Here is a 472,760-nt window from a genome sequence, read left to right as displayed (position 1 = left end):
AAAACTGTTTTGATAACCTAATATAGTTATCAAAAGAGCATTACTATAGATAAACTTGCCAAAGCATGTTCAGTGATTTCTTAAAGCCTATGATAACCGTCATTTGGAAGTTCAGTCAACCATCTTCTTCTCATCTTTGCCTTCAATGATCTTCACAGTTGTTGTTGTTGTTGTGGTCAAGAGCCCGGAAAACGTGAGCGCCTTGGGTACGTGAAGCACATATCCGATCAAAACACAACACAACCCAAGACGGCTTTGGTGCAGAACGTCACTCGGAAATGTTGTTTACAATTTGTAGGCTGGCTGGCCCGACATCTGAATTATTTTACGAACGCGATCGCGAAATTGAATTGAATGTTTCGGAGAAACTTTACCGGTAGCAATAAATTGGTGACCTTCAGCGATATTTTTTTATTAGCTATTTTGTTGGGTGACAAATTCAAACGATTCAAAGCACTGCTGCTGATTGCATGCGACTTAGCGATCATCTTCATTATATTGATGCTAGTTACAAGATGACTTCCAATTAGTTGATGCGATCGTTCATAATTTTACTATCTTGTTCCTAACAAGCCGACAAATGTTCTAAATAGGAAGCTCTCATGACATTGAAAAGTTATCACATGAATTTAATTTGTTGGATGAAAATAAGATCCTTGTTCGTTGATAGTTTCTAGGACCGTTAACACGAAGATGCGGCATTTATGGAGACAATTTTAGTTAATAAGCTACCGGGATCATTTTACTCGCATCGAAAAACGTGTTCAAATTAATTCCTGTACAGTTACTACAGGCTTTTGAAAGTTATCATGCATTATTTTTTAGGGCTTGTGATATAGCTCAGTTGGCAAGTCTGTTGTCTCCTGAGCCGATGTCCGCGAGTTCGAGCCCAAGAGTAAACATCGAACACAGTTGTATCGGACAGTTTTTCAATAACGATCCGCCAACTACAACGTTGATAAAGTCGCGAATGCCATAAAGATGGTAAAACGACTATAATCGAAACAAAAAAAAATGCATTATTTTTCTCTCTGAAAATTTTCATTGAATTTTCTTAGTTAAAAAATCAAAGCTTTTAAATTTTCCTTTATGGAGATTCAATAAAGTTCAAGGCTAAGGTTTGTTTTGATGAACTGACAAAATGCGGCACTTTCCACTTGTTTCTGAAATGATTCAGACACCAAAGTGTTAATCAAACGACGGCACACTTTCAATACTACTTGATAAACAAAAATTACACAATTTAATTACGACTAGCAGATAGAAGAAAAAACAAAAAAATCTCTGACAATTTTCACACATTGCTCTAATGGCTCGCTAAAAGCAGCTGATGATGTCTTCTTCAAGATAGGACGCAGGCAGGCGGCGCTAATCATTTGATACAAGGTATCAAATCTTGTCTGCTCTCTATAAACAATTTATATTTTCTTCTTATATATCAAGCCTAATCTTATCAGTAGCAGCGGTGCAGTGCCCAAGAAATATTTGAACAGACCGTCCAATGGATAGACATCATTAAACACATCACTTGAGTTGCGATTGGCGCTATTTATAGCAGCTTCTTTGGACTCACTCAAATTTACTTATGAATCCAGATTTTTTTTTTGAAGAATACTCTTCCTTCACATGTAACTTCTTTTTTCTCATCCAAACTGCATCCAAAATGCATTGAAATGCTCCTTGAAAAACGTTATCTAAAATTCTTACTTGCTCCTTCACTGTCAGTCTTGAACTTAAGACTGATTTTGAAGAAAGCTCTCATATTTCGTAGATTACCTTCATATCTACTGCTACGTAATAATACTTCAAACTCAAACAATTACAACATTCAATTCTTGACTTTATATTACACACATCAAGGGTGAAGATACCATTTTTTATGAATAATATTTTTCCAGATCCAGATTCCAGATTGTTTGTTGGAATATTTGATCAACGTATCTTAACTCAATTGAAAAAAATATTTGCAAAAAGTAGGTATATTTAATATTTTGGTAAAATATTAATCGGAAAATGTCCAAATGATCTTATGCCGACAATTGGTACCACCCCTATATTTTGATAAGTTTCCACCAGTGAATCGAAGTCAAATATAGGCAGAACTTTAATTGACAGGTAATTTTACGCAATTAAAACTTTTATCCTAGCACCCAAAGTACTGTCGTCGTAGGTACTCGTAAGAATCGATAAGTTGTGTTGTTTTCCAATTACGTTTTCACACTTTTAAGAGTATTTATTCTTCAACGTTGACCTTCAACTTTTTTGTTTTGTTTAAGTGATTTCAATAATTTATGTAGCGTGTTATGCCCAGGAATAGAATTTCCAGTTCCAGAGATTAAAATTAGGCTCATTGCGGTATACGGGGCCGAAGATAGAACCGATTCATGGAAGGAGGAAGGGGAGGGATTAAAGCATATTATTTTTGTTACTACTATATGATTATTCATTTTTGAGTAATTTTTCATTAAACTTTTAACTTTAATACCGCATCGAATTGTTGATTTTACAATTTTTTTTCGCTAAATGATTAAAAAATGTAAATTTATCAATACTTGTTACTGAAAACTATTTGACTAGCAGTTGTCAAAAGTAACAGCTAAGAGAAGCTTATAAACATAAGAAAACTGGAAATGGACCTATTTTTCCAAGAATTATCAATTGAATAGCCTCAGAAATCCTTGGTCAATGTGTTTTTCGATCTAAAAATTAATTGGCAGTTAGGTTAAAAATTAACCTCCATTCTGGATTGATTATTTGAGAGAAAAAAAGCTTAAGTTAGGAAAGAGAGATGAAACATAAAACCCGGCTAAAGGCGGGGTCTGGAAAACACGACAACAATTCGAAAAATATTCAAAATATTTACTTCTCATATAAGTTTAAATATTTCATTCATAAAAATATAGCTGTGCACAGGAAAATTTTTTGACTTTTACGTGTTACTGAAAACTGAAACCTTTAAAATAAATCACCTGTAATTAACAAAACCTGTAATTTTAAATTGTTTTACTTGAAAGTTAACGAAGATTCATTTATTATTACAGCAAATGTCCTGTAAAAAAGTTGTACACTAAAAATTAAATGTCACGTGATCATGTTTTCGACCTGTAAAATTACGGTAAATGTACTGCTCCTTTTTGTTACAGGACATTTGCGTAATTTCACAGGAAATAATTTTTGCTGTGTAGATCTCATCTCGTAGAGCGCCAGCACCATAGACATTATTTGTTCGAGAAAACAACATCCCGACTATCTTGATACTAAAAGATTTTTGGTAAAGGGCAAATGCACCAACATCCATTCTGTCTCGTGATTTGGTGGCGAACGGACGCGTTTTGAAGAGCGGCAGCGATTAAATTAAGTGGTGTTGTTCGGAAATTTCAAGCGGCGAATCGTACGGTAGTGGCGTAGTAAAAAGCTGAATAGTTCGGGGAGTGAAAAGTGAATTGGGAAGTGAAAAGCAGGAAAAGCCTGCCCAAATTATAATTTTTTTTAGCCGAAGCAGCCATTGTGGAGAAGAGGTTTTTTCTTCTCAAAATAGTGTGGGGAAAATATTGAGAATGGGCGGAAAATTAAGCCAAAGTGAAGGGCGGAGAATAGGCAGGCGGAAGAGGGTCAGCTAGTGAAGCAGTTGGTGGAAGTGGAAGCGGAGGCGAAAACCTGGCCTGCTTCGATTGCTAAAATTTAGCGGGAATCGACCGGGAGAAAATTTGGGTTGGCGAGCGGCGGTTCGCAAAGAGGTGGGTGGGAGAGTGTTGGGCGGGAAAATTTAGGCGTGAAATTCAGTGAGAGCCGACCGAGAGAAAATTTGTAAAGGCAAACGGCGGCTCGGAAGAAGAGAATGCAATTAGTTCTGAGAGAGCCAGCAGGCGAAGGGTGGTGAAAATAAAAACCGGAGAAAGTGTGGTGAAGAAAAAAAATTAACAGGTTCGGAAGCATAGGGAGAGAGCAAAAGTGCCAAACGTGGGAATCAGAAGTGGGGTGGCATTTGCAAAGCGAGGGTTTTTTTTAGGTTGGATCAGTCGCTTGGGGAGGTGGCGTGCGAACAAAAAAGTGGGCTACTTGCACTTTGGGTATAGAAAAAGGTTGAAGTCCAAAGAAAAAAACAACAATGTAAAGTTATAAGGTAAGGTAAGTAGAGTGGTAGCGGCAAGGTAAGATATCTTTTACAATAAAAAGTTTTTATCTCATATTTCTACATTTCATTAAGAATGATCAATAATCTGCCAACCATCCAGGTATATACACGGATGCCGGAATACTTGATGAAAATTTCTAAAAATTTTAAATTTTTCTAAATTTTTGAATGGTGGTGGAGGTTTTTGAAACATTCCTACAAAACAAATACCAACATTGACACGAAATACATGCAGACATAACAGATAACACGAAACCATGGTGCCGGGTATGGAAAATTCTGCATTAGAGTTACGCGGAATAGAAGTAGAATGCAGAGGTGTTCATACTTTGGTAAAATTGCGGTGAATCCGTGCACCCATGGTGGATTACCAACATACAACATACAACATACAGGGCAAATGCACCAACATCGCCATTTGAAGAAAATCGCGTTTAAAGTTTGACAACTCCGTAAGCACCCAGCAAAAATATTTTTTCTTTTAATATTTCGAATACAGAATATCCTTCTAATCTTATGTGTTTGCAATCAAACTTACTCCCATAAATCAGACTCTACTCCAACAATGAACTGCCTTGGAAGTGGAATTATCGGTATAAGATTCTATGCCGGACTGGCATTGACAAGCGTTCTCATCACTGGCATTTTCCTCCCAGCGCAACCGCATTACAAAGAAATCAAACATATCCCATTAGACTGGCCCATAACATAAAAAATCCTTATATTCCGCGTGGCACCCCGTAGGTTGGTGCCTTTAGGTGAAAAAATGACTTTCTGAAAGTTTCAGGTCAGTTGGCAGAAGCACGAGCTGGCGCAAATGACTTGAAATTTGTATGGAGATTTTCGGCAAAATGTATGGAAAATTGACATACTTTCACTCTTTGTGTTCTAAAATGTGTACCCAGTATACTAGAAAGCTCAGAATTTCAGGAATTGTAGTTCAAATAATGACAAACAAGTTTGTAAAAGATTGTGACGCAATACGAGTTGACTCTGATGAGTTAAATATTTGCAATTGAATGTGTGTTTTTTTCGCATTTTTCGCATAGTCACACAATGAGAATAACAAATAGAAAGTTTGTTTCCTCCGAAAAGTTCCGAAAAAAGCTCTTACAAACATTATTGTGGGGCATTTAGACCTTCGAAGAGAAACGTATGATGGTTAAAGCATTGTCAAAAAAGTCAACTCAAGAACTAAAAAAACTTGTGGTAAAAGGTATGAATGAATCCAGAAATTTAACGTTGAATGATTTAATTAATTCAGAGTCGCTTAAACTTTTCGATCGGTACGATACACCAAAAGGTTTTTTGACAATATATCCTGAGCATTGGAAGACTATCAAAGAATTCAACATAGGGCAACAACGTATAAGCAGTTTAAAGGTAGTAAATGACACTGCAGAAAGAGGGGTCAAGCTTATTTCCCACTAAAACAAACTTCTCACCCACGAAAATAAATTATTTTGCAAATAATTAGTCATTATTCATCGCAAAAAATCTTCATTGTTGAAAACTTTCAGCATCTTAGTTTAATATACTTGCTTGATATGAATAAACATTTTTATTGATTACCAATGTAATATAAACGCCAAAAATTTTGAAGAAAGATCATTTAAACCAAAACTCTTTTTTTTATACTCAAAACAATGCAGCAGTTCACAGTTTTTCGAACCTTTCTTTCAACTTTTTGCAAAGATAGGTACTTGTTATAAAATAAGCTACTACTACCGAGAACACAAACTTTCTATCTGTTATTCTCATTGTGTGACAATGCGATCAAGTTAGTACTTATAGTCCAGCTATACACCGTTTACGATATATCGATGAAATGCGAAAAAAATCACACATTCAATTGCAAATAACTCATTACAGTCCACTCGTATTGCGTCACAATCTTCTACAAACTTGTTTGTCATTGTTTGAACTACAATTCCTGAAATTCTGAGCTTTCTAGCATACTGGGAACATATTTTAGAACACAAATAGTGAAAGTATGTCGATTTTCCATACATTTTGCCGAAAATCTCATACAAATTTCAAGTCATTTGCGCCAGCTCGTGCTTCTGCCAAATGACCTGAAACTTTCAGAAAGTCATTTTTTCACCTAAATGCACCAATCTAGGGGGTGCCGCGTTGAAAAAAATGTTGTAAAAATCATCCCATACAAATTTGGGCCAGTCTAATATCCCATATCTTATCACAAGACAAAGAAGAATGGAAACAATCAGCCTATAAGGATAATGTTGAATGATGGACCGAGCGCTGTGTGTGTATGTAAACCGGCATTAGAAAAAAAACCCGATTCAATACACTTAACAGTGGCTTGTAGCCTTTTTTACAGAATTAATTATCTTTGGATACATATGACACAATGATAGATTCCGTATTTCTAAATCATATACACTAATGTAATTATGATTAAAGAAAAATTCAAAATCAATATAGAAATCGATAACCAGTACGTTCATTTAAACAGTTAAATTTTGTCATCGGAAACATGTTGAAATGGTGTTGTGGAAGCGCTTCAAAATCTAGCGCTGCTGGTCGCAGGTTCGAGTCTGGCTATTTTTTTTTGTATTTTTCACAACTGGATGAATGAAACCAAATACAATATTGAAGGCCGGCGGTGGCGCTTAGCTTAGGATGATACCTTTTAAGAGCTCAACCTTGCTTAAAAAAGTGGTTCAAAATAAGAGGATAGTGATATGAATAACAACTCATTGATTTGATTCTGGAATCTGAAGATTAAACCTTAATCTTATTTCAAAATTCAAATTTTGAATGGATAATCTTAATCTAAATTTTGAATATATTTGAATTATGAATCTGTCTTTTCAATCTGAAGCTCTGAGATCGGATTTGAGATGCTCATGCTTAATTTTAATTCTGAATCTGAATTCGTGATTATTATTCTCAACATAACTTCTCTATCTGAATTTTAAATCTCAATCTGCGTTCTGAATGGGAATCTGGTTTTGGAATCCTGGTCTGAATTCCGAACAGAAATTCGGATCGATTTCCGACTGTTAAATAAGTTATTTTGGAGGTAAATTTTTTCAGCTATCAGTCTAATTAAATAGCAACGACGACTATTTATTTAAGATGCAACGTTTCGATCCTTAAAGGATCATCATCAGGGACTGTAATTTTATTATACAGACCCCGTTCGTTTTTGGCAACATTCGATTTTGGCAACATTCGATTTTGGCAACATCCGATTTTGGCACATGTGCCAAAATCGAACGGTTTTTAGAAACAACATTACCTTTTAGTTTTCGTTATAACAGGACCAAGTTAATTTAGAAAAACACCACAAATACGGTTTTATGTTCTGAAATGGTGATAAAATGCAACAATAAAAACAAAAGTTTTCAAAAAAAATTACAAAGTACTCAAAAATGACAAAAAGATGAAAAATTCAAAAAGGTCAAAAACAAATTCAAACAAAAGATTGAAAATGATAAAAAACAACTGAAAAATGATCAAGAATGACAAAAACAGCAAATATGACAAATGAAAACAAACATTCTAAACAAAATAAGAAAAGTGCAAAACGCATCAAAAACATGATGAAAAAATTATAAATGACTTCAAATGGTCGAAAACTGACTAAAAATATCGTTTTTGATAATAATAATAGCAATTTTGTAAAATTAACTGAAAAAAAAATTGAGAAAAAAAACCGTTCGATTTTGGCAACATTCGATTTTGGCAACACAAAATGTACGGGCGTGTTGCCAAAATCGAACGGGGTCTGTATGTTAACACAGTTTTACAAATCAGTTCACTAATTATAATAATGCGTCTTTGCTATTAAAGTAGACTGATAACCGAAAAAACACTGATAACCGAAAGAACAGAAATTCAAAATCAAAACTAAGAGTCTAACTAAACTGAACCTGAATCTTATATCTAATCTGAATTTATAATTAGATGTCCGAATTTGCATTCCGAATCTTTATTCTAATCTGAATTCTGAAGTTAAATGCAGAACTAAAATCTGGATTCCGATTTGAATTCTGAATGTGAATACAAATTCTGAATTTTGAATCTTTTTTTTTTCAAAAATTCAAAAAAAATCTAAACTGAATTCGAAAGCTTTCATCAACTTTGTAATTTGATAAAATCGATATCTTTAGTTTCGAATCCCCAGAACAAATAGAAGCTCAGCTGAAAAAAATCATTTAATAAAAACAGATCTGGAACAAAATCAGAATTTCAACTTTAAACCTGAATTTCGAAACTTAAAACTTAAAACTAAAAGTTAGTTCAAAATCTGAATTTGCATTCTTTATCTATGCCTAGTTCGGCTTTGCTTCCACCGCGCTCATGGCGGACTTAATTTATTAATCTACAGTGCCATGCTGTACCCCCTCTCCCCCTAAAAGCGTTACGTAATATAAGAATGATCCCTAATCGGTAGTGGTAGAAAGACTATGACAAAAAAACCTTCGTTTGCTAACCGACTCAGATGTTGCACTGGGTAAAATATCGGACTGGCAAGCCGAGATGAGATGTTGCAGTTAGTTCGATTCTGACTATATTTGTTTTGGAATGAATTATCCAATAGGATGAAAATCCCTTAAAATATTTTTCATGTTTCGCTTGAATTTATGCCAGTATTAGTGCTTTTCAAATCATATCGTCATTGGTACAGTACACTTTTCAGCGCGTTTTCGGCACTTTGCTAAATTGTTATTGGATTTTGGCAACCTCTTCTATGGGTGTATTTATTTCCATAAGAAAGACACTTGAGACCTCTCCTTTTCAACAATCGAAATCAGCAACGTGTTTCCCGAAAATGGAAAGGAAAAGTGTTCAATTATGCTTTGACCTTCGAGGTTCAACATTCGATTTATGAAATCTTCGGTATTAAAATAACGTTTTTCCATTCCCGAAAAGAGCAGCTGACCGATAGACCTCATAAAGAAAGTTTAATGACTCTCAGTTCGAACGCGTGGTTCCGGTTCGGGAGAAGGATGAAGTAAAAAATCGAAAAGCGAACAACTGTAGCTAGATTTCGCTTTTGACGATGACGTAGTCCTCCTCGTCGTAGTTCATCAGGTGAGCACCCACTAGATTCGCTACCGAAATCAACCACAACCAGCTGATTCGACTTTTTTTTATTGAACCATCTAGCTCTGGGTACCTGGGTTCGCTGTCTGTACACAACATACTATACATATGGAGGTACATACATAAATGTCAGAAGGTAAGTTTCCATCCAGCAAGTGAGTCGATTCAGCATGATTCAGCAATATTTTTTAGGCAATTGCATTCACATGGTTAAAAGAAGGGTTTTTTTTTATTTCTTCAAGAAGTGATTGACTTTGCTTCCCTTTGAAGTCGCTATTAGAACTTTAACACGAATTTCTTACCACTTTGTCAATTAAAAACAATCAATTTCTTTTAATTATTCATGTTTTTCTTTCCCTTACCGTTTCAAGGAAACGTCTTTTCGTTTTCAAAATTTTAGGATTTCGAAGAAGATGTGGGATTAGTAAACAAACCTTAAAACTCGAAATCAAAAACCAAAATTCAGGAATCAGAAATAAAAATTCTAAGATCAAGAAATCAGAAATCAAATATCCGAAATCACGAGATCAAAATTATACATAAAAAATTATAAATTAGAATAAATGAAAGAATCATCAGAAAAAAGAAATACAAAATATTTAAATGATTTTGTTTTAGATATAAAATTCTTTTTTTTTAAGAAAGAAAGGTTAAATGAGAAATTAAAAGAAAAAAATTTAGAAAAAAAATAAAATTTTAAATTCAAAATTCAAATTTTAAATTTCAAATTTCAAATTTCAAAATTCAAAATTCAAAATTCAAAATTCAAAATTCAAAATTCAAAATTCAAAATTCAAAATTCAAAATTCAAAATTCAAAATTCAAAATTCAAAATTCAAAATTCAAAATTCAAAATTCAAAATTAAATTCAAAATTAAATTTAAAATTCAAAATTCAAAATTCAAAATTCAAAATTCCAAATTCCAAATTCCAAATTCCAAATTCCAAATTCCAAATTCCAAATTCCAAATTCCAAATTCCAAATTCCAAATTCCAAATTCCAAATTCCAAATTCCAAATTCCAAATTCCAAATTCCAAATTCCAAATTCCAAATTCCAAATTCCAAATTCCAAATTCCAAATTCCAAATTCCAAATTCCAAATTCCAAATTCCAAATTCCAAATTCCAAATTCCAAATTCCAAATTCCAAATTACAAATTCCAAATTCCAAATTACAAATTACAAATTACAAATTACAAATTACAAATTACAAATTCCAAATTCAAAATTCAAAACAAACAACATTTGATAACCATAAGAATTCCTTTTCAGGGATTCTCAATTTTGGATATAAAAAAACAAAAAAAGATTTAAAAATTCAAGACTACAGTAGATTAAAAATTCAATAAAAAATTAGAATTTAGAATCAGGAGTAAAAAAACAGAAATTAAAAACCTAAAATCAGATATTTAAAAGATGAATAATAGAAAAAAAGAAAAATCTAGTCGAAATCGGAAATCAGATAGTCAAGAATCAGAAATAACAGGTTAAAAATAAGAAATAAGGTATCAGATCTTAAAATAAAAAATAAGACAACAGAGAACAAACAGGGAAATAAGAAATTAGAAATTGACAACCCGAAAAACAAAAATAAGAACTAAAATATTCAGAACTGAAATAATTGGAGATGAAATTTAAACATGGGAAATAAAAAAAAAGATTATTACACAAGGCAACAAAATTTTTTCAAGATGCAAATAATTTAAGAGCCAATTTGAATGATTTGGGGGTGCTGATTTTCAAGCTGCAAATAGGTTTTTTTTTTCTATCAGCTTTTTTTTGTATAGTAGGTAAAATTTCATTAAAGAAATTTGTGCACATTTTTTGTCAAATCTGTAAAACATTACTAAGAATTTGAAAATACAAGTTTTAAATCAATGATCAACTCTCCTACAAGTAGTTTTAACTTCTGAGAAAAAAGTTAGAAAAGTTTTCTTTTGGCTTGTTTTGTTCATGTTCTAAAAAGGAGAGTTCTGAAGATATTTTGAAGAAAAATTAAGACAAAAATAAAGTAAGTTAAAATATTCAATAGCAAAATCTCAAAAACGTTCTTCTTTAATTTATTTTCTTAAATTCTCATTAATTTTATTTTCTGAAAATTGCGTAATTTCACTTTTCGAAGCACTGTATCTCTGAAATTTGAATAACCTGCAAAATTCTAAATGCTAACCGGTCTTTCAGGTAATTAATAGATTCAAAATAAGTTTTTGGTTTTCATGTAGGTTCGATTGTTTATCAGTTTTCAGAACTAGAGATGATAGACGAAATCTTACAAATGATTCGAATTCAGGACGCCAGAATCTTCCAAAATCAATTAATTTAACATAGGCTCCGAAAATTCCGTTCCTCTGTGTAATCATCGATCAGATCTTAGAAATGAGACCTTAGGGACTAAGAATTATAATTTAAAAATCAGGAACACATGACATAAAAACACAATCAAAAACCGTTGAAGACCGGTGAAGACTAAAATTAGAAATCTTAAATAAGAATCAAACTATAGAAATCATGAGTAAAAATTCAGCCATTTAAAAACTTAAATAAGAAATAAAATCAAGAATTTCAAAATCGAAAAAATCACTAATCAGAAATCAAAAATTTTAACTTTAAAATAACAAAATATAAAGCAAGTGTTAATAATTAAAAAAAAAGATTACGCAAAATTGAATATATATATTTTTTTTAAATAATACATAATTTGCATGAATGAAGTATGTACATAGCATTTTTTATAATTCATTTTTTTTTTTCAAAATATTGAATTCTAAAATAAAAACTTTTTTTTATGACATTCGGAAATTTAACCCTCTAATGCATACAAGCCTATATATATGTACTCAACATTTTGTTTCACATTTTTAGCTTAATTCAAAGATTTACTTCAAATATAATTAGTAATTATAAAACCTAAAACAAAAAATTTAAAAAAAATCTAATTTCTTACATTATTTAAACAATTAAAACAATTGACAAAAAAATTGTTTTTTTTTTGCATAAATTGCTTAGTTAGATGGTAATAAATTTATTTCCATTTCTAATTCATAGTCCATGCGTGGGTTAGAAATTCTTAAACAATACTAAAATTCGCTAATGCAAAAACAAATAATTCGAACCTTTGAAAATTTTAAAATCTAAATTGAAGTTTGTTTATAATAATTAAAAATCAAAAAAATTCTTGAATCTAAAATCTAAAAAAAATACAAATTAAGCAGTTTTTCAAACTTAAATTTTGTAAAAAGGTTAGAAATTAAGTTCATTTTAAATTAATAATAATCTTGAATTTATTAATTAAACTTTGGATCACAATTCCGGGGTCAAAATAAAAAAAAACCTTCAAAAGTGACCCAATTCCACAAGCGAATATCACGATAGGAAAAGTGAAACTCATTAAACCTCCGTATGTAGGGATGATTTAAATTCCAATTATCACGAGCAAGCTACTGGCCGTAAGACTTTTGAGGTAACACGAACAGGAAGTACTCAAGACGGGCGAAGGAGGAGGAGATAACCTTTCTCCGAGAAACTGAGAGATAACTGCACTGAAGCAATCTCAGTACCGTGTATGGACAATGAATGTAAGTACCAAAAAAGACAACAAGATCACCAAATAAGCTCTACTATCAACCAAACTCACCACTTCTTTGCAGCAGGTAACCTTAGGCCGATTTTCACTTAGTTTCCGAAGTCTCCAAAACTACTTGGAGGATGAACTTGATTTTTCACGAATTTCACTAATGCCACAGTTAGTTGTTCAGAGAACTGAGAAAGCAATCCAAACTTGCAACTTGCGATAACTGCCGATCCGGAACCGGGCTCGCATTTTATATAGTAGAAATTGAAATCCCGCATTGATGAGACAAATCTACTTTTGTCTCAGAACGTTCAGCAGCGAGTAGCCGATTGTACTTGTCGCGTGTTCGCGAGGCGCTTGGTAATACCAAGCTTTTTTCCCCCGTGTGTATCTATTTCTCAATCGGGTAAGGTTGTTTGCGAAAGTGAGGACACCTTAACGCGAAACCACCCACCCACCTTCTTTGGTGTTTTTTCACTTCTGATTTCACGAGGTTCCCTATGGTTTCACTCCAATGCAATCGAGATAACCAACCCCATCCTCTTCCAGCTACAGATGATCAGATTGAGAATTTTGTTTGTCCCTAACAAATAAAATGATACTGCACAAAAATAGATTTGCCGATCGGCGGCATGCAAACAAAAAAAAACCACTCACACCACAAACCACTAACAAAACTTCGAAGTCCCTCGCGACGGCACTTTGCCTCGAATTGCTTGTTGTTGACTGCACTTCCCCTCGATAACTGCCTTCAGGTCGTCTAGCTGGGCCATAGGAGTAACAAACTTGGTTCGACCTTCTGTTGCTGTTTCGCTGCTTTTGCGACCGGCAGAACTTTTTCAAAGTTCTCTCGCTGGGTTAGTGGTAACTCAGTGGGGGTAACTCAGTCAACACCGAAAAGCAGAGGTTTGTTGTTGCGATAAGCTCGGAACCGATAATAAGCTGAGTTGCGGTCGATGAGAGCAGAAGCTATAACAAACTTATGCGTAGAGACGGACGGGCCAGAAAAGAGGCGGAAATAGAAACGGAACGGAGCAGTGTTTTACTTGAACTTGGATGAGTTCGATTGATAACGCACCAAGCACCATACCATGCTGCTGCTGATAACACGCGAACGGGAGCCCTTTTTGCTAATTCCGTTGCCCACACAGTCATGCGGTGGCTCACCGATGTTTGTCGGTGACGTCGATGACTCAGGGAACGTTACGTTGAACATAGGATTTTCCATCAATACTTTTTCAATATGAAAGCGCTCCACCTACTGTTGAAAAATACATTTAAATTGGATAGATGGTTACATGGCGACCGTCAAAATCCTTGAACAGCTGAACGCAGCTTGATTGACTACTAGGTGGAGTTACCCAAAGAATTTTCGCGCTTTACGTTAAAATCGGACAACCGATATGAGTTGCGCAACGAGCCTGAATTTACTAGGAATTATAAGACAGAAGACAGGAAGAACATGAAAAACTGGTTTTTCAAAAATAACCCTTCGAGTAAAGTTTTTCTTGAAGCTTACATTATTACAAACATTTCATTTTCTCAATTTTTAACATTATATTCCATTAATGAGGGCACGATGAGCGTTTTCTGCCGTAGAATCTAGCAGTGAATTCAACTCGATGAAATCAACTCAATTATTTATAGAGCTATAGCTTGACTAGTTTATATCTGACAATTTAGCCTGAGTGGACTTCATCGAGTTGAATTTGCTGCTAGATTTTACGGCAGAAAACGCTCATCGTGCCCCGATTAATTGTGCTTATTCTGCCTCAGGGGGATTCCAATTATGCCTCTATAGTGACCGATTTTCAGCATTCGACAACAAAATTTAAAGTGCATTTTTTAACGTTTTTATCCACTTTTTCAAGTTTCAGCTAGTTATAAAATAGACTTATTCAGTGTCTGAACACGAAACAATCAAGTAAAACATATATTATAGCTCTTTTCTGTGGTTAAATAAGCGTCCTCCTTAAGATGGCCATTATGCCCTTATCTCCCGAAACTACATGAAAAAGCAAAACCTGATTCTAAAACTGTTTTTTTATTTCCTTATCAGTCGAGGAATCATATTTTGCCTAGATATTCTAATTCCAGAGATTCAATTACCTGAAAAGCTAAGTTCTATTCTAGAAATTTTAAAAGATAACATTACAAAAAAAAAAAGATTTGATTTTATTAACTAAATTTGCTGAAGACAGCAATCAAATTTGATTCTTGCTTTGAAAATATCTCAAATTCATCCTAAAATTCGTTGAAATTCCCTTATTTTAAAGAATGGGATAAGAAAACAAAAAAAAAACTTCTATAATTTCTTTTTCAGAAGTCAAATTGCGGTTTCGAAAGAGTTTTTCAATTTTTTTTATTAAAAGTTTTATATCATTTTTTACAGTTTTGTCAGAAAAGTGCAAAAATTTCTTAAATGACTTTTAACCTATTTTATGCTTTTTTTTTAAACAAAAGATGATAAAAAAATCTCCTTTTACCAGTTATTTGGACTGGTCACGGTCCGAAAAAGTATATTCAATTTACCGGTCCTTCTACATGGATCAAAAGTCTACTTGTTGTTATAAAAATTCGCATGGTTGCCTCTTCCATGCGACTAATTTTCAATTCAACATACCGTTTTGCTTGATCAACATCGATATCTACGAACAAATCAGCATTGCTGTGAATTTGTTTTGGCTATCGAGGATTTCTCATCTGTTCATCGCTAACATAAACTAACATATGACGGATTTGACTATTTTATTCAGGTTAACTTAAAAATTCTAAAATTTAGTTTTAAAATATCATAAAAACAGAAGATGGTGTAAGTTATTTTTTTGGAGAACACACATCAGAAAGCGAAAATGTAAGTTTAATTTCTTGTGTAAGTTGATTTGTATTTCTAACAGTTGTATTCTGTTTCAGATTCATCCGCTAGAAGTCCAGCGTTGCCAGATCTACGGATTTCTCCGTAGATCTACGGATTTTAGGCATTTCTACGAAACTGCGGATCAATGCTCGAAATCTACGGATTTCTAGCTTACGGATTTTCTACCGATTATCGAAAAAATTAACGGGATTCTACGATTAAAAGAAAACTACCTGACGACAAAAAAGGTCCTCAAGTTACATTTCGTCAAAATCAGTACATTTTTCACCCTACGGACTGGAGCGGTTTGTAATCTGGCAACGTTGGCTAGGACAGTGGTCGGCAACCTTTTGAGTCGAAAGAGCCAAAAACTGCAAATTTTCAAAATTTCAGAGTTTGGAAGAGCCACATTAAGAATTTATTGTATTTGATTTTAATAAAAAAAAAATATTAATGATCAATGAACATTAGGTTTACGAAAATAATTTCAAATCCATTAGTGATTTTTTCTTACTTTTGGATTCTTCTTTCAAATATGTTTCTGATTAGGGGAAAGGTTTCCTAAATGGGTTTATCGGGTTAAATGACCCTACGGCTGTTTGATGAAATGGCTGACTAGACAGCTTATCTGACCAATGCATTTTGAGGGTGATACGCTTAGAACATAAGGCAAGAAAGAATTTTATGAATTTACAAACTCAAAAAAAATTAAAAAAATCATACAAGGTTTTGATACATTTTGATGTAATATTTCGACTTTTAAAATTTATTCGTAAAGAAGCTTAAAACAAAAACTAGGATGGTTTTTGTTTCTTACTCAAATGAACTTTAGAAATTAAACATATTTCAGCTTTTGTGGAGGTGTAATAATGATTATATAGTGGAATAATAGAGTGTTTTTGTATGCCCCCATCATGTTTGTAAAATGCCTCCATCCTAGAATAACAGGTTAAATAGAATAAATAAATGATTTTTATCATTGAACCTTCAAATCTAAGCTCTGAATAACATCTTAAGAGAGAATTGAAGATCTAAAAACAGATTTGATAAAGTTTTTCTTATGGATGAACTGCCTCCATAGTATGGCAACCCTAACTTTTGTTTTATTCCATAATATTATAATATACATAGATTTTTATAAAACTTCAGCTTTGTCGTACGGAAATTATTACATTCTAGCAGTTTCAATGAAATTATACGGAAATATTGCCCAAAAAACAGAAATTTTGTTCAAAACATAAATAGGCGCATTTAGCCCACACGGTTTGAGGTTCGGCATTTTAGACAACAGTTATAATAAAATCGTTTTCTCGAAAACCTAAGGAAATTTTAACATAAAAATTACTCCAATGTATAGAAAACAGATGCCTGCACACGTGTATATAGGTTTTGTACACATATTCGATGTGATATTTGAATAAATCAGTGTTCTGCTTAATAGGCTCCTCCCCTACCATTAAGTACATATATTTTCATCTGAGAGGCCATTTCTTCTAACATGGTTTTATTGAATATCAATTTTTATACGTCAGCAACTATCGAGTCAAGCAATTATGTAAATCCATATTTAGCTTAAATAAATACTTTGCAGAATGTTAAAGTGAAAGATTTTAACATATTTACAAAACCAGATAATTTATGATTTCTTTGGCAAAGAAAGCATTTGAATTCACAAAGTAAAAACGAAATAAATTTTCCTCTAATTATCAAGCTATTTTTAAACATTCCCCAGATCAAGCTAATCCTTTCCAATGTCCAGTTGTATGAGGTAAAGTTCAATTAATAATTCAGTTTATATAGTCGAAAATTTTCATCTTCAAAAATTATGCTCCTTACAACTGGTAGAATTTTCAATATTCATGACATCAAGCGAACGTGTCTTCAGAATTTTATGAATATTGAAAAATTTCATTTTATGTCATTATATTGCGTCCAAATGAATGAAAAATGCAATTATATACATTGTATATTATTAATCAATGTTTGCTTAAGCTGCTGCTGCTTGACCAGTATAAATATTTAATAATGTACCCTTCATAGAAAAATTCTTGACAAATAATAAAGAAACAGTATATTTTAGTATTAAAACAAAAATTAATAAAACTAAATCAACGGTGATAAACTCTTAATCGAAAATGAAAAAAAATCCGTTACTGAAACTTTGTTCAAAATTGGTGGGCTTTTGATAAATATTGGCTGAACGCATCACACTTGAAATTTTCAATGCGTTCAAAGACTCAAGATTTACATTTTTTTTTCAATACATAAAATTTAATTATAAAACAAACTGCTTCGGGGTGAAATGGTAGATTAAGTTATTGATAGCAAGTATTTAGCCTGTGATTAACTTTCCAAATAGATTTTGAGAATCGAAATTTTTATTCATTCTTAATGCTGATTCAAGTTTAAAAAGCTGTCAAACTTTAATTTGAAGTTCTCAACTCTTAGTTTTGGAATATTGTGTTTCAATTTTATGTATCTATTCACTTCTTTTAGCCCGTTATTATTTGAGTAGGCTTCCTAGAATTTTTCTGAGCTTATTCATGTCGGCAAATCCGGGCATTGGGTTTTTAAAGTTCAAAACTATTTTTCATAAAAAAGCAAGAGAAAAGCTGAAAAAACACACGATAAATGATTTTTACCAAGATACATCATCAGTGGCGTTCAAATCTTATCTCACAATTTCAAAAAATTGCATGCGAATTTATTTCGCTAAAACAAGTTGAAAATTTGGAATTTCGTAAAAATTGTGGCATTTCTTCCTCGATATCCGGGCAACCGGACCGGACGTTTTGGAAATAAATAATTTGATTTAAGTTTTGTTGTTTTAAAACAACAGTTATTTTTTTGCATTTACGGTTAATGATAAATTAAATCTTGATCTCTATGCTGATGCTTCAAAAACAGTAAAATGCTAAAAATTGTAAAATTAGGCTTCAAAATATGTAATTTTGCAATTTAGTCCTTTCCGCTTGTTCCTACAGCGAATGCCATTTTAAAATTCTCTTATGGACCTATGAAAATACGTGTGCCAGGTCACAAGACTCAGTTAGATATAGCTTTAGCATTTAATAAATATTTTATTCAAAAATATATATTATACAAGCGTAATAAACTAAAGAGCCGCATGCGGCTCGCGAGCCGCAGTTTGCCGACCTATGGGCTAGGACATACATAAGTATGTATATGTTACAGCGCGTATATTTTGATCCCCGTAGGCAAAGGGAAATATCAAAATCCCCCAAAATGTCTCCAAATCAATTTTATCACGTAAGTCATTTGATATTTTTTGAATATTTGTTCTGTGGGTTAAAAACCCCAATTATGAGGTTCTTTTAAAAATTTTGTTTCAGGGTCAGGGTGGCGTTCCGAGCAAGTCTCGAAAATAATCCTTCTGCATAAGCATAAATTAAGTACATTGTATTGGTTTGAATAAAATGCTACTAATGTAATATAAGATTCAATTTAAAAAAACAATTGCCCATTTAACTACTCAAAATAATTATTATTAATACCTATTTGAATCTACAATTTCCGACGTTCATGGGAAACTAAACTACGGTAAAAACAGCCATAGGAATGGTTGACTAAAAATTCCTGATGGATTGTTGAAGCTGATGCGATCGCAAAATCAGCCTTTTATCCTTTTGTGGCATCGTATAATCTGATGGTTGGCTTGATCGTATTTTCGGGTCAGAACCAAACAATCATATCTATGTTTATGTAGACGCGTAATTTAGCTAATAAATCTATTTATTTTCCTCCGTGTAGTGTAAATAATATAAGACGTGATTAGTAATAAAGTAATGGATATTGGGGTTAAGGATTTCTGCTCATTCTGTTGACTATCGTGAGTAGTGAACACCTGACACATGGACACCAGTATGTTGATGTGTTATATAAATATTTTGTTGATGAAAATTCTGAACGTGTTTAGTTGCATTTCTTGACCCTTATCCGTCCCAAAAATTTTTACCGGTTTCTGTATCAGGAGTTTCAATTTGACACTCCTGACTAAAACCAATTGTAATGCGCACGAGGAAAGCAACAACTTTGCTTTCGCGCCAGGCAGCAAGCTGCCGCAAAGTTGCGAGTCTTAAAGGCCCGGTGAGACTCCTAAAGGGTCGTTTTAATTCTCGGCATATACTAGAGGACCCACCAACAAGAAACCGAAACGCGATCTTTACTGATCAACAATCTAACGAATCAAAAATATCTAACGAACCAAATTCAGGGATTTTATCTTTGGCGAATCACAACTAAAGGTTAAAGTTAAACGCCGGAATTTATTCCTCCGGGAGATCGTTTTTTCTGGGTTTTATAGCTACGTCACCTGATTTTTCTCCACACGGTAGGTTTGTGTCCACGGTTTGTGTTTGATTTGGACGGCGGCTAAAGCGAGTCGGCTCCGAGGAATGTCACCGCATCAGCGGGGGTGATGCTACTATGCTGTCGGCCGAGGGGGTTTCCGGAGGCACACATAAACTTTCTTTCGGCGGGATTATCAGGGGTTCCCAACAGTCGTCTTCCGGTCAGAAATGCGGCTTATTCAGACGGTCCGCTCAATCTCCAACCTGGCGATGTCCACTCCACGAGGTAACGGGGGAAGTGGCTCGTAATTTTCGACAACGAGCCCCAAACCAGAACCTTCATTTGAAGGTTTCCTTCAAATGATAAAATTAGCTTAAAATTGTTTCAGCTAATGTCCCAGCCAATCAGATTACCTAATTCGGTCGGCTTCTTTCACGCTTCAGCGTGGTCACGGCACTTGACAAGCTTTGACTTTATGCTTTGTCACGACTTCTTACTTCAGAGTGACCACTTGGAATAAAACCTCTGAATTCGTATTGGCGATCAGAGCCCACGTTTCCCTAGCCTGATATCGCGAAATCTCGTGTCAGTTCCTGATTGGTCAGTTTTCTAGTTGTATGACGACATTCAAATCTTTATTTAGCGTTTTGGCGCTAGTATCGTTTAAGAGACTCGAGGGATCTTAAAACTCGCTTTAATATTTTTCAAATTTGAATCTTTACTAGGGTTGTACCCACATTTAACTGATATCTTTTGTAACACAGTTACATTTCCCTAAACACATTCGAGAAAAAATATTTTCTTAGATTAAAAATCTAAGAAAATATTTTTTCAAGTCTTAATTGTTCACAAATTTCTCATTTTCATTCATTACTCACTGAATTTTGTAGAATGGCTATGGAATTTACTTGGCATTTGCTTGAGGACTACAAAACTAAATCGTATTCTAACTTAATTGGCGTACGGTATAATCATTACACCTAACTGCGATTGTTTATCTAACAATCAAACTGATAACGTTGAGTTTTTATCTCAACCAAAAAACTGCTCGAAAGCTATACATCCCTAATTTTATGTTTCAACATCAGAATTCTTTTTCCGATAAAATTTCCGCACCCCTCGTCGGGTGAACTGACAGCATAAAAAGTATTCTCAAGCAATGCCTCTACTGTAATGTTTTTGACGTTAAATTTGACGGCTGTTTTGTGGTGAATTTCTTCAATTTGTTGTTTTGATAGGTTTTGATAACGAAGCTGGAAAATTTTGAGAAATTGTAAGTAAATTATATTTTTGGATTTATTCTACTGTAATTAATTATTAAAACTGTATTTATTTAGGAACTGGGCAACTTTGGCTATGGCGTTTTTGTGGAAAAGTGAAGGTAAGCAATAATTTGAATATTTTAAGTGAGTGAAGTGAAGTGAAATTGAAAAATGATTGAGCTAGAATTCTGTAAGACGAACAACATCGATGTTTTTATCTGCACCAAATGCAACTTTTCGTTAAAACTAAACATAATATCTTTCGGCGTACTTATATAGATTAATATTCCTTTAATTTCTAATCGTGAGTGATCTTATTTTCCAAGAATGAAAAAAAATCGTTTAGTGCTACGTATTTTCATTTTGATGATTCCTTTTTTCGGTTTGTTTTCCTATCTACGTACGTTTTCACTCCGTCGAGCTCAAACAAACCGTGTTTTGTAATCATTCATCCGTAGTTTTGTTTTGATTCCTTTTTTTTTTATTCTTGCACAAATAAGACTTTTTTTTCAATTTCGTGTTCTCTTTGTTCTTTGAATTTTTGTTTTGTTTTGGTTCCTATTCTGGGTTCGTCAACCTGAAACGCTTTAAACTCTGTCGAGACATAACAAACCGTGCTCTTCATTTTCTTTACTTGGAAATTAAGTTTTGTTTTGATTCCTATTTTCGGTTTGTCCTCCTAATACGTTTTCACTCCGTCGAGCTATAACAAACCGTATTCATAGTATTTTGCTGTTGATTTCAACTTGGTTTTTGTACATAGCTTATAATTTACTTGATCACTCTACGTTGCAAAATATGCTAATTGTTTTTTGTTTCCTAATTTTAGCTCAGACCATGATGAAAGAAGATTCATATCAGGTCGACAAGTCCGGCCAGGATGGTCATGATCTGGGCCCTTCCAGACTCCCACTGTCACCCCGAGGTGGTATGGTCCTTTCTTCACCATTAAAGGTTTCAAGGCTTCTAAGGCAAACGGACTCTAGAGCAGTAACCTGATTCGAATTTCTTGATCACGGTATGGCATTTTTATTTATTTTCTTTTTCTTTATTTTTTGTTTTCGTTCTTCAATAAATCTGATCTTTGGTAAACTCCTAAGCTATTTCCTGATCCGTCTTCTAATTCGAAACAGTTCGAGCCTATTTTAGCTCGAATTTTAGCTAGAGTGTAAGTTTTTGCTAATTTTGCGTTGAACTTTTTAACTTTGTTTGATAGCGGGTAATTTTTTTTGTACACGAGTTCACCTACTGAAAGTTCGGGTAAATTTTTGTTAGCTTTTAAATTGTAATATTTTTCGTATCTCTGGAATGCCTTCTTGAGATTCTCTTTGACTTTAGCAAATACTTTTTTCATATCTTCCGATACTTTTTTCGGTTCTAATTCAACATTTTGATCTGAGTCTCTGATTTGTTGATATTCATCACCCATGCTTATGTGATTTCTCCCGAAATTTATAAAATAAGGGGTGTATTCTGTGGAATCATGACAACCTGTTCGAATCGCTAATGCTATTTTATGAATGTTTTGATCCCAATCTGTTTGATCATCTTTCAAGTATGCTCGAATTGCTGAATTAATGACACGATTAACCCTTTCGGTAGGGTTGTTAGCCGGATGATAATTTGCATTTCGCCAGTGTTTTACTTTGTATTTATTCAAAAATGACGCGAATAGTGCTGACTTAAACTGAGGTCCGTTATCAGAAATTAAAATTTCTGGGACACTGAATAGTAAAAATATATTGTTTTCAAGAAATTTAATCAGTGTATTTGTTTTTGATTCTCTCATTGGTTGAATTACAACGAACTTTGAAAATAGATCAGTAACAACTAGAAGCATTGAATTTCCTTGTTTCGATCTAGGAAATGGTCCTACATAGTCCACTGAGACTATTTGCCATGGCATATCAGCAACTTTTTGTTTTCCCATAATGGGTGTTTTGTTAATATTTGGATGTTTTGCTGTTTTGCAAATATCGCATGCTGCGCAATAACGTTTTATTTCTGTGCTCATTCTTGGCCAGTAGTATTTTTCTTGAATTTTCTTGAGTGTTTTATCGGTTCCTAAATGTGCTAAGCTATGTTCTGCTTCTAGGATTCGTATTCTCTCTTCTCTTGTTGGATAATACTTCCATTGAAATCGAGGATCAGCACTTCCTTTGTCTGGAAGAAATTTATAGATCTTTTTTCTGATTACTTTGAAATCTTTGTATTTTTGTGGATTGCTGTCGATGTCACGTATTAGTTTTTCATATTCAATGTCTACTGAGGATATTTCCAGGGAATTAATTCTGGATAAAGCATCCGCAACGATGTTAAATTTTCCTTTTCTATATTCAAGTTCAAAATCATAATATTGCAGTCGGAGGGCCCACCTCACGAGTCTGGCTGAATTACCTTCTACTGTAACTTGACTTAACCATTTTAATGATTGCGCGTCTGTTATGACTTTGAATGAAGTTCCTTCTATATATTGTTTAAATCGTTCTATGGCTAATATAACTCCTAGACATTCGCGTTCTGTCGCGGAATATTTTTGCTGAGCCGCGGTCAATTTTTTCGAGAAAAATGCTATTGGTTTCCGACAACCGTCTTGAATTTGTATCAGTACTGCTCCCACAGCGTGAGCAGATGCGTCGGATTCTATTACGAATTGCTTTTGAAAATCAGGGTTAGCTAGAGTGGGTGGAGATGTTAGAATACTTTTCATTTGATTTAATGCCACGTTGGCTTCCGGGGTCCATTTAAATTTACCGTTTTCTTTTTTGAGCAAATCCGTTATTGGACTTAGAATTTCACTATAATTAGGAATAAACTGTTTGAAGAATCCTATCATACCAATTAAACTTCGGATTTCTCTTATCGTTTTCGGAATTGGATAGCTAAGTATTGGTTCTAGTTTTTCGCTATCAATGGACAATCCCTCTTCGGATAATACAAAGCCTAGGTAGTTAACTTTCTTTTGGCAAATTTTTGACTTTTCCAAACTGATTGTTAGACCTGCAGATTTGATTCTTCTTCCTACTTCTTTTAATAACCGAAAATGTTCTTCTAGTGTGTTTGACAAAATAATAATGTCGTCCATATAAACGAACACTAGTGGTTCTAGGTCGAATCCAACTACTTTTTGCATCAGTTTTGTCTGCGTTCTAGGTGCTCCCTTTAGACCAAAGGCTGTTACTTTAAAACGGTATAATTTATGACCTGAACGGAATGAAGTGTAGTCTCTACTTTTTTCTTCCAATGGTATTTGCCAGTAGGCTTTTGATAGATCGAGTACTGTAAAATATTTAGCTTTTTCAATTTTTCCTAAAATGTTTTGCATATCTGGTATGGGGTATGCTTCGTTCTTTGTAACTTTGTTAATATTTCTACAGTCCAGACATATCCTCCATTCTCCAGAAGGTTTTCTCACTGGTAGTAAAGGATTACACCAGTCTGCGTTTGATTCCTCAATGATATCTAAATCAATCATACGTTTTATTTCTTTTTGAATTTCTGTTTCCATTGCAGGTGATCTTCTATATTTAGGAGGCCTTTTTGGTTCGGCTCCTTCAATCAAATCTATCCTATGCTCAATTAAATTTGTGCGTCCTAGCTTTCCTCCTGAATCGAAGCTTTTAAGAATTTCAATTAAATTTTTCTTCTCTGATTCTGCCAGGTCATGTTCGAACCTCATTTGTTCGAAGTTTAAGCTTGATGGAATTTCCACCGTAGGGATCTCTAAAGTTGAATCTACTTGTAAAGGAGCTTCCATAAGAATTTCTCCGTTTGGTTCAAGAATAACATTTATTTCCTCACTCTTTTCGGCAAAATAATCTACTGCTGTATTTAACGAAATTTCGTCGACTTGTGATAACTCACAGGATAACGGTTTCCATTCAGATCTTGAAACTATGGCTGGTTTAATTCCAAACCCATTCCAAAAGTCTATTCCTAATATTAACTTTTTCTCTATTTGTGGAACATAAAGCGTTGGAATAACTTTAGTTATGTTCTGAAAAGTGTAGGGAATATGAATCATGCCAATTCCTGGGTATTCTGTGCTATCTGCCGTTTTTATTTTTAAATTTGTCTTGGTAATTTGAAAATTGTGCTTTCTAATAAGATTTGTATCGCTTATAATGCTTATCGCGGCTCCCGAATCTAATAATGCATCCATTTCGGTATTAAGGATTTTAATTGAAATATGTGGACACTTGTTTGGCTTAATTTGAATTTGAATTATTTCGTTATTACTGTCTATGTAATTTTTGGGAGTATCGTTAATCGAAGTGGAAAGGTGACTCCCTATTGCCTCTCCAATGTTTCGTTTTTTGTTCTAACAACTTTAAACTGATGTCTTTTTGGACATTCTGTGGCAACTACATTTGATTCTCCACATATATGACAGAATATTCTTTTTTGTTTGTTACAATTTCGCCAATAGTGACCATAATTTCGACAGTTCCAACAAAGAATATTTTCTTGTTCATTTAACTTAGAGGTCTGATCAGTGTTTTCTATTCTAGAATTATTTTTGTATAAACTCATTGCGTTTAATTCCTGATTCAGTTCTTCTGAGCTTTGTTCCAGATTTGTTTGTTCAATTTCATGTACTCCTAACGACTTTCCACGGTTCGTATAGGTGTGATAAAAAGCTTTATCCAATTCAAAACATAATCCCGTTAAAGCATCTAGGGTAATAAATTGTAAATTAATGAATGCTAAATGTGGACGATAACTATCTCTCATATTTTCTAAAATAATTTTTAGTTTCTCTTTTTCGTCTAATGGAGTTGATAACTTTTGAGCCAGTCTATCAATCTCGGCTACAAAAGCAATAAAAGTTTCATTTAAATATTGTCGTCTTTCTCTTATTTGCTTTTCAATCACCCTATCTGTATTTGGCATTCCAAATCTCAATTGTATCATGTCCTTGAAAACTCTCCACGAGGTAAATTTCGAGCTATACGTGTAGTACCAGTCTTCTGCGATAGAATCTGGCTTGAATAGAAAATTTGCTTGACCCAAAAGTTCTATTTCACTAGTGCGATTATTATTTGCTAATGTTTCTACTCTTTTTAGGAATTCTTCTACGGATGGACCTCTAGGATCCCCACTGAATCTAACTGGCCACTTATCGATTGGAATTCTGGACAATCTTTGAGTTCCTCCACCTGAAGTGGTTTGTATGCCCCCTACATCGTTAGACGTACGAACATGAGATTGTTCCACATAAGGTCTAGACTGCCTAGCTTCCGGTATTTGTTGGAAATTTTCGCGCGAAAAAGGTTGAAAATCTCTAGCCTGATCACGTGGTTGGTAGATTTGCGAATGATTCATAAGTAATTCATTTACCTGAGATTGATTGTTTCTCAGTGATTCATTTAATAAGCCTTGATTCATTCCTGTAAGATTATTTCTTTGTGACTGATTCGACAGTTTGTCAACGATAAGATTCATCATAGTTTCCATTTTTGATGCTAGAACATCTTCTAAAACCTTGCTTACTGTTTCTACTGTGATATTCCGTGAATTATTTAGATTAGCTTCCTTTATCGGAACTCTCAGCGTTGATGAATGAGCATCACCTACTCTATCATTGAATGGTTCTGGTTCATTCAAATCTACCAATAACGGTTCTGGATTTTGTATAGGGTTAATTTGAGTTAAAATCGATTGATCACCGGTAGCATTAGGGAAAATGGAATCATTCCTTTTGATCTCTGTCGATCGTGAAACATATGATGGAGGTGGAAATTCGTACGCGGGTATTCTGTTAACTTTTATCTTTGTTGTATCTAATTTAGATCCCGAAAAGGTTACTCGACTTGTTTTTTGTGTTATGTTAATTTCCCTACGCGTTTTATCTTTCCGAATTGAATCTTTTGGCATTCCGAACACGTCCACCAATATTTCAATTTCCTCTAGCAAGTCGTTTCTAGTCAGTATTTGGTACGCATCAATAGTTGCTGTTCTTTGCACTCTGAGGTACAGATGTCGCAATCGAGTCATTAGTTTTTCGTCATATCCTGCTTCTAAACCGTGTCTGTAAATTACTAGCTTAGCTTGAATTAAGTTTAAATCTTCGAGCATAGTTCTTCGCGAAGTGAGAATTCTAGGAACCTGAGCTTCTTTGCATTGTTCGACATAAAATGCACTCTGTCTGTCCTCCTCATTCATTCCTGGAAAATCAATCATTCTAATATCTAATTCAAATTCAAGTTCATCTCGAGCCAAATGGCTAGGGTTTATCCAAAGAAAGAGATTTTGTTCATTCATGTTTTCTGCCATATTCATCAAGTTGCCTTATTCTATTATATACAGTTAAATAATCAAAATTAAATAATAAGTTAATTAATAATTTTCTTTTTCCTTTTCAGGACCGTACGCCGAATTCAAAAGTTTAACTTAAAGTAAAATATTAATAAGCAATAAAAGAAAATATATGTACACCAAAACTAAATTTTAAAATAATCCGAAAAATTTCCAAAATTACAGCCAAAATATATACAAATAAAATCAATCCCAATCAAGCTATTCTACAAAAAATCAATTCGTTCAAAATTTAATCTCAATTTAGTTATTGAACTTAGAGTCAGTAAATGCGTTTCAAAAATATTTTCGATTAGGTTTTACTTTAGTTGGGCGCCAATGTAATGCGCACGAGGAAAGCAACAACTTTGCTTTCGCGCCAGGCAGCAAGCTGCCGCAAAGTTGCGAGTCTTAAAGGCCCGGTGAGACTCCTAAAGGGTCGTTTTAATTCTCGGCATATACTAGAGGACCCACCAACAAGAAACCGAAACGCGATCTTTACTGATCAACAATCTAACGAATCAAAAATATCTAACGAACCAAATTCAGGGATTTTATCTTTGGCGAATCACAACTAAAGGTTAAAGTTAAACGCCGGAATTTATTCCTCCGGGAGATCGTTTTTTCTGGGTTTTATAGCTACGTCACCTGATTTTTCTCCACACGGTAGGTTTGTGTCCACGGTTTGTGTTTGATTTGGACGGCGGCTAAAGCGAGTCGGCTCCGAGGAATGTCACCGCATCAGCGGGGGTGATGCTACTATGCTGTCGGCCGAGGGGGTTTCCGGAGGCACACATAAACTTTCTTTCGGCGGGATTATCAGGGGTTCCCAACAGTCGTCTTCCGGTCAGAAATGCGGCTTATTCAGACGGTCCGCTCAATCTCCAACCTGGCGATGTCCACTCCACGAGGTAACGGGGGAAGTGGCTCGTAATTTTCGACAACGAGCCCCAAACCAGAACCTTCATTTGAAGGTTTCCTTCAAATGATAAAATTAGCTTAAAATTGTTTCAGCTAATGTCCCAGCCAATCAGATTACCTAATTCGGTCGGCTTCTTTCACGCTTCAGCGTGGTCACGGCACTTGACAAGCTTTGACTTTATGCTTTGTCACGACTTCTTACTTCAGAGTGACCACTTGGAATAAAACCTCTGAATTCGTATTGGCGATCAGAGCCCACGTTTCCCTAGCCTGATATCGCGAAATCTCGTGTCAGTTCCTGATTGGTCAGTTTTCTAGTTGTATGACGACATTCAAATCTTTATTTAGCGTTTTGGCGCTAGTATCGTTTAAGAGACTCGAGGGATCTTAAAACTCGCTTTAATATTTTTCAAATTTGAATCTTTACTAGGGTTGTACCCACATTTAACTGATATCTTTTGTAACACATCTCTCTTTGCTTGTTTCCAAATCAATTTCCACAGAATTTATAATTTTAGAAACCTCGTAATGTAATTAAAATGTCTTTCTCAGACATTATTAACATACAACACTTCAATTTTCCGTCATTTAAAGTCTAAGAAAAAAAATCCGAAAAACATGCTTTGCATGCATGCTATTAACGCAAGATTTTTGCAATCAATTTATATTCATATATTGTGTTTCGTAAATTGACAATCTAAAATGCAAAAATGTGCCAAACTACGTAAACTTTCCAATCCTCTTTTCAAAATTTATCTGGTCTGACTTAAACAATTTTGTCGGTTTATTGATTGTAAACTACGGGTTTTACACCAATTTTTTACTGTTTTTGTGGTCACGATCTAAAAAAATCAAAAACATTCGAACTTCAGCTTTTTTTGAATACTAAGTGAAATTTTTTTTGTGTATTCCATAGCTGATCTACAGTCTTTTTACCGAAACAGTTTATTTCGGATTTTTTTTTCTTAGACTTTGAATAGCGAAAAAATTAAGTGTTTCTAGGTGAATATTGTCTGGGAAGCATATTTGAGTTACATTACGAGGTTTCAAAAAAGGGTTAATGAATTTCAACAACGATTCAACGTCCAACGTTAAAAAGACAGACCACAAAAACTGACTTTGATTCAGTGATGAATCATTTGATAAAGATGCAGAAGGTGTTTTTTATGTTTCCTTTTTTAATTTTTTCGCCAAAAATTTGAAGTTACAGAAAATTTACTTTTATATGTTCTCAAGATCAGAGAATTATTAAAGATCTTTATTTTATGTGCGGCCCGCCGAAAAAAAAATGAAATTCAAATTGCTCACCCCTGAGATAGACCATAATAGAATGGCAATCTTGCAATCTGTCATATAGTTGTCAGAGCAATCTGTCTACCACTAATCACTAATCGTACTTCCACAGTCAGAACTTATGTCTGATCCCGGAGAATAATAAAATACACTTATTATTCTTCTTGTTGTTGTTCATATTTTCTATGATTTAAACATAAAAACATTAAAATAATTGAAAACATAAACCGGCCGGGCCCACTGTGGAGCGGAGAACGCAGAGACGTCAGGAACAAAGAAAGGAGCAAATTCGTTTCCAAATTCAAAGGCGGTTGCCTGTTTTGAGCAACGACTCTGTTATGAATCATCAGTCAGTGTACACGTAAATCCTAATTTTATTTGATTTCCAAAGGCTTGTTACTAGAATCACAGTTTAACACTTTTCCGGCAGTTTCCAATGGGGACCATTAATGATCGCCAGGTACAATCGAAAAGATCTTAAAACGATAAAATTTATGGATAGAACACTTAAATTTCACTTGTATAATCTAAATTTTCACGAGTCCATGCCTGCTTCCTCGTAGTCAGAGTAATCTTTCAACCGGATTTTTTTTTCGGTTCATAGAAGCTTTTTGACATTCTCTTAAAGGCTAAATAGAATTCTCTTTAGTCACTCAAACGAACTTCAAAGTAGCTTTAAGGGGGGGGTAGGGTCTAACGGGTATAAAAAAAACACCATTTTCACGATTTTTTTCTAGAGCTATCGTTCAAACAAATGTATTCAAATTTTTTGCATTATACAAAGCATGGTTAAAAGAACATTTAGTAATTTTTTCGTAGAAAAATATTGAAAAATGAGCCGGTGACGAAGCATTTTCGAGGATGCCTTTTAGAAAACAGGATTTGCGGTGGACACTGTATCTCAGCACAGAATCATCTGAAGTCAAAAAATCAGAGCAAAATATTTTTATTAGATGTTTTTCTGGACCCCAACGTTTTTATTTAACTTAAAAATATTTTTATGAAATTTTTGTGGCTGTTTGAAGTAAAAACTACGATTTTTCACTTAAAAATCCGCCATTTTTCACCTCTAAAATCTCCCCAAAGTAAAAAAATCAAAAAACAAAAACGTTGGGGTCTGGTATTTTATATGTAGAAAATATGTTCCAAATTTGAAAAGAATCGGATAAGTAGTTTTCAAATGACGATGTCCACGGACTTTAAAAATGTGCTTTCGAGAAAAACGCGTTTGAAGTTTCTGCTCTTGCTTTCTTGCAGTATTAGATAGGAGGAGATAAAGGCCTATAACTTCTACAGTTTTGCTTCAATTGACTTGAAAATTTGACACAACATTCTTGAAATGTTTTACAATAAGAAAATATAAAAATAAAAAAATCGATTTTTTGAAAGTGTTAGACCCTACCCCCCCCTTAAGAACTTGAATTTTAGGCTGATTAGCATTCTCTTCAGACAGAAACGAGGGCTGATAAAGCTTCTATGAACTCATTTTAAGGGACCTCTAAGTGCTTAGCTCGCCAGTTGACATACAATCATTTGAAATACTAAATCGTGGTGAAATCTACCAAGTTAATGCCATAGTAAAATCACTGATCTCACTGACATGACAAAAATTCGACCATTTACTGGCTAATTTTTTTTGGTCAAATTTTGCAGGTTCGCAATAACGACGGTTGGTGGCGTCGGTAATTCTAACTGGGAAAGCATTTCTTCAAATCGATCGATGCGCTTTCTGGAATCTATACTGCGTACTATTGGAAAAATCATCCAACAAGTGTCCAGTCAATATGGTCAGTGGTTAAATTATCATGACTCTTTATTTGAAAAACATAGTAATTTTTCCGTGTATTAGAGCTTGATTCGATTTTGTTGAGTGTTGTGGTGGTCTTAGAGTTTTATCCGTCAATTGTATTGTAAAGATTTGAAAATTCGTTTTCCTTTGGTTCTTGCGTGGCGTGGAGGATTCTTCTCTTCGGCTGGCTGCAGCTCGTCCTCAGCAACCTAGTTTGCTACGAGATTTGAGCTTACTACTGTCATTCCTATGTTCGTTTATCCATTCAGAAGTCCACCAGTTTTGTCCGAGTTTTGAAACCTAAAGCAAGCGGTTGCGATACGACCCGTAAAAGTTGTCAGTGTTTAGGGTAAGCATGTCGGTGATTGTAGAAACCATATATTTGCATCGTCCCGGGAGACGATTTTGAAGTCTCAGTTGACAGTAAATAACAACTCATATGCGGACAACGAAGGAAACGCGATACCTCCAAACGGTTTTGTTTTCCCAATGAGCAACACGTGTTTCCCTAGCTGAAAGCAACAGTCCATCAGCGGCGTTATGTTTAGGATTTTCTCATCCAACCCACAAATTTGTAACGCCTTCCCCTCACTCAAAATAACAAACCAGCCAGCCACCCAAACATCAGTGGGTGCATTTGGATTGAGTAACGCCCGCCACTCGTATATCGGTGGGAGGAAAAACGCGAAAACGTCAGATTGCGTGTCTGTGTGCGGATGTGTAGCAAAACTGATAATACACTTGCCTCACAATGTTATGGAAAAATCAATCCGAATCCGTACTTACTTTGTCCAGGTTTACACAATAATGACTGAATTTTCTTGATATCACTTATGCTTATTCAAACGTTTGGCGGGTTTTCCTATTGCTGGAGCTGATTTTAGCGAAAATCTGGCGCCATTTTCCACAAGAATACCGAAGCCTGATTTTCCTCCCCACTAGATCACACACTCGTCACTCAAATGTCTGCCTACTGTGTGTTTTCATTCACAACGTCGGGATGATGTTATTGTTGTCTTGGTTGTTGTTTTTGTGGTTGTTGGATTTCGTCGTTCTTTTGCCTTTTCCACGACCTTCACACTCAAGTTGATGTTGTGGGGAAAGTACTTATTTCTTAGGAAAACAGCTGACGGAAAACTCGACCAAAGCTTACTGTTCACATTGTTTTGACAGATAAACAATCTTGAGATTTCTAGAAAGCAAGATGGCCAACGAATTGATTTTATAACTTTGAAATTATAAAAATGTTGAAAAAAGAGGCAAACTGATCACCGCGTGTTGCAGTATGACGAATAAAAGTGTCTGGTAATAATTGAGGCTGACAAATGGCGGGCGGATTCAAAGTATTTATGCACACTTGTCCATTTTGTTTACTTTTCAAATTTCTGTCTTCAAAACCGTTTAGCTTTAGCATTTATCTATTTTTTTTTATTTAACTTGACTAGAATATTCTTCAAAAATATTATTTAAATGTTTTAATAAGAACTTTAAAAAAAATTAGGACATCAGAATATGCTTTCCAAGAAGCGCTGGTATTGAAATGAATTGACATTTACTGCACTGTGGTTCTTTTTTTTTGAGCTGAAACGAGGGGCGGTTGTTTTCAAATTAAAGATTTTATTTCCCCTTTTAAGCAAACAATAATCTAAATCTGACAGCAACAAAAATCAACATTTACTCTAGGCCTGGAGCCAGTAAACAGTGCTATAAAAATCCATTTCCACTGAGTAAAGCCAACGGTACGCTTTCGATTCCGATTAAAAAGCACTATGAGAACTCGTGTCTCCAATAAAGCCTGGTAGAAATTGTAAGAGTACGGTTATTGAGTCTGTCAATAATTAAAAAATATTACCGAATTTAATTTTTTTGTACTCACCCCTCAGTCAATTCAAATTATGCATCTGATCAATCTATTTAATTTCAGTAAGATTCAAGCAAAAATAAATTTGATCACATTTTGTGAACAATTTTCCTCAGAATTCTTCATCAAAAGGCCTATCGCTCAATCGAGTTCTTAAATGGGGTTTGATCATCAATTTTGGACATTTATTTCGGCGATCCAATCTGCAAAGTTTCCGCTCGGCTGCAGACCATCAATCAAATCGCCACTGTTCATGAATTGTTTGGCTTCGTTTGGGGTGCTTTATCCGGTGCCAATTACCTGCCGGTGGTAAATATTTGTCTGTCGCCTTTGGATATTTTTACCCCAGAAACGAATGGCAAATATTAACTAAAGGCAGCTTATCTTCAGGAGTGTGGAAATACCGAGTACTGGATGTTGTTTTACAATAAAGGCAGCAAAATGCATAAGAAGCGCGTGGCCGAATAATTTCCGTTGGAAACAAATTCCAACGGTTAAAAACTTCTATTGGAAAATTATAGAATCATAAACAGAAAGATTTTTTTCCTACATGATCAACACTTCAATAAATGTGATACGCCATGTAAGTTGCTTAAACTCATTTAAAAACAATTAGAAACATTGAAAGGCTCTCTTGAAAGAGATTTTAAAGAGAATATCTAAAATTAAAAATTAAAAATTTTCTAAGACGTAGGGGGCCGCAGCCAAAATCAGTTAGAAAACATAACATATTAGTTTCGCGGTGATTAGATACAATACAATGGAATATAATTATAAGTAAACTTGGAATGAAATTTTGCGTTAAATTTTGATGTAAGCTTTTAATGTTTAACATTCTTATATTATAATGCATTAGGGCTAAGTGGGGTAATTATGAAAAAGGGGTAGTTCTGAACAAACGCCGTAAGCGCCGTTAGGGTCATAGTAGGGACTCTAAACAGATCAAATGTGATAGTCTGTCATTCTATTGATAAGTTACAGTTACAACTTGCAAACCTAACTGTATAAATTTTGTAGTTAGGATTATTAAAATAAAATAATGTCTCTGAGAAACGAAAATCGTTTTGAGACGTGTCTTATAAATTGACTCCCTCGTCAATGTGAATGGAGATGAAATGTTGTTTTTGAAAGCTTTACGTTTGGTAATTGATGCTCCATGTGGTGTGATATGATTTTATGATTAAAAAAATTTCCACCCACGCACAAAGAAGTGTTCATATTTATTTACCCCAAACTTTTCAAGATGTGGGGTAATTATGAACACATGTTTTCTCTGCATTGGTTTATGATTGAAATTTACTTTTTATCTTCAAAATCACGATAACCATCCAAATCTTGAAAATAAGCCTAAAATATTACTTCATATTTTTTTTAGAATTGTGGATCTGTGATTATTTGAAAAGATGCCTTCCAGCTATGTAAAACTGAAAATAACCAATAACTTCTCAACAGTAAATTTAAAAAATCAATAAATCTCAGTACAATTCTACAGGAATAAAGGATACAATGCAATAGGAATAAAGCCAATATCAAAAGTCATCACATAACAAAAATCGTTACAGTGTTCATAATTACCCCATAGACAATGGGGTATTTATGAACAAACGGGGTAATTATGAACAAGCGTTTTACGCCCACAAGCTGCAACTTAAAAATTAAAAAATCTCAAAATAAAGAAGGAAACTCGCCATTCATTTTTGGTTACTTAAGAGAATTCCAAAATTAAAGAGCTACTTGTTTGAGCTGATACTATGACTAATTTTGTTCATAGTTACCCCACCTAGCCCCCCAAGTAATACCGATTGTTTTGTAAGACTCTTCAAGCCTATAATGAAACCTAAACTTCGTCTAGTAGCCTGTTATGAAACTTTAAATGTTACTTGGGCCTATATCTATTGCCAGGTTGAAGTTTTTCTGTCACTGACACTTTCATTATTGATGATAAATTTTTATCAGATAATCTCGAACGATGAGGAGTTTTTGTAGCTTTCATTGTCGAAAAAAAAAACGGTTCACATAGATAGCTACTTGCAAACATAGCAAGAATTCTGGCAACAAATTTCCGTAACTCAACGTAGCGTTCAAGCAAATAGCTGTAAAATTTTGGTACAGCCACTTCAATGTATTTCGCTTTTAATAAAGAATCGCACTGCAGCTCTATCAACTCTAGTTGCAAATTATCTGCAGCATTTTTAGGAGCAAACGAGAATGGAGATATAAACAACGAAAATTCTTGCTCGTATGAATTAAAGTTACGAAAACGGCTTTTGAATTCATCTAGTAACGATTCTAGGTGACGTACGTATTTATCAAATGATGCAGCCTCATTTGATCTTTTCAGTTCTGACACGTAGAGAAGTGCACAAGGTTTTCTTTGGAAATTTGGTTGATCCATAACCGTAACTTCGCTTGAAAGTTTTTTGCATCATCACAAGCAGTTATGATACCTATTTTTTTTCTTTTGCTTGAAGCTTTAAGTTCAAATCTTGCAGGTGGCCAGTGAGATCAACGTCATATGCCAAATCCTGAACCCAGTCGTCTGCTTGAAAATGTTCAACAGGTTCACCTTTCATTTCCTCTTGTAGCAAAAAAATCTTTTTAATATTTTTTGGCAGGAGAGCCAGCGTACTTCTGTGTAGTAGGGAATTTTGTGAAAATTTAAGACGCGGGCCGCATTGACCAAAGCCGCGGGCCGCATGCGGCCCGCTAACCCACAGTTTGACATGCCTGATCTACAACTTTACAAGATTTTTATGAGACCCGTAAGGATTCAGAAAGGCAGGGCCATTCCAAAATCACAGAATCTCTTTGGAGAATTCTAGAATAATTTAGGTATAAGTCCTTTTCTCTCAGCCATGAAAAATGGTTTGCTTAGCGCCAGATGAAATTAACTTTATTTCGTATGATTTCAAGAAATCGCATTTTTCCGCAAAATTAGGTTTCTTTAAGCATCAATACACTGCCGGCCAAACGTTTGGGATCACCTCTTCAAAAACATAAAAATTTTGATGGGTCATATCTCAGCCATCTTATGTTATATTGCAATTCTTTAGATCTCATTCGGTTCAATTTATATGACCTTAACTTAGCATAAATTTAGGACATTTCTCAAAATCTGCACCTCAAATTCAAACTCAACCATCTCAGGGTAGGGTTTTCAAAATTCAAATTTCAAAATTCGAGTTACATTTTAATCCTTTTTTCATACTTATAATTAAAGCATATTTGTCAAAAAATGTCTAAACAAATTTTCATGTTTTTACCGGTCGGACTATTTGGTGAAAATTATCAGAAAACGAGCAAACTCTAGCTGAAAGTTCAATAAAATATTTCAACTAAATATCCATAGAGCAAGTTCAACTCATTGGCTTCCAAATCAGCTTTCCAGATAGACTACACGTTGTTTTGAAACAGAGATACGCGTGAAATAAAAATGCATGTTTTAGAAGACTCACTTTTGGCTAAACTTTTGGCCGTTACACCGGGGTGATCCCAAACTTTTGGACGATAGCTTATGTAGCTAATTTGTTTATTTTAAGTTCATTGCATTTTTTTTTACAAAATTTAACAAATGTGTTTTGATAAGTATGAAAAAAGGATTCGAATGTAACTCAAATTTTGAAATTTGGTCCACCCCGTCCTGAGATGATCGGGTTTGAATTTTAAGTGCAGTTTTTGGAAAATGTCCCAGCTTTATATTTAGTTAAGGTGATATAAACTTAACATATACTTTTTGTTAAAAAGATACAAAGAAGGTTTTGTTCACGATCTTTCGAATAAGATCTAAAGAATGACAATATGTCAGAAGATGGCTGAGATATGGCTGATAAAAATTTTCATGTTTTTGAAGCGGTGATCCCAAACTTTTGGCCGGTAGTGTATGTCGAAAGAAAATGACTAACCAATACCTAAATAAGACATTGAGACCAACATAAAGCACTGTTTGGTTTTGGAATGAATGCATGATTGGGAATTCAATTTTCTGTTATGAAAAATCAGATTTAATTAGGTGTTAAAAATTAAATCGACCTGAAAACATACAGCAAATTTTTCCCTTACCGGCAGAGTGCGCGCATTTTTGAGTGTTAATTTTTCAGTCATTGCCAAAATAGGGGGGTTTCGAAATCCAAATTCAGCTAGAAATGAAATCAATTTAAAAAAAATGCGCAATAAATATGAAAATTCATTGCTAAAACAAATTTCCTGCTCATGACCATCACAAAAACTCGAAAAAAAACTTACTGTTCAAATTCAAAATTAATCAGTATTAAAATTTCAAATGAATGGTTTTCCTTGTCAGTCAATACAAATTATTAAAAATATTTTTCAATACTCTGAATTGGAAATTTGCTTAAAAATTAATTTTACAAACTTGAAAACAATATATACGAAACACCAGAAAACGAATACGAATTTAAATTTCGAAATGAACTTTAATATAAACTATTGAACTTAAAAGAATTTATTCATTGATGATTGAATTTAATTTGATAAAAAGAAGAACATAATTAATTTTGTTTCAAGAGTACCAGTGATCATATAGTAAGAGATATATATTTTTTTTTTTTTTTTTTTTTGTAGCGGCCCACCACACTCCCCCACACCAAAAGGCTCAATTGAGCCCCCTGGTAATGGACGCTACTGTTCTCAGCATGTCTGGCAGCAATGAATAATAAAAGTTAACGCGAGCAAATTTTAATCATGCTGAGAACACAAAATTGTTTAATGTCGTGCGAGGAAATGTATTATTTAACTAAATTGACAACAATATGAATCTCAATGGAAAATAATTTCCTTTGAAGAGATTCATTATACTATATTTACTATTACACTAATTATATTTACTAATTTTATCAAGTTATGTTCAATAATTTAATAAGATAAAAATACAAACTACAATTTTTTAAAGAATAATAATATTAGAAATTAACGCTACAAATATGCAAAAGGTAAGCAAAACAAAGACTGGTTGATGATCGACTGTTTTAATGGTTCAATTTTTCTTTCAAAAGCTGTATCACTTTGGTTTTGAACATGGAACGATTGGTTATGTTTTTAATATCAGTTGGTAAGGTGTTGTATTTAGTAGGTCCAATAAACGAAATTCTTTTTTGCCCTAATGATGTTGTGGATCGGCTTCGTTGCAAGAAATCTGACTGGCGAGTGTTATGAGTTCGCAACCCCGTAGTAAAATGGAGGTTTTGAATATTTTCAGTTGAGTGTAGATTATCATAGATATATATAACAGTTTGCAAATCACAGAGTTCAGATATTGGAAGAACGTTATGCGTTCTTAAAGAGTATAGCTGAAAGGTAGGGAATAACAAAGGGAGTTTTAAGATGTTTTTCAAGCATCTATTCTGGAGCGTTTGAAGTTTCTGTAAGTGAGACAAAGAAGCTCTTCCCCATATCATAACAAGGTAGTTCAAATGAGAGTGAATAAACGCAAAATAAAATTTAAAGAGAACATGTTGGGGAACAAAATTTCTCAGTTTCCAAAGAACACCGCAAAGAGGAGTAATTTTTTTTTCCAGGTGTTCAATTTGACGATTCCATGAAAGAGTTTCATCTAAGTAAATTCCTAAGTATTTGAAACAACTAACTCTCTCAATCGTATTACCATTCATAGCTGGGTCATTAGTACGAGGCAGTTTTTTATGTGAAGAACGAAACAACATGTATTTGGTTTTTGTATAATTAAGTGAAAGTAGGTTTGAATTGAAATATTTTGAAAGCAGTTTTAGGTCGTCTTCAATGTGCTGAATTATAATATCAGGTGAAGTTTCTGAATAAAAAATTGCTGTATCATCGGCAAATAAACGTGCTGTGCCTTTAAGTTGAAGGTTACATAAATCATTTACATATAAGAGGAAAAGTAATGGCCCGATATTACTCCCTTGTGGTACACCGATATCAATATTTCTTAATTCGCTTCTTGTATTTTCAATAGCCACAAACTGCTTGCGATCTTCTAGGTAGCTACGAAGGATATTATTTGCTGTTCCTCTTATCCCGTATTTATGCAATTTGGACAATAATATGTCATGATTTAGAGTGTCGAAAGCTTTTTTGAGATCCAAAAACAATGCCCCAACAACATTTTTTGACTCTATTTTACATATGATAGATTCCACTAATTCTGAGATGGCAATTTGAGTGCTCGAGCCTGATCTAAATCCATATTGCAGTTTATAGAGTATATTGTTCTGATTTAGAAAGTCTACAATCCTATTAACAAGAAGCTTCTCGAACACTTTACTAAAAACGCTTAAGGTCGAGATAGGACGATAGTTATTGACGTCAAGCGAATCGCCAGCCTTAAAAACAGGGATAACTTTCGCAATTTTTAGACAGTTCGGGAAAACTCCTGACTCTAATATTTGGTTAAAATATTGTGTGAGTATGTACGAGAATGTTTCATGGTTGTTTTTTAGGACATTAACAGGGAAGCCATCTGGTCCATGACCCTTTTTATTTTTAAGTGAAAAAATAACTAATCGAACCTCGTTTACATTAGCGGGTCGTAAGAAGATTGTATTTTCTACCTGTGCGATATGAGACAAATGATCATTTTCAGTGTCTATTGGAATCTCTTTAGCCAGGTTCTTTCCAATTGTGGAAAAATGTTTGTTAAATTTCTCACAAATCTGTGTACTATTGGTTATAACACCTCTTTCATCTGAAAGGTTGATTGAGGAAGTCGTTTTAGATTTACCTAAGAGCGTATTTATGTTTTTCCAGAGCTTAGAATGCGGAGAATTATTTAATAAGCGCTCGTAATAGAGCCTTTTACATTCTTGTTTTTTTGCACTCACTTTTTTATTTAAATGAATTAACATCTCTTTCAAATTGTTATCATTAGGATGCTTTTTTGATCGTTTTAAATAATTATCTTTTATTTTGATGAGTGTCCACAGGTCAAATGTCATCCACGGACAGCAATTACCTTTAAGTTTTACCCTTTTATTAAGTGTACGAGTAGAAACTTTCACAAAGCGATTGTAAGTTGATGTGATTTCTTGTAGGCCTTCATCAACACTTTCTGGTAGTTGAATACTGTTTAAATAATTCACAAATAAGCTGTTTAGTTTAGCGTAGTCAACTATCTCTTTTCTTAGAATTGTTACATTTTTATCACCTAATAAATTGAAGGACGTGAGTATTTGTAGATGGTCACTAACATCAGAAAAGATTGTATCATTTTTCAATCGATCTAAGTCAATTTGCTTCGATATTACGTGATCTAGAATATTCCGAGTTGTTGGCCTAGTAGGAAATGTGTTTGTACAAGCGTATCCAAAAGATTCTAAGATAGATCTATATTTTGCTACGGTATTCAAATTAACCAGATTCACAGGAACGTTTAAATCACCTACAATAAAGCAGGAGTGATTATCAGCAACAGACGTTAGAAGAGATTCAATTTGATCACAAAACTTGTTAAACGAAAATGCAGGGGGTCTATATACGCCATGAACACAAATTACTTGACCACTTGTACAGATTTCGACACTTATTCGGTGAAAGCCATCAAAAGTTATATTTTCAGTAGTTTTAAAATTCAAATTTGTTTTTATATACATAGCTAGGCCTCCATATGGTTGATCACGGCAAGAGAAAATAGATGTATATCCCGGAATGTTGTAAATACAACAGTTATCTTTACCAAGCCAAGTTTCACAAATAACAATAACATCGATACAAACATTAAAATGATCAATAGTTTGTAATATGCAATCAAATTTATCTAAATTATTCATACTACGTACATTCCATTGCAAAATTCTAAAGGATCTTGAATCATTATTAAAACTACTTAAATTAAAATCTTCTACATTTTCGTGGTATCTATTAATTAAACTATCCATTGAATAAAAATATATAAAAGTTTCAAACAGTTGTAGATTTAAGATCTTATTTTGATCGTGGATCAGCATTGTTCCTTTTTCGTTTGGGTGAAGGACTTTCATTTGGAATCGTAGATGTGTTATTTCCTTGCTGAGTGACATGCATGCTCATATAACGATTCATTTCGAGTTTAGTTTTAATTATATCAGGTTTTGAATTTTCTGTTTGTTTGACCAGAATGGCACCATTTCTTCCGGGCCAGATGTATTTGGCTCCAATTAAATCTTGATATTCGCGCAATTCAGTTAGATTTTCCATAGATAAGGGCGTCAATTCATCCCTTATTGTGACGTTAAGCGCTTTACCATCAACTACTAATAAAGGATCTATTGAAGAAGAGGCAAGTTTCCCAAAAAAATTTTTTTTACTAAAAATTTCTTCTTTTATGACTGTATCTTTTAATAAAACTTTGATCGGTGGACACTTTTCATTGGGTTTGTTCGAGGATATTAACCTAACAGCGTTTAAAATGGACTCAGTTTTAAGCTCGTAGCCAAAAGTGCCACATGTTTTGCGTACAAGTTCTTGTGTATTTTCTCCATTTTTGTATGGCATTCCGAAGATCATGAGGTTTTTAGAAACAGCTTCCCGGTTAAATCGGTCGAGGTTTACTTCTAATTTAAGGACCTGATTAGAAAGATTTGAATGCTTAGATTTGAGGTCAGTTACTTCTTTTTCAAGAGCATCGTTTCGGAGTTTTATGTCTTTGAAATCAGTCTGAATTTCATCGAATTTCGTGGACAAAAATTCCTGCGAAGCCTCTATCGCAGTAGTAACTGATCTCATATCTGTTTTGATTGAGGTCAATTCATGTGAAACCACATTATAAACGGTCGTTTCAATTTTAGTATGGATATTTTCGATAATAGTTTCATGATCTTTCCGTAAACTTATTATTTTGGCGTAAATACATGCACAGTTGGCATCGCAAAAGTATTGCTGCGCTTTCATTTTGCGAGCTGCACTGCCAATCAAATTTTTGCACCGAAGATGAACGCTCTTGAAACAATATGCACAAGTAAGTATTTTATCAAGATTATTTTCAGTATTATTACACTCTATACAGATAACTTCGTCATCACATTCCATGTTCGCCATCGCCATAATACAACGATTAAAAGCTAAAAGGAACTAACTCGTTTGATGAAACGCACAACTAAAGCTAGAAATTATTAAAATTAAGAAATAAGAGACTTATAAATTTATTTTTAATAAATGCACAACTAAAACTAGGATTATTTAAGAAAACAACACAATAAATATTAAAAAGGAAAGACTGTTATGAAAAGAGGAACAAAAATTTAATTAAAAAAACCCTAAGCTATCTTAAATTATATGTATGTACGGAGATGAGAACTATTTAATTAAAAGCGTTATTTAAAAGGGTTCAATGTCAAAATCGCAACTCAAATTAAATTTTAAGGACAAAGACAAACCTAAATAATGTGTGTGTACGAAATTAAAGATAATGTAATTTAAAGCGCTTGAAATAAAAAAAAATTGATTACATAATATTAAACGCACAAAAAAAAATCTAATAAAAATCTAATTTTAAAACAAAAGAAAAATCATTGCTTTCCAAAAAGAACAATTTTCAAGTTTATGTTGCACTGTGTACGACTATCAAGAATACAAGTGACGAGTCAGCATTAAAACCAGCACACGCTAGTTCCAACAATGTGTGCTACTGACGGAAGCAACAATACTTTCGTACCTACTCAAGTGCGCTGGCTGCGTTTGCCTAATCTTCACCGCTAGCGATCGAGATTGACTAACAAGCTAGCAAGTGTAAGAAACACAACTCTTTGAAGTGCGCTAATAACAGAGACACACACTTTCGCACTACTTGCAAGTGCCCCGAGGTTGGCCAAATACTACACCGCTCAGCGACGAGATTTACTAACAGCTGAGCAAATGATAGAACCACAAGAAGTTGAACAGCGGCAGTTTTTTTTACTCAGATAGACCGACAAACGGTGGACGCATGCAGATACGGTTGAGATATATGCTTGGTCAACGATTTGTTGCTGTGCAATATACTCTTGAGAATGTTAGTTGTGAAAAGTAATAAGAAAGAAAGTTCACTTTACTCACCAACCTAGAGGAGTGACTTTCAATACACAGCTCACTACACGAATGCTTGGGGTATGTTTTTTTTTTACGTGTTACGGCACAAAGGAAAACTCAATTTTAACACATTTAGGACAATTTAAAGTAGAAAATCATAGTACGGTTTTGCACACTGAACACTAAATAACGCCACTTAAACTCATCACAGATTAAAAAATACGTATTTCTAGTAAATATTTCAATAAAACTGCGGGACAATAAAACAAGACGGTCGATCAAAAACCAGCGCTGCCAGAAGAGGTATTCAAATTCTTCCAGTTATCAAAATAAAAGGCTGAAAATATCATTTTAGAATTTTACAACAATAACTTTATATATTTATAATACAACACGTTTAATTCATCATTGAAAGCTTATTCTGACAAAGTAAAGGTAGGAAAATTTAATCTCTTGAATTATCATAAGAAACTAATAAAAATAAAAATGAGGAATTGTGCAGGTTTTTTAGTTTTCAAGCTCTGAATATTTCGTCGCCGTGAATTGAAATATTGGATCCTGTAAAGTAAGCATTTCAGATTGCCGGGTTTTGACCGGTTTGGCTCGAATTAAAAAAAAAACAAATTGTGAATCACCCGGTTTTGTCCGGTTGCCTAGACATCGAGTAAAAACGCAGATTTTGCTCGGAATTTTAACAACTTTAACTAAATCCATACCCAATACTCAAATTTAGTTTAAGAAATTTATCATTTTTGCATCAAATAACCATTATTTCATTTTACTTGTTTTACGAAATAGAAAAAATCGCATACATTTTTTGGAATTGTAAAATAAGATTTGAACACTGCTTATGTGCCTTGGTAAAAAATCACTTTTCAGTTGTTTTTTTCGCCTTATTTTTCGCTTTATATTGAAAATGCCTGGATTTGGTATGATTTACGTGGATATTGCCCAATTTTTGTTTTGTTCTAAAATAAAATAAATTATGGAGCTGAAAAAGGTAAGTTTTTAACAATTTAGAAGTATTTTTTTCAGCTTTAAAGGTTATACCATTTTAATAACTTATTTATCAAAATTTAAATGACAACTCAATACAATATCATTTTCAACGCCTTTGTTTTAATGATTTAATTAGAAATTTTGAAGCCCTGAACTCGCCTTTTCTGTTGAAAACCGTGAGTAGTTAACAATTGTCACATGGCTACCAGCTAATTGATGTTTTAAATTAGTATCTGATGATTGATTTTGAAATTTAAAGTGTTGCTTTCAAATTAACCTTCTTTAAAAAAAAACATTTTAAAGAGTATTCTATTTTTATTTATTTAAAGAGGATTTTAACCTTCGTGGTTTTTGGGGTCGTAGATGGTTTCTAAAATACTTTTAAACCGATCCAGCTTAAAGAAGGGGGGCTCTCATACAAAATCAATAACAATGTTACACAATTCTAACATTTTCCGAAAAGTACTGAACCGATCGACTTGAAATTAGGTTTGTAGCCATTTTCAAGACCGAGAATGCTTTTTATAATACTTTCAAACCCAGGCTCCCATACAAAAAAAAAAACAAAAATTTGTCAAAATTTTAACAATCCTCGAAGATAAAAGTAATCGTTTTGACATAAGGAGATGATTTATGGAACTGACAAATTAAATGATATATTGTATTGAAAAAATAATAAATTTAACTAATAAAATCAAACATTTCCTAAACAAATCACAATGAAAGTATCAAATCAATGATATTTCCGATAGTCAATAATAAATTTTTCAAAATGATGTTTCTTATTCTAAACTAGAAATTTGCGTCAAAATAATTCAAAGCAGTCTTGTTTAAAAATTTGAAATAAATGTTCACAAAATACATATTGAAAAAAATTGAATTTTAAAATAAGTGTCAGATCATTATCCATGATTAATTGTTAGGATAATGATAATTATTGTTATTTATTATTCATCTTAATTAACATTTCTTTTCTTCATTTTCAACTGAAGGGTTGATTGAAAAATTCAGCTGTAGTGTTATAAATTTGAAAAAAAAAGAATCACGATGTGAAATGTTAATTTTTGATAAGAAAAAAAATTAAAGTTTATGTTTCTAGGACTCAAAACTGTACTAAAGGGTGATACGGTCAAAATTTGGTCAATATCAACTTGACGTATTTATTTAAATTTTGCATTCAAAAAACCTAAACACCCCTCATTTTGAAGGTGTGTGTGTGTGTGTGTGTGTGTGTGTGTAGGATGTTGCTCCTATTTTGATTTTAGAATTCACTCTTCAGTTGTGAAAATGCCGTCCAAGGAAGAAGAGCAGCGTATCAAAATTTTGCTCGCGCATCGCGAAAATCCGAGCTTCTCGCACGTAAAGCTGGCAAAATCGCTAAAAGTTGCCAAATCAACCGTTACAAATGTATTTAAAGTGTTTGGGGAACGTTTGTCGACAGCCAGGAAGTCTGGATCGGGGGGAAATCGAAAACCGAAAGCCGCTGAGACGACAAAGAGAGTTGCCGGTAGTTTCAAGCGAAACCCTAACCTCTCTCTCCGAGATGCCGCAAATAAACTGGGTGTATCGTCTACAACCGTGCATCGAGCCAAAAAACGAGCCGAACTATCGACTTACAAGAAGGTAGTGACTCCAAATCGCGATGATAAACAAAATACGACGGCCAAAGCGCGATCCCGGAGGCTGTACACGACGATGCTGACGAAGTTTGACTGCGTGGTAATGGACGAAGAAACCTATGTCAAAGCCGACTACAAGCAGTTTCCGGGACAGGAGTTTTGTACAGCAAAACGAAGGGGAAAGGTAACAGATAGCAAATGAAACTGTCAACGTTCGCGAAGGAATATCTGGTTTGGCAAGCCATCTGTACCTGTGGCTTGAAAAGCAGCATTTTCATACCTTCGGGACTGTCAACCAAGAAATTTACGTGAAAGAGTGTTTGAATAAACGTCTGCTGCCTTTCATGAAGAAACACGATTGTTCCGTACTGTTTTGGCCGGATTTGGCATCTTGCCTTTACGGTAAAAAGGCCATGGAATGGTACGCCGCCAACAAAGTGCAGGTGGTTCCCTAGGACAAGAACCCTTCCAACGCGCCAGAGCTCCGCCCAATTGAGAAATACTGGGCTATTGTCAAGCGGAACCTAAAGAAGACCAAAAAAACTGCTAAGGACGAGCACCAGTTTAAGGCAAACTGGCTTTCTGGGGCGAAGAAGGTGGACAAGGTGGCTGTACAAAATCTGATGGCTGGGGTTAAGCGTAAGGCCTGGCAATTCCGGTTTGGAAAAGCGGAAGCCTAACTGAATATTTTTCCTGAATTTTATACTAATTAAACTTGAAAAAGAAATTTAATTTGATTTTTTAAATAAACGATTTCACCGATTTACACGCGTCTTCCCTTGACCAAATTTTGACCGTATCACCCTCTAGAAGTCTAAATTTTCTGCGAAGAGCAGTTTATTGGTCAGATTCTAGAAAAAGATAATTTTATGTTTTTTTTAAACACAATTATTTTTTCATTTTACAGTATTTCATAAACTGATATAATCAGATTTTTCGGATTTTATTTTTTTTTTAATTCAGTGACTGATATGGTATTAAAAATGACTCTCAATTCACGAATTTAAAATTTTGTAACTAGTGTTATTAAAAAAAGTATGCTGTTTATACTCACGTATTCGAATAGGTTTGAGACAATAAGAAGACTCCAGCGGTGGGATATGTTTTTGTTCATTTCCGGTGCAACCAACACACTTACCGCCAAATTAACTGGACGTTAGACAAGTGGTAACTGAAATAAAATAATCCAGAGCTACAAATTTAATCACGGAAAATTTTTGTTTATTTAAGATGTTCTCTTTCACAATGAATAATGTTGATATTCACGCTTACGTACATCGTACAAAATATCACAATATGTCTGTTGTTCCTTCGGTAAAACAAAAATAATAGAACCAAAATACTTGGAAGATATTTATATTGTTTACGCTATGAATGTTAACACACAATCTTACACGGAAGCGGGAGTCACCCCAAACTGTGGTTCAGAGCAACAATGTTACGCGTGTTTTTCTAAGAGGAAATTTGAACATCGAAAAACATTTGCATTAAGTTGAAAACGTTACATTCAACTTTAGTTTTTTGCAGTAATATTTTACATAAAAATCAGTGATGTTTTTTGTGACAATTTAAGACGGGGCTACGCGGGCCGCATTGACCAAGGCCGCGTCAAACCCCCAGTTTGACATGCCTGCTTTAGTATGATGAAGGTTGGCGGTTGTAGCATTAGTGAAATGCTAGCCGGTTATACCTTGGAATTGTACGCCTCAATGATGCAGCACATGCATGTGGATGGATCTTTTCGAGGGAACTTAGATTGCACTTGGAGATCCTACCTAGATATGTGTGTGCTCGTAGTGCTACCGATAAACAACTGCAACTTTAACCAATAGTGTAGGGGTGTCAAGTAGCATAGCAGAGTAAAAATAATAACGCGGCGTAATACCACAATAAATCAACTTAATGGTCGCAGTGGACTTTCTCCCCAACAGGAAAAAAATTTCTGATCCAGAAAACCCTCGTATACCAAATTTCACTTTACTCCGACCGTCCGTTTTTACGTGATGGTGTTACAAAGAATCCGTTTTTTTTAGATAAAGTATGCCGAATTTCGACGTTTCTTGGCTTACATTTCTTCGCGATCCTTAATGAGTTTCTTGCTCAGTGTTGCAAAAAAGTCTCAAGAAATCATGCAATTTCCAGGCAGTATTTCACATGAACCGGGCATCCGGACTTTTCACAAAATATCCAGGCAAGCCCGGGGAAAGTCGGGCATTTTGTAATGCTTAGTTATATAGGACTAAATTCCGACGGGTGCAAGCCAATTCTCTGACATGTTTGTTAATAGTAATTTTTTATTTTGCTTTTGGAATTAAGCAGTTCCCCATTACAAATTTATTCCTTGAAATGAAAAATGTACTTGGAATATATCTCCATAGGGAAGGGGGAGGGGGGTTCATTTTGTGTCTAGTCGGAAATTTGAAAAGTTGATAGTACCGTTAACAAATGCAATTTAAAATTCTTTGCCAAAAGCTGAAAATCAATCACTTCGTGGGGCAAGTTGAGAACCCCCTAGGGCAGTGTAAGCACCATTAATCAGGGCACAATGAGCATATTCTGCCGTAGAATCGAGCAGTGATTTCAACTCGATAAGGTTAACTCAAAGAGCTAAAGCTTAACTAATTTCATATGACGATTTGGCGTAGTGGTAAGGTGTCGGAGAAGTAGCTCAAGTTCGATTCCTGGTCGAGGCGATTTTGTTTTTATTTACCATTCATGATCGATGCCCTTTGCACTATAGGAGAGTCGTAGCATCAATCAACATACACTCGTACATTTTTATATGTAATTGGTCAAGCTATAGCTCTCTAATTGAGTTGACTTCATCGAGTTGGATTCGCTGCTTGATTCTACGGCAGAAAATGCCCATCGTGCCCGATCAATGGTGCTCTGTTCACCTCGAGCCGACAAGTTGAAGTAAAAACTCATTTTAAAATTGATTATAGTGAAAAAGCAAAACTTCAAGAAGGTAAAATTTGAGGAACAATGTGCAAAACAGTGAGATTTTACATACTACACGTAAAATCTCACTGTTTTTTTTTGCTGAAAAATTAATAGGTACTATAGGAAGTACAAAACTGTTCCTCATGAAAATTTTGAATATTTAAGAAAGTACGTACTTGTGTAGAAAACGGGGGTGCTTGTTATACCCTTATCTTCCCTATATATAATATACGAAATCTAGTGTTTTGCAGCTTTCTTCAATTTAATAAAAATCAACAGACCTTACATCTTCCTAAAAGTGAAAAAGACGTATGGATTTTAATTGTTAAAAAAAGTTTGTAATATTAAATTATTCATTGATAAAAGTTTGCTCACTATTTTACAGAAAAGTAAAGTTTCATATGAACTGCCTTGAAAGAATACCAAACATACAGAGCATTTCAAAAATAGTTGAAAAAAATAATTAACAATTGATTAAAAATAAAGAATTGCCTTGTTCTTTATTTTCAGTTAATTGATTTAAATTGCAATAATTTGTTCTTCAAAATTAATTTTTTTTTAATAAGAAACGAAACGTTCAACATGGCCGATCGTGATCTCATTCCCATTCGAAGTTAATTGTTTACTATTTTTTCGCCATACCAGGTATCACCACCGATTCAAATAAACTGACAAACATTCTACCCATCAACCCAGGGCCGTAGGAAGAACCGACTCATGGGGGGGGTTTTGGTGACTGATTTTAACCTATGATGTTTTGCCCAACAACATACGAAAAAAAACAAATTTTATTTGTTACTATGATTATTCATTTTTTGTTTTAAAACGGAACTTTAGAAAAATGGTCCTTAGCCTAAAGGGTGAGCTAATTTTTTTTATGAAACTTTTGGAAACAAAATATGGAATTTGTTTCATCGAAAGTACAAATTTAAGAACTTGTTTAAAAGTCTGGTAGGTCGAAGCATAAAATAAGTTCTTTTCAAGCTTGCCTTCAATTTATTAAAAAAACGTATTCTATGCTCAAAACATACAAGCCCAAACTCTTTTGCAAATTCCAAGAATTTAACCTTAGAAGAAAATAAATTAAAAATTTCAAAAAAAACAGTAAGTGATAACGAATTTTCGGATCAAATTTACTCGAAGCAAACTTGAACTAAAGTTATGATTTCAGTTTGAAATTCAGCTTTAAAAAACTTCAATATCAAGAATGTTAATCAATACACCGAAAAAATATAGAATTTTTTTGCAGATTTTTTTTGGTGAAGATCAGATACTCGTTTTTTTTTAACAGGAAATATTTTTCATAAAGAATCAATACCATAATGAAAATCTTGTTTGTAATTTTTCCAAATATAATTTGGAATATTATGCATAAAGCAAAACATAGAAAATTCTTTATATCTACGATTTTCAGCTGAATTGTGTGTACAAACTTCTTCTGATTAAAAAAAAATTAAATCTGGAAATTGACAAGCAAATTTTTATGTTCATGTTCTCTTGAGTTCTTTTACAATTTTCTGTTGATTGAAAAACTCGTTCACTCATTCCTGAATTTCAAATCTTAATACTGAACCTGAATTAAAAAATTGAACTGTTTCCAAATTTCTATACCATTTCTGAAATGTACAAAAATACGATTTCCGAATCTAAATTTCAGATCAGAATTTTATGAGCCAAGTTTCAGAGTCATCATTCATGAATCTTTCATTTAAATTATGCATCGCTGGTTTAATATTAATTCATTTTTTCAATTATTTATTTTTAATCTGTATTGTGAATCAGAATTAAAATGATGAATCTGAATCTGAGTTTTCAATTTTGGATCGCCACTTAGAAGCTTTTAAAGTTTAAATGTTGTTTTAGAATAAAGTTTGAGAACTTCGATTTAAAATGTAAAACAAAATTCTTCTTTTTTCATATTCGGAAAATGATTATCAAAATATTGAAAATACAAATGATTTTCGAAAAACATGATTCAAATTTGATATGAAATGCAAAACCGAATCAGGATTTCAAAGCAGCTTTTCATTCTTAATTTCTAATGATTATTCGAACTGAAAATGAAGAAACCTGAATTTGATACAGAATCAGAAATACGAAAATATTTAGAAATTAAAATTTTGGTTATGGGAATAAAGAATCAAAATCTCCAAAATGAGTTTAATTTAAAATTTAATATTCAGACCTGAATTTCTATTATAAGGTTGCAAGATTGTCCGACAAATAATATAAATATGCCCGGATATTTAATATAAAATTTGGAAAAAAATCCGGTCTGACCCGGTTGCCCGGATTTCATTGGAAAAGCCGGGTTTGTTCTCATTTCAATTTTAAATCAAACTTTAAAAAAACAAATTGAGTTAAAAAATATTTTTTGTTCATGCGTCCAAAAGTTTTGAAGCAAGTTTAAAAAAAAATCAGGAAAGGTTTTTTCAAATCTTTTTTTCATGATTTTTGATGAGCAATTCCTAACTTTTGATCTGTATTGCCCGATATTGCCTGGATTTTGGTTTGGTAGAAAATTTTGAAATCAAATACCCGGATTTTGCCTGGTTTTTACATACAACAGCCCGGATTTGTTCGGCCCGGATACGTGGTGAAAAAAATCTGACAACCTTAGTTTATGAACAAGTGAGAAAATTTTGAAAAACTGTAGCAAAATTTTGAATTTGGGATGGGTTTTTGAGGTTTTGGAATTAATTTTTAGTCTAGATTGTTTTTCTTGAATAGACTTGCTCTATTATCATAATTTGATTATGGATTTAAAATTTTGAGTGTAGAGTAGAATACCTCGCTTGCTTTTTTGGACCCTCATGGGGGGGGTTTAACCCCCAAAACCCCCCCCGTTCCTACGGCCATGCATCAACCATATTATGCGTTCACGAGCTTTCCTCAATCAACTGAACTCCCAAAACCGAAACCCTCTGAATGGAAACTGTTCCGATATGCACACCTAGTAGATACCCATATACATGAGAGGGGAAGACCCCAAACAATGGCGTTGTCCACACATATTCAATTTGACAATCGAAAAAAAAAGAGTTAAACTACGTATAATAAACTTCTGGTTCTCCCCAGCAATGTGTGTCTGATCGCTTATGAACCGTCAACCGTGAATTGCTCACGCGATTTCCAGCAGACGCCTCAGAGTTCCTATGGACTTTTCCACCGAAGCCCAATTCAGTTCAGAATCGAGTGCGGTGACTGACGGACCATTGATGGATAAGCTTTTCCTGGAGGTTTTTTTTAAACATTTTAGCCCTTGATGAACTCTTAAAAACATAAAGTCGTTAAAGCTCTTAAGTATTTGATGAGCTCTTAACCGGTGAATGTTATGTGTGTGAACTTCCTTGAGTTAATTGTTGAATGAGTGCCAAAAATTGGTTTTTTAAAAGTAAAAAGAGTTTATAAAGTGTTGAGATTTCCTTATCTAATCTTTTAAATCGAATGGCCTTGGGATCGGAAAATTTATTCAGTGCAGATTTTTTCAAGTTTACTTTTTATCTTGATCTTGTTGTGATGGCCGCCTGGCGCCGGTAGGTTTCGTCTGACCGATTCCAAAAGAAAACGCGCCGCTTCTGCTCAGCAGACCGGAAACGAACATCTTTGGACGGGGTGACCCCGGACAGGGAGATTGTCTGGAGTTTCTGTTCGTTGCTGACCACAAAGAAGATTTTAATTTGTTGGTGAAGATGCTTTTTTCTCAGTGATTTATTTTAAAACCGATGCGCAAAAGTGATTCATCACACGATCGCACAAGTGACTCATCTGTGTCAAAAAATATTCGGCGAACATAAATTTCCGGAAAAGGGCAGCTAAATCTATTTGATCCAGTTTTTTGTCAATTGTGCACAGAAAAAAAATAAAATGGTGGATTAACTTCCACATCCGATGGAGCTAATTAGAAACGGCTGCGTGATCATCAACGATTCGGAGCGAGCATCTTCCTCGATCTGCAAAGGAGCCGAGAAGTGAATTGAATTGAATGCCCAAATCTGACCATGAAAAACCCATGACCAATTAAAAATCCAAAACGGCAGTCCATTGATCGACGTTTAGTGCAAAAAATGGAACTAAACCATCAAATGTGATCATCATTAGTGAGTAACTAAAACGAATGAAAAAAAAGGGAAAAAGAGAGGGTAAAATCGACTAAACTTTAACAATAGAACGTTCTACCATATATCTAGTTAGATGGGCATCGACCAGTACGCATCAGTACTAAGCAGCGTGATTATCCGTAACTGTTCGCTTTTCTCCGCTCTTCCGTGCGTATCGTTGTGACGAAACAGAAACAACAACAATGAGGAAGTAGTGTTCCAGAATAGAAAATTTATTCCGGCCTAGGTGATCACTACCAGGAGGGGGGAAACAGACAGCAACTCAATTGACACCCAACAGGTAAATTGTCAAACCAGCCCAGGCTAGAGTTTATGGAAAATCTCGTTCTAGAATGGTGCACTGAATAATGAACGTGAGAGGGAGAAAAAAATGAGAGTGGAACCATTATTGTTAGTTTAACATGGCTTTGGAGTCCATTCACAATTGAAATTTAAGGTTCCCTTGTAGGTATTCGCCTGTTCTTCTAGAGCTAGATAAATACAAACTCACGTCAATTAGAGCCAGTTGGGTGATATACTAGTTGAGCCGGTGAAAATTTGAGAGGAAAAGAACATTAAAGTGAACACTGAATAACTAACACAGTGGTTTTCAAACCTTTTTGCTCACCGCTGTTTCTTGATATTTTAGAGCTGATCCCCCCCCTTAGATTATTTTGGAACCAATTTGTTCCGAAATGCAACAAAAATTGGCCACTCTGAGCCCTTCCACCGCCCTCTTGTAGGCCCTCAACGCGACCATGTGGACAGTAGGGATTACTTTGAAAATCACTGAACTAACGCATGTATAAAAAATAGACTTTTTTCGGATAATTATGTAAAATCAACCAAGACTGATAATTGAGTTTTATAAATTGTTAATGGAGGCTAATATTACGAGTTAACTTGGAAAAATAATCCAAAACTTTCCAAGCGACCCTCCGACGTTTATGTTTCAAACTAGCTGATCCCATACGAACTCCGTTTCGCTTTCTACTTAAAATATGTCATGAACAGTTTGTATGAAAGTCAATTGCCAAGCATTTTCCAGATGCACTTCTGAATTCATTGTTAAGTAATAATTGCAAAAATATTGGATAATCACTTTGTCTGTAATCTGCTACTAAATTTGAAATCAGTAATCAATTGACCGTGCCAAAAAACCACGTGTATAAATTTCGACTGAATCATTGCATGACAACTTAATTACTGCCAAAAAGCTAAACCTCTATCGGGGGCTCTTATATAATCTTTGATATCTGAAATCGATTGCCCTTCCCTCAAAACTCCCGTGTGCATATTTTTAAAGCAATCCATTGTAAAATAACGTCAATATTGCTAAAACAGTGAAAAATGAATTTATATGGACGACCCCTTTCGTCGACCCCTGGCCAAACATTTGACATCTGCAATCGATTGCTCGTCCCTGAAATCTACCGTGTACAAATTTTCATCCCAATCCGATGTATAATAACGACAATATTGCAAAAATATTGAAAGGTTTATATGGACGACCCCTTTTGCCGGCCCCTTACACTGAATTTAATACCTGAAATCCATTGCTCATCTCTCAAAACTCTCGTGTACCAATTTTCGTCTGAATCCGATGTATAATAACGACAATATCGCAGTTATCGATAGTTTTTCAATAATATGAAAACGATAAACTTTGTAAAAAATCCTATCAAAACTTTGAAAAGGCTAACAAAACTTGCAAAGCTTACATGGCCAAACATGATCAAATTTGTTAAAATTATGATTAAAAAGCTTTCAAAATTTCGAAAAGTCAAATCAATTTTGATTTATATTTTATGTGAACCCGAGCAAGGCCAGGTAAATCAGCTAGTGTAAAATAAACATTTTTACATGTGATAAAATACACAATTAAATAATAAATAACAATGCAATTCTTACAATAAACATTTAACTATAAAAATATAAAAATAATTTTAAAATATAAAAAAAAACATTGCTGACAAGAAGTTAAAGATGACGTAAAATTAAGTAATTTAGTGATTAAAATATTACAAACTTTTTATCAATCATAACTAAAAACACTTCATTTCCCATATCAGAGATCTTGATTTAAGCTTGGGTTTGCTATCAACAATAAGTAAATAACACGTCAGTCAAACCTTGTACTATAATGATATTTAAGTAACATATTGATTCAAGGTCCTGTTAAAAAAAAATCTTACGTGTAAATTGTGCTTATCTGATTTGAGATAATCGACACAAAGAATATTTTTCTCTCGTAAACGCGTTCGAATCAATTTCAACTATGGTGTGTTTGTTCCTAATTTGGTATGTGTGCCTAATGTTTACATATCTTTTGATTTTGACTGTTTGTGACGTTTTTTTTTCAACTTATCACAACTACAAAACAATTGATTTTGTGACGGATCATCTGAAATTTAATCATACATACAATTTAGTTTTAAAAGTCCCAAGATTTTTAGTAAAAATCAGATTTTTTCAAAGTATGTCCAAATTGAATAGGATTCTTAGCATGTTTTTTTTTAAACACTGTTTTAGAAATGGAAGATTAAAACTGAATTCTCTAACCGATTTTTTTTAAATTTTTTATCAAATTGTTTATCTTTATGGTTTTTGAAATAAGGATGTTAAAAATATGTTTTTTCAAGTTAAAACTAAAAAAAAAATGCTATGTCCATAATTAGGAACACTGTTTTGGTGTGTTGGTAATGTGGACAAGTGGACATAGTCAAAGCCCTCCAAACCGTAGCAAAATTATAGGATGTTTTTTAAATGAGTATGATTGACGTAAAGTTGTTAAAACTAATTTTTGTCTTACCTTTATTCGAACTGTAAAATAAAAGATTTTAAGTTAAAACATAATAATTTGTTTTAACTTTGTGTATTTCACGTCGAAAAAATAATTTTGAAAGGTTTTCTTGAACGCTATATCATAAACCCGCAAAAGTCCTGGAAAAAGACCTGAAGCTTCACAACTTGAAGAAACCATGTGTCTATTCCGAAAGAAAAACTTATCCATATTCAGGACTTGATGGGCATGGGCATTGTACAAAAGTTAAAAAAAAGAAATTTATGCGCTAAATCGATATGAACGTTATGTGTACGAAGAACTTATTGAATCATTCATTTGTTCGAAAGAACAATGGTTTGATTATGAAATAACAAATCATGATGCTAAAATTACTACAATAGGAGAAAGTGATCCTGTATGTGCCGAGTTAAAAAAGAAACACACAAACATATAGGATTTCATGGAAACTTCGCCTACAGCTGTATCACGAAATGGCTGACAAAACAACAATTCTGACCATTGCATTTTTAAGGGCATGTAAGAGATTTATGAATAAACAAACTCAACATTCAAAAAAACTCGTCTATGGTTTAGATAACTTATGATGTAATATTGTGTGTGACCTTTAAAAATTATACTTACAGAAGCTCAAAACAATTAAGTTGAACATCAAAAGTACAACAGAATATTGTAACAAAACAGAATGTGTATTTTATTTTTATACACTTAAGGCTATGATCATTAAGAATCCGGGCAGTTACAAACGTGTGTATTTTAAAAACCACTCGTTTGATCGAAAAACTTTCTATGAGGGAAATAAAGATGTAATATGATATTTAATTTTAAAATATAAAAAAAATAATTTATCGTTGATTACAAGAAACACTCCTAGTTAATCATAAAATCTATTTTTTTATCTGTTCACACTTTTTTCTGTCATGTATTGACCTATTATTTTTACCACAGAAGCAAAACCTTTGCAAAATCATGATATGTTACACAAATTCACTTGAAAAAATGTTTGGAATGTGGTTCATGAGTTCATGAGTTGGCATCTCGGAGAATTTGACCTCTTAAATTCGGTTTTAACATAAATTTCTTGATCCATCAGAACATATCTGTCATATTGCGTATAAAAAGGTTGCACAGATTGCTATCTATGGAGCAGCTCATTATTACTTATTCACTTAGTGTCTACTAGTCAGGCAACACTTTTTACCCTTTTTACCTGCCGAAAGCTGATTTACTGCATAGTGAAGGGGTCTGCATTCAGTTATCCTCAAGAAACTTTTAACCACAGTTGATATCAAGGGTTCCACTCCGATGTTTGGTTTGAAGTTCATGAACATTTTAGAGTGGATCCTTATCCTCAATCATTTGGGCCAAAAAATTCAGTAGAAAACCAACAGTTCATGAATTTTCAAGTCGACAATGAAGAATTTCTGAGGCGGTTATGCAAAATTATTTTTAACATGTATTTGCATCGTAAATATCTCAAACACACGTAAACTTAAAAATCTTTAAAAAAAATAGGCAAGATAGTCCTTTTCATAAACAAAGCATGTGCATATCCGAGCTCTATAAACGTTGCTATCACCGAAATAAAGTGCCCGGGTACTAAATGATCATAGCCTTATTTGTTAATACATTAGATAACATCTGTATTCTGCTTAATAGGCGCATAAAGCCTGTTACTCTTCTATCAAATTGGACGACACGGGCTTCAGTTGAAAAAATCGATCTTCCAATAATTATTGAAGATCCACAGGAAAACTTCTTGTAGTCTGATACAAATCAGGAAAATAATAATTCGTCACATGTAATGAACGATGATAGTCCAAAGTTCCTCAATTTATCCTTAAATCGAAGACCAATCTGAGAAAACATCCACGCGATAGAAAACCACTCAAAGCTAATCATTTATCCAAGCAAATTATCAGAATTGAAAAAAAAAAATCAGTCATTAAACATTTAACAAACTTACAAAACAAAACTTTTCGCAGCCCTTGGAATTAATTTCGAAACCACAATGAAAAAAGAAACATCTTAACTACAGAACAATAATATTTTCCTGTTCTATCAGCTGGAACCTGTAGGTATAGACGAAATCACAGGCCTGTTTTTTCTGTTCAAATTCCAAAAATTATTATAAAAGTTATGATGAAAAGGTGAGTTTTTAGAATTGTCTCATCAAGTTAAGAAGAAACATAACCATATACAGAATCAGGAACAAAAAATGTAATATTGGGTTCGCCGATACACTTTTCCTTTATATGTCCATAATAAGGAACACATATGTTAAAAATCAGGAACAATTAGTGCCAAATTAGGTATATCGACATACTTTTAAAAACACATTAGTTTTCGAATAATAAAAGCTTAAAATTATTATTTCAAACTTTCACAAAATGCATAATAGAATTTGGAACTTAGAGGACTTACAATCGAAGATTTGGCTTACTCTTATAACATCTAAAAACCCCTGAAAAAATATAGCGAAATTAGGCACACCCACCCTACCTAAGATGATCTTTAATTTCCATTTGTATGTATGTATGTATGTATGTATGTATGTATGTATGTATGTATGTATGTATGTATGTATGTATTGGTCCCCCATCGGTAGCAAGGTCCTGCCTATGGCTGTGTGGCTTGGTCTTTGAATTTCTTCTAGGGCTTTAAATATGCAAATATTCCTTCAAAAACAAACATTTGAGATAAGTTTTTGATTATAATTGCTATGAACTTAAAACTGATTTTAAAACACTGATATACTGTTATACAATTCAGACTAGTGATTCGAAAATATTGTGTTGTCTTTATCAATTCTGATATAAATTTCTTTAGTAGAATTGTCTATAAAAGGATGCGTTGTTTTACTTTGTGCGTACTTAGTAAAATTAATATGTTTTATGATAAAACTAGTATGTAGGTTTGTGTTATGACAAAAATGTGTACGTATGAGGAGCTTGATTTAAATAGTAACATTACTATGCATGTTTGTTTGTTTATTTGCTTGCATGTATTATGACATTATTTAAAAATTTAAAACTCACACTTCCGACATACGCCGGTCATTTTTAATGTATTCTCTCGATTCTCTGGAAAAAAAATTTCAAAATTATAAAATTTGAAAGCAGCTTATAATGTGTCTGTTTACTCAAGGGTTTGATAATTAATTAATGATCATTAATTAGTATAAACAACAGGAATGTTTACCATAGTAAAATTATCATACCCAACGGTTAAATTTTAAACACGCACTGATGTTTTTGAGTCAAATATGTTTTGTTCTCGAAAGTACCATGTGCGTATAGTATTTTGTTGATATGAATTGGTGCCACAATATGTCTAAATGACTATGCGGACGCTAGTTGTAATAGAAATAATTTTCATGACCATAGTATTTTCGACAACAAACTTTGAGAGTTGTCGAAAATTACCAGGCCTACATATTTAGTAATTGCAATAATTTTTCATATGCGCACTTTTACTAAATTAATGTTATACTATGTCGTGGTTTAAAATACTGTTACGTAGAAATGGTAAAATTATTATGACAACGTTTTTGAAAGAGCCACACAATTTTTTCCGTGTATGAATTAGAGATGTATACCGAATAGTGGTATTCGGTTAACGGCCGGATACAGAAGATTGGCCTTCTCAACTTTTCACTCAAACGAATATCCGGTCGAATATTCTACTGAGTTTTAATAAAAAAAAAGCGATTATATCAATGTCTTCATATTGTTTTTATTTCAACCAGATAGGGAATAACAAGATCTTTTTCAAGTGGAAGTCTCTCTGATTTTCGAACTTTCAGCAATACTGAAAGGACATCAGATGACTTGTCGCTTCTAGGGCGGATCACGAAAGAGATTGGGTTCTTGTGAAATCTGGGACAAAACATGTCGAAACTGGTGCCAAGCTTTTGAAATTGCTTATTTGATATCGAATTTGAGAAGATGTATTCTCAATAATTGTTAAAAACAACTATGATCTTTAACGTTAAACACACCATACCTTCCACACGGTTTGGCAATTCGGGACGATTTTTGAAAATTTGTAAAAAAAAGAAACAAATCTGAACTAAATCTAGCCATTATCCTAAAACATGAAAGAGGAAAAAGAAAGAAAATTACTTGAAATTTATAGTTAAAATCAGGATTGAGGTACCTTTTGAAGCAACGAGCCACTTTTAATTTGAATTTTTTTTTGGCGGGCCGCAATTAAATAAAACTTAGTTAATAATAATAGTATGCAGAGCTTTACGTAATTTATGATAGCGACAAATTTATGACAAATACAAAACTGGAAAAGGATAAATAAAACGAATTCATGTACATACCTACATACTTGCATAAACTTATTTTAAATTTGAATTAATAAAACCAGCCGAAATTGAATAGGTTTATCATTAAATCTTATTCATTTTTCAATAATTTAAATGTATTAATTGATTTGAAATGATTAGAGAGTAGGGGAAAGTCGGGTAAGACGAACACCCTAAAGTAGAATCTTAATAGAAAATCAGATATTGCTTTTTTCATCGCAGTTTTCATGCAGATGGGCAGTTTAGGTTGTTTGCTATCGCATTAACCATAGGAATTTGTAAATTTCCTCCATCAAGACTGGTTTTATAGCTATTTAAAACATGCTTGCTAATTACACTTTTCATAAATGGTCGGGTTAAAACGGACACTGCTTAGAAAAGGTACATTTTGCCGCAAAAATTGCTGTAAAAGTAGATATTTTTGTGAGTTAAATATTTGAAAACGTTTTTCAACCAAAATGGAGTCCAGAAGCAACAGTGTGGTTTCGTAATTCCGTATTTTTTAGGCACTTTCTCCACCGTAGATCCTGTTTTTACAGTTATTATGGCCTGTTTGAGATGGTGAGTGCTTTTCGATCGACAATTGCTCTTGCCAAGGTCTTTTGAAGGCATTTGGAGGATCAAACCGATGAAAAAAAATTAAAATACCTGGAGTAACTTATGTGTCCGTTTTACCCGACCTTGAAGTGTCCGTCTTACCCGTCTTAGCAACTTTTTTCAAAACGTTTGTTGTTCAAGCCCTTTAACCGAAATTCGCTGATTTTCCTCCAGATGATTAAAAAGAAGTCTAATAAACACTCTACCTTTGAAAACGGTGGAAATTTTCGAAAATTTTGCGAGTTATGATCTATTTTATTAGCAGAGAAAATTATATCAGATAATGGATACGCAAAGTTTTTGTTTGTTTTGTTTACTTTTATGAGACCTTGCTTGCTATAAATAAACAAAAGGTCTCGAAAGGGTTGATACACTAAAACGAACATGTTCCCATGGCACAAATTTAGCCAAACATTGTAATTTTCGAAATATTGAAAGTGTCCGTTTTACCCGACCTGCCCCTATTACTTTTTATTTTTCAATATTCCGTATGACATTATTTCATTGAAATGTTTAGCAAGGTTTCAAAATCATGAAAAAATCATAATTTCACAGATTTTTTACCTAATTTGTGAATGTTAAAGTTCACATTTTTGATTCTAGCATTTTTTAACAGTATTAATACATTCTATTAATTGAGGTTTGATACCTCTGGGATAGGCTTTCTTAGACTGAATCATGAAAACCTTTCAACTTTTGTAAAGCGGATTTCTAATTTTGTAGTAAAATAACTCAATTTTATCAATGTTTGGCATGATTTGCCTATGAAATTTGTGAAAATACCATCACACAAAACACAAGACAACAAAATTCACATTTTTCCGAGATGCAAGGAATCTCAGAACTGATTTTGACTTATTCAGGGGTGCTGAATCTGAATATTCAGTTAGATTTTTTTCAGTTCTAGTATTTGAGATACCTTTTAAAAATAAGTAAAAAATTAACTGTTGAATTTGATTACTTTTTGACAAAACTGTTACATACAAATACTTATTGATTAAATGATCAACTTTCTCAAAGACCGCGAGTTATTTTGGATTCTGAGGAAAAAGTTATGGAAATTTTCTTTCTATTATTGCAAAAAACGGAAATTTTGACAGAATTTTATAGAAAAGTTGAACTTAATTGAATTATCTTAGATATTTTTAAAACCTTGAGTCAAATCATTTCGCAGTCTTCAACAAAGTTGTTGAATAAATTATAATATTGAATATCAAATTTTCAAAAATTTTCATTACTAATAGTGATAATGATAGAAGAAGATGTAATCTTATTTTTTTTTAAATTTATATAAATTGTTGAATTCAATTTTTTTAAGGGTACAAGAATATCTTGGCAATCGATTAAGAATCAGCTTTGGGTTTTTATGTAGGTTTATTGGGTTATCAGTTATGAAAGATTGATTTTACCCTAAACTAATCAATTTGAAAATTACCACACGCTATATCACAGAAACTTGAAGTGATAGACGAAATCTTTGAAATGCTTTGAATTTAGGACGCCAAAATCTTACTAAATCAGTTATTGAAACATAAGCACCAAAAATGCTGTTTCCCTGTGAATTCGTTACAAACTTTTTGGGTTGAATCACGGGATTAAAGATATTGTTTTGTCGAGAAATAATAATTTCTCGCTGAGAAATCTATAATCGTTCACCCAGTCCTTATTATAAAACTTCCCTTATTTCCGTCACTCATTAAGAATAAACATATTTCATTTAATCATATAATTTTAACTTTGCTTGAAACTAAAAATAATGGCTTAACTATTTAACTCCAATATTACGTTTTTCCAATAAATTATATTGCATCTATTTCTTTTAAAGAGCTCAATAAAAAAAACTTAAATCCTACAAAAATGTCAACAATCTGGATGATTATGGGACAAATGCAACTGCAAACAAGTAACGTGCATGTCACAATGTCAAGTTATTGATAGTTTTTTTATTAGTAAGGACTGCTATTTTTGATAATAAACAATCTAAAAAAAATCGTAAAATTATTTTAATTTGAGATTAGCTTCACGGGCCGCACAAACATGCCTCGAGGCCCGCATGCGGCCCGCGGGCCGTGGGTTGCTCATCTCTGTTTAAATTTAATAACAGCGAAAGTGTTAAAATTGTATCTAAGAATTTTACAAAAAATAATGTTAATTTTCGGGCATTGTTTGGGAAGCTTTAAAAATATCTGGGCATCTCAGCCAGAATTAACTTATCTGGAATTCTCCATTGGATTTATGGACAAGCATGAATATATCTTAATAATCTGGAATAAACGATAATCAAAGTATGAAGCGATACTTGTCAGGATTTTCGTGTACGATCTACAGTGAAAGATACACGGATATACCTAAGACGTTTTATGACGTTGATGATTGTGTAGCTTTTTCAACATTGCTTTTGTATATTTTATAAATTATGCAAAATTATTTGAAAAATTTGACATGTCTATAATTGTATAAATTCGGTGAGTCGAATATTCGGCTTAGTAATTTTCGGGCGGTATTCGGCGCCGAGTATTTGGCCGGCACAATATTAGGTACATCTCTAGTATGAATAAAATAAAGAATATTTTTTATTCTTCGAAGAGCACAATATTCACAATTTATTAAAATTGTTTTAAAATAATTTATAATTTAAAAAAAAAACATGTTCAGCAGGATGAATTGCTGAGAACATAAGGCAACGAAAATTTAGCTGACAAAAGTTCAGCTGACATAGTGAAATTTTATTATTCGAACCAGGATGGTCACGATCTTCGTTTGGAAACGCCATATTTTTTTGATCATTTTGTCTATCGGCTCAATTTTCAGACACCAACAAATGTATAATAAATGTTTTTTTTTTTCATAGATAGGGAACGTGTAGACAATTACAAAATGACATTATTTATGGAAATCGGTTCAGTAGTTCTGAAGATGCAGCCCAATATAGTTATCCTTCATTTCATTTTTTTATAAAGTTTTCTGAAGTTCAAATATTTTTTTAACCAGTTTTTCACGCTTGGAGGGGGGAGGGGGGTTTGGTTGATCACCTCGATCGTTAATGGTGCAATGAAAATGGCATGCATGCATTCTGCCATTTTTATTTCAAATTTCATAATTTTTTAGTTTTATGATAATCCGATCATTTGTTTTTATCATGTTTACTGCGAGTAAGTATGTGTTTTACTCTTTTGGATCTTTTCTGGAAGATTAATTGAAAAACGATCGGTTTGTGAAAAATGCACTACAGTTTTATTGCATAAACCCCTGGTTTAAGGTGTTCATCAACAAAACTGACCTATCTGAACAAAACTCAATTCTATACCATTCCAGTTAATTTCATTGACAAAAATTTCATGTTGACCGAGTTCAAAAGTTCACCATAATGATTATATAATGATCCCCATCTCTTTCGATTGTAATAACCACCAGATGACCTTTCTGCAACGATTGTCACAACATAACAACAACTGTAGGCGGGTACATCTTCCCCAAGAGTGGTAGATACATGCAGCACATGGCATCAACGTGTAGTTTTTTTTTCTAAATTTCATTCGCTTCTTGCAACTCAACAAACAAATTTCACCAGCCATGCGTAACAAATTGTAGCTCTCAATTGTCCCCTGTTAGTCCGTCAACTACGGATCAATACATGCAATGTGCAACAGCCATAGACTTGGGTCATCATCCGCCACATGCGCCACGCGCTATTTTTTTTTTCAAAAGTAAAATCAAAAGTACTACTCGTTAACCACACAGTTATTACGCCACTTAATCATAAGTTTCTGACCACTTTTTGAAAATTACACTTTTTCCCCTAGGTTGTGACAAAAGAGTTAAGCAAAGCGAGAAGGAAAGAACCTTTTCAACAGCTACGATGAACCAGATTTTTGTCTCCGTGACCAAACGAGGTTGTCCAAATCAGTGCTGATAAAATCAAACATGAAATTCTTAAGGGTGACTATTCCGCTGCTATTGGTCTGGTTGACGCTAAGAATTCTAGTCAAGGCTCAGATCCAGGATGTTACGATCGTACTGAGCCAGGGGACGATCGTTGGAGTAAGTTTGATTGAACTTGTTTAAATCTTAACTTTATTGATCAATTTTTCCAATTCCAGCTCAAAGTTTTCCCTGAAACTTCGAGGATTCCTGTATTCACCTATCTTGGTATTCCGTATGCAAAACCACCTGTAGACGATCTTAGGTTTGCTCCGCCTGTTCCGAGTCCTGGATGGAATCGAACCCTGTACGCGAGAGATTTCAAACCGATCTGCCCGCAGTTAGAAAACAACAGCTACGACGATGTAGATCCATTGCAGTACAAATTCCGCGAAACAAGCGAAGACTGTTTGTACCTGAACATCTGGATGCCCGAAACGGCCATCCGATATGGAGGGTTCCCAATATTGGTCATCCTCACCGGTGAAGAAATGGCTTTCGATTGGTCCGTTAATCGAGCCACTGGCTTAGATTTAGCATCCGATGGTATTATTGTGGTAACTGTTCAGTATAGATCCAACATATTCGGGTGGTTATCTCTGGGGAAGAAATACGCTCCTGGTAACCTAGGTCTTCTGGATCAACAATTGGCACTTGTCTGGATCAAAGACAATATTCAAAAATTCGGCGGTGACACCAATCGGATAACTCTTCTAGGCCATGGAACTACTGCAGGCCCTAACGTCATGACCCATATGGTCAGTCCCAAAGCCCGAGGACTGTTCTCAAAAACCATAATAATGTCGGGAACGATTTTCTCGCCTTATACCCGCATCAATACCGATCGCTCCTTATCGGAAAAGCTAGTTCAAATACTAGCCTGCAACTATGACGTTGGACGAAACGTCCTGAAGTGTCTCCAGCAAAAGAGCGTCCACGACGTGCTGAAAGCCTTCGAATACGTCTACAGCAACGGTAACTACACGATTCCTCTTGGACCAATTGTAGACGACTATCTAGAACCTGCCGATCGATATGTCCCTGATGACCCAAGGGCTCTCTTCTCATCGAAGTCGTTTATCATCGAAGATATGCCCGTGATGTTCGGAATTACCAGTAACGAAGGCTCTTTTATGCTTAATAAATGGGTAGATTTCGCTAGACAAGGTCCAGACTATCTAAAGGCCTACATCAACGACTCACTGATCCCAAACATTATGAAGCAGTATGACTTCGGTGGCGTTGGACAACAACAGGTATGGCCGATTTCCTCGTTAAAATAGTACTAAACTCACTTTCCCCCCTCTAATAGATCCGTGAAACCATCGGTTGGAGATTTTTCGATCAAATCCCGGAGTCAACTCCGCACCTTCTTAATGCAATCATCAAACTGACAACGGAAACCAGATACGAAATCCCGTTCTACAAAACTCTCGAGGTTATCACTTCAACAACAGATGTCCAAACCACTCCCGATAACTCGATCGACCTCACAAAGTACGACCTCCCAGAGCATCGATCTAACGTTCAAGCCTTAAGTTCCGGAGGCGGTGCCGGCAACCTGTACGTGTACCTTTTCCACCATTCCAATTCAATGGATATGCGTGGGCGGGTCAACTATTTCGGTGGGGCGTCGCATTCTTCAGATCTGCCCTTTCTGATGGGGCCCAGCCTGTTTCAGGAAATAGGAAGGAAGCGATTTTCCCAATCGGAGGATAAACTGTGCCGGAAGATACGAGGGCTGTTCAGCGAGTTTGTGAAGGCGGGGTAAGTTTTTCCAATTCAATTTCATATAGGTAGGCGCACACGTTTCTTGTGACCCTTTATTTTGCACGCAGCGAAAATGTTTTTTTTTTTATTTCAAAGGAAAGTGCCGCAAAAACAAAGGATTTTTACATTTGATTTTGGGATAGATAAAAATTACGTTGATTCGAATACATTTTCCTTAGCATCGAAGGAATGGTTTCCTTTAAATCAAAAAACGTACTTTGATTCAATATCTCAAATACTTTGATTCAAAACCTCAAATCCCTTGAATCTGTAGCATTTTCGTTTGATGTTATAAAATTTTCCTTTATTTCCAAGTTATTTGAAGTCATTTATTCTTTGATAAAATGATTTTCTTTCGTTTCTACAAAAATTAGTATCACGAATATTTTAATTCCAAAAATTATAATGAATTTAATTTTTACAATATTTTTTTATCATAAGCTTAAGCACTTCGTCCAACATCCTGAATTAAATTTCCGGAAGTCTTCCTGTAAACAACAGAGAAAAATTGAAAACATTTAAGATAACACACAAATGAATGACAAAACTACTTTCCCCAAAAACATTGAATGAAATGTAGGGAAGGTAATTAAGCACTAGCAACTTTAAGATGGAGTGTAACAAAAAATAATATTGAAGGTACTCACTTTTAGACTTACTATCGTTGATCTGTACCTTATCGGACAACTTGGAATTTCGCAGGAAATACTTTCCTGTGATCCAATTCTCGTCGGCTGAACAGTTGAACACATTTTAAACTTTAATAATTTACTTAAGATAAATTTAAAGAAAATTCACCAAAAATCCTTCACGGTAATGAGATTCTTTCTCAACTATTTTTTCCATCGTTGTTGGTTCAGAGGAAAATGTAATCAAAATCAAAGCATTTTTTCATTGCTTTTCGCACGAATTTATTGTCTTTTGATTTCAAGTACAGTACATTAATTAAAAATATGTGTACATAAACTTTAAATAATTTTCTTTCCTTTTGATAGAAAAATAAATTTAATAAAAAAATAAGATTTACATTCAAAAAACACTATAACCTTGATTCAAAAACGAATTTCTTTTGTTTCGATGGCACTAGTTTTCCCTGCGTGTGAACATTATCGAAAAAATCAAGTTATTTAGATACAGTGTCGGACAATAGAATAGGACCGCTCTAATGCAAAATATTCAAATCACCTTTAAACTGCCAATTCAAATATAATAATATGCGACCCCTAGCGGCAAGCACTTATTGTAGTATGCCAACTTAGTATACTGCACGTTTGTTGCAATCAAAGCAACCCGTTTGTTCTACTCGACCAGAAAGCTGTCAGAGGGTCAAAAAAGTCGCGTCATAATATAAGACCAGCTCATCGGTTTGGCTGTTCCGGCATTTTCAGCGCTCTAGATTTGAAGAAAAGGTGTTGTTTGTCCATTTTCGTGTCCTGGTAAGTATTTCCCATAAAATTAATCATGTAAATCATGAAAACAAACAGAAAATAAAGATTTCCGTCCTCCTACTCTGTTTTCAGCGAAAAAGCGATGGGTCGGGCACAGCACTGCACGGAGGTCCAGCGAGCGATCATCCGGAATCTTTACAAGGCTGGCAAAATCCAAAGCGAGATTGCCGACTACTTAGGAAGGTCGAAAACATTCGTTTTCAACGCGCTTCACAGCACCGGCAAACGGGAACTGACCGGCCGCCCCCGCAAAACGACGCCGAAGGACGATTCGGCAATCAAGCGGGCCTCTCAAAAGGACCCTTTCAAAGCGTCCAAGCAGATCAGAGACGAGCTGAACTTATCTGTGAGTTCCCGGACGATTCAGCGACGGTTGGCGAAGAAGGGACTAGGAGGAAAAAGTCCCCGGAAGGTACCGATGCTGACGCCGAAACACTTGAAGGCGCGGCTGAAGTATGCGAAGGACCACTTCGATCGGGTCGGTCCGGAAAAGGAGAAACTATGGAGAAATGTGCTGTGGTCGGATGAGACCAAAGTGAACCACATCGGCTCGGACGGAAAGAGTTGGGTGCATCGCTCACTCGGCTGTGCGTATATGCCCCAGTATACAAATAAAACATTCAAACATGGAGGAGGTAGCATCATGGTGTGGGGGTGCTTTTCTTGGTACGGGGTGGGTCCCTTGTACTGGATCGACCGGATTATGGGATACTTCGGGAAGTAATGCTGCCATACGCCGAGTGGGAGATGCCCCTAAAGCGGCAGTTCCAGCAATACAACGACCCCAAACATACCGCTAAAACGGTTAAAAAGTGGTTCCAGGATAATAAGGTAGACGTTATGGAGTGGCCAGCACAGTCCCCTGATCTCAATCCCATAGAGAACCTATGGGAAATAGTTAAACGTAAGGTGTGCACCGAAAAATCAAAAAACAAGCAGCAGCTGTGGGAGAGAATCCAGGCGGTGTGGTACGCTATCCCGGTGAGAACATGCCAAAAGCTGGTGGAGTCGATGCCGAACCGGGTCACACAGGAGTATTTCACCCAAAAACCTGGCCAAAAGTCAAAATTTAAAATTGAATTATTACCATGATTTTTATATTTACTTGCTTCTTGAATACATTTTACACCATGTACCAGTCATTTTTTCATAATTTAGTTTTTTTACGAGCAATAGCGGCTGTCGGAACTTCAATATTTTAATCAAATGGAATTTTTCAACAAACCGTATAAAAATCGCGTCACAGTTCAACATGTTATTACTAATTTTAGAAGTACTTAACAACAAATTTTGAAAAGAAGAATTAGAATGAATGTTAGAATGTTATAATCGAGAATAAGTGGTTGCAAAAAAATTATTTCGAGTACTGTATATGGAGCTTTCAAAAACTCTTTATTTTGTTTGTAGTTTTCATAGCTTGTTTTTGTTAAATAACTGTTTTTGTTTATGTTCCCAGCAAGTCCCAGCAACAAATTTTACATCATGTGAAAATTCATAACTTCATGAACCATGAACAGAAGAAAAAACTTCCGCATACTTCCGCACTCGTGATATTTTCAATGTTGAAGTTTAAAAATTTGTCTTCTTTTTTGTAAAATCCTTGCAATGCGCCATGTTTATTTTAATCAGTTGCTCAAAAGAAAAAATAGTTTTTCAAATTATAGTTAAAAATTGTTTATTTGTGCTTATTGCAAATAATTCATATACCAAATTATACATTTTCATTTATGTTAATCTCATGGAACATGTATAAAAGTCACAGTGTTGTTTTTAAGTTTTTGGAAGTAATGCACTATTCTTTTTTAAATGTTAATAAAGAAAACTCTTGGATTTTCAGTTTCGGGTTTAAAATCGAGAACGTTCATTTTTCAGAGCTGAGATGTTTAGAACAATCATGCAGAATAGAATATCGAGATCGCTCTATAGAAACAAATCTTATATTTTTAGAGAAAAGGCTCATTGAAATTTCACGAACTGCTCCAAATAGACGAAAAAATAAGCAAAAAAAAAGGAGCTCCATAAAATCATGCCTATGGATGTTTAAGGCTATGCAGCACAAATAAAACTAGGGCAACAGGATAAACTTATGCCTCAAAATAATCAAAAAAGTTTCTAAGACACCTGGCAAAGCGGCTGATTTGTGAATCTTTTTGAAGCCCATTACAATGAAAAACTACAAAAATGTGTTGATGTAAATCTGAATAGTAATCAGTAACATCAAGTGGTAAGAAAATTAGTGGATTTTCATTAAAATAATTTAGTGATATTTGTATAATTCAATCGGAAGATAATATTTGAAGTAGGTATCAAGTGGATTCGATACTGATATCGACCTTTTTTAATATCAGAAAGCTCAAAAATCACTGCTAGGTGATTGAATTAGCTAAAAAATACTTTTTTTAACTCTAATAATATTTGTTTAGTCTTATTCCAAGATATTCAAACGTATTGCTGAGTATAAACATCAAAAAACACTTTTGGCCAACTTTTGGTTCTATATACTCCTCTGTGCGGGTGCGAGAAGTGATGCGTAATAAGGGTTATACCACCAAGTACTAACCCTGCAAATCGATCACGAATTTCCTTTTTTTTTATTTTTTTTACCACGAATTCTTAAGCGGTCCTATTTTATGTCGCGTTATTTTAGTCAGTAAGTATACTTGAAACGCATTTTTAAATAAAGGACAATTGTTTTAACTACGGATGATTTAAATTTCTTCGAAGAATGGAATTTACAATTTGTAAATGGTTTGATGCACTTAAATGGAATTTTTTTTCTCAAAGTTTTGTCACTTTCTGTTTTGGATTGAGCTGTGGTCCTATTCTATTGTCCGACACTGTGTATTCCAAATTTTTGCTAAATTTAATATAAATTTAACCTTAAGCTTTTTTTATTCCAAATGAAAGTGCCGCAAATACAAGGGAAAATTCCTTTCATTTTGGGATAAATCGAAATTCCTCTGGTTCAAATAATTTTGATTCAAAATCTTAACGCTTCGATATAAAAACCAGTTTCATTTCAATCCAAGTTGTTTTCTTTTGATCTGATGTAGTTTAGATTTAGCATTTGTTGATTGAACCATTTTTCCTCTGTTTCAATTGGAAGAAATATTTTGTTTTTAAACACGAGCGGCCTAACTTTTTTAGATTTTTCTGTTTTCTATTCTTCTGGCAAATCCATCCAAAATATCTTCTATCCTGTCAGTTAAACACATTTTTTTTGGTTTGAAAGAAGTTTACTTTGTTTAAATAGGAATAAGCAATTGAACAAATTTCTTTTGCATCAAAGAATTTGTTTTGAATCAAAGTCCAAAATAATTTAGTTAAAAAAAATATTCTTTTTTTTTAATTTTATTTGAATTAAAACTACAACTCATTGATTTAAATAAAACAGAAGATTTATTCCAAAAAAATGAATGTCTTGAATAAAATTCAGTTTTTTTTATTTCAAAAGCCTCGTTTTCTCTGCGCGTTTTAAGTTATTGTTATGAAGGTTATGTAAAGTTCCATTGATTGATGCACAGTATTTTTGTAATCTTCAAAATTATAATAAAAGTTGCATTTTCATAATTGTTTAATTTAAATTTTATATCTGAAAAAACTCCAAGTAAAACACTTTCAAATCCACAAAATAATATTTTTAAAATTCTTAATACAATCTGGTCATTTTTAACGCGAAGGATACGTACCGTGCAAAAAAAACCAATAGAAAACCGCACCAATTTCCGGAAACTGCTTAAAAAATGATCATGTTAATTTCAGGACTACGGAAACAAGATCGCAGTGGATATGAAGTTAAATCTTAAGGAAGTGAAACCAAAATTCGACGTCATCTTGAAATTAAAGATGGCGGTTTCGAATTCTTAAAAATACTGTAAATAACTAAAAATCGGTTGAAACCTTTACAATATGTTTATTGGATAAAAGGTTTCAACTAGTAGCAGGGGATAAATAAAGATAAGGCAAGGTAAAATAACATTAAGACAAAAAAACGTCAAATCAGGCAAAAGTTATGAAAACAAGTTAAAAACAATAAGTAAAAGAAATTAAACAAGATGAATCCAAACCGACAAGATAATAAATACAAGCGAAACTAATGCAAAACTAGGTTCAACAAGGTACAAAATGAAAAACACCTAGCAAGATTGATAAGATAAAACATGGAAAACTAAATAGACATGATGAGGAAGATGAAACAAAATAAAACATGAAAACTCAAGATAAAAACGACTAAACAAAATTAATCTAGGTAAAAAAGGTAAAAGATTTAACAACATCAAAGCCAAGCCAATATGTTTTTTTAATTGTTTTTTTTTTTGGGTGGCTAATTACACATGTCTTGTAATGTTGACTCGTTTTTTTGGTTTTCTTTTGATTTATTTCGTTTTCTTTTGTCTTGTTTGAACTTACTCTGTTTTGTACTATCTTATTTTATTTTATCATGATTTATCATTATTTTTAGTTCGAATTATCTTGTTTTCCTTTATTCTAAATTTTTAATTTAATATGTGTTGTGAGCCTATTTGCTTGATTCAGCAAATTTTTACCTTTTTATTTTGTTGTGTCTTATTTTTATGCCTTTTTGTACTGTTTTGTAATATCTCTTTAAACTTGTTTTATCCTCTTTGGCCTTGTTACATCTAGGTTTTTCCGGTTAGTTTAGTTTTGTCTTGTTTTATCTTGTTTTAACGTGTTTTTATCTCGTTCAACCTTGCGCTGTGTTCTTTTCTTATTCTTTCATCAACTTGCTATCTTGTTTTACCCTTGTTTGACTTTTTTAAATAATTTTTTGACTAATTTAGTCCATTCAGTGAAAAATAAGATACAGCACAACAAAGCCAAAATGGATGCTTTTTTAGAAAATAAAACTCTTTCTTAACAAATATTCTGGGATAACGGTTAAAAACTTCATTGAGTCCTCACATATTCATGCGTTTGTGGATAGATATATTCTTAACAATTCCTATTGTTGAATCAGCTCAATAAAATAAAACTGTCAGAAGCTAATTGCATTTGAAAAACTGATTATTTTTTGGGAATGTTTTATTCGTAAACGACCTCAGGTTAATTACTGAAACATATTGACTAAGTTTTAATATGTAGGGAAACTAGAATAAACTACCTACAAAATGAATCAAACATCATGATAATCGATCAGCCAGAGTAATGATAAAAAACCATTCCTCAAATATAAATTAAATAAATTTGAACGTAAATTTTGGGAACGGCATAGGAAGGTTAACTTTGTTCCATTATTTTTATCCTAATAAAACTGGTTTTGTCTTGTTTTCTTTTTTTCTTTTTTCGGTTTTTTCGGTCTTGTTTTTATCTGGTTTATTCAATTATGGTTTTCACTGTTTGATCATACATATTTTAATTTAATTCTACTTAGTTTATTTTATTTCAACTAGTTTTGTTTTGTCAGATTGCACGTTGTTTTATTTTGTTTGACCTCATTTGATCTTGTTTTATTTTGCTATATTTCGTCCTATCCAATTTTACTAAGCATGATTTTATAATTTTCGTTTCTTTTAATTAAATTTTATGATCACTATGGTTTTTACGTACCTCAACATTTTCAAAATTGTTGTTATGGTGCCATTTAGCACAGAAGGAATAAACATTATAAACAGTATTTTTTGTTAGGACTAAACTGATTTTTTCAACGTGATTTTTTTTTCAAAAACATTTATAATCAATAGATGGACAATAATGCTGCATACATCTAGGGGTAAAAATTATACATTTCTCAATTTTTTCTTGGCCTTAAGGGGGGGGGGGGGGGGGGGGGTAGGGTCTAACACTTTCAAAAAATCGATTTTTTTATTTTTTTATTGTAAAACATTTCAAGAATGTTGTGTCAAATTTTCAAGCCAATTGAAGCAACACTATAGAAGTTATATGCCTTTATCTCCTCCTATCTAATACTGCAAGAAAGCAAGAGCCGAAACTTCAAACGCGTTTTTCTCGAAAGCACATTTTTAAAGTCCGTGGGCATCGTCATTTAAAAACTACTTATCCGATTCTTTTCAAATTTGGAACATATTTTCTACATATAAAATACCAGACCCCAACGTTTTTCTTTTTCGATTTTTTTTACTTTGGGGAGATTTTAGAGGTGAAAAATGGCGGATTTTTAAGTGAAAAATCGTAGTTTTTACTTCAAACAGCCACAAAAATTTCATAAAAATATTTTTAAGCTAAATAAAAACGTTGGGGTCCAGAAAAACATCTATTAAAAATATTTTGCTCTGATTTTTTGACTTCAGATGATTCTGTGCTGAGATACAGTGTCCACCGCAAATCCTGTTTTCTAAAAGGCATCCTCGAAAATGCTTCGTCACCGGCTCATTTTTCAATATTTTTCTACGAAAAAATTACTAAATGTTCTTTTAACAATGCTTTGTATAATGCAAAAAATTTGAATACATTTGTTTGAACGATAGCTCTAGAAAAAAATCGTGAAAATGGTGTTTTTTTTTATACCCGTTAGACCCTACCCCCCCCTTAAAACCAAATTATATTCCTTCATGCAATTCCCTAGGTCCTCGCACTTTTTCCATGTTCTTTTTTTCTTCAAATTGAACCATTTGATAGGAGTTAACTATTTTTACTATACGGGCTTTCTCATGGGAAATTACCGTTTTTTTAATATCCAAAAATTTTCACCATATGACCAAAAAATAACACCTAATAAACCTACACAAAGAAAAAAGTTGAAATTTCACATAAAACAACCCATTTGCTCCTTAATGCTTAAATTTTATCAGGAGAGATGTTTGTTTGTGAGCCTTCGAAAAACCAGATATTTAGAGATTTAAAAATTACATTTTAAGTAATATTAAAAATCTTCTAATAAAAACCAAGTTTAGCTTATTTATAACTCAATTTGTAGGCTTTCAAACGTAGTAAACAGTTTTCAGATATTATAACTTTTTACTTAGTTAATGATAACTATCTGCAAAAATTTCATGTTGATCAAAATTAACCCGGTGATTAAAGTTGCCCCAGTTTACGGTACTAAATTTATATTTCAATTTGCACAAATTTCACGTTTTCCTCTTGTTGATGATGTGGACATTATTTTCTAAGCTAGTTTCACTGAAAATATCATCAATTTTCATCCATACAACCGTTATAAATTCAAGGGAAAATTTTCCTTTTTTCCACAATAATTACTTATTACATTTAAATTGTTTCCAAGTAAAAAGTTTAGCTTCGATTGTATGGCGGTTCGTCGCTTATACTTAATAGAAATTATCTGAAGACAAAGCAAATCTGTACCAACACATGAAAAGGATCTTTCTCCATATATGGCGAATCGAGAAAAACGCGTTTGAAAAAAATACAACCTATTTTAAATCGATAATTAAAAATCATTTGAAATTTTTGCTTTTTCTGAAAGACAAACGATTTTTAGAAGCAACCCCTATATGTTAGAATAACGGAAATCAATTTTAATGAAAAAATAAAGCGCTATCGTAGAGAGAACCTAGCTCACATAATGTTTTGTCTCCTTGTTTATACACCCTTTGCTTTTTTCTCATTTCTAGCTTGAGTTTTAAGCTCGCATTCATTTGCAACTATGTTCTTATGTTGGATAAAGAGTCAAATTGATTATTTTGAGTTTGTTTGCGAAGTAGCGAAAATTGTTCCGGAGCACAGGGTGCATATCAAGGTGATGGCAGTTCTGGCTTCAGAATGTTTATAGATCCTTTACTCAAATTCAGTTTTTAATGTAACGGAATATTATCTTCTTTAAAAGGTTTCACCGTTAAGTGGTGCAAATGTTGGCCTATCATGAGGTGCTGCCAATGTTTTTTATTTACTTTTGAAGATAGATCCTTTTCACGTGTTGGTACAGAAATCATGAAGAGACTTTCTTTACTGTATTTAGTAATTCGTCAATCCCCTAAACACGGTACTAGAAATTGCACCATGTATCTATACGTCAACCAAGATTTTTCAACCCTTATCTAGGATTGCGATTTTGCATAATTACATAAATGAATTGAATCTTAAATGTTTACAATACTTTCTATTTTTGTTTTAGAGATCCAACGCCTGGGCGCAAAGCGGATGCTTGGACACCTTACAATGACTCCGTACGTTACATCAAGCTCATATCAACACGTGGTGCAGCGCAAGAAAATATCTTCCAAAATGACAAACACAGTCTGGAGCACACGTTCGAAGAGAACATTCGCGCCATCGAAGATAAACTGTTGAACGCCAACAACAATCAGGAAACCGGTGGGTCTAATCAGCAGGAAAATCCATATCTTTTGGGTCGTAACAATCTGGACGATCAGGAAAGTTCCCGATCATCAAAAAGTGCCACCTTTGTGGACAATACCCGGGATTCAGAGTACTTTTCCTATTTGAAGCGTATCGACAGCTTTTGGTATCGGTTTCTGCCAAAGCTGGGCCAAATTATGAATCAAACTGATCAGGAACGGTTGCGAAACCGAAGGATAGATCTCAGCCAAGAGGAAGAGCTCGAGCTGTATCGGGAATCTTCGTCGGAAGCAGCCCGCTATAAACATGCTTTCTTCTCGATGCTCACCTTGGTTTGCATGTTGCTGGCCGTGCTGTGCATTTGTATCTATGTTTTGAAGAAAAACACCAACAAGAGCTTCACCAGCATATTATGACATAAGTTCTTCTTCCGATCGCAGCTTTTCGAGGGGGGTCACGGTCGGAAGAACCGGAACCGGAAGACGGATTTGGGTGGAGCCGGTGGGATCACCGCCGATGGAGATGACGAAGATTTTAATATAACGGGGCTGAGCCATCACCGGCTCAAGACGGACCACGTGGTTCGAAGCAATCCATTGTACGGGGAAAACTACAAACGTTATCTGGGTAGCGGAACCACGCAGCAACCCTCAACCGGAAGTCTGGCTCGGGGAAGTGTTGTGGCTTCACCGATGCCCGGAGGTGCCAGTGCTAGCAATCGTAGTGTTATTGGGGGTTTCGCGGGAGCTGGTTCGACCCCGTCTGGGACGATGGGAGGTCGATCGACGAAACGGATACGGAACGAGTTCGGCGAAAACGTGAATGCCATTTTGACCGATTTGGATGAGGAGACGGAAGTGAGGAAGTGGCGGTACAAGCTTTCAAATGATCATTTCTAAAATGTGGCATCTCGTAGTTGAGTAGGGTCAATTCAGTGCTAAGAAGTAAGATGTAGGATTTATGTGTGATTTTAGCTGTATATTGTAGATTTAATGTATATTGAACAATAAAAACTTATTTTATTTTTTAAGCATTTCGACTAATTTGAGGGCATTCAATCCCAACTACTTTCTTTCTTCAACTTTAGCTCATCTGCTGCAAATTTAGTCAAATCTTATCTTAGTGAACGCTGTGCAGGTCACACCTTTGTCTGCTGCGGCTTAACTTACCGTGGGAAAAGCACGTCTTGCCGGTCCGGCGTCTAAAATGCGAAAGAGGACGAGTTCGGTCGAATGTCACTCTCGTGGTCTGTTTGGTCCATTAGTGTGCGTGTGTCGTATGAGGAATATGTTGCAGGGTTCGATGTCATGTTTATGTCACAGCAGGGGTGTATCGCATCCACACAAACGCAAACAAGCCGTATTACATTCCAATATCTTTTCAAATTGTACCACTATTACTTCTGGTGTACCACAAGGATCTGTTCTTGGCCGCCTTTTATTTTTCCTTTTTATAAATGACCTTCCTTCGGTACTCGAAAGCTGTAAAGTTCACTTGTTTGCTGACGACGTTCAAATTTATCTTTGCAATACGGGTGAATACAATCGTGTTTAATTAGCTAATAAAATAAATAAAGATTTAGCTAAACTTGCAGAGTGGTCTGCCAATAACGTTTTAGCGATCAACGCATCCAAAACCAATCATTTTTTCTAGAAGCAAGTCCGATTTAGAGCCACCGAGTTTAGTCATAAATGGAGACCTTATTAAATTCTCTGATAGGGTCAACAATCTTGGAGTCATTTTTGATAAAAATCTCATTTGGAACTTATAAATTAGGCAGCAGATTTCTAAAATTTACGCTACTCTGAAAAGATTAAATATCAGCACTAGACACTTAGATTCCAACACCAAGCTTAAACTGTTCAACATTTTTTTACTACCACATTTTATATACCTACAGTTGTTTCGTTTTTTCAAACGGTAATTTTTCACCCTTGGACCGCATGAGAATAGCTCTGAATGCATGCGTAAGATACAGTACCGTTCATAATTGTATAGAAATTGGAAGTAAGCGCACTGTCACTTCGACTTTGAACTTCCATAACTTTTTACTCTGATGAAATTTTTTGATCAAATTTTTTGCGTTAGATAGATCAACTATCACACTATTATAACACAAAATTTGAGCTTTCTGGAGTTTGTTTGGCCTGATAAACAGTAATTCTACGAAAATCGGACTTTTTGGCCTTTTCTCATTCAAACTGCAATATCTCTGAAACTACGCTACATTTTATGTTGAAATTTTGCACAGTGATTGTTGAAATATGAAGCTAGCATGTGTGAAGTTTTCGAAAAGTTCTATTGATGAGATCAAAAGTTACACGAGGTGCAATATTTCAGGCATGAACCTTGAAATGCGATTTCTATACGCTTGCTTCCAATTTCTATACAATTATGAACGGTACTGTATGTCTACAGTCCGATCGTTTTTCCAGTGTAACTTATCTTCAGAAAAACCTACTTGGTTGCGGTTATTCCAATTTTTATAAATTTCGCAATTGTATATAAATTTTTAAAATCGTTAGCAGTAAAAAACCACCCTATTTATATTCTTTGTTGACCCCCTTGCGCAGTGTACTTTCCTCTCGTTTTCTCATTCCACATCATACTTCATTGTATTACAGTAATTCTTTCATTGTTAGAGGTATTAAAAACTGGAACCAGCTCCCAATGCAATTAAAATTGAATTTCTCTCAAAACAGATTCAAAGAGCCCTTACTGACTGTCGTACTTTTAGTATGATTCGCGTGTGTTCACAATGTCGAAATAGTATTTTGATATTCTTTCAACATTTTGTTTATAACACTGACGACACAACAACCATTCTTCCCAAAACTCGTTTACTGATTCCTAATAATCACTCTTAAATTTAAGTAGCAGTTCAATAGCAGTTCAATTGTAGATAAAACTGTAAAGGGATTTCAAACGCATTGTAAAATTAGATAACTGTTAGTTACTAGGACGGAGTCTACTGGAAACCAATTGCTTTTTTTTTAAAAAAAAACCGTGAACCTGAGATCAACTATTTTTAAAAACACTCTGTACAAAGTAAACAAAAGAAGGTGTATTTTAAAAATACTGTACGCTCTTGTCTACATTTAAAATCTGACTCACAGACCTTAAATTATTATAACGATAGCTTTCAAAAAGCATTTAACACTTTTTTAAATATTTTTAAACAGTCAATAAAAACAATTTTTTTTTGGTTAAATTTTTTGAATCGATTATCCGTTAAATTCGATTATCAGTTCTGAATAAAATTGGGCTGAATAGAGTTCGGCATGTAGTATGTTTTTTTAAGAAGCAAGAAGCCTCGAGTAGAGTGGCTCACTCGTCCCGAGTAACACTGATTGTTTCATAAGATTCTCCAGGCCGCTTATAAAACTTGAAGTTGGTCTTGTAGCCGGTTATAAAAGCTTAAATGTGACTTGGGGTTCTTTTTTATTCTTTTAAGAATTACCTGAAAACTGTTTGTTATTTCGCGCTTGGTCTGGACTTCCGTAATAAAACCTACAATACTTTATTTTGTGTTTTCATGTTTTCCGAAATTTAAAATATTCAACATTCTATGTTATTTATGAATGTGCAAAAATCCCTGAAAATATGTGTTTTCTAGATAGAATCGAAGCTCTAAGTGCGCTTCTAAGTGAACTTTTTTAGCCAACCCTGAGAAAAGAAATTTTTTAACTGGAACTGTTTTCGGAGCGATCAAATGGAACTTGCAAATCGAAAAATCCAAGCTGGAAATCTGCTTCCGGATTGCGTCAAAAGTAGTTTTTTTTCCGGTTGTTTTTTTATATAAAGCCCGGTGGGATTTTTTTCAGATCCCGATGTGTTACAGATTGAGTGCAAACTCAAACGCCGTCGACCCCTGAAATGGGTTGACACGATCATGGTTTAATACCGACAAAAACGTAGCTCAAAAAAGTGAAGCTCGGAGATGAGAGTTACTTCGTTTGCTAGAGACTTGGGTAAGTTGCAACGTACGCTCGGCTTGCGGAAAATGAATGTCACTCTTGCAGACGACCCAACGAGATCGGAATTAGGTCGAAAGCCAGTACTCTTGGTAGGTGTTCCGGATCGTCCTAAATATTAAAAGGTTCTTCATAAGTGGACTGTAAACACTTTTGGAACGATCTGGGGAACACTTCTGTCGTACTTTTAGTATGATTCGCGTGTGTTCACAATGTCGAAATAGTATTTTGATATTCTTTCAACATTTTGTTTATAACACTGACGACACAACAACCATTCTTCCCAAAACTCGTTTACTGATTGATCTTTTTTTTTTCATCCTCTGGAATGCACGCTTAACATCGTTTACTTTTTTTTCTTTAAATATTACTCATCGAATTTATTTGCAGACATTACGCTGGTTCAAAATTATTCCTTTTTTTTCAATTTGAAGTCTTTAATTATAATTATTTATTTTTAAATTATTTTGAATTATTTTAATCTCATCCATTCATTTCCTATATTCACCACATTACTACCCGCCTCTACTCTTGAAGTGTTTATGCTAGTAATAACTTGTTTGGGTTTTTTTTAGCATTTGAAAATAATTAAATATGCTAGAAAATTAATATTATAGCAACTACTAAAGTAGTTACTAGCTCTTCCTTAATATTTTTTTATGGGTCATTCTATTCCAGTTGTCGGCACCACTGGCAGCATTGGTTAGGTTGTCAACAACCAGCACCGTGTATGACGACCTTTTTTCTTGTTGGGATAACCATCTTGTTTTTATTTCCCCGGCTTTTGTGCGCGTCTTGTTTGAGCAAGTAATAAGTGATTTGTTTGTCGTGAAATTAAGGCTTTTTTCGGTGATTTCCCGCAGGAAAGGTCCCAAGTAACAATTTTAGCTTTATTATGGTCAGCAAAATGTCGTTTGGACCATAGCATTAATCTTCATAAAAAGCTAAAGCACATTCTATAACATCACCTGGACTCTAATAAAGCCAAAATCAGGCTATTTGGCCCTATCCTAGTAACGTCATCATGACCAATCATTGTTAGTCATCAATATTGGTCACCAAAGCTTTTAAAAAGCTATTATAAAACATGTTAGAAATTTTTGTTTTTTTCGGTTCTGTGAGTTCTCGGAGTTTTTTTTTTATTTTTTCCAGCACCCGTAATGGTTGATGAATGATGATTGCATTATTCAGATATGATCTGGCAAAATTAATAGCTAAAAAACCAATGTTTTACCCATATAATGATCGTCTTTTCTACTGCCAGTCAAGATTTTAGGTAAAATGTATATGAAATAGTATCTTAAAATAAATGCGCCTCGTCAAATCTGATGGTCAATCACGATGGGATTGATGGAAAAAAGGCCTGAAAAAATATTTTCCAATGCTTGCATTGTGAATCCATCAACATGGCGTCATTTTGTACCCTTCGATTTTGCAACCAACATGGCGTGAGTCAATTCATAGTTTTATTATGGTTTAATAATGACCCCAAAAAAAGCTACGATTTGACGTTTCTCTCGCAAGCCAACCAATTACACGCTAAGGTTGAGTTCCTCATTTCTGAGTTGTTAATCATTAGTACAGTAAATGAGGACAGACTTTTGGAATGAAAAGGGATTGGTTTTCAATGACCCGTGGAATAAATCATGAGTTGAAGTCAAATTTCGTTGTCTGACGCCATCTTGAAATCCAAGATGGCGGCTTCCGCTGAACTTTAAAATGGTGTAAATGACTTGAAATCGCATGAAACCCCAACAAAATGGGTATCGGGTGAAAGGGCTAAACGAGTAGAAGTCGAATTTCGCTATCCGACGCCATCTTGAAATCCAAGATGGCGGCATCCGCTCAACTTTTAATGATTAATGCTGACAAAAAGTAGCATTAAACCACCACTATACGAGTATTGAATGAAAAGGCCAAGCTAGAAGATGTCGATTTTTTTCTTTCCGACGCCATCTTGGAATCCAAGATGGCAGCTTCCACTGAATTTAAAATGCTGTTAATCAATGAAAATCGCTTGAACACAACTTTTTTTCACGTAATACTACATTAAAACTACTATTTTAAAACAATTTAGATCATTTTAAATCACTTTTATTATTTTTTCATTATGTTTCTAATGCATTTAGAACTTTTCTTGTTTTGTTTCTAGTTTTTGATTTTTTTGCCATTTATGTAATTCTTTTATTCCTATCATGCTATTATGTCTAAATTGTATTGGTCTTATTCTAGCGAAAACTATAAGGTTATGTTGTTTCTGTTAACCGTATGATTTTGGCACATGTGCCAAATTCGATGTTGCCAAAATCGAATGTTGCCAAAAAAGAACGGGGTCTGTATTGTGGTGGTTTTTGTGGGATTTTCAGTCACTTACAGATTTTCAGAGAAACGCGAAAAGAGATATTTGACTTCTATCATTTAGCCTTAGCACCCAATACAATATATTTGGGAGTTTTATGCTATTTTCATTCATTTACAGTATTTTTGAGTTCAGCTGAAGCCACCATCCTGGATTTCAAGATAGCGTCAGAATGCAAAAATAAACTTTTTATAGCTTATCCCAATTGACAAATACCCATATTTTGGAGGTTTCATGCGATATTCAATGATTTAGAGAATTTTTTAAGTTTATAGAAAGCTGCCATCTTGGATTTCAAGATGGCGTAAGATAGCAATATTCGACTTTTACTCGTTAAGCCCTTTCACCCATTACCAATTTGGGTTTCATGTCATTTTAAGTCATTCACTACATTTTAAAGTTTAGCGGAAGCCGCCATCTTGGATTTTAAGATGGCATAAGATAGCGTAATTCAACTTCTACCGGTTGATTTCTTTCAACTTATACCCCTATAATATAGGTTTTATGCGATTTTCAGTCATTTACAGTATTTTTAAGTTGAGTGGTATCTTAAATCCAAGATGGCTGCTACCACTCAACTTAAAAATACTGTAAATGACTGAAAATCGCATAAAACCTATATTATAGGGGTATAAGTTAAAAGAAATCAACCGGTAGAAGTTGAATTACGCTATCTTACGCCATCTTGAAATCCAAGATGGCGGCAGATAGCGTAAGATAGCCATCTTGAAATCCAAGATGGCGGAAGATAGCGTAATTCAACTTCTACCGGTTGATTTCTTTTAACTTATACCCCTATAATATAGGTTTTATGCGATTTTCAGTCATTTACAGTATTTTTAAGTTGAGTGGTAGCCGCCATCTTGGATTTAAGATGGCGACGGGCAACGAAATTTGACTTCTACTCGTTTATTACTTTTACCTTTAACCATATTGTGAAGGTTTCACGATATTTTCAGTAATTTACAGCTTAGAAAATAAAAGCGGAAGCCGCCATCTTGAATTAATGATGGCGTCAAGCATTTTTTTCCTACTATTTGGGCCCTTTCACTCAATACTCATATTGTAAAGATAGTCATACCACTTTCGGTGATTTCAAGTTTTCAAAGATGTATTTTTTTAATTTAAACTCAAAACCAACACGCATAACTTACCAAAAATGTGTAAAAATGGGAGTTCCAATTCAAATATGTGCTATCTAATCTGAGCGTGTCCTGTTTTGACATTTTGATCGAGAACTGTCACTAAGTTTTATGGCGGTTTAATAATCAGGCACTGAGTGCTATTATAGAACATGCAAAAGAAAGCTTGGAGCAAACTTCTAAGTTTGTGTTTTATTATAGTTTAATAAAAGCATTCATAACTCTTTCAAAATAACTAAAACAGTATGTTTAATAAAAGTTTTATTAGCGTTTTCAAAACCATCTGAAAACATATGGTCGAAAAAAAATATAAACATTTTGCATGACCATAATAAAACCGTCATAAAACGACCCAAGTAACAATTTTAGCTTTATTATGGTCAGCAAAATATCGTTTGGACTATCGCATTAATCTTCATAAAAAGCTAAAGCGCATTCTATAACATCACCTGGACTCTTATAAAGCCAAAATCAGGCTATTTGGCCCTACCCTAGAAACGTCATCAAGACATATATTTGTTAGTCATCAATGTTGGTCCCCAAAGCTTTTAAAAAGCTATTATAAAATGTTAGAAATTTTTGTTTTTTTCGGTTCTGTCAGTTCTCGGAGTTTTTTTTTTATTTTTTCCAGCAACCGTAATGGTTGATGAATGATGATTGCATTATTCAGATATGATCTGGTAAAATTAATAGCTAAAAAAAACAATGTTTTAACCATATATTGAGCTTCTTTTCTACTGCCAGTAAAGATTTTAGGTAAAATGTATATGAAATAGTATCTTAAAATAAATGCGCCTCGTCAAATCTGATGGTCAATCATGACGGAATTTATGGAAAAAGGCCTGAAAAAAATTTTTCCAATGCTTGCATTGTGAATCCATCAACATGGCGTCATTTTGTGCCCTTCGATTTTGCAACCAACATGGCGTGAGTCAATTCATAGTTTTATTATGGTTTAATGATGACCCCAAAAAAAGCTACGATTTGACGTTTCTCTCGCAAGCCAACCAATTACACGCTAAGGTTGAGTTCCTCATTTCTGAGTTGTTAATCATTAGTACAGTAAATGAGGACAGACTTTTTGAATGAAAAGGGATTGGTTTTGAATGACCCGTGGAATAAATCATGAATTGAAGTCAAATTTCGTTGTCTGACGCCATCTTGAAATCCAAGATGGCGGCTTCCTCTGAACTTTAAAATGGTGTAAATGACTTGAAATCGCATGAAACCCCAACAAAATGGGTATCGGGTGAAAGGGCTAAACGAGTAGAAGTTGAATTTCGCTATCAGACGCCATCTTGAAATCCAAGATGGCGGCATCCGCTCAACTTTTAATGCTTAATGCTGACAAAAAGTCGCATTAAACAACCACTATACGGGTATTGGGTGAAAGGGCTAAACTAGAAGTCGATTTTTTTCTTTCCGACGCCATCTTGAAATCCAAGATGGCAGCTTCTACTGAATTTAAAATACTGTTAATCAATGAAAATCGCTTAAACACTACTTTTTTCACGTAATACTATATTAAAACTACTATTTTAAGACAATTTAGATCATTTTAAATCACTTTTATTATTTTTTCATTATGTTTCTAATGCATTTAGCACTTTTCTTGTTTTGTTTATAGTTTTTGTTTTTTTTTGCCATTTATGTAATTCTATAATTCCTATCATGCTATTATGTTTAAATTGTATTGGTCTTATTCTTGCGAAAACTATAAGGTTATGTTGTTTCTGTTAACCGTCTGATTTAGGCACATGTGCCAAATTCGATGTTGCCAAAATCGAATGTTGCCAAAATCGAATGTTGCCAAAAACGAACGGGGTCTGTATTGTGGTGGTTTTTGTGGGATTTTCACTCACTTACAAATTTTCAGAGAAACGCGAAAACAGATATTTGACTTCTATCATTTAGCCTTAGCACCCAATACAATATATTTGGGAGTTTCATGCTGTTTTCATTCATTTACAGTATTTTTAAGTTCAGCTGAAGCCACCATCTTGGATTTCAAGATAGCGTCAGAATGCGAAAATAAACTTTTTATAGCTTATCCCAATTGACAAACACCCATATTTTGGAGGTTTCATGCGATATTCAATGATTTAGAGCATTTTTAAAGTTTATAGAAAGCTGCCATCTTGGATTTCAAGATGGCGTAAGATAGCAATATTCGACTTCTACTCGTTAAGCCCTTCCACCCACTACCACCTGGGTTTCATGTCATTTTAAGTCATTTACTACATTTTAAAGTTTAGCGGAAGCCGCCATCTTGGATTTCAAGATGGCGTCAGATAGCGAAATTCAACTTCTACCGGTTGATTTCTTTCAACTTTACCCCTATAATATAGGTTTAATACGATTTTCAGTCATTTACAGTATTTTCAAGTTGAGTGGTAGCCGCCATCTTGGATTTAAGATGGCGACGAGCAACGAAATTTGACTTCTACTCTTATTCTACTCTCTTATTACTTTCACCTAATAACCATATTGTGAAGGTTTCACGATATTTTCAGTAATTTACAGCTTTGAAAATAAAAGCGGAAGCCGCCATCTTGAATTAATGATGGCGTCAAGCAACAATTTTTTTCCTACTATTTGGGCCCTTTCACTCAATACTCATATTGTAAAGATATTCATACCACTTTCGGTGATTTCAAGTTTTCAAAGATGTATTTTTTTAATTATAACTCAAAACCAACACGCATAACTTACCAAAAATGTGTAAAAATGGGAGTTCCAATTCAAATATGTGCTATCTAATCTGAGCGTGTCCTGTTTTGACATCTTGATCGAGAACTGTCACTAAGTTTTATGGCGGTTTAATAATCATGCACTGAGTGCTATTATAAAACATGCAAAAGAAAGCTTGCAGCAAACTTCTAGGTTTGTGTTTTATTAAAGTTTAAAAAAAGCATTCACAACTCTTTCAAAATAACTAAAACAGCATGTTTAATAAAAGTTTTATTAGCGTTTTCAAAACCATCTGAAAACATATGGTCGAAAAAAAATTATAAGCATTCTGCATGACCGTAATAAAACCGCCATAAAACGAGCTGCACAAAAAAATGCCATAATTAAACCATGATAAAACTTCCTAATGCTAGTTGGCATAATCGGTGTTACTTGGGGAGCTGCACAGAAAAATGCCATAATTAAACCATAATAAAACTTCCTAATGCTAGTTGGCATAATCTGTGTTACTTGGGGTATCACTTGTTGAAGTGCAACAAGACCCAGATTTCTCCAACCGTAAGTTGCTCCTTTTATGAAATCTGACGAAAGCTAATAAGCAGTTAATATTCGTACAGTGATCCCACCATTCCGAACCACCGATACTTTGCCAGGTAGATTAATTAGTGCCTCGTTTAATGTAAGTTGTCTTTGATACTTGATTGTTAGGATAGAATTTCGCTAATTATCGATTGTTGAAACAGTGATACCGTTCCGATACCACTCGATTTCGGCAGCACTCGACGAATTGCCTGATAGAATTCAGAGCATAGCTAACCGTAAGTTCTTTTTACTTTATCTAACTGAAAGTGAAATTCGAATCTTAATACAGTTATTTGTTCCATGTTAGTGATTTCCGTATTCTGGCTCGGATAGACCCGGGTTCGAAAGCAATCGAGTAGCGAAGCACAGGCGACATTCTCGCACTAAAATGTAAGCTAGATTTTAATACTTAACCGAAAAATGTAAACTAAAAGTCGAATATTTTTAGCTTTGAAGCTGCGTAATAAAAACACTGCTCTCGAAATTTAGTGTCGAGCCCATTTGAAGTAACACCAGTGAACTATCATTTTATTATTTTCCTAGCCAATGACTGGTAAATAATACCAACAGTAACAAACCAACAAATCATTGAGAATAATCGCTTATCAAATCCAAGCCCCTCATAGAAATGAATGGCAAAACATAGTTAAATCATGTTTTCAATATCTTGATTAAGGAAATTACTTCATTGGATAATCAACAATAGAATAATTAACAAAAAACATGAATCTTATAAGAAATTCATTGACACCCAGTTTTTCATTAATACTCCATTATATTACCACGATACAATCAGAGACATTCTTTTGAATACCGACTAAACTAACATTTCGTATATCAATCATGTTTTAATCAACTCTCAATAAATTTCAATAATTCGATTTTTTCATCGAACTTGGAAAACCCAATAACGGCATTACCGACCAATTTTCAGAATGCCAAATATAAAGCATTTTTAAAGGCCTTGGTATTATAATTCCTATATCCAACCATAAGCTATCATCTTCCATTCTCAGAATTTTAGACTCAGTTTAATGCTTTATCGAGTTGTTATATCCATTATATAGATCAAATTGATTTGTTTGAATCATCCAAATGTTTAATCGAAACTGGATGTGTCATTTAATCATTGTGTCAATATTCTAAATAAATCAGAAAATCCCAAAATCAAGCGAACTTTCAACCATTTTTGATCTTTTACGTCGTTCATCAAATTATAATCTATCATCTTTCGTTTTCGCAGTCTTTCTCCGGAGCTTCATCCTCCATTTACCAATCATAAAAAATTTCTTCTGGATATCAAAGAAATTCTCAGTCAGTTTGTGTCATCCTTTGAATCATTCATCGAATAATAAGCGATCATCTTTCATATTTCGAGTCCTTCTTCGGCGCTTCATAAGGCCATCATCTCGATTTTCTTATAATCATGATTGAATCATCATGGCAATATTCTTAATAAAAAAAAGAATATTTCATCTTAATATCAACCATACTCTTAATAATTTTGAATATTTCTCATCATTTATCGAATTATTAGTTATCCATCATTTTCCGAGTCCTTCGGCGGGGCTAAATCCTTCATTTAAAAGAATCAGAGTCTTTCATCTAAATATCAACCAAACTCTCAAACTTGTTTTTTTTTATTTAAACTATTCGAATCTTTCATCGAACCATAAATCAAAATTCTAAATCAATCATAATTTTTAAAAGTATTCGAAGACTATTAGCAAATATTTGATTTATCGAATATTTTATCAAATACCAAATGTCGGTTTTGTGAAAACGGCTCGGTATACCAATCCGTACATCCAACCATAACCAATCATCTCTTGTTCTCAGATTCTTTAGACGTAGTTAAATGCATCATTGAGTCATCACATCCATTAAATCATTCTCATCAATCGTCGAATCGTAATCTATCGTCTTTTATTCAAATCTCAATGAATTAAAAAAAAAATAACATCCGAGTCTTTCATTGGATCACCAAATCACCATCCGAGTCTTGCATCGGGTCAACAACCTATCATTCAACTCTTTCATCGAGTTCATCATCCGAGTCTTCCATCGAATAAACAACCTATCGAGATCGATCCCTGGTCACGGCATACATAATACACTTTCTATGGACTGGTGGTTTTAGCATTTGTAAGATGCTAGCCATCATATCCTCAAAAGATGTACGCTTAGAATTAAGAAAAAGGAATCTCTTCCAGGAAACATCAAGTTTCATTAAGATCCTGTATGTGTTTGTATTCGTTTTTCAAAACCTATCATCCGAAACTTTCATCGGATCAACATCCTTTCATCTGAGTCTTTCATCATATCACCGAATCACTTATCAGTCATCCGAATCTTTCATCGGAAACAATCATCCGAGTCTTTCATCGGATCAACAACCTATCATTCGAGTCTTACATCGAATTGACCATCCGAGTCTTTCATCGGATAAACAACCTATCATCCGAGTCTTTCATCGGATCAACATCCTTTCATCTGAGTCTTTCATCATATCACCAAATCACTTATCAGTCATCCGAATCTTTCATCGGAAACAATCATCCGAGTCTTTTATCGGATCAACAACCTATCATTCGAGTCTTACATCGAATTGTATTCCGAGTCTTTCATCGGATCACTTAAAATCATCCGAGTCTTTCATCGGATCAACATTCTCTCATCTGAGTCTCATCATCAGATCATTAAATCGCTAATCAGTCATCCGAGTCTTTCATCGGAAACAATCATCCGAGTCTTTCATCGGATCAACATTCTCTCATCTGAGTCTCATCATCAGATCATTAAATCGCTTATCAGTCATCCGAGTCTTTCATCGGAAACAATCATCCGAGTCTTTCATCGGATCAACAACCTATCATCCGGGTCTTAAGCCCGGTTTACAGTTCTTGTGAACTCGAACTCGAACGTGAACGTGAACTCACCACAGTGAAAAAATATTCCGCAGTGAAATGTCAAATCGGTCAAATCTTCAAAATTAGTAAGAGGTTTGTTCAACTGCGGGTAGAAATTGGTTTCGATCGGAAAATGACAGATCATTCAACCAATGTTTTGATCGATACTTGTCGAACCAATGCTCAAATTTAAATTCAAATTTCTCAAAAAAACATATTGTTCTTCTTCAAAACATATTCAGCTTTGAAAACGATTGATTTAATCAAATAATCCCAAAGTTCTTATCTTTGAATACAATGAATTTAAATTGAATTTTATGAATTTAAAGTACTCCTAGAAAGTATTTATCGATCAAGGAGTAACGAGCTTTAGCGATTCGTTTCTTTTGAAAAACTTATTGAAAGGACGTTATGAATATAACTGATAGCCATTTTTTGTTCTTGATTAAAAATTGACAAACAAAAATTTCAAAATTACTTTTAATTAGTGAAACAATTGAAAAGGTTTTTATTTAATTAAAATGCATCAGTACTCTTTTGTTTGTTAATTTTTCTGCTTTTCAGTTCTCCTTAAAACACATTATTTTTGAATGATTTCATAAATTTTCATAATTATTTCCATACCTTTTCTGAAACACACATTTGAACAAAGCGGAATCTATTTTTTTTATTTCAATGGAATCTGGCCATTCGATGATCTTCATGTACATTTATTCGTTGAGAAGCTCTTCCAACAGGTACATTTATTCGTCGAGAAACTCTTCCGACAGGTGCAATTAAATGATGCCCAAGCGGGTTTTAAAGTTAAAAAAAATATCGTATGCGTTTCATTTCAAACTCGTAGTATTTTAAGCCTTTAATTGCCTTCAAATGTGCTTACAAATTAAAAAAAAACTATTTTTTTACGAAGCAAAAATTTTTCCGTCATCGGTGAAATTTTTTTCAGAATGCTCATTGCCATTCGGACGTGAAAATGAACGCGGAATTTATATTCACCACTCTTGTTCGTTTTCCGTTTTCACGTTCGCTCAGTGCGTTTACACTTTGAGCGGAATGTCAGTGAACGCGGAAAAAATATTCCGCAGTGAAAATCGGGGGAATTGAAATAAAATTAAGATTAAAGGGCTTTGAACAAGGAAATCAGTTCAAAACTAATCGTTCAACCATTCCGCATCTATACCACCTAGTTTCGCAGCCATGAAATGCAGCATAGTCGAGTTTTTGAAGAATATAAGTTTTTTCATTTTCACGTTCAAAAGAACTGTAAATGCACCTTTACATCGAATTGTATTCCGAGTTTTTCATCGGATCACTTAAAATCATCCGAGTCTTTCATCGGATCAACAACCTCTCATCTGAGTCTCATCATCAGATCATTAAATCGCTAATCAGTCATCCGAGTCTTTCATCGGTAACAATCATCCGAGTCTTTCATCGGATCAACAACCTATCATCCGAGTCTTTCATCGGATCATGAATCAATGAGTTTTTTTTTCAAAGAATGAAAGTCAACCAATGAACAAACATTTCTTTTTTTTTAATCATACTACAATCTTCGTGTCTCTGAGTCTTTCATCAGATTCCAGGAAAACAGAAAACTTCCGTGCAATAAACTTTAATTGGGCCCACTCGAAACCTGCATTCATCACACTTTCCATTCTGTCAAAGAATTTATCTATGGCATTTCCCAAATTCGCACTTGCCTTTCTGTGCGAACTCTTCTTCTTCAACGTTGTGGAATATTTTCCTCAATAGACGCGCGAAGCCGCCATTTTCGAGTAAAATTATTTTCACTGTATTTATCGGTATTCGTCGAAAATCAGTAACTTACCTGGCGTAAGCCTACCCAACTGCGCCATTATCGTACTTTTAGTATGATTCGCGTGTGTTCACAATGTCGAAATAGTATTTTGATATTCTTTCAACATTTTGTTTATAACACTGACGACACAACAACCATTCTTCCCAAAACTCGTTTACTGATTGATCTTTTTTTTTCATCCTCTGGAATGCACGCTTAACATCGTTTATTTTTTTTTCTTTAAATATTACTCATCGAATTTATTTGCAGACATTACGCTGGTTCAAAATTATTACTTTTTTTTTTTAATTTGAAGTCTTTAATTATAATTATTTATTTTTCAATTATTTTGAATTATTTTAATCTCATCCATTCATTTCCTATATTCACCACACTGACTTTACTCAATAGAAATGAATGAAATATATTCACTAGACAACTTGAATTCCACGCATTGGGAGATTTGGTGCAAGCACTCAATCACTTCAACTCTATCCTAAAGTTAGAATTTCGAAAACTCGTAAATTTTTCAAAAAAATTATTACAAAATTTCCACGACCGAAAAAAACACGCGTTGTCCGTTCAGCACCCGCCTACTCCAATGCGAATCCACAAAGACAAAAAAAATAACAAAAATTTTTAAAATAATAAAACTGACAAAAACAACAAAAATTGCAAAATGACGACAAAATTGAGAAAAATATTAAAAATGACAACAACAAAAATACAAAAATTGAAAAAATTTCGTTTGTTAGCGATTAAGTCCTCTGATTCGGAAAATAGTTACCTTTTTTTGAGATGGATTGTACCCGTTTTGTTTAGCTCAATACAGGTCGACTACACCTCGCTACGAAGTAATTGAGTAACCATTTTGAGATTCACCTTTTTTAGGTGAATTGTGTAGGAAATAATGATGGTTAAATATTAAATATCTAAAGTATATCACTATAACAGTGTAAATTGCAAGCCACAAATAAACTGTGATACACGCTAACTTTTGGCTACCCCTTAAAGGCGTAAAATTGACCCGTTATTGAGAACCTCCATTATCTGTCAAATAAAGGGCCATTTTAACGGATCAATATTACCCCTTATTTCGATCAAGTAGAGAACGCTTCAAAAAGGGTAATCTCAGAACTTAAGGCAATTGTCATTTGATATTTTTTGCGTTTGTCGAACTGTTTTTGTAGAAAGATTGTGGTAAGATTACAAATTTGTAAATATTGCTTTAAATACATTAATCTAATATTATTTTGCTTCAGGTCATAGCAGCTGCAGCAGAGCCCAGTTTCAGATGAATCCAAGGAAAGTAAAATCCGGAGGATTCAACTCAAAACCAAAATGGCTGTGCATGGAAAAATGGATGGTATGTTTAGTGATTTTTTCATTACTATTGAATATTAATTTGAATTTTATTTCAGGGACATTGAATGCACTGCATTTGTCAAATTACCGGTCCCGGATCCCTCATTGAGCCCTGAGATGAATTATCGACGAAAAACTGAAATACTTCTATAAAATTTAAACGAACAAAGGTAAAAAATTATTGTAAAAACCTCTGCAGATCATATTTAAATTTCAATAAATAAAATGAAAACTTATAATGTTGTTTTAATTTGTACCAAGCAAACACATTTTTGAAAGCTCAAGCGTTTTCCCACCACGCGCAAGCGTTTGGAATAAGGGGTAATTTTAATCCGCTACAGGCGTTATTACGTTGAGTACCCCTTAAAGGGTAGTGGGGCTCTACCCGAGAAAACGAGTTCTCCCAGTCTTATTGAATAACGGGTCAAAAGTATTCGTTAAGGGGTAGCCAAAAGTTAGCGTGTATAAATACTTTGTTTGACAGTGTAGAAACGGGATGGCTATCTATGAGAAAGAGAATTCTATCCCTCTTCCGCATCTAACGGACGATCAGATCGACGTTCGAAAACTCGGCATTCTGAAAACGATAGTTGCGGCGTACGGACGTTGTGTCTCGAGAGTTAAAGCACACATTGTGGTGTCGGAAAGTGATTCCAGCAGAGTTTCGGAATTCATTTTATATTGGGTGTAGTCCCGTCGGATCGATTTACGGACGTTGCTTCTCGAGAGTCGAGACATACGTTGTGGTCTCGACTCTCGAGAAGCAACGTCCGTAAATCGATCCGACGGGACTACACCCAATATAAAATGAATTCCGAAACTCTGCTTGAATCACTTTCCGACACCACAATGTGTGCTTTAACTCTCGAGACACAACGTCCGTACGCCGCAACTATCGTTTTCAGAATGCCGAGTTTTCGAACGTCGATCTGATCGTCCGTTAGATGCGGAAGAGGGATAGAATTCTCTTTCTCATAGATAGCCATCCCGTTTCTACACTGTCAAACAAAGTAGCTTCGTTCAATCGCTAGTAAAAATCGGTTTCAACTGGTTTCTGTCAACTGATAGATGTTCAACGAGCCAATGTTTTGGTCGAAACAAGTCGGGTCGTTGTTCAATGGAGCGAGTTGAAACTAGTCGAAACCAATCCAGCTCGGCAGCAGGATTAGTTTCGACTTGGTAGAAATCGGTCGAAGTCAATTGGAAAGAGATAGGTGATCAACTGTCAATCCATTTCTACTTGTTTCGACCCGTTTCGACTAGAGTTGATTGAACAGACATAGTATTTATATCACAGTTTTAGTCTGTTCAATGAAACCTAGTCGAAACGGGTCGAAACAAGTAGAAATGAATCGACAGTTGATCATCTGTCTCTTTCCAATTGACTTCGACCGATTTCTACCAGGTCTAAACGAATCCTGCTGCCGAGCTGGATTGGTTTCGACTAGTTTTTACTTGCTCCATTGAACAACGACCTGACTAGTTTCGACCAAAACATTGGCTCGTTGAACATCTACCAGTTGACAGAAACCAGTTGAAACCGATTTTTACCAACCGTTGAACGAAGCTTTTATTTGTGGCTTGCAATTTACACTGTTATAGTGATATACTTTAGATATTTAATATTTAACCATCCTCTCGATTCCTGGATTCGGTACTGGAGAATTTCTCATTATAGTTGATACGTATTCAAGATTTCTGTCTGTTTGCGAAATGCGTCGGACAGATGCAGATAGCACTAATGCAGCGTTATGCGATGTTTTCAAATTGTGGGGATTACCAAAAATTATACAGAGTGACAACGGGCCACCATTCCAAAGTTCGGCATTCTGCAACTACTGGGAAGAAAAAGCAGTAATGATTCACAAATCAATTCCGTTATGCCCACAATCAAATGGTTGTGTAGAACGTCAGAACCAAGGCATAATCAAAGCCTTGGCTGCTTCGAAAATCGACGGGTCAAACTGGAGAGTCGCCCTTCATAAGTACGTGCACAACCATAACACGTTGATCCCCCACGCAAGACTGAATGTTACCCCGTTTGAATTACTAGTTGGTTGGAAATTCCGCGGAACCTTTCCTTCGCTTTGGCATACGGATAATGTTAAGTCTTTGAACAGAGAAGAAGTAAAAGATCGTGACACGGAAGCCAAATTTACCAGTAAATCATACGCTGACACTCGAAGAGGAGCTAAAGATTCTAATCTGCAAGTTGGAGATAAAGTTCTTCTAGCTCAACAAAAGAAAACCAAAACGGATCCGAACTTCTCGTCCGAATATTACCACATCGTGGCAAAAAACGGCGGAAAAGCAGTTGTTATGAGCAAAAATGGAGTTCAGTATACCAGAAAACTTGATGACTTAAAGAAGGCAAACTTGTTGGATAACACAGATCAAATCCCTAATCCGGAAACTGTTAAAGATGAGACCGAGTTAAATGCTAGTACCGACACAGAGCAACAATCCACTTCGAGAGAACTCAGAAGTCGTAGAGAATTAAAAAAACCTAGCCGTTTCAACGATGAATACGTGTATACAGTGTTCTATTGAATCGACATGTAAGTAATTTTGTTTCGATGGCTAACTCTTACACTGAACCTCGAAAATACCCAAACTTGAGAACTTTCCCCGCCAACCCGAATGAAACTCCCTCCCTACAGGTTTGGCTATTGGTGGCATAGCACAAAGTTAAGCTCTTAAAGGAGAACTCATCCCCCAAAATCTGATACCACAATAAAATGGAAATCAAAATAAAAAAAATATCGCCAGGTACAGGAATCACACCCATACCTGCAATGGCTTTGCGATTACCATCTCAGGATGCTAACCGCTCGACCACCGGAGAGTTGTTGAGAGAGGCAGCTACATCATCGTATATGTGAGACTTTCTGCGAATGAAGCGGGAATAAAAGTTATCCCCCAAAAAAAACAGTTCTTCGCTTTGAACTTACCCCCCAAACCTAAATCTGCCACGATGGAGGTAACAGAATCAGATGCGCTTCCAACCAAAACCCCCCAAAAAAACAGTTCTTCGCTTGAAGGACAAGTTTGGCTTATTGGCAAGCTGTGATTTTTTCACAAACTTAAGTTGTCAATTTTGAACTTAGGTTTGGCGGGTGGCAGTTCTCAAGTTTGGGTATTTTCGATTTTCAGTGTATAGTTTAGTACTCGCTAACTTTCAGCTACTCAGTTCAGAGTGACGGTTACTCAGTTGTCGCCAAAACCGCACTTACTCAGTTCTGACTAAACGGCTTTTACTCAGAACTGACTAACAGCCCTTTTCGCGACAACTGAGTCGGGGTTACTCAGAATGCGCGAATCATTCCGGACCGAATTTTGGCCGTTTCTTTTACGTAGGAATAGTCAAACCCAGATAAATGATTAATAATGTTTATAAAAAGAATAAAAACAGTAAAATATTGTGGAATATAGTATTATATTTTCCAGGAATCTTAAACTTAATTTTAACTATTGTTGCTCTTTCATTGTGATTTGCCTCGCTGCTGCTGGTGCACATCCCAAAATGATTCGTATATCCGCAGATGATGATACTTTCCATTATCGTGCCCTGTAATAAAATCTAAATTATCTGATTGTTCATGAATTGTTATTTAAAGCTGATATTTACCATTAGAAATTGGGTTTTCTGAAGTTGATTGCAGACAAAAGCGATTAGTGATGGCAGGCCTTGAACAAACTGATCAAAATTTACTCAGTTGTCGCTTTCAAGCACTCGAATTCGCTGAGTGTCAATTTTCGCGTCGTCTGAGTAGCCACTACTCGGGAAAACTGAGTCGTTTTAGATCAAGCGACGGCTTCGTCATACAAAAGGCGATGTCTGAGTAAAATGGAGCCGTGCTCTGAGTATTTCAAATTTAGCGAGTAATACAATTATATTCCTAATAGTTTTCACAGAATTCTCTAGATGAATTTCAATTTACCTAATTCCGTTTCGATGATTTCAGCACGTCAAGTAAATCCTACAGGTGGACCGGGTTATTACGGAGTACGTAGTTAGTTGGTTAAACTGTTCAACTGATTAAAATAAAAAGTGGAATTTACTAGAAATCTGCGACCGCTACACAACAATCACAAAAATTTGATCTTATAGTTGCGAAATGTAAACATAACTCAAACCAAGTAGGTCTATATTAAAGAGACTACATACTATAGGCTCGTTAGGTCTATATTAGCTTTGTTCAATCGGAGGTAGAAATTGGTTTCTACTGGTTTCTGTCTGCTGGTCTGGGTTGCCAGGTGCCCAGATTTGTCTGTAAAACCAAGACTTTTGACCCTTCTTCCAGATATTGGTCAGACACAGATTTTGCCCAGATTTTTGCTGAGAGTGCCCAGATTTTACAGACTTTCAAAATTGAGTGATGAAATCAATATTCGTGTATCGAATTTGAACCGTAAGTGCCAGATTAGACTGAAATCTCACTTGTATCCATTGGTATTTGACCAATTATCATTAAACACATTTTTTTTAAATAAGATCAGCAGTATCTGTTGTATAGTTCTCAACTTGAAAATAACGTACAGAAAAACATCCCCCCCCCCCCCCCCCCGCTCACACGCATAACCAAATTTCTTGTTTAGTGTCAAATTTGTGATCTTCCTTATGCACAGACACTCCCAGACTTTTTTTCAAAATTGCCCAGATTTTTTATCCTCAGCACCTGGCATCCCTGCTGCTGGTATAGTTGTTCAATGGTTCAATTCACAGGGCTGATGATACACTGACAAAAAAAAGAATCGTCATATTCTCGTGTTTATGTCAATAAAATGCAATTCGAATAAAATTTTTAAAGATATTATCAAGAGTGGAGAAGGGGGGCATTGTAGGAAATAATGATGGTTAAATATTGAATATCTAAAGTATATCACTATAACAGTGTAAATTGCAAGCCACAAATAAACTGTGATATAAATACTTTGTTTGACAGTGTAGAAACGGGATGGCTATCTATGAGAAAGAGAATTCTATCCCTCTTCCGCATCTAACGGACGATCAGATCGACGTTCGAAAACTCGGCATTCTGAAAACGATAGTTGCGGCGTACGGACGTTGTGTCTCGAGAGTTAAAGCACACATTGTGGTGTCGGAAAGTGATTCCAGCAGAGTTTCGGAATTCATTTTATATTGGGTGTAGTCCCGTCGGATCGATTTACGGACGTTGCTTCTCGAGAGTCGAGACATACGTTGTGGTCTCGAAAAGTTTTACAAAAGTATTCGGAATTAATTTTGGATCGGGTGAAGTTCGGTTTGATTGATTTTAAGGACGTTGTTTTGCGAGTTGTGAGCTTGCGTGAGTTGCGAAATGGATCTCCGCGGAAGACGCGGTCACGACAAATTGTACCTTTTTTTCTGCTCGATTGAGGTGAGTTTCACAACGAAGAGGTTGAAGTTACCTCCTTGGCTTCCACGAGCTTTTACCCTGCTATCTCGGTAAATTTTACATTTTTATTATTTTCCGTGTACATACATATTCACAACTAGAGGTCGCTAATGTTTGCATTCATCTGAACCTGAACCCAAATTTCAACTCAATTATTCCAGCGTGTAGCGGCCTCGACTGTTTGAAATGTCGCAAAAATATCAACGTAAACAAAAGTTCGCCAAGTTGAACGTCCTTTGAGCAGCGTCCTCGAGAAATAAGCACTTTCTGATGAATTAACGCACTGATTTTAGTTTTTCACTGTGAATTTTATTTAAATTATTAGTTTAAAGTTCTTGACGTGGCTGCCCGAATCCCGTAGCAGTGTAATTTGTGTTAAAGGATCGATTTTAGAGCAAGCTGAAAAATGATCAGTAGCGTTACTAGTCAGCAACAGCTTTCCGAAAACATTTCCTCCCTGTGCCGAATTTGTTCCGCACCAGGATCGCACTCACTGTTTGCCAAAATACCGCCGTACCTGCACGAACACCCGAGGGAATGTGGCCGCTGGAAGAAGCCGATCCACAAGCTGGTAACGGAAGTTACCGGATTGGATATTTCCGAGGACGACGGTCTTCCGCTGAAGATTTGTGTGCTGTGTATTTCTTATTTGAAGCATGCCTACACCTTTCGACGGCAGGCTATCGACAATGCGGCTGCCCTTTTGGCTGCAAGGTATATTGTGGGAACCCAAATTGACAAAACCAAGGGGGATGATGAAATGGTGATCCCTACTGGATTGGTCGTTCCGACTGTTGTCAGACCGGAAGTGAACGGAGTTTGCTACCGGATGTTAAACTTTGGTCGATCCGATAATGCGGGAAAGAATGTTCCTTTCCAGAAAAGTTTGGATAAGGAAGTGTTGCAGCAGGTACTCATCAGTGGCGGAAACGGAAAGTCGATGAAAAAGCAGAACAACATTGAAGAGGAGCAGAGGAATATTTATGAAGCTAATCAGAGCAGGTAAGCAGATTAAATATTTTTTATCAATGGTTAAATTTAAATGATAAAATTTATTTCAGGAACTGGGGAGCGTCTCCGAATACGGCTCTATCGGATTCGAATGGCTTCTTTTCCTATACCGAGAAGGAATTCGAAGAAGACGACATCATGGAGCTGGACGCGCTCAAGGAAGTAACGTTCAACCTTCCGGAGGACTACAAGGAGAAAAAATGCCCCTCCTGTCGAAAGCGTTTCATGTTCGACGAATCGTTGAACGAACATCTAAAGGACTGTCTCCAGTTTAAGCTGGTCAAGTTTGTTCGGGAGGTGTACCATTTGCTATTCCTCAAAGAGAATCATTCCATATCACCGTTCGAATTTATTCGACGGATTGTATTTTCGATAAGAAAAAGTGTGCAAATTATTGCTAGTTATGATGGCGGAATCGAGGAGGAGGAAGAAGAAGATAATTCCGAAGTCCTCGCTGTTAAGGTTGAAGCGGAAACTCCGTTCAAAATAGATCGATCCTTTTTGAGAAATCTCGAAAAGCTCCGCAACAATTACAATCAAGAAGGTATTAAAATAGAAACACCTGCCACAATCGAACTGTCAGCACAACAAAGAGATGAAGAAAGAGCATCTTCGACAACCGGATCGGCTTCGATCTCACCTGTTATATCGACCATTACTCGATGTGAAGAATGCCAAGTACCTTTTGAAACGGTCGCCGAACTAGAAGCACACAACCTGAACTATCACTGCGAAATGCCTCTGGAAACGTTCAACAACCTTACTCCGATGAAGTTTACTCATCCTCCACCACCATTGCCACTAAACTTAAACATCCCTCCACCTCGGGAGGTTGGAATCATCCGAAATCGACTGCTCTCCCCCAAAACACCGGACTTCTCAATCAGCCAACAAATAGCCATCCCAAAAGAAGGAACCCCCGTTTCCACGCCACAATTCAAAAAAGTCCAATGCAGCAACTGTAAGAAAGATTTCGACATGATGGCCCAGCTGGACAAGCATCGAATTCGTTGTCAAAAGTCCCCAGCACCGCAATCCCAGCGCGAGAGTCCACTGGATCGCAAACGCAAAAACCTAAACGAAAGCTACTTCTATCAAATGGAACGCTTGCGGAATCAAATGTAACAGTAACACATCCTGACCATCGTATTTGTTTTCCCCGGTCAGTTTCCGCACTACTTGTCGACAAAAACGCCGTGATATTACTTTTACGTATACTTAACTACATACCTACTTTGTGTTTGTGAGTATTATCGTTTTTTCGCGTATGGAACTTCGTAGGTTTTCAACACCACTTTTCAAAAAACTCAACTATTAGTTAAGACCAATCGCCCTAAACTTTAACGAATATGATAAAGCACAAACGTTTTTATACTCCCTAGGTTTTGTTTTAAATCGTTTTGACACAAACACGAACACGTAATACAAATGAGTTTTGTATATGAAAGCTTGTAGACTCAGTTTTTTTTTCTTGATTTCTAAAACTCCGAAATAACTGATTTTCTTTAAGAATTCTAGCATTTGACCATTTTAAGATGGCCATTTTTAGTTGGTGATATTTTTCTTCTAAATCGTTTGAAATATTGAAATTCCGAAAAATGGCTGCCCTGTGGTTTCATTTGTAATAAAATTTGGTTCATTTAAATCGGGGTTTTTGTATTACATATGTTCCCTCTTCAGTTTGTAATAAATATGTATGGAAGTAAAAAAAAGTGTTTCTTTTCATGATGATGGAATAAAACTTGTACACGAATTCCTACACATCCGACAGAGATTTGCCCACAGTCTGTTTACATTCAAAAGGATTTTTTTATTCTTTCAGTTCTAACCGAGATGCAGAGAACTTTCTAAACATGAGCACTTAAAATAGCACACGACAGATGATTCGCAGAGATTGTCTGTGAAATTCATTTTAGAGGTTGCCAGAACGCGCCTGAATGTATACTGTTATTTCAACGCCGCCTTTGTTCTTAGAGTCAGATCAGCTAAGAGCCTGAATATAGGCAACTTAATAACAACGCATATTAAACTTGCGATGTTTCCTATAAAAATATTATTAAGACATTAAATACCTATAGCCTATAGGCTATAGGTATACATATGTACTGAAGTCGAATCTCTCGCTTGACGTGTTCATATCTAGCCCTGTGTGGTTTTTTTTAAATTACTAAATACTGAGACAAATTTGGGCAAATCTGGATTTGTGAAATTGTGGCGTTATTTATTTATTTTCTTTTTTGAGAACCGAGATCAGACTTGTTTAGATTTTTTTTTTTCGTTTTATATAATTGCCTTGAAAATTACACAAAATGCCAATATTGGTTCTAAATTAATGTCAATGACATAACACATAAACGTGATACGTACCTACTCTTCGAACAATATCAATTTTTACAATCTTAATTTACGAAAATCAATGGATTATCGTTATGCTGTTTATAGTTTTCTGTATGAGAATCGTATTGAGGTAATTTGAGAAAAAAAAATCAAAGAAATCAGACAAGCTTTATGCCATTTTGTAAGCAATGGAAGAGTCAAACAAATCTTATTGGCATTTTCATTAGGTTGTATGACAAATATGTTGCAAATCAATCCAGCTACAGAAGTCGACAAAAAAAATATCCCTTTCGGTACAAAATAAGCCATTTATTAGAATCACATAAAGACGATTCATCAGAAATTAAAAGCATAAAAAAATATTAAACAAGAGGGTCCAAAAATTTATATTTCGGCCAACTAAAAGGACTAATCGTACAATCGTACAAAACGAATTTCAGACTTACACTACTGCAGGAAATCGCCTGAAGTTTATACTATACATTCCTATGACAGAGATTTTGAATATCGATAGCAGCTAAAATTAAACGCCTTTATATATATGCAACGAAAGGATTTAGGATAGGGAAATTATCCATGAATCATTTGAAGTAGCAAATTTGAAAGTTGCATTTTTATATTGTAATGATTGTAATATTCATGACTTTTTTGGCATGCTTTTGTGTTTTTGACGTTGAGATTTTTATTCATTAAAGAATTTTGATGAAGATTGCAAATCATTTTGACCTATGTTATAACAGTGGTTATAATAATAACAGATTTTTTTTATTCAAATTTCCTTTTAATTTCTTATAATTTACCGAACGGAGAAAAGTTCTGTAAGGTACACCGGGGTAAGTGGAGACGGTGGCTATTAAAACAATACTGTAAACTATTTTCTCAAACTTTTAATGCAGAATATTCAATTTACTTGTAATCTATCCAATAACTATATATGAGATACGGTTCCGACAATAGCGGATGTTTACTTTCGACTTTTTGTTAATTTTCTATTTTTAACTACGATGTGGAGTTGATGAGCATCTTTTTCAATCGCAAATTTCTCTTAAACCAGCTGGCTCTTCACGAAAAACTCTACATTGAAACAATCCTTACATTCGAAACAACCAGTTAGGAAAAGAAACGACGATTAAAAATAAAGAAAAAAGAGTTTATTTTCTATAATCTAAAATGTTGTCTCCAAACCCTACCTGGGGAAAATGGGTCCGGCTTTATACATACTGGATGTTTACACATTTTTTAAATTTTCTCTCCTGCATTCAATACATTTTAGCTATTTTTAGCATTCGGATCATGAAAAGTTGGGAAAGTACTTGTTTTATCTGAAATAAGTAGGGGAGAATGAGGATACTTGATCCCTGGGGATACTTGATTCCTTAGCTATATCTCGAAACTGGAATGTCTTACAAAGATCAAATGTTCTAGGAAAATGTGCCAAAATGAGCAAAATAACAATGCTTGTAGTTTAAAAAATTTTAACAAAATAATTGTTTGAGTAATTGAACTTTGTTTGAAAAATTTCACAAAATGTAACTTGAAGATCTTTTTTCATCACTTTAAAATGTTCCTTACATGGGAAAATTATGAAAAAAATATTTGTTCCAATGTATCAATCGTTCGAGCGTAAAATGAACTTCACAATGCCATATTTTCAAAGTAATGGAAAACTCTCAGCTTTTTTCAGAAAAAGTTTTCTAAAATGTTGATTATGGGTACAAATGATCCCCTAGAGTTGGGTACAATTGATCCCCCTTCCAAATGGCATATTCTTCTTCTGAATTGATCGTTATGATTGCTGATTACCAAATTACTAATATTTATCCAAAAACTAATATTTTTTAAACAATTGTTTGAAGAAAAGAGCAAAAATAATTAATTTTCTCTTAATTATAAAAAATAGCGCCTTTAAGTATGCAATGTTGATAGCGTTGAGACAAAGTTATAGAATTTTCTTCTTATGTCTGCTATAAATTGTGAAATGAGAACAAACATGACCAAAATAGTCAATTAACATTCTATCTTGGGGTTTTGTTTGATTTTTATACAAGGATTAGGGCTTCCTGAATAAAAGATCAAGTCTCCTTCAATAGGGGATCAAGTCTCCCCTAACTTCAGAAAAATCGCAATTTTTTTACTCCCACGAAAATGCTTCTAGTTCATCAACGGGTTCAAGAATCGTTCCAATTTTTGGAGCATAGGAACTCGAACTTTCAAGCTGTCAGAAAATGTCAAAGACGGCGAGTTGCTAAATTTTTCCAAAAAGATATGGTGAAAATAAGAAAAGGGGATCAAGTATCCCCACTCTCCCCTATATATTTTCGATAAAATCGGATCTCGTGTGTTGCAACATAAATTACACACAATAATCATCGAAAGATGCCTTACTAATAGTACCATGAATTTTGTTCAAAATTTTGGACGGTTCGAGCAATAAAGTAACGTATACAACCAAGAAAACACAAATTTGATGAGAATTTACAGAGAAATCAAAGGGAAAATCTACCGTCCCCACATAAGGCGGGATAAGTGAAGACACCAGCAGTCTATAACAATTTACGTGATAACTTTTTTTACGTTTTTCGTCTATCAAGCTCATCTCTTCAGCATTTGTAAACAACAACATGATCCACTGCTGATTTTTTAATCTGTTGTGGTATGAGCCTACTTGGTTGAATGATTCAACTGAATCAAAGCAATCGAAAGATTCCTTTTAATTCAACCACGGTAAATGAAAAGTTCATATACCAGTATTTCGATAGCAACTTACTACCTTCTTCAGTGAATCGAAAACGTTCACTGAAGAAGGTAGTAAGTTGCTATCGAAATACTGGTATATGAACTTTTCATTTACCGTGGTTGAATTAAAAGGAATCTTTCGATTGCTTTGATTCAGATTTTTTAATGATTTTTTAAAGTTGAACTAGGTATACGAAAAACCGTCCCCACTTACCCCGGTGTACCTTATAGCTTTTATTCCAATTATGTCAAAATTACTTGCAGTTGATCATTGGACCTGTAGAGAATATAGGAGAACATAAGAAATTATAATCGGAAAATAAATTAAAATAACTTTTATATAAACACAATTTTAGTCATACGTTTCCTGTGAACTTTATGACATAGACACAGTGACTTAACTACTACCAACTCGAACAAATAAATACGAGGCGAGAGAGATAACACTCATCAGAGAGGAGAATATATTTTGAAATGGACGATTGTGTGTGTGATGTTGGAATCGAAAAAACACTCTCTTATCTCTTCTAGAAAAAGAATGCTAACGGATTTCAGTTAATAGAGTATAGTTGTGACGGACGGTCGATCATTTTGAACGACTGTTTTTGAAGAAAAAAAATCGAATCCGGTAAAAAGATAGTGTCTTTCGATCCACCGGACTCGACAGGACCTAAAATATTTAATTTAAAAATCAATCAAACTTTAAGGAAAAAATCAAATGAATTATCACATATTTTTCAAAATTAACTTTTGAATCGGAAAAACTAGAACTAAAAGAAATAGTTGAAGAGGATGTACATTTAGACCGCTGCAAAAAATAACTTTTTACTAACATAAGTTTTTTCGATGTCTTTTTGGTCACCAAGCATCAGTGTAAAATTTGAGATGATTTGGTTGATTCCTGAATTAGCACACCGCGTTTTAATTTATATGGAAATTTGTTTGTAAGGAAAATTTTTTGCGTATCAAATCATTCAGAAAATTCAAATAAGCTTGAAATGAAGTTTGTATTTAATTATTGGTTTTGCCTATTCTTAAGCTTCTTTTTTTGGTAACATTTGGTATTTCATGAAAAAGTCATAACTATTTCCAAATAAAAAATCTGAACTCAACGAATATTATTTTAAAATGGCAGGTTTTGCTGGCTAGAGCTTTCACTAATTTCAAGAAATGTTTTAGTCAAGGTTAAATAAGTCTACAAATTCATTGGCTAGCAGTTTTTTTTTGCGAATTTTGAGTTATTTATTAATTTATATAACCATTGCAAAAACATTGATTAGAATTATTAAAAGCACTAGCAAGCAAAGTATGCCAATTTTAAATACTTTTCAATTGATTCAGATTTTTTATTTTGAAATGGTAATACCTTTTTTCATGAAAAGTTTAGCTGTTTGTCATGTTAAAGGGTGATACGGTCAAAATTTGGTCAAGGGAAAACGCTTGTGAATCGGTGAAACCGTATATTTAAAAAATCAAATTAAATTTCTTTTTCAAGTTTAATTAGTATAAAATTCAGGAAAAATATTCAGTTAGGCTTCCGCTTTTCCAAATCCAAATGGCCCGGCAATTACGCTTAACCCCTGCCATCAGATCTTGTACAGCCACCTTGTCCACCTTCTTCGCCGCAGAAAGCCAGTTTGCCTTGAACAGCTGCTCGTCCTTAGCAGTTTTCTGGTCTTCTTTAGGTTCCGCTGGACAATAGTCCAGTATTTCTCAATTGGGCGGAGCTCTGGCGTGTTGGCAGGGTTCTTGTCCTTGGGAACCACCTGCACGTTGTTGACGGCGTACCACTCCATGGCCTTTTTACCGTAATGGCAAGATGCCAAATCCGTCCAAAACAGTACGGAACAACCGCGTTTCTTCAGGAAGGGCAGCAGACGTTTATTCAAACACTCTTTAACGTTAATTTCTTGGTTGACAGTCCCGGAAGCTATGAAAATGCTGCTTTTCAAGCCACATGTACAGATGGCTTGCCAAACCAGATATTTCTTCGCGAACTTTGACAGTTTCATGTGCTTGAAAATATCTGCTACCTTTCCCCTTCCTTTTGCCGTATAAAACTCCTGTCCCGGAAGCTGCTCGTAGTCAGCTTTGACGTAGGTTTCGTCGTCCATTACCATGCAGTCAAACTTCGTCAGCATCGTCGTGTACAGCTTATTTGCGGCATCTCGAAGAGAGAGAGGTTAGGGTTTCGCTTGAAACTACCGGCAACTCTCTTTGTCGTCTCAGCGGCTTCCGGTTTTCGATTTCCCCCCGATCCAGACTTCCTGGCTGTCGACAAACGTTCCCCAAACACTTTAATTACATTTGTAACGGTTGATTTGGCAACTTTTAGCGATTTTGCCGGCTTTGCGTGCGAGTAGCAAATTTTCGATCTAAAATAATTCATGCAAGTTTTTTGCATGACACCTTTTATCAAATTTGTGACCCCTCCCCTCTTCCCACCCCATCAACGTGTTTAACTCTTAGTTTTTTTTTGTTTTAGGTATTTTTAAGTCAATTTTGTCATTTCTGTTATATTCACCATTTTTGTAGTTTTCTTTTCAATATTGTCATGTTTGAAATATTGGCAATTTTTGTAATCATTTTTAATTTTTTGTCATTTCGATTATTCGAATTTGTGCAAAAATAAATTAATAAAATTTATTTTTTTTTCACTTTTGTCACTTTAGTTGATTTGCTCAATTGGATTTTTTTTTGTTATTGATATTTGAATGTTTTTTGTCAATTTTATTACTTTTTAAAATATTTGTCATTTTTGAAGTTTTATTCTCATATTGCTTTTGAAAAAAAATATAAATTTCCAAACAAAACTTTGAAAAAAATTTAAACATTCAAATAACAAAAATGCTGAGAATCTTTCTTTTGTTTGACTTTTTTTAATTTTTTCCTATTTTACTACCTTTATTCAGCCAATGTGGAACTTTGAAGTCACACATTCAAGAAAATAGAAACCATGGCATTTCTTGGGAATATTTTTTGCGAGTTGAATATAAAATAGTTGTGGATATATTCCGATTGTCCAATCAGTTCAATGAGGAAGTTTCTTTCCGCACAGAAAACAAAAATTTCTTATCTCTTATATAAAAATGTTACTTCTTTATTTTGTAAATAACATATGTACCTATATGTATGTATATCAGCTTGGCGCACATATTGCACAGCATATAATGCTTATCTATTAGGCTAGTTGCGGGTTACGGTTTAGGCTGACAACTTTCGCAGTGTTTCGTGGTGTGTTCTCCTCGTCTGATTCACACCTACATTTAGAATGTTTTCTTTAATATATAAAAAAAATGTTTTTTTGAATATCATATATGGGTGAAAGCGAATAAAAATGAATATTCATAAACTAGATGATTGTTCAGCAACTTCTCTAACGATGGATACGATGTATTAAACTTTAAATTAACTCTACAGTAACAGTTGTATATATTTTCGCTTAACACTTGTAGTTATTGCTTTTGTTTGTTGGGTTTGATTTCAATTTGTTTCAGTTTTACAGGTAAATATTTGCATCTTTCTTTTCGTTATATTTTGTTCAACCATTCATGTATCTCACTTTATAGGATTCATTGTTAAAGTTAGCTTACCTCGGTTGAAGGCAACAACTCAGTGGTCAGCCTTTTCTATCGCACGATGTTGAAATCCTCAGTTTTTTTTCATAATTTTATTTTAGGTATGGATGAATGTTCTAATCAATTTATTTCAAACATACTAAGTTGTTTTCGTGAAGGAGGGGAAAATTATAGGATTGTTTTTTACTCGCTAGAATTGGCATCCAAAAAAGTTAAAGACTTTTCTCTTTTAGTGGAACGTTTAAGTCGTTGAGCAAATTAGTTTCGTTAATTCTTGAGCGTTTGTATCGTTTAGTTTAAGCGAAATAATCGTTAGGTTTTACAGTCGAGATGAAAGTCACAACTTGATTCTGTTTTAATTTTAATGAAAATATGGTTATTATGGTAATTTTAACATTTGTTTCTAAATAATTTAGTTACTTTTAGTTTTGAATCTGAACTCTGAATTTCGAAGCGGAATTTTGAATTTGAATCATGAATCTGAGCTCTGAACTGAGAGTTCTTAGTTTTTTTTTATTCCGGATTCAGAATACTGAGCTCAAAGTTTTGAAAAATGAGTTCTCAAATTTAAATTACGGGCTATTTTTTCCGAATTCTGAATGTTTTTCGGGGTTCTGATTTCTGAATCCTACATTCAGAGCTCTGAATTAGGAGTTCTGATTTCAATTTCGGCGTTCTGAATTCTGAGTTCTGAATTCCGGTTCTGAATATTCTTTCTAAGTTGAGTTCTGGGTTCATGATTCCGAATTCTGAATTTTGAGTTCTGAATTTGGACTTCTGAGTTGTGAATTTTCATTTCTGAAATCTGAGAAGGTACAAAATTTTGAGTTCTTAGTTCTGAGTTCTGGGTGCAAGATTCTAAATTTCAAGTTCGGATTTATGTACTCTAAATTATGGGGTTTGAGTTCTGCTGAAATATAACTTATAAGCTCTGAACCGTGAACCAATGATTTCTATTGATAAATATTAGTTTTGCAATAGAGTTCTAACTTTTGAATTTGAAATACTGAATCTTGAGTGCTGAGTTCTGAATCCTATGTTCTGAATTATTAGCTATTTCTCAATTTAGAGCTCTAATTTCTGAATTCAGAGCTCTAAACTTCGTGTTCCTAGTATTGAATTTTGAGTACTGAAGTCAGACTTAACTCTGAATTCTGAGTTCTGAGTTTTAAGTTCTGTTTTTCGAGTTCTGAGGTCTGAGTTCTAAAATCTCAATTATCCGTTCTGAATTTTGAGTTCCGAATTCTTAGTTTTAAGTTCGGAATTCTGGATTCTAGGTCTCCAATCTCAAATTCTAAAATTTCAGATTCAGTTCTAAATTTGATGTCCGGATTTCCGTTGACTGAATTTTGAATCTGGGTTCAAGTGCTAAATTAAGAACTTTGAGTTCTAAATCTTGAGCTCTGAGTTCAGAATCCTGAGTTCTGAATTCTGAGTTCAGAATCCTGAGTTATAAATTCTGAGTTCAAAATCCTGAGTTCTGAATTCTGAGTGCAGAATCCTGAGTTCCGAATTCTGAGTTCGGATTTTTCAGCTCCAATTTCCTAGTTTAGGATTCTGAGGTCACTTATCTGAAATTCGAGTTTCAAGTACTGAATTTGAGTTGTAAGCTCTTATTCCTGAATTCAGAACTCAAAATTCAGGTCTCTGAATTATGAATTCTTATTTCTGAATTTTGAGTTCTGAGTTCGAAGATCTGAATTCTGAGGTCTGAATTTATTTTTTTTTGTATTTATAGTTTTGATTCTCAGTCTGATATTTGTGTTCTCACTTCAGAATTTTGAAATCTAATTCATGAACTCTGGATTCTGTATTTTAAATTTTAAGTTTTGAATTCTGGACTTGAGTCCTGAGTTTTCAGTTTGAAATTCTGATTTCTGAGCTAAGTTATGAGCTTTGTGTTCTGAAACTGAATTCTAAACTCTGTTTGCCTTCATTCTCAATTTGCAGTCCTGAGTTCCTGATTTCTGAATTCTGAATCTAGACCCGAAATCTGAGCTTTGAATATGGAATTCAGAATATTTAATTCTCGGTTCTGAATACTCAGTCCCAAATTCTGAGTTCTGAATTCGTCATTCGGAACTCTAAATTCCCTGTTCTTCTGAACTTTGGATTCAAAGCTTTTACTGAGTTCTAAATATTGAGTTCTGAATTTTGAGTTCAGAATCCTTAGTTCGGATTTTTTAGTTCCGATTTCCAAGTTTTGAATTCCGAGGTCACAGATATGAATTTCGAGTTTCAAGTACTGAATTTGGGTTGTAAGCTCTTATTTCTGAATTCAGAACTCAATACTCAGAATTATGAATTTCTATTTATGAATATTGAGTTCTGATTCCAAGTTATGAATTCTTAGGTCTGAATTTAAAAAAGTTCTGTATTCCGAGTTTTTATTCTCAGTCTGATATCTGAGTTCTGACTAGGGAATTTTTAATTCCGATTCCAGAACTCTAGATTCTGTGTTTTAAATTTTAAGTTTCGAATTCGGAATGTTGAGTCCTGAGTTCTGGATTTGTAGTTCTTAGTTCTAAGAACTTTAATCTGATTTCTGAGCGCTAAGTTATGAGCTTTGTGTTCTGAAAGCTGAATTCTAAACTCTGAGACCTCCATTCTCAATTTGCAGTCCTGATTTTCGATTTCTGAATATTTAATTCTCAGTTCTGGATACTCAATTCCAAATTCTGAGTTCTGAATTGGTAAATCGGAACTCTTAATTCCCTGTTCCAACTTCTGAATTTTTTATTCAAGGCTTTTACTGAGCTCTAAGTTTTGAGTTCGAAATTTGGAGTTTTGTATTCTGATTTCGGATTTTTCAGTTCCGATTTCCTAGTTCGGAATTCTGAGGTCACAGATCTGAATTTAGAATAACAAGTACTGAATTTGAGTTGTAAGCTCTTGGTTCTGAATTCAGAACTCAGAATTATGAATGCTCTGAATTATGAATTTCTATTTCTGAATTTTGAGCTCTGATTTCCAAGTTCTGAATTCTGAGGACTGAATTTACATTTTTTTTTATTTCTAGTTTTGATTCTCAGTTTGATATCTGAGTTCTGACTTTGAAGTTTTTAAATTTCCGAACTCTGGATTCTGTGTTTTAAATTTTGAGTCCTGTGTTCTGGATTTCTAGTTCTTAGTTCAAGAACTTAAAAATGATTTATGAGCTCGAAGAGCTTTGTGCTGTTTTCTTACATTCTCAAATTGCAGTCCTGATTTCCGTTTCTGAATTCTGAATTCTGAGCTTTGAATTTGACATTCTGAATATTTTATTCTCAGTTCCGAATTCTGAGTTCTGAATTCGAAATTCGGAACTCTAAATGCTCTGTTCTAATATCTGAATTTTGGATTCAAAGCTTTTACTGAGTTCTGAATGCTAGTTTATGGATATTCAATTCTGATTTCATAATTTTGAGTTCCGAGTTCTGAATTCAGAGCTCGATTTCGAGTTCTAATTTCGAGTTTTTAGCTTTGAATTTGAAATTCTGAGTTTTATCATCAGAAAGGGGCTAATTTTGGAGCTAGCGAACAGTAGAAAACTTATTTTTTTATGAAAAATTCGCGTCAAGGATCCACCTGTGGGCTGTTTGTGTCTTTTAAAAGATTTTTTTTGCATACTTTCAGAGGATATAAATATTCAAAAAACTTGTTGAATGCGGGATCAGACTGATCTGAGTTGAAAGTTCTGAATTCTGGATAATGGGTTAAGAATTCTGAGTTCTGAATTCCGAGTTTTACATTTTGAATGAGCGCTGAATTCCGATTTTTTAATTCTAAATTCTATGTCCAAATCTATAAATTCTGATATTTGATTCTAAATTCTGAACTTTGAGTTCTGAATTTTGAACTCTGCGTTTTGAATCCTGATTTGTAAGTTATGAATTCGGAAATTCTGAGTTCGAGGTTCAAAATTTGAGTTTTGAATTCTGAGGTTCTTAATTCCGTTTTCCATGTTATAAATTTTGAATTCTAAGATATGAAACTGAATGAAACAGAAAAAAATGCTGCACGAAAGTCGTCTTTTTAATTTTGTGTGTGTTTAAATGTAGAAAAAAGTACGTGAATTTAAACTCGAGACATGTTTCGAGTATGGCGTTTAGTTATTTTTGCACATTAGTTCATTTTAGTTTGGAAACATTTTCTCAAACTGTACTAATATTAATCGATGCTATTCGCTTGAATGTGCTACACATATAAGATTAATTTTGATAAGTTTTAGAAAAAAATAACTTACTAAAGTTGGAATGTATGCTAATGATTTGAGCTTAACAATTTTGTTGAAAGACATTTTTTTCTCTAGAATTAATGTAACATTGCCGAATGGGGTAGCACCTTTCAAAGTTTTGTATCGTTCCTAGAAAGATTTCTTAGCCAAATTTGGTTGAATCGCAAAAAAAGCACCACAGATTCGAGATTTTCTTCTGTTGAACATTTAGCTTGGTTGGTGTTTCTTCTGGGTGTTCGCAATTTCGTAGTCTATTAAATAATTGATTTCATCTAATACATAGAACTAGTTATAAATTAGAGATGATATCTTCTTAAACGCTAACGAAGCATGTGTTCTGTTGAGCTATTGCGCAGCTTAGCGTAGAGTTGTTTTCTATAAATTTTTGGAAGACGTAACGTGAAACAGTTGCTTGGTTTTTTTCAGTTAGTTGCTACTAGATTGTGTAAAATTTTCATACAAAATCAACAATATCAAAACAATCTGGGATGGGGTAAACTTAACAATCGACTAACAAAGACGGTTATTTTAACCTTTGTCTTAGCAAACTAGTAAGGTTTAGCTTAGCACTTAACAGTAATGCGCACCAGTGACGACGGCATGCATTCTCACCCCTGGCCGAACTTAGTTTGAATTTAGTTATTGATTTGGGTTGCGGGATGGGCGAGAATTCTCCGCGTACACCTGGGCGTTTCTATTGAGCAAATACATCATTCTTTTTTCTGAGCTGAGCACATTCACAAAATTTGAGCAGAGTCGAAACTCCTCGTTGGCTCTTAGGGTTGGTCTTAGGGTCTAGATGACAGATACATATACACGGTGTATACAATTACATAAATGTTGCTTGATGGTTTCTTAGTAGTAGAGTGTTTCTACTAGCGTTGTACTTAAGTATTAGAGTGGGATTAAGCTTGTGGTCTGCTCGGTTGCTAGTGGTTGCAGCCTTTAAGCAATAAACATTCTTAACAACTAACTTTCCTAAACTGCTAAATATGCTTTGATATGTGTGTCTTGGATTAGGTTGGAATGCTTTCGTTCTTTCGTTGGTTTTCTTCCTTCTGATTATTGGCTTACGGAGACTATTTTGGTTTTCTCTTCTTCTTCCTCAACTTCTGTATGATTTAAATCTAGGCAAAACTAGCAAACACTCACGTGGATTAAAAACTTTAAATAAAGCTTAACTGTCCTATGACGAAATCAGCGTTTCGTTGATGCATTTTTTCAATCTTTGTGTAAGAATAAATATAGCACTAACACACACATACAAACATTAACTCACACAGACAAACGTTTACAATCACACATACTTGCATACTCGCTATCTTGTATAGAATTACAGGTTACAGACTAAACGATGAACAACTCGACGTACTGATTTGGGATGAGCGAAGGTGCGGCCGCCGTTAGGATACTTCCGGCCGGCGGAGATACCAACTTGTCGTGGATGTGGTGCTCGTAGGTGTGCGGCTGCGGCTGGGCTGGCTGCTGCGAGGGCACCGGATACTGTCCCTGTTGATGAAGGTGCTGTGGATGTTGGTGATGGTGTTGATGGTGATGACTGTGATGATGGTGCCCCGGATGGGACTGATTGAGGTGTTGTTGGTGCAAATGATGATGGTGATGCATGTGGGCAAGTGTCGTCGCCGTGGTTCCTCCGTTGACCAGAGGCGGGGAAGTACTGGGATAAGCTGCCGCCGTGGCCACAACCGTGGTAGCAACCGGTGAAATTGGGGATAGTGGAGCAGCAGCGGTGCTTGGTTGTGGTGTTGTTGTTGTTGATTCACGACCCTGGTGGGATACACTGGGCTGGGGCAGGGCTGCAGCCGAGGACACCGGAAGGGCCGGCGAAAGCATCTGCGGGTGGTCCGCTGCCGTTGGTACGGAGAGCTGTAAAGTTAGAAATAGCTGTCAATTGGCACCTGTGGGCGGGATAGATGGTAGAGAAATCGGAACGAGAGAGAAAGAGAAAAATGTGTGTGTTACAAAAGGGAAGGTAAGTTAGACTGTATGTACAAAGTGTTAGTGGAAGACCTGGAGGTCACCGACGGAAGAGTAAAACATTTTGTGTTTTGGTTTACATTAGATTGAGTTTAGAGATTTGATTTGGAGTCTGCAAAGTGAAAGTTTGATGGTCAAGGGCTCAGTCAAACCTTAGCCGGAGCATAGCAACTAAGCTTGGGACAAATCAGAGAAGAAAAAGAACTCAGCGTTCTTTACGAGCCGTATCAAGCCCGAGGTTTGAAGGAGTACGCATTAACGTTCTTGCCCGACACGACAGCCGACAACATCGTGCGAAGGATGTGTGAGGATGCCAATACTTGGCGCGTGATCAGCGATGGGTTCACCCGGATCTTAACTGCCCTGCAGAGGAGTTGGAAGCAGCAAAAGTCCGCGACCGGTGTAGGGCGACTCCTTCGCCGGGGAGCATCTGAGTAGTGTGCGTCCGAACCTAGCAGTAAAGAATACAAAGATAAGACTTTACCTGTTGCGTATGCCGAGCTGCTTAGTACGTCGCGTGCGTGTGTAGGATCAGGCTTCCGAAAAGTACAGCTTTGCTATGACAGCTTTTTTCTTGCCAAACAAACTGTCTCGGTTTTCCTTACCACTCGGTTTGCTGCTGTACCGTCGGTAACGAATCGAAACGCTTCGGCCACATCGCATACGTGCGGGAACGCAGGCTGTATCTGAACAATCGACTCCAAGCTTGCGCTGCCGAAAATGTTGTGCTTTAAGCTGTAGCGAACCCAACCGACAGTTCCGTTTTCATCCCTTCATGCCTCCTATTTCGAAAATTATTTCATCCTAACTGTCGGCTGCAGGGCGTGACAGTTTTGGGCAGGACTGTCGTGCCCATCCCGTACCCATGCCCGGTCGTATGCGCTGCTGCTCGGTTCGAATACATCGAACGTGCCATCTATTCGAACCGAGCAGCAGCATACGACCGAGGCGTAACGCGATGGGTGGTGCCGGTGCACCTTACGCGAAAAGGTGAAGGGAGGGTGATTGGGGCGATCACCAGCCGCAGTAGCTAGCTTGAGCTTCAAGCAAAAGGAAAATTCATACGTTCGTACGAAATTAACTCGACCCGAGCGTGGATGATAATCCAAACCGAATCTCGGCTACAGTCGGACGGAGTTAGCAGTACTGTCATGCGAAATTCAACGCATTGAAAACTGTCACGAAGATATTCCCTAAACTGTCACGTGTCTTAAAAAGCTTTCATACTCATGAACAAACTTTCACATGAAGTAAAACAAGGCATCATTGTACACCGTACGGCCGCTCCTTTTTAAACTGTCGGGAAAGAAATATTCAGAAAGCTTTCATCGAGTTGTATGTGCGACGTTCGCAAGAATACTGTCGTTCGGTAGTACTTTTCGGAAGCCTGTGTAGGATATCTCCACTGTTACCGTCGCGGAGAATCCGAATAGAACGCGCCCTCTGCGGCAGAGGCTGCGGGGATATAACAAGACCTTCTCCACAGCCAAACTCGTAGGAGAAAGAGTATTCATGCCGCGGAATACTTTCGAATAGAGTGGTCTCACGTCGCCGTCGGATGAGCCACTCGAGTCGGGTAGGATGACATCACCGTCGGGATTCATCTGAGTCGTAAGCGTAAAAGGCCCGTACGTGTGCTGTGATAGGCGCGAGTCTAGGTTAAGCTGCTATCGATTCGGAACACGGCGGACAAAAAACCTAGGGTTGCCAACCCCAAAGTTGCCAGAAGGAGGAAGACCGAACCACGGTCGTTGCCTTTTTAGCGTGGGGCCTTCGAGTAGAGTGCGTTCTATCCTAGCAGTAAAGCATACAAATATAAGACTGTACCTTCTGCGTATGCCGAGCTGCTTGGTACGTCGCGTGCGTGTGTAGAATTCTTCGCAGTCGAACTCGTAGGGAGCAGAGTATTCACGTCACGGAATACTCTCGGACAGAGTGACTTCACGTCGTCGGCGTGTGAGTCACTCGAGTTGGTGTAAGATGACGTTTTTGCCGGGAATCATCCGAGTAGTTTTGTAAAGCCCCGGACGTGTGCTGTGACAGGCGCGTGTCTGGGATAAGCTGCTTTCTATCGGCACACGGACGGGCAAGAAGAGAGGGCCTCGAGCCAAACTAAGGGTAGCCAAGACCTCAATTTGTTAGAGAAGAGGTCATTGGTCTCTAGCAGTGGTGTCGAACAGAGGCGGAGCGCACGATAGTCGTGGAAACCAAGCGAGCCTCGAGTTACGAGTGAAGGCCGGGGAGAGGTCCTTAGTCTTGAATCGTAACAAGAGGCAGAGTATATACGCTAAAGTTTTGATTTGAAACCGAGTGAGCTGATGAGCGCAGAAGCGCTGACTTGGTCTCTCATCACGGGTACAGCCTTCGTTGCAGGTCCGTATTGGAGTTATGGCCAGAGGCCCCAGATGGACTTTATGGCGTAGGAGTACATAGTATCTAGAGTTGACCAATTGCACCCATGGACCCAGAGTAGCATACTTGCCTTGGAATGCAATCCGTAAAAGGATTTACCACTTGGGCAACTAATAAAAAAAGATGCTCTGGGAAGTAGTTTCACCTCCCCGTGGTCCAGAGTCCAGAGAGCCTGGACCAACTCCCTAGTCGAAGAGGGAGAAAGAGCCACCGCCAATGGAGATATTCGATTGCTATATGACATTTCTCGCCGCCTTAGTGGCGCAAGGACAAATGCAAGATTGCCGCGGAATGACCGAGCAGGTCAGCTGTTGACAGATCGAACAGATCAGCTCAAGCGTTGGACTGAGCATTTTGAATAACTTTTCTGAGTCACAAATAGCGATGGCCATCAGAACCCGCAACTCGAGGCGCCAACAGTAAGTCGCATTAATGGTGTCAACTCGGAAGCGCCTTCGCTGGCTGAAATAGAAGCGGCAATCAAAGACATGAAGTCCAACAAAGCGCCTGGAATCGATTGCATTCCTGCTGAGATGCTCAAAGCCGACTCTGCCTTCTCAGCACAAATGTTGCACCGTCTTTTCGCTGACATTTGGGATACTGCAACATTCCCGGCCGAGGAAAGGAAGACCTGACCGAGTGCGGTAACTGGCGTGGCATAACTATGATCTGTACAACTCTCAATCAAAGTACTCTGCAAAGTGAACCTGAACAGGATCCACGAGAAAATCAACGCTACACTCCAACGGCAACAAGCTGAATTCCGATCTGGACGATCATGTGTGGACTACATCACAACGCTACGAATAATACTGGAATAAATCAACGAATTCCAGGAATCTCTTTTGCTGGTGTTCGTTGATTTCGAAAAAGCATTTGACCGACTGAACTACGAAAACATCTGGGCGGCTCTAAGGCGAAGAGGAGTCCCAGAGAAACTAGTCCATCTCATCGAAGCACAATACGAGGAATTTTCGTGCAAGGTCCTGCACGAACGGTGTCTTGTCTGATCCAACCCCGGCAACTGCTAGAGTGAGAAAAGGATGTATCTTATCATCGCTACTCTTTCTCATCATAATGGATAAGATCTTGACTGGATCGATTGACTGTAGTCCAAACCGAGGATTGCCGTGGAATCCTTCGACAATGGAGCAGCTGAACGACCTTGACCTGGCAGACGATATTGTTATGCTCGCCCAAAGACAACAAGACATGCAGAGCAAACTCGACGACCTCACCGAAAGCTCTAAGGCAGCAGGTCTGAAAATCAATGTCGGAAAGACTAGCTGGGCAATAGTGGAGTGAGAAAGTGGAGTGCTTCCAGTATCTTGGTAGCCAGATAGAGCCTGATGGTGGTACCAAGAAAGACTACGAAATCCGGATCAGAAAAGCCCGATTTGCGTTTGCGAGTCTCCGAAACATTCGGCGCTCACGCCAGATCTCTCTACCAACTTAGATCCGTATTGTTGTACGGGTGTGAAACTCGGTGCACATATGCGGAGCAGAGATGTTAAAATCGCGAGTCTATATACTCGCACTTTGCCCTTCTTTGCAGAACGATTTTTTTTCGTTGAACTGCAATGATGCTATTGATAGTTTAACTCGGAAAGCATCAGGAACTCGGAACGGGAAACGAGCGAGAGAAAGGTGCGAGGCAATGTTCATTCGGTCTGTCGGGCAACGATCGCTCGTGTGCATTCGTGTACGGGTAGCTCCGTACTCCGTTCTGTTGTTTCGTTGGTGTGATTTTATTCCTGCAAGGCATGGAAAACATCAATGCAAAACTGTTCTCTTCGTTTTGTGTGCAATAACGTAATGATTGGAACGAAGATAAAATCTATCTGCACACAACAAGTAAACTCGGAAGAAATCAGCCGAATGATTCTTTCCGAAGCGAGTTTACACACCATGATGCGGAGACGACGCGAAACCTGCAAGTTTTCGTGAATCGCTGCCTGCGGAACATCCAGAACATCATCCGCGCTTGGTGGCCTGTCAAAAGAACTCAAATGTAGAATTACATCGCCGGTGTTATCAGAAGGCAGAAATCGAGATTCGGGAACGTAAGTGGAGATGGATTTTGCACACCCTGCTGAAATCCGCACAGTGGTGGCAACAAGTGAAGACGCTGGCTCCGGATCGCCAGCAGTAGAGATCTTTTATCTCAGCCCTATGCGTCGAACAATGGGCGTCGGACCCTTAGAACTTAGATCCGGCACATTTTGCTCCACATCTTGGCACGTGTCCATTGTTCTCTACACACGATGGTGTCATCTCAAACCCATTCTTCTCCAGCACGAAACGAGCCTCGAGCTCTTCCGAAACTTAACAGCACAGACAGGACCATCTGTGTTTTCGAACAGCCTAATTTGCCTTCCTGCTGGGACAACAGACGAGTTGACGATCAGACTTCATTGGAGATAGACGTGTTTTGGGTGATTATCGACACGTGGATCACGTGGTAGCAATGGCGGGCGAGTTAGTGAAAAACACAATAGGTTTCAAGTTTCCGGATGGTGCCCCTAGTCCATCGCTGGTCGAAATAGCCAGATTTGTGAAAGGTTTAGATGCGGACATGTCGACGATGGAGTCGTTCTATTAAATAGCAGAGGAGAAATCATTGTTTATTAAATTTAAGACTAATGATGCCATGAGGAACTTAATTGCCCAGAATGCAGAAGTCCTTCAGTTTAATTATTCCAACGGATATGCAGTAAATGTAAGGACTCTAGTTGCGGGGTTTTATACCAAGTACATCAGGATATTCAATTTGCCTCCGGAAATCACCGACGATATCATTGCATCATTGGAGTAAGAGGTTTGCACTTAGAGGTTAGAAAAGAAATTCCAAGTTATCTTATCTTCTCGAACAGAAGAGGGAGAATTTATTACGATGGTATGAAACAAAAATGTTTTTTGTGCAAGAAAGAAGGTCACATCAAAGTCAATTTCCCGCAAAAACATGGAGGTGCATCTGATAAAAAAAACTTAAATAATCAGGACGGAATTCATCCAGCTCCCTCAGGTATTTAGCACCACTAGCAGAGTTGAGCTAGCAAGTATGAGTTACTCAGGTATTGCTCGAAGGCCTATTGACCCAGATCCAGTTGAATTGCTTAGAATCAAATACGCAAAAGAAGACATCCCAACATGAGAAAACAAAAGATAGCAGTTTCGCTGAGGTTCTTAAGGGTTTCGCAGAACAGGAACAAATGGAAGTTGAAGAATTCAAGAAGCAGAACAGCACTAAACGACAGAGAACTCCAGCATCGGGAACTACTATTGAAGCTACTGATGAGGATGGTTTTATACAAAAAGTTTACCGGCGTACTTGTAATGTGAAAAAGGAACACAACCATTGATTGATACAGCAGTAAAAAAGACTCCGGCAATTATTAATCGTTCTCGTAGTAAATAATTTTCAATGAAACTTCGCAGAAAGGTCAATTTAAGTATCTTATTGATCAAAACTTTTTGACATTTAAGTAGAATAAGTTATAGTGTATGATTCAATGTTTTTTTTTTTAAATAAAGATGAAATATGGAAAAAATAAATAAACAGAAGCTGCGATCGTGGCACAGTTGGCCACTTCATTGCCGGCTTTGGAACCAGCACATCAACGATTCCATTTAAAATGTTTGGGGCTAGAGTGTCCGTCCCGGGATTTCCCGGGCGGGAATTCTCGGGAATTTGAAAAATTCGGGAATTCCCGATTCCCGGGAATCGTAGTTTCATTCCCGGGAATTCCCGACATGTATGAAATTCTTTCTCTGGAAAAGCCTGGAAGATGTTCTTTTTGAAAATGTAGTCATACAAAACTGATTGAGAATATGTCGATTCCTGTGGCAGTAGAGATTTTGCAGCCATTTGGTACATTTTTTTTATATTCGAATAGGTAAGTTTAAAAAGATTATATGTATTTCCACACCGTATTCACTGAACGAAACCCCACAAAAGCTTAGCTTAGCTTAGCTTAGCTTTGTTGACTACTCATATCCACCTTAAATCATTGAATTCGAAATGCTGTGAAGTTATGTTTATACACAAACCAACAATCAACACAGACTTCAGATAACATATTTTAATAGGCTTTGTTCAACTTCCGCATTTCCAATTCCATGATCGCTGGCGTGGCTTAGCAGAACAAGTTCTACCTCGCCAATGGTTGCTACTCCGTGATTGATCGAGGCCATCAATTTTGTGCAAGGGCCAACAGAATGGTGCTTGGGATTAGCATTCATTCACAATGCACAAAACTCATGCTCTCCCTTTGAAAAAAGATCAATAACGGCGCCGGCCACGTCCTAGTAGTCAATGGGGAATAAGGAAGGAATGTTAGTTTGATACTCTTTAGGTTCAACTAGCAATTTCTTGCTCCTGCATAATCCAAAAATAATTTTGAAATAGTCAGAACCAGAAATAAGTTAGTGTCACCAGCTATGGAAACCGTCTGTACGTCTGCGAATCTATATTCAAGTATCCAAGGAAGGGGTTGTGTTAGTAAGAAAAAGGTAAAGATCAGGATCCATTTTGGTAAATGATGCGATCATGTTTTTCCTACACCACCTATACTCCTAGACATTTCCTAAGGAAACTCCTATTTCCATGAGGCATTTGATAAAGGTGTAATAAATATATGTATATTGAATTAAGTATTGAAGGAAAATTATTACCATCCACATTTTATCCCTGTCAAACTAGCTTTTTTCCCTAACAGTGATCCCTGTTTAATCAAAGAATTTTCAAAAGGCTTCGATAGTTAAAGAGAAGAAATATTTTGAATTAAATGTATTTTTCCTAATATGCCGACACAAATTTCTCGAACTGTTTTTCGTGATCAAAACCATTTTGAAAATTCTTCAATTCTTTCTTCTCCTTGCCTCTTTTGAGCTTCATTGCATGTACAAAAATTTTTAAATGTTTAAGTATTTGCTACTTTTGAGTAGATCCGATTTTTTTTTCATTTTAAAACTCGAGCTACTGTATACCAATCAACAGAATATTTTATTATTTTTAAATAATGAATATTTTGAGAAAAAACGCGGCCTTTCAAAACTAAATCGAAACAACATAGATACAGAATTTTTAATTGATTGAAGAGATTTAAGTGATAACTTGAGGAATGAATGAAGGAATAAACCTGATGAACATGTACGTATTTTAACAATAATGAATGATTTATCGCAGCAGAATCATTATAGAACGATGAAAAATGGCAAACAAATAGCAGATCTTGAGATGGAAAAAGAACGGCAATTGATAGTTAAATATAACAATCGTTTTGACATATGACACATGACATGATCTAATGATGGAAATAAAAAGAAATTAAAGCAGATGACATCAATCAATTTCAGCAATCTCGCCTGCCACAAAAAAAAGTTTATTTTTATGATTCTCGATATAAGTGACAAGAGCAACTTATGTTCAGATCATTGGTTTTATGAAGTGATTACTAAAAAATAATATTTCAAATAGGAATAAGAAAACTGTTGAAATCGAAGCAATCTAGCTATTCCAGTTATTTTACATAGGTAGCATAGCAACCTTAGTTGCTATGTAGTTAATAAATAATAAACTCAGAGTATAAATACGATCACGTAAACTATTGTAAGTTAGTCTGTAATAAACCTCAAATCAACACTCGTGTTCTTCTTTAGGTTATGGGCCCAGCCACGCCATACCTAAGAGCAGAGTAAAAGTTTTTCGTCGGTTGTATTTTTTCGAAAAAGTAGTTCGGTAAAAGTTACGGGAACGAAAGTCCAGCGCGAAGAAAGTCGGCATAGTGCAGTTCGCAGGCGAAAACTACGATGTCTGGAAGTTTCGTGTGGAAACGCAACTTTCGGCTCACGGGGTGAAAGATACAATCACGGCGGATCCCCCGGTGGATGCAGCGGCGTATGCGGCGTTCTGTGAAAGAGACGAAAAAGCGAAGGCACTCCTGGTCGCGTACATAGCAGATAGCCATTTGGAGTATGTGCGCGATAAAGAAACGGCGAAAGAAATGTGGTCATCATTGGCAAGCACCTTTGCGAAGAAAGGTTTTGCCTCTCAGACCTATATTCGCCGTTCTTTGGCTCTGTTGCGGATGGAGGAAGGAAGTTTGTTAACAGATCATTTCCGTCGATTCGATGAGCTGGTGAGGCAGCTGAAGGATGCTGGGGCCACATTGACAGAGCTCGATACTGTGAGTCAGCTCTTCATCTCGCTTCCCCCTAGCTACGATGTCGTTACTACAGCGATGGAGAATTTAGACGACGACCAAATCAGGCTTGAGACCGTTAAAGCTCGTCTCCTCGCAGAAGAGAGGAAGCGATCTGGGAGAGACGTTGGACCAAATGTTTCGAACGGGACGGATGGAGTGGCCTTGGTGACCAAGTCTGGAAAAGGGCGCGGAAAATCGTCGAAATTTCCTGGCAAGTGCTACCAGTGTGGGGAGTTCGGGCATAAGAGGTTCGCCTGCCCCAAGGCAAAGCGTTCGAACAAGGCTCAGGTGGCAAGTGTTCCAATCGACAGAGCGGTGGCCCTTATTTCTGGTGCGAAGGTGTACGGAAATCAAAATGAAATCGTGTGGGTCCTTGATTCCGGTGCAAGTTGCCACATGGCGAGTGACGAAAGTAATTTCCACGAAATTCACGACATGAAGGAGCCACTTATAATCGACAGCGCAAAAGACGGTGAGGTGCTGGTAGCGACAAAGGAAGGCACCATGAAAGGAAAGTCGTTTGTTGGGAAAAACCAGTTCACGTTGTCATTTGGCAATGTGCTGTTTGTGGAGCAGTTGAAATACAATCTACTGTCGTTGGCGAGGCTCTTGAAGATTGGAGTGCACGTAGAATTTAAACCAGATCGTGCCATTTTGACAAAGGACGGAAACATCATCGGAGTGGCGAAGGCAAGTGGTAATCTTTTCTACTGGCGGATGAATCGGCTACCCACTGGATCAGCTTTGGCGGCTGATAGTAAGGAAGAGTTGCAGCTATGGCACAAGCGATATGGGCATCTCGGCTTCAAAAATTTGCTCAAATTGAAAAATGCCAAGATGGTGATTGGACTGGACGGTATTCATGGCGACGCAAAGTTTTGCAACACGTGTGCTGAGGCAAATATGAAGAGGCAACCATTCAACGGCACGAGACCACCAACACGCAGGGCACTGGAACGGGTGCATACTGACGTTTGCGGAAAAATCACCCCAGCGACGGTAGACGGTTTTCGCTATTTTCTATCATTCGTTGATGATTACACGCATTTCGGAGTCGTCTATCTGTTGAAGAGAAAGGACCAAGTTTTCGATTATTTTAAGGTCTACGAAGCGATGGTGACGGCTAAATTTGGGACGAAAATTGCAAACCTGCGCTGCGACCTTGGACGTGAGTATTTTTCGAAGGCTCAACTGGCATACTACGAGGAAAAAGGAATCCAGGTTGAATCAACGGTGGGCTACACTCCGCAGCACAACGGTGTAGCAGAACGTTTCAACCGCACCGTAGTGGAAAAAATGAGAGCGATGCTGACAGAGTCAAATGCGCCAAAGTACCTTTGGGGAGAAGCCGTCCTGAATGCTGTATACGTTACCAACAGGAGCCCAACAGAAGCTATAAACGGAAACCAAACTCCTGCGGAACGCTGGCACGGAGAAAAACCTGATGTCACCAAGTTCAGAGTGTTTGGATGCGAATCATTCTCTTGGGTACCGAAGCAGAAAAGAGGAAAACTGGATCCTGCAGGAAGGAAGGACGTCATGGTTGGGTACGCACCGACAGGATATCGCCTCTGGGATCAGGAGTCTCGGAAAATATATGTGGCCCGAGACGTTCGATGCAACGAAGAAGCGTTCCCGTTTAAAGCCCCAAGTGAGAACAATGGATTGTGTATTCCGGATATAGTACCACCGGTTCCCGAGCAAGAGGGGGAAACTGAGCACCCGAAAGAAGAGGAAGTGGAAGAAAGTGATCGTGAATCCGGCGATAGCACCATTGTTGGAGACGACGAGGAGGAAAACAACAGCGACGAGGAAGGCGCAACCGCACTCCCACCACAATCAGGTAGGAACGAACCTAACGTGGTTGTTCCCAGGTCTAGTGGTCGGGAGTGCAGGAGACCAGGTTGGTTGTCAGATTTTATTCCATATAGAGTCCTTTCTGCTGGTGTCAATTCTATACAGGTTCCGGCACGATACACCGATGTTGATGGTCATCCAGCCGAGGTCGAATGGCGAAAAGCAATCCAAGACGAACTGATGGCGCTGCAGAAGAACCAAACGTGGACAGTTGTCAATCTGCCAGAGAAGGTACATCCGGTTCCATGCAAATGGGTGTTCAACGTGAAGACGGATGCTGATGGACGACCTATTCGCTACAAGGCCAGGTTGGTAGCGAAGGGTTATGCACAGAAGCGGCACGTGGACTACGAGGAAACTTTTGCACCTGTAGCGCGGCTCACGACCATCCGGACGCTGTTGGCTTTAGCGACCACGAACGATTTGGCAATCCACCAGCTAGATGTCAAGACCGCGTTTCTGAATGGGACGCTTAGCGAGACGGTGTACATGCAATGTCCAGAGGGGGTGATGCTAAAACCCGGTGAAGTTTGCTTATTGCGGCGGTCCCTTTACGGTTTGAAGCAGTCTCCCCGGTGTTGGAATAGTCGTCTCAACCAGTACCTGACCAATCTAGGCTTCCGTCGATCCAAACACGACTACTGCCTGTATGTCCGGGAGTTTGCAAAATGCGTTGTGTACATTGTGGTATACGTCGATGACCTCCTGATTGCCGCCCAAAATGAGTCCGACATCAAAGCCGTAAAAATGAAACTGATGCGAGAGTTCGAGATGACGGACATGAAGCAGCTGCATCATTTCCTGGGAATCAAGGTAGACAGAGATTTGGCTCTTGGTTATACTAAACTATCCCAGACACGACAAATTGAGAAGGTGCTTACTCGATTTGGTATGGAAAACTGCAATCCTGCCAACACACCGGCCGAAACTCGATTACAGTTAAAACCAGGAGAAGGAAAGTGTGAATTTCCCTATCGCGAACTCATCGGCAGCCTCATGTACATAATGATGGGATCTCGGCCAGACTTGTGTTACATCGTTGGATACTTGGCCAGATTCCAGGATGCTGCGGGTGGCGTTCATTGGAAGCACGCCAAACAGGTTCTCCGGTACCTGAAAGCAACAAAGGAGATGGAATTGGTTTACCGAAGGAATCCGGAGGAGCCCATGGTCACCGCTTACGTGGACGCAGACTATGCCAGCGATGAATTGGAACGCAAGAGTGTATCTGGGTTTTTGCTGAAGGTTCGCGGAAATGTCGTCGCTTGGTCATCGAAGAAGCAATCCTCCGTAGCGACATCATCTACTGAAGCAGAGTACATCGCCATAAGTTCCTGCGTAAGCGAGACTATCTGGTTGACTGGTTTGATCCGTGATATGCGACAACATGACCAACTGTATCCGGTACCAATTTTTGAGGACAACCAAGGAGCAATTGCGATGGCTGAACGAGAGGAGACAAGGCGCGTCAAACACATTGACGTTAAGTACCACTTCATTCGGAACACAGTTGCTGATGGCAAGATAAAATTAGTTTACACTCCAACCCAGAAACAACAAGCCGATATTTTAACAAAATCATTACCAGTTCCAACATTTGTAATTTTGAGAAACTTGCTAGGTTTAAATAACTGAGAGGGGGTGTTGAAATCGAAGCAATCTAGCTATTCCAGTTATTTTACATAGGTAGCATAGCAACCTTAGTTGCTATGTAGTTAATAAATAATAAACTCAGAGTATAAATACGATCACGTAAACTATTGTAAGTTAGTCTGTAATAAACCTCAAATCAACACTCGTGTTCTTCTTTAAAAACTGAACTTCGCTCCTCAGTTTCTCTTCATCATTTTACACTACACGGGTTCATTTTTTTATATATATCGATATATCTTTTTCTTTGTGATTATCATACATTGGGCATTGTGTTTCATGAAAAAAGGCCACTATAAGTTAATTAGAGAAACGAGAAAAAGGTTAGTTATAAAAAATTAAGCCGTTGGCACAACAAAAATCTCTCAACTGAAAAAAAAAATATTGCAGCAATAATGAAGTTATTTAATTTAAAAAATTAAAGAACAGAACAATGAGCAAATCACGCAAACACACACACACACACACGCACACACACACACACACACACACACACACACACACACACACACACACACACACACACACACACACACACACACACACACACACATACACACACACACACACACACACACACACACACACACACACACACACACACACACACACACACACACACACACACACACACACACACACACACACACACACACACACACACACACACACACACACACACACACACACACACACACCAATTATCATTTGAAATGAACATTGTTAGTGAATTTCGAATTTCAATTTTGAAGAGTACCTTACAATTTTGTTCAATTTTGAACAAATTATGGGCTTGTATGCACGAAAAGTTCGATAAGCTATGTAAACTTGAGTCGAAGTGCATATATTTTACATGTTTTTAAATATTTCTCGGGAAACAGGCCACCAGATTTCCCGATTCCCGGGAAAGGGAAAATGGCCGGGAAATGGACACTCTAGTTGGGGCGTCGGCCCACTGCATTCGGCAATCTGGAATGCCTCAAGTTACCAGCAGTAGAATCAACTGTGACCTTAGCCGCACCTAATAAAATTGTAAACGCTCATTGAAATGTTGTGACGCTAGTGGGAAGAACTGCAATTGTTGCCAAATATTAAAATAACAAGCCCAAACTCCATAATTTTTATTTTGTGGCACCGAAAGCCGAATCATTATTGTCAACAGAGCTGCGTAACGCGTACGACTCTCACTCGTACGATCTGCATATCAGCGGAAACAGGTCCAGGTGACGCTGGATGCACACTGTCACAATTGGTCACAATGGAAGGCACTGTCACAATTATCGAGATCGTCATAGTGGTCGTTATGCTGCCTGGAATGTCCGTGTAGCGTTAAGGCAAGGTGCGATTGAAGATGGTATCTTAACATGGTCATAGGGAACCAATGTAGTATGATCGCGCCTTCAAGGGACTTTTGAGTAGAGTGCGTCAGATCCTACGAGTGAATCTATGAAGATAAGGCAACATTTTCGGGGAAACGTCGCATGCAAGGAGTATCCGAGTAGCACTGTTCCCTACGAGTGAAGCTGTGAGAATAAAACTACACCTCCTGACCTTCCTCGCAGTGGATATCGTAGGGAATACCCTCGGTACAGTAACTCTCGGATGAATCATTTAAGGCGGAGAAGGATAACGTCTTCGTCGGAAATCATCTAAGTCGTTGCGTTAAGTCCCGATCGGTGCTGTTATAGGCGCGAGTCTTGGATCAGGACCGACAAAAAATGCGTCATTTGAGTCATTGAGTCATTAGAAGAAAGGTCGGGTCTGGAGTCGTGGAAATGCGAGGTCGTTGCAGAGGCAGTGTATTCGTCAATGAATATACCGTGAAGCGCACTAGCGGGAGTATTACCTACATTACACCCTTAAAGAATGGGTAGTTTAGAACATTTTATGGTAGGTATTAAGGTTATTGGGTTATATCATGAACTGCATCATTGTACCCATGGGCCCAGAGGTGCGAATTGGAGAAACGCGGTGATTCGCTGTCTTTGGAATGCAATACGTAAACGAGGATTTACCACTTATAGGTAACCAACTAATAAAAATGAACTCATCAATAATGCCGAGGCTATCAAGTCTCTTGACAGGCACAGAGATGTTAAAATCGCGAGTCTACATACTCGCACTTTGCCCTTCTTTGCAGAACGATTTTATTTCGTTAAACTCAATCTGCAATGATGCTATCTAAAGTTCAACTCGGAAAGCATCAGGAAGTAAGCTTCGGGTAAACTCGGCAGGAGTAAACAGCAATCGGGGGAAACATCAGCGAAGCAAACGAACAGTTCTGCGAATTAAAAAACAAATCGTTTTCGTTCGGCAGCCGAACACATCAATCGGACAACGCATGGGGGCGTAGCTTAAAGTGATAGATACAAGGGAACGGGAAACGAGCGAGAGAAGGGTGCGAGGAATGTTAACTCGGTTCGTCGGGCAACGATCGCTCGTGAGCATTCGTGTACGGTAAGCTTCGTTATGTTGTTTCATTGGTGTGATTTTATTCCTGCGAGGAGGGGAAAACATCAACTCGGAACTGTTCTCTTCGTTTTGTGTGCAATCACGTCATGATTGGAACGAAGATAAAATCAATCTGCACACAACAAGTTAAACTCGGAAAAAATCAGCCGAATGATTCTTTCCGAGGCGAGTTTAAACACCGCTGGACAGGCAAACGATAATCAGTTCGAATTTCAGTCGTCACATAACCTGAAATATATTGTTAAATATAAATTGGCGGTTTCCTGTCAATCTTTAGGTTGTACGCTTGAGGGATCAAACGAAACGATAAATTAGTGGAACTTTTCAATGGAACTCAGATAGTACTTAGCAAGGCCAAAACTGAATACAACTGACAACTGGTTCAAATGTTTAAATCGTCAGACTTCAGAATGAGTAAAAAATGATGCTGGTAGCGCTGAAGCTACTCAAATCGTCAAAATAATTCTTGAATATCATTTACAGATAACTTCCAAATCTCAAAATGTTTTACCCATTTTCAGAAAAAAAAAAATTAAATTAAAACCAATTCAGTTGTTATTAATCCAAACTTCTACTCACCAGTGCCGGCTGATGGTGATGGTGCAGCTGATGGGGGGCGCCGGCCATCGTCGGTGGGGCTAGATGGTGCGCTGGAGCCGCTCCGTGTGGTGGTGGGGGTGGCGGTGCTGCCGATGCCCCGTAATAGGCCGTCGGCGAGACCGGTGGGCTCGGATAGCCCCAGTACAGGATTGGCTGCGGATAGAAGGCCGCAGTCGGGTGGTGGGCCCTCGGGGTCAACATCGCTGCCGGTGGATGATGACCGAAGGGGCTGAAGCCGGCGAACGGAGCTCCCATGATGGTTCCTCCTAGAGTTTTGGGGGATAGTAAAAATTCGTTAGTCAAATTGGTTGGAAGAGAGCGGAAAAAAAAACTTTACGATCTAGTTCGGATGCAGGTGTAAGATTCAGTAAGAAATTAAAAATAAAAATAAAAATCATGAAGGGGAAGAGTCTGATTTTGAGAGAGCGGGTAAGGATTTCCTAGAGGGTTTGAAAGAAGAATTTTGACATTTTTGGTAATGCTTTCGTGCAGAGCTTATAGGATTTTTTAAATGCCTAATATCCTGTCTTCAAAACAAACTGAATGGTGCATGAGATTCAGCTCACATGCTTTAGTATAAATATAATACGATTTAAATAAGATTCTTTCATTCTTAATCTGTTATATTGAATCTTTTATTTTTCATCTTTTATCATTCATTTTATATTTTTTTATGTTTCATATTTCATCCTTTTTTTCATGCCAGAAGGTAGTGTAGAATCAACAAATATTATAAACTTTTTAACTCAAGAATTCTCACTGGACATTTGATTCACAGATTAATTTTAATTTTAACCACAAAGTCTGAAATTTTCGACATTATTCGTCGAGTCATCTATTCTGTCAGATTAAAGATGAAAAATGGAAGAAGGAAGATGACAAAAAGATGATTAGAAATCATTTTATGTCATCTTTCATCTCTCTTTTTTATCTTTCATTTTTCATCTTTCATCTGACAAAAGGACTGATAATTTTAAAAAATTTTAGACTTTGCGAAAAAAAAATCAAATAAATCTGTGAATCAAATTTCCAGTGAGAATGGTGGAATTAAAAAATTTATAATTTTTGCTGATTTTTTTTAACTACACTGCCCTACTGACATAACAGTCCCATATTGATAGGAATCTCAACAATTTGGAACTGTTATGCGAGGAGGGTCAGTACAGACCTATATTGTTTATTAAGGGTTTGACGAACTAAACTAGAATTAAGGCTAGTTTTTTGTAATATTTAGGTTAATTTTCAGTTTGCTATTTTATTTCGATGAAATAAAATGTCGAACATAAAAGTTCTATAACAAGAAGCCGCAGTATAATATATTTGTATTAAAAATCACATAACGTAACGAAAACTTCTTGTTTTCATGAAAATATAAGTAGAATTTTTTTTCAAGCGCGGGAAATGACTCAAGTGGGCAAGATTTCTTTCATAAAAAAAATTAAAAAAAACTTAATCAATCGGATATTTTCACTACTAAGAAACAGATGTCACTGTTTTTTAACGATTTCAATTTTATGTTTTTATAACTTTAACAAATACACCAAATACACCCATGATATCATAAAGAATGGTCTATACAAAAATCCGGGCAATATCCGGGAAAATTTTATCGAAAGTCAGAAATTATTCAACAATACTCAAGAGAAAAAAACTGAAAAAAAATTTCGTCAAAACTCATTGTATTTTGAATCGTATTCTAACTCTCAGGAAACCTTTCATGATTATTTTGCAAAACTTGCTCGAAAAATTTCGTTTTGGAGACATAAAAAAAATAAATAAAAAAAAGAATGTTTACCCAATTTGTATTTTTTTTGTATGATTTGCCAAATGAAGTGAATAAATCCGGGCAATATCCTGTTTTTTGCAATGGAATCCGGACAACCGATCCGGGCCTGACTGTTCCCAAATTTTGCATTATATATCCGGGCAAACTCGGCTAAAACCGGGCAATCTGGCAACCTTAGTTTATACCAAGCTTGAAAGGTCTCTAATAGTAAACAACTGAGAAAAACTCAAATTTGAAACCGTTACAACCACCAAGAGTCACCTGGTTATTACTAGGGAAACATTTCTTGTGAGAATTGATTTGGCTGGTCGTGTATAGTTGTTTTTTTGATTGCGTATAGATGTTTACAGACAAAATCAAATCAAAAATACAAGACAAACGAATTTATCTGCAAACATCTGTACGCAATTAAAGACAGCTGTAGGACCAGCCGAGTTGACGCTCACAAGAAAACAGCATTTTTTTCGTCCCTGAAGAAGATCCAATAAGGATCGAAACGTCATTTAAGCAAAAAATAAAACTGCAAGCGGAAAAATTCCCCGAAAAAAATAGAGAAAATATCGAAATAACTTTTTGATCAATGTACCCTTATTTCTACAAAAACAAAACGTTTGTTGAAATTAAACTTATTAACTAATGAGATTCCATTCAGTCCCCATAATTTATAAAAATCGGACTACAAAGCTTGAAATTATTTAAAAAAAAAAACCCTTGAATACATGCCCATTTGATCTTTTCTTTTTTTTTTTTTTGTTTCGATTATAGTCGTTTTACCATCTTTATGGCATTCGCGACTTAACCCATTTGATCAATTCTATTGTTTTGTTTCTGTTTCTGTAGTTATCTCGAAGTTCAAGTTCTTATTTATTATTGTTAAAATTATTTCCGTGTTTGTTTGAAGCAGCATTAAAAAACCGTTTAGTAAATTGATTTCACCATATATTTTTTATATGTTAAACATATAGTTGTCAACTTTTTTGTTTTATTTTAATAAATCACTAACGAACACTTATTTTTACTAAAGCTTTTATAAGACTAAATCTCATGCTACCATCTATCAATCCTACTTTATTTTATCTTAAGTATCTCGTGAGAATATTCCTAAAACACCACACATTCATCCAAAACAGACGTCTAAATTGTTACAAAAATCATTCAATTTTAACTGCAAATAAAAGTTTTATAAACTACAAGTAGCAGTACGATTATTTTGTAATTTCGAGCATAGATTTTAGCACAATTTTCATAGGAAATTTATGACACGATTTTCGCTTAGGTAGACACAATAGCTATGCAACTACTGCCGTTGAAAGATTTCACAATTGAAACGTCTGTTCGCAGTGATGCTAACATTATGGCGGACGTAATAACATCTAAAGAAAGCCATTCGTAAACCATTTTGTGGAATGTGAATGTAACGGTATTATTCTAGCCTTTTTATCACCCAACTATTTCATCAACTACTACCGATACACATTCAAATAAAATTTGATAATGGAGTTGCTCATCGAGGGTTAGGGATTTCGTTCGATGGGATAATGGATAAAAAAAACAGTTAGGAGGGTATGAGCTAAAAGCAATCGATGTTAGATGTGTGTGGACAATCGACAACGTTAGTAAGACACTTGGATAGAGACAGAAGGAAGTAGAGAGAAAAATTAAAATAAACAAAAGAAAACTAAAGTAAAACAATAAAAAAAAAGTGTAATAAAAGCTCGGCAATGTATGTATGTATGTATAGGTACAAGAGTGAAAGGTAAACAAAATAAATATAAAACACTCACCGTAGATGCAAATTATATAAAATATTATGTTACCATTGCATGACAAGAGAAAGAATTGGCCCATAAACCACACCAAAATATACTCTGCCAGAAAACACGCTGCGATGTGGTAGTTTTTAGTGGTATATAAAGGTAGGTCTCCTTCCGTTTGTTTTGATTGGTTGTTTTTTATTTGGGTTTTAGACAGATCATGAGGTTTGCTCTATTGTTTTGGCACGCACACAACTTGGAACGCTAAGCGACACATTGAAAGTTATTTATGGATACGATTGGTTTTAAAGGAACTATTGTTTGCTTCTATTGGTTTATTTTGACACAACGGAAAGAGAGCGAAAAAAAAACAACAATGATAAATTACATTTAGCGTGTGCAGCTCCAAACGCGCGGGGCGCTCCAAACCGATACACCGTTAATAGAGAATAGGCTTCGCTTCTGTGATTGAAAAAACCCACCACATACACACTAGTCACCAATTGTTTGCCGTTGTTGGTTTGTTTTGGTTTGTTTTGATCCAGCACTAATATAAAATGACACACAGAGACAGAGACAGCTACAACAACACCAGGCTTGCGTTTGGTTTTGCGTTTGCAACTAGTTTCGGTTTATTGTTGGAGTCTATAATGCACTTTAGTCGCCAGCTTGGTACTGGAACCGAGACAGTAGCCAATCAGGCAGAGAGATAGAGAGGTGGAAGGAGAAAGGGAGAAACACATGACTTCCGGTTAGTTGCATATTGGTATGAGTGTTGATTGTTAACGCGTCACCTTAAGGTACCCCGGCAATTCTACACGGCACGGTTTTACAGTTTGACAGAGTGCAGCACCCGATTGTTTTGAAAGAAGGCGGATTGGTTTGTTTTTTTTTTTGCTTTTCTAATTTCGCTTGTGTTAACAATTCGAGAGTCAGTTTCCAGCTGGTTTCGATCTACGGCATCTTACACGCACACTCTCTCACATTCCATTCGAGTGTTAGGACATTGCAGTACAATAACATTTGCGACGACAACAAGATGGAGAATCAGTGGCACACGCAATAGGCCAAAAACAAAATAGAGGACCATTTTTTTCTAACAAATCTGTGTCTCCATTTTGTTTCTGAACCAGATTGTGCCATTGATGCTTAATTAGGAAAAAAAATCACCTGTAAACCATTCCATCAGCCCAATGAAAATGATTTGCGATAGACAGAGAAATATCAATTGTGAATAGAAAATAAAACCATAAAACCAAGTTATTCTTTATCCGGTATTATTATTATTATCATTATTACTATCATTATTGTATTGATTATTGTTTGTTTAAATTATAAACTGTCGGTTTGTTTCAAGGTTATAACATATTTATGTGGAAAAATACAGGACAAAATATATAGTTAACTCTACTTGGTACACGATCTTTTTCATTATCAGGCATTAACATTCACTATACTACTAAGCTCTAACACAACAACACACTAATCCTAGCTTGAGCCGAAATTCCGGGGTTGAAAAGCTAACCCGCAGGGAATAAAACTTGGAACGGAATCGTAAGTCTTGGTGCTAGTTAAGTTGTCTTTAGGAAGCTTCGTCTTTTCTTTTGTAACTAACCCTATTCTTTAAAAACTGTTAGGGATTCTGAAACTGACATCATTTTTTTAGAAACAGGTAAAAAACAATCGAAAATTTTGAAAACAAATAGAAACCATCAGATGGTATTCAAATGTCTTATCTGGAACACCTGGTATCGTTTCGATGTTATCGTATCAGCTTAACAACAAACGAATCAAGTAACAGGAACTAGAGGAAAATGAATTAAACTTGATTTCTACTGGGAAGCTCTTGAAAAATATAACATAAAGTCTAACAAAAAACATGATTTGTTTACAAAACTTACATTTAGGTGGCGCTTTTATAAAATTACACATAAAAAAGAATAATCAAATTCAAGATTACGAGAAACGAAAAAGGTAAGCATTCATACTGAAAATTTTAACTTTAAAAATAATTTCAAATAGGATTATCTTCTTCTACAAAATTGAAGATAATCGATAATTCTGTTAATGTCTATTTTTCACAAAACAAAATCTATTATTGAACTGGATAAATGTTGTTGAACAATGGTTTTAATTGGATTATAAAGAAATTAATATAAACATAACCTTTTTGAAGGATCGGTATAAAAGGAATTAGTACGTTCATGAATTTTTTTTTAATTTTTTTAAGCTATTTGAATCTACATTTACGATTGAAAATCCAGATTTAAATGACAAAACCAGCATACACGTTGGTTACATCTTTTCAACATTGTTTAATTCAGCTAGAATCAAAATTGAGCTTAAACGAATGCCTTTTGGATTCAGAAATGATACAGCCACATTCCAACGAATTACGGTTTTTTTTTATTTTACAGGGTGGCTCACAACAACATACTTCATACTGCAACTTTTATTATCCAAACGCAGGTAGAGCGTCTGAAATTCAAACCAAATGCAGTTCGATGTATTATATATTGTTATTCTTTAAATGCATAATAGCATTTTTTTTAACTCCCTCTTAGGATAGTTACTCTATCTGTTCGACAAAGATGCAAGAGCTTCAACACGATAGGAAATAATTCAACTCGAGTAAATTTGAGCGTAGTATCAGTCAAAGTTTAATAAAATTGCGAAGCGAAATATCAGAGAAATCAGGCGCCTTGTAAGGAAAACAAACCCATCATTCGTTGGAAATTCGCAGAACTTTTCAAAGCCCGAACAGCAATCGCTTGAATTAAGACTTTTCAAGGAAGCGTTTAATCGAGTATAGACCACAATGTCTTAGAATATAGGCCACAATGGCTTAGAACCAGAACCAGAGAGCTAGTTTTGAGTTCAGAATCAGAATTTAATGTATACTGCTGGAAGAAAATCGAATGCTTTTTGGATTTAAGAATGATCCAGCTATATTTCAATGAACAATGGATGCAATGTTTCTTCCTACATGGTGGCTCAAAAACACCGTTTTCATACTGCTTTATCTGTTAAAAAAGACATTTAGCTTGTTTATTATTAATTATATAGAGCGTGAAAGCGTTTAAACGTAGTTGGAAGTTGGGAGAAAATCGAATGCCGTTTGGATTTAAGAATGATCCAGCAACATTTTAACGAAAAATGGATGCAATGTTTCTTCCTACATGGTGACAACCATTTTCGTACTGCTTTATCTGTCAAAAAAGACATTGAGCATCTTTATTATCAATCAAAAAAAGCGCGATAGCGTTTAGACGTAGCTGGAAGCTGGAAGAAAATCGAATGCCTTTTGGATTTGAGAATGATCCAGCGACATTTCAACGAATGATGGGTGCGATGTTTTTTCCTGCATGGTGACTCAAAAAACAATCATGTTCATTCTGCTATATCTATTAAAAAAGACATTGAGCTTGTTTATGATTAATCAAATAAAGCGCAATAGCGTTTAGACGTTAAGATTAAGTGTTGAAAATCTTTATATACAAGACATTCGTTGCATCCCGTTAAATGTTGTTGAAGGCCAATCCGCGGTCAATCCCATGTCTTTTGGATTAAAAAACGGTCCAGCGATATTCCAATGAATTATTGATCTTCTTAGAGTACCGAATCCAGGAAAGTAAACCAATAAGCAAAACCTGTTAAACTTTTACAGACAGAGCATCTGAGATGGGGGCACTGAACAACACTTTTGCTTTCATTCAACAAAAGTTACGTTCTTACATATTTTTGAGCCGCATTGTAAATAAGTAATACTTTTTTATCAGATTTATACTCAGATGCTGAATTCCGAATCATCCAACGAAGCACAAACTTTCTACCGTGTTGAACACATTTGGAAGTAAATCCAGGTGCAATCGAATGTCGTTTGAGCTAAATAGCGCTCCCGCAATGTTTCAGCGAATAATGGATGCATAAAACTGTTCTTAACTTTTCGAAACGGATATAACCTACCCCACAATACAGAAAAAAATGACCCACGGTAAAGATCGACTTGTGATCTGAAACATATGGTTGCTGATAAAGGTTTTCAAATTCTTCCAAAGGCATTAAAGAGACGAGGCTGAAAATGGAATACCACTGTTAATTACCATGCACAAATTTAACCGATTTCGTTTCCCGTAATACTTAGATAGTGAAATTCCTTTAAATTATTTTGCGCTACCCTTCTAAGGTTCATCCCAAACCGAGTCATTTGGAAGCCACTTATTGCTTGATTGTTAGTACAAGTTTTACCAGTCACATTGATGAATTTTCCTTACAGTGTGTTTGTGTATGTGCGTATAAATGTTTTTGTGTGTCTTTCGTATAACAATGTTACTTCGTTCCTAGGGACTTTGTCGCCGCCATGTGTTAATAGGTTGTCTTTTTCGTTCCCAACGAACCGGAGCTACGGATGATGTCAAATTTAACAAAACACTCAATGCAGATCCAAATAAGCTGAATGCGTTACTCTAAACGGAACAGATGTTAGGCGGATTGATCCGCTTGCTTCACAGTCTTTCTTACTCCCATAACACTATCAAACCTAACGGGTTGGTGATTTGCAAGTCCTTCTAACAAGCGATGGTTTACAGTGATAGATTACGGTTAAAACACACTACTTCGCAGGTTTTGCGTTTCGGAATGCTATTAAATATCGGTATTACACTTAAAACTAGTATAAAAAAAAAACTTGTTCTTAAACCTAACATTGCAAAACAGAAAAAAATATCAGACCGTGAGTTCGAAAGGCTGACTCCACACCCCTCTTCCAGCCCGCGCCCCCGCCCAGCTAAGGTATAGCAATCACAATTACAATAACCAACTCCTTTGATTCAGTACAGTAACAGTTTCCTAAACACCCGATGACGCCCGTAGGTTTGAAAAAACACACATAAAGTAAAAATCGTAATTCCAACAAACGAATAATTAAAGAAATAAAAACTATTAATAGTTATAGTAGAGCTATGCGATGTGGATAAGACTAACGAAACAGTTCATTCACAATGATTTGCTGTCCGTTTTCCTTTTGTTTCTTCTGTTTTAAAATGTTGATTTTTAAGTTTTTTGCCTAAACGCCTTTTTCTATGATTATTGAACTCTTGTTTTATACCACTTTAAACAACTAAACGATTAACGATAAACAACCAGCAACAGTTTCCGACACCCCCGGTGTTTTTTTGTTTGTTTATGTAATATAGAAATGAAAAGTTTTCTAAAATGAAAGGAAAGGTATGCGCGTGGTAGGATTCCCGATAACGTTTTTTTTTTCTTTCGAAAGGGGAGAGGTGTATACATGGAAATGGAACAATTTAGGAAAATTTTCAGGTTAGGGTTGTGCTTTGGTGACACTGTCAATTCAGCAGTGTGTTTTTGATTTGTGTAATGCAGCTGTCGCCGAGGGATGTGGGGTAAATTTTACAGAAAACACAGTTGGAAGCCTAGTTGACAGCGGGTTTTTGTATTCGTCTTCTGGAAAGGGGATTGTCTCGAAGAAACTTGACAGGGAGACAGTGAGAGGGCCGTCTGGTTAGTGTAACGATTTGTCCTTAATAAGTACGTGTCTATGTGTGAATATTTTGATTTAAAAATCTATATATGAATAATCTATATGAATCTTTCTTATAAGTACGTTTTAGTAGCATCTTTCGATTTGAAGAGAGTCTTCTGGTGTTAAAGTTTCTGTTGACAGGCTGTCAGCTGCCCGAATTTCACTTGGTGCTCCTAAACTAAAAAGCTGCATGGTTTGCAGTGGATGGAATGTTTGTGTACTTGTTACTTTTTATTAAGGAATGCAATTGTACAAATTTCATGTTCATTCAATTATATAATGGGATTTCATATCATAATTTATGGTTTTAAAAAAAGTTAAAAAAATATATATAAATTGGTAATCGTTGAGTACACCTACTGGGGTACGAAGGTTGAAATTTTAGTTCTCATGATGCTATTTATATAATGTGCTATATAATTCAACTAGAGTCCTAACCGTGAGAGTTACATATGGGGATGGTAGTAGGGAGCGTAAAGGGCTGCATTGGCCGCCACAGTTGCAGCCGCCGCCGCGGGATTACCGCCGTGGAAGGGGCGCTTGGATCCGGTCGTTCCGGTTGCAGCTAGTTGGGATTGATCGCCACGAAAGGCATTGTCATAGGAGCGTTTGATGCTAGCGGACGTTAACATTGAGGCATTGGCTGCAGCATTCATGGCGGCTGCATGCTGTTGATGAGCAGAAACAGCTGTCGCCGCGGCGGAAGAATGCGTTAGTGAAGAAGGGTGCTGCATAGCTCCTTGAGCATGCATTGGATGCTGGGGAATCCCACCGGCAGCACCATAGGGCATATGACTGAAGGTCGGAGGCATGAAACTCATTGGAAATCCGCCGGGACCAATCATATGCCGGGGCATGAAAACAAACTGAGGGTATTGAGCACCAGCTACCGGATGACCGGCAGCAGCAGCTGCTGCCAGATGAGCTGGAAGGGCACCGGATTGATTCATCGTCGGGACGGCTGGAGGAGCCACGTTCGGGTTCATGCCCGGAATGCTACTTGCGTGGGTACTGACGGCATTGGCCGTGGCATAAGTCGGAGTTGCTTGACTAACCACCGCATTTGAACCCCCATTCGAGTGCGACTGATAGCCGCCATAGTTTTGCAGTAGGAGCTGCTCTTGTTGGGCGGCTGCGGCGGCTTGTCGGGCCATTAAACTTTGCTGTGCGATAAACTGAGCTTGCTGTTGTGCTAGTGCTAACGGGGACGAGGGAGGGGGAATCGATAGTGTTGGGAGGATCGAAAGTGTTGGGGGAGGAGCGGTCAGCGAAAGCGGAGACATCGCTAATGTTTGTGGGTTTTGTGTTGGTGGTTGTTGCGCAGTTGGTAACATACCGGGTGAGAGTAGCGGCGGTTTCGAAATGCTTGAAGCCTGCTGAAATCCGCCGTTGAGAACCATATTCATATCGTCGCCGGAACACTGAAACACTTCAATGTAACGCTGCTTCTTGCCGAACATCATGTTTTTGTGGTGTTTCTGTTGCGCAGACTGGAAGGCGGCAGCTTCCGAGTCCATCTGGATAAAGGCTTCACCATTAAACTGACCCTGTTGACACGACACAATACAAAAGTTACCGATGATTAAACCCTATTCTTATTTATGCCCATTAAGACCAAAAAACCAAACCCTAAATCGTTACTTACCTGAGCGTTGTACACCAGATGAACTCCCTGGTAGACGATGTGCTTGGCAAAGTCCTCCAAGAAGTGTAGGATGTGCTCAACCTTGGCCTCGTAGGGGAGACCCCGCAATCGGATACAGTTTTTCTCGGTTCCACTGGTGATGACGTGTTGTGGCAGTAGCGGCATTTGCACCGGTGGCAATGCGGCTATCAGAGGCGGCTGTGCAGGCTCGTACGTTTTCGGATCCATCGAGCGGTTCAGAACCTAGGACAAATCACATATTTAACTCTACTTCCAAACATTTGGATTCCACATCGAATCTCACCCCACAACCAAATCCTCTTCAATGTTAGCGCATGGTAAAGCAATCGTTTAAAGTTAGTTTCTTAAAATTTACAAATCACAAACAAAGCCAACCTACCTGCTGAACTTCCGCCGTCGTCGACCGGAACAACTCAATGTACCGTTGCCCGATGGATTCCCGATGCTTGGACAGCGCCTTGGGCGCATCCGATTCATGCGCGAACAGTACAAATGCATCCCCGGTCGCACGACCGTCTGGCTTCTTCACGAAGAGGATTCCATCCGAACTATCCAGCACCGTACAACTGTTGTCGCCGTTGGCGAAAAATTCCAGCTAAAAATTGAAAAATTCCAATTAATCTTCAAACCCTATCAAATTCTAAAAAATAAGCCCTCGAAACTTACCACCTGTTTGGCGGTGCAATCGTACGGAAGACCCCGCATGCGGATGATCACCTGAGCGCCCTTGGAGAGGAAGGCTTGGGCCTCGTTCGAAGCTCCGCCGGCCACGGCCAGGAAGTCTTCTCCGGAGGCGCGGTACACCTGAAGAAGAAAAAAATTCAGTTTAGTAGAATTAAGACATCCAAATCGGGTACAAAATCTACCTCGATGTACCGGTTGCCGATGTGATGCTTGTGCCGTTTGAGGGCCATGTCGCGATGCTCCTGGCTGGTGAAGCGGACCAGTGCCTCACCGTTGCGGCGCCCCTGTGGTGAGAGGCAAAGGGCTACGCCGCCCCTAGAAAAAAGAAAAGAAAAAAGAGAAGACGTGTGAGAATTTACTTTGGAAAAATTCTTGGAGTAAATGAGGCTGTTGTGTCCACTGAAAACTTTTATGGTTCTAGGGCTTTTTTAAACGGATTTCATATTGGTAGTAGGTAGTACTAGCTACTAGGTATATTGAAAGAATATTTTATTTTTAACTTTTACTCTACTGGGACATCCATACAAGCAAAAAATCAATAAAAAAACGTAAATTCACCCAAGTTCTATGACCAACTGTACAGGGTCCTGCAATTGAACTGTTACATAGCTTTTATAGTGATTTTTATGAAGCCTATTAAACCGAATTCGATGACGCCTTGTCACTTTGTATATATTATGTCTAAGCTTTCAGAGGATATACATATGTATGTATGCATTTGTTAATACCAAGAAACGATATAATGGCGGTCGTCAAGCTACAATGGCGACACCTATCATGTGATCCTCAAAAAGTGCTAATAAAACAGGACTTCCCGGGTGAAGATCAACCGAACACCCTGAAAAGGTGAAGGTCGGGAACAGTTCTACTGCATGTCCTCGAACCGTGGACAGGTCGCGCCATTTCGGTGTTAGCAAAAGGTTTTTAAGGACGACTTCGCAATGGCTCACGAGGGAAAGAAACCTCAATTTCTGAGAATAAAAATTTTGTTGAGGGTTGATTTCGAGTTCGTCTGATCCGAACCCGATGGAATCGGCTTTCTAGAGTACATTGAAGCCCGAAGTCTGCTCTTCAAAACCAGGCATGTAAAAATCGCGAGTCTACATACTCACACATTGCCTATTGCAGATTGATTTTATTTCGTTAAACTCAAACTGCAATGATGCATTCAACTCGGAAGCGAGTTTACGCATGTCTGTTCAAAACATTTAGAAGTTCTGAAGCGCCATCTAGCTGAAGCCTGGGATAAAATACAGCAAACAACACTGTGAACTTTTTAAGATATGAGCCTTGAATGTCTGCAGCAAGTGGTTAAGCTCAAGGACAATAAAAGAGAATTGTAACAAGGGATTTTGAAAATGTGATTTGTTTAGAGTAAAATTGATAAAATTTTGAAGGAAAAGTTTTTTTTTTGATCAAATTATTGTCAAAAAATTGACTCAAAAACACGAATAAAAGCAGAAAATTTATCTATACCTAGACTGTTCCGATAAATATGAATACACCGTAATTTCATAAATCGTGTAGTGTTCAACCAAATTTTGGCTAAGTACTTGTTCGAATCCAAGTGAAGTAAGCGTTTCATTTTATGTCGTTTTTGCGTGGAAATCTGAGAATGCGTGGCCTTACTCACGAGCAGCCTTGCCATATCTACGGATTTCTCCGTACTTCTACGGATTTTAAGCATTTCTACGGAGCTACGGATCGATGCTCGAAATCTACGGGTTTATTAAAAAAAATTCAAGGGACTCTGCGGATAAATGCCAATTCTACCCGACAACTGAAAAAAAAGTTTAATTTTGACGAAATCAGTACATTTTCCGATTTTCGTGAAATCTACGGACTTGAGCGGTTTCCAATCTGGCAACGCTGCTCACGAGCAAAAAAACGGATTGTGCTCAAATCGGGCACTGTAAGGGGTCTTTCAATCAAAAACTAGCTAAGAAAGAAGATGTTATTGTCGGAGCAAATCAAACCGCGTTGAGAAAGTATGGAGAAGAGATACCCCAAGACGAGGTAGGAAACTTGGTCCTGCTGATCCTACAATGGACATGAAAATCAAGGATTACTACAATACTACAAACGACATCCTTCGGCATCAGTACGGGATGTGGCTAGGAAACTAGGTACCTCTTCGACTAGCGTTATGCGTGCCAAAGAAAGAATTGGACTTCAGACTCATCGGAAGCAGAAGCAGTACCAACAAGGCTGAATCCGTGAAACCGAGGATTCGGAAATTCTACAACAAACCTATGATCAAGAAAACGGGTTCTATTATCATGGATGGTGAAACCAAAACTCGACTATAAAACTCTGCCTGGATCACAATTTTCTACCTCACCGACGGGGAAGGATGTTCCTGTATCAGTAAAGCTATTTGTATTGATAAATTCGGAAAGAAGGTTATGTATGGTATGGCTAGCTAAACATGAATGCGGTGCAATCCATTGATCCACTAATCAAGATAACAATCTGTACAAAATGAGGGTAAAAGTTGAAGGCTAAAAACCCTTTTAAAATAAACATACAACAACAACAACATCTGTGAAAAATTTCAATGTGATCGAATAACTATTGAAGATTATTAAACGGCTCGAAGTTAGAAAATGTGAAAAAGGGTTAAAAAAGTGATTTTAAAATAAAATTGATTTTGGCAACACTGAAAACATTTCAAAACTTAATTGAAGTAAAGACTTTAAGTCTAGAAGCAACTTTCTAGAACACGACAACTAGTTTCGAACTCATACAGAAAACAGATATAAACCTTTTTGTTTATGTTTTTACAAAATTTTGTAAGGATATTAGATAAATTTTGTATAGGTATCATATATGTATTTTTCATAAGAAGAATTAAAAATAATAGCAATCCATTTACTGAATTTCATACTTTACGGGTAGGGGAGATGGGGGCATTATGACCACCTTAAGCAAAATGCTTATTTAACCATAGAGAACAGCTCTAATATGTGAATTACATCATTGTTTCGTGTTCAGACACTCAAATAGTCCATTGCCTAATTGGATAAAACTTGAAAAAGTGGATAAAAACGTTTAAAAATGCATTTTAAAATTTTTTGCAGAAAGCTGAAAACCAGTCACTGTGGAGGCATAATGAGAAACCCCCCGAGGCAGTATGAGCACCATTAATGAAGGCATAATGAGCGTTTTCTGCCGGGGAATCTAGAAGCGAATTCGACTCGATGAAGTCAACTGAGTAATAGAGCTACACCTTAAGTTGTATCGTCTGACGATTTAGCCTATTGGTAAGATGTCGGAGAGGTAATCAGTAGGCTCGAGTTCGATTCCTGGTCGAAGTGATTTTTTTTTTCATTTATCATTCATGATCATGATTGCACTAAACGGTGAGGCGTAAATTCATCAAACAAAGCAATAACAAAATAATCTAGGTCTGTTTGTAGAATTCAAAGAATCAACACATGCTCATACATTATATTTCTGGTGTTTTGTTTGACGGATGATGCTTTGATGCTATTAGCCGTATAATGTAACAATAAAAAAAATCAATCATGAATGGTATGTGCAAAAAATAAATCCCCTTGAACAGGAATCTAACTCGAGTCTACTGATTACCTCTCCGACACCTTACTAATGGGCTAAATCGACAGACGAAACAAGCCAAGCTGTAGCTCTATTATTCAGTTGACCTCATCGAGTTGAATTCGCTGCTAGATTCCCTGGCAGAAAATGCTCATTATGCCTTCATTGAAAGTGCTCTGTTCGCCTCTATAAATAAATTAAAGTAAAAAAGCGTTTTAAAATTGATTAAAGTGAAAAATCAAAAATTTTATGATGCTGAAAATTGAGAAACAATATGATCATGGTGCAGTGCGTACATTTCAGATCAAGATGATTTAAAGGTCATAAAAGCTTATTTGGTTGTGCTCAAAAATTATAATATTTTCGTCACTTGAGAACCTAGCTGGTTATTACTTAATATTTCTGTAAAGATGAAAAGGATATTTCATTTTTGGTGAAAAATTAATACTATGGGTAGTACGAAACAAGTCCTTATGAAAATTTGTTTAAGAAAATACGTACTTATGTATAAAAAAGGAGTGCTCATTATGCCCTGAGTGCTCGTTATGCCCTCATCTCCCCTAAATGAGGCGATTTTGTCCACTGAAAACCTTTGTGGTTCTAGGGAACTAGAGCGTTAAACGGATTTCATATTGGTAGTCAGTAGTACTAGGTATATTAAAATTATGTTATTGTTTTTTTTTTAATTTTTACTCTCCTGGAATAACCATAAAGCAAAAAATCAATAATAAAAACATCGTTTCACCAAAGTTTGATGACCAACTGTACAGCGTCCGGCAATTGATCTGCTACATAACTTTTACAGTGATTGTTACGAAGCACCAAAAACCGAATTCGATGACGCCTTGTCTCTTTGTTAACATAATATGTCTAAGCTGTCACAGGATTTATGTATTTGTTGATACCAAAAAAGATATGATGGGGGTGATCAAACTACATTGGCGACACCTATAATGTGATCATCAAAATATGAACTCCTCGACTTTGAACCAGAGGTTTCAAGACCTTCCGGTAGAACAAAAGCAAGAACGCTTACCCGCAGTTAATTAACGCGCAATTAAAAAAAGTTTCTATTTCGATCAAATTATTGTCAAAGAATTGACTCTAAAACACAAATCTAAGCAGAAAATTTATCTATAGACTGTTCCGTGTAGTGTACGAAATAAGCAAAAAAAGGTATACACCGTTTTGTTTATATTTTTACAAAATTTTGTATGAGTATTAGATATGTATTATAAAAAATATACAAAAATATGTTTTTCCAACTTTTTTTTTACTATGAATTGTTGTTCGATTTGAACAAACATATTCCTGAAATGTTTAACATTGTTTAAGGGCATAATCAAATATGGCCACCTTAAGGAAAACGCTGAACGTAACGTAACGTGAAATAACTTGATCCAAAAAGGGTTGAAAAATAAGTTTTAACAAAGATGCCTAAAAATTGTCTCGCTTCCGGCTGTATAAGTCCTACATTATTCTAGGCCTAAGGCACTTCATTCGACGACACTGTATGACGTTCAAGAATTGAAACAAGTTTAAAATTGTCAATTTCGATACAGCAAAATTTGACACACAAAATCCCTAACTCGTCTTTAATCTTGGTTTTAAATGAGAAATGTATCGAAACAAGCGCTTCCATAACGTTATTACTAATCACTTCGATAGTAAAAATAAACTTTTTATATAATTACAAACGTTATGCTGATATGATCTTCAAGAAACCAATTTCAGCATCAAATTTAATTTGTATTTATTGTTCTTCTAAATGTTCAACTCCACATTGGAAGGGTTTTGCTGAAATACGCAAGGCCACAAAATTCACATCTTTTTTTGAGGTGCGAAGAATTTAAAGGCTAATTTTGAATAATAATGGTGCCCTGAAACTTTTTCAAATTGGGATACATTGTTTAAGAAAATTCTGCACTTTTCTGGCAAAATTTTTAAACATGTCAAACAAAATTGAAAATAAAGGTTTTGTTTTCCAAGACCGCAAGTAATTTTGACTTCAATGAAAAAAAGTTATAGAAGTGTTGTATTTGTTTACTTTTCCCAATTCTGTAAAATAACAGATTCATAACGGATTTTCAAAGATGTATGCAAATAATTTAATTTAAGATATTTTGAAAAGCACATATTATATCGTTTTGCAGGCTCAAACAAATTTGTTAATTTTGTTTTTTTTTAAAATACAAAAACTAACATAAACTAGTCGCAACTTTTTTCCATATAGAATATTTGAAGCCTGGACCACATTTTCTAAATGTGAAATAGAAATTTTAAAGTTGTTTTGAACATTTTTGGAGCAGTTTTCTGCGAATTCTTAAGATGTTTCATACGACACACATAGGAGTACTCTATGGAAAAAGTTGGCCAAAACCTGTTTTTCTCTTTAAAATGATTAAAAATCTTTTTTTCGTTGTTTTCAAGTATACACAACTCAATTTAAACCAAAATATCAGATTTCATAATTTTGGTCTTTTCGGGTCATTCGCTACACCCTTATAAAATGCTTGTTTTCAACCAAATTCGAAGCAAACCAACCGATCAACCATCAGAAATGATTAAAAATACATTTTTTTAAACAAACAGATCAAACTCAATAAAAAACGTTTGTATAACACAAAGTAAATGCATGAAATACTCGCTATCTGAAACAAAATTAGGGACAAAATACGATAAAATTTTTAAATTTCAAAATTGAAAATAGATCTAATTCGCAAGTATGCGCACGATTTTTCTTTTGGACATGTTTAAGGCAGTTAGTAGCATTCGTGTGATATGAGAAATTTGAGCCCGGAAGATAAACTTAAACACTAATCTGTAAAAAAACAATATAAGTTTTTTCGAAAATATTGCACTATTTTGTTTAGCTTGTCTACTACATATGTTCATAAAGAAATAATAGAAATTTCAGCTTCAATTTATTGGTCATATTAATAATAAAGTTTTGTAGAAGAAATTTTGTTCATAGTCACATTATTCTGCGTGTTACGCAGTCTGTAATTGTACGTGTTTACGCCAAATTTTGGAAGACGAAATTTATAATTTTGAGGCATCAATGTTTCGAGTTATTCCATTACGAACTCACTATACCGATGGATTAAAATCTACAAATCTTATATGCAACAACTATCTTGCAAGCGAAAAAACCTAAAAAATAAGATTTTTTTAAATTTTAATATTGAGGTTTTGGCCAGGATTTGGGGTAAAATACTCCTGTGTGCGACGTAATGAAAGCTCCCGCGAGAGTTAAATTCTATAAATAAGTTTGTAAAACGGTAAGACGTTTTTTTGAAATATTTTCTTTCTAATATGTTAAAAACTTATCTTGTTCAACTTCATATTATTTTTTTATACATATTAGAAGATCAATAATCGTTATTATCTTTGTTAATATAATTTATCGATCTTACTGGTGGAAGTTATGTTCTTCTATAAAGAACATTTTAAGATAATGAAAATGAGAGGCGGATAGAAGAAAAAGGGGGTCCTGGGACTGTCAGTGTAGTGCTTTTCTTCCACGGTAGTGATTCTTAGGCAAGGAATATTTAAAGAAGGTAGTATCGAGGCAGCCCTGCTCTAGTATTAGTACATACTGCGACGTAAGAATCACGAATTTGCCTTTTTTGTTGATAAATCGGAGAATTTGCTGGAAATTTTCCACTTTCAAAACATGTTATTCTAGAAGGATACTTTCTCTTCAAGTTCGGTATGAAAAAAAAGTTGGATTTTGAATAATTTTTATAGAGACGATTTTCGATCACCGCTAATTGTTATTATCAATTTTGGTTGATATTTTTAGGTGAAAATTAAGTCAAATCCAAACAAATTCTTTACGTTTCAACTTACTATTTTGTTTCGGCCATCTTCAGAAAATTTAAAATTTTTTTGAAAAATTGAATACAAAAAATTAGAATGCAAGTTTTACTAATTTTGTCACTTTTATCTACATTAGAAGCACTTACAATTGTTTCGCCGTGTGCTTTCCTAACGGTAGTCTAACTTAGGACTTTACAGTTACATTTTTGTCTCCAGCTGCAAAATTACTGAACCGATTTTAAAAAATAAATTTGGTATGAAACTTGAATGGCGTCAAAAAATGGAGACAAATACAAAAAAATTTCGATGAAAATCGTGTTTCCAAACTAAGCCCGAAATTGTCGTGTAAATGTTCCGCTGAAGTTTTTCGTATCTGGATCTGGATTTTCGGGGCATTTAAAATGCCGAACTAAGCTATAGAGTAGACTTCCGCTTCATTTTGTCCTATTTTCGATCGTTTTCTGATTCAAATAATACCTTGAAGATATCTGAACTCATGGTGGTCACTTTTGTAATCAAGGTCATGAATCCTCTCAATACACCGGAACTTAGAACCCATCGAAAAATAATGGTATATTCTGAAGTAAACACTGGAGTGGGGGAGGTGGAGCTGTATAATAAAAATAGTATTGAAAAAGTAAATTGGAATGAATTGCACAAAAGAAATATGCACCCGAATTGCAGAACATCTACGTTGCACAAAATCTAGCAATCGAGTAGATTCTTATTGAAAATACTAGCTGATCTCGTACGAACTCCGTTTCGCTTTAAACTTCTAATATGTAATGAAGAGCTTGTATTTGAATGGTTATTGGGATGCATTGAACAACGATATTTAAAAAAAACCCTTTTGCTTTTCTATAAAACTTAAACTCAAGTAAGAAATGCATTGACCGTTTTAAAGAACATTGGTGTACGAATTATTGCAAAAACAATGAACAATAAATATGGCCGATCTCCTTTGCCAACCCTTCTTCCAAATTTGACAACTGAAATAAATTACTCGTGCTATTAAACTCAAATGTTCAAATTTACATTTAAGTCTGACGCATAATCATGACAATATACAGTGAGAGACCCCTTTTTCCGACCCTCCATATTAAATTGGACACCTGAAATCGAATGCCCGTCCCTGAAAACTTCCGTGTGCCAATCTCAATACGATGCATAATACTGTTAATATCATAAGAACAGTAAACAATTAATATGGACAACCACTTTCGCCGACCCTTGATCTAAACCTTGACTCCTCGACTCAATTACCTCCCTTGTGCAAATTTTCATCTTAATCCAATGTGTCATAACGTCAATATTGCTAAAACAGTTAATAGCAGGGTGGCCAGCGAGTTTCTGTTTCCAAATTCCTGGTTTTTTTTTCCTGTTTTCCCGATTGAGATTTCATGACTTCCGCGGTTTTAGAATACAAAAATAAATATGTTTTTTATTTTTTTTTGCCGAAAAAGAATACAATTTTATAAAAATTGAATGTAAAAGTGTGAGAGGGACAACAACTTTGTACGTTATAAAGACAATTTCTTTATTTTTATTATTTGGGTTTGATAAAATATGTGTTTTATATTATGCCATGTGATATTTTAAAAATTTCAAGTTAAAGTTCCGATAAAAAGTTTTATTTTTCCTGCCCACAAACTGAAATTTTTTATCAAGCTCTACCTTCTGAGATCTGAAATTTGAAGTGTAAACGTAAGCGATAAATTTTGGAAACTTCTTTTTCAATTTGGATGCATAATTCGAATTTTTGTTTTAATTTCTAATGCTACGCTCAATTTTGGCGTGAGCTGCTTCTGATTGATATTCTAAATTTAATTTTTTTTTCTTTAATTCTGAGATCCGCTGAATCTAAAGCAATCTTAAACTTCATTTGCTTGAATACTGAATCGGGTTTTTTGTTGGATAATTTTTATTTATTCTTAAAGAGCTTGTGTTCTGAGTAAAAGATTCTGGAATCGGCATAAAATCTTAATTATGACCCTGAACTTTCAATATGACCCTTAAAATGTATAAATCAATTCGAACTTATTTAAAAATGGAAATCCTAATCCAAATTTATTTTTAAATTTGATTTTTTTTGTGATAAATTCTTAATGTATCTTCATGAATTAAATTTTTTTCACGTCATTTCGTAATTTATACACTCATGATCTGTATTTAAAAAAAAAACATAACGATTGCGGTTACAAATAAAAGCGCAAAATTAAAACATAAGTTTTTCTCGAATTTTTTTTCTGCAAGATTCTTTTTAATTGTGAAAATATATTCGAAACCATATAAGCAAATTTTTTTGAAATATTCTCTAAATACAATGAAAACAAACAATGGAAAACAATGGAGTAGTGCTTATGATAATAACGTGTGCTTAATATTATGTTAATTGATGAAAGATACTTTTGCTAAAACCAATTCAAAACAGCCGAAAATGAGTAAATTCTGTTTTAAAAACAAATATTTGCAATTATGTGTTCAATTAGTTTTTCACAAAAATGTTGATCATGAGACTTTTGTAAACCTTTCCATGAAAACAAGTTGACCTACAGGTGACTTAGAACTGAATGAATCGATAACTGAATTCATTTAAGTCTTATAACGTTCGATTAACATTTCATTTTTATTTGTTCAACAAATTTATTTGAATTCTTGGATGAACACTTACAAAATTTTTCCCGTACTTTTAAAATATTTTTGTTACATTTCTGCACATGTTTTCAAGTTTCAATTCAGCACAACATATTTTGCTTAAAAAAAGAGCATCTGATGAAGTTTTGGATATTTTCAAGTCTAGACCAGTAGTGTATAATGATTCCAGTCACAAAAACGATGAAATTTATCAACCTTGGTTTTCAAGATGTGAATTCAGTTAAAAAAAAAGCTATCCTATTTCAACGTATGAATATGAATCAAGAATGTTAATTCATTTTGATTATTTTTTTTACTATTCACTGCACATTATCCGTGAGCCTAGCAACAGTTTGTTTTTTTGCTCTTGTAATTGTGCGAATATTAGATTTCTTTTTCGTAATTTCAGAAATATTAAAAATTTTCGATATTTACTTCCTACTTTCGAGGTTTTCGTAAAAATCGGAGGGAGTGAAGGTAACTAATGAAGAATTTGATATTTGTTCCGGCCTTAAATGAGAAGGATAAAAGCTCACATGAAATCCATGTTACTTATTTTTGGGTGCGTCAAACCGCATTGGTTTGGTTTTAGGTCATTAAATAGATCAATATTGGAAGGGTGGAGCTAGGTTACAAAAATTGGAAGTTGTTTAGTGATTCTAATTTCTCAATACGTGTGCGAATAGTTGAGTTTGTTATTGCATTCGAATAGTACAGGACTTATTCTACTGTCATTAGAACGAATCTTCTGTGTGTTTGTCTCTCTGTGTTTTTGTTTTTCCTTCATGGATCCCGAATCACTTATTTTCTAATTTTATTCGGACCTTTTTGCATGTTTTGTAAATTGATTTACAATAAGTCAGATTTAGATTATGGCGTCGTCCCAGTCTCGCGCCTGGGACACCTCTTGCTGCGCAACTCAAACTCCTTTGAACCTATAGCTAGTTCTTAGTTGTGCTAAACTGAACAAAGCTTGTTTGCACAACCCACGTTATCAGGAGCACTGCCACTCAATTCTTGCGATCGACACGTTTCAGATGAAAGCATTTCAATTTTCATTCCAGCGAATTCATAAACAAACTTAGATTAGGTAGTTTCCTATACCTTTCAGCTAATGCACTTTTTGGACTTTGAAACAGGGCCGAGGAATTTCCCTCCACTAGAAGTGACGTTTTCTTGACACTTGTTGCTGTTGTTGTTGAAGGCGTCACATTGGTAACTTCCGGCTTGACTCCAGGATCACTTTTGCTTTCACTGCTGTCACTCATTGTGCAAAAATTTAAATTTGAAGAAAGAATTTAAACGTGCGCTAATCTATCGCGTTGCCAGAACGAATTTCTCTTCTGCTCCAGTTGGCACACGAAATCCAATAACGTAGCTAAGGTCGAAAAAATGGTTCGGTCTAACCCACTGGAACCCGAAAACGGCACTGATAGAGAATAATCCAAAAGCCCGGGCAGAGTTCTGAGTTTGCACTTTTGTCGCGTACCTTCTACCTCGTACTTTCCCCAGCAGTCCGCCATCATCAATTTTGCTGGACGAGGGCTATCGCTGAGAACGCTGGAAAATGTCCACCAGTGAAATCGCGAGTTCTACATGTACCTCACTAACTATATGCTACAGTTGTTCCTCGACAACCTAACTCAGAGAAACTCACGTTCCGCCGTTCGAGGCGTTCCGGCTCATTATGGGCGGCTGCCCTAGAGTTAATTTTACTTTTTTTTTTTATTTTATTTTGCTGATTGACGGTGGTCGTTCACGGTAAAGATGAGGGATGATGAGCCAAGCTTAGCTTTGCTTAGTTCCGAGAGATTTGGGTGCTGAACGTTCTACGAGTACTGCACACCCCGAGTCACCTCGATTACTGGAACTTGAAGGTAACTACATTTGTTTAATGTAGAGCTGGACAATGGGTCAATGATATTTTAAAAAAATTCGAATTAAAAACTTGTGAATGAATTTTTTAAAAATGCTTGAATTGGTTCATTTTTATCAGTTTTGGAAAGTGTATTTTTTACAAATTTAAAAATTTCAAAAAAATAAAGGCCGTTAAAACGAAGAGTGATTGAATTTCAAAACAAGCATCATCAGCGATGGTCACAATAAATATGAACACTCAAACAGCCAACACCACCGGTGAAATGAAAATATTGATCAGGACACAATAACAAAAACAAAAGCACTCCATTCTAAATCAACGTGGAAACACTAGGTTGGGTAGATTTTGTGGTTTTTCGTAAAATTTGAGCCCTAGTCGGATTCTTGTATTTTAAATTGATTGTCCATCCTAATGATCGTCATCAACTTTGGACGGGATGAAGACTGAAAAATGGTTCATTTTCTGTCAGGAATTTTTCGATGGCACCTGCTGCGCCGACAATTTATTCCAATCATTGTACAGTGCTAACCCCTTTGTAGGGTATGTAGTACATATCGATGTCGATGGCATCAGGGTAATTAGATCCATACGTGTTCAGGAACCGACTGACTGGCGGCGCGCCGATCGCCCTGGCAAATGACCCTGGTTTGGCTTGTATTACGGTTTGCAGTAATGTGATTTGTCACCAATTTTTATGAGCTTTTCCTCCTGTGTCAGTTGTGAAGGTCCAAAAAGGGTAATTGGCCGAATTTTAGAGTCGGGTTACGCTAGAGTTAGTTTTTGTGATCGATGAAAGATACTTGGCAGGCGGGTGCTTTTGAAGTCGGGGAGGGTTCCCATCACAGTTTGAGACCCCTTGCTCTTACTGGAAGGAGAGAGGGGGTCTCCAAAGCAAAAAAAGTAATGTTTACATAACTCGAGAACCATTCAAGAAAATGGTGACATGGGAGGGTATTTGGCAACGAGATATATTTCTATGAATGTTTGGTACCCCTCTTTTTCCCAAAGGAGAAATAGGAAGGGAGGAGGACCTCTTACAATTTTTAACATAACTCGATAATTATTCAAGCAAATGAAACCAGATTTGGCATGTGAGGGTATTTGGATACGAGATTTTTTCAATGGTTATTTAAGACCCTTCCTTCGTCCAGTGGGTAGAATGAAAGGGCAAAATTTTATAACTATTCAAGCAAATTGAACCCAATTGGCATGGGGGGATATATGAATATAAGAAAAGGTTCTTTGATTGTTTGGAACTTCTCCTGATTTGCATTGGGAGGATAGGGAGAGGGGAGGGGGCTCATACACAGTTTTGCAATACTCGATAACTAATCAAGCGAGGGGAATCAAATTTGACTTGAGTACTGAATCAAAGCAATCGAAAGATTCCTTTTAATTCAACCACGGTAATCCGTTACCGTGGTTGAATTAAAAGGAATCTTTCGATTGCTTTGAGTCAGTTGAATCATTCAACCAAGTACACACTCACAACACATCACGGTTGGCTTGAGAAGTTATTTGGGTGAATGAAATGTTCCCAAAATGGTTTGAAGCTCTTCCCACCTTTCATTGAAAAAACAGAAAGGATCCCATACAATTTTTGCATTATTGGTTAAATTTTAAATTATAAAAGACTATGGTTGTTTGAGACCCCTGCCTGATTCCAGTTAACAGATAGAAAGAGAAGAGAGCGGGGCCATCACAGTTTTTTTAAGTTGTCGAGAGTTAATCAGTCGAAAAACACCGAATTTGTAATATATTTGGATATGAGTAATATTTCTATATATATTTGGGACCCTCATTTGATTTGACGACAGCCTCATACTTTTTTTTGCATATCTATAGAATTAGTCACACGAAAGAAACCAACTGCAGTAGGGGATGAGTTTTGGGATGGAGAAATGTTTCAATACTTATTCGGGAACCCTCCATTGGGGAGATGAATAGGGAAAAGGGGGGCTCTCATGCATTTTTATGAGATGAGATGAGATCTACATCTAGAAAACATATAAATTCTAGAGGGCAACAAAAGTTGATAGAAATCGTTATCGATTTTCATATAAGGCCCTGGAAAATCACAAAATATAATTTTAAATATGAAGAACCAATTGGTGCTATAAACTCAAAATCGAACGTTTTTGCCTTTTTACCCTTTTGGCTCTGAAGAGCCTCATATAGATTTATAAGCTCATCAATTATCAATGTGGAATTTACTCAGAACTGATGAGGTTTAGAGCTTCCAAACGACATATCAATTAAAATATAAATTATTGAGAAATTTCGAATTCAAACCCAAAAATTTCCAAAACCAGCATTACGAATATAAGAATCTTAAGTGCTGTTCACCTATGTAATTTGAAAATAAAAATTTAATTTTAGTTTTCTTTTCTCGGTTAATTTTTGTTGCATAAATTCATTTGTTTTTCAAAACTTTATCTTTTCGACAGAAATTTCAAAACAGACTCTGATTTTGAAGCTTTATATTTGTTTGAAAATTTGCATTTCAATCTTAATCTAGGATTGTAAATTTGAAATTTCAGTCTGATTTCTGAATAAGAAATGTTTTTCTGAAACCTGAATTCTGAATATAAATTCTTCATCTGCATTTTGAGTCCGACTTCTGTATGAATAAAAGAAATTTTAAACGTATCTCTTAATTTTGATATTATACCTGAATTTTGAACCCAAATCGAAAATAATTCAAATTCTGAAATTCTAGATTCAATTTTAAATATTAATTCCGTGTGATACTTTTTCTGCAAACAGTCTATTAAATAAGAAAAACGACCTTTATTATTAAATAAATAGGTAGTCGTTTATTTGGACAGCAAGCCGAAAAAGTATCTCACAGAATCCATCAAAAGTCGAAAAATAACATAGGAAAATTATTTCAGCATCTGATATTTGAATTTTCAATTTGAGTTCAAAATTCGGTTTTTAATTTAATTATTTGAAACAAGTTTTCTAAAGTAGGACTCTTATGGCTAGTTATTTCTAACATTTGAAGGAAAAGCTCATTTGGGGAACAAATACATATATGCAACTCCATGTCTTATTTAATCTCATCAGAACAAAGATGGCAAATTTATATCTAAAGCTTCTGAAAAAATTCTCTTGATGAACTTTCCCTTTTAGTGTGTAAGTATATATTAAAAGGGAAAAATAATTTCTTTTGTTGACAGTTTTTCCCGGTTTTGATTTCAAATTCCCGGTTATTTCCCGGTTTTTCCGGTGCTATTCTCAATTCTTGGTTTTTTACCGGTTATCCCGGTTCGCTAGCCACTATGATTACTTATGAAATAGTTATTAAAAGTAAAAATCTTAAAATCGTATGATAAATGTTATAACAATCTTATACTTATTTAAAAATTAATGTTCTTATTTTGGGTAACGTTCTGGTCATTTTTTTTTTTGTAAATTCTTTATTAGGCTCATTACTTTAGGCTTTAAGGAGCCAATCTCGTTTTGTTTTTTTTTTTTACAATACATAGTTTGCTTACTTCTAGTTCACTTTTTTAAGAGAAAAGAGAATAGATAGGGAAATAACGTTCTGGTCATAATCATCTGTGATATATTTTTGAGTTAAGGTTTCCAATTTAAGTGCAAATCATAAGCTTTCAAATAAGCCAATCCAATTTATATTAACTTGTAAAACAACTAAGTTATGGTCAAAACAAATTTGCATGTTTTTTTCTACCGGTCGCACTATTTGGTGGAAATTATCTTAAAATTTTCAAGCTTTAGCTTAACGTTCAATAAAGTTAGTCTTAACAAATATTTCAACCAAATATCCATCAAGCAAGTTCAACCCATTGGCTTCCAAATCAGCTTACCAAATAAACAATAAGTTGTTTGATAACAGAGATACGCGTGGCCGTTGCATCTTATTTTGGGTTGATCCCAAAATTTTAGACGATGACTTAAGTAGCTTTTTTATATATTTTAAGCACATTGCAATTTTTTGCACAAAATTAAACAAATATGTTTTGATAAGTATGAAAAAAGGATTCGAATGCAACTCGAATTTTGAAATTTGGTCGACTCCACCCTGAGATGATAGGGTTTGAATTTTAAGTTCAGTTTTTGGAAAATGTCCCAACTTTAAGCTTAATGGACTTGGTAGGCTGTGGAATAACAAAGCGGACGCTTTTTTTCTGACAGTGAGAATTGAAATTCCAAAAATTGAAAATTTGTGAAGTTTTTTTTAAAGAAATGATCGAGTATTGAAGAATTTATGGAACTGGCCAACCCGAAGACAAATTCAGCGTTAAGATTTGAATCTTCTGAAGAAGCGCACCCGGTAGTCTCCTCAACATCACCTGATCCATTTGAGCCAAGAATGGTCGAGACCTGGAAGAAATGGTCAAGTATCGAACATCGGGCCCCTCCATAGTTGCAAGTATCGTTGGCTATGGTTTCAACGGCAGTGGAAGTCATTCCTGTGCCCTGGATCCTTCGAGGTCAAAACTCCCCTTTGCTTTGGTGAGCCCGTTCTAAATTTTTACTCCAATTTTTACTGAGATTTCTTCTTACATAAGGTACACCGGGGCAAGTGCAAACGGTTTTCACCATAGTTCAACTTTCACATGTCCTAGAAAAATATGTATATGTTCAAAAATTATCAATTATCGTTCGTTGCATCACTAAAATAGTTCTAAACAAATTCCCAATGAAAGTGAAAAATGAAAAAATGTTGGTAAAAAGTAACGGTGCTTTTGTGAAAAAATTTCAAAATTTGCACTTGCCCCGTTTATGGGGGCAAGTGCAAACACAATACTTTTTCCTAACTAATTCACAGATGAGTCAATGTATCGGTCCTAAAATGAATTGAATACATGTTCCGGTACGTTTTATCAACTTTTATTCAAATATTTGTTGTTTTTTTTGCAATATTGATAACTTTTTGGAACTCCATTTTTGGTGACTGTTGTTTTAAGCAAAAAACCTTAATTTACTAAGGCATTACGGAACTTTGAACATCCGCTTTAGATACAACCCTTTGGTACCCTTCTGACCATTTTAATATAATGCTGAACCATTTTGATGATGAATTTTCTGAAATGGCTGATGTTACAAGGCTTAAAGGTGCGTTTGCACTTACCCCGGTAGTGTCGTTTGCACTTGCCCCGCAGTGTGGGTTAACAAGAGCGAATATTATTTTCACAACTTTCGGGGTGTATTGAAAATTTATCATAAATTTTCTGCTTTCACTTGAATATCGGTCCCAAACACTCACCTTTTAACGGAAATTCGGATTTGAATGCCCTTTTTTGTAGCCAAAATATGCAAAACAAAAACACACTGTTCATGTCTAGTACGTACTAGAATTCGTGTGTGATCAAACAGTGCCGTGTTTTTAGTGAAAATTTTAAAGAAAGTTTAGTTTATCTATGTCAGATTGTTTGTTTGGGTCTAAACAACAATTTCTAGAAGAAGAAATATTTTTTACTTTTTTTGTAACAGAGAAAAGTTGAGCGTTTGCACTTGCCCCGAGTTTGCACTTGCCCCGGTGTACCTTATATTTGTTTCGTTTATCTAAAAATGGTTTCCTCGTAAACATGATTTTGGTTTCCTTTTTTAAACAATTTTCAAAATCGATAAAAATGTATCAAAATTAGTCTTTTAGATTAAAAATGCAATGATCGACTTCTCATAAACTTGGCAGAAAATAAACTAATGAGTTTTTTATATGTAGTTTAATGCTTTGGAAGCTGATTAAGTGAATTTTTAAGGCTAAACTTAAAATTTTTTAACTGATTTCAAAAGATTTTCAACGTTTTAAACATTTTATATTACAACTTCAGTTTTGAAATTCGAGTAATAGATGTATCCATTTTATCTCTATTTTCTTGAGTAATCGAATTTTAGTTGGGCTGTCAGGTATGCTTTGATAACTGATTTGTTATTGATAGTTGAATAGTTTTTTTTTCGTGTTCAAAAGCTGTTTTATTCCAATCACGTTTTTTTCACTTGGCATTATTTTATTAAATATTTCAAATTGAATCTATAAAGAAGTCATTATTTCTGTTTTTCATGCATAACATCGGAGGCTATAAGAAAAAAGAAAAGTATTGAGCAAATCATGGTAATATCCAGGGATTATGGACAGTATCTTCTGTTAACTACAAAAATAACAATATTTTTGTTTTAAAGAAGGTTAAAAAAATCATTTTTCAAAATATTGGAAATAATAACAATGAGTTCTAATATTTTAAAGATTCGTTTAAACAAATCTTTAGTTAAAAAGAAATTCATCTGTTAATAAGTTTTAATTGATAAAATATAAAAAAGAGTTCGTGCGATCTACACAAAGGAGTGCAGGAATATATTCTTTAAGTTCACAACACAGTCAAAAGTGTCTCCAGATCAAATCCTTTTACCCAATCTCCCAAAAAAATTATTTGCTAGGATGCAGAGGTAACCTCGGTCCTAATGCACAATTTTTTTTTCTTTCTTTCATCCCTTTCTCTTTTTTCATACCTATCTATTGACTACTAGGACGTGGCCGGCGCCGTTATTGATGTTAAAAGAGTGAGCATCAGTTTTGGACATTGTGAATGTGTTGTCAATCCCAGACACCATTCTTTTGACCTCTGATCAAAATTGATGGCCTCGGTCAATCACGGAGTAGCAACCATTGGCGATGTGGAATTCATTCTACTGAGCCACGCCTGTGATTATGGAGTTCGAAATACGTTGATGTTATTTCAATAAAAAGAATTGTTAAATGTCAATATAACAAGCTAAAACAATTAAATAAAAATTAAGCATTTTCGGGTTCCATATTTTAAGGTGGATGTGAGTAGTCAATCAAGCTCAGCTATGCTAAGCTAATGTCCCAACTTTAAGCTTAATTTAAGTCATATAAACTCAATATTAACATATTGTCAAAAACTTACAAATGTGGTTCAGCTCACGATCTCTTGAACGAGATGAAAAGAATTCCAAAATATCATTAAATGGCTGAGGAATGGCTGATCAAAATTTTCATGTTTTTAGGGGGTGATTCCAAACTTTTACCCGTCAGTGTATATATTTTTTGAATTTTTTTAAGAAAAATGTAAAAAAGTGCTGTGAAAACCGTACGTTCCAATCAATGAAGCGCCAAAATTGTTCAAGTCACAATCAGATTAATTTTGAAAAAAGAATTGCAAAGTTGACGGTATTTGGCACATTTTTGCATTTTTAGATTGTCAAAAAACGAACAACCAAATTTTTGACGAATTTTCAAAGGTAGCTGTTTTAGTCTTTTTCTAACCTTTTAAATTTGCAATTTTCTGATTTTTTAAGGCTTAAATTTAATTTTGTAATGGATTTTGAGCCAAAAAGTCAATTTCCTACCGATTCTAATGGTGTAATTACATTAGCGCTGCGATACTTCCGAAAGTATAATAAATGAAAATGTGACATACTATCTGAATATTCTTAAGTTATCGTAAACTACCTAATACAGTTAAGTATTTTGGCGTTAAACGTTGCTACACAACTTTCTATCTGTGCAAAAAGACTGAACCTACTTAACTTTTTTCTAATTTCGAAACCGACGAGTGATCGAATACAAACAAAAACGCAAGCGTCCGCGTAAATTTTCTGGATTTACTTTGAGTTTTATTATTATCTTTTTTTTTAAGCGCCTATGTAATAACACCACCACACAATCAGTATAAAATTATTTTTCTGGTAAATATAAATTTATTGCCCAAATCCTGAGTTAATTTATTCAAAATCCAGTGCAAAGTTGTATTTTAGTGCTAGAAAATCTGAAAAAAATGCATATTGACAAAAAGTTCGAAAAACAGCTAAAGCTTTGAAAATTCGTCAAAAATTCTGTTGTTTGTGTTTTGACAATCTAAGAATGCTAAAATGTGCCAAATTACATCAACTTTGCAATCCTTTTTTCGAAATCTCTTTTGTTACTTAAACAATTTTTACAGTTCATTTATTGAAAAGTACGGTTTTTACACCACTTTTTTTTAGATTTTTCGTGGTCATGATCTTAAAAAATTTCAAAAAATTATGTCCTTATATGCAACGTATAGCTTTCAACTCCAGCTTTCTTGGAAACTAAGTAATTTGTTTTAGCATTCCGTAGCTGATCTACAGTCCCTTATACGGAGCATTTTATTCGGTTTTTTTTTTCAGACTTTGAGTAACGGAAAACTGAACTGTTGTAAGTGAATAATATCTGAGCAACATATTTTAGTTACATTACGAGAATTACAAAACTATAAATTTTGTGAAAATCGTTTGGGATACAAAAGAGATATCGTGGTTTTAAGCGAGTAGTGTCCATTTGACTCTCAAGGTCTGATAAGGAAGTTTTTTTCCTGGGCTTTCAGGGTGCGTCCATAAAAAAGTAGTGATGCAAAATTAAAGATTTCAAGAATGCATTAAGGGTCCCCGAAGAAATTATTTTGTTTGGATGCATTCAAACAAAGTTACAAGCCGCCAACGGCCATATTGACACTAAAGAGCGGATTAGGGTTAATTGAAGGTTTTTAGCACCCTTCTAAAATTGTAAGCATCATGTAAGATATAATGATAAGTGAAAAAAAGTGAGTTGAAAAAAAGTATTTCGGATCCCCATGTCGAATTCAAATATTAAGATTGGTATTGTTCGTTAAAGGTAACAACTCGTTCGGTCAGTCAGTGTCGTAACCAGTAGTCGGAACAAAAACACCAGCCAATCAAAACAAAACCGATTGAGATCCCACTCGCCGAGCTCATGATTGGCCCCAAGAAATCGAATGCTTTACCCCTATAAGAAGACGCTCTAGACGGGAGCCGAAGTGCCAATGTCAAAAGATCACTTCATCACTATCTCAACTCAAGCCTCAAAACTATGGCAAATCAACCGAAGGGAAAGAGAGCAGGTTGTTTGTACACAATCAAGACGCCACTTTCTTTTCTCGCCTTTTGTGTGGCGCACGAACGAGGCGCTTCAATATGTTTATTCTAGATTTCCGATCCTCCAGAAAACGGCTGGGTTCAATATGATCGATCGGTGTGAATTGAATACTTACTTGGCTACGTTAAGTCCCCGGAAGAACCGAGCGATGTCCTGATCGCTGCTCTGCCAGGGCAATCCACGAGCACGCACTATGCACGTACCATCAATTTCGTCATCGATTGAGCTGGAATGACAGAGGGAAAGAGAAAAAATAACATAAATTTTCGGACAAGAAGGACTTATAACGTTACATACAATATTTAAGATATAAATTTAAACTAAAAGATAATGTATTTGAGAGTTGCATAGAGTTCTATTCTTGGACTATTATTTTTAACGTCGTTTATGCATGCTTTCATCTTTGATTTTATTTAATACCAATTTTTTTCATAGAAGACAGTTAAGTAGCTGTGATGAATGATCGAACTTTTTTGTCACTAATTCAACACATAATGACAGAGTTTGAATGAACTTTTTCTCCGATCTAGTAGAGTACCTCAAAGCCGCCAAACCATCCAGGCATGAATGGGAAATTTGATAAGCGTCATTACAGCTAAATGGACGACGCGATTACCATCCGCCGAAATTCGTCATGACCGCAAACAAAAAAAAAAGAACCGGCAGATACCAGAGGATCCAAAAAGCTTCACCGATGATTCGCATGAAAACATTTTAAAATTACGCTTGCCATCTACTCAACAGCTAGCCTGGCTAGTGACGCAGTTATCAAAAAGAGACGCGTCACTGAAGCGTAACATTTGGCGGATTGGCGCAAACGCACTTGCATCTTTTTTTTTGAGCGGAGATGCAAGTCCCGGGATAAACGATCGTCGGAGGAGTAAGAAAAAAATCCGTCTAGTTCAAGGATTAGACGACCGAACGCGGCGAACAAAATGAGTAAATGTTGGTTGAACTTTGAGTTGCTGTTTGCGCCGATATCGTCATCTCGTTGCACTTTGGTCGTTATGGCTTTTTAATTACCCGATCAGTCAGTCATCTTGGGCTGTGAATTGTGAGCTGAGCGATCTTAGCCAGAGTTGGTCGAAGGGGGGCGGTCAAGCATAACGAAGTGCAAAAAAGCCGGTTGACAAATACCATGCAACGTATACCTAATTGTGTAGTATGCCCTAAGGATGTGTTAGGGGTTTATGAGCGTTTCTTAGAAAATAAGCCGTTAAAAGTTGCGCACACTTTTGGATGGTACCAACTTTTTTCTCCGAAATATAAGAGAAAATAATGATCGAATGTCGGAGTTGTTTGAATGATTTGAGAGCCACAAACGACTATAAAGCTAATATTTATGTTCACACATTTTTAGTGTTATTTTGACTACAGTAAATAAAAGTAATTTCTTTGAGGCCAAGACCTTTTCTCTTATGAGACCTCGGTTATGATCTGATAACATAATTTTTCATTTTTACGAAATCAGTTAGATTACCCACATAATCGAGGCGGATTGTCCCAAGTTTTAAAAATTTCAGGACAATCTCACATTAGAATTTTTCAATATCTTAGTTGAGAAGTCAATTCTTGATTACCTTTTTCATTTGTCATGCTACCCATACGGAATAGACTGAAAGTTGTCGTACAGAGAGAGAATAAAAACAAAGCCACACGTCGACTTTGTCTCTTGTTTTGAGAAAATATCAGGAACAATATTTTCCAACTAACGAAAACATTTTATAAATACATAACTTAAACTTGCATTGGTAAACTCATACAAAAGAAAAATGTTGATTTAGCATTTCGAATTAAATGGTTAAAGGTGGATGTGAGTAGTCAACCAAGCTAAGCTAAGCTGTTTTGAGAAAATATCAGGAACAATTTGATTCACTGTTAAAAACATATTGAACGTTGATCAGTGGTTCGACTTAGTTTCATAATTGTAGAAACAATGAACAGTTTGAATGGATGGGCCCACCTTAAACTAGGCTTGCCAGATACTTTTAGGAAAATGTTGGACATTTTACAAAAAAAAGCGGGACCCAGCCGAAAAAAGCGGGACGCATGAGAAACTCTTGAGAAAGTTTATTTGTATAGCCAAACTTATACGTATACTATCAGCCAAAGTTATTTAAAGAAAGTACACAAAGATTTTTTTTTAGCGCGAATAGAGTATGCTCAGTTTTTTTTACACGACTCATTTTTACACTATTTTTGCCATAAGCACGATTATTTCACACGGTTCTAGCGAATTAACACGTTTTTTGAGAGAGAATATTTCAAGTCCTACATGTAAACGGCTGATTTGATATAGCGTAAAAAACCTTTGTGGAATTTGTATAAAATTTTGTTTGATTGGTAATTTGTATAAAATTATGAAAACTCAAGAAAACTATCCTATTTATATACTTTGGACAATAGAGTCAAAAAAGGTGGTGTATAATATAAGAAAATTTAACAAAGATTTCAGCGAAAAAATAATGTCAATAATTGTTTGAAAGCAACAAAAACAATATTTTCTTCATACTAAAGTTATTTACATATCATGACACAGTGAGAAAATTTTGACCTAATATTAAAAAATAAATAAAAAGTCGCAGTTTTAAAAGCTTAGAAAAATTATCTTATGTAAAACTTTCTCAAAAATTCAAATCTGCCATGTGATTTGACCGGAGACATTTGAGTTATGTGTTATAAGCCTTTTATTACCCAGCGAAAAACAATGTTCACTTCGTGAAATTGAATTTGAGGAAATTTTTTTTTACCAAACTGTTTTTGGGAAACTTTTTAATGATATCTGAAAATTAAATAAAGATTTTTAAAGCGTTACATGAGTTACAAGCCTTTTAAATCAGCCTTCTTTCATTGAAAATTTCTATTTAGATCAATTAATTATTTGAAAAGATGAATTTTTATACAAAAGTGAATATCTTTGGCATACATTAGTCGAACGATGTAAAGTTTTGTTAGTTGTTTATCGTTCGATAGGTATCGTTATTTACTTCGATACCTATCGAACTCGTTCGGAAGAGTGTTATAAAACACTGGGACCGCATCTCACAACACACGCCAATCTGTATGGATATTTTCTGGGAGATAGTAGAATTTTGCTTCGAAAGTAGCTATTTTAGCTTCGACAAAATCTACTACAAACAACAATCGGGTTGTGCAATGGGAAATCCAATGAGTAACTCAGTCAGTGCACTTGTGTTAGAGGATTTATTGGATAATGCCATAACTGAAAGCTCATGCACATTTACACACATTAAGAAATATGTGGACGATTTTTTTTTTGTTTCGATTATAGTCGTTTTACCATCATTCTGGCATTCGCGACTTTATCAAAGTTACAGTCGGCGGATCGTTATTGAAAAACTTATCCGGTACAACTGTGTTCGATGTTTACTCTTGGGCTCGAACTCGCGGACATCTGCTCAGGAGGCAACAGACTTGCCAACTGAGCTATATCACAAGCCCTAATATGTGGACGATTTGTTTCTGGTTCTACCTAAGAATGAAGTTGAATCTATTAATGAAACATTCAATAAACAACATCTAAATATCCAATTTACGGTAGAATTAGAGTCCAACGGTCGATTACCGTTTTTGGACATGATGCTTTACAGGAATGCCAATGGAAAAATTAAAACGGATTGGTATATGAAACCTATTGCCTCGGAACGGTTTCTTAATTTCCATTCATTTCACCCACTTCACCAAAAGGTAAATGTAGCTTTATCTTTTGCTAAACGAGTCACACAGTTTTCTTCACACTCTGGAGCAAACCAGGCTAAACATATTATCAGTAAACAACTGAGTTTAAACGATTACCCTAAAACACTAATAAACAGAATATTGAACAGACTAAACGAAAAATCACCGTCAAGAACAGCTATGACAGAAAACGATAATACACAGCAAGTAAAATATCGCTCTCTTACAAATATCGACAATCTTACGATGCAGATAACAAAAACTTTGCGAAACGACTATGGAAAGATAAAAATCGCCAGCAAACAGATGAAAACAATTGGATCGATTTTTCCTTTAGTCAAAGATAAAACACCATATGGGGAAAACACCATATGGGGAAAACACCAATGTAATCTACAAAATCAATTGTAATGGAGAAGAAAAACCGGAAACAAGCGATGAAAACGCGGGGGAAAAATGTAAGGCATGCTACATAGGACTTACTAGCGTGAAACTGAAGCAGCGAATGTCCCAACATCGATGTCAAACAAACGAATTAAAACGTTTATGGGAACTTGGATACACTAAAGCAGACTACCCAATTGCAAAGCTGAGCCAACAAACTGCACTTCTGGATCACGAAATCACCACGCACCACCTTTTCGACATCGAAGGAGCCAGGATTATCGACAGGGGAAACAACCAGGAAAAATTGAAGATATTGGAAAGCTGCCACATTAAAACAACTAAAAACACAGTAAACATTAAGAAAGACACTGAAAACATCCACTCTTCATACGCCAACATTTTCCAACTACTCGGAAAAATAAGCGAACTGCCAGATAATCAGAAAAATACACACAAAAAAACTACACCACCAACACACATACACAACAACTGATTATTGATCAAAACAAAATAAGTGAAAAGTGAAGACTGTGCTAAAAGTTCAATGCTGTGGAAAATTAATCCCAAAATCACTAGACAAACGGATTTTTATCCGCAAACATCTGTACGCAGTAAGTCGATACACTACACCTTATATCTAAAATCACGAATTAAATTAAATTATTCGGAAAACAGATCAAACGACAGCTATACACGACCAACCCAGTCGACACTCACAAGAAAACGGCATCTTTTCGGTAAGAAAGCATAAATTATAATCAGCAGAACTAACTATTTTTATTTTTTTTTTTTACATAGCAGAACTAACTAAATAAACACTATTTTAGTCCCTGAAGAAGATCCAATAAGGATCGAAACGTTGGAAACGTAAATCAATACGTCGTTTTTGCTAAAAACAGACTGCAAGCAAACAGAAAAAACTCCTCGAAAAAACATATTTCCAGTCGAATTTCTCTACCACAAAAAAAAAAAGTTAGTTGTTTAACGAACATACACACATAGGATCTCAGTGGAACTTCATGTTTCTTTGAAGAGATCTTCTTTCCTTAATTCTAAGCGCACATCTTTCGAAGAAATGATGGCTAATATCTTACAAATGCTAAAACCACCAGAACACAGAAAGTGTACTATTTATGCCATGACCGGGATTCGATCTCATCAAGTTTGGCGTAGATGACTTGAACTCTAACCACTACGCCAAAGCCGCTGCGCCAGTTGTTGAATGCATTCTTAGGCATCAATTTTATGTTAATTTTGTTAAAATTAAGCAACATTTACAAATGGTTCGTTTCAAGATATTTTAAGTATTTAAAAACATTTCAGCTCGTTTTATGTTATTGCAATGACTGATAACCTCATGCTGTTAAGACATATAGGAAAAATAGCTTATTTCTGGATAATAAGGACAGCTCACTGAGATGTCCTCAATACGAAGGCAGATTTGAATTTTTGGGAAAATTTCACGTGAGATAATTTTTACTTCAGGTTCTTGAACCTGGGGCTTCGATTTTAGGGTCAAATTTTTCCGTTGTGCATTGGGTGAAAGTGCTCCAAGAACGCTTAACTTAACCCTTCATTTCATATTTTTTTTATTTTATCGAAAAAATTCTCAATAGCGCGCAATGATGGAAACATGAAGGGAAAAATAATGAAAAAATATTATTTTCAAATATTTCGGTTATTTAGCAAAAATATTAATTGTTGCAAATTTGCAACAACATGAAACGGTTACACCTTTTTGTTCTTTAAACTAGACAACTGGAAATAAATGCTTATTCCTTATTTCTTTTGCACTAATCATAGTTTTAGCACAGGAACTTCGCAAATCTAGATTTCTGGACATCGTGAAAGTTGAGAGTTTAGCTTGGAGTAGTTATGTATGTTGGTTATCCAGCATGGGTGCACGGATTCACCGTAGTTTCTGCCTAAGTATGTGCTCACATGCATTCTTGGACCGACCCCATGGCTTCGTATGTACTGTTATGGAGTGAAGTAATGTGTTGATGTAGGTATATTTTGGAAGAACGAGTCAATCAGGTTACTTAGAGGTACTCCGGCATCCATGTATATACCTAACCAGCTGGCAGCTGGTTAAACATTCTTTTTATATAACCAGTTATAAGAGGAAACACATCTTTCCTGTTTTCCACTTATGGGATTCGAACCCAAAAGTTTTTTTGCCGATACCGGGAATCGAACCCAGCCTGGCACATCGAAACCAGACTCGCACAAGCTTATCCACTAGACCACAAAGGCGAAAAAAATAATAATTTCAAATCTGATGCCGAGCTGATTTGGAAATACCGACTTGAAAGAGACGAAAACAAACATTATATATAATATAATATTTCTATGAAAAGAAACAGGCCTAGTCATAAAAGCATAACAGACAAAATATATGGAAGTGTTGAAGGTAACATAAATTTACAAAATAATAATCAGGGAGGTCTTTCAATACAATCATATCATCATGTTAAACTTAATTGTGTTCAAATATTGTTGAAAATCAGCTAAAAGTTGTTAAAATTTTGCCACATTCTACATTAATTCTGAATTCCCTCATGTGAGAGGCATTTGTTTTTAATACATTAAGGACCGCGAAAAAATGTATGCCGAAAAACACGGAAACTCGACATTCAAAAACTCTTAGGACAAAATTCTATAAATTTAGCGTTTTTAGGCTACGACAACTGTTATGTTCAATTTTGTCCAATCAAGTTTACAATAAAGTACAGTACATTTCAGTTATGCTTCAAAGTGTAGCACACTGTTTGCGAGCGAAAAACGAAATATCTCGGGTTTGGTCCGCAATGTGTTAAGAAATAAATCACCTCCGGAATGTGTTTCTAAACTTAACCACCCGTCTAATTAATATTCATAAGCATTGTTACATTTAAATATTTTTATTATCTACAATGATATGAAAGAGCAATTAAAGCAACTATTGTAATAAACATAGCAATTCCTAGCCTAAAAGATCTCTATCGTGTAAAAAATAAACCACGTTGTTGCTTGGCCGAATAGCCGTAAAACAAAAAAAGTGCCTGAGAAAAGGAAGACACGGCGATGGGGTTCAGCTTGAAACGGGAGGACTAGATTCCTGCCACACGGGTCAGCGCGGAACGACACCATATATTTACCGGCGAAAAACGTCGCAGAGAATGCGCCAATAGGAAGACTTTTTTTTTAAATACAATGCGCCAGAGAATGCGCCAATAGGAAGACTTTTTTTAACTACATTTGGCATTCAACTATAAATATATTTGATTCAACTACAAACTTCTGATTGACTATGAATATAATAGTATCAATTATTATGGTATGATTGATTCAATTGTTAATATTATAGATTCAACTACATTTGTATGATTGATTTTGTGCATTCAACTATAAATATAATAGATTCAACTGTACATTTCTGGTTGACCTCTAACATTTAACTATAAATATGATAGATTCAACTATAGTAATATAGATTGATGCATGATATTGAGTGAATTCTCCCCCCACAAGGTCAATCTTCTCCGGGTGCAGAAGCACGGACTTCTAAGGACGTCTTCCGGGATCGATTAGTTAGGTCAGACAATTTGCTGTGAAACCATGCATCAAGATGCAAAATGAACAATAACGGAGGAACCACAGGACGTAGATATCAGAATTTCCGATCAGCTTTTCTAGCTAAAATGAACTAGATGCAAAATGCTGAAATAATAAATTAAAAGAAAATAAAACGCAGCCATAAAATTATTCAAAAAAAAAACATCTTAAAATATGATAACTTCCAATATGAACAGCATTTAAATTTACAATATTTATAATTGACCTCATTGAATCAATCATCTAAGAATACAATTGAATCTATCATATTTATAATTACTTCAATCATATTATTATAGTTGAATCTATCATATTTATAATTAAATCAATTATAATAATATAGTTAAATCTATCATATTTATAATTAAATCAATTATATTATTAGTTGAAACTTTCATATTTATAATCAAATCAATCATATAATTATAGTTGAATCTTTTATAATTATTGTTGAATGTATGACATCAATCGCACATTATAGTTGAATCTATTATATTTATAGTTTAACGCACTAAATTAATCATACAACCATAGTTGAATGTATTATATATATGGGAGAGTGGGGAATCATGGGCCACTTTTTTTCGTTGTTCCATAACTTCTTTATTATGAAAGATAAAATGAAAATAAAAAATGGTATGATTTTCTACATTTTCAAGGTATCACAAGGTATTTTTTTTTAAATTTTAATAAGTTATTTTCACCAAATTCTGACTGTTCGAAAAAAAGCAATATTTTTTGGATTTTGAAAAATGGTGGGGAATCGTGGGCCACCAAATCCAAATTGACCAAATAACATGCAAAGTTCTGGCAAAATTTCTTATATGGGATGGACTAAATATTTTTCATAACTCTTCATTTGGCATAAGAAAACTTTACAGATAGGAAAAACGTATTTTAAGTTCTGAATGTGTATAAAAACATAAAAATATAGGTGATTCAAGATGTGTGGCCCACGATTCCCCACAAGCTATGATTTGCAAATTGGTTGCGTTTGTATGACTTTTTGATGTTTCATCAAAAATTCCTTTTGCACGTGGAAGATCAAGACAAAACTAAGATCATAAGCGTATGAGCATATTTTTGTTATGCACTTTAGGTTCCCCATCGATGACATTGGCGGGTGTTTTTTTTAATTATGTAAGTAAATTTTTCTAACTTTTTTTAGCTTGATAAATCAAAGAAGCATATGATGCGTATTTCAGTCAAAAACATAAAGAAATATATGCTCACGCAAAGCGACGACGATGACAGTTGGTTTGAGATTTTTATCTCAACACACATCTGAGATATTAAAAGTGGCCCACGTTTCCCCATGGCCCACGATACCCCACTCTCCCCTACTGTTGAATGTACGAAATCAGTCAGATTGAGGACTTGGTAGGCTGTGGCAAAGAAAGTAATCAAGTTTTTTTTGACAGGATTTTTTTTTGAATTTTATGATATTTGTGAAATATTTGAAGATGGAAGCTTATGGTAGTTGAAGTTCGAGAAATGGATCCGACCAGTGGCCAACCCAAAAGAAGCCCTACTATTCAGCCTCGGTTCATCCGAAGAAGCGAAGCCGTCAGTTTCCACAACATCACTTGATCCAGCGAAGAAACGTTCCTAGAAACTTTCACCGTAGTTGAAGCTATGACTGCGTTCTGAATCATCCATAATCATCGTTTCCCTTTGATTTGGTGAGCCCGTTCTGTATTGTTTTTTTTTTTGCTTATTTATATTTTATAAAGGAAATCACAAACACCATAACCCTATAAAATCATATGATATATCATATGAAATCATATGAAGCGTTTGGCAGAGAACTCCACGCTTCATTCCTCCCTTGTTCCCGTATCTTTTGCGTTTTTCATCACATGGTTGGCCTAGCCGTAGTAGTATCTGCAATGCATGTTCTATGTATCAGATACTATGTTGAAAAGAAAAATGAGGAACGCAAGTTTTTTCATTCTCCAGGATGCCTACAAGTTTTGGCCATGTTGATGTTAGAAGAAGAAGAAGAAGAAAAATGTACGAAATCAATCAGATTGTCTATGAAATGTATTGTTGAAAATTACAATTGATTTTGGACAGTTAGTTATGCGTAAAATGTTCAAATATGAAGACTATTTTGTTAGTTTCTTCAAAGAAACGCTTCAATGAGTTGTAAGACTATTCTAAAATGTTTATCAATCAAATGTGGCGCCCAAACGCACCATTCATCATTGTTCCGTTCGTTGTTTACAAGATAGATAGGTCTAGCTAGGCTAGCACCAACAATGTGCTAGGTATATAAGACCGTATTTGTCCTGCTTGAATTATTACTGGCTTCAGGGATGTTTGGCGTGCACTTTGGAACGCTTGTCATTATCATTATCACACCATATGTATTCATTCATTCAGTCATTGCATTGAGATGGGAAGTCGTTTGACGCGGGGTTTGTTTGAAGAAGTAGAAGAACAATTATCATTTATTGGTTGGAGGAATGTCTTGGTTGGACAATATGGAAGAAAGATCCTCTCGCTAATATTACAGAGGTGAGGGTGTTTTTCTTTGGTAATCCGAACCTATGTAAAGTTTAACGTGCTCAAAGTAGACAAACTTATGCAAATTAGTTTACAGATAGACACTGGGGACTGCATAGGGTTGGGGTATTAGTTTTTCTGGTATAAACGTGTTATAAAAGAAACACTTTTGGGGTTCATCAATGGGATAATCGAACATGTAGTTAGTCATTTCGATTGATTTCTTGCATAAAAATAACATTACCTGAAGGTGTTTTTTGGTATGAAAGACGTTATTTCTTCGATTGCACTGTATACTTATCGCTAACACTATACTTCAGCGGAATTCTGAGGTAACAAAAACCGCTCAATCACACACTGTTGCGCCCAGTTTCGAATTCTTAACGCCAGCCTCAGTCAGCCAAGTCAGTCAAATCAGCTTAGAGCCCCAGATAGGATCCTTATCGACCGCACCAGCAGAGGTAGCGCTTATCACTTGCCAAGACCAAAACCGTTTCTAATCGACGAGTGTACGACCGACCTACTAAGTGAGAATATGCAATCGGATTCCAATCACAAACATCGTCGTGGTGCGGCTTTAAGCTGCCATAATCCACAATACGCGGAGTTCAAAATTGTGGCAGCCAGTTATTTCTACACATGCCGTATCGGACGCAGAAAAAGCTGTTATGTTATGCTTAGCACTCGTGTATTGGAACACTCTTGAAGGAACACAAATCCATCTACGTGGCAATAAAACCAAACGACACCGATAAGCACGCAGCACACTTTCGGGAGGCCCAATTCATTAGATTACTAAATATCTGGAACCAGAAACACCTTCAAGGCTCAAAACCACCGAGAAAAGAAAGAGTCTTCACCCCTAACACACTTGTTTCATCAATATCAATATGTGCAATAACAGTGATGTGCTGTTTGATCAACTGAAGAAAACACTTGCAGATTTGGCAATATTTTTCTGGAAACGAAACTAGTACACGAACAGCCTTCGGTGTGGGAAATGTCAACAGGCGGCGACAATCGCGCGACAGGTTCCGATTCCGATAAGTGGTGACAACCAGTCAGGGTAACCGTAACTTGATCGATCTACCGACCGAGCCAAAGCCGAAATGCTTCGGAGTTGCAACTTAATCCGGTCCGAACGAACGTTTGGTTCCAATCCGCTTGGGCGGAGAACGCGATTGGTAATGAGCAACAACCTCTAGCCGAGCTGGAGCAGTTACTGTTACAGTACAGTCAGTCATACATTCATCAGCTCATTTAGAACTTTCCCAAACATCTCACTCTCGTTACACTTGCTCGTTATTACACTCGGCTGCCATCCATCCGTTTTTCCACCAACCAATAATACCGGACTGAACGATTGTTGTCGTTGCTGAACCATATCTCAATCATGTGCGGTGCGCGCGGTAATGTAGAGACTTTGGGTTGGCTTGGGTAATAACAAAAGTACCACACGACACGATTATCGCCGCTCAGCTCAGCTTGGCTCAGTTCAATTCAGGCCTCAGGTCCAAATCACTTATTCGTTCCTGTAGCCTGACAGACGAACGAGTGTTGACTTTTCCCGGGGCGATGCGATGTGTGTTATTGTTATTATGTGGCTGGCTGCTTTATGGATTTGACGACAGCATGGCAGCAGCAACAACAACAACGGTGAAGGCGCGATGCGCTATACGCAGACGCATAGCTTGCAGCTCTTCTCTAACAACAACAACTGAATCAACTTGGGATGGCTCGACGGCAGCCTGCAGCAGCAGAGATCGTGCGCTGCAGTTGAATTATAGAGATAATGGTATTTCAGTAGGACGCTTTTGGGAAAGTGGCTCCTCTTGGAAGTTCATTCTTGCAGTGCGATTTTTCGCAACATCTTGCCAAAACCCTTTCCTAGACTCTGAGGAGTGACAATTAATGTATGAGCAATAAAAACTTGTTGGCACCCCAAAATTGTCCCGTGTCGTCCACGATCTCTGAACAACGCGTCATCAACATTACTGAAAGATATTTGATTTAATTTAAGACAAAGACTTTATATACATTGGATAAATTAAAGTTAAAACAATATCTAAGTAAATGAATAGGGGAAATAAGGACAAAACGAGCACCTAAAGCTTACGCGTTGCTCCGTCCCTGAAATTTTTACCCGTTGAAGTTCGTGGAGTGTCAATTTGACACTCCCGACTAAAACCAATACATCTCTATTGTTTCCCGACCGATTTTTACAAAATTTATAAAAACCTCGTAAAGTAACTCAAATAAGTTTGTCAAACAATATTCAGCTACAACATTTAAGTTTTCCGTTATTCAAAGTCCAAGAAAAAAAAAATCGAAAAAACATGCTTCTGGAAAAAGACTGTAGATCAACAGTAGATGAGTTAGGTTTCCAAAACTATGAATTCTGTTAAAATCGGCTGAGAAACAAGAGAGATATAGCGGTTTTAGCGAGGAGTCTGATCAGGGTTTTTTCACTGGGCTTTCAGGGAGCGTTCATAAAAAAAAGTAATGATGCAAAATTCAGGATTTCAAGAATTCATTGAGATACACCTGGGATGCACCCGAATAAATTTACAAGGCGCCCAATAACCAATAGTGTCATATTGACACTGATTAGGGTTAAACAGAAAAATAAAGTAAAAACTTGAGACATCATTGATAAGTACACCCATAGAAGAGGTTGCAAAAATCCAATGCCTATTGAGCAAATCTCTGTGCCAATAATGCGCTGAAATGTGCACTGTGCCGAAGATGATATGTTTGAAAAACCGTAACTGGCATAAGGACTCGGCTCCCAACTAAAATTATGCATGACCACTACATTGAAGCGAAACAAGAAAAAGATTTTATGGGATTTCCTTCCTATTGGATAATTCATCCCAGAAACAAGAAAATAAAAATATAAAACACAGCGCCCGTAGGGAGAGTCGAACTCAAATCACCAACTAGATCGTCTTGCCAGTCCGACATCCTAACCAGTGTACTATTTGAGCTTCATACAGGACGAGGGATATTTGTCATAGGCTTTCTGCCGCCGAACAATCACAAAAAAAACGCACGACGGTGGCTTCCCGGCGTTTGGCCGCCTTTCAAGGTAGTCCTTTGTCTTGCGATGGTAACGGGAAAGGGAACGGGAGTGAAGGCAAAGGGAAACCCATTGAATGAGAACTGTGCTTTGCTTACTGCCTGCTATTACATACACACGCTACATATACACAGCTGCTAAAGCCGGGCAGCTTTGCCGGTGAATTGAAGGAATGTTTTTGTTGTTGCTTTTGCTACATACAAACGCACAGCTTAGCCGTGGTTGTTTGCCGGTTGATTGAATTGAAGCAATGTTTTTTTTGTTGCTTTTACTGCATACACACGCACAGCTTGGCCGTGGTTGTTTGCCGGTGGATTGAAGGGATTGAATTAGAAGGATGTTTTTGTTGTTGCTTTTGCTACATTCACACGCACAGTGCTCGGTTCGCTGGCTGCCTGGTGTTGGCCGGTATTTGTTTCCATCCTTCTTCGTCTTATCATGCGATAGGGAAGGACGTGAAATCGTTTTTATTTTGTTTCTTTCAGACATACGCAATTCGGTTGACTTGGGAGGTTAATGCCGGTGGGAGCAAATCGAATCAGCACCGTTCGCGTTATCTTCTTGTACCAATGATGCTATGTAATTGACTACACGCCATTGGCACAGAGGCTGAATTTTGGGTGTATGTAATGTAATGTAAGTATGTGATGTACTGTAGTGTAGTGGGATGTAAGAGACTTGAAAAATATGAAAAGTATCAAAAAAAACCTGATCAAACTACTGAAAAATTGAGTACAGTAAACACTAGCTAATTCGACGGTTTGCCGATGTACGGAGTAAGATGATCCCAAAGCTGACGTTTTGTTCGACTTCAATACTTTTACTCAAAATGTAGAGGAAACTTTCTACAGGCGTGGAAAAAATTTCAAATACAGACAAATCTTGATTTTAAGCATGAGTTTAATACGTCTGATTTCTGAATTAAAGTTTATGTAGGGGACATAAGGGCATAATGGCCATCTTCAGTGTTCGGCATCGCTAACAGAAAAAATAGCGCCGCTAGTTAAATCGCTAATTCAGTCAAAGTTAGCGATCCCTAATTAAAACCGCTAAATGTACTGAAAAATTTATCGCTTAAACTTAAAGCGCTAATCGCTAACGAAAATACAAATATAGTTGATTCAAAGTTCTAACAACAACATAAAGTGACAATTATCGATAGCATGAATCATGGCTGCATCTTATTTCTTAAGGCCGATGACATAGTGAATACGATGCGATGCGATGCGGTGAATGCGATTCAATGCGGTGAACCACATTTGATGAAAATGTATGTGAATCGCTTAAACCTGACATACTCAACGCGGCGAAGGAGATGTCAATTTGTTCCGCCGCTCGAGTTCGCATAGGCTGCGTCCGTAAATTTTCCGCCAATTCGCATCGCATCGCACTCACTATGTCATCGGCCTAAGTTTCAAATACTTTACGCAGTCCAGATTGTTTTTTTTTGGTTTCAGTCCGATGCTAAATCATTAACCAGTTTTCATCATTTTATAATTTGTGTGATAGAAATGTATGAATCCAATGATAGGAGCATTTCCAAACGCACATCTTCAACGACAAAAAATCGAAGGCAGAATCAACTGTTTGATGACAAGTAACCAGAGATAATTTGGGGTCATTTTCGGATTTCTCAAACTATAAGGTTCAAAAACCTTTCTTTTAGTTCGAAACTTATTCATGATTTTTTTGGGTTTGATTGACCTGCCTTCAATTCCATTCAATCATTTTAATTTTTGATTTTTGCGTTCAAAACGATTTTTCTCAAACTAATATTAACCAAACATTATAACCGGTTTCTTGGAAGGCTAAAATACAATTTGAATCTGCTATTGGTGTATTTTGATTTAAAAAACATTGAATCAAGCGTTTTATTTCTTGATTTTTGTTAAAAAATTCCTCGGTTTTGTCTAAACTTGCCAGGAGTCCGGGTTTCGGGTTTAAAATTTTGATATCTAATGCCCAGATTTTTGCAGGTTTTAAGATTAAATGGCACGGATATGCCCGGCCCTGTTACGTGCCGAAAAAAATCTGGCAACCGTGAGTTTGAAAAAAATACATATATGGGAGTTTCAGTGGCGGTTTTCAGTTAGCGGAACCAAAAAATAGCAGAACTTTTGAATTCGCTAGATCAGTCAAAATCTAGCGGCAAAATTAAACCGCTAACAAAAAGCGGACTAATTAGCGATTAGCGGATTAGCGCTTTAGTGCCGAATACTGGCCATCTTAAGAAGGATGCAAATTTAACCATAGAAAAAAGCCTTAATTTGTGAGATACTTTACTGTTTCGTGTTCCGACACTTACAAAGTATATTTTCTAACGGGCTAAAATTTGAAAAAGTAGATAAAACGTGCAAAAATACATTTTAAATTTTGAAATGAGAACACCCAATGGGGCAGTATAAGCACCTTTAATAGGGGGAAAATGGGGAAAAATCAATCAACATTACCAATCTAATCATGTTTTGTAATTCAAAGTAAGAAATCTTAATTTTATACTGGCTTAAAAAACAGTAATTTTGGAAATCAATTCAAAATTCAAAAATTCTGTGAAATCTGTAAATATTTCAAAATTCTGTGTTCTGTGACACAGATTCTGTGATGATTTTTTTTTCTAAATTCTCTGAAATTGCAGATTTTTCTGTGATTTCGGCAACCTTGGTATATTGGCGTAAACTTCGTAGAGTCTGCTACACTCTGTTTATCCATTCAATTTTGCAAAGATTATCGATATCTGAAGCAACCAAAGCGTTTCGCACTATTATTCTGCACTTAGCGTGCTTTGACGTTTTTTGAATGTTCTTTATGCGAAAGTTTTTTTGTCAGAAGTCGTTCATACTCATGCTCTTTTTTGAGGACTCAAACGAGGCTCAAATTAACTACTGTGGTTTCAGGTAACCTGTTTTAGAGTGATATGAGCTTTTCAATGCATTTTAAGCGAATTTGAGGTGTTTAGGGCGTACAATATCTACCGAAACTTGCTTATTCACCATCTTATCAGATTAAATCGCGCCTTAAAATGGATAAACTAATAATGAAATCCTTAGTTCCAACGGCATTTACAGGAAATCGAACCCTTATTGCCTTGTAAGAAGACTGAACAGTTTTCTAATCAGACACATTAAGGACCGTAGAGGAATCTATGCCCGAAAACACCAAAATAACATTCTCTATCTCAGAAACGACTGGACCAATTTCTACAAATCTAATATCTTTGAGTGAAAGTGTCACATTTATGTAGAATAAAGTTTCATTATGAACGTTATCACATTTGAGATATAATCCTCAGTAAAGCGCACTCGCGTCAACTCGCGTCACTCACGAAATATCTCGTATTTGGTCCGCAATGTGTTAAGTTAATGGATTCTCTTCGAGTAAACATCAAGTTTCATTGAGATCCTATATGTATGTGTTCTTTCATTAAGAGAGCGTACTTTATTTTGTCCATGCGAAAACTGACTTTGACTACAACACCACCCACGAATCAGACTCTACTCCAATAATGCACTTCCTTGGAGGTGGAATTATCGATAGAAGATTCTATGCCGGACCGGCATTAAAAAGCTTTCTAACTGGCATTGTGCCTGAATGAAACGAAATAAAACAAATCTAATATCCTATCACAAGACAAAACTATTAGCAAGCAAGGATATTGTCGAATGATACCGCGCGCTGTGTGTGTAGTATGTATACCGACATTAGAAAAATACATTATCCAACCGACGGTAAAAAAACTGGGAATCCGGGGGCTAGCCCTTCAAATGGTAGATTAGGATGTGGAGAACAAACTTTTGTAGGGCGCCAAAGAAAAATCATGTTTAGAAGTTCCGCAAACGCGTTTTTTGTAAATAGTCCACTTTTTAAAGATTTGATTTTTTTTTTAAATCTGCGTCCTAAAATTTTTACAAAATTAATAAAATTTATATATTTTTTATTTTTTTATTAAAGACTACACCTGAAAAATAAAAAATTAACCAATTTGTATAAAATTTAAAATTAGCAAGCTATTTTCTAAAAAAAAAGGTTTTTTTTGTCCAATTTTTTTTTAAATTTTACTGATCAAAATGTGTACCTAGCGTAAAATTTAATTAACCCAATAAAAGATGCGGATTTTTGTGCACTTAAATTTTGATGAACTAAGTATGTTGTTTGTACCATCGTGTGAAGAGCTAATTACGGTTCAACGCTTATTAAAAACCACAACTTAGGATATTTTTTATTTAATTTATAACATTCGTCTTAATTAATACCTACTTCAAAATCAAAACATTTGCAAAAAAAGATTGAAGTTTTTTATGCTTCTTCAGAACACAATTGCTCAGAATTCTTTTTTACTCTTGAGATTCAGTGCAACCCCTTACCGTTATCAAATTTAGCTCAAATTTTGACTATGGCCTTCTGATGATTCCCTTAAATCATCTAAGTCTTTGTAAATGTTTTGATTTCAAGTAGGTATTCATAAAGACGAATTTGATCATTCAAATAAGGAATATATAATAAGGATTGAACAATAAACAGCTCTTCACATGATGATACAAACAAAATACTTGGTTCAGCAAAGTCTAAGTGCACAAACATCCGCATCTTTTTATGACATTGGTAATGAAAAAATTCTACGCTAGGTACACATTTTGGTCAGTTGAATAAAAAAATTTTAAACAAAAAATTTTTTTCTAGCAAATAGCTTGCTGATTTTTATTTTGAGAGACTATGACAATAAACCTTCGTTTGCTAACCGACTAAGATGGAGCACTGGATAAGATATCGGACTGCCAAGTCGAGATGAGAATGTTGAAGAGAGTTCGATTCGCACTTTATTTTTTGGGATGAATTATCCAACATGTTGTCTTGTTTCGCTAAAACTGAAGTTAAAAAAGCTTCAAAGGCATGAAATTTATTTTTCTTTTTTGTGTCAGTTGAACTATTAGATTTTCATTTCTAACTCTTTCCACCCTATTCTACGGTACATATAAAAATAATCTGAAATATAAGCCCCATTAAACTAATTTAATAAAATCCAACCAATACCAAAATCACATAAATTACAGCGCTTTAAGTTGACAATTTTCATCATGTTCGATGAAAGACGAAGAGCGATCGTCACTTGGTTTTTAATGATGGGAACGAAAAACAAAAATTCATCGATGATTGATGAAAAATATTTGAAAAAAAATGCCCGGTTTTTGGTATTTGTTATTAAGACTAATGAATACGCTATCGATTGTACTTACCATATTCCAGGTTCTAAACTTGAGTTAATGATTTCATTTGCTTCGAATTTGTGACCTGAAAAGAAGAAAAAACAATAAATCTTCGATTGGAAATGAATATGTTGGAATAAAAAAAAACAAAAAAAACAAGAACTAAGGGGTGCAAAATTAAATCCATATGTCAGAATCAATCCGCAGTATCGGTATCGCACGGTTTGACCGAAGAACAACCAACTAAACCAACAAGTGTGCAGTACAATGTTGGTTAATTCAATTCGAGATGGGCAAAACAAACGCCAATTTATGCCCCAAGATGTATTAACATTACCAAGATCCGATGGATGGTTGGATGCAAAAAAATTAAATCAAGATGCATTAAACGAGCTCCCACCAGAACCACTAAAAGCTAAGAACAATTTGCCCACGGATACTTGAACTTGAGCTCGAACTAATGAGGATAGCGCATCAGGTGTGAATCGTTAAATGCTAATTGGAACCTGTCAACGCGATTTTGCGAGAAGAGGGTTTTTTTTTGCTACTTTTAACACGCACCACACCACCAGGTGTCAGCCAAAGCCAGTTAGTGCGGTTGGGTCATTGATAAAATTTCAGCAGTTCGGGAAATGTTTACCTTGACAGCTATTAATTAAGATGGTCCTCTTTAAAAGCAAAAAAACAAATCAACGTTGCACTTTACTGTCTACTAATAGGGTGACAGATTGTTAGACTGATAGATTAACTGACTGAGAGATTGATTGAAAGATTGACTGAATGACAGACTGGCTCACAAACTTATTGATAGACTGTTTGACAGACTGACTAACCGGCAGGATGACATTTTGACAGACATATTGACTGACAGACTGACTGACTGTCTGATTGACTGACTGACTGACTGACAGACTGACAGCCTGACAGACTGAGTGACTCACTGACAGACTGACTAACAGATCAATTGACAGACTGGCTGACTGATAGACTCATTGACCGATAGACTGACTAACAGACTGACTGACTGACAGATTGACTGAAAAATAGGCTGACAGACTGACAGACTAACAAACAGACTGACTGACAGATTCAATGGCAGACAACTGACAGACTTGCTGACAACGTGACTGACAGACTGACAGACAGTCTGACTGACAGACTAACTGACAGACTGACTAATAGACTGACAGACTGACAGACTGACAGACTGACAGACTGACACACTGACACACTGACACACTGACAGACTGACTGACTGACTGACAGACTGACTGACCGTGTGACTGACAGACTGACTCAAAGACTTACTGATAGACTGGCTGACTGACTGACAGACTGACTGGCAGACTGACTGACAGACTGACTGGAAGACTGACAGTATGACAGACTAGACAGACTGACAGACTGATAAACAGACTGACTGACAGACAGACTGATAGACTGACTGACAGACTGAATGACTGACAGACTGACAGACTGACAGACTGACAGACTGACAGACTGACAGACTGAGAGACTGACAGACTGACTGACAGACAAACTGACTCACAGACTTGCTTATAGACTGACTGACAGACTGACTGACAGATTGACTGACAGACAGACTGACAGACTTACTGACACACTGACTGACAGACTGACCAACAGACTGACCGACTGACTGATTGACTCAAGGACAGACTGACTGACTGACTGACTGATTGACAAACTGACTGACAGACTGACTGACAGACTGACTGACAGACTGACTGACAGACTGACTGACAGACTGACTGACAGACTGACTGACAGACTGACTGACAGACTGACTGACAGACTGACTGACAGACTGACTGACAGACTGACTGACAGACTGACTGATAGATTGACTAACAGACTGACTGACAGACTGACTGACAGACTGACTGACAGACTGACTGACAGACTGACTGACAGACTGACTGACAGACTGACTGACAGACTGACTGACAGACTGACTGACAGACTGACTGACAGACTGACTGACAGACTGACTGACAGACTGACTGACAGACTGACTGACAGACTGACTGAAAGACTGACTGAAAGACTGACTGAAAGACTGACTGACAGACTGACTGACAGACTGACTGACAGACTGACTGACAGACTGACTGACAGACTGACTGACAGACTGACTGACAGACTGACTGACAGACTGACTGACAGACTGACTGACAGACTGACTGACAGACTGACTGACAGACTGACTGACAGACTGACTGACAGACTGACTGACAGACTGACTGACAGACTGACTGACAGACTGACTGACAGACTGACTGACAGACTGACTGACAGACTGACTGACAGACTGACTGACAGACTGACTGACAGACTGACTGACAGACTGACTGACAGACTGACTGACAGACTGACTGACAGACTGACTGACAGACTGACTGACAGACTGACTGACAGACTGACTGACAGACTGACTGACAGACTGACTGACAGACTGACTGACAGACTGACTGACAGACTGACTGACTGACTGACTGACAGACTGACTGACAGACTGACTGACAGACTGACTGCCAGACTGACTGCCAGACTGACTGACAGACTGACTGACAGACTGACTGACAGACTGACTGACAGACTGACTGACAGACTGACTGACAGACTGACTGACAGACTGACTGACAGACTGACTGACAGACTGACTGACAGACTGACTGACAGACTGACTGACAGACTGACTGACAGACTGACTGACAGACTGACTGACAGACTGACTGACAGACTGACTGACAGACTGACTGACAGACTGACTGACAGACTGACTGACAGACTGACTGACAGACTGACTGACAGACTGACTGACAGACTGACTGACAGACTGACTGACAGACTGACTGACAGACTGACTGACAGACTGACTGACAGACTGACAGACTGACTGACAGACTGACTGACAGACTGACTGACAGACTGACTGACAGACTGACTGACAGACTGACTGACAGACTGACTGACAGACTGACTGACAGACTGACTGACAGACTGACTGACAGACTGACTGACAGACTGACTGACAGACTGACTGACAGACTGACTGACAGACTGACTGACAGACTGACTGACAGACTGACTGACAGACTGACTGACAGACTGACTGACAGACTGACTGACAGACTGACTGACAGACTGACTGACAGACTGACTGACAGACTGACTGACAGACTGACTGACAGACTGACTGACAGACTGACTGACAGACTGACTGACAGACTGACTGACAGACTGACTGACAGACTGACTGACAGACTGACTGACAGACTGACTGACAGACTGACTGACAGACTGACTGACAGACTGACTGACAGACTGACTGACAGACTGACTGACAGACTGACTGACAGACTGACTGACTGACAGACTGACTGACAGACTGACTGACAGACTGACTGACTGACAGACTGACTGACAGGCTGACTGACAGACTGACTGACAGACTGACTGACAGATTGACTGACAGACTGACTGACAGACTGACTGACTGACAGTAATGGTATGTAATCAACAATGTTAGTGGCCTCAGAAATGAGTCTGCTTTTTTCTTTTAGTAACTTTTTATCTTGGTTGTATCATTATTCTTTCAGAAAAAAAGAAAAATATATGAAAAAACTTACCTAACGATATCATGTGCTGGATGATGGTGACCATATCGCGAGCTTCCTTGGTGTAAAGATCTTTATCCATGTAGTCTGTCAGTTCCAGATCTGAAAACAAAAGGAAAACGTATACAAATAAGTTGCAATTAATCAACCGTTTCTCGATCTTAGAATGCAATGGTTAAACAATGACTCGAGATGATTACCCATTATAGAACAATCTTTTCCCCGACTGTTCGTTCGGTCAGAAATGTTAAAGATGAAAAAATGACTAATGAAACCTCAATGGCACCGATTTTGTCTCAATGCTCACGTACCGGAAAAAATTAACTTCTATGTCACACTATAATCCACACAAATTAAGTCATCTAGTTCGACGAAATTTGCCAAACGGCTATTCGCGTGGGGCTGAAGGGTTTTAAATTATGGAACAGCATAAAAACAGATTCGTCACCGATCAACAAACCGAAGTCGCGACGCAGATTTATGCCCTACCAAACGTTGGCGTCGCCCTTGCAAAAACAAAACAAAAAATCTCTCTTGTAGTAATTTGACTCCAGATTAAGACTTCGTATTGCTGCAAAACACGCGTTCCATTAATTGGGAAACCAGTGACAAATTTGTTGGTCTTTTTTCTGTTTTCCTCGTCATTAAACTTAATTTTAACACACCCTAAAACCGAAAGAAAAACTACACAGTTTGACCCCACCGTTCAAAAAACAAACAAACGCAACTAAATTGAATCACACCGCGGATTTACGACGATGATGCACTTGAATCACCGAACTGCTGCGTTTATTTAAATTGTAAGCTGTGCTTTCCAATTGATATTTGACCGCGCCGCGTCGCGCCACTTGTTCATGACTTGTGACAGATGATTGAATCAGATTTGTAAGAGTTCAGACTGGCGCGAAGGCAACTCAACAAGTGTTTCTTCCATTTGGATGCGTTTCAAACAATGATGACTGCGTTTGTTGCAGCCCTAGGTTGGATATACGCCTCTGAATTGCTCCAGGCGTACAGACGTCCGTCGTCGCTCATCGTCAGTCACTTGTTGTGAATGCGGGTGATGGAAAAAGAATTTGCTGACGGAATCAGCTTGAGGTCGGAATTCCTAAGGAAAGTGACTCCCATGTTCAGATTCTGAAATCTAATTATAGGTTGTGATTTAAGTGAGTAATCTTAACGTCAAACAAGCAGGAAAATCTAACCACTTTCAAATTTTGAATCTGAAATTTGAGCTCTAAAATTTGAATCTGAAATCTGTATCTGAAATCTGAAATCTGAGTCTGAAATCTGAGTCTGTAATCTGAATCTGAAATCTGAATCTGAAATCTGAATCTGAAATCTGAATCTGAAATCTGAATCTGAAATCCGAATCTGAAATCTGAATCTGAAATCTGAATCTGAAATCTGAATCTGAAATCTGAATCTGAAATCTGAATCTGAAATCTGAATCTGAAATCTGAATCTGAAATCTGAATCTGAAATCTGAATCTGAAATCTGAATCTGAAATCTGAATCTGAAATCTGAATCTGAAATCTGAATCTGAAATCTGAATCTGAAATCTGAATCTGAAATCTGAATCTGAAATCTGAATCTGAAATCTGAATCTGAAATCTGAATCTGAAATCTGAATCTGAAATCTGAATCTGAAATCTGAATCTGAAATCTGAATCTGAAATCTGAATCTGAATCTGAAATCTGAATCTGAAATCTGAATCTGAAATCTGAATCTGAAATTTGAATCTGAATCTGAAATCTGAAATCTGAATCTGAAATCTGAATCTGAATCGTAAATCTGAATCTGAAATCTGAATCTGAAATTTGAATCTGAAATCTGAATCTGAAATCTGAATCTGAAATCTGAATCTGAAATCTGAATCTGAAATCTGAATCTGAAATCTGAATCTGAAATCTAAATCTGAAACCTGAATCTGAAATCTGAATCTGGAATATAAATCTGAAATCTGAATTGAAAATCTGAATCTGAAATATGAATCTTGAATCAGAATCTGAAATCTGAATCTAAATTTTTTTTAAATAAAATATCGTGTTTTTGCTTACTTTTACTTCCAAAAGTTTTTAATTATCGTTTTAGAATTTTGAAGTTTTACCAACAATGATCCTAAAAACGAAACCATTTCAAAGTTTTCCAAAATGAAGCACTAAACAATCATCAGAATTTCTCTGGATATCCAACTGCAAATGCTGTGATGATTCAAGCCGACAGAATAGGATCGTGTTACATTGAGATTTAGTTACACTTTAAATTTTTCAATTATTTATTAAGAAAAAGAAAAAAAAAATCATATTTAAAAAGTAATTAAAATCATGGAATTTTTTACAATGATTATCGAAATTTTAAATTTTTTCAAACATTTTTTCAACAAAATCTAAAAATTTTGAATTGTGTCCTAATCGTGTGGCAGTTCATTTGTCAAATTAGTGTCACTTGAAACGGTTAGAGGGGGGGAAACTGAGAGAATGATACCGAGAACAAATAAAGGCACACACAAATCTGAACACTTGAGACTTATTTACTGGGACTTGTTGTGTGTGATTTACGGCTTTACTAGCTGAGGCGAGTGACGATTAAAACAGACTAGAGTTCTACTGTTAGAATCTTTGATTAAATATTTATTCTAATGATCGAATCATTTGAACACATTTTTTTTGAAAACTAAAAAAAGGTTTTTTGATTTACATCGTAAACTAGACTTGAGTCATTTCACTCTTTAAAAAAAACTTTAAAGTAGGTATTATTGCAAATACTCTCAGTTTATATCTGTTGAAATAATTGGCTGAAAGATTATTATGAGAAGAAGAAGTAATAAAAAAAATTAAAGGACAACGTTACACCACCTAAAGGTTGTAAAAGATCAGCTTTCTGTCAGTCAAGTTTGTGGCATTACACTGAATGACATCAACTGGCCAGGTATGAATGGGTGGCTTTATTAATCGCTTGTTTTGGAGCTCACTCTGTGGAGGGAGAGCCGCATTATGGCTTGGCGCTGTTGTGGTTGCTTTCTCTCATTTGAATGAAAATGTTCTCGACAGAAAAACGAATGCTCAAAGCGCTGAACTGATAGATAGCGGCCACTAGTGGAACTATTCTGTTATAGACCGTACGGGGTTGAAAAGTTGACTACAAAACGATGCAAAACGAACCATCGAAATGGTTTTAATTATTTGAAAACTTGTTTCGTGAAAGGAAATACTGGGATCTTCTATGTTTTTTTTGTTTCAATTTATAGATTAAAATTTATGAAGAAAAAAAACCTATTTCAAAATAACTTAAAATGTTGATCGAGTGAACCAGTTTTTATCGGAATTATTTTCGAGTGCACAAGCATTTTACTGACTAATAGAACTTTTCGGGAAAAGATGACCTATAAGTAAAAGGAAGATTACTCAATAATGCTTAATATCTTCTGGTTCTGTGTAAACTTAGAAAATCTCAAGAGAGAAAGGTGCTATGTATAAATAAAAAACTTAGAAAGTGGTCCCAAAAAATTCCAATTCTCGCGTGAGCATTCATTACGTCGTATGGGACAAAATGTAAACAAAATGTATTATTACAAAAAAACAAAAAAAAAACAGAAACTAGTCGTTTTTTTCCATTTAGAATATTTGTTTTCTGGATAACTTATTATACGCTAAAGCTAATTTTTGACGGTCGCCATAAAAGCAGCGGTTGTACAAAGCATCGAAATAATTGCTATATTGGAACAAACCTCGTTTCATCCCTTCTAGTAATTTTATAAAATTAATGTTGAATATGAAAAAAAAGAGAAAACCATGTCTCTGAAATTTTCTCGTGAATATTTTCTCACAACTGTGTAATAATTACGTTATGTTCTGTTTACTTTTTTACAGATTCTAGTTATATATTTATTATAGCAACTTTACCGGATTTAATTGAAAATCGAAACTATCAATTTTTGTGAGGATATTTTGTATAGGGTGGCCCATTATGTCCAAACACGATTTTGATACAACCCTGCTCATTCCGGATGACATTTTAACAGCTGATTTCTGCTGCGAATTGTTGTTTACAGTTCAACTTGAAGGTCGGTGTATCGTTAGCTCCAGTTTTCATAATTTTCGCGAGAACAAAATTTCGCTGAGTCAATTAGCGAAAATGAAAGAAGTAAGCATTGGAGCGGCCCAAAATTCGTTTCGGTAGTTTGGAGAGTAAACCAGCTTCGTGGACCAAAAAAAAGATCGAAAGACGAAACTTTGGACCGGAAAGTCATGCGTACTTACGCCAGTAAGAAGACGGCTTCAGTTCGGAGTCAAAATTGGGGCAGTCTAATCCGTAAGCATGATCTCCAGTATTGTTTTGAGTTGATTTGGTATCAGTTCAGTACTCAAAGTAAACGATGGCTTGATACCAATAAGATCGTACCGAATGAGATGAATCCGGCAAATTGTGCTCAACCGATACTGACTGAAACTTCCCAGCAAACATTTAAGAGGGTATATCGCAGGAACAACAGAACTTTTCAAACAAATATACCAAGTGAAAAGATTGTATTAAACTTACCAAAATAGCATATAGCTAAATACATCGAGCATAAAATATTTGGACCACTAGCGGGGAGATGTTTTGAAAATGTTCGTAATGGTTTCGTTCATGCAAGTTATCCAGAAAAACAAAGTGTTGAGTTTTTTTCGAATACACTTTTTAGTTTTCAAGTTTTTGGTTGGCGCTTCGACTTTGGGTTTTAATTTTGATGGTTTCTTCTAAATTATCAGATATTTTTTTGAAAACTGCAATATAGTTATGTAAGTTATGATGATTATACATTTTGCAACCTGTTCAAAACCGTCGACTTTGAACTTTATCTTCAATTTGTTTCGTGAATTTCAATTGCAAGTTTTGATAGAGATTTTAGACTGTGAATTCTCAGCTGAAACTGAATTAAAGTACATTCTTAGTTAGATTTAATATTGAACATACATGGTTGGTTTTCTCGTGTACACAGATGTCCAATACACGGTTCGAAATATCTAGACGAAACAAGAACAGATTGGATAAAATCTTCAGCTAGCTTTTTGCCACTCTTTTCTTCGAAATAATACAACTTCACAGTGGATTTTCTTGACTCAATACAAACTTTTTCTTGTCTTGTTAAGATCTTTCAAACATAAAATTACTTGATCCCAAAAAGTGTTAAGACATTTGAGACATTTCATGCTACGACACTCTATAGTCCTATAACGTTCACGAATTGAAACTAATTTTAAATTCTAAATTTCAATTTGAAATTTAATAATAGCTTAGCTTAGCTTAGTTAACTACTCATATCCACCTTCAATCATTGAACTTGAAGTGCTTAGATACTTCATTCATTTAAAACTTCAGTTAACATATTTTATTAGACTTTGTTCAACTTACGCACTTCAAATTTCATGATCCTAGATTTTTCTTAAGGAAACTCCTATATCCATCTTTGAGGTAGTGATAAAAAATTTAAAAGTAAAGTAAAAAATTGTGTTAACATTATCTTTTAACTAACTTGTTTTTCTAATTCTTGTTCCTGATACTCTAATGTGTTTTCAAAACGACCCTTTAGATTGAAGATACTTTCATCAAACTACAAAGAATATTTATAAAGAGACCAATTTAAATTTTTAATTTAATAATGTATTTAAACTTGACTCACAAAAAGTCTATCTCGTCTTTAAAATTCAATTCTATTGAAGTGTATCTAAACAAGTTCATTCATTACTTTATGACCTATCACTTAGATAAAAAAAAATCGTGTATATTATTACAAATTTTATGCGGATATAAAATATTCCTCAAGAAACCAATTTCAGCCTCTATTTTCTTTATGTTTCTTGCTTTACTGAATGCTCAACTGCTTATTCAGAAAAGTTTTGATAAATTACACGAGGCCACAAAATTCACATTTTTCTGAGGTGAAATGAATTTGAAAGCTAATTTTGATTCATTTTGATGCCCTGATATTTTTGAAAATAAAACGAAAATGATTTTTTTGAAAATAAAACTATTGACGAAAATTATGCAAAACGTTTGAACATTACAAAAAATTTTGAAGTAAAGATTGTAATCAACTTTCCTCAAGACCTTAAACAATTTTGAATTCAGCGAAAAAGTTATAAAAATTTTCTTTTTTTTCTGTTTCTAATTCTGTAAAACAACGAATTTAACGAGTTTTTAAAGAAATAATAATTAGATTGAATTAAAGACAATTTTAAACAATCTTGTTATATAAAAAATAAAATCTTTGTTTTTACTAACTTTCATTAGACATTATGTCTAAACTACTTGTATTTCCAAATTAAAAAAAATGCTTTTTTACTTTTAAAACTTTTTTAGCTCATTTATCATCATCATCAACAAAATATTATTCCTTTATTCGATAAAGTGTAACAAAAAAATTCAGTATCAGTTTTTTTTTTTCAGGGAGATTTATTAGTGCATCAATTAACAATGATTGATTTCACTCAAAACTGATTAATTTTCGAGCTTGTAAACTTCATCTCACCAAATCGAGGACTGAAAGACAACTTAAGATGAAAGACTCGAGTTCCCAAATCTACCTTATCAATCGTTAAAACACCAAAATGTTGCCTCTTGAATAATAAATTAAATTCTATCATTCGTTTTCGAAATACTTAGACGTTTTTATTGAAAAAAATACTGTCAAATGAATTGAAAAAGTTTAAATGACTTAAACTTAACTTTTTCATCTTCTATTATATTTTAATTTATGAAGAGTTTAATCATTGGGATTTTGTTGGTTAATTCAATGTATCAACCTTATCGGTGAAAGTTATGTTCTTTAAGTAGGAGCATTTCAAGATTATGACAATTAGTGGCGGATAGAATGATAGAAAAAAATGAATAGTTATTGAAAATGATGTCATTGGAAATAACCACGTGCCATCAATTTGTTCTTAGTGGAACAAATTTTCAAAAACATAATTTTGAAATGTGTTTACTAAAAGAGCATTGCTTTTACCGATAGATGAAAATTAAATTTTCAAATAAATTTACCGAATTTTAAAGTCAAACTAATTAAGTTTTTTTTAAATATCTTTTATAAGTTTGTCTTTGTATTTCAACTTTGAATATTAGTGCTCTGCAAACGTGATTATCTTGGAGGAATTTAAATCTAATTTTTCATAAGAAAAACTCGTTACTTGCTTTAATCCTTTCCAGGACTACATATCCCAAGTATCACACAAAAGTAGAATAGGTTTTATTATTTTTTCAAGGAGTTTTATAAGTGATATATAATACTGTTTACTATTTTAAAATATATTTATTGAAAACCTATTCACAACTTTTCTTCATGATAGCTACAAGCGTCTTATATAGTCAATATGAGAACCAGCAATAAATTTGTATGATTTCTTTTTTATTTGGCTCTTTGTGCGAGCTATAAAACATTTTTATACCTGAAAACATAAACCATTTGAAAAAGTCATGAAACACCTGCATACAAACCTGTTTTGATCTATAAAAGCCTTTTTAAATTATTTCGTAGCACTCGTCTTCTTATATGGTCTTTACAAGAAGCTTCAGTTTTATAAATGTACCTTAATGACTGATTGTGGCCTCTTTGAAACGTTTATATGGAAGAAAATTCTTCTATAGGCCAAAATAAACTTATTAGTGGTATTTCGCCAAATAAAGGGTTTATAAAAGAATGTTATGCAGTTATCGACCAAAATGTCAACAACAGGATGTTTTTCGACAGCAAAAGAAGAAACAGTTGTTTTCGCATTTGTCAAGACAACAACGGATGAAATTGACACCGTCGCACAGTGGGGCAGACCTGACCAATCGATGGTCAAAACCTCATAACTTTTTTAAATAAAATCCTACTGGTTTGCAGTCTTCTGAAAAGTTGTTCATCTGATCGAAATTTTTAATTTGATGTAATTTTTTTTTCATCTGGATGTTGTAAAATTTGATTTAGATAACTTTGTATAGAAGATTTTCCTTATCAACTTGAAGGCTACTCAGTCGATCGGCGTGAAAATGATCATGCAAGGGGTTTTAGGACCGTTAATAAGTTAAATGATGCTTTAAGATCCCTCCCCTCACAAGAATGGGGGGTCTCCATACAAATGTTACCTGAATATCTACAAAGCTCTTGAATAAATAATGCAAATGGACCCAAATTTGTCAAGAAAGAAATGCATGTTATTTTAACGCTAGTTTGAGACCAATCTCTTTTCTGGAAGAAGAAAATTTCATAGAAATGGTACCAAATTTCTACATTTCAAAAAACTAACCAAGCAACCACAAAAAACATAACAACTGGTAGAAACCCGACAAGGAACAAACAAGCAAATTGAACCAAATTTAACCGAATTTGAGCTCTGAGGATTTCGGGGTACGACAAACCGTTTATTATGATGGCTTAAAACTCATTCCATCTATGAAACGAATGCTTCTAAACAAATTAAAAATGAAAATATGAACGGAATTTTGTTCTTAGTGTCATGTCAGTGTGATCAGTGGTAATAGAACAAATAAGTTCAGATAATGAAGCCATAAACTCATATTGGTACCTTATATAAGTGGCAAATGGATCAAGTAGGCTGTTACTCAATATGACAGCAAAAAACATGGTTGCATTGTTCTTTTTTTAATATCCAAACATTCAGTGTGTAAAAATTTATATTTTTTTTTTTTTGAGTTAAACTTTAAAATCTCTACATTTTAAAGAAAAAAAATGTTGAATAAAAGTTAGTTTACAGATAGGTACTAAACATCTGACCAAAATGGATTTGAGAAGGTTATAGAAAGTTCATATTCCAAAGAATCTTATCTATTTGTCTGTAGATAAATATAACTTTAAAAAACCGAAAAAGTATTATCAAACTAAGAAGAAAATAAATTTATAAAAAAAGTTAAATTTAAAAATTTCAAATTCGATTGAGTTCAAGTTTTTCTTGCAAAAACCATTATCAAAAGCAATTCCAGAAGTACGAAAACTGTCCAAAAACATGTTTCACCAAAACGAGAATAACTTTTGAATAGGCAAAAAGTGGCAACTACTTTTTGTTTTGTTGGATAGCTGAGACTTCCATTTAAATGTTCGAGTAGAAATGAGAGTGGGGTAACGTGGGGTAACATGTTTTCCAGATGTCCCAATATGATGAAAATTCGTAATTTTTTAACATTATACGTTTATGCTCGTAAAAAAAAATTACGATTTTTTTTTCAATTCTTCAACCTCAAATAAATAAATTTAATATTATTCTTAACACATCCATGTTAATTTTTTTTTATTTCTTCAAGAAATAAAATTTTAGTGGAGTATTGAAAATATTTTTTTGTTTTTGCGATAAAATCCAACAGCATCAAACCCCAACTTCACCTACATAGATAATTGTATAAAACAACGAATTTTAAGTTTTGTTTCACAGATTTGTGATCGGTGTAATGTCCAGTTTCTGAAAAGCATAAATTTATGATGAATTTTTGAAATTTACAAAAAGGGGTTTTGGTCAAGCTTTCATAGGTCCTGCCCCACTGTGCGTCGCTCGTCAGAAAAAAGCTGCTCAAGATGAATTATCCACTAGAAATGTACGGCACACTGGAATTTTACTTTTTCCGCGATAATTGAAGTTTTCGTAAAAATAATCGATGAAGCCTCGATGACGTCTCTCAAGAACATTAGAATATAGTGATTTTTTAAGTGAATAAAAATTTCTTTGAATGATTCGAAAAGTTGTTTTCAATTAATTTTATAAGAACAACAAAGGACAAAAATCATCACTTCCATCATCAGGAACGGCATGCTGCATATTTGATTACCTGCTGAAAGAGCGCAGTGTTGTTGTGGAATTTCAGGAGCAAAATATTTTGTTTGTTACGGGCCTCAATAAATTTAAATTTTTTTAAGATATCAATAGGAAAATGATCTGTAAAATGTGCTTTAAGAAAAACATACATGTAACATAGTGAAGGAATTTTCAACTCAATAAAAATTTTACGCAAATGCTTTAGAAAATTTCATTTGGTTATCCATTCCTCTATCGCCAACATTATTTGAATCGGAAAGGTTTAATTAGATATATATTGTTTTTTTGAAGAATATTTTGAGAAGCCTCAAAACTTTTTGGGTTTATAAGATTCACCAAAATGCCTCAAAGAAACACATCAAGCCTAAAGTAGTTTTGTAGGAAAGACTCACAGAATGCTATAAAACTTTGTCGGTTTATAGAATCGGTATTCAAGCTTTTACACACTTTAATAAGACTTAAAAGTTATGTAAAAGTGTATTAGTTCGATAAGTTATTTTACAAGAACAGAATCGTTTTGTAAGTCCATAACGACTATTATTAATTTCTATATTAGCCCAATTTTCATAACAAATAATGATGTCTTTCTATTTTAGAAAGTAAAACTTATCTTGTTCATAGTTTTATAAGCTTTGACATCATTATGGCTGATATAATGTAGAAAAATTGTCCACCATCCACACAATAGATTAAAAAGTTGAAAACGATATTCTTTCAATCTTATTTATCGGATTTTTATTCTTTAAAAGTACGAATATCAGCAGGCCCTTAATTTTTCTCAAATTTTCTCATACATATTTGCAGTAAATTTGAAAGGGCTAGTGAATGAACAACTCTTAACGAAAATTCAAGACGAGAAAATAAAATTGATTTATTAAATAAAGTGATGATAAACTGGTTTTAGCTTTGTGTTTTGTATTATTTTTATATTTGTTTCGAACGAGATTCATTTGTTTTAAAATTAATTGCCAGGATCCTCATTAGGGAGCAGAATTATTTGTAGAGGAAATTTATATAATAAAGCGGAATTTATAAAGAATTTTTGAATTGAATTTGGCATATCATGGTTTTATAATTTGCTCTACAGAACCTACTGCAGAAGGGCCTTTTTGTGCTATTAAGCGTTGTATTGCAGTTTTATTGATCCTAAAATAACCAGACGCGGTTTTATAGCGTTAATTTATAGTTGGTTTGGAGTCCCTTAGAAAAATTAAATTGTTACTTGGGATTTCAACTGACGGCGACAAAATATACAGAGCTTGAAACTTTGAACTATAACTGCGCTTGAAAATGTATGAATGTTTCGCTTATTTTTATTATCTTGATTAATCATTTTTTTTGCTATTCGATTATGATCTTTTAATTAATCAATGGAAAATGCGAAAAAATTTCAAAAAATAATCGAAGGGAGAAATAATCAAAGTTTGAAATAGTTTATGTAAATTTCGAAAAGAAAAAACCAAAAATCCGAAAGATTACAAGACCAAAAAACAAATTGTGGAAGGTGTAAGTTATTTCACCTTTTGAATTCTTAATTTAATTAACTAAATTTAAAGTTAATTAAAAAAATACTTGATTTAAAGGTTTTGTATAATGGTATAGTATGCAATAATGTTGCATACAAGCTTTCGTGCAATTAATTCCAATTTATTTGTTTTTCGCATTGTTTGCTATTCACATCCCCCCTCCCCCACCCGCCCCACAATGTTCCAACTTCGAGTGACAAAAGAAGGATTTCATATTTGTTCCGGCCTGAATAAATACATAAATACAGGTCGGACTCGATTCTACGTAGACTCGATTATACGTGGTACGAATATCCGTGTGTTTTGACTCGATTATCCATAAAAAAAATTTTTTTTTTTGATTATATTTATATTCAAAGTTAATTTAAAAAAACCAATTATTTGGATCTCATTTTAAAGTGAATGTTTGCAACTAAATAACGAAAAGTTTTTCCACAAATATTAAATTTACGCTTGATGTTCAAGATTTTTCACGCAATTTCCACAACTTCGATTGTTTCTATAAAAACAAACGATTTTGCTCTGTCCGAGTGATAATGGTTAGAAAACCTTTCAACGCCGAGGTATCGTAATTAATTTCATCGCTTTTAATATCATATCGATTAGTGGATCCACATTTGACGAAGAAATTTTTTTTATGAAAATATATAATCGCCATTATAGAATGAAATATCACTATTGAGATTCAACACTCATAATTTTTTCATCATTCATCACACAAATCTGAACGTCTTTTTCTTGAAAGGTGGTGTTCCGTCGAAATCTGTCTGTCTGAATGGCAATTTCCTTAATAATGTTTGAGTAACTCAAAGCGACTATTGCATTTGCATTTGAAGGACTCCTCCTATCTTTTCCAGAAATTTAACAGCAGGCTGCCATTTTTCTCAATAGGATAAACAAAATTACGCTAGGAGTTTAGATGCGAAGCAAAGAGTTTTTTTTTTCAATAAAATTAAATGAACTGTATTTCAAAAGCTAAAAGCTTATCACTTATGTGAGCGGTCACATTATGAGGTTGACATAGCAATACATTTGTTGATGGTGTGGTTTTTATAATAATTAGTGAAAAACCACAACCACACAGTGAACACTTTTTAACCAAACAAGCTCCTAGCGTTACCGATGATTTACGGTTCACTTATACTTTCAATGTCATTGCTGACGAATTGTCAGGGAGGTTTTTTCTCTTGTTTCCCTTAAATGTAATAGTGTAAAAAAATGAATCTGTCTAGAAATTTCATTCGTAACCGACGGATGACGGCGACGACGACTAGCGAAAAAAAGTGAGTACCCAATTTGAACCATGACAACATTATCAATAAAACTGCGGCACGAATGGGCAATCTCATAATTTTATCAGCTGAGCTGTGTCTGGCTGGGTAGACTGGTCGCGCTTTGATGATGATGTTGTTGAGGATGTTGTGTTGAAGATACGATATGAAGAGGGTTGGTTGGGGAAAGAGGAGACTTTTAAAGCCATCTGAAAACTCATCGTAAGGTACTCGTTGACCATCATCAAAACTCCCTTTCCATCAGCTATTAAAACATTTGGAGCTCATAAATCACCATGAAAAGTTGAGGGGCTTTTTTGCGATCGCTCTCCCAATCTGTATCTATCTGAATCGTCATATCTGTACGATAGGTTGAAACACTGCCAGAGAGAGAAAAAGTCAACTTACGAATGAAATTACCTGGAAGCTATTATCCAATCAGTCGCACGCTCCAAGATAGGGCCACGTACTTATTATAGCTCTGGAAGACCTTTTCAAACTTCTTGATTCGAACAAATCACTCAACAGCAAAAGGCACTGCACTGAGATGGTAGAATCATTCGGTTACCTTTTTTGGGTTACACTAATGAGACTTATTGATTGATGCAAAACAAAACCTGCAAAAACCAATTCAAAGGTGATTAGAGCTCGTTAATAAACTGTCTCTCTGAAGATGGTACTTGACCCCGGTCAGAAGTCGGAACAAACATTGACGCCACTTAAACCGATTATCACCCATACGAGCAAATATTACTTTTGACAGAAAGGTAAATGAGCTATCAATCTTCTGGACATCGTCCGGATTCGACATCGAGGATAATCATTAGCAAGGGCTGATTGTTTCCTCTCTTTTTTTTCGGGGAGTCTTATCAACCCGAAACCAATTTGATTGTCGAAAATGTGCAACGCAACCCATCGAAGAAGACAACCCCAAAATGTGCCAACTCATATGGTTAAATTCTTACCATATTTAAAACATAACGTGGATTAAATAACACAACCACCCCCACATTACTTAACCTTTGGCGCTATTTTACCTGGTGATAACCGGATTACTTTTATACCTCTGGGTGATAAAACAAACGGGCGCGTTTTATCAGCAGCGGGGAAACCGCGATTCGATGAATGGCAAACGAAACGCTTCTATTTGGCTTGACGCTACTATTCGTCTTTTGCTCGATATGGTTAAAAATAATCATCTATTGACATGGTCCGCCTTGGCAGCCATTTGTTGTTTGTGCAAGTCGCGACTGCAAATGCAAAATTTATGGATCATTAAGCAAAGTGATATCGGGCGGTGTTGCATAAGATTTGTTTCTTTATTTTGTCGATGCAGAAGCAACAACAACAAGAAAAAAGGCATGAACTTTTTGGAAATAAAAAAAACGAATTCTGAACTTGAACTGTGATTCTAAATGCTGATATCAGCCTGGAGGTCGAATTTTATTATGAGATTCCATCTGAAGTTTAAACCACAGATTATAGAATATAAGTCCTTTTTTCAATAACGGTTTCTCGCCAGAACATGACAGCTTATAGTAAGTTGATTTTAGAGTACTTCAACAATTTAAAGAATGAAGTTGAGCTTTAAGGTTGTTATCTAAAAGATAGATATGAGTTTTTTTTTGACCAGGTTAACGAATAAAGCCTGTTTCAGAAATTATAAGCACACCTTATGTAAACGGTCATTTTGAATCGAATTTTTTGGCTGGCTGCGTCCTTTTGTTTACACAGTTATGTACGTGATAACATAAAAAAAACATTTAATTTGTGATTACATTTCAAAATGCGTGGTCTTACTCCGGAGAAGAGAAAAAGTATCGTTCACAAGTGATGTACTCTGAGTAGAATCTTAATGAGAAAATTTGTCAAAGAAGAGGAGCGTCGGAGCGGTACGGACAGCTTCCTTAAAATATGGTGAACATTGTACATCTGAAGATGAACCGAGGAGTGGTCGAAAATCTGGTCCTGTAAGTCCTGCTTTTGACAAAAAGGTGAGGGATGCCTACAAACAGAAACCATCGGCTTCCATTCGGGATGTGCCAAGAAAAGTCGGGACTTCGACGTCTAACGTGATGCGTGCTAGAGAGCGATTTGGGCTCAAGACGTACCGGAAGGAGAAAAAACCTTAAAAAAAAACACAAATCAAGCCGCATCTGTCAAACCAAGAGCCCGGAAACTGTATGAATCAATATTTTGCAACAGTTCTGGGTGCATTATCATAGACGATGAAACGCATGTGAAATTGGACTATAAAACAGTTCCTTGGCCACAATACTTCACTGTAGGCAAGGACAAGGATATCCCCGACACGGAGAAGGTTATTTTCACCGAAAAAATTGTCAAGGATGTGCCCAGCTAACATGAAATCGTAATGAAAATGATAATCCAAATCCGATATTAAGACATTTTCGATACCCATCGTAAACAAGTTGGTATTTCGGGATTTTCTATCATTTATGTACGACAAGCTTTGCCCAAAAATAGTTGAGTCGGATAGCAGTTTAGTCAATTCGTAAATATGTCTCCAAAAGGTTAGGAATATGCTGATTCGACTATTACGATTTGAGTAAACTAATTTACGATAAATGGGCGGTCCTTTCTTCCTTTGACCGGTTCGTAAAAAAAAATCTCACCTATAGAGCTATAGCGTGGATCATGTCAAGTGATGAGTTGGCATCGTGGTAAGATACCGGACTGTAGACATGGAGGACTGGAGTTCAATTCTCGGTCGGGGAAGTTTTTTTTTCGTTTTACTCAACATACTTGGAATCGTTTATTTTGCTTTTCGTGGGGAAATCGAATCTTGTCATTGTAGATATATCGCCTCCACTTTTGTAGCTATATGCTATTTTGGTAAGTTTAATACAATCTTTTCATCTGGTATAATTGTGTGAATAATTTTGTTGTTCCTGGATATACCTTCATAAATGTTTGCTGGGATAGTGTGGCAAATAATATGCGAGTGTGGCAAAATATCTAGCCCCTAGGTCACATCGAAAACAATAAACACCCATAACTATATCAAGGAATGCCTCCAGAAGCGTTTATTGCCGATGATCAAGCAGGCTGATGGACCCGTCATATTTTGGCCCGATTTGGCATCATGTCATTATGTCAAAGACACACTAGGGTGGCGTTAGTGGCAGACCCGTATCGCAGAAACCTCGGATGGCAGTAATTGGGTAACCGATAAATCCAAACTGGCTTTGATATGGGTTACAGGAAGATACCCCATACAAGAGGTAATGTTTGCTGGAGAGGAAATTTTCGTGATAGCCAAGGTCAACGGGATCTTCGTCTGTAGCTGCTACGAACTGTGAGACTTGTCAGATTCGCAGACGACGTGGTTCTCCTGGCATCGGGCCCATCAACCGAAAAGGTCCAGCTACACGCCACAGTAGCTATTGAGAAGGTGGAAAGTTGGATGTGCCCCAAGAGCTTGCGTCTAGCTCACCACAAGACCGAGATGGTGCTGATCACCAACCTGATTTCAGCACAATCAGGGACGATTGCAGCTGGACCGTGCACAATCGAATCCAAGCGTGCGATCAAGTACCTGGGGGTGATGATCGACGACCGGTTGAGCTTTATTGCCCAAGGCGACTACGCCTGTAAAAGAGCGGCAATGGCGGCCCTCTCACGGGCCATGTCGAAGAACTCGGCGATCCGCTACAGCAAAAGGAGGGTCCTGGCGAGTGTGACCTCATCCATTTTATGGTACGGAGCGGCAGCCTGGAAGGTCATGCCCATCTCGGTCTTGCTAGAGGAAGATATCTGCTCTGCGAAGTAATTCCACCTCCCCGTGGTGCAGAGTGGAAACGTGTCTACAGACTTGTCACCCGTAGGCGTACGGCCGAGAGAACTACACGTCACACTTGGCGCAGCCAGTCCGCCGACGAGCTGCGTGCCGAGTGTGGCACAAACGTGGTGCGACTGGGTACCTAGGTACCAGTGCTCAGTTGCAAAAGGGAGGGGGGTAGTCGCGACCTCGATATGCGGGACGACCAATGTTCGAGCGGGTGTTGGTCGAATTCACGCGTCGGGTGATCCTAGCCCCGATTCGCGGATATGGCCGACACTCAAGACGGAGAACAGGTTAGGTATGTGGATATCTCCAGACCCGAGGAGAGGCGAGTTGTTCTCGTCTCGAATTGAGTCAAGAGACGGGTTGATTGAGGGCCTTCAAGACACGAGGTAAAGACGTCTTAAATTGTGGATGAGCGTGAGAGGGTCTCGAGTCACGAGGAGAGGCGCATCGTGGCGTCTCGAATTGAGACAAAAGGCCCAATGTGGGACTCGAGTCACGAGTAGCGGTGAACGGACTGCCAACCCGTGAGTCGTGAATCGTGACAGAAGAGTGGATGACGATTGCTGGTGTAGTACGTAAAAACGAGTATTGCCGTGGAGCGCTTTGCGCGAGTATGGTCTTCCCATCATGGATATAGCCTTTGTTGCAGGTCCGGATGGGAAATAAGGCCAGAGGCCCCAGGTAGACTTTATGGTGTAGGGGTACATAGTATCATGAGTCACCAATTGCACCCATGGACCCAGAGTAGCAAACTGGAGGGTTGTGGTGGCACGCCGCGCCTTGGAATGCAATCCGTAAAAAGGATTTACCACCTGGGTGATCAACTAATAAAAAAAAGGAAGATATCTTCTGCTACGAGCACAGGCACATGCCCGATGTGCGGAAACACGCCAGAGAGGCCTCGATGTCCAACTGGCAGCATCAGTGGGACAGCTCGGAACATGGCCGGTGGACCCATCGCTTGATCCCAAACTTCGGATTCTGGATGGATCGGAGACAAGGAGAGGTGGATATCTGCATGACACAATTTTTGACTGGTCACGAATGCTTCATGCAGTACCACCATCACCATCACCATCAACACGTGGCATCGCCATTCTGCCCAACCTGTGGTGACACATTAGAGACACCAGAGCACGTAGTGTTCAACTGTCCGAGGTTTGAAGGGGTATGCGCTAACATGCTTGCCGCCTGCGAACCAGACACAACAGCCGAAAACATTGTCCCATTGAGGATCCCAATACTTGGCGCGTAGTCAGCGATGGGTTCACTCGGATCATGACTGCCCTTCAGAGGAGTTGAAACCAGCACCAGTCCACGACCGGTGTAGGGTGACTTCTTCGTCGGGGAGCATCTGAGTAGTGTGCGTGCGAACTTGGCAGTAAAGCATACAAAGATAAGACTCTGCATTCTACGTATGCTGAGCTGCTTTATATGTCGCGCGTCTGTTTGTAGGATACCTCCAACGTTACCGTCGCGAACGTGCCCTCTGCGACGGAGACTGTGGGGATAAGACCTAGTGTGCGTCAGATCCTAGCAGTAAAGTATACAAAGATAAGATTCTAACTTCTGCGTATGCCGAGCTGTTAGGTATGTCGTGAGTGAACGTTGTGAAGGATACCTTCGACGCAGTATAGTATCTGAGTAGAACGCGCTCCCTACGATGGAAGCTGCGGGGATAAGACATGACCTTCTTCGCAGTCGTAGGGGGAAGTGTATTTACGCCGCGAAATACTCTCGGGTAGAGAGACTTCACGTCGTCGGCGGGTGAGTCACTCAAGTCGGTGTAGGATGACGTCTTCGCCGGGAATCATCCGAGTAGTTTTTCGAAAAGCCCCGGACATGTGCCAAGCGCGACAGGCGCGAAACTAGGATAAGCTGCTCTCGCTTCGGCACACGGACGGGCAAAGAGGAGAGGGCCTCGAGCCAAGCCAAGCGGAGCCAAGATCTCGAGTCGTTAGAGGAGAGGTCATTGGTCTCTTGCAGTGGTCTCGAACAGAGGCGGAGCGCACGATAGTCGTGCAAACCAAGCGAGCCTTGAGTTACGAGTAAAGGCCGGACCTCGAGTCGTCAGAGGATAAGGACCTCTCCTCTGACGACTCGAGGTCCGGCCTTCACTCGTCTTGAATCATAACAAGAGGCAGGGTATATATGCTGGAATTTTGACTTGAAATTGAGTAAGCCGATGAGCGTCTTAAGCGCGGATCCATCTCGGGCTCCACGTAGACGAATTCTAATTTCACTGCAGGTTTTTCAGTCAAACCCGTTCGAAAGTTGTAATAATTATGTATTTTCATAAATTAGCACTTAGCAATGAACTAGAATTATATATCTTTTGATATCGGTCAGCATACCGCAGCATAATATTTTTTTATAATCATATTTTATTTCAGAATAAGAAGAATTAGAAAAAAACAAAACACGGATTACAGAGAAAAACAAACCTTACATGGCAAGTTTGCTAAAAACTTCATAAAGTGATGTTCATAATTTCATAGAATTGGAGGCATGCGAACTTCTACTTTAATTTGAGCTTCCATAAATTTAAACTCTGATGAGATTTTATTCTCAAACTGTTTTAAAAAAAATAATAGAGGAGACAAGGGCATAATGAGCACCCGGGGAGTTTTAAGCACCTCTCTTTTCTAAGGAAAAACGCATTTTTTCAAATAAATGTTGACGAGGAACAGTTTTGTAGTTCTTAAAGTTTTAATTTTTCAACAAGAAAGAAATCGCCTTATCGTTTTTACAGAAATATGAAAGAAACCAAGTGCCGAAAATGTTATAATTTCTGAGCACCGGAAAATAAGGTCTTATGATCGTTAAATCATCTCGATTTATAGTGAATGCACTGCAACATAATGTACACATTGTTCCTTATTTTTCATCATCATTAAATTTTCGATTTTCCACTATAATGATATCTAAAAGGCGTTTTCACCTTAACTTGTGAACTCGGGGCGAATAGAGCAACATTTACCGGGGCACGATGAGCGTTTTCTGCCGTAGAATTTAGCAGCGAATTCACCTCGATGACGTCAACTCAATTATAGAGCCACAGGTTAGTTTACATCTGATGATTTAGCCTATTGGTAAGGTGCCAGAGAAGAAATCGGAGGACTCGTGTTCTATTACTGGTCGAAGCAATTTTTTTAAATTTACCATTCTTGATCGATTATTTTGAACTTTGCATTATACGGCTAGTAGCATCATCCGCCAAACGAAGCACCCGAAAAATAATGTATCAGTGATTGTGTGAAATGTTTGGTTTCTACAAACAGACATTCACTATTTTGTTTTCGCTTTGTTTGGTTGATCTACGACTCACAGTTTAATGAAAAATGCATCGATAATGAATAGTAAATGAAAAAAAAAATTCGCCTCCAACATAATTCGAACTGGAATCCTCTGATTATCTCTCCGACAACTTACCAATAGGCCAAATCGTCAGATGAAACAAATCAAGCTGCCGCTTTGTAATTCAGTTGACTTCATCAAATAGAATTCGCTGCTAGATTCTACGGCAGAAAACGATCATCGAGCCCCGGTTAATTGCTTATACTGGAGGGGGCTGTATGCCCCTACAGTGACTGATATCAGCTTTCGGCAAATAAATTAGAAATGCATGTTAAAACTCTTTAAAGTGTCAGCCAGTTAGGAAATAGACTTTTAGTGTCTGAACACACAACAAGGTATAACTCCAAATTATAGCTGTTTTCTATGAATCAATAAGAGTCCTCCTTTAGGATGCCCTGAGCCCTTCCAATGTCCCTCAAATTTCAAAATTGAGCTCACCGCCACCCTGGAAGCTCTCTACGCCTCCAAGGGGGCGGGGTCGGGGGTAGGGACCACTTTGAAAACCACTGATCTGAATGATTTCCTTTGAGCGGAAATTTGAGTCACAGGTTCTACATGAAAAACATGTGAAAGAATCGGGGTTACTAATAAAATACCCACTAACATGTCTACAACAAATCCATGTCCAACATGCTCCCAATGATGTCCCAAAGGAAAACGAAAGCATGTTTACACCGGAAATTGGCAAAACATAAACAAGCAACAGCAGAAAACCAGAGCTGCTGCAAGAGTGGAGCCCTACCTTGCATAATCTCAGCGATGGACCCGGGCATCTGGGGCAGCCGGGGCATCGTGTGCAGCTTGGTCGCATCCGCCACCGGTACCAGGGCCCGGGCCAGATCGCCGGCCTTGTAGCGCACGTACTCCTTCCGCAGGTCACTGAACCGCCAGTAGTAACTGGGCAGCCCGATATCTTTGGCACTGGCTTCCGGGTGCAGACACTGGCGCAAGGGGAGCTGCCCATCGGTCACCAGCCGGAAGCCGGCCCCCTGAGGGTCTATCTGCAGCGACCGGGTGTAGGCGTCGAACTGAAAAAAGGGAAAAATAAATATGATTAGATTTGTATTCATGTCTTGTATAAATGAACTTTGGAGTGCTTGGAAGGAAAAAGATAAAATTTAGTTGATTAAACAATAGTTGTCAAGATTTTCAGTTTTTGAGCCTACATTAGAAGTTATGTTTAAAAGCTCAAGCGAAACCCACTTAAAGTTGTTCAATATTAATGCAGAGCAGTTTTGGCCTCAAATGGTCTCGAAAACGTTGCTTTGTGTAATTGAAATCGTGAAATGGTTGAAGGACCGAAAAGCTTGTTAAACTTGTAAATCGATCGTACTATAATCGTTTTCGTGACAAAGATAGGTAAATCGACGAAATTAAATGATTCTCAATTCTTCTAACTTGGTTTGTAAAATTGAAAAATGTGAACATGGGGAAAGTCGAATAAGGCGGACACGGCCGGTAAAACAGACTATTTCAATATTTCGAAAATTACAATGTTTGGCGCAAATCTAATGGTGAGAATATATTCGCCTTAGTGTATCCAAAGTTTTATCGGTTTGTTTATGATATGCTTATGTTTTTCAAAGAGCTTGGCAAGTTCAATTGCCGATCGATAAGTACTCAGCATGTCTAACAGGCAATGAAAACTGTAAAAATTGGATCCCCGGAATTCCGAAAATCACGCTGTTCTGCTACTGGACTCGGACTAGTTTATTCCATTTCAGTTTGAACGTTCTCAAATACTTAACTCACAAAGTATTTACTTTTAAAGCAATTTTTTTTCGGTAAAATGTATTTTTTCTACGCAGTATCCGTTGTACTCGACCATTTTTGAAATGTGCAATTCGCACTCATTATTAGATTGCTATAAAAACAGTCCATATGAAAGAAATTTACTAATTTCAATGGTTAATGCGATAGTAAACAACCTAAACTGCCCATTTGCACGAAAACTGTGATTAAAAAAACAATATCTGATTTTCTATCGCGATTCTACCTTAGGGTGTCCGTTTTACCCAATTTTCTCCTAGTTTTTTTTTAGAATATATCAAGTTAACATAAATTTGATGAGTTTGTCAGACAGTAACTTTACAAACAAAATAAACCGAATTTTACAACTTTTCAATAATTTTACTCAGGGGTCTCACCAAAATATTTATGAAAATAAAAAAAATTGATTGACACCAACTTAGGTTACAAAATTAATCATTAGGTTTGACCAAAATTTCGAATCAAATAGTAAATTATCTTTCCGACCATTAAACTGGCATGATCAGTATTTACATATTTTCCTAAATCAGGGGTGAGCAACCTTTTAAACCAAGTTTTAATTAGAAAAATCTTTTCAGCGGCCCGCACTTATAGCAAATACCACTCAATTATTTGCAGCACTCTATAGATAATAACAAAAAGATTGGTAGGTGAAAAAAGTTAAATCTTAAGGAGGGGTAGGGTCTAACGGGTAAAAAAAACACCATTTTCACGATTTTTTTTTTAGAGCTATCGTTCAAACAAATGTATTCAAATTTTTTGCATTATACAAAGCATTGTTAAAAGAACATTTAGTAATTTTTTCGTAGAAAAATATTGAAAAATGAGCCGGTGACGGAGCACTTTCGAGGATGCCTTTTAGAAAACAGGATTTGCGGTGGACACTGTATCTCAGCACAGAATCATCTGAAGTCAAAAAATCAGAGCAAAATATAGATGTTTTTCTGGACCCCAACGTTTTTATTTAACTTAAAAAAAAATTTATGAAATTTTTGTGGCTGTTTGAAGTAAAAACTACGATTTTTCACGAAAAAATCCGCCATTTTTTATCTGTAAAATCTCCCCAAAGTAAAAAAAAAACGTTGGGGTCTGGTATTTTAAAATAAAAAATATGTTCGAAATTTGAAAAGAATTGGTGAAGTAGTTTTCAAATGACGATGTCCACGGACTTTAAAAATGTGCTTTCGAGAAAAACGCGTTTGAAGTTTCTACTCTTGCTTTCTTGCAGTATTAGATAGGAGGAGATAAAGGCCTATAATTTCTACAGCTTTGCTTCAATTGACTTGAAAATTTGACACAACATTCTTGAAATGTTTTACAATAAGAAAATAAAAAAAATAAAAAAATCGATTTTTTGAAAGTGTTAGACCCTACCCCCCCCTTAAATTCAATAGCTTTATTTAGGGAAAAAATGATCCATAAAGAAATTTCCCGGTTTTGATTGGGAATTCCCGCTTTTTTCGCATCTCGCTCCCGCTTAAGAAAAGTCAGACGTCTCGAGTTTTTCCATGTACGCGAGCGGGATGTCTTGCATCAAGCAGTCGATGATCAGTTGCTATTGAAAAAAAAGCGCTATAAGCGCAAGCGGAAGTATTTTTTTATTTTTTCAGTTGTGTTTTGAGCGTGAGATGGAAGCAATAAGTTATTTGATGATGTATTATTCGTTTCAATTTTCATTATGTAAACTGAATTGATATGTGTGTGTTTTGATTAAATACTTTGACGTTAAACAAACAATTTCGAAGAGTAAGGTAAGGAAATTTGTAATTTAGTATGAGAAAGAAGACTTCAATGTAATTTTTATGAATTTTTGTTTCAGGCGCCTAACGTATTTAATGAAGGAAGACATTGTAGCATTAGAAACGTAATCAAAAAAAGACGAAAAACTCTTACTTAAAAATAATTTGCGAATAAAATATTTTCTTCCTTAGAGTAAAACATCCATACAGGAATACGAAAAATCTCGAACATGTGTTTATTCATTATTGTTGCTTCTTTTTCAAGGCACGTTGAAGCATACCGGTAAGGACGGTATTTTTATCGAAAATTGTTATATTTTCAATCATTTTAATCGAAAACCAAACGTTTTAAGGTTTTCGGTAAAAATTACCGAAAATTTTACAGCTTAAAACGCCGATATATACCGACGTTCCGGTAACAACAGATATTAAGTCAAAAAACCGATGATTCGGTTAAAATTACCGGAGTTTCGATTATCTTTACAGGTTTTTCGATAAAAATCCTGTTGTTCGATAAATATTACTGAACTTGTTAAATATTTTCGGTAAAACTTACCGGCATTTCGGTAAACATTACAGATATTTCGGTCAACTCAACCGGCTGTTTGGCAGATATCACCGGACTTCTACAGCTTATTCGGTAAAATTTATTGGTATTTCGGTAATTATTACAGGTATTTCGGTTAACTCTACCAGTTGTTCGGTATATATAACTGAGCTTATATAATTTTTTGGTTACAAATTACCGGCCTTTCGGTAATAATTACAGCCAATTCGGTTAAACAATACGGGTTGTTCGGCTATATAATGAGCTGTCACGTTAACAACTGTAAATAATTTAACAGATGATTTAAATCATCTAAATTTAGATATGATCAGCCGAGTTGGGTTATTTTTTTCCGAAAAAGATGCTGAATATTTGACAGCTGTCACTTCTCGACTATGAAAAATTACTGAACAGACTTCCGATCTCCACATGTTAGGAAATCGGTAAGATAATAACCGAACTCGATAATTTTCGTTTAATGTGCATGTTTTGGAAGACTGATTCAAAATTACCTATACACCATACTTAGAGGTGATCCCAAACTCTCAGTAGATAACTATCATCAGGGTGGCCACTCAATATCGATTTTTGATTTCCCGCATTTTTCCCGTCTTTTTCCCGCATGATCTGACGAAATTCCCGATTTTGTAAAACAGAAAACCAAGCAAAATTCCTAATATATTTTTTTTGAATATTTATCTCTTTCAGTAGGAAATGAGCTTTCAATGTTTTTTTTTAGTTATTTTTACCATTTAATTACAAATCATTAGATTGATACGCAGTATGGTTTTTTTCTAATTTTTTTGAAACTACGTCGAAAACTAATCGAGTCGAAAATGTTGAACAAATATGATTGTTCATAATAAAAAAAGGGTAAGGTACACCGGGGTGTGGACGTGGGGTAAGTGGATGTTAAAAAAACAACGGGAGCAAGGATTCGAATTGAAATAAATTCTACTCCCGCGGGCTTTTCCCTATCTCAAAAAAAAAAAAAAAAAAAAAGAAAATTGCTACAATTGCTGGCTTTTTGGCGAACAGTAAAAAAAAACGATACAAAAAACGATACAGCGAATTTCAGTCTTCCTCCCCTAGAGTCAAATCTCGCGTGAGCTTTCATTACGTCGTATGAAACAAAATGTAAACAAACAGTTTTATTACGAAAAAATTAAAAAAAAAACTGACATAATTTTGTCGCAATTTTTTTCCATTTAGAATATTGGTTGCCTGGACAACATATTCTATATCTGAAATACATTTTAAAGTTATTTAAATAACTTTTGCAGTAGTTTTCTGCAATAATGTCTGACAGAAGCAATGAAAAAGAGAAAAACATTGAATGAATGATCTATTTGTGTTTCGAAATCAGAATGTCACAAAATTGCTTTAGGTTTCTGATTGAAACAAATTTGCTGATTGTTAATACATAAAATATGATTTTTCTACGGAAACATTCGTCCAAAATGCTATAGAAATCGCATTTTAAGGTTCATGCCTGAACTATTGAACATCGCGTAACTCTTTTTCTCATCGATAGAACTTTTCAAAAACTTCAGACATGTTAACTTTGTGTTTCAACAATCACTCTGAAAAATTTCCATAAAAAGCGTTGCGTAGTTTCTGAGATATTACAGTTTGAATGGTAAAAGTCCAAAAAAGTCCGATTTTCGTAGAATTACTCTATCTCTGGCCAAACAATCTTTAGATAGCTCAAATTTCGTGATATGATAGTGTCATAGTTAATCTATCTTACGCAGAAAATTTGAGTAAAAAATATCATCTGAGAAGAAATGTTATGGAAATTCAAAGTCAAAATGACAGAGTACGAGCTTCCAATTTCTATACAATTATGAACGGTACTGTATCTCGAGTGAGAATTGCGAGCATACTGCATCGAAGTCAATTGAAAAGAGAATGGTGATCAACTGTCAATCCATTTCTTTTTGTTTCGATCTATTGCGACCAAACTTCATTGAACAGACTTTCACTAAGCTAAAAATTCCCGACTTTTCTAAAGAATTCCCAGCTTTTTCCCGCTATTTTCCCGTTGGATTTTAAATCCCGTCTTTTTCCCGCATTTCCCGCTTTTCCCGAATGGGTGGCCATCCTGCTATCATATATATTTTCAAGTACAATGCTTTTTTATACACTGAATTTAACAAATCTTTTCTGATTAGTATGATATAAGGATTCAAATGCAAATCGAATTTTAAAATCTCCATGATATGATCGGGTTTGAATTTTGAGTGCGAATTTTTGAAAATTATCAAACTAACAGCTAAGATAAAGTCCTATGAAGTTAACATATAAATTTTGCCAAACACATGCAAAAATAGTTTTGCTCATAATCATCTTTCGAAGAGGTAAAAAAAAGCAATTATGTCATAAGATAATTGAGATATGACGGAACAAAATTTGCATATTTTTGAGGAGGTGATTACAAACTTATAACCGGCATTTTTCGAAGAAAAAAATCAAAAGACTATCATGTTTAAAAGCTCAAGCAAAACCCTCTGGAAGTTTTACAATATTAACGAAGGAAGCAGTTTTGGCCTCCAATGATCTCGAAAACCTTGCTTAGTATGATTGGAATCGTGAAATGGTTGAAGATTCGAAAAACTTGTAGCCCAATGATAACATTTTTGAAATTATTCTACTTCAAGTGCATTGATCGGCGTGATCAGGACGTTTAACCGTTACTCTGAACATTTTGATTTCGGTACATCGAGGGATTGCTTTAGAAGAAAAATTTTAATAGCGTTTAGGTCAAGGTAGTTTGTGTAAACATTTTTTTATAATTTTAATTATTTTGTTTTGTATCTATTTCATCATTGGGATCAACATGTGATCCGTTGATTTGTTACCAAATAAATAAATGAATAAATAAATAAATAATAATTTCAATAGATAAATGGTTTGTACAGAACTCAAACCAAAACCCAAATTTATGAGAAAGGTTTTAACTTTTATTCAAATTTGCTATATGTTCAACCTTGTAAACATAATAAGACAATGTCTTTAAAATTTCCATCACTTTCTGCTTTGAAAAGTTATTCACAAAAGAACATATTTCATTTTTTTCGAGTATACTCCTTAAAACTAAGTGGAAATGCACTTTTTCGAATTGAATCAGGTAATCTTATCGACAACCGTCTTGGCTTAGTGACTTCTTTAGGTCTTCCACCGGCCAATTTTTTTTCGGTATCGAGGGGCTCATAAATACGGTACTAATTTACAACCCCTCGGTCGGTCGTCATCGGTTGCAAGTCTTTGAGGGGGGCCTTAATCGGTCACGCTTGGCAGGTATTCTTCGATGGGGACCCAAAGGGGGAGGTGGCTTAATTGAAATGTTTAGACCGAAAAAGTGAATCGTCGCCGTAGCGGCCAGGTCGACCGATTCAATTATTTTGAAACACAACACCAAACGCCCGGGAGTCTCTTGTTTGTTTTGGTCGTCTAGTGCAAGAGTCTTGCCGAGGACAGGAAATGCCCCATAGAGTGGGTCTGTAGCCCAGTTTTCCTTCAATATAGGAGCAGCAGCAAAACATGAATCAGTAACCTGATTGCGCGAAACCGCGCTCGTTGTTGTGACGAAGATTTCCATGAATGAACACCACGGCGATCAGTCGATCGATCTCCGGCGCCCTACTCAATGGTACAGAAAATTACAGCCCATCAGAGGTCGTTTGTAGAATCTGGTAGTCGAGGAAAAGGCATTGGAAGGCGGGGACACATTTATTGATGGAACGGGTTTACCGATAGCTAGCTCTCTGGTCCTCTAGCAGTAGCAGCGTTTACAATTGCTTTCGAAACTAGCTACCTTCTAGTAGAAACTATGCTTGAATTGCTTCGATGGTGTACCAACTCAGCTAAACAGGTGCTATACTGCCTCGAGGGATGTTGCCAAGTGTCAGGTGCAACTACAAGTACTTTAAAGTTACCGTAGAGTAGATAAATAGCTTTTTTTTTTATAGGAAATCTACTAAGAAAATTTTTGGAAATCTGAACAGTATTTCAGACATTTTTGTCACATTGACATTTGTCATTTCTGGTTTTTATATAATTTTTTCATAGTAATTTTGATCATTTTTCCATTTTTATTGTATTTTTGGTTTTTTTCATATGTTGTCTTTTTATTTTGTCAAAAATGACATTTCTGCCATTATTTTGATTTTTATCACATTTGTGATTTGTTTCGTGATAGTGTCGATTTTATCAATTTCGTTATTTTTGTCATTTTTTTATTCTTTTGTTTTTGTTCAATCTTGATAGTTTTATATTTTTTGTCATAGTTTGAAAAAAGTCAATATCTATTTATCATAGAGAAATAAAATCACTCAACGAGCAACACTAAAGAAAAAGTAACATCGAAGAAATTTTCAAAACCGAAAACACTTCCAAATGTAGGCACTAGGTTTAAATTATTTTTTGAATACAATAGTTAGTAGTATAGCACGAAATTGTTCAAAGTGACAAAATTGTTCCATTTCGAAATGTCAAAACATTCAAAATTGAGAAAGTTTTAATCATTTCAACAATTGTCCTAACTAGCTGTTTTTTTTTTTAAATACGACAGTTAAAAAATTTAATAACAAATATATTTTTAAAATGTGATATCTTAAGTTCTTACAAATTTAGAAGCTATTCCTCTCATAAAACATCGTCGGCCCTCAGTTGTCAATGAGTGAAGGTATGTACCTTTTTGATGACAAAAAAACCCATCAAGTGATAAATTGGTCACTTAGCAAACAATACCACAGACAGTTTAGTCAATTACAGGTGCTTCGATTACTTAACAAGACCTTCGGTCTACAAAGCTAGCTAACAGTCAGTAGCCGACGAAGACAAACTGCGGGCTCTTAAAGCCACGGAGCTGTTTTCGTCGTTCGCTTAATTTACCAATCATACTCGATCGGCTACTGGAAATGCGTCAACGACGTCGTCTATTTGTACAACATTGTTGTAAAGGTTCCGTCAAAGCGTAAGCGTTTTCTCACTCAGTTTATTGGCAGCATGCTCACCGCTCATTACCCATTTGCTGCTCGATCATAGCCAAGCAAACGAATGCCGAAATGACAGCAAATTATCTACTACAATTTCCCAACCCTCTGACCACCCTGCAGCGCCCTTCCTTAAGATTTTCTACAGCATTGAAAGTTGGTCGATCGTTTCCATTTTTGCTTTCATTTGATCAAAACTCTGAATCTATTATTTTATGGCAGAAGTACCCAACTGTCCGTTTAGATGTTTTATATAAATTCTGAAACTTTGAGCCTAATTTCTATATAATGTCCGGCATCACTAAAAGAAAATTAAGAGAAGCCTATATGTATGTACGTATGTGTGTATTACTACCTCCCAGCTAGCAAGGCACAGCCGGTAGCAGCGAGTAACTTTTGCTTTATAACTTGTTCAAGATTCATCAACTGTATACATTCATATGTCTATTCTAAAGGACAATAAATGTAAGCAGAGGCACTTACATTTCGAAGTAGGGATAGGATAAAATTGTCTCCACCGAAACAACATATGAAAATTATACAGCGTTTGATTCGAGCCGTTATAAAGCTAAGCGCTCTACTGGGTGGGGAGACGGACCCGCCCTCAATCCACGATCCCTTGCTGAGGAAATAGCCCAATGCTCTCCTCAAGAATCGCTTCAATTGGGTGCCCAGATTGTTACCGATTCAATCCTGTTTTAAAAAAAATCGGAACAATTCATATTATTTAATACATGTTTTGATCGCGTTACTCTAGTAGTTTATTAGTTTGTTGATTACTTGGTTTGGCTCATTTTCCATGTACATAAAATTTCCCTACTTTTGCATTTATTGGAATTGTTTCGGGTTTGGGAATGCCGAGGTTTATGCCAGTCTCAACTATGCCACCCTTCGACTACAGCCGTTTAGACCACTTTTCACCGGAACTGGTGTAACGCAAGAGAGCCAAGCGGAGAGAGAAATCGTCCGAAAAAGATAGGAGGGGTTTTTTTTGATGGGCTGAAGTGCCGACTCGGTCACTGTTGTCGGGAATAGGAAGCGACTCACATCGTGGAAAAGAATCAAGTTGTGATTCGTGAGTTTTTTTAGAAGTGCGAAGTGTCCGGCCAAGAGTGCCGAAGTATAGGGAGTCGGAAAGCTATAAAAATCTCCCCAACCGTTCCGAAGGGCGCTCCGTTGCTTCCAAGCGCTCTGTCGGATCTTAGATCCCGACCGCACCACGAAGAACCCCGCCAAACGGGTTTCTGAACGACCCGAAATACACCTCTGTCACCAACCCACATGGTGTAATTTTCGGACCAGGACGGACCACATCGTCCCTTTTGTATATTGGCTCTGGTCCCAACCCTGTTGAACCGATTCAATTTTGTCAACAAAACTGCTCGGCTCGGGAAGGCAGAAAGAAACCGATTTTTGTCAGCCACCCACCCACGGAAGGAATCCTGAGCACCAATACCCCGGGGTCATCAAATCAGCGAGGCATCGTGCACCAACGAGCCCCGAGGCCATCTAGCTAGCGGAAGGAGGAAGTTCCCCCATGGTACCCCGAAAATCTGGCAAGTTTAATAAATGTAAAATGTCCCGTAATTTGTGATCGTTTTCTATATTAAAAATGAGCCATATACATGTCTTGGATGATTGATTGCTTCCACCTCGTAAAACAAGCTTGGTCGTTCCCGTCCTCCCCGAGATCGCTAAGGAGCGACCCTGAGAGCACGTAAGTACCGGTTGAGCTAGCTGGCGGTTACGGCCAAAACCTTAACTTTCAATTGGCGATCCTTCGGAAAGGAAAAATATTCTAGTCTTTGATTCGTCACTGACTAGAATATTTTGGCGTATCTCAGGGAGACTCAAGACCATCAGTGGCTTGTCTTGATTGTTCAACTTTTATTTCAGCTTGCTTCATATTCGGAGTAACTTCCGTTTAAAAAAGAGTCAAAGCGGGTTCAGTCGTGTTGGGGGCCCTAACTTCAGCTATTTCTTGCCGATTGTTTCTGTGCGTCGCCTTGTGGTTTCTTACCTACAGGATCACGAATTCTGACCTACTTATTCATTGCCTTTTGTATTACAGTTCTTTATTGCTTACGGTTTTTTGATTGTGGTTCAAAATGGGGCCATCTATTAAGGAACTGCGGCAGAGATTCGTAAAGCGATATTTAAATATGCGTCCAGATCTATTAGACAGCGCCGACATAGATACAGAACTGGAAATGAGAAGATTTGTAGTTACCGGCGATAAATCAATAAGCCGTAGGCGACGCATTTTGAGAGATTTGTTGAGGCAGGAGAAAGAAGAAGGCTTACCGGAAATGATTGTACCGGGAATACCCGAACAGGAATTAATTCTTTGTCGTAATAGAGTGCTTCAGTTTCATACGGTGCTAACTACTAGCAAAGTGGCGCCTAAATATATGTATGCGTTGTTGCATTTAGCGAATCGGTTAGCGGTGTTAGGTCACGTTTCAGATTTTGCGGGGAGTACAGAAGCTATTGATTTATTAAATAATGTTTGTGATAAACTTGATATTTACTTTAAAACGGATTCAGCAGATTCGAATCCAGATCAGGATATTGTTGATAATTTGTTTGACAAGGCAGAGGGAGGAATAGTAGGAGATTCGGTTGCCGAACAGGAGGCTATTGAGTGCTTGAAACGTATGGGAGTTATCTCCGGGGAGCTTGATAGACCAAATGCGAACGTTTTCCGCGATTCTTTAATAGCGTTGGAGAAAGAACTTACCGTGCTGCGAAGTAGACTATCTTCCTCTGAGCCTTCTGGCACTTCTAATTTGAGCACGGGGAACATCGAAACCTACACCGGAACAATTCCGAAGACATCAGACGGTGCTTGCAATCTTATGATCGTTACCAGCCAATACTCGAGGCCTGTAACGACCCCAATGGTGACGACATCCATATATACTTCCAATTACTTACCGATCCATACGAGAAATCAAAATACGACTCCATATCCTCAAATGTTACCATCCTATTCCAGTTTCAGTCAGGCTAACCATGTAACATCTTTCCCCCCTACTGAGCTGGAAAATTCTGTGTTTCATTCTTCGCAGCAGATAGCACCATATATTAACCTCACGTCAAATAGTGCCCAAAGCTCGGCAACTCATTCGAACGCACTCACATCTCACTTGCCACCCCCAATTAAACCGCCCCAATTACCCCAATCAATTGGACATCCTTCCCAGACTGCAGGCGTATCTAGACCGTATTCATCTGTTGCTGCGCCTCAACCCACGTTCGCGTTCCCCCCGTCAAGCGCATTTCCACCAGCCTCATTTGCGAATCCTTTTGCCTCAAATAGCACCTCACCTTACGCGTACCCGCCAGAAAGAAACAACACTGTTTCTCACAGATCCCTCCCCGTCTCACTGTGGAAAATTGAAAAATATAACGGCACAGATCGTGGTGTCAAACTGAATGAGTTTCTCGCGTTAGTGGAACAGTTGGCCCAGTCTGAAAGAATGTCTGAACATGAGCTGTTCGACTCCGCATTTCATCTGTTTGACGGCCCCGCGAAAAGTTGGTACATGTCCATGCGACACCCGCACCCAGGGCGATTATTCAACTGGCAGCATTTAATCTTGGAGCTAAAGCGCAACTTTGCTCATCCTGAGCTAGACATACTTCTACGTTGCCAAATTTATCAACGCCGACAGCAAAGGAACGAGACTTTCCAGGAGTATTATTTTGCTATGGATAAACTTTTCCGAAGTATGATGACTCCGATGGAAGACCGCGAAAAACTCGAAATCATGAAACGAAATTTGCGCAATGACTATAAAAAATCCCTTCTATGGCAACCAATTCTAGATTTACCTCAGCTTATACATGCTGGCCACATTATCGATTCGTCGAACTTCTCGATGTATAATCAGGTATTCGGTCAGGATCGTACGGTAAATGCAGTAACCCTTAATAATAACCCTACACACAACCCTGATAACTCGCGTTCAACTCGTTCAACCCGAAATCAAAATGACAATTGGAAAAATCCCGCTAGAAAATCATCAAACGACAACCCACGACCTACGAATAGCTATCGCGATGCTAGAAACGCCCCAGGACCGAAATCGATCCCCCCTAGAGAACCAGAACCGGGACCATCTCAGTCTCGTCGCCCGATTGACTATCTCGTGGAAGGGTACAAGCCGCCACCCGCAAACGTATGTCTCAATTGCCGCCAACCCGACCATCAAGTACAACATTGTAGGTCTATTAACGGTTTGTTGTGTTATATTTGTGGGTTCAAAGGATACGACACTACTCGCTGTCCCTATTGCCAAAAAAACGGCAGGCCGACGACCGAAAATCGCCGAACGTCGGAAGAATCCGCGTGAGAGTCCCCGGTTTTGAACTGAGCTCTCTCGACTATGAGCCAGTTCTGTCTGAGTGGTATTCGGGTCGCGCGAATACCAATACCCCCGAAGTCCTGCAAATAACCTTCCCAACTAGCTTTGATAATCGACCTTACGCCTGGGTCTACGTCCATGATCTACGCGTCAAAGGATTGCTAGACTCAGGTAGTAATCGAACGCTTATCAGTGATAAGCTGTTCTCGCGTTTACGCGGGGTAAAACTGAAACCTCTATCGTTAAATTTAGATTTAAAATCCGCAGACGGCGGAAATTTATTAATACTAGGAGAAATAATGATTCCATATAAATTCGAAAATATAACAAAAATTGTTCCCACTTTAGTCATTAAGGATTTACTTGTAGAATGTTTGTTAGGAATGACCTTCTGGTCCAAGTTTAAAATCTACCCTCAGATTCGACAATGTGCCCTATTACAAGAAGAGAGTGACATTGAATCGACAGCTCCTGAATGTATGCTTACCCCTACAGAAGCCCAGGACCTAGAGAAAATAAAACTCATGTTTCAGATAGCCAAACCGGGATACTTACCCACGACTCCTGTTACCCAACATATAATCGAGATTGCTGACGAATGGAAATCCAAACCGCCAGTCAGGCAATACCCCTACACTATGTCGCCAAAAACACGTGAAAAGGTGGTCGCCGAACTTGACCGAATGCTGAAAGTGGGTATCATTGAGCGCTGTCAGTCTGATTGGTCGCTTCCGGTGGTACCCGTGATCAAGCCTTCGGGCAAAGTCCGCCTCTGCTTAGACGCACGTAAACTAAACGAACGCACGGTTCGCGATGCGTATCCACTCCCCCATCCGGGACGAATACTGGGACAGCTACCCAAAGCTCGCTACTTAAGCACTATCGATCTATCCGAGGCGTTCCTTCAGATCCCTCTGGAGGAACGTTCTCGAAATTACACGGCGTTCAGCATTCAAGGTTCCGGGATGTACCGATTCACCCGATGCCCTTTTGGCTTAGCAAACAGTCCAAGTCGCCTGGCCCGAACGATGGATTTAGTTCTAGGTAATGGAGAGTTAGAACCCTTTGTCTTTGTCTACCTCGACGATATAGTTGTAGTGAGTGAAACGTTTGGACACCACCTACAACTATTAGCCGAGGTAGCCAAGAGATTACGGGATGCTAATCTCTCCATAAACCTTGACAAATCCCACTTCGGAGTAAATGAACTGCCATTCCTAGGTTACCTTCTCTCAACCAACGGCCTACGCGCGAACCCTGAAAAGATAAAACCAATCGTCGAGTATGAACGGCCAACAACTGTGACCAAATTACGCCGGTTCCTAGGAATGGCCAATTATTATCGCCGATTTATACAGGACTTCAGCGGAGCTACTGCCCCTTTGACGGATCTGCTTAAAACTAAGGCCAAGACTATTTCCTGGACCGACCAGGCTGAAGAAGCTTTTTGCGCGATAAAAGAAAAGTTAATCAGTTCACCAATCCTCGTAAGTCCGGATTTTTCAAAAGAATTTACAATTCAAACCGACGCCAGTGATGTAGCAGTCGCTGGCGTCCTTACGCAAGTCCTCGAAGAACAAGAAAGGGTCATCGCGTATTTTTCTCACAAGCTTAGTACTCCCCAAAGGAACTACCACGCTTGTGAGAAAGAAACGCTGGCCGCAATCCTGTCCATCGAGGCCTTTCGTGGATATATTGAGGGTTCCCACTTCACGATAGTGACAGATTCTTCCGCCCTCACACATATTTTCCGTACAAAGTGGAAGACATCCTCCCGCTGTAGTAGGTGGAGCCTTTCCCTACAGCAATATAACATGACAATACGGCATCGGAAAGGAAAGGATAACGTGGTAGCCGATGCCTTGTCACGTTGTGTTGCTGTGGTAACGGCTGCTCCTACTTCAGAATGGTACGATGATCTCATTAAAAAAGTTTCAGATCAACCTGATAATTACGTTGATTTCCAAGTAATGGATGGCGCCCTTTATAAATTTGTATCAACTCCCATTCAACCTTACGACCACAGGTTCGAATGGAAGCTGGTAATTCCCCCCGAGAGAAGAAATGCCGTGCTCAAAGAATGCCATGATGATTTGATGCATATCGGTACTGACAAAACAATGGCCAAAGTTAGGTTGAAGTATTACTGGCCGAAAATGGCCAAGGATGTGAGGGAATATATCCAAGCTTGCTCTTTGTGCAAGGAAACAAAACCGGCCTGTATCCCAGTCGTACCCTCAATGGGTGAACAAAGGATGGTGACACATCCCTGGCAAATAATAGCGGTCGACTACATTGGTCCGCTTCCGCGTAGCAAAAGAGGCAATCAACACCTCCTAGTCGTCACAGACCTCTTTAGTAAATGGTGCATTTTGATACCGGTAAAGAAAATCAATAGCACTACACTATGTACTCACCTTCGGGATCAGTGGTTCTTCCGGTTCTCAACTCCTGAATCACTTATTTCGGATAACGCGTCCGTCTTCCTGTCCCGAGAGTTCAAAAATTTTCTCGAACAGTTTGGAGTGCGCCATTGGTTGAGCTCGAAATACCACTCTCAAGCCAATCCGGTTGAGAGAGTTAATCGAACAATCAATGCGGCGATACGCACCTATGTTCGAGAAGATCAGAGACTCTGGGACAGTAGGACCTCGGAAATTGAAACCGTATTAAATACTACGAGACACTCCGCGACCGAATTCACGCCGTACTTTGTTATACATGGCCACGAGGCCTTCGCGAAGGGATCGGACCATCAATGGTTCGGATCCAATGACGTAACTGTTCCTGATCAAAGAACCGAACATCAGAAACAACTGTTTGATAAAATTTACAACCTTGTGAAAACTAATCTCACCAAGGCACACGAGTCAGCTAAGCATCGCTACAATCTGCGCCACCGGCGAAGCGCAAAGCCATTCGAGGTTGGCCAACTTGTTTATAAACGAAACACGAAACAGTCCAGTGCAGCGGAAGGGTACAACGCCAAATATGGTCCTGTGTACCTGCCGGCTCGAATAAAAAGACGCATCGGAACCAGCTCCTATGAACTGGAAGGGACCAATGGTAAATCCCTGGGGGTGTGGCCTGGGGCCCACCTCAAGCCAGGGTAATTTATTGCTTTGCCGAACATTCACTTTCTTAGCGAGTCTCTTCTATCACGTAAGCAGCAATCCGTTCTTAGCAGCACATCCAATCATGCGCCGTGCGTCCCTCGGTACTGGTAGTTATCAAGCTGCTACATCCTCCGGTGTTCCGGTGGCTGGTTCTTTCCCCGTCGCAGGGGTTTCGAATGACGTCATGGATCCTAATGTACGAAACCATTGCACCAGTTAGTAACAAAAAGAAATTAAAAATTTTACCACATACTTACAATGTCGATAGTAGTTCACCTGATTTCGGCAATTGTAATCGCGATTTTTTCCTCCGGACCCTTCCTTTATCACCCAAACCAGAAAAATGTTGCAGGTTTTCATGTTTGCACTTCTGAAATAAAAACAAGTTCAACAGAGATTTCAATTGGATAGTGTAACTTACCATCAACCGAGTAATCCGTCTAGATCTACCTCCTTTCGCACTCCCGGATTCTCCCATCGTTGCTCCGTACGCTTTTCCTGTTCGGATAGGAACCGTAAACTCGAAATTAGCTTATTTAATTACTGTTTTTTGAATTCAAATGTAATTGCAAAACAAAAAAAGTATCCAACCTTCCTGCGCCTGCTGATGAGAAGGTTCACTCTAAGCCGCAACAACCCAAAACCAAGTTGAAATGCCGCAAAATCGGATGAAACTGGCTCCCGACGAAAATGAGTTTAAGGGGGTTTTCCCAAACTTGAGAATAAACGTCATTTTTGCAACTTAATTTTGGGGCATGTCATGCGGCAGGGATTTTTTTGGGATTTTTTCCTTTGATGAACTAAATATCGAAAGGGATTATAAAAAATTATTAAAGACAATATTTTTGTTTATATTTCCTTATAAAACTTTATTTTCAAAAATATTTTTTTCACAATTGATTTCGGCAGAAGTTTTCGTAAAAGGTAATTAAGGAAATCTCAGCTTGATTTATCCTGAGCCATTTCCAATGGTTTTGGTCTGGAATTACAGGATGCTGTGGACACCATAAAGAACGGAACTTAAAACTCACATTTGTCCTTCAAAATCAATGGGTCTTTTTTTACGGGTTTTCATCCTTTTAGGATGATTCATCCTTCAAATCAATAAGTCTGACCTGCAGGATGCACCCGGAAGGAAAACCAGACTTCAATCGTCACTGGAATTTACTTTCCAGTGGATAGTATCCACAGCTACGATTGATGTGCAGAACAGCCGAATTCATGTCATGTCGAAAACTCGATTGGCAGCGTTTAGGAACTTCACGTGTCTTCACAATCTTGAGACTACCTAGCATAGTGATATCTGAAGCTCCCGTTTCCAATAGGTCGTGAATGGCAAGTGCCGCGATTATTCCAGATCGTCCGGTTCCATTGGTTTTTCTTCCTTCCGGAAATTTGCTGGAGGCATGATGTGAATATTATCGACGAATAAACGTTTTCTGGAAATCCATAAATTGAAATTAATTAAGCATGATAAAATTTTGTAAAATATTAAAGCAATTTACCAGAGATTGTATTCGATGCGACTGACTTTTTTTGTTTGCAAAACGAAACCAACTGAAAATAAAGGGAAATTTTTTTGGGGTGGTCAGTTCGAGCTTCGAAATTTGATTTTGGTGCATTGACAGCAGCCCAAAATCAAGAACGCCAGTCAAACTTTGTTTTGATGCGCTGGCGTTCTTATTTTTGGGTTGTTTTGATTCTGAGTGTTGTTTTGTTTCTTTGACAGTTCACGCAGCTGAACCGATTTTGGTTCGTTTCATTCAGACTAGGCCTGAATCACCCCATGTAGCAATTTTAATATGTAAAGAGTGCGTTCAATAATCCGCTCTGTCGTTGTAGGAAATTACTTCGAAAAGAGGCGAAAATTTGTAATAATGAAACTTTCATTGAAATAATGTTTCAATTGTAAAGTATTGATTAATTGGTAGAGTCAAGATGTGCCAGTTTTTCGACCGATCGTTTTTGTTTCCCAAGGGCGTTGCGCTGGAGACCGGAGTCATCGCGACGCTGATGGTCAGTACACGGTGGCTCGATTCTGAGCCATGCGCGAAATTTGAGCGGAGTTGATAACAACGTTGATGCCCTATGACCCCGCTTCTGCCCAGGACTCGAATAACGTGTCGGTCACCAACGCGGCAAGGCATTAGAGCCTTTAGGTAGAATGACAAAATCTCTGAGACAGAAAAGAAGTATTGTCTCTAGAATAGATTAATTATAAAATTGATAATGAATGAATGTGTGAATGAGTATGAATGAATGTTATGGAGGACGCGTCCAATGAAAGGGAAAAGAATGAATGAGTGGTGTGAAAATGATTAACGGCTAGGTGTTTCTCTGTCATAAATAGAGAAGTGTAATACAATTGGCAAAGCATAAGTAGAGTTAGACGTGGTTCTGAATGGGTAGGAAACAGCGCGAAGGGGATAATCCTAAGAAAAGGGTGTCTATGGAAACACATAGGCGGGACCGTCAAGAAGGGCTTATTTAAGTGGAACCGACCGACTGAATAGGAAAAAGAAAGAAAATGGTCCAAGGAGCAAAGATGTGAAGCAAGCTGAATGAAGGTTGAATAATTTAAACACTGCACGAAAAATTGCATTAAATGTAATTCCAATGTTTAAATGCAATTTTTCTGGTCGAACTGGGGGAGGATTGTTACCGATTCAATCCTGTTTTAAAAAAAAATCGGAACAATTCATATTATTTAATACATGTTTTGATCGCGTTACTCTAGTAGTTTATTAGTTTGTTGATTACTTGGTTTGGCTCATTTTCCATGTACATAAAATTTCCCTACTTTTGCATTTATTGGAATTGTTTCGGGTTTGGGAATGCCGAGGTTTATGCCAGTCTCAACTATGCCACCCTTCGACTACAGCCGTTTAGACCACTTTTCACCGGAACTGGTGTAACGCAAGAGAGCCAAGCGGAGAGAGAAATCGTCCGAAAAAGATAGGAGGGGTTTTTTTTGATGGGCTGAAGTGCCGACTCGGTCACTGTTGTCGGGAATAGGAAGCGACTCACATCGTGGAAAAGAATCAAGTTGTGATTCGTGAGTTTTTTTAGAAGTGCGAAGTGTCCGGCCAAGAGTGCCGAAGTATAGGGAGTCGGAAAGCTATAAAAATCTCCCCAACCGTTCCGAAGGGCGCTCCGTTGCTTCCAAGCGCTCTGTCGGATCTTAGATCCCGACCGCACCACGAAGAACCCCGCCAAACGGGTTTCTGAACGACCCGAAATACACCTCTGTCACCAACCCACATGGTGTAATTTTCGGACCAGGACGGACCACATCGTCCCTTTTGTATATTGGCTCTGGTCCCAACCCTGTTGAACCGATTCAATTTTGTCAACAAAACTGCTCGGCTCGGGAAGGCAGAAAGAAACCGATTTTTGTCAGCCACCCACCCACGGAAGGAATCCTGAGCACCAATACCCCGGGGTCATCAAATCAGCGAGGCATCGTGCACCAACGAGCCCCGAGGCCATCTAGCTAGCGGAAGGAGGAAGTTCCCCCATGGTACCCCGAAAATCTGGCAAGTTTAATAAATGTAAAATGTCCCGTAATTTGTGATCGTTTTCTATATTAAAAATGAGCCATATACATGTCTTGGATGATTGATTGCTTCCACCTCGTAAAACAAGCTTGGTCGTTCCCGTCCTCCCCGAGATCGCTAAGGAGCGACCCTGAGAGCACGTAAGTACCGGTTGAGCTAGCTGGCGGTTACGGCCAAAACCTTAACTTTCAAGATGGAAACCCCCCATACTCCAGAATATATTTTAAGATCATGATTAGGGGAGAAGCAGGCTATATGCGCATATTAACCAAAATATTAATTTTATCAAATATTCCATCAGATATGTGAATAAAAACTACATACACTTGAGCAGACATCAGTTGTTTATACAATGGAGTAATTTTTATGTAGAAAACTTCTTTAGTTAATGAAAAAATGATTTTATTATAAAAGCTGTTTAAATTGCCGAACTTGAACTGAATTATGCATTAAGCAAAATTTCATTTTCTCTGGCAATATTTTCAAATTTTTTTAAATTAAAATGCTTGAAACTGATAACTCGCAAACGACAAAGAAGTAATTTAATAAAAATTCATGTTTCTTTTTTAATTTTATGGAATAAAACTAAAGTAAGGGTTGCCATTTTATGGAAACATTTCATCCTTAAGAAAAACTTTATCAGATATATTTTGAGCTCTTGAATTCTCTCTTATAATGTTGATTTGGGCTTCGAATCAAAGTCTCTCTTATTCCACTTTGTAATCATTATTAAACCTTAGTGAAAGAGTAAAATTCTTTCATTTTCGATGATTAACTGAATAAGAAACAAAAATCAACCAAGTTTTTGTTTTGGGCTTCTTTAAGTATAATTTTTGAAAGTCAAAATATTACTTCAAAAAATATCAAAACCTTGTATGAATATTTAAATTAATTTGAGTTTGTAAATTCAATAAATTCTTTCTTGCTTTATGTTAAAATAGTATTACCCTCAAAATGCATTGATTGGATATACACTTTTGCCAGCAGTTTGGGCAAACGGCTGTAGGCGCATTTAGGAACACTTTCCCCTACAAGATGATTATGTCAGTTACCCCGCTGTAAACCAAATGTTTTGTTATAGGTTAATGATCATACGTGAAAAATGTATTCAAAAATCGATTGAATTCATCCTGTATCATATTTGCCTTGTCTAATTAACATCAAAATTTACATGATTTTATCAGTTTTTAACCATTCCCTAATAACTATTTTTCTAGTCCAGTTCAAGTTTTATTTTTTTTTCGAATTTTCAGATTATTTTTAGTTTAAAATCTTAAAATTCTAAAAATCTAAATATCTAAATCAAAGTTTTAAAATTTTAGAACTTTGAATGATTCAGTTTCTAAAATTTCCTAATATGATGTTTTCGAAACCTACAAGTGTAAAATTTGCTCGTTGCAAAAAAACCTGGACTTTCAATTCTAAAATTAAATAAAAGTCGAATTTAAATATTTTGTTCAAGTTTTCAAAACAAATTTAAACCATTTAAAAAAAAAGTTGAATTTCAAAAAATTTTATAGAAAATTTCCAAATTTCTGCGTTTAACAACTTCTAAATTGCAAGTTATTCCATATTTCTTTGTATGAAATTTAGAATTATTTAGAATTATTTCATGAACCAAATATTCCAAATGCATATTTATCAAAAATTCTAACATGTTCGATTTTAGCAACAGCCAATTTCGGATGACTGATTTTTAACCAAAACTAAAGAAATTATTCCAAGAAATGCAGTCAACCATAGAATTAGGCGATATGTGAAAAAGTTATCATTACGAATGACAATGCATCAGAAAATGCACAAACATGTGTAAAACTCAATGCTGAATCGAATGATAGACACCGCTTAGCGTTTAGTTGACGAGAAGAGACACTGTCATCCCGATTTCCCCATACAAAAAACTTTAAATCAGATGTTATACTTACTATGAAATCAAATGATAAACATCGCTTGGAGCTCAGTTAATGGGAACAATCTCAATTGTCCAAATTTTCCCTATTTTCATGCGATATGCTTATAAAATATTTTTGTATCAATTGAAAAGTCGTCATAAAACTTATTGTGCGTTAGCCACAATTACCTCTGTTTCCTCTAAATTCATACGATATCTTCAAAAAATCATTGTTACAAACAGAGATGCAAAAAAAAATCTGTACATCGGCATGGAATCAGGGGTAAAACTCAATGTTTACTTGAATGATGAATACCATCCTTGTAACAAACGAGATTGGTTTGCAAGTTACAGTTGAATCGACGAGAAGAGTCTCAATCGTGTTTTAAACCGATATCATTTATCAATTCAACAAAATGTCGTTTAAATGTAGTGGAAAAGGGGGCAAGCTGTGGGCGGTTTAGCTGTATACATCATTCTAATAACAATTAGTTTTTTATATGATTCAATTGATTATGTGCACTTAATGATACATTTTCGAATGTTACAAGTTTTTTTAATGTATTGCAAGTATTTAGGAAAAATTGAGGCATTCATCAACAGAAATTAAGCGGTCTCCATGATTCTATTCAACAGTAAGTTTGACACATGTTTAATGTTTTATTACGTTTTCTGATGCTTTCTCATTTGTTTCTACGATTTTTTGGTACATATTGCATGTGTTTATGAATGAATTCAGGGGAAATTGGGGGAAATGAGACCTTTCTCGTCAACTGAGTGCTAAGCGGTGTTCATCATTCGATTCAGCAATAAGTTGATTCAATGTTTTTTGCATCCGTTTAGTTGCATTCTCGTTTGCTACAATGCTTTTTCGAAAAAAAAAAATTCCTGAATTTAGGGGAAATCGGGGTGATAGAGGCGCTTCTCGTCAACTAAACGCTAAGCGGTGTTTATGATTCGATTTAGCAATGAGTTTTACTTCTGTTTCATTCATTTTTGTGCATTTATAGATGCATTTTCATTTGTTATATTTTTTTAACTTATCGCCTAATTTTAGGGAAAATCGAGGTGATTGCGGCTATTCTCATAAGCTGAGCGCTAAGCGGCGTACACCACTCGATTCAGCGACAAATTTTATTCTAATTCACCTGGTTTTTGCACTTTTTATGTGAATTTATCGATTGTTACAGTGAAATTTATGCACAAATTTAAAAAAGTTAGGAGAAGTTGGGGCTATTTAGCCGCTTATATTCATTTGAGTGCGGAAAAGGGGAAAAGAGGTAGAATATATTACTTGTCGTTCTAAAAACAAAAAATGTAGTTTTTTTTTATTTACATAGTATTCCGTCTCACGACATAACTTGACGAACATAATACCTAAAATTCACTCGGCTCATAGCAACCGTTCTCCAATTTCTGTAGTACAACACTCGATTCAGCCGAAATTTTTACATGAATAAATGTGTTTTATTTGACTTTTTTGTAGCAAGGTAGATTTTTTCAATTGCCATTACACCTTAACACCAAAAAAACTATGGGAAATCGGGCGAAATGAAGCGTTTAGAGTCATTTTATCAATAAGCGATTCGATTGCTCGTGTTTTTTTTGCATAAGAAATGATAGTTTTCAAGAACTTAGTCCAGTTTAGGCGATCGTCACAGGAATATGTACCTGTTTATGATTTTAAATCCCCCCGTGCATTGCCCTCAAATGCGAATTGACCAATGCAAACTGATTTGCAGCTCAATTGATTAACATCAAAGATTCGTTGAATGACTATATTTTGTGTAAGATTATTAAACTGGCGCCTTATTGGTTCAGATGGATTCACAGCTTAGCAGGATTGAAGGTCGGTGAATTCCACCGAATCGATCATCACCATCGGTTAGAAGCTGTTTTTGCCCTTTGATGTCTATACCTAATGGAACACTTCGTGTGGTCCACCTTGAAGTAAAAATTTTCAGCAACACGAACGAAACAGTAACGGAGATGCCTTAAAAATGGCATAAACGCGTGCTTGGAACAATATTACAGTTTAAAAATCTGCGAGCATAGTCGGAGATATTTGCAGCTAACTGAAGTAATTTATTGAGGTCAAAGGAGTAAATTTCGACCAATTCTCGAACTTTATTTGATGTTTTGCTAAAGTTTAATGATATTAACCCTCTAGAGCCCAACTCCGCCTTTAGACGGCGTCCACTAAAGTCGTCATAAAATCAATTCCAATCATAATCTAGTAATCCATACTAATGAAAACTGTTTGAGTAGTTGTCAAAAGTTACAGCTAAGAGAAGTTCAAAAACTGTGAGTGAGAAAACTGGAAATGGAATTAAAATCATTAATTTGATAGCCTTAGCAATCCTTGATCCATGTGTTTTTCGATCTAAAAAAAATGATTGGCAGTAAGGTCTAAGAGTTACCACCATTCTGGATTGATTTTTTGAGAAAAAGAAGGTGTTAGGTAAAGGTTGCCAACATTTTTTCGGCAGGTACCCGGGCCGGACAATCCGGGCCAATGTCCATCTAAAAACCTGGCAAAATCAGGGCATTTAATTCCAAAATGTCGACCAAAAATCCGGGCCAATTTGGTCCAAATCTAGGAATTCCTCAACAAAAATCAAGAAAAAAAACATGAACAATTTTTTTTTCGTCAGCAGTTCTTAAATCATATTTTACGCTTTCAAAAAAACTTCTCAAGTTTATTTTTATTAAACTTGTTAAAAAATTGGGCTTGTGATATAGCTCAGTTGGCAAGTCTGTTGTCTCCTGAGCCGATGTCCGCGAGTTCGAGCTCAAGAGCAAACATCGAACACACTTGTACCGGATAAGTTTTTCAATAACGAGCCGCCAACTGCAACGTTGATAAAGTCGCGAATGCCATAAAGATGGTAAAACGACTATAATCGAAACAAAAAAAACTTGTTAAAAAAATTTCGACGCATAAATAAAAAATAAATTAAAACGAAATTTGTTTTTTTTTTTTGTTTGTTTTGGCAAATAAAGTGAATAGATCCAGGCAAAATTAGGGCATTTTAAACTAAAATCCGGGCAACCGGGTCAGGGCGGACTTTTGTCAAATTTTGAGTTAAATATTATGAAAACTAAGGAAATTTTAAAATATTTCAAATTGATTCTTATTGTTGTTGATTCGTCGAAATGAAAATGACAGATTAATGGTAACAACTTAATTGTATGTTTGGTTTCAATTCGATCAAACTTTTGACTCTTTCATAATTTTTTTTTTGGTCGCAGAAAATGAACCATGATATCATTTCCATCTCATTTCTTCTCGATAAAAATAGTGAAACCTTGGTGATGCCTTGTTTTGTTATTTTGGAAAAAAAACAAAAAATAATGATGCTTTCATTTTGCACTCAATGCCTTATTTAGGTATTGGTGTTGTGTGTTGTGTGTGTGTGTTATTAAGACTAAAGCGTACATCTTTCAAGGGTTTAATGGCTAGCATCGTACTGATGCTAACACCACCAGTCCACAGAAAGAGTACTATGATGTGTGCCGTGACCGAGACTCGATCTCATGACCTCCGGCTTTCAAATTATAACAAAGAACTGATTCCAGCGCAATTTTTAGTTTTAATGTTTAAATTTTTGTTTATTTACTTATACGAATTTAGGGACAAAAATGTTGTTCTTCGGTGTATCAATATTACGAATTCGTAGAATTGACATACTCTGCCGTAGAGAGACCTCATGTTCCTGTTATAAGTCTGTGAAAAAATTATGTATTAAATCATTTTTTCTATGAAGAGATAGACAGGGTCTGCACGGATTCGATCTGTATAACCCAAGTTTAGAAACATTGAACTACGCTAAACTTAAGGGTTATTTTCCATTTTATTCCTATGCTCTACTTAACACGGAGACACATCGAAATTCGTCATTCTATATCTCAGAAATCCTTAAACAAAATTCCACAATTTTTTTTTCTTTGAGTTACACCATGTATTGTGCTAAATTTTGTCGAATAAAGTCAAATCTTAAAATATAGGACATTTCCTTGGGCTTCAAAGTGTAGTAAACTCGCGGCGAGTGAAAAAACGAGATATCTCGTATTTGGTCCACAATGTGTTGAGTTATTGGATTTCCTTGAATAAATTACAGCCTCGACTTCCATTAGTATTGAATCTCGACAGTTTAATTCCCGAAATTAGGCAACTCATCGCCGCCGTGAGCTACCAGGAAATTACTCAATTAGCTCGGCTAATTGCGGTATGCTAACTTTATTTGGGCATAAATCAATGCGTTGGGGCCTATGCAAAAACGCGGTCCATCTTCAAGCTATCTCTCCGAAAACACGCGATCATGTCTGGCTGATGATGACCATTGTCCAATCATAAAATTCCCAACTTTTTACACCCGTTTGCACTGTTTAATCATGCCGCCAACGAAACGGCGGCTCATTTCTTAATGATAAAAAAGGTCAACTGACTCCATGGACACCGTAAGATAGATTAAACTTTTTTTTCCTCCTCGAATTATTACTCACCTAGGGTTTAGCAGGTGCATGCAATCAGATTTTTTTTCTAGCACCTGACACAATTTCGAAGAAGCGACACTGAACATTAAAACTTTTAACGTACGGTTTTGGGCGGCGAGAGAAAAATCCCGACGGCGATCAAATATGCTAGTTTATTAACTCAATCCAAAGAAGAAAAAAAAGTCCGAGCACTGATGCTTTCAAATAAATGAGGAAATTCCTCAGATACCTTACTGTCGTCGTCGTCGTCGTCCTTAACATTTTAATTAGGGACCTAGTATAAACAAGTTTTAACTACGAGGAGTCGTAATGATTTATTTGATCCATTATTGCTACTAATGGGGTCCCATTTCTGGCACTGCAGCTATGCGTAATTGAGTCCCTTCGCGCCATAATCGAGGCGGAACAAGTGTTGTTCTGGTGAAAATGATCCGGTTCCCCAGGCTACCCTGCGTTACATCTATGGGTACTTACTAGATCTAAGGTTGGGAGCGTGCCGGTGATTAAGTAGCAGGCCGACGATCCAGCTCCGAGAAGAATAATGTATATCGAATAACGTGCTATTAGAATAAATTATTCGGCCCAAATACAACGATTTTTTTCACTGGAAAAAACGATAAGGGGAGGGTGACTACAAGGGGGATGTAATGTTACTGTTCAAGTTACGGCGTGATCTTGATGGCTGATCTGCGAAATGTTAGTTGCTTTGGCTACTTGTATTCCAAGCATTGAATATTTATAAACAATCAATGGCCCCAGGCTTTGAGGTTTCACTGCACTGCAACAAGTCGTTTACCTTAAATCTACTATAAAGGAAATCATAATATTTTAAACAGCGTTTAATTGATAAAAAATAGCGTAGTGTTTGCACCTTGATAGAACAACTTAACATACTGGAGAATTTTCATGTCATATAGAAAGATATCATTAAAAAATGCTTAACACCTTAACCCTTCTTTATCCTCTAGAGCTCAATTTTTATTTCGCTGAAAATTCACAGAAGCTTAATATGGGTTTGTGATAGAGCTCAGTTGGCAAGTCGGTTGCCCCCTGAGCCGATGTACTTGAGTTCGAGCCCAAGAGTAAACATCGAACACATTTGCACCGGATAAGTTTTTCAATAAATATTCGAAAACTACCACGTTGGTATAAAGTCGCGAATACCATAAAAATGGACAGTTTTTTTTTATAGGAATTAAAACCATTTAGGTCATTCTTCCTATAAAAAAAAGCAATGGTAAAACAGTGGTAAAAGGAGTATAATCGAAACAAAAAAAAATAAAAAAAAGATTAATTTTATTATGTTGTGATATCAAATAAAACAGAGTAGGGTAGATAAGGGCATAACGAGCACCCAGGGCATAATAAGCACTCCTTTTTTCTATAAGTACGTATTTTCTTAAACAAATTTTCATGAGGATTTGTGTCGTACTACCTGTAGTATTAATTTTTCACCAAAAAAGAAATATCCTTATCATCTTTACAGAAATATTAAATAATAACCAGCTAGGTTCTCGAGTGACGAAAATATTATAATTTTTGAGCACCACCAAATAAGCTTTTATGACCTTTGCATCATCTTGATCTGAAATGTACGCACTGCAACATGATTTACACATTGTTTCTCAATTTTCACCATCATAAAATTTCTGATTTTTCACTTTAATCAATTTTAAAACGTGTTTTGACTTAAATTTGTTGACCTGGGGCAAACACAGCACTTTTAATCAGGGCAAGATGAGCGTTTTCTGCCGGGGAATCTAGCAGCGAATTCGACTCGATGAAGTCAACTTAATAAAAGAGCTACAGCTTGACTTGTTTCATCTGACGATTGGGCCTACTGGTAAGGTGTCGGAGAGGTAATCAGTAGACTCGAGTTCGATTCCTGTTCGAGATCATGAATGATATGTAACATTCATGATTGATTTTTTTGATTGTTACATTATATGGCATAATCCATCAAACAAAACACCAGAAACATAATGTATGAGCATGTGTTCATTCTTTGAATTTTACAAGCAGACCTAGATTATTATGTTATTGCTTTGTTTCATGAATCTAAGCCTCACCGTTTAGTGAAAAATGCATCGATCATGAATGATAAATGAAAAAAAAATCACCTTGACCAGGAATCGAACTTGAGTCTACTGATTACCTTTCCGACACCTTACCAATAGGCCAAATAGTCAGATGAAGCAAGTCAAGCTGTAGCTCTATTATCCAGTTGACTTCATCGAGTCGAATTCGCTGTTAGATTCCCCGGCAGAAAACGCTCATCTTGCCCCGAAAAACGGTGCTTATACTGTCCCAGGGGGGGGGGGGGGGGAGGTTCTCATTATGCTCCTACAGTAACTAGTTTTCAGCTTTCAACAAAAAATTTTTGAAATGCATTTTTGAACGTTTTTATCTACTTTTTCAAGTTCCATCCAATTAGGCAATAGACTATTTGAGTATCTGAACACGAAACAATTATGTAATTCACATATTATAGCTGTTCTCTATGGTTAAATAAGCGTTTTCCTTAAGGTGGCCATTATGCCCTTATCTCCCCTACTATTTGTATCGGAAACTGATAATACAGTCACATTTATTCTCGTCAAGTCATGTTTAGAGATCAGAGATTTTTCGAAAATTTCGTGAGCACAGGGGCTAAGGAACTTGACTTTCAGTACTTTTTCGGATGTAGTTTTCACACACTCCAACCATTTTATTCTTCTAAATTTTGAAACATATTAAGGCTGACTCATAGCTATATTTTTATATGATTTTTGTTAAAATTATTCCACAAAGAACTGAGATATTTCAACTTGTATGAAAAAAGAATATTGTGCATATTTTGCCGATTGTTGTCGAGAAGCGCCGATGTGGTCTACCGAATAGGCTGGCGCGGGTCTGGTTTTGGTATGCTAGGCGCACTGGTGCGATTCCCGGTATCGGTAAGAAAACTTTTGGGTTCGAATCCCGTAAGTGGTCGACAGGATGATGTAAGATGTATTTACGGAATACCTGTAAGTAAACGAGCCCATCTGATTTACCCGTTCTTCCATAATATACCTACATCAACACAAATTCATTCACTCCAGAACAGTTCATACGAAGCCATGGGGTCCGGGTATGGTTTAGGCGGGATGTATGTTCAATCTCACCTACCTAACTTAACACCTTACATAAGGTTGCCTGATTGCCCGGTTTTATCCGGGTTTGCCCGGATATTTAATACAAAATTGCCAGGGTTTAATTGAAAAAAAGCCCGGATCTTGCCCGGATTTTTTCACTTTATTTGCCAAAACAAAGAAAAAAACAAATTGTGTTGTACAATTTTTGCGCATTTTTTTTTTAAATAATGACGAAAAGTTAAAATAAGTTTAGAAAACTGCTGATTAAAAAAAATTCCAGATATTGCCAGGAATTTTGGTCGACATTTTGAAATCCGATGCTTAGATTTCGCCAGGATTTTAGATAAAATTGTCTGTATTCATCCAGCCCGGGTACGTACTGAAAAAATCTGGCAACCTTAAATTATACCACCTTCGGCGCAAAGAACACTTCAGCGCATTTTCGGCACATAGTTAGCGTCGATCGGCATTGAAATTTTGCAACTTCCTTTTTGGATGTAGTTGACGCTCTTCGTAGGGTATAGGTATAGCTGATACTGTTTTTTCTTAATTTTCGTTTTAAACTCAATTCGAAGGTTATGAAAAATGTTTTTGCATACATTAATTTATGAAATTTTAAGAAAATTGAGTAGCTTGAGTTGAGAAAACATTCCCAGCGCCTCGCATTCATAATGTTCATACATAGGGGGACAACATTTTTTGGTCTATAAACATTCAAAAAGCAAATTTTAAGGCAATCTGACGTATAGAATTCGAATCTTCTGCTGGAACTACTGTTTTGGGGATGTAGCTACTACGAACTCTTGTTTTGGGGATGAAGCGGTACAAATAAAGGGTGATACGGTCAAAATTTGGTCAATATCAACTTGACGTATTTCTTTCAATTTTGCATTTCAAAAACCTGAACACCCCTCATTTTGAAGGTGTGTGTGTGTGTAGAATGTTGCTCCTATTTTGATTTTGGAATTCACTCTTCAGTTGTCAAAATGCCGTCCAAGGAAGAAGAGCAGCGTATCAAAATTTTGTTCGCGCATCGCGAAAATCCGAGCTACTCGCACGCAAAGCTGGCAAAATCGCTAAAAGTTGCCAAATCAACCGTTAAAAATGTAATTAAAGTGTTTGGGGACCGTTTGTCGACAGCCAGGAAGTCTGGATCGGGGGGAAATCGAAAACCGGAAGCCGCTGAGACGACAAAGAGAGTTGCCGGTAGTTTCAAGCGAAACCCTAACCTCTCTCTCCGAGATGCCGCAAATAAGCTGGGTGTATCGTCTACAACCGTGCATCGACCCAAAAAACGAGCCAGACTATCGACTTACAAGAAGGTAGTGACTCCAAATCGCGATGATAAACAAAATACGACGGCCAAAGCGCGATTCAGGAGGCTGTACACGACGATGCTGACGAAGTTTGACTGCGTGGTAATGGACGACGAAACCTACGCCAAAGCCGACTACAAGCAGCTTCCGGGACAGGAGTTTTATACGACAAAAGGAAGGGGAAAGGTAGCAGATATTTTCAAGCACATGAAACTGTCAAAGTTCGCGAAGAAATATCTGGTTTGGCAAGCCATCTGTACCTGTGACTTGAAAAGCAGCATTTTCATAGCTTCCGGGACTGTCAACCAAGAAATTTACGTGAAAGAGTGTTTGAATAAACGTCTTCTGCCTTTCCTGAAGAAACACCGTTGTTCCGTACTGTTTGGCCGAATTTGGCATCTTGCCATTACGGTAAAAAGGCCATGGAGTGGTACGCCGCCAACAACGTGCAGATGGTTCCCAAGGACAAGAACCCTCTCAACACGCCAGAGCTTCGCCCAATTGAGAAATACTAGGCTATTGTCAAGCGGAACCTAAAGAAGACCAAAAAACTGCTAAGGACGAACAACAGTTCAAGGCAAACTGGCTTTCTGCGGCGAAGAAGGTGGACAAGGTGGCTGTACAAAATCTGGTGGCAGGGTTTAAGCGTAAGGCCCGGCAATTCGGATTTGGAAAAGCGGAAGCCTAACTGATGCATTTTATATTAATTAAACTTGAAAAAGAAGTTAAATTTGATTTTTTAAATAAACGATTTCACCGATTTACACGCGTTTTCCCTTGACCAAATTTGACCGTATCACCCTTTAGCGAAAATTCATCAGTTTCGATTCCAAACAGTCGGTTATTTATAGGTTATTGGCAGTCAACCATTAAAAAAACCCGATTTTAGATCCAGATTTGAATCACAATTCAGATTTGTCTAGGTGTTTGGTTTCAAAGATATGACGCTTCTTCTTCGAAGCATTTGAAACATTTTTTTTAAATTACATAATAAATGTATTCTTCAAATTTTTAAATACAAGAATGCTAATTGAATTTTTTCTTTCATTTTGATAAAAAAGTTGTGCTTATAATCTCACTTGAATCTATCTTACTTTAAATGTTAGAATGTTTACTCTTCAACATTTCGTAAGCCTTGCCAGTTTATGAAGGTCAATCTCCAGCTTCACGTGAGCGTTATAGAACGAAGATTCACCGATTGAAGCGGGAAAAAATCGTTCCATTCCACGTGTTGGAGGTACACTTCGCTTTTACAAGCACCCACGCAAGGTTTATAGGCCGCCGACGGCTACGATGACGTTCCGCTAGTCAATAGAGTTCTAAATTTGTTGACTCAAATAAAAGCACTCAATCGTTTATGCTCCTCGATTCCCATTCCATTTTTTTTTTGTTTTGAAAGTCGAGAGGGCCCATATGCTGCGGCTTCCATTCCTCAATATGAAGGCAATATTTGTCGCATACAAATGTCAATCAAATAAATCGTGCCCCAGGCTCGCTTTTTTTCTTGATCGGAGCTGTGCAGTGCATCCCATAGTTAATGTGTTGCAAAAATAATATGAAGAAAAAAAACAAAACTGAATGAATAATAGTGAGAGTTCGATCGAGCATAAAATATGCCGATAGGCTCAACCGATATCTTTCTGCCACCTGTTGTTGTTGTCGTCGTTGAATATGATTGTGCTTGCCATGATAAACTGCACATTTTAATAATGGAAGGGGCGCGCGTTTTATTAGATTGTGATTTCTATCATTACTGTATTACTGTTACTTATTATTATCGAAGTAGCGGCACGGGACACCAAAAGTTTAAAGGTTTCGACTATGCCTCGATGCTTATTGGATTCGATTGGATACGACGATTCGGGGGATGAGGAAATCGATAAATCGGTTCAGATTGGACACGGTTTGGAGTTATTTTTCTTCTATGCTGGTTGCACATGTTAGAGATTGGTTGCCTACAATGCAATGCCATCATTAGATTAGGGAAAAGGAGAATGGGATGAAGCTGAATCGTAAATTAGCTCTGATTTATTTGGCCCCGCGCATCGGTGGGTGATTGTTTTGATTGCAATTCGACTTATATGATGACATTTTTTTTACAAAATCAATGGTTTTGGATAAAATAATACTTTATTAGATGAATATCTAAATTTCTTTGAATCTTAATTACGAAACCGAAGCAAAGAACTTTCTAACCTAAACTCTTATCAAGAACACCTTCTAAATTTTAAACGCTTCTAACTTAGATCAATCATTCCCTAAATACGATTCAAACACCTTGATAACCTCAAATAGGTTTTTGGGAGTTGAATTCAAAGCCAGTTTTACTGAATAATCATATTTGTTTCTTAAATCCTAGAAATGCGTGTTTTTTTAAAAAGATTGCAAAAAAATGCTCATAGTCATAACAATACAGCAAAAATATAATGTTAAAATAAAAAACTAAATTGAGCTAGAAAAAAAAACAATATGCCCTTTAAAGAAAAATTGTAAATACGAGTTTTTTTTATGAAAACTTTTACCGAATTTGAGACGAGTTGGCACTATAGTTTGCAAGTTTTAAACTTTGTTCAGATGAAGGATATACCTGATGACCTACAATGCAACTGATAAAAAAATATAAACATAAGTGTGAGTGGTATTCTAAAATTATATTTACGGTTGGAAGCGCTCGGCATTTTTCACATCGGTCACAATAAAGATACTTACTGGAAAAAACAAAAAAACATTGTTTCTGGTTCACTTTTGTAAACTGAAGAATCTCTTATTGCATTTTCCAATTTGGGGACTTAAAGCTTGCTTCATTTAGAATTGGAACAAACTTTTGCTCATATTGTAGCGCTCCTGGGTGACGGATTTTGAAGTTTTTTGCATCCACGTATCGCGAATTTTGTCAGCTTCACATATGTATTTTCGACATTTCGATAATCGCCTGTACTTTGCAAATAATCAACATGGAATCCGAAAGAAGGTAAAAAAATCTGCACCATAATTTGGCTAGAAAATCAGGCGTTGCCCATAGTACCGTGAGGAGAATTCGACTCCTGGAAGAATCAAGTCGTATCGAGCTAGCAAACGGCCAAATCGGACCATAAAATAGAATAGTGTGGCCAAAATCCGTGATCGGAAGCTATTCGTCCAGGTGCTAACAAAGTTCGACGGGTGTCTCCAGATGGACGATGAAACCTATGTCTGGGCTGACTTTGGACAAATCCTAGGTCAAAAATTTTACTTGGCAACACTCTCTGTTGCTCGTTTAAATTTGTTTTTGCCGACAAATTTGCACGAAAATGTATGATTTGCAGCAAAGGCAAAAAAAATGTTTTTTCGTTACAAATAAGACAACGGCGTCGGACTATACCAAAAACAGTGTCTTCAAAAATGAATATCGCCGTTCATTCGATCCCACGACCATCCCGTGATTTTTTGGAAAGATTTGGCAAGCTGTCATTACAGCAAAAACGTTCAAGAATGGTATGCAGAGAAAGGGGTCTAGATTGATCCGAAAAACCTTAACCCACCCAACTGCCCCCTGTTCCGCTTTATTGAGAAATACTGGGCAATCATGGAGGGGAAACTCAAGGCAAAGGGAAAGGTTGACAAAGACATCACCTGCTTTAATAAGATAGCTAAAACGATGGACGAAGAAGGTGTGCGCCGCCTAATGAGCCATGTTTCAGAAAAAAAATCGAGAATTCCTGGGAAACCGTGAAAAATAATTTTATCCGTATATTTTTCTTAAAGTAAGAAGAAAATGCTACATTTGTAGGAAAAAAGATCTGGAATTCAATAATAAATAACTGAAATTTTAAATGAAGCAAGCTTTATTACTTTACTAGATAACTTTACATTTCATCGTTGAATCTAGAAAAAGTAAATTTTATCGAGAATTAATGAAATTCAAAAAAATGTCTCGAACTGCGAAATATTGAAAGGATCTGGCCTATAATCGATATACGCCTTGAGAAGCAAGGTACAGAAGCCAACAGCATGGAAAAATCAAGTAAATTTTGTCGAAAATGGCACTTTAGGTCACAATCAAAGTTGTGCAAATTTTTACAAAATCATTTTTTTTTTATCACGAACGCTTTCAAGACAGGACTTAAGGCTGTGCATTGTCATAAATCTGTTGAAATGTACACTTTTTTAGGATTCTCTTCTACCACAAAAAAAAAACAGGAGTCCACTTTCTTTCGAGAACACTCCTTAATGACAAAGACCAAAAATTGACAAATTCTGTCTATCATCTTTCCGGAGTTAAGGATTAAAGGATGGATCCTGTTTCATTTGCCTAAGCTGTCTGTCTTACAGCTCCTGCCACTGCACGCACACTGCTCCGCAGGTTAAACTGCGTGTCCAGGGTTGCTTTTCGGGCTTCTCCAACATATTGCAGAATTGCGGCGCCCGAGCTTGACAATACTCCAAATTTTTCTGCATCAGATCAACGAGTTGTTCGACATTATCCTGTAAGGGCACTCTAGGTTATTCCGCTCTCTTTCAGGTGTTCTCAACATGACATTTGAAGTTTATCCGGTCGCAGTTCCTTCCCGGACATAACCTTATCCAAATTTTCAACCCAGATAATCACTTCCTTGCTGGAGGCAAGTGCTTTTATCTTCCAACCAAGGACTTCTGCCGCCATAGCCCTGAAGGACTTACTTTTTCGCCCAGCAAGCATCTTTTCTATGACCAAGATCGCCTTGTGTAACCACGATTTTCTTCGACACCATCGCCTACTACTTAATGGAGGCTCTCTTAAGTGATTACAATCTCGCCTCGATCCTGCCTGACCAACGGATTCCGGGCATGCTTTATAACAGCCCAGGATTTGGGTCCTCCTAAGAACTTCTATTTTGAAGGTATCGGGAGTCACAAACTCGCTCTCTACCGTCTGGGCGATTTCAGACTTTTGGTAGAACTCTGCCATCTTACGGTCTTTTTGTGAACCTATAAAGCCAATTACGGCCTTGTCAGCCGTTATTAAGCGCGTTATCACTGAGGATAGTTTGTTCTCGATCTCCTCTTTCCTATTGTTACCATTTCCTTCATCTTGGGCCTGGCGTAGGGTTAGACTGGACCCTTACGAGGCTCAACTTAAGAGCCAGACTAGCGTACACGATTCGGGTCAGACACCCGAATTTACTGGAAGCTAAGCGAAGGTTGTAGCACTTCCCCAAAAGACTTGCCTTGTAACCGGGAGGGAAGACCGTAACTGCCCCGACCACAACCCGTGTCAGGAGATTTCGTTCCTCTCTTGGGAAATAGAGGAGCGGCAGCCAGATCTGTCATCATTTCTCGAAACAGATTTGAAGAATTTACCGAATTCATAAGATGAACACCTCTCAGGATGCATAGAGGTCCCAGCTTGGCGTCACATACTACCAAAAAGTTGTTGTAAAATGTCAAGCAATGCCCATCTTTGACAAGCAGTTGAAAAAGCTCTTTTGGACAATGCATTGCAATGCATGGCCAAGGAAAGGTTCTAGAACGACCGTGCTCCGCTACTGCTTACATAATCGCGACTCGCTCGAACGAAGGCAACTGTCGGCAATCGCAGGTCAAAAGAGTAGCATCGTAATGAACCTTAATTAATGTCGCGTGTACCCTTTCGAGGGGTACACTCATATTGTCATATGTACAAGCTATAACTGATAGCACAATACACTCGAAATTGGTTACCTTCCTGATGGTTTTTTTTCTTGGTCTCCGAGGAGACCAAATCGTCAAATCAACGCGCTTTGAGGTATGAAATCTCGCACTTGAAATTACAACAATTGTAACCATCAATCTCCTCGGTTTAGAATTTTAAACAACTGGCTCTCTAGCCGGGCATGAGGTGTTGGACAGTTCCAGAAACAATGTCGTTATTTTGTTGTTTTTCCAGCTATAATAAGTGTTTAGTGCGATTCCGAATGCAGCACTAAGGAGTAATTAAGACTTCCCTTAGCGACTTGGTACTTAAGTGTTGTTACTGAGTTGACCTGTGCTGTTGTGAGTCTACACCATCATCCCATTCAAATGTGGAATTAAAAATGCTCAAACATATATGCATGTGCAATTGCACAAATAGCTACGCGCTGCTAAATAACATTCGACGACGACGACGACGACAGCTCAAACTCCGCGTTGTGTGGTGTGACTTTTTTTTCAAATTGTAGGCTTTTGGTTTGATCTTTAGACCCCTAGTGAGCGCACAGCAGTGAATCGCGCGTGTTGACGTACATATGTATGTGTGCCTGTTTGGTGTGCAGTTTTCAATGCAGAAAACTCGGCCAAAAGTCGAGGGTATAAGGTGCTGCAGCTAGAGCTCGTTGCAGCAGCGCCATATTGCATATTGCAGCAGTGCACAATAATTATTATGAGTGTGATTAAATATCGACAGCAGGATTGGATGTGGCAGAACCTGTATTATGATATTGTATAATCTAGATTTGATTGACCATATTGGCTCGTGCGCCCAGTCGTCGTTCGAGTGCGATAGATCTTACTTACTTACTTAGATAACAGGATTTAATCAAGTTCAGCTTAGCATACCTTCTTAGTAGTAGTTGCTCGGATTTAGCTGATTAGGTTAATGTTTACTCATTGCGTTTCAAATGAGCCAAATTAAACGCACTTGTTTAAATTAAATTTGTCAACCATACTTCCATTAATTTTCTTAAGTAAGATATATAAGATAACCCGATCAGGAAAGCTTATCGAGATTATTACTCAAACCCATCTCAACGAGATACTATTATGTTATTCAGAAATACATAGCTTTGAAATCAAAATCTTCGTCTCTGTCGTTTCTGTCAAAAAAATACTATATCTCCTTTGATACAAACAGTTGTTTTTTCTGCCTCAATTTTCCTGCTTCCAAAGCTTTTGATGGAATTGTGAAGCCTTCATTCCAATGTCTTAGGCATGGTTTCGTGGTAGCGTGCGCGTCACTTAACGTCTGAAGGTCGAGGTTTGAATATCCTGACCGTTCGCAACCTTTTCAAGAATTGTGCAAGTTTGAAACTATGCATAAACGTTTGGGTGCAAGGCAGGAGGCAGTTCAACATTGCATACAAGTATTTTTTGGTTTGGTGGTCAATATCATATCTACAGAGGTGCGTGAACTCGCTTCGGAAAGAATCATTCGGCTGATTTCTTCCGAGTTTAACTTTGCAGATTGATTTTATCTTCGTTCCAATCATTACGTCAATGCGCACAAAACGAAGAAAACAGTTCTGCATTGATGTTTTCCATGCTTCGCAGGCAGGGTTGCCAACATTTTTTTTTCTCAAATTCAGTGAGCCTTTAGATGAAAAATTAGGCAAAATCAGGCTAACATTAAATAGTCAAACTGATGACCTGCTTCCCTTTTCTTACACACAGGTATAGTTATCGATCATGGTGTAATAACCAATTATAAGTTTGATATCTATACAATACCTACCCGATCAGGAGAGCATATCAAAATAATAACTCAAACGTATCTCACCAAGATATTTGCATCTGATTCAGTTATAATTAAGTACTCCAAATTTTCGATTTTAAATTTCTCCAATCTGAATTATATCTTATTCTGATTGACAAACTTGAATGGGGTTGAGCTCATATTCAATGATCACGATTTTTTTTCGGATTGTTCTAAAATAAAATGATTATATCTTATTTTGATATACGTACAGCTTTTTTTGAAACACGGACATCGAAGTCAACGGCTCAAACCTTACATTAACGAGTTTCGCTCAACAGATTCATAAAATTGAATCAAATTCTTGGGAAACCAAAAATGGGGCATGGTTTTATCAAATAATGTGGTTTATTGACCTTTCACTAGAAAATTTTCTCGAAGCACTCATATCTTGATGAGTTATAATTTTGATATAATTTGTTCTGTCCAATATCAAACAATGCTATCTGAACGAGATATAATGTTGATAGGAGCATATCAAAAACTGATAAAATTTAGCTATGATCGTATAGATTTTTTGATATTATTTGAGATATTTTAACATCCTACGAGTACTAAATTATAACTCATCCAGATAGGAAAAAATTGAATATCAAAATAACTCATCTTGATATAATTTAGTTTTTCTCTTTTGATCGGGTATACAATAAGATAGGTACCTATTGATTCAGCTCGATAATTTACCAAGCTGTTAGTACGTACATATGTTCGTGTGTGTTTGTTTGTTCATGTCTTTTCCAAACTGGGCTGGACTAACTAATTTTGAATCAGTCTCAGAAACTAATAAAAAATATTCAATAAAAATTAGTGGATATTTACTATTTCATCTAAATAAGGTATGTACTCATGATGGCTCCAAAAAAGGTAGTCAACCTGGAAAACTCTAGATGGCGAACTTTGGTGATGATTTTTTTTTGATCGCTTTTGTTTGATAATCTAATCATACATTCTATACGTTATCAATGCCAGATACCATTGTGGAAGTACCGAAAGTATTACGTTCTATGCTTCATTCCCTGCTCTACATCCATCTTGGTAGAACTCCTCACTTTTCGATTACTTATTCAAACCATTTTCTATCATTTTATCATGAAAATTCTGAGTTGTTACTGTTTTCAAAAAATGTCATGTCCAAACTAAAAAGTCTGGCAGAAAAGTCAAAAGTCTGGAAGTCTGGGAACCTAATAAAATGTCTGACGAAAGTTCAAAAAGTCTGGAAGATCCAGACGAAATCTGGTAGTTTGACCCCGATCAGGAGAGCATATCAAAATAATAACTCAAACGTATCTCACCAAGATATTTATATCCGATTCAGTTATAATTAAGTACTCCAAATTATCGATTTTAAGTTTCTCCAATCTGAATTATATCTTATTCTAATTGACAGACTTGAATGTGGTTGAGTTCATTTTCAATGATAAAGATTTTTTTCGAATTGTCCTAATATAAAATGATTATATCTGATTTTGATATACGTGCAACTTTTTCTGAAACACGGACATCGAAGTCAACAGGCCAAACCGTACATCAATGAGTTTCGCTCAACCGATTCGTAAAATTGAATCCAACTTTTGGGAAACCAAAAATGGGGCATGGTTTTAACAAATAATGAGGTTTATTGACATATGCCACTAGCAATTTTTCTTGAAGCACTCATATCTTGATAAGTTATAATTTTGATAGGTTTTGTTCTGTCCAATATCAAACTATGCTATCTGAATGAGATATAAACTTGAAAGGAGCATATCTAAAATTGATATAATTTAGCTATGATCGCATAGATTTTTTGATATAATTTGAGATATTTTAACATCCTACGAGTACTGAATAATAACTCATTTAGATAGGAAAAAAAATTAGTATCAAAATATCTCATCTTGATATAATTTAGCTTTTCCCTCCTGATCGGGACATCACTGATCACGCTCAATCGACTCGGGATTTTAGCCGAGCGCGCACATGGTCTTCATTTTACCGTACGTAGCGGCAAACCCGAAGCAGCCGACCATGTGCGCGCTCGGCTAAATACCGAGTTGATGGGTGATCATAGCAGGGTTGCCAACACTTTTTTTTCTAAATTCATGAACGTGAGAGATAAAAATCAGAATACATCAGAGTAACGGATATCTCTGTTAAAATTAGGACCTTTTTTTTTGGTCATCGCTCCACATTTTGACCTCCTTCAGTGGTATGTTATGCAGTTCAATTCCACATATTTCCAACACTTTCACAAAAATCAGAGGAAATCAGGCTAGTTTTCAAAAATCAGAGAAAAACTATGGCTTATCAGGTTGTCAAGCTGAGCCTCTAAAAATCAGTAAAATCCTGATAAATCAGGCACATTGGCATCTCTGCTCGCAGGAATAAAATCACAACAACGAAACAACAGAACGAAGCTTACCGAACACGAACTGCGCACGAACGTTCGTTGCACGACAAACCGAGTACTACCACTTTTAAACACGCCTCGCTGCGTTGTCCGATTGATGTGTTCAGCTGCCGAAGGAATACGTGTTTGAATTTAAATTCGCAGGACTGTGCGTTCGTTTTGCTGATGTTAAAAACAAAATTATATCAAAATGAGATATTTTTATATTATATTTTTTTCATATCAAAATCAGCAATTATTTAGTATTCGTAGGATGTTGAAATATCTCAAATTATGACAAAAATCCATGTAAGAATAACTAAATTATATCGCCCTTTGATAGCATTATATCAAGATTAAACTCAATCTCACCAGAAAAGACGAAAATTTGAGTCTTGTACACAAGCTCCCATGCAATATTTACTTTGGACTCAAGACCTTGTATGCCAGGTTGCATTGGGTTATGGGTGGAATTTCCAGTTAACCGAAAATTTTCACTTCAGTACACAGTGATCCATTTTCAGTAAGACTGACATGATACATGTTCTTATTATGATTTGGAAATACTACGGATACTATCACTTTGCCTGCTACAGCCCGTTACAAACTTCAAGACGTACCTGCGGGGCCAAAACATCTTAGGGTTGCCAGCCAAAGGGATGCAAGAAGGCCAGTCAACAATCGAAGTACACTGAACCCATAGACGGGGGGTTGTTGAGAAGAGTACCTCCGACCTCACGGTTTGAAGCTTCAAAGATAAGGCAACATCTTCTACGTGGCGGATGCCGTGGGTATGCCGCGTTCGTGCGTAGGATGCTTCACCTTCGGGGAGTATCCGAGTAGTGCGGTTTCCAACGATCGAAGCTGCGGGGTTAACACTTTACTTTCTTCGCAGTGGAAATCGCTGGGAAAGGGTTATTCCATGATTGGGGAACACCGACGGGTAGAGTGGCTCTCGACGCCGGGTGAGTCCTTCGAGTCCGTGTAGGATGACGTCTTCGTCTGGAATCATCCGAGTAGTTGCATTAAGTCCTGTGAGTGTGTTCTGATAGGCGCGAGTCTAGGATAAACGGCTGGCTAACCTCGAATCGATAAGATATCGGGCTTCGAGTCGTTAGAGGAGAGGCCTCGGGTCTTCAGAAGGAGAAGTTGGTATGGTCAACCCCGTGTCTTTACGATAAGAGGTCGGGTCTCGAGTCGCAAGAGTTGAGATCAGGCCTTTAACCAACAAGGGGATAGATATAAGTGTTTATCTCGAGTCTTTACGAGGAGAGGTCAGATCTCCAGTCGCAAGAGGAGAGATCAGGCCTTGAGTCGTGCAGAGGAGACGATGTGTACGTCAACCTCGGGACGAGAAAGGAGGAGAGAGCCTCGAGTCGCGAAAAGGAGAAGTTTATGTAGGAACCTCGAGTCATTGTGAGGAGATATCGGTTCTTAAGTCTTCGAGTTGAAATGATGAACAGTATTACTGATAGTGGTCTCGTCTATGAGTATTATCTTGGATCACACTAGCTCGAATAGACCTTCCACTATTTAAGGATAGTGTGTTAAACAGTTCGAAGAGGGGACTAGGTCTGCGGCTCCACGTGGAGTTTAGGGAGTAGGAGGTATACCCGGAGTATATCACGAGTCTTCCCATTGTACCCATGGACCCAGAGTAGCAAACTGGGGGGACGCGGTGGCTCGTCGTGCCTAGGAATACAATCCGCAAACCGGGATTTCCAACTAAAAATAGCCATACCCAAGGACATGAATCCTGCCAAAACGCTAAGGTTAGATTAATATTAAGTCATTGTCGAGAAGGATTTAGGGAAACAACAATAATACGGCAGCCAGATTCTTTTCACGCTGAGATTGACTTTTCTGGCATGAAAGCTTATAAGAAGGGAATGTAAAACTTAAAAACTATTTTTTTTTCGTAAAATCCTTTAACCATCCAAAATAGAAAATATGAAGAAGGAATTTCAGGTGACGAAGTTTGTACTTCAAACTTTTATTCACTGACGCTGTCCCTGTGTCATTTTAACAATATTACATTGGCACCGTTTCGGTTTCCTTGAAAATTTCACACCCTAAAAATGGCTCATCTTTCCGATATGCATCTTCTCCGGCGATATCGGTATTCAACTTTCGCGTCCACGTTATTCGATTATACGATAATGTGGCACCCTTTGGTGGCCAGCCACCTTTCGCCATGACTTTCGGAAGTAAAATAGATACCCGGCGGCGCAGCGTGACAGCAAGAAAACAGCCGCGACCGTAAAACAATTCAATTCAATTTTTCTCGTATTCGTTTTTTTTCTTCAACTCTGAAATCAGGCGAATGGCAACGCATTAATTCAGTCAAGAGACGCACCGAGGCAACCAGACACGGGGGACTCTCATTGAACCAATAACCTTTCACATTTGGGATGGCTGTTACCTACCTACCTCACTCACAATTTTTTTTTTTCGTTTAAGAGAAACGAGAGGCCCATCCATTCATTGTCGCGACTCCTCGACCCCGGGCACAAATATCATTGGCAAATGTTGTTTCTGCCGATTGGGTTAACTTTTTTTTAATGGTTATGATAGGTCTCACTCGTCGATGAGCAGAGACAACAACAACGAGCATCAGGGGTGTCGTAAAAAGCGGGCGAAATGAAAACGATTCTTCGATAGGTTGAAATCGATTCATAAAGATTACAGATAATATCGCCGGGGCCATTCCTGAGGCCGTTGCGTTTTATTGGAGGATTTCACACTCAAGTAGTCTCGCTTAAGGTTAGGTTTATCGATACCTTTGACACGATCGTAAGCATTACTTATATTATTGGCCTTACTTTTTCTGTACTACATGTTTAGAATTTTCTTTTGATATGAAATTTATTTAGATTGGATTTCTTGATCAAATGTCTATTTCCGACGTTTCTGTTTTTCATATAATCTTTCTCAAGGACTAGTTAACAAGTATTAAGTTTTGAAAGGTCCGATTTGAACATATCTTCAAGTTTCCAGTAAAATTCCGTAACCGAACGTTGGGAATTGAAATTTTATAAAAAATTAATACAAAACTTCAAATTTGTAGTTCAGACAAAAAACAAGACCCCTATAAGAAAGCCTTGAATGTTAATCTTCATTTTACAGGGCTCAATATTCCGTCCTTTTAAAATATCGGAAAGTCAGGGCGGCAGCAATAAAATTATGATTAAACGCCAAAAGTGAAAGGGATGATTGTGGCAGGGCCCAACTTCTCGCTTTAATAAAGAAAAATCGAGGAAAAAAGCTCTCGGGGTCCACTCGGAAATCAAGGGTGAAAATAAGCATTGCCATCCCATTGATCTCCGAGATATGCACTTTCTTGTTGTATGTTTTGTTTCGGTTCTGGTATTGACTCGCGGGACCTCTTCTCGTGAATGTCCCCGCGAATCTGTGACCATACACCTGTTAAACCTTTTGCTTTTCTTTTGGAACGCCTCTACGAAAACTTGCTTTCTTGATCAAAGGAGCAAAGGGAATGAAACTTGCAGCGGCAGTGGCGGCGTGATTAATGAAGTTGCATTCACCGAACACTGGCTGGGGTCGACAGAATGAGGGCAGCTCGATGCGACAGGTTTCTGAAAGGGTCGTCGTCGTTGTTGTTTACTAGACAAAAGCTTGAACGCAACCACCCAAGAAAAAAATCAACGAAAAATAAATCGTGAGAGTGCGTCGATAGCGCTTGGGAATTCTTCAGTGGCAAGCCAACAAAAATGTCAAATTGATAGGTACTTATAACCTCAAATGTTGTTCGCCAGGGTCGTTGGCAAGAAAACCACAACCTTCCAGCAGCAGCCAAAGAACATGGTGTCACAAACTACCTTTTAAACTTGATTATAATGAAGCAATCATGTCGGTGATTGCCGGTTGTGAAAATCTGAAAATGGAACTTCAAAAAGAAGCGTCCCGGTTAAATTATGAGCGACGATTTCGGGGGTTAGTTATTTTTCTAAAAAGTTTATTTTGGGTTTTTCGAAGAAGAAGGAGAGAGGCCCTAAAATTGTATAAAATCTTGGATTCAAGGGTTCTAACACCCAAATAAATACTTAGGAAGTAAGAAAACACTGAAAAATTATGTTCAGAGGTTGCACTTATGCGATTTTCGGGAGTGGTAGTTCTATGTATCCTGTTAAACAAGTACTCCCATTTATGATACAACTTTTGCGCGAAAACCTTTAAAAAAAATTGAAAAAGTTCACGATTGATGAATTTATTTCCAAAAACTCAGAGCAATTCGTCTCAACATGTCAGAATCAAAAGTCATTAAATTTCTCGTTATAACTGAACAGTGTACGGTTTGCTGCGGCAGTTTTAGTACAATAATACGAAATACAGTCTTCGACTAAGTTGTTCAGCGGAAAATTTCCTTTGAAGAATTTATAAATTGGCACAAAAACCCTCAGCAGACTCAGTTACACAGAGGAAACAAAATCGATGATCATTTTTCAATACAAAATATTAACTTTTTCCATACAAACCTAAAAGTCCCAATTTACTTATGTAAACGTTACTCAAAAATTCTGGAAAAAAATCATAGTTTTTGAGGCTACAGGGTTTGAGAAATTTGAAAATGACCCCAAATCGACTTAGTCTAATGACCCATGGAATGATGAGACGTGAGAAGCAAGATGGAATCCAGCGAAAGAGAGCCGGGAGATGTGATGCATTGCGATGTGAGGCAGTCATGTAATGTAAATGTAAAACACAAAAATTATTCATCCGATTATAATAAATTGTAGATGTTCCCTGATGATGGCTAAGACCATGGCCGAAACGTTGGACATTGAGTAAATGTGCTGTTTTTAAAAATGTTTCAACTGACTGAGAAGCCGAAACGTCCTAAATTAGGATGTATTTTAAGATTGTGGCGTTTAATGAATGGTTTAATTATAATTCTTTAAATATAGTTTTATAAAAAATCATAGCATATTTAAGAAGGTTTCAATTTTTAAAAACTTCATTAAAACCAACCCCAATTCTGAGTATTTTCATATCTCGCTTGAAAACCAATTGGAAAATCAAAAGTAACATTTAAAAAAGTCAAATCAAAATAAAAAAAAATCCCAAATTGCCCAAATGGCCCAAACTAAACAGAAATGGTACCGTTTTGAGTAATTTATGAGAATTTTTGAAAAATTTTCCATAAAATTTCATCTGAAAATATTTATTGAGTTTTTTTCATACTGATTGGACAAATGGTCGAAATTCGACGAGACCGTATTAAACAGCATAAGCTTTTTTTTTGAAACTTCAGTTTTTTTTTTTGAGAAACTTCAGCGAATCTCCGACTCCACTTCATATGCAGAAATCGATGTATAATGGGTGTTCCAATTTCTATTTTAAATTGAATTTTAATAATTTAAATGTTCTCCTTCAAATATTTGATTTTCGGAATTTTGGCTAAGACATTCCGTAGCTTAAAAAAAAATTAGATGCAAAATAAATGGAAGTTGACATATTAAAAAATTGAAACGGGAAAACGACATAATGCTACCAGCTATTTCTCAGAAACTGAACTAACTGCATACACAATTTAATCATTTAAAGTTGCTCGAAGTTTTGAGTTTAATTTTATAGAACATAATTTGAGTGTTCGTTTAAAAATTTTGGAGTTATAAATGTGCATATGCACTGAGAAGCTGAGCGAAATATTTCCGATTTCTAGGAAAAAATCACGACTTTTCCGCATCTTCCAATGGATTTTAAATCTCGACTATTTCCCGCATTTCCCGAATGACTGGCCACCCTGATGAAGAATGAGAAAGTAAGTTGTGAAACTTGACACTTGAAGAGTGAATCATGAAACGTGAAAAGGTGAAGTGAGACGTGCGACGGAGGACGAAAAATATTATATGGAATTGAGGGATATGAATATGGACATTAGACCGCTGCAAGCTTTGAATGGAAATTGCAAATTCTTTGATGTTTACACCTCCCATAACTTTGTTTGATTGCTTTTGTTGCCAGAAATAGCAATAAAATTTTAGAAGCGTTACATTCAGTCCTGAATTAGCGCAACAAGTTTTAATTTTGTATGGAAATTTGAAAAGGTAAACAAAATTTTTCATATAAAAATCGCCAGAGACTTTCAGTACCAAAAAATATTTCTTTGGATGAAAAATATTCCTTGTTTCTTGCAGTACAATTCATGTCAACAAAGCACAAACCTAACTTGTACCCTAGAATAGTTACTCAATGTTACAAAAAAAAAGTTTTCAAAATTTATTTTTATTAATTTTTGCGATTTTGTCTGCTTATTTGAAAGCTGTGTAACCTTAAGATGGAAAAAAAATCTCAAAAAACTGCTTTGCATTGCTAGAGAATTTATTGATTTATATAACCTTTGCAAAAACATTTCATGCAATTATTAACAACTCTAGCAAGCAAAGTCTGCCATTTTAAAATACTTTTCAATAGATTCAGATTTTTTTTTATTTTGAAATGGTTATAACTTTTTTCATGAAATTCTTAGCTGCTTGTCATGTTAGCTAAAATGAAGCTTAAGAATAGTCAAAACCAAAAATTAAAGACAGACTTCATTTCAAGCTTATTTGAACTTTCTGGATGATTTAATGTGCAAAAATTTCTTTTTCCATACAAATTTCCATACAAAATTGAAACGCGTTGCGCTAACTCAGGAATCCACCAAATCATCTCAAATTTTACACTGATGCTTGGTGACCCAAAAGGCATCGAAAAAACATTTGGGAGCAAAAAGTCATTTTTTGCAGCGGTCTAATGGACATGGATGAGAGGCGTAATATTTCAGACGCATAACGTGAATTGTTAAAATTGAGACTGTGATATGTAAAAAGGGAGAAAAGAGACATGAGATGTGAGAAGTGATACGTATAAGAGGAATTTTTAGCTGACTCAGAAGTACGAAAATCTGTTTTTATTCGTTGAACTTCTTCACGCTGAACCCATATTTTAGGAAATTCATATCATTTACGGTTATTCCATAGTAGTTCTAAATTCAGACTTCCTTTGAGTGTTTTCCATAGAAAGGTACATTCTCACTTTCTATTAAAAAAATTATCTTGGATACCGTGTTGTTTGCAAAAAGTTTGGCTGATTTTAAATCGTCGTGTAACCTTGGCAAAAGCTCAAAAAGCAGTTTTGACAATAAAGCGACGTACAGGATCAAGATTCAAGAATATTTTTTCAAATATTTATCTGAGATTTGGAAATTGTTCTACGAGCAAAAACAATTCAAATCTCCCTATTTGAATTCAAAATAAGAATTCGCATTGTGTTTCAGAATGTAATTAATACAAAAAGAAGGATTCAGAATAATTTTAATTATTTCTGGATTCAAAATTTAGAATTTAGGATAAGCAATTTTGAATTTCCAATATTATTCAACAAACTCGTCGGAATTCGATGCTTGAATCAGAAGTTAAATTTCAAGGTTCAAGTTTCCATAATTCTACGTTAGATTTAATTTAGAAATCTCGCATTCTTTCTCTTACTAAAAAGAATTGAAATGAAAAATCATAGATATTTTTAAAAAAATCAAATGAAAAATGAACTTTTGGTACTGAAATTATAATTTTGAATTCAGCCATGAGTCATTATTTTTGGGTTTGTGAAATCATATCTTCTGAGTAAGCAAATTTAAGCTCGGTACCTTAATAAAAAAAAAAACTAAAACATACTGTACACTACAGTTGAGGCCCTGCTATGATCATCAATTTGAAATTCACTATACTACCGATTTTTCATATTTCAATCTATAATCGGTGTAAATCTAAGATTTTTTTTTTCATTTTTTGATTGATTTAAAACTGCTTCAATTCGAAAAATAAATTTAAAATCCAGCATCTTGCCAACTTGGGAGCACGTTTTCTCGAAACAATTGTTTGAGTACTAGCACCATAAGGTCCTCAATTTGAAATGTGCTAGACTCGTCACGGTTTCTAAAAAAAATCCCAATTTTATATTTTGGATTTTTACGATTGTTCTCAGAATTTAACCTTATCTCGAATAAAAATTTCACAGAATTCTTCTACTCCAAATACAGGTTTTAAAGGAAGATTACCTTGACCGAGTCTTACAAATTTATTTGTTTTACGTTACTTCTAGTGTCTTGTTTGAAAATGTAGAATGCCATTTTATCGTCCAACTAATAAAAAAATAGGTATTTTTTCGTCTAATTGAAGTAATCGGACGGAAGGCGAAAAAATAACAAGATATACATCTTGTATTTGGTCCTCAATGAGTTCAAATTGCTTAATTTTATTAATGCTTAATGCCACAAACTTCTAAACTCTAAGAATACATGCGCTCACTTATTTTTTCTTAGCTAATATTGCATTAGACTGAGTCGATTTGGAGTCATTTTCGAATTTCTCAAACCCTGGGGTCTCAAAAGCTTCGTTTTGGTCCAAAACTCATCCATGATTTTTTGCAGAATTTTTAAGTAACGTTTACATGAGTAAATTTGGACTTTTAGGTTTGTATGGGAAAATTGCATATTTTGTACTGAAAAATCAACATCATTTTTGTTTCTTCTGTGCAACCGAGCCAGCTGGTGGTTTTTGTGCCAATTTATAAAATTCCTTAAGGAAATTTTCCGCTGAACAACTTTGTCCAAGACCGTAAATTCGTATCTTATTAGACAAAAAAGTTATTAGCTGTTCAACAGAGGTATGTCTTTTAGCATTGATAAACAATAAATTCAATAGACACCACTGTTGTGGGCCTTGCGAGGTATTGCATGACTTCTTTTCATGCAATACTTCGCGGGGCACAAGCAGTGGTGTCAATTGAATTTATTGTTAATCAATGCCAAAAGACATACCCCTGTTAAACAGCTAATAACTTTTTTGTCTAATAAGATACGAATTTACGGTCCTCGACGAAGTTGTTCAGCGGAAAATTTCCTATAAGAAATTTATAAATTGGCACAAAAACCAACAGCTGGCTCGGTTGCACATAAGAAACAAAAATGAGGTTGATTTTTCAGTACAAAATATGCAATTTTCCCATACAAACCTAAAAGTCAAAATTTACTCATGTAAACGTTACTTAAAAATTCTGCAAAAAATCATGGATGAGTTTTGGACCAAAACGAAACTTTTGAGACCCCAGGGTTTGAGAAATTCGAAAATGACCCCAAATCGACTCAGTCTAATATAGCATACAGAAACCACAATAACATTCAATGTCGCAAGCTTGAAATTGTTTTACTGATTGAAAAATTAAAAATTTTCGCAAAAAGATGATTCTCAAACAGGATAAAAAAAGAATTGCAATATTCCCAGTACCATTTTAACCATTTTAGTAGGTATATTTTTCAACAACTTTGTTATACGTTTCATATACATTATAGAATGATCGTAAGAAACTTGACAAACAGCATTTAATCTACCTGAGGCAATATAAATACATTTTTTTCAATTTTTGGCTGATTTCGCGGGAGAACGAATTGAGCGAAATCTGCAAGTATGGCGGACTTTTCATCATATCCGGTATTAACCATTCAAACCGACTCCAAGTAACCATTTTTACGACCTTTTACCTATTTGGTAGGATTTGCGATTCCCAGTAACGTTATTAACGACTTAAGTTATCATTTCTTATGCGATGTTATGTTTGCTTAATTTTAAAATTTGAACGCCCGTCTGATTTAAAATTAATTTTCTATCAACTTTAACTCAAGTCCTAGTATTTTTTATTGGAAATGAGTCCATCAAGGAAGGCTAGATTCTTTTATTTGAAAAATTTTGAAAAAGGTCCAAAAATTAAAAAAAAAAGAAGTTTTTCTATAAATTAAAAAATAAAAATTCCATATCAAATTCTTATGATCGACTAAACTGATTCACGAATAGGGTAAATGATCTTGAGCGGAACTAGTCAAAATCTGATCTTGAGCGGAACCATTTACTTTTTCTAAGTTCTAGGCAATGAGTGTTTATGAATCTTACCAAATTGTTAAAAAAACACTTTTTCAAGATCTTTTCATACAAGCATTTACATTTTTGCTAAAATTTATTAACTGAAATAATGTTATTAGAAGATTTAAAAACATACCCATTTCTGCTGCAATTTTCATCAATCTACGCTGACTTTGAACGTCAATTTATGTCACCCTTGATCGTTGTAAACTGATTCTCAATGATTAAAATGGTAGAAAAACTCATAAAAAAGCATTATTCGGGTTTTTGTAGCAAGTTTTCCATCAGAATATCAATAAATAGCGTAGTTTTTAAAAGTAAAATATGATCTTGAGTGGAACCATCTTCGATCTTGAGCGGAACTACTAGCTTCCGAAATAAACCGCTAGGTGCGCTGCCTTATGCCTAATGTCTCACACGCAGTTTTTACCCCTGAATATATGCAGCACATTTGTATATTTCTTATTCTATCAACTTTTGGGAAAGAAAAAATGTAAAATAAGGTTCGAATTGAACAAAAACTAATTAATTGGTGACACAGCATACCAAACAAGGCACAATCTTTCTTTCAGAGGGACGACGAGAAGGAGAAGAAAGGCTTTCATACATATTTTTGGCATAATTCGAGAACTAATAAAGCCAATAAAGTTAAGTCATTATTTCAGAATAAGAATCAATCTTCATTGCCATTACTATTCGAACTTTATGAAGTAGCTTTTTTTACAAAGAGATTGTTTAAGATGTTCGCATTCAAATTTAAAACGATATACTACTTAATAAACAAAAATTCAAATTGTTTTTTATACCCATTCTTTCAGTTTTACAAAGTGTAGCAGAGCACACCGGGTTAGCTATTTTATAATACTTCACGATTCAATTGGTGGCCTGGTATTGAAAACCTATCCGATTCCCTTGTCCCTTGACTTTACACTTGAGCTCGAACTGGAAATCGGTTTGAGAAATAGTTGTTTTATCAATTGAGATAAATAATTAATGTTTCCATAAATTTTTAATATAAATAAATGTTAACGTGATTCATAAGAAACTGAAATTTGTAATGAACTTTATTCTATGAATGAGTTGCTTACAGCAAGGTTTCGAAATCACAGTAAAATCTGTTATTTCACAAAATTTTGAGGAAACTTTTATCACAGCATCTGTGTCACAGAACACGATATTATGAAATATTTACAGATTTCACAGAATTTTTTAATTCCGAATGGATTTCCAAAATTATAATTTTTTTGGTCAATATAAAATTAAGGTTTCTTACTTTGAATTAGAAAACTATGAAAAATTTTCAACGTAAACTGATTTTTCCCAACTAAAATATAAAAGAAAAAGTATGAAAAGACTTTCAACGTAAACTGATTTTTCCAAACTAAAATATGAAAATGACCCAATTTATCATGAATTTCCAATCAAATTAAAGGAATTAAGGGAATAGGGATTTAAAAAATAAGAGTTTTTTCTCAAAAACATTGATTTAGAGCAATGTACAGTTTTTTTGCCAAATCTGTAATTTAAGGCATTTTCTTTTATTTTACTAACTTTGTCGTTACCTTCAAAAGTTGTTCGGGGCAGTATGATCCTAAACACGCAATTTAAAAAAAAAATCAATCAAATATACTAACGTATTTAATTTTTGAGATTGAAAAAAAACTTAAATTTGAGTTTAGAGAATCGATTCTTTCAAAATAGAATACAGTGCATCAAAGGGAAAATTGGACTTTTTTTAAGCAAGAAATAAATTTTAACGGATATTTTGAGAATAGCTTTGGAACGCAGAGTTTCTTTTTTTCTCGTAAAAACATTAATTTTTGAACTTTAAAATCTTCAAAGATGAAATTTAATTGAAGTTTTCACAGTTACACAAGTAATAGGAATAAGAGCTATTAAAGATGTTGACAGAAGAAAATGGTTCCGCTCAAGATCATATTTTAGTTCCGCTCAAGATCAGCGTGGTTCCGCTCAAGATCAGAATTCTTACTTCAGTAAAACAGCTCTAGAGTTATTAGGATTTACTCTAAAATATTTTAAAAATCATCATTAGAAAGCAGAAACCAAGATCTATCCGCTGAACTGAAAATTTTTTTTGTTCGGATAAAATCCAAAGCCATACCGCTTGGTCAACTGTTCCGAGTTGCGTCGAATTTAGCCAATTGGTTCCGCTCAAGATCATTTACCCTAACAATCTAGACTCAGAACCTAGAAAAAAAGTTCTAACTTGTTGATAGAAATTTAAAACTAAGCTCGTCAAATTGCCCAGATTTCACACGAATTTCTACACTTTATTTACACAATCAAACAAAAATCTAAATTGAGTCATTAGAATTAAGTATTTTGTGCCAAATTTTTTTGAGTAAATTTTAAAGTTATTAATTTTTGAAAGCTTAAAATATGATTTTAAATCATATTTCGATAAACAAAAGACAAGTGTTGTTCTTCATGATTTTTATTAAATAATTTTGATAATTTTTATATTGACGGATATTGGAGAAAATATCCCGGATTTGTACGGCCGGATCTTGGAGAAAAATATTTGGAAAGCTTAGGCTATTCTGAAGTTCCAAATTTGCTTATAAACAATCAAATCCGATGTCTGTGAGAAGAATTTGGATTTTGTATCCAGTTTATTGTTACTGAACATCAGTTTGGATCATAATTTGGAAAAATCCTGATTCGAATCTCAGTTTTACGTTTCAAACTGTTATGTTCGAAACTAATCCTTCCGGGATATGAAAAGAAAATATTTAAAATTACAAATCATTTTTAAGATTTGTTATTTTTACTTTATTTTACTTTTTGATTCTTATGCAGAACTGGAAATTTTATAGTGGTGATCCAGAAATATAAAATCTGAAACAGTTTCATCATTCGCAATTTTCCCTCAGATTCACAGGTTGAATTTCGAATCATAAACTGAAGAAAGAATTCACATTGTAAGCCAATAATTCAGAATTAAAATAAGAGATTTCTGGTGCAGAATTCTGATTCAAATTTCGATTTTAGGCTCATAATTAGTAAGAATTATTATTTGAAACATAGATTCAAAAATCGTTTTAAAATTCGGAATTCAGGTTTCGAACACAGGTTCAAAAGACAGGACTCAGATTCGGAATTAAAATTCAGCTGGAAGTTAAATTTTATAATCAAGATTGAAATATTAATATACGAATTTCATTAAGAATTCAGATTACATGCGATCGCAGTTTCATAATTTTGATTCTGGATTCTGGAGTTTGGAATACCAACCAGAAGAAATCACAAATTTAAAATTAAAATTTTGATTTTTAAGAAACCTATATTTTATTTTTCTAAATTCAAGTGAACACATATTTTACTGGTTTTTTTTATTTGACATTAGGCTGGAACAAATATCAATTTCTTCTTTTATCACCCCCTTTCGAAATTTAAAAAAAACCCGAAGGGGGTAATAAATCAAGTTTGAAGTAGTATCAGTTAAATAAAAAAAAATCAAATATCCGAAAGATTGGAAGATAAAAAACAAATTTCGGAAGATGGAAGTAATTTCACCTGTATTCTTAATTTTATTGAATTGAAATTTCGAAGAAAAATTACTTTATTTTTAGGTTTTGTGCAATTTTGTAGTATACAAGCTTTGGTGCATTTTATTTGAATTTATTTGTTTTTTTTTGCCATATTTGTTACTATCCCCCTTGCGATGTTCCAACTCCGAGCGACATAAAAAGGATTTGAAATTTGCTCCGGCCTTATTTATGTTTCTTCTTGAACAAAGTTTCAAACTAAAATCTTCAATTTTAACCGAGTTTACCAGAGTAGAAAAAAATCTGTTTTGAACCGCGATTTTAATCTCTCAATTTTATTCTTAAGTATTCGGAAACATAAATGTCTCAAATGATCATGCTTGTGGTTAAAAAGAACTAGCTTACCGCTTTCTTATTCGAGTAAATGTAAAAAAATCTGAAAAATGAAATCTTGAAATCCCTAATATTTTTTCTAAAACTTCTAGAAAAAAAATTGCAACTTCTAGGACTTATTTTTGAATGTTAGAAATTATGCGTTCGCCTAGAAAGCAAGGTTGCCGAAATCACAGAAAAATCTGTATTATCACAGAATTTTGAGCAAAATTTCGTCACAGAATCTGTGACACAGGTCACAGAATTTTAAAAATTTTCACAGAATTCACAGATTTTCTAAATTTTGTACAGATTTCCAAAATTATAACTTTTTTTGTCATTTTCCACTTTTTATTTCTGACTATAATTCATGAAAATATTAAAACAAGGTAAGGTAAATTGATTTTATTCAATTAAAACTGTAAGAAATTTCCAATTTCTTGATTTTTGACATGGTTCCCCTATGAACTTCATAGAAAAAGCGTCACAGAAACCGTCACAGAATTTTAGGTTTAAATCACAGAATTCTAGATTTTTTTTTGTCAAAAACACAGAATTTTTTTCGGCAACCTTGCTAGAAAGTCGGAGATTGCGGGTTTAAATCCTGTACAGTGAAAAAATTTTCTTGACATTTTCCAAATTAAGTAATTTTTTTTTTCATTTTTTTCTAACTTCTCTGTCAATCTCATCTTTCCTGATGGGCTTATTTCCAATAAAAAAAAAATTGAAACTAGGTATTCAGATCGAATAAGGAATTTTCACAAATTAGATTTTTTTTTATTATTCTTTTTACATATATTGATTTTGAAGATGTCGACTGTATGTTTTAGTGTTTTTAAAAACAACGCAAGAAAAAACATTGCAAAACAGTAGTACCGCCTGAAAGTACACAACAGTGCTTTTCATAGAAAGTTTGGAGATAAATTTAAATTTTGAATTTCAAATTGATTCTAAACCAAATAATCCGGACAGTACGTTTTTACAAAAAACAAGTAATAAACGACAACTTTGATCCCTGATGATGGTGTTAATAGACACCGAAACGTCGGAATAAAATAAACGTCGTTTATAAAAATTAAATGGACTGATTTGCCGTAAATGAAACATTCTTTTTACACTTAAGCATTTTAAGGTCTATTTATTTATTTATTTATTTATTCATTTTACAATTTGTTATCCCATTAAAATTCAAAATAAAATGAAGAGGTAGAAATCTCAAAAGTATAAGCGAATACAAAATTTGTAACCATTCGCAAGTGATGAGTATGAGCATATAAGGGAAAAGTAGAGGCTACTTAACAAGAAAAAAGTTACTTAGTTCTACATTTCATTACTTAGCTCAAATTTCTGAAATGCATAGTAGTATGGATATGGTCAACGATTTCCAACTTAACACTCTAAGTAATTCGACAGAAGTTAATTATTGAAATTCAGCCCAGGGAAGACAAGTTACAGCTGTTCGAGATTGAAGGACCGACTTTTTTTCGACCTTGGTCATTCAAGTGTTAAATATTATGCATCGGATCATCGAACTTGAAGCCTTTATAAGTTTAACGACAAGCTTTTGATTAATAAAGTTTTCTGCAACGCCTAGTTGGTATCAAGTGCTTCTTTTAAACATCAGCTTGAATTTTTGTAATTTTAGCAAACCTGATCTTGTTAAAAAAGCAAGCTTGAAAGTATTTCTTCGTTAAAAAAGTAAATCGTTATTTACCCATTTGTAAATAAATTGTTTTTTAAAGCTTATTAAACTGAAATAACTTCAGGCTTTTACACTAAAATCTAACGCAGTTGCACCTACTGGTTAAAAAAATTAAGCCTCAATTTTCCACCATTAGGGGTGCCCGTATCTGCATAAGTACCAACTAAACTAAATGGGTCTTGTTACTTCAGTTTAAGGATCAGTGACAACTTGTCAGCTAGCTTGCATCAATTTTGATTAACGTGAGCAGCATTAACAACCACGACACCTCGCGATTGAGAAAATCTGTCCACTTTTCAGTTATTAACCTCAAAAAACCAGTTCCTCGGGGCTCTACTTCTGATCTAGAAGTTGATGGAAAATAAAACTCAAACTCACCTGTTCCAGCACCTCCTCCAGGGGTCGTCCATTGCACTGAATGAGCGACTCGATGGCCGCGATCTCCTGGCTGATTGCACATTCCGCGGATGATGCTGCTCCGGTTCCTGGCAGGTTCCCACTTCCGTAGGAAGACGACGCGGTGGAAGCGGCCGAGGAAGACGAATTGTGGATGTTGGAAGTGGACAGCGATAGGCAGGTGGTACCTGCTCCGGATCCCAAAAGGGAACTGTTGCTACCACTGTTGTTGTTGTTGTTATTATTGTTGATGGTATTATTGCTATTGATGTTGTTGATTGAGCTGGTCTGATCGAGCGAGGTATTGCTGGAGCTGATGTTGTTCTGACTACTGTTAATGCTACTGGTACTGGTCGCGATGCTGCTGTTGAGTAGGGTGCTGTTCTGGTGCTGTCCGATTTGTAGCGGATTAGAGGGCCGCACGAAGTACTGCTTGACACCGACGATCTGCGAAGGATTAAGAGAGAAAAAGTATTAGTTAAAAAGTGACCTAACTTAGAGGTAGATCAGTGGTTTTAAAAGTGGTCCTATTTGGTTGTCAGAAATTATCTATTTAAGGACTTCATATAAACGATTTAGGGAATATTAAATTTGTTCTCTTATTTGATAAGCTTTTTCTTAACTCAACAGAGAATGTGACCAAGAAACAATTCTGGTCAGATGTCGATGGTTCTTACCAATTCCGCTCGATACTTTGTTAATTTAAGGTCATTTTTTGATTTCTCGAATTCAAAAGTCATCCATGATTTTTTTCCAGAATTTTTAAGTAACGTTAACATGAGTAAATTTTAACTTTGATGTTTTTATCGGAAAATTGAATATTTGGTTTTCAAATATCAACATCATTAATGTTTCTTTTGTGAAACAGACCCTGGTTTTGGGTTTTGTGCCAATTTATAAATTCTTTAATGGAAATTTCTCCCTTAAACAACTTTGTCCAAGACCATAACTTCGAATCATAATGAGAAAAAGAGTAATTAGCTGATGAATATGTCTTATGACATCACTGCTTGTGCCTGTCAAAGTATTCCTTGAAAAGAACCTAAGCAACCAAAGGTCTCATGTCTACTTAAACTCGTTCCTCCAAAGTTCGAATTTCGCTGAATAAAGGTTTCAAAGGGAATTGGTACCAAATTTTCTCGAATGCGAGCATGAAAGTTACAAAAGGTTCCTCAAATAGCCTTCTATGGGCTTAAAGTTCCAAAAAGTTCCTCAAATAGCCTTTTTTGTGACATGTCAATCGCACCCACACAGTATAAAAGTTACAAATAAGGTCTTAAATAGCCTTCTGTGAACTTCAAGTTCCAAGAAGTCAAATTCATCAGCTAATAACTTTTTTACCTAATAAGATATGAAATTATAGTCTTCTACAAAGTTCTTCCGCGGAAAATTATCTTTGAAGAAATTTATAAATTGGCACAAAACCCATCACCAGACTCAGTTCCATAAAATAAACAAAAATGATGTTGATTTTTAAGAACCAAAATATTCAGGTTTCCCATACAATCCTTAAAGTTCAAATTTACTAATGTTAACGTAACTTAAAAATTCTGAAAAAAACATGGATAAATTTTTAACCAAAACGAAGCTATTAAGAACCCAGGGTTTGAGAAATTTTAAATCGACAAATCGACTAAGTATAGTGTTTAATAGAAAATTAGAGCCGTTGTCGGAGCAATTATTCAATGTGAGTTTACTATTGCTCGGATAAATTATATTCATATACCAAAAGATTCTTTAATGTTTAGACAAAACATATTGAGGACAGAAAATTTATCAGTTCTAGTAACTGAAATCACACAACGTCTAAATTTATGCTACATAGTCCGATTTTGATATTTGTAACCTTTTTTGTGTAAATAAAAAATGTTTTGAGCTCTTCCAGAATAGGATTTGTATTTCATAACTTTCATAAGGAGTCTATTCGAAAAAAATGCAATACTTTGTTTTGCGTATAACTTTGTAATGGATGTATGGAAATTGATGAAATTTTCAGTGACGCTGTCTAGTAATGTAATGTAGTGAAAACATTACATTACTAGGCAGCTTCACTGAAAATTTCATCAATTTCCATACATCCATTCAAAAGTTATACGCAATACTAAGTATTGCATTTTTTTCGAATAGGGTGGCAATGGATGTATGGGAAAAAATTCATGGACAAATTTTTTCGCTCAAATTTTCGGTGTTTTGACTCTTAGAAATCACCAAAGGGAAGACCAAAGGAAATCGGAATAATCGAGATTTTAATTTTGATTCCAAATAACTTGAAAGTGTATGGAACGTTAAAATTTGGTGTTATCTCAAAAATGTTAAGTTGTTTAGAAAGGGTTCTGAATGCTCTATTAAAACTCCAATAAAATATAAACTATGACATTTTTTGGCATGTTTTATAAAGGCACGCAGAGCTAAACGAGTAGAAGTAGAATTTCGCTTTCTGACGCCACCCAAGATTGTGACTTCCGCTGATATTTCAAATACAGACCCCGTTCGATTTTGGCAACATCCAAAAAAGACGATTTTTTGCCGTTTTTTTTTATTTTTTTATTTTCATTTTAAATTGATTAAAATTAATGTAAAACGTAATGTTAGCATGCAATTTTTCAATTTGGCTTAATTATAATAGTTTTAAACAGAAAAAACATGAATGTTTTACTGCTCAAAACTAATATAATTGAGCCAAATTGAAAAAATTATGCTAAGATAAGGTTTTACATCAATTTTGAATAATTTGAAATGAAAATCAAAAATAAAAAAGTGTCAGAAAAACCGTTCGATTTTAACAACATTCGATTTTGGTAACATAAAATTTACGGGCGTGTTGCCAAAAACGAACGGGGTCTGTAAATGGTCGAAAATCTAAAAAAAAATCCATGAGATTTAGCTTAGCTTGATTAACTACTCACATCAACCTTCAACCGTAAAAAATGAAGTTTAAAAAACAAATGTTGCTAGGGATTAGCAGCTCATTAACACTGCCCAAAACTGATGCTCGCATTATTAACGTCAATAAAGGCGCCGGCCACGTCCTAGCAGTCAATAGTAGATTGCAAGAAAGATAGCAAAATAATTTTGGTTGGAGAGGAGGTGAAAAGGATTGATTGGGAGACACTTTTGATAAGCGTTACGGTAAATCATGACGATTATTTTTTTCCAAACTCTTATTACGCCTTATTGAGGGCTTTCAATCAATAAGAATATTAAATATTGAGCTTAATGGAAACAAAAATTAACTACTATCGTAATGTGGTTATTTTCAATAAATAAATAATTTAAATTTTTTCTCAACATTTGTATAAAACAGTATATCATATGTTTTGAATTAAATATATGTTTGAAAATTATCAAAATTACGAAAACTGAAAAAAAATGTTTCCTAAATTTTAGTAATTGGTAAAATAAACATTTCATAGATGTGGAAAATTTTGACCACTACGTCTCTCTTCAGTTTATTTTCACACACAAATGTTATTTCTAAATACATAAATTTTTATGGTGAGATTCAACTTAGGAGAAATCGAGAAACCCTAAACAAGATGCTGAATTAATTATCCATATTAAGGTTTGATATGAAAAAAAATCAACCAAAAACAAGACAAGATATATTAAATTGGTGAAACAAGGATAGGTTTGAAATAAAATTTGAAAATCATTTTTTCAAAATTATGGAATGTTTTTGTGACATTGTTAAAGAAGAACAAATATTCATGAATAATGTTCCACATTGAACAGGGCGGAATTTTAAAGTAATTTTCTAATGGTTTTCCTTTTGATTTACTGGTTATAAAAAAAATCAAGAGAATACTTAACTTTAACCTTTTTCAGAGTAACGTCGCGAACGTCCTAAAATTTCTTGGGCTGTTGTTGGATTTCATGATAAATATGAACAAACAAATTGTTGAAATTAGGGTTTAGAGAGTTTCAATATTTTCCACTGAAAAAACTTAATAAAATTTCATGCTAATTTTTCATTAAATTCACAGTATTTTAATGTAAAGCGGAAGCCGCCAGCTTGGATATCCATATGGCGTCAGACAACGAAATTCGACTTCAACTTATGAAATCACTCCACCGGACATTCACAACCAATCCCTTGTTTTTTTTAATTAAAAAAATTGTCCTCATTAACTGAACTAAGTTTTCAGCTTTTTATCGCCGTCATAACATTGTTATAATATTTTAATGGCATTTCGTACTGATGATTGACACTCAGAAATGAGGAATTCATCTTACGCTTGAAATTGATTGGCTTTCGAGAGAAACATCAAATTTGAGCTTTTTATATGGCTCTCATAAAATCATTTTAAAACTATAGTCACACAGCAAACATTTTTGTAGCTATATTCTTATACTGTTTTGATATACGTTCCATAAATGTTTTGAAATGATCGTATGAAAGTTGAAAAAACAGCATTTACCTACCAAAGTGGAGGCAATGTACATACGTAAATTTTTTTTTTTTTTTTCTTAAGCGACGAAAACCACATTGGGCGTTATCCCACAAATATTTTCCAGTTCTCTCATTGATCAATATTACTCCATTAGCATGTAATTTCTAGCCAATGGCAGAGTTGCCAACATTTTTTTCATAAATTCAGGGAGCTTGAAAATACCATAGAATGATCGAGTTGAGTGCCCTTTTTGATCACTGTTGTAAAATGTTATGGAGCTGATACACAGTACCGTTCATAAATCTTTTAAATTAGCTACATGCTCACTGTCACTTCAACCTTTAAACGCGGTATTGTTTTATTTCATGCCTTTTATACATATTTCTTATGAAAAATTGACCAGCTTTCACACGTTCAATTGACGAAAAATAGCGTTTTTCAAATATGTGATTCGGCAGTTGCTTGAAATCTAGCTTTTTGGATTTGTTGTATTCAAACATAAATATTTGAGATTCTTATCAAAGCCTTCTGCAAAAATTATCATAGTAGTTCTCGTGAAGTTAAGCTTAAATGTGACAGATTTCAAAAATTTCGTAGCAAAAGATATGCAAGAACAGTTTTAGAAACTTGAAACAAAAATTCCGATTTCTAAAGAAATGTTCAATCATGTTAATCCTCTAGTCAATTAATTTTGATAAAAAGTATATTTGCCTTAATTGCTGACTTTGAAACATAAATCAATCATTTGTTCCGTTTCCATACTTTTTATTTTGAAGATTACGCAATTGGCTGATTGTTGGGCGAAAACGTGAGATGTTTAACCTTTTAACGTTTAGCTTTTAATAAGACGTTTCGCAATGTGTAAGATAAATAGCAACTGTAGAATGAAACATGATTTTCAATAATCAAAGTTTTTACTTAATAAACAACTTTGCCGATGACTGCAAGAAATTTTTACTTTGAAGTTAAAGAAATTTTAATTTATTTTATTCCTTCTGTTGAAACAAAATTCCGATGAAATTTTCAGACAAAATGAATTGGAGATATTCTTCAAAGGATAGGTTAAAACGCATTGCATTCTTCAACAAAGAAGTAAAAAATAATTAAAAAATATCAATTATTGATTTATCATAAAAATGTTTTTTTTAAACACGCTTTATCAGTAAAACTGAATGGCATAGGCAACATCGGACAAACGAATCTAGTCCAGGACGCCAAAAACTATTCTAAAACCAGTAATAATATATTTATACATGATTTGAATCCAACAGAATGTGAAGTTATTGAGATCAAGGTTGGAATGATGGCGAGCAAGCATTGAATTTCTATTGAGTTTAGAACGAATCTGTACAAGATTTCTGTGAAAACCGACAAATCAGGCAAAATCAGACTTATTTCCAAAAATCAGGGGAAAAACGAGGCTTATCAGGTTATCAGGATAGACCTTCAAAAATCAGGCAATCCTAATGGACTGCTGGTTGCAGAGAGGACATGATGATTTTCTCACTTGAAGCTCGCGCAAGAGCAAAATCATTTCAAAATTTACAAACTTGGCGGACTTTCTATCATATAAGATTTAAACTGAGTTCAGCCATATCTTTATACGATCACTATGCAGTTGGAATTGCGATTCGTAACACCATTGTAAACGACTTAAGTTATCATTTCTGATACGATTTCATGTTTACTGGGTATTTATCTGATCATTAATAAAGCTTTTAAGCATTGAATTGACTAACGCAATGTTGATTGCAAAAACGAACGGCACAAAATGACGCTATGTTGATGGATTTACAATGTCAAGTATTTGAAAATATTTTTTCAGACCTATTTTCAATCAATTCCATTATGTTTATTATGTCATAATTTACAATTATATTCATTGAAAAGGTTTTTCGCGAAGTATTGTATTAAAATTTCCTTATTTTAAAGATTTGACAAGGCGCATTTATTGCAAAATACTATTCCACACACATTTTACCTACAATCTCGACTTTCAGTCGAAAATATGCTAATAATATGGTTAAAACATTGCTTTTTGTTATAAATTTTACCAGATCATATCTCAATTTTGCAATCACCATTCATCAACCATCATGGTTGCTGGGAAAAAATTTAAAAAAAAAAAACTCGGAGAACTCACCGAATCGAAAACATAACAAACATTGCTAACATGTTTTAAAAAAGCTTTATAAAAGCTTTGGTGGTCTAAATTGTACAGCATAATATTTTTGTCAAAGATTAATTTTTTTTGTCATGTTGACGATTCTAGAATAGGGTCAAATTGCCAAATTAGCTTTATTAGAGTTCTGGCGATGTACTTTAGCTTTTTACGAAGATTAATGCTATAGCTCTAACGAAGTTGTGCTGACCTAAATAATAATAAAGCTTAAATTGTTACTTGGAATGTGCAAATTTTTATGAGGTTTTGTCAAATAACTTTTGAGTAGGAAGCAAGGTTCTCTAATTGTTCGCTCCAGAATCTCCTTAGAGTGCGCTTGGTTTTTTTTTGAAAACGTAGATTTTTGATCGAGTTGGGTAAGTATGATAACTATGATGCCCATCAACAACGCGCAAACATAACATTGTGGATAATATAGAAAGAAAGTAACGCATATTAACGGCCAAGGGAGTGTTGATTACGATCAGACACCAGATCGCCTTCCTCCAGAAAGCTGTCCCATTGAACCAATATCATCAACCAGCATCTATGAATGCAGCGTGGCCTGCAGCACTACTTGCCTGGAAGGTGCCGATTATTCCACCACTTTATTTTAGAAACACCTCACCCCTTCAATATTTAGCTGCATAGTTGAGCCCCTCCCTCACATCTCCCCCCATTCGAAGCGTGATGTTCAAACACCGGCTTGTAAACCCTCAATTTAGCATACTGATGTTTTATTAATGCTAATTAATGCATGCATTTTGTTCCACTCTCGCATCTCTAGCGTCGTCGTCGTCGTCGTCAATATGTCTCTAAACCGCGCTCAAAAACATCGCGGCAGCACCTTAGCGGCGCGCCAAATTTCCGCTCACCTGCTCAACTGGAAGCTCTCAATGGCTACATTACTGGGGTTGGTATCTATGGCATCTATTTATAGCCATGAAGTACCTCGGACCATCATCGTCGAAGATCCACCAGCCAGATTCGAATGGCATTCGCATTTGATGATGACGGCAGCACTCACTCGCGTGCTAAAAGGGCAGTTTTGGTTTCTAGATTTTCCGAGAGCTGCCAATTAGCTGGCCATTCCGGCGAACTCAGCTTCCCCCACTTCTCCCGCTTTTATTTATCAATGATGGGGAACGGAGGAATTTCATCAATCTCTTCCGATTGTGGAAATTTATCCCACATTTACTGAATGGCTGCTGTCAGTGAGACAGAGAATGAGAGATTCCTCCCTCCTCATCGGGTTTCTAGCACAAGTAAACATCGGTGTTATTTGTTTATCTTTGCGCTATTCAAAGGGTCATAAAGGGGTTGACAAAACAAACAGAAGAAGGAATGCAAAATTAATGCTTCTTATACCTGAAGGCAACAACTGAATCTCAACTAGTCGAAACGAACAGGCTAAGCTTATGGAAAGGTCATCGATGATTGGTGTGGTCCCTGTATGTGGCTAATAAGCTGAGAGGAACAACGTAGGCTGTAAACAAACACATTTAACACCGTAAAGTTTCCGGAAACAGCAGTGTATCATCATTTCAAAGCTACAATTCATTTATGTCAATGATAAATGCACGAGAGTTATCTAGTCTAAAGTTGCCAGATAGCCCGGTTTTACCCGGGTTTGCCCGGATATTTAAAACAAAATTTGGGAACAGTTCTTGGGAACATCCTTTTTTTTATTTTTGTTGAGTAATTTCTGGATTTCGACAAAATTTGCCCGGATGTTGCCTGGATTTATGGTCGTCGATTTCGAAATCAAATGCCCGGATTTTGCCAGGTTTTTATACAAAATTGCCCGGATTTGTCCGGCCTGGATACGTGCTTAAAATTCTAGTCCTAGAGAAAATACTGATATCATTTCATCATCCTAAATTTCGGCATAAATTTAGTGGAAGAATTTTTCTAGTTGAAACACGTGACAAAAGCTTTTATTCAACATAATTGCATACTATCTACGTTGCATAAAACCTATAGTTAAGGTCAATTGTGTATTATCAAAAATTTAATAACATCAAGGATTTTGCGCTTGAAATTTTTCCGAATATTTGATAAGTTTATCAAACATTCCATATAATAATGCAAACATTATAGCTTAGCTTAGCTTGGTTGACTACTCATATCCACCTTAAATCATTGAACTGAAAATGCTGTGCAAATATGTTTATACAACAACACTTTTAAAGACTTCAAAAAGCAAATTTTATAAGGATTTGTTCAACTTACGCATTTCCAATTCCATGATCGCTGGCGTGGCTAGGCAGAAATAGTTCTACTTCGCCAATGGTTGCTACTCCGTGATTGATCGAGGCCATCAGTTTTGTGCAAGGGCCAAAAGAATTGTGCTTGGGAGTAGCAGTTCATTCGCAATGCACAAAACTCATGCTCTCCCTTTGAAAATGATCAATAACGGCGCCGGCCACGTCCTAGTAGTCAATGAGGGATGCAGGGAGGATTGTTAGTAGGATACTTCATAGGATCAATTAACAACCTTTCGACCTTTATATTTCAAAGAAAAATTTTGAAAAATTTAGAAACAAAGGTAAGTCAATATCTCCAACTATAGAAACCGTCTATACGTCTGCGAATCTATATTGAAATATCCAGGGAAAGGGTTGTTAGTTGGGGTAGGTTTAATATCAGGATCCATTTTGGCAAATGGTGCGATCAAGTTTTCCTACACCTTCTATGCTCCTAAATATTTCCTAAGGAAACTCCTACTTCTATCTATGAGGCAGCTACGAAAAGGCAAAAATTTTACCATAATGCAGTTATGGAGAATAAAGCATATTTTAAAAATCTTCTTGAAGCTAACTTATTTTTCTAGCTATTATTCCTGTTATATTGATGTTTTTCCAAAAACGACCCTTCAAAATGAAGAGATACTTCCAAGTATAATTGTAACAAACGTTTTGATGTCTTATGCTTTTTAAATAAATACCTCGTTTTTAAGTTAAAAAAAAAATAAAACGAGATTTCTGTATTAATAACTGATAGAGGTTGTTTTTGTAAACTCATCAATTCGATTCTACTCTTTGCCTCATATTGATTTCGCTATTACTGAGAAGAAAAACCATGATCTTGCTATGAACTTTCAACAAAACGACGAAAAATAATTCTTATCCATTCAATACAACTTGAATTAATGATGAAAAAAAATCATTATCTAAAAAATATTCCAATAGTCATTCTATGCTTTTTAAACCGTTTCGTGAGGCCTTAGAAAACATATTTGTACTTCATTTATTTTTCCTTAAATGGGTTAATAAGCCTCTGTGTATTAGAATCTGAGAAAAGATTAGTTTAGATGATGATTTTTTTTATGTTACTGAAATGAAGTCAATACGCCCGTATAACGAAAGACCTTGTCATTTGAGCTCAAGATTGGCTAATGAGGCAAGACTACATATTAACCGTTAAATTGAATATTAGAAAATTTAACAAGATTATTTTATTAGGGTGGAGACAACAGATTTCGACAGATCGCACAAAACGTTTTTTCAAAAGGCGATTGAAACTTCGTTTGTTGACCAATGAACAAAAACGTGGTTGAAAATGTAAAAAACTATCATTTCATGAGAATAATTCCGCTCAAGCTAAAAAATCAGTTTAAAAAATATTTGTACGTGATTATGAGTTGAAACTAAACGAGACAGTCGTAAACTACATTCAGATTAAGAAATACATTTTAAAAAACTTCTGAAATTCCGTTGAAACCTTCCAAACATGATTTTTTCCGATGATAATTAAAAATTCTAGGTCCTTTATTGGTTCTTCGACGAGACGTTAAAACTCTCTAAGTTCTTCCCGGTTCGCTAACAATCCTGCAACATATTTAAATCCTTCCCCCTCCGCGACGCAAATATAATAGAGTATGGTGGGGTAAAAGTGCGACCTTAGTGCTATTCTATTTTTAGAAAAATTTGCAGTTGTTTTTCCAAAAAAACCAAGAACAGCATTTGAGTCCTTAGACTTTGATCTCTCTTCTAAAAAATTACGAAGATAATCGATCGACTCATTTGACAACAGTTGAGAAAATGCCTAACTGTTATCGAAACGTACTTTTACCCCACCTCTGGGGCAAAAGTTCGAATGATGTGGGGTAAAAGTACGACCATACAAAATTCCACAATTCTGCATGAAGTGAGAAATTATTTTATATCAATCTTTACTTACAGCAGCAGCTTCTGTGTTCACTTCTGATACAAATCCTATACATAGGCGAACGACGTGCGCGAATTTGGAGTTCTCCACTAATTGTCTATATTCAACAGGTTAACGAAATACAGTTTTCATCGTATTTAAGTAATTTTTGGTGCGAGCAATTCTTTGTAGATACAAAAATATGCACTGATGTCTCCAATTCATTTTAAAAAGAAGTTTAAACTTTCCGGTCAGATTTTTTTCAGTAGCCCCTTTATATCATTCGTCCTTTTGCCCCATTTGCAGTTCATACTTTTGCCCCTTCAAGGTTTCTTGAGATTCACAGTTTATTGTGCAAAACAGAGACATGTTAAAGAAATTCTTTCTTCGGCATTTGATAGTGGTTGAAAACAACTAAACAGACACATTAAAACTTTCATTGAAAGCCAGAATTTTGATTGCTCAACCATAGTTGCCGTTATTTTAAATATTACATCATTTATGCAAAAAAGCTACTTTACCTCATTTTTCGGAGTATTTTTAACTTCTACGAAAAAAATTATGTCTGGATGTATGCAGTCCAAATCACTATTAATCCACGTCAGAGTTTTGAATTTTACTGTTCTCGGTTTGCGATAATCTCAAAACGTACTTTTACCCGACTCGTACTTTTACCACACCTTACTCTAACGTATAAATTTTAGACAAATTTCTATGTTTTGTACTCTTCTTTCAAAAACCTTTTTTTTAAAAATGAGATAATCTGGAATGATTTCCTTCTTGCCTTCCAGTCAGCAGGACATGAAAACAACATCCATTGAAAAATGGGGTAAATTCTCAAATGAAAAAAAATCATTTTTCTAAATAAAAAAAAGGATATTTAAAAATAATAATCGATTTAAATTGACGACTACGGAACCTTATTGTACTTCCGGGAACTTATCGATCCAAGCTAAAAATACAGGATTTGTTGAAACAAAAGTATAGAGGTCGAAATTTTTCAAAACTTTCTTTTTGTAACGTTTAAAAAGCTGTAGAAAACTAAAACCTTAAAGAAAATATAGGGAAAAAAAACAAAACACAAAAAACAAGGAAAATTAACAGTTTAGAGTAAATTTTGAAAACCTACTAAAAATAAATACTTAGCTTGGGTACTTTTCACTGCTTGAACTTTTGCTTGTTATACTTTACGGTCCACTTGCGGTTCCTTCTGGCCAATGGCACTGCGTTCCCTAAAATCCGGAGGGACCATTTTTCTCCCTGATCGTTCGTTCCATTTTTGGATTGTAATGTCTACAACTGGGGCCTTCCGTCCCGAACTCATGGTTAACACTTCCATTCCATATAATAATACAAACATTATATATCTTTATTTCCCATTTCAGGCTTTCCGTCAAAAATAAAAGAGGGGTTGACAAAAGAAGAATTTGATTTTTGATCCTGTTCTGGATGAGCAAAGAACCAGAGTTTAAAACTGTCGAGAGCCAAGCGTGAATGTGGAATTTCATTTCATTCAGATGACATCGAGGTTTTTACACGGTAAAAGTAATGTTAAACATAAACCGTGTAAAAACGAGCTTATTTCGAAACCGTTTGAAAAAATCGATTTCATTATGACGTAAGACCTGATACCTAGGAAATGAGACTGAATACATGAAACCTGAGAAATTAGACCTTACTTCTTGAGACCAAAGATATTATACCAGAACCCGGTCATAAGAACTTAAACATGAGATATGAAAACTGTGCATGAGTTCAAAGACATAAGACTTGAGGCCTGTGCAAAACATGTGAAACAGAATTTAGACCTGAGACAAGTATGTGAGACGTGAGTTCGAAAAAAGTCAAATGTGAGACGTGAGAAGTGTGACGTGACATGATACGTGAGAAATGAGACGTGAGAAGGAAGAAGTGGTACGTGGGACGTTAGAAGACGTGGAAACGTGAAGCGTGAGATGTAAAAAATGAAAATTGAGACGAAATACGAGTGAAGTGAGAAATGTCAAGTGAGTAGTAAGACGTTAGACGCGATAAAAAAAAATATTGAAACGTGAGAAGAGAGAGGTGAGGCGTGAGACGAAAGTAAGCAATGAGACGTGACAAAAAAGACTTAGGAGTAAAATATGCGATGGGAGATGCGGGACGGGGGAAGTTAGACGCAAAATGAGAAATGGTGCGTAAGTTAAAAAAAGAGACGTGGAACGGACACATGAGACGTGAGAAGTCAGAATGAGAAGAGGGACATCAGGAGTGAGACGTGAGAAATGAGATGTTATACGTGAACAAAATTATACGTGAACATTAGAGTGTCCCAAAATTGTTTAACCCTTCAATGTAGAGAATATGTAGCAGTTATTGATTCAGTGAAATTATTACATTTGAATTCAATAGCTGAACAGATTTAAAGTCGTTATTTTGAGTATTATAAAAGGTATGGCCCATCAAAGTTTAAAAAAAAAATTTAGGAATTCTTAATTCATTTCAAAACGATTTTGCAAATTTCATCCAAACGTTGTTAATTGGGTGCAGGATTGTGTTTGTGATTGATTGAGATTAAAAAATTTGTTAGAATTTGCAAATCTAAAGAAATAACAGCAATTTTTCGAAATCTACTTTAAAAAAACAAAAAAAAGGTGCTAACAGCTCCTAGGGGGGCTCTGAGCACAACTTTGAATTTTGGGGGGGCGTTGAAAGTACTAAGGGTAGGCTTGCCTGATACTTTCAGAAAAAAGCGAGACATTTTTCGAAAAAAAAGCGGGACACAGCCGAAAAAAGCGAGACATTTAAAAAATTCTTAAAAAAGATGCTAAATTGTACAGCCAAACTTATACGTATACCATCGGCCATAATTATTCCTAGAAAGTACTAACACGGCTTTTATTTACACGGTTTTTTGAAATGTACACGAATCAATACGTTATTAGAGAGAGAAAATTTCATGTCCTATATGTGAGAGGCGAATTTGATCCCACGTAAAAATATTTGAGTAATAACAAATACATTTCAAATTTGTTTTAAAAATTTGAAAACTCGAGAAAACTTCCATAATTGTGTATTTTGGACAATTGCGTCGAAAAAGGTTGTGTATAATAAAAGGCAATTTAACTAAGATATGCAATTAGTTGTTTTTTTCTAACAGCTCTTGTTTTCGAGATAACTTTGGAAAATAGATAAAAACTCATTCAATCAATTGTTGCACTTTTTGGCAAAACTGTAGAACATTATAAAGGATTGGAAATTGAAGGTTTTAATTCAATGATCAGCTTTCTCGAAGACCGCGAGTCATTTTTACTTCACAGAAAAAAGTTATAGAAATTTTCTTATTGTTTATTTTTCCCAATTCTTCCTAAAAAAGAATTTTTACAACATTGTTAGGAAATTATTACCCAAATTAAAAATACAATATTTCTTAAACAACTAGTCCAATTATTTTGCAGTCTTCATCAAAGTTCTGAAATAAGTTAAAATTTTTAATATCAAATATTCACTTTTTTCAGCAGAGTCAGAAATGTTGTAGTTATTAATTTCTCAAAATAATATTTAATTTAATATTTTAAAGCGTATCTTTGAATAAAGAATACCAAAAACTGACAAAGACCAAATCTGCCAAAGACAAAATCTAAATCCTTTATAAGATGGAGGATATTTAAAAGGTTCTAAATCAGTTTTTGTTTTTCAAGTAGGATTGTTGGTTCGTCAGTCGTCAATGATCGATTTTACCCAAAATTCAATTTCAATTTCAAAATTTCCATACGCCATGTATGTAACTAAAATAAGAGCTTATAGACAAATTGTACAAATTATTCAAATTCAGGACGCCTAAATAATCCAAAACAGTAATTGAAACATAAGCATCAAAAAATGCTGTTCCCTAGTGTAATCATTTGGAAGCAAGCATTAAAGTTAAAATTTAAATTACATTGGTTGAACGTGGTCCAAGAACACTCAACTGAAACATAATCATACTGTAATTTTAGAGCTATTCAGTATTATCTTATATAAACTATAAAAAATTCTGCTTGTATGAGAAAAAAAAGACGTATTAAACAGATTTTCCTTGTTGAACCAATGAAATATATGCTAAAGTTTGATTCTTTGCTGTGGAAGTCAGTGAACTTTTTGAAAACATTTCAAGAAAAAAAACGGGACATTTTGAGGAAAAAGCGGGACGGCGGGTCATTCAACAAAAAAGCGGGAAATGTCCCGCTTTTGCGGGACGGTTGGCAACCCTAACTAAGGGGGGCGGTGGGGTTGTTTTTTTTTTCAAATTTTTACAAATCTAGAAACAACTTAAAAATTGAAATCATAAGTTTTATTTGGATTAAAGACTACACGTCATTGTATCGAAATTTGTATCGAAATTTAAAATCAGCAAGCTGTTTCCATAAAAAAAAACAATTTTTTTGTCCATACATGTTTTATTCAACTGACCAAAATGTGTGCCTAGCGTGGAATTTTTCTAATGCCGATGCCATCAAAAGATGCTGAGTTTTGTGCACTTAAACTTTGCTAAACAAAGTATGTTTTTAGTATCATCGTGTGAAGAGCTATTTAGGTTTTAACTTTATTAAAATTACAATTAAGGATATTTTGTATTCAATTTATCAAATTTTACATACTGAATACCTACTTCCTACTAGTTTTAATGCTTCTTTAAAACACAATAATTCAGAATTTCTTTCATACTAGAGATTCAGTTCAACCCCTAGCCGTTGTCAAATTTAGCTCAGGTCTTCTGATGATCCCCCTAAATCATCTAAGTCTTCGTTTGCAAGTGTTTCGATTCTCAAGGAGGTATTCCTTTTTAAGAAAATAGCTCCTTTCTAGGACCCTGAATTTTTTTTAAATCACATCATTGAAAAAGGGATTTTTCTCCAAGATCGCGATTGAGGAACCTCTAAAAATGATTTTTTTTTCAGTTGGCCCCATACAAAAGAGATGGAAAGTGAGATGTAAACAATGAAATGTGAGACCAGTTTAATGCCTTACTTTGATTTTTTCAAAAACAAAATATAAATGCTTTATTAAACCCTTTTCACACTTTTTCCAATGATTATTGTAAAAGTTCAAACATAAATTTCTCCTCTTTATGAGTTTTTATTTTACGCTGCTATCATCTCGAAATAGATAACAACTCAAAATTCTAACCATTTTGTCATATAAATACTGATTTCGATCATTTTCGTTTTCGTTACGTTGGACAAGAAAGTCCAGAAATAATACTTTTTTTTATTATTTGGTTCGCTATAAACATTACATATCTAAATTTGTTTTTGTATGTATGTTTGTATGGTTTCCCCCATCGGTAGAAAGGTCCAGCATATGTCTGTGTGGCTTGGCCTTCGAATTGCTTCTAGGGCTTCCACGGCCGATGGTTCGTCGAGAGAAGGCATCCAACCTTTAGAGACCTATAATGGTTGGCAATCCACTCGGCTTGCAATAGTCTCTCCAGATTAACCCAAGATGCATTCTTACTGAAATATTTAGTACATTTAGTTATTTATATAATTAAACACATCTTACCTGTCGGCAACTTATGGGATTCGAACGAAAAAGTTTTCTTGCCGGTACCGAGAATCGAACCTAGTACGCCTGGGTTACCAGACTTGCGCTAGCCTATCCACTAGACCACATCAGCGCTTATCACATGTCTAAGTTTTTTTTCCATAAAAAAAATTAAACAAAAAATTTTTTTTTTAATTTAAATTTGACACACCACAATCGATTTGTTGAAACAAATTTACAAAAATACTAACAGAAAGAAGTTTATAGAAGTGCACTTACAAGCAATATTTTCAAGTAAAATATATTTTTTTTAAAATAAGTTTAGAGCTACCTAAAAACTTCTGGTATGTTGGAAAAAGAATATGCAAAAAAAACTTTGTATTTTCGATTTTCTCCCGATTCCCGAAGAGTAGGTAGCAAACATCTGCCAAATGACTATCATATGTAAATGCGCTAGAATAGGATCTATTAGTAAAATAAATTATGTAAAATGGTTGATCTTCTATTGCGTACTTTTTTCAAGTTTCAAAGTAATAACAATAACACTAACGGTAATAACTTAACAAATAAAGCAAGAAATTTTAACAAATTTAGTTAAAATACGGACATGTGATTTATTTTATATTTTATTTTTTCAATATAAAAATTTCTTATCGACCCATAACATTCCCTCTCACGAAGAAGCTCGCGAAATTTTCGCGAACAGCAAATAAATACCAGAACATTTTCTAGGTCAACAGTCGATGATTGAATATTATGATCACTCGTAGCTATTATTTAGGCGCGACCATGTGAGCTTAAATTATGTGGAGAGTTCTATAAGTAATTAGTTCAAGTCAATGGGAGGTAAAATTCAAGTTGGGCTCGGCATTTTCCCGAAGATGTTATGGTCATAGATAACTTTGGAAATGCAAAGCGGCATACAATTTTAACCAACCGCTGAGAAGTCGACCGATGGAGCATAAATATATACCAGTTTGCGAGATTAATAGTTAGTGAGATTTGTTTCGCTTTTCTCGAAGCTGGGTAGGAACACTCAAATACAGCCATTCAATAATTTAATAAGCTGGATAGCTACATAGAAGATACAGGTGTTTCGGTCAAGATTTTCTTGTCTTGGCCATAATTAATGACATGGATAATGCTGTAAAGATGTTTGATTTGTTTATGTTATTTTATGGCTCAAATGTATAGAAATCATACATGGCAAATTTATTTTAATTTGTTTTTTTCAATTTAGCAAGTCATGGCTACAATTTTTTTTTATTCAACAAGAATGAGGCTACTTGTTATTTTAAACGTACCTAAATGATTACTCTCATCAAATGAGTTTGTTTTTGTCTTTACTTCTCATAACATTCAAACCAGCGTCTATCCCTTTTCTTGTTTCTCAATAACCATAAGTTGTGATTTCAGAAGACAAAAAAAAACGAATGCATCAAGCGCCACTTCAAGTATCACCAATTACTGCTTAATAACATCCGAACTTACAAAAAGTTCAGGAGCTTCATTGCAGTAAAAACAACCCTCTCTTCAATCAATTCGCAATAGCTCATCGGACTTAATCGATCGATCATTTGATTGGAACGTTTGAAGCTGGTAGTGCATCGTAGCACTTGGAGCAGGGACAATTTGGGTCTGGTGCATGTGCCCTCAATAATGAAGATGAGGCTGCCGGACCATACAAAAACAAAAACACTGCACTTTGTCGATCGTAATTAGCCACCATTGATCTGAACCACGGTTATGGTGTATCAGCATCCGATTGATCGGCTTTAAAGCTTGTCGGTTACGATTTATGGCTTGAATGAATATCAATCACTTAAATTCAGTTTGAGAAAATAGATGGAACATAAAGACGAACTTCAATCTACGCTCAGGTAAAGGTGAAGACCTAAGGTTCTCATAAAACCTAAGTAAATATTAAAACGAGTATGATAACAAACTACAAGGAAGCTATGAATCTTTCGTTTGAAACAACTTCAGGGTGAACTCTTTCAAAATATATTTGAAATATTTTAAAGGGAAGGAAAGCCAAACACCAGCAGAGTTTCTCAGAAAGCTTACTACAAACATATTTTTTTAATCAAATGAAGTTTTAAGTTTAACAAAAATAATAATAATCCAATCCTTAGTTTTCCAATCCTTTGAAAAACAAACGAAATAATGGTGGATATTTATGTTTTTGGTTAGTTGAAAAAAAGAAGCTTACTTGAAGAATAAATTTACAAAATTGAAATTCTCACAGTGCTAGAGAAATTTTGATCTATACTAAGGTTGACAGATTGACCGGTTTTATCCGAGTTTGCCTGGTTATTTAATATGAAATTTTAGCATGTCCGGTACGGTTGCCCGGATTTTATTGCAAAAGCTCGGATTTTGCCCGGGTTTATTCTCATTTCTCATTCTCATTCTCATATATAAAAATGAATTTCTGTCTGTCTGTCTGTCTGTCTGTCTGTCTTTCTGTCTGTTCCCTATACTCAGAAACTACAGAACCGATTTACGTGAAACTTGACAGGTGGGGGTATTGGAGACCGGAGAAGGTTCCTATTATAGTTTGGGACCCCTCCCCCTAACAGAAGGAGGGGGGGGAAAGGGCCTCCCAAACAAAACACAATTTTTTTCATAACTCGAGAACCAATCAAGCAAATGGTATCAAATTGGCATGGAGTGGTATTTGGAAAAGGGGAATATTTCAATGAATATTAGGTACCCCTCCCTCCTCTCAGTGGGGTGGTAGGAAGGGGGGAGGGGGGCTACCTTACAATTCTTCATATAACTCGAAAACTATTCAAGATATTGGAACCAAATTTGGCATGGGAAGGTATTTTGATACGAAAAATATTTCAATGATTATTTAAGACCCCTCCCTTTTTGCAGTTGAAAGGGGGAGGAGCCTCTTTCATATTTTTCTACATAACTGAAAAACTTATAAAGCAAATGGAACCAAATTTGGCATTGCAAGGTATTTGGATACGAAAAATATTTCTATGATTATTTGAGACTCCTCCCTCTTTCCAGTAGGGAGATATAAAGGGGGGAGGGGCTCTCTTTTTAATTTTTACATAACTCAAATACTAATGAAGCAAATGGAACCAAATTTGGCATGGGCGGATATTTGGGAACGTGACATGTTCTAATGTTTGTTTGAAACCCCTACCTTCTTCCAGCGGGGAGAAAGGAAAGAGGGAGGGAAGTTCCATACAATTTTTATTGCATAACTCAAGAATAACACCATCCCTCAATCCTTCAAAAAGGTGGATGAAAAGAGGGAGAAGAGGTCTCCCTTACAATTTTCAGTATAACTGGAAATCGGATCGAGCAAATTTGAACCATATTTGGCATATGAGGATATTCGAATACGAGAAATTTTTCTATTATATCTATTAATTGAGGCCCACCACCATGCATTTTTTGCATAACTTGAGAATTAATAGAGCAAATGAAATAAAATTTGGTATCAAATCAATTTGTTAGCATAAATCCAGAAAATATCAAGCAAAATCAACCATATTTTATCAGTTGGAGCCCTTCTTTTTTAGGGCGGAGCTTAAAGAAAATTATTAGATCTTTAACACAAATCAAGATTCAGAATATAAGTTTAAGTTATTTTTGTGTAGTAATCCGATACTCCAGCTGCAGGTTTCATTTTATAGCGGTTGCTTATGGATTATGTTATGTATTGGTTTAAAATAATGCGAACAAAACAATAAAAATTTGAATAAAATATCATTCGATTTTGAAAGGTGTAGCAAAGCACACTGGGTCAGCTAGTTCTCAAATAAAAAAAAAGTGCAGTAAACATTTTTTTTCATGAGTCCAAAACGATTCTTTTTTTAGCAAGTTTCAAAAAAATAATCATGAAAGGTTTTTTTGACAAAAAAAAAGCGATTTAAAATCTGCTGATAAATTTTAATGACAAAATTTTTTTTTCAAATAATGTTTTCTTGATTTTTGTTAGGTAATTTCTGAGTTTTGACCAAATTTGCCCGGATTTTGGTCGAGTATTTTGAAATCAGATTCCCGGATTTTGCCAGCTTGTACATTCAACTATACAGCTATGGTTGATTTAATTATAAATATGAATAAATCAATTATACTTCTATGATTGATTTTAATGCTTTGTTCGGGTTAGCGGTTTTGGAATCGTACAGCCATTTCTAGTTCTCGATGGAACGCTAATCGGTGCCTCCCAACCGGGATGTCTACTACCGATTCCTCCAGCGGCATCGTTTCGTTCGCATGCAATTTAGTTGCAATTTAGTAATTGGCTAGAATTAACCTGAAGGGAGGAAAAATGTTGTCACAATTTTATTTAAATAAGCAAATGTGCTATCAAATTAAAGCTCCTTTGCTAATTATCTCCTGTTTTACCATTGATAAACATGTAGAGTTTGGATGTGTAGTAATTATTCAAGTATCACACAATCAATCATAAAAATATAGTTGAATTTACTATAATTCTAGTTCAATGCCTAAAATCAATCATACATTTGTAGTTGAATTAATCATATTTACAGTTTAATCAATTATACCATTACAGTTGAGCTGATCATATTTACAGTTGAATGTGAGAGGTCAATCAGGAATGTATACTTGAATCTATTATATTTATTGTTGAATGCCTAAAATCAATCATACAATTGTAGTTGAATCTATCATATTCACAGTTGAATGAATTATACCATTACAATTGAATCTATCATATTTATGGTTTAATGTGGGAGGTCAACCAAAAATGTGTAGTTGAATCTATCATATTTACAATCGAATCAATTATACCATTAAAGTTTAATCTATTCTATTCTATTCATAGTTGATTGCGTAAGGTCAATCATCAGTTTGTGGTTAAGTCTGTTATATTTATAGTTGAATGCAAAAAAAAATCAACTACGGTTTGATGTTTGGTATAACCAGCTAAAATAATCAAAACAACAGTCATCTATTTTTTCCGTGATGAGTTGCCAATCATATAAAAAGTCGTCGTAATTAAAAAAAAAAACCTGCGATCTAAATATAAATCCAAAAAGGCTTCAATTTACGCTCCTGTGCCCATTTCAGGGCAGGTGATGATCATTAATAGTTTTCTCGGAAGCACGTAGTCCTGGTACATAAGCAAATGCATTTTTAACAAGCTGATGGCCGGCCGCCATCATTAAATGCAACCAGCGGTGAACACGCGCGCCGGTTGATCTACATCGGTCATAAGCGATCAGGAGCGCAAACAAAATATTATGTCTCATCAAATGTTCCATGTTCTCGAACCGGGGACAATGGGGTCATAAAAATGTCTGTTACCAGAATTCAAAACATGTATGTGTTCATGTCTTTAAGCAGTAGCTTAGAGAAAAAAATTGTTCCGAAGCTTAGAAGTTTCAAGAAATTAAAACTGATGGCGCTGGCTCAGGGGGAGGATGTTGCAATTACTGAATTACCGGGGCTGGAGTCGAGATGCGCGCGCGATTAGCCATAAAGATTAGAAACGGAACCGAGTCGAGCCATTCGGATGAGTACACATGAATATGTACTTGTTTGGGGTTTAATCCCCATCGAAACGGTTCATTTAAGGCTTCTAAACGAAACATCAGCGTCGTTGCTTGCAAAGGAAATGGGTAATTTGTTGACCATCGAAAAAATGCCTGACCTTGAAAGTGCAACCGGTAGCTAACTACAACGAACAAATGCAGCCAGCAGCTACTTGCAATTGATCTGATAAGTTAACGTATTTATGATGCTAGAGTCTGAGGCAATAAAACTCATTGAGCGTTTGATATGACTTGTGGCTAGAATTTGGCCTGAAACAAAGAATGAAAAGTTATTTGCTTCAATCAGACGATCAGACGAAAAAAAGAAGAATCTTTCAACTTAACCTTTGGAGCCTGGGGGTAAAACGGAAATCAGCGCAATAAACATTGACATTTGAGATAACAGAGTATTTGAGAAGTTGGAAATTTAACTTAGGGTTACGATGTGTCAAAAAGCAGCATCGAAAATGCTTTCAAGTTTCAAGAAAGCATTGCATAATTTTTGCAGCACGTATCCCAGCTGCGCAATTCCTAGCATTTTTTGGAAATCCTAAAAGAATCTGGAGATTTTTTTTTAATTTTTCCATTTATAAACTGAACAATATCTGAGTAAATCTGAGATAAATTCAGGCCTGATTCGATGAAAAAATCAAGATAAATGAAAAGCTAACTTGACATTTTTTTTTATCGAAGCACATCAGCAGCGTTCAAAAGAAGGGGAGAATGGCAAAACTCCTGACAAAAAATCTGTTTGTTTGACAAAGAAAAATTATAATTGTGTGATGTTACCCCAAACTTCTGTGAGGGTTTTTTTATGATTTTCATTGAAAATTAATTTTTACAATTTTACTTGGTAAAAATCTATTTACCTTAACAATATTTGATAATTTTAAGATATTGAGTCAAAAGTTAAAAGCCAATTGTGACATACTATTTTAAATTTTAAAAAACTTTGTGAATCTCATTCCAACTGGCATTGTCGTCTCTCTGCTTAAGCATATTTTCACACAGCTTGTTGAACTGTATGTATTCATAAGTGACCAAAATGACCAAACTTTTGAAAAAGTTTACGTTGCAGGCTAAAATTGATTCAAGGCCTAAATAGGCTAACATATTTTAGGGTAACATTCATCACTGTTAATGAGGGGTCAAATTTTTTGAGCGCCCCGACCGGAACACTTAATATGAAATGCATGTCATTTCGTGGAATTATGACCAATTTCGACCATTTTTTATGCGTTAGATTGCAAAATCTTTAGAATAAGTAGAAAATCAAAAATAGTGGTTAGAATTTATGTTTTATTTATATTTGAGAGCTTTTGAGAAGATGCCTTTAACAAATTGTGGCATTTAAATATAATTACTTTTTTAAGGAACGAAGAATTAATCATAAAAAATAATCGACACTTACTTTGACGGAAATACTATTTTTAACTGGCAATTCACATGAATATTTCTCCCATTTTTTCAATGCCTATATGCTTTCCACAAGAAACAATCATGTAAACAATATATGTATATCCTGTAGAAAAAATTTCAGGCTACAATTTTGCTAATGTTTGCATTCAAGGATTTCAATATCGTCCTTCTATTACTCACTTCGAATTGACATAAAAAATGTTTTCTGAAACAAGAAAAATTTTAAGACCCAGGGATTCTTTTTTTTACAATTAGTTTATTAGAAACGGATCATAGTTTTAGGCTTTAGGAGCCAAACTCGTGATATATTCTTTACAATTGGTAACTTAAGTCTAGCTCTTTTTCAAAGAAGAAAAGAAAATAGGAAGGAAAATATGAAAATAAAAAGAATTATAGACGAAGATCAATAGCTTTAAGGCAAAGGTATATTTCGAGCATGTAGTCCAAATCTAGCACAGCTAGCACGTCTCTCAGGGATTCTGAAATTTGAAAAAGAAATCCAATTTAACACACCCTACTGTACAGTGCAATGTAATGCAGTAGAGAAAATTATCATAGATTTATTTCATTGAATATTGGGATACTATATACTAGAACATTTCGACTGGAAGAAGTTCTGAGGATCGATAAACAATATTATGATTTTTTGTTTATCTCAGTAAAAATACAAGGTAAAATTTCACTGAAGATAACATAAAGCTTCTTAAATGTTCGTTATAAAGTTTTTAAAAGAACCATTCGAAACAATCATTGAATGTTTCTATGCCTTTCGGTTTAAGATAAATATTAGTGTATGACAATGAAGAGTCACAGAAGGAGCTCTTCCAGTGTATTGTAGTTGCCAGTTTTGGAGACGTTTCAGTTCTAAAATTTCGAATATTTAGTAATTTTTTTTTTCGAATTTCTGATTTGATGCTGATGTATGTCCAGTTGTTTACTTTTTTAAAGTTATAATTCTCAACAACTTTGTTATTCGTTTCATATACATTAAGAATAATCGTATAAAACTCGCAAAAACAACGTTTACCTACCAAAAGGGATATATCTATCTACATATTTTCAACTCTGGCTATATCGATCAAAAATAAGCGAATTGGACGGTATTCGACACCTCATTCGTACAAACCTACTAAAAGAATGCAATACAGCACAAGTTTTTGCTCCCAACCAGGGATGCCAGGTCGTTTTGTAGAAAATCGGGACAACATGATGAAAAAATCAGGATTTTTCAGGACACTACAAATGCTGCTAAAATTGCATAATAAAAAGCGAATTACGGGTACTGAAGAAGCCTTTATACTGAAGAAACCTTAATTTATGCATTGAGGCAAGTTGAATCTAGGCTTGCTTGCAGTTTATATGGAGAAACACCATTTCAATATCATCTGAACCGAAAATTATTATCGGAATAACTATTTTATTACAGATTTAATCGACATCCTGATAATTTAACTATAAATTCAATTGAAGTTTAGATATTTTTTTGAAAATCAGGACAATTCAGTACATTTAAAAAGCTTTTTATTAAAAAACCAGGACAATTTAATACATTAAAACGGTCTTTCTTAAATCAGGTAAAATCCTGATTTATCAGGACACCTGGCATCTCTGCTCTCAACGCATGCAAACCGTTGCCGGCGCCAACATTTTTTTTCTGCGCCAACACTGCTTTTCTGCTTGAACAATTCTTTCAAGTACACCATCCGATTTTAGCAATCTGGTTGCACTGCTGGTCGCAGATGGAACAACATGACTGTTTTCTCACTTGAAACCCTAGCAGGGAGAACAAATTGAGCGAAATCGCCTTCAGAATTTGCAAACATGTCGGACTTTTGATCACATCCGATTTGAACCGACTTCAAATAACCATTTTTACGACCTTTTACTAGTGGCGTGTTTTTTTTATTCTGAGAAAATTTCATGGTCGAATTTTGAAAACCGACTATATAAATTTTGTAGATTGGCCCCCAAAAACTTACCTGTGCAAAACTTCAGCTCAATCGGACTTGATTTGGGGGTGCCTCAAAGCGCAAAGTTGCGATTTTTTATACTCAAAAATCACCGAAATTGGAAAAATCGAAGTTTGAATAGTGATGCCAAATTACTTAGAAATACATGAAACGTCAAAATGTGGTGTTATATCGGAAAATAATTTTGGGGAACAAATCGATTTTCTGGGACGGCTTAGTCGTTTTTCGGAAAACCCACCCAGTCCCAAAAAGTTGATTTTTGATTAAGTTTTTTTTTCGGATGAACACCATATATCGATGTTTAATGCATTTTGAAGTCATTTGGAATCAATATTAAAATTCGATTTTTCCGATTTCCTTTGGTTACCCTTTTGGAAATTTTTGAGAATAAAAAAACCGAAACTCTGAGCGCTTTGAAGCACCCCTAAATGTAGTCCGATTGAGCTAAAGTTTTGCACAGGTCAGTTTCTTGAAACAATCTACAAAATTTATATAGCAGTCGATTTTCGAAATTCAACAAAAGGCATTGGGTTCTCACCATAATATTCATAAAACAATTTCGGAAATCAAATAGAGCTATTTTGTAAAGAAGCTTGTTGGATAAAAAAAACCTTTTCAGTTTGTGAAATATACAACAAACTAGGCTTCAAAACGCTATCGAACTTTTCAAGATGTTTCCTTGCTAATTGGAGATCTCTGTGTTATCAAATCAAATCTCCTAATGAACTTTTATACATTAATCATTTTTTTCAAAATCCGTGTATATTTTTTTTTCCTTAAAAATCCAATTTCAGGATCATATTAAAAAACTATAAGTGAAATGCAGGGAAAAATTAAAAAAAAAATTGTTAATCATTTCTATAACCACCTTCAGGGAATCCTTAAATGTGATTATACAAATTACTTGATATTTGAACTGGAATATTCTCCCCTTTTTGAAGATTTTGAAAGGAAAAAAAAATATAAACTTTCCCAGCACTAAGAAAAGGTTAATAGCTGATGTTGATTACTATATCTTTATAGACAAAGTTTAAGATTCAGATGTACTGGATCCTTGAATGGGATCAAATGAGCCATACCACATAAATAACGTAACAGACGTAAAGACGTTACGGAATAAACTCGAATAAAGTGCCAAAAGACAGAGTAAACAAAAGTTTGCGTCTTAGACTGGTTCAGCTTACTTTAAAAAAAATTAACTCCCAGAGTAAATCATTGAACAATTTAAGATTAATATGTTTTAAACTTGTATAAACAATTTCATTCAAAATTAGCAAAAACATAATAAATGAAAAGAAACGGAATGGAATTGATATAAAACTTTGTAAATGTTTAGTCGGAATCAGAATAAGATTTGATCATCAATTGTCAATTAAAATAACTCTTAACCAACACAAAGTTGGCATGACCTTCTCAGAACTCAATGACACTTTGTGGGCATAAAGATCTTACCAAGGAGAGCATCTTGGCATACTTAGTTTTTCCTAAAATTTTCTGGACTGACATTTGAAAAGGGCCTAACTTTTTTAAGGCATAAATTTTATTATCATTTTTAGCTCGAAAATTACAAATCCGATACAAAAGTGGTTAATGAGAGTATAATGGAAAAACGATTGAATTTTAGAAAAAAAATATTGATTTTTATTTAAAATCGTACACTGAGAAAAATGCATTTCAAAAATTAAAACTCAATTTCCCAAAAACTGCCATCTCAGAATTTGATGAAATTTTTTTCTAAGCCGGTTAATAAGGTCTACAAGTCGTTCATTCATTACAATTTTTGCATATTTAGGGGAAAAAAGTTTTTTGAACAAAAACTTAGTCATGATTTATTTTTTCAGTGTACATTTCCAACCTTTAATTCAAAAACTACTTCGTTGAATTGATTGAACTGATTTCGAATAAATAAAAGCTTCGATTGAAATAATTGAAGGAAATGAAAATCCTACACTGAAGAATATGCAAACTCAAAATTAAAGTCGATAAAAAAAATCGCCATCACAGAATTCGATGAATTTTTTTTAGAGGCGGGTAAAAATGTGGTCTACAAAAGTGAGCTCTCTTAAGGGAAGAAAAGTTTTTCTGACAAAAACAAAAAAAATGATAAAACTTAATGAGAAGCAGATCAGCAGTAAGAACTTAAATAAATCATATTACTGCAATAATTGTTGTATATGGGGTGGGTGAGGGCTCTGTTTGATCGACCTCTATGGAGCGTTTGACTAAGTTTCAATAAAAATGACCAGATGGTTTGAGTTCATATAAACATTATGTTTCCAATAATAATAATAAAAATATTAAAAATCTATGCATGCATTTACTGTATTTTGTTGCCTTATCAAATAAATTAAAAAATTTAGGGTCATCTTCAGGACTAGAATACTTTTTAGCTGCAGTTCGATGTTTATTTGAAGGTACAAACGAATGAAACTTTTGTGTTCTGGCAATCGTTTTGGATTTTTTCATTCAAAAGAATTACACCAATGCAATAAACTATTAGTTTTGAATTAAAATTATACACTTAAAAAAAACTATTTCAGTATGGACCTGAACAAGTTTTTGGTAGAAAAACTTTTTTCCTTAAATATGCACAAGTTGCAATGTATGGACAACTTGTAGGCATTATTACTACCCGTGTTAAAAAAAAAATTTCATCCAATTCGGAGATTGCATTTTTTTGGAAAATTGAGTTTTAGTTTTAAAAATGGATTTTTATCAGTGTAGGATTTAAAAATATATTTTCGCTATATCCTTTTTCTCCCAAAGATCACATTTGTGGAGGAATTGTAACTTTTTATCTTAAAATTTTCATAAAAAATTGGCCTGAAAAGTTTGGCCCTTTTCAAATAATCTTTTTTTTTTTTGGGAAAACTAATCATGCCAAGTGCCTTAACTACGTGAGGACTATACACATACAAAGTTTGATTGAATTCTGAGTAATCTCACCACACTGAGTGGGTACTTTTACAAACAATATTCTTTTTGAGCAGATATGCAGATGAAATCAGTATTTGATTGTGGCTTCAAATTTAATGAATTAAGGTGATTGTTTGATAATACAAAACTTGTGCTACAGTTTTAAATTTTCAAATCATTAATCCGAGTTCGATTTTTGTCTATATAGATTGGCAGCCGTATTTCAGACAATTTTTTGTCTGTTTCTTACTTCTGAACAGAACCAGAGTTCTTAATCTAAATCTGGATTCTGGATTGGGTTCGGCTAAATGAATTTTTTAAGTCTTCTTTTTTTTTACGCAGAAAAATAAGAATAGAATACTTTTTAATTTAAGTAATTTTAATTCAAATTCAATTTTAATCCAGAATCGATTTTGATATTTTGGTTGTCGTTCTTTTCCTAAATATGGTTTTGGGATTAACAGAAAAAGATTTTTAATGTAAAAATTGATTCAACATATAAATGTAAACTGAAATCGGATTGTAAATAAAAATCTGGAAAAGTATTTTAAATCTGCCTCTGCAATTTAGAATCTTCATTTTCCGTGGAAATATTTCTTTGTGTTTGAGTTTGGTATTATTCAACTAAAACTTGATTCAAAATATGATTTCGTTCAAAAACTAAACTAAATATTGAAATCTGGATATTGAATTCAATTATAGAATCTAAGTTTCTTTTTTTTTTTTAACTCTAAACTGGAATCTCAGAAACTAGCAGATGTGAATCTAGACCTGAATTTTATTTATTTCACTTGTTTTTTATCAAATAAAAAAACGGGGATCAAGGTTTTAAATCGAAATGCAGGATCTTTAACCAAAATACTAGAAATGATAATTATGGCCATTGAAATTAAAAACTTCTCGAGAGAAATTGTCAATTAGATAGACGTCAGACGTAGTTATTTTTATACAAATCATGTATAACAGCCTTGGTGCTGAAGCTGATGAATCACATCCTTTCCCATCAATATGGGAAGATCCACCAAACAACTTAATTAGCATAATTAATTACCGGACCCAGGCGACGACACCATTCTCGAATGTAAGTCAATGTCGCGCGCTGTTCGATCAGGAAAGTTTCTCATCATATCGGTATATCCGAGCCTTACACTTCGCAACTTTTGACGCGTTAACTAGAAGAAAATTATATTCAAAGCCGACCGATGTAGATTGCTGTTTACAAATAAAATCAAGTAAGTCTATTTATTAGATTGACGCATAGTATATCGAAGGAAGCGTATAATTAACAGCTTTCTCCCCAAGGTGAGCTAGGTAAATTACCGGCCTCAGGAAGCAGAAAGTCGGGTACGACCAAGGTCCACTGCTGACATGGATGTGAGAATAAAATTGAACTGATTGAGGAAAGTAGGTCCCTGCGGGGAAAATGGCGTGTGATTTGTACTTCCGGGATTGAAGAATTTGATGATTGAAGGGTAAGTTTAAGGGGATTTCATGCTTACTATAAGCGTTAGTAGGCTTACATTTTTTTTTATAATAACTATAACATCAAAACCAGGAAAAGAGATGCGCTATGAGATGTTTATCTTCACGTGTCAAACTTAGAATTCATTTGTATAGGGTCCGTTTCATCCGTTTCATCAGACAATATTCGGAGAATCCAATTGACAGCCTCAGTGTTAATTACAATCAAGCAACAGTAGAAGTAAAATATACACTAGATCATTATGTAGGGTTGCCAGGAAATTTATTTTTGTTGCTGATTATTTCGAAAAAAATTTCTTGCTAATATTTGTCAAGAGAAAAAAAATCTAAATTTTTTTATTTCTGCTTCAAATTGATTTTTTTTCAAAAAAAAGGAAATAAGTTTAAACAAAACTAGCCACACTGCTACTGGAGCAGCAATGCAGCAACAAACACTTCAATTTGTAAACAACCTGTTTGCGAGAGCCGCATCTAGTTAGGGGTTAGCTTGAAATATGTAGTTGATGAGGAAACGCAAAAATAGATGCACCGCGGCCAGTCAGTGTTGGGCGGGTGTTTGGCTAGAGAAAATGGCTGGCTGGCTGGCACACTTTTGAGCCATTCGAAGGAATCTTGCTGCTGCATTCGTAACCTGTTGCACTAAACGCAAAGCTAGCTAGAGTTAGCAGTTCGTTGCAGCTCAGACTAAGTAGCTGCATTTGAGTGTGTTATCGAATCGACCCGGCTTGGCACGGGTGTTGCAGAAAGTTGCGTGCCGCGAACAAAACTCGAGGGGGATTTTTTTCCATTGATGATAATCGACGGTTGATGCGTTCCGATGAAATCGAAATGCTTTACCGGGAAAAAGGTTGTGCGAGAAAACGAACAACGTTGGCCCGAGACTGAGGTTCATTCTAGAGGGCAGTGAAATGGAATAGTTGAATCTGGTAATACTTAGAATCAAAAGTCAATAGGCAAGAGCCAAGAGTCAAGAGTCAAGAGTCAAGAGCCAAGAGCCAACAGTCAAGAGTCAAGAGTCAAGAGGCAAGAGTCAGTAAAGAGTAAACAGTAAAGAGTAAAAAAAAAGAGAATAAAGTAAAGAGTAAAGAGTACAGGGAAAAGATGAAAGAGTAAAGAGTAAAGAGTAAAGAGTAATGAGTAAAGAGTAAAGAGTAAAGAGTAAAGAGTAAAGAATAAAGAGTAAAGAGTAAGGAGTAATGAGTCAAGAGTAAAGAGTAAAGAGTCAAGAGTAAAGAGTAAAAAGTAAAGATTAAAAACTAAAGAATAAAGAATCCAGAGTAAAGAGTAAAGAGTCAAGAGTCAAGAGTCAAGAGTCAAGAGTCAAGAGTCAAGAGTCAAAAGTCAAGAGTCAAGAGTCAAGAGTCAAGAGTAAAGAGTCAAGAGTCAAGAGTAAGGAGTCAAGAGTCAAGAGTAGAGACCCAGATTCAAGAGGTCAAGAGTCGAAACATGAAGAGTAAAGAGTAAAGAGTAAAGATTAAAGAGCGAAGAGTAAAAAGTAAAGAGTAAAGAGTAAAGCGTGAAGAGTAAAGAGTAAAGAGTAACGAGTCAAGAGTAAAGAGTAAAGAGTCAAGCGTCAAGAGTCAAGAGTCAAGAGTAAAGAGTAAAGAGTAAAGAGTAAAGAGTAAAGAGTAAAGAGTAAAGAGTAAAGAGTCAAGAGTCAAGAGTCAAGAGTCAAGAGTCAAGAGTCAAGAGTCAAGAGTCAAGAGTAAAAAGTAAAGAGTAAAGAGTAAAAAGTAAAGATAAAGAGTACAGAGTAAAGAGTTAAGAGTAAAGAGTAAAGAGAAAAGAGTAAAGAGTAAAGAGTAAAGAGTAAAGAGTAAAGAGTAAAGAGTAAAGAGTAAAGAGTAAAGAGTAAAGAGTAAAGAGTAAAGAGTAAAGAGTAAAGAGTAAAGAGTAAAGAGTAAAGAGTAAAGAGTAAAGAGTAAAGAGTAAAGAGTAAAGAGTAAAGAGTAAAGAGTAAAGAGTAAAGAGTAAAGAGTAAAGAGTAAAGAGTAAAGAGTAAAGAGTAAAGAGTAAAGAGTAAAGAGTAAAGAGTAAAGAGTAAAGAGTAAAGAGTAAAGAGTAAAATGTAAAGAGTAAAGAGTAAAGAGTAAAGAGTGAAGAATAAAGAGTAAAGAGTAAACAGTAAAGAGTCAAGAGTAAAGCGTAAAGAGCAAAGAGTAAAGAATAAAGAGTAAAGAGTAAAGAGTAAAGAGTAAAGAGTAAAAAGTAAAGAGTAAAGAGTAAAAAGTGAAGAATAAAGAGTAAAGAGTAAAGAGTAAAGAGTAAAGAGTAAAGAGCAAAGAGTAAAGAGTAAAGAGTAAAGAGTAAGAAGTAAAGAATTGAGAGCCAAGATTTATGAGTAAAAATTAAAATTTCAAAATTAAGAAAGGAAAGTCAGGAGCTAAGAACAAACTTTTCAATGTTTTCATTCAGTTTTTTTCCACAGTATTTTTTTTTGGGTCTTACTGGTTTAAAGTAAGCGATAGCCGTGACACATTTGAGCCGTTTTAAGCCTGCAAATCCACCCTGATCTGTTTAGACATGGCTTATGATCCGGCTTATTAATATTATATGCATAACTAATCACACAGAACGCCCCATAAGTGTAAGCTAGCAACTAGTTAGTTGTATACGAACTGTCAGCAGCACGCGTCGTACATCATGCGACAACGCTCGGAGAAAACTGGAATCCCATCCGGTCAAGCACCGGAAGTGTCGATTCCAGGAACATCGTCAATCGACTCGGTTTTCAGCCAATCTTTCGAGATCCAGTTCAGCTTTTTATCATGTTCATTTTAATATTCGCACTTAGGCGTACTCATTAAGCAGCCAACTTTGTGCGTATCGAAGCTGCGCGCATGCGTGACGCCAAGCGTCACCTTGGATTTTATTGAGCCATACACGACGGCCAGGTGATCTTGAGCCGGAAGTACAAGGATGTGCCCAATCCATTAGCCATTTGGAAGCGTTTCGTAAGTGTGGATTTAACTGGACGTGCCATTTTTTTTTCGTCATCCTCCTTTCAGCGCCACTTGTTGATGGCTGGTTGTAACGATGCAATCGACAAACTCGACAAAAAGCAAACAATTTGGTTTGGTTAAACAAAAAAAGGGGAAGAAAAAACCTAAACAGCAAAGATGGAGGCGACAAGTGTCGTGCTGCGTATACATAAGAATCCACTATTCAGTAGTACCAACTCTCGATGCAACTAAGCAGCGACTAATTACACGCTACGATTAAGTAGTTGATGGCTTTTTGTGTGTCTAATAGGACGTGTAAAATTGCCCAAACGTGTATGGATCTTTTTTTATCGAGTATCATAGCTTTGAAAAGCTAACCAAATACAGCCCACTAAACAACGAGAGGCGGTTCAATTGCGGTTTCTACCAACATCCACTGGAGGTTGAAATGGTTTTTAAATATTGACGACAACTAAAATTAGCCGACAACGGAGACAACAAGATGCACAATGTAGCAGGAAGAAAATCGACCTTCTTGGAGGGTTCATGTACTGAATATCTGAATGACGTTGTTTTACGTTTTGAAACATTTTCGCACTACGTTCGGGGATCAATTGAGACTTGTACGAATATAAACTTCTTTATACTTGACACCTGACCTGATTCCTGTTTGATTAGACTGAGTCGATTTGGGGTCATTTTTGAATTCTCAAACCTTGGGATCTTAAAAGCTTCGTCCTGATCCAAAACTCATCCATGATTTTTTGCAAAATTTTTAAGTAACGTTTACATGAGTAAATTTGAACTTTTAGGTTTGTATGGGAAAATTGAATATTTTGTACTGAAAAATCAACATCATTTTTGTTTCGTCTGTGGAACCGAGCCAGCTGATGGTTTTTGTGCCAATTTATAAAATTCCTAAAGGAAATTTTCCGCTGAACAACTTTATCCAAGACTGTAACTTCGTATTCTATTAGGAAAAAAAGTTATAAGGTGTTTAACAGGGGTATGTCTTTTCGCATTGATTAACAGTAAATTCAATTGACATCACTGCTTGAGCCCTGCGACGTGTTGCATGGAAAGTAATCACGCAATACCTCGCTAGGCACCCTGCAGGGATGTCAATTGAATTTATTGTTTATCAGTGCGAAAAGATATACCCCTGTTAAACAGCTAATAACTTTTTTTCCTAATAAGATACGAAGTTACGGTCTTGGACAAAGTTGTTCAGCGGAAAATTTCCTTTAAGAATTTTATAAATTGGCACAAAAACCATCAGCTGGCTCGGTCCACAGACGAAACAAAAATGATGTTGATTTTTCAGTACAAAATATTCAATTTTCCCATACAAAACTAAAAGCTCAAATTTACTCATGTAAACGTTACTTAAAAATTTTGCAAAAAATCATGGATGAGTTTTGGACCCAGACGAAACTTTTAAGACCCCAGGGTTTGAGAAATTCCAAAATGACCCCAAATCGACTCAGTCTACTCTTTGATGGCTATTGATTTAATTCTTAAAATTTGAATTTTTTCTCAAGACTCTTGAATTTTGACTCTTGATTCTTTACTCTTGACTCTTGACGCTTGACTCTTTATTCTTTACTCTTTATTCTTTGTCCATTAATCTTTACTCTTTACTCGTTACTCTTTACTCTTTACTCTTTACTCTCTACTCTTGACTCTTTACTTTTTACTCTTTACTCTTTACTCTTTACTCTTTACTCTTTACTCTTTACTCTTTACTCTTTACTCTTTACTTTTTGCTCTTTACTCTTTACTCTTTACTCTTTACTCTTTACTCTTTACTCTTAACTCTTAACTCTTAACTTTTAACTCTTTACTCTTTACTCTTTACTTTTTACTCTTTACTCTTTACTCTTTACTCTTTACTCTTTACTCTTTACTCTTTACTCTTTACTCTTTACTCTTTACTCTTTACTCTTTACTCTTTACTCTTTACTCTTTACTCTTTACTCTTTACGCTTTACTCTTTACTCTTTACTCTTTACTCTTTACTCTTTACTCTTTACTCTTTACTCTTTACTCTTTACTCTTTACTCTTTACTCTTTACTCTTTACTCTTTACTCTTTACTCTTTACTCTTTACTCTTTACTCTTTACTCTTTACTCTTTACTCTTTACTCTTTACTCTTTACTCTTTACTCTTTACTCTTTACTCTTTACTCTTTACTCTTTACTCTTTACTCTTTACTCTTTACTCTTTACTCTTTACTCTTTACTCTTTACTCTTTACTCTTTACTCTTTACTCTTTACTCTTTACTCTTTACTCTTTACTCTTTACTCTTTACTCTTTACTCTTTAATCTTTACTCTTTACTCTTTACTCTTTACTCTTGACTCTTGACTCTTGACTCTTTACTCTTGATTCTTGAATCTTGACTCTTGACTTATGACGCTTGAATCTCGACTCACGACTCTTTACACTTTAATCTTGACGCTAGACTCTTTACTCTTTACTTTTAGTCTTTACTCTTTACTCTTTACTCTTTACTCTTTACTCTTTACTCTTTGCTCTTTACTCTTTACTCTTTACTCGTTACTCGTTACTCTTTACTCTTTACTCTTTTCTCTTTACGTTTTACTCTTTACTCTTTACTCTTTACTCTTTACTCTTTACTCTTTTTTCTTGACCTCTGACTGTTGAGTCTTGACTCTTGACTCTTTAATCTAAACTTTTTACTCTTTTTTCTCGACTCTTGATTTTTTACTTTTTACTCTTTTCTCTTGACTTTTTCTCTTGACTCTAGACTCATGACGCTTTGCTCTTTACTCTTTGTTCTTGACTCTTGACTCTTGACTCTTGACCCTTCTTTTGATTTTTGACTCTTTACTCTTTACTCTATACTCTCTACTCTCTACTATCTACTATCTAATCTTTACTCTCTAATTTCTACTCTCTCCTCTTTACTTTTGACTCTCGACTCTTGACTCTTGACTCTTGATTCATGACTCTTGACTCTCGACTCTCGACTCTTGACTCTTGACTCTTGACTCTTGACTCTTGACTCTTGACTCTTGACTCTTGACTCTTGACTCTTTACTCTTTGCTCTTTACTCTTTACTCTTGACTCTTGACTCTTGACTCTTGACTCTTGACTCTTGACTTTTGACTCTTGACTCTTGACTCTTTACTCTTTACTCTTTACTCTTTACTCTTTACTCTTTACTCTTTACTCTTTACTCTTTACTCTTTACTCTTTACTCTTTACTCTTTACTCTTTACTCTTTACTCTTTACTCTTTACTCTTTACTCTTTACTCTTTACTCTTTACTCTTTACTCTTTACTCTTTACTCTTTACTCTTTACTCTTTACTCTTTACTCTTTACTCTTTACTCTTTACTCTTTCAGGTATCAGGTATCAGAGAAGGGTTGGCTCAATAGCGGCACGTTATCCAAACAAGCGGGAAAATTGTGCCTGGCCATTTATTTTGTAGATTTCATCATTTACCTGATAAAACCTAGAATCAATTAGAAGGTTTCAACTTGAGACTTTAAAGCTCTTTTCCACAAAGGGTAAGGAAAGATAGTATCTTTGTAAGTTTTAATTTCCTAAAATCGGATTCACTTATAACGTGTTGCCCTAGAGCACGAAAGCGTAGTTGGGCAAATGAGGGACAGTTACATATCAGATGAAATGAATCTTCCACGTCTGATTCACAGCTTCCACATAAAGGGGATTCAGCACGCTGAATATTGTACATGTGATAATTAAGTTTACAATGACCAGAAAGAGCTCTGATCAAGATGCTACAGTGAGATTTACACAAAGTTAACAAATATTTTGAGGCCACTTGAGATGGTTTTTCTAAAAATAGTTTAGTTTGGCGACAAGTGTCCAACTCTTCCCAGTATCGTTCATGCTGAGCAGAAGCCCAAGAACTAATTTGGTTCCTGACCCAGCATGGCGAGATTGGGACAGCCGGTTCTGGTCCGCAAAACTCCTTTTCCGATCCAACTCTGGCTAGTTCGTCGGCGCACTCGTTTCCAAAAATTCCCTTGTGTCCGGGTACCCATAGAAGGTTTAAACCGTTCCTTTCAGCAAGTTCTACGACTGCTTTTCGACATTCGATAACCAGTTTTGATCTGGAACTTGAGGTGTTAAGCGCTTTTATAGCCGCTTGGCTGTCGGAACAGAAATAGATTGTTTTGAACATTATTTTCCTCTGGAGTGCAATTTGCACACCATACATGATAGCATATAGCTCAGCTTGGAAGACTGTACAGTATCTTCCTAAAGGTTGAGCGTGTTCAATGTTCAACTGATGACAGTAAATTCCTGCACCAGCACGGCCGTTTGATAATGAGCCGTCTGTGTAAAATACTATATGATGAGCCATTTGTTCCTCCACGGAACCTGTTATCCATTCTTGAATCAACGGGAAATTTACACTAAAACTCTTGTAGGGACAACTATTCGCAAGTGTTAAATCGCTAGGTGCTAGATGGAACAAATGTGTTTGGACAAGTTCCGGCCACACACTTGTATGTCCCGGAATTCGCACAGTATTCTCTGGTTGCCAAAAACCAACTGCCTGTAGACGAAAAGCACATGAAAAGGCTTCCTGTTTAAGAAACACATGTAGAGGTTTTATTGAGAACAGGGCTTCTAGTGCAGCAATAGGGGATGTTGTGAACGCTCCGGACATCCCTAATAGACACATTCTTTGAATGTGGTTTAGTTTAGTCCGAACTGTTGCAACTTCACCTTTTTGCCACCATACTAAACACCCATAAGCCAAAATAGGCCGTACTATTGTCGAGTATATCCAATAAATATGTTTAGGTTTGAGACCCCAATTAATTCCAATTGCGCGTCGACATTGCCCAAAGGCCATGCATGCTTTTTTTATTCTGAATTGAATGTGCGCAGACCAACTTAACTTGGAGTCAAGTATAACGCCCAAATATTTCACTTGATCAGATACATTTATTTCAGAACCATAAAGGTATAGGGGGCGAACACCACGAATATTTCGTTTTTTTTGTAAATAGAACTAAATTGGTTTTCAAAGGATTAACTGAAAGATTAACCCGCGAGCACCAATTTTCTACTGAACGCAAAGCTTGTTGCATGATGTCAAAAAGTGTGTTTGTACACATACCCTTGATCAAAAGTAGATAATCGTCGGCAAATCCATAAGTAGGTATTCCTTGATCGTTTAGATTTTCTAACAAACTGTCCGCCACTAAATTCCATAGGAGTGGTGATAAAACACCTCCCTGAGGACATCCCCGGGTGCTTATTTTTTCTATTTCAGCCAGTCTTAACTGAGAGTTAAGATACCTGTTGCATAACATAGAGTATATCCAATTTATGATGATTTCAGGAATACCGTGTCGATGCGCTGCTTCTACAATTGAAATGAATGAAACATTGTCAAATGCTCCTTCTATGTCTAGAAAGACTCCTAGACAAGATTGTTTGTAGGAAAATGCTTTTTCAATATTGTACACGATATTGTGCAAAAGAGTTATTGATGATTTACCAGTTTGATACGCATGCTGCGTATCATGAAGTGGGTGATATATAAGACATTCCTCTCGAATGTAATGATCGATTATTCTTTCTAGAGTTTTTAAAAAGAATGAGCTGAGACTTATAGGACGAAAACTCTTTGCTTCATCGTATGAATCTCTTCCACCTTTGGGAATAAATTTAACAGTTATTTTTCTCCACATTTTAGGAATATACCCAGTTGCAAGACTGGTTATCATTACTTTTTTCATTACAAATTTTAGATGATCGTAACCTTTTTGAAGAAAAATGGGAAATATTCCATCTCTACCGGGAGATTTATACTGAGCAAACCCATTTGTTGCCCATTGTAGAGATTCATATGTAATCAGCGAGCAAAATGCCAGGTTTCTAAACTATTTGTGAAACAATCTTGTTCAACAAAAGAGGTAGACTGAACACAACCCGGAAAATGAATATTAAAAAGAAATGCTAATGTGTCTTCATCATTAGAAGTGTATTCTCCATTTGAGGTTTTGAGGTTTGATATCTGATAAAACTTTGATTTATCCAAGACTTTGTTGAGTCTACAGGCCTCATTTAAACTTGATATGTTTGTGCAATAGATCTGCCAGCTCGAACGCTCAGCTGCTCTCGTAGCCTTCCTGTAGGCTCTTCGAGCAGCCTTAAAAGCTTCAATACCTTCCGTACGCCGTCTGTTCCACGCACGTCTGCAACTTTTCCTCAGTTTTGCAAGATTTGAATTCCACCATGGTGTAGTTTTCCTATTAATTTTTAGAATGCGTAGTGGGCATGCCTCTTCATAGGAACTTACTATCATTTCTGTCATGCTGTTCACAACATCATCTAGATCAGCAGGAGTGTTTATTTCAGGGAAGAACCCATGAAATCGGGTAGCTAGATTATCCAAATATTGACCCCAATTAGTTGTTCTTGGGTTTCTAAACGAGACTGTATTTAAAAACTTTGCTGAGTGATCAAAGAATATAAATCTGTGGTCTGATAACGATTCTTCGTTTGGAAGATGCCAATTAGTCAATTCCAGTGAAACGGACCTAGAACAGAGAGTGATGTCAATCACTTCCTGCCTGTCGGTACGAACAAAAGTAGGATTGTTTCCTAAGTTGAGTATGTCTAAGTCAGTGCTACTCAAGTACTCCATGAGATTGGCACCTCTAGGATTAGTATTTGAGCTTCCCCAAATAACATGGTGAGCATTTGCATCACAAGCTATAATAAGCGGTTTATTGTGAAAGTCGCAGTACATAACAACGTTCTTCAAACCTTCCGTGGGTGATGGTTGCTCATAAGGCAAGTAAGCTGAACAGTAAATGTATTTTTTCGTAGTACTGTCGCTCATCAAAGTAACTTCTATAGCACAGATATCCCTAGTTGTTAATTCCGTTAATAGAATCGCATTAATAGCGTTATTAACAAGGATGCATGCTCGTGGCATTTCTCGAGCGCTTGTCATTCCTTCTTTACTGAAGACAGTAAAGCTAGGCTTGACCATGTTCCCGATGTAAAAATTCCCCTTTCTAAAATAAGGTTCTTGAACCAATGCAATTGATCCAATCCCATTTTGGATGAGCCGACATAAATTTATTGCTGCTGTTCGTTTATGTTGAAGGTTAATCTGTACAACTTTAATCGAAGCCATGGCTGTGACGAATGATGAACAAACCGACATTAAACACGCAACAAACAACAACAACACATTTTCTACAAATTAAATTAAATCGAGCCAAATTGATTATCAGTATTGGTAACAGAACGCAACCGAAAGTTGCCTTGCTGAGCGCATAATCCATATAAGTAGTACGGAGGAATGTTGAACTGTAAGAACAGAAATAATTTTCCACATGGGATTTAATGTTTTTGTTGATTAGAGAGTTTTCCATATGTATTCAAAGATAATTTTAAATTTCTATAAGATCGAAAATATTTCTTGCTAACGGTAGAGAATATTTATCGTCCCCCCTACCCTCGCCTTAACGAGCTTCCTCGGCGCAAGTCCTTGAATCTTGGGAACACTATAGGAGGAAACAGCTTGTGTTGTTGCAATTGATGGCAGTAATCACTATTGGTGTGCCCTCCTTGTGAGTGACTGTTAAAATAAGATTTTTTTGTTTTATTAAATCTTCTATAAGAAGGGGATAAATATATAGAATAATATTCTTTCGTTTCGAATTCAATGTAGAATGAAATAAATAACTCAGAAATAAAGTAAATTGTTTTATTATTTATTTTTATTATAATTTATGTTTTTCAATTTCATTATTGCATTTTTTTTTTTAATACTTAAAAACTAAGAATCAAAATTCGATTGTTCAACCTTCGATATTACTTTTTATCAAAAATGTTCAGATGCACTCTGGAGAGTGCATAGAAAACTCTACGTTTGTTTTCTTCCAAAATGGCGACCGAGTTTTCGTCGATTCCCATCAACACTGAGAATCTTCCTCCTGGAATCCGCTTGATTTTAATAATTCTCCAAAACCGCACGTTTAGCGATTGGTTCTGCTTCTGTATAATATTCAGCAACGTTTTGGCACCATTTCTATCCAGCGAAGGAATTGCTGGAAATACTGCTGACACCCGCCTCAATGGTGGAACGGGTTCGTAAGGCAGAATTTCAAACTCCGGAAGGTTTCCTTTGTTCTGAATTGCGCCGAGTGCCTTTTTTAACCATTCCAGGCTATCAGGGTTCACAGCATGGAACCATGCAACTCCAGAGATGTAGCCACATCCCAGGAAAATTGGCTGTATGTCATCAGCAGGAATCTTCTGCTGCAAACGCACAATTTCGGTCGTCAAACTGCTGTAAAACGCCTCATCCACCTCAGCGTTAACGAGCTTCACCATTAGACGGTTGGCGTCGTCATCGTCCTTTTTGGTTCGCTTATCTTCATTTTCCGCCGGTGAGATTGCAGGGCGTTTTGACCTACCGGAGCTCTGTATCGGACTGGCCAACAAGTCACCTTCGTCGATTCCGTCCATGATGCGAATATCAAAGTTTTCCATCGTAGCGAGAAATCACTTGAAAATCACTTTTGAACGCAGTTGTTTGTTTTACTTAACGGAGTGAAATGAAAACAACCAAAAAAGCGCGCCCGGTTAAGTACTCGAAAACAAGACCCATACATTTTTATCGTGGTTCCGGAGATGTGAAACAATTGAAAATAAAACAATTCCAGCGTCAGTATGAGTACAGCATTGATAACAGAACTAATACTTACGCCTAGGGTAATGTGTAGATTAACGATATTGTTTGTAAACAAAAGATAAAATTTCTATGCTCAAAAGCACGAACACAGGCCGAAGCTGATGAGTGTCGTTGTAGATATACTAAGTGTATAGAAGATTCGATGCGGTACATCAACACTATAAAAGCTACTTTAATGGAGCCGTTTACACAGAGGGAGAGAATGCACTGTATTACTCACCTGACAAGCAGCTCACTTGGAGCGTGTATAAAAACACACATATATGAAGTTAATTGATAATTGCCTTGATGCTCAGATTGCCAATTTGCAAATGGCGGTTGTCTACTTGTGATCGTCAAATATTTCCACCTAACGATGTGGAACCAAAAGCAAAGATTCACATGTATTACATTATTCCGTGAACGAATGATAAACTGTATGTAATTCACACAAACATTTAACTTTTTTCCGCAAGATATCGCAACAATAATTTGTTTGCTTGAAGACATACCGAAAAAGCGCGCACAGTAAAGTGCTTGAGAACCGAAACCCATACAGTTTACTGTGGTTCCTTTTACGTGAAACAGTTGAATAATAGATCGAGCGTCAGTATGAGTCCTGCTTTTGGGAGCAGAACCTACACTAACGCCTAGAGTAGTGTGTAATGACCAATAAACGATGTATTATGTAAAGAAATAAAACTTCTATGCTCAGATGCACGAACACAGGCCGAGGCTGATTGGTGTCGTTCAATGTAGATGTTTCCAATAGGTTAAAGATTCATCGCGGTACGCCGCGAGAGAGAAGAGAATGCACTGTACACTCACCTGACAAGCAACTCACTTGGAGCTTGTATAAAGAAAAAACACACACACACATATGAAGATATTAATTTTTGCCTTGTTGCTGAGATTACCAATTTGCAATGGCGGTTATCTATTTGTGACCGTAAAATATTTCCACCTATCGATACGGGACCAAAAGAAAAGATTCACGTGTATTTCACTATTCCGTGAAACGAATCGTTCACTGCATGCGCAAAATATCGCCACTATAATTTGTTTGCTTGAGGACATACCATATGAAGGAATAAAATGTCGACGCTTAAATGCACGAACACAAGTCAAAACTCATGAGTGTCGAACAATGTAGATTTGCCAAATAGAAAAGATTCATCGCAGTAAACCAACACGATTATAGTTACTCATGTGGGAGCGTTTAGAAAGAGAGTGAAAGTAACTGCTCACCCTGGAAAGCAGCTCACTTGGAGCTGGTATAAAAACACACATGGATGAAGATGACAATTGTTTGCCGTGTTGGAGAGACTAGTTGATACTAATACTTTCCCACTCAGAGCCTATTGCACCATATTACCGATTTTAATGGCGGTTATCAATTTATAACCCTTGAATAAGATATTTTCACCTATTGATCTTGGACCAAAATAACACTAGTATTTCACTATTTTGTGGAAGACCGATTCATTACACGCAATTATCAAACGTTTAACGTATTTTTTTCCGCAAAGTACAGCCATTATAGTTGGTTTTGTACTAGCACAATTTTATGCACTACTGGGAGCTGCACAGTCACTCACTTGAACTTCCAAACTCTTGATTGGAAACTTCCAAACTCTTGACAACTCTTGATTCTTGACTCTTGACTCTCGACTCTCGACTCTCGACTCTTGACTCTTGACTCTTGACTCTTGACTCTTGACTCTTGACTCTTGACTCTTGACTCTTGACTCTTGACTCTTGACTCTTTGCTCTTTACTCTTTACTCTTTACTCTTGACTCTTGACTCTTGACTCTTGACTCTTGACTTTTGACTCTTGACTCTTTACTCTTTACTCTTTACTCTTTACTCTTTACTCTTTACTCTTTACTCTTTACTCTTTACTCTTTACTCTTTACTCTTTACTCTTTACTCTTTACTCTTTACTCTTTACTCTTTACTCTTTACTCTTTACTCTTTACTCTTTACTCTTTACTCTTTACTCTTTACTCTTTACTCTTTACTCTTTACTCTTTACTCTTTACTCTTTACTCTTTACTCTTTACTCTTTACTCTTTACTCTTTACTCTTTACTCTTTACTCTTTACTCTTTACTCTTTACTCTTTACTCTTTACTCTTTACTCTTTACTCTTTACTCTTTACTCTTTACTCTTTACTCTTTACTCTTTACTCTTTACTCTTTACTCTTTACTCTTTACTCTTTACTCTTTACTCTTTACTCTTTACTCTTTACTCTTTACTCTTTACACTTTACATTTTACTATTTTCTTTTTACACATTTCTCTTTACTCTTTACGCTTGACTGTTGATCCACAACTTTTTTCTTTTAAATTTTGACTCTTGACGTTAAATGGGTAAATTTTTCATTTGACGCATTGTGAAAACGCAAGGTTACATTGAAAAAAATATGTTGATAAGAAGGCAAGAGGAGTCGTTACCCGGTTGCATGTCAACGGCTCTCCATTTCGCTAATGAGACTCTCACTCAACGGCCGTTCCTAGACCACAGACCTTTCATGTTTTGGGAACAGGGGGCGGCATCGCTGATCATCAATGCATATTCTGCGAGAAAATCGGAAACAAAAGTTCACAGACTTTTCACACATCAACCGATTGCCTAGAACCTACAACTAATTATTGTTGTTTCGTGTTAGCAAATCCGGAGGAGGTATCATTGTGTAACTTCAGCTGGTCATTCAGAGGTTCTGATTGGTTTTTTCACAACTTCATTGAAGTCTTATCGGGAAAAGGGGTTTATCTCATCTGACAATCATCACAATCGGTGAAGGAAAATGAGAGAAACACAGATCTTATGCATCAGCAACTCTGTTGCCATTTTGTTGATGTTACTGAAATTCGCACACATGGCGACCAAGCCGAACGTTGGGTTTCGTGCCACACCTGTCATTCCGTGGATGCTGCTGCTTTGCTGTCTCTTAACTGGCAAGATATCGGTTATGTCGGGGAGATTTCGTGGAAGGTTGCGATGAATGAGAGTAGCAGCGAGCAAAGGTAGTTTCGAAATGTGCCGGTTGCAATAAATATGTCAATTAAAGCTAGCTAGCTATTTTCCCATTTCCATGCTATCTCAATCAACAGCTCGCGACGACGGACGCGAACAACCAAAGTTCAAGAGGGTTCCGGTGATGAATTATTGGGTAAGCGAACAAAAGTTTTGTCATTGAAAGAAAACTTAATTTTCAATATCGATATTACCGGTTTTGTGGAAACTCGAATTCCAGTTTTACCGATAAAGGAATTTCACTTACGATTTATGTACCTGATTAGGATCTGAAATCCTTTTTTGTTAACTCACCTGTAAAGAGAAAAGGTAAAAACAAAAAGTTAATATTTGAATGTTTAATGTGCTTATTTTTTTTTGTTTTAATTTAACATAAACATAATAATATTTATTTGTAATAAATATTATAAATTTGTTAATATCATTATTTCATTGATGCTTCAGGTTTATTAGGATACTCATAACCACAATCCACACCTTTCTGCAAAATCATCAATTAAGGGCAGCGGCGCGCTAGACAGAAATTTTCATCCAATCCCGGAAATCCATCCCAATCATCGATCATCATCTCCCAGGCGACTACCCACACCCCTCAACCTGCATCAATTGGTTCAATTATTGGCGGTTATGTCAGCAATTCGCGATAAAAATCGCACTTAATTATGCCCATTCAGAAGCAAGCAAGCAAGCGCGCAAACGGTGGTTTTCGGATTGCAATCGAATGGATTTATCAGTTTCGGGACCCCGAGAGTTGTTTCGATTGCTCCAAACCTGCATCTGGTTCATTAAAGCCATTCGAAGAGGAGGCTGCTTACTTATGCTGTAAGGGGCTGCGGTTTTGCTGCAGCACAATTGCAACTAATTGAGTAAAGCGTGGAAAATTTTCGCTGTTGAGTAAGACACAAGCCCAAATCCCATATTGATCCGAAGGTCTTTGGCGGTAGCTGGCTGCTCCACTAAATGGAAGCTGAATGCACCGAATGCGCGAATCATCCCTTACCGAGCGGGGTTCGTCGCTTAATCCTCATCGACTTACCGAACGTTTAAGTTACCGCGCGCGGCTCGGTTCGAGATTGCAATTCGAAGATATGGCGGCTAGCGGCGGAGATGAATTGCAAGCGAACCGATAGCCGCGGCTTTAAATAGTCGGATTCAGCGAGATTTGGCCCCGAGGGACCACAGAAGTTCGGATCGGTAGCAACGCTAAGGTTAGCAGGCAACAATGTGCTGCGCTTCATTATATTTATTGCTCTGATTTCGAATCGTTATGCGCTCTATGGAATAGTTTCCACCAGCCAAAGAGAGGCGCCATTTCCGACAAATCAGCTAGGAGATTGAGAGATAAGTGATGACATGAGCAAAGGTTGTTCCGAAACAGATGGTTCGTTGATTGGGCTCGAGGCAATGTACATTTTCAAGGGATAATAAATATGCTTGTATATTTTTTTATAAAAATATATCTACTTCGAAAAATTACATCTAAGATTCAAAAACATATGGCTGATTTGAATTTAAAAACTTTTATAAATGAATTTTATAAATGTTAAAAAATTATATACTAAAAGGTGTACCTTGCATCAATTGGCGGATTTGTGTTGTAAAAACTTGTTGAGGGTCTTTGTCTGGAATATGTCAAAAGTCCATTTTTACATAAGGTAAATCGTTCAACGAAATGCATTCGTCGGTTATAATAAAAACTTGTTCCTTAAAAGGTTGCACAAGTTTTGCATAAACCTGGTCTTCTGTTAACTACACGTTATTTAAGGATTCCTTTTTACTAAACTTGTAAGACGAGGGCCAAGTATTTCATATTCTTCATAATACAAAATCATAGCAATATTTGCGATAGATAAGTACCAATTAACATGAATATTAGGGTGTTCCAAAAATGGGGATATGTTTATAAATCAAAACCGTTCCTTCGCCTACCAGAAAGCTCTATGCAAGGCTTGTCAAACTCGTTGAGGTGTGCGGGCCCCATGAAAATTTTCTGTGACGGGCCGCAGCCAAAAATCAGTTGAAAAATGTAACATACATCTATAGATATTAGTTAAACGTAGATAAAAAAAACAAATAAGAAAATTATTGGCATAAAATTGTTGATTAAAGAATTTATTTAAATTTTATCTGTTTATAGTTTGTTTGTCACTGATGATAAATTTGTATCTAATTCTCCCAACCAGTGAAGAGTCTTTGTAGCTCTCATGATGGAACAGAACTGGTCAGAGACAGGTGCTGGCTACATTACATAAATTTAAAATATTTTTTTCATCAAATTGAAGGGAAGAAACTTTCAGTCAATCATCTGAATTTTTCCTTTTTTTCGATTTTTGAAAAAGTTTTGACAAAATTTCTAATCTTTTTTATATAATAAACGTTCTTTGATAAGATTTTTGACTTAAGAATTCTATGGGCAAGATTTTAATTTGATTGATTGCTAAGACGTCAACACTTTAGATCATTTTAATATTGATGAAGAACCACAAGTACAGTTGAGGGAATTAAATTGAACAGTATGGGAAGAAATATGAAATATTAGAATCTTACGGCTTTCAGAATGAAATTGATCATTGGATGACTAGAAGGTCGCATGTCAAATGCTGACTTACTTTTAAATATCTAATCAGGACAAGCATTTCACTCTAAGACATGGCCGTAGGAAAGGGGGATGATGAGGATTCAAAAATGCCAAGCGAAATGTTTTTCTCTCAACTCAAATTTTCTTATACTTAATCAAATTTTTATGGACGACCAAAATGATTCAAAAATAATTATCTCGACTCAGAGCTTTATTCAAAACCATTAGATCTTATCCCAATCTCAGGTCTACAATTCTACTAAAGTTTTTTTTTTTGCTAATTTCCTCACTTGTGGTTAGAAATTTAATACCGAATATCAAATAATAAGATGACTAAGCTCCAATTCTAAACCAGATTATTAAGATTTTGCCCGAAGTTTGTCACTTAATTTACAAAATCAAACAAACATTATAATTGCTTCGTAAGAAATATGTATTTTGCGTCCAAATTTATTGAGCAAATTTCATAAAAATTAACATGAACGATTTTCGAAGCTTAAAATATGATTTAAAGTTGACTGATGTGTTTCGATAAAAACAATAATGTTTCGAGTGTTTTTCTTTGTGATTTTTATGAATATGTTCGAAATTGCGAATATCAGGGAGAATAGCCCGGAACAGTGCTGCAAATTTTCAGTGTCAGTGAGAAATTATCAGCTGACTTTATTGCAGTGTATAGGTCAGTTCAATTCCAACTAGATTCATACGAGAATGAACAGAAAGCTCAGTCCTGAAAGCTCTCTGCACACTCATTCACCAATCGGCAACATCGGTGCTTAGTATACATTCAGGCTCTTTGCAGGTTCATGAGGTTATCCAATCTTCATTTTCAGTTTCAAGCGAACATTGCTGAAAATGAAAAAAGCTTCCTTCTATTATCATTAAGTTTAGTATAATGGTGACAAAGATTGTTCGACTCGCTAGACATGCGCAAATTTCAGAATTACTGCTGAGATCGCTATTTTTGAAGGATTCTGATAAAAAATACGTCTTTTACAAATGGTGTGAAAGAAGAGGGAAGGTTTAGAAATGAGTGTTCGGGTTGGCGAGACGAACGCTGGCGAGGGAGCGTGTAGACAAATGTGGGGGACAAAACTATGACAAAATTATGGCAAAAAGTTGCCAATAAAATGACAAAATATGACAAATGTGGTAAAAGTATGACAAAATTATGACAAAAAAAAATCTGACAAATAGGACTGAAATTTATAATACAATGGAAAAATATTTACTAACACAACTCTGTCGAAAATATGACAAATCTGATTAAAATATGACAATATTTTAACAAAAATATGATAAAAAAGACAAAATCATGGCAAAAAAATGACAAATGTAGTAAACAATTGACAAAAATATAACAAATATAACAAAACTATGACAAACGTGGTAAAATATGACAATAAATTGACAAAATCATGACATAAAATTGTGATAAAAATCAGACAAATTTATATATTTAAAAATTTGAAATAAAAAAAACAAAAATCCGACTATGTCGTAAAACTATGTAAAAATATGACAAAGTGATTAATATAACAAATGTTGTATATCTCAGATTTTTATAATTTTTTACCACATTTTTCAATTTTTGTCAATATTTTATGATTATTTTGTCATAATAATAAGATTTATGTCATAATGTTGTCTTATTTCCATCACATAAGTCATATTTTTGACAAAGATTTGTCGAATTTTAGTCATTTTATTGCTAAATTTATGTCATACTTATCAGATTTTTTCATTATTTTGTAATTTTGTTTTCATGTTTTGTCATTGTATTGTAAAAATTTTGCTATTTATTTGCGTTTTTTATTTCATATTTTTATCACATTTGTAAAATTTTTGTCTCATTTATTGGATATTTGTCTAATATTTATTATGTTTTGTCATTTTATTGTCTATTTTTGTCATAATTATGGCATAATTTTGTCATAATTGTTAGATTGTTGTCATTTTATTGTCAAATGTTAGTCATATTTGTAAGATTGTACTGTTGCCATAATTTTATCATGTTTTCAACATATTTATCACATTTTGTCATTTTTATACCACATTTGTCAAGTTTTGGAGACTTTCGTCATATGAGGTCCTTGGCACCAAAGGGGTTTAAGTGCATAAAAGTTTATTTCAAGAAAACAAACTTTTGAGTTGTTGTTTTTTGCCATTTTCCATATATTTTTCTTAAATTCGTATTTTTCATCCGATCGTTAAAGGTGGTAAAAGTATGTGAATAAAATTCGAATATAGTTGAAAATATGAAGAATCGTTTGGAATCATTCACTTAAAATCTCCTATTTTGTCACTTACACCCCTTTGATTATGATGGCCTCATATGTTTACTCCATTTGTCATATTTTTGTCATTATTAATTACCATAAATTCGATCCTCATGAAATTTATATTCACCCATCCTTCTGTCCCCCCCATTTAATAATCAAATAGTCTTAGCGATTTGCAAGTCCCGTTTTTTTCAAACCCCAATTCACAATTTGCAAAAATGACAAAAACAAATGCTTGCTGAAATTATCAGCAACTTTCGCTGACAATGATTGAATGCTTAAGCTGCAGTCACTGATCGAATACAATGAGTGACAGAAATACCTAAGCGAAAGACGCTTTCGTGGCAGTCGAGCGAAACAAGTTAGTTCGGGTTTACGAGTGAGCTTTCTACTGACTGATAGACATACTCACACAGCTTTCTGTAAGCACGAGGATGACCGAGCCGATCAGAAGCTTTTATATTTGTTGACTTTTCTATTCCGTTCATTTCAGTTGAAGCTTTTTACACTGAAAGAAAATCACAGTCAATATCATTCGTGCTTTAAGAAAATTTGCAGCACTGGCCCGGAAACTGACCGAAAAATATGTTAGGTGTTAGAATCTATCATTCCGGATTTAGTGGATCCAAACTTCTTAGTGGTTTCGAAACTCGAAACACACCATTTTGGAATATGAAAAGAAAATAATAAAATAACAAACCATTTTCAAAATCTGGATTTGAAATTTTAATTTCCATGCAGAATCGGAACTTAAGAAAGTTTCATAATCAATGAGATCCAGAATTGAAAAATTGGAAACAGTTTTATGTTTCATCATTCAAATTTTTTATTTAGATTCATAAGTTGAACTTCGAATAAATAACTGAAAGATTTCTGGTTAAGGGCTCTGGTACAAATTTCAATTTTTTGTTCATAATTTTACCGGAACAAAATTGAAATCCTTCTCTTGTAACTTGCTGTCGAAACATAACGAGGGAAATGAAAAATCAATCAAAAAAATTTATATATTGGAAAAATGCTAGCACGCATCAAACTTGCATAAAATCTATATTGCTCTTGGATTTTATCGACTTTTTTCGGCGAGTTTTAATATAAAATACCAATTTTTACCAGTTGTTCAGACGTTTCGAGCTACTCTGGCTTTCGCTCCTCTTCAGTGGACACTAAAATTATATTTTTCTTTAAACATTCAATCTTAATTTTAATTTTTAATTGGAACTTACAAATTACTGGCCATCGTCTAAACTACTTTGATTTTGGACAGTTTGTTTTGTTTTTCGTTTACATTTGTTTGTCAGTGTCTGTGTTAATTTAGCAATGACAGGGTCGTAAGCAGTTTTAAAATTCAATGAATCCCTTTGTCTATTGACTACATTATCGTCGCCTCTTAACTTAATATAAAACGTTTCGAAACGACGATAATGTAGTCAATAGACAAAGGGATTCATTGAATTTTAAAACTGCTTACGACCCTGTCATTGCTAAATTAACACAGACACTGACAAACAAATGTAAAAGAAAAACAAAACAAACTGTCCAAAATCAAAGTAGTTTAGACGATGGCCAGTAATTTGTAAGTTCCAATTAAAAATTAAAATTAAGATTGAATGTTTAAAGAAAAATATAATTTTAGTGTCCACTGAAGAGGAGCGAAAGCCAGAGTAGCTCGAAACGTCTGAACAACTGGTAAAAATTGGTATTTTATATTAAAACTCGCCGAAAAAAGTCGATAAAATCCAAGAGCAAACATTCGCGGCGATAAATCCAAATTCAACAAAATCTATATTGCACAGAATAGGAAAAACTATTTATTTTAAATCGAAAACTCAAAAAAATCTCGAATACAAAAGATCATACAATTCTCATCTTCTACTGTTTGACCTTCGCTCTTTCAACTGTTTGAATTTTCGAATAATTTTTCAAATTTTTCAATAAAAAGCTTCAAATTTTATTTATTCTTCCCTTCGGGATTTTTGGAAACATAAAAGGCGGAGATGACGAAAGAAGAATTCGGTATTAGTTCCTGCCTTAATCTGGAAATAAGATTCAAAAATCGTTGTCAAATTCGGAATTTAGATACTAAACTCACTTTCAAAAGGCAGGATACAGATTCGGAAAAAAAATTAAAATTCAAACTACGATTCAGCTCGAAGTTAAGTTTCAGAATCAAGATTAAAAAATCAACGTGAGAGTATTATTCAAGATTCCGATTGCAGGAGATAGCAGTTTCATAATTTTGATGCTGGGTCTAAAATTTTAATATTTTATTCAATCAGAGTCAGTTTGGAAACGCAACTAAAAGAAAGCACAAATATAAAATAAAATTTGGAACCGTTTTGAAGATTTTGTTCTTTGAAAAATTATATAGCAGACCCTTAAAAAACAAAGTTTCAACCTGTGATTGCAATTTGTAATCTAGTCTAGAGTAGAAAACAAATCTGATTTAAGTTTATTTCGTAATATTTGATAAATCAATCAATGCATAAAATGACTATGCTTGTGGTTGAAAAGAATTAAACGAGCTAATTTATGGAAACTATGAAAATCCCTTTATTTTCATTAAACTTCATGAAAAAATGGCGACTTCTGGGATTTTCCTTCGAAAGTTAGGATTTTTAAAAATCATCTAACTATTAATGTAAAATAACTCAAACCTACATAATTATAAAAAATCCAATATTTTTTACTATTCTTTATGTATGCATTGTTGAAGCAAAAATGTTAAAAGAAAAAAAAATGGTGTAATTACAGTTTAATCAGTAATAATGATAATAATAATAATTATTATTAATTAGATTCCAATACATAATTTTTAAAATGAAAAATTTTTTGAAATGATATTTTACATGAAAATCAATGGTGATTATTATTTTTATTATTTTGATAATTTCTGAGAAGATTAAGCGGGCCACATTGAAGGTGGCGAACCCCCAGTTTGACTAGCCTGCTCTATTAGACTGAATCTATTCGGGGTCATTTTTGAATTTCTCAAGCCCTGGGACCTTAAAAGCTTCGTTTTGGTTCAAAACTCATTTATGATTTTTTGCAGAATTTTTAAGTAACGTTTACATGAGTAAATTTGAACTTTTAGGTTTGTATTGGAAAATTGAATGTTTTTTACAGAAAACAACATCATTTTTGTATCTCCTGTGGAGCCGTGCCTGCTGATAGTTTTTGTGCCAATTTATAAATTCTTTAACGGAAATTTTCCGCTGAACAACTTTGTCCAAGACCTTATCTTCGTATCTTATAAGGCAAAACAGTTATTAGATCTTTAACAAGGGTATGTCTTTAATATTGATAAACAATAAATTCAATTGACATCACTGCTGGGTGCCTAACGAGGTATTGCATGACTTCTTCCCATGTATTACTTTGCGTGACACATGCAGTGATATCAATCGAATTTATTGTTTATCAAAGCTAAAAGACATACCCCTTTTAAACAGCTAATAACCTAAGCTAATAAGCCTTATAAGATACAAAGTTAAGGTCTTCGACAAAGATGTTTAGCCGGAAATTTCCTTTAGAAAATTTATAAATTGACACAAAAACCATCAGCAGGCTTGGCTCAACAGAAGATACAATTATATTGAGTTTTCAGTAAAAAATATTAAATTTCCCCATACAAACCTAAAAGTTCAAATTTACTCATATAAATGTTAGTAAAAAATTCTGCATAAAATCATGGATGAGTTTTGAACCAAAACGAAGCATTTAAGACCCCAGGGTTTGAGAAATTCAAAAATTCATTATTGTCATTATTGACATTGTTTTAATCTCAAGAACCATGCCTCAGTATAGTTTGATAGATCATACGCTATAAAAATAAAGAAAATTTCATAAAATCTAATAAAGATGTTATGATTTCATATAACGATGTATTTGAATTACAAAAACTATGTTAAGGTAAAGGCATAAATAAAATAACTTATTAAAGCTTTACCATGTGTATAATTCGTCATTCGAGAGAAGATTAAAACTGTTTCTGGATAGAATAACTTTTTTAAATATTTTTTTGTTGTTAAATGTTTTTCTATAAAATGTATTGACTTCTGTACGAGATATTTTAGCAGGGGTTTGCATTAATATTTAACCTTCTTGGTTGGACTGCCGATATAATTTTATTAAACTAATTTGCTCCACAATCATAAGCCAGATCGTAAAGAATATTTTTGATTCGATGATAGTCGTTTGAACTTAAGTTAACGGTTTATTTGGCGAAACGCCATTGATGTAACCGACTGAGCCGTGGGCAGACCCATCAGTGAGAAATTATATGACCGTAAATCAATAAAAACTAAATTTAAAAAAAATTGAAAAATAAACAAACAAATAAAATAAATAAAACAAAAAAAAAATAACTTTATAGATCTGTTGCAAAATTGAAAAATTTCAATGTCCATTGGAGCAACCTCTAAGTCTAAAATAAAATGAAATGTGTATTGGACCAAGAATCATATGGTTGCTGCTGTGAATACTGGCAATGTTCGGACGATTTTTCAGGATTTTTTACGCTTGCTTCCATGCGCTTGCGCTATGGGGCGGCAAAAAGTCAAAAACTGAACATTATCCGATCGAATTTTATTTTTACTAGTTAATAATACTTAATATTTTACTAAGATATCCCCAGTTTTTCAACTCATTATTTTGGATAGGGGAGATGGGGACATGATGGCCACCTTAAGGAAAACGCTTATTTAACCATGGAGAACAGCTGTAATATGTGAATTACATCATTGTTTCGTGTTCAGACACTCAAATAGTCTATTGCCTAATTGGATGAAACTTGAAAAACTAGATAAAAACGTTTAAAAATGCATTTTAAAAATATTTGCCGAAAGCTGAAAACCAGTCACTGTAGAGGCATAAGGGGGCATCCATAAATTACGTAACGCTCCTAGGGGGGGGAGGGGGTAAGCTCTAGCGTTACAAATTGTGACATAGGGGAGGGGGGGAGGTATGCTCATCGTTACGTAACGATTTTTCCTTAAAAATTTCAGTTTGATCGCAACTATTTTTAAGTCATGTAATTTTTGCAGAATGATATGCAAACCAAAATCAGCTTAAAATTTGTAAGCTACAACATAATTGAAACTAGTTTGAAATCTTTCCTCTTTTAAGACTCTGAGATAGACTCCTTAGAAAGTGTATTAAATATACGTGAAATATCTAGTGGAAAACCGAATATTTGTAAATTTACCCCCAAGAACTCAATTCAACCATAGGACGAAAATTTTACTATTTTTCTCAATTGGTATAAAAAATGCAATTTTGATTATTCTGACGAATATTACTGAAAGGAGTATATTTTGCATAACAAGTTCTGCAGGAGCATGAACAAAATTAAGTAAACAAGGTAGATCATTTGTTAACAAGCACAGAGCAACTCGTAATAAGACAATCAATATATTTTATCAGAGAGTTATCATCAATGAGTACTAAGAAGCGATTTGGATAGATATTTATTCCGTTTTGAAGAACATTAAAAAATTTATGGTAAAATCTTTTTTTACCTGAAGAAATCAGTAAACAAAAACCTGAGAAGATGGGGGGGGGGGTTATTATCAGCGTTACGTAATTTTCATAGGGGGGTACGTCGAAACGTTACGATCTGTGACATACGGGGGGGAGGGGGTCAAAAAAGTGCATTTTTTGCGTTACGTAATTTATGGATGCCGCCTAATGAGAAACCCCCCGAGGCAGTATGAGCACCATTAATGAAGGCATAATGAGCGTTTTCTGCCGGGGAATCTAGCAGCGAATTCGACTCGATGAAGTCAACTGAGTAATAGAGCTACAGCTAAATTTGTATCGGCTGACGATTTGGCCTATTGGTGAGATGTCGGAGAGGTAATCAGTAGGCTCGAGTTCGATTCCTGGTCGAGGTGATTTTTTTTTTCATTTATCATTCATGATCATGATTGCACTAAACGGTGAGGCGTAGATTCATCAAACAAAACAATAACAAAATAAACTAGGTCTGTTTGTAGAATTCAAAGAATGAACACATGCTCATACATTATGTTTCTGGTGTTTTGTTTGACAGATGATGCTTTGATGCTATTAGCCGTATAATGTAACAATAAAAAAAAATCAATCATGAATGGTATGTGCAAAATAAAAATCCTTACGAACAGGGATCGAACTCGAGTCTACTGATTACCTCTCCGACACCTTACCGATAGGCCAAATCGACAGACGAATCAAGCCAAGCTGTAGTTCTATTATTCAGCTGACTTCATCGAGTTGAATTCGCTGCTAGATTCCCCAGCAGAAAATGCTCATTATGCCTTCATTGCCAGTGCTCTGTTCGCCTCTAGTGAACAAATTAAACTAAAAAAGCGTTTTAAAATTGATTAAAATGAAAAATCAAAATTTTTATGATGTTGAAAATTGAGAAACAATGTGTAGATCATGTTGCAGTGCGAACATTTCAGATCAAGGTGATTTTAAGGTCATAAAAGCTTATTTGGTGGTGCTCAAAAATTATAATATTTTCGTCACTTGAGAACCTAGCTGGTAATTATTTAATATTTCTGTAAAGATGAAAAGGATATTTCTTTTTTGGTGAAAAATTAATACTATGGGTAGTACGAAACAAGTCCTCATGAAAATTTGTTTAAGATAATACGTACTTATGTAGAAAAAAAGGACTGCTCATTATGCCCTGGGTGCTCGTTATGCCCTCACCTCCCCTACTTAACGCATCACAGAGATCAGACTTTGAAAAATTGAAAAAAAATATGACGAAGAAAAAAAAATCAAAACTACATACTACTTCGATGGAAAACATTTTTTCTCAAATTTAAAGTACACCATACGAAAGCTTACATGAAAAGCTTTCATTTAAACCGTTCAAAATTTGTACACACTAAATTGATTTATGATAGAAATGAGTAAATAATTTTTTTTTCAAAAATCAAAAACTTTAAAGCTTTGTCCAAAAAAAGCCGCGCGTTGCTCCATACTTTTTTTTACTTTCAAAATCTAGTTTTAGGTCCTAAAAGTACAACGCGAAAGTGTTTCAATAAAGCTGAGTCCAAAACATCAAATGATACTTTTTGCCACGTCATTGTATGGAATTGCCCATAGTGGCTATGCTGGCAGTTTTTCTCATCTTCCTCTGTCTCATGATAGGAAAGGGAGATAAGGAAAAAAGTTTTTTTTCTGGTTCTGCGCAATGCTTATGCCTGAGAGGGCAATGCTATTTGGCGCAAAGCTCCTTTACGCCAATATTGTGCGAATCCTATGCCAATTATGTGCAGGTATCTTTATGCTGTTATTGGAGTGCATCCTTATCAGTGGTTGTATAGACTAGACTAGATACATCACTCAATAAGCATTTTTTATCATAAGTTTTTATCCAAACAATGATTATTTTCCATATCAGTAATCAAAATGTGATGTCCAAATTTGAAAAAAATGGTTTTAATTCCTGATTCAGTATTCAAATTCTAAATTCTGAACAAAGCAAGCAACATACATTTTAAACGATCCTTAGAAACGGATACTGGAAAAACCCCGCCTTTCATTCGGAAGCCATTGAGCACCTGCTTTACAACTTATATTGGTGTTTTGAATGTACTTGAACATTTTAATTGCCCACCTCTAAACAAACTAATCCCACCAGCTGATTCAGGTATTCAGTGAAAAACGGAAAAACCCCTCATCAGAGAAATGAATTCAATGTTTATTTGCCTTTTGCCAATTCATAAATTCCCACCGTTCAATTTGAGCGCTTCTTTTCTTGCAGCCCGTTTGTAGTGTTGTGATTTCCGACAGATTTTATTGCCCACACCGCCTCTGCACAAACCATCAATTAGCGCGTTGTTATTCACATCGACTATTAGCTGTTGGCCACTTTCGCCTGACCAGGCAAACTAGAGGCGAAGAGGGTTGCGAAATGACGCTGCGCGATTTTCATTTTCGCTTTTTTTTACAAAACACCAATCATCATAGGTGAGTATTTGTGCTTGCAAGCAAGCTAATGAAGTGGCACGTGCCATGCCACCCGATACGCTTGGGGCCGCAAGCCGATTTGCTTTGACGGTCAACTCGCTCGAAAATGGCGGTGGCGGTACGAATCGATTTCGTTTGTCCTCCAAAGAAGAGGGAGGTGCTTTGGATCTAGAAGAAAAGCTACCGGCTGGACGATGTAGTGAGTCTCGAGTCCGGATAGAACTTTTCCAAGAGAAACTCAGTTTTAGGAATGGCGTGTGTTTGAGTACGCACTTAAACGGGAGGTTGTGAGAGCAATCGCTAAATGAAATTGATTTTAGAGAAGTTTTAAGTCGTTAGTTAGAGATGTAGCACAGTCTGAGTCATGTTTTACATGACTCTCAGAAATGAGTCATCGTGAAAAAATATTTTTTCTGAATATAAACAAACTAAACACAACTCGCTCACTTTCAAATAAGCTTATAAGATAAGAAATATGTTGTTTTACGACAGTGACATGCACGAAAAAATATCATGTATTAGAAGACTGATCCCAAACTTTTATCCGAAACACCATCTCTAGTGTGCGGTGGTCCCAGATTTTTGATCGATTGCTCGAGAAGTTATTTTTTTAATTTCAAGTAGGTACAATCTAAATTCAGTGCATAAAATTTTACAAACGTACTTTGGTAAGTATGAATAAACATTCCAGTGCAATTTGAATTTTGAAATTTGGACCAATCTTTAGGCAATCTGGTTTCAATTTATCATGCTATTTTTTGAAAAAAAATTTCCACTTTAAGTTAAGTCCAAGTCAATATATTGTCTCTGCTAAGGTGATTTTTAAGGGGAAAAATCAAACTTTGAGCTTTCTGAGGCACCGTACGATTGAGGTGAAATTTTGCACAGGGCGGCCAATCAACAAAATGTACCGTAAACTGGGGGAACTTTGATCACCTGGGTAACTGTGATCAACATGAATCCTTTGCAAATAATCATCATTAACTAAGTGAAAAGTTCAAATATCTGAAAACTTTTTACCACGTTTGAATAAATTAAGTTACAAATAAACTAAATTTGGTTTTTATTTGAAGGTTTTCAATACTACTTAAAATATCATTTTAAAATCGTAAATATCTGGTTTTTCGAAGGCTTGCAAACAAACATCTCTCCTGATTAAATTTAAGCACTAAGGAGCAAATAGGTTGTTTTATTTGAAAGTTCAATTTTTTTCTTTGTTTTGGTTTAGTTAAGTGTTATTTTTATGTTTGTTTTTAAGTTTGGATCCATCATTCGAATTTTGATTTTTATTTCTAATGCTTAGCTCCAGTTAATTGCTACTGATCGATATTCAAATTCTTTTTTCTCTGTAATTTTGAGAACAAAATTCTTCGAATATTCTAAAATTTTGTTTGGATTTTCGTCTTGAATACTGAGTGAGGTTTTTCTTTAATAGTTTCAAATTTATTTAGAGCCTGAGTTCTGGGTGCTTGATTTTTAACTTGGCATGTTAATCTAAATTGCAAGTCTGAATTTGAAATCCAACCAGAAAAATTAAATATCATAATTGAAATTTTAAATTTAAAAACTTAACTCAAATTTTGAAAATGATTCTAAGGCTTGAATTTGCTTTTCAAATTCGCCTTTCTTTTGTGAAAATTTCTTAATGTGATTAGTAGCTCATACACTTTTACGATCTGTATTTTAACATTTTTTAATCAATAAAGAATAAGATTACCAGTAAAAACGCAAAATGTATAATTGAATCACACAAACATTTGGTATCTCGTTCTACCTCTTCTACATTTTATTAATGAACCATGTAACATGGTAGCCACTCATTTTCAATATTTCTGTTTTCTTGAATGTTCCCCCGCATGATCTTATCAACTCCCAACTCTCAAAGGCTAAAAATTAAATTAAATTATTGTGAAAAACAATTTTTTTACGCTTGTCAAAAATTTGATTTTTCATTTTTGGACAACTTTTTGCCAGTGTTGGACATGTTACACAATCCAGAAAATTTTGATTTTATAAGATTGTTGTTTTGTAAATGTTGTATTAATGAAATTAAAACTTGGAGTATGGTTATGCTAAAAATGTGTACTGCATATTGTGATTTTAAATAATTGTACCTTTCATAACCCCAATTCAAAACAGTCAAAAATATGTTAATTCACAAAAAAAAATCTCAATATATTTTGGAACTGAAACTCTTCAGAGGTATTCGCTGAGATAAAAAATCTAGATTTTTCAAGAAACTCTCGACTTGTGCCCACATTTTCTCCATGGAATTTAGATCCCGATTCTATATCACTTTTAAGAAAAACAGTGATGAGATGAATGAAATTTAGAATTCAATAGATTTATTTAGGCCTTTGGGGAAAAATGATCCCTAATGAATTTTCCGGTTTTCATTTGAAATTCCAGATTTTTCCCAGTTTTCCCGGTCCCATTTCCAATTCTATGTTTTTCCGGTTCACTGGCCACCCTGCGTATCTTATCAATTGGCTCCCTTCTCAATGTGAATAAAAATAAAATGTTGCTTTTGAAAGTTTAACGTTCAGCAATTTATGCTCCATGACGTGCAATATGATTTTCTGTTGAGAAATAATTTGACCCACGCACAAAGCAGTGTTCATACTTACCTCATAGTTTTCGAAATTCGTTTCCATGTATTGATTGATTTATAAAATTTTGAAAAAATAAGCCTATATACTGAGGTTGCCAAATAGCCCGGCTTGCCCGGATATTTAATATAAAATTTAGGGAAAGTCCGGCCCGGTTGTCAGATTTCATTGGAAAAACCCGGATTTTGCCAGGATTCATTCTCATTCTCATTCTCAAAACAAACCTTGAAAAAATAATATGTTTTGTTTATTTCTTTTTGATTTATGCGTCCAAAACGAAATCATGAAAGATTTTTTAAAGACTGAAATTTAATATAAAAACTGCTGATAAATCTTGATGAAAAAAATATTTTTTTTTCATGTTTTTCCTTGATTTTTGAAGAGGTTTTGACCGAATTTTCTCGAATATTGCCCGGATTTTGGTCGAAATTTTTGAAATCAAATGCACGGATTTTCGCCAGGTTTTTAGATAAATTATCCCGGATTTGTCCGGTCCGAATACGTGCTGAAAAAATTCTGGCAAGTTTATTGTATACATTACTTTATAAGTTTCTTTAAATTGTGGATCTCTGATTATATGAGAAGATGCCCTCCACCTATGTTAAACTGAAAATATCCCATAACTTTTCAAATGTAAATTTTTATTGTAGAGAAATGAATCCAACTTAGATGAAATTTCAGGGACTAGATAAGGGAAAATTGATGTTGAAAAACATGCGAAAAAAAATTCGCCTTGTCTCCCGGTGAGACTTGAACCCACATCTTGCGCCTCTCCGGGGCCAATGTATTAACATTCTACTACAGGAGACCAACCTGGCGTATGAATATTATACTGGTTGAGTGTCGATGTCTATCGGAATGAAGGGAATAGTTCTCCCATGTGAACATAATCATTTTTCTTGGTCTATTTCTATTCCCATCTTTTCATCTTACGGTAGTTGGACTCAAATTTGGATATTTTAGGTACGGCAAGATTTGCATTGCCTTCTCATATACTGCACGGGTTGTCAGTTATGATGAGAAATGATGCGTTTGCCGTATTTGGATATCCAACCAAATTCGGTGTTTGGCACCGCCTTATTTTCTATTTTTAAACTGTGACCCAAAGATGGGTCTTGACTCAAACATTCAGTCAGCGAAACTTTTTTTGTAGAGAAATGAATCCAACTTAGATGAAATTTCAGGGACTAGATAATAGACCAAGAAAAATGATTATGATCACATGGGAGAACTATTCCCTTCATTCCGATAGACATCGACACTCAACCAGTATAATATTCATACGCCAGGTTGGTCTCCTGTAGTAGAATGTTAATACATGGGCCCCGGAGAGGCGCAAGATGTGGGTTCAAGTCTCACCGGGAGACAAGGCGAATTTTTTTCGCATGTTTTTCAACATCAATTTTCCCTTATCTAGTCCCTGAAATTTCATCTAAGTTGGATTCATTTCTCTACAAAAAAAGTTTCGCTGACTGAATGTTTGAGTCAAGACCCATCTTTGGGTCACAGTTTAAAAATATGTAAATTTTTATATTCAACAAATTTCACTAAATACAGTGTTTAGATGTGGTTTCAAACCAGAAATAAAACCAATACTAAAAACCATCTCATAACAAGAATCGTAACAGTGTTCATAATAACCCCACAGAGAAGGGGGTAATTATGAACAACCGGGGTAATTACGGGGTATTTTACGCCCCCAAGTTGAAATTTAAAAATATGAAAAAAAAAACTTAAAATGAAGAAGGGAATCAATCATTCATTTCTGGTTACTTTGCAGAATTTAAACAATGAAGACATACTTGTTAAAAAGATGGTAGTATTAAAAAAATTAGTAATTTTGTTAATAATTACCCCACTTAGCCCTACTGAACCGATTTGCGTGAAACTTGGTAGAAAGATGGGGGCTTTGGTGGTCCAAGAAGATTCCTATGATCATTTGAGACCCATCTCCCCCGCTGAAAGGTAGGAGGGGGCCTCCGAAACAAAAGAAACAAGTTTGAACAACTCGAGAACCGATTAAAAAATTTTAACAAATTTGGCATGAGAAGGTATTTAGGTAAGAGAAATGTTTCTATAATTATTAAGTATCCCTCTCTCCTTCAAGTGAAGATATCAAAAGGGGTGAGGGGTTTATTCCATATCATTTTACGAAAAACTCGAAAACTTATCGAGCAAATGAAACCAAATTTGGCATGGGAGGGTATTTGAATACGGGAAAAGTTAATGGTTTGGTTAATGATCGTTTTGGAGGAAAAGGATCTCTCAAATAAAAGAAACATGTTTGAATAATTTGAGAACTAATGAAGCAAAAAGAATCAAATTTGTCATGCAAGGGTATTAGAAGTAGCTCAAACATTTCGTTAAAGGTTTGAGACCCATCCCTTCTTCCAGTGGGGTGATTTAAATAGGAGAGGGGGGCTCCCATATAGATTTTTAAACAACTCTGTAATAAGTCGAGTACATCTGACCAAATTTGACATGGGAAGATGATATGGGAAAAGGTTCAATGATTGTTTCAGACCGCTTCCTACTTCATTTTTAAGGATAGGAAGAGGGGAGGGGAGCAGCCATACCATTTTTTGCTGACACGATAACTAATCAAGCGAAAGAAATAAAATTTGGCATGCGAGAATGTTTGGATCAACGAAATGTTCCCAAGCTGGTTTGAGACCCTTTCCAGCTTCCATTGGGGAGGAGTCCCCAATACATTTTTCCATAATCTAGCAAATGGAACTAAATATGGACTAAATTTTGGATTTGAATACGAGGATAGAATCAATGCCCAATCGGGAAAAAAGTGTACAAACCGCGAAGAAATTCAACATCTTCACTCCGACATGAACCAAATCTGTAAAAATATACTTTATTTTAGTAAAAACGTCCAGAAAATCGATAGGATATAGTTTCAGACATCGCACAAGCTTCCGAACGGATATATAGTTTCTTTTTAGCCCCTTATTCCTCCATATTGTGTAAACAATCCAGAAAACACTGATTTGGACTAGAAATTTTGGAACAAAAACAGTCCTATCTTGTGTGACTTTTTTCGAGGAATCAAATGAAGACAGTTTAAGCCACCGCACGAATCGGAAAATGAAGCTATGACTGATTTTACCCTTACATTTTTTTAAATTTTTAGAAAAAGAAACATTTTCGGACTTGTAATTTTTTTTAACCAAATGAGACTTCTCTTGAGTGGTTTTTTATTTCGAAAAAACGAATGAAGGCTGTTTGAGCCACCGTATGCATCGGAAACTGGAGTGATGGCTGAATAAGCCCTCTCTTCCCAACATTTTACAAATAATTCAGAAAAAAGATTGTTCGCACAGAGCATTTTTGAACTGTCTGGTGTGTTTTTTTTTTCTGAGGAATCGAATGAAGGCTATTAGAGCCACCGCACGCTTTGGAAAATGGAGTTATGCCTTAACTGTTTGAAAAATGTTGGAGAATTGAGCGTAAAACAGCCATAACTCCATTTACCGATGCGTGCGGTGGCTCAATCAGCCTTCATTCGATTCGAAAAAAACACACAAGATAGGTCTTTCTGTTCAAAATTTACTAATCCGAACATGCTTTTTTTCTTAATTATATTAAAAATGTAGGGGAATTGAGGATAAAACTGCCATAACTTCATTTTCCAATGCGTACAGTGGCTCAAATAACCATCACTCGAATTGTCAAAAAAAAAATCACACAAGATATATGTCTAATTTGGTTTAAAATTTTCAAGTCCGGAGTTACTTTTTTCATGATTAATTGAAAAATATAAGAGGATCGAGGGTAAAACAGCCATAACTCTATTTTCCGTTGCGTATGGTAGCCCAAATGTAGTCCAAATCAGTGTTTGTTCTGGATTGTTTACAAAATATAGCGGAATTATCGATTAAAAAGAGACTATATATCCGTTCGTAGCCTTGTGCGGCGTCTGAAATAATGCCCAATGGATTTCTGGACATTTTTACTGAAGAAAACTATATTTTAATAGATTTGGGTCGTGTAGGAGGGAAGATATTGAATTTCATCGCGTTTTATACATTTTCCCCCATTGTGCAATGGTTGATTGAGACCCTGGCCTGATTGCAGTAAGGAGTAAGGAATAGAGAAGGGGGCCACTATTCAATACTTTTGCAGATTTCTAAATCTCAAGAACTGAACATTTTCAATCTTCCTCTTTTATATTTTTCATGAATTTCGCAACCACTACTACACGTTCTGCTGACGAGCGACTCACGATTGACTTCGACTCCGCACAGGTCCATGACATGTGACTTCAATCAAAATCATAGGGTCAACCATAAGTAGTAAATATTCTACAAATAACCATTCGTGTTTACATCCGTTGGGAAAAATACCCGCTCATTTCAGCTAGCTTTGTTTATGAGCTGCTGAAAAGAGGCAGCCCGGCGTCGTCGGTCGTTGCGCGTTCATATTAGGAATTGATTTATGTTTGCTGATGATTTCGGCTCCCTGAACTTCTACACAATCACAAACGCCTAGGCGGGAGGGTCTTGGGAAATGGGCGGAACACATTCTGAGTTGATTTGAGGCGATTACAAAATGTGGGTATGCATACAGGTACATACTAACTAACATAAAAGCCGATCACCGGCTTCGATATATCATGGAGATGATTATGGCGATGATGATAGTGATGATTACCATCTCCGTAATCAAACGGCATCGCGGCAACATTCGTTGGGGAGGATGTTCGTATATTTCTAGTGGGGGTTGGGTCTAATAGGTTGCCACCTTATACTGGTAAGTATTGCAGGAGGAAACGTTTAGGGGAGGAAGCAAAAACGCAAAACAAACCTTAAAAGCTTCCTCCAGCAGCATAATCGAAAAACACTAACGACACTAATGATAGGTTTGGGAAAGTTCGTAGCACTATCATCATCGTCGTTTTGATCGGTGATCGACGCAGCCGAGCGCCATCTGCCAGAACCTAACCAACTAGTAATAATAAACTATTGGAAACAATTTGCGAAAGGTTTCGCCGGGTGACGTTCGAGGCGGTTCGAAAGGAAGTTTATGGATTATAGTAGTTCTGTCTTCTCATCGGGCACGGGTTCGAGTTCGAGTCTAGCGAATACTGGAAGCTGCTGCCTTCACCCGATTTTGACGAGCAGCAGTACTTTGAGAGGTTTCTCTGTTTTGCGCGAAGCAGCTGTCCTAAACTGACATTAGTAGCTGTTATTAGTGGCGTGCAATTTGCAATTATTTTATTGGGTTCCGTCGTTCGGCACACATCAGAAGTAGCTTTTCGCAGCATGTGCAGAACTTCTAAATTATACCTAGTAGCAAACAGCTCGTTCCCAGAAGATTAAGACGTGTTCGGAATAATTTGACACGGATGATTTTAGATTGAAAACTACCGTAAACACTAGGTTAGCAGAACTTGTATGAACCAACTATCGGTTGCTATTTCGACGAATAAATATTTCCTCAGAGAGCGGTTAGAAGGGAAATAAGCGAAGTGCAAATGCTGCAAACAGTGGTAATTTACATTGCTTCTGTGATGGCAACACTGTCATTAAAACACCACTCGATTTAATCAATCCAATAGTGGCACCTATCGGATTTTGGAAAGTGAAAACCGGATGATCATCATTAACTGACGACGACATCTGGGTGGCCGCAATGAAGCGTTTTAGGTTTTAGTTTCCACCGAAGCGGATGAACCTAGTTTTTCCCAAGCTTTTCTTGAGGCCAGCATCGTGATGCCACCCACCTGAAGCCTTAGTTTAGTTGCTGAAGGCAGTAAAATATCTTTTTTCAGTCGGAGTGAAACCGCAAGTGATGGGAAACAAAAAGGTGTACTAGCTACCGAGCGGTTTGTTTTTCCTGGTGTTAAGGCACAGCTTTCAATATTTTCTGTTGGGCCAGGGAAATTGGTGACATCGCTTTCTCACCTACACAGTAACCGAGAAGCTAAGATTTTAGCATTTTGTCAACAATGAAAAATAAAATGAGTCGATTTGAGGTAATTTTTTAATTGTCCAAACCATGGGTCTTAAAAGCTTCGTTTTGATTCAAAACTTATCCATGATTTTTTGCAGAATTTTTACATGAACGTTTAAATTTGAACTTTTAGGTTTGTATGGGAAAATTGAATATTAATCGGGGAATGAAATAGTTTACCGATAAGAAGAAAATAACTATAGCTGCTTTTTTTTATTTTTACCAGCTGAGAACGTACCTGAATCAATCAAAAAAGGCTGCAAAAGCGCGAACAAAATATTCCAAGACGATGAATCACTTAACAATAAAGATTTATGAAAGAAGCTCGACGAAAAAAAAAGCATTTATTCAATAAAGTAGAGATGTACCGAATAGTGGTATTCGGCGAACGGCCGAATACCGAATATTGAGCTTTTCAACTATTCGGCCAAACGAATATTCGGCTGAATATTCGGCCGAATATTCGGTCGAATATTCTTTTGAATTTTTAATGAAAAAAATTTAAGCGATTATTTAAATGCTTCTATTTCTTCCATATTGATGCCCCTCATGTTTTCAGTCGACTATTTTCAACTAAGTGATATTTTCGGATGATATTTTTTAAGTAGAGGTCTTTCAGATTTTTAAAATGCCACCAATAACTGAAAAGACATCAGATGCCTAGTCGCTTATAGGGCGTTTATCACCAAAAAGATTGCTTTTTATGTGAAATCTGGGATAAAACATGTCGAAACAGGTGCCAAGCTATTTGAAAATGCTTCTCTGATATTGAATTAGATGAAGGTCGAATTTGGGCAGGATATCTTCAAAATAGTTGTTGAAAAGATAGATGATCTTCATGATGATTAAGCATATCATACTTTCAACCACACGTATTCACACGGTCAGGCATTCAGGATGATTTTTGAAAACAAAATTAAAAAAGGGCAAAATTCAAGTATATTTTGAAATTTTTGAAAAATTGTTATTAAACACAGAATTTAAAACATTCTTAAGAGGAATTTGAGTATTTTATTTGATTAAGAAAATAATCATAATAAACCCGAGCGAACCTCGGGAAGTTTTAAACAATATCTGAACATCCCGGCCAGATTTGACTTATCTGGATTCTTTACTGAATTTATGGGCAAGCCTGAATATATCCAGAAAACCTGGAATAAACTATAATCAAAGTATAAAGCGATACTTGTCAGCATTCTCCTGTACGATCTACAGTGAAAGATACGCGGATACACCTTAGATGTTCTGCTGAAACCATAAGTTTTCAATGATTGTGTAGCTTTTACAACATAACTTTTGGATATTTTATAAATTATCCGAAATTATTTGAAAAATTTTCAATTCTGTAGTAGATATTCGGCCTATTCGGCCTATTCGGCCGAATACTTAGCTCAACTATTCGGTGAGCCGAATATTCGGCTTAACGGTTTTTCGGCAGTATTCGGCGCTGAATATTCGGCCAACCGAATATTCGGTACATCTCTACAATAAAGTAATTGATCCTAATAAATACATAACATTTTATTTTTATTTAAAACTGACAATGTTTTCTATAAGGCATCATTTCCCACTAGTAAATAATTTTAATCCCTATATTTATGATATTTTTTTTTTATTTTCCATGAAAAAAACACATTAAGAACCAATTATTCAATAAAATGCGTGAAACTGATTTGCTTTACAATGTATTTTCTCAAAATCTATTTTTTGAAAATATAAAATTTCTATAAATTTACATATCAAATTAAAAAAAATATCGCTTTGAACAATTTTTTTAAAAATGGGACCCTTCATTTCCTAAGGTAGGAGGGGTTTCTCTTTTTAAATATCATCATGTCAAGATAGGCATATGTTCTAAATTTTATGAATATAGTTTCAAAATTGTTAGAGCTGCTGGAGTTTTCCGTAGCTCTTCCATGGATTAAGGATGCCGTTAGGATATTAGTCACATCGGCGTCAAATTGGCACATTTGTCACTTCGTTTTTCTGAATTTAGTCAATTGAAACCCCACTTGTCCTGAAGAGAATCACCTGAATGGAGGTGAACCAGCCTGTGACTGAAAACCTCTTAAATAAAGCAAAAAAAAACACTTGAAGAGGTTTTTTGATCAGTATTGTGTATTAAACTAATAGCTTGGCCATGCAGTACTGATCGATTTTGGAGGAATTTCACATCCTAAGATTTTTTCTGTTATTAGATTCTGTCTATGTTCTGGAATTTCAAGACCACAGCGTCAAATATTGGAAATTCTTCGTATAACAACAAAAATTGATCTTGAATCAGTTTACTGTCCCTAATTCGAATCAGATTAAATATTGTTTAATGAAATTAATTTCCACATTTTTTAAAGAGAACTCAATTGAAAAAAGGCAGTATTTTTGACGGCATCACAGAGCTTTTCTGAGTTTTTTTTTACGAAGCAATACAAATGGAAATAAACTATTGTAACTGTTTCGCCAAAGCAAAAAAAAATATTGTGAAAATTTTAAACAAGGAAACCCTAAGAAAATTTTACAATCTTGGCGAAAACTGTTACTATTTTAAAATGTATGGGGGATAAGGGCATGTTAATTTCGGAAAAAAAAATCAAATATCCGAAAGATTATAAGACCAAAAACAAATATTGGAAAATGGGAGATATTTAACCTTTTATATTCTTGATTTTATTGAATTTTTCGATAAAAAATTACTTGATTTATAGGTTTTGTGCAATTATATAGTATGCAATTTTGATGCATACAAGCTTTCGTGCAATTGTTTCTAATTTAATTATTTTTCGCTTTATTTTTTATTATCCTTCCCTCGCGATGTTCCAACTCCGAGTGACAAAAGAAGGATTTGAAATTTGTTCCGGCCTTATGGATAATAGAATACCTAACATAGTTGAATCCATCAAGGAATGCCACTTAATTTTTTTTTCATTTCAGGGCGGAATACATGTTTGAGATGAACCAGAGCGTTAGGTTCTCTGAGAGAAATAAGTTAGGTGAAGTGAAAAATATGTAGTGCAATAACTACTTTGTTTTGTGTAATAAAATTCAGTTTGCAAAAAAGTTTTTTTAAATAAATGTCTTCAAAACACCATGAAAGGGGTAAAATCCATAATGCTGCGGGATAATAAAACCATGCTACGTGATAATTTTACTATCATAATCCATCTACTTGTACTTATTTATATAATAACGCATACTAGTTTTGTTATTAAACAAATCAATTTTACTATGCACGAAGTGAAACAAACTCATCCTTTTATTGACAGTTTCACCACTGATGAACTGATGTACAAGCTCGAACAAAAAATCTACAAAAACTTGTGTAAAATTTCCAGTGCTCTCTTTTAAAGAAGCCGTTAAAAAGTGACGAAAAACAGTGCCATCTTTTGCTTGATTTGTAACTTTTGAACGGCGCAACAGATGGCACTGTTTCTAGATAGCTCTTTTGCAAGTATGAATTTTTCGAGAGGGCGAAATGGTGTTTGAACTCATTAATTAATAAATTTAAACACAATTAGATGCATTGCTCTATGTATATAATTAGATGAACTAAGAATAAATTTCAGCTGAGAAAAATAGCATAATTATAATATTGTCACATATACAAGCTTGAATTATAAAATTCCAGAAACGTATTCATAATTTCAAATGCTATCATTTAAACAAGCCGAATCAACTTTTGAAGTAACTGATTCTTGGAAGAACGCAATTGTATATGATCTCAAAAATTAATAAACTAACATCGTAGAAAAATAGACAGCTTCAATATATTCACAGCAAGGTAAATTCATCTGGTTCATTTTACCTCGATTCTTTTTACTAAAGAGGCTAACTAACAACTTTGAACAAGCCATACGAACCAGTTATTTTATCCAGTTGAGCTTAAAATAAACATTAATCCAACGAAGAAATACAGATTCTAGGCTTCTCTGAGCGGGCATTTTCACGCATTATATCTGTTTATATTAAGTGCTTCATGCTAGTTTGAAGCAATTTGAAAAACAGCGTTAAGCGCAAAATTTTGATAATGCAAATCAGAAATGTGTAACGAATCTTCAACATCAATTTGATCGAAACTCGTCAAATAGATACGACCTTTTCATAATTGACTAAAAGTTTGTTGTTTTGTTTTGTTTACATTTCATTTTCTTCTTGACAGTTCTCTCTGGTGTCCTTGGAGACATCTGGTGGCTCAACCAAAAAACATAAAATTGATTCAAAACGGTCGTCGGGACTTTACACACTTTTCAAACTTGTACATCAGTGGTTTCACTACGAATGCAGTCAAATTCACTATGTCCAGCAAAAATCAATATATAGTAAAATTACTATGCGCGTAGTAATTTTAAGAGCAAACCATCATTGACTCAAAAATATGGTTACGTGTTGTTCATTTAAACCACGGATTCAGTAATTTTACTAAGCTTTTCTTTTGAGTGTAAGAATATACACATTTTCTTAAATAAATTTTCATGAGCGACAATTAAGTAGTCTCTACAGTACTGTTTTTGCAGCAAAAAAGCAATCTCTTTTACAGACATATTTTAGAAAAATCAAATGGTTTCTCAAGTGACGAAAACATTATAATTTTCTAGCATCGAAAAATAAGCTCTATGGATCTATCAATAATCTTGATCCAGAATGTACATAGTGCTACATGATGTATTCTTTTTAATTTAATTTGTTGACTCGAGGTGAAGAGAGTACCATTAATCGGGGCACGATGAGCAGTTTCTACCGTAAAAGCTAGCAGCGAATTCAATTCTATGAAGTCTATTTACTTGTAGAGCTACAGCTATGCTAATATCATTAGATGAGTTGGTCTAGTGGTAAGAGGTCAGGGAAGTAACTCAGAGTACTCGAGTTCGATTCGCGGTTGATGCAAGATTTATTTTTTTCCATTACGGCCTAGTTCATTATACGGCTAGTCGCATCGCCTTTAAACAAAGAACCAGAAATATTTATCCGTTACAGTTCCTGGAGAGCTAATTTGACACTCCAGGTTTTAACATAACTTTTTAACATTTTTTGTGATTATGATCTAAAATATTCTCAAAAAAATATGCCCTTAAGTGCAACGTATAAGGAGTGTATTCGAAAAAATGCAACGCTTTGTTTTGTGCATAACTTTTGAATGCATGGATGGAAATTGATGAAATTTTCAGTGCAGCTTTCTAGTAATGTAGTGTAAAAAATTTGGTGATAAACTGTCAAGTGGTTTTCGAGATAGCGTACAATACTGAAGTTTATAGTCAATTATTTTTGGGCAGGATCGAAAAAAATCCAGAAAAGTTTCAGTGGAGCTGGAAACTTACTATTCGACCAAAATTCACATGGTAAATCGTTTAAGAAATTAAGAGGATCCAATAGTGTGCTAAAGTTTGAATAAAAGTTAGGATGATTGATTCCATCAAGTGAGAGGTATGTGAGAGGTTTTTTCAAGCTCAATTTGAAAATATGAATAGAAGAAGTGGCAAAAAAAGTTAAATATTTCTGATTGGTATGTCTAGCTGACTAATAGACCTGACTTCATTTCTACACAGTAGAAAAACTGCCCACCGGAAAAATAAAGAAAATACGGTGGTCAAATTGTGCACAAAATATTTTGATGCTTGTGGGAAGATGTTCTGAAAAACTTCGTAATGGACAGCAAAACGAACTCTTTAACGGTCACCTGGCACGATTTGAACCAGAAATTTTCGTTGAAAAGTCTCGCCTGTATTTCCCGGAGATAAACAAGAAGAAAAAATTTGAAAAACGTAATGTCTAGTATTTAAGGAGGCTGACGATCTGTGGAAAGTGCAAATTATTCCGTTCAGTTCGATTGACACGATGGATAGCTAAAAATACAAGGAAGATTGCCTCCAAACGCGATCGTTTTATCTGAAAAGTACTTCAATAATTTCCACAAAATTTATACTCCGTTTAAGTTGGATCTGGAATCTTGAAAATACGCATAAACGGTGGTGGAGTGGTGAAAGGTCAAATTTTTTGTTTTGGTGCCGAAGGAGGACAATCGTTTGAATTTGTTATAACTTCGACCACATTCAAAATTTTGAGTTATTTTGAAGGTCATGCTTCAAGAAACAGAAATGGTAATCAAAAATTAAAAGAAGGATCATAGTATGCATTATAGATGGCGCACGTGTAGCCTAAAAATTAACCCTTCATTTCATGATTTTTTATTTTCCCTTAAAAATCATTTTAAACAGTTGGAAATGATATGTACATAAAAAAAAATTAAAATAAAATACGATTTTTCACTTTCTTCATACATTAATTGTTGCAAATTTGATACTTTATGAAACGAAGGGTTAAAATAGAAAAAAATCTTCATTGGAATCTATCACAAAAACCACTTGACACAAAAATTTGTTGATGTAAACATTATATTACCAGGTAACTTCGCTGAAATTTCATCAATTTCCATCCATGCATTCAAAAGTTATTCACAAAACAAAGTGTTACATTTTTTTTCGATGCACTCCTTAGCTTCTAAGGTAAGGTTGTCAGAATTTTTTCAGCACGTGTCCGGGCCGGACAAACCGGGCAATTTTTATATAAAAACCTGGCAAAATCCGGGCATTCGGTTTCAAATTGACGATCATAAATCTGGGCAAATTTTGTCAAAACTCTGAAATTTCTCAACAAAAATCAAGCAAAAAAAATTAAATTTTTTTGTTCTTTCATCGAAACTCATCGATAGATTTTGAACCATATTTTAAGCTCCCAAAAAACCTTTCAGGATTATTTTCATCTGCCAAATAAAGTGAATAAATCCGGGCAAAACTCGGGCATTTTTCAATGAAATCCGGGCAAACCCGGATAACACCGGGCAATCTGACAACCTTATTCTAAGGCAGGGATGAGCAATCCGCGGCCCGTGGGCCGCATGCGGCCCTCGAGACATGTTTGTGCGGCCCGCAAAGCTTATCTCAAATTATATTTATATTATTTTTTCTAAAAAAGATTGTTTATTATTATTAAATAGCAGTCCCTACTGAACCAGAAATAATGTATTAATTATTTGATCAAATATGCACGTCGCTTATTTGCAGTTGTATTAACCCCATTATAAACAGATTGTTCACTTTTTTGTACTATTTTTCGACAAAAACAATATCTGTAGTTCTGTGATTCAACCCAAAATGTTTGTAACGACTACTCAATAAACAGCATTTTTGGTGCCTATTTTTCAATAACTGTTTTTGTTAAATTTTGGCGTCCTGAATTTAAAACATTTCAACATTTTGTGAAAATTTTAAAATTGATCAGTTTTTGGTGAAACCGATCTTGTATAACTTATAAACCGATAAACCTGCATAATAACCAAAAGCTGATTTTGAATCAATTTACTATCCTTCATTCAATCAAGGTCTCAGATATAGCCAAGATATTCTTGTAAAAGAGATACAACGCATTCAAAAATTTAATTCTACAATTTATAGAAATTTCAAAAAATAAGATAACAACTTCTTCTGACCTCATTTCAGAAAGCTATTGAAAATTGGTTATTAAAGATTTTAGCTCATTCAAAAACTTTGTTGAAGACTGCGAAATGATTCGACTTACGGTTCTAAAAATAACAAGGATTCAATTTAGTTTAATTTTTCTTTAAAATTTCGTCAATACTCCCGTTTTTGCAGGTTTGAGAAAAATAAAAATAAAAGAAAACTTCCATAACTTTTTTATCAGAATTCAAAATTACTCGCGATCTTTGGGAAGGTTGATCGCTGAGTCAATAAGTATTTGTTTTTTAAAGTTTTGTCTAATAAGTACACAAATTGAATTGCTTATTTTTTACCTCTTTTTAAAAGTTATTTCGAAAACTAGAGCTGACAAAAAAACTCATTGAATATATGGGCTAAGCGCCCCCGAATGAGTCAAAATCAATTCTGATATTTCTTGCACCTCGGAAAAATGTGAACTCCGTTGTTTTGCCCGTTGTGGTGCTATTTTAAGAAACTTCATTGGCAAATCATGCCAAACATCGATTTAATTGAGTCATTTTACTTGAAAGTTAGCAATCCACTTTACCAAAGTCATAAAAATTTCATGTTTCATCCTCAGAAGACCTATAATTTAAACTGTAACATTGACAAACAAATCTGGATAAAAACAGCGGTGTTTAAACTCGCCTCAGAAAGAATCATTCGGCTGATTTTTTCCGAGTTTAACTTGTTGTGTGCAGATTGATTTTATCTTCGTTCCAATCATGACGTGATTGCACACAAAACGAAGAGAACAGTTCCGAGTTGATGTTTTCCCCTCCTCGCAGGAATAAAATCACACCAATGAAACAACAGAACGAAGCTTACCGTACACGAATGCTCACGAGCGATCGTTGCCCGACGGACCGAGTTAACATTCCTCGCACCCTTCTCTCGCTCGTTTCCCGTTCCCTTGTATCTATCACTTTTAGCCACGCCCCCATGCGTTGTCCGATAGATGTGTTCGGCTGCCGAACGAAAACGATTTTTTCTTTAATTCGCAGATTTGTTCGTTTGCTTCGCTGATGTTTCCCCCGATTGATGTTTACTCCTGCCGAGTTTACCCGAAGCTTACTTCCTGATGCTTTCCGAGTTGAACTTTAGATAGCATCATTGCAGATTGAGTTTAACGAAATAAAATCGTTCTGCAAAGAAGGGCAAAGTGCGAGTATGTAGACTCGCGATTTTAACATCTCTGGATAAAAACCTGTGAAATAATGATTTTTTTCATAATTTTTAAACCTTACTCAATATATCAATGCAATGAATTCATACGTAATTTCAAATTAAAAAATAATCACCGTTTCTAGATGAAAAAAAAACTGTGGTTTCACGACAAAATTTATATGCATTGTAAAAAACTTTTCAAAAATGGGCACAGAAAAAATCGTTACTTTTAAATGGAAGTGATGACGAAAAATTCCATCGCATTTGTTCGAATAAAAACGGGGTATTCTCAGAAAACGATTCAAATCTTTTTACGAACCATAGAAAGACTTTCAACATTTTTCGTTTTTAATAAATAAAAGGGAAGCAAATGATGTTTCCCTTTTGTCAAAAAGAATTTTTTCTTAACATTTCAAATCAATTCAAACTTTATGGATCTCTAATCAAGATTAGTGATTGTTCAATTTCAGCTAGTGTAATCATTTTATAATTTAAAAAAAATGTTTATGCAAGTCAGGCCCGTGCGAAGGACTCGTCCATGGGGGGGGGGGGGGTTCGAAATTTAAATTTAGCTAGAAATACCAACGATACCAAAAAAAGGCACGGTATGTTTAGTAGAAGGGCTTAAAGAAAAAAAAAATACAGTAACGCTTATTAATGCATCGGCTGAAAGAAGAGCTTTTTCCAGTTCATTTCCACGAAATATTAAAATATTTGGTTAGTGACCCCCATAAAAATATTTTTCTGAAATGTTTCTTTTTAATAAATTTTCAAAAAAAATATATTTTAAGCGTTTTAAAATTATAATGGTACTAATTCTTTAATTTTAACTTTCAATAACATTAATTAAACTGGTTAACTCAACATTCTTATCAAATTCCATAATAAAATCAAAACTATTATAAACTGGATACAGAAAATACGCAAATAAAACAAAGAAAGTTGCTTTTAAAAATATCTCCTAATCTTAAAATTTAAAAATCAGCTGGCAAATCTTCTCAGCAGTCTTTGATTGTTGAATTTTCAAAAATCATGAAAACTTTCTTTAATTATCTGAATCTTTATATGATTCCATTTGAATCCATTCTCTTTTGATTTTCTGACTGTGAAAATATTGGTGAAATTTTCAATAAACAAGATTACAGATTAAAAAATCACTTAATACTTGAAACCACAGCTTCTTTGTGATAACGCTTATGCGATCTAGAGGTGGAAAGTTTGTCATAATTTAAGCTTTAGGAAAACTAAGAAAATCAAATTGTAATTGAGGCACTGCGCATTTAAATTAAGCTTTGAAGTTGCTACTTCGAATCATTTTTCCAACTTTTCATGGACAAAAGCTAGAACAAAAGTTATCCTTATATAAAATTTAGATTTTTAGGCTTCCAAGAAGATTATGTTTCCAAAACACAAAAATTTCAAATTGAAAACAAAGACAAGCTTAATCAAAAATGTTCAAATTTTCTTATAAGTTTCACTATAAAATTCAGTAAATTTGTTTTGAAAAAATACAGTAGAACTTGGTTATTTTTTTTTGTAAATTATAATAAAATGTTAACTCAACTGATCGGCCTTGTCGGTAAAAGTCATGTTATTTTGGTAAGAACATTTCAAGATTATGAGTATGAAAATTTGTTCCATTAGGAACAAATTGGTGTCATTTGATGAAAATAATTCTTATCAAATTCTACTTGCAAATTTTTGATATTTTTTCATTCCATTTCTTTCAACCTGCCTAATTCTTTATAGACTTCAATTGGCGATTCAAATAAACGAACTTCTCGAAATATGCAAGACGATTTGATTTTTGCTTTAAAAGTAACTTAAATGCAATTTAGTCAATACATCTTTAAAAGTTCGGGTAATATTTATTATTATACAAAATTGGGAAAAGCGAACGAAAGAACAACTTTAATAAGTTTTCTTTCGCAGAAGTCAAAATTACTTACGGTCTTAAGGAAAAAACCTTTGTTTTGAATTTGTTTGAAATGTTTCAAAGTTTTATCAGAAAAATGCGAAATTTTCGTATATAATTTATAAATATTTTCAAAAGTTGCAAGACAGCAAAATAAATCAAAATAAGCTTTTAAATTCTTTGCACCAGATTTAAATGTGCATTTGGTGGCCTTGTATAATTTATCAAAATCCTCTAAACGTCGAATTGAGTATTTAGAAAAAGAAAACACAAATTAAAGTTGATGTTGAAATTGGTTGGTCTCTTGAAGAATATTTCAGATCAGCATTAATTTTATTATGATATAAAAATGTTTTATAATTATACGAATGATTAGTAATATTGTAATGAATCAACTTGTTTAGATACATTTCTTAATAAAACCCAATTTCAAAGACAAGATAGGGTTTTATTTTAAATTTTAAATCGAAATTAAAAGACAAAAACTAGTTTCAATCCCTAATGTTATGTACTGTGTACAAACCTTTGCAAAATCATGATATTTTACACAAATTCACCTTGAAAAACCAAAAAGAATCTGTTTGAAACCTTTTCATGAGTAGGTATCTCGAAGAATTTGACATCTTAAATTCGGTTTTAACATAAATTTCCTGGCCCATCAGAACACATCTGCCACATTGCGTAAAACCCGGTTGCACACATTGCGATCTATGGAGCTGCTCATTATTAGTTATTTACTTAGTATCTACTAGTCAGGTAGCATTTTTGCCTGCCGGAAACGGATCTACTGCCTAGTAAAGGGGTCTGCATTGAGTTACCCTCAATAACCATACACTTTTCACCATAGTTGAGATAAAGGGTTCTACTCCGATGCTTGGTTTGAACTTCATGAGCATCCTGGGGTGGGTCCTTATGATTTTTAACCATTTGGATAAAAAAAATATCAGAGAAAAAACTGAACCAACACAACGCTACTAAAGTTTTGCATATACGAGCTCTAGTAACGTAACACTATCACCGAAATGACAAATCGATTGAGAAACAAAAGAGATAACGCTTTTTCAAGCGAGGAGTGTCAAATTGACACTCAAGGTCTGATTAAGATTATTTTCATTGCGCCTGAATAGAGATACAAGCCGCCAAACTTCCAATAGTGTCATATTGGCACTCGAGAGCGGATTAGGATAAAATAATGTACATCAGCATTCCGTATCCGATTTTTTGTGACTGTATAAAATCCAATTTCGATATCCAGTAAGACAGTTCCATTCAGAAAAGCACACCTAATCACATTGTATTTGAATGGAAAAAATCTTCCATTGTCAATGGATGTATGAATGTAGTCAAGTAGCCAATTTTAAGGTTTACAAGTGTCAAAATTAAATACAATTTTAAAAATTGACCTTGAAGACAAATCCAGAATAGCCTGAAATTTCACAAAGCGGTTTATTAAAGCTTAAAACGAACACACACATATAAATAGGATCTCAGTAAACTTTCATGTTTCTTTGAAGAGATCTAAATTCTACTTAAGACTAAGGCGTACATCTTTCAAGGATATAATGGCTAGCATCTTACTAATGCTAACACCACCAGCCCACAGAAATAGTAATATGTATGCCGTAACCGAGACTCGATCTCATGACCTCTGGCTTAAAAGACTGAAACGCTATCCTCTAGGCCACTCATCCTTTTACGATTTAAACTATTCATCGATCATTGAATAGAACTATTCCTAGAGATTTATTTGGGATTTGAAATCACCTTTATTCTGTTTTTTCCTGAAAGATCAAAGAATTTTATTTCAATTCAAGAAATTTATAAGATTTCATATCAGGAAAATGTTGAAGACATGTTAGCAAGTAAAAACTATGCCCATCGAGCTAATGCAATCAGATTTTGATTAATTACCGCATATCGTTAAAACACCGGGGTCCGTCTGTCAGCATCAGTGAACGATGATGCAACACTTCACAACGACGGATTGATTGGAGAATTGTATCGCTCATCCGCAATAAAAAAAAAAGAGGGAAAAAAAAATAGAGATAGAGAAAAGAATCCACTAACAGCTGCTACCTCCATGTGGATGGCACATTACATGATTGGCTAGACAAAAATGCGATTCTGCGATTTGAGGTGGAACACTTCGGGTAAAAATAGGCTGAGTCTGTTTACATTTTTTTTCTTTCTAGAAATCTTTTCTAAATTGGGTATTGAAATACTCACCAAACAAATACTTGGAACCCAGGAGAAATTAAATTAAATACAAAACAACAGTGCGAAGGCATTTGGAAAAACTGGGTGCTCATAAAAATGGAATTTTTGACCAATTTATTTGCTACGAGTAGCCACAAGGTGCCCACCAATTGGCAGTTGCACATATACACAAGTTAGACATAACCCAAAACGAATTGCAATGACCATCAGTTGAAAATGAAGTGGTCAGCAACAACATCAAGCAAAATAGTTGTAGAAAAACTACAAGTGCTTGGAAAATGTGTGGTGATGATGATATCTCGATGATGTCGATGATGACGATGATGGCGAATCCATGGGGGAGCATCGCATCATCATCATCGTCATGATCAGCGCCATCGATGGCAGAGCATCCATTACTGATCGGTTGAGGCGTAATCGCGCAAAGCTCCTCGGTCCGAATGCGATCAAGTGGAAAAAAAGAGAAAACTATTAAATCACTTTCGTGGGCCAGTATTGGTGTACGGTTTTGTTGGGGGATTTGTTTTTCCGAGCGAGCTTGAGAGCATTTAAAACAACAAACGGCTTTTATTTATGCCTGCCGAGTGCCATAATTGTCTAGATTTTTCGAATGTTTATGGAACCATTCGATTGAGGCGCAGGCACAACGAAATTTCTCAGATATTGAATGAAGGGAGTTATTTCCAAACAGTTGAAATACCGTTAATACTTCAAGTTAATATTCAAGTAACCATTTAAAAATTAAAAAATGACATTTTTATAACCAAATTTCACATCTTAAAGAACAATCTGTGACAGCTACGCAAAAATAAGTTTTCAGCCTTAAGTTGTTAATTAACTTTACTACGCTTGATTAACCTCTAACCATTCGCCGAAAGCCCTCACAGCTATGAATAAACGAAATTAAAAACTCTATGACGTTTTTTCTCAAGAGGGGTTTTTAGTGTGGAACGAATTTCCCAGATCACTGAAGGCGGCAACAGCCTGATTGATTCGGGGTCATCAATTTTGCACGGAGACCAGAGTAATAGCACCTTTTAACTGCCGTGATATGACGAAGTGACGTATATCCATTTTTTTTTCGATTTTGACTTTTTGACGCCATTTTGTGCGTTTTCCAATGAGCTTTCAAATGCTTTTAACAGATTTAAAAAATATTGAACAGTTTTTGAGAAAATTGAGAAAAATAAATCGCCAAAAGTGCGATTTATACGCCGAAGTGACGTAAATCCATGCGCTTTTGAAAGTGATACAGAACAATTTCAATAACCCGTATAATTTTCAAGCGACATTCCTCAGGTTTGGGAAAAATCATTTTTGAACTTCGATCTGTTTTAAATAAAAAAGAGACGCCCCCCCTCCTTTCCTCAGAAAAAGGGGTCTCTAACAACAAAGTTGTCGAGCCTGTTTGGTTAATAAAATTTGAATAGAATTGTCAAAATTTCATGGCCGAATGAACGGGGGGAGGATGGGGGGTGTTGTGTTAAACCTCCTCAGGAGAGTCAAAAAATGCTCTATTCGAATTTTAAATTTTTTATCAAATCTAGATGAACAACCAAAATGAATAATGAGAAACAATCTCAACCCATAATTTAAACAATAATCTTGAAATCTTATCCTAAGTCAACAATTCAGTTTTTCGAAAATTTCCTAACTTGTAAATAGAAATTTAGTCCCAAATACTGAATTTCAATAAGCTTAGGCCCGTAAGATTGCCCAGATTTTGCCTGCATTTTATTACTTTATTTGCAAAAGCAAACAAAAATTTCAACTGCTTCATTCGAATAATGCATTTTTCTCAGAAGTATTTTAGCAAAATTTGTATTAACGATTTTTGGAATTTTAAAATGTGATTTAAAACTTCCTGAGGTGTCTCTATATAAAAAAAATTGTTGCCTTTTGATTGAATAATGTTGATATTTGCGGATAATTAGAAAAATGACTTTCAGTTTTTCACCATTGACACAAAATCATGATTCGAATCTTGGTTTTGTATTTCAAACTTAAATTAGTTCCATTTTCATTACTCAAATAAAACTAATCAATATGGAATATAAAAGAGATTTGGATTTAAAAATTTTATTTCTAACTCTTATGCAGAATCGGAACTTCAGAAAGTTTCATAATGGTGATTCAGATTTGAAGCGGTGTCATTATTCGTAATTTTCATTTAAACTCACAAGTTGAATTTTGAATAAATAACTGAAGAATGAATCATATTGAAATCTAGAAATCCATAATCCAAATAAGAGATTTCCGTTTAAGGGTTCTGAGACAAACTATGAATTTAAGTTAATTCTTAATATTCAGAATTGTTATCTGGAACTAAGATTCAAAAATCGGTTTCAAATTCGATATACAGATTTGAACTAAGATACAAGAGGTGAGGTTCAGACTCGGAAAAAAAAAATTAAAAACTCAGATTCAGATTCAACTTAAAGATAAGCTTTATAATCAAGATTGAAATATGAATTTGAGAATTTTATTAGATATTCAAATAGCATGAGTTTGTTGTTTCATAATTTTGATTCAGGATTCATAATTTAATTTATGTTCAATTAAAGTCCGTTTTGATCCACAAATCAAAAGAAATATCAAATATAAAATAAAGTTTGGATTCATTAAGTTAACTGAAAAATCTAGAGTTCTATTAACAAAAATTTTCACTAGATTCTTGTTATAAAATAAATGATAAATTATAAATTTTTGTTGATGAAAAAACTTGTACATACGTTATCTTTAAGTGAAAATTCAGCTGAAAATATATTCTATGGGTTTCATGAAAATAACAAAGTTTCATACTAAAATTTTAAATTTAAATCGAGTTTTCAAGTGTAGAAAATAAATCTTAATTGAACCGCAAAATGTTTAATTTTTTGTTTCAAAGAATTAGCTTATAACTTGCTTTATTGTAATTTATTATAATTTAAGTAAATAAAAACAGTTTTCTTCTAAATGATAACTTCAAATCTTTCGTTTATTTTTTAAAACTTTATTAAAAAATAGGCAACTTCCAGGACTTATTTTTTAAAAAGTTAGGGTTTAAAATAAATAACCAACTTTTAATGTAAACTAACTCAAACCTGAATACAAATTTTGCACCTTTTAATGTTTTACTATAAATTATGTATGCATTGTTCAAGCAAAATTATATAGAAAATACTTTGTCACCAAAACACTCCCATGAGCCGCTTCTTCCTACGGCCCTGCAACATCTAAATTAATTAAAAAACTTAAGAAATTATTTAACATTTGTAGCATAAAACTTGTTTTTCATAAATTAATCATAAATTTTCATAAATTAAAGTGACTACAAATAAACTTGTTTGTGTGGTGAAATCAATAGTATTATTTATTTTTCAAGCTGTGCACTTGAGTTTTATTAACGAGAAGAATTCCACTTTCAAAAATGAGAAGAAGATTTTTAAAAATTCAAATATTTATTTGATAAGAAAATCATTAAATAGAAAAAAAAACAATAATCAAGAATAAAAACTCCTCCAAAAACAATTTTTCATCTAGCTTTTCTTATCATTCATTTTATCTGGCATAAGTGGACAAAGTTTCTTTAAAATCGTTTTTTTTTTTAATTCCTTGAGTTGTTTCACTGTGAACAATTGAAATCGTTTCCAATCTCCTTAAAAACAAGATTTATAATGAAACGAAAACGATCCTTTGACGAATTTCACCGCTTTGATTTCGGCCAGGGTTGGTCACTGGACACCCTATTTTTAACACCCTAAATTTCTTCCTGACTCGAATACAATTAAAGAACATCCAACGCACTGGCCTGAACTGAAGAACGAAATTTGTTTCGGTTACACGACAAGACTATGGATAAACGTCACTCCGACGGAGAATCGTCAAATCAAAACAAACGTTTATACGCCGAGCTGACGCATATCCATTTGAATTAATTGTACGTATTTTACGCAAAGTGAAGAATTTTGTTTCAAAAGGCTGCATTTGTCATCAATCTTTGCATAAATTCTACAGATCACATTTTATGAAAATTCCCAGATTAACGAATAAAGAGGAAGAAGAGAAAATCGCTTTTATTCGCTAAAAACTAAAATGGTTTATACGTCACTTCGGCGTAACACGGCAGTTTAGGCGTTCACTTTTCGGTAAGGTGTTTGCCGGAGAGTTACTATTGCTGTTTAATGTTGATTAAGTGTAAGTTCCTATAAATTCTTGATAATTAACCCTCACCTGTCCTAGACATTTTTACCCGTTACAGTCCTTGGAGTGTCAATTTGACACTCCAGACTAAAGCCAATATATATATTTTGTTTTCGAATCTAGTTTTACAAAATTTATAGTTTTGGAAACCTCGTAATGTAACTCAAATATTTCTGTCAGACATTATTCACCTACAACACTTCAGTTTTCCGTTAATAAAGTCTTAGAAAAAAAAATCCGAAAAAAATTGATTCGGGAAAAAGATTGTAGATCAGCTACGGAGTACTCAAAAAAAATGTCTGAGTGTCCATGAAAGCTGAAGTTAGAAGCTATACGTTGCATAATGCAGCGCTAATGTAATAACACAACTAGAATCGGATGAAATTGGCTTTCTGGTGAATATAAATTTATTGCGGAAATTTTCCGATAATATACATAAAATCCAGAGCAAAATTGAAAATGTGCCAAATTACGCCAGCTTTCCAATCCTCTTCTCAAAATTTATCTAGTGAGACTCAAACAATTTTGACGATTCATTGATTGAAAATTACGGCTTTTACGCCACTTTTTTTTTAATTTTTTGTGGTCATGATCCTGAAAAACATTCTAAAAAATATATAATTATGTGTAACGTGTAGCTTCTAACTTCTTGGGTACTAAGTAAATTTTGAGCATTTCGTGGCTGATCTACATTCTTTTTTCGAAGCATTTTTTTCGGATTTCTTTTTTTTAGACTTTGAATTACGGAAGACTGAAGTGTTGTAAGGGAATAGTGTCTGAGAAGCATACTTGAGTTACACTACGAGATTTCTAAAACTATTAAAATCGGTTGAGTCACAAGAAAGATATAAGGTACACCAGGGTAAGTGTGGACGCGGGGTAAGTGTGGACGATGGCTATGAAAACAATACTGTGCATTATTTCTTCAAACTTTGTATGCAGAATGTTCAATTTACTTGTTATCTATCCAATAACTGTGAAAAAGATACGATTCCGACAATAACGGATGTTTACAGTGACTTTTTGCGAAATTTTTATTTTTAACTACGATGTCGAGGTGATGAGCATCTTTTTCAATTGCAAATTTTTCGTAAACTAGCTGGCTTTTGATAAAAAAAACTCTACATTGAAACAATCCTTATATTAGAAACAACCAGTTAAGAAAAGAAACGGCGATTAAAAATGAAGAATAAAGAGTTTATTCACAAAAAACTAAAATTTTGTCTTCAAACCCTACCTGGGGTAAGTGTGGACGGCTTTATACAGGCTTGATATTTACATTTTTTTTTAAATTGTTTGTCCTCCATCCAATACATTTTAGCTATATTTAGCATTCGGATCATGAAAAGTTGGGTTGTTCTGGAAAAAGTATATATTTTCGATAAAATCGGATCTCGTGTGTTGCAACATAAATTACACACAATAATCATTGAAAGATGCCTTACTAATAGCACCATAAAATTTTTTCAAAATGTTGGACAGCTCGAGCAATAAAATAACGTATTTAACCAAGAAAATACAAATTTGTTGTAAATTTCCTGAGAAATCAAAGGGAAAATCGACCGTCCACACTTACCCCATAAAGCGGGGTAAGTGAAGACACCAGCAGTCCATAACAAATTATGTGATAACTTTTCTCGCTTTGCTTCTTTCAAGCTGATCTCTTCAGCGTTTGTGAAAAACATGTTCTGCATCACATTGAACGTAATTTTATCAAAATTGATCCACTGCTGATTTTTTAATGATTTTTTAAAGTTGAACTATACGAAAAACCGTCCACACTTACCCCGGTGTATCTTAGCGGTTTTAAGAGGGGAGTAGGGTCTAACACTTTCAAAAAATCGTTTTTTTTTATTTTTTTTATTTTCTTATTGTAAAACATTTCAAGAATGTTGTGTCAAATTTTCAAGTCAATTGAAGCAAAGCTGTAGAAATTGTAGGCCTTTATCTCCTCCTATCTAATACTGCAAGAAACCAAGAGCAGAAACTTCAAACGCCTTTTTCTCGAAAGCACATTTTTAAAGCCCGTGGACATCGTCATTTGAAAACTACTTATCCGATTCTTTTCAAATTTGGAACATATTTTCTACATATAAAATACCAGACCCCAACGTTTTTCTTTTTTTTTACTTTGGGGAGATTTTGCAAATAAAAAATTGCGGACTTTTTCGAGAAAAATCGTATTTACTTCAAACAGCCACAAAAATTTCATAAAATTATTTTTAAGTTCAATAAAAACGTTGGGGTCCAGAAAAACATTTATTAAAAATATTTTGCTCTGTTTTTTGACTTCAGATGATTCTGTGCTGAGATACAGTGTCCACCGCAAATCCTGTTTTCTAAAGGCATCCTCGAAAGTGCTCCGTCACCGTCTACAAAAAAATTACTAAATGTTCTTTTAACAACGCTTTGTATAATGCAAAAAATTTGAATACATTTGTTTGAACGATAGCTCTAGAAAAAAAAATCGTGGAAATGGTGTTTTTTTTTAACCCGTTAGACCCCCCCCCCCCCCCCCCCCCTTAAGCGAGAAGTGTCTAGTTGGCACTCAAGATCTGATTAGAGAGCTTTTTCCTGGGCCTTCATGGTGCGTCCATGAAAAAAATAATGATACATAATTAAAGATTTCAAGAATTCATGAATTTGTTTATTTTATGCATCCGAATAAAAATAAAAGCCGCCAAATTTGCAATAATGTCATATTGATACTTAAGAGTCGTGTGCGTTTAAAGTGAAAAATCATGTACCAACTAAAAAAGCTTCGACCAAACAAACAAAACGTGGTTTACAGATTTCAAATAAAACCGAAACAAATTTCAATTTCTTCTTTTGTCACCCTCCCTCCCTTTGATTTTTCCGAAAATCCATAAGGGGGAAATAAATAAATTTCAAGGTATTTTATTGTTAAATTTGACAAGTTTTTCTAATATTCAAACGATTGGAAGAGCGAAAGTTTTTTGTTTTCTTCATCTGCCAAAATTCCTGAAATTTTTTAATGATTTGTGATAAAAAATATGAAAAATTAAATGATCCTGTATATTTCAGTGCGCATTAGGAGCAACCTACCATCCATCAGTTATAAAATCAATCCAGTCATGTGAAAATCTTAGGAGGAAACCGAATAGGATGTTTTCGTACTTCCGATGGATACAGCTACATCTTCTGGCATATAGATAATCTATCAAAAGCCTAAATACTAAAATCTGCGAAAAAATCATCAGGAGCTAAGTATCTTTCAATGTTTTCAAACTTTGTTATTTATCGGTTGATGGACAGTTCGTTTCTTCTCGCGTTTCGTTTCGGGCACATGACTTTCTTTCTAAAATGCTACTCTTAAATGTTAGCTTATAATATTTACTTCTGACGATTAGTGAAAAGAGGGTTTAAATGATATTTGAGAATAGACTAGCTATTTCACTAGGTGGTGGGATGAAAATATGAAAAGCTTTATTTTATTTCCCACCTTTTCATTGCGGTTACTGGATTTTTTTTTTAAGAATTCGTTTAAATATTTGAAACGATTTGGCCAGTTTAATTTAAGAATCAACCTTATTTAGTTGAAAAAAAAGATTATCCGGAAAACATTCAATATTCTGCGTTATAAATTAAGTTTCATTTTCAATTTTAGTAAATTTTTTTAAGTGCATAACACTAGTCAAAAGTGTTTCCCGATCATATCCTTTTACCTAATCCACACAAAACATTTTTTTTTTCGCTAGGATGCAGAGGTGAGCTCGGTACCATTCATTTGACCTCTGGATAAAATTGGTGGCCTCGGTCAATCACGGAGTAGCAACCATTGGCGAATTGGAATCCGTTCTACTGAGCCACGCTTGCGATCATGGAATTTGAAATGCTTTTATTTTAATATCGGTACAAAATTTAAAGTTGGACGAAGCTTATAAGGAACTATTGATTTAGAATATTTTTCATGTTGTGTTTCAAGTTCAATGATTTAAGGTGGATGTGAGTCGTCAATCAAGCTAAGCTAAGCTAAGCTAAGCTAAGCTAAGCTAAAAATCATGTACCAACTTAAAAAGTTGTCATATTTCGGTCAATAGAGAACGAACTTGACATTCAAAAACGATTTTCCGTAGTTCGTTGTTGACAATTTTCATAATTTTTGCTATGTTAGATTGTTGTTTCATACCATTTGAGTACTTTTACCATTTTACCATTTAAGTAACAGTGTTTGAAATCCTGTGATTGTTGTACTCACCTGAAAATAAAAGAAAAATAAAGTTATTAGTAGGGTTAAAGAGCTTTTTAAAAGTATATGTAAATTAAGGTGGCAGCCAAATGGGTCATGTTGAATTTTTAAAACTAACCATAGCGATTCTGTAGATTGACCCAAAAACTGACCTGTGCAAAATTTCACCTCAATCGGACTTGATTCAGAGGTGCCTTAAAGCGCTCAAAGTTTCGGTTTTCCAACCCAAAAAAATTACCAAAAAGGGGACAAAAGCAAATCTGAAAACATAAATTTCATTGTTAATGCCTAATCACTTAAAAAAGCATAAAACATCGAAATCTGGTGTTCTTTCGAAATATTTTTTAGTCAAAATCAACTTTAAAATTAGAATTTTAAACTTTAAAATTCGTTTTTTGGCAAACTGAGTTCACGAAATACTATTTTTCCAAAAAAAAAAAAAATCGATATAACACCAGGTTTTGACGTTTCATGCATTTTTAAGTCATTTGAAATAAAAATAAAAATTTAAATTTTCCGAATTTCCTTTAATGTTTTTTAATATTTTAAAGTCAATTTTGTACGAAAAAAAAGGGATACCATCAGTTTTCGAAGTTTTTTTTTGCATTTTCAAGTCATCTGGAATAAAAATTAAAATTGCGATCCTTTGGTCCCCCCTGTTGATTATTTTTGAGAGTCAAAAAATCGTAAATTTAGCGATTCGAGGCACCCCTAAATCAAATCCGATTGAGGTGAAACTTTTCACAGGTCAGTTTTTTGGGCCAATCTACAAAATGTGTGGTGGCATGGTGGCCAGCGAGTTTCCATTTAAACAAAAGATGGCGGAGGATGAAAATCGTTTTTCCCGGATTTCCTGATTGAGATTTTAGATTTTCCTGGGTTCAAAATACACATAAAAATATGTTTATCTGTAAACACTTCTATAAAAATTGAATTTAAAAATTTGAGAAAACTTCATTCCTTAAAGGTTATTCAGATTACGGTTATGTTTGTTGAGATTTCTACAGAAATTAAAGTAGCTCACCTTCTTTTCAGTCTTTGACTACTTTTTTTATAACGGAAAATCCTGTATTTTATTAATTTGAGTTTTATAAAATAACGTTTTGATGTATGATGCCATGTGATACTTTCAAAATTTAAAGTTGAAGTTATTTTTAAAAATTTGTTTAGTTTTCTGCTCCCATACCGAATTTTATTTCAGGGTTCTGGCTTAAGAATTATGAAATTTGGAAATATAATCATGAACGATGAATTTCGGATTGAATAACTGATCAATAAATCAAAACCTAATTTTAAATTTGGATTCATAATTCGAATTTTTGATTAAAATGTCGATGCTCAGAAGTTTGATGTTGATTGCTACTGATTGATATTCTAATTTTAATATTCCCTCTGAAATTCTGAGAACAGATTCTGCTGAATCTTCTGCTGTTAGGATTCTGAAGTTTTATTTCGATTCTCGAGTATTTGTACTTTAATATTATTTTTATTTTATTTATTATTTATGGAGTGTTCTTGAATTGCCTCTCAAAATGCTCCAGGGAGTTGAAATTTAACGGGAGGCATTTGGAGGCCTTTTGGGATTTTTGACAAAATATTTGAAACAAAATGAGCTATTTTATCGGGTTAACTATCCTAAAGTTAACCATGTTCAAAAATGTAAATGCATTCCTATTATTCCATCCACTATCTTTCAAGACCTTGAATACTAAACTCAGTGTTTTTTTGTACATATCACACAAACCAAGAAACAAGAATCTATTAGATTTCCAAAAACAAAACATTTTTATAAAATGATAACTTGGTTATGAAAAACACGTGTATTTAGTATCGTGATTTTGAAAAATGAAACCTTTTGTAAACCCATTTTGAAACAGCCGAAAATACCCAATCATGTGTTTAATGTATTTAAAAAAAAACTTTTGGTCAAAAGACATTTAAACACTTTGCTTTTTGTAAGAATTAGTAATTACAGACTATTGAGGGTTACGTGAATGAATTACTGAATCCATACAACTCTTACGTTCTATTAACATTTCATTTGTATGCGTTCACAAAATATTTTCGATTTATTTCTGCTCATTCCCTCAAGTTTCAATTTAGGATAACATGCCTTTTCTGAAAAATGAGCATCTGATGAAGAATCCCTACATCGTGAACTCTTGGTCTGTAAATAACAATTCCAGTTTAAAGAAGATGTTTAGCATTTCTGTACTGTACACAAATCGGCATCGAAAAGGGCGAAAAAGGTAAAGGGCGAATGCGCCAACATCGCTGTTTCGAGAAAATTGCGTAAAAAGTTTGACAGCTCCATAAGCTCCCAGCAAAAATATGATTTTGTTTTCTCAATAACTCGAACACAAATCATCCATCAGACAAGTGAGTTTAAAATGTAGGTCTTCGAACGTACTTTTTCACCCAGCTGATAACTCTATTTGTTTACATTTGACTCATACGCCCTTTTGAAAAATCGATACCGAAATGGTTAAAAATGAGCAACTTCTAAACAAACCTATGAAAATGCAATCGAATCGAAAGGCGATCGGATTTGAACAGTTGAAAACAAAAACTTAATTTTATCTTCATCAAACACGTTTAACTTAGTATTTGACTGGAAATTTTAAACCTGCAAAACAAAAACAATGCCCAAATTGCGTACAACGTACGAAAAACTTCTAAAAATGAAAAAGAACACATTCAATTCACCATAAATGAACGAAAAATAAAATAATATGAAATTAGTTTTTTCCATAAAAACTAGACCTACTTTTGAGATTCAGGTTTTAAATCCCTGGACAGGTAAAAAACTATTAAAAATTTGGCAACATTGTAGAATATGTTTGAATGGTTCAATTCGAAGAAGATTTTCAATAAAAAAATCTACTTTCTTCAAGACTTGAACATTTTTTTTCTGCTCTGTAAAATATGAGAGTCCCAAGGCAATATTTACCTGCATAAATAAATTAAAATCAAATCTTTACTTATTGAAGCACAAGTCAAAACGCGATGCGATCTTCTACAAAGTTGTTAAACAATTTTTTTTAGTAGAAACATACAGAAACATCCTCTCGTGGTTGGAGTGTAAAATTATTATAATATCTATGATGTTTTCATAAAAGTAATGGACCAGATAGCAAAACTGTGTGAAAAATTGGACATCTTTGCATGGGAAAGATTTTGTTTAAAAATTAATATTTTAATTGACTTAGTTTTCCTTCTCACGACATACCTTGATAAACATAATTCCTTAAATTCTCTCGGTCCATGGCAACCGTTCTCTAACTTCTCGGGCAAAGTAGTTAAGGCGATGGCCACTAATTTTGTCCTCTGAAAATGAATGAATGCCAGAGTATCTCCAAACGTCAGGACAACTGATGAATTTTGGTTTTTTAATAATAGAACTCGCCGAAAAAAGTCGATAAAATTCAAGTGCAAACATTCGCGGCGATAAGTCCCAATACAACTTATAAATATTTAAAACCTTGCTTGGACATCTTCAGTATGATTCTCACTTTCGATTTTTACACGGAATCCCCTCACTGGTAATTTTCCTGTTAACTATCTTAACGGATAACTCAGGTAGCCTGGGTATGAAACTTCCTAACAGAAGACGCCTACCGGTCACTTATCGTAAATCAGAACAACAGAGACTGACACTTTCGTTGGCACAGAACTTGCGGTTTTACCGTACATTCTGGAATATTGGATGTTTTTTTAAATTTATTTTTTCTTAAAGGAATGTTTAAAACTATTGAATTTTGATTAAATTGATTAAGTCCAGAGGTCAAAAAATGATGTACAAAAGTTCTATTCATCGATAATGATTCTAACATGCTTTCAAGTTGCCCAAATTCAATTCCACCCACGGTTCCCGTCATTTACCATTCGACCACAAAACGGTTCATTCCGCTCGAAATTATGCACATTTATTGCCGCGACCGCGACCGCGGCCGCCGTTCGATTTCATTCAAATGCGCGAGCCCGTAATTTAATCAGCACAGCTGAGAAAGCACGGGGCTTTTGCTATTCGTCAACGCGATTCCATTCCGAATACCGGGAATGGGTTTTGTCCGATTGACTTCTCAATACAAGAAAAAGGAAAAAAATAGAATTAAAATTGACCTCCACCTTACACTTCCTGAGGGCTCAAAAACAGACGACGTTTTTTTTTAAATGTCCGTCCATTTGAGGTCCAATAAATCCTATGGGTTGACATTTATCCGAGCAAAGGGAATGAATTTTTCAAAAGTTGCCGCTGTTGCCGCCGGAAAGATAGAGAAAAACAAAGACATGACACATTATTGTAAGCTTGCACCCACCACCACGAGAGAAAGTAAATGGGTATAGAAATAAAATTGGTCTCATCTGTCTAAGTCCGGTCGAAAGTCCTCGGGGCAGGAAGTACGATTGATTTCCGGTCCCCGATAGATGGAATAGATGGAAAGGTTAAAAAACGGATTCTCGAGTTCAAAGAAGTGAGGTTATCTGAGCTGTATCCGGGTCAAATTTGTCTAAGAATAGCTTAAACTAAAATAGACCGAAAAACTTGGTTTGGTAGAGACAAGACATATGTGGTTATTTATAGCGTTTGAGAGAATACATAACGCTCCGTGACAATGATCGTATCGGTTTGGTGCTTTTTGTGGATTGTGTTTGAGGTTACGTTCTTTCTAAAGCTTTCTCGGTTATTGAAATTCATTTTGGGGTGTTTGTTGTAAACCGCTTTGTTATTATCCTAAAATATGCTGATAAAATTGCACGGAGACATCATAAAACTATAATTAATGATAATATAATAGTATGATAATGGCATGACTAATGTGTTATGACTCGATAATTTCATTGGAATCCAAGATGATGATATGATACTATAATTGGTGACAAAATTATAACGTGTTTACATAGTTCGAGAAAATAATCGCTTTGAAACAAAGTACGTTATAGAACCTTAAATTATTATACGTATTTTAGGGTGGCAATGGATGTTTGGGTTAAAATTCATGATCAAATTTAAAAAAAACTGACCAAATATATTTTGTAGATTGGCCCTCAAAAAAGACCTGTGCAAATCTTCAGCTCAATCGGACTCGATTCAGGGGTGCCTCAAAGCGCTCAAAGTTTCGGTTTTTCGACTCTCGAAAATCGCCAAAGGGGTACCAAAAGAAATCGGAAAAATCGAAATTTTAATTTTGATGCCAAATGACTAAGAAATGCATGAAACGTCGAGAATCGACTTTCTGAAACTTCGGTTTTTCGGTAAGTCCCAGAAAGTCGAGTTTTGGTTAAACAAAAATATTTTTCGAGGTATCACTAGATCTCGCCGTTTGTTCCTTTTTATGTTGTCAAATCAAAAATTTCGATATTCTGAATTTTTTTGATCCCCTTTTTGAAGATTATTGGGGTAAAAAAAAACCAAAACTTTGACCGCTTTGAAGCACTCCTAAATCAAGTCCAATTGAGCAGAAATTTCCCACAGTTCAGTTTTTTGGGCAAATCTACCCAATTGGCTGCCACGCTAATGTTAACAGGAAAAAAAAACTTGATAGATATTACGTACTGTAGGTCATTGAACTACCAGGAGGTCATTTGCAATTTGTATGCCCAATTGGATAACGTAAAGAAGCCGTTGGCAAGGAATTTTAACCCATCTTGATGATTTTTCTTACAAAACAAATTTCTGTTGAAATTCGCATCTCGAAAAGAGTTATAATAAAAACAATAAAGGTTCAGGGAAGACTTGGTGACCAATTTAAAACATTTTTGATAATGACTTTAGATAAAACCAGAACTACAGAATTTATATACAGGTTGAGGAATAAGGGCTCTAAAACTTGGCTCATAAAATTTTGATTCAGATTCGAAAATTGCATTTTTTGTACAATTCAGAAATCGTATAGAACTTTGGAAACAGACTCACAGTTCAGTTTTTAAATTCAGGTTCAGAACTCAGATTCAGAAAGCAGATTCGAAATTAAAAAAAAAGGTTTAGCTTGTAAATGATTTTTAAAACAAACATAAAATTTTAGAGGAATTAGAGAGATCATGATCTTCAAAATTTGCTTGTGAATTCAAATTTTTAGTCAAAATAAGTTTGTACACACAATTCAGCAGAAAATAGCAAATATAAAGAATAATTGAAGCCAATTTTCTAAGTTTTGTTTTATGTAAAAAACCCAAATTTCATTTAAAAAAATCATCTTCAGGATTTCCATTATGAAATTGATTCTTCTTGCAAAATATGCACCTGATCTTCACCTTAAAAATTTCCACAAAAATTCTAGTTTTCTGCAATAAAGCTCAATTTCAAACTAAAATAATAAATTTGGTTCAAGCTTGCATCAAGCAAATTTGATTCAAAATGTTTTGATCTCTTTCTTTTTTTTCTAAAAAAAATTGATTTATTTTCATCAAAGGTTAAAATCTTTGAATTTAAAAAAGAGTTTGAAAGATTGGGAGTACAGAGAAAGTTTTATTTAAAGAAATTGAAGATTCTAAAAATCAAATCAAATAAGTTCGATATACCAGATTCAAAAACAAATGCAAAAATTTTAACCATCGATGAAAGCAATTTCCATATTTTGTTACTGAGGTGTTTCATTATAAAAATTTAGCTAATTTAGAGCATAGATTCTTTACCTAAGTAAAGAATCCATGCTCTAAAGCTACGATTTAATTTAAGTACTTAAAATGGATAATCATATAGTTACAAACATTAATTATTAAAATTTCTCTATGCGTGAATTATTGGGCAAAAAATCTTTGATTAAAAACAGTCACCGATACCCCCCCATGACTAGGTTCTTCCTACGGCCCTGTCTTAATGCCTTTTACAGGATTTATTGACCTGAAAATTTTCTGAAGCTGAATTTTTTCTGGGATTTTCATCCTGTCGGATGATTCATCCCTAGTGTGAAGAATTTTTTAGTTCGAAAGTATAAATAATAAAAAAAAATTATATGTTGAAATGTAAAAGGGTAAGAAAATAATTCCAGTATTCCATTTGTTCAACGAAAATTGTTACCTTCGTCTTAGTCTTTGACAACAACTTTTTCCAACGTTGACAACTGTTTTATGGGAAATTTCTTTATTTTTATAATTTGAATTTTACATTTATTTTACATATATTTTCCGACACATTAAAGGATATTTTTTTCGTGAAAATAATTAAACAAGATTTGCAATGCAAATATTTTGTCATTTTTAAACTGCGGGAGGAATTAATGAAGTTTAAGGTATTTTATTGGCTTTTTTTTATTCTTCGAAATATCATGTTGAATTTGTTAGAATTAGACGCAAAAATAGAGATTTATTGACATTATTTTCTCCATAACTCTAAAAGGAACGAAAAGCCCATAAAAATGTCTTTCACTTTAAGATGCAGGATGAAAAGGGCTGGAAATTGATATATTTTGCCGAATATTTGGTAAAACAGGTGATACTTTTTAGATTTTTCATGTAGAAGTTTACTGTATAAAAATTCAAAATCTGGTAACGTTTCAATGCTATTATTTGATTTCACTGCGGAAGTTATAAAGTTACAAATGTGCTTTTCAAATAGGGTTTATCAAATTAAAAATTTAAAAAAACATTTATAAAAATCGCCAGAATTAATCAGATTAACTTTTCTTGGGAAATTCCGGCTTGCAGTCTATTTTAGAGCAAAAACGATTTTTGTTTTATGTATCCAACATTTCAATCCGTTTTGGATCTTCTTCAGGGACTAAAAAATTGTATTTTTCAATTTATTTTTGGCCGATTACAAATTATTTGTTGTGAGATGTTTACCTAAAAAGAGTAGTTTTCTTGTTTTTGTCGACTCGGATGGTCTTGTAAAGTTGTCTATTTATCTGTTTTTTAAATTTTCCGAATCTAACACAGTAAGTCAATCACTACACCTTATTAGCTTAGCTTAGCTTAGCTTGATTGACTACTCACATCCACCTTTGAACATTGAACCCGAAATGCTTATTATATTTTTAGTAATAAATTAGTATTTTAAAAATTGGATTGGATTTCCTCAGTAGATTTTATTAAAACTCTTTGTTGGTATGACACTGATATGAAATCAAATGCATTTCGAATCCCATGATCGCAGGCGTGGTTCAGTAGAATAAATTCCACATCACCAATGGTTGCTACTCCGTGATTGACCGAGGCCACCAATTTTGTTCAAAGGTCAAATGAATGGTGTCTGGGATTGACAGCACATTCACAATGCCCAAAACTGATGCTCTCTCTTTAATTGTCAATAACGGCGCCGGCCACGTCCTAGTAGTCAATAGATAGGTGAAAAATTAGAAAGGGATGAAAGAAATAATTCGTGCCTTAGGACCGAGGTCACCTCTGCATCCTAGCAAATAATTTTGTTTGGAAGAGTGGGTAAAAGGATAAGATCTGGAAACACTTTTGACTAGTGTAATCTTATTTGGAGCATCCTATTCTCCTAAAGACAAAATATCTAACTCATGTTTATTGAAGTGTAAATTAAAAAGCAATCTAGCGAAAACCTAACAACAAACCCCTATCTCACACATTAAAACTTCGATCTTGTCTATGGATGTGTTTAACGCAACAATAAGAAAACCAGCCTGTTTATCTTCCTTCAAAAACCAGCGATTGAAAATACATAACCGTCAAACAACTAACCAGTAAGCTAGTAAATAAGTAGAACACCTGAACACGTGCATACGCATTCCGTATCTAGAGCTATCATATCGGTTCTCAAGGTCCTATATCCTTTAAAAGAGTAATACAAAATTTCAGTAATTCAAAAGATTGAACTGAAACTAATATACTAATATCCTCCCACAACTTCGATTTTTTGTTTAGCATTCAAATACCTCATGACCCTAAATACTAAGCAAAACATTTCTATTCATGTTCTCCATAGTTCTTGTCGATTTATATACCTTTATTGACCCTAAACTCTGAGATTTAATTAAAAAAAATCCCATTTGTTTCGTCGAAATAGTGCAAAAGAGAGAAAAAAAATCTTTTACGTGCCATTGAATTATCTTATTCCTAATGCAAGCAAGAATTAACATAATGGTTAAAATTCCCTTTTTACAAATAAAATTGTAATGGAAATAATTCCTAATTGAATCCTGGATAAATAAAAATAGTTTCAAATAGCCAACAGCATCAAACCAAGCTCAAAAAAAAAAAAAAAAATTGTGCCCATCAAGTCTTTGAGAAAAAAAATTTCTTTTCATATTATTTGAAAATTTAAAATCAATTATTTAAATTTATAGTTATCGTTATGTGATATTAAAAATATTATTTACGAGGCGCAAAAGCTTCAGTTATGAGCACCTTTTTATAAACGTTAGTGGATATGCTTCATATAATTTGACGTGAAATGTGGAACTGTTCTTCGAAATAGTAAAGTTCTAAGTTGAAGATTTGCTACTTTTCACAATGACGGCAATTAAAGGAAATTTAAATGTCTTACAGTATCATGAACAACTATCCTTTCGATTTTGTGAAACATTTTTGTCTCATTGGTATACTAAGTCCTTTGTATTATGGACGAATTTAATCATTTTCTAATTATATTCGATAAAACACTACGATACCATTTTTTTCAATACAATATCAGTAAACTTTTATAGTAAAAGTTTGAATTTCATTTATAAAAAAAAATCGATAGAATCCTAGAAACCACACATGCAAAGAAAACAGTAAGAAATTGTCAGAAGTTTAAAATAATTTGAACTTTTGTTCAATTTGAAATTTGATTTAGTTTTGATATCCGACTAGTTCCCGTCTAGCCTAGTGTAAAAATAAATTTTTTAATAATTGGAACACTTTTCTATATCTATGTGTATCAGAAACTGAAGTTGATTTATCGAAAATATACCGAAAGTCCTATAAAAAATCAATGAAAATAAATGTTGAAAATTGGCACTTTACACAGTAGTTGAAATTTAGAGATTCACATTTGTGCATATTTGATAAAACAAGATTAATTGCATCATGAGTCCAAGTTGATATTTATATGTTGAAATGCGAGTCAATATTCCCTTGAAGTTTTGAGCATCTTATGAAGTAATATAGCACATCTAAATATTAAGAAAACAATCCATCAAAATCTTTATCCAATTGTGTATCAAAAGAATAAAACCGAGATAAATTTGCTGTTATGGTTCGAAATCATACTTCTTCTCTTCAACAAGGCACTTCACTTTTAAACTGATGGAACACTTTTTACTGATTCACTCTTCAACATCTGAATCGGCCATCCCTAAGGGCATCCGCAGCAATCGCGAGTATAGTGAAAATGCTCACGCGTTTGATCACTTTTAAACCGCACCGGGGTTAGTATGTGGGTGAGCAAAATAGGGCCGTTGCCGTCGGGACCGACAAAATCACCAAATTTGCTCACTAGAAAGGGGCGAGAGCAAACATGCACTGAAAAAAATCTACCATTTAAGGCTAAGTTCAACAAACGATGTTTATTAAAATTTTGTAATTTTGGTAAACAATTTGTTGATTAATTAAGCAATTGTGGCTTTTCTTTTGATTCGTTCGAACGTGCGGACGGAATTTTGTTCGCGGGGGGATCGGAAATGTGTCGAAAATTATATAGAGCCATTTTGGAAGTATTCTGTGCTGGGTCGAAAGAGGTGAAAATTTAGGCCCTCGGAATCGGTGGCCCAGGGTTTGTTCTTCGCAGCCGAGTGGGTCGTCGGAATTAGCATAATTTTGAACAGTGCAGAACTTGCAATTGACCAGCATCGAGTAACAACAACGTAAGCAATGCAGGTAAGTGAAAAAACTGTTTATTTAGCGAAAATTTATTTTTTTAAAATTTTTTTCTACCCTCCGTACAGGTTGGAAAAGTATAGGCAGCAGATAGAAAAAAAAACTTCACTGTCTGACCGGGGCCATGAGCAGCATCTTTAGCAGATAAGTTTGAACCGGGGCAATGACGCATACAATCCTCCTTCTCGCTGCGCTGCACCAGGGAAAACGGTTCCGACTCACTGAAGCCAAAGTCTTGGACCAGCGGCGGAAAACCTCCTGTTTGATCGTGGAACTCCACAGCAGCTGGCATATTTCGCGCAAGTTCCGCTGAATTTCGGATGATTCCGGCTGACACTGCACAGAATTCACTTAAGTTCTAGCTGCATCCGCAACCTGACCCGGTTGCTGGTCGCTCGAAACTGCGTGGCCCTGTTGCTGCTGTATGGCATCTTCAACCAGCATGTCGACTTTGGCGTCACATAACGGATAGCAGTTAACCCGTCGAATAACCTCCAACAATCGCTATGCATAATAATAATTAATAATTAATAAAAATGATAATAACCGAAATTGAAGCGAAAAAACTATCGACTCCGAAAATTTATTCGATCAGTAAATTTAATTTAATATTTTCTGTTAAAGTTTTCTCAGTGCAATGCACAATTTAAAAATAATATGCTTCCACCCGGTGCGCGAAAGAGTGTGTATACCAAAATCGGTCCGCTGAAATGAGCAAAATCGGGCCGCGTATACTCTCGTATTGGTGCGTTTGCTCTAACATTTTGACAAAAAAAAATTGAACGAAAAAACTTAACGTAACGAATGTGAGCGAGCAGGATGTCGGATATGCTTAAAGAAGCTTGAAGAGATCCATTCACCTCTTACCACGAACTATGCGAATGAGAATTTTCTGTTCCTCTCACTCTTGCTTGATACCGACGCTCAACCGATTTGAAATTTCACTTGCACTTGCGTTCTCATATAAGGTTCATCTACGAGCAAGTCAGTGTTGCCCAACGGTTTTTGCGATGATTTAACTAAAGCATATGAGCAATAAACAAATAAAAAAAGTATCTCACTGTTGTAAAAAAACGGTTTACCAGATAGGCATTCTTATCACAATGCATAAACATAAGCTTTTTCTCAGTTGAATAGTTCATTTATCAGTACATACTATGTAGAATAACTATCAATAGCTAAATTTTTTTTTGGAAAAAATGCTTCATAAAAAATTGTTATTCAAGGGAAACGTTATTTTGATAAAAGCTATTAGATTGAGCACTGTTGTTTCACGGAATCGATTAAAAGTTTCATGTCATAGGAAAAAATGGTTTAGAACCGCAGAAAATATCATCACCAAACTGGAATACCGAAATCGATTACTCATAAATGTATTTTTTTTTTCACTTTTTCAGGCATAGTATAAATAGTTAAATAAATAAAATCTGTACTTATCTTCTTGGTTATTGCTCAATTTTTCACTCGACAGTACTTTTTGAAGAGAAATTTTCATTGTTGATTACCGAGGAAGAAAGAAAACAAAACACAGAACTTAACGAAGGCTAAATAAGAAGAAAAGGAGCAACACTCGCGTCGATGGTTGGGGAAATTTTTCCATGATGAACCGATTTTTAATTGTTAAAATTTGAAATAACCGGGGAACTTTTTCACAGCAATTTAACACAATCTTGATGACAAATTCAAAACCCCCTAGCACTGTATTATCTGTCAAGGAAAACACACGAAATTCTTCAAAATAAGGCAGAATAACAGGGACTCGAAAAAGAACGCGTCTGGCTCGAGCAAGGTTGCCAGTACTCAATCAGTAAGTCAATCACTACACCTTATTGTCATAAAACACGAATTAATTCGGAAAATTAAAAAAAAAAAAAACAGATATGTAAATAGACAACTTTACAAGACCAGCCGAGTCGACAAAAACAAGAAAACTACACTTTTTAGGTAAACATCTCACAACAAATAATTTGTAATCGGCCAAAAATTAATTCAAAAATACAATGTTTTAGTCCCTGAAGAAGATCCAAAACGGATTGAAACGTTGGATACAGAAAACAAAAATCGTTTTTGTTCTAAAATAGACTGCAAGCCGGAATTTCCCAAGAAAAACACAAAAATCAGTCGATTCACAAACATTAAAAAAAAATAAAAAAAATTAATCAGATTAAACAATTTAAAATAATTCTGATAAATCAGTATATTTAAACAAATAAACAAGCTTATTTTGTGCTGTAAATGTATTTTACTTTTGAACTCGAATTTGAAAAGTCGAACTCAAATTCTGAAATACCAACTTGGTCCTAAAGTTCTGTTTCATAAATGTCGATATTAGCTTCAAAATTTAATTGCCAAATCGAACTTTGAGTTAAAATTTTGAATTCTAATCCTAAGATTTAAATTCAGAAATTTAGATTTATATTAATTGCATAAATAACAAAACAATTGTTTGTTTTAAACTGAATATAATATTTAATTTTTGAATGTTATTTGAATAGTTATTTCTGAAATCATAGTACTGTGTACTGGTTACTAAAATATGGATTTAGACTACTAGTTTTTTAGTTAATGTTTTATTTCTGTACTAAAATGGGTATGTTAAATTTAGAAAATGAGTTTGAATTAAGAATCTCAAGCTTAGTTATATTTTTACATTTTGAGTCCGATTTCAAAACTTGATATCTCAAACTTATACCAGAATCTTTTTAAAACTCATCCGCATTTTTAGTCTAACTTCTGAATGCCTGATTGAAGTCTAAACACAGAGAATTTATATCAACCTTCTGAATTCTGAGTTCTGAACCAAATTTGTATTCAGAATCTAAATTTGAAATATCATACTAAGCCTAAATTTTTAATCAAATTTTTCTATATCAATACTGAATCCAAAAAGCTCCCAAATTTAGTTTAACAAGTAAAAGTTTTCTAAATGATACAATAAAATGAATAGCATTAGAATATTTCGGAAAAATAGTCTTTGATTCAAAAACTTTTTTATTTGAGTTTCAATTTTGTATTTGTTAACAAGTGTATAAGCTTTTCAACTTTTGAGGGGAAAATAAAGCTGAACATTGCAAGACGACTTTTTTCTCGGCCCAGTTCATTCACATGCTTGCAAACTGGCATTTTTAAACATTCCGAAGAAAAAAAAATCTATATTTTGAATGAGTCTAGCTAGAATGATATTTTCAAAATTTCGAACGTGTTTGCAAAATTTGGCATTTCCAAATGCATTGTTGAAGAAAAAAATCCAAACTGAACATATTTAGCCTAACTGAGATAAGCGAAATTCTCACAATCATCTCTATATTTTCATGATTCATCAACTTTCTTGAAATTAATAAAGATAAGATGCAAGTGATGCGTTTATATTTCTGAACAAATGTAAAATCGTGAATCAGGTAAGGCTGAGCTTTAAACGTTTGAGTAAAATTTACAGAACAATGTATGTTGGTATGTTGTTGGTAATCCACCATGGGTGCACGGATTCACCGCAATTTTACCAAAGTATGAACACCTCTGCATTCTACCTCTATTCCGCGTAACTCTAATGCAGAATTTTCCATACCCGGCACCATGGTTTCGTGTTATCTGTTATGTCTGCGTGTATTTCGTGTCAATGTTGGTATTTGTTTTGTAGGAATGTTTCAAAAACCTCCACAACCATTCAAAAATTTAGAAAAATTTAAAATTTTCAGAAATTTTCATCAAGTATTCCGGCATCCGTGTATATACCTTGGCAGGTTATTGATCATTCTTAATGAAATGTAGAAATATGAGATAAAAACTTTTTATTGTAAAATACATCTTACCTTGCGCTACCACTCTACTTACCTTACCTTATAACTTTACTTTGTTTTTTTTTTTCTTTGGACAACTTAACTTTTTTCTATACCCAAAGTGCAAGTAGCCCACTTTTTTGTTCGCACGCCACCTCCCCAAGCGACTGATCCAACCTAAAAAACCCACGCTTTGCAAATGCCACCCCACTTCTGATTCCCACGTTTGGCACTTTTGCTCTCTCCCTACACTCAGAAATTGAAAAAATATGAAAATTATTATATTTCAATAACTCCGATATTTCTCTGACATTAATATCCAGAAATATTAAAAAATAACTATTTCAGATATTTAAATTTATGCATCCGAATAATTTCTTGGCGTGTAATGATCCAATGCATAAAATTTAATAACCGAGATATTATATATTATTTTGTTCAAACAAACGCTTTGTGCGTTTGAGTCCCAACTAAACGGGTATGAGCACATGCATGCTAGATTCTTCAGTTGCTAAAAGCCTTTCAACTTGACTGCATGCAGATTCCATTCTCTTTAAATATTTAACTGAATCATATTTAAAAAGGATGGACTCAATTGCAGCAAGTAATATTACCAGCGAAATTCACATGTTTTTATGCTATGGTCGATTATGCACATTGACCATAGAACATGAACGAAAATCAAACGATTTTCGTTTGCTTTTTCTGTTTATTTCTGCTTTAAGCGTTTGCCTTTACGTTACGGCTCAAACTTTTTTTTCTGACCACCAGATGTCGTTCCATAACATTTCTCAATGCATAAATTTTAATTGCAGAAATATTTCCCAGTGAGAAATATCCCAGTAATTACACCATGAGAAATATCCGTGTGCGTAAAGAGGGAGATATGTGAAAATACCTAAAAAATAACTGTTTGATATTTTATTTATTTCTGAGTGTATGCTTCCAAACCTGTAAATTTTTTTCTTCACCACACTCTGTCCGTTTTTTATTTTCACAACCCTTCGCCTGCTGGCTCTCTCAGAACTAATTGCATTCTCTTCTTCCGAGCCGCCGTTTGCCTTTACAAATTTACTCTCGGTCGGCTCTCACTGAATTTCACGCCTAAATTTTCCCGCCCAACACTCTCCCACCCACCTCTTTGCGAACCGCCGCTCGCCAACCCATATTTTCTTCCGGTTGATTCCCGCTAAATTTTAGCAATCGAAGCAAGCCAGGTTTTCGCCGCCGCTTCCACTTCCACCAACTGCTTCACTAGCTGACCCTCTTCCGCCTGCCTATTCTCCGCCCTTCACTTTGGCTTAATTTTCCGCCTATTCTCAATATTTTCCCCACACTATTTTGAGAAGAAAAAACCTCTTCTCCACAATGGCTGCTTTGGCAAAAAAAAAAAATAATAATTTGGGCAGGCTATTCCTGCTTTTCACTTCCCAATTCACTTTCCACTCTCCGAACTATTCAGCTTTTTACTCCGCCACTACCGTACGATTCGCCGCTTGAAATTTCCGCACAACACCACTTAATTTAATCGTTGCCGCTCTTCAAAACGCGTCCGTTCACCACCAAATCACGAGACAGAATGAGTAAAATTTACAGAACAATGTATCGAGATTATTTTTATATTATTACATTAGAAACTTTTGTATTGTTATTATCACGTTAGAAAAATTTAGCAAAAAGCTCCTAACTTACAGAATTTTTTCAAAAATATTTTCAAAATTTTATAGAAAAATGTTGAAAAATCATAATATTTTCGGTACTGTTCTGAAAGTAAATTGCAAAGTATTTATAAAAAAAACCAATAAGCCCCAGCTAAGAGGAACTATGACAAAGCAAGGCTACTTCAAGAGGCCCACATTCTAACTTTGGAAATTTACCAGAACTTATTGAAAATGTTAATTGTAATACTTGATGTTGTATTTTGTTGATTCAGCCAGAACAAATTAATATAGACGATCCAGTAATTTTGTCCACTTAACAGCATATCCGTAGATAAAACTCAACATCAATATTACTTAAAATTCTATTTAACGTTGATTTGATGTCGACTGGATGATTTTAATGTGAATAATTTTCGGCAAAGCAGTCCAATTTTTTATCTTCCTAACAAACGAAGATTATTTTTAAACCGACGTTTCGATATCGTATGATATCATCTTCAGGGATTTTTAAATATGTTTTGAATTATAAATTTGTATGTGATGTGTGGTCTTATGCCTAACTCTACTTACAAAAATTCATCGTTGTTTCGGCTTTTGTAAAAGCGTACTGATTACATTTCTCCGTCACTATAGTTTCACTGAAAGTAATATAGTTAAAACTAAGAAAAGGTGTCATGAGATTTGAATTTGAATTATATTTCTGTTGATTATTCAAATTTGAATTCAAATCTCATGACACCCTTTCTTAGTTTTAACGATATTACAGTTGAACTATAGTGACGAAGAAATTTAAACAGTACGCTTTTACAAAAGCAGAAACAACGATGAATTTTTGTAAGTAGAGTTAGACATAAGACCACAAAGCACACACAAATGTATAATTCAAAACATATTTTAGAATCCCTGAAGATGATATCATACGATATCGAAACGTCGGTTTCAAAATAAACATTGTTTGTTAAAAAAAATTGGACTGCTTTACCGAAAATGATTCACATTCTTTTCAACATCACTTAAATATTCTTAGAAACACTGTTGAACATTTTGAAATACAGTTATCGCCCATATAAACTATATGAATTTATGAACTAAAAGACCTATAAACATTTTTTCACAAAGTTAAAAACTACTGTCTTCATGAAATTTGTTTCTGTTATTCAAATCTTCATACTGATAAAGTTAATGAATTTTTACAGAGTTGCCAGAGTTAATTATGATTCGTATTATTAATTTTATTTTTTTTTAATTTCTTAACTATCCCTAGAGTTTTCAAATAGATGTGAAATTTTAACAGTTTGTTACATTGTATAATGGATCAATATTAGGAATTAGGAGATTCTAAATTTTGACCTCGGGAACCATTCATGTATCTAAAGGCCACCCTAACATACATCTTTAAATTTTTAAAAGCTGTAAAAATTGATGTATCCTAAACTTCCCAAATCTGACCTACTTCTAACCCAATCCATTACCACTATCCGAAGCATTCTCCGAAGGCAATTTTCAGCAATTCGTCAATCCAAAGCTTGTTGGCACGCTGCAAATGTCAAATGACTCCCGGACAACAGCAGCAAAAAAACACAACTCAACACACATAAATTCTCACATCAATTAGCGTCAACATGAAACTTTTACCCGGGGTATCTTTCTCCTAACTTCATAGAGCAAAAAAAAACATACGAGAGTCGGTTCTTCGCGAAGGCCAACTAAAGACTCTTTTTGGTATGTCGTTGGATAGATATTACCGAATCTCACATTCCTCTGAGAGCTGTTTTCTCCTTTTTTTTTTAATTTTATTTGGGAATCACACGCTTACACAGAGAGAGATAGTGAGTTTATTTAAGAAAACGGCGCGGCGAGATTGCCAAAAGCTTCCCCCTTTCACGGAGAGTTTACTTTACAAACCATAAAATTCGTCGCCTCTCGTCTCGATTTACGTATTCCCGAGAAAGTAAGTTTTCGTATGGTCGGAAAAGCAAAACTAATTGTGAAATGAGTATAGATATTAGAAGGTTTTAAATAAAAAAAAATAAGAATTGATATTTTCGTTTTTATTACTTCAAAATGTGCGTTAATCTTTGTTATGTCAGTTTAGTGTTGTTTGTGAGCTCATCTTAGATCAAACGTAAAATAAAACTCTAAAATTATGCAGCAAATACAAATCTAAAGGATTAACAATTATAAAAGGTACTCCGATCCTAAATGACTAAATTTTGATGTACTTGAATCTAGATGGAAATTAAGATGAATTGTAGAGAATGCAAACTGTTTTTAATTAATTCAGCATCATTCGAGCCTCATCTTCAAAAATGAACATTAACGCGCCAGCACTAAATTTTACTCCGGAAGTCCGGACTTGCCACTTCCGATAGACTTCCGACAAAGAAAAATGAAATACTAGATTATCGGAAGTCTGTGATATGCTGTAAGTCAACCAGCGATGTTTCTTAAAAATTATATTGAAATGCACAATAGTATTCAATGCAATGAGTAGGTAATAACAATAACTATAAGTTTTTTTAATTCTGAGCCAAACTTCCATAATTTTTTTAGATCGGTATCAAATTATTTTTGTTTTTTTTTTTTTTGCAAAAGTGTTTGACTGTCCAATTGAAATGGAATCGATTTCATTTTCATTTTTGCCAAAGAGTGCAAACACGATCGGTCCAACAATCGGGATCAATAAATAGGCCGATTCAGTTCCGACGGACGGACGGACGATTCGAGTGCGGGACACTTGGTTGGTTTGGTTGTGCTAATTTGCATTTTCGGTGCGCCACTACTCTGCTATTCCACTAACAAAGACAAAGCGAAAGAAAGAAAATAAAACCAAACCACCAACCAATAACGAGAACGAAGACGAACGGCCGACGACCGATCGTTGAGGAACGATCGCTTTCGGCTAGCTTGCGTCGTAGCAAAGTACTTGAAACGGCATCGTCAACTTGACCTTTCCGGGTCACACCACGTCCGTTTTGTGTCCGTTTCTTGGACAATGCCGCCTGCCACCGACGACTGTCTTCGTTTCGACGATGTGTCGTACTCGTAAGTGATTCCGATTGAAGTATTTAGGATCGGTTCCTAAGTGTGATTCGTCAAGCACTTTTCGTGGATGATTCGATTTTACTTTTGTTCTTGTGTTAAGGTGATTCACTGCTTTTGTCACATGATTTCGGATTTTGAGAATCTACATCTGAATGAAATCTAAGCTTTCATAATTGATTTTAGATTCATAAATTTCGTTGTTCAGTCGATAATTTATTCTATGCTTTAAAAAACTGAATTTTTCACCAATTTAGGCCACTCCCTCTCTGTCTGAAACTTTAAACTAAAATTAAAATATATAAACTAGCAAAAGTCAAGAACATCAGAAAAACTAATTATCCTTAAAAAGAATTTTCGATGGCTAACAGTGGGATATTTAAACATATTTTAAAAGTATGTTGCATACCGTGATTGATCTTCCAGAATATTATTTGAATGCTGAATTCAAATTCATAATTCGATACCGAAAAATTTTAAGACCAGACATCTTAATACCTCCAAGATAAGTAAACAAATAATTTTTATAAGCCAACAGGAAATAAAATTATTTCTTACATTGAAAACCCAGTTGAATTTTAAGAAATAGTTCTTACTTATTCAATATTTCTCGATATAGGAGGAGATTTGGATAAAGCCTTTCACAAATCAATTAAACGAACAATACTCAATTGTGGTTTCGAACTCTTTCATCAAAAGTTATCCCCGAAAGAAATTACTGCCACCTTATGGAAAGCTCATCATCATTAATAAGAGCAGCGGAATTTTAGCAATAATAAACGATTTATAAGATTTTGCTTAATCGTTCATACCAACTCGACAAAACATCAGTTTTTGTTTGACAGTTTGAACCTCTTTGAAATGCTTAAAACTTAAAAAAATACCCTGGGTTTTGAAAAAATTATTTATGTATCAAGTTGCAAAAAGTGGATTTTTTCATAACAAAACTTAAATTATATACGAAAACAACTTCGAGTGCTAAAAAATCAAGTTTTGCAACGAGTTGCATACAAAGTTTTTTGCAAATGCGAAAAATTCCCTTGAAAATTTATTAACTAACCTACAACAAGTTAATGTCAACAAAACACAACAAGTGGACGACCATGCCAACGATTGAAAATTTATGATAAAAAAGGTCGTGGAATGTACTTTTCGACCCTGAATTCCGTGCAGAAAATAAGCACTTTTCGGTACTGTTTTCAGTGTCGAAATGTTCACTTTTCAACACTGAATTGCATAAAGTAAATTTTAAAACCATTATGAAACTACAATACTTTTAAAGAGATTTTTAAAGAAAAAAATTTTCAAAGAAATTTTTATAGAAAAAAAAACTTAAGTAGAATTCTGTACAATGAAATCTTGATAACTGCTTTTATGTATGTACATATTATTTAACTGTTTTAATGAGTAGGCAGTTTATTAAACCGAATTGTTTTTCTTCAGAAAATGGAAAATGTTCAGCATGTTTTTAAATCATCTTTTTGATAAATTTAGTGCGCACAATACGCACTCAGACGAAAAGAATCGTTAAATTCACCTGGATTTTCACGTACGCGTTTACTAGGTGAATTTTAACTTGACTCACGTGAATCACTAAGAAGCTAATACAAATTCGCTTGATTCGTACGTGAAATCACATGACTGCTTGCTGTCAAAACCAAGAAAAATTCGATTTACGTGAAAATCAAGTGATCCGCTAACTACAAAGGGATTTGGTGCATTCTATGTGACGTTCACGTAGCTCTGAATAACAAAATCACGTGAAATCTATTTGACGTACCCGTACTCAATACGGCAGAAAGAGAAATTCTTGTTGATGGAGAAGCTGATTTTTCGTAAGTTGTTAAAATTTTTTAGTGTACTCGTCACTAACCCTTCATTTCCGGATTTTTTGTTTTTCCTTAAAAATCATTTTTAACAGTTGGAAATGATTAGTACATCAGGAAAAAAATTAAAAAAAAAAAGGTTTTTTACTTTTTTCATACATTTATTCATCAGTTTCTTAAAAGATATGAAATTTTAGAACAAGAATCCATTCTCCTACATATGTCAAAATGGAATAACCAATAATCATTGGTAAATATTGAGTGAGATCCTATCTAAACGCAGGGTTTTGATGTAACATTACTCTAGAAATATTGCGTAAAAAAATACTTCAAAAAAACCAATGAATTCGAACAGCTTAGAAAAAAAAACCAACAGAATCTAGAAACCGAGATATTTTAAATCTAATATTTAAAAAAAATCACGAATAAAAACGGTGAAAATAATACCATTTTCCATGGCTTGTTTTATTGTTCTTGGAATTGTTTGGTATTGTACCAGTTTATCGATATTTTTTCTAAAATAATTTAAACTCTTTATTTCTCCTTTCGGGTTTTCGGAGAATATCGAAAGGAAGGGTAAAAAATGAAGCATTTGGAACTTATATATTTCGGTCTATGAACAAGTAGATACTAACTGCTCATAATTATCCCAGTTCACTCTACCATTTTTCGAAGGGTTTTTAATCAACAACAATTTTCTTTAGAGATCAATTTCATTTTATTTTATTTTAATTTAAAAATTAAATTCAACAAACATTGTTTTTGAATCATTTCGAAGTTCTCATTGCAGAATTATTAAAACACGATCTCAAATTTGAGTCCTGATTTCAAAAGTTAAAAAATAATATTGGCAACAGGTCGAGGTTACCGAAATCACAGAAAAATTATTAATTTCACAAAATTTTGAGAGAATTTTCATCACAGAATCTGTGTCACAGAACACAGAATTTTGAAAATGTTCACAGATTTCACATTCTTACCATTTATGTAAACATTATTTTGGATTTCTAACTTGTGTCATAATAAGTTTGTTATTGTTTATTAATTTTTCTCAAGTAAAATGTAGCAAATACTCATGACTTTATAATGAAATCAATGTTTTTTTCATCATAGAAAACCGTCAATTTTTTTTGATAAAATCACAGAAAATTAGATATTTTTTTGACAAAGTCACAGTTTCATAGTCTAGTATTTATTTATTTGGGAATTGTTTAAACCAATACATATAAGAAACATTCTCTGTTTAATTTCAAAGCGCAATTCAATGTTAATTTACAAATTTGAACTTAAAATTGGTTGAAAATCGAATTTAAGTATACTATTTCAAAAAACTCAGCAATACATTAAGAACCCATGAATTTGATGTTAAAAATGAAATTTTGATATATGATTTTAGAAATCAAATATCTGTTTCTTCATTCAGTTATTCATGGTAAAGTTGTACAATATTTTTAGTTCGAATATTATCCCAATTGTTAGTTTGCTGAATATTCAGCTCAACAAATAGTTGCGCCTAGTTTTCAGTCGAATATATGCACTTTTTGAATTAATTTTAAAAATATACAATGAATTTTTTTTTTGACAAAACCTATGAAAGTTTTTAACAAAACATTGAAGAGCTTTTCTTACAACTTTGTAATGCAGTAAGATGTGGATTTCGTTTCAGTAAAAAAAGGTACAGTTGATTGTTCAAATTAACATTGTACCTCCCTATTCTTTGAGTGGGGAGAAATTTTTTAAAATTTATGAAAAATTAACTATCCCGGTTAATAATGAAGAAATGAAATTTTGCGTAATGTTTGCTTGGAAACAACCTCTTTATCAGGAAGAAAAATTTCGAAGGTTTCTGCAAAATCAAGCTTAGCTTTGCTACAGTTGCTAAGCTCAGACTAATTTTAAGGATTTATGCAAAAACTAAGTTGAATAGTGGGAAAATAAGGTGTTGAAATCAAGGAGTCTTGAAAATAAACATTAAATTTTCTGCATTTTGGTGACTTTGTTTCTTAAACTGATTTTGAAATATTTTGCCGTTTTGAAATCGAATCATTTGTCAGGTTTTGTTTGAAATCTCTGATTTTTGTGATATTGCATTTTGGAATTTGAAATTAATAATTTCGAGAGAAATCAATCATTAATAACACTATTTTGTTTTTTTTTTTTAAATCGTGAACTTTATTGATCAACCTATACTTTTTAATGTAAAATCGGGCGCTGAATTCGAAAATTTTATTAAAACAAATCTCAGCAGAATAGTTTTTTAGTTATGCTCCAAATATATAATTTCAGAAAAAAAAAATACTTGTACTTAGATTCAAGTATCTCGGACTGCCTACCATTAATTTGAAATCTCTTTCATGCAAATTAAAGGTGATTATTAGCAATCGATCTTCTAAACTTCCTTTTTGCGTATGATCTACAGTATTCCCGAGCAGACTTTGATGCCAAAATTGATAGCAAACTGAGACCATAAAGAGCTGTCAACAGCAAATTGATAGCATTTTTTGCTGTCAAATTTTGTACGAGAGCAAAATTAGGCATAATTAAGGTTTCATATATTTTTATTTGACAGCAAGCTGAGACCACATAAAGGTATCAACAGCAAATTGTTAACTAAATTTGGTGTAAAATTTAATTTGATACCAATACAGGCATAAAGGAGGTGTCATTTTTTTCTAATTAAAGACAAAGCTGAGACCAAAGTTATAGCATTATTTGCTCTATAGCTAACCCAACAGCAAAATTAGGCATCATTGAGGCATCTCTCGTTTTGGATAAATACAAACCGAAAATTAAAATTAACAAAACCTGGTAAAATATGCACCTTTTAATTTATTTCTGCATGAAATAAAGAAAATGATAGCAAAACGAGGCATCATCAAACTATCCACAATTTAAATATTAGAAAACAATATTTCCTCTTAATGTTTATATTGATTTATAAAGCACCGGCAACTCAAATCGTAATTTTAAAATTGGTAAATATCGAATATTGAGACTCATAATTAAGTTTTAGAAAATTTGAACTCCGTTACATTAACATAATTATCGTTTTAATCGATTGAAACTCAAACCAGAATTAAAAATTAAAAGAAAATTTGGTATTGAATTCATACGAAGGAACCGGAAATGGTTTGTCATTTAGCTAATTTTAATTTGAACACCGAAATGTCACCAAACCAATAGCATAATTTAGTGTTTTCAATTGTAGAACTGAATCATTCGTTTTAAGTATGTAGAATGTCTTTACTTGTTTTTGGAATGTTCGAAAACCGTTATATTTAGAAAAAAAAATCGATTTAAAAATAATGAAAGTTAAAGCTACTGACCTTGTTTTCAATTGCTTTTAACAAATAAAAGACAATCATATAGCTGTTTTAAACAGGTACCAGTTAATATGGACGAATCCTTTTGCCAACACGTGACCGAAAATTTGACACCTGAAATCGATTGACCGTTCTCGGAACCCTCGAAACGGAGCTAATTTACTTCTCGATCCGATGCATAATAACGTCAATCTCACCAAAAAGGAATATGTACCAAATTTCATCTCAATCTGATGCATAATATCTTAATAACAGTGACCAATTAATATAAAGGATCCCTTTTGCCGACCCTTGACCCAAAATTAAATACCTGAAATCAATCGCCCATCCCTTACAACCCACGTGCAAATTTTCGTCACCATTCGTCAATATAGCTAAAACAATAATTATGTTATATAGACGCCTTTCGCTGACCTTTGAAATAAAATTTAAAATCAATTGCTCGCCTCTTGAAACCCCCATGGGCAAATTTTCATCCTAATCCAATGCGTAGTAACTTCAATATTTCGAAAACATGGACCAGGTAATCTGGACGCCCCCTTTGCCGACCCCTCACTTAATTTTTTATACCGGAAATCATTTTCTCGTTTCTCAAAACTTCCATGTGCCAATTTTCATCTCAATTCGATGTATAATAACGTCTATATTGCTTGAAAAGTATTTGTGTTTTATGGAGGACCCCCTTTAAAAGGAATCATCCAAAAATTTGAAACCATTTTTCATCATTACTGGTCCTAATGCGCACCCATGGTAAATTTCAGCTTTCTATCTCTCAAGACGTCTGAGTATATTAAGGACAAAAAAAAAACAAACAAACAAACATACAGAAATTCATTTATAAATATATATTTATATATATAGATCATTTTCGCGGAACAAAGCATTTCAACTAAACGTGAATTTTAAATCCAAACTTCTTGATTCAAATATAACTTTATACGCAACATGAAAATAAGTCGTGACATTTTTCTTCTCCCAAATAATATGAACGTACGCTGGACATATGTTTGATGTCACTGATCCTACTGTGAGTTACATCAACAGACATCAACAACAACAGAAAATATAAAGTAAGCCAACAAATTGATATTCGTGTGCATTATGCATCAAAGGTGTTCGAGTTTTCCATAAAATTAAAACCATACCGTGTGATACCGAGTGACCAAATGAAGAATAAAAGGTTAAGGCCATGGCGCAGGATGCGAAAAAAAATTCTCGGAGCTTGCTGCATTCTGGTTACACTGTTCGGATACCAACCGAGTGGAACCGGCAGAGTCCATCACTGCCCATTGGCAAATTATTTGCAACCGGAAAATTTCATACTGCCCTGACAGTTTGGTGACGAAATACAAGTAAGTACACCTTTCAAAACCGTACCATCAATTCTAACTGTTGCTTTAAATGTTACATTCTCCGGTAAGAAAATAGAACCCAAAAACCAACCGTTACGTTAATTTTTTTCCTTTTAGGCCTCCGGTCGGGTGTTCAAGCGATTTAATTCATCCATCGGAACCAGAAGTCTCTTTTATTTCATCTCATAAAACTCAACCCTAGCTGCCTGCTTTATCTGCGAGAAACATCGTCATCAGCCTCATCAATTGGAAATTTCTGACGATGTCCGAAAAAACCGAGTCGAGGAGGAGATGTAAGTATATTTTTTCCGAATGGTGTTGTGCGGTTTTAGTTGTCACATACTGTTCGGAGTTTGTTTTTTTTCATCTTGATGTACAAACACATCATTACCAACTGTTTGAAAGAACTTTATCCACAAAACGTGTGAACTAGGCTACTGTATCTGATTCTTCTATAGCTTTGAATGAATTTCTTAACTTGGGTGTTGATATAATATCAGTTTTCCTGATAGGAAAATCCATGTTTAAATGGGCCCAGAAATAGTTTTTTTTTCTCATTTTTAGTTAAAGTGAATAGTTACCAGTTTTTATGAAATATTTCAACTCCTGATGTGTTGGTAGTATGAATCCTTGCGTTTTTTTATTGCCAAGGCAGATCTATGTTTGCTTTCCCCAAAATTTCGCATGAAGCGTTTATGTGGTCTGTGTAAATCCTTATCCGTGGTTTGATTCGCTTTAAATGTTTATTCCGGAACATCAATCATAACAAAACCATTTTTATTTGGAATCGAGTCAAAGGGTTGAATTGAAAACAAGTTTTTCCTGCTTACTTTGCAATCTAAATTTTCAAACATTTCGACTTCAAACTTTCTTCGAAACAACAGTTTTGAAATTCTTGTTCCTTGATTCACCGAATATGAATAAAATATCAATGGAAAAATCTTGTTTTCTCGAGCAGAAAACTACAGAATCAGATACAGATTTTAAATTTAAAATATTTGTTCGAGTTAATAATTTCTGTAAAAACAATTCATTGTTGAACTTTAAAGTATACAAATTGAACTGTGCATCAAAATAATTATTATGAACAATTCACGGTGTGTGATGAATATTGTGTGCAACTACTTAGTTTGTGCAACATTGTTGTCGATATTCCTTTTTTGGTAATTTGTGTGATTAAAAAAGTTGTCTAAGAAATCCAAGAAAATTTTGCATGTAAATTAATTCAAAATATTGAACGCCTTTAATAGGTTTCTAAAAATATTTGTGATGAGCCGAAAAACTTCTTTTTCTACCATTACTATCTTGCCTAAATGTAGGCGATTTTAATTTCAAGTCGATATATTTTTTTTCGTTGAACAAAGGTCAAAAGTTTTGATTCAAATCATGCATGATCATTGATAAAATAAACGAATATTTAAAGGAGATTTAACATGAATTGTATGGAAATATTTAGTAAATATTAAAAGATGAGTGATGAATATTTTGAATATGTGTGATGAGAATTTTATTCATTGAAAAGATTTTAATAAAAATTCATGACGACATTTAAGAGTAGTTTTTAAGCCATTGGGTGCATTTCAAGAAAAAAAAATAGTTCATTTACTTATAGTGCGATTTTTAAACGCCTTTGGGTAGGCAAGGATTTTAAATAAACTTAGTTTTCCAATTCAAACGCAATGCAGTAATGTACATTCAGGCGTTTAGTTTAGTGGAATTGGGCACTCAAGGAAAAAATTGATAAAAATCAACAATTATGATAAAAAAGTAAAACTTGGAAAAAGGAACCAATGTAATTCACTAAAGCATACTTTTACTGCAAAATTATAGCGAACTTTGCTATCACGCCTTGATAGTTTAGTTTACTGTCATTTTGCTTGATATAAAGCAAAAATGAAAGTAAAACTTTCGTACTTGGTTAGCAACGTGATGCGAATTTGGCAAAAATAGAGACATGTTTTCGAAAGATTTGAAACCATAATGATGTCAAATTTTGCTATCATTGAAAAATATGTGATGCCTTATATTGGTATTATTATGCTTTCCAAGCTCTCGGAAAACGAGGTGTAGTTGGGGTCTCAATTTTAGCAAAATAAGGTATCACTTTGCTAACCAAGTATGAAAATTTTTGCTCTCATTTTTGCTGTGTACCACCTTATGTCAAGCATAATGAGAGCAAATTTGGCTCTCAGGGCGTGATAGCAAAATTTGCTATAATTTTGCTATAAAAGTCTGCTCGGGTTGTTGATAAATGTGATTTTATGATCGAAAAAAAGATAAAAAAAATGCAATTTTCAGAGAAAATTTTATTTTATAGACAGTTGTAGACTCGATGGTAACATTTAAAAAAAATTCAATGGGCCTTTGAATTGACATTCAAATTCAGAACAAAGTTTGCAAGTGGTTATTTATAAAATTCGGAGATCGAGATGATCGATAGTTAATTTATTCATCTCAAATATTCAAAAAAAGACATTTCAATTTAATGTTATGTAGTCTGATTTTTTTGAATCTCTTTAAATGTAGTTTTTTTACTTTTCCAAAATTTCATATTTGGAGCATAACTTAAAAACTATTCCACTGAGATTTTTTGAATATCATTTTCGGACTCAGAGCTCGATTTCACATTAAAAGTGATCTCAAGTTTATTTTGGTTCAAAAATTCTGTAAACAAGTGTTATTGCTGAACTGACAAATAAAAACTGATTTCGAATCTGATCATATGATCACGTTTTAAGATTTTGCCTTGCTATTTTAGTTTCAGAAAAACAATGCATTGAAAAGGAAAAAACAATAGAGAAAAATTAACAATTTTACGAAAAAATGTAACTATTTTAAGGGTACTTGAAAAAAAAAATGTTTCATTCAAACACACTGAGAAACAGAGATTTTTGTGAAACTAAATACGATCCATTTAAATAACGATCAAATTAACGGTATAAATCTAAAAATTGTGATTAAAAAATCGATTCAGTTAAAAATTATATACAGCGAAGCAAAGACAAAAATAGAGAATTTTTTTTAAATTTTTTTGTATCAAATGTCCACGAATAGCAGTCAAAACTTCCATTGAACTCTCACATGTTAAGCATCTGTGGATAGATTTATTCTTGACAATTCCAAATAGTGCTTAATCAGCCTAACTGTCAACAGTAATAAGCATTTCAAAAAGAGATTTTTTTAAACTCTTTTCATTCACAGCTATCTGCAAGGTAATTTACTAAAACTTATTGACCTACTTTTAGAATATTGAGAAGGTAGAATGAATTACCAAATAAATTCATCTAACAGCATCAAAATCCAAAATCGGTCAACATTTGTGAGATCAAATAGAAACGGCAAACATTTGAACAGGTATTTTGCGAACGGAATGTTCAAGCTCTTTGCACCAATGAAAAATGTTAATTTTTTTCCATATTTTTTCGAAGAAGAGAAAAAAGGAGTAACACAATCAATTCTAATGGAATAATTGTGTTATTTTGTTTGCTAACATAGTGTAACAAAACATTCAATACAATGTTTTTTTTAAATACTTTATTCAAAACACAAATGTATGTTCAGCGAGGTTCAATATTGTTAAAGGATTTCAAGCATTTCGTTTTCAACCTACATAAATAAACAAACTCTTATTAAAAAGCTTTCGAACATTCTTCACAGCGTTGCTAAAAAATCCTATGAGTATTAAGAGTAAATTTCCAATGAAAATTTGTACGTTTTCTGCAATTTTTTGCCGTGCTAGGTTAGAAATCAGTTCATTCGATTTTTTTTTAAATTTTTGCCATGCCAGGTTACAAATCAGTTCATTCGAGTTTTTTTAAATTCTCGAGAATTTGGAAGAAATCGTAGTGAAGTTTTCTGGAAATTTATAACTACTGTTTTGAATATCAGAAAAGAAAAAAAAAAAAGTCTCTAGCCTTGTCTAGTCTCCTTAATAGAGTCTAGATAAGAAAATAGGAGTTTAAGAGTAAAATATTTTCTATTCTAAAGTGCGTTTGATAGGAAATAGTTTACTATTGACACAGCAAATTTTCAGAGATGTCAAATTTGCTGTTATGAAGCATCGTGCCGTGGGTAAAGAATAATTATACATTCATTTTTAAATTGTGTCTTGTTTTTAACTCTTGAATCAAACACGATCACAGAAAAAATATTAGGTAAGCCTCTATTTACTTTTTCAAGTTTGCAGCAAAGAGTTCGGAATTAGGAGTTTCATTTTCAATTTAGACGTAATTGATTTTGAAGCGAGATCCGAGTGGTTTTTCAATCGCAAAACTTATGATTTTCATCCCACAAATTTTAGAACTGTTCTGACTTGGAAATTTAAATAATAGTGCTGAAATTCGAATTTTTGGTAGAATCCCTGATCTTGAAAACAAAACTGAATTTTGGTTTCCTTTTGTATTTTTCCCGGTTTTAAATCTAAATTCCAGGTTTTCCCGGTGCGATTTTCTATTCCCGGTTTTTTCCGGTTCTGTAGCCACCCTGCCTTCAAATTAATTGCTATCTTTTGATGTAAATCATGAGAAAATAAATAATGCATTCATAGTTTCGTAATGGCTGAATAAAGGTTGAAAAAAGAAAGTTCCATTTTAATTTTTAATATACATATTATAAAATGAAACATCAACAAGAGATCTTCATCGACTAATATTTCATAGAAAGAATAGACATGAAAATGATGTAACAAAATTAGCTTCATAACATCCTTAAAAAAACTTTTTAACTAAGAAGAAAACTTTTTATAGTATCTTTTTCACAATTGAAAAGTTACCAATTAAGAAAAAATCCTACAATGTTGCACAACATAATTGCTACAATCTCCGGCCGCTGAAACTGCGGCAAAAACAAACAACTCAAGAAAATAAAAACAAACCCATTCAACACCAATCTCGCCGAGTAGTTAATTCCTATTCACGCCTCTCTCTCCTCCCTTAAACCATTTGATGAAAGTGAAACGGAATCTCTTTCTCTAGACCGACCGAAGCCGCAACCTCTTTTTGACATCCGATCCCATCCGATCCGGAGGAAAGTTACGGCGAGCGAAAGACGAAAAAAAATAACAGCATACAAAACCAAAACAAAACATCATCCAATGGGAGCGCGGATGAAAAATAATATTGTGCGCATGATCGCCATTTCTCTGACTAGCCAACCGACGACGATGACGAACGACGACTTCTTAAACGAAGATGATGTCGACGCTCTCGTGCGGTTTTTGTTTCTACAAACGACAAACGACTGCTACCGGTATTGATGCGTGCGTATGTAGTACTAAAGTTTCAAATGACCGAATGACGACCGACCAATCCACGAATGGGGACACGAGTACTCTTACACCCACAAAACATGAGAAGGGAAAAATGGCGACATGTCTTACATAGTTTTGAAGCTTATCAATTTCTTCCTAGGTTGGACTTGGAGTTTTTCAAAGTTTCTTAAAAATATGTTTGAATTTGAAAATTTGTGAAAAAGTAAACAGTAATTTATGAAGCCTTAATCGAAAGTGTACACCCACAGAACATAAATGGAAAAAATGACAACACGTCCTAAATACATAATTTGAAAACTATCAAATCTCTTTTTAAGATTAACTGTTTTGAGATTTCTTAACCTATTTATTTTTAATTCAATAAAAACAAAATAATAGAAACATGGCGTGTGAATAATTTAAAAAACTTTTAAATCTCTCTCAGATGAAACTAGGGATGGTCAAAGTTTTTTTAGAAAATATATGACTATTATAAATTTTGCATATGTCAACAGCAATTTAGGAAGGCATTAATCGAAACTCTTCATACCTCATTGAAAATTAATTACTGTTGCCGATGGAGTTTTTGTGAAAGTCAACCGAAAGTGTCCGATCGCGGAGAGAACGGAAGCGAAACGCGTGGCCAATGGCTAATGGGCTTTTATGCGCAGCACCGATCAACAACAGCAAGCCTAATGATGTTAATTATGGAATCGCTAAGGTTTTTGTCTCTAAGTTTGAATCCATCATCATCGTTTGTTTGCGTGTTTTCTGGGCAGCTGAGCTTAGATGCAGAAAAAATATAGAAAAACAAAAACTTCAACACCAGACCACGTTGTACTTAAGCTGATGGTTGTGGTTTTGTCTCGGTTCGGTTGGGCGATTGTAACCCCCATTGATTATAATCGGATTTGTTTCACACATTTGTAGGCTGCGTAGCTCCAAGAGCTAGTTGCAATCTGCTTCGTGTCTTTTGAAGAAGTTGTTGTCAACCTATTGCTTTTCACAAAAGAGACTACATTTATGGCATTGGTTCTATGTCAAAATTTGCATCTAGGCTTCTTGAACTTTTAGCATAAGAGATGTTCAAAATCGTCATAACTCTTGACAACATTCCAAGCTTTTTCAAAATGTACAGTTTATTTTCCCAAAAAAAACCTAATCACTTCCAGCTGTTCCGTTGGATAATCTACTAAGTTTTTTCCCTAGCAAAAACATTCCTTCTCTCCCAAGTTAATAATCTTACGGTAAAAAGATTTCTCCACAACACACACCAGTAACTAATCCCATTTGCATCGAGATTATAATTTGATGATCCGCCAAGCCCGGGCAGCCAAAGTGTAATCATCGGGGATCTCTTGAACCTGTTTTAACTAAACGGCAATCTTGACCTTCATCTAACACTCGCAAACCAAGCACGAAGCAGTTCGAAAGAAGATAAGGTAGCCATCGGAAGAAGAAGGCCTAATAATTATTTCTTAGAGTCACTCACTAACCATGACGGTGTGAAGAGGGCTCATTTATGATTGAATCCTAGAAACTGGGGAGCAAAAAAAATCTATATGCAACATTATATTGGAAAATTTTCAATCCGAGAGAAACGGTGCAAAGGTTGCTCGTCATTTTTTTTTGTTTCGTCGGGGAAAAGCGCGGTTAATCTAACCTTTTTTTGTTGCTCAATCTTAACTGAGGTATGAATCGGCTTTGGACGGCTAGCTGTAAGAAAGTTAGATTCACAGCCTTTTGCTAATCTTCCTATCCAGAGAGGTCAACCTGGTGATGATGGATGACTTTGCGGGCAGCTCGGAAAAGTATGTTCGATTGAGCGGACGACAGTGATGCCTGTTCTCTTTTTTGATAATTTTATTTCTAGTTTTCTTGTATGTATGATGCTTAAGGAATACAAGTTGGTTAGCCTTGCCAATTTAGTATATCTTTATGAGGCGTTCAGCTGTAGCTCAAGAGAAAAATACTTCCGTACCAATCCTATCTTGGGACTAGTATTGTTCGATCTTCAGGAAAAGATCGACCTCCAAGATCGATTTAAATGAACGATTGTAGGATAAATCCACCAAAAAGGAGCTTGAGGATCAGTCTCTGACAGATCGATCTTTTCCATATCAAACAAGGGAGACCAACTTTTCGAAAAAAAAATCAAAAAAGGACAAGAAGCCAAGAAGTTTTAAAGATGTATTGTAACCTTTGGATAAAAACATGCATCTAACGCATTCATAAATGTACTCAGTGTATCGAAATCTGCAGATAAAAATTCTGAAAAGCCAATCTTATTTTGGGTGCAAATATCGACTAGATTCCAAACAGATGGCACTGTTTGGCATTAAATCGGTAAGAACGCAAAATTGGATCTCAACATCTCCGGCTCAGCGAGAAAATTATTCTTAAGATAGAAAAGGTTGAATCGCATATAAAGCGAATCAAATTGTTTTTTTTTTCATACTAAAGAATCGCAAAAAAAGCGAAAATTTGAGTTGAAAAGATCCTTCTACTTAAAATGCGACCTATCACAAGAAGTTTATATGTATTCATCAATGAACTTGAAAGTTGTAAACTGATTTAAATGTGCGATGTAGGTGACTTCCCAGGTAACCAAAAGTTCCATAGAATGGACTCTTTTAAAAGCTTATGCTTAGTTTAACGAATCAATAATATTCTACTCAGCCTAAAATTCAAGTTCCTAATCGATACTTTCGAAGTCCAAAGTTGAATCTTAGTTGAAGGGTATTCAGCCTCAACATAGGACCTTGAATAAAAAAAATATTGAAAAAGATTTAGAGGTTTCCTAAGGAACCTAAGGAATTCTAAACCCTACTTACTTTTATTTAAGTGTTGCTTAAACAGTTAAATATTTATTTAATTACTTCAAAAATTTGCATTCCTGAATATACATCGAGAACTGAAGACCAGACTGAGTCGATTTGAGGAGATTTCTCAATTTTTCAAACCCTGGTGTCTTTAAAAGTTTTGTTTTAGTTCAAAACTCATCCATGATTTTTTTCAGAATTTTTAAGTAACGTTTACATAAGTAAATTTGAACTTTTAGGTTTGTATGGGAAAATTGAATATTTTGTACTTAAAAATCAACATCATTTTTGTTTATTCTGTTGAACCAAGTTTGCTAATGGTTTTTGTGCCAATTTAAAAAATTTCTGAAGGAAAATTTCTGCTGAACATCTTTGTCGGAGATCGTAACTTCATAGCATTTTAGGCAAAAAAGTTATCAGCTGTTGAACAGAGGTATGTCTTTTGGCATTGAAATACAATAAATTCAATTGACATCACTGCTGGGTGCCTAGCGAGGTAATGCATGATTACTTTTCTTGTCTACACATCTGTTATACAGCTTTTAATATTTTGCCTATTTAGATACGAAGTTACGGTCTTCAAAAATGTTGTTCAGCGGAAAATTTTAAATAATTTAAAAATTGGCAGCTCCGTTCCACAGAAGGAACAAAAATGATGTTGATTTTTCAGTACAAAATATTCAATTTTTCCATACAAACCTAATAGTTCAAATTTACTCATGTAAACTTTACTTTAAAATATTGCAGAAATTCATGGGTGAGTTTTGAATCAAAACGAGGCTTTTTAGAACTCAGGGTTTGAGAAATTCAAAAACGACCCCAAATCGACTCAGTCTACTGAACACGCTGCTTCGCCAAGGCTTAGATGTTGTTATTTAAAACATCAATATTGAATAAACTTAGAATTCTAGCCGTTTCAAAATATACGAAATTTTAAAATGCACATTTGTATACACCCAATGACGCTTGATCACATTTCTCCAAATCGAATTCAGAGGAATTTTAATCAAACGTGAGTTATTTTAAGTTTTATGTTGTTTTTGTGATACATTTACATAGGTTTTAAAAAAGAAGAGCACTTCCAATTGGTTGATCATCAAGGTTTTTTTTCTCAAAAATTCAAAATATTAAGATGTGCGGGACTATTTCTACTAGCAAAACGAAATAGAAATTTCTGGGCGTGTTAGAAAAGAAGCAAATTAAATAAGGTTGTTTTTATACTCATTGTGCAAATGAAATTTTAAATATTTTTAATTTTTGTGAAACCATTAAATGCAGTTCCTCAAAATGGTTTTGTAAACAATCGGAAGGGCTACATAATTGGTGAGTATTTTCAGTGGGAAACAAAAAAAAATCGAACACAGCTGAAATGTAGAATGTCTTTTCCACAAGGAAGAAAATAAAAGAAGAATCTAATTTTCATCGAGGAAATGTGATACTGTTTGCAAGATTTGCATATTGGTGAAAATTTATATTCTTGGAGAAAGAATATCAGAATTGAAAATTGATAAAGATGGATAGAAATGTGAGGAGAAAATTTTACAGATGTTGAAAAGAGTAAAAGAGCAATTTTGCGAGGAAAACTTATTAACATACAACATACTTTACCCCGCAACATTTCATTATTTAGAAGAAGTAGGATCGGTATAGGACAAATTATCAAAAAAAAAAAATATATCAAAAAAAAAAAATAAATAAAATTAAAAAAAAATCAATTAACGGTGGTCAACTTATCTTAATTATCTTAAAGATTTGAATATTGTTTAAAATTCAAGTCGTGAATAATATTTTAAAGCTAAAATTCAAGCTTTAATTGTAACTTTTTATTTGAATTATTGAAATAATTGATTTATCTGTGGCTTCAAATTGTTTTCTTTTATTCGCTGCTGTGATTTTCTGTTTTTTTTTATTGTTTTGGGACAAAATTTTTACATTATATACATTGATCAATTGAGAACGTCTTCGAAAAATTTTCTAAGAGAATGCAAACAAGCAGATTGAAGTTCTTTGACGAACCACAATTCACATTATTGAAATTCTATAGCAGTACGGCATGGAGCCGAAAAGTTCTTAAGAAGTTCCGCATGGAACCAAAAAGTTCGTAAGAAGTTCGAAGCAAAGCAGGATAAGCCAAATTAGACTATCACTCTGGAGTGCCATGGATCGAATCCCACTTCGAGTTTGAGCTAATGCTTTGGTAATTCAGAAGACAATTATACAGAGAGTATCGGAGGTATATTTTGAAAGAACTGACAAAAAAGAAAACCAAACTATGGGGACGTAAAAAGAATAACGAGTAAAATATAAAAAAAACTGTTCTTTTTATTTTCATACGGCTTAGATATCCAAGTTACCGAAAGTCTCATAGTTACTTAATCGTGTGCATTCAAAGTTCACATTAGAATGAATGTTTTAAATACCGATGAATCAGAAAACAGCTATGGTACAAAGGTAACGTGCTCAGCTTTCATCTCGCAGGTTCAGATTCAAATTCCCATGGAGGAATTTTTTTCAAGTAAGTATAAATCTAGTTAAAATAGAATCAATAAAATTATTAAAAATAAAGCACTTCAGAAATCAAGGCGAGAAAAAGCTATTGAACGCGCAAGGTTTTTTTTTATTCAAACTTTCATTTGAAAGTTGAATAGCCTTCTACTCAGATTGGATTATGGAACTTAAAATTATCGATATGAATCTTAATTTCAGCTGAGTTGAACGCTAACAGCCTTCAATCAGGGCTGAATAAGCTTCTAAAGGATCTTTCTATGGAACTTTTGGTTGATGCAATGGGATCGGTTTGTTAAATTAGTAACACATTTTATTTGATTATATTTTTTTATTGCATTAAATCAGAAATAAAACACATAAGTACATTCGTTTGTACGTTTAATAAGAGCAGTCTTAAAAAGAAAATTAAACAACTTCAAAATAAAAAAAACCTTAAAACTAAAGACACTGAAAAAATGGTCACTTCATATATCACCCTGAAAAAAGTTACCCCATTTTTGAAGTCTAATAACTTTTTTATCATAAGTCGAATTGAAATGCAGTTAGATCCAGGGAACCAAAGTTATTCATGAAAAACTGGCTTTCATGTTCCTCCTGAACAACGTGTCTCAAAATTCCAAACAAACTTTAGGCTCGTTGAGTGACCCCTTCCCGTGATTCCCATTTTCTTCCCGTGAAATTTCCCATACAAATTTGGAGCAGTCAAGCGTACATCTTTCAAGGGTATGATGGCTAGCATCTTACAAATGCTAAAACCACCAGCCCACAGAAAGAGTACTAAAGATTCTTGTTTCAAATATTAGCAAGTGCAGGCGTTACGAAGCTTCTCTTGAAAAGTTAGAAACTAGTCATGTTTTACCGATAGTACAATGGCAATGTTCATTTCTCAAACTTTTACTTCAATTAGAAATTCTTCTGGAGCTATGTATATCACAGCAATAGCCTAAAAAACAAGAGCAATATATATATATATATATATATATATATATATATATATATATATATATATATATATATATATATATATATATATATATATATATATATATATATATATATATATATATATATATATATATATATATATATATATATATATATATATATATATATATATATATATATATATATATATATATATATATATATATATATATATATATATATATATATATATATATATATATATATAGCGTTGGACAATGAATCGTTGTTCAAATTTACTGATAAAATTACGGTTTTCTGTGTCTATTTCCAAAAAATCTTTCCACAGTTAAAATTTGCCCTCGAAGTCCTGATTTTTTCCTACGATTTGGTGAGAAATATATTTTCAACATAAAATGTTAATCCAATTCGCTGAAATCCTGGGAATAACAATAATTTCACAGAATCCCAAGCAAATTTTATCCAGGAATCTAGCCTTGAGTTCCCCAAGCACAGATTCTCAAGCAATTTTTATTCAGGAATCTAGGCCTGAGTTTATATTGTTTATTGTTATTTTTTAACATTTTAAAAAACATTTTATAAATTAAATTTTAGTGCTACTGGGATATAATTTCAAACGCTAGTTTAAAAAAATTGCTTGACGTTGTTAATGTGAATTGTTATTTTCCAAGTGAAAACACTAAATTTTCAACTTTTTATTTAACATCAAAAAAAATTCACAGATTTTTTGGATCAAAAATTACAAGAGAGACCATTCATATATTACGTAATGCGTTAAGGGGAGATATAACAGCTTACTAAGCTTGGTGGATTTTGGATAGAAAATCTGAGATGAATGTTTTACGCAGGGGGGAGGCGGGGTCGCAAATTGCCGAAAATTGCTTTACTTAGTATTTGAACGGCCCCATATGGGCCCCATATGAAATCATAAATCGCTCAACCAGGTTTATTATCAAAATGGGGAAAGTCATTTACGTTTATATACGTAAAGATATTTGCTAATGATTTAATTTTTTTCCAGAATTTGTTTAGCAACGAAATTAGCGTTTTTTTTTTCACTTTAATAAAATAATCATATTTCCAAAAAAAAAACTACTGAGTTGTTTTAACAGTAAAGTAAATTTAACTTTGACAAAAATTAAAAAATCATCATCATGTCATCAGTTATCTTCCAATTTTTCATTTGCTTTTTTCGACTTGATAAACAAGCATTATCTTGTATGAAGTTTTTTTTATTAAAGCTTTCTAATAAAAAATGTACATGTGTGGCATACCTATCATTTATACGGCACCCCGTCATTTTGACAGGTTCGTAATATTTATTTACCGTGGAGCATCGCTTAATCGTTTCTTAATTACAAAATATGCTTTTGAAGAAATTTAATTTTCAGAAGGAGTTAGATTTCATTTATAAGCTTCAGTTTTGGTGTTAAGGCGGTTCTAAGATGAAAAGTACGTTAATTTGAAGGAAAATTTGCCGCTCATAACTGATAAACAAAAACACAAAAAGAAAAACAAAATTGTGTTTTATTTAGTAAACTATTCTTAATGTTAATACGTTTTTGATTTGGATTAGATGTTTTAATTTCAGAGATAAAACGTTTTGAAATTTATTATTAAATTCAAAAGACGCCCTACCTATAATAATTTCTGCCTTTGCTGAAGATAATTTTTAAATAAATTTTCAATAATGAAGATCTTAACTCATTTAGCAATTTTATTGAAGACTGCAAAACGTTTTGACCTATGGTTTAAAAGTTATCAGAGATTTATTTACAGTTTTTAATCCATATTTTGCTTCCCTTTTTTCGAGATTATATTAATTAAAAAATAAATACGAAACCAACAATTTTGCCCTCCTTTCAAGGTGAATGTGACTCCAACTGACGTATAAAATTTTTTTCAACAAATTATTAAATTTTCGCTTGAAGTTCAAGATTTTCTACGTAATTTCCACTTCCACTTGGATTACACTTCCCGTAAAAATTAACGTGAAAAAATCTTATTTTGTCAATTACTCAACAACGTGACTAAATGAGATTTTGTAACATGATGGTGGAATCGATAAAGAATGGTTCAAAGATAAAAATTCAACTGGTCTTGTGGATTAAAACCTCCTAGAACTGTTTTTATTCCGATTCCCTCGCCATGATGAAAATTCCGCGATGAAAACCAGGGGAATTGGAGAAAAATCATTTTTACGCGAAAGCCGAGGCATTGGAAATAATCTCATCGCTTTTTATTTCATATCGATTGTTGGATCCATATTTGACACAGAAATCGCTTTTTTCGAAAATGTACCATCGTCATCACCAACCAATGAAGAATCAATATTGAGATTCAAAACACTCATTATTTCTTCATTATTCATCACATCAATCTGAACGTCTTCTTCTTGAACGGTGTTTCGTCGAAACCTATCTGTCAGAATGGCAATTTTTTGACATGAATATTTTTGAATAACTCAATCAGTTGAATCAGAAGTTACACGAGGTACAATATTTTTTATTTGAACTGAAAAATGCGAGTTGTAAAGAATTTTGGGATCACGAGAAAAATATGATTTCACTACACTAATCAGTCTATGATTTTCTGGCTGCAGTAGCAACGAAAATAAAAAATGAAACAATTTATTTATTCATGTTATTGAATAAGAATTTCATTATTTTAAGAAACAAAATTATCAAAATTGATTTACTTGAAAATATTAGTTTCATTTGAAAAATAATCGTCCAAAATCCTGTGGAAATGGCATTTTCAGTCCATGCCTGAAATATAGTATCGGGCGTAATCTTTGACTCAACCGATAAAACTTTTCATAAATTCAACACATGATGGCGTTTTTTTAAACGAACAGAAACACACACAGGATTTTAATGAAACTTGATGTTTCCTCGAAAAGATTCCATTTTACTTAAAGCGCACAACTTTCGAGGATATGATGGCTAGCATCTTACAAATGCTAAAACCACCAACTCTCAGAACGTGTACTATGTATGCCGTGACCGGGATTCGATCTCATGACTGTTGGCTTAGAAGATTTGAAGGCTATCCTCTACGCCACGGGCTGCGACTAAGAAAAAAAAAATCAACAATGAGCGTGACGTGATTTTTAATATATTTCAGATCGAATGTTAAAGATTCGATTTTCGTAGAACTTCTGTATCTCTAGTCGCTAATAGAGATGTCAAATTTTGTGAGATAATTGTTTGTTAGTTGTTCCATCATTTGAAGATAATAAGAAAAAAAAATCAGAGTAAAGTTTTATGAAAGTTCAAGGTTGAAATTGGAAACTTTTAAGTCTACAGTATCCTTCTTAACATGTTTTTATCAAGAAAAGAGTATTTTCATGGAAAAATAGCTCACAATTGTTTAAAGGAACTAGCTGAAGTATGAATTTCGTCTCAATGGTTTATACACTCTTTGCTTTGTTCTGTATATCTCATGTGTGTGAATGAGATGGAGATAAAATTTCCCCTATTTTTTGACAAACGTTTATGGCTCTCTTAAGAAATGAGTGAATAGCTCATAACATTTTACCCTTTTAATGTTTTGCATCTAGACCGTTTGCTTTGTTGTGGAGGAAAGGGTGTATTAACTAATTTTTGTGGGTATAAAGGAGGAAAGCGACATAATAATTCGAAGAAAAAAAGGACCTCGAGGAAAAGTCTAAATACTACAAGGAAAACATCGCCATCGAGGATTCAATCCCAGTCGGAAGATTTCGGAGGTGTCTTAGATGCTCCAGCTCCGGGGAAATGACCGGAATCCGTTAAATTTTGTATCCCAACATAAATGGCAGATAAATTAAGTGGGTAAAAATTATGTAATTTTTCACGTAGCCGCTACGTGTAGATTATTTCGCCTGCAGGACAACCCCCTCAATAGTCAACTGCATAGATTTCTATATAATTTCGAACGATGCATGGGAAGTATTATAGGACATCCTAATAACGAAAGAAATTTTTGAGATGGTGCACATCAAAGCTGGGTTGAATCCTATTTGAAATGTATCGGGGATGGACCCTCAAATAAATATATAGTGTTTGTTAGAAATTGATTGCTATTCATAACTCAATACATGGTAAAAACTAAAAAAAGGGTCATTGAAACCAATTTTAGTTACTCATATTTTAAGTTGAAGCCTGGGTTCTGATCAGACTTGTACACGGCAGTCTTACAACCCTATAGAAGAATAAAAACTATATACGTAAGATGATTTTATTTGTACTAGTTGCAATATTCTCATACACTTCAGAATGTAACACCAATTTGATCAGAAAGCCATTATGCACTTCCGAAAAGCAACATTTACCAACAGCCAATTGTCCCCGTGCCAAAATTCGAGTTTGTTCTTAAATCTGGCACCTCGGCCACATTCGAAAAAAACCTATAGATAAAACCTCAGAACGGTCCAAGGCATTCGCAAATGCTTCGGCGATGCAAAGTTCAGAGAATCCCATCGACGCGACGACGACGACGATGCCATTACCGAAATAGCTCATCTTTTCAACAACGGCGTGAACCCCGGACCCATCTTCCCTCTGCTCCCCTACACTCTTTACAAGTATCTTAACGCCCAGCATCCGCCTATCAATAGTCAGTGTGAGATTCGTATGGATGGCCGGGTATTGAAAGGTATGTGTACTCACATTGTTTGTCTGCACATCAATGATTACGTAAATCAGCAGAACAACCTCCTTCTCGTCGGACCCGAGGGCTGCACCGTTGTGGCCACCCGTCGCCACGTACAGCGATACCACATGTCCCGGAACTAGCATCTTGTTGATGGTGCTGGATCTCTCCTTCTCCTCGGGGGCAACTTGCGGATATTTATATTTTTTTCAGCTCTTTTTTCTTCTTCTTCACTCCCGTCTCGTAAACGACGACGAGCAGCACAACACTTGCTTGGGGATTTTATTGGTCAAAGATGATGATGACGACCGCTGGCCAGAGAGTGTACTACGGCAACACAACTCTTCAGGCTTTAATATTTGATGTGATTTTTTTTTCTTTTACTTGACTAACTTTTTCACTTAACCTAAACTACTGGAGACAGCTCGATGTGTTTCTGTAAGCGCACGCCAGTTTGAGCAGTAAGTACCTCTGCACGTGACGCCTCGCGGAACTAGGTTGAGCCGTTGGATTTTCTTTTCACTTCGAATTTCACCGAAAATTTGGAATCATAACCTTCACGTAAGTCGGTTTGGTTTTTTCTTTTTTTCTTCGGGCCAAACTTTTCGCCAGATTTCCTCAGCTGATGTGGCTAGCTCTTCTGCACATCAATCAGGTTTTACGGGAGGTTAGCAGCGCAGCAAAGTCAGGTCGTCGGTTTTTATTGCGCTACTTTGTTTAATTACTTCCCCGTCTGTCGCTGCCGCAGCCTTTGGAAAGTCCCTTGAGGGCAAACGACAAACTTTGAAAACTATTAGCGGGCCTCTTCGTCCCGTTCGTCCCGGGATGTTCGTTGATGAGCGCACTCAATCGGGTTGTTGTGTTTTTGCTTCTGTTTCGAGCTGTTTGAGGACACAGTCCTAGAAAATTTTAATTGCAGCTCTTTGAACTTTTTTGTTTACCACTACTGAATGAGCCCCAAAAGTTTTGCGCAACTCTCCGGAAGCTTCTTTAAAATTTTCCCTCCAAAGGGGTTCGTCACTTGTTGCTGCCGGCTCAATCGATCCGGATCGACTGACGGAACCAGGTCTGCGGCACAGATTCTACCCGGAGAAGCGCTTTGCATAAGTAATTCTATTGTCTCTAGGCGTTTCTCTCCGGAGCAGCCACATTAGTCTTCGTAGACGAAGCACCGCGTTTGTGTCCAGTCAATTTGTTTTGATTCCGGTGCCAAACCCCACACGCGAAACTGAGGGGTGTTTATATTATAATGAGTAATTGTTCACAAGTAAGTGGGTACCGGCTGCTGACTTTCTGGGATTGGGTTGGTCAATTGGTCGATGATTCGCACAATTTTCTCACGATGATACCGGGTTCGATCTGTAATATAGAGAGGGAGCAAAAAAAAAAGGGCAACATTAGTGGAAATCTCTAAACAATGATCAAAACTTAACGCTTTTGCGTGGAAAAGGGCGCTAGCTTAACTAGCTAGCTAGTTGAGGTTCTAGAGAGCCAGACATAATACTTGTTTGTTTGCGATAAAAGCGTTTAAGCGGCTGCCAACAACAGTAGCAGCTAATATTTCTCCGAATGGAGGAGGTTAACGGACAGTAAACATGAGTTTCATGGTTGAATATGCATGGGTCTATTTGTAGCGACCGAAAAATGGACATAAATGGGTATGCTGCTCGTTGGATATAAGTAGGTACAACTTATTTTATCTGTGGAGATTTTTTATTGATTAATTGAGTTGCAGAGAAAAGGTTCCTAATCACGAATTACGATACTAAATTAGGCAAATCATGAGATCATAGTAATAATAATGCCATGTTGTGCAACAATCACATTATTGAATATTGAGCTTAACCTTTGCTGTTGGCTAAGCGCCTTCTATGAGCCCTTCAAGAGCTTGTGATGGAAGCTACGGTTGTTAACTTGTGATCTAATTTTCGATTAGGTAGCTATAGATAAAAACGTTTGAAGGGTTATCACAAAAAAATTACTGCCTAGAATTTTGAAGTATCGTTTATCAACATATTTATTTAGCTTAGCTTGGATAATTTTAAAGTATCGTTTAAACATATTTGCTGTTGAAAAACATCAGATGAAATTTGCAAACTAAAAAATTACAATACACTCATTTATAGAAATCAAACGGGAAGGGCATGTGGATCAATCCGCAGTTATTTTCTACATTTCTTACACACACTTGCAGACTACTTCATCAACAAATATCAGCAACAGACACACAAGGAAATTGTTGAGGTTATATTCCTAAAATTGAAAAGTCTCAGTAGTACAAATAGGGCTATGCGAGACACTAATCACGAATGCTTATTATTTAAAAAGACAGTTTTTCGAAAGCGATTTATAGGGCTTCTTAGAAGCGTCTATGAAACGCGTATAAGAATATAAAAAAGAGAGCGAAGAGCGAATTCTACATGCACCCACAAATAAGATCTACTCCAATAATTAACTTCCTTGGAGGTAGAATTATCGGTATAAGATCCTATGCCAAGTTTTGGTAGTTTTTGGTGAAATCAATCCATTATACCTCGTTAATTTGGTTTAAATTTTACAATAAGTTGTCAGTTGTGATAATTGCAACAATTTAATTTAATTGTGAACAATAAAAAATATTAAATCGGAATAAATTGCACGAATGCATGCACGTATGCAACAAAATTGCACACTATATCATTGCACAAAACTTATAAATCAAGTAATTTTTTATTAAAAAAATCAATGAAATCAGGAATACAAAAGGTGAAATAACTCCCATCTTACAAAATTTGTTTTTTGGTCTTGTTATCTTTCGGATATTTGATTTTTCTTTTCGAAGTTTACATAAAATATTTCAAAATTTATTTATTACCCCCTTTGGGTTTTTTTTGGAAATTTCAAAGGGGCCGGGGGGGGGGGGGGGTATGGGGGTGTGACAAAAGAAGAAATTGATATTTGTTATAAAAAAAATTAGCTACTATACTGAATTTGCAGTTGATAAGTTATTAATCCAGGGTTGCTAGCGATTTTTCGTTTTGAAATTCCAAAGTTTTTTAAGGTTTTTTCCCTTTTTTTAAGGGAAAAATGATGATTTTCACGATTTTTATCATACTGGTTTATTAATATAAAATCAAATTGAATGATGAAAATTCAAAGTAAAATCCAAAAATACTAACAATTGTTTCCCAAAACTTGTTAATCGGAACGAAACCATGACAAATATTTCGACGTCTTTTAACACATAGCATTTACGCATCAAATTGGCAGGTTTTCATAAGGGCTAATCCAACGATTTAACTATTCCTACATATTTCGCTCCATAATTTCAAAAATTTTGCTAAAACAAGTCCAGTTAATTCAAACTTGTAATTTTAATTTAGGATTTTAGGGTTCGTTTTCGTCACTATGAAAATTTCAGTTTTTCTAGAATTGGTACGGAATTCTTTAAAAAAATCTATAGTTTGTACAAAAAAAATCAATCCAGCTTATCAACTAAATTGGAGATTTATTAACAAAATTTTAAGTTATCAGATTGCAGTAAAATATTTTGTTATTTTATAAGTGCTGTTATTTTTTATGTACAAATCCAAAGACAGGTTTTGGAAAAAAGGTAATGTATAACGTGAAAATATACACTGAACCCAAAATCACACTTAAAAAATACTGGAAGACTTACTTAAAAGTGAAAACCTAGTGCTTTTCTTCATTTCATGTGACACATGTACATTTCACTTGCATTTCACTCAAGTTTTAAGTGACCGAGCCGATATTCACATACTCATCATTTGAGTTTTAAGCTAACGGATCTGAGCTCTGCTGAATAACTTCTCTGCTCACTTGAAATTCACTTGACCGGTCACTTAAAATTAAACTGAATTTTGACATAGCGAATGTCAACTATGTTGGGATTGATTACTTCGTTGTGGTTTGTAAGAGAGAATTAACTGAGTTGTGTTTGAGTTTGTAGGTGCAGATTTAGAGTTATTTATATGTTTCTTATATAAATATTTTTCCAGGACATGGCAGAAACATCGTGTGGATCGGATAACGCATACAGAGATGCTTCCCGTCGATAGTTCTTTATTTTGGAAACACTCAAGTGCAGTGAAATTAAAGTAAGTGTCATAAAAAACCAATATATGTTTATGTACTCAAAAAATTTAAAACTGTTTATAATTATTTCAGAAAATAGCAACCAGAATGACTTGTAAAAGTGAGGAAATGGATACTTTTTTCAAGTCAAAATTTTTATCAGAAACCAACAAATGAAAAGAAAATAATGTTTTTTTACATATGCATTTTTAATAAAAAGTTGTTTAGAATAAACGAAGTTGATTCATGATTGACTTTACGAAAATTCGACTTAAAACCACTAGAACTGAAAGATAATTGGCCAGAGCAAACAAATTTACTTCGCCCCAAACTTGAAATTCACTTCACTTAAGTGATTTTTGCTTGACAGTCACTTAAAAATTCACATGAATTTACGTATGACCAAATTCACTTCAAATGTCACTTACATTTCAAGTGGAAATTATTTTCAGTGTAGAAAACTTTGAATACGACACGACCTCACTTTCATCGTTTATATGTAAGATATTATTTCGACAGGAACTTGTTTTCACAACAATCTTTACATAAGACGTATTTTCTAGCTCAGAAAACTTTAAGTCAAAGTTTAACTTAGGGAGAATGAAAAACATATGGCTATATGAGACTTCGTTCCTCAGGCCAGTTTAAACAACAACAAAAAACAACATTGAAAAACTATATCTTTTTCTGACAAAAAGAGATTCCTTTATTCAGAAAAAATCTAACTCTGCATAAAAATGGCTTTTTAGCTTAAAATAATTAAATAATACCGCCAGCACTAAATTTTAACTTCGGAAGTCCGGACTTCCGACTTCTGAAAGACTTCCGACGAAGAAAAGTGAAGTACTAGATTGTCGGAAGTCTGTGTTTTGTTGCCAGTTCACCAACGACGTTTCTTAAGTTTGAATTTCAATTCACAATATCAAAGACTGAAGCATTGACGTCGAAAACTGGAACCGGTTGTTGGAAACTAGATAACAAGAAAGGTTATTATTAACACATTAAGGACAGTGAAGAAATCTACGCCGAGAAACACTGAATTTCGGCACTCTCTATATTAGAATCCACTGTACCAAATTATACGAACTTAGTAGCAATAAGTTACCAAACGTGTTGTCAATAAAATTAATAAAATTTTAGTTATGCTTTTAAAGTAGCTCTCTTGCGGAGAGCGAAAAAACGAGAAAAAAGGGAAAAGTGAATCAAACCTCGTTTGTTTGCTAATGAACGAAAGTGACTGTTTATGAGCCAAATCTATATCGAGGCTGTCAAAAACTACTCTTACATTTAGAAATTATCTTAAAAATATTAAGGTGTTCTGAAATGCGCCTCGAGTTATGCTTTCTTTTGAAAGATACAAAAATAAAGTATTTAGATAAAAAAAGAAGACTGATTTGGCGATAGAACTGAAAATATTAGGAATCATGAAATTACGATAGACATGGAAAGATCCAAAATAAATTTATTAAAATTTCGTAATGCTTTTACGACATTATTAATGTGATACAAACCTTTATGTTTTTTTTTATATTGCAAATAATGTAGTCAAGGTAATCATTTAGCAGTCGGTCAATTTCGTTCGATCCTGACCATTTTGACCATTGATTTGTAGAATTAAAGTACAATTTCCAACATAGAAGTTTAATTTACCAATAATAGAAAATTCATTTAGAGGGAGAATACTTAGCATTAACGTTTCTCGGAGACCGAAGAATTTGACTCAGAAAGTTTCAACTCAATTCAGGAGCTACGCCCTCTTGGAAGACATCACGAGCGTTCGATAATTTCTTCTTGGGTTTCATTATATATTATAATATGGTGCAAGTATGCTTCATACCTTCAAAACTCAGATGTTTTAGATTTATTTACACTTTTCCGATTTAATTGATACTGTTAGAGAGAGTTTATTAACAATGAATTTAATAATACTACTGAATTTTATTAAGAAAGAACGTAGCAAGCCTTGGACCAGTGTGGTCGAAATTTAGAAAAAATGTTAAAAACTTAAAGTTAAACTGGTTATTTTTATTGAAAGTTAAGTGTATTTTATAATCTTTGGTGAAGTGGAGAATAGTTGTACACCCTTAGAAGAGGTTGCAAAAATCCAAAGCCTGTTTAGCAAATCTCAGTGCCGACAATGCTCTGAAAAGTGAGATGATATGATTGGAAAAGCTCTACTGGCGTGAAGACTCGAGGCCCCAAGTAAAATTATGCATGATCCCTACATTCAAGCAAAAGAAGAAAAACATTTGATGGGATTTTCATCCTATTGGATAATTCATTCGATACAAAATATAGTAAGAATCGAACTCGCTGCGACATCTCATCTCGTCTTGCCAGTCCGACATCTTACCCAGTGCACCATCTGAGTCAGTTAGCAAACGAAAGTTTATTGTCAAAGTCTTTCTGCTACTGCCGTCCGGCATAGAATCTTATCTTATCTAAATAATTCCACCTGCGGGAAAGTTCATTATTGGAGTAGAGTCTGATTTGTGTGTGTAGCTAGTCCTCTGTTTTTTTTATAGCGAAAAAAAAAACAAAACAAAACAAACCACAGGAATATAAACAACTCCAGAAGGGTTTATGAGAAGATTTTGAAAAAAATACAAAAGTTTTCTGTAAATGTCTCCCAAAAAATGCCCAAATCTTCCCAAAAATAAGAAACTTCCGTAACCTATTCATGCACAAAACGAAATGACTTCAAGTCATCCTACGTAATTTAATCTGACAAAAAAATATTAAATTTGAATAATTAACATCAATTCAAGTCAAAGTGAATTCGGAATAACCTAGCATAGCTGGAAAATTCGATTTCAGAAGATTGCTGGAATCATATAGGATACATTTCTCGACATTACCCAGCCCAGGTATTATTGCGGTTATTTTGTATTGAGTTTTATACACAGCAAAAAAAAAATTCGAAAAGTATACGGAATCTAAAACACGAGTGATCTTTTTTTCACAAGTGTAATTAAAAGAAAGATGTGATTTTCCACTTCTTTTAAAGTAATTATAGTCTTTTTTCAAAAAGCGGATGGAAAAAAATTATTGCTTGATTGATTGATGATGATCCTTTTTAGTCTAAATTTACACGCCTCAATGTAAAAGAATTTTCCTTGCTGTGTAGGCTTATAATATTATTTAAAAAAAATCATCTAAAACTTGAGTCAAATGTCAATGCCTTATTTCGAGCAACCACCCACCAAATTTCTTGATCTCCTCTCTTTCTATCATACAGTTATTAGTTATGCTTTTTCACTTAAATAAATCATTTTTCGATAACATTTTATTGGAAAATATAATTTGATATAGAATGAGCATTAAATTCTGAATTTGAAAATATATTTTTTTGTATTGTATGCTATACAAAAAAAAAAAGTTCTGAGAACTTGGTGATGTGTAGCTGGAATGTGAAACAATTAACAAACTTATAAAAAGGTAACCGATTTTTTTGAAAATGCATCAATAGATGTCCAAAATTTCAATTATTTCGAAGCTAAATAAATCTTTACCCAGTATGTGGGGTTGGCTTAAGTCTATTATATCAGCTTGAAAGAAAAGCAATGACAGTGACAGTGATAGTGTAGAAAATTGGATTCAAACAAAAGTAAAAACTATGGCATAACTATCTTCAAAACTACATTCTTGATTTTATAATTTTCATCCAGATTTTTATATTTTTTTTATCATATTTAGATATCGTTTGAATAGGATTTCTAAAGCTCTATTATGACTTTGGTAATGTGGAATGCGAATTATTAGTGAAATAAATCAATTTATCGATGTTTGTTATAAATTTTCTATCAAATCTCTAAAAAATAAGCATCATAGATAATAGTTAGAGACTTTTTGGGTCGAATCACAGAATTTCATATATCTAAGGTCTTTATCAAGAATTATGCTTGGTTTACTCTGTACAAAAACTTTAAAATTTCCTTTTTTGAACCAATAAGGGTTCCACTCAAAGACATCGTATTCTAAATATATGTAGCAAAAACTAGCAGCTTATTTCAAGATATACTTTTTATAAGGTTGTCACTTATCCAATGGTTTATAATTTAATTTATTTAGAGTAAATCTAAAAAAAATTATCATAAAATTTTGGGTTCTAAATCAAGAGAAACTTTATTAGTTCATGATATTCAGGACGTTTTTCATCTTTAAACTGTGAAATAGATAATAATATATCACTTCCGAATAGACATTTATAAATTTTTAAAGTTTTATATGCTTTGTTTAGTTGTTTTGGGTTGAGAATAGAAAATCTTATTTTTAATTCTAGCAAAGTTAAAACAAGCCAAGATCTACAATCGCATAGTACATTATGATGTGTTTTGAAACTGCTGAAGCGCTTCATAGGATGAAATTGTAGAACTTTGACTCGTTCAGCAAGATTGTGTATTTTGGTAACATTAACAACTTTGTAGAAGAAACTAAGGCAATAAAATGCTTAACGAAACAGCAAAAGTCGAGGATGGACCCCTCGACTTCTCATATCAAAATATGCGCCTTGTGAAACTGAACAATGTTGCCGAACTGAAAGTCCAACTTTCTATCCCTAATCAGTTTGTTAGGGTTGCTACATCCAAATAGGCCTTGAAAGTGGATTTAAAAAAAAACCATTCATCTAACTAAATTGCCATTTTACAACTTATAACTTACACACAAAAAAAAGCATAGTAAAACTACTAGATCCGTGGTTTAAATGAACAACACCCAACCATATTTTTGAGTCAAATATGTGTTGTTGTTTATAATACCTTACGCATAGCTATTTTACTATGTGCTCAATTTGGCTGCGCATAGTAAATTCGACTGCGCTTTAGTAAAATTGTCAATGAAATGATGCATTGTTTTACTTCGTGCCTAGTAAAATTGAAATGTTTCATGATGAAACTAGTATGTGTTATGATAAAGATTAGGAGGAGCGAGGAGCTTGATTTAAATAGTAAAATTACTATGTACGTTTGTTTGTTTTTTTTCCATGCATGCATTATGACATTATTTGAAACATTAAAATTCACACTTCCGACACACGTCGGTCAATGTTAGTGTGTTCTCCCGATGCTCTGGAAAGATTTTCAAAGTTATGAAACTTGAAAGCAGCTCAAAATTAGTTTTTTTTACTCACGGGTTTGATGATTAATGATCTCGAATTAGTGTAAACAACAAGAATGTTTACCATAGGGAGAACGAAGCAAGCTTTGGACGAGTGCGGACAGAAAAATTTTCTGCTGTCGGAAATTTATAGTTTTTTTTCCAGACTAGTTATATAAATGTGAATAGGTTTGATTATTCAAAGTTCGTGAATCGTAAACACCAGTGCTACGCCACCCGGATCTTTCCTGGCCTATTTTCCAGCTAGACGGGCATTCAATTTTGAAGAAGCACCTCATGTATACCGATAAGCTAAGTGGATTTTTATTTAATTTATTTCCAGTTGTACGAGAAGATTGAAAGACCTATAAAAATATATATTTAAGATTATTTTCACCATCCTCATTTTGCTCTTGTTGTGAGATATTTCACCTCGTTGAATGTCCACATCCAAATCTTCCATGAAATCTCGTACACAAATTAACCCAAGAAAAGGCACATGGTGGAAACTTCTTCCTTTCAGGTTTGAGGTTTAATTATTACGCTAGATAACAATTACGATGATTATCAATGAACCATTTTGATTAGGTTATGTAACGGGAAAAATCATTGCAGCTAGTAGAAAATATTTCTTTTATAAAAAGTGTATGATCCTGTTCGTAGCAATGTCTGTCTAAGGGTTGTTCCGAGTCATCAGGCACGGATTTTCACTTTAAGAGTGTACGTTGGTCAGTCAAGGAGAAGGTCATCAAGTGTGTGTGCATTTCTTTTTTTTTTTTTAAACTCCCATTTAAATTGGTGTGCACATTCTAAGACACTTGATGGATATTTTTTTTTTAATATGTAAGCATAAAACGCTTCTGGAACAGACAGTAATTAGTCATTAGAATTTAAGCTTGAAATGAACTTAAAACTTCTTTTTTGATTCTATTTCAATCTGAATTTTGTTAGCGTATGTTCAATTATTAAAAAATAGGAAAACTTGGCCTAATGATTGTTATGGTTTTTTTTGCCGAAAATTTAGCTTAAAATTTTACGTGATCCAGATGTTTGACAGACAAAAATACTAAGAATCAGTTTATGAAAAATTAGAACTATAGTCATAAAATAAAACTCATGAAAACAGATCAAAAGCTTGCTCTTATTTAAACTTCTTTAATGAAAATTGAACTGAGTTTTTAATAACATGTTTATTTATTTATTTGTTTATTTATTAATTTTCCAAAATTCAAAATGAATATGTAATTTTAAACTGAGTTTATTATTCACCGAGTTATTGGTCGTGAGGGTAGCCAAACTGTTAAAATTATGGTTCAATTTTCTACTCTATTTCATTTCAATTTATCCGAAACGTTTGAGATTTATAATAAAATAACTCTCATGATTTTTTAAATTTTAATTCTCCTTACTGCATTTTTAGTATATAGATAACAAGAAAACGGCAGTGTTTATCTTCATTATATTCTTTAAGGTTCATCAGTACATTTGATTGAAGAAATGACCAAAATTCAAATGGATTTTATTGGTAGAATAGGCGATCCAGTTGAAAAGCTGAAGAATTCTCGAAGCCATTTAAGGAGAAAGATAAGTAACCTTTCATCGAAAAAGTTCTAGTATCCTTTTAAAATGGTATGAGGTAAGATGTTAAAAATGTGCAACTTTTTTTTATTATACATATTTCAAAAATAAAAATAGCTTAACTCTATAAGTGGGGAATTGGTGGGGGTTTGGACAGGGCATCGAACGATCCGAAAACTAATATACAATGGATTGTGGGTTCAAGCCAGCCGGAGTATCTCGGCAAATTTAGAATCATGTGTAGGGTACTAAGGTATCTTTCCAGGATTCTTTATTTGTTTCGAACAGTTTGAAGTAAGTAAGATGAGTCAAACCTGTCCCAAGCCAGTGGTAACGGACCCCTTGGTTGTGCTGCAATTATTGTTTGTGAGTTAAGCATGAACAATATTTGAATGTGCGATCGAGACTTCCCGTACCGCCTCGGGTCGAAAGACCTATCAGCCACTGGTGGGTTCAACTACATACATACATACATACATACAACAAGAATGTTTACCATAGTAAAATTATCATACGCACTGATGTTTTTGAGTCAAAAATGCTTTGTTCTCAAAAGTACCATGTGCATAGTATTTTGTTGATATGAATTGGTGCCACAATGTCTAAATTACTATGCGGACGCTAGTTGTAATAGAAATTATGATGAAATTATCATGACCATAGTATTTTCGACAACAAACATTGAGAGTTATCGAAAATTACCAGGTACATAGTAATTTCAATATTGTTTCATGCACACATTTACAAAATCGATGTTATACTTTTCGTGGTTGAAAATACTATAGCGCTGAAATGGTAAAATTATCATGACAGCGTCTTTGGGATAACCACTCAATTTTTTTCCGTGTATATGGTTTAAAGAAACTTTTTGGTTTTTTTTTTCATATATAGGTGTTTTTCAAGACTTTGAAAACTATTTCAAGTTAACTTGTTACTGTTTCTTAAAAGGGGTCTGAAATTGTTTTATAGCGGTCTCTATTTAATCCCAAGACCATTTATACAATGGTCTTTTTGAATGATATCTAGTAATGAACAATTAAATGAATCGAACAACATAGACACAAAAATGCTGCTCCAGATACGGAAGAAAACAAAAAAAGTTGTGACAAAACAAAACCGATCATAAACATTTTTTGGTAGCGTAGCGGTGTTTACGAACCATCGACGAACCGGTCGCGTCAACCGAATTGTCAACGTGCAGCATTCCATGCCATGAAGCGCACACAATGTTGATAAACTTTTACCCACTTTATACTACATTGACTGCTTGAAGGTAGCGACGAGCGAAAAAAATTCAACTTTATTTTCTTCCTCTTTGATTTGTTTATCTTGTTCGTTCCCCAGTTCTTCAGGTGGTTTGTGAAAAAGATGATGGGTAAAAGGCATAACAGCACAATTCATCAATTTGCACACCTGAATATTAACCTCTTTGGACCGTTTTTGGTTAAACTTTTGACTGACCAGCAGCAACAGCAACGATATGTGTAAATAAGACCCGGACCAATTGGTTTAACTGTTAACTGACCTTAGCCGCGCCGCGCTTTCTTGAACCGAAAAGAGTTGCCGACCTGGCACTTTGCTCTTGGCGGGGTGCAGCAACAACTTTTTCACTGACTAACCAGGGCTGGCGAAAACGGTTTTCTTGCTGCCCGAAAATGCGATTTTCGACCGACTACAACACTCGGCGATGGTTGAGGTGCAATAAAGGTGGAAATTAAAGGCGCACGCATTCAGAAAAGTCGAATCACACCGAAAAAATATGCCTTCATATAACACACCCGAAAGATGCTCGCAGTCGGTCGATTCAGTGTCCATTCAGCAGCACACACACCGAGAAAATTGGAAAAGAAAAATACCAACCTGTTCATCAGCAAGATACTGAAGTAAGCAGCAACTCGGGGTTGAGGAGAGTAGAAAACAAAAATCCACTTTCAAAGTCATTCACATCAAAAACAACTGAAAAGCTTACTCGAAAAAGTGAAGCTCGGATAACAATAAATAAAAATCACACACAAGTAGTCCGTCAAGACACATTGGTCATTCGCTTTGATGGATGATGTTCTAGCGATGCATAAACAACAAACCCCCCTTGTGTTTCAGCGCAACGCAACGCCACACTCGAAAGGAGGGAGCCAAGAAAATTTTTCTTCAAGCTGCAGTACCACTGGAAAATTTGCAAACTTCCAAAAATCCGAAACACTTCAAAACAAACACACTACAGGAGATAGCACACAATTTACCGAAACGAAGAATAACGCAAAACGTCCGCTAGCGGCACACCGTTGACGATAACTGACTGACTGCCGTGGCCGAAAGCGACGAACAGCGAGCGAAGTGACTTGCAGCAATCGAGCGACGACGATGACCAGGCCAGACCACTTGCTTGTTGCCTTAAAGTCGTACCGGACGGCAACCCGACGAACGAAGTGACCACCTCACCTGGTCTCTCTCGCTCTCTATCTATCCACTTAAGCGGATTGTATCATACCTTTTTCCACACAGGTGAGCGCGAGCGCACACTCACTCATACCAGCGAGCAAGCGAACCCTCGGTCGTCGATTTTCCTGCCCATAAGTGGTGTAGAATGCGCAATACCACACCGTAGCCGTGAACACGAGCGCAGGGGTGCCAGAAGGTTTTTTTTCTCGGCATGGTTTCCGACTGTCACTTGACACTCGATGAGCATTGGAAATTTAAGTGATTATCAAAAATTATGTTGAAGTCCTACACACCGACATAGACGTTTTACAGCCCTTTAAAATTTTAAACCTTGGGAAGTACAATTTGAAATCGCCGAGTTACATATTTCATGTAAAGTTATGAAGTAAATTTTCTGATTGCACCACTTTAAAAATTTTGTCAAAAAGCGTATGTAAATATTTGTGACAGGTGCAAAAAAGAAGCGGTCCAATGTTGCTACCTTGAGGCACTATGGAGTTATTCTAAAACTCCATTGTGTTGGTGTTCGTAGAACGCAAATTAATTTGTTTTAGTTCAAAACAGCATATCAGTAGCAGCCCTCAACTTTGAATTCGCAAAACTATGTTCTGACTGGCATACTCAAAACTAAGTTCGGCAGCCGAACTCCAATTTGAACTTTTTTCATGCCTTTATTCGTAGCTACTCAAAATACAGTTCGGCAGCCGAACTCGCTAAGTGCTTTAGTTCAACATACACAAAGAGGGTTAAATTTTTAGTTCATTAGATCGATCTTAGTTTTGCTCCTTCGCCGAAGATAAAATATGATTAGTTTTAGATCGCAGTTCGAACTCCGTTATGAAACATCGCAAGGAGGAAAAATGGAACTCAACTTTAGTTCATACCATCAAACTATGTTTTGATCACGGTCAAAACAGCACTTCAGTGGGAGCCCTCAACTTTGAGTTTGACTGTGCCATAGCTAAACTAAGTTCTGACAGGCCTACTCAAAACCAACTTTGACAACCGAATCCAATTTGAACTTTTTTATGCCTTTATTCGTAGCTACCAAAAATGCAGTTCAACCAAAATGGCACAAATGGAATAAGTTTTGAGTCCGCAGTTTGAACTCCGTTTTGAACCATCGCAAGGAGGAAAAATGGAACTCGACTTGTAGTTCAATGAATCGAAATCTGTTATGAACCACGGTGAAACTTAATTTTAAGTACTAGAATTTCTTGGACCTCACGCACAATTGAAGTAGAGAGAAATTTAACTAAGAAATTGTCGAAGTAGGTCGAACGGCATATGATAAATAGTTTACGTTTACTGATGCCTCTAGACAGGAAAGGAAACCTGGAAACGCATTGGACAGGAAGGTTAGGGATTACTACAAGCGGAATCTTCAAGAACCAGCACGAGATATGGCGAAAATAACCAAACGCCCCAGCGACTAATACAAAGGTCTGTAAGCTAATCCAAACATGAAGCAGCCAAAGTTTAACACCAAACAAGCTTAATTTGTGAAACCAAGAACTGGCGCGCATTTTGACAAACTCAATTTCAAAATATATTCAACGGAACGGTTTTTCTTGCCAACATTAGATTACCCAGAGCATGAATACCTTTTACTTAAAAGTCGCGTGATGTATGGACCAGCCGTCGACTAATCATAACGAACTCAAAAATCAGAGTTACGATTTCTCAGGCGACCGAAACGTCGGCTTTTGTCTACAGTTAATATTAGAAAAAACTATTTTTTACTAACCCAGGGTGGCCACAACATTTTCATTTTGAAATTTCCGGTTTTTTTCCCGGTTTTTCCGGTCAAAAATTCAAGGTGTTCCAGACTTTTATTCTTCATTTTCGTCGGAATATAGCAAAATTTTCAACATATTTCATTGATTTTGTTGTTTCATAACACTAAAATCGTTGAACACTTAGCGAAACTCGATTCTATTTTAAGGTTTTCATCCATTTTCTAAAAATGATAAATAAAAAAACATCCTGAACAAAATCGTTATGGGTTTTTAAGTCATGTTTTCAAAAAAAATTAAAAATCATGTGTCAGAATTTTTCAATAATTTTTTCGACATGTGACTTTCGATCATTTTTTTTATAAGTTACAGATATCAAGTGTGTTACTACAGCTCAAAAAATCCATGTCTCTGAGAATATTCGAGACTTTTCTGAGAACGTTCAATCATGTAACTCTCTCGTCACAGTATATTCAGTTGAAATCTTGTTTCCAGAGGTTTTACATTCTGTTCACTGATTCAAAGAGGGTTGTTTATAATTTTTCCATTGTTGTTTTGTTTTTTTTTTTTTTAAATACGGGGTAATTATGAACACTTGTTTTTAGGCATTGTTTTATTATCTAAACTTATTTTTAATGTTTAAATATGTACCAATAATCATCAAGATCTTTAAAATAAACCGTTATACATAACTTTATCAGTTTCTAAAAATCTGTAAATATGAGATTGTAGGACATGATTCCCTGTTCCTTTGTGAACCTGAAAATTACCCATGAATTAAGGGTAAATTTTGAAAAACCATTAATTCTATCTAGACGCAGTGTTAAGATTTATCTAGAAATATTGACAACACTAAAAATTGTTACATAACAAGAACTTAACAGTGTTCACTTTTACCCCAAATTCATCTGGTTAACTTTAAACAGATAAGACAAAAAAGAATAATCTTTGTTCATAATAACCTCAGTTGACCACAACCCTTTTCCGAAAAACTTGTCTTCTGTTTTCAGCCAAGTTTTAAAAATATTTTATTTAGTCTTCCTTCAGTAAAGATTTTTTATATTGAAAAGGCCAATAATTGAAAAAAAAAAACAAAATAATTTTGTTAATCGTTGTTATAATTGTTTTTTATACAATTGAGTTTTAGCACAGCTAACTTTCAGACTCTGAAAACTGTATCAAAAAGCGATAATCATCGATACCTACTGTGTGCATGATCATTAACATGTAGTTATTTGTGTAAAGATGCAATTCTTGTAAGTCAATCAATTGATTTTAAAAGGAATTTCTCGAATAAGCATATACTGTGTATGCCACTCGTGAAAAAATTCGACTTTTTCAGCACTCGACGTGATTATCTAACTCGGCAAGCCTCATTGGATAAATTTACAACTCATTCTTAAGAAATCAAGTTTTGCAACTTGTTGTATTAAATTACTAATAAGAAACCATTCACCAAACATTGTTTTTGAATCGCTTTTAAGATCTGAATGCAGGACATGGAATTCTGACTACAATATTTTAAAAAAAAATATGGACAACGAGTTGCATCGTCTTGATAGTTTGAGGGATTTTTGAACAGCATATAAAAGTTTGAGATGAAGAAAAATTAAAAACATTTATTAGATTCAGATTTATGCATTGTATTTTTTTATTTCAAATTAAGAATTTTAATTTTGAAATGAATATTTTAACAAAATGCATAAAGAATTCAAAATTATGATATCTTAATTTATTATCGTAAATCAATAAGAATAAGAAAAATTAAAATTGTAATTTATAATATTGCAGTTTAAATGGATTAAAACTTGCTATACTATTAAAAAAACGAACTTTAGAACCTACGAGTTTTAAGTCTAAGATAAAATTTTGATTTAAAATTGAATTTGAAAATTTCGAAAGAAATTTACAAAAGAGTAATGTTATTTTGTAGCAGCCATAAATGTTTTAAAGAAAAAAAAAATACCCTCCACTGTATATATTTACAGTTAAAAAAAAAGTGATTTTAAACATAATTTACACAGATCTATTTATTTGCAAAATAAAATATTTTTGCATAGAAAAAAAAATTCTCGACGTTTTTATAGTTCATAGTTGATGGTTAGCTTTGTTATGCAGAAAAATGTGGATTGGATTAGAATGAAAAAAGTTACAGTTAATTGTTCAACATATATTTTTATTTTGAGTCAGTTTCTTGGGCTTAAATTATGAACAAATAACTGTTCCGGTTAATGATAAAATTATAACATATTTTGTCAACAACATTTGTCAGATCCTATCAAATCTAGTAATATTGGGTTTTACTAAGTTTTGGGCTGAATCAATCATTGATAACTAATAAATCGACAAACCTCTTTAAAAAACAAAAACTGATTTGAAATCTATTTCTTATCCTTCATTTGATAGAGGATTAATATATAACCTAGAATTCCTAGTTTCAAAGGAATAATACTTAACAAAAATCCTGAAGTGTTAAAAATACAATAGAAAAAATATAACTATATTTGACATCATTGAAGAACATTTATGAGCATTTGGTATCAAAGATTCAAAATTCATTATCAACTTTGTTGGAGACTGCGAATTTTTCGACTTATGCTTTGGAAAAAATATTTGATTTATTTTGATTTAAGAAAAATCCAAAATATCTTTTAATTCTCATATTTTACCATACTGTGATGAATAAACATAAAGGATGTCTCAGTTTTCTCAGAAGTTTAATTTACTCGAGGACTTCGAAAAAGTTGATCATTGATTCGAAACCTTCAATTTAAGTATTTTAGAAAAGTTCTAAAATGTTGAAAAAAAATTTTCAAAAATTAACCCTTAAATTTCAAAAAATAGAACTAGCAGAAAAAAAAACTAAATTGCATATTTGAATATCGCCCTCAAAACAGTCAAAATCTCTTAATCCCTTTTCAAACGGAAAAACGTAGATTGAATTGCCTTGTACCATCGAAAATAAAAAAGGAAAAATAATCAAATTATTGGCAATATTTTGTTATTTTGTTTAAATGCTTTACTCGAAACACAAATATGTATATTTGAAGTGAAGTAGCATGCAATGTTGAATCATTTTAACATTTTTTTAAGAATTTACTTAGTGTCTTCTACCGACATAAACACACCCCCATAAAAAAGCTCGTAAAATTGTGAACAGTGTTACTAAAATTCCATATTTCTACTATTTTATTTCAATTTTTGTCCCGGTTTTCGCAAATCTTCAAAGGAATCTCAACAAATCCAAGCTTTAAAAAGTGTAATTCGAAATTTTCTTGATAAATTATGATCAGTTATGGAAAAATGTTAATTTTGAAGGTACAACTTAAAAAAATTATGGTATTTTTTTCAAACAGGAGATGGTTTCCTTTTTAACTCAGTAATGTCAAATTTATTATTATTAAGCTGCTGTGCGTAAAGATGATTGTCTTGTGTTAAACTCTCGAATTAAACATTATCACTCAAAAATTAGAATATTAGCATCTTTTCAAAATTTCCAAATTTGAAACAGAAATTTAACTTTGATTCGTTTGTTTTTACATGATTGATATTTTTTTTAAATGATGTGCGATAATTGAAAAAAATTTAGGAGACTTTTTGCATTTCTCATCTCATTCTTCGAGGCAGTTTTAAATTCTGGGTTTCGGTAAAATTTGTGATTTGTGTTTTCAAGTAAGAGGGGTAATTGAAGAGAAATCAGAATAGTTAATAAATTCAAAAAATTATGATATTACTCTTACACGTTTTTTGAACTGTTCAATTCTGTCTTGGAAATTTAAATTATAATATTGAATTTTGAATTTGGGGTTGAATTCCTGATCTTGGAACTAAAACTGAATTTCGGTTTCCTTTTGTCAATTTTCCCGGTTTTGGGTCTAAATTCCCGGTTTTTCCCGGTTTTCCCGGTTCGATTTTCAATTCACGGTTTTTCCCGGTTTTCCCGGTTCTGTGGCCACCCTGCATATATACTGATCTGTCCGCTGCTTTCGATAAAGTAAATCACGATATTGCAATCGCTAAACTCGAGCGCTTAGGATTCTGTGGATCCCTACTGGACTGGTTTAGAAGCTTTTTAACGGAACGAAAGTTATCAGTTTAAACTGGAAATTACTTTTCAAGACAATCCTCCGCTTGTCCAGGTGGGCCCCAGGGAAGCCACTTGGGACCGATATTTTTTGTCATCTATTTTAACGATGCACTCACTCTCTTGGACGGCCCAAAATATGGCCAAGACGATATCGATCTCTTGCAAAGGCAGTTCAACACCTTAGCTCACTGGTGTGACACCAACGCGACGGTCTTTTCATTTTCTCGCAAGCGGAACCCTCTTTACGCAGAGTACACTCTCGGAAACGAAACCATCGTCCGGCTGGACCACATCAACGATCTGGGAGCTCAACAAGTAGGGGCTATCCAGCGGCGCGTCATGCGGTATGCCTTGCGACACTTGAACTGGTTAGATCCGTTATGTTTACCTGTTAGCCGTTGCCGTCTTATTGATTTAGACACGCTTCAAGTTCGTCGAAACGCTGCACGTGTTTTAATTTTAGCGGATATCCTTGCGTCGATGATCGACGCTTCCATGCTGCTGGAAGCTATTCCCCTCAGTGTGCGACCCCGAGGATTAAGGAACCAAAATCTTTACCTCTAGGTTCCCATCCGGCTGAACAACTACGGAGCAGACAGCGATCTAATTGAAATTTTGAGAACTTTCAACAGCTTCACCGAGTACATCGAGGCAATAAATTTTGTTCAGAGACCAAACGAATGGTGCTTGGGATTAGCAGCTCATTCACACTGCACAAAGCTGATGCTCTCTCTTTGAACGTCAATAACGGCGCCGGCCACAATGGATAGATTGAAAAAAAAGAGAAGGGATGAAAGATCTGTTTTGTGTATGAGGCGAAGTTACCCCTACATTCTACCAAAATAATTTTGGTTGGAAGTGGGTAAAAGGAATTGATTGGAAAACACTTTGACTAGGCTGGCGAATGCTAGACAATGTGCAATTCGAGACCCCATACACCCAACTCTCGGGTAGTGGTCATAACACCACTAGATTGCAATTCCGATTGTCAACTTTCCCGTGCTGCTGGCTGGGGTGCGAGTAACCTTAGCGGAGATCAGGTACCCAACCCCGGTGGATGCTTTGGTCGCAGAAGAAGAAATTCGGATGAAAATCAGCAAAGACCCACGCTACGAAAAGAGCCCAGCGATTGGAAACTTGGAACATGGAACCGCCGATCTCTGAATTTCATAGGCAGTATCCACGTGCTTTCCAAAGAACTGAAGAGCCGCAAATTGGACATCGTAGCGCTGCAGGAAGAGCCCCATGGTGTACATACGTGCGTACCGAGATGGTTATACAATCTACCAGAGCTGCGGCAACACACTCGATCTTGGAACAGATTTTATAGTGACGGGGAAGATGCAAAAGCGCGTGATCGGGTGGTGGCCAATCGACCCACAAATGTGCCGGTTGAGAATCAAGGGGCGCTTCTTCAATATCAACATCATAAACGTGCACAGTCTTCACCTCAGAATACCGGCGACGACAAAAAAGAATTCTACGCGCAGCTGGAGCGTGAATACTACCGTTGCCAAAAACACGATGTCAGCACGCCCCAGCTGACAAACGAAAACGGCCTCAGACTTATCGATTATGCCGCTTCCAAACAAATGGCTGCACGTAGTACCTTTTCCAGCACCGCTTCCCACACAAGTAGATCTGGAGATCACCGTACCAAACGCAAACACAGATCGACCATGTTTTGATAGACAGCCGGCACAGATCCTGTCGAGGCGCCAACATCGAGTCAGACCACTATCTTGTGATGGTAAAGATGCGCCCAAAACTCTCCGTAGTGAACAACATACGAAACCAGCGCCCGCCTCGGATCGCACGACTAAACATCCTGAGGTCGCGCAGACTACGCGCTATCGATCGAAGCAGCGCTGCCGGCGATCACTGTTGGGATACCATAAAGACAGCCATCAACGGTGCTGCGGAGAACTCGACTCGAACTCGACGGAACGACTGGTTCGACAGGGAGTGTACGAGGGTGATGGACGAAGAGAATGTCGTTCGGGTGTCAGTAGTGCAAAGAGGCACCCGTTGAAATGTGAAAAATCACAGCGACAGCGAAAGAGGCAGCGAGTCCGAATTTTCCAGGAGAAAAAGCGCCGCATAGAGGAGGAGGAGCTCGAGAAGCTGGAGCAGCTGCATCGATCCCAAAAAACACGAAAGTTCTATCAGAAAATCAATGCATCTCGCAAAGACTTCGTGCCGCAAGCTGAAATATGCCGGGATAAGGACGGGGACATTCTGACGGATAATCGTGAGGTGATCAAAAAGTGGAAGCACCACTTCGATGAACACTGAACGGCGCACATGCAGGAGACCAAGAAGACGGTGGGGAAAGATACATTGCCGGCTAGGAAGGATGGCATCGCAGCGGAACTCATCAAAACGAGCCCGGACAAGTTGGCCGTTTGCTCCAGACTGCACCAGTCGATGGTCCGGATCTGGGGCATAAAACAGTTACCGGAGGAGTGAAAGGAGGGGTTGATATGCCCCATCTACAAGAAGGGCGACAAATAGAACTGTGAGAACTACCGAGCGATCACTATCCTCAACGCCGCCCTTAAAATTTTGTCCCGAATCTTACTCCGCCGCCTAACGCTACAAGCAAACAGATTCGTGAGAAGTCATCAGGCTGGCTTCATGGCTTTATGCCTTCTTCACATAACAGCAAATCCTCTAAAAATGCCGAAAACACCAAGTCACTATGCACCATCTATTCATCGACTTCAAAGCCGCATACGAAACGATCGACCGTAACGAGCTATGGAAAATAATGGACGAGAACGGTTTTTCCGGAAAGCTAACCAGACGGATCAAGGCGCTGATGGATGGTACGCTTTGCTGTGTGCGGATTTCGGCTAAATTGTCGGGTTCATTCGGATTGCTCAGGGGTCTTCGACAAGGCAAAATGCGTGGCACGATTTTAAACAGATCCAGACAATCTATCTGCTTCGCCGACGACATTGACACAGTTGAGCTCGTGTTTCATCCTACGCCTCCACACTCCGTTCTCCTGCGCAACGCCAAAGATGATTCTTAAAATTCGTCGCTCGAATACTCCGAGTGTGCACAGGTCCTCCTCGAGCAATATCCACGTCTCGTGCTCGTAGAGGACAATCTGATGAGCGTAGCTCACAGGGAAGACACGACTTCCGCTGATCATTTGCCCCCGGCTAGTAACAGAAAAACGTGAAAAGACTGTAAATGGACCTGTTTTTCGAAAATTTATCTTTTTATTGGCATCACAAATCGTCCAGTCATGTTCCTAAGCCCCTGTGGTTATGCAATTTTTCTTTAAATTGTCAACCATTTTTCCGTCCTTACTTTTTTACTAACTATCAAGTGAATATCATCCAAACTCAAATATTATAAAAACAATAAAAATTGCAATCGAACGCAACAACAATGGTTAAAATCGGTCATAATTTGACGAAACGGCATGCATTTCACATTGAGTGTTTGGTCGGACATTTAGTCGCCTCATTAAAACAGTGATGAATATCATCCTTAAAAAAGTTAGTCAATTTTTGAAGCTTAATAACTTTTTTATCTTAACTTTAATTGAAGTGCAACCTTCGGATGAAATATTTGTCATAGTTAAGGCTGGTTCTTCATGTTCCTCTCGAACAAAATGTCTCAAAATCCCATACAAACATCAGGCTCGTTGAGCGACCCCTTCCCGTGGTCCAATCTGGCCCAAATTTGGTATGGGATCTTGTACTAGGCCCAGGATCAATATAAGCCTGCAGCGTATAGCATTTCACAGGTTTTTAATTTCCCATACAAATTTGGGGCAGTCCAAGGTACACATACCTATTATTTGTCATTATGAATTCATTATCGATAAGTACTGCTTTTCTGTCCCTTGGTTAGTAAAAAAATACACCACTATGCAACCAAACTTCGTATAAACTTTTAAGAATAGGAAAAAAAGTTAACGACAAAATTTAGAAAAAAACATATTGTAGTTTTTTTTTTGGTTTATTTAAATTGCTTCGCTGTAGCTTCACATAGCAAACCTGGCACCACTGCCCTAACTTGCAACCCAACTTGAGACGCATGGAAAATTACACGCAGCACGCAACGCGCGCGTTACATGGCAGCAGCAAGCAACTCAGCCCGATTTGTGCGCCTGAGGACCAGAGCCAGCAAAATACCTATAGAGCGAGCAAATTTTCCCCCTTTTTGAAACGAGTTTCAGAGATTTCTGCTGCCTGCTCGGAAAACTGCCACAACATAAGTAGGTAGGTAGGAAGGTATGAAATAGAACCTCACCGGAGCAGAAACATTCAACAGCAGCAACATAGGCATACCTGTACAGTAGGTTTTTCGAAAAAGAGCTGCGCAAAGGGGACGCAAACGCAAGCAAGCACGCACGTATACACACCTGTTGGGTGCGCTCTGTGCGCATACATGTGCCGGCCTCGGCAAGGTAGGGTTTCGCGTATGTGTGTATGGTGAGGTGGACGTGAAAGTCTTGGTTTGTTCAGTTATGGTAGGGTGGATCCTTTGGAGTGATCCTCAACGTTATTTGACATCTTGTAGATATGTAAGAAAAGTTAAGGAACTGGGATTCTGATGCTGAATCTTTCAGCAGAAATGAGAACTGAAAATTCAGAATCAGTCTAAAAAATAGCCATTTCTACTGGTGTCATATGGTAGAATTCGACAACACTGTTATAGAAAATTCACTAAAATACAATCTTGAAAAAAAAAATCAGCAACGTAACACCAATATGTTGTGAAAACAGTCAGAAGTTGCTTTAATTTGAAGGTATGAAACAAATGATTTGCCAAACAAAATAGTAAAAATTTCTTTCGCACAGATGGTTTAAAAAAAGAAAGAAAAAACAATCCGAGACTGGATCAAAAACAAAACTTTAAATGACTTCGCCCCACAAATACACACAATCAAACATATACCAGACATATGTTGCCATCGAATTCCACACAAGTTCGTAAGCCGATTGATGATGTTATGTTGGAATGAAGAAAGCAAAATCGAAGAAGAAAATGGAATTGTACAACACACCACAACTCAGTAGAAGGTATGGTACAACACTACATTACAACATATGCCACATAGCAGCGATTCACCACTGAATCTTCACCTGATGGGTGCTTTCGCCAAATCTTTCTTTCATACTTTTTGATGTATGAACTGCTACTTGATGGAAGGTAGCGGACAATCACATCTTGAAGACCCCAAATAAAAATCAAGATCAACGATGAATGAGCCTGATCGAAAGCTAGCAACAATCGAACAATGTGCCGAAAATCTTTCGGATAATTTGAGTGCGAAATCCAGTTTTCCGCAATCTTAAGGGAAAAAGGCTGCCAATGTCTTTTTTTCGGGAACAGGTTCCAACTTTGAGTTTGAGTCCCTCTCTATACCTTGATGATTCGTACACGTGTCATTAGCGGGGTTCTTTGCGCTCTTTCTCGGCGCAAAGTTTCCGGGTTTCTTCCCCTTTTGGTTTGGTTTGTTTTTTTTTTTCGCCTTCTTTTCTCTGTCCGTCTACCTTGAGGCTTCTTCAGGTACAGACTCATACAATACATAAGATTCGGTAATGGATTTTCGAGTGCGGAACAGCTCTAATGGTTGTGGCGGGATGAATGTTCGATGATTCGATTTAGAGGCGCTCTAAGCATGATGACGATGATGAAGTCAACCGCACCGACCGACACGCTTTGCCCAGAGAAGTCTATCATTAATCGTTTCCGAATAAAGGTATGCGAATGCAATGATAAAGTTGCATATGCGTTGAGGAACAAGTTTGAGGAACCAGAAATTGAAGAATGATTGTAAGCTAATTGTTCATGATACTTGTTCAGTTCGTTAGCCGTTCTATTGAAGGATGTTTGAAGTTTATTTCCTTGTTGAGAAAACCAGAATCAATTTTAGCACTTTAAATCGCATTTCCTCTTATGGATATTTTGAACCATCGAAACTACGTTAGAAAAAAAACTGGATAAAATTTAGCCAGCAGACCTTGTGAACTTGCGGGTAATATTTTTAAATGAATGCTAGTTCCGAATCAGCTGACTAAATACTCACACTTTAGAACAGTATAAGTTTTGAAACTTAGAACCGAGACAGTAGGGTAGAGATGAGATGAAGGATTTTCAGAAAATAAATCAAATTTAATTAAAAATAAAATAAAATAATAGTTGTATTCGGCAACACTGAAGATAAATAAAATAAAATAAATGCCTATGGCCATTTTTGTTATTATGGCAACACTAGGCAAAACAAAGTCAGTCATAGATCTATTCTTGTGAGTTAAAGACGTGTCTGAGTGAATCTCTGAATTGAGACTCAGAAGAATCGAATAATCACGACAATATGAACACGGTTACTCAACATATCAGCAACAGGGTTCCATAAGGAGGTGATGTGGGGCCGCTACTATTGATTACACTGAGTAACAAAAAAAGATTTTTTGAAAATAGTCCAGGGTTTTCCAACTGAACTAGACTAATATTGACGCCCTGAGACCGAAAATGACCATGGTTTTGTTCAATCAGGTCAAAACCCCTATTACTAGCATATTGAAGCGTATATAGCCATATGGCTGTATCTCAAAAAGTTGACCTGATACAGCAAAATCAATGTGATATTCTAACTCAGGACACAAAAATCAGCTGAAAAACCCCAGACTATTTTTTGGCTGTCACCCAGTGTTATGTTAAATATTTACAATTTATGCAACAGCACGGACAATTTCGTTTCACTAGAGAATGGAAGATACATACTTAACACACTAAAAAATGTGAATTCTGATTAAAAAACGGGAAATTCATTTAGAAGGTCACTTAGGCCGCGTTTTCATAAAACTCATTTTTCTTGTATACGTATTGATGGTGATCTTTAAAGTATTATACGTAATATATACACTTCTGAAAATAATTTAGTTTTTAAAAATCTCAGAATACATTTTTTTTAATAAAATGAGCTTGTTTTATACTAATAGCAGTTTCAACTATATTCAATGATTTTTAAAAACCTAATCGTTGAAACTTTTTCCTTTACTTTTCGCCACTAATTGAAAAGAAATGTAACCATTAAATGAAACCTTTAAGCGAAACTGAAATCTTTTATTGATTGTGTAATGTATTTTATTTCTCGTAAATTCAAAAAAAAAACAATTTTTTTAAAGATAAGATAATTTGTTTTTTGCAAACCATAGGAAAGTGGAATCAGTGTGCTCATGACATTTGTGGATTGAAACCGATTTTTCATCTCGCATTCCTGTGTTTTAGCTAAACAGGAAAACAACTAGCACTCTAGCACTGGCAACTGTAACAGGTGGAAAATATAATTTGTGAAGTTTCTCAGGCTAAGATTTAGATTATTCCGATCAAAATGGCAGACTCCAATAAAGATGAGATCGTTGAATCTCTAGTTAGGATTGAAAATAGTAAATACCGTTACTGTACTTCATCTTAAGCCTTCTTTAGCAGCCTCTCGTACCCGTTGGAATTATGATATTCTATATCATCAGGTTTGTAAATAGTACGAAACAATCTTGTAAACTCCAACTCTGATTTTCTTTTCATTCTCATCAGGATGAGGCAACTGAGGAACAGCTTGACCGGGAGTAGTTTATTCATCGACTGAATTTCAAAATGGAACTAAGTGACTTCCATCAGTTTCGGGTAATTTCGAAGTCTTTTTTTTTTTTGCTGGAGTGCATGAATGCCGATTTCCAGCTGGGTGCGTTAAGCTGTCACTCATTTCAGCCGAAGATGTTGGAATTGAAGCCACCCTACCAAAGAGCGTCCCTAGTCCTCATGACATGACGTTCACATTGTGAATGGAAATAAATATTGAAAATTAAAAATCCGGTTTAAAATCTCGGAGAAAAATGGGAAAAAACCAGGGTGTTCTAACCGGTTTTACTGAGACCTGTAAAACCGTCGATTTTCTCGATGCCGGAAATACCGGCTTTTGCGACGCTAAAAAACCGATATTTCCGAAAAATTCTACATTATTCTTTGGCATTGTAAAAAAGCTAAATGATTTTTTTTATCAGCTATGTATGAGTACAAATACTCAAATTTTGTTTATTCACTTTCAAAATTTAAGCTCAATAAACCTTACTTCAAGGCTTATGTGAGATTTGATTATTGCATAAACTTGTCGATGTAATTTTTGAATTAAAGCTATAGTTGCGTTCGAAACAGCATTGAAAAGCTACCATCATCTTTAAGATGATATTTTTCCATGAAGCTTTACAAATTTCAGTTTAGCTATCCAGCTAACTTTTAAAGACTGTACAAGATTACAATATTCAACTGAAAAAAGATAGAGCTATAAGAAATTTAAGATTGCTTTACAATAATCACCGTATTTTTCATTGAAAAACCGGAAATTGGTCGGCCAAGTATATCAAAATCGTTCTAAGCGGTGCCGGGCTTTCACACATTTAAAATTTGAAACCAACATTGTTGAAAACTGATTATAATCTTCTTAGATTAATGGAATGTTTGTATGAAATTTCTCTATCATTATTTTCAAGGTAATTGATGGAACTCTGTTGTTTTTTTTTTATTCTCAACCCTGTTGAGGCATTTTGTTTTCCAGACAAAGCAGTAACAAAGTTTCTATAAATTTGCAACATTTTTAAAGCAACAAAGAGCGTATGGATAAGATTCAAACAACTTTATTTATTGCTGAATTTTGACTGATATTTTAAAGATTTTTATGTCTAAATGTTCATTTTTATTTTGGAAAGGCAAACTTAATGCGATCATAACCAAGGATGCAGGGAAAACATCCGTGTTTAAAAAAACAATAATCTGTAATTCTGTGAGACAACCAGAAACTTTGTAATAGTGTTTTGAGTTTTAAAGATTAAAGTGGATTAAAGATTTTTTTTACGAAAAATCTTTTTGTATATCAAATTTCATATTATTTTCATGAAAGACTATAAAAACGTTAACTAAATCTGTAAAATCGGTCCTTACATCTGAATACTGAATTACAGGATATAGGACCAATTTTTTTTGAAAATTATCTCAAACTTCTATAATTCATGCAACCTCACAGCGAAATTATAATAATAAAATGACGATGATAAATATCATGATTATCATGCATGATGATAATAATAGATTTATGACAAAGGTATAATTTAAAGGCACAATCTTTTTCAAAGGCCCATTTTTTTTTTCAATTTAAATTGTTGCTAAATCTAGTGCGTTATAAATTCTGAGCATTTTATACCATTACTACTGATCAAGATCTTCCAACCGTATATTGCACATCCGTGTATTACACTAGAAAACCAAGTTTCATTCCTTTTTGCTCATATTCCTTTGAGCGAATAAACACTCGAGAGCCTTAAAAATGTGCTAAAACGAAACAAAACTTAGCTTATTAATCGTGTATAATGCATGCTTAGTGTGATGTAATTTTTAAATCTCTTCAATTCAAAATTTTCTTACAGAATTGAAAAAGTTTTATGAATAATCTTCCCAGGAAAATAGAATTTTACCCTTCGCACTGCTAGGTACATTGAGGTGGGAACTTTTAAAATGAGCTTTGAAAAAAGCTTCAACTACTCGATTGTGTTATACATTTTATCCATGCGCGCATCAATAAGAAGTTTTGTGAAAACGAGGCCTTATACGCAGGTATGTATGGTTTTCGTGATATGCCAAGGGCTCTAAAGCATTGAATGTCTCTATAACTATCATCCTAGTGTCTGTTTAGCTTATTCTAAGCTAATCAGACACTAGAATAATAGACTGAGTCCATTTGGGGTTATTTTTGAATTTCGCAGATCCTGGGGTCTTAAAAACTTCGTGTTAGTTTAAAATTCATCCATGATATTTGCAGAGTTTTTAAGGAAAGTAACGTTTGCATGAATAAATTTGATCTTTTATGTTTGCATGAAAAAATTGAATATTTTGTTCTGAAAAATCATTTTTTTTATTTGTTTCTTCTGTGGAACCAAGCTTGCTGTTGCTTTTTGTGGCAATTTTTAAATACAATTAAGGAAATTTCTCGCTGAATACTTTTGTCTAAGACCGTAACTTCGATGATGAGGACGACGATGATGTACAAAACTCCGTCGATCCGGAACCGACGCAGAGGCGAAGTCAGCGAACTCGAGGAGCTACTCAACGATACGTGGCTTACGTAGCCGCTGCTATTGATGAGGAGCTACCTCAAAACATCTACGAGCTGAAGCGTTGAGAAGACTGGGAGTCTTGTAAGACCTTAGAAGAAAACAAGACTTGGGAAGCAGTCAGCTTACCCCCGGGTCACAGAAAACCAATTCTATCGAAGTGGGTGTTCGCCACAAAGGATTGCGGTCGTTACGAGGCACGATTGGTCGCAAAGGGGTGTTCTCAGAGACCAGGACTGGGCTACTGGGAAACCTCCGCTCCGGTGTCCAAGATGAAGCGTGTTCGTACCGTCTAGACGTTGACAAACGAACTCATGTTCGCTCATCAGATGGACGTCAGAGCTACATATCTTAGCGGAAATTTAGAAGAGGTTATCTTGATGCAGTTGCCAAATGACGACATTGGCAAATCGAAGGTGGTTCGGCAACAAAAAAGCCTTTACGGCTTGACACAAGCGGGTCGTGCTTGGAATCAGCAATTCGACGACGAGATATGAAAACTTGGTTTCGTTCCGTTGGAGAGTGACTGTTGCGTTTACCGATCTTGCAAACGAGGATTCATTCTCATCCTGTTACGTGGGTGACATCCTGATTGCCGGAAGAGATTTATCAGAAGTTATCTGGATAAAAAAAAACCGAGCTTGGAAGGTAATTCCAAATGAAGGATCTGCTGGAGGTCAAGACTTCCTTGGAAATGACCATCAAGCGAGATTTCAGTAAGAGCACCATCGAGATTTCGCGATCAGGATACGTCGAGAAGATTATGCAGCGATTTAGAATGGCCTCCGTGAGCCCGTAGAACCAAGCTGGACGATGGCAAGGTTTATCACCAAGCAGCCGTTCAAGGAATTCATCGGTTGTCTACAATATCTGGCGACATCTTGAAGGCTGGGCACTGAGTAAATATCAAGCCAGCCTGGGGGATAGGCACTGGCGAGGCCTGTAACCGGAAATACTCATCGGATATGCAGACGCAGATTTCGCTAACGATTCCGATGATCGAAGATCTGTATCGGACTATCCATACATGATCTTCGGGATTTTGATTTCGTGGTCAACGAAACGTCAGCAGACGGTCAGTCTTTTATCGACCGAAGCTGAGATTGGAGCGCTGTGCCATGCGGTGAAGGAAGGTTTGTGACTAACAAAATTCTTGGATGAATTGGGTGTGGTTAGCACTCTTTTCACATTGATGGAGGACAACATCATATGCAGCCAGTACCTGCAGTACACTTGGATGTCAAGTACGCGTTCATCAGAGAGATCATAAGAGGCGGTCTGCTTCTTTGCGACTAAGGATCAGCCAGCTGATGCGTTCACGAAGGCGATACCTAGGGCGAGGCATGTGAAGCTGTTTGGCTTACGTTTTCGGATGCTCCTCAATTCCGTTTCCGCAACCGGATTGGCGGCCGTTTCGAATTGCTGCCGATTCGAGAAAATCAAAACACATTGTTTAGGTTTCGTTCTCTTTCCGTCAATTCGCATATTGGGAACAATAGCAGTTGGCAGTTAATGATGGTGACAGTGCAAATGATCGGCATCATACACGCTAAACTCAGCCAACACAGCATGTGGTTATGAGTTTCCCTGCGGTGTTGGCAGTTTAAATTAAGTCAGCTTATATTTGACGAACTGAAACGAATAAACGGCAACTCATTTCCAAAATTTATTAGGCAAAAACGTTTTTAGCCGCTGAATAGAGGAAATTTAATGCTGAATGCCTTTGTCAAGGTCTTCGAATTTCGTATCTAATAAGGTCAAAAAGTTATAAGCAGTTGAATAAGGGTACACTGATAGACAAAAGTATTCGACACTTTTCTTTTTCTGTTAAAATGTTCATTGTTTGAACATATTCTCTCCTTCTTATGGAAGAAGAGTTGATTATAGGAAATTTCATACCCTCAGATAGAGAACATTTCTCAGAATCTATTCACATAAAAAAAATGCGAATATCAAAAAATATTTAGAAATTACTGTTAATTGAAATAAATGCGATGAGTTAGCATGTGTCGAATACATTTGTCCATCAGTGTATGCCTTTCGGCATTGAAGAACAATCAAGTCAACCTACATCACTGCCATATGGCCATATTTCATGGTAAAATTTTGTTCCTAACATATTTTTAACAGTTCAATATTACCTTCTTCTATATCCAATGTAAATGCTCATTTACACTTCATGTGAAACTAACGTAAAAAATCTTATTTTATCAATAACTCAAAAACGCTACGGTTTTAAAGCGCCGATGTGGTCTAGTGGATAGGCTGGCGCGAGTCTGGTATTGGTACGCCAGGCGTACTGGGTTCGATTCCCGGTATCGGCAAGAAAAACTTTTGGGTTCGAATCCCATAAGCGGGCCGACAGGTAAGATGTGTTTCATTATATAACTGACTATATAATTGGAATGTTCAATCAGTTGCCAGCTGGCCAGGTATATACACGGATGCCGGAATACCTGTAAGTAAACTAGCCCACCTGATTGATTCGTTCTTCCAAAATATACCTACATCAACACACGCAATACATTCACCACATAACAGTTCATACGAAGCCATGGGGTCCGGGTATGGTGGCGCGCTGCATTGGAGATTTGTCGAACCTAATAATCTAAGGAATGCATGTGACCCATACTTTGGCAGAAACTGCGGTGAATCCGTGCACCCATGGTGGAACATACATACATACAATAACTCAAAAACGCTACGGTTTTCACCGCGGAAGTTTCATCATGGCGGGGCAATCGAAATAAAAACAATTCTAGAATGTTTTAAGGAACAAGTCTGGTTGGAATTTCATCCTTCAACCATTCCTCATCGATTTCCCTATGTCACAAAACTTAGTTTCGTCGCTTGGTTGAGTTATTGACGAAATAAAATTTATCACGTTCATTTTCACGTGAAGTATAAATTAGCTTTAAGATTGTAACTAGAGCGTAGATTTAATGTTTCAATGATAGAAGGTACAAGATTTATATGACTCATCTATTTTTCTTGAGAGGCATTTAACCCGCCTGTTAACATTCTCGTTTACAGTTCAAAATATTTTAACAAAACTGTTGAAAAATTGTTGAAATTTTTAAAATTTTTCTCGATTTTTTATTATGATTCCACAGTTCAACAGCTTTAAAATGTGAGTTCAAAAAGTCAAAATTAAAAACATATATTTTGAAAAATGATTTTTTGCAGAACATCGAATATCTTTTCTAGAGAAAAAGTTAGATTTGAGGTTTTTTAAATGGACATATTCTAAAAAAAATTTATGGAGGTCTATAGGGAGGGTATTTTGAACTATTCTTGATTTTTTTTTTCAGTTCAACCTGGTAGTCAAGATTTCAATGAAGGTATGAGTTGTTAGAAAATTGTGATTTTTTTCAAAAAGTACGGGAACCATATTGTTATTAAATGTGCTTATAAAGAAAAAGACTCGGGTAAATTCAGCTCATAATGTTTAAAATTTAAATACTTTCAAAATTTTCATTGAATCACTACTTACATAGATCGCCGTTTTCAACACGTCTTCCGAAAATTTCCCTGGTTGAAGATAAGGTTGCCAGATTTCCCAGATTTTGGGTTGGCCCGGATTTGTAATACAAAATTTGGGAACACTTCAGCCGGAGCCGGTTGCCTGGATTTCATTGTTAAATGCCCGGATTTTGTTCGTTTTTATTTACTTTACATGGCAAATCAAACCAAAAAGAACGAATTTTTGACGAATTTTTTGAGCATATGTTCATGAAAGGTTTTTAAAAAGCTTAAAATACGATTTAAAATCTGGCGATAAGTTTTGATTAACAATATTTTTTTCAATTTTTTCTCTTGATTTTTGCTGGGTAATTTCTGGGTTTTGACAAAATTTACCTGGATATATCTTGGATTTTCGGTCGCCAATTTTGAAATCTAATGGCCGGATTTTGCCAGGTCTTTATATAAAATATCCCGGATTTGTACGGCCCGGAAACGTGCTGAAAAAATTCTTGCAACCTTAGTTTAAGATCAATTAAAATTACGTAACATTAGGGAGGACCCTTTGTCAATTATTTTCAGGATATTGCGTAACAATTTTCGATAAAAGTTGATCCTCGCTGCTGCGTTTAAGTTTCTTCTCGGATCGGTCAACAAACGACCTTCCTCCCTGTTAAAATGTGTCAACGTTTTCTCGAAGCCGCCGAGAAGAAAGCTAAAAAGCAAGAAAAAAGGCACCCACCAGACGTTACTTTTCCTCCCATCGAAGCGGGTATATTTCAAAAACGGTTCGATCTCGTTTTTATCGAGACAACCTGTTGCCTGTCGTCGGTCTGCACCTAATCTCATTCATAAATGGACTGAACTAGCTTCTTACCAGTTCCAGTTTATGGCCAGAGGGGAGACACACTATGTAGGTACTGCTGATTAATATTCAACCTGCCGCGCGGTATCAGGTGGAAAACTACAGAAGGGCGATTCGAGAGAAATAGTTTCAAATTGGAACTATTGATCTCTTTTATTGGTATTTTCTATTGTTGAAAATGGGTTTGTAAAGGGTAAATAACCAATGTTTGTGCATAGGAATAAAATTAAAAGAAAAATGTTACAGATGGATTCGACCGGTTGAAATCTTCGACCGAATCCAGGATACTGATCAGATCGAAAGGGGAGCAAAGCGAGGTCATGATTATAGACCAGAACAACAAGCCTACCCAAAAGTTGGACTTCAACAACTTAAAAAACAGGAAAAAAATAAACCAAGAGGCACCTGTGTCTGCTTCTGCTTCCACTAGGAAATGTAGATGGTGGATCGTGGATGGAATGTGTGTCTCGTTGAGAAATTCAAACTGGAACCGCCAAGTGGAAGAAAGTGGAATTTGTAATACCTATCTACATTTTTCGTGTTCGTTTACCAATTCCGACCAACGATGACGATGGCGAGCGAGAGATGCGGCGGTGTAGGTTGTATAGTAAATCGACCGCGTTTAACGCGGAATCGGTTTAAATTAAAACGTTGCGCTGGTCAACGCCATCGGTGGAGAAAGGTTTTAAAAAATGGAAAATGTTAACGTGAATAGAATGATGTAATGCAGTTGAACTTTAACGTGCTTTAACTTTCATCCTCTGAAACACACATTTTCTTTGAAGAAAACTCACAAACTGAATTCTTATAAAATAGAGGTGCTAATACATGAATCGTATGAAATTTTTTATTTCTTTTCGTCAAAGCTTATAAGTCAAAGTCTAAGCTTCGTAAGAACAGTTTTTAAAGGCTAAATCAGCCTTTCTGAGGCTGAATAGGCTTTTAAGAATCGTTCTATCAAACTTTGTTTTGACTAGAATGTTTTCTACTTTCAGCAATAAAGAATTGAACTAAAATTGGAAATCAATTTTGAACATTCTTATTAAAATCAAAGGTAAGAGTAATTATTATTTTTAGAAAACAAAAATCAATAAAATTCATACCATTAAAAGCCCCCACACTGCGGAGAAACCGCGACTTTCCAAGCGGAGAAGCATCGAACCAGATAATTTAATGTTTAAATGACTACATTTAGGTAGTCCCGGGAGTAGCCGGGTGTATAGTAAATGGGAAAACCTGAAAATATGTAAAAGAAAAACCAGAAAACTTACCTTCTGGAGCTGTTGATCGACTAAGAAGTAGGTAGTAATAGTAGGCTCGACTCAATGTTTTTCGCTCAGCAGTCGTTGCCCCGTTTTCCCGGCCACTTGGATGGTTTTGTATACTTATAGTTTTCTCACCGCAAAAACCGGAGCACAACCCGGATTAGCAAGCAAACCTGTTGACAGCAGCACTACTCACTTACTATCAGCCAGCAGTGGTTTAAGGGAAATTTGTCACTGGACCCCTTATCAATCGAAGGTTTTAATGAGAAAATAAATTTAAGTATAAAACTTTTAGCACAACGATTTCACGACGACCCAAAAGTGAAACTGTCACACTTGGATAGCTTTGCACCGCGCAGACTACACGCCTGGGCCCTGGCCTGGGAACCGACGACAACCACACGCCAAAATATTATAACGGAACGCTGCGTTGTTGTGTTGCGTGTTTTTTTCTTCTCTTTGATGGCCTGTCCCGTTCATGCAAACTTGTTTTTCAATTATTTTCCAAAATCGGCGAATGTGATGTGTGTAAAAATGTTTTTTTCCCTCGTCGTCAACGTCTTCGTTTGTCCCCGGTCCGGTTCGGGAACTTGTCTCTTGATGGGATTCCACCGATTCCACAGCACTCTTGGGTGGAAAGAAAATCTTGCCGTCTCGTTTGCTCCCAATCAAAGATGAGATTGAACTCTTGACGAGTTCACGTTTCACGAGAAATTGGGGCTACGTTTTCTTGATCAAAGGAGATTCGATTATTTCAGAAGGGGGAGCTCCCGGACGCCAAATTGAACACAACTGGTCTAGAATCTTATCGAATTGCACCCCCTTTGATAAGCGGATGTGCACGACCTCACCCGAGTCGATTTTTGTAGGGTACACAGGTGAAATTCCGCGAATATCCCAAACTGGACAATCCGCCGTCCCGTTCCCACCAAAGAAGATTATTACCTGAACCGATCCGGTGGTCACTTCACTATTACTCAGAAAAACCAAAAGCAATTTAGAGCCACTTGTTGCTGCTTCCACTAAACGCTTTACCAATAGTCCAGGGATTCCACTTGAAGCCACTTACTTATTCTACCGAAACGCCGCAAAACACGATAATAGCAAAATAAAACATTCGCGAAAAACGCTATTTGCAAAGCCAGTCCGTCTGAATGTTGCAAAACCTCCGAAGAAAACCAAACTGTTGCCCCTGCTTCAAGCAACGTGAAAACAACAGAGATGAAAGATGAACCCGAAGCGTCAGAAGAAAACAAAAGCGTCAGAATCGCAACGAAACAATCCCAAGACTGACGACGACGACTAGCTGGCACCGCGACTTTGTAGAGTGTAGTTTCATCGCGGTGAACAACTCTAGTGGACGGACGCACACCAAAAGGCCAGGAATCCTGCGCTGGACAACTACAGCTACGCAATTCAACAGGTAATCGTATAACAGCGACTCACCTGTGCGCGCACACCACGATGCAAGATTCAACCCTGGCCAAAGCAAACGGAAGGGTGAGCGAGATGCGCAATGAAGAAGTAACCCAGGTGATTCCCAAAAAACGTAACCAACACCAATCAAAAACAACCAATTTTCATCAACGAACGAACTCGTAAAAAGGACAACGGTACATGCGGGTGGTTGGGGGGAACGGGCTCAAGTTCACCTGAGCAGGGCACCCCCTTGTGATCTCACATACACAAAAAAGGCAATCAACCCTCTCGCGTTTGCCGAAAAAGGACGACGCAATTAATTGGCGAGACTCACCGTGCTAGCTGTCTCGTTTTGGCTCGTCAAAATTCCCATTTGATTTGACAGCCACCGGCACGTACCGGTTCAGGTGATTTTGGTCAGGGTTTGTGTCCCGGATGGCACCGTTATCTATTCCGTTCGGGTGCATAGAGTTGTTCGAAAATTCTGTTTTTACAAAACTTTTAATTCAATTATTTCGAAAAATTTCAAACGAACAAACTGTAGAAGCGTTGAAGTCATTTTCTGTAGCCATATGTTCTTATAAATCGAACAGAAACGCCATTCTTGATACAGTTCAGTTCGGTCGCACCAATGAAAGACGGTGTGAAATTTCAGTTTCGTTTTACGCCTTCGGCCGCTTTAAAAAGGCGCATGCGCGCGCGTTGTAAATTGATTAGCTCCGCGCTGTGGAATCTGATGCGCGGACGACGTTTTCGAAGGAAGCTCCTCCCATTTCTTTTAAAAGATGAAAACGCATCGGGATGCATATGTGTCAGCTAATAGTAAGTGAACGAAATCATAATTCTCGCGCGAATGAAACAAAATTAAAAAAAAACTGAGATTTTCACTTTTTTTTTTAACAATTATTTATTTGAAACGGCTCGTACCAGAAGGTTTGAAGGAGCCAAACTCGATTTGATTTTTACAATTGATTGCTTAAAACTAACAGTTTTTTAAAGGCAAAAGAAGACAGAAAGGGAAACATGAAAATAAAAAGAATTACAGGTGGAGATCGATAGCTTTTGGAAAAAGATAGATTTCAAACATGTAATCCAAGTCAATCACAGCTAGCACATCTCTCACTGGAACATTAGGTGGTTTCCCTCGGGCCCGAAGGGAGTCAATAAGATTCGATCTGGCGACAAGGTGGGTCTCACACGACCAAACAATATGCTCAATATCATGGTAACCTTGGCCACAACTACATAAATTGCTGCCAGCAATATTTACACGATAGAGTACCGCGTCTAAGGAATAATGATTGGACATGAGACGGGAAAATATTCGAATAAAATCTCGACTCAAGTTCAATCTATTGAACCAGGGTTTAAGACTTACCTTTGGCATAATGGAATGGAGCCACCGACCCAACTCATCCTCGTCCCATTTTCGCTGCCAGTTGAGAAGAGAGTTTCTCCGAACCAAAGAGTAAAATTCGTTAAAGACGATTTCCCGTTGGTATGTGTCACCTTCCATTGCACCCACCTTTGCCAGTGAATCTGCCTTCTCATTGCCTACTATCGAACAATGTGAGGGGACCCAAACAAAGGTGATGGAAAAGCAGCGTTTTGATAAAGTACTCAAAATATCTCGTATCTTCTCAAGGAAGTACGATGAATTCTTTCCGGGCTTTATTGAACGAATAGCCTCAACAGAGCTAAGGCTGTCCGTTACAATATAGTATTGTTCAACAGGTCGTGAAGCCACGTTGTCCAGAGCCCAATGAATAGCTGCTAATTCAGCGATATACACTGAGCATGGACAATGCAGGCTATAAAAGGCACTGGATACTTGGTTGAACACTCCAAACCCGGTACACTCGTTTATTAGAGAACCATCGGTGAAGTACATTTTTTCAGCATTGACGTGTCCATACTTTGCAAAGAAAATCCTGGGAACAACAAGGGAACGATGTTGTACCGGGATTCCACGAATTTCCTGCTGCATAGACAAATCAAACTGGACAGAAGAGTTGTCGTAGTCTGGGATGAAAACACGAGTTGGAGAGTACGAAGAAGGATTCACCTCCATGGACATGAAGACATGGTATACAGACATAAATCATTCGTCTCGTATCGCTCATAGTGAACAGTCGCGTTTCGAGATTTCGTCCAATATATCCGGGTGTTTCGTTCCGTTCGGGCGTTTAATACGGTGTTTTGTACCGCGCTATACGTTTTTCTGCCAAAGGCAGACCCCAGCTCGCCAAAGTGGTGCTATTATAGTGTTGGTCGACAAAAAAAAAAGGTTTTTTTCTGGCTAGCTGACTGCCCTCAACTGGTCACCACGAGGGCCGCCGCCATTGTTTGACTCATCATCATCATCAATCTGGTCGTTCTTGCTCGAGCCGAGACTTGACGTGGCAGCCATCTTCGAAGAAGGACCACGTGGTTGGGATCACCACTGAAGGAGCCAATCAAAACAAAAATCAAGTTTGTTATACTTTTCTTACTTTTCTCTATTTCTAATTCTATTTTTTCTCTATTATATATTTCGATCAAATTGAGCTTCGCTTTTATTTTCATGAAATATGAGCGAAGGCGGGGGGTCGGACCCGCCAGAGGTGGATGGTGAGCAAATCATCTATGAGGATGAGGAGCATCTGGAGGATTCAGCTGTAGCTGGTTCTTCGAATGCTCATCCTTCTCCGCCAGTTGATATTGCTACTCCATCTGCAGCTGCGGGAAAAACAACCCGACTCCGAGTTTATCCTGATAATTCATCCTCTTCTGGGCCGGGGGTGGTTTTCATCCGGCCCAAAACTAACGGAAAACCATTAAATTTAGTGCAGATCACGAAAGATCTGGCTAGGTGGCCCTCCGTTACCAGTGTTTTCAAAGTACGTCCGAACAAATTGCGCGTTGTTGTGGCCGACCGGAAGGCCGCAAACGGAATTCTTGCCAGTAATTTTTTTAATTTAGAGTATCAGCTCTATATTCCATCTCGAGACGTAGAGATCGAGGGTGTGATCACCGAATCGAGTTTGGAGGCTGAATACGTTAAGTCTCACGGCGTAGGTAAGTTCAAGAGCCTTGATTCGACTTCGGTCGGAATCTTGGATTGTCGCCAACTCATGACTGCCTCCGTCGTTGATGGCGTTACCAAGTATTCGCCTTCAGCCTCGATTCGGGTTACATTTGCAGGAACAGCCCTCCCTCATTACGTCTTGATTGACGGAATTTTAAGGCTTCCAGTACGCCTTTATGTGCCTCGCCCAATGCAATGCAAGAATTGCATCAAGTTGGGGCATACTGCTTCGCATTGCTGCAACAAGAAGCGATGCTTGCATTGTGGGGAGAATCATGGGGAAGGAGCATGCTCAGCAGTTGAGCAAAAATGCGTCTATTGCGGGGGCTCACCCCATGATATCTCTTCCTGCGAGGCATTTCAGGCAAGCTGGGATAAACAGAGGCGCTCTTTAAAAGAACGCTCCAAGCGTTCTTATGCCGCCATATTAAAGAGCGCCTCTCCACCGGTCCAACCTCAGACCTGTAACATTTTTTCTGTGCTGTCAGTTGACAATGAAGACACAGATACGGCTGATGAAGTTCAGCCAGTCTTCGTTGCAGGAGGCTCTCGGAAGCGAACAAAGGCGCCTTCTCCGAAAATACCAGCTAAAATAGCTACGGTTGTCTCTTCAAATAGAAACGAGAAAAAGTCGACTGCTGCTGAAAAGGAAAAACAAGTTCCTCCAGGTTTCCGCGGAAATGCACCACTGCAGAATAAACCAACAGCTGCGGGAGCTTCGCAAACCCAAACCCCAAACGTGATGCCAGAATCAACGATTCAGTCTGGGCTCTTTAAGTTGACTGACATTTTGAACGGATTTTTTTCGTGTTTTAATGTATCAGAACCCGTGAAAGACATTGTATTTGCAATGCTTCCTGTATTAAAGACATTTTTAAAGCAATTGATGCAAACTTGGCCCCTCCTTTCAGTGTTTGTATCTCTCGATGGCTAATTTACGCCGAGAGGTCGGAGATATCACTGTACTACAGTGGAATTGTCGTAGTCTTATTCCAAAATTGGATTCATTGAATTATTTACTTCATAAAACAAACTGTGATATCTTTGCATTGTCCGAAACTTGGCTATCTTCTCAATCTAACATCTCATTCCACAATTTTAATATTATCCGTCTGGATCGTGACGATTCTTATGGTGGGGTGCTTTTGGGGATCAATAAGTGCCACTCTTTTTATAGAATTCACCTTCCTTTATCAGGCGGAATTGAAGCTGTTGCATGTCATACAACAATAAGAGGTAAGGACTTATGTGTTGTCAGTTTGTACTGGCCTCAGAGAGTTGCAGTGGATCGAAATCACCTAGAGGACCTGTGCTCAGTGCTCCCTGAGCCAAGGTTGATCCTGGGTGACTTCAATTCACATGGAACTGTCTGGGGAGAACAAATTGACGATAGTCGTTCTACTCTTATCTATGACATTTGCGACAGTTTCAATTTAACTGTATTGAACACGGGTGAAAAAACACGGGTACCTAAACCTCCTGCAAGACAAAGTGCAATTGACATCTCACTCTGCTCAAATTCACTATCATTTGATTGCCAGTGGAAGGTAGTCCATGATCCGAATGGTAGTGATCACTTACCTATCGAAATTACTATCACCAATGGGGTCAGCTCTTCGAACACAATAAATATGACATATGACCTTACAAGACACATCGACTGGAAAAAGTACTCGGACACAATTAAAACCGCCATCGACTCTATGCACGTTTTACCTCCTTTGGAGGAGTACCACTTTCTTTCTTGTCTGATACACGATAGTGCAGTTGACGCTCAAACAAAACCCATCCCAGAATCATCTATTCATCGAAGGCCTCCTAATCCATGGTGGGACCCTCAGTGTTCTAAGCTTTATAAGGACAAATCAACAGCATTTAAAGAATTTCGAAAACATGGAACTCTTGTCCATTTTGAAGCTTACGTTTCCCTTGAAAATCAGTTTAAAAAGTTAACCAAGGGGAAGAAAAAGGCGTATTGGAGGAATTTTGTTAGTGGGTTATCGCGTGAAACATCCTTAAGTACTTTGTGGAAAGTGGCACGAAGCATGCGTAATCGATCATCTACAAATGAAAGTGAGGAATATTCACATAGGTGGATATTTAAATTCGCACGGAAAGTCTGTCCAGATTCTACACCTGTGCAAAAAATAATCCGGAACGTGCCTCCTGATAGGTCTGATAGTGGTCTAGACTCAAGCTTTTCGATGGTCGAATTCTCACTTGCCCTCCTCTCTTGCAACAATTCAGCTCCGGGAATTGATGAAATCAAATTTAACTTGTTGAAAAACCTTCCGGATGCTGCAAAATTTCGCTTGTTAAATTTATTTAACCAATTCTTCGAGCATAACATTGTTCCCCAAGATTGGAGACAAGTGAGAGTCATTGCTATCCAAAAGCCCGGAAAACCAGCGTCTGATCCCAACTCTTACCGTCCAATAGCGATGTTGTCTTGTATACGCAAATTGATGGAGAAAATGATATTGTTTCGTTTGGACAAATGGGTAGAAACAAATGGTCTCCTTTCAGATACTCAATTTGGGTTTCGAAGGGGCAAAGGGACAAACGATTGCCTTGCTTTGCTGTCTTCAGAGATACAAATGGCGTACGCAAAACGTGAGCAAATGGCTTCAGTGTTTCTAGACATAAAGGGAGCTTTTGATGCAGTCTCAATAGAGGTTTTGTCAGACAAGTTGCACTCCCGGGGTCTGCCTCCTCTATTGAACAACATCTTATACAGCTTACTTTGTGAGAAACATTTGAACTTTGCTCACGGAGATTTTGCAGTTAGAAGAACATCTTACATGGGCCTCCCACAGGGTTCATGTTTGAGTCCACTTTTGTACAACTTTTATGTGAGTGACATCGACAGCTGTCTCTCTGAAGGCTGCACTCTAAGACAACTTGCAGATGACGGAGTAGTGTCTGTCACAGGATCTACTGAGTCTCATCTACACAGGCCTTTACAAGATACTTTAGACAGATTGTCTTCCTGGGCTTTGGGGCTTGGGATTGAGTTTTCCCCTCAGAAAACGGAAATGGTTGTTTTCTCTAAGAAACGTAGACCTGCTCAACCTAAGCTTCAACTCCTAGGCAGAACGATCACTCAATCGAGGAGTTTCAAGTATCTTGGGGTTTGGTTTGATTCCAAGTGTACCTGGAGAGCCCACATTGAGTATCTGAAAGGAAAATGCCAACAAAGAATCAATTTTCTCCGATCAATTACTGGCACCTGGTGGGGAGCCCATCCAGAAGATCTTATCAAATTGTATCGAACAACTATTCTATCCGTTATGGAATATGGTAGCTTCTGTTTCCAGTCAGCTGCCAAAACTCACCTCATCAAACTAGAGCGTATCCAATACCGTTGTCTCCGTATCGCTTTGGGCTGTATGCCCTCAACACACAACATGAGTCTTGAAGTTTTGGCAGGAATACTCCCTTTGAAAGATCGATTCAATTTACTATCACTTTGGTTCCTCATCAGGTGTGAGGTCATGAACCCATTGGTGATTGTAAATTTCGAAAGGTTACTTGAGCAAAATGTTCAAACCAGATTTATGTCTATATACCATATCCTCATGTCAATGCAGGTAAACCCTTCTTCGTATTCTCCAACTCGTGTTTGTAGCCCAGACTACGATCATTCTTCTGTCCAGTTTGATTTGTCTATGCAGCAGGAAATTCGTGGAATCCCGGATCCGCATCGTCCTCTTCTGATTCCAAGAATTTTCGAAGCTAAATATAGACACGTCGATGCTGATAAAATGTACTTTACCGATGGATCACTTATAGAGGAAACAACAGGATTTGGAGTGTTCAACGAAATATCCAGCGCATCTCACAGTCTCCAGTCACCATGCTCTGTATATGTTGCAGAGTTAGCAGCTATTCACTGGGCTTTGAATAGTATCGCCACACGACCTATTGAACACTACTATATTATAACTGATAGTCTCAGCTCTGTTGAAGCAATCCGCTCTATAAAACCAGGAAAATTCACGCCGTACTTCCTCGAAATGATACGAGATATATTGACCACTTTATCAAGACGTTGCTTTTCTATCACCTTTATCTGGGTCCCCTCACATTGCTCAATAGCAGGCAATGAGAGGGCAGATTCCCTTGCAAAAGTGGGTGCGATGGAAGGCAACATTTACCAGCGTGAAATCGTATTCAACGAATTTTACTTCTTGGCTCGAAGAAACTCTCTTGTCAACTGGCAGCGTAGATGGGACGAGGATGAGTTGGGTCGGTGGTTCCACTCGATTATCCCAAAGGTAAGCCTTAAACCCTGGTTTAATAGATTGAACCTGACTCGGGATTTTATTCGTATATTTTCCCGTCTCATGTCCAATCATTATTCCATGAATGCGGTACTCTATCGTTTAAATATTGCTGGCAGCAATTTATGCGGATGTGGTCTAGGTTACCATGACATCGAGCATATTGTTTGGTCGTGTGAGGACCACCTATTCGCCAGAGCGAACTTTATAGATTCCCTTCGGGCCCGAGGAAAACCACCCGACGTTCCAGTGAGGGATGTATTAGGTATGATGGACTTGGACTATATGTTCGAGATATACCTTTTCCTAAAAGCTATCGATCTTCGACTATAATTCTCTTTATTTTCATATTTCCCTTTCTATCTTTCTTTTTCTTCAAAAAAAAAAAAAGTGAACTAGATCTAAGTACACAATTGTAATCAAACAAAACGAGTTTGGCTCCTTAAAGCCTAAAGGTATGAGCCGTTTCAAATAAATAATTTACAAAAAAAAAATACAGACATAAATCTGGTTTGAAAATTTTGCTCAAGTAGCCTTTCTAAATTTACAATCACCAATGGGTTCATGACCTCGCACCTGATAAGGAACCGGAGTGATAATAAATTGAATCGATCTTTTAGTGGGAGTATGCCTGCCAAAACTTCAAGACTCATGTTATGCGTTGAGTGCATACAGCCCAAAGCGATGCGGAGACAACGATATTGGATACGCTCGAGTTTGATGAGATGAGTTTTGGCAGCTGACTGGAAACAGAAGCTACCATACTCCATAACTGAGAGAATAGTTGTTCGATACAATTTTAAAAGATCTTCTGGATGGGCTCCCCACCAGGTGCCAGTGATTGATCGGAGAAAATTTATTCTCTGTTGGCATTTTCCTTTCAGATACTTAATGTGGGCTCTCCAGGTGCACTTGGAATCAAATCAAACCCCAAGATACTTAAAACACCTCGATTGAGTGAGTGTTGAAGCTTAGGTTGAGCAGGTCTATGTTTTTTAGAGAAAACAACCATCTCCGTTTTCTGTGGAGAAAACTCAATCCCAAGCCCCAAAGCCCAAGTTGATAATCTGTCTAAAGTATCTTGTAAAGGTCTGTGTAGATGAGACTCAGTAGAACCTGTGACGAACACTACGCTGTCATCTGCAAGTTGTCTTAGAGTGCAGCCTTCAGAGAGACAACTGTCGATGTCACTTACGTAAAAGTTGTACAAAAGTGGACTCAAACATGAACCCTGCGGGAGGCCCATGTAAGAGGTTCTTCTAACTGCAATATCTCCGTGAGCAAAATTCAAACGTTTCTCACAAAGCAAATTGTATAAGATGTTGTTCAAAAGAGGAGGCAGACCCCGGGAGTGCAATTTGTCTGACAAAACCTCTATAGAGACTGCATCAAAAGCTCCCTTTATGTCTAGAAACACTGAAGCCATTTGTTCACGTTTTGCATACGCCATTTGTATCTCTGAAGACAGCAAAGCAAGACAATCATTTGTCCCTTTGCCCCTGCGAAACCCAAACTGAGTATCTGAAAGGAGACCATTTGTTTCCATCCATTTATCCAATCGGAACAAAATCATTTTCTCCATCAATTCCCGAATACAAGACAACATCGCTATTGGACGGTATGAATTAAAATCGGACGCTGGTTTCCCAGGCTTTTGGATGGCAATAACTCTCACTTGCCTCCAATCTTCGGGAACAATGCTCTGCTCCAAGAATTGATTGAATAAATTCAACAAGCGAAATTTAGCAGAATCCGGAAGGTTTTTCAACTAGTTGAATTTTATTTTATCAAATCCCGGAGCTGAATTGTTACAAGAGAGGAGAGCAAGTGAGAATTCCACCATCGAGAAACTGGAATCCAAATCACATCTATTCGGAGGCACACTTCGGATGATTTTTTGCACAGGTGTAGAATCTGGACAGATTTTCCGTGCGAAATTGAAAATCCATTTATGCGAATGTTCTTCACTTTCGTTCGTGGAGGAACGATTACGCATGCTTCGCGCCACATTCCACAAAGTGCTTAAGGATGTTTCCCGCGATAAACCTCCCACAAAATTACGCCAATGCGCACGTTTTTTCCCCTTGATCAGGTTTTCACGGAAAATAAAAAAAAGGTAAAATTTACCTTTTTGCGAGGTGAATTTTTTCCACCCCTCTTTCGAGGTAAATTTTACCTTTTTTCAATTCACCTAGCAAAAAGGTAGATTTTACCATTTTCTCATTCACCTAGCAAAATAGTAAATAATACCGTTTTCCCATTCACTGATTTAAAAGGTAAATGCTTGTTTGTTTGATTGGTTTCTTCAATAATAATTAATTTAAAAAGAACACAATTCATGAAAAAATTGGTATTTATTTGAAATAAATAGGGAGTTACCTAATATTTATTTTTGAAATATATCACCGTGTTCTTTAAAAATTGTTGAGGCAAGTCCTTTGTTCGCCAAGCTTGTCAGGTCCGGCTTGTCCGGAATAATATCTGAAGGCTGACGGGAATACAACACGAAGCTCTGTGGGCCGATCTGAAACAAAAGCAAAGTATTATGAAGAGAACCAGCGCAACTAAATGAAATCTAAGAAAACACTTACCATTTTGTTCCGATTTTCACATATTGTGCACGAAGCAGAACTTGTTCCTCAACGGCAAAACAGCTTAACCTCAATAAACGGATTCGTCAAATAGTTACTTTTTTTCGAGATGATTTGTACCGTTTTGTTGAGCTCAATCCAGGTCAACTTCACCTCGCTACGAGGTAAGTTTTACCTTATTTGGATTTACTTTTCTTTCTAGGTGAATTATACTTTTTGATTCAGCTCAATTCAGGTGAACTTCACCTCGCTACGAGGTGAAATTTACCTTTTTTGGATTCACATTTTTTCTCGGTGAATTGTATTCTTTTCATTCTTCGTTTCAGGTATATTTTACCTCGCTGTGAGGTGAGTTTCACCTCGAATAGGTAGAAGTTACCTTTTTGGCTTTTGCGAGCATTCACCTTTGCTGTCTCGGTAAATTTAACCTTTTTATTATTTTCCGTGTTTGAATTGCTGCTCAAGAGAAAAATACGCGTTGAAGTTATCCAAGGTTCCGTGTTTCCGAAAAACTTTAAAAGCGTTCGATTTGTTCACGTAAAGTTTGGTACACTGACTGTCCCACCATGGATTGGGAGGCCTTCTACGAACAGATGGATCTGGGATGGGTTTCGTTTGAGATTGAACTGCAGTATCATAAATCAAGCGAGCAAGAAAGGTATATTCCTCCAACGGAGGTAAAACTTCCGCAGAATCTATGACTGAATCAATTGCGTCCGAGTACTTTTTCCAGTCGATGTGTCTTGTGAGATCATATGCCATATTTGTTGAATTTGAAGTGTTGACCCCATTGGTGATTGTAATTTTGATAGGTAAGTGGTCACTACCATTGGGATCGGGGATTACCTTCCACTGGCAATCCAATGATAGTGAGTTTGAGCAGAGTGAGAGGTCAATTGCACTTGGTCTTGCAGGAGGTTTAGGTACTCGTGTTTTTTCACCCGTGTTCAAAACTGTTAAATTGAAACTGTCACAAATGCCATAAATAAGAGTAGAACGTCTATCGTCAATTTGTTCTCCCCAGACAGTTCCATGCGAATTGAAATCACCCAGGATCAACCTTGGCTCAGGCAAAACTGAGCAAAGGTTCTCTAGGTGACTTCGATCCACTGTAACTCTCTGAGGCCAGTATAAACTATAAACTGACAACGCATAAGTCCCTACCTCTTATAGTTGTATTTATGACATGCAACAGCTTCAATTCCACCTGACGAAGGAAGGTGGATTCTATAAAATGAGTGGCGCTTATTGATCCCTAAAAGCACCCCTCCATAATAATCGTCACGGTCCAGGCGGATAATATTAAAATCGTGGAAAGAGATATCATTTTGAGAAGAAAGCCAAGTTTCGGACAAAGCAAAAATATCACAATTAGTTTCATGCAGAAGAAATTTGAACGGATCCAGTTTGGGGATTAGACTACGGCAATTCCACTGTAATACAGTGATATCTCCGACCTCTCGGCTTGAATTAGCCATCAAGAGAGACAAACACTGAAAGAAGGGACAAAGTTTGCATCATCTGCATTAAAAATGACTTCACGATAGGTAGCATTGCAGTGACAATGCTTCTAATTGATTCAGAAACGTTGAAAAACGAAAAAATCCCATTTAAAATTTCAGTTAGTTTAAAAATCCCAGATTTAGTAGGCGTTTCACTAGAAAAGTGATTAGAATTCGGGATCTGGGATTCGGGATTTGAAGATCTCGAAGCTGTCGGTTTATTCTGTGGAGAAATATTTCCTCGAAAACCAGGAGGCACTTGATTTACTTTTTCCCCATTAGTCGGCCTTTTCCCAATGGTGATTGGAGGGATAACGGTTGCAATTTTGTTAGGTATTTTGGGAGAAGTCGCTTTTGCGCGCTTTCGAGAGTGTGGTATCCTGAAGAATATGGCAATCTCACATAATAAGATAAATGAGAGCGGTGACACACGAGTAGAGAAAAGTATAAATAATGAGGAAGGACGAGAGCGAGGCTGAGTCTTGATAGGAACGTGGACTAGTGCAGATCAAGGATATTACATTGGCGACCTAAGCAGGAGCGCTGCCTTTCCCTCGAGAAAAGAGTTTAGTGAATCATTTTCGATTCGAGGGAGGGGCAGTGTTAGGATGATGATGGTGGCAAAGCTAGGCCAGTACAACAGCGGTGCCCGAAAGATGATGGTGCAACGACAAAGGTGGTGGCAGGACGAAGAAGGTGTACGGGGCATGCCGATACTCGCGAATGATTGTGATCAGCCAGCCCGCACTTAGTTGCTAGCTGGCCGATGTTGGTACGGTCGGCGAAACAATATCTCGCTCGAAGAGATTCGTGGGAGGAGGAAATCGATGAAGAGAGCAAACAAATAGGGTTGCCAGTTGATATGGTGTGACGACCGATATTTTCTCTATTTCACAAAGTTGTGAAATTTTGGTCTGGATAAATTGACTAAACCTTGAATCGGTGTATAAGCCCATGGTAAGGTTAAACAGTAAAAAAAAATCCTGAATCTGAGTATGGCTCATGGTCAGGTTAAACAGTGGAAAAATCCTGAATCTGAGTATTGGCTCATGGTCAGGTTAAACAGTAAAAAAAAATCCTGAATCTGAGTATGGCTCATGGTCAGGTTAAACAGTAAAAAAATCCTGAATCTGAGTATTGGCTCATGGTCAGGATAATTTGGAACAAAATCTTGAATCTGAGTATTGGCTCATGGTCAGGATAATTTGGAAAAAAATCTTGAATCTGAGTATTGACTCATGGTCAGGATAATTTGGAAAACTCCTGAATCAGAGTATAAGCTCACGGTCAGGTGAAATTGGATACTGCCTGAGCCAGAGTATAAGCTCCCGGTCAGAAGTAGAAAATAGTGAGAAAACGAATTGAATCCTGAATCCGAGTATAAGCTCAAGGGCAGGTGAAGGAGAATAGAAAGAAAAAATAAAACAATTCTGAGTCAGAGTGTAAGCCATGGCCAGACAGAGTAAAAGTGGAATCTCGAAGTGAGATTACTATCAAATGAAAATTTACGAGCTAAGAGACGAAAATCCATTAACTATAATGATTACCAAAAAGCTTTAGTTCAAAGAAAAGAAAACTGAAGAGCGGAAAAACCAAGTCGAGAGATGAAAATAAACAGGAAGCAGAAAAAGTGTATGGATAAAAAAATCCACTAAGAAAATTAAAAAAAAAATGTATTATTATGATGATGAAAAAGAAATGAACGGAGGGAGGGAGAGAGAGTATACAGTTGAAAGATATTGAATATGCAGGGAAGAGATAAACAAAAAAAGATGGAAGAGAAGAAAGTAAGCTAGCGAAAAATCGTGAAGAAGTGATAGGGAAGAGTTGTTTTAAGCTTTAGGTGAATCTTGCATCAAGAATACCTGGAATTGGAAAGATGCCATCATAAAGCTTTTGGTGCAAAGAGAGGATGTGGTATCCTGAAGAATATGGCAATCTCACATAATAAGATAAATGAGAGCGGTGACACACGAGTAGAGAAAAGTATAAATAATGAGGAAGGACGAGAGCGAGGCTGAGTCTTGATAGGAACGTGGACTAGTGCAGATCAAGGATATTACAGAGAGTTTCCTACAAAGAAGACAGGGTGTTCATCATCAGCTGTGTCCGTGTCATCATGATCAACTGACAACACAGAAAATATGTTACTAGATTGAGGTTGGGTCGGTGGAGAAGCGCTCTTTAGTATAGCGGCGTAAGAACGTTTGGAACGTTCTTTCAAAGAGCGCTTCTGTTTATCCCAGCTGCCCTTAAATGCCTCGCACAACGAGATATCATGGGGTGAGCCCCCGCAATAGACGCATTTCTGCTCTATTGCTGAGCATGCTCCTTCCCCATGACTCTCCACACAAAGAGGGCAGCGCTTCTTATTGCAGCAATGGAACGCAGTGTGACCCAATTTGATGCAATTTTTGCACTGCATTGGGCGAGGCACATAAAGACGAACAGGAAGTCTTAAAATTCCGTCAATCAAGACGTAGTGAGGGAGAGCGGTGCCCGCGAAGGTCACACGAAACGAGCCTGAAGGAGAATACTTTTTAACTCCATTAACGACGTTGGCAGTTGTGAGTTGACGACAATCCAAGATTTCGACCGAAGTCGAATCAAGGCTCTTAAACTTACCAACGCCGTGGGACTTAACATATTCCGCCTCCAGACTCGTTTCAGTTATAACACCCTCGATCTCTACGTCTCGAGACGGAATGTACAGCTGGTACTCTAATTTGAAAAAATTACTGGCAAGAATTCCATTTGCAGCCTTCCGATTGGCCACAACAATGCGCAATTTGTTCGGTCTTACCTTAGTGATACTGGTAACGGAGTTCCACCTCGCCAGATCTTTTGTAATCTGAACAACATTTAAGCTTTTTCCGTTTTCTTTGGGCCGGATAAAAACCACCCAAGGCCCAGAAAAAGTTGAACTATCAGGATATGTTCGGAGCCGGGTTGTTCTACTCTCAGTTGGTGATGATGTGGATTTACCCTCCATCGAAGAAATATGAGCATTGGAAGGACCAGCTTCAGCCGAACCCTCCGGAAGCTCCTCATCTTCGGAGATGTTGTTCCCATCATCCCCAACTGGGTTTAACCCCCCGCCTTCGTTCATATTTTAAAGCGGAAAGACAAATGTCTCCCGCTCCAGCAATACAAACGAAGCACACAATGCACAGTGGTGCAGAACATCAATCTAGCTGTACGAAATTAATAGCGCCCAGGGATGAAGAGATAGACATTTGTTGTCTTCAGCAACATTGTTCAGTTTTACAAGGAGCATATTCTAGTATCAAAATTTTTGCCGAGGGGTCCACCGATAGCGAGATAAAAATGCTAACTTTTTTGTTTTTCAAATTAACGCTTTGATGTCTTCGACAAACTTGTTTATCTGATCAAAATACATAAGTTTGTTGAATATATCAAAGTACTGTCAATCAATCAAAGTACATCACTCTTAGGAGTTACAGTCAAAGTAAAAAAAATCTCATGAAAAAACAGTTTTTTGAACCTAACACGTTGTAGATTGGATAAAATGGTTCGCTGTCTTTGAAACAAAGTTGTAACAAGCCACGATCTACAATTGTCTCATACATTATAATAGGTTTAGAAGTTGCTGAAGCTCTATAGAAAGCATTTAGTGTATTTTATTGGCAATTTTGGAAGGCTCGTCCATCGAAAAGTGCACATTTTCGCAACACCCCCTTTTTTGTGATTATTTTTTATGATAAGCGAAACCATTTCTATTTGAAATTAGCGCGGAAATCGGTGGAACTAGTAGAGATTTGAATGATTGAAAATACACATTTTATGTAAAAATTACCTATTTTACTTATAGAAAAAACGTTAAAACATTTAATTTATTAATAAAGTGTTGCAGTTTTCTTTTATAAATTTTGTTCTATTAAAAGACATTTAAATTCGATTTTTCAAATAATTTAAACCCAAAAAAAAATGAATGGAACTTATCTGTTAAATTTGGTAGAGCACTTAATTAGTATTTGAATAATAGAATTTTGCCATTACAATATAGGTTCCAAGTAACTGTATCCAAGTATCCAATCTTACAAGCAATTCGCTTTTGTCTTTTCGTCGATTCATAAGTTTTAATCGAATTTAAATGCCTTTTAATAAAACAAAATATATAAAAGAAAACTGCAACATTTTATTAATAAATTAAATGTTTCAACGTTTTTTCTATAAGTAAAACAGGTAATTTTTACATAAAATCTGTATTTTCAATCATTCAAATTTCTACTATTTCCACTAGAGATGTACCGAATAGTGGTATTCGGCGAACGGCCGAATACCGAATATTGACCTTTTCAACTATTCGGCCAAACGAATATTCGGCCGAATATTCGGTCGAATATTCAGTAGAGTTTTCAATAGAAATACTTCTATTTCTACTGCTATTTCTAATAGAAATCTTCTATTTCTGCCATCTTAATGTCCCTCATGTTTTTTAGTTAATTACTTCCAACCAGATGTATCAGATTTTTTTTAGGTATAGGTCTCTTTGATTTTCAAAATGTCACCATTAGCTGAAAGGATATCAGATGACTTGTCGCTTCTAGGACGTTTATCATAAAAAAAATTGGAATCCAGTGAAATCTGGAACAAAACATGTCAAAACAGGTGTCAAGCTATTTGAAATTGCTTTTTTATATGTATCTAAATGAATGTCTAATTTTTGCTGGATGTCATCAAAATAGTTGCCAAAAAGAACGATGATCTTCCACCTTAGACATACAATACTTTCTACGACACGTTTCCACAAGGCCGGGTCTGAACCATTTTTTGAAAAACTTGTAAAAGAAAGGGAAAATCTTAACAGAAACAAGGCATTATTTTCCAACATCCCAGAGGAAAAAGAAATAAATTAACTTGAAATTTAAAATTTTCATCAAATTACAACAGCAGTGTTCAAATCATGTCTAACGAATAAATTTACTCAAAAAATCGTTTTCTAATAGAAAATTCAAAAACAAAATTAAAGAAATATTTGATTTTTTTATTTGATTTAGACAGAAATCTGAATAAACCCGGGTAAATCCGGAACGTTTCAAAAAATACGTGGCCATCCCGGTCAGATTTAACTTTTCTTGGATTCTTTATTTGGTTTATGGGCGAGCCTGGATATGTCAAGAAAATTTGGAATAAACGAGTATCAAAGCTATCTACAGTAAAAACTACCGGATACATCTGAAATGTTTAACTGAAACCATAAATTTTTGATGATTTTGGAAGTTTTTCAACATTACCTTTTTTTACCCAACATCAGTTTAAAAATTTAAGAAGTTTTTTTAAATATAAATTTTAAATAATAAATATTCGGCCTATTCGGCCGAATACTCAGCTCAACTATTCGGTGAGCCGAATATTCGGCTTAACGGTTTTTTGGCGGTATTCGGCGCCGAATATTCGGCCGACCGAATATTCGGCCGACCGAATATTCGGTACATCTCTAATTTCCACCGATTTCCGCGCTAATTCCAAATAGAAATGGTTCCACTTATCATAAAAAATAATCACAAAAAAGGGGGTGTTGCGAAAATGTGCACTTTTCGATGGACGAGCCTTCCAAAATTGCCAATAAAATACACTAAATGCTTTCTATAGAGCTTCAGCAACTTCTAAACCTATTATAATGTATGAGACAATTGTAGATCGTGGCTTGTTACAACTTTGTTTCAAAGACAGCGAACCATTTTATCCAATCTACAAACTGTTTTTTCAAGAGATTTTTTTTTACTTTGACTGTAACTCCTAAGGGTGATGTGACAGTACTTCGATATATTCAACAAACTTATGTATTTTGATCAGATAAACAAGTTTGTCGAAGACATCAAAGCGTTAATTTGAAAAACAAAAAAGTTAGCATTTTTATCTCGCTATCGGTGGACCCCTCGGCAAAAATTTTGATACTAGAATATGCTCCTTGTAAAACTGAACAATGTTGCTGAAGACAACAAATGTCTATCTCTTCATCCCTGGGCGCTATTAATTTCGTACAGCTAGATTGATGTTCTGCACCACTGTGCATTGGTTTACAACAGAATTCTGAGTATAGTGACAGGGAGCGCCCACTCAAAGGCAAGTATCCTTGGACTTCAATTTCGAATAGAAATGTATCATACGTGAATTGTCCACAGAGTCCCCGTAAACCAGAGAGTTTCGAAGAAGCTCTGGAGAACCCAGAACGATATCGTTGGGTCGAGGCGATACAGAGCGAGTATCAGGCGTTATGCGATAACGGGACCTGGGAACTGGTTGACCTTCCGTGACCGGAAAGCGTTGAAAAATAAATGGGTTTTCAAGCTGAAGACGAATACTCGCGGGATACTCACAGACGCAGACCAAAGGTGTGGAATATAGCGACACATAAAGAGCGAACACGAAATTATTGCGACAAATTCAAGAGGGCATAACTTGTTCATCAATGGGTAAAAATTAACCAAATTTTGCACACTTTCTCATTGATGTGTATTGTTTACATGCTGTCAAACTCGAAGTCCTGTTTTTTGATCCAACGAAAATGGAGGTGAACCAACGCAAGTCGAGAGAACAAATTCTTTCCAAACACCTGGAATTTCCTGACTTGTCGCACCGGCAGTTGGGAAAAATGTTGAACATTCACCATTCAACCGTCTCCACAATGTTGAAGCGTTTCCAGGAGCGGTTGACGATGGACCGCGGCAAAGGAGCTGGAAGAAAAGCGAAACTAGAGAACAAAAATACGAAGGGAAAGTGAAGCGGATGATTAAAGCAAATACGTCTCGGTGGTCGAGTGGTTAGCGTGGTAAGACGGTAATCGCTGATCCATTGATGGCATGGGTTCGATTCCCATCTCGGTACTGGGTGTTAAATGTTAATCTTAAGTTGTCCACGTCATTTATTCAGTCTGTAAAGCCTAAATCGGCTAAGACGGTGTATGTCCTTTAAAAATCCCAAAGTCTCAAGCCGTGATTTTTCTACAAAGATATGCATGTCGCAGAGCTACGTCCAGAATGCAAAGAAGAGCTGGACTTACAGTACAGAACTTCCCAAACCGCAGAAAGCGGCAACAATCGACGGCTAAAACTCGGGCATGGAAGCTCTACGGGAAGATGCGGACAAAATATGGCTGCTGTAAGATGGACGACGAAACGTATATAAAAGCCAATTTCAAGCAAATTCGGGGGTTGGAATTTTTCACCGGCACCGGCAACTCCGCTCTTTTAGCCTGATTTGGCATCACACCGCTATTCTAAAAGTGTCCTGGAGTGGTATGGGTCCTTTTTGTTCCAAAGGACATGAACCCGCCAAATTGTCCGGAGCTGCGCCCGATGGAGCAGTACTGAGCAATAATGAAGCAATAAAACTGAGAAACTGGTACCGGATGACACTGACTGTGAAAGACTTGTTCAGCGAAAAAATTCATCTAAAGAATTTATAAACTGACTCAAATACCAGACTAGGTTCTACAAAAGAAAAAAAGTTATGTTGATTTTTCGGTACAGAATGTTCAAAATTCCCAATCAAACCTAAAAGTTCCAATTAAACGTTACTTAAAAATTCTACAAAAAACCAAATGAGTTTTGAACCAAGACGAAGTTTTCTAGACCCCAGGGTTTGAGAAATTCATTAACGGCTCCACATTGACTCAGTCTACTGCCGCAGGCACTTGAAATGAGTTTCAAAACTGTTGGCCTAATGTGATGATTTTGATCTAACAGTTTTAATTCGTATAACAGCCAATGACAAATGTTTGTGGTCACCCTATGCTATGCTACGCTACCTTTATTTGGTGGTCGCGATCGCACAATACTGCCACCTGTAGTCGACTAGCTGTTCCATAGAAACGTTGTACAAATGAGTTCGATCCAGTGGTGCTAGGTAAACAAACTGAACGTTTCCATTGACTCAGATGAATTTTCTTATATTGGTAAAAAATATCGTAAGAGGTATATCAATTTATTACAGCTTAAACTTGATTTCAGTTTTGTTATTTAACAAATATAATTAATTGATATTTTTAGAATGACAAAAATGAGATTAGTTTTGCTTGTACCTAAGTTTTTTTATTCTTTTCTCATTTTTGAACTCTATAATTACTTTTATATTCCTATTTTTTAGCAAAAACAAAGCTCTACATTAATATGTTTACTACTTGATAAGTTCTTGTTATCGAGCCGGATATTCTTAACAAAACAAAAGGCTCCCAATATTTCAGTTGAAGGTCATGATCTGGTTTCCTTTCAAAATTTCATAATCAAGGACGACGATCTATTTCGAAATTCCCTTTAAAGGTTGATCGAACCCCCGGCAGACCTAGAAGTTGATCCGCATTATGCAACATGCTGCAACGACGCGACGCTTCAAGTTCATCACGAAGAGCAACATTTCTTGCACCTACTAAATATACCGGACTAGTTCAATTAAGGCATATCGCGTTGTTGGACCACTGCATGATGTTGCTGGTTGCTGCTAGTTAAGCCTATATGTAGGGTTGAACCCGGATCTCCTACTGGCCTGAAGGCCGTCTGACGGACGTCAAGCCAAACACACAAAATCCGCAATCTCCGCGCCGTACGCCGTATGACTTGTATTAGTGTCTTTTTTTTTCTCGCCAGTACCTAGTAGGTATCTCGATACCTACTTGTTGACTTAGTTCTCCCCATACCCCTACTCGATGATATTGAGTGTTTTAGCTCAACTCCGGCTTTGGGTAGTTGTTCTTACTTTGGGTTTTTTGAACACCAATCAAAGATTTTACGCCAAAGATTACAAACTTAGATCCGGAAAGAATGGAGTTTGGACAAGAACTCTGACTGAGTCAACACTAGCGCCATCTACCTTTGGCGTGTAGAAGTTTTGATTTGCGGACTTGGTTGGTTGAGATTTTTTGTTCCATTCAACAACACACTGCTCAAAGCATCAGCACCTTTGTGGATCGTGGAATTGCGACGACGATGGACGGATGTTTTGATGTTTGTTATGCAACGGCTTAACCCAAAAGCAAAACGAAAAAAAAAAACATGTAAATTGCATGTAGCGGTTAACCGACGTGACTAAAATTTTGAGAATCTAGAGAAAAAATAGGACGAAGGGGTCCCGGAGTTAGTTGAAAATTCCTTCAAAAACATCAGGAAAAATATTCAGTACAAACTGTATAGACAGGGGCCCAGTTTTTCAGCTACAAAAACGAATTTAACTGACTCAAGCTGACTGTTTCAAAATATGTAAAATTAAAGTCAACAAGGCAAATTTAGGCACATAACAATCCATAGCTCAGGGCTGAAAATATGTTATTTATCTTTTAAGTCTTAAAACTTTCATATTAACTCCTCTTCAAAGTGTTCCAAATTTGCATTATTACTCGAAAAGTTGAAAGAACAAAAGTTTGTTCAAATTTGTGGATTTGATTAAGCTCTGTGGTTTTTGTTAATTTCTGATAATTTATGTTGATTTTAATTGAAATTTTTTGTTTGATGATTTTAGTTGATTTATTTTCAATTTGTCGATTTGTTGATTTGTTGATTTGTTGATTTGTTGATTTGTTGATTTGTTGATTTGTTGATTTGTTGATTTGTTGATTTGTTGATTTGTTGATTTGTTGATTTGTTGATTTGTTGATTTGTTGATTTGTTGATTTGTTGATTTGTCGATTTGTTGAATTGTTGATTTGTTGATTTGTTGATTTGTTGATTTGTTGATTTGTTGATTTGTTGATTTGTTGATTTGTTGATTTGTTGATTTGTTGATTTGTTGATTTGTTGATTTGTTGATTTGTTGATTTGTTGATTTGTTGATTTGTTGATTTGTTGATTTGTTGATTTGTTGATTTGTTGATTTGTTGATTTGTTGATTTGTTGATTTGTTCATTCGTTGATTTTTGATAACCGAGTGTTTTCAGACTTTCGAATACTGATTTTCGATATTCAATTTTCAACTTTTGACATTCGACTTTTGACTTTTTGACATTCGACTTTCGACTTTCGATTCTCGATTTTCGATTTTCGACTTTCGACTTTCGACTTTCGACTTTCGACTTTGGGATTTTGATTTTCGACTTTCGACCTTCGTCTTTTTGAATTTCGACTTTCGACCTTCGACTTTCGACTTGAGATTTTCGATTTTCGACTTTCGACTTTCGACTTTTGACTTTCGGCTTTCGGCTTTCGACTTTCATACTTCGACTTTCGACTTTCGATTTTCGACTTTCGACTTTCGACTTGCGACTTGCGACTTGCGTTCTCGACTTTTCGACTTTCGACTTTGTACTTTCGACTTTAGACTTTCTACTTTCGATTTTCGACTTTAGACTTTCGACTTTCGATTTTCGAATTTCGACTCTCGACTTTCTATTTTCAACTGTCAACTTTCGATTTTTGATTTTTGACTTTGGACTTTCGACTTTCGACTTTCGAATACTGATTTTCAACTTTTGACTTTCGACCTTCTATTTTCGATTTTCGACTTTCGACTCTCGACTATGGACTTTTGACATGTGACTTTCGACTTTCGACTTTCGAATTTTGACTTTTGACTTTCGACTTTCGACTTTCGAATTTCGACTTTAGATTTTCGACTTTCGATTTTCAACTTTTGACTTTCGACTTTTGACTTTCGACTTAAGACTTTCGAATTTCGACTTTCGACTTTCAATTTTCGACTTTCGACTTTCGACTTTCGACTTTCGACTTTCGACTTTCAACTTTCGACTTTCGACTTTCGACTTTCGACTTTCGACTTTCGACTTTCGACTTTCGACTTTCGACTTTCGACTTTCGACTTTCGACTGTCGACTTTCGATTTTCGACTTTTGACTTTCGACTTTCGACTTTCGACTTTCGACTGTTGACTTTCGACTTTCGACTTTCGAATACTTATTTTCGACTTTCGACTATCGACATTCGATTTTCGACTTATGACTTTCGACTTTTGGTTTTCGACTTTTGGTTTTCGACTTTTGGTTTTCGACTTTTGGTTTTCGACTTTTGGTTTTCGACTTTCGACTTTTGACTTTCGATTTCCGACTTTCGGCTTCCGACTTGTGACTCTCGACTATGGACTTTTGACATGTGACTTTCGACTTTCGACTTTCGAATTTTGACTTTTGACTTTCGACTTTCGACTTTCGAATTTCGAATTTCGACTTTTGACTTTCGACTTTAGATTTTCGACTTTCGATTTTCAACTTTTGACTTTTGACTTTTGACTTTCGACTTTAGACTTTCGAATTTCGACTTTCGACTTTCAATTTTCGACTTTCGACTTTCGACTTTCGACTTTCGACTTTCAACTTTCGACTTTCGACTTTCGACTTTCGACTTTCGACTTTCGACTTTCGACTTTCGACTTTCGACTTTCGACTTTCGACTTTCGACTGTCGACTTTCGATTTTCGACTTTTGACTTTCGACTTTCGACTTTCGACTGTTGACTTTCGACTTTCGACTTTCGAATACTTATTTTCGACTTTCGACTATCGACATTCGATTTTCGACTTATGACTTTCGACTTTTGGTTTTCGACTTTTGGTTTTCGACTTTTGGTTTTCGACTTTTGGTTTTCGACTTTTGGTTTTCGACTTTCGACTTTTGACTTTCGATTTCCGACTTTCGGCTTCCGACTTGTGACTTTCGACTTTTGATATTCGACTTTCGACTTTAGACTTTCGACTTTCGATGTTTAGTGCTGATGGCTGCTCAATAAGCTCGATTGTATTCTGACCAAAAATTGATGAATAAGCATGAATTAGGTTGTTTTTTTTGCCAGCTCTTCAATCTTAAGTTTTTTCCCAGTGCAGATATAATTTTTTGGCAAGATTAAACAATTTCTCAAAGCTGTGGAGGTGAAGTTCGTCATTAGTCATGGCAGAAAGCTAACGTATACCTCCGAAATACTAAACGCTCAAATTAGAGAGAAACGGAATAGCAATATCTACCAAAACAATGAAAAGGCATAAATAGTAGTGAGCAAAATTTTCTCATCACTTAACACCAAACATTTGTTTTCCACTCAGCGAGTTGGAAGCTAAACACTAGCAAAGCTTTATAATCTCGTGAATCGCTGGATTGCGACGTTCGTTGATTTTAGTTTGTTTTCCTTTCACTTCTCTCGAACAGATTCGTTTCTCAACGAATGCTGAAAGATGCTGGTTTAATTAACATTTTCGTGCCTAAACGACCTTGACTGGCAGTTTGTAGAAATGAGGAGCGGCGGAAAATTCATAATGCAACATAAATTGCGCTGTGATAAATGTTTGATTATTATTATTATTAATATTTATTAAAGACCCTTTAACAATTGTCATTCGGGTCAACATAAATGTTTGATGATAATGGAAATTTCTCTGGAGACATAAACAGTAAATTTCGGTTAAATGTTTTGATTGCTTCTAGGTTGTGACAAATATAAATTGATATCGTATTGATCCAAGGAAAAACAAAGGTTTTTTTTGAAATATTTGGAATTTTGGTAATTTTTGTAGTTTTTGTAATTTTTGTAATTTTTGTCATTTTTGTCATTTTTGTCATTTCTGTCATTTTTGTCATTTTTGTCATTTTTGTCATTTTTGTCATTTTTGTCATTTTTGTCATTTTTGTCATTTTTGTCATTTTTGTAATTTTTGTAATTTTTGTCATTTTTGCCATTTTTGTCATTTTTGTCATTTTTGTCATTTTTGTCATTTTTGTCATTTTTGTCATTTTTGTCATTTTTGTCATTTTTGTCATTTTTGTCATTTTTGTCATTTTTGTCATTTTTGTCATTTTTGTCATTTTTGTCATTTTTGTCATTTTTGTCATTTTTGTCATTTTTGTCATTTTTGTCATTTTTGTCATTTTTGTCATTTTTGTCATTTTTGTCATTTTTGTCATTTTTGTCATTTTTGTCATTTTTGTCATTTTTGTCATTTTTGTCATTTTTGTCATTTTTGTCATTTTTGTCATTTTTGTCATTTTTGTCATTTTTGTCATTTTTGTCATTTTTGTCATTTTTGTCATTTTTGTCATTTTTGTCATTTTTGTCATTTTTGTCATTTTTGTCATTTTTGTCATTTTTGTCATTTTTGTCATTTTTGTCATTTTTGTCATTTTTGTCATTTTTGTCATTTTTGTCATTTTTGTCATTTTTGTCATTTTTGTCATTTTTGTCATTTTTGTCATTTTTGTCATTTTTGTCATTTTTGTCATTTTTGTCATTTTTGTCATTTTTGTCATTTTTGTCATTTTTGTCATTTTTGTCATTTTTGTCATTTTTGTCATTTTTCTCATTTTTGTCATTTTTGTCATTTTTGTCATTTTTGTCATTTTTGTCATTTTTCTCATTTTTGTCATTTTTGTCATTTTTGTCATTTTTGTCATTTTTGACATTTTTGACATTTTTGACATTTTTGACATTTTTGACATTTTTGACATTTTTGACATTTTTGACATTTTTGACATTTTTGTCATTTTTGTCATTTTTGTCATTTTTGTCATTTTTGTCATTTTTGTCATTTTTGTCATTTTTGTCATTTTTGTCATTTTTGTCATTTTTTGTCATTTTTGTCATTTTTGTCATTTTTGTCATTTTTGTCATTTTTGTCATTTTTGTCATTTTTGTCATTTTTGTCATTTTTGTCATTTTTGTCATTTTTGTCATTTTTGTCATTTTTGTCATTTTTGTCATTTTTGTCATTTTTGTCATTTTTGTCATTTTTGTCATTTTTGTCATTTTTGTCATTTTTGTCATTTTTGTCATTTTTGTCATTTTTGTCATTTTTGTCATTTTTGTCATTTTTGTCATTTTTGTCATTTTTGTCATTTTTGTCATTTTTGTCATTTTTGTCATTTTTGTCATTTTTGTCATTTTTGTCATTTTTGTCATTTTTGTCATTTTTGTCATTTTTGTCATTTTTGTCATTTTTGTCATTTTTGTCATTTTTGTCATTTTTGTCATTTTTGTCATTTTTGTCATTTTTGTCATTTTTGTCATTTTTGTCATTTTTGTCATTTTTGTCATTTTTGTCATTTTTGTTATTTTTGTCATTTTTGTCATTTTTGTCATTTTTGTCATTTTTGTCATTTTTGTCATTTTTGTCATTTTTGTCATTTTTGTCATTTTTGTCATTTTTGTCATTTTTGTCATTTTTGTCATTTTTGTCATTTTTGTCATTTTTGTCATTTTTTGTCATTTTTGTCATTTTTGTCATTTTTGTCATTTTTGTCATTTTTGTCATTTTTGTCATTTTTGTCATTTTTGTCATTTTTGTCATTTTTGTCATTTTTGTCATTTTTGTCATTTTTGTCATTTTTGTCATTTTTGTCATTTTTGTCATTTTTGTCATTTTTGTCATTTTTGTCATTTTTGTCATTTTTGTCATTTTTGTCATTTTTGTCATTTTTGTCATTTTTGTCATTTTTGTCATTTTTGTCATTTTTGTCATTTTTGTCATTTTTGTCATTTTTGTCATTTTTGTCATTTTTGTCATTTTTGTCATTTTTGTCATTTTTGTCATTTTTGTCATTTTTGTCATTTTTGTCATTTTTGTCATTTTTGTCATTTTTGTCATTTTTGTCATTTTTGTCATTTTTGTCATTTTTGTCATTTTTGTCATTTTTGTCATTTTTGTCATTTTTGTCATTTTTCTCATTTTTGTCATTTTTGTCATTTTTGTCATTTTTGTCATTTTTGTCATTTTTGACATTTTTGACATTTTTGACATTTTTGACATTTTTGACATTTTTGACATTTTTGACATTTTTGTCATTTTTGTCATTTTTGTCATTTTTGTCATTTTTGTCATTTTTGTCATTTTTGTCATTTTTGTCATTTTTTGTCATTTTTGTCATTTTTGTCATTTTTGTCATTTTTGTCATTTTTGTCATTTTTGTCATTTTTGTCATTTTTGTCATTTTTGTCATTTTTGTCATTTTTGTCATTTTTGTCATTTTTGTCATTTTTGTCATTTTTGTCATTTTTGTCATTTTTGTCATTTTTGTCATTTTTGTCATTTTTGTCATTTTTGTCATTTTTGTCATTTTTGTCATTTTTGTCATTTTTGTCATTTTTGTCATTTTTGTCATTTTTGTCATTTTTGTCATTTTTGTCATTTTTGTCATTTTTGTCATTTTTGTCATTTTTGTCATTTTTGTCATTTTTGTCATTTTTGTCATTTTTGTCATTTTTGTCATTTTTGTCATTTTTGTCATTTTTGTCATTTTTGTCATTTTTGTCATTTTTGTCATTTTTGTCATTTTTGTCATTTTTGTCATTTTTGTCATTTTTGTCATTTTTGTCATTTTTGTCATTTTTGTCATTTTTGTTATTTTTGTCATTTTTGTCATTTTTGTCATTTTTGTCATTTTTGTCATTTTTGTCATTTTTGTCATTTTTGTCATTTTTGTCATTTTTGTCATTTTTGTCATTTTTGTCATTTTTGTCATTTTTGTCATTTTTGTCATTTTTGTCATTTTTGTCATTTTTGTCATTTTTGTCATTTTTGTCATTTTTGTCATTTTTGTCGTTTTTGTATATTTATAATTTTTGTAATTTTTGTCATTTTTGTAATTTTTGTAATTTTTGTAATTTTTGTAATTTTTGTATTTTTTGTCATTTTTGTATTTTTCGTATTTTTTTGGATTTTTTGCAATTTTTGCAATTTTTGTTATTTTTGTAATTTTTGTGATTTTTGTCATTTTTGTAATTTTTGTAATTTTTGTATTTTTTGTAATTTTTGTAATTTTTGTAATTTAGTATTTTTTTTAATTTTTGTAATTTTGTCATTTTTGTCATTATTTTAATTTTTGTCATTTTTGTCATTTTTGTAATTTTTGTCATTTTTGTCATTTTTGTAATTTTTGTAATTTTTGTAATTTTTGTAATTTTTGTAATTTTTGTAATTTTTGTAATTTTTGTAATTTTTGTCATTTTTGTCATTTTTGCCATTTTTGTAATTTTTGTAATTTTTGTCATTTTTGTCATTTTTGTCATTTTTGTCATTTTTGTCATTTTTGTCATTTTTGTCATTTTTATCATTTTTGTCATTTTCGATAATTTTACGAAATTGTTTAATAACTTTCTTTGTTGAATATAAATTGACTCCACTGATGAAAACTTGAAGCTTAGATCCCTTATAAACATTAAAATACACGCTTAAATTAGATTCTACATATTTGAGAATGAACAGCTTGCTTAAAGACAAACCCAAAAACGTGTTTTTCTGGATTACAGCTGGACAAAAAAAGGAAGTTCTAGCCACGGACAACAAAATGGCCATTTTTATTTGTTCACTTTCAATGTTCCAACACCCCAATACTTCTTTATTACACTTTTGCATTTTTTGTCATTTTTTTATTGCAATCTCGAAACTCCACTCTTTTCCACGAAAACCTGGCTTATTTTGTTTCTTCGATACAGGCGAGCCTTCGCGTTTTTACCAAATCGATTCTTTCGAAGCGTAACTGGAGATTTAAGAAAAAATATCGTACGAATATTGATTTTTTTTCCTCAGTTAGACAGTCTCATTTCCAAGGCGGCCTCAAAACAAGTCCGATGAGTCTCCCCGTCCCACGAAACCAAATAGCCTTGAACTAATGCAACGAAAACGGTGAAGATCGGAAGAAGTAGAAGCAATGGGTTGCCTCAGCCTTTCCCCAATCCTAAACGTAGAGCGAGCAAAAGGTGCGTTTCGTCGATCTGAGGAAGAAAGTTGCGCGAAACCAAAACAGAAAGGTTCGAAAAAAAACGGCGGCAAAATATACCTAGCTGCTAATGTAAAATTCACGTTTTGAGGTTCGTCCCCGAGAGAAAAGTTAGTTGAGACCACTATTTTTTTTTTCTTTACCGCACCCGATCGGGGGTTTTCCTCGGATCGGAAAGGGAGTGGAACGTCGTAAAAGTTTCTTAGAGGGGTTTCATTTTGATATTTTCACTCAATAACATCTCAATGTCAAATTGTAATTTTTACCATTTTTTCTTTAAATTTTTTTAGCAAAAAAATCATGATTGAAATGAACAAACCTCGGGAACTTTTAAAGTTTCTGAAAAACTCGAATCAAAATTGATAACCCTAGCACGAAGGCCGAATGCCGGTGAACATTGGGTATCTCCGCAGAGTTGGTGGTTTTTTTTAAATGCTTCTCGTGTCTCTTTGTTGATGGCGTCGTCGATCGTGATCGTTCATGCAATAACCCGCACCAAACCGAGACACGACACAAAACGCAGCAGCTGCAAAAGGTTTAGGAGTGAGCAATTTCTCTTTTCTTTCGCCCGACGACGACCACGTTTGTATTCCAAAGTTTGCATACGCCTATTGCTTTCAGCAACGTTCAATAGGTTGGATTATATGGTCGAGTTACTCAACAATTCCCGACTTGTTTGTCTCATTGTCGTACTCAGAGTTGATCTGCTTTTCTCATAATTTTTACTAATTTAAAATGAATCACCGGTAAATTTAACTAAATTCAACAGTAATTTTAATTGAAAATTCAGTAATTTTTATCAGGAGTTGTGGTAGTTTTTACCGATTTAGGTAATTTTACCGAATAAACAGTAATAGATGCTAATGCTATGCTAATGCTATGCTAATGCTATGCTAATGCTATGCTAATGCTATGCTAATGCTATGCTAATGCTATGCTAATGCTATGCTAATGCTATGCTAATGCTATGCTAATGCTATGCTAATGCTACGCTAATGCTATGCTAATGCTATGCTAATGCTATGCTAATGCTATGCTAATGCTATGCTAATGCTATGCTAATGCTATGCTAATGCTATGCTAATGCTATGCTAATGCTATGCTAATGCTATGCTAATGCTATGCTAATGCTATGCTATTGCTATGCTAATGCTATGCTAATGCTATGCTAATGCTATGCTAATGCTATGCTAATGCTATGCTAATGCTATGCTAATGCTATGCTAATGCTATGCTAATGCTATGCTAATGCTATGCTAATGCTATGCTAATGCTATGCTAATGCTATGCTAATGCTATGCTAATGCTATGCTAATGCTATGCTAATGCTATGCTAATGCTATGCTAATGCTATGCTAATGCTATGCTAATGCTATGCTAATGCTATGCTAATGCTATGCTAATTCTATGCTATTTCGCCGCCGACCGTGGCCTAGAAGATAGCGTTCAAGTCTTCTAAGCCAGAGGTCATGAGATCAAGTCTTGGTCACGGCAAACATAGTACTCTTTCTGTGGGTTGGTGGTGTTAGCATAAGTAAAATGCTAGCCATTATATCCTTGAAAGATGTACGCTTAGTCTTAAGAAGAATTTAGATCTCTTCAAAGAAACATGAAGTTTCACTGAGATCCTATATGTGTGTGTTCGTAATGCTATGCTAATGCTATGCTAATGCTATGCTAATGCTATGCTAATGCTATGCTAATGCTATGCTAATGCTATGCTAATGCTATGCTAATGCTATGCTAATGCTATGCTAATGCTATGCTAATGCTATGCTAATGCTATGCTAATGCTATGCTAATGCTATGCTAATGCTATGCTAATGCTATGCTAATGCTATGCTAATGCTATGCTAATGCTATGCTAATGCTATGCTAATGCTATGCTAATGCTATGCTAATGCTATGCTAATGCTATGCTAATGCTATGCTAATGCTATGCTAATGCTATGCTAATGCTATGCTAATGCTATGCTAATGCTATGCTAATGCTATGCTAATGCTATGCTAATGCTATGCTAATGCTATGCTAATGCTATGCTAATGCTATGCTAATGCTATGCTAATGCTATGCTAATGCTATGCTAATGCTATGCTAATGCTATGCTAATGCTATGCTAATGCTATGCTAATGCTATGCTAATGCTATGCTAATGCTATGCTAATGCTATGCTAATGCTATGCTAATGCTATGCTAATGCTATGCTAATGCTATGCTAATGCTATGCTAATGCTATGCTAATGCTATGCTAATGCTATGCTAATGCTATGCTAATGCTATGCTAATGCTATGCTAATGCTATGCTAATGCTATGCTAATGCTATGCTAATGCTATGCTAATGCTATGCTACATTTTTTGTACTGAATTTTGAAAAGTGAATTTTTGAATTTGAAACATTTGAGTTTCAAAAGTTTGGACGTTGTTTTCTTAAAGATTGTTAGTGAGCAAAATCTGTTACGTTAAAGTTATCAAAAATTTACTTTAATGAGTGTGATGTTGAAACGTTGTATAGATAGTTCGTTAAAATTTAACATTACATAACTCAAATCGACTCCGACCAAGTTGAACACCAAGCCCATAAGGGCCTAACAATGAGCGGAAATGATTCAGAAAAAAAGAAAGACGAAAGTGAAAAACGTCCTCCACGTTTGGCTCGAAAATTTGTCAAAACACAAAGCGCTAGTTGTCCAATCTGCTGCCTGACCAAAACGAGTTTGACCGACCTACAGATAGGAAAAAAATACAGTTTAAAACATGCGCATCGACTAACCTCATTTTAGAAAAGGTCGAATTCTCTCCACACTTGTTGATTGAGTAAAATCTTCTGCTGAAAACTCTTTATGATCTTTAGCATGAAAAGTACAAAAACATCATTCGACTTTTTACAAAATTGGTATACTTTTAGTAGACATATTACCTATTCATATTCATCGGTCAGTAGGGAGTCCACACTTATGTTTACATTCAACTTTAGGGCTAGCCAATAATAGGAACTAATGTTGATGAAAGCGAAAGCAAAACGTTTGTTGAAGGTCTTTCTGTTATCGGAATATAGGGAAAAAATTGTTTGTGTGTCCCAATCTCTGATCGACTTCGTGACAGATGGTTTAGGAAGTAGTTTATCGCAATGTCTTTTCATCAATACCCAGCTTGTGGAAGATTTATTACATAACGTTGCTTTTTAAAAGTGTTGACTTTTTCTTTTTTTTATCAGAGTTAGTTAATTTTCTTGTGCCTATGTCTTGATCTGATTTGATCCTTTGATCATTTTCTTATAAAAAAAATAAAGCATTTTTATACCCAATTGTTGGAGTAGCATTTTTTACTGTTTTTTGTTTACTTATGTCTACACCTATTTTAACCGAGAAAAATTATCCAAAAAAGTCTGAGCACTTCCCGCGGACCATTTCTTCAGGGAAGACCTCTCAAAATGGTCCCATGGCCGTAGTAATCGAAGCCAACGCGAAACGTGATGGAATGTGTCCCGAAGTGTTGTTCCCGGGCTGGGAAAAAAGGCAACCCACCAATCGATTTGCAATTTATTGGAACCTTTTTGCTTGCTGGCGTGTCAGGCGTGCTCTGAATGATGGCCTGAAAGTCACCCGGGGCATTAGATCGGGCGATTGGAAAGTTTTCCCCAACCTAACGACAATGGATTTGCGATGATGTAATTCAATTACGGGCAATAAACAATGTTTAGCATTGATTGGGGTAAAACATAATGCTTTGACATTTGAAAATGTATATGTCATAATCGTCAAAATTATAGTTCTTGAATGTTCATGAAAATTGACCATCTGGATCATATAAAAATTTTCAATTGAAATTTTTAAAGTACTAAACAACTTTGTCGAAAAATATCTATATTTTTATTTGCTTTTTGTTATAGAGATGGGGGAACTCACGTATTGAAACTGCTTGTGATTTACCGGAGACTTCAACGCGTGGACTGAATAGGTACAAGGAATGGAAGCATCATACAATCGGTGACAAAAGTTAGTAATCAAGAACAATTCACAGTAGGATTTCGCTTATTCGTCTTTTTTTTTTAAATTGTATATGCTCTTTTAGAACTCGTTAAAGACGATCGTGAAATTATTGTTACCGTAAAATTTAATCTAGCAATGAAATCAAGCATCGAATGTTAACAACTTTGGTATTCAGGAGAGCATTTGAGCCTTGCTAAGCCTGTGGGTTTTTGGGACGCAGTGTAGATGGGGTATATTCTCCGATCTACTTAGCTGCTTTTTATAGCTCCTATTTTTGTAGTTTGAGGTGGATTCTTGACATGGCTCTAAAGGTACTCCATAGATTTAAGATTTGACGATTTTTTCCTGAGGCGATTTTTCACAGTAATCACTCTTGTACAAATGAGCGGTTTTTTTAGGGCTTGATACCACCTTGGAAAGAATTATCATAGAGCTGAGCCAATTTCTTCACAAAAGATGCAGGTCATACTCTAAGATGTTCAAAAGATCCATTTGAAACATTTTTGATTTGAGTAGCTCCATGCTTTACTTCTCGTTTTCTTTGTTGCCTTTCGAAGTTGAAGCCAAACACTGTTTCTGAAGCCTGGATACGGGTATCCTATTTACATAATGTTCACCAACTATCCTTAAAAACATATTTCTCGTTTTAACCGAAAACCTTGGTCCCTAGAACATGGTTCCCTTAACATGGTCCCTAGAAAGCGCACCATATTTTTCTCATTTATACACACATTTCACATTTGGCAGAGAGCGCAGATTGTCTAAGGCTGCTGCTTCGAAAGGTTTCTTTCTGTTTCGCTCTCCGGTTGAAAGACGGATCGGCTCAGGGAGCGCAAATTTTTTAAGGCTGCTGCTTTTTTTTCTGATTCGACTATTGCTAAGAATATTTATGGATTGTTTCTGCATTAGTAAACAAAGCCAGAGCAACAGGAAAAGCACAGCTTCGGGACGCCAGATGAATCTTTGACATTTTGTAATAAGGAAAAATGTAAACAAAAAGGTGAAAATTGTCGATGAATGGCTCATTTTACTCTGTTTTTTCCTTCGGAGATCTTTGAAAAAGTAATTAGAATCAATTTTAAGGTCTTCTTCTAGTACTTCAAATATTTTTTGGAAAAAATGTAGGTATATATAACTAATAAACGTTAGATTGATTTTTTAAAAGTGGTGTTTTCCTTGGCAACACACCTAAAGGGTGATACGGTCAAAATTTAGTCAAGGGAAAACGCGTGTAAACCGGTGAAATCGTTTATTAAAAAAATCAAATTAAATTTCTTTTTCAAGTTTAATTAGTATAAAATTCAGGAGAAATATTCAGTTAGGCTTCCGTTTTTCCAAATCCGAATTGTCGGGCCTTACGCTCAACCCCTGCCATCAGATTTTGTACACTCAGAAATAAATAAAATATCAAACAGTTATATTTTAGGTATTTTCACATATCTCCCTCTTTACGCACACGGATATTTCTCATGGTGTAATTACTGGGATATTTCTCACTGGGAAATATTTCTGCGATTAAAATTTATGCATTGAGAAATGTTATGGAACGACATCTGGTGGTCAGAAATAAAAGTTTGAGCCGTAACGTAAAGGCAAACGCTTAAAGCAGAAATAAACAGAAAAACCAAACGAAAATCGTTTGATTTTCGTCCATGTTCTATGGTCAATGTGCATAATTGACCATAGCATAAAAACATGTGCATTTCGCTGGTAATATTACATGCTGCAATTGAGTCCATCCTTTTTAAATACGATTCAGATAAATATTTAAAGAGAATGGAATCTGCATGCAGTCAAGTTGAAAGGCATTTAGCAACTGAAGAATCTAGCATGTGCTCATACCCGTTTAGTTGGGACTCAAACGCACAAAGCGTTTGTTTGAACAAAATAATATATAATTTCTCGGTTATTAAATTTTATGCATTGGATCATTACACGCCAAGAAATTATTCGGATGCATAAATTTAAATATCTGAAATAGTTATTTTTTAATATTTCTGGATATTAATGTCAGAGAAATATCGGAGTTATTGAAATATAATAATTTTCATATTTTTTTCATTTCTGAGTGTACAGCCACCTTGTCCACCTTCTTCGCCGCAGAAAGCCAGTTTGCCTTGAACTGCTGCTCGTCCTTAGCAGTTTTTTTTTTGTCTTCTTTAGGTTCCGCTTGACAATAGCCCAGTATTTCTCAATTGGGCGGAGCTCTGGCGTGTTTGTAGGGTTCTTGTCCTTGGAAACCATCTGCACGTTGTTGGCGGCGTACCACTCCATGGCCTTTTTACCGTAATGGCAAGATGCCAAATCCGGCCAAAACAGTACGGAACAACCGTGTTTCTTCAGGAAAGGCAGCAGACGTTTATTCAAACACTCTTTCACGCAAATTTCTTGGTTGACAGTCCCGGAAGCTATGAAAATGCTGCTTTTCAAGCCACAGGTACAGATGGCTTGCCAAACCAGATATTTCTTCGCGAACTTTGACAGTTTCATGTGCTTGAGAATACATATCTGCTACCTTTCCCCTTCCTTTTGCCGTATAAAACTCCTGTCCCGGAAGCTGCTTGTAGTCTGCTTTGACGTACACTGCCGGCCAAAAGTTTGGGATCACCCGCTAAAAAACATGCAAATTTTGATCGTTCATATCTCAGCCGTCTTAGGACATATTGGAAATCTTCTGAACTCATTTGAAGATAATGAGCAATAGCTACTTCGGAGTTATTTTGCCCAGAAATAATGTTTTAGTTTTGCACCTAAAACTTAACCTAAAGTTAGAGCATTTTCGAAAAAACGCACTCAATATTCAAAGCCGATCATCTCGCGATAGGGTGGATCAAATTTCAAAATTTGAGTTGCATTAGAATCCTTATTCTATACTTCTCAAAACACAATCAAAAAATTTTGTGCAAAAATTTAAGAATGTACTTTTAATTAATAAAATAGACACTTAAGTTATCGTCCAAAAGTTTGGGATGACCCCTATTATGGTGTATCGACCAAAAGTTTGGGATCATTTTTTCAAAAACATGCAAATTTATCTCATTCATATCTTTCTCATCTAATATCGTATTGCAGATCTGAAGGGTGCATTTGAAAGCTTAAGAATTTTATTTTTTTCATAAGTTCATTAAAAAATTATATTTTAAATCCATAACCATAAAAAAATCACAATCATAAGTTTGAATTTTCAAAAAACAATTAATTTCAAGTAAATTGTTTATGGTTATCACTTTAAAATATAATTTTTGTATGAATTTATGGAAAAACAACCATTCCTAAGCTTTCAAATGCACCCTTTAGATCTGCAATACGATGTTAGATGAGAAAGATATGAATGAGATAAATTTGCATGTTTTTGGCAAATACACCATACTGAGGGGCCCAAGTAACAATTTGAGTTTTTTAATGCTCTCCAGTCTAACTAAGAATTCAAGCTATAAAACCACGTTCGGTTATGTAAGAATCTATAAAACTCCAATACAACGCTTAGTAGCACAAAAAGGCCCTTCTGTAGTAGGTTCTGTAGAGCAAATTATAAAACCTTTACAAGCCAACTCAACTTCTTAAGTTCTGTATGAATTATGCTTATAAAACCTATTTATCATATAATTTTCATTTACAAATAATTCTGCTCCGGAATTTGGTTTTCAATAATAATTTTTAAAACAAATGAATCTCATTCAAATCAAATATAAAAAAAAACAAATCAGAAGCTAAAATTTATTTGCTATGAATCTGTAAAGAAATTTAATATTATTTTCTCCTTCTGAATTTTCGTTACCTGCTCTAAATTAACTTGCGCTTTTAAGTTTACCGCAAATATGTATTAAAAAATTACAAACAAATAACGGGCCTACAGTAAACTGCTATTTGAAGCAATGAAAACCCGATAGAATTCATAAAAAATATCAATTTTTTAGTAATTTTTTTTGTTGTAGTTGTTCAAGATCAAGTTTTCAAAATTATTTCAGCCATTGGGATGCTGAGCTTTTAGAGAGCATGAATTAAATGAGGATTAATTTCAGAAACAGAAAACTGTTATTAAAAAATATTCCATTATTAACCATGAAAATGGCGAGAACATTCTTTTGTTGACATAACGGCCGAATAACTTTTATGAAACTTTTATAGCTTATAGAAGGTTTCGTTTCTTATAAATGATTTATAGACGCCACATAAAGTTATTTATTTGCCTGTTTATAACCTAAACGACTTGTAATGACCTTATAAGAACACAAATGCTACGAATAAGTTCGAAAGGGCATTTATTGATCAAAACAGGTTTATAAGATGGTATTTTAAACCATTTACATATCGACTATCATTTACAAATATATTAATGTTTTATAAGGCCCTGAAAGAGCAAAATAAAAATCAAATCAAATAAATTTATTGTTGTTATATAAGTTGGATATTTTATACGCTTATAGATGTCCTGGAGGCCAGTTGTAAAAAGGTTGCCCATTAATGCGTTTTAAAACAATAAAAGATCATATAAATCGTTTATAAACTATCGTTAAAGAATTATAAAACCAAAATGGATTTTAAGTGTTACTTGGGGGTGATCCCAAACTTTTGGACGATAACTTAAGTGTCTATTTTATTAATTAAAAGTACATTCTTAAATTTTTGCACAAAATTTTTTTATTTTATTTTGAGAAGTATAGAATAAGGATTCTAATGCAACTCAAATTTTGAAATTTGGTCCACCCTATCGCGAGATGATCGGCTTTGAATATTGAGTGCGTTTTTTTGAAAATGCTCTAACTTTAGGTTAAGTTTTAGGTGCGAAACTAAAACATTATTTCTGGGCAAAATAACTCCGAAGTAGCTATTGCTCATTATCTTTCAAATAAGATCAGAAGATTTGCAATATGTCCTAAGACGGCTGAGATATGAACGATCAAAATTTGCATGTTTTTAGGCGGGTGATCCCAAACTTTTGGCCGGCAGGGTAGGTTTCGTCGTCCATTACCACGCAGTCAAACTTCGTCAGCATCGTCGTGTACAGCCTCCGCTTTGGCCGTCGTATTTTGTTTATCATCGCGATTTGAAGTCACTACCTTCTTGTAAGTCGATAGTCCGGCTCGTTTTTTGGCTCGATGCACGGTTGAAGACGATACACTTTGCTTATTTGCGGCATCTCGGAGAGAGAGGTTAGGGTTTCGCTTGAAACTACCGGCAACTCTTTTTGTCGTCTCAGCGGCTTCCGGTTTTCGATTTCCCCCCGATCCAGACTTCCTGGCTGTCGACAAACGTTCGCCAAACACTTTAATTACATTTGTAACGGTTGGTTTGGCAACTTTTAGCGATTTTGCCAGCTTTGCGTGCGAGTAACTTGGATTTTCGCGATGCGCGAGCAAAATTTTGATACGCTGCTCTTCTTCCTTGAACGGCAGTTTGACAACTGAAGAGTGAATTCCAAAATCAAAATAAGAGCAACATTCTACACACACACCTTCAAAATGAGGGGTGTTCAGGTTTTTTAAATGCAAAATTGAAAGAAATACGTCAAGTTGATATTGACCAAATTTTGACCGTATCACCCTTTATGTATTTTAAGTAATTTTGAATTAAAAAGTGATAATTTCACATAAACATACAGTCAAAATAAATGTTGAAGCTTTTTGTAAGCAAAATTTATGAAAATTCTGTTTTGGAAAACTTTCTAACGAGGAAAAAAGCTGGTTGAAAAAAAATGGAATTTTATCACGTTTTCTGTTTAACAAAGATACAAATTTGAATGTTTTTGCTGGAATCAATGGAATGTTTGAGTTGTTTATTTTCTGGAAGAAGATTTAAAATTATTTAGATTTTTTTTATAGATTTTCTAGCTGACCCAGTGTGCTTTGCTACACCTTCCAGTATTTATTGAAATATGTGGTTCCTAGTTATTCAACTCATTTATTGCACATAATTTTTTAAATTCAAATAAATTGTTTCTTCAAAATAAAATTACAATTTTTTTTTTGAAAACTTATTTTTTTTAATTCGTGTTTATGTAAATCCTTTGTATGACTCTGTGTTTCTTTGCTTCATAAGTTTATAACTTATGCGAAAATATTTTTTTTTAAATATTGAATCTTCACTGTTTCTTTTTCAAGTGGAGAGGGTCTCAAACTATAATAAAAACTTTTTTTTATGAAATAACGTCTCGGGACATTTATTTTACATATTTGTTCTCGAATTATAATACAAATTTGGACTTTTTGGACTTTTGCCAGAAAATTTTTCAGGTTTCCAGACATTACAGACTTTTGACATTCCTTCCAGACAATTTTGGTTTGGACATACACACAAAATTTCTGAGGCCGGAATTTAGCAAAATTTTGCTCAAATTTGACCAGCTAAAAATTTAGCAATGAAATTAGCAATTTTTTTTTACTAAAATTTTGGCAAAATAGCCGAAAGTGTCCAGACTAAATTTTTACTAATTTTTCAGTTAACAAATTCGTTGTTTGCTAAAATTTTAGCAAAGTTTTTTTTTGCCCCAGCAATTACTATAATTTTAGTAAAATTTAAAATTCAAAGTTACCGTTATTTTGTTTTTAAATAAAAAGATCGTTTCAATTAGATTGTTTCAATTTATTCAAAAAACAAAAACAACTGCATGCAAAAGCAGCAGCAACAGATTTTTTTACCCACACTTTACACCGTATATTTTGTTATAGGTACTGTCTCGGTACTGACAGTGTTAACCAGAGTCCGGTAGCTTCTTGACAACTGTATGGTATCCGGAGATTCGATGCTTGTCGGAAGGAAGTTATACCAGAGGACTTTCGACGGAAGCCATTAAACCATTCTACAAAAAAAGCAATGTGTTTAGAATAGAATTAAAAAAATCTTTAAAACAAATTTTAAACTTACGGAGATTTGCTCAAAAGTCATCAAAAAAAATAAGCCTTCGGGAATACGTAAACCGGATAAGCTTGTCAGTGGATCGTGGCGTTGCTTAGCCATCAACCAATGCGGCGAGGTATTATTACAGGCCGGACCAATCATCTTAGCTGAAATTTTATAACAGGGAAATTGGGTTAAGATTTGAAAATAATTGAAGCAGAAAGAATATTTCCGTTGAAAGAAACTACTTGTGGCATCCTACTACTTGTTTGTTTACAAGTAGTAGGATGCCACAAGTCGTTCAAAGCTTAAATGTAAAACATGTTTATAGAAAGCACATCTACAACGCAACGAACTGACCAAACAGTTTGAACCGTAGGACCGTACGATTAGTTTTAACGGATCGTACAAATCGTTAGAGTTAGCGGTTCGTACGACTTTAATCATTTTTAATTCTCATGGAAACTTGGTAGCTTTAGATAGTTCAACTACTTATTATCAAAATTTTGCGTTCTATTTAACAGAATCAGAAAAAATACCAGAAGGTTAGTATTAAACATTATTGGCTGAATATTCAAAGAAAAGGTAGTTTAATATATGGAGGATATTATTCACTTGAGTTAAGCAAAGTGCTTGGAAAATGTCTCTTTAAAAATATTAAACCAGGCAATTTGTTATCATTTAAACTTAATAAATTTCTAAAACTACAATTGAGCTCGATTCTTAGCGAGAGCTCAATGAATATGAGTACTTTTTAAGGCAATAAATAATGCATGTTTAAACTTACCTGTCTCTGAATGGAAGATAACTTTAAAAATCGTATCAAAGCGCAAGGCCCAGCTGCTCGCGCAACCACACAGTAACAAGATTGACAATTTTTAAAAAAGTCCTGAAAAAAAATTAAGAGTTCTTTCAAATTCTATCTGCTCTTTCAGGAACAGCTTGTCCGGAATATCGAGAAGAACTTGTCGCAGTGCTCCGTTCGAATTCGGAATTCATAGTTTCAGCTGCGTTCTGGAACCATTCGAGTTCGAAACTTGGCGTTGCAGCTTTTGAAAATTGGAGTTTAAAACTTGCAAACAGTAATTTGACTGTTCCGGAAGGCAGTCAACTGACAAATCGAGTTCCGAGCTCAAACGGAGCACTGTAAACAGTTTTTGCCTCTTCATCAGGTACCTATTTTTAACACTCATTCACTTACCTTTTGTTCCCAGTTTTGTTGGGAAAACTGCTGACTTGCTGCCCCACCGGGGAGACTTAAGAAGGAAGACTATCAGCTGACAGCGTTTCCTCTCACCCTGGTGTCACATACACAGAAAGATCTGGAATGATAATAAAATGTCTTTAGAATAAAATAAAAATAATATAACTCAACCCTGATTTCCCCTTACCTGTTGGCAAATAAGGGAATCCGTTGCATACCGATCACCAGCAAGGAATTTTCGAACTGAACCCGGGTTGTGGCATGCGCTCTCAAAGGCCGGTTTGTTCTTTCTGCTTCACCTGACCGACCTCTCAGAAAAGGGCATTTAACTTTCCGTTCCATGTCAGCTGCTGCCTTTGTATTAAAAGAATTTGAGGAATAACAGCTTCCAAATAAATTAACCCTCGCGCGGTGCATAATAAAAACAAAATTATTTGACAGGTTCCCGCTTGTGTCTTCCTTCTAAAAATTCAGCAAATAAAGACCGCGGTTTGGGCACAGGCTAATAGTTTGAGTCCATGCTACTACAAATGCTAAAATAAGTAGTAAATGGGTGTTTTTTACTCAAATTGAGCAAAAGTTAGGACAATATTGGAAAGTGCTAACTGAACAGTAAAAAAATTTTTTTGCTAACGGAAAGTAACAGCTATTTTTTGCTAAGTGGAGCCTCGAAAGTTTTGTGTGTACATTGTTCTAAGAAACTATGAAAATTCAATTTGGTCATTGTGTCATATGGCAGGAAATGGTAAGAATTTATAAATTATGAATTCATAAGTGTTTGAAACCTTTTAATATTGGCAAACGCTTTGAAGATGTATGTTAAGTTGAGACTTAGACAGAGCACGTGACTGATATGGTGACAGAAAAATACTGTTGCAACATTGAGATCTGGGGACCAAAAAAAGGTCGCCACCTTCAAAATTTAGGTGTCCAGACATTTCCACACATTTCCAGACATTTTTTTGAAAATCTGCCAGACTTTTCTGAAAAATAGTTGACAACCATATTCTCGATTAGTTTTCGAGATATTCAAAAAGTGGGTGACCATCTCTCCACTTCATATCTCCTCTCTGGCAAGAGAAGGGGGTCTCAAACCATTGAAGGAACATTGGCCGTACACAAATATGCTCCCATGCAAATTTGGTTCCATTTTCTAGATTAGTTATCGAAATATCAAAAAATGGTATGAGTGAACTTTTTATCGTTCGACTGACTAAGGAGGGATGTTAAACCGCAGGAAAAACATTTCTTGTGCTCAATACCCTCTCATGCCAAATTTGGTTTCGTTTGCTTTATTAGTTGTCGAGTTATGCAATTTGTATCGGAGCCCCTATTCTTACTTATCCCCTACCTGGAAGGAGGGGTTCAACATCAAACATTCCGTGTATTCAAATACACTCCCAAGCCAAATTCTGTTCCATTTGCTCGATTGTATTATTGTTCCCATGTCATATTTGGTTCCGTTTGTTAGATAAGTTTTTGGTTTCTGCTAACAATCGTGTGTGAGCTCTCGTTTTCCCTAACCTAACTGTTTCCCCAATTGAAGGAGAAAGAAGTCCCAATTAATCAAATAACCATTTTACGTATCCGAATGCTTTCCCATGCCAAAGTTGTTTCCATTTGTTCGATTAGTTCTCGAGTTATGCAAAAAAATGTGAAGAAGCCTCGTACCTTCTTCCTATCACCCCAATTGAAGAAAGCATTAGTACCAAATATTCACAGAAACATTCCTTGTGCTCAAATATCCTCCGAATCCAAATTTCGTTTGTTTGCTGGGTAAGTTTACGATTGATGTAAAAAATTGTATGGGAGCACCCTCCTCCTTTAAGATTTTCTGACTGAAAATATCATAGAAACATTTCTCGTAATCGAATACCTTCCCACGCCAAATTTGGTTACATTTGCTTGATTGGTTTTTCAGTAATGCTGAAAATGGTAAAGGAACCCCCTCCCAACTTTCTATATCTTCACTGGAAGGAGGGAAGAGTACCAAATATTCATCGTAACCAAATACCCTTCCATGTCAAATTTGGTTTCACTTGCTTGAATAGTTTTGAACTTATGCAACAAAAAGGGTATGATGCCCCCCTCTTTCCTTACTGTATCTCCACTGGAAGAAGGGAAGGATCTGAAATAATTATAGAACTAATTCTCGTACTCCACTACTCTCCTATGCCAAATTTGGTTCCATTAGCTTGATTAGTTTTCCAGTTATGTGAAAAATTATCTAGTAGGCCCTCTCCCTTTCCTATCTCCCCACTGGAAGGAGGGAGGGATACCAAACATTTTTAGAAACATTCCTCGTACCTACCCAAGTACCCACCCATGCCAAGTTTGGTTTGATTTGCTTTACTAGTTCTCGAGTTATGAAGAATTTTATGAGAGGCCTTCTCCCTTCTTCCAGGAAGAGGGAGGGGTACCAAACTGTTATAGGAACCTTCTCCTGCCTCCAATACTCTCATTTGCCAAGTTTCACACACATCGGTTCAGTAGTTTTCGAGTCTATTCTATAGGGAGCAGATAGACAGACAGACATACAGAAATTCATTTTTATTTATATAGATTCAAATGTAATATTCCATTTATGAAAAATGCACTCCTGAAATGTCCGCTCTTGTGTGAGACCTGTTTGCACATTTTTCGAAAATTTTTATTAAAAATATATGTTTGTCCGAGTAATGCAAGTACCTTCTCATGACAAAATTTTGCAAATGGGGAGCTATTTCCTTTTAACCTTCCTTTGTAGAAAAGTATGACTCGAACTGTTCTATCTCGAAGAAATATCACAGGAAAGGTTGAAGCTTGGTACATAAAATGTTTCTGACTTTTCCTGAAATGAGGAGCTCTAAAATTTCTCTTTTTTTTGGGCTTTTATTGACTTTTACTTGTGGGATCTATTGATTGCTTCAAAAAGTGTCAGGGTGTGGGTGTGTAGTATGGTTCATAAATGGGGTGTACATTAGACTGAGTCGATTTGGAGTCATTTTTGAATTTCTCAAACTCTGGGGTCTAAAAAGCTTCGTTTTGGTCCAAAACTCATCCATGATTTTTTGCAGAATTTTAAAGTAACGTTTACATGAGTAAATTTGAACTTTTAGTTTTATATGGGAAAATTGAATATTTTGTACTGAAAAATCAACGCCATTTTTGTTGCATCTGTGGAACCGAGCCAGCTGATGGTTTTTGTGCCAATTTATAAAATTCCTTAAGGAAATTTTCCGCTGAACAACTTTGTCCAAGACCGTAACTTCGTATCTTATTAGACATAAAAGTTATTAGCTGTTGAATAGGGATGTGTCTTTTCACAGTGATAAACAATAAATTAAATTGACATCACTGCAGGGTGCCTTGCGAGGTATTGCGTGACTACTTTTCATGCAATACTTCGGGAGACTCAAGCAGTGATGTCAATTGAATTTATTGTTAATCAATCCGAAAAGACATACCCCTGTTAAACCGCTAATAACTTTTTTTCCTAATCAGATACGAAGTTACGGTCTTCGACAAAGTTGTTCAGCGGAAAATTTCCTTAAGGAATTTTATAAATTGGCACAAAAACCATCAGCTGGCTCGGTTCCACAGATGAAACAAAAATGATGTTGTTTTTCAGTACAAAATATTCAATTTTCCCATACAAACCTAAAAGTTTAAATTTACTAATGTAAACATAACTTAAAAATTGCCGTCTTGGTCGCGCCGAGAGCCTGAGCGATTAAGGCCATTCGGCCTGAGACAACTCTCCTTAGTGGTTATGGTCCTATGGGACCAGAGAGACAGGTTTTTACGGGCTAAGCGCAGACAATCATAGATTGTCTAGACCGACTTGTGTGTGGTGTAAGGTCGTGGTTTCATCTTAGAAAACCAATCAAGGAGTAAAAGGTCCTATAAAATGAACCGCGTTTTAGCATTATCGATCATTTCTCCCCTTCATACGAAAATTTTACCTGAATGATCGAAGGTTGTCGGACTCTGAAGGCCACTTACATACAACACAATTACTTAGGACACTCACAACTTTCAAACACGAACGCCAAGATGAAAAGACACAAACGGAAGCTGAGTCATCTTCCTCTTTGCACATCCTCATATACCAACCCTTGATTCTGCACCCAATATGGCGGATCGCCCCCACTGTTCATAGTACCACGAACACCCTCTATGAAGCCCGCTCGTCAAAAACTAACAATATATGTTTTTGAATACTTCAAATCTTCACTCTAGTATAATGAATAATCCCTATTTTCCTACACATAAGTTAACAAAATACACAGCAGATTCATGGGAAGGCATCAGGACGGTTTCATGGAGAGACGGTCTAAAACGGGCCAGATCTTCACATTGCGAAAAATCCTCCAAGAATGTAGTGAACACAAGGTCTCTACGCATCATCCATTCATCGACTTCAAAGCAGCATATGACACGATCGACCTTGACTATGGAAATTCATGGACAAGAACGGTTTCTCCGGGAAGCTGACCAGAGCGATCAAAGCGACGATAGATGGAACGCATTGCTGTGTGCGGATCTCGGGTGAATTGTCGAGTTCATTCGAATCACGCGGGGGCTACGACAAGGCGATGGTCTACCCGGAATGATGGCGCTAGAAGGTGTTATTCGGCGAAATGCAGAGGGCGAAATGTGGGGTACGATTTTCAACAGATCCAGTCAACTTGTCAGTTTTTTTCGATGACATTGATATAGTCGGCAGATCATCCGCGGCGTTGAAGAAGATCTACCGCAAACTGATATGTGAAGCGGAAAGGATTGGGTTGATGATTAATACGTCTAAGACGAAGTATATTTATGCTGGCCTGCGGATCCGAGACCGTCCGAACCCGCTTGTCCAGTAATAACAAAGTCACGATCGACGGCGACGAGCTGGAGATAGTCGAAGACTTTTGCTATCTCGGCTCACTGGTCACCGCAGACAATGAAAAGAGCTAACTATGAGTCCAGGTGGCTGATCAGGGCAAGTCGTGCATACAAGCAGCTGCGGTCGAGAAGACTTTTTATTTATTAGTTGTTAACCCAGGTGCTAAATCCATTTTACGGATTGGATTCCAAGGCGCGGCGAGCCGCCGCGTCTCCCCAGTTTGCTACTCTGGGTCCATGGGTGCAATTGGACGACTCACGTAGCAAACATCATCGTAGCAAACAGCATCATGATACAATGCTAAGGAACACTGTACCCCCTACGCCATAAAGTCCACCTAGGGCCACTAGACTGCCCCAAATGACCCGACTTTTGAAAAAGTTATACGCTGCAGGCTAAAATTGATCCTGGGCCTAGTACAAGATCTCATGCCAAATTTGGGCCCGATCGGACCACGGGAAGGGGTCGCTCAACGAGCCAGAAGTTTGTATGGGATTTTGAGACATTTTGTTCGAGAGAAACATGGAAATCCAGTTTTTCATCAATAACTTTAGTTTCCGTCGGCCGATTTCTTTCAAAAACAGATTTTCTTAAAGCCTAAATTATGACAAATATTTCATCCCAAGACAGCATATCGATAAGAGTTAAGATAAAAAAGTTATAAGGCTTCAAAAATGTGCTAACTTTTTTAAGGATGGTATTCATCACTGTTAATGAATCGGGGCGGTCGAACATATTGACGCCTCATTAACAGTGATGAATACCACCGTAAAAAAAGTTACCCCATTTTTGAAGCTTAATAACTTTTTTATCTTAACTCTTATCGATATGCAGTCTTCGGATGAAATATTTGTCATAATTCAGGCTTTGAGAAAACCCGTTTTTGAAAAAAATCGGCCGACGGGAATCAAAGTTATTGATGAAAAACTGGATTTTCATGTTTCTCCCGAACAAAATGTCCTAAAATCCCATACAAACTTCAGGCTCGTTGAGCGACCCCTTCCCGTGGTCCGATCTGGCCCAAATTTGGCATGAGATCTTGTACTAGGCCTAGCATCAATTTAAGCCTGCAGCGCACAACATTTCACAGGTTTTGAATTTCCCATACAAATTTGAGGCAGTCTAAGGGCCACTGACCTTTGTTCCCACCTCGAACTGTTAAACACACTTTGCTTCAATAGTGGGAGATCAATTCGCGCTACTGCGCTCCAAGGCAATACTCGTTTCCGAATCATCTGTCAGCAAATACCTCATTCTAACACAACTCGATGCGCAACCCCTCCTCTGACGAGTTAGGACCAGGCATCTCATCGTGTGAATGAGGTCCCCATGTAGCGCAACTACAAGCTTTGTGGATCTAGTCCAGGAAGTCCAGAAACACAAAGCGAGTTGTCGACGACACTTTCTCTGTTCAAACACGCGGGTCAGAAGGAATAAGCCCCCTAAGCAATGTGTAGGGCTCAGACTCCTCCGAACTCACAAGTAGTGTTGACTTAAGTCACCACTCAGCGCAACTACTCAATCTTCAAGTCAAGTGCTTTACTCCCCGAAGCTCAGATCGAGCTATAGACCGCCCTCATCAGCTCACATTCGCGGTTCAGGCGCATCAATTCCCGAAACGTGTGTCCCTGACACCTCCGGCAAAGTGTGCCTCTCAGACACTGACGTGTAAACACGTCCCTAAGTGATCGGCCCACCATTGGCCACCACTTTGCGCATCTACTCGTTTTGCGAGTCGGGTCTATACCCACCGAAGCGCAAAACGAGTTGGCGATCGCTCTCCCTCCGGTCACATCCGCAATTAAGGGCTATGACCCCCCGGACGCGTGTTGGACCCTCACGCTCACACCCAAGTACTGGTACCCAAGCACCACTTTCCCGCGCGGGTTTGGCAGACCCGCCGACAGCCTCTAGTGGGTTTAGTGGTAGTTCTCTTGGCCGTACATCTGCAATACGCCGGACTTGGAGACACGTTTTCACTCTGCACCACGGGGAGGTGGAACTACGTCGCAGAGCAAGGTCGAGAAGATTTAGCCCTCGCACGAAGTGTAACCTGTATATGACGCTCATTAGATCGGTTGTTCTCTACAGGCACGAGACATGGATAATGCTCGAGAAGGACCGGCTTACATCGGAGTATTTGAGGAACGAGTGATAAGAACCATCTTTGGCGGCGTGCAGGAGAACGAAGTGTGAAGGCGAAGAATGAACCACGAGCTCGAGTGACTCTACAGCGAGCCCAGTATCCAGAAGGTGGTGAAGGCTGGACGGATACGCTGGGTAGGACATATCGCGAGAATGCCGGACGACTGTCTTGCAAAACAGCTGTTCGCTACGGTGGGAACGAGACGAGCAGGGGCGCAACGAGCTAGGTGGTTAGACCAAGTGGAGCGTGATCTAGCGAATGTGGGTTGTCCGAGAAATTGGAGAACGGTTGCAATGGACCGAGTGCATTTCAGGAATTATGTTCGTAAAGTTATGTCGTGATATGGATACTATGAAAATAAAATAATAAAACAAGGCAGTTTTAATCTAAAGCCATGGAGGTCATATTGCAAAACACACGATCCTGTGGTTTCCACAATTCGAAAAAGGGGTATAAGGATAAACCATTGAGTAACTTATAGACGATTATCAAAAAGCATTTCGTCAAATAACCCTTGAGTTTAGGCTGAAGTACAAGGTACTTACGTAAAAGGGCTAGAAAGCTAAATTATAGTTTTGCGTCCAGAGTCCATTATATCACGACAAGAATTAACGTGCAGCACATACTTAATA

General features: G+C 35.4%; 4 protein-coding genes and 1 long non-coding RNA gene across 13 annotated transcripts; 4 read left to right on the top strand and 1 right to left on the bottom strand.

Annotated features, from left to right (window-relative positions):
• Nucleotides 1-52,112: 52,112 nt before the first annotated feature.
• LOC129748028 (acetylcholinesterase) lies at nt 52,113-76,528 on the top strand. Of its 6 annotated transcripts, XM_055742479.1 has the most exons (6): nt 52,113-52,446; nt 52,603-53,311; nt 64,529-64,766; nt 64,826-65,902; nt 65,959-66,413; nt 75,918-76,528. In XM_055742479.1, the coding sequence occupies exons 3-6, from the start codon at nt 64,650-64,652 to the stop codon at nt 76,516-76,518; spliced, it is 2,250 nt and encodes a 749-aa protein (XP_055598454.1). In that variant the 5' UTR covers nt 52,113-52,446; nt 52,603-53,311; nt 64,529-64,649; the 3' UTR covers nt 76,519-76,528. The 6 variants fall into 6 exon arrangements, with proteins under 6 accessions (XP_055598454.1, XP_055598458.1, XP_055598457.1 ...); XM_055742483.1 differs by lacking the exon at nt 52,603-53,311 and having other exon boundaries at nt 52,113-52,149; XM_055742482.1 differs by lacking the exon at nt 52,603-53,311 and having other exon boundaries at nt 52,113-52,304.
• A 266-nt stretch (nt 76,529-76,794) lies between these two features.
• On the top strand, nt 76,795-95,475 carry LOC129743094 (uncharacterized). The gene is made up of 2 exons (XM_055735046.1): nt 76,795-76,959; nt 94,720-95,475. Exons 1-2 carry the CDS (start codon nt 76,795-76,797, stop codon nt 95,473-95,475), a joined length of 921 nt encoding a protein of 306 aa, XP_055591021.1.
• Nucleotides 95,476-98,513: 3,038 nt separating this feature from the next.
• Nucleotides 98,514-100,904, top strand: LOC129745915 (uncharacterized). The gene is made up of 2 exons (XM_055739304.1): nt 98,514-99,326; nt 99,386-100,904. Exons 1-2 carry the CDS (start codon nt 98,731-98,733, stop codon nt 100,458-100,460), a joined length of 1,671 nt encoding a protein of 556 aa, XP_055595279.1. The 5' UTR covers nt 98,514-98,730; the 3' UTR covers nt 100,461-100,904.
• A 6,583-nt stretch (nt 100,905-107,487) lies between these two features.
• On the bottom strand, nt 107,488-424,850 carry LOC129747538 (RNA-binding protein fusilli-like). Of its 4 annotated transcripts, none has more exons than XM_055741811.1 (14): nt 423,556-424,847; nt 388,831-390,172; nt 260,113-260,577; nt 204,246-204,531; nt 183,758-183,847; nt 180,135-180,189; nt 161,749-161,859; nt 141,015-141,147; nt 140,815-140,952; nt 140,528-140,743; nt 140,128-140,370; nt 139,819-140,029; nt 129,377-129,663; nt 107,488-114,089 (listed from the first exon to the last, which is right to left on the bottom strand). In XM_055741811.1, the coding sequence occupies exons 2-14, from the start codon at nt 388,957-388,959 to the stop codon at nt 113,550-113,552; spliced, it is 2,904 nt and encodes a 967-aa protein (XP_055597786.1). In that variant the 5' UTR covers nt 388,960-390,172; nt 423,556-424,847; the 3' UTR covers nt 107,488-113,549. The 4 variants fall into 4 exon arrangements, with proteins under 4 accessions (XP_055597786.1, XP_055597788.1, XP_055597784.1 ...); XM_055741813.1 differs by having other exon boundaries at nt 113,954-114,121; nt 423,556-424,849; XM_055741809.1 differs by lacking the exons at nt 107,488-114,089; nt 129,377-129,663 and having other exon boundaries at nt 134,198-140,029; nt 423,556-424,850.
• On the top strand, nt 357,250-358,227 carry LOC129747539 (uncharacterized). The gene is made up of 2 exons (XR_008737524.1): nt 357,250-357,675; nt 357,744-358,227. It is a non-coding gene; the product is annotated as an uncharacterized LOC129747539 (long non-coding RNA).
• Nucleotides 424,851-472,760: the final 47,910 nt, after the last annotated feature.

Source organism: Uranotaenia lowii, chromosome 2, assembly GCF_029784155.1.
Source record: "Uranotaenia lowii strain MFRU-FL chromosome 2, ASM2978415v1, whole genome shotgun sequence".
Lineage (NCBI taxonomy): Eukaryota > Metazoa > Arthropoda > Insecta > Diptera > Culicidae > Uranotaenia > Uranotaenia lowii.
Note: the sequence above shows the minus strand (reverse complement) of the source record. Positions and strands in the feature narration are given on the sequence as shown.

What these genes read in the sequence shown, in the direction of transcription:
- LOC129748028 (XM_055742483.1), top strand. Translation starts at nt 64,650, where the DNA reads ATGAAATTCTTAAGGGTGACTATTCCGCTGCTATTGGTCTGGTTGACG. An exon ending in GTGGCGTTGGACAACAACAG is followed by an intron (nt 65,903 to 65,958) that starts GTATGGCCGATT and finishes CCCCTCTAATAG; the next exon opens with ATCCGTGAAACCATCGGTTG. An exon ending in AGCGAGTTTGTGAAGGCGGG is followed by an intron (nt 66,414 to 75,917) that starts GTAAGTTTTTCC and finishes TTTTTGTTTTAG; the next exon opens with AGATCCAACGCCTGGGCGCA.
- LOC129743094 (XM_055735046.1), top strand. Translation starts at nt 76,795, where the DNA reads ATGCCCGGAGGTGCCAGTGCTAGCAATCGTAGTGTTATTGGGGGTTTC. An exon ending in ATTTGGATGAGGAGACGGAA is followed by an intron (nt 76,960 to 94,719) that starts GTGAGGAAGTGG and finishes AAAATTATACAG; the next exon opens with AGTGACAACGGGCCACCATT.
- LOC129745915 (XM_055739304.1), top strand. Translation starts at nt 98,731, where the DNA reads ATGATCAGTAGCGTTACTAGTCAGCAACAGCTTTCCGAAAACATTTCC. An exon ending in TATGAAGCTAATCAGAGCAG is followed by an intron (nt 99,327 to 99,385) that starts GTAAGCAGATTA and finishes AATTTATTTCAG; the next exon opens with GAACTGGGGAGCGTCTCCGA.
- LOC129747538 (XM_055741809.1), bottom strand. Translation starts at nt 388,959, where the DNA reads ATGCTAGTTCCGGGACATGTGGTATCGCTGTACGTGGCGACGGGTGGC. An exon ending in TCGGCAACCGGTACATCGAG is followed by an intron (nt 140,953 to 141,014) that starts GTAGATTTTGTA and finishes TTTCTTCTTCAG; the next exon opens with GTGTACCGCGCCTCCGGAGA. An exon ending in ATCTGGTGTACAACGCTCAG is followed by an intron (nt 140,030 to 140,127) that starts GTAAGTAACGAT and finishes TCGTGTCAACAG; the next exon opens with GGTCAGTTTAATGGTGAAGC.